The sequence below is a fragment of the Pelophylax lessonae genome (genome assembly GCF_965119305.1).
Source record: "Pelophylax lessonae genome assembly, chromosome: 10".
Lineage (NCBI taxonomy): Eukaryota > Metazoa > Chordata > Amphibia > Anura > Ranidae > Pelophylax > Pelophylax lessonae.
The window spans coordinates 162,399,819-162,976,534 of record NC_138777.1 but is presented as its reverse complement, the minus strand read 5'-3'; the positions used below and the strand labels follow the sequence as shown (position 1 = coordinate 162,976,534).

General features: G+C 45.3%; 4 protein-coding genes across 4 annotated transcripts in view; 2 read left to right on the top strand and 2 right to left on the bottom strand.

The window, feature by feature from the left end:
• The first annotated feature begins 2,720 nt into the window (after window positions 1-2,720).
• Window positions 2,721-132,421, top strand: EFEMP2 (EGF containing fibulin extracellular matrix protein 2). The gene is made up of 11 exons (XM_082270181.1): window positions 2,721-3,049; window positions 8,192-8,275; window positions 31,728-31,776; window positions 41,153-41,380; window positions 45,500-45,622; window positions 49,902-50,018; window positions 56,211-56,330; window positions 75,119-75,238; window positions 101,252-101,378; window positions 108,575-108,770; window positions 131,316-132,421. The coding sequence occupies exons 2-11, from the start codon at window positions 8,192-8,194 to the stop codon at window positions 131,475-131,477; spliced, it is 1,326 nt and encodes a 441-aa protein (XP_082126307.1). The 5' UTR covers window positions 2,721-3,049; the 3' UTR covers window positions 131,478-132,421.
• A 39,628-nt stretch (window positions 132,422-172,049) lies between these two features.
• On the bottom strand, window positions 172,050-408,038 carry MUS81 (MUS81 structure-specific endonuclease subunit). Its single transcript, XM_082269643.1, has 16 exons — window positions 407,868-408,038; window positions 370,277-370,406; window positions 343,574-343,707; window positions 336,609-336,707; window positions 317,385-317,465; window positions 268,789-268,877; window positions 230,932-231,093; window positions 229,402-229,554; window positions 226,376-226,503; window positions 222,272-222,384; window positions 220,068-220,184; window positions 193,485-193,580; window positions 193,199-193,324; window positions 191,312-191,415; window positions 182,075-182,158; window positions 172,050-172,240 (listed from the first exon to the last, which is right to left on the bottom strand). Exons 1-16 carry the CDS (start codon window positions 408,000-408,002, stop codon window positions 172,174-172,176), a joined length of 1,818 nt encoding a protein of 605 aa, XP_082125769.1. The 5' UTR covers window positions 408,003-408,038; the 3' UTR covers window positions 172,050-172,173.
• A 69,015-nt stretch (window positions 408,039-477,053) lies between these two features.
• CFL1 (cofilin 1) lies at window positions 477,054-495,078 on the top strand. Its single transcript, XM_082269741.1, has 4 exons — window positions 477,054-477,235; window positions 484,492-484,790; window positions 493,918-493,994; window positions 494,087-495,078. The coding sequence occupies exons 1-4, from the start codon at window positions 477,233-477,235 to the stop codon at window positions 494,203-494,205; spliced, it is 498 nt and encodes a 165-aa protein (XP_082125867.1). The 5' UTR covers window positions 477,054-477,232; the 3' UTR covers window positions 494,206-495,078.
• A 70,846-nt stretch (window positions 495,079-565,924) lies between these two features.
• Window positions 565,925-576,716, bottom strand: part of OVOL1 (ovo like transcriptional repressor 1) — a 60,816-nt gene continuing 50,024 nt past the window's right edge. The window contains exon 4 of the mRNA XM_082270888.1: window positions 565,925-566,357. Within this exon, the coding sequence (XP_082127014.1) occupies window positions 566,062-566,357 (296 nt within the window). The 3' untranslated portion in view covers window positions 565,925-566,061. The remainder of the gene's footprint in view (window positions 566,358-576,716) is intronic.

Here is a 576,716-nt window from a genome sequence, read left to right as displayed (position 1 = left end):
TGTACCATATCTTCTATAACTGAAAAATGATCTATGAATGGAGAATGAGCAGATGAATGAAAGGTCTGCCTCCTCCATTCATAGATTATTTTTCATTCATAGAAACTATTGTATGGCTTCAAGAATGGGAAGAGGTGGGCGAAAGAGCAGGCAAAGTTGGCACTGCTAATGAGTGCCTGTCACAGGTCGGTCAGCTCTCTTAACCCTCACTTTACCAGAAGATTACAGCAACAGAGGTGGGGGAATGGAGGAGGGAGATATTAACTAATCCTGCAGCCAGCGCCATAGGGCATACTACACTCGTCACTACTTCACTTCTCCACGCCTCCTGATGATGCCTATTGAGAGACGAAACCCGTACGAGTAGGGGCGAGCAGTTCTCTCAGCTCTTTGAGTCCATACATGGATAGCATCGGCTCTCGCTTTCAGATTGGCAGCCAGCGGCAGTTATAACTATAACAGGCAGGGGATTCCTGGGTGCCAGGGAGGCACCTAACAATGTGAGTAGTTTTTTATGTAGTGATGATGCCTTTTAATAAAGACAATTTTGCTCAATGATATTCCTCTCTGCTTTATACACGTTAAGCTCCAACTGGTCTGTGTGTATAGAAACAGCTTTAAGGACATCTAGCCACGCACAGCAGAGCTGTAGAAAGCTTTCTTTTGATTCCTTTTTGCATAAGCCATAATAGGTCAACTACATGTGGTGATTCTTGACCCTTTGGGGTTGGGGTACAGCGCACATGGAACGAATTAATGTGGAATAGCACTGCACTGTCACTTTAAGAGCACTGGCATCAATCATTAGAGGATGTGATTGATCTATATACCAATCAATTTTTTTTGATGAGACCTTTGCACTTGCTTCTCAGAATGGACTTTCTTCTTTTAATTTTTATTGAATATTATTTTTATGGAGTCACGGATTGCACTTTATTTCAAACACTGGCACTTTTTGCCATATTTTACTTGTGATATATAATATAATAGTATTTGTATCAAACGTTTTATTTATTTAATACCTTCATTACCTATTAAAGTGTAAGTCCACCCTAACAATAAAATCTCTGCATCTATAGACCTCCACGATCTAATACTAACCTATCTAACCCTGTAAAGAAGAAATCACTATACATCACCTTTTTAAAGCCGATCCGACCCGATCTCCAGCGGCAGAAGCTCTGCAGAGGACACGGCAGACAAGGGCTGTGAAATGAATGGGGAGTGACGTCACCCATAGACTTGCAATGGGGCTTCCGTTGTCGGATGTGTCCTCTGCACCCGCCTCCACAGCAAAGCCGCGGCTGACAGCTCAGCATAGGATCGGGTCAGATCGGCTTCAAAAAAGGTATGTATACTGATTTCTTCTTTACAGGGCTAGATAGGTTAGTGTTAGAGCGTGGAGGTCTGTAGATGCAGGGATTTTAGTGTTAGGCCTCTTTCACATGGCCGTTCAGTTTTTTTGTTCCGCTCCGGTGCTTTTTTTTTTTTTTTTTCACGGAGCGGATGACACTTGTGTCATCCGCTCCGTATGTCCTCATATCATCCCAACCATTTGCGGATGATATACGGACATAATGTATGTCTATGGGCATTGCAGATGTCAGCGGATGACACCGCTGACATCCGATTTTGCATCCGTTCCGGTTTTTAAACGGAACAAAAATAGGGTTCTGTTCCGTTCCAAAAAAAATGGAACAGAACTGAAAGCATGAAAATCAGATGTCAGCGGATGGTCACCTGCTGACATCCGCAATCCCATAGACATTCATTCATGTCCGTATATCATCCGCAAAAAAATAGGATGATATACGGACATGCGGAACGCCCGTGTGAAAGGGTCCTTAGGTGGACTTATCCTTTAAAGTTATTTTGTCTTCGGATATATCCAGCACATGTAGATGTAAAAAAGAGTAATGCACTTTATACCATTTGTCTCTTACAAATCAATGCGTCTGCATTGAGAGAGTGCAGCTGCTCTGAGCTTGTTGCTAATTAACATTGCATAGGTGTTATAATATTAGCTTGATATCACACATTGACTATATGTTTTCTATTAGCTAAATTTAGGCTTTAACATCCAGTCTTCTCCTACAAAGAAAAAAAGCATGAAGCATAAAAACGCATCAAAAATGTGCATAAAACATTTTACAAAAAAAAACACTCTACAAAAAAGCACTGAAAAAGACAAGATAATGTGGCAGCACTCATGTGAACCTAGGCTAATAGAGGACACATAAAAGAGTTGTTACAGTAATGGTGGGCAAAAGTAAGCAAGCAGAGTACCTTCTGTACTTCCATCACAGCATCTTTTGAAAAGCTTTAAGGGCTTGGGGCCCCTTACAGTAAAAATGTAAATGGACTTGTGTGTTTAGGTGAAAGGTGTGTGGCGGCTGGGATCATTGGCTGCAGTGGTGTAATAATGCGGTTCTGGTAATATGCTTTAAGGGGAGGAGAGCAGATCTGTGAGCGTGCAAGAGGCTCTGGCTTGCAAGGGGGTCTTTACAAGGTAAGGTCTCACAATATTAAAAGTCCTAGGAACCTCTAGGGGGAAAAGTTGTGACACAGGTCTCTAGGGGTGTGTAAGGGGTGGGGACCCAGATGGGGGTGAACAGCTGGACATAAAAGAGCTGTGTGTCTGTATTTAAGTAAAACCAGGTGTGGGGGGAATTTTACTGGAAAGTAGGGAGGGATTGGCAGAAAGTCAGGAATTTGGAGAAAGGGAGACAGAGAGAAATAGAAGTAGGAGAGTAGAGACACTGAAAGACAGAGTGGGACGTGGTTCCAGGATCAGAGAGGACGGAGAGTGCATGAGATCGAAAAAGTGGGACTCGGAGAAAGAGACAGTCCCTGGCACAGTGTACGAGAAGGAGGAGAAAGCCATACAAAAAGGAAGTGAACAAGGGAGACATTTCAAACAGAAGAGAACATAGAAGAAGGGGGAGAGTGGGATTTTACAGGAGAGAGGGGGGAAATATAGAAGGAATCGGAGCGACTCACAGGACAACTGCGAACAGAAAGGCAATCCGCTGACAGACAAACAAGAACTGTGAGTAATCAGAAATATCACGTCTGGCTATCTATCATGTAATAACTTCTTTGTAACTCTCTTATTGAATGAGCGTACAACTAGTTTTCATATTACTGCATCAATCATGGCAGCTTTAACACAAATGTGATGTGTAGTGAAGCATCTCTGTGATTTCTAGCATAGGGTAAAAAATGTATCGTCATGTACTCATCAAACTAGTAAGGGATCCTGAAGTGCAAGGTCAGCAAAGTAATTAAGTATAACTTTCGATTTTTATGAACAAGACGTACAGGAAAACATGCGACTTATTGTTGTAATGAAATCACCTTCAGGTTTATTCAACTATCTTTGTGTAAAGTTAAGTAAAGTAGTGCAGAGTACAGTAATGCATAGGCGATGGAGATTCTATATAACAATTCCGGAGTGAATTAAAAGCACAAATAGATATATAGACACTTTTATGATATGGCTGTTTTTAGTTAGATTGAGTCGTAAACGATAGATAGATAGATAGATAGATAGATAGATAGATAGATAGATAGATAGATAGATAGATAGATAGATAGATAGATAGATAGATAGATAGATAGATAGATAGATAGATAGATAGATAGATAGATAGATAGATAGATAGATAGATAGATAGATAGATAGATAGATAGATAGATAGATAGATAGATAGATAGATAGATAGATAGATAGATAGATAGATAGATAGATAGATAGATAGATAGATAGATAGATAGATAGATAGATAGATAGATAGATAGATAGATAGATAGATAGATAGATAGATAGATAGATAGATAGATAGATAGATAGATAGATAGATAGATAGATAGATAGATAGATAGATAGATAGATAGATAGATAGATAGATAGATAGATAGATAGATAGATAGATAGATAGATAGATAGATAGATAGATAGATAGATAGATAGATAGATAGATAGATAGATAGATAGATAGATAGATAGATAGATAGATAGATAGATAGATAGATAGATAGATAGATAGATAGATAGATAGATAGATAGATAGATAGATAGATAGATAGATAGATAGATAGATAGATAGATAGATAGATAGATAGATAGATAGATAGATAGATAGATAGATAGATAGATAGATAGATAGATAGATAGATAGATAGATAGATAGATAGATAGATAGATAGATAGATAGATAGATAGATAGATAGATAGATAGATAGATAGATAGATAGATAGATAGATAGATAGATAGATAGATAGATAGATAGATAGATAGATAGATAGATAGATAGATAGATAGATAGATAGATAGATAGATAGATAGATAGATAGATAGATAGATAGATAGATAGATAGATAGATAGATAGATAGATAGATAGATAGATAGATAGATAGATAGATAGATAGATAGATAGATAGATAGATAGATAGATAGATAGATAGATAGATAGATAGATAGATAGATAATGATCTATAATCTATAATGATAGATAATGATCTATGGGGCACTGAAAGGCAAACTAAAGCTGGTCATACTTTAAACTTTCAAATATTCATAGAAAAATCATTCATCAGAACATTCTTTCTTGCCATCATAGAGTCAATTCATTTTGTCCGAAAAGCCTTAAAATTTCATCCAGACTTACTATTTGAATGGGATCCAAGACACATTAAACAGGTTTTATTACAATACGTACACTTTTTCCCAAACGACAACCACATTCACAGTTAGAATTTTGTTTGTTGCGAAAAATAATTTCCTTCCTGTTCTTTTGAATTTTCTAATCACAATGGTTGAAATTGAATGCCAGTTTGACCCCACTAATCAAAAAAATCAAACAAATGTTCCAAAAACAAAAATGGTTTAACAAAATTCTACTGGTGTATGGCAAGCTTTAAACAAGCGTTTCTTGACAAACAAAACAATGCGGCAGGCCTGAGATTTTTACTAGTGGTTGGGAGTTAAAATAGGAAACAAATGCATTTGTACAAGATTGGACACTATTTTGCCAGATGTGAGAAAATATTGTTGTTTGTGCAGCTGCTGAACAATCACAAGTGTGTCCCTATGCAGAGGAGGCTGGGGAACCTTTAGCTTGGGAGGCAAATGCAACCAACTAGCCCTTTCATGGTAGAAAAATATTTATTTGGGCAAAAGAACATGTGCCATGGCACCTCACTGATTAGCAGGCATAGTGAAAGATTGGTGTTCCTAAAAGATATGATTTAATGTAACCCACCTTTTCACATCTTCTAGCATCAGCTTCCTTTGCGGCTCTCAGGGTTTGGTCACATGACACCTCAGAAGAACCCCAAAAGGAAGTTAGACTTGTTTCTGCCAGATGCTGTGTTCTAATGTCTGAACAAGGGCTAGTAGCTATATATATATATATATATATATATATACAGTGGGTACGGAAAGTATTCAGACCCCCTTTTTTCACTCTTTGTTATATTGCAGCCATTTGCTAAAATCATTTAAGTTCATTCTTCTTCCTCATGAATGTACACATAGCTCCCCATACTGACAGAAAAACACAGAATTGTTGACATTGTTGCAGATTTATTAAAAAAGAAAAACTGAAATATCACATGGTCCTAAGTATTCAGACCCTTTGCTCAGTATTTAGTAGAAGCCCCCTTTTGATCTAATACAGCCAGGAGTCTTTTTGGGAAAGATGCAACGAGTCTTTCACACCTGGATTTGGGGATCCTCTGCCATTCCTCCTTGCAGATCCTCTCCAGTTCTGTCAGGTTGGATGGTAAACGTTGGTGGACAGCCATTTTTAGGTCTCTCCAGAGATGCTCAATTGGGTTTAAGTCAGGGCTCTGGCTGGGCCATTCAAGAACAGTCACAGAGTTGTTGTGAAGCCACTCCTTCGTTATTTTAGCTGTGTGCTTAGGGTCATTGTCTTGTTGGAAGGTAAACCTTCGGCCCAGTCTGAGGTCCAGAGCACTCTGGAGAAGGTTTTTGTCCAGGATATCCCTGTACTTGGCCGCATTCATCTTTCCCTCGATTGCAACCAGTCGTCCTGTCCCTGCAGCTGAAAAACACCCCCACAGCATGATGCTGCCACCACCATGCTTCACTGTTGGGACTGTATTGGATAGGTGATGAGCAGTGCCTGGTTTTCTCCACACATACCGCTTAGAATTAAGGCCAAAAAGTTCTATTTTGGTCTCATCAGACCAGAGAATCTTATTTCTCACCATCTTGGAGTCCTTCAGGTGTTTTTTTAGCAAACTCCATGCGGGCTTTTATGTGTCTTACACTGAGGAGAGGCTTCCGTCGGGCCACTCTGCCATAAAGCCCCGACTGGTGGAGGGCTGCAGTGATGGTTGACTTTCTACAACTTTCTCCCATCTCCTGACTGCATCTCTGGAGCTCAGCCACAGTGATCTTTGGGTTCTTCTTTACCTCTCTCACCAAGGCTCTTCTCCCCCGATAGCTCAGTTTGGCCGGACGGCCAGCTCTAAGAAGGGTTCTGGTCGTCCCAAACTTCTTCCATTTGAGGATTATGGAGGCCACTGTGCTCTTAGGAACCTTAAGTGCAGCAGAAATCTTTTTGTAACCTTGGCCAGATCTGTGCCTTGCCACAATTCTGTCTCTGAGCTCTTCAGGCAGTTCCTTTGACCTCATGGTTCTCATTTGCTCTGACATGCATTGTGATCTGGAAGGTCTTATATAGACAGGTGTGTGGCTTTCCTAATCAAGTCCAATCAGTATAATCAAACACAGCTGGACTCAAATGAAGGTGTAGAACCATCTCAAGGATGATCAGAAGAAATGGAAAGCACCTGAGTTAAATATATGAGTGTCACAGCAAAGGGTCTGAATACTTAGGACCATGTGATATATCAGTTTTTCTTTTTTAATAAATCTGCAACAATGTCAACAATTCTGTGTTTTTCTGTCAGTATGGGGTGCTATGTGTACATTCATGAGGAAGAAGAATGAACCTAAATGATTTTAGCAAATGGCTGCAATATAACAAAGAGTGAAAAATTAAGGGGGTCTGAATACTTTCCGTACCCACTGTATATATATATATATATAACAGAAAATAGCTATATATTAATAATAATAACAGTACCTGCATATCTTGCTTTGGTTGATTTCTAGTCTCCAGTAAGGGCCACCAGCCTCAGATATTCTAGTAGTATTGACCCAGGTGCTCTTGGCGTCCCTTCCCTTTCTCTATGTACAGCAGATACATCCAGCATCAGACTTCATTTGTTGTAACAATAACTAAAGTGTGGGAAAATTCAACCAGGTTTTACTTCTGATTTATAAGCCTAAAGGTTCTACAGAGGCAGAGTTGTATAAAGTACTCGAAACCCATACTTGAGTAAAAGTACAAGTGCTCGATCAAAAAGTGACTTGAGTAGAAGTGGAAGTGCTCAACCAAAAAGTGACTTGAGTAGAAGTACTAAAGTATTCAACATTTTTTGTACTTAAGTATTGCAAGTAGTTTTTTTAAAAAATTTGCTACTCAAGTACTGAAAGTAAAAGTACCAGTAGTTTTGAAAAAAAATTGCTACTCAAGTACTGAAAGTAAAAGTACAAGTACTGTGTTATGTAGTTATTAAGGAAAGAAGTCAAAAGTTTGAACATCATATTGTTTTTTATTATTTCAAATGCAGCTTTTATTTATACATACAGTAGCATTTATTTTCGTATGTGCTGATAATACACATGTTTTGAGCTTCATGAAACCTGCCATCTATTGTTCTGGCAGTGGTAATTTTTATAATAGTAACGAGTAACTTTATGCAGCACCAAAAAAATATATCAGAGTAGAAGTATTGAAATCATCGAAAAAATGTAGTGAAGTAAAAGTGGAAGTAGGAGAAAAAAAATCTACTCTGGGAAAGTACAAATACCGCCTTTCGGTACTTAAGTACAGTAGTGAAGTAGTTCTACTTAGTTACTATACATCTCTGTACAGAGGGTAGAACGGGGTTTAGCAAGGTCAGGTGATGATCATCTTATGTTTAAAATCACTGAAAGGGTCTTTTGGTCCGCTGGTTCTGAGAAGAGAAAACCAAACTGATTATCAGTTCACAGCTTCATAACTAACTTTAAGACAATCAAGATATGAAATGAACTATGTGTGGTGCTTAAAACCATTCATTGAACACTTTTCTCCCACCATTTTCCTTAGATGCAGTTATCCTGCTACCTAGTATTCTGTGTCCTTCTGGTTCCCAGTTTACAACAAGAGAATGAGGAGCCCAACACCTTCACGGTAAACACTCTGCTTTTCTTACCTACGTAGTCCATAAATGTATTCTTTTTCAACCTCCTTACAATGTACCTTGTCTGATTGTGTGATACAACATCAACATCAATGGCAAAAGGCTTCATGTCTAATTTATGCTCAAGTACAGCAGCAATTTTTTTAATCTAAATGTGTAAATGCTAGTGACAAAAGCTTCATGCTCAGCAAGATTTTACTAATAACTGAACATTTTTCTTTAAGTTTTCTAAGCAACCTTTATCAAAGGTGTGATTCCCAAAACCTTTAAATGAGTTTAGCCAACATCCCAAAGAACTAAGCAACCTTTACCTCCAAATAGTATACACCGCTCTATGGTGCTACCACATTACATTTATCTCCAAATAATCAGGTGCTGGTCTGGCTCGTACCACAAAGTGGAACTTAGATGACAGCACACTGAAGGTATAAGATCCAAAAATGTATTTCAAAATACAAAACATGTCTAAACTAACAATTGCAATGATTGAGGGGGGATATGATATCAATTTACAAATACTGTACTGGTGACCCTAGCATAAGGAACAAACTATTCAGAGAAAGGGAATACAATAAGACACGTGGCCACTCACTAAAACTAGAGGAAAGGCGGTTTAACCTTAAAGTACATAAGGGGTTCTTCACTGTAAGAGCGGTAAGGATGTGGAATTCTCTTCCACAAGCAGTGGTATCAGCAGGGAGCATTGATAGTTTCAAAAAACTATTAGATGGGCACCTTAAAGACCACAACATAGAGGGGTATACAATGTACGGTTAACAGCAAACCAAGAGAATTGGCCCGCGGGACTTTGTATGAGGTACGTGCTCAGTGGCTGGAAATGAATGACATGCGTAGTATGTGAATAAAATAATGATTGATTTTATTGCATAATACATAAAAATGACAACATATGCTCAATGGCACATAATAGCTCAATGGCTCAAGTACAAATGACATGTAACATGAATAAGAATATCACATTATAGTAGACAACTTGGTGTAACCTCTTGCTTTTGTAGGTAACATAAATAATATAATGAGATGACATGGCATTTGGAATATATATTGTGACCTGACGCGTTTCGGGAGAACATCTCCCTTCTTCAGAGATCGATATATTCAAGGTGTCTCTATAAGAAGACAATATATTACAGTATGCAGTGGGAATGGAATATGAATGAAATAAAAAGGTTCAGTAAATGATAAGAGCTAAAGGAGTACTCAATACTCACAGATCAATAAAGCTCAAATGGCAAGAGTGGACTCCTATGTGGCAGCGGTGCGTCGTGTCTAACCCGGGAGCTGAAGGGTCCCAAAATGCCAGCAACCAGAGAGGGGGGTCCATGGCAGGCAAGTGTGTATATAAGAAAGAAATCAAATCCTTCCAGACCTGTTGTGTATATATATATGACAAAATAGTAGAAATGTAGCATATGTGCTAACAATAGTAGTATATTCATGTGATTTAATACCAGGTGGGAAGGGCTGGTGTAAAGAAAGTATGGGGTTCCCGAAAAGAGTGTGAGAACGTGAATGGGTGAAGACAGGAGGGGGGGGGGGAGAAAAGGGGGGGGGGGAAGGGAGGGAAAGGGGGGAAGGGGAAGGGAATGGGGGGAAGGAGGAAAAGAGGAGGGAGAGCCCAAAAGTAAAAGGGTGATTGGGGAAGATAGAGAGGCAGTGTGTAGTGAAGAAATGATGTGAAGGATAGAAGAGTGAGAAGGGGGTGAGTGAGGTACTAGCCTGAGGAGAGTGGGTGTGCAGAGAGGAAGTGACCGTGAAAGGAGAGGTGAGGATACCCAGTGACTAACCTGTCAAGTTGCTCCGTGGCTGGCAGCAAGAAGGGGACCCAATCACCCTTTTACTTTTGGGCTCTCCCTCCTCTTTTCCTCCTTCCCTCCTTCCCCCCATTCCCTTCCCCTTCCCCCCTTTCCCTCCCTTCCCTCCCCCCCTTTTCTCCCCCCCCCCCTCCTGTCTTCACCCATTCACGTTCTCACACTCTTTTCGGGAACCCCATACTTTCTTTACACCAGCCCTTCCCACCTGGTATTAAATCACATGAATATACTACTATTGTTAGCACATATGCTACATTTCTACTATTTTGTCATATATATATACACAACAGGTCTGGAAGGATTTGATTTCTTTCTTATATACACACTTGCCTGCCATGGACCCCCCTCTCTGGTTGCTGGCATTTTGGGACCCTTCAGCTCCCGGGTTAGACACGACGCACCGCTGCCACATAGGAGTCCACTCTTGCCATTTGAGCTTTATTGATCTGTGAGTATTGAGTACTCCTTTAGCTCTTATCATTTACTGAACCTTTTTATTTCATTCATATTCCATTCCCACTGCATACTGTAATATATTGTCTTCTTATAGAGACACCTTGAATATATCGATCTCTGAAGAAGGGAGATGTTCTCCCGAAACGCGTCAGGTCACAATATATATTCCAAATGCCATGTCATCTCATTATATTATTTATGTTACCTACAAAAGCAAGAGGTTACACCAAGTTGTCTACTATAATGTGATATTCTTATTCATGTTACATGTCATTTGTACTTGAGCCATTGAGCTATTATGTGCCATTGAGCATATGTTGTCATTTTTATGTATTATGCAATAAAATCAATCATTATTTTATTCACATACTACGCATGTCATTCATTTCCAGCCACTGAGCACGTACCTCATACAAAGTCCCGCGGGCCAATTCTCTTGTTCTGATACATATTTTGGGATGGAGGAGTGCTTTGGTGGGAACCAGACCATTACCCCCTTTTGGTTAACAGCAAACACACACATCATAGGTTGAACTGGATGGACGGATGTCTTTTTTCAACCTCACTAACTATGTAACTATGTAACAAAACACTGGAAGAGAGGAAGTGTTTATGCGTTTCATGCAAACATTTACGAAGCAGCGCCGGTTGGCGTGAAAAGCGTCATCACTTGCTCTCTTCCTGTGTTTTGTTTGTTTAGACATGTTTTGTATTTTGCAATAAATTTTTAGATCTTATACGGTGTGCTCTCATCCAAGTTTCACATTTAAACCCACCCATAAAAATCCAGCAGGAATAATGAGACTCCATTAACATGGCCAAATCAGTTATGCAGTCCCAGGACCTTAAGTGCAGAGAACTTGCCAGTTAAGTCTGCAAACATCTACCAGAAACAGTAATATTAGGTTGGAGTGGACTGGTTTGTTAATGGGAATGCTGGTGGTAGCTTTATCAAGCCCCCACAGGCTTATAAAGGGTTCTAGGAAACCATTGGACTGAGCTAAATGTCTATTAAGGCTGCTATGTGAGCCTGTCAACACAAGGTAAGGCGAGCAGTGCATGTGCTATGGGGAATGGGATTATCAATTTAAATGAAACCCCGACTCGTATGCATACTCAAAACCTGAACCTAAGCATACTGCAACACATTCAATAAAAAACTTGTGTTGCCCTGCGGTGTGTTGTCTAAGAATCCGTCAGATGCATTTTTTGGCCTGTGGACATGCATTGAGGACCTATAGAAAATAAATGAACCCACTCTTGTACACAAGCCCACAAGGGTGGATGAACCCCTAAATGCCCAATGAAGCTCGCTTTATGTTTGTTCTTCATGACACCCTGGGATAGGGTTTACAAGTTTGTCAATTACAAAACGTTGCTTTGTATTCAGCCTGAGACTGCATACATTTTTGAGATGACCATCTTTGGTTGTTTTTCCTGGCTTTTTTTTAGCTCTTTGGCTGATGTTTTTGCTTGACCATTTGTTAAAATGATTTTTAGCCAATTGAAATCAAGCTACCAGGAATATAAAAAAAAACGCAATATTTGTGTTTTTGTGATTATTTTTTTGCATGTTTTTCAATCATTTCTATTAAAGGCTTTTATGGCCAAAAACACTTGAGACTTGTAAAGGAAACGTGTACTTTTCCAGCTTCACACTCAGGTTTGAACAGACACAGTTGAAAACCATAGGATTTTGGATGCTTGGCTTCGAGCTACAAATCGGTCAGGTGTGAATGGGGCCTTAGATAGTTTTATATTTCACATGTGTATTTAAAAGTGACAGTTATGATAATTTATTTTGTTATGTATTAAACCTAAATGATGCTGTTTTGACTAAAAGGGCTGTGAAATCAGCTACTATTAACTGCAAAACCTCTGCTGTTTTTCATGAAATGGCTCCTCTGCTCGTACAACATTCTCCTCATTATTATTACTATTAAGGATTTATATATACCGTATATACTTGAGTATAAGTCGACCCGAATATAAGCCGAGACCCTTAATTTTACCACAAAAAAGTGGGAAAACTTATTGACTCGAGTATAAGCCTAGGGTGGGAAATGCAGCAGCTACTGGACCCAACTGGACCACCACAAGACACAAAACAGGGGCTGCGGGCATGGTACAGGAGATGGCGCAGGTCATAGTATAGGCTTTGCACAGGTCATGGTAAGGGCATGGCACAGGTAAGGGCACAGGTGATGGTACAGGCATGGCACAGGTGATGGTATAGGCATGTCACAGGTCATGGTACAGGCATGTCACAGGTCATGGTACAGGTCATGGTACAGGCATGGCACAGGTCATGGTACAGGCATGGCACAGGTCATGGTACAGGAGATGGTATAGGCATGGCACAGGTGATGGTATAGGCATAGCACAGATGATGGTATAGGCATGGCACAGTATGTACAGGCATGGAACAGTAAGTACAGGCATGGCACAGTAAGTACAGGCATGGCACAGTATGTTCAGGCATGGCACAGGAGATGCAGTGCTGCGGGCATGGTACAGGAGAATGTCCTGTACCATGCCCGCAGCACTGCATGAGGAAATGCAGGCGCTGCGGAGGAGTCTCACTTACCTGTCGGTGAGGCGCCTTCGATTTAAAAATCGTGCCGCCCGATGCCAATACGTCACCGCAAATGCGCCGCCGATGCTCGGGGAAGCCTGAACGCGTTCGGCTATTCCCAGGCATGTGGCACATGCGCAGTGACACGTCTGCGCCGAGTGGCACCATTTTTAAAAAGACAGTGAAGCCAGTGACTCGAGTATAAGCCGAGGGGGGCATTTTCAGCATGAAAAAACATTCTGAAAAACTCGGCTTATACTCGAGTATATATGGTATATACAGTTTGCAAAGCGCTTTACAGCGTTAGGGCAAACAGTACAGTTATTAATAGTTAAAAAGGTAACAATTCATTATTTAATACAGGAGGAATCAGAGGGCTCTGCATTCTATTGGGAGCTGTGCACTAAGGGCTCATGCACACTGCAGCTCAAAAAAGCTCAAAGAAGCTGCTCTTACAGGCTTTTGAGCTTTTTTGAGCTCTAATTTTTTCTGCCTAGAAACTTCCCTCCATGTTAGCCAATGTGTCCATGCAGACTATGGCTTTTCAGGAGTTTACAGGCATATGCTGTTACAGACAGAAAAAAATCCCCACCAAACTCCTATGTGCCCATAAACCTGCAAAAACACGCAAATGAGCATGGAAAAAGCATGAAAAATCTCAAAGAAGCTCCAAAATACACAGAAAAATATAAAAAATGAACTGATGGGAGGGTTTGGGAAAAATAAAATGCTTATGCTCAAAGGAGCTGAAAGCAGCTCAAGAAAAACTTGCAAAAGAGCCCAAAAAAGTAAAAGCTTCTTCAAGCTGAAATAAAAGCTCAAATGCCTGTAAAAGCAGCTTAAAGGGTTTGTAACCCTACATTATGATTTTCTGTCAGCCCCTATATTTTAGGTTGTCATTCTGCACTGTGTAATTGTTTGTTAAAATCTAAGCCCCTAAATACCTTTTTTGTGAAGTATCTTTAGGCCAGTCACATGACTCCTGGCCGCTCTAATACTCTGATCCAGGGCTACAGCAGCAGGAGCCGAGCTCTCCCTCTGATGTCAGCCAGGAGTCATATGACCACCCGGCTTCTTCTGCTGTAGCCCTGGATCGGAGTATCAGAGTGGCCTGGAGTCACGTGAGCGGCCTGAAAATACAATACCAAAAGGTATTTAGAGAATTCTTTTTTTTTTTTTATTGAGAAAAAGGATTGTACAAAACAGAACAAAAATAACAGTAAAACAGTAATTGAACGAACAGAACGCAGTCTGCATAGGGTGTACAAGTAACTATAGTCATCCAGTGCAGCATAGAGTACCATACACAGACTGTTGTAGCATGTGAATAGTCAGGCCGATGGGGCTAGACCTATGTGCAAAGAGCATTATCCAAACAGAACGTCAGTACAAGAATAGAAAAAAACATGGGAAGAAAAAAAGGGGGTGAAGAGGGGGGGGGACAGGGTATTATAGAATGAGAAAGGGCGGAGAAGGGGGGGGAGAGAGAGAGGCACCCCGCTCCTATGGCTTTTCACAAACTGGTGAAGGCCGAGGAAACAACCATCATGCAATCATGACAATAGCGAAGCATACACTGGAGAATGTGTAAAGGAGATCCAGCAGGCCCATGTCATAAAAGCTCTGTCAGCTTGGTTCCTGTATTCCAGGGTAATACCTTCCATGTGGTATAGAGAGACTTTTTTTTCAACAAACAATTACACAGTGCAGGATGGAAGCTTAAAAGAAAGAGACTGGCAGCAATTTTTAAAACAATTTTAGTTATTTTTCTACCAGGACCTGGAGGGGGTGGGGGCAGAGACAAAGACTCCTGAGCTGGCAGGCAGCAAGGGGAGAGGGCAGAGGAGGGCTGTGGATGACGGGGGCATGTAAACTGACCACAGTTCTCGGCTCAGCAGCCATAATAAACAGTGGTCGGGGCTGGGGGCAGAGACAGACTCCTGAGCTGGCAGGCATCAAGGGGAGATGGCAGAGGAGGGCTGCGGATGACGGAGGCATGTAAACTGACCACAGTTCTCAGCTCAGCAGCCATGATAAACAGTGGTCGGGGGGCGGGGGGCAGAGACAGACTCCTGAGCTGGCAGGCAGCAAGGGGAGAGGGCAGAGGAGGGCTGCGGATGACGGAGGCATGTAAACTAGGGCTGCGCATCTTCATTTACCTCACGATTGTAAACTGACCACAGTGTCACGGCTCAGCAGCTATGATAAACAGTGGTCAGTTTACAGAGGGGAGGGCAGAAACTTTCAGGAGCAGCCAGGTATTTTACAGTATTCAGAGGGGCAGGTTGGACAGCACAAGCACTGTGCTGTTTAACCTGCTATAAGGGATCAGGATATATATATATTTTTTTTAGGATTACAAACACTTTACCATGTAGCAGTGTCGCTTGTTTAATATTTTTATTACACCTCTAGCTTATCAGCACATTGATCAGACAGACTTGGTATTACATTTGTACATCTGTATTGTCATTGTTCCTGCGTATTTGTGCTCAAAGCTTAGATCAGCCTGATAAAACCCAAGCAATACTACAGCCAGCCATCTCATTATGATTCATATCATCCTCACCCTCAAAATGAAGACGAAGGGGTGATTTAAGAGCCTCAAGAAAATTATTTTAACCTATTTGCTTGCTCAGTCTGATGCTCTTCCAACTAATTTCACAGGTTAGGACTAAAGGAAAAAAATACTGCAGGCCATGTCTCCTGAAAATGCTAGTCCCCTGGCAAATTTGTTCTGGGTCAGTGAAAGAACAAGATTAGGATTTTTTGCCTTTGCTCCCTGCATTCCTACATACTTTTACTCCAGCATTACTCCTTTCACTAGGGCTCCTTTCACTAGGGCTTTCTGCACGATGGACTCCATTTTGCTCAGTGGGGATCAATACGCCGATCCCCGCTGAGCAGGTGGATGACAGCTCCGTCTCCACTCTCTGTGCTGAGACGGACCTGTCAGATCCCCACTCTCCTCTATGGGAAATCAGATGACCGCCTGTCCGTTTTCATTCGATCCTATCCGATCTTCCAGATGGATGGAAAATAGGGTTTCCATTAGTCTGGGTTTCACGGACAGGATCGGAATGGATAGCAGCGGGTGTCAGCGGACATGTCACCACTGACATCCGTTGCTTCATAGGGGTGCATGGAGCATCTGATCAGGTCCGCCTGAAAAACTGACAAGTGGACTTAATCGGAAAGCCCATGTGAAAGGGGCCAAAAGGTACTGAAGTCAGTAACAGCCAGGAAACCAGAATTTTCAGAAGGAGGTCACTCACCCCCTATATTTCTCACATGACTGGCTTGCAGTAGGGATGAACTCAAGCATATTCGGACATGACTACTAACCTCGAATGGGCTTTTTCACCGAGAAGCTGTCAAAACCAACAGCCAATCATAGGCGGTGGAGGCATTCCTCACTCCATAGCTGCTTGTATGCGAGAGGTGTATAAATGTGCAGCTAAGGGGGGGGGGGGGGGGGGGAGAGAATGCCCCAACCTCCTATGAGTGGCTATCGGCTTTGACATCTTCCCAGCGAGATAGCTCAGATGGGTTGCACTCACTTTTGAACACGCCTGAGCTCATCACTGGTCTGCAGTCAAATTAAAAAGAAACTGACTGCTAGCAGCAATGGAGTCATGCCATTGTTGATCTCCTTCTGAAAATGCTAACAGTCTGGCTGTCACGCTCTTCTTCTGCCTTCTTTACTTTGTTAATCATTAAGCAAGAGGGAATAGGTACTGTAGCTCAAGATATCATTCTGATTTCACTGGCTTCATGCTTGTTCTTGGTCAGTAGCTCAGATATAACCCAAGTTAGATAGCCAGGCATCTAGCTTTTTCAGGTGGATTCAAAAAGTTGTGGTTTACTGTACAGTATCTCACAAAAGTGAGTACACCCCTCACATTTTTGTAAATATTGTATTATAACTTTTCATGTGACAACACTAAAAAAATTACACTTTGCTACAATGTAAAGTAGTGAGTGTACCGCTTGTATAACAGGGTAAATTTGCTGTCCCCTCAAAATAACTCAACACACAGCTATTAATGTTTTAAACCGCTGGCAACAAAAGTGAGTACACCCCTAAGTGAAAATGTCCAAATTAGGTCCAAAGTGTCAATATTCTGTGTGGCCACCATTATTTTCTAGCACTGCCTTAACACTTTTGGGCATGGAGTTCACCAGAGCTTCTCAGGTTGCCGCTGGATTCCTCTTCCATTCCTCCATGACAATATCACGGAGCTCGTGGGTGTTTGAGACCTTGCGCTCCTCCACCTTCCGTTTGAGGATGCCCCACAGATGCTCAATAGGGTTTAGGTCTGGAGACATGCTTGGTCAGTCCATCACCTTTACCCTCAGCTTCTTTAGCAAGGCAGTGGTCATCTTTGGGGTGTGTTTGGGGTCATTATCATGTTGGAATACTACCCTGCAGCCCAGCCTCCAAAGGGAGAGGATCGCGCTCTGCTTCAGTATGTCACAGTACATGTTGGCATTCATGGTTCCCTCAACGAACTGTAGCTCCCCAGTGCCAGCAGCACTCATGCAGCCCCAGAATATAACAATCCTACCACCATGCTTGACTGTAGGCAAGACACACTTGTCTTTGTACTCCTCCCTGGTTGCCACCACACACGCTTGACACCATCTGAACAAAATACGTTTATCTTGGTCTCATCAGACCACACGTCATGGTTCCAGTAATCCATGTCCTTAGTCTGCTTGTCTTCAGCAAACTGTTTATGGGCTTTCTTGTGCATCATCTTTAGAAGAGGCTTCTTTCTGGGATGACAGCCATGCAGACCAATTTGATGCAGTGTGCGGCGTATGGTCTGAGCATACGTCTATTTCCCAAAGACAACCTCTAGATATGACACTGAGCATGTGCACTCAACTTCTTTGGTCGACCATGGCGAGGCCTGTTCTGAGTGGAACCTGTCCTGTTAAACTGCTGTATTGTCTTGGCCACCGTGCTGCAGCTCAGTTTCAGGGTCTTGGCAATCTTCTCATAGCCTAGGCCATCTTTATGTAGAGGTAGAGCAACAATTCTTTTTTTTCAGATCCTCAGAGAGTTCTTTGCCATGAGGTATAATGTTGAACTTCCAGTGACCAGTATAAGAGAATGATAACAAAAACACCAAATTTAACACACTTGCTCCCCATTCACACCTGAGACCTTGTAACACTAATGAGTCACGTGACACCAGGGAGGGAAAATGTCTAATTAGGCTGAATATGGACATTTTCACTTAGGGGTGTACTCACTTTTGTTGCCAGCGGTTTAGACATTAATGGCTGTGTGTTGAGTTCATAGGTGTGCGCAGCCTATTGCATTAGGGTGTGCACCTCAAAGCTCAAATACACATGCCATTCTCTGCAGCCTCAGCTGCACTGAACAGTAAATGAATAGCAAGTGCTCTGTGCTGAGCGGCTTCCTGTTCATTCACAAACTGAAGCATAGTAAACACAGTTTACTATGCTTCATTTATGAATGAACACAGCAAGTGAGTGTGTTCATTTAGAAAAGGAAGGGACCAGTAAATAACATATTGGTCAGACTTTTCCCCTACTCTCCATCTTGAAACATCCCTCCCAGCAGTCAGGGGGGGGTGGGAGGTTAACCAGCAGCACTGCGGTCTGGGGGGAGGGGGAGCGGGAGCAACGTGTTGGAAAGCCCTGGCAGTAGGGGGCACCACACAGAGTGATTAGGGTGTGCGCAGGCACACCTAGCACACCCCCTGCGCACGCCTATGGTTGAGTTATTTTGAGGGGACAGCAAATTTACACTGTTATACAAGCTGTGCACTCACTACTTTGCATTGTGTCATTTCTTCAGTGTTGCCACATGAAAAGATATAATAAAATATTTACAAAAATGTGAGGGGTGCAGGGCCGCTGATAGGGGGGGACCACCAGCCCTCTTGTAGGGGGCCCGAGCACACAGGGGGGCCCACACAGGGAGGGGAATTAGTGATGGACAACAAATACAGAAATCTTCTTCCAGCACCTGAATCTGATCTGTCCCCCTCCCTGCTATCAGCTTTTATCTGCTGAGAAAGAGACAGTTGTCCCTCACTAATCCCCCTCCCTGTGTGGGCCCCCCTCCCAGCACTGGCTCTAATGTTATCTCTACTCAGGAGTTTATTTGTAACTTTGTTTCTCTCTCTCTGTCTCTTTGATCACTGAGCTCCAACTGCCCAGCCTGTAGATTTTTCTCATCTCATCTTCATTTTTATTTCACATATTTTTTTTTTTTTTTTTAGATTTAGCAGGAATTATGTGAGTTATGTTATATTTGTGTCTGCTAATAGTGATTTTGTTGTAATTTTAGAGAAATATATCTTTAATATTTTCTTGGGGGGGGGGGGGCCTGCCAGGTAGTCTGTACGGGGCCCCGCGATTTCTAACAGCAGCCCTGGAGGGGTGTACTCACTTTTGTGAGAAACTGTATGTGTTTTGCTCATGACAGTTTTCTTTTAGGTCCTGTCAGGATTATTTTGTACAAGACATCTCATAAGAGTAAGATATGGAGTGCGTGGTTCACACGTCTTGTATTTACAGAGATTTTATTGCCAAAAAAAATGCTTAGTTGGAAATAAATCTTTTATAGTGTTCCTGTTGCTAAATAAAGAAATGACTGCCGTGAGTCTGAAAGAGGGTTTATTGGAAGGTTTCCTCTATTAAAGAAACACTAACCCTCTATTTTCTATTTCCTATTTGTGTTTGCTCCTTGTAAATATTAGGGAACCAGTGTATAAAAATTCTGCCGTTTCAGTGTTTCCAGGGTGGCTTGCACATGTCATCATTAGTCTCCATTGAAGCTTTCTTCCCCTCCATCCCTGCTCTTAGTTTTTTGTTTTTTTTTATTGTTTTTTACAGAAGTGATAAACTTTTTGGCATACAGAAGGTTGGCATGTGGCCAGCTGTATATTGAAATACTTGTATGTGTGTGGTCAGCTGGACTGCAGTAAAAAAAACAACTATCAAGTTTTTGTATAAAATTACATCAGTTTGCATTTGAGTTGTTTTTTTTATACATAGACTTCAGGATTTCTATTTTTTTTACTTAGTGATCTGTAAATTGTGTGATCAGACATTCCACCCTTTATATTCTCAATCGCAGAGATGTCCAAACCTGTCAGTATGAGGGGCGCATTGTATATATTATAGATATTTGTGGGCTCACATATATCTGAAACATGGGTTTCATAAATCAATGAATAAAAAATGAACAAATACGTTTTACGTAAATCTTTTTTTTAGAGTTCACATGATACAGTTCACAGAATAAAAGAGAAAGAACTTCAGTACAACCATAGGCGTGTGCACAGAGTGTACCTGGTGTGCCTGGGCACACCCTAATCACCCTGCGTGGCTCAGGTTCCCTCTGTTTAAGCCCCTAATGGGGCTCTAAAAAAAAAAAATCGTAAAGAAAAATTAAATTAAATTGTAAAAAATAAATAATAAGAAAAATAAAATACAGTAAACCCCCGCTCCATCGCGGTTCCGTTTTTGTGGTCCCGGTATATTGGGTTTTTTCTGTAATGTTATTTTACTATATAAATCATTGAAAATTAAATGTTTTTGTGTTTTCCATAGCTCTTGCTATGCCTCTCAGTATCTTTTATGTGTTTAAATGAGTTTCTATTGTTTTAAAAGTGTGTTTAAAGACCTTAAAATTATTTTAAAAGTACAGTGACAGTAAAAAAAAATATGCCTACAATGCATTTTAATAGGGTTTTTCTATTTCGTGGATTTTCACTTTTCACGGCTGGGTCCGGAACGTAACCCCCGCAATGGAGGGGGGTTTACTGTAATACAAAGAAAAACTACTGACACCAATATACGTCCTACTGACACCATCAGTATATATATATACACATGCACACACACATATGTATTTGAGCAGGGATCCTCACCTCCTCAACCGGCCCTTTGAGGACAACTATAATGCTGATGCGGCCCGTGATTAATTTGAGTTGGACACCCCTGATGTGTCTATAGCAGGGATTCCCAAACTACGGCCCTCCAGCTTTTGCAGAACTACACATCCCATGAGGCATTGTAAAACTCTGACATTCACAGACATGACTAGGCATGATGGGAATTGTAGTTCTTGAACAACCGGAGGGCCATAGTTTGAAGACCCTTGTGTTTGAGCTTAGAGTTGCACACACTAATGCTATAGGCTGTGCATACCTATGAGTACAAAAAAGTCCTCCTTACATCCAGGCTCCCTATCATAGTCCTCCTTTACATCAAGGCCCCCCTCAGAGCCCCCTCTAACATCACAGTCATCATCAGATTCCTAAATGGCTTAGACTCCATTCACACTACCGCGACTTGTCAGCCTGACAAGTCGTGGTCCATTCTGTGCTACAGGGACCGTTCTAATAGGAGCAACTCAAGTCGCTCCGATTTAGAAAACGGTTCCTGTACTACTTCGGGGTGACATCGGAGCGACTTGCATAGACATTCATTATATGAAGTTTGTGCAAGTCCCGCCAAAGTCACGGTGCACGCGACTTCACAGGTCGCCCCCGAAGTCGTGCCGCGTTAGTGTGAACCGGCACTTAGGAAAGCTTATTTGCAAAAAACTGTACCACCAATAACATTGTTACTTTATATTGTCAAGGAAGGTCTTGTCTGAAATGAGTAATGTACAGGGGGGGGGGGTCAGATTATGCTCTGGGTTTTAGCAGCCAAGCAGCTAGTATTACTTAGAATACTATGTTGACCAGTTTTATCCTAGTTGAAAAGCATATAAACTGTAGCCAGGTAACAGGGAGTCCTTATTGTATCAGGCAGAATCATTAATGGACAGTCTCCAGGACTCCAGATGGCATCTGTCTCATTGGGGCTTTGGTTTGCCTTCACTGAGGACAACATGTTAGGACTTGTTAGACCTGATGGAGCATGATGGACTTTTGTCCTTTTCTTTTTACCCTAATGCTTCGTACACACGATGAGATTATCAAACGACCGTCCATTTTTTTTTTTTTGTTTTTTTTTTGGCATGCTAGTCTATCGAAAATTGAAAAGGTTACTAAAGTTCTTGTACAACAGAATAAAAATTCAGAAGTGATTTAATGTATTGTATTGTATTTTCAGACGAAGACTGTACTGATTAACCACTTTACTTCAGAGGGGTTTACCCGCCTTCACGACCATGCCATTTTTTTGCAATACGGCACTGCTTTAATTTAACTGACAATTGCGCAGTCGTGCGACACTGTACCCAAATAAAATTAATGTCCCTTTTTCCGCCACAAATAGAGCTTTCTTTTGGTGGTATTTGATCAACTCTGCAGTTTTTTTTTTTGCACTAAAAACAAAAACATATATATATATATATTTTACTTCCTATATATATATAAAACATATCCAATCAAAAAAAATTTAAAAAATCTAATTTCTTCATCAATTTAGGCCAATATGTATTCTGCTACATGTTTTTGGTAAAAAAAAAAAAAAAAATCCCAATAGGAGTATATTTATTGGTTTGCGCAAAAGTTATAGTGTCTACAAACTATGGGATATTTTGTATGGACTTTTTATTTTTTTTATTTTTTTTTTACTAGTTATGGCAGCGATCAGTGACTTATAGAGGGACTGTGACATTGCGGTGGACAAATCGGACACTAAGGGGTTGATTTACTAAAACTGGAGAGTGCAAAATCTGGTGCAGATGTGCATGGCAGCCAATCAGCTTCTAACTTATGCTTGTTAAATTAGGATTTGACAACAAAACCTGGAAGCTGATTGGTTTCTATGCACAACTGCACCAGATTTTCCACTCTCCAGTTTTAGTAAATCAACCCTTATGTGACACTTTTGACATTTTTTTGGAGACCAGTGACACTAATACAGTGATCATAGTTACATAGTTAGTGAGGTTGAAAAAAGACATCAGTCCATCCAGTTCAACCTATGATGTGTGTGTGTTTGCTGTTAAACGTAACTATCGATGCTCCCTGCTGATACGACTGCTTGCGGAAGAGAATTCCACATCCTTACTCCTCTGACAGTAAAGAACCCCTTACGTACTTTAAGGTTAAACCGCCTTTCCTCTAGTTTTAGTGAGTGGCCACGTGTCTTATTGTATTCCCTTTCTCTGAATAGGTTTTTCCATATGCTAGGGTCGCCAGTACAGTATTTATACATTGATATCATATCCCCCCTCAATCGTCTCTTCTCCAGAGAGAATAATTTCAGTGCTTGTAGTCTTTCCTCATAGCTGATGTCCTCCATTCCCCTAATTATTTTTGTTGCCCTTCGCTGGACTCTCTCCAGTTCCAGCACATCCTTCCTGAGGACCGGTGCCCAGAACTGGACAGCATACTCCAGATGTGGCCGGACCAGAGTCTTGTAGAGCGGGAGAATAATCTCTTTATTTCTGGAGTGAATCCCCTTTTTTATACATCCCAGTATTCTGTTGGCTTTGCTTGCAGTGGCTTGGCATTGCATGCCACTGCCAAGCCTGTTGTCTACCAGTACCCCCAAGTCCTTTTCCATCCTAGACTCACCCAGAGGTTCCCCCCCTAGTGAGTAGCTTGCTTTCTGGTTTCTGGCACCCAAGTGCATTATTTTACATTTTTCAACATTAAACCTCATCTGCCATGTAGTTGCCCACCCCATTATTCTGTTCAGATCCGCTTGTAAGGTTTCCACATCCTGCATAGAAGATATTGGCATGCTTAGTTTAGTATGCATAGCTAAAAAATATGCACTGTCACTGTACTAATGACACTGGATAGGGTTAGCATCAGGGGTGATCAAAGGGTTAAATGTGCCTGTAGGGAGTGCTTTCTAACTGTGTGGGGGTGCATGTACTGTGGGAAGACAGAGATTCATAATACTGCTTAGCAGAAACACAGGATCTCTGTCTTCCCTTGTCACAGAACGGCGATCTGCCTTGTTTACATAGGCAGACCGCCGCTCTGCCTCTCTCGGGAATAATCGGTGGGTCCCAGCAAATATCAGGTCAGCTTCCGCTTTGTTCAAACACAGAGGGAGCTGGTTGCTGGTGGCACGCATGTGCGCTGTGGACCCAGAAGAGAGAAATCACATACCTGTACATGATTTCACGTAAAAGAGCCTCCGCCCCGCAGTATGTGTATGTGGGGCAGTTGGCAAGTGGTTAAACAAAAATTGAACGATCTCGTATCGTACAAGAAACATTTTCGTGTTTGTCCCTTTGAATAATCTCGGATGAACTGTAGTGAACGGCTCTCGAAAGCTGTGTACTAACCATCAGATTGTCATACGCTCGCTTCGAAAGCAGTATTTTTCGTCTGATTTTCTAAACGTGAGTACGGACCTTAAGCCTATGTTACTTTGGAACTACAAACAGCCCTTTGAGCTGTGCTCACAATAAAGCTTTTCGTACTGACCAGACCTTTTTTATTTTATATCTTTGCAGGGTTGGCTATTATTTTGTGTATTGTGTTGCATGATCAGCACCTCAGGAAGCTACATCGATCAGCCAAAACCTTATTACCACTAACAGGTCAAGTGAATAGCATTGATTATCTTGTTACAATGGCATCTGAAAGTCAGTGAGATACATTAGGCAGGAAGTAAACATGTTATCCCTGAAGTTGATGTGTTGAAAGCAGAAAAAAAGGGGACATCACAGTTTGTTGTGTATGGGGCTGAGTAGCTGCAGACCAGTTAGGGTGCCCATGTTGACCCGTGTCCAGAACTGTACCACAGAGCAATGGAAGAGGTCCATTATGCGTCACTTACTTGGAGAAGAGATGGGACCAGGATACAGTATGGAAAGAAGGCCAACCAGCAGAGGCAGTGGGATGCTTTGGGCAATGTTCTGCTGGGAAAGCTTGGGTCCTGCCATTTATGTGGATGGTACTTGACACATAACACCTTCCTAAACATTGTCGCTGACCAAGTACACCCCTCGATGGAAATGGTATTCCCTGATGGCAGTGGCCTCTTTTAGCAGGATAATGCACCCTGCCACAAAAATGGTTCAAGAATAGTTTGAGAAACACAAGTCTGAGGAGTTGACTTGGCCTCAAAATTCTCCAGATCTTAACCCATCAAGGAACAATAGGGTGTGCTGGAGAATCAAGTCAGATCAATGGAACCCCCACCTTGCAATTTACAGGAGCTAAAGTGGCTGTAAAGTCACTATCCCTATTCATTGAATCCCTTCTGTTACATAAAGATATACTGTGCAGTATCTGTATCTCAGAGCACCACTGTGGGGTCATGTGACCTCCCTGGGCTCTCCTTCCTCGATCTGAGGACCACAGTGGAAGGGGCTGAGATTCCCCATTGATGTCAGCCAGGAGGAAAGGAAGAGAGCGGTGGGAGATCATGTGAGCGCACAACCAGGATCAACCAGGTATGTTACAGCATAGAGAGGGACAAACAGCATGGCACAAGCACTATGCTGTATATCCTGCTTTAAATGCTTCCCGTCCACGTCATCGTAAAATGATGGACAGGTGGGAATCCTATTGTTCTGGGAGGTTCCAGCGTGATCTGTCACCCGCTGCATCCACCGGACACAGTGGATGACTGATCACCATACCGGCCCGCTGTCAGCGTCATGTGATCACAACAGATCAGATGACAGTTGTAAACAATCTATTTTCACTAGAGTTTGTTTTAAAAACAAGCAGTGTTAGTGCTGGTTCACATTTATGCAATGCGTGTTCCTGCATCGCATCTGCAGCACAGGCAGTTCCCACTGCCATATGCGATACGCTGGGGGTGTCAATTCAAAGTTAACGACACCCCCAGATCAGATTTTGTTTTACATGTTATTTTTAGATTCACTCATATTATGTTATTCATATTTTTTCTTGTGTTTTTAGTGCTGCCTTGGAAATGTATAACATTTTTAAATAGCAATACAATTTTTGCAATTTTACACAAAAAAAAATAAAAAATTTCCCCTCCTTTTTTCGAAGAATAAATATAAAAAAGTCGTTAGAAAATAAACTGCTAAGGGTAGAAAGGGAGGAAGGACTTAACTAAGGCTCATAAGAATTATCTTAGGGTTAAGAAGAGGATTAGCAATAGCAATACATTTTATTTAACAAAATATTTGTTTACTTCTAAAAATGTTTTCACTGATGTCGTCAGAATGAAATAGTATATACAATGTAATAATACTGTACATTGTTACATTGTGGTAATCAATGACACTTGACATCAGGGCCAGATTAATATAAGGGCTATTGGAGCTGCAGCTCCAGGCCCCTACCATAATATAGGCCCAATAAAGTAATACTGGGCACAATTGCCGGCTGCTACATTGCCCACAGACAGCTGCATAGATTATGTGGTACGGTACCAGTGTGCTGAGGCTAAGCTTGCTCCTCCTCTAGGGGTCCAACACAGTTCCCTGTCAGATGGAGTGATCTCCTCCCGACAGAAGCTTCCTCGTCTGCGCCAGCATGATGTCATCCAGAGGCTGGCCCGAGAGGCTCAATGGGAGAGGAGTGGGGGCAGCACTGCGAGCACAGAGGAAGCACTGTACAAGTAAGCTCTGTAATAACTAAGGGGCTGGGGCAGATAATTATATGCTATCCTATGTTGTGTGTCAGCTCAGTGTGAACTGGCTGGCAAGGATTAACTCTTGGGGGGTAACTTAACAATATTATTTGTAATATGCAGCACTGATCAGTGCAGCCCCATAAGTGGCATCAGTGCTGCCTATCACTGCCCATCAATGCCACTTATTAGTGTTCAACAATGCTGCCTATCAGTGCCCATCAGTGCTATCTATCAGTTCCCATCAGTGCTGCATATCAGTGCCCATCAGTTCCGCATATCAGGGCAGCCTCATCAGTGCTGCCTTTTCAGTGGCCATCTGTGCTGCCTATCAGCACCCATTAGTGCCACCTATCAGTGCCCATCAATGTCACATATCAGTACAGCCTCATCAGTGCCTCATTAGTGCCCATCAGTGCAGCCTATCAGTGCCTATCAGTGCAGCATCATCAGTGCAGAAAAATGAATTATGTGCAAAAATTTATAACAAAGAAAAACATTTTCATTTTTTTTTTTTTGCAAAAAAATACCCCAGTGGTGATTAAATACTAGCAAAAGAAAGCCATATGTGTGAAAAGAAATAATCAAAAATTTCATATGGGTACAGCGTTGCATCACCACACAATTTTCATTCAAACTGTGACAGCACTGAAAGCTAAAAATTGGCCTATGCAGGAAAGGGGTAAAAGTGCCCGGTAGGCAAGGGGTAAAGGATAAATTCACCTTTGGTAACATGTTACTTGTTCCACCCATTTTTAGGGTGGATCACATAACATGTTCCCACTCCTGCATAGTCTCCCTGATCCGCTGGATCAAGTGACAACAAGCAGAGAATCTTCTCCCTGAACTCGCTGTCACTATTTTAGAAAATATATAATGTAGTTCCTGTGCGCTACCACTTAGGTTAGAGGAAATAATTGGATATGAGGGAATGGTAATCTATGGAAGTAGCTGCTCACATCAAACATGTGTCCCCACATGGAAATTATATCTTATAAATAGGTGAATTTGACGCTCACTCCCATATTAGCTCACTGTGTCATCCTACTGCTGTTAATAAATTCATTAAAATACTGATTAATAGCAAAACAAAAAATAAAGAAAGAAAGAAAATGGGATAAGAAAGTTACTCCTATTACATAAATCTAGAGGCATTAAAACCCAGATCTACTACTGTCAATTGATGCTGAAAAAGCATTTGACAGGGTGGATTGGGGGTTTATGCTAGAAACAATAGAAGACCTAGGAATTGGCCCCCAGGATGAATCAATGGATAAGAGCACTTTACAGGAATCCAACAGCATCTGCAAAAGTAATTTTTCACCTTCTATCGGAATGTTTAATGGGACGAGACAGGGGTGCCCACTTTCACCCCTGTTGTTTGCCCTGTTGCTGGAACCATTATTAGCTACCATACAGAACAACGTAGATATTGGGGGAGTAAAGGTTGGGGATAAGGAAAATAGGGTAGCAGCATATGCTGATGACGTCCTATTTTATGTTACCAACCCTAGAATAACTCTCCCAAATGTAATAAAAGAACTAAAAAAATATGGGGAATTATCAAATTTCAAGATTAATCCTATAAAGTCAGAAATTTTGAATATTGGGCTAAGTAGGAGAGAAGAGCAGAAATGTATAGTAACTAAGTACTTCACTACTGTACTTAAGTACCGAAAAGACGGTATCTGTACTTTCCTGGAGTAGAATTTTTTTCTCCTACTTCCACTTTTACTTCACTACATTTTTTCAATGATTTCAATACTTCTACTCCGATATTTTTTTTTTGTGCAGCATAGTTACTCGTTACAATTCTAAAAATTACCACTGCCAGAACAGTAGATGGCAGATTTCATGAAGCTCAAAACATGTGTATTATCAGTGCATACGAAAATAAATGCTACTGTATGTATAAATAAAAGCTGCATTTGAAATAATAAAAAACAATATGATGTTCAAACTTTTGACTTCTTTCTTTAATAACTACATAACACAGTACTTGTACTTTTACTTTCAGTACTTGAGTAGCAATTTTTTTTCAAAACTACTGGTACTTTTACTTTCAGTACTTGAGTAGCAAAATTAAAAAAAAAACTACTTGCAATACTTAAGTACAAAAAATGTTGAATACTTTAGTACTTCTACTCAAGTCACTTTTTGATAGAGCACTTCCACTTCTACACAAGTCACTTTTTGATCGAGCACTTGTACTTTTACTCAAGTATGGGTTTCGAGTACTTTATACAACTCTGGAGAAGAGCTAGCTCTGCAGAAGGAATTCCCTTTCACATGGGTGAAATCAGAGTTAAAATATCTCCAAGCAGGGTAAGTACACAAACGTCCCTATTAATCTCCAAGGTAAGTACTCAGGGTATAATCTCTCAAAGCGCTGGCTGGATGTGCGGGGATATTGTACCAGTATGTATCGTATCTTCGGCTACATACATTAAACTGCGCTGAGCCAATCACGTTGAGCGATGTATTAATTATTAAATACAAAGCCAGCTCGGATTGGCGTCAGAGTCAGAGAGAGTAATATCATCAGCCTGCCTCTCTGACTCCACCAATCCAAGCAGGCTTTGTATTCAATAATTATACATCACTCACCGTGATTGGCTCAGCGCGGTATACTGTATGTAGCTTAAGCTACGGTACATACCGGTACAGTATTCCCGCACATCCAGCCAGCGCTTTGAGAGATTACACCCTGTGTATTTACCTTGTTGTTATTGCGTAAATTGGCACTGATGCTGGGGGTTGTTATTGCTGCTACTGACACAAATGCTGTTGGTTATTATTTCCTAAACTGGCACTGATGCTGGATGGATATAATTGCAGAAACTTGCACTAATGCTAGGGGGTTATTATTGTGTAAATTGCCACTTATGTTTGCAGGAATTATTAAGAAAACTGCCATTTATACTGGGGGTTACTATTTTTAACCGCTTGCCGACCGCCGCAAGTAAATTTACTGCGGCAGTCAGCCCCGGCCAGGCAGAGTGACGTTAATTAACGTCACTAGCCTGGGAGGGTCTGGGGAGCGAGCGCGCCCCCGCGCGGTCACGGATCCCCCCGCGCGTGTGACCCTCGGCGATCGTCGGGGGAGAGGGAGAAAGTCAGGCTGCTTGTGTAAACAAGCTGCCTGTCATTCTCCTCGGTGTAAAAACCCTGATCACACAGTTCTACTATGTAGAACCGTTGATCAGTGTCCTTACACCTCAAGCCACAGCCAATCACAGTAAGAATCACGCCCCTAGGGACACACACAGCCCCTCCCTCTCAAATAAAGTTAACCTCTTCACTACCAGTGTATTTTTACAGTAACAGTGCATATGTATAGCACTGATTACTGTAGAAATGTCACTGGTAACCCCAAAAGTGTCAAAAATGTCAGTCAAGGGTCCGATCTGTCCGCCGCAATGTCGCAGTCCCGCAAAAAAAATCGCAGATCGCCGCCATTACGCGTTAAAAAAAAAAACAACAAAAATGACAAAAATCTTTCCCTTTGTTAGTAAACGCGATAACTTTTGCGCAAACCAATAAAAATACGCTTTTTGCGATTTTTTTTTACCAAACATATGTAGCATAAAACAAATTGGCCGAAAATGTTAAAAAATTTTGATTTTTACATTTTTTTTTGGGGGAATTTCATATAAAAAATGTGAAAAATATTGTTATTTTTGCAAAATTTACGCTCTTTTTTTGTTTATAGTGCAAAAAGTAAAAAGCGCACAGGTGATCAAATACCACCAAAAGAAAGCTCTGTTTGTGGGAAAAAAAGGACGTCAAATTCGTTTAGGTACAGCATCGCACGACCGCGCAATTGTCCGTTAAAGTCACGCAGTGCCGAATCGCAAAATACCCCCTGGTCGTTTAGCAGCCAAATCCTCCGGGGCTTAAGTGGTTAAACAGGCACTGATTTAACAAAAAATGTTTGCGTTTTCATTTTATGGCCCACCAAAATCCTCAGCACCAGGCCCATGATGCTCTTATTCCGGCCCCCTTTCACAAACGTGTACTAGATAAGCCCTAGAAACTTTGTTGAAGCCGTTAAGGCATATCTCCTAAGCCTAAGGTCCCTCAAGTAAATAATTAGGTGACTTCACCAAGCATGGGGCAGAAAGGACAATGGATTAGAAATGATCCCACTCAGCTAGCATCGGTATGCATTAGTGTATGTATTAATGCAACAGCTATGCCAAACTATAAAAAGTTTATTACTTTCTGTACAAAATTTGGACTAGCAGCATGTACAGCTACATCTAGGGCAGGGGTGTCAAACTCAATTTAATCACGGGCCGAATTAGCATTATGGTCGCCCCTCAAAGGGCCAGTTAAATCTGTAAGACTGGATGTCCAGAGCACCCCCCTCCCCCACCATCAGGTGTCAAGAGCACCCCCTCCACCATCAGAAATCGAAAATCCCTCACCCTTCCTTACATGACAGTGTGCCCCTGAGTCTAGAGGAGGACCAGATGAGGGCTGGAGTCCACTGAATGCTAAGACCATGGGAAGTGGAGAGGAGGGGGTGCTATGGCTGCACAGAGAGGCGCAGGATCTGTAGCAGGAGATCTGTCTTCCTCTCTGATGCAGACTGCTGAGATGGTGAAGGGGGGGGGGGGGTCGATTCAAGCCTCTCTGTGGCTGCATGGAGAATTGCAGGATCTGGTGGAGGGGTTTTGTCCTTCTCTCTGCTGCTGACTGCTGAGACAAGGAGGGGGCAACAATGAAGGGGTTGCCGCAGCTGCAGGAGAGGTGTGAGGGCCACATGAAATAGCCTGGAGGGCCGGAATCGGCCCCAGGGCCTTGTGTTTGACACGTGTGATCTAGGGTATTCAGTAAGACAAAAGCAATCTGCACAGTGGTATATAACCTATGGCATGCATCCAGAAATCATCTAACATATTGCTTCTCGTTCTAAAAGAAGAAATCTGATTGGTTGCTAAGGTCTACAATACACTCCGTTTTATCTTGCTGCTCTTTTTCTATGCATGTGCTTCACGTCGACATGTTGATGAACAATTCTAACCACATTTTTTTCATTGTATTTTTCAGGAATGCACAGATGGCTATGAGTGGGATTCAGAGAAACAGCATTGTAAAGGTAAATTATCTTCTTATATTGCTTGAACTTGCAGGGGATGTTGATAACCCTACATCAGAGGTACCTAACAACTTCCCACTAGTGGTCGTGGTTGGAAATTAAGAGGAAATGCCTCAGAATTAGATATACTGGTGGTTGGGGATGATTTTGGGACTGCATAATTTTGCATATTCATGGAAAAATGTAAAGGGGATAGACAGGGACCCCCAAGACCCAGAAGTTGTTCTGGTATACCCTCTTTTTGCAGTATCTTATGACTTATTGGGGTTGATTTACTTAAGGCAAATAGAGTGTGCATTTTGCAAAGTGCAATTGCACTCTGCAAGAGCAGTTTCTCCCAAGCTTTGTAAATGAGCAGAAGCTTTGCTGACTTCCATCATCCTATCATGTGCTAGCAAAAATGCTGTTTTTTTTAAATTCTTCTTGCATGGGATTGGGCATTCTTTGCAAAGTGAAACTTTACCTCATTTACCAAGCTCTGGAGAAATTGCACTTGCAGAGTGCAACTGCACTTTGCGAAGTGCACAGTCTAATTGCCTTTGGTAAATCAACCCCATTGTATTGTACAAGCTGGTGGTTCCCCAGTCTCATATGAAGATGGTATTGGACATGGCCTGTTCCTACAGTGCCTTGAAAAAGTATGCATACCCCTTGAAATTTTCCACATATTGTCATGTTACAACCAAAAACCTAAATGCATTTTATTGGGATTTTAGGTGATTGACTAAGTGATTTAGGTAATTGAAAATGATAAATGTTTTTTTAAAATCTTTTACAAATAAAAAATGAGAAAAGTCAATACTTTATAGAACCACCTTTCGCTGCAATTACTGCTACAAGTCTTTTTGGGTATGTCTCTATCAGCTTTGCACATCTAGAGAGTCACATTTTTGCCCATTCTTCTTTGCAAAATAGCTCAAGCTCTGTCAGATTGGATGGAGAGAGTCTGTGAACAGCAATTTTCAAGTCTTGCCACAGATTCTCAATTGGATTTAGGCCTGGACTTTGACTGGGCCATTCTAACACATGAATATGCTTTGATCCAAATCATTCCACTGTAGCTTTGGCTGTATGTTTAGGATTGTTGTCCTGCTGGAAGGTGAATCTCCACCCCAGTCTCAAGTCTTTTGCAGACTTTAACAGGTTTTCTTCTAAAATAGCCCTGTATTTGGCTCCATCCATCTTCCCATCAACTCTGACCAGCTTCCCTGTCCCTGCTGAAAAAGAGCATCCCCACAGCATGATGCTGCCACCACCCTGTTTCATGGTTGGGATGGTGCGTTCAGGGTGTTAGTTTTCCACCACACATAGCATTTTGCTTTTAGGTCAAAAAGTTCAACTTTGGTCTCATCTGACCAGAGCACCTTCTTCCACATGTTTGCTGTGTCCCCCACATGGCTTCTCGCAAACTCCGAATCTTCGCTGCTTCTCTGATTGATACTCTTCTTGCCCGGCGTGTCAGTTTAGGAGCACGGCCATGTCTTGGTGTGTTTGCAGCCGTACCATACTCTTTCCATTTTCAAATGATGGGTTGAACAGTTCTCCGTGAGATGTTCAAAGCTTGAGATATTTTTTTTATAACCTAATCCTGCTTTAAACATCTCCACAACTTTATCCCTGACCTGTCTGATTTGGGGGAGCATACCCATGTATTTCTAAAGCTGCTGCAGCTATGAACCAAAAGACATGTATATTAAAAAAGAATAGCGCGCAAATGCAAAAGAAATTACTACCAAATCTGAAGATAATCCATAAATAAAAATGGGGATTTGGTCCCACCATATGGCCATATCGTGCTCAAGCCCACTACTGCGTCAAAGTGCCCCATTATCAGTGGGTCCTACACTATCCATGAAAAAGAGATGAATCCAGCCTTTCTAACCCTTGGAGATAATACTCCTTGCTGGGAAAGATGTGCAAATGCACTACAGGGGACTCCTCCTATATCCACTTGATGGTGGACACTGATTGAGTACAGGTGTGTGTGGGGGGGTGGGGAGGGTTGCTCAACCTCGATAGTCTGGTCAGACCGAATACATAATAAACAGGCAATAAATTTGGGGGAGCATACCCATGTATTTCTAAAGCTGCTGCAGCTATGAACCAAAAGACGTGTTTCTTGGCCTTTATGATTCTGGTTGGTTTTCTAACAAACCTCTGAGGGCTTTACAGAACAGCTGTATTTATACTGAGAATAAATTACACACAGGTGGACTCTATTTACTAAAAGGTGACTTTTGAAGGTAATTGGTTCCACTAGATTTTGGTTAGGGGTATCAGAGTAAAGAGAGCTGAATACAAATGCACACCACAATTTTCAGATATATATTTGTAAAATATTTTGAAAACCATTTTCCTTTCACTTCACTCAATTATTAGAAGGACAGACAGGGCAATCTGTCACAAAGACCGTAAGTGCTGAACTGTCTGTTGTTTACCGGTGTAACGCTCCTGCGTTTTATGTATGATGTGGATTTTCAGCTGCAGAAATATTCCACTTCAGTAGTCATGTAGAGAAACGCTGAGACACCATTCCCAACTCTCAATGACTCATCATGTGTGGATGATCTCAATTCAGCAAGTAAATACACACACTCAATAAGATGTTTCCTAGAGTGACTTATGTATATAGTAACACAGTGATGGTAGGCTGAAGAGACAGGTTGGGTAGAGATGGTAGATGACAGACACTTGAAAGGAAATGTTCTTGAAAGTAAGATAGTAGCAGATGGGATGCAGATAGGTTTAGCAATCATGTATGGTAGCAGATGACAGAGTAGCAGGTGGACATACAAGAGAGATCAACCCAGTGCAAGAACAGGTGGTAGTAGGCTCAAGAGCTAGCAATCTTAGATAATGCAGATGTAGTAATAGTCCTTAGTATGCAGAGCTAGATAGTGTAAGCTTTAGTATAAAGGTTATAGAGGTTTCCCTTGTGGGGTACTTATCACTAAAAGCAATGTAGCAGAGGAGAGGTTCGGCAAGAGCGGATGATCCGGTAGCGGGATACAGGGATCAGCGCAGCATGGTTCCGACAGCGAGGTATGCTTGCAAGCATGAGAGCTTCAAGACAGGTTAGCATCAAGGCACAAAGCAGTTTGAACGAACACATGTGAGTGAGAGCCGGCGATCTAAATAGCCATCCAGTCCGGCGCTCAGTGATGACAGCATCAGTCTTAAAGGTGTATGCGCTCCTTACCAAAAGAGAATGGTGGGGCGCATACACTTATGAAAGAGTAATTAGGGTACCCAAAGGTACCAGAACATTACAACCGGGCACTCAGGTTCAGCACATCACGGATCAGGTGGACGGATTACTTGGTGGGGCCAAGACCCAGCTGTCATGGTACACGTGGGTACCAATGACATAGGCAGAGGGAGATGGAGAGTCCTAAATGATTTCAGGGACTTAGGAGCTAAGTTGAGGAGTAGGACCTCCAAGGTAGTATTTTCAGAAATACTACCTGTACCTCAAGCCACAGCAGCTGGAGATTAGGGAAGTTAACAAGTGGCTGAGGAGCTGGTGTAGTAAGGAGGGTTTTGGGTTCCTGGAGAACTGGGCGGACTTCTCAGTCGGCTACCGACTCTTTAGGGACGGATTGCACCTAAATGGGGAGGGTGCAACCATACTGGGTGAGAGGATGGCTTACAAGTTAGAGGGGCTTTTAAACTAGGTGATGAGGGGGAGGGTACAGATGTAGAATTAGCCAGCGGGGAGCAAGATTCAGCAAGCACAAATGGGGACATTAGCGGTAGAGTGTTCAGAGTTCCTAAATCTAAGGGGGGTATGGGGAAAAATCACAAGAGCAGCCTCAAAACAACATCAAACGAGGATATGGTATGCATCTGGTCAAAATTACGAGGTTTGTATACCAATGCTAGAAGCCTGGCCAACAAGATGGGAGAGCTGGAGCTGCTGATGTATGAGGAGGACTTAGATTTTGTGGGGATTACAGAGACTTGGTTCGACAGCTTGGATGGCGACCATTCAGGGGTATTCCCTTTATCGCAGAGATAAAGAAGGTAAAAAAGGGGGAGGGGTATGTCTATATATTAAGAACAGTGTAGAGGTAAATATGAGGGATGATATTAATAATGGAGCTATGGACGAGGTAGAATCCCTATGGGTAGAACTTCAAAGGGAAGGCACTATAGGGAAAGTAATATTGGGCATAAGTTATAGGCCCCTCAACCAGAGGGAGGAGGGGGAGGCGGACCTCCTTTCACAGATTGGATTGGCAGCAAGGATGGGAAATGTCATTATAATGGGGGGAATTTAATTATCCAGATATAGACAGAGCAGAAGGAACCCCGCATTCATCCAAGGTTCGGCAGTTCCTAAATGTTTTGCAGGACAATTTTATGGGTCAGATGGTGAATGCACCGACAAGGAACAATGCGGGACTTGACCTACTGATTATCAACAATACAGACCTGCTCACAGATATAGAAATACAGGGCAACTTAGGAAACAGTGACCATAGGTCAATTAGTTTCAGTATTATTCATAGTAATAGGAAACACAAGGGTAATATAAGGACACTGAATTTCAAAAGAGCCAATTTCCCAAGACTGCGCTCTTTGCTAGAAAATATCAAATGGGATAGAACCCTAGGAACAAAGAACACGGAGGAAAAATGGGAGTGTTTCAAGAGCATACTAAACAAAGGGATTGGCCAGTGCATTCCAAAGGGAAATAAATTTAAAAGCGCAAAACTAAACCCTGGGTGGCTAAACTCCAACATAAAAATGCATATTAATACTAAAGAAAAGGCCTTCAAAAATACAAGGCTGAGGGGTCATTGGCAGCATTTAAGCATTACAACGAGTGTAAAGGCAAAATCAAGGCAGCTAAAATAGAACACGAGAGACATATATAGTGGAAGAGAGTAAAAAAAAAAACCCAAGAAATTCTTTAAGTATATAAATAGTAAGAAAGCGAAGCCAGAACACATTGGCCCCATAAAAGACGACAAAGGAAATCTGGCTACGGAGGACAGAAAGAAGGCAAAAGTGTTAAATAATTTCTTCTCTTCAGTCTTCACAAAAGAATTGGGGGGCTACACTAACCCAGCTTGTAATGCTAAACTAAATAATATACCTCAGGAAGTACCCCCATGGCTAACAGAGGATAGACTTAGAACTAAACTAGAGAAACTTAACATAAATAAATCACTGGGACCGGATGGCTTGCACCCGAGGGTTCTTAAAGACCTCAGCCAGGTGATAGCCAGACCATTATTCTTGATCTTTAAGGATAGTCTACAAACGGGTATGGTGCCAGCTGATTGGAAAAATGCCAACGTGGTACCAATATTTAAAAAAGGGCCGACATATATCCCAGGTAACTATAGGCCGGTCAGCCTAACATCAGTAGTCTGCAAGATTTTGGAGGGGATGAGAAGGGACTACCTACAAGAATTTAGTAATGAAAACTGTATTAGTAGTAATCAGCATGGTTTCATGAAAAATCGTTCTTGCCAGACCAATCTATTAACCTTCTACGATGAAGTGAGCTGCCATCTAGATAAAGGAAGGCCTGTGGATGTGGTGTATCTGGACTTTGCAAAAGCATTTGACACAGTTCCCGACAAACGCTTACTGTACAAACTAAGGTACGTAGGCATGGACCATAGGGTAAGTACCTGGATAGAGAACTGGCTCCAGGGGAGAGTCCAAAGGGTGGTGATAAATGGGGAGTACTCGGATTGGGTGTGTGTGGAAAGTGGGGTCCCCCAAGGTTCTGTCCTGGGACCAATCCTGTTTAATTTATTCATAAACCACCTAGAGGAGGGGATATCTAGCACAATCTCGATATTTGCGGATGATACTAAACTAAGCATGCCAGTATCTTCTGGGCAGGAAGTGGAAACCCGACAAGCAGACCTGAACAAAATAATGGGGTGGACAACTACATGGCAGATGAGGTTTAATGTTGAAAAATGTAAAGTAATGCGCTTGGGCGACAGAAACACAAAAGCAAGCTCTTCACTAGGGGGGAAACCTCTGGGTGAGTCTAGGATGGAAAAGGACCTGGGGGTACTGGTAGAAAACAGGCTTGGCAGTGGCATGCAATGCCAAGCTGCTGCAAGCAAAGCCAACAAAATAACGGCATGTATAAAAAAGGGGATCCATTCCAGAAATAAAGAAATTATTCTCCCACTCTACAAGACTCTGGTCCGGCCACATCTGGAATATGCTGTCCAGTTCTGGGCACCGGTACTCAGAAAGGATGTGCTGGAACTGGAGAGAGTCCAGGGAAAGGCAACAAAAATAATTAGGGGGATGGAGGACATCAGCTATGAGGAAAGACTACAAGCACTGAACTTATTCTCTCTAGAGAAGAGACGCTTGAGGGGGGGATATGATATCAACGTACAAATACTGTACTGCTGATGACCCTAGCATAAGGAACAAACTTTTCAGATAAAGGGAATACAATAAGACACTTGGCCACTCACTAAAATTAGTGGAAGAACGGTTTAACCTTTAAATACGTAAGGGGTTCTTTACTGTCAGAGCAGTAAGGATGTGGAATTCTCTTCCACAAGCAGTAGTATCAGCAGGGAGCATCGATAGTTTCAAAAAACTATTAGATGAGCACCTTAAAGACCACAATATACAGGGGTATACAATGTACGGTTAACAGCAAACACACACATACATTATAGGTTGAACTGGATGGACTGATGTCTTTTTTCAACCTCACAAATTATGTAACAATTATGTGGCACTTTGTGTTGGTCTCTCACATAAAATCCCAATAAAATAAATGTATGTTTTTGGTTGTACCATGACAAATTGTGGAACATTTTAAGGGGTATGAACACTTTTTCAAGGCACTTTATGTGTTGGGTGGTAATTTAAGGGGGGGGGGGGGAGAAAAAAACAAAAGAGGCTGATTTAAGAATGTTTTTTTCTTGCCCAATGTTTACACAATTGTTGAGAAGTATTGTAAAGTTTGCCTTAAATGTCAAATTAATGCACCCAGACACATTTTTGAAGTTTGTTAGTACCTTTACCTGTAATTTAGGCCCCTAATGAGAGGGTTACTCTAAATCTGGTCATGGAACTACCAAAGTTTGCCAGGAGGCTCAGGTACATATTAGTAGTCGTTGATTATGCCACCGGTTATCCAGAAGCAGTCTATTTCAGAAACACATCCTCAGGGTTTTCGTAAAAGAACTGCTCTGCATGTTTCCAGGACAGGTATTCCTATCGAAATTTTGACAGGCCAAGGAAAAGTAACCAAAGAGTTGTTTCTTAAAAATGATTTACCTAAATATTTTAGTGCACCACACACAAACAGATGGGCTGGTAGAACAGTTCAATAGAGCCCTGAGGGGTATGCTAAAAGAAGTGGTTAACAAGGATGGGAAAAACTGGAACTTCATGTTACCATACTTAATTTTTCTAGTCAGGGAAGTGCCACAGTTCCACAATAGGGTTTTTTTTCTCATAACTTTTGTACTATATAGAACAGGCCCTCCGGTTGTTCAGGAACTACAATTCCCATCATGCCTAGTCATGTCTGTGACTGTCAGAGTTTTACAATGACTCATGGGACGTGTAGTTCTGCAACAGCTGGAGGGCCGTAGTTTGAGGATCCCTGATATAGAATATAAATATCCTTGGGGACTCCTGTATATAGCCCAGGAAATATGGGAGCAAGAGGTTGCAGTAAGGCATTGCTCATTATCCTGCTGAAAGAGGTCACTGCCAATAGGAAATATAATTTCAATGAAGGGGTGTACATAGTCCGTAACAATGTTTAGGTAGGTGGTACATGTCAAGTAACATCCACATGAATGGCAGGACTCAAGGTTTCCCAGCAGAACATCGCCCAAAGCATCCCACTGCCTCTGCCGGTTTACCTTCTTCCCATGCTGCATCTGGTGCCATTTTTTCCCCAGGTAAGCGATGCACACGTACCTGGTCATCCACATGATGTAAAAGAAAATGTGATTCTTCAGATCAGGCCACCGTCATCCATCACTCCGTGGTCCAGTTCTGTTGCTCATGTGTCCATTGTAGGCTTTTATGGCTGTGGACTCCGGTCAACCTGAGCACTCTGACTGGTCTGTAGCTACGCAGCCACAATACATGAACTACAATGCCACTTTTTCTGCTTTCATCACATCAACTTTAAGGACAATATGTTTACTTGCTGCCTATCTACTTTTGGATACCATTGCAACAAGATATATCAATGTTATTCACTTAACATTCATTACCAACAAGTCAGTGGTCATAAAGTCATAGCTAAACGGTGTATATTGTGACAAGACAGGGCAATGGTGTCAGAATGGTTGGAGGCCACCCAGGGTTTGTTACCCATGCAAATTGAGGGGCTCCAGAATGTTTGCTTTGAGCAGAAATAAATGGCTTTATAGCTTTTCACAGGGTTGGTAATTCCTGGTATGGGTTGTGGAGCCCACCGACTTTGTAGAGTATTGGATGGATTGAAGCCTCTAGCCGTCAATCCAAAGTTTGCCAGCAACCAGCATTCTGGTTGTTCTGGTGTGCACAGCCCTTTTATTATGGGTGATGGCTGTAGCTCAGGGCTCCTCCTTCACTGGGAGTGTTGTGCTCCATGGGGCAAAAGTGTGTTTCTATGAATCTGGTCTGTAGGTCTTGAAGACAAGTTGTGGCCTGAAGGGAACGAGTTTACTTCTGTGCAGTGACTAACTAAAAAGCACCAAACAGTCCAGATAGCCAGAAGGATATTCTTTGCATTATATTCTGTGTGATCCTGAAGCCTTTGTGGGGGAAAATACTTGTAAAGATTTTTTCTTTTTAAAAAAGGGGGCGGAAAAGCACAAAACCTCCCACCCTGTGGTCCCTTTTAAAAGTTCTGAACATTTAGGAAGCTGGTTGGATTGGCAATCGCGACAACAGTATTATTGGCTGTCAAGAAGGTTACCTGATTGGAAGTCGCTCCCGCCAGCTACTGTTTGTTTGTCTGGACCAAGAGCTGTCTTTGACTGTTGGGAGTATACAGTAGGTATGCTTTCAGAACTTAAACATCCCAAGTCCGCCCAGTGACACATATGTGTGGCATGTGAGCGTTAAAGCCCACCCGTTTGTTGTCACACATATGTGTAATATGTAATATTATGTAATATATTGTACTTTGTATATTGCAGTCAGTATATGATACCATAGTAGGTAATATGATATTATCACTACTCTTTTGATATCACATTCAATATTATGCTTTTGTAAAAACCAATGATATTTGATGCTTTAATATGAAGCAAGGAAGCTGGTTTGTATAAGCTCCTGCTCTATGTGATCTGATAAAATGTATTTAATTTTTTGTCTTAATTTCCTTTGTCTATTTATTCCTTACCAACTTTATTTACAACTTCTGCAGATATCAACGAATGTCTGACAATCCCTGATGCCTGTAAAGGTGAAATGAAGTGCATCAATCATTATGGTGGTTATCTGTGCCTCCCTCGTTCGGCCTCTGTAATTAGTGACTCCCAAACTGATCCTGGACCTGCTGGAAGCCCTCATGGTGGTGCTGAAACTGATCAAAGAAACAACCCTTGCCCAAATGGGTACCAGCCTGATTCACAAGGATTGGGTACTTGTGTAGGTAAGTGAGGTGTGACTCTGGGCATGGTTCTTTTTTTGGGAATCTCAAACTTTAACAAAGAGGAAGGTTAGGTCCTAGTTCCCCATTACTCAGTAATGGCAGTATTCTACCATCTTCCAGAAACTCACAAGGGTTTGAATGCCCTGGTGGGTAGGCCTATAGTGTCTGGGATATGATCCCTAAATGAGAGACTGGGACAGGGGTTAGTGACTCAATTACAGCCTTTGGACAGAGAATTACCCATCTTTTTAAGAAATACCAAACAGTTACTAGGTATTTTGGAATAATTTCAATGAAAAGAAAATGACATCTGAGTAATGTGTGATGTCATCAGCCTCTACTCGTGTATACACCATGAATTAGGTCTAGAGGCCAATGCTTTCTATAGCAGTTTAATGTGCATCCAGGAGGAGTTTATTTTGGATAGTCTTGGTTATCTTTTTTCAGATAACTTTTTCACTTTGATAGTAATTTCTTGCGCCAGAGGTGTGGAGCGTCCACGGGCAATGCGTTTTCTCCCTCTCTCACCAACCTGTACATGGGTTGATGGAAGAAGGTGCACATCTATGGTGATGGGAAATATGATTGTATAGTTTATGGGTTCTAAAGGTTATGTTGTTACCTTTAGTTGGGTTCCCTACACACTCCTTCATTAAAAGGAATGTTGGGGGACCTTTAATTAGTAAAATTAACTTTATTGATGTGTATATATTTGTCCTTGGTATAGGAGGTTATGTGTAAGCACTAACTGTAGCGTGAAACGCGTTAATTTTTAGCGTATCCTGCACAGTCTCTGATGTTTTTTTTAAAGAAGATGCAATAAAGGTGGAACAAGTGTAGCGAATTCGAGACTTCCTTTTTTCCTGTGTATCTGCAGACGAGCTGTGCTAGCACCTTCCCCTTGGTATTGCAGTAGGTGGATCGCTGATTGCTCACCTGGAGCGGCCATGCTAGTGCTAGGCCTCAAACTTTCTTTAAGTGACAGTAGGAGTGGATATTCCCCTTCAGCTTATTATGACATTTGTGTTAAAATAAATACTGCCCATTGTTTCAGTGCATACAGCCATTATTTGACACAACGCTAAACTCCAAGCACAACAATCTTTCATCATTTTTTAACCTTTAATCAATGTTTTTTGTCGAATCAATCATCAAATATTAAATCTTTAATTAATGTAAATTAGAAATTGTCTTTATTTCTACATCAAAAGCTCTCAAAGCTCTGCTTAGATCCCCTGATATGTAGAGCGGGAAACAGTACCTCCACCTCCCCATTGCATTGGAATGATGTCTATAGTCTTCGCCAATTCAGGTGTTGAGCACCCACAACTCCTCCTGTGCCATTCACTAAGCTTTGTTCTAATCTTAGTTTAGAGAGCTTTCAAAGAAGTAAAAGAAAAACATTGTTTATTTGTGAATTTCAGATTTAAAAAAATATAAAAATCTTGTGCGTGGAGTTTGGCTTTAAGTAGCTATGCCTTAAAGTGGTATGCTAAGAGTAAGGCTTCAGCCGAAACGCCTTAACATTTTAATGATGTTGCAATTGCTGTAAGTGCTCAGATAAAGTTTTATATTTAAAAAGCTTTCGGGTTGCTGGCTTTCAGATCTTATGGATTTGTACTGAACAATACAGCCTGAGCACCGACACTCCAAGAGTTTCCTTTATGCCTTAAAGTTGTTCTAGATACATAAGTTTTTTTTTACCTTAATGTATTCTCTGCATTAAGATTCCATGATCAGCTTCCCTCAGCCCCCCTTAAATACCTGGCTCCTCTCTTGATTCAGCGCTGTGCCCATCTACAGCAGTGTTGCTCTCTTTCCCTCTTCACACTGGACACAGAAGCAGCAGTGGGAGCCATTGCTTCCTGCACTGTCAGTCAGATCTTGTTAGGAGGGAGCGGAGGTGCCTGTGCCTAATGATGCACACAGCCCGACTCAGGAGCACGCCTGCATGAGTGCTCCTACAACACACAGCTTGCTATGGGGGCTCCGGGAAGAGAAGGAGCAGACGGAGCCGATGGGGGATCCCAGAACATGAGGTATGGGTCCACTCTGTGCAATACCATTGCACAGAGCAGGGAACTTTACCTTTTGTATGATGGCGATGCCTTTAAAACCACTTCAAGGAGAACTCAGATTTACTTTTGTAGCACCCTACAGGTAGGTGCTAGGTAAAAGTATAGTGGGCCTTGGCTGCCTAACAGCAGGGTCATGATTTCAGCTGGCTGTCATGTCTCCCAGGTGTGTCTGTATGAGAGGGGAGTCTCCCCACTGGCTCAATGAGAGGGTTCTCATTGGGCAGTGGAGGAAACCCAATCAGAGACACACTTAGGCCTGTATCTACCCCAGAAGGCAGATTATGCCCCAGAGGATTCTGGGAGTGGGTATAAGTTTTGAGGGAACGCATGACGCAGCATTTTTGGCGGGAAGCAGAGTCCCAGGAGGGAGAGTATGGCTGTCTCTCCCCCTGTCAGAAGGATCGGGTGTTCCGGGTGGCTGCCTGGGAATCCAGAGAATGCTGAGTTGAGCTGCAGAGAGGATCCAGTGTGCCGAGGACCAGTGGAGGAAGAGGGGTTCAGTTCCAGGAAAGCCTGACAAGGTCATGAGTACTGTGAACTGCCCCTAGGGGTTTGCCAAGTGTAGAGGGGACCACTCCAGAGAAGGTTCCAGGGGTCCAGGAGTCAGCTAGCTGTAAAGGGGGTGCATAGTCAGAGGACCCTGAAGTGTAAAGGGGGTACCAGTGGTTGGGCCCTGAAGAGTCAGTGTACAGTGTGCATTGTGCAGAGTTAAGAGTTGCAGCAGCACAAGCAGTGACAAGGAGCTACCTCAGTCAGTGAAGGGCTGGAGGGAGCTGTTCAGTGACTTTTGAACTACATCGAGTGTCAGGAGTCAAGTGTTCTACAGTCCTGGATCAAGTTAAAGTTGAAGTTCAGTATTCACAGTATCTTTGAGCACCAGGAAGCGCTAGTTGGCATTCAGCTGGTGTCAATACAGCGCCAATGGGCATTTTTCTGTACAGTGTTCCAGTCAAACCTAGTTGAGCCAGAGGAGTATCCCACTCATTCCCTTCTCCCATCCCCAATATACAATCAACAAAACAAACCAAAGATGCTGGAATGGTCATTGTCTCTGTTCTCACACCTGGGTTCACAACTTAAATGTGTTGGGAGTGTTACCGGTACTAATAGCAGACCCACGTCAGGCCCAAGGCCTGGAAACATTGCTACACTTTCAATGTGAGAGGGGCAGACAGTTGATTTGATCAAAAGGTTATAGCTGAACTGTCATGCTACGTTGAGATACTTACTACCTATTCTACAGCCTGAGTTAGGTTAAAATTAGGTTTAGGAGAGCTTTGCATTCAGATGTTGGATGTTTTGTTGAATTTAAAAGAGGAAATCTAAAAAATCTGTGAAATGAATTACAAGCTAGTAAAATATGAAATGTGTGTTATTTGTCAACATCTCCTATTCATTCTTATTCAGCCCTAATAAAGCCTTAAAGTGGTACTAAACCCACAGTAAAATCAGTTTGTATATGCACCAAAGCATGCTTGTTATAAACCTAAGGGGTTAATCATCTGTGTTGTGTAAAAAGTCTATTTGATCCGGTCTTCTCTGATCCTCTCCTTTTTCCATGTTCCCTAATCATTTCCTGATAGTACAGAGCTCAGGAACAAGCTGCACATGCTCAGTTTGGTGTGTATTGCTAAGGAGTTTTTTTTTTTTTGAAAAGTACATGTGATAAGCACAGGGCCAATCAGCGCTGTCCAGACAGAGGGTCAGGGGTCTTACTTCCTCATAGGACATTCATGGGAGAATGAAAACTCTTCCTACAAGCTTTAACCAGACACTGATATAAGTCACAAGACTGCTATATACTACTGATGAGAAAAAGGTATTTAGCAGTTTATATTTACTAAAATAATTGTATTTCCATGTTCTGTGTACTGTGGGAGACCAGACAGTGAATGCAGGGTCCTGGGTTTAGTAACACTTTAAAGAATAACAAAATGCATGTTTCATATTTTCCATATTTTACGAGTTACAACCCAACAACTAGTTTAGGCCACAAGTATTAGAATTTGCCACCAACAAGGAGTTGTCCTTTTTTTCACAGATGCAGATGAGTGCGCCCTTGAATTAGATGACTGTCTGCCGAGCCAGGAATGTGTAAACATACAAGGTGGTTTCCACTGTAAATGTCCAGAAGGCTATAGGAAGATTGGAAATGAGTGTGTAGGTAAGTATACCATGAACATTATATGGCTGGCTCTTTGCAGCTTTTTCTACCTTTGCATATTTTATTTTTTTTCAACATGATAGACAGAGACATACCACACCCCATAACCTGAAACACATTACAACCATTTCTGGTATACAGAAATGTGTCTATGTTTCTAGATAAAGTGGTTCTATTATGACCTACCATTCAGACGCTGCGTGTTATAGGCACTACTATACTATACTCGTAACAGATTCCAGTGACATAGTTTCCATTACTAATCATGAAGTATTTTACACAGCAATAACGAACACAGTACACCTTGTTGGTAACCTTTTTATTCTTTGGCTAAAATGTTTTCATAGTTTCAGAATGTTTTGTGTACCTTCATTAAGAGCCGGTTAACACTGCCGCGACCTCTAAGTGGCCTCATAAGGGGCGACTTGTTAGCGCGACTTTCAGCGCGACTTCAGCGTGACTTTGCGCGTATTCAGCGCGACTTGTATCATAGACGACTTTGTATGACTTTGTATTTGGCCAATCCGAATATGATGGTTCTGGGTCATGCTCAATCACACAAAAAAAAGTTCTTAAAAATTGTCGTTTTTGATAGAGAGCCAATTATTGAAAAAATTATTGAAAAAAAAAATTAGATTTCTTTGGATTAGTGTCTGGGGGGTCTAAAAAGTGTACCTGTGAAGTTTCAGCTCTGTAGCATGTCCAGAACCAGAAAAAAAAGATCATTTTTCTTATAATTTTTTAGTAGCACAGGCATATGGCTCCTCTCCACCTGGGCGTTTTTGTTGCAGGCATTTATCGGGCATTTATGGAGGCAGGCATGACTTTTTTTGGATTTAGTGTCTGGGGGGGTCTAAAAAGTGTACCTGTGAAGTTTCAGCACTGTAGCATGTCCAGAACCAGAAAAAAAAGATAATTTTTCTTATTTTTAGTAGCTCAGGCATATGGCTCCTCTCCACCTGGGCGTTTTTGTTGCAGGCATAAATTGGTGGGTGCTGCACACAGTATTTGTGCAGCGGTTTTTAAATGCACTTTTAAAAAAAAAAAACGTTTTTTATTGTAATGCAAAAAAAAATACAATAACCATAACCTATTTTTTTTTTGTTGTGGAAAATACAAAAGATGATGTTACACGAATGATGTAATTCATGCAAAAGGAGCCCGGTCCAATTATTGAGTGCATATTCTACTGTACATGGACATACTTTTCAGTAGGCCAACAATTCTGTATTATAAATCCTTTTTTTTTTTGACAGAAGTGAATGCAAGTCACGTTAAAGTCGTCCCAAAGTAGTGCAGAAACCTTTTTCTAAGTCAGAGTCACACAGATTAGAACGGTTCTATTGCTGTTAATGGGACTTTGTCACTTTGTCACTTAACAAGTCACGGTAGTGTGAAGCAGAGCTAATTCACATTCTGAACATGCTTTTGAAATGGCTTCATAATGGAAATTTGCTAAGCCTTCACTAAGCACTTAAAGTGATGTTAAACTCTGCTTTAACCAGTTCTGGATTGGAAGGATTTGCCCCCTTAATGACCATTTTTTGCGATTCGGCACTGCGTTACTTTAAAGTAAAATTGTGCGGTTGTGCGACACTGTACCGAAATAACAGTGATGTCCTTTGTTTCCCACATATAGAGCTTTCTTTTGGTGGTATTTGATCACCTGTACGATTTTTTTTTTTTGCGCTATAAACAAAATAAATAAAAATATGCACTGTTACTGTAATAATGACACTGGCAGGGGAGGGGTTAACCTAGGGGTGATCAAAGGGTTAATTGTGAGCATTGGGAAATATTTTCTAACTGTGGGGGATGGGCTTGTGAAATGATCATAGAGACCTGTTTTCCTATATAGAAGGATCACAGGTGCTTTGTGATCATTTCAGAGAGAAGAACGGTCAGCTGTGTTTACAACAGCTGACAGTCCTTCTCTCACAGCAGGGAGCAATCGCGGATTAGCCGGTAGGCCATCGGTGCTGCGGTAAAAGTGCATCGGCATCCCCGCTGCCTAGTTGGGACGAAAGTGTACCGCCGGTGGTGCGCGCTCACCCCTAGAAGCACTCCTGCGAACTGACGTACCCCTACGTCGTTTCACACAGCAGAGCCAGCCTGCCACAGTATAACTGCGGCGGACAGTCGGCAAGTGGTTAAAAAAATCTAATTTTTTTTTATGTATGCATTCTTATCTCAGAAAAGTACCTTCTATTGCTCTCAGCTTCCTCCAGATCTTCAATATCCTGTACTTCCAGTTGCTGTGATCCTACTTCCTGTTAGAGGGTGGCTATGTTTCTTCTTCCAATGGCCCCACTGTATATAGAAAAGTAGCCGATCTCTTTTGTTCCTTTTTGAGATGGGTACGGACAATGGAATTTGTAAGTGTATATGATCACAACTCATTCCACACAAACAGAAGTGAAGAGGAAAAGAAAAGATTTGGGAACAAGGAGCCAGAAAAGCACAGCAAGAAACAATTTAACAGAAAAAAAGATTACAGTAGTGGATATGTTTGAATTATTTTTCGGAACTAAGAATATTGTTTAGTGTCATCTTAAATCTGATCTCCAGCTTTTAGTGAAATTTAAATAGTTTGGAAAAAACTGGTCCAAACTAACACCCTTCTCTACTAGATGTGCCTGCTGTGTGTGCTGTATAAACTGTATGTGGCCCCAGCTACGTACAGTAAACGGTACTGTGTTCCAGCAGTGGGACGTCATGTTCCCGTCTGACTCCTGGAACAAAATCAAGTTGGGCTAAGCTCTATGCCATTCACAGCAAGCTTTGTATTCTTTGAATGAATACAAAGCTTCCTGTGAATGGCTGAGGCGGAAAGCCGGGCAGATGATGTCACAGTCTCCCACTCAGGCAGGTATACTCTCAATATTTGAAAATAAAAATCATTAAATGAATATAGGAGCTGATTTTGTTGACCTCCTTCTGAAAACACTGCTTGCCGGTTGTTTTTAGCTTCAAAGCTCTCCAAAGCCTAAACTTAACCACTTCAGCCCCGGAAGGTTTTACCCCCCTAATGACCAGGCCAATTTTTTGCGTCTCGGCACTGCGTTACTTTAACGGACAATTGCCTCGACGCTGTACCCAAATAAAATTGATGTCCTTTTTTCTCACAAACAGAGCTTTCTTTTGGTGGTATTTGATCAGCTGTGCAATTTTTATTTTTTGTGCTATAAACAAAAAAAGAGCTTCAATTTTGAATAAAAAAACAATATTTTTCACATATTTTTCACATTCTGCTATACAACATTCCCAATAAAATAAAAAAAAATGTAAAAATCAAATTTTTTCATCATTTTAGGCAAATTTGTATTCTGCTCCCTTTTTTTGGTTAAAAAAATCACCATAAGCGTATTTTGATGGGTTTACGCAAAAGTTATCGTGTCTCCATACAAGGGAAAAGATTTATGTCATTTCTATTTATTTATTTATTTTACTAGTAATGGCAGCAATGAGCGATTTTTAGCTGGACTTCAATATTGTGGCGGACAGATTGGACACCTAATTTTTGACATTTTGGGGGGGGACCAGTGACATTACTACATCAATCAGTGCTAAAAATATGTTACTATAATAATGACACTGGCAGGGAAGGGGTTAACTCAGGGGCGATCAAAGGGTTAAGTGATGCTAGGGAGTTTTCTAACTGTGGGGGGGATGGGCTTGTGGAATCAACACAGAGACCTGTGATCCTAAATAGGAGGATCACAGGCGCTCTGTGCTGAGTCCAGAGAGAACAACGGTCTGCTGTGTTTACAACAGCAGACCATCATTCTCTCTCCATGGGGAGTGATCGCGGGTGCCCGGCAGCAATCGCGGCCGCTGGCCCCGTGAGTCAGCTCCCCTGCTGGCTAATGGGGGCATGCGCGTGCCCCCAGGAGCGCTCCCACAAACCACAGGTACGGCAGTTTGCGCAGCCGAGCCAGCCTGCCGCAGTATATCTGCAGCCGACGGTCGGCATGTAGTCAAAATAATCATGTATCAAGTAAATTCAGAGTGAAATTACAATTCTTGTTCTGTGCAATTGTTCCAGGTAAAAAAACTTAGATAGTATTAAAAAAATGGGCCAAAATGACCATCAGCAGTTGGCCTCCTCTGAAATTCTTCATAATAGGTATCCTGTAATGAATATAACAGGGCTAAAAGGGAGTTTGTCCTCAAGTTTCTCCTTAAGTCCCACAGCTAGAAGTCAGTTAATTGTAGAACTACACTCTCCCGCATACATTGCTTCTATTCCTCTAATACTTTGGTCTTCTTACCATTGCAGACATTGACGAGTGCAGATACAGATACTGTCAACATCGATGTGTTAATTCTCCTGGATCTTTCACCTGTCAGTGCGAGCCGGGATTTCAGCTGGCATCTAATAACCGCTCATGTGTAGGTAAGAAACTCTAAACTCTTTATCTGCTTTCGACAAGTATAGGGTCATGCAAAGAATGGTAACTTTCCATGCATGCACCATCTCATTTTGGTAGCCACCATACATTTTGTCTACAACCATGTTACATTAGTATACAGAATCTGGAAAATATAATCTTGCAACCAGCATTTGCCTGGTGAGGTCATATATTCACAAACAAAACCTGTGTGTGCTATTGAAGGCAGAATACTTTCAATGGCGAGATGCCAGAGGGATGTCAGAACTTGGACTAATGCTTGTGTTAAGTCATAGTTATTTAAATACAAGGTACCTTTATAGCTAAGTTTTAGGAGTGCAACATGTGGGGAAGGGTTGAAAGGTCTGTCAGGTTTTATTGCTGTTCCAACCCTTCACTGCCCTATTAAACATGTTATGGTTGTTGGTGTCCCTGTTGGAGAGGTTATTTTTTAATGGTCTTTCTTGGCAACCTCTGTCACTGGGACAGGGAGTGAGGAAAATCCTTCCGGATGGTGATAAATATACTAATATATGAATTAGTAGGTAGATGGTGCTGGATTCCCTACATTTTTTTTCCTAAAATCACAAAATAGGGTAAGGCTTGTTTAGGTGAATGGAACCTGGATTCTAGGTTGGCACCTTCTGCCTACCAAAAGGCTCCCATATCCACCTTAGGTTGTGACTGGGTAAAGTGAACTGAAGTGTCACCTTGTGATACTGCAGTCCAGGTACAAGTTTATACCAATGTGAAATCAAATAAAAGCCTAGCAGGGCTGAAAGATGACACATAATACAAGAATAAAACACACAAATAAATCAACCAAATTACCGAAGAGTGAAAATAAAACTCTTAGCAAAAGTAGTATTACAGCTAAAATTAATAATAATATACAATACATGATAATGGTCCAATATGAAACTTGAAGCTAGCTAGAATAAAGAAACACCAATAGAGAGATATGTTTACAAAGTATGGGATATAATCACGTTTTAAGTGGTTATCAACCTCAGACATGAAATATCCACAAAGCATATCCCGCTATAATATATACTTGTCTCCATCCAGAGCGGTAAGTGTCATTTCCGTCTGCTGCCCCATTCCTCTGCTATCTGTACGAGTTTCTTCTGACACTAAGAGAAAAAAGGTGACAGAGGAGGGATCTCCAGCTGATTAATAGCTCTTAGCTCTGTTCCTGTGTGCTGTGTAAAGGGAAGCATGTCCCTTCTCTCCAATCAGCTCTCAGAGCTCTACTCTCTCTAGAGCTCTAACTCTCCACCCACTTTTTTCTGACATCTCACACAAACTTTATAAATTCTGCCCTTTGAATTTCTGTAGAGAAGAGAAGACTGCAGATAAACAGGTATAACTTATAGAAGGATTAATTTAATCTCTGTGTATCACCTGAGACTAGTTACTTCCCTGAGTATATGTAAGGGTTTACAACCACGTTAAAGTGATTGTAAAGTCTTGTTTTCTTTACTATTAAAATAACAAACATTTTATACTTACAGTACCTGCCCTGTGTAATGGTCTTCTCGGGTCCCTGGCTAGAGCTCCTAGCCCCTCCCTCCTATTGAGTGCCCCCACAGCAAGCAGCTTGCTATTGAGGCACTCGAGCCGAGCTTCAGTTTCATGTATCCATTCAAAAACTGAGCTGCCGTTCGGGCCCACCCCCTCTCTATCCTGACTGGCTAACTGAGTTTAATTAACAGCAGCCGGAGCCCATGGCCCCACCGCTGTGTCTCGGCTAATCAGCTGAGACAGCTGACGGATTTGTGGACATTGCTGGATAGAGAGAGGGCTCAGGTAAGTATTAAGGGGGCTGAGGGGGGCTGCTGCACACAGAAGGCTTTTAATCTTAATGCATAGAATGTATTAAGATAAAAAAACCTTCTGACTTTACAACCCCTTTAAGTCTCTCTTTAAAGTAGATCTAAGCTTTAACATAACAATGTAATGTAAAAATTTTTAAAAATGAAGTTTTTATTAAAATAATACCCAACTATTACCTCATTAGCAAAGCCCCACCCCAACTAATTTGATTATCTTTGCCATAATTAGGTACATTTCTAAAGAAAGGTTAAAAGATTCTAGTGAATTAAGTTGTGTTTGAATTGCATAAAACAGGCAAAATGAATGTTTATTGGTTCTCTGCTCTGGACATATACTGTACACAAAACTGATAGTATTCACATACTGTAATCCTATCATAGATATAACATTTTTCATTGAATTCAAATAAACCTTGTCAGTGGCAGATACGAGTGAGCTGGCCTGCAGTTATATGGTCATGAACAATGGATTGCATTTGTCAATTTACCAAAAACCAGATTGTGTTTGCCAAATGCCTAACCCTCCTGTTAACAGTATGCTTGATCCCTGATTACCTATATCCTATTAATTACACTAATTTCTACACTAAAGCCTGGTACACACTGTTTTTTTTCCATTCAACCCAGCGAGTTGAATAAAAAAAACTGTCAGCTCCGGTCGGATCGATCCAACTTTAATACAGCGCTCTTCCCCGTTGAGCAGTTGTGTTCTGACATGGGGACGACCCCGCCCTCCCGCCAGAACACTTTGATCAGCGCTCTCTGCCATTGGCTGAGAGCGCTGTTTGGGAGCTGGTTGGCTGCTGGTTTCCAGCATGCTTGTCTGACAGAAGCCACGGCCAAAAGGCCAGCCTCTGCTGAACAGGGTACCATACACAAGGCCCAAATGTCGGCCGGGTTTTTTTTATGCCCATGTGTACGGGGCTTATCTGTCACACAGAGGTTTGCCTAATACCCTCTAGCCCTAACCCTGTACCCTAGTTTAAGCCAAATCCCTTCCCTTAGCTCTAACTGTCCCCTTGGCTCTTTTTGGAAGATGTTTCTGCATAGGGAAGCAGGAATGTACTACCGTATATACTCGAGTATAAGCCGACCCGAATATAAGCCGAGACCCCCTACTTTTGCCACAAAAAAGTGGGAAAACTTATTGACTCGAGTATAAGCCTAGGGTGGGAAATGCTGCAGCTACTGGACCCAACTGGACCACCACGAGACACAAAACAGGGGCTGCGTGCATGGTACAGGAGATAGCGCAGGTCATAGTACAGGCATTGCACAGGTCATGGTAAGGGCATGGCACAGGTCAGGGCACAGGTGATGGTACAGGCATGGCACAGGTGAAGGTATAGGCATGGCACAGGTCATGGTACATGCATGGCACAGGTCACAGTACAGGCATGGCACAGGTCACAGTACAGGCATGGCACAGGTCACGGTACAGGCATGGCACAGGTCACGGTACAGGCATGGCACAGGTCACGGTACAGGCATGGCACAGGTCACGGTACAGGCATGGCACAGGTCATGGTATAGGCATAGTACAGGTGATGGTATAGGCATGGCACAGTAAGTACAGGCATGGCACAGTAAGTACAGGCATGGCACAGTAAGTACAGGCATGGCACAGTATGTATAGGCATGGCACAGTAGGTAGAGGCATGGCACAGTAGGTAGAGGCATGGCACAGTAATTAGAGGCATGGCACAGTATGTATAGGCATGGCACAGTAATTAGAGGCATGGCACAGTATGTACAGGCATGGCACAGTAGGTATAGGCATGGCACAGTAATTACAGGCATGGCACAGGAGATGCAGTGCTGCGGGCATGGTACAGGAGAATGTCTGTACCATGCCCGCAGCACTGCATGAGGAAATACAGGGGCTGCGGAGGCATCTCACTTACCTGTCGGTGAGGCGCCGTCTTCGATTTAAAAATCGCGCCACCCGGCGCCGCCATACGTCACCGCAAATGCGCCACCGATGCTCGGAAAAAGCCGAACACGTTCGGCTATTTCCGGGCATGCGGCACATGCGCAGTGACACGTCGGCGCTGGGCGGCGCCATTTTTAAAAAGACACTCCAGTCAGTGACTCGAGTATAAGCCGAGGGGTGCATTTTCAGCATGAAAAAACATGCTGAAAAACTCGGCTTATACTCGAGTATATACGGTATATAATATCTATAAATATATATACAGTATACAGTATCTCACAAAAGTGAGTACACCCCTCACATTTTTGTAAATATTTTATTATATCTTTTCATGTGACAACACTAAAGAAATGACACTTTGTTACAATGTAAATTAGTGAGTGTACAGCTTGTGTAAATTTGCTGTCCCCTTAAAAAATAACTCAACACACAGCCATTAATGCCTAAACCACTGGCAACAAAAGTGAGTACACCCCTAAGTGAAAATGTCCAAATTGGGCCCAATTAGACACTTTCCCTCCCCGGTGTTATGTAACTCATTCGTGGTACAAGGTCTCAGGTGTAAATGGGGAGCAGGTGTGTTAGATTTGGGGTTATCGCTCTCACTCTCTCATACTGGTCACTGGAAGTTCAACATGGCAAGATCCTGAAACTGAGCTGTAGCACGATGGCCAAGACCATACAGCGGTTTAACAGGACAGGTTCCACTCAGAACAGGCTTCGCCATGGTCGACCAAAGAAGTTGAGTGCGCGTGATCAGCATCAAATCCAGAGGTTGTCTTTGGGAAATACATATATGAGTGCTGCCAGCATTGCTGCAGAGGTTGAAGGGTCAGCCTGTCAGTGCTCAAACCATACGCCGCACACTGCATCAAGTTGGTCTACATGGCTGTCGTCCCAGAAGGAAGCCTCTTCTAAAGATGTTGCACAAGAAAGCCTGCAGTTTGCTGAAGAAAATTACTGGAACCATGTCCTGTGGTCTGATGAGACCAAGATAAACTTAGATGGTGTCAATCGTGTGGCGGCAACCAAGTGAGGAGTACAAAGACAAGTGTGTCTTGCCTACAGTCAAGCATGGTGGTGAGAGTGTCATGATCTGGGGCTGCATGAGTGCTGCTGTCACTAGGGAGCTACAGTTCATTGAGGGAACCATGAATGCCAACATGTACTGTGACATACTGAAGTAGAGCACGATCCCCTCCCTTCGGAGACTGGGCCACAGGGCAGTATTCCAACATGATAACGACCCAAAACACACCTCCAAGACGACCACTGCCTTGCTAAAGAAGCTGAGGGTAAAGGTGACAGACTGGCCAAGCATGTCTCCAGACCTAAACCCTATTGAGCATCTGTGGGGCATCCTCAAACGGAAGGTGGAGGACCATAAGGTCTCTAATGTCCACCAGCTCCGTAATTTCATCATGGAGGAGTGGAAGAGGACCCCAGGGGCAACCTGTGAAGCTCTGATAACTCCATGCCCAAGAGGGTTAAGGCAGTGCTGGAAAATAATGGTGGCCTCACAAAATATTGACACTTTTGGCCCAATTTGGACATTTTAACTTAGGGGTGTACTCACTTTTGTTGCCAGGGGTTTAGATATTAAAAGCTGTGTGTTGAGTTAATTTGAGGGGACAGCAAACTTACACTGTTATACAAGCTGTACACTCACTACTTTACATTGCAGCAAAGTGTAATTTCTTTAGTGTTGTCACATGAAAAGATGTACTCACTTTTGTGAGATACTGTATATATACCCATAAAATACCTTCTTCCATTATCAGTAGGAAATACAGGTACATGTTTACATTGTTTTCTGTTGATAGTTGTAATCTTTTCATTAGGCCATTTGATGTAAAAACTTCATCTTTTCTTGTGATTTTCTTTCCTTGGTCAGAGGACAGTTTGGTAACTAGAAATATCTGCAGCTGGGAGGAAATTCTTTAAACAATCATTTTGCCTAAAAGCAGTTACATTAGATTTAATAGCTATTTGGAGGATTTGATATTTTCCAGACTTTGGTATAGGTTATTATCTAATCATCAACTTACAATGCGGTTAAATTATGGTTTTAGGAGTTTACTGAAAATAGAGTCTAGATTAGTCAGATTTCAGGAAGTAGCAGGGTTGTACATACAATATGAGTCCATAGAAGTGTTGGAAAAGACCAGCTGAGAAAGATTTCTCTGTAGAGTCGTCATTACAGGTCCCCGGAGAGAATTTTTGGCAGAGAAAGGGCTATGAAATCATGCATAAAATGGTGAGAATTCTCAGATGTCACAGTTAAGTGTGGCTTGGCAGCCCTCCAGAAAAGCTTATGCTGAACCATTATTGTGCAAGACACAAAAAGATACATTGCAAGAATTTTTTTTTTCTTGCTTATTGCCTTAATTAAAAGAACATGTTATACATAGTGCTCTTATCGCTTACAGATGTCAATGAATGTTCAATGGGCGCACCATGCCAACAGCGCTGCTACAACACTTATGGCACCTTTCTCTGTCGCTGTAATCAAGGCTATGAACTGGATCAGGACGGCTATACCTGCAATGGTAAGCACCCCTATGCTTTGTTATGCCATTATAAACTGTTATTTTGAGCAGCATAGTTAAGGAGAGTTTGAGTCTTCAGCTAATTCAACACACAATCTGATTTGTCCATTCTTCAGATGATAGCAGTTCATCTTAAAGAGAAAGCAATGTGGTCATGTTGGTGCAAACATTTTAATATTTTGGCTTTCTCATTGGTAATATTTCATATCTGATGTCTTTAAGTTCTGCCTGGTGCTGAAAAAATTAGATAAACATCTTCTATGGCCATACATTTTCTCTTACCCTCAGCAGCATGTAATTCATAGAACTCTTTGGCCAGTAGAAGGAGCAGAAGCTCCAAACGCGTAGCCTGCCCCTTCAGTACAGTGTTCATGCCGTCTTCCTGCTTCCTGTGACATCATTTCATCCACGCTGGTTCCAATTAACTTCCTGGTGGCCACAGAACGTGCTACGGATCCATTTTTGCCCTAGAAGCTTTGTGCATGCAGTTTAAAAGATGCCAGGAGAGACCAGAATGATACTATTTTACCAGGGCTGGACTGGGAATAAAATTCAGCCCTGGAAATTACATACCAGCCCCATAGCATTATTATACCGACCCAACAGCATAGCACCATTATTTTCTTGTTCATAGAAGAGAAAACCATGCATTTTAAAGCACATTTGATGAGTGTATTATATATAGATAAGAAAGATATGAAAGCATGTAGTGCTTCATATATATATGAGCAAATTCCGGTTAAAAGTGGTAAAAGTGCGGACATGATACAGGAGATGCAGGGGCTGCGGGCATGGTACAGGAGATGTCGGGAGCTGTGCGGCAATGGTACAGATCTCTGGCACTGCGCGGCAATCCCACATGGAAGAAAAATATATTTAAAATATATTATAAGAAAACATTTTTTATTTTTCCCAAATATATTGGAAATAAATTTGAAATGCTACAATTTTGGCCATATTCAATATATTTCTAAAATTTTTTTCCCTAAATATATTGGAAATATATTTTTCTTCCATATGGGATGGTACAGATGTCGGGCGCTGTGCGGCCATGGTACAGATGTCGGGTGCTGTGCGGCCATGGTACAGATGTCGGGCGCTGTGCTGCCATGGTACAGATGTCTGGCGCTGTGCAGCCATGCTACAGATGTCTGGCGCTGTGCGGCCATGCTACAGATGTCTGGCGCTGTGCGGGCATGGTACAGATGTCTGGCGCTGTGCGGCCATGGTACAGATGTCTGGCGCTGTGCGGCCATGGTACAGATGTCTGGCGCTGTGCGGGCATTGTACAGATGTCAGGCGCTGTGCGGGCATGGTACAGATGTCTGGTGCTGTGCGGGTATGGTACAGATGTCTGGCGCTGTGCAGGCATGGTACAGATGTCAGGCGCTGTGCAGGCATTGTACATATCAGGCGCTGTGGGGTCATGGTACAGATGTCAGGCGCTGCGCGGGCATGGAACAGGAGAGCAACACAGGACAAGTGGTCAGAGGCTGTGCATTTTTATGGGAGAGGAGAGAAAACCATGACAGGGGATCAGAGGCTGTGCAATGGATGGTAGAGGACAGAATGTACAGGTGACCACTGACCAGAGGCTGGAGGGGTACAGTCCTATTGCTCGGCCGGCCGGCACGCACCATCACGGAGAGGGCTGAAAATACATTTAAAAATTGCGCAGCCCGGCAGCATTATGTGACCGGAACTCCCCCTCCGGGCCCCGTCCTCGCTCCCCATACGTCCCTCCCCCTGTCAGCATGGCTCCTACCTGCCCCCCCGGAGCCTCCCCCGGGCACAGGCGGCGATAGGTAACCCAAGGAACATGACCAGAACTGCGCATGTGCTGTGTGGCCAAATATGCCGAAGCTTGTACATGTATCTTCGGAACGGCGCATGCGCAGTTGCCGTGTCAGCCGGGCCGGGAGACATTTCTTTACGGGCGCCGCTGCCCTCAAAGCGGCCCCAGGACAGGCTCTGTATTTTACCAGATGAGCTGTTTTTAACTTCTATCCTGTGAGTGTTATGTAATTTACTATTAAACCATTTACACTAATACTACACTCAGGTTGCCCTTCTTGCTTTTCCCTTTCTTACTTTATCCCGCAGAATCGGCTTTCTCTGAGAATAGCTACCACCAGTACAATTTATTAGAGAAATACACTTTTTTATTTGGACTTATGGCCTTTATACTTTAGTTGCATTTCCTTTGGACTATTTTAAATGTGCCTTATTATTTACGGATGCACTTTGTCTTTGTGCCAGTAGTTACTGTATTTCAATGCATGAACTACAGTCAGCCATTGTGGCTAATGGCTTGTAGTTCTGAATGGCCTGTGAAGTTGCTGATATGAGGCCTCAAAATTCACTCACAAGCCCTGCAGCTTGTAAACAGTCAGCCTGTATGGAGGTACAGGCTGAAAGCTGCAAGGCTTGTCTGCAGGAGTCTGGCATTGCACTCCTGATCCATTGATCTTATGTGCAGTGCTTTCCAGGTTCCTTAGGGAAACATAATGAATGCACATTTTTTTCTTGCAAAAATATGTGCATTTATTATTTTTTCCCAAAAGGTGAACTTTTCCTTTAAAAAAAATGGTAACTTTACAACAATGTGTTGTATTATAATATTACAGTTATAAATGTAGCACCCTCCTAGATAGGTGCTAGGTAGGGAGTATAGTTTGCTCTGCCTGCTTATCAGGAGAGCAGTGGGTAAAATATAGTTGCTCTATCTGCTTAACAGGGGAGCAGGATTTCTAGTGAGGCCTGTTGCATGTGTGATTCATCTGGTCTGAGGGAGTGTCCCCACCGTGTCCAATAGGGGAGCCTGTTGGACAGTGGAGGAAACCCAGCCAGTGACGCACAGGCTCTGTAACTTTCCCAGTGGATTAGCACAGACAGTGGTGCATCCTGGGATAGGTTATAAAAGCCAAGGGCACAAGTGACAGGGTGTCTTTGGATGGGAAGCTAGGTCCCAGGAGGAGGGTGACGGCTGTCTCTCCTCCTGACTGCTGAGGAAGGTGGTCACAGGTGGTCGGCCTAGTGAACCAGTGGTGTGGCTGAACCCAGAGGTCCAGTGAAACTAACTGTGGAGGTGAATGCAGAGCAACTCTGGAAAAACAGTGTCCGTGAGTACAGGGGAGCTTGCCAAAGGGTCTGCCCAGGAAGGGAACCCCTCCAGTAGCTAGAGTCACCAGACGGGTGTCAGCAAACAGGCAGTGATAGTAAAGGGGGTGCCAAGTTGTTAACCCTGAAGAGAATATTCAAACAGGAACAGTCTATTTTTCTTCACTTTTGTGGCAAGGTGAAGCAGTGGCCTTGCCACACAGTACAGATCATTGTCCTCGGTTCCTAGTTCATAGTTGGAGTATCCCACTCATCCCTTCTCCCATACCAGTTCAAACTAAAACACAAAAACCAAATCCCCTGGACTGATTATTGTCTGAGCCAAGAACTGTTACTGCTGTTTATCTACTGTCAGTTGCTAATGGTAACCCAGGGGACCCGAGAAAGTGTAATTCTCAGCAGCTCCCTAGGGGGCAGTGCTACATAAGTCTGCATATAAGCTAACACCAGACCTGGTACTTCTCCTTTTTTGTTGTCTAAGTCAGGGTTTTTCAACTGGGGTGCTGCAAAAAGTCCTCAGGGGTGCCGCAGCCACATCCCGGTCAGAGCGCTACTCTGTGTTAACTCTCGTGCTCTGCAACTCTGCGAGGAGAGAGAGAGCACAGCCCGCACGTCTCTCTCCTCCTCCCTGCAGCTATGTCTACTATTGTCAGCAAAGCAGTGGGCTGCCCACCCGCCCACATCCTACCATAAGAACATGTCGGGTGGCACTACAGCTTTCTGTTTTTGTTGGCAATAGTGCAGATAGCCGTAGAGAGGAGGAGAGAGAGCCGTGCGGGCTGTGCAGAGGCGCAGTGCATGGGAGTTAATACAGAGTAGCACTCTTATCCCAATGTGCAGGATTTTATCACTGCCCCTATCTCATCCCCACACTGCTCCTGTACAGACAGCATAAATGGTGGGTAGGGGCAGATAATGGATCTGAGAGACTGGGGAGAGAGAGCACAGCCTGCATTTGTGCTAGAAGGAGGGGGGGGATTTGGGGGGGGGGGGGTTGTGCTAATAGGGTAAGGTGACCAGATTTTTAAAATAAAATCCGGGGACATATTTTTTTTTTTTTTATTGGCAAATGGAACAGGACTGCATTATACACAGAGCATTGGGCAAAGGACAGCATAATACACAGAATGCTGGGTACAGGACTGCATAATACACAGAGCACTGGGCACAGGACTGCATAATACACAGAGCGCTGGGCAAAGGACTGCATAATACACCGAGCACTGGGTTCAGGACTGCATAATATACAGAGCGCTAGATACAGGACTACATAATACACAGAGCACTGAGCATAGGACTACATAATACACAGAGTGCTGGGCACAGGACTACATAATACACAGAGCACTGGGTACAGGACTACGTAACAGAGCGCTGGGTTCAGGACTACATAATACACAGAGCGCTGGGCACAGGACTGCATAATACACAGAGCGCTGGGCACAGGGCTGCATAATTTACAGAGCGCTGGGCACAGGACTACATAATATACAGGAGGGTGTTACACAAAGAGTGCAGGGTTCAGGAGGTTTGCTATGCACAGAAGACACCTCTGCCCTCACATCCATAGCTCACCACTGCACCCTTCTCTCACAGATTATCTCTGCAGCCAACTCTTAGCCCTTCCCCCACAACAGCTAAACTCTCCATCTCTCCATGCAGCTGCATCAGCCCTGACCCCTGCTCCCCCACTGCCTTCCCCTGTGTACAAACACTACTTCCTGTATCCGCTCACCTCCCGGGGTATCGTTAAAAAACCATACCCTGTGAAAATTCCATACCCACGTCACTTCCTGTCATAAACGTAAAGGAACAGCTGAGCAGCGTAGCAGTGTGCATGCTCACAGCTCCGGATACGTCATTGAACAGCTGAGGAGCTTAGCATTGCGCATGCTCGGAGGGTAGGGAATTTTCACGGTAGTGTGTGTAACGTTACACCGCCTCAGCTGTTGCGGCGTTTACATTAAAGGTTACATTAAAACATCTCGGCGGCAATATGAATCTTCTCCGCTCCTACCCATGTCAATTCCCTGATCTCGGCTACGAAATGTAAAAGCGGCTGTATGAAATCGAAATCATGGAGATCTCGGCTCCGTGATTTATATTTTCATAGACCCGCCGCCCCTTTTACATTTAGTAGACAAGATCAGGGAAGTGACATGGGTAGGAGCGGAGATGATTCATATCGCAGCCGAGATGTTTTAATGTAACCTTTAATGTAACCGCCTCAACAGCTGATGCCACACTACCGTGAAAATTCCCTACCCTCCAAGCATGCGCACTAGTAAGCTCCTCAGCTGTTCAATGACGTAGGTGCACTGGAAGTGACGAGGGTAGGGAATTTTCACGGGTATGGTTTTTTCACGGAACACCGGTCTCGGCCCTCTATATAGTCAATTTTTGGCTTTGCTTCTCCTCCACTGAACAGCAGCAGGAGTGGCAGTGAGATCATCCAGCAGGGGGGCGTCGTCATTCAAGAGACCAGGCTGTCTCTCAGCCAACATGGGATGCTCTGTCTACCTTAATCCGGCCCTGAATCCGGGGACAAAACCGGGGACAGACTTGTTCTGGGGACAATGTCCTCAGTCAGGGGACTGTCCCTGGGAACCTGGGGACATCCGGTCACCCTATAATAGGGGAGATTTGAAGGGATTGTGCTGGGAGAAGGGATTGGGTGGGGGGGGAGGGGGCTAGAGCAGGGTTTGTTCTAGGATTGGGGATTTGGGAACGGGGGGGGGGGGGGGAATTGTGCTAGAAAGTTGAATTTGAGGGGGGGGGGTTTGTACTATGAGTTGGATTTTAAGGAGGGGTTGTGCTAGAAGGGCAAATTTGGGGGCATTTGTGCTAGAAGGGGGAATTCGGAGGAAGAAGAGTTACAACGGAAGATCATTAAACTCTGCCTCACAGACCACATTTTAGGGCTTATTCACACCAGACAAAGTGAGGTAACAAGTGTGAAATTGCACGTTTTCCTGTACCGCACAAAAATGTGGCTGCCTTTTTGTCATTTCTTAATGACACCCCCACGCATCTAGCAAATGCATGTACGTTCGTGGCCATTAAAAATGCGACGTGCGCATATACGCAAAAAGAGCGTAAATGAGCCCTCAGACTGGTGTGTCCGGGATTGTGTACAGTAATAAAGGGTGCCTTGACTGAAACAAAGGTTGAAAAGCACTGTCATTTCCACCAAAACAAAAGTACAAGCACCAAACTTGCTATTGATGACTTCAAAGCAGTATCTTTTTGCCTGGGTAGGGGCATGGATTCTACGCCTAAACTGTACATAGGGCTTTAAAGTATATCTAAGCCCAAGAACCAAAATGTATTATATTGCAGCTTATCAGTCCTTAGAAGTGGCTGCATAAGGGCTCTTTCACACGGGCGTTCCGTATGTCCGTTTTTCATCCCATCCGTTTGCGGATGAAAAACGGACATAATGTATCTCTATGTAAATACGGATGTCATCGGATTATCATCCTCTGACATCTGTTTTTTGTCAGTTCAGTTCAGTTCAGTTTTTTTGAACGGAGGAGAACCCTATTTTTTCTTCCTTTCAAAAAACGGAACTGAAGCAAAAACGGATGTCAGTGGTGTCATCCGCAGACATCCGTTTTTACATAGACATGCATTATGTCAGTTTTTCATCCGCAAACGGATGGGATGAAAAACGGACATAGGGTCCTTTCACACGGCCGCTCCGCTGCTTTCCGTGTGTCCGCAAATCATCCTATTTTTTTGCGGATGATTTGCGGACATCAATGTAAGTGAATGGCACTGCGGGTGTCAGCGGAATACCATCCGCTGACACCCGATTTTCCTCCTGTCAGTTCTGTTCCGTTTTTATGAACGGAACAGAACCCTATTTTTCCTTCCGTGTAAAAAACGGAAAGGAAGGAAAATCGGATGTCAGCGGTGTCATCCGCTGACATCCGCAGTGCCATAGACATACATTATGTCCGCATATCATCCGCAAACGGATGGGATGATATGCGGGCACACGGAGCGGATGACAGAAATGTCATCCGCTCCGTGGAAAAAAAAAAAAAAAAGTCTAGCAGGGGACCTTTCACACGGTGCGGCCGTGTGAAAGGAGCCATACGGACCAGATGACACAAGTGTCATCCGTGTCCGTTACAAAAAAAAAAAAAAAGGAACTGATCGGGCAAAAAAAAAGGAACGCCCGTGTGAAAGAGCCCTTAGTGTTTTTTACAGGATAAGAACTTTTCTGCAAGTACAGAAAAATACCTGCTGATCTTGCCAGAAATCCAGTATGTTTGTAACATCCTATGCACTGTATTGAAATATCAAACAATATTATCAACTCTAACCTTTACCTGTGTCAACTACATGTGAACTACAGAACACCTCCCCATTATGTTATGGAGGTCAGGGGTGTTCTGTAGTCCTAATGCACTGTGTATCCTAGGATGAAAATGTAAATCCTCCAAAAATACATTACAGTGAGTGTGTGTAAAGCTGGATACACACTATACAATTTTCTTTAGATTTTTTTCCTTTAGATTTACCAAAACCATATAATATTAGGTTAAACCTAAACACTTTCAATTTATATGCAATCAGGCAGGCCTGCGCACTACATAGTTGAGGGTAAATCTAAAGGAAATCTACCAATAAAAGTTGTATAGTGTGTATCCAGCTTTACTGGCAAGATCAGTAGATGAAAAAAAAGAACATTTATATTGTATATTGCATTTTTGACTTTCTTTCAATGCAATTTTGTTGCGCTTTCTGAATTCCTGACTCCTTGCCCGCAGCTGTGAAATTTGGATACGTGACTCAAAAAATGCACCAAAAATACACCATGCTTTTTTTTTTTGTGTTTTTGGTGCATTTCCTATACCAATCAATAGGAGGCGTGTTTTTTGGTGTGCTTTTGAAATGTGTACCAAAGATGCAACACGCAGGACTAATCAAAAAGCAGTGCAAACGCAGCGTAGCAATATGACCAGTTACAAAGGATTTAGAGGAAATAATTTCCATGCTCTTTTGTCATGTTGGAAAGGTGTGTTTTAGTGCTGCAAAATCAGTGTGAAAGGGGCCTAGAGTACGTGTTATCCCAATTTGTCTGCAAATGTGGAAATGCAATTTAAGTATAAATTTAGCCCTGCCACCTTCTGTTAAGTGGCAACCCTGTCATTCAGTATTGAAATGCTAATGTACAGAGTGTAGGGACTGTCGCTTTTTCTGTGACTGTCATTTTTCTCACTTGGTAGATGACATCTACAAAGCCTGAACAATACTTGATTTGAGGGCTTTGCTTGCAAAAATCCAAACAAATACAGTATGCGTAGCACTGTCCCTGTAGAACTTGCTGTGTGAGGACTTCTTGGGTCTCCCTCTGGTTACATTGCAGACTAGGGGATTTTTAACACATCCATCCTTACTCCTATTTGTTCATTAGTCAATAACAGTCCAGGGCATTTGGTTTTGTATTTATTGTGGAACTTGGATGGGAGAAGAGAATAGTGGGATACTCCGACTAAACTATTCACAGTAGATAAGGACAACTCTCACTTGGCCTCACCAGATTACTTGTGGAAGCAGACACACTGCTTTTACCATATTGCCATTATAAGGAAGAGTTAAGTCTTGCTCTCTTTAGCAGCAGACTTGATGCAACTACTTTATCTTCAGGACACTCTTCAAGTGGACAGCATCCACTTGACTGACACTCTTCAACTGACTCTTCTAGTTGAAGAGATGGCCCTCACAGGACAGGCCCCATGACACAAGTCTGTACTCACAGTAGGCAGAATCAGATACTTCCTGGTGTCTCCCTTCCAGTTAGCTCTGCAGGATCTCTGGGTTCAGCTTCTTTCTGACTTTCAGGCCCTCAGGTTGACTACCCAAGGCCACATAGCAGCTCTACAGAGGATGGGCAGCCATCCCCTCCCTCTGGGACTCTGCTTTCCAGCTAAAGACCTCGAGCACATGTGCCCCTGGTATTTATACAGTCACCCAGCATGCAACAAGGATCTTTCCTCTGCCAATCATCTGGGCTGTAATAATGCCTGTGCCCTCACTTGTCAGGTTTCCTCCCACTGTCCAATATGCCTCCCTTTTGGCTACTGTGAAACATTCAGTCAAGCTGAGCTGCACCTGAGCACCATGAGCAGACCCTATCAATGGATCCTGCTCCCTGGTAAGCAGAAAGCACTCTAAATTTACCTGGCAATTTTCCTGGTAAGCAGAAAGAACCAAAAACTATGCTCTCTTCCTACCTAGGAGGGTACTACATATGTTAGTCACTAAATACCTTTAGTTTTACATAAGATTAATGGCAGGGTTTGGTGATATTTGGTTCTTTTCGACCCTATCTTGCATAGCGCCTAATTGACTATCACGTGGAGGGACTGTAGCTTTCTGGACCCATGTTACTCTGTTTATCCTTCCTTCTCAGTTGCCCCTCTAAAAGTATGATGTATAGATTTCCATTCCAAAAATATTTTAGTCTAACTAATGTGTGTTATACTACACTAAACCCATCATTTCAACCATGTTATAATTTTATTTGTTATTTTAATAAATTGCGGACCGCCCACCATACATATACGGCGGTAGGGCGGCCACTCTGTGCCAGATCATGTACCTAGTTCTTAATCTAACACTTCTGGATCTGGGGAGCCGCTGGCAGCCCGCTCCCACTGTGATTATACCCAGTGGGAGCTGATCAGTGGGTACCATGGACTCGATGTCCACTGGCACCCGACGATGCTTCTGTACAGAGGGGGAATGGCAGTCTACCTATGTAAACAAGGTGGATTGCTGTGCTGTCAGTACAGAAGGCATGGATCCTGTGTTCCTGTAAAGCAGGAACACAGATCCATGCCTTCCACTAGTAAAAGCACCTCCCTCACTACACTGAATCACAAGCTAGGCACACAGTTAACCCTTTGATCCCCCCTGATAGTAACCCCTTTCCCAGCCAGTGTCTTTCATAAAGTGACAGTGCAAATTTTTTTGCACTGAACACTATATTAGTGACACTGGGCCCCAAGAATTGTCAAAAGTGTCAGTCAGTGTCCTATTTGTCTGCCGCAATATCGCAGTCCCACTGATCGCTGCCATTAGTAGAAAACAAAATAAATGAATAAAAATATCACAAAGTTTGTAGACGCTATTACTAAACCAAATAATATACGCTTATTGAGATTTTTTTTTTTACCAAAAATATATAGCAGAATACATATTGGCCTGAATTGATGAAGAAATTAGATGTTTTACATTTTTTTTATTTGATTTTTTTTTAGCAGAATTTAAAAATATATATATATACAGTATATATATATATTTTTTTAAATAGTCAGCCTTTTTTTTGTTTATAGCTTATAGCGCAAAAAATAAAATCTGCAGAGTTGATCAAATACCACCATAATAAAGCTCTATTTGTGGGGGAAAAAAGGACAAATATTTTATTTGGGTACAGTGTTGCATGACCGCGCAATTGTCAGTTAAAATAACGCAGTGCCGTAGCACCAAAAAATGGTCTGGTCGTGAGGGGGGGAGGGGGGGTAAATCTTCTGGAGGTCAAGTGGTTGAAGAGTTGTATGAAAATATACATGACTAGAGTACTAAAGATGTCTTGTCCCCTTCCGCTTTGACCTATACCTCACCCTCCAATCCTTTAGTGACCACTTGGACAACAAGCTGGAGTTAATGGCCAAAACAGCCTTTTATTAACCCAAGTAATAAATAACACATAAAAAAAATAAAAACTTAAATACAGCGTAAATACAGTATAATTGGAGCCTCAAGAGATCCTAGTAGGCATCAATCAAAAGATAATACCTGTGACCTACTTAAAACAAGCCTCCAGACAATCAGCCTCAGATACTTCCATTAGAACAACTGGAGCCGTACATCAGACGGGTCCCTACAAAGTACCTTTTTGTGCCCACAGTAACCTACAAGAACCTTGCACCCTTGCTGGCTGCCTGACAATAATCATCCCAACAATCTAACCACCAAATAAAATTGCCTACAAGAAAAAAGGTAAAATACCAGGGGCGGTTGGGAGGAAAGTTTTCCCTGGCTGATCTCTCTTCCAACTGAAGACTCCTGCCCCATCTTGCTTAACCACCCCCTCCCCCCCCACCGCTCCACCCGCTCCCCACCTTGTACCCAATCATATTCCTTTTTTTTTTTTTGAAAAATTCTTTTTATTGATTTTTAAAGAAAGAACAGAGTAACACAAACAGACATACACAGCAGCCAAAAAAAGACATACAATAACCCAACAACAACCACCCCCCCCCCCCCACCCACCCAAAAACGACCACCAGCACCCTGAGAAGACCAGGAGCAACGACTGCAGGGGGTCAGTGCAGGCCACCGTCCAAGGACAGCACGACCTACCACCGGCCTCCGGAGTAAACAACCTTCGGTCCCTCCTCATAAACAACACATCATATCACCCCCCTACCCGGGATCAAAACATGTCAATTCAACATTAAAGAGACCCAGTATCTGGCTGTACTTGCAGGACTACAAAGCTAGGATACAAGATAGCATAAGTACACTTCTATAGAGCGTTCAATCTACCAGCATCATAACAATTACACAATATACAGTTCAGCACACAGTGTCTGAGGAGTCCACCCACGCCCTCCAAACCTTGTCAAATTTTTTCGGGCAACCTCGTGAGAAATAGGTGGCTTTGTAGAGGGGTAGCATTGCATTCACTAGGCCTTTCCAGAACAGTAAGGATGGCGGGGAAACCTTCTTCCAATGTAGTAAAATAGCCTTTTTGGCATAGAATAGAAGAATGCTCAGCAAAGTCCTGTGTGCCACCGAGGGGACCACCTCCTCCACCAAACCCAGCAAACAGACTCTCTGGGTTCGCGGAATCGGGGTCAGCAGCACCTCGGCGAGACAGGACGTCACTGCAGTCCAAAACTGCTGAATTTGGCCACAGCCCCAAAAAATGTGAGTTGCATCTGCGGGGGAAGCGGAGCAACGCCAACACTCCGCAGACGAAGTCGGGAACATTCTGGCTAGACGGGCCGGAGTATAGTAAATCCTGTGGAGGAATTTAAATTGAATTAGCTTGTCCCTAGCAGCTACTAAATATTTGAAAGGCTCCGTCCATACATCATCCCAGTCCTCCCCCTGTAGGTCCGGCACCTCAGCCGTCCATTTTTCCCTACATCTAACTATGCCAGGGGGTGTAAGTCGGAACATATCCTTGTACACAGTGGAGAGAGTTTTGAGTGTGGTATCACAGGTCAACACGCATTCTAAGTCCGAAGGAGACAGCTCTACAGAGGATGAGGCAAATTGGGCCTGAAAGGCATGACGCAATTGGAGGTATCTGAATATAAAGCCACTAGGTAGGTCGAATTTCTCCCGCAAACGGTCAAACGGCAAGAGAGCCCCCGCCGCTGTTATATCACCCAAGGTTTTTATACCCCGTGTCGCCCACAACATCAAATCAGGTAAGTGACGAAAATGGGGAAAGGTAGGGTTCATCCACAACGGCTCGGAAGGGGAAGATCCAACATAACTGGGGCATGTCAATTTCAATGACTGGGCCCAAGCCCTAACAGTCGCCCTCATGGAGAGCGTTAAAGGGAGATCTGAGCCCAGACCCCTAAACAGCGCCAACCTAAGGGTTTCGAAGGAGCCCAGGTGGGCCGCCTCTAAGATAGTTGCCGAATCCTCCCCGTCCGCCCGCAGCCAGCGCCGCGCAAACACCATCTGTCCTGCCAAATAATACTTGCGCCAATCGGGCAGTGCCAGGCCTCCATTACCCCACGGTTCCTGGAGGGCCCGAAGGCCAATCCTGGGAACCCCGGGCGACCAGAGGAATGAACAGACGAGGCTGTCCAACTTCCGGAAAAAGGTCAGTGGTACCCATAGCGGAGAGTTGCGGAGGAAATATAAGACTACAGGCAGAAATTTCATCTTAAGGACACTAATACGACCTAATAATGAAAGTTGCAGACGCTTCCAAGCTTGGATATTTTGTTGGAGTTTAGGCAATAGAGGGGCCAGATTCAACGAGAAATAATCCTGGGGACGCCTAGTTATCTTGATCCCCAAGTAGGTGAAGCTATCCACCCAGTGAAGAGGCAGGTCCCCAGCCGCAGCAGGTCGAGCACCGTCATCGAGAGGCAAAATGGAGGACTTACTCCAGTTAACACGAAGCCCTGAGCACCTGCCAAAATCGTTCAGGATGGACAGGGCCGCTCTCAAGGAGGGACCCGGATCTTCCAGGAACAACAGCATGTCATCGGCATATAACGCCAGACATTCTTTAATAGAGCCGACTTTAATCGACCCTACGGCCGGGGAGCTGCGCAGTGCGGTCGCGATGGGTTCAAGGGTAAGGGCAAACAGGAACGGGGAGAGGGGACACCCCTGCCTCGTCCCCCTCCCCACCCGGAAATATGGGGAAGTGAGATAGCCCAACCGTATGGCTGTTCTAGGGCTTGCGTAAAGGAGTCGGATCCAGGTCTTGAATTTGGGTCCGAACCCCATACGATCCAGCGTCTTGTGCATAAAGGCCCAGTCGACCGAATCAAAGGCCTTCTCAAAGTTGATTGAGACCACCACCCGCTGCCCCGACACCTCCCCAGGAATTTGAAGATGGGTGAACAATCGCCGAATGTTAGTGTCCACAGATTTACCCGGCATAAAGCCCGTTTGATCCGGGTCTATCAATGAGTGAATAACCCCAGCCAAACGAGTGGCCAGGACCTTCGTCAGGATTTTAAGGTCCATATTTAAAAGGGCGATAGGGCGATACGAGGAGCAGTTCAGGGGGTCCTTACCCGGTTTCTGAAGCAGCACCATATAGGCATCCATCATGGAGGGAGGAAGTTCCTCCATCTCCAAACAGTGCTGCAACAGAGAGCTAATTCTAGGCGCTAAATGTTCGGAATATTGTTTGTAAAAGTCAGCAGGGAAACCGTCAGGACCCGGGGCCTTATGTGGTGGGAAGGCCGCAATGGCTCTTGCCACCTCTAAAGTCGTTATCGGAGCATCCATGAGGGCGCTATCCTCCGCCGACAAGGATGGTAAGTCAACTCCCTCCAGGAGGGCATCCGCGTGCATAGAGTCACTATCCGGTAGTGGGGCGTACAGGGCCTCAAAATAGTCAGTAAATGTCTCCAAAATGTCACGAGGATCCGACTTGAGCACACCCCCAGCGGCCCTGATAAGCGGGATATTAACTGGCGGCTGCTGGTCAGCCACCAGCAGTGCCAGGAACTTGCCATTCTTATCGCCCTGTGCGAATATAGAAGCCCGTAGATTGTTAGCTTCTGTATGAGCAAGATCAGAGACGTGAAGAGAGAGAAGGCGTCTCGCCTCCAGCAATGCAGCATAGCTGGAATCAGACGGCAAGGCCGCGTTCTCCTCCGCACATCTCCGCTCCCCCTCCTGTAACATCCTCACCTCTTCATTGTGATCTTTCCTAGCGGATTTAATGGCCGATATACACTCTCCCCTCGCCACTGACTTAAACGCCTCCCACACCACTCTCTGATCAGCTGAGTCCACATTTTCTGGCCAATATGACTGGATCGACTTTTCAAGGTGGGAAGCGACCTGATCCTGTTGGAGCCAGCCCGCAGCCAGGCGCCAACCCCGCACTCCAGCCCCCAATTGGAGGTTCACTGTCAAGAGTAGCGGGTTGTGATCAGACACTCCCCCGGCCCTGTATTCCGAGGCAGTCAAAAGGGATTGCATCCTGGCAGTACCAAACGCCAGATCTATGCGAGCAGAGGAACGATGAGCAGTGGACAGGTGAGAGTATTCCCTCAAGAGCGGATGCTTCCATCTCCAAAGTTCAGTCAAGCCCACCGTGGAAGCCCAGGTGAGCAGATCCACCGAGGGCGGTCTATTGGGGTTGGAAGTATCCAAGGTAGCATCCAGGATGGCATTAAAGTCACCCATGAACAGTACAGGTAAATGCATATATTCAGCCAACTTATCAGTTAAATCATATAGCAGTTGTATCTGAAAAGGTGGAGGCACATAAACAGCGACCAACAGCATGGTAACAGAGTACATATCTAAAAGCACAGCCACGTATCTGCCCCCTGGATCGGAGATCACCCGCTGGATCGAACACGGGATAGATTTACTAATGAGGATGGAGACCCCTCTAGCATAGGTGGAGTACGTGGCATGAAATGCCCTTTGTATCCACGGCCTACGGAGAGCCAAAATCAAGTTCCCATCAAGGTGGGTCTCCTGCAGGAGGATGACATGTGGCTTAATGAGCTTTAAATACTGAAAGACACTGGCACGTTTGAACTTATTGTTCAGGCCCCTCACATTCCATGAGAGAAGTTTTATATTGTCAGCCATGGGAATCGAGAAAAAAATTACACAGAGCCCGTGTAAGGGCTATGGGCAGGATGAAAAAAAAAAGGGACCCATAAATTACCCCCTCAAAATATACATGAGCAAACAAAAACAGGTGCCGGTGTAGAACTCCCCATGCCATTATACCAGAACAAACCCCCCAACAAACAAAGAAAAAGGGAAAGTTGAACAAAAACGAGCTTTCCCAAAACATGAAAAACGTAGTCTGGTATGCGGCTTCAATCCCAAACTGCCCAAAAAAAAGAAACAGTGACGCACGTCAGTTCTCCAATGTGAGCAACAGTCCGGTATAGAAGATGTTCTTACAGTTCCGATGGAGTCTCTGAGACCGGATCACCCGGTGTGCAAGGAGGGCGCCACGACACCCCCCTCCTCCAATAACCAGTCTCCAGATAGCAGGATAAGGAACCCCAAAAGTAGACATTCCCACACCACCAACAAGCCGTGGACATCCAGAGGGAATGGTATGACAGGAGGAGAAAGTCAGCAGGGGCAGCGTACAGCAGGAAAACAAAAAAATAAAAAATGAAAAAAGGAAAAAACGGACCACAGCCAAAGGGTAGCTAGCCGAGAGCACTGGCAGTCAGGACTCATCACACGCCATCCAGCCAGTCCGAAGCCTCTTGAGGAGTGTCAAAGAATTCCACCGAGCCCTTGTACTGCACTCTGAGCCTGCTAGGATATTGCATACTATAGATAAGTTCCTTGGCCCTTAGGCGCTTCCTGACATCCGTAAAGGAACGCCTGCGGCGTTGCGTCTCCGCTGAGAAATCGGGGAATAGCATGACACGTGCATTCTCAAAGCGAAGTTCAGGGTGTTTCCGCGCCTCCGAGAGGAGCATGTCTCTGTCCCTGTAATTGAGGAACTTCACCAGGAACGGACGGGGGGGGGGGCTCCAGGGGGTCTGGCCCCAGTTGGCACTCTATGAGCCCTCTCCACCACATACGTGGGGGATAAATTCTCCAGAGAGAGCAGTGGTTTGAAGAACTGCTCCGCGAATGTAGCAGGCTTTTTCCCCTCCAGCCCCTCAGGAAGCCCCACCACCCTTACATTATTCCGGCGCTGTCTATCCTCCGCATAGTCAGCTCGGTGTTGCAAGGATTTCACAATGTTCTGGAGTTCAGCCAGCTGAGTGCCATGGGAGTGTGAGCTGTCCTCCACCTCCGAGATGCGGTCCTCTGCAGCAGTGAGTCTCCCCCTGAATTTGTCCAGGTCATGGCGGATGAGCGTGCACTCAGATGCCAGGTGATCTATGCGCACCATCAATGCCGCTTTGCAAGCATCTATGGCTTCTAGGATGGGGGCTGTGATCGCCCGCTGGTCCGCAGCCACCTCCTGAGCCTGTCCCTGAGAAGTGCCGGAGAGCACGGGGTCCGTAGGCTTCTGAGACTCCATGCCTGCACCCGTACTCCCGCTCCTCCGTGAAGACGTTGGCGCCAAGATGGCGGAGGCGGAGCCTGAGCCCTGGCTCTTGACGGAGCGGGTCTGGCGCTGGTCCTGTGGCGGCTGCCGGGCGGGTTTTGGAGTTGAGGATGGCATCGCTGGAGACCTGAGAGCTTCCCCCACAAGATGGTATAGGAGAGTAGCCCCACCGCACACCGAAAACGGAGGTAAGTTGCAGGATTAACAGAGAGCTCCGGTCCGGCACGTCCACCCTCGCTCACATCCGGCCACGCCCCTCCAATCATATTCCTTAATCCGAACTGTATATATATTCATCATCATAGAATCATAGGACTCCGGGTAACAAAACCCTTTAACCCCTGTTTTGCCGGCTCTTCGTTCATGTTCTTCTTCCTTTTACACCGGGCCTGCCTATATTATTATAAATTGCACTTGAACAAAATGTACATGGTTATTATCTTTTTTAATTGGGCAAAGGTTTTGGCACTCTTATTGTCAAATGCATTCTTGCATTAAAAAAAAAAAAAATTGTGGGTTTAACTAATCGTTTGCAGATAAATTCTCCATTGTCTGGGTAACTGGGGGTGTGCAAACTTTGTGCTGAAAGGTGTCTCTCTTTTTCACCACAGAAAGTCAGGAGGTGTGTTGTGGATTTCTGCTCCCTCAGTCACTGCAGATTTTCTCTTCCCCATCCTCCTTGCCTTCAAATCTATGGCACGAGCACATGAGCATGCACACATACACCCTCCCTACCCCCACAGTCTGCTGTGCTTAGCACTGTGGGTGATGAGCTGTCACTGCCCATGCAGCCAGTGTAGCAAATGGGAGATTTGCGATCCCCTCTCTTCTCCCTTCTTTCTGTAGGGCTTCCAGGAAGGATCATTTCGATTTAGATAGGTTGAAGCAGTCACGTGCCCGCGCTGACCATTCACAATTGCTCTGATCAGTCCCAGAAGCCCTACAGAAAAAAAGCGTAGATTATTGGGGATTTCAGATAGTGCCACATTGGCTGCGTGGGCACTGACAGCTACCTACAGAAGTAAACATAGTGGTGACTGGGGGGATTGGGGGAGGGGGTTGAGGAGAGTGTAGGATGTTAGTTCCCCATAACATTTTTTCTGAAATGATGAAAGAGTCTAGTCTAAACAAAACTTTCTTTAGTTAAAGTGGATGTAAACCCCATTCATGAAATCTGACCTGGGCACTATGTCTGTAGTGTTTACATATCCCTATCCAAAGCCCTAATTTCCATTTCTTTCTACTGCTCCATTCCTCTGTTATCAGCATGATAACTTCTGACAAGTTCTCCAACACAGGAGATAAAAGCTACTGAAAATGTGTGTCCAGGAAGGGACTTAGAGACAGATAAGCAGAGAGCTGGTCTATTCACAACACAACTCTGCAAGTTTCTTCATGTCTATGTGGAGAGGGGGGAGTGTGCCTTTCCTCCAATTGGCTCACACACAGTGTATGCCCAGACTCCCCTCCCACTGCTGAATGAGGAAATAAAATTTGTAACATGATGTGCACTTTCTAAAGAGTCTAGAAAACTAAAGACAGCAGATATACATGTAAAACTTATGTAGAGAGATTTGTTCCCTTCACTGGGTATATGTGAAGGTTTACATCCACTTTAAAGTAGAACTATAGGCAAACTTTTTTTTTTCATTTTGGATAGCACGAGGGAGGGTTATAACCCCTGTCAAATTGACAGCACAAATGCTGTGAATGGCTAATAAAACCTTAATGGGATTTTTTGTTATTCGGGTGTATTTGTGAAATTTCATTGGTGTTATATAATACCAAATTAGATGTAAATAGTGCTTAGTGGATTCTTTTTAATGTCGGTGCCCATTTATCTTACTAATAATATAAATTGTACATCTATTATTCTATCTATATCTAGATATTGATGAGTGCAGCTACTCCAGCTATCTGTGCCAGCATCAGTGTGTGAACGAGCCTGGACGCTTTTCCTGCATTTGTCCTGAGGGATACAGTTTGCTGAGCACCCGCCTCTGCCAGGGTAAGATCACACAACAATATTGCTGAACTGAAAGACTAGAGCATATTTTCTGTATATTAAATTGATCATCCATTCACATATATTCAGGGCCATTGATAGTAGGGACCCACGGTCCTCTCCTCTAGTAGGGGGCCCAGCACACAGGGGGGGGGGGCCCACACAGGGAGAGGGATTACTGACAGATGACAATTGTGTCTCTCTTCCTCCAGCAGATGAAAGCTGATATCTCCCTGCTGCCAGCTTTTCTCTGCTGAGAAAGAGACAGTGGTCCCTCACAAATCCCCCTCCCTGTGTGCCCCCCCTCCCCTCCTAGCCCTGGCTGTAATGTTAGCTCTGCTCAGGAGTTTGTGATCTTTGTAACTTTTTCTCTTCCTGCAGTTCTTCCTATTCTCCTTGTCCCAGCCTGTGTATTTTTTTCATCTCTCTTCCCCTTTGCTCTGTCTTCCTGACACAATCACAGCTGATCAGCTGCATTCCCATGGGTTGAAGAATTTACTGATACACTGGTTCCATATCTGCTTGTTATCTTTCCCCAGTGAAGTTTAGTGTGCTTTATGTAGCTGGGCTTCCCACTCCTCTCCCCCAGAATGCTTCCTGACCTACCAAACTTTGCTTCTTCTCCTCTACACTGTCAGTTCCCTTTGCAAATTAACTCCTTCTATTTAAGCATTTACTAACTGATCGGGGCAGTAGTAAACTCCATTTTTATCTTATTATATTATAGAATAGGCTTACCTGTAGGTACAGTGAAAAACTCCTAAACGTAGCAGCCGGTGATAGCACCAGCACATGTGCACTGCCCTCTCAATGGATGACATACCATCCATTTAGAGGGATGTCGTGTGACCATGACACCCGCGTGTGCATGTGTGCGAGTTACATCATTGCAGTTTGGCCAAACAACTGGAGCCCAAGAACCCAGACGAAGATAGAATCCCTCTTAGTAGTGACAGCACACCACTTGAGAGATCTGTTTTTTAGGTTAGAAAAATATAATTAGGGGCTCATTCACACAGGTACTCTGGTTGTGTGAAGGAGGGGTTTGGACTGGAGTCACCTGTCATTCTTTGGGGATGCAGCGCCTGTACGAACACAGCCACAGCCCCTAATTGGACAGGTGTGCAGGTGATTGGTCCCCAAATGCACACTGTCTGTGTTGGGGTCATACACCTGCATCCCCACACCTGTCAAATTAGGACCTGCAGCTGTGTTCATACAGCTCCAGGTGGCCACATAAATGAACCACTTATACAGACCACAGCACCCATGTGCATGAGCCCCAAGACCTCATTCACACACAGAGATTTATTTATCAACTTAGTTTCATCTTTTTTATATTTAGTGGGAATTCTGTGGGTAAGGTTGTATTTGTGTCTGCTAATAATTTTATTGTATTTATATCAAAATATAGCTTTAATATTTTCTTGTGGGGGAGGGGGCTCTGTCAGGTTGTCTATACGGGGCCCTGAGATTTCTATCAGAAGCCCTGCATATATTTATCATATACATTGTATTTGATTATATATACACAGGGATTTGGGAAATTATTATCGAAACTGACAAACGTACACCTACACAGGTTAAACTGGATGGACTATTGTCTTTATTCAACCTTACCTACTATGTATCTATATATGTAGCTGCACTTGAAACTTATTTATACAAATTTATTTATTAGAGTGCACAGAGCAACCTATAGCAGCCTCTAGTATTTATTATTTATTTATTATTATTTACATAGTGCCCGCAATTCTTGCAATGATTTACATGCTGTACATTGACATCAGTCCGTGCCCTCAAGGAGCTTACATTCTAGGGTCCCTGTCACCCATGCATACATAAACACCATAATAACAAAAGTATTGAAACGCCTGCCTTTACATGCACATGAACTTTAATGGCATCCCAGTTTTAGTTCGTAGGGTTCAATATTGAATTTAACTCTTCTGGGAAGGCTGTCCACAAGGTTTAGGAGTGTGTCTATGGGAACGTTTGACCATTTTTCCAGAAGCGAATTTGTGAGGCCAAGCCCTGATGTGGATGAGAAGGCCTGGTTCGCAGCCTGTGCTTTAATCCATCCCAAAGGTGTTCTATCGGGTTGCGGTCAAGCCTCTGTGTAGGCCAGTCAAGTTCCTCCACCCCAAACTCTCTCATCCATATCTTTATGGACCTTGCTTTGTGCACTGGTCCAAATTATTTGGTGGAGGGGGGATTATGGTGTCGGGCTGTATTTCAGGGGTTGGGCTTGGCCCCTTAGTTCCAGTGAAGATAACTCTTAAAGGGATTGTGGGGGTAGAGGTTTTTTTTATCTTAATGCATTCTACGCATTAGGATAAAAAAATTCTGTGTGTAGAAGCCCCCCTCAGCCCCCCTAATACTTACTTGAGCCCATCTTTATCCAGCGATGTTGCAGGAGTGTCTCAGCTGCACGGCCTCCCCTCCTGATTGGCTGAGACAGCAGCTTGGCGCGATTTGCTCCCACTGCTATCAATAAAAATCAGTCAGCCAATCAGGAGAGAGAGGGGACGGGGCCGGGTCACAGCTTTCGTGTCTGAATGGACACAGGGAGCTGTGATTCGGCTCGGGTGCCCCCATAGCAAGCTACTTGCTGAGGGGGCACTCAACAGGAGGGAGGGGCTAGGAGAGCCAAAGAGGGACCCGAGAAGAGGAGGAACCAGGCCACTCTGTGCAAAACCAACTGCATAGAGCAGGTAGGTATATTATATTTGCTATTTAAAAAAAAAAACGAATCACTTTAAGGCGTCAGTATACCAAGACATTTTGGACAATTTCTCCCAACTTTCCCCCAACTTTGTGGGAACAGTTTGAGATGGCCTTCCTGTTTTAATGTGATTGGGCACCAGTGCACAAACAAGGTCCATAAAGACATGGCTGATTGAGTTTGGGGTGGAGAAACTTGACTGGCCTGCACAGAGTCCTGACCTCAACCCCAAAGAATACCTTTGGGATGAATTAGAATGGAGACTGCGAGCTAGGCCTTCTTGTGCAACACCAGTGCCTTACCTCTCAATGTCAAGAAGAATGGTCAACATTTCCATAAACATACTCAACCTTGTGGACAGCCTTCCCAGAAGAGTTGAAGCTGTTATAGCAGCAAAGGGTGGGCCAACTCAATATTGAACCCTATTAACTAAAACTGGGATTCCATTAAAGTTCATGTTCGGGTATAGGCAGGCGTTCCAATACTTTTGGTAATGTAGTGTACATACACAGGTCAATCTTAAACAGGATCCAATTAACCTACCAGCATGTCTTTGAAGTTTGTGAGGAAGCCAGAGTACTTGAAAGAAACACCAAAGCACAGGGAGAACATGCAAACTCTCTCCAGATAGTGTCCTGATCAGCCCAGCCTGTATATATATATAATGACATTGTATCCACCAAAGTGCAAGTATATAGATATAGTAGATAGTGGCGCTATAAATAAACAAACCACCGTGAATAACAAGTGCATAAAGTTCAGAAAAAAATTAAATAAAAAGTCCTCAATCAAAAAGTTGAAAATCCAGAAATTTATAATAGAAAGCATAAATGTCCATAGTAATTCAATTTTCTCCAGCAACTATCCACCACACCACATGCACATGTGACACCTCTCCCTTTCAGATGTCCTCTCATCAAATAAGATTGCCAGATATTTTCATATTGGCAAAACTAGGCAATTACCACTTCAAGGTTGATGATGATCCACCCCTGGTGTCCACTCCTGAGTGTTGATTTATACGAGTGGTATGTGTATAGAACAGAGAAAAATACTGCTAGTGCATAAACGTTTAACACAATTTATTGAAAATAATCCACATACAATGCACTCACATTATGCATAGTAGGGTATCGAATTAAAAAGAGAACTATTACTGGCATATCCTGCTTGCGGCGGACACCTGTAAAGCCGTATCTCACCCAACCATACTCGATGTCCCCGGATCGACATTTCCGGTATTACGTACTATGTCACTTCCGGTTGCCGTACAGCCATGTCCCAACGTGTTTCATCATATCGACTTTGTCCTGGAAGGTATATAATGTAATGGGTAAATATGGCTTCCACCATGTACCAACATTAAATTTTCTAGAGAATCAAGCTATTTAAAACATTAATACTAATGCTACGTGGCTGCAAATCTCTACATTTAGGATATTAACAAAAATGTAAAACTGCAAACATGTAAAAAATGTGAAAGGCACTTAAAAATGATTGTAGCAAAATTACTACAAGAACTTTTTTTAAATATATGCTCACTGAAAATATGGTATACTTACCCTTTCATTGCCTATATAACAAATGTGAAATTACACACAGCTTTGCTTAGTTAAAATAGCAACACAATTTTCGGCTTGTCAATGTGGTTGTGTACTTTGATATACTGTATTTGCATCATCATGTACTGATAAAGTAAAACAAGTTAGTTTTAGCATCACCTGTAATTGTACTGCCAACAAATTATGTTCCTCCATTTCTAATTCAACCTGTATATTGTAAATATAGCATGTTAATGCAAAGGCCTAACTTAGAAAAATGCGTATTTTGTGTTGTGACAATACAAAAAAATAACGGGACACATTAATGTAAGCATGGAGAACAATCTTGAAGGAGACAGAAGCAGTGTTGACTTTAGGAACAATATATAGGGGGGGGGGGGGCTCATAAGATACCACAGTCAAAACTGGGGGGGCATTCATCATTTTCACCACTAAATCATACCACTGAAAAAAACAAAATCAGTGTGTATATATATACTGTATATATATATATATATTAAACAAGCAAAAAGTTGGGGGAGCAAACCCTGAACATGTAAATATATACATAAATAAGGTTATAAAATATGAGAAACATGCAGAATAATGCAGCAATGATACCTTTTTATTGTACTAACCTAACACTTAAAAGACAAGCTTTCAAGAGTTTTCCTTTCTTCATCAGGTATTGCTTCAGACCTGAGAAGGAGGAAAACTCTTAAACACTTTTCTTTATAGTTTAAAACAATTTCAGCAAACAGTTTACGCAGTAATAACCCCTAGTATTGGTGCCAGTTTATGTAGTAATAGCCCTTAGTATTGGTGTCAGTTTACGCAGTAATAACCCCTAGTATTGGTGCCAGTTTATGCAGTAATACCCCCTTAGTATTGGTGCCAGTTTATGCAGTAATAACCCCTAGTATTGGTGCCAGTTTATGCAGTAATAGCCCCTAGTATTGTTGCTAGTTTACGCAGTAATAACCCCTAGTATTGTTGCCAGTTTATGCAGTAATAGCCCCTAGTATTGATGTCAGTTTACGCAGTAATAAAGCCTAGTATTGGTGCCAGTTTACGCAGTAATAGCCCCTAGTATTGTTGCCAGTTTACGCAGTAATAACCCCTAGTATTGTTGCCAGTTTATGCAGCAATAGCCCCTAGTATTGATGTCAGTTTACGCAGTAATAAAGCCTAGTATTGGTGCCAGTTTACGCAGTAATAACCCCTAGTATTGGTGCCAGTTTTTGCAGTAATAGCCTCTACTATTAGTCCCAGTTTACACAGTAATAGCGCCTAGTATTGGTGCCAGTTTATGCAGTAATAGCACCTAGTATTGGTGCCCTAGTAATGGTGCCAGTTTATGCAGTAATAGTCCCTAGTATTGGTGCCAGTTTATGCAGTAATAGCCCCTAGTATTGGTGCCAGTTTACGCAGTAATAGCCCCTAGTGTTGGTGCCAGTTTACCCAGTAATACCCCTAGTATTGGTGACAGTTTACGCATTAATAACTCTTCATATTGGAGCCAGTTTACGTGGTAATACCCCCTAGCATTGGTGCCAGTTTATGCAGTAATAGCCCCTAGTACTGGTGTCAGTTTATGCAGTAATAGCCCCTAGTATTGGTGCTAGTTTATGCAGTCATAACCCCTAGTATTGGTGCCAGTTTATGCAGTAATAACCCCTAGTATTGGTGCCAGTTTATGCAGTAATAACCCCTAGTATTGGTGCCAGTTTATGCAGTAAAAAAATGTAGTATTGATGCCAGGTTACGCAGTAATAAAGCCTAGTATTCACTCCCTTGTTATTTCTCGCCTTGACTATTGCAACTCTCTTCTCATAGGCCTACCACTTCATAGGCTATCCCCTCTTCAGTCTATCATGAACGCTGCTGCCAGGCTTATCCACCTTACCAACCGCTCAGCGTCTGCCTTCCCTCTCTGCCAATCCCTACACTGGCTCCCGATTGCCCAGCGAATTAAATTCAAAATACTAACCACAACATACAAAGCCATTCACAACTCTGCCCCGAGCTACATCACCAATCTTGTCTCCAAATATCACCCAAACCATCCTCTCTGCTCCTCTCAAGACCTCCTACTCTCAAGCTCCCTTGTCTCCTCCTCTCATGCTCGTCTCCAGGATTTCTCCAGAGCCTCTCCCACCCTCTGGAATGCTCTACCTCCACCTGTACGGCTATCCCCTACTCTAGCTGCTTTCAGGCAATCCCTGAAAACTCATCTTTTTAGGGAAGCCTATCACACTGCCAACAAATCTGCCATCAGCTCATTCCCTACTCTTACAACCTCTTGTAACACCTGCCCCACCCCTTTAGATTGTAAGCTCTTCTGAGCAGGGCCCTCTTAATCCTCTTGTATTTTATTGTATTGTAAAAGTACTGTCTCCCTCTAATATTGTAAAGCGCTGCGTAAACTACTGGCGCAATAGAAATCCTTAATAATAATAATAGTATTGGTGCTAGTTTATGGAGTAATAAAGCCTAGTATTTACGCCAGGCTCTCAGCGCAGTGGAAGTAGGGAAGAATAGTGGGACCTGCCTATCACAGTAATGAAAGTGTTAAGGCCAGCCCTGACAGTCTTAAGACTTTTATTAACTTCATCCTTATGATTTCCCCGTGGGTCTCCTGATGCGTTACAGCATACACATATTCATGGAGAACACTCTATGGTCTTAGGTTTACAGCGCAGTGTGTGTAAATTACAAGGCATTTCAAAATTGTGTAATAGAATATTTTTGGTCTTAAATCCTAATGTTTTATACACTGACAAACCATCAACTATTAGTCCTTCAAAAATATGTATATTCCACATAAGTGAAATGCATTTTAATCCCAACATGATTTGAATCAGGAACATTTTTGTTATAGGAGACAGTGTGCCTCTGTGTCTGTGATTATCAGAAGAAACTTCCGTGGTTTTGTCTTTACTGGTTTTTATCCAGAAAGAATCTCTAGTAACATCGGGGTTTTCAAAATCTGTATTTTTGGATTGTTTGCTTCCTACTTACTACACCGATCAGCCATAACATTATGACCACCCACCATAACATTACCATCCACTTAAGCTTGAGTAGGTCCAGATTTTGCCGCCAAAACAGTCCTGATCCCTTGGGGCATGGACTCCACTCTGAAGGTATGCTGTGATTTGTGCCACAAAGCCATCAGTAGCAGATCCTTTAAGTCCTGAATGTTGTAAGGTGGGTCCTCTATGGATTGGACTTTTTCTAGCATATTCCAAAGCTGCTCAATTGGATTGAAATCTGGAGAAATTAAAGGCCAAGTCAACACCTTTATGAAGACACCTTCTTTCATTTCTTTGTGGTCAAGTTCTGAAGCTCACATGGCCATTGTAGGTGCTTTGGGCTGTGAAAATGGGTCAGCATGGGCACCCTGACCGGCCTGCAGCTATGCAGCCCCATGCACAACTGCAATGCACTGTGTGTTCTGATAGCTTTCTATCAGAACCAGAAATAACTTTTTCCAGCAATTTGATCTACAGTTGCTATTCTATTGGATCAGATAACCTGGGCCAGCTCTCATTCCCCACATGAATCAGTGAGCTTCGTCTGCCTATGGCCCTATCGCTGGTTTTCTTTCAGTGGACCCTTTTTGGTAAGTCCAGCCCACTGCAGACTGGTAAAATTCTACAAGAGCTGCAGTTTTAGAGTTGCTCTAACCCAGTCGTCTAGCCATTACAGTTTGGCCCTTGTCAAAGTCGCTCAAATTCTTACGCTTGCCTGTTTTTGGTCTCCAGCACATCAACTGTGAGTAACTGGTGTAGGAAGGAGGGGTTTGGGTTTCTGGAGAACTGGGCTGACTTCTCAGTCGGCTACCGGCTCTTTAGTAAGGATGGGCTGCACCTTAATGGGGACGGTACAGCTCTTTTGGGGAGAAAGATGGCCACCAAGTTGGAGGGGCTTTTAAACTAGGAGACGGGGGGGAGGGCTCAGAAGTAGAGTCAGTCAGGAGGGAGCAGAGGACTGAAGGCAGCTGTAGGGTCAGCAGCGACAGTAGGTCCACAATGTCAATTGGCAGGTCTGTGCGGAAAAATCTCAGACCAAACAGGAATAAACATAACCGCCAATTGCGCTTAACTTCCATAAAACTAAGAGGGGTATATGCTAATGCCAGGAGCCTAGCTAATAAAATGGATGAGTTGGAAATATTAGTACATGAGGAGGACATAGACCTTGTGGGAATAACAGAGACTTGGTTCGACCCCTCACATGACTGGCTGGCCAATCCAAGGGTATTCGGTGTACCGGAAGGACAGGGTAGGAAAAAGAGGGGGAGAGGTATGTCTCTATGTCAAGAACAATATAAAGGTGATAGAAAGGAGTGACATTACGGATGGGATGAGCATGGATTTAGAATCTGTGTGGGTTGAACTCCATAGGGAAGGAGAAAAGGGGAAAGTAATTGTGGGGGTTTGCTATAGGCCATCTAACCAAGGGGAGGAGGTAGAGCTGGAATTCTTAGCACTAATGGGTAAAGTGGCAAAATTGGGATCAGTCATCATATTGGGGGACTTCAATTATCCCGACATTGACTGGGACGAGGGGACTACACACTCACAGAAGGCCCGCCTATTCACGGAAACCTTACTGGATAATTACATGTCACAGTTGGTGGACTCTCTGACTAGAGAAAATGCAGTCCTGGATCTATTGTTCACTAATGACCCAGACATAATCTCGGAGGTAGGAGTCCAGGACAACCTGGGCTCTAGCGATCACAGGATGATCACATTTAGTATAAATAACAATATAACAAGGCAAGTGGGGAACATAAGAACCCTAAACTTCAGAAGGGCAAACTTTCCAAAATTGTACTCATTGATGGAAAGGGTAAACTGGGACCAAACCCTGGGATCCCTGACCACAGAGGAAAAATGGGACTGCTTTAGGAACATATTAGGCAAAGGCATCTTGTAGTGCATTCCTATAGGAAATAAATTTAGAAGAGACAAAGCCAAACCTGGCTGGCTAAACCGTAGCGTCAAAAAACTTATTAGGGGAAAAAAATTGGCCTTCAAGAAGTATAAATCAGAGGGCACAGTATCGGCTTTCGAGCAATACAAGGAGGCAAATAAGAAAAGTAAACAAGAAATCAAGATGGCTAAAATCAACTTTGAGAGACAAATAGCGGAGGATAGTAAAAAAAAACCCAAAGAAATTCTTTAAATATATCAACAGCAAAAAAACTAGGGCAGAGCATATTGCACACATAATTAACAATGATGGGAGGATGGTTACAGAGGACACTGAAAAAGCAACCGTGCTGAATGCTTTTTTCTTGTCAGTCTTTACACAGGAAACGGAGGGGTACACTGACCATGACTGTATGGTTAGTAGTAATACACAGGACTTGCCACTATGGCTAACAGAGGGTGAAATCAGGGAAAGGCTGGATAAACTTAACACAAACAAATCACCAGGCCCGGATGGCGTACATCCGAAAGTACTCAAGGAACTCAGTAAAGTTATATGGAGACCACTGTTCCTGATCTTTGCTGACAGTATTAGGACAGGAGATGTACCAGGGGATTGGAAGAAAGCGAACGTGATTCCGATATTCAAAAAGGGCCAGAGGCATATCCCGGGAAATTATAGGCCTGTCAGTTTGACATCAATAGTATGTAAACTTCTGGAGGGGATGATAAGGGACTATATCGTAGAGTTTGCTAAAGACAACAACATCATCAGCAGTAATCAGCACGGGTTTACAAATGGGCGTTCTTGTCAAACCAATCTCTTAACATTCTTAGAGGAGGTGAGCTGTGAGCTAGATAGGGGGAGACCAGTGGATGTGGTGTACTTGGATTTCGCTAAGGTGTTTGATACAGTTCCCCACAAGCGCTTAATTTATAAAATAAGGTCTGCAGGTATCGACAGCAGGGTTTGCTCTTGGATACGGAATTGGCTTAAAGGGTGTGTCCAAAGGGTGGTAATAAACAGCGCATACTCAGACTGGTCTGAGGTTGTAAGCGGGGTACCCCAGGGCTCAGTCCTGGGACCAACCTTGTTCAATTTATTCATAAACAACATTGAGGTCGGGATCAGTAGTTCGATATCAGTTTTTGCAGATAACACAAAATTGGGCAGGGCAATAACTGCACAGCATGAAGCAGATATCCTACAGAATGACCTGGACAAAATTACAGAGTGGGCAACGACATGGCAAATGAGGTTTAACATGGAGAAGTGTAAGGTTTGGCACTTGGGGACTAAAAACATAAAAACACAATACACGTTAGGAGGGGAACCCTTGGGGGAATCAAAAATGGAAAAGGATCTGGGAGTCTTGGTTGATGATAGATTAGGCAACAGCATGCAATGTCAAGCGGCAGCTGCCAAAGCCAGCAGAATATTAGCATGCATAAAGAAAGGGATGTATTCCAGAGATAAGACTATAATCCTTCCACTTTATAAAACTCTGGTCCGACCGCATCTGGAGTATTCTGTCCAGTTCTGGTCGCCAGTCCTCAGGAGGGATGTGTTGGAGCTGGAGAGAGTCCAGAGAAGGGCAACTAAACTAATTAGGGGATTGGAGGACCTTGACTATGAAGAGCGTCTACAATCGCTCGATTTATTCTCCCTGGAAAGGAGACGTCTGAGGGGGGACATGATAGCAATTTATAAATATCTTAATGGGGATCCCAGCTTAGAAAAAAAGCTGTTCATTCGAAGGGATTGCATGAGGACTCGAGGGCATACAATGCGATTAGAGGAGAAGCGTTTTAACCTCAGGCAACGTGGGGGGTTCTTTACTGTTAGGGCTACAAGATTGTGGAATTCTCTACCACAAGAGGTGGTTTCTGCGGGTAGTATGGTGGTTTCAAAAGACTCTTAGACTTACATCTCAAGGATCAGAACATTCAGGGGTATGTGAGATGATTACAGCCACACACACCTACACAGGTTGAACTGGATGGACTATTGTCTTTATTCAACCTCACCTACTATGTAACTATGTATGTAACTTCAGGAACAGTATTTTCACACTAATCTTTATACTCACCCTTCCCAGTGCAAATCTTTGCCCCCCCCCTTTTCTCAGCACATATTCTCTTCCCCCAGCACTAATTCTATTTTACAACCCCCCAATCCCTCCTCCTAGCACAAATCCTCTTCCATCTCCAAAGTCCTCCCCTCCGAGCACAAATCAACTCACTTCTCAAGCATAAATCCTCCAAATCTCAATCTCTCCTCCCAGCATAAATCCTCCTCCGTCCAGCACAAGTACCCCCCTCACCCCCTAAATCCCCCTTCTAGTGTACATCCTTCTTCCAAACCCCCTAGCCCCAATCCCTACCCCCCCCCCCACTCACCCTCTCAGCACAAATCCCCCCCAAAATCCTCTTTTCCAGCACAAATTGACCTCTAACCTCCCCCCTTTGCTTTTACAACTACTCCCTCCACCCCCCCCATGTTTTCCCTGCTCCCAGTTTGTCCTCTTCCCCTCTTAGCACAACTTTGTTCTCAATCTCCAGTGCAGTACAAATCCTCTTCCCCCTCCATGTCTCCCCCAGCACAAATTCCCCTCATCTACCTTCCCACCACAAATCCTATTTCACCCCGAAAATCACCTCTCCCGGCTTAAACTCTTTTCCCCTCCCAGCACAAATCCTCTCCCGCTTCTAGCACAAATCCCCCAGAATGCAGTGTAGTAGTGCTTTCCAGTTCTAGAGCCTTAGCACAACTTCAGGTGTGACCCAGCCTCTGAAGGCTAACTTTAGAGATTGTTTAATGGGGACCTCTCCTGCATTGTCCAGTGGATAGGTATGCTGTGTGGAAATATAATCTTCTGTAGTTGTGGTCATCACTCATGATGTAAAAATCACAACTTCTTGCATACTGTTTATAGGTAACCTTACACCAAGCTAAAGTTTCCCTTGTAGTAAAAAGAGAGACTAAACCTTACAGATTTTTTAAGTATATACAGTATAAAGCCTAACAGTTAAATTCTCTTTTTGTCCCCCCGTTGGTTTGGTAAACATATAGCTTAAAATGTTTTGTTATATGTGTTTAATAAGTGCAAAAAGAAAAAACGTTGATCCTGCTAGACATTTTGTGCGCTGTTAACTTCTTGTGCACTCTGCCTTTGTCGCACTTTTACCAGTTAGATAAAGTAGGGGCACCCTAGGGCTGGAAGGATGTTACTGGCAGGCTCACCAGATAAAAAAAAAGGAAAAAAAGCCTGAAAAACAATTGCATCCACTACATCTAAGAACTGGTAGGCTGCAATACCTACCATTTTTTGTTCTTGGCTTTAGATATACACTGCTCAAAAAATAAAGGAACATTTTTAATCAGAGTATAGCATCAAGTCAATTAAACTCCTGGGATATTGATCTGGTCAGTTACATAGCAGAGAGGGTTGTTAATCAGTTTCAGCTGCTTTGGTGTTAATGAAATTAACAACAGGTGCACTAGATGGGCAACAATGAGACAACCTCCAAAACAGGAATGGTTTTAAAGGTAGAGGCAAATTAAATTTTTTCTCTGCTCATCTTTTCTGACTGTTTTTTACTAGTTTTGAATTTGGCTAGGGTCAGTATCATTACTGATAGCATGAGGCGATACCTGGACCCTATAAAGGTTGCACAGGCAGTCCAACTTCTCCAGGATGGCACACGTGCCATTGCCAGAAGGGTTGCTGTATCTCCCAGCACAGTCTCAAGAGCATGCAGGTGATTCCATGAGACAGGCAGTTACTCTAGGAGAGCTGGACAGGGCCATAGAAGGTCCTTAACCCATCAGCAGGAATAGTATCTGTTCCTTTGTCCAAGGAGGAACAGGATAAGCACTGCCAGAGCCCCACAAAATGACCTCCAGCAGGCCACTGGTGTGAATGTCTCTGACCAAACAATCAGAAACAGATTTCATGAGGATGGCCTGACGGCTGGACGTCCTCTAATGGGCCTGTGCTTACTGCCCATCACGATGGAGCTCAATTGGCATTTGCCATTAAACACCAGAATGGACAGGTCCACCACTGGCGTCCTGTGCTTTTCACAGATGAGAGCAGGTTAACCCTGAGCACATGTGACAGACAAGAAAGGGTCTGGAGAAGCCCTGGAGAATGTTATGCTGCCTGTAACATCGTTCAGCATGACCGGTTTGGTAGAGGGTCAGTGACGGTTTTGGGAGGCATATCCATGAGGGGCGCACAAACCTCTACAGCTAGACAATGGCACCCTGACTGCCATTTGGTATCAGGATGAAATCCTTGGACTCACTGTCAGATCCTACACTGGTGCAGTGAGTCTTGGGTTCCTTCTGGTGCACGACAATGCCCGGCCTCATGTGGCAAGAGTATGCAGCCAGTTCTTGGAGGACTAAGAAATTGATACCATTGAATGGCCCCCATGCTCGCCTGACCTAAATCCAATAGAACACCTCTGGGACATTATGTTTCAGTCCACTAGGTTGCACCTCAGTCTGTTCAGGAACTCAGTGATGCCCTGGTCCACGATCCTGGGAGGAAAAACCCCAGGACACCATCTGTTGTCTCCTAAGGAGCATGCCCGGATGTTGTCAGGCATCCATACAAGCAGGTGGGGGCCATTCAAACTACGGAGTACCATTTTTATATGCTGAAATGAAATTTCAGCAAAATTAACTCCTTTCATCCTTTAATTTCTAACACATTACCCAGTCCATATCAGTATAGATATCCAGCATGATATTTTTTCCCATTGAGACCTGAAGTGTTTTCAAAGTGTTCCTTTATTTATTTATTTTTGAGCTGTGTACTTTAAAGCATATGTAAAACCTAAACCTCGTTTTTGCTTCGGAAAGATACATTTTTCTTTTCTTTTTAGTTGCCTATGTCCCTTCAGGCATTTTTTTTTCTTTAACAGAAGAAAGGTCTTTTTTACTTTAAGACCAGCCAAAATGACACATAACAATGAAGCTTGTGCCTTTAAAGTATCCCAGCATGAGCTATCCATTATTTCAGTTATTTTAATGCCTATAGCTACAGTGATCCTGGAAAATATAGCAATTCTATTTTAAATGGTTTACCATCAAATACCATATAAAAAGCATGTGTGCCCTCTAATTTTGTTTAACAGCTTCTACTTTGAGCATTGCTGTGTAAACATGGTGCAGCATTGTGGCTTTGATGATGTGCTTTCTGTGCCTGCCAGAGCAAGCCTTGTGTGGTTATGCCTGAGCAAGCTCAGTCAAAATCAAAGTGTTTGCCTAATTAGTTGTTAAAATTCTGTATATAAATGCACTGTAATAGATTATGGAGCACAAAAATGTAAAAATTGTTTTTAGTCAGAAGTGCTGTACACAAAAAACAAGTAGTGTCAGCCAAACACCAGGATTAGATTATGATTTATTGGTGAATTAAATACAACCCAGATGATCCCACAAATTGTGTTCGTGAATGTGGTGAAGTTCACAATTGTATGACCACCTTCCACCAGTTTAATTCTAACTGGACTTATTATTAATTACAGGCATTTCTATAGTGCCATCCATTTATGCAGCACTTTACATATAAATTGTACATTCACATCAGTTCCTGCTCTCAAGGAGCTTACCATCTAAAGTCCCTAACTCACATTCATACATACACATGCTAGAGCCAATTCAGACAGGAGCCAATTAACCTACAAGAACGTCTTTGGAGTGTGGGAGGAAACCAGAGTACCCGGAGGAAACCCGCACAGGCACAGGGAGAACATGGTAACTGGGATTCAAACCGATAACTCTAGTGCTCTTAGGACGAAACTGTTAACCCCTGCCACTATGCTGCCTAGGGCTTCTCTTGAAGTAAGTTATTTTGTAGCCTAAAATAATATTTACTAGCAAAAATGTTTATTGACTGGGCTGGAGTTTGGAAGTTGTAATGGTATGAATAACCTCTGTCTAGACCAGGCATGTCCAACCTGCGCATGCGCCCCAGAACCTCAGGCAATGCTGCCCCCTGACAATTTTTGCTGGGGAGGAAGGAAGTCAGGTCGGGGGCACGGCCACAGCAGCTTCCAACTAACGGTAGGCAGAGGCTGCCTCAGAGGGGGGGGGGAGCATGTGCAGTGTTTCTGACTCCTGACTACTACCACCATGACCACTTGAAATCACTGAGGTGGTCATGGTGGTTAGAGTGTTCCTTTATTATCATTTAGAAGAAGTAAACTTCTGTATACTGATTCAATTTCATTTGATCATCCTCTAGTTGTGTTAAATTAGTGCGGGGGCCACGGTGGCGTGGGAAGGGCGCGGCTGCATTTTTTTACTTATATACCTTAAATATAGTATATATTTTATATGCGGCCCGAGAAAAATTCTCTACACTCAATGTGGCCCGGAGAAGCCAAAAGGTTGGACACCCATGGTCTAGACAGTACTGATGATCAGTAGTATGAAGTATATATCATAGAGCACAGCATTCAAAGTGGAGCTTTGTGGTATATGCCACAAACTGCAGAGTGTTTAGAAAAGGGAGTATGTCACAAACAGCACAGTGTACAGGGAGGACGATTCGCTATAAACCTCAAAACAAAAAGCACACCCTACCATGAACCCTAAAGATTTTAGCGCACCCTACCATAAACCTCAGTACACATATGCCAAACTTGAACAGCTGTATCTTCCATCCCAGCTACTGTATCTCAAATGCATAATTGTTGGCTTTGCATGGCAGGAACATTAACACAAAACAGAAAATTGTTCATCAAATACTTACCGTAATTTTCCTTTCCTGATAGACTCCATGGCAGCATACGTTTTGGTTTAGCCCCACCTCTACTCCTACCCTATAGGACCCCACACCCATAAATCTTTGCTCCCGTTCAGCAGCCGTCTTCTGTAACTAGCCTACTTAGGAACTGGTAGGGGACTTCCGCTGTCATGGAGTCCATCAGGAAAGGAAAACTATGGTAAGTATTTGATAAACAAATTTCTGTTTTCCTGACAGACTCCATGGTAACATATGTTTGGGAAATAACTCGCAGTACACACCTGGGTGGGCAGATGCTGAACAATAAAAAGTTTAATTGACCCTGTCAACTGACAAGACTTGTAAACCAAAATTAACAGAAGACAAAGCAGCCGGTTCAAAACAATAATGGGTCAAGAAAATGTTCATAGCAAACCAGGAAGTTGCCATGTAGATTACTTCAGGGAAGACGTGTCAGGGAAGACGTGTCTTGAGACTGCCCAAGATGTGGAGATGCTCTGGGTCGAGTGCGCTGTCACCGCCTCTGGAGGCACCAAGCCCTTCGCTTTATAGGCCTGCTGGATGGCCTGAATGATCCATGCAGAAATGGATCTTGATGAAGCACACATCCCTTTGTTCTTCCAACAGAAGGGAATAAGTAGGTATTTAGACTGCCAAAAGGAAGCCGTACCACCTAGATACTGCTTTAGGGTATTGCCCACATCAAGTGGATGGAAGGCAGAATTCTCGCCTGATCTGAAGGTGGGAAGAACAATCTCCTGATTCTCGTGAAAAACAGTGGTAACCTTAGGCTTTGACCCCAGCATAAGAATTAGGACCACTCAGTCCAGGAAGAAAGTTAGAAAAGGCTTGAATATCAGAAATCCTCTTAGCTGATGTGATAAGTTCTTTAATTGAGAGCGGCTTGTCCGATAGCAGTCAGAGCTGTAAAAGAAAATTGAAAAAAGCGGGAGATCCCATTTGGGGAACCTCGGTTTCCTCTGGGGCCTGAGTCTGCCCCCTTAAAAAACTGACGGACAAGCATATGCCTGGCCCATGACACCCCTCTTAATGCTGATATAGCCGAAACCTGTACCTGGAGCGAGCTGACCGACAGGGACAGGTCCAGGCCGGACTGTAGGAAGATCAGGATGTCTTGGATTGCAGGAGCAACACGTGGACTGGTTCTAGTGGACATATGGTCCATGAACTTAGACCATATCCTCTCGTAGACCCTATTAGGGCTCTCCCTCCTAGTGATCAAGAGTGTGTGGATGACCTCCTCGGGGCAGCCGAGAGCCTTCAGCCTTCCCCTCTGAAAAACCAAACCTTCAGGTGCAGATGAGCCGGGCATGGATGTAGGGTAGTGCCCTGCAACAACAGGTCCGGCCTGAGAGGTAAAGGAATCAGATCCCGGAAACTGAGTAGCAGTAGAGGGAATCAGGGCCTGTTGGGTCAGTATGGAATTATCACCACTACCTTTGCCACTTCTATCCTGAGTCTCCGCAGGGACTGGAGAATGAATTGGAGGGAAGGCGTAGGCTCTGCAAAACCTCCATTTGTCTGTGAGAGCATCCACCCGAGGGTTTGGGGATCTCGGAACCTCGAGTAATACTTTGCTAGTTTGTTGTTGCATGGGGATACAAAGAGGTCGACCTCTGGGGAGGTCCCCAGGATCAGAACCCACTCATTGTTGTCTAGCCGGACTCGAAAGAGGAAGTCTGCCTGCACATTCTGGACTCTGGGGACATAGATTGCCAATAAGTTGGACAGGTTTTTCTGTGCCTAGATCATAATTGGCTCTACCTCTCATAACATAGACAGGCTGAGAGTTCCCCCAAATTTACTTATGTAGGCCACTGCCATTGTGTTGTCCAGTCTGAGCATCACTGAATACCCCGAGGTTAGATGACCGAAGGCCTGTAACGCTGCCTGGAGCTCCAGAATGTTTGAGACTCTCCCACGGGGAGGGAAGTCCCATCTGCCCTGAGCCATTTGTGAATGACAGTGGGCACCCCAACCTAAATTGTTGGCATCCAAACTTACAGTGACCCACGGGATGGGGGCTATGAAATGGCAATTGAGGAGATTTTTCCACTGAAGCCACCAGGGAAGGCACCCTCTCATGGATGACGTTAGGAAGATGCGTTGGTCCTTTTCTTCTGTACTCCACTGGAGTGCCTCTCTGGAAGGGCTGCATTCTCCACAGAGCCCATTTTACCATGGCCCCTATGACCTTCAGACACTACCAAGCATGGAGATGAGAGGAAGAGAGAGCGAGAAGTATCCTGTCTTGGATCACCGGAATTTTCTCCTCGGGCAGAGAGATGGTGCCTCTTGCTGTGTCAAACTGAGCCCTGAGAAACACGAGGAACTGAGTGGGTTCTAAATAACTCTTCTCCATGTTTAGGAGCCACCCAAACTCTTGGAGAGTGGAGATGACTTGACCCAAGTGCTCCACAAGTTTATCCTTGTCTTGAGACAGAAGGAGAAGGTCGTCTAGGTAATGGTGGAGCTGAATACCTTTAATTCTTATTAAGGCTAAGACAGCCAACAAGACTTTCCAAAACGTGCAAGGCGATGTTGAAAGCCTGAAGGGGAGACAGGTAGATGAGTCTGACCAATGGCAAACTGGAGATACTGTTGGAAGTTTCTTGCTACAGGAACATGGAAATAAGCATCCTTTAGGTCTATTGACGCCAGCCAGTCTCCTAGCTGGACTGACTAGATTGTTATCAGTGTTTCCATCTTGAACCTCTCTTTCTTGATGAACTGATTTAGATGGGTAAGATCTATGACAGGCCTCCAAGTACCATTCTTTTTCTGTACCATAAAGAGAGATGAGTAGATTCCCTGTCCCCGCTCGTCCCCTGGGACGGAAACGGCGGCGTCCTGAGTTATCAGGGATTCCACGTAGGACAGAAGCGTCTGCCTTTTTTCTGCCAAAAGGAGAAGGGAAGTGGGGACGCACCTGAGTCTGGGAGCGCTGTTAAAAGCCCAGGTATGTCCACAAGAAACTGTTCTAAAGGTTCACGAGTCCCTGATTGAGGCTGCGTAGACATGCTGAAAGCAGAGAAGGAACCCTGACCTACCGCCTGTGGCCCGAGTTATGGCGCTATCTAACTTGTTACCAAAGAGGGAGGAGCCCTCAAACAGAATCCAGCACCACAACTGCTTGGATGCAGGTTCAGCTAACCAAGGCCGAAGCCAGAGTGTGCGCTTCGAGGAGCATAACCTGGGCCAGAAGGCGGATGATGTCGATGAAAGCCTCTCCCAAAAAGGCCGATGCCATCTTCAGCTCCTAAATAGGAGAGCTTCTGACCATCTCTTCTGAGACCATCTTAAGGGTCTCATCCAAGTTGTCCATTCATATCTCCATCGCCTTGGACATTGCTGCTAGGGCTAAGGCTGGTTTGCAAGCCATGCCTGCCATTAGACTCGTTTAAGATCAGAACCAATCCGTCTTTCCAGAGGGTCCTTGAAAGACACTGTATCCTCTAATGGAAGGGTCACATGCTTGACAAGTCTCATCACAGCCACATCCACAAGTGCCAGAGACTCCTGGTGTTTCACCTCTTTTCCTTAAAGGGATACAGTTTCGCCATTTTCGAAAGCATAGAATTTTTCCTCTCCACTTTTCTCCATTCATCTGTGATGACTTCCCCAATTCTCCCAGAAACAGGAAAATCAGGAGCTCTCTGTTCAGTTGTTTAAAGAACTTTCTTTGTTTCGGATGAGAGACCACTGGATCCTCCCAGTTTAGGGCTTTTCTCACTGCCCAGACCAGGAGAGGAACAAGGCCAAAATCGAAGCTCAGACAGGGATCTTCTACCTCTGAATCGCTATCCGGGAAAATGGCCGCAGGGCGGCTTGGCTGTGAAGATTCCAGGGTGTCCTGGCCCTGAGCGTCTCCAGTCGGAGAGCGTGGGGGTGGGGGGGGGGGGTTCAAGGCAGGACTATGGGTATGGCTAAATCCCAATTCACTTATGGAATCCTTAAGGACCCGTTTCACCATAGATTCCAACTGTTGGTCCTTACTTCCTCGCTCACCTGCCGCCTGGGCATAACAGTGGGCACAGAGAGATTTCCCATTTGGAACCCAAGAACAGCAACCCCACCACCCTGTCTTGTCCAGGTGACTGGAGTGATGAGAGTATCTAGGTGATGAGGCTGGGCCCCTACTGTGGCGCCTTGAGCTTGAACAGGACCTGCACCTAGACTTTGAGAAAGCATGCCGTTGCTGCGACTTTGAATGACCATTTTCCTTGCATGCGTTGGTTTGGGGATCAGACCTAGAAGGGCTGTAAAGAAAAGAGAGAGAAAACACAAAGGAGGCAAAGGACATGATGCTCAGTCCCACCCCCCCCCCTCACTACAACCGCACCCTAGAACAGAATCGCCATTAGGTACCTGCTGCGAGAGGGCTAGCCACAGGAGGATGGTGATGCTTCCATCACTGGTCGCTGGATGGCAAGGGAGCTGAAAAGACAGCCAGGTCAGAGGGGAGAAGGGGGGCAGAACATACAGCCGCTAGAATAAAGCCCTACCTTGACACCAATTTCCTGGAGCCCAGAGAAGTTGCCGCCTAGTCCACAATCATTCCCACAGGCCCCTTCTGACGTCACCACTGGCGCCACTCGGCAGCACCCTGCACATGCGCGACCAAGCCTTGTTCTTGGAATCTACTGTGCATGTGCAGAACCAGCACTGGACAGATCTTGAACGAAGCAATGGCTTGGAACGCAGAAGCAAACCAGCCGCCATGGCCGGGGGACACTAGCACCAGGGAAAATAAAGCACACACATAAGGAAACTGCGGCCATTGAGAAAAAAAGAAAAGGTACGTCTTACCACTCCTGCTTTTTAACTTCAGGACCAGGGAAGCGAAACACAACAAACTTTAGGGCAAAATACAGCCACCAGCAGCAGCTGGGCTATTTGGCAAACACACCGTCTGCCTGCCGGTGTCCAGGAAAATATAGAAAAGCAGAAATTCTTTTTTTTTTTTTTTTTTAGGTAGGTCCAAAAGATATTTTCACATCAGCTTTTTAACTGTAATTACTTTATTTTCTCTGGTGACAACCAGCTTTCACTAGATTGGTGAATAAAAAACACACACTGACCTAAGTCAGTGAATCAGCGCTCACTTTACCACTCTGGAAGGGACCACATGACCAGTGGTGCCACAGATAAATTCACAAACAATAGATATGGACAAAAATTATAGATGAGTGTGAAAGATTAAATTAAATAACCATGGAATGTTACAGGGCAAACAGGATACACGAACCTCAACTTTGTAGAAGTCCTATTCAATTATGCGATGATCCCGAGGATGATGGATCCAAGGGTACTGGGGTGATGATTAGACAGGCAGCTCCTCAAGAGGTAGGGATTCCCTCCAAATATGCAACAAAGAAAAAGAACAAGGGCGCCAAGTCATAAAGGTAATAGAACAGCTGTAAATTTTAATGTAGTAACTTACATGTTAAAAACAGGTATTCCAATAGGACAGCATGTGTAATGTAGATGAACAATCCCCACATTGGATCCGATGGAAGATGGAAGTAAAGAAGATTGTCACATCCGGGTCCTGTGTGGCGGGTCCTGTGAACAAACACTGAACCAAGAGTGGAGGGCGGGCCGCAACGTCGTTTCGGAGGACCTCCTCCTTCATCAGGCAGGCCCGCCCCTCCACCATAGAACGTTTATATAATCATGGGGAACAATTACACTGCTAATGGTATAACGAACCTCAGGTGACAACAAATGGAAACAGGAGGAAAAAAAAAATTATTTAAAAAGGGGAAGGACGAACACCTCCCAGCAGCAATAGGGGCAGAAACTATTAGAGGGACATCACACGAGGTGACATTTGTAAGACCATATCTAAAAGCAGAGTGACTAACATGATGTGGAGCGTTAAAAAAAAAAAGCCCCAGTGGATCCCCAGTCAGGGGGGCACTCCACAGACTAGTCGGTGGGTCATCCCCCCGCACCCTCTGTCGATGTTCCATGTGAGACTGTGCCCTCTCATTGTGTTTCCCCTGGGACTGTGTCTTTACCCCTGGAGGTAGGACAGAGTGACACCATTAGCACAGGTGAGGTCCAGTCTTGTTTAGGCTTGTCGGTCCGTCCGCCAGCCCATTCTCCATTGCCTAACCATATAATCACTGTGGATGGAGTGACTCCAGTACCTAATACGCACATATCGCTGCAGGACTCGCCCCAGTCCTATTCCCCTTCTGCATCTAGTGTTCCCACTTCAACAGAGGACAATGATAATCATCATTTTTTGGTGCAGACCCCACCCGCCTGCCTGATAGAAACATCCACAAAAAGAAAAAAAACAGAAGAGGCAGACGAGGTGGGAAATCCAAACAAAAAGCAATACATAGACAGGCCTTCAATACCATTAAAATCTATAACCTCTCGTCCCACTCTCTGAGTGATGACGAGACGTCTATTCTTCAAACGGGTCTCAATTTTGCCCCCAGTAACCCTCCAAACCCTTTCACTCTCTTCAGAGACTTCAACGGATTTATCCGGAAGTTGACTCTGAAGAGATTATTTTATATCAAAGAATTAGCTAATAACAGTTTCCCTCCACAGGGGTCCTCGGATGAACCCCTGTTGGAGAAGTATAGGGAGGATGACCTAAGGATATTGGAGATCCTGGAGTCACTACATGCAGAAGCTGGGGGGGACGGAGAGGAGTATCCTACTCCGACCCCGATATCTTTTGCTCCTATTAGACATTCAAATTATAAACCGACTTCCACTTTTTACCCTACTCAGGCCAAGGGTTCATTCATAGATGCCTTTTACCACACTACATTCAACGAAGTACGGGAGCTGTGCTCCTCAGTGCAGTCTGGTTCACACCAGCACACCAACCTCACCCCCGGGGAGAAACTGGCCCCTAGTTCCTTGGGCAACAACTCGGACATTATCATCAGACAGGCCGACAAAGGGGCAGGGGTGGTCATTCAGGATGTTGTTGACTATCTCAAAGAGTCTAACAAACTCTTGTCAGATAGGACAACTTACACCAAACTGAAGGGAGATCCCTTAGATTCTTTTAACTTGGAATTGAAATCTCTTTTGGATCCGGTCCTACAGGAGAACAAAATAAATAAAATGGAACATCAGTTCCTTTTTGAAGGAACTATATAAACACCCTTATTTTTATCACCTGCCTAAGGTGCACAAAAATTCCACTTGTCCTCCCGGTAGACCCATCATAGCCGCAATGGATAGTTTGACTTCCAGTCTATCCTTATACATAGACTCCTTCCTGCAGCCTCTGGTTCAGGCCCTACCATCTTATATCAGAGACTCCATCCACCTTCTTGATACCCTCTCCCATTACACCTGGAGTGACACATACACCTGGTTATCTTTAGATGTGACGTCTCTGTATATTTCTATCCCCCATGATATAGGTATTGCGGCTGTTAGTTACTTCCTGTCCAGGGACCCCGACATTCACCACAAGCAGTCCCAATTTATCACCAACAGTACTCAGTTTTGCTTAGAACATAATTATTTTACATTTTCAGGTGATTACTTCCTCCAAGTGCATGGGACAGCCATGGGCGCGTCCTTTGCCCCCTCCTATGCCAACCTCACCATGGGTTGGTGAGAGGAGAAATGCATTTGGAGGAACAATCCTTTTGCAGCCCATCTGATCTACTACGGTCAATACATCGACGACGTGATAGTCATCTGGGATGGGCCCCTTTCCACCGCAACTCCCTTCATCGAGTTTTGCAACAGCAATGACATGGGTATCTCCTTTACACATGTGATCGATCCTACCTCCTTGGTCTTCTTGGATTTAGAGTTGTCTCACATAGAGGGGAGGATTGTGTCCAAGACACACTTCAAGCCCTCTGCAGGCAACTCATATCTCCACTTTGGAAGCTGCCATCATCCAAAGTGGAAACAAAACATCCCCAAGGGGCAATTCTCCAGATTACGGAAGAATTGCAACCGTGGAGAAGACTATGAGGAGCAGGGCCAAGTTTTGATTCATAGGTTCCTGGACAAGGGGTATGACTCCACCTTGGTCCAGGCAGCCTTTGAAGAATGTAAACATCCTTGTACCGCCAAATCTACATCTGACTTGACAGCATTTGGGGAGGTTAAATTCATAACCCAGTACCACTATGCTCACAAGAGGATGGAAAGCATAATCAGACGCCACTGGGGGATTTTAATGCAAGATCCTAAATTGGCTCCTGTTTTACCCAAGTATCCCCGAGTCATCTACAGGAGGCCCAGAAATGTAAAAAACATCGTAGCCCCGAGCAGGTTTAACAAGCCCAAAACTTGCACACAGCCCTTTCTTACCTTCTGCAACGTAGTGGGCATGTACCAATGTAAAAAAAATCTTATGTAAGATGTGCCCCTTTGTTTCGCACAGACAGAAGTGGTTCCAGGGTCCATTAGGGAAAAAATACATCCACAAACATTTTTACAGTTGCTCCACTGAGTTTGTGGTGTATTGCCTGACGTGTCCCTATGGTCTCCTTTACGTGGGATGCACCATCCGCAAAGTGCGTGCCCGTTTTGGAGACCACAGGAGATTGATTGAAAAGGGGTCCGTGGAGCATAGTGTCCAGAGACATTTTCGTCTCCATCACAATCAGTCGACTGAGGGACTACGGGTTTGGGTCATTGAGATCACCCCCCCCCCCCCCCCTGTGATTCAGTGGCAGAGCGTTTCCAGACCCTCTGCCATAGGGAAACTTTCTGGATTTTTACCCTCAACTCCTTGGCCCCCGGGGGGTTGAATGAGGAGCTCAAAATCAATACCATTTTATAGTGAGCACCCAGATGTGATAATGTACCTTTGCTAATTTTGGTCATTTTATATTCTTTCTCTTTTACAACGAGTTCTGCTGATATTTGCCATTTTTGCCTTTTGTGTCCCTGCCAGCGGTTAATTGGTTAACCCCCATTGGGGCCGTTTGCCCTTATATGAATGTTTTACCAATATCTTTTAAAACCATTGTTCCAAGGTGTATTTTATAATTCATTCATTAATTCTATATAATTTTAATGTATTCAGGTTTTTATAAATAGAGTCCATATATTCATTTTATATATATATTTATATATATTTTCTATATGTGATATGTCCTCATTAGATAGGACAATACTACACCCACATTTGGGGTTTATAATTTAAAATGTATTTATAAATTTTATCTATTTATATATATATATATATATTTTTTAAAAGAAATAGATAGGAGGGCTTCTTTTTCTGTTAAAGCTCCACATCGAGTTAGTGACACTGCTTTTACATAGGGTCTTACAAATGTCACCTCGTGTTATGTCCCTCTAATAGTTTCTGCCCCTGTTGCTGCTGGGAGGTGTTCATCCCTCCCCTTTTTAAATAATTTTTTTTCATCCTGTTTCCATTTGTTGTCACCTGAGGTTCGTTTTACCATTAGCAGTGTAATTGTTCCCCATGATCATATAAACGTTCTATGGTGGAGGGGCGGGCCTGCCTGATGAAGGAGGAGGTCCTCCGAAACGACGTTGCGGCCCGCCCTCCACTCTTGGTTCAGTGTTTGTTACTGTCGGCTTCCGTGGAGGAACCGACAGTCTTGCCCTTTCACCTCCGGTTCCGGGTCACCACCTCCTTGCTGCATGGCGGATCTTGGCGAGGCTGCCCAGCTAAGGAGCCCACGCCATCTGCGGCATCACCCGGTATTGCCTGCATCCAGGACTGCCTTTACACCTACACAGGACCCGCCACACACGACCCAGATGTGGCTATCTTCTTTACTTCCATCTTCCATCGGATCCAATGTGGGGACTGTTAATCTACATTACACATGCTGTCCTATTGGAATACCTGTTTTTAACATGTAAGTTACTCATTAAAATTTACAGCTGTTCTATTACCTTTATGACTTGGCGCCCTTGTTCTTTTTCTTTGTAGCTTCCACTAGATGATGTCCCAGTTTTTGGTTGGAAAAAGTTCCCCAGCATGTGTAACCATGCTACAGCCATTTCAATAATGTTCCATCGTCTTTTTTTTTAACCAGATATCAACGAATGTGAGACCGGAGCCCATACTTGCACCGAACAACAGACCTGTGTCAACTTCCATGGGGGTTATCGTTGCGTAGAAAAGAATCTCTGCATAGAACCATATGTTCAAGTGTCTGACAAGTAAGTCTTTTGCGAAGAGTGTTCTTTTTCTTGCCAATTGCACACGTTGTTATAAAAACAGTATGTACATAGCTGAAAAAACCTACGATGCTAGAGGCTTATACTACTACAATCTTAAAAGTGAAATTCCCATTTTGCAAGGCTTTTTGCTTATTTTTTCTTTTTTTGTAGACCCTTCAAGGGTACTATCTGAAACCTTTTTAACAAGTAAAAGTTCTGCCTTTGACACAATCACAAGATCAGTGACAGCGTCATAATAATCATGGCTTATTGTTATCCCTGTAGGCATACAAGTTTCTCGCTAACGATGAAACACCCAATGCAGTAAATTTAAAGCGATGTTAAACCCAAAACCAAAAATGTAATATATTGCAGCTTACCAATCATTAGATTGGCTGCATTCGTTTTCTTTTTTAGGCATTTTTCCCTTTGTTTTTTTACCTGGTGATTTAGCCAGTAACACACCTCCTGTATTAGAAAGACACCACTCTGTATAAAGGAGCACAGGGGCACCTTTGAACAGCAGCACTGTCAGTCTGGGAGGAGGAGAGTGTTAGATGTACTAGTAACAAATTGAAGCCAAACTACAGCTAACACTTTATAATTTGTTACAGCAAACAGTTGTTTTTCCTTTTGGGATAAAGGTTTTATATAAATAAATAAAAGCTGATCATTGTAAGCAATTCTGTCAGCGTTAAATGGTTTGTCTCATCCCTTTAACTGCAAGAGAGATTGTTCTATTGAAAAACAACAGACCTACTGGCTGAATCACCAGATGAAAATAGAAGAAAGCCTAAAAAAAATGAAAATAATGCAGTGATCCCATCTAAGAATGGGTAAACGCAATATAATAAATGTTTTCTTTTGAGTTTAATACAGCTTTAAAATTAGTGATCGACCGATATCTGTTTTTCGTTGCCGATCGCATATCGATATCAGCCGATATTTTTGTACATATAAAATTTTGCAAAATAAGCACAAATTTCGACACAAATCTGCTACTGAACATGTTAATCTTTATTTATTAACATTTTTAAAATTAAGGGCTCATTCTTCACACCTTAACTGCATGAAAACTGATAGGAAAAATGCACTTGCAGGGACATCAGTTTTACATCATCTGATTGTGCATTAATGCATAATAAACTGCTGCAGTAGTGCACTTACTCACTGCAATAATTTTAAATCACTACTGCAGTGCAGTCAGTGCAAAAAACTGCTAGAAAAAAAAGCTAGGCAACAGGTAGACAGTGGATTGGACTGGAGTCAGTGGACTACCGCTGCAGTAGGGCACTCACTGCAACTACTGCAGTCATTGCAAAACAGTGTTGGTGGCTGGCTGGCACCCTGTTGTGGGTCGGTGGCTGACGCTGGCAGTGTGGGTGGCTGACTGGCACCCTGTTGTGGGTCGGTGGCTGATGCCTGGCAGTGTGGGTGGCTTGCTGGCACCCTGTTGTGGGTCGGTGGCTGACGCCTGGCAGTGTGAGTGGCTTGCTGGCACCCTGTTGTGGGGTGGCTGGCTGCTGTCACCCTGTTGTGGGTCGGTGGCTGACGCCTGGCAGTGTGGGTGTCTGGCTGGCCCCCTGTTGTGGGTGGCTAGCTTGCTGGAACACTGTGGTGGGTGGCTGGCTTGTTGTCACCCTGTTGTATGTGGCTGGCTGGCTGGCTTGCTAGAACACTGTGGTGGGTGGCTGGCTGGCTTGCTGGAACACTGTAGTGGGTGGTTGGCTTGGTGTCACCCTGTTGTGGGTGGCTGGCTTGCTGGAACACTGTGATGGGTGGCTGGCTTAGTGTCACCCTGTTTGGGTGGCTGGCTTGCTGGAACACTGTGGTGGGTGGCTGGCTTGGTGTCACCCTGTTGTGGGTGGCTTGCTTGCTGGAACACTGTGGTGGGTGGCTGGCTTGGTGTCACCCTGTTGTGGATGGCTGGCTTTCTGGAACACTGTGGTGGGTGGTTTGCTTGGTGTCACCCTGTTGTGGATGGATGGCTGGCTGGCTGGAACACTGTGGTGGGTGGCTGTCTGGCATGCTGGAATGCTGTAGTGGGTGGCTGGCTTGGTGTCACCCTGTTGTGAGTGGTTGGCTTGCTGGAACACTGTGGTGGGTGGGTGGCTGGCTGGCTTGGTGTCACCCTGTTGTGGGTGGCTGGCTTGCTGGAACACTGTGGTGGGTGGCTGGCTTGGTGTCACCCTGTTGTGGGTGACTTGCTTGCTGGAACACTGTGGTGGGTGGCTGGCTTGGTGTCACCCTGTTGTGGGTGGCTGGCTTGCTGGAACACTGTGGTGGGTGGCTGGCTGGCTGGCTTGCTGGAACACTGTGGTGGGTGGCTGGCTGGCTTGGTGTCACCCTGTTGTGGATGGCTGGCTTGGTGTCACTCACCCTGGCCTGTTGTGGGTGGCTGGCTTGCTGGAACACTGTGTGGTGGTGGGTGGCTGGCTTGGTGTCATCTGGGTGGCTGGTTTGCTGGAACCCTGTTGTGGGGTGGGTGGCTGCTGGCACTCTGTTGTGGGGTGGGTGGCTGGATGCTGGCCTGGCATCCTGTTCTGTTGTGGGTCGGATGACTAGCAGCTGGCACCCTGTGGTGGGTGGCTGAGGCCAGGGCCTGTGGGTGGCTGGCTGACACCGTGGGCACCGAGACCGGACTGCAGCTGGCTGCACTCAAGGCTGTCCGAGGCGGCCTTAGAAGGCAGATCGTGTGCAGCGCGCGGTGAAATTACGTCACGTATGCGCCGCGCAGGCGTGGGAGGTGGTCTTAGAAGGCAGAACGTGTGCAGCGCAACATATGCAATGACATCACAAAAACATCGGCAATATCAATAGCAATATTAAATACATAGCTGAGGGTACAAAATTCCTTGTAGCAGGCTGTCAGTAGATAAGACTCATTAGCTGGAAAGGAAGTGAGCCAACCACCTCACTCATGGGAGCAGAATTCTGTTCTATAGGTGCATCTCATAAAATTAGAATATTATCATAAAGTTAATATTTTTCAGTAATTCAATTAAAAAAGTGAAATTCATATTTTATGTAGATGCGTTAGACAGTGTTATAGAGTCAGGGCCGGCCTGTGGGGTGTGCATGCTGTGCGAGTGCACAGGGCGCCATGGGCAACAGGGGTGCCATGCGGCCATCACAGCTCGCAGTAAGTTACTCACAGGACGAGACTCATCCGACGAGTCGCAGCAGGCCCTGCCAGGGCAAGTCCCCCTGCCCTGGGGCTGGCTGAAGATCAATGCAGCATCGCGGCACAGGCACCTGAAAAAAAAAATGGCCGTGGCTGGCCCGACACGTACACTGCACATGCACCGCCGCTGCACGGGAAAGCCCATACACTTAAGCCCCGGAAGATTTGGCTGCTCAAAGACCAGGGCCTATTTTGCGATTCGGCACATCGTAACGGACAATTGCGCGGTTGTGCGACGCTGTAACCAAATGAAATTGACGTCCTTTTTTCCCCACAAACAGAGCTTTCTTTTGGTGGTATTTGATCACCTGTGAGATTTTTACTTTTTGCGCTATAAACAAAAAAAGAGCGACAATTTTGAAAAAATAACAATATTTTTCACATTTTTTTATATGAAATTCCCCCAAAAAAATGTAAAATTCTAAATTTTTTAATATCTTAGGCCAATTTGTTTTCCGCTACATATTTTTGGTGAAAAAAATTTCAATAAGCATATTTTGGGGTATTTCCTTTCAGATCTAAACCAGGGCATCACTGAGCCTCTAAACAGACTAAGGCGCAACCTGGCAGTGTCGGATGAACCGAACCATAATGTCCCAGAGGTGTTCTATTGGATTTAGGTCAGACGAGCGTGGGGGCCATTCAATGGTATCAATATCTTCATTCTCCAGAAACTGACTGCATACTCTCGCCATATAAGGCCAGGCATTGTCATGCACCATGAGGAACCCAGGACCCACTGCACCAGCGTAGGGTTTGACAATGCATTGAAAGGGGGCACGCTGGTCACTCTGCAGTGAAAGGGGGCACGTTGGTATCTCTGCATTGAAAGGGGGCACGCTGGTCTCTCTGCATTGAAAGGGGGCACGCTGGTCACTCTGCATTGAAAGGGGGCACGCTGGTCACTCTGCATTGAAAGGGGGCACGCTGGTCACTCTGCATTGAAAGGGGGCACGCTGGTCTCTCTGCATTGAAAGAGGGCAAGCTGGTCTCTCTGCATTGAAAGGGGGCACGCTGGTCACTCTGCATTGAAAGGGGGCACGCTGGTCACTCTGCATTGAAAGGGGGCACGCTGGTCTCTCTGCATTGAAAGGGGGCACGCTGGTCCCGTCTGAATAGTGTTGTCTCTGTCATAACGAGGTCTAGTGAAAGGGGCTTGTTGTGATTTGATACTTTGTGGGGGACCAGTGACATTACTACAGTAATCAGTGCTATACATATGCACTGTTACTGTAAAAATGACACTGGCAGGGAAGGGGTTAACTTTATTAGAGAGCAAGGGGTTAAGTGTGTCCCTAGGGGCGTGCTTCTAACTGTAAAGGGGCATGGCTTTTGATGTAACCACAGAGACATAGGATCCTACATAGGATCGTATGATCTCTGCTACAACAGGGAGAATGACAGACGGCTTTGTTTACATTAGCGGCCTGCCTTTCTCCCTCTCCAGCGGGAGATAGCGAGTGACCGGCGGACATCAGAGCCGCCGGTCACTCGCGCGGGGATGCCCGTGAACTAGCAGGGGCGGGAGCGCGCTTCTGGCGGCGCGCGCTCACCCCCTATTGGCTCGCGGGCGAGTGACGTACCCATACGTCACTTTGCCTACACGGGGCTGACCGCCGCAGTATATGTACTTGCAGCAGTCGGCAAGTGGTTAATCAAGAGTAAAATGACCAGCAAAAGTAACTTCCACTGTGAAAAATCATTAAACCATAATAAACAAGTGAAAAATAGTCCGTTTCCACTGTGTGTCACTCCAATGGGTGAAAAATAATATATATAATATAAAAACAGTTCTCATCCACTAGTGCAGTATTCACAGATCATTAAAGAATAGTGAGAATAGGATGACCAGATGAAATCCCGTTGTGTGCTGATTAAAGAGACACCAGAGAGATCCACCACCTCCGTGCTGCATGCCCCTCAGCCCAGCAACTCACCCCAGCTATTTGCCTTCCATTCTCATGGAAAAGGCCATCTGCACATACAGTAGATATCCCACTGTGGCAATCAGGACAAGGGTAACACCGACACTCCTTTGATTAGACAATTCTCTCTTGCTCATATTTGAAAGAGAACAAAAAGGGCCCCACTAGTGTAATAACGTTTTTACCCTTTATTAAAATCAATTATCCTCTAATATTGCATGTACAGTTAACATATCTTGTAAAGCACATAGTATCATATATAAGGGGATTGGGGTGCTCATGTGGGCTCTGGTGTTGTCCGCGATGATATCCTGGACAGCCCGAGAGACACCGCTGTTCACCACCGTTCACCCGATCAATCCACTGGTACGTTGTGTGGCCACGCCCCTAACGTTTCGTCACTTCCTGACTTTATCAAAGTCAGTGGAAAGCCACAGTGGAAATCAGAGCTGGATTTAAACCCGAACGCAAGATTACATCAACTCAGGTGAGTTTATACCCTAAGAGGGAGCCACAAGAGGAATACCACGTTTAATCCATTCATAGTATTGCAACAATGGAACATTTTATCGGGTGTTGGCAGAATGCCTGGGATTGGAATTTATCTGACAGTGGGGTCTTGGATGCACGCATGAGACACTGTCACTTATTGTCACAGCCTTGTCACATTGTTACTCGTGATTGTTCACAGTTTTTGGAACGCCGCAGTCGCTGTTATGTAGTCTTTATTTTTAACCAGTTAATTTTATTATACATGGTTTTTGATCAACAAGACACAATTGTATGGATATCTTTGCACGCTGTGTGCACTCTCAAACAGTTTAATGCGTCACATTGCTTTTATTATACCTCAGATCATATCTGATTAGAGCACTTTTATTTATGGTTATCCACACAGTGAGGGTACTTGTTCATTCTATATATATATATATATATATATATATATGTATATATATATATATATATATATATATATATATATATATATATATATTTCTTTGCATACATTTATTTATTGATTTCAGCACTCAGTTATATTTATCCATATTTGAATGCGCAGCACTTTTTAAATAGATTTAGTATTTCAGCACTTACCTGAAGGGAAGTGATCACTGCGAGCTGCTTCACCTGATAGCTCTTCACATAGTAGCTCACGGGATCACACATTATATTATTCTATAATAAGGCTTACCTGTAGGTAAAATGAATATCTCCTAAACGTGCACCTTATAGGAGATTTTCACCCTGCATGCGGCCGCTGACGTCAATGGCAAATGCGCTCTGAAGGTCCGGCATATCATGCTGGAACTTCAGAGCTTCTTTCCGGAACCGAGGGCTCCCACACACATGTGCAGGAGTGACGTCATTGTGGCTCCGGCCACTCGCAGCGCCGGAGCCAGCAAACCCGGAAGTAACACCAGGGGGAACATGTCACCCCCCACAGTGGTAACCGGGCACTGCTGCGGGGGCTTTAAGCTAAGGTAAGTATTTCATAATTTGCTAGTATGCGATGCACACTAACACATTATGCCATTCTCTTGCAGGTTTTTGTTATTTCAGGGTATTCAACCGCTTTAGGTCAGAGCTCATAATCTGTTAGAGGACAGAAGTATCAAATCTATTGGTTTAATGTGGCAGCCAGATAATTAGCATTTTTATAAGAAATTGCCAAGGGCAGCCTACATATTAGCATCATAACAGGTTTAAAGTAGCTGTGCCATACAGGTATAAAATTTGTGTACTAATTTAGTGTAGATATGTTATTGTACTCCATTGTCCCACTCTGCATTGTAAGAAGGCCAAGCAGAAAAACAAAAAGAGTATACAGACAGAGCTTTCTTCTTCAACACCATATACTGGCCTCTTTGTCACTCACCTGTTTTTCATAGACACATAGACACCTAGATGTAAACTGTAAACCCTGAAACCTTTGTTCCTTTGTGCTCTTGTAACTTGGTATATTCAACTGCCGACCTATCAGGAAAGATCCCAGTGATTAGCAGGTGTGGAAAATATGTGGTAGTAAACCCTGGAAACCGCTTAATGGGGTAAGCCATCGCTTTATATATTTCTACTTTGTGTTGCAGCCGATGTATGTGCCCAAGCAGTAACCCTGTGTGCCGTGATGAACCTGGTTCCGTGGTATATAGGTACATGAGCATCACTTCAGACCGCAGTGTGCCCTCAGATATATTCCAGATCCAAGCCACCAGTGTCTACCCTCGGGCTTACAACACCTTCCAGATACGATCAGGAAATGAGCAGGGAGATTTCTACATCAGGGTAAGTGACGTGACAAAATTGCTTTTCTGTATGAGATTTTAAAGATTGTCAACCATACATGAGCATTAGGAATTTGAACTATGTTTTCTAGGTTACTTTTCTCTTTAACCACTTCTGGACCGGAAGGGTTTGCCCCCTAATGGCCAGGCCATTTTTTGCGATTCGGCAATGCGTTACTTTAACAGACAATTGCGCAGTCGTGCGACGCTATACCTAAATAAAGTTGATGTCCTTTTTTCCCACAAATAGAGCTTTCTTTTGTTGGTATTTGATCACCTGTGCAATTTTTTTATTTATTTATTTTTTTTGTTTGCGCTATAAACAAAAAAAGAGCGACAATTCTGCAATATATCATTCCCCCCCCCAAAAAAAATGTAAAAATCAAATTTATTTAACATTTTAGGCCAATTTGTTTTCTGCTTAATATTTTTTGTAAAAAAAAAAAATTGCAATAAGCATATTTTGATTGGTTTGCGCAAAAGTTATCATGTCTACTAACTACGTGAAAAATTTATGTAATTTTTATTGTGTTTTTCTTTTTTTTTTTTTTTACTCGTAATGGAGGCGATCTGAGATTTTGTGCGGGACTGCGACATTGCGGCGGACAGATCGGACCCCTAACTGACCTTTTTGACACTTTTCGGGGGACCAGTGACATTACTACAGTAATCAGTGCTAAAGATAAGCACTGTTACTGTACTAATGACACTAGCAGGAAAGGGGTTAACACTGTGGATGATCAAGTGGTTAAATGTGAGCCTAGGGGAGTGATTCTAACTGTATGGGGGCGGGGCTTGTGAAATGATCACAGAGACCTGTGAAGAGACCTACATAGAAGGAATACTGGCACTCTGTGATCATTCCAGAGAGAACAGTCAGCTGTGTTTACAACAGCTGACCATTCTTCTCTCTCAGAAGGGAGCGATCACTGGTGTCAGGCGGCAATCGGAGCCGCCCTCCCCGTGCATCAGAGTCCCCCCTAATGAGTGGGGGCAGGAGCGACGTAGACCTACATTGGTTCGCACAGGGGTGGCCGCCCGCCGCAGTAAAACAGCGGCGGGCGGTCCGGAAGTAGTTAAATAAATAATTTAATAGCTTCCTTTAACCCCCCTGGCGGTAATCCCGAGCGTGACTCTGGGTGGATTTTTTAGGTTAGGATCGGTATCCCCGAGTCACGCTCGGGGTGAATGTGCAGAGAGCGCAGCGGTGTCTCTTACCTTCTCCTGGCGATCCAGCGATGATCTCTCATTGCTGTGACCGCCAGCCGAGAGTCCCGCCGCTTGTCTGTCGGTCTGATGACTTCCTAGTTCCGTTCCCTGCAGCAGCAATGCTGCATGGGAGCGGAACTAGGGAGGGAAATTCAAAAAACGTTGCACAAAACACAAACACATAACACATTTTATATTATATATATATATATATATATATATATATGTATATATGTGTTACAAACCTCCGGACACAAAAGGGTTAAAACCGTTTAGGAGATCTTCCCCTTCCAGAGCTACAGGCACAGCTACTTGCAGGACACCAAACTCCCAAACTGGAAACCAAGGAATGATGCAAACAGTGTAGCTGGAACCTTATGAATGCTGCATACAGCTGAATAGGAAAAACCATATGAAGGGTTTGCACTCCTAGCATTCAAACTGGAACAGCATACAATAAATCCCCCCAATAACGAGACAAAGCTCCGAGTTGAGGGTAAAACAGGAACAATTGGAAGAACACAGCACACTTTTATACAGAATTTGGAACATCCTTCCCCCAACAACCGCTTTCCCATTGGTCAATTGCACAGTACCTGCAGTTCCCCATAAGGTCCTCTCCGGCCATGCAAATGAGGGCCTCTCCAGCCATGCAAATGAGGGCTTGAAAATGAGTCAGCAGTGATTGGTCAGATAGCTTGACCAGAAGGACTGTCATGTGCAAGGAGACAGAAGCCCCCAGGGGGTAATCAATGTACACAATGCCAGACACCGAACAATGGTTCCCTAACGAGCCCTCAATACACATTACTCTGAGTGTCAATACATCCCTTAGCAGACAACAGGTGAGGTCATTAGCACACCTGACAACAGGTGAATGGAAAGCCACCTCAGACCAAAAGCAACATTGTTTAGACAGCCCGTCTCCACATTGAACTTCCTGGAATGACCATATTAGGAGTGCACTTCCTGTGCCTTACAGTTTACAGAAATAAGGATAAGCTTCCAGGATAGAGGCAAGACTCCATTAGCCACATGGTTAACGAAACACAAAAGGACACAAAAATGCATAACTCCCAGTCTAATGAACAGAACCCCCACATTCAACCCATCCCTAGATAGCCTGGATCTGAGCGCTCAACATATCCAAACAGCGCTCAGATGCCACACACACAGTAAAATCGCCATGGGGTTTACGTTTAGCATGGGCTGATGAGAGGGTCCATAGTCACATTGCAGGAGGCGAGCAACCAGGCTTCTCCGAAGCCCAGTGGCAAGATTGGTCTCGTCACATTTCTCCCCTTTTCCAAACAGACTAACAGGGTATCTGACCTTCTGCCGGTCAGTGCCCTTGTTAGTCCAGCAGCCCACCCACAAAACAGAAACAGCAGTACCGCCCACCCAAAATAACTGGTTACTACACCTGGGTAGAAGAGAAATTTGTCCATGTCCAGGTGCCTCACCTTGGCTGTGTGGGGGACTGGTAGACTGCCTTGGTGGGTTGCTGAGTGGGCAGAGACCAGCGGTACTCTGCCCTGGTGCCAGCGCTACTACAGAAGTAGCCTGGTTGGAGACGGGTTGTTGGAGGGGGAGACCGACTGTCTCCCCTTTAGATACACCACCATGCTGCTGTGGGGGAAGACCGACTGTCTTCCCTTTGGCTAAACAGCCCTGTTGCTGGGGGTCAGGACCGACTGTCCCTACCCCCTGTGCTGTGAGTGCAGAGACCACGGTCCCATCTGCACTGTTGGGGGGCTTACTGTCTCCCCCTGGTAGGTTAAGCTGCTGCTGTGGGATGGAGACTGGGCTCCCAATTCCCAAAAGCTCAATCTGCCATTGGGGGACAGGACCAACTGTGTCTGCCCCCTGTAACTCAATCTGCCACTGAGGGATGGAGACTGCGCTCCCAATTCCCTGGATATCACTCTGCCAATGGGGAGAGGGGGTAACAAGCTCCTCTCCCAAATATACTTCCAGCCCCTGGGGAGGGAGATCGACTGTCTCTGCTCCCAATACAGTGTCCTGTTGCTGGGGAAAGGAGACTGGGCTCTCTGTTCCCTGCAGGACACTCTGCTGCTGTGGGATGGAGACTGAGCTCCCAATTCCCAACAAATCAATCTGCTGCTGGGCGACAGGACTGACTGTCTCTGCCTCCTGTAACTCAGCCTGCCGCTGGAGAATGGAGACTGGTCTCCCAATTCCCAATAAATCAGGCTGCCACTGGGGAATAGAGACTGGGTTCTCCTCTTCCCTTAACTGTACCTGCCGCTGGAGTTCCTCCCAACGTGCTAGCTGGCCCTCTCTCTCTGCCCTGTCTAGCAGAGTCCCGAACACTAAGTTCTTCACGAACCGCTTGGATCTCTCCAGTGGATTGGGTCCGAAGAAGTTCAGCCGTAACCACACCATACGGTCATATTCTCTCAGAGAGTATATGTACTCCACTGCTGGTTCCATCCTGTTGCTTTAATGGTCGCTGTACTGAGACATGCGTTGCCCCCAACTTGTAAATCCACGGAATGGTGCCTCCTGTAGCTGTTCTTCTGGCTGTGAGAACGATCCCACCACTGCCACCAATTGTTACGAACCTCCGGACACAAAAGGGTAAAAACCGTTTAGGAGATCTTCCCCTTCCAGAGCTACAGGCACAGCTACTTGCAGGACACCCAACTCCCGAACTGGAAACCAAGGAATGATGCAAACAGTGTAGCTGGAACCTTATGAATGCTGCATACAGCTGAATAGGAAAAACCATATGAAGGGTTTGCACTCCTAGCAGTCAAACTGGAACAGCATACAATAAACCCCCCCAATAACGAGACAAAGCTCAGAGTTGAGGGTAAAACAGGAACAACATTTATTGGAAGAATACAGCACACTTTTATACAGAATTTGGAACATCCTTCCCCCAACAACCGCTTTCCCATTGGTCAATTGCACAGTACCTGCAGTTCCCCATAAGGTCCTCTCCAGCCATGCAAATGAGGGCCTCTCCAGCCATGCAAATGAGGGCTTGAAAATGAGTCAGCAGTGATTGGTCAGATAGCTTGACCAGAAGGACTGTCATGTGCAAGGAGACAGAAGCCCCCAGGGGGTAATCAATGTACACAATGCCAGACACCGAACAATGGTTCCCTAACGAGCCCTTAATACACATTACTCTGAGTGTCAATACATCCCTTAGCAGACAACAGGTGAGGTCATTAGCACACCTGACAACAGGTGAATGGAAAGCCACCTCAGACCAAAAGCAACATTGTTTAGACAGCCCGTCTCCACATTGAACTTCCTGGAATGACCATATTAGGAGTGCACTTCCTGTGCCTTACAGTTTACAGGAATAAGGTTTAGCTTCCAGGATAGAGGCAAGACTCCATTAGCCACATGGTTAACGAAACACAAAAAGACACAAAAATGCATAACTCCCAGTCTACTGAACAGAACCCCCACATTCAACCCATCCCCAGATAGCCTGGATCTGAGCGCTCAACATATCCAAACAGCGCTCAGATGCCACACACACAGTAAAATCGCCATGGGGTTTAAGTTTAGCATGGGCTGATGAGAGGGTCCATAGTCACATTGCAGGAGGCGAGCAACCGGGCTTCTCCGATGCCCAGTGGCGAGATTGGTCTCGTCACAATATGTATATATATATATAAATTATATTATTGATTCGATTATAATTATATATTTTATATATATATATATATATATATGTGTGTGTGTGTGTATATATATATATATATATATATATATATATATATATATATATATATATATACACACACACACACACACACACACACACACACACACATATATATATATAATATATAAAGCATGAATTATAATCTAATCAATAATATAATTTTATTATATATATTTTTCATATTATATAATAAAATTATATTATTGATTCGATTATAATTCATGCGTTTGTGTTTCAAATTTATCACATCTGGGATGTCTACTAGACTCTTGTTTTGGTCAGGTTTAAGTCAGTAATTACTAAGAATTGTAGGCCTATAATACATAACGCCAAATTTCCATGAAAAGAATTGTACCACTTTTGGTATATAATTCCTGACATAATCATACCGCCAGGGAGGTTAAAGTGGTTGTAAACCTCAGATATGAAATAGGAGCAAAGCGTATACTTCTATAGTGTGTACTTGTCTCAATCCAGAGACTAAGCACATCTGTCTGCTGCTTTATTCCTCTGCTATCAGCATGAATCACTTCTGACAATTTTTACTCAAACAAAGAGAAAAATGGTGACAGGGTAGGGGACTTCAGTAGTTTGAAAGCCTCAGACCTGTTCCTGGGAGCTGTGTGAAGGGGTGTGTCCCTTTCCTCCAATCAGCTCTCAGAGCTCACCTCAATGAGCTCTGCAGAGTTTAACTCCAGCTCCCCGCTCCACCTGCTTTTCTGAATTCTCAGACAAGCCTATAAATTTAGCACATAGAATGGCTGTAGAGAAGGGAAGACTGCAAATCGATAAATACAATTTATGTAGGAGGAATTGTTTAGTCTCTGTTTATCACCTGAGGATAGTCCCTTCAATGGGTATATGTAAGGGTTTACAACCACTTTAATTACAAAGAGTGATCTCACTAATTTAAAGGTTTGAAATTTTATCTGGAGGTGCCTGCATTGTGGTGAAACAGACATACTTTTATCACGCCTTTTATCAGATTATATACGATAATCTGATCATTAGTACACAGCTTTCAAGAGCCAGTCACAACAGTTCATTCCATATTATCTGACTTGACAAGCACATTTTTCTCGTACGATACCAGATTGTACGATTTTCATTTAACCACTTCCGGACGGCCCACAGCGGTAGGGTGGCCTGACTGCGCAAAATCACGTATAGGTACGTAATTTTGTGCAGGGGTGAAGTGCCGCTCCCACTGTGATCAAACACAGCGGAAGCCAATCAGTGGGTCCGGCAGCCGCGATAGCCGCCGGCCACCCGCGATCCTGCAGGGGAATGACAGAACGGCTGTCTGCCTAGGTAAAAACACAGAGGCAGGGAAAAATCTTGTGCTTCAGCTAAGCTGAAACACATATCTCTCTTTTCCTCCAGAACATCCATCCCCCACACAGTTAGAAAGCATTCCTTAGGAGCACACTTAACCTCTTGATCACCCCTACTGTTAACCCCTTCCCTGCCAGTGTCATTTATACAGTAACAGTGCATTTTTTTTTTTAGCACTGATCACTGTATTTGTGTCACTGGTCCCCAAAAGTGTCAGATTTGTCCGCCAAAATGTCACAGTCCCGCAAAAATTCGCTGATCGCTAACATTACTAGTAAAAATAATAAAAAAAAGTCCATAAATCTATCCCATAGTTTGTAGACGCTATAACTTTTGCGCAAACCAATCAAAATACACTTATTAGGATTTTTTTACAAAAAATATGTAGCAAAATACATATTTGCTTAAATTTATGAAAACATTTGATTTTTAAAAAAAAATTTATTGGGAATGTTTTATAGCAGAAAGTAGAAAATATTGTTTTTTGTTTTTTTCAAAATTGTTGGTCTTTTTTTGTTTATAGCGCAAAAAATAAAAACCGCAGATGTGATCAAATACCACCAAAAGAAAGCTATATTTGTGGGAAAAAAAGGACATCAATTTTATTTGGGTACAGTGTCCCATGACTGCGCAATTGTCAGTGAAATTAACGCAGTGCTGTATCTCAAAAAATCGCCTGGTCATAAAGGGTAAACCCCTCTGAAGTGAAGTAAATATTCAGTACAGTCTTCATCTGAAAATACAATACAATACATGACACTTCTGAATTTTTATTTTGCTGTACGAGAACTTTAGTAACCTCTTAATTTTCTATATGGAGACTAGCATGCTAGAAAAAAAAAAAGGACGGTCATTCAATAATCTCATCGTGTGTACAAGGCATTAGGGTAAAAAAAAGGACAAAGGTCCATCAAATACTACCAAAAGAAAGCTCTATTTGTGAAGAAAAAAAATACTTACATTTTTTTGGGTACAACTTCGGACGACAATTGTCAGTTAAAGCAACGCAGTGCTGTATAGCAAAAAATGGCCTGATCTTTCAGGGGGTAAAACGCTCCAGAGCTGAAGTGGTTAATCAGTTCAGTTGCCGTTCAAAAGAAAATACAAATACATTGCAACACATTACATCACTTTCAAATTCTTATACTGTCGTATGAGAATTTTCATCACTTTAGTAAACTTTTCATTTTCTATATGAGACTAGCATGCAACAAAAAAAATAATTTGTCCTATAATCTCATCGTGTGTACCAGGCATTTCAGTACAAACATTTTCTCTATTGTCAATTGAGGGAGACAGCTTGATGATAATTAAACAACCTAAGGATGTTTAACCACTTGAGACCCGCCCACCGTACATTTACTGCGGCATTCTGACACTGCTGGGCAAAGCGATGTAGCCCTACATCGCCCGCTCAGGAGACTGTAGGGGGCTAGGCGCGCTCCCGCCCCCGCTCATTACCTGGGGAACCAGCGTGTGTGACCGGCGGCTCCGATGGCCACCAGCCACTCGCGATCTCCCGCAGCAGTGAGAGAAGGACAGACGGCTGATGTAAACACAGCCGTCTGTCATTCTCAATTAAGTGATCACAGAGGCTATGTGATCCTGCTATATAGGATCGCATGTCTCTGTGATTACTTCACAAGCCACGCCCCTCTACAGTTAGAATCATGCCCCTAGGGTCACACTTAACCCCTTGATCACCAGTAATATTAACCCCTTCCCTGCCAGTGTCATTTTTACAGTAACAGTGCATATTTATAGCACTGATTACTGTAGTAATGTCACTGGTACCCCCAAAAGTGTCTAAAATGTCAGTTAGGGGTCCGATCTGTCCATGTCGCAGTCCCGCAAAAAAAAACGCAGATCGCGGCCATTGCTAGTAAAAAAAAAAAAAAACAATAAAAATGACATAAATCCTTCCCGCAGTTAGTAAATGCAATAAATTTTGCGCAAACCAATCAAAATATGCTTATTGCGATTTTTTTTTACCAAAAATATGTAGCAGAAAACAAATTGGCCTAAAATGTTAAATTTAGATTTTTACTTTTTTTTGAGAATTTCATATAAAAAAATGTGAAAAATATTGTTATTTTTTCAAAATTGACGCTCTTTTTTTGTTTATAGCGCAAAGAAAAAAAAAATCGCACAGGCGAACAAATACCACCAAAAGAAAGTTCTATTTGTTGGAAAAAAAGGACGTCAGTTTCGTTTGGGTACAGCCTTGCATGACTGCGCAATTGTCCGTTAAATTCACGCAGTGCCGAATCGCAAAATAGGGCCTGGTTATTGAGCAGCCAAATCCTCCGGTCTGAAAGTGGTTAAAAGCAGTCCAAACAGAGGGATTAGCAACCAAAATAAACACAGTCAATCCAACCCAACAAGAAGAAATAAACAAAGCAATAGGGAAACCAGGGGCATTAAACAGCTACTTGCAGACTCATTTAAACAATATTAGTAATTGAAAAGGCAGACCCATCAACCGTAAAAGAACTATAAAAAAAGTATGTACAGTACAGAAGACCAGGTTGGAGCCTAATAGAAATGAGACACAGAGACCTGATGGTGGAAAGCCCAAGAAGGATCACTGTCCTAGTGGAGTGGACTTCAATGGGTAAAGCACTTTATCTCACAAATCATAGGTCTGCACAACAACCTGTCAAATCCACATAGAAATAGTCAATCTGGAAGCTAGAGAGCCTCTTTTAGGACCTCAAGGAATAACAAACAGAGAATCTTTTTGCCTAAAATGAGCAATGGTTGAGAAGTAAACCCTGATGACCCTCACCACATACAGGCAACAGAAAAAAATCTAATTTGGGTAAATCAGTTTCAGAAAGGTAACACAATATCCACACTAATGTGAAGGGCAGAGACCACTTTGGGTAAAGGTGGGGAATTTGGGCTTAAAACCATTTTGTCTTTGTGTAAGATGAAATGGGACACCTTACAGGACAAAACTGAAAACTAAAATACCCTTCAGGCTGAAGTGACAGTCAAAAGAAGGGCTACCCTTTGGGATAGTAACATCAAGATGATGTCAGAATAGGTATGAAAGGAAGTCTTTGTAATACCAACAAATAAATCTCATTATTGTATTGGAGGCATAACAGGGGGGCACTGTGTGTAGCCCTTTGTTGAAAATTACAGATCAGCAAATGATTAGCAAGAGGACATTGGAAAAAGAGAAAATATTGCAGACAGCAAATACACTATAACACATTACATCACCTGAAGTGATGTAATTTGTTGTAGTGCATTTGTATTTTATTTTTAAATGACAACTGTACTGATTAAACGAAAAGTGTTAAGGAACAAATGTTCTATTTCCAAGTGGAGGAAAGAAAGAAGACAGCCCATGGAACAGGCACATGGGGAAACTCGCAGAGACTCACACCAGTAAAACTAAGGCAGGTTATACAGTGCCTTGCGAAAATATTCGGCCCCCTTGAACTTTGCGACCTTTTGCCACATTTCAGGTTTCAAACATAAAGATATAAAACTGTAATTTTGTGTGAAGAATCAACAACAAGTGGGACACAATCATGAAGTGGAACGAAATTTATTGGATATTTCAAACTTAGTTAACAAATAAAAAACTGAAAAATTGGGCGTGCAAAATTATTCATCCCCTTTACTTTCAGTGCAGCAAACTCCCTCCAGAAGTTCAGTGAGGATCTTTGAATGATCCAATGTTGACCTAAATGACTAATGATTATAAATGGAATCCACCTGTGTGTAATCAAGTCTCTGTATAAATGCACCTGCACTGTGATAGTCTCAGAGGTCCGTTTAAAGCGCAGAGAGCATCATGAAGAACAAGGAACACACCAGGCAGGTCTGAGATACTGTTGGGGAGAAGTTTAAAGCTGGATTTGGATACAAAAAGATTTCCCAAGCTTTAAACATCCCAAGGAGCACTGTGCAAGCGATAATATTGAAATGGAAGGAGTATTAGACCACTGCAAATCTACAAAGACCTGGCCGTCCCTCTAAACTTTCAGCTCATACAAGGAGAAGACTGATCAGAGATGCAGCTAAGAGGCCCATGATCACTCTGGATGAACTGCAGAGATCTACAGCTGAGGTGGGAGACTCTGTCCATAGGACAACAATCAGTCGTATACTGCACAAATCTGGCCTTTATGGAAGAGTGGCAAGAAGAAAGCCATTTCTTAAAGATATCCATAAAAAGTGTAGTTTAAAGTTTGCCACAAGCCACCTGGGAGACACACCAAACATGTGGAAGAAGGTGCTCTGGTCAGATGAAACCAAAATCAAACTTTTTGGCAAAAATGCAAAACGTTATGTTTGGCGTAAAAGCACCACAGCTCATCACCCTGAACACATCATCCCCACTGTCAAACATGGTGGTGGCAGCATCATGGTTTGGGCCTGCTTTTCTTCAGCAGGGACAGGGAAGATGGTTAAAATTGATGGGAAGATGGATGGAGCCAAATACAGGACCATTCTGGAAGAAAACCTGATGGAGTCTGCAAAAGACCCGAGACTGGGACGGAGATTTGTCTTCCAACAAGACATGGATCCAAAACATAAAGCAAAATCTACAATGGAATGGTTAACAAATAAATATATCCAGGTGTTAGAATGGCCAAGTCAAAGTCCAGACCTGAATCCAATTGAGAATCTGTGGAAAGAACTGAAAACTGCTGTTCACAAACGCTCTCCATCCAACCTCACTGAGCTCGAGCTGTTTTGCAAGGAGGAATGGGCAAAAATTTCAGTCTCTCAATGTGCAAAACTGATAGAGACATACCCCAAGCGACTTACAGCTGTAATCGCAGCAAAAGGTGGCGCTACAAAGTATTAACTTAAGGGGGCTGAATAATTTTGCATCTCGCGTCCAATCGCAATATATGGATTTTTTCTACAGCTTACCTGTAAAATCCATTTCTTGGAGTACATCATAGGACACAGAGCCATATTCATTACGTATGGGTTATAGACCACCTTCAGGTGAATGGACAATGGCAACCAATTAGACAGGAAGTCCCTCTATATAACCCCTCCTAACAGGAAGTATCTCAGTTTTGTAGCAAGCAATAAATAGTCCATACAAGAGGGGAAGGACCTCTGTGTCCCATGATGTACTCCAAGAAATGGAGTTTACAGGTAAGCTGTAGAAAAAAATCAATTATTCTTTATCGTACATCACGGGACACAGAGCCATATTCATTATGTATGAGATGTCCTATAGCAATGCACCTGAGGGTAAGGGGACACCATCAATACCTCCATCAGACCACAAAAGGTTTACATAGCTGCCTGCAGAACACTGCAGCCAAATGCAGACTCCTCCTGGGTACTAACATCCACTTGATACAATCTAGTGAACGTATGCACTGACGACCAAGTCGCAGCTTTGCAAATTTGAGCCATAGAAGCTTGATGGCGAATTGCCCAAGAGGCACCTACTCTTCTGGTAGAGTGTGCTTTTATCGGAAAAAAGGTGAAACCTTCCCTTATAAACCATACGCCTGGATAATAACTTGGCTAATCCAATGAGAAATCTTAGACTTAGAGGCTGCCTGCCCTTTCCTGGGCCCTTCTGGCAGTATGAAGTCTTAAGAGCATGTACTACATCAAAAGAATGTAGTAACCTTTCCTCCTCTGTTTGAGGATCTAGAAAAAAGGAAGGACGTACAATGTCCTGATTTAAGTGAAACATGGACACCAACTTGGGTAAAAAACCTGGGTGTGGACGTAGAGTCACCCTATCCTGATGTAAAATCAAGAATGGCTCTTTACAAGAAAGAGCTGCTAGTTCTGATACTCTTCTGGCTGTTGTTATCGCAATCAAAAAGACCAATTTTCTGGTGAAAAGAACCAGGGGGATATGCCCCATGGGCTCAAAAGACTGTTTTTGTAAAACCGCCAGCACCAAATTCAGGTCCCAAGGACACAATAGTGGCTTCACTGGAGGAAGCATATGTATTATCCCTTGATCTAAGGTTTTAACCAAGGAATGTGAAGCAATCAGTCTCTGGAAAAAATCGACAAGGCTGAAATTTCACCCTATTAGTGCTTAAGGCTAATTTCATATCTACCCCTACTTGCAAGAAAGCTAGAATTCTCCTGATGATACACTTGCGGGTATGACATTTTCTGGCTTCACACCAGGCAATGTAAGATGCCCAGACACTGTAATAAATGCCTCTAGAGATTGGTTTTCTAGCATCAATCAGGGTAAAAACTGCAGGACCAGGTAAACCCCGCTCTTTCAAAATTAAGGCTTCAATAGCCAAGCCGTCAGATTTAGAGACTGTAAAGCAGGGTGAAATATTTGACCTTGAGAGAGCAGGTCCGGACTCAGTGGAAGAACCCAAGGCTTTGCCACTGCCAGTTTTTGAATCTGTGCATACCAAAGCATCTTCGGTCATGCTGAAGCTACCAGGATTACTGGTTTCCCCTTTAGCTGGATTCTGCCTAACAGACACAGCAGCAGCTGAACCAGAGGAAAGGCATAGATCAGGGAAAACTCCTCCCAAGGAGTCACCAAAGCATCTACCCCGACTGCAAGTGGATCCCTGGTCCTGGACACAAATCTCTTCAACTTGTTGTTGAACCTGGATGCCAACAGATCTACATCTGGGACCCCCCAGCATTTTCAGATCAATGCAAAGATCTCCAGGTGTAAGGACCATTCCCCCGGTAACATCTGTTGACGACACAGAAAGTCTGCCTGACAGTTCATTCCTGGAATGAAAACCACGATAGGCATGGAACAACTTTTTCTGCCCAGGATAGAAAGATATCGACCTCTTTCTTGGCTGTTTGCCCACCTTTGCCTGTATTGTGTCCACAAGGAAACCCAAATATTCCAGACACTGAACCCGCTGTAATGCTGACTTTGACAAGTTCAGAATCCAACCCAAACGTTCTAGGAACTGAACTTTCTGGAAAACATTCCGGCTTAGAGCTGAAGCCGATCGATCATCTAGATAGCCTATCACTCAGGGCTTTTTTTCTCGGAGAATAGGTGCAGGAACTCCCCCCTTCTGAGTGACCCCCTTGTCTCTACCCACTACCCACCTCTGAGCACTGTACCTTGGATCCACCCCCTACCCACCTCCCATGCACAACAAAATACCTCACCCAGCAACAAAAGATCCACCCCAGCAACATTAGACCCCCCTCCCAGTAGCAACAATGGCTCTCCCAGCAACCAGTATCAATAGATCAGCTAACAATAGACCTCTACCTCAACAGGAGATCCCTATCAACAACATAAGACCCCTCAGCAACAATAGATCCCCAGCAGCAACAATCGACCCTCACACAATAACAGATCCCTACCATTGACAATAGATCCCCAAGCAGCCAGCATCAAGAGACCCTCCAACACACCCCACACCCCTTGCTATTACATACATTCAGTGCTGGAGGTGCCGGAACTGCGTTCCCCCGCGTTCCTGCTGAAAAAAAAGCCCTGCTATCACTGATATCCCTTGAGACCTTAGGACAGCCAATCCTGGAGCTAGGATCTTTGTGAACACTCTCGGAGCCATGGCCAACCCGAAGGGCAGGGCCACAAACTGAAAATGACCGTTTTCTACTGCAAAGTGTAAACCTTTGATGGGCCTGAAAAATAGGCACGTGAAGGTATGCATCCTTTACCGTCTATGGATGCTAGAAATTCCTCTCCCTGCAGGGAGGCCGTGGCTGAAAGAATTGACTCCATACGGAAAGTACAAATGTTCAGAAACTGGTTTAGAGCTTTGAGATCCAGAATAGGTCTCACATCTCCTTTTGGCTTGGGGACTACGAAAAGGTTTGAGTAAAAAACCCTGAATCGTTCGTCCTCCGGGAATTTTGTAATCACTCTTTGGGACCTTAAATGGTCCACAGCCAGAAAGAGAGATCTTCTTTTTAGGGGATCTGCAGGTATGTTTGATTTTACAAACCGAGGATGCGGGAACACCTGAAATTCCAGTTTGTATCCCTGCAAGATGGTTGTCCTAAATTATTTCTACCCAGGCCTTTGAGAACCATAGCAGCCTTCCCCCCACCTGATTGAGTGGGGGCGCCTCTTCACAAGGAAGGCTTAAAGGTAGATTTGGTAGATCTCTGGGCCCAGGGTTTCTTCTGCCCTTGCCATGAAGGCTTGGTCCTAGATCCAGACGGCTGGGGCCGTTGCAACTGCCTGGGATTAGCAGTACTGGGAGTCTGAGTGCTCAGACTAAATATCACTAAATAGGCCTTCTCCATGAAAGGCAAAGACAGCCAGCAACTTTTTACACGGTAATTTCCCAGACCAGCTTTTTAGCCAAAGGATTCTGCGCATATGCACTGTCAAAAGAGAAATCCGTGACATTTGTTGTATGGAGTCTTTAAAAGCATCCACTACAAAACAGGTAGATCTGTCAAATCTTCCACAGACTCTCCTTGAGAAGGAACCATCCTGGACACTCACTTCATACGGTCTTTTAAAGACCGACAAACTCCTATAGCTGCTACTGCTGGTTGTATCGCAGACCCTGCAACATCAAAGGAGGCTTTTAGTAAAGATTCCAACTTCTTATCAGCTGGATCTTTAAAAACCGGGGCATTATCCACAGGGCAAGTTAAACTTTTGTTAACTAAAGGAATGGCAGCATCCACAGAAGGTATACTCCATTTTTTTTTGTGAATTTTTCCTCCATAGGATACAATAATGAAAACCTTTTGCCATGATAATCCTATAAGGATGATCCCAATCAGCATACATTACCTGTTCCAAGAGTGGATGTAAGGGAAAAGCCTGAGGACTAGGAGGAGGGCACAATGAGCCTAGAGAGGAAAAAGAGATTTCAGACATCTCTAAGGGAGGTATTTCGTATCCAAACCGGACCATTTCAGTGAGAGACTGAATTGACAATCTGGTGGGATTGAGGGAATGAGTATGACTTCTCAGATCCTGACTCCCCAGAAGGGGAGAGCTCAGCTTGACCTTCTATAGGGTCATTTACAGCTACTTCTTCCACCTCCTCTGCCCAATTCTGAACTGACCCAGGGGGTGGCTCAGGTGAGGGGAATCAGCCATGTTTCCTCCCTCCTTGTGATGCTGCAATCATGCCAGCAATCTTACCCTCAAGGCTGGCTAATGCCGATGCCAAACCTTCCTTAGTGACATAGGTTGCGACAGAAACACTAGGAGTAGCTACTATGCCTGACAACCGTAATGGCTCAGATTGGCTAGTCGCCTCTGGCCCTTTAGGGGGAGTAGACACAGAGCAAGAACGGCTATAACCTTCAAGGTCTGGCGGCAGCACCATAGTGCCTCTTCCAGCTGTGCCTTCCCCCCCCCCCCCCCCCCACTCCTCTTTCAAGAGGACATTGCTCTTAGGCAAGACAAACTTGAGGTACTAACTTTAGTGTACTTGAAGCTTGTGCCTAGCTATACAGCTTATCACACAAAGCACTGATAATCCCAAAGATACAGAACCTGACTGTGCCTGTAAACATGCACCCACAGGGACTCACACAACCCAGCTGCTGCTGCTCTGTGTGCCTCCAGCCTTCTAAAAGAGGCTTGCGCGTAGGAATTACCTTCTTTTAAAATTGTGTCATTTGGGGTTGTACTGCGCATGCGCAGCGTGCTATGTGGCATGCACGTGCATGCCAATCGCGTCATGACACGTTCCTCCTGCTCCAAGCATACGCTTGTTTTTAAATGGCAAATTTTCACACGCGTGTGGACGATCCATGCCACTGAAGGGGCTGCTTGATCCCGAGCTTCCGAAGAGATGGATGCGTGGGCGCTTTCACCCAAGGCGAAAAACTACAAGCAAAACAATATGGGGTGAGAGCAGCATAAGCAACCAAACGCATTTTATAACAGCTGATACCTTACAGGTTATTAGCCCAGGGTGAAAACATTGTGTTTAAACAAACAAGGTGTGCTTTAACATAGCTGATACACCTACTGCTTTGCACAGGGCGAGCAAAAATGTTTAAACAAACCAGGTGTGCTAATACACCTATTGTCTCTTGTAGAGACTAACATGGCACTCGGTATCTGTTATCCTAAAGGAAACAGTGCATAAAAATACTTTTACAAATATTTTAAAGTGGACTTACCAGTCCCGCCTCAGGATTCTGTTTTGTAACAAGAATCCAATCTTCACCCATCACGTTGAGTTAATGTCACTTGCCGACCTTCAAGAAATGGGTCCCCCTGTTTTGAGGGGCCACTCCCCTGGACCTGTAGAGCACCCTGCCAGAGTGCCTTTGGGATTGGTTTTACCAAGGATCCAGATCCCAGGGTTCAGTGCCTAAAAAGGACAACATTACAGGCAAAATCACGTATCTGCTTTCCCGAGGCTCAGGTACTATATTTGCAGTCATAGACTTTTTTTGGATGGATCGGATTGCTAACCCCTTAGATTCAGCGAACTTTGATCGAGGTGTGTAGCATAATCTTCTTTCTTCTTCTTTAGGAAAAAACAAAATGTAGAGAGCTTCTCCACCGTGACCATCACCTTTAAGACACTGGCAAAAAACAGAGGTACTTCCTATATAGGAGGGGTTATATAGGGGGACTTCCTGTCTGATTGGTTGCCAGTGTCCATTCACCTGAAGGTGGCCTATAACCCATATGTAATGAATATGGCTCTGTGTCCTGTGATGTATGATAAAGAAATATGTCCTGGAAACAGTTCCTAATGGAGAGCCAATCCCCTGGATGCAGATGTTGGGTGTTGATAAAATCTACCTACCAGTTTTCCCCCTAGGAATGTGCACTGCAGAGATCGCTTGAATATGAAACTCTGTCCAAAACAAGTCATACCCTATCTTCACCACAATCCTCCTGGTGTCCCTGATTGATGTAAGTCACAGCTGCTGCACTGACAAACTGAATGGGACTGTATGACTGGTCAGAAAGGGGGTCCAGTGAACTAACATGCAAATTTCCAAGATGTTGCGTGCGCAGAGCGGCGATCGGTAATGCAGCGTGTCACTCTGACACACCGCATCTCCGATCTCTGTAAAGAGCCTACTAACGTAGGCTCTTTACCATGTGACCAGCTGTGTCCAATCACAGCTGGTCACATAGTACACAGGAAGAGCCGTTGATCGGCTTTTCTTAGTTTGTGCCTGACAGGCACGAGTAGAGGAGAGCCGATCTGCGTCTCTCCTGACATGGGGGGTCTGCACTGGTAATCAGAGCATTGATTACCAGTGCAGACCCTTAGGGGGGGTGCCACTAGAACCACCAGAATGCCCACCCATGACCCCAGGGATGCCCACCATGGCCACCAGGGATGGCAACCAGGGCTCAGGGAGCCCCCCAGTACCCCCCCATCAGTGCTGCCCGTCAGTGCCCTCCCCATCAATGCTGCCCACCAGTGCCCGTCATTGCCATCAGTGCCCCCCACCAGTGCCCATTATTGCCCACCAGTGCTGCCTATCAGTGCCCATCAGTGCTGCCTATCAGTGCCCATCAGTGAAGCCTATTAGTGCCCATCAGTGCCACCTATCAGTGCCACCTATCAGTGCCCACCAATGCTCCATATCAGTGCTACCTATCAGTGCCAATCAGTGCTGCCTATCAGTGATGCATATTCGTGCCACCCCATCAGTGCCTCCTCATCAGTGCCTGTCAGTGCGGCCTCATCAGTGCAGGAAAAAAAAACTTATCTATTTACAAAATTGTATAACATAAACAAAAAAAATTTTTTTTTTCAAACTTTTCGGTCTTTTTTTATTTGTTTAGCAAAAAAGAAAAAACCTTGTGGTGATCAAATACCACCAAAATAAAGCTCTAATTGTGGGAAAAAATTACATAAATTTGGTTAAGGTACAGTGTTGCATGACCGCGCAATTGTCATTCAAAATGCAACAGCGCTAAAAGCTGAAAATTGGCCTGGGCAGGAAGGGGGTGAAAGTGCCCTGTATTGAAGTGGTTAAACGAAAATTTGTCGTCTGGGGATGGAGGATAAAAATCTTGGTGTTTGTCCCTCCATTTTATTTTGTTGAAAAAGTGTACACACTAGCCGAAAATCGTATGAGTATCAACTTATCCTGGGGAAGTCCATAGCATGAAAGGTTTTCAGGGATTGTCCAAGTACTCCCAAGCATTGTAACAGGATCAGAGATTCTTTTTGAAGTTCAGGATCCGTTTGAAATTCTCCAAGGTTCAAAGTGTGAATACTTCTGCGATGAAGAAGACTCAGTACTAGTGCAAGGACCTTTATGCACACTCTCGGAGCCAAGGCAAGGCGAAAGCAAAGGCCTACAAACTGATAATGTTTTTCTCCCTCAGCAAAGTGAATAAATCACTAATGAGCAAGTAGATTTCATTCAAAACTTTTGAGGACTTATGACAGTGTTGAGAGCTTTAACTCTAATATGGGCCAAATGTCTCCTTTTGGGTTTTGGAACTGTAATCAGTTTTCAATATTAAAAAACTATGAATTTCAGTTGAAATTTCACAAAATGAAACATAGCTAGCATGCTTACATTCAGTGGGTACTGATTAGCAGCACTGGAGGGCACTGATTAGCAGCACTGGTGGGCACTAAGGGGACTGATGTCCCCCTAACAAAAGTAGGTTAATGGCTTCTTTCTTTTCTTCACGCTGACAGTGAGGGAAAAAGAAAAACCGATAACCTTCTGTTTACATCGTGTGACTGTTACATAGTTACATAGTTACATAGTAGGCGAGGTTGAATAAAGACAATAGTCCATCCAGTTCAACCTGTGTAGGTGTGTGTGACTGTAATCATCTAACATAGCCCTCAATCTCCTGATCCTTGAGATGTAAGTCTAAGAGTCTTTTGAAAGTCACCATACTACCCGCAGAAACCACCTCTTGTGGTAGACAATTCCACAATCTTGTAGCCCTAACAGTAAAGAACCCCCCACGTTGCCTGAGGTTAAAACGCTTCTCCTCTAATCGCATTGTATGTCCTCGAGTCCTCATGCAATTCCTTCGAATGAACAGCTTTTCTTCTAAGCTGAGATCCCCATTAAGATATTTATAAATTGCTATCATGTCCCCTCTCAGACGTCTTTTCTCCAGGGAAAATAAATCGAGCGATTGCAGCCGCTCTTCATAGGTAAGGTCCTCCAACCCCCTAATCAGTTTAGTTGCCCTTCTCTGGACTTTCTCCAGCTCCAACACATCCCTCCTGAGGACTGGCGACCAGAACTGGACAGAATACTCCAGATGCGGTCGGACCAGAGTTTTATAAAGTGGAAGGATTATAGTCTTATCTCTGGAATACATCCCTTTCTTTATGCATGCTAATATTCTGTTGGCTTTGGAAGCTGCCGCTTGGCATTGCATGCTGTTGCCTAATCTATCATCAACTAAGACTCCCAAATCTTTCTCCATTTTTGATTCCCCCAAGGGTTCCCCTCCTAACGTGTATTGTGCTTTTATGTTTTTGGTCCCCAAGTGCAAAACCTTACACTTCTCCACATTAAACCTCATTTGCCATGTCGTTGCCCACTCCGTAATTTTGTCCAGGTCATTCTGTAGGATATCTGCTTCATGCTGTGCAGTTATCGCCCTGGCCAATTTTGTGTCATCTGCAAAAACTGATAACGAACTACTGATCCCTTCCTCAATGCTGTTTATGAATAAATTGAACAAGGTTGGTCCCAGGACTGAGCCCTGGGGCACCCCGCTTACTACCTCAGACCAGTCTGAGTATGCGCTGTTTATTACTACCCTTTGGACACGGCCTTTTAGCCAATTCCGTATCCAAGAGCAAACCCTGCTGTCGATACCTGCAGACCTTATTTTATAAATTAAGCGCTTGTGGGGAACTGTATCAAACGCCTTAGCGAAATCCAAGTACACCACATCCACTGGTCTCCCCCTATCTAGCTCACAGCTCACTTCCTCGTAGAATGCTAAGAGATTGGTTTGACAAGAACGCCCATTTGTAAACCCGTGCTGGTTACTACTGATGATGTTGTTGTCTTTAGCATACTCTACGATATAGTCCCTTATCATCCCCTCCAAAAGTTTACATATTATTGATGTCAGACTGACAGGCCTATAATTTCCCGGGATATGTCTCTGGCCCTTTTTGAATATCGGAATCACGTTAGCCTTCCTCCAATCCCCTGGTACATCTCCTGTCCTAATACTGTCAGCAAAGATCAGGAACAGTGGTCTAGATATAACCATACTGAGTTCCTTGAGCACTCTCGGATGTACGCCATCCGGGCCTGGTGATTTGTTTGTGTTAAGTTTATCCAGTCTTTCCCTGATTTCCCCCTCTGTTAGCCATAGTGGCAAGTCCTGTGTATTACTACTAACCATACAGTCATGGTCAGTGTACCCTTCCTTTTCCTGCGTAAAAACTGACGAGAAAAAAGAATTCAGCACGGTTGCTTTTTCAGTGTCCTCTGTAACCATCCTCCCATCATCGTTAATTATGTGTGCAATATGCACTGCCCTAGTTTTTTTGCTGTTGATATATTTAAAGAATTTCTTTGGGTTTTTTTTACTATCCTCCGCTATTTGTCTCTCAAAGTTGATTTTAGCCATCTTGATTTCGTGTTTACACTTCTTATTTTCCTCCTTGTATTGCTGGAAGGCCGATACTGTGCCCTCTGATTTATATTTCTTGAAGGCCAATTTTTTTCCCCTAATAAGTTTTTTAACGCTACGGTTTAGCCAGCCAGGTTTGGCTTTGTCTCTTCTAAATTTATTCCCCATAGGAATGCACTGCAAGATGCCTTTGCTTAATATTGTTCTAAAGCATTCCCATTTTTCCTCTGTGGTCAGTGATCCCAGGGTTTGGTCCCAGTTTACCCTTTCCATCAATGAGTACAATTTTGGAAAGTCTGCCCTTCTGAAGTTTAGGGTTCTTATGTTCCCCACTTGCCTTTTTATATTGTTATTTATACTAAACTAGACTGTGATTGGCCCTTTACCCTGCTCTGTCATCAGCAGAGTCCCAAGGACTCAGCAATTACAGAGCGCGCCACCCGCGCTTTAGCCCTGTGCTCTGTGATTTCCAAGTGGTTAAGGACACAAAGCGAAAGCAGGCAGGTGTAAGGTTGGAGGGGTCATAGCCTAAAGCAGGGATCTCCAAACAACGGCCCTTCAGCTGTTGCGGAACTACACAACCCATGAGGCATTGTAAAACTCTGGCCTTCACAGACATGACTAGGCATGATGGGAATTGTAGTTTCTGAACAACTGGAGGGCCATAGTTTGCAGACTCCTAGCCTAAAGGGTGGTGGGCTTCAGTTTTCTATGTGCTTAGTGTCCATTTCTCCTGTAGATGGCAGACTAATCCTAGGTTGCTTATTTATAACCAAGCTGTGTCCCTCAATGGACGATACAGAGAAATAGGGTTGTTACTTGCAGGTTATGATGGTCAGGTAGGTCTGCTTTAGGTAGACCCTGTAAACTACTAAGCATTATTCACTTCTACACTGACCATGAAATAAAAGTATAGTGTACTTTTAGAATAAATTAGGTAGAAGTTGGCACAGACATAAAATTGTCCCTGCTGCCTCCTTATAACCTTAAAGTGGTAAGCACGTATTTTATTGCAGCTTACAAATTCTTAGATGTGATGCTTCCATTTTATTTTTTACTTTATATTTACCTGACAATCCAGCCATTATGTCTGTTGTTTTTCAAAAGAACAAGCATTCTAGCAGATATAGCAATTACAGGGGTGAGGCAAACCATTTAACCCTAACAGGAGTGCTTGAATTGATCAGCTCTTATTTATGTAAAACCTTAATGTATCCACAGGGTGTGCCCACAATGCCTGCTGGGAGACATAATTGGGGCCATCCCCAAAGCAATGAATGGGATTTTTTCCTGCATGCCCAGAAGAAGTAAGGGACCAGTCAGGAGAGCTTGCAGTGGCAGCTGTATGGCTCCCCTTGAGCTGCACACTGTGATTCTGGCAGAAATGTAGATAGGCGAGTATAAAGTTGATCGAAAGAACGTTTCAATCTTTGTTCAAATTTCCACTTGTTTTTTTACTCATCTATGGCAAGAAATAAACTTTTGGGAGTTCCCAAGCGGAATGATAAAGAGTAACTAAAGCAAAATGTAATTATCAATTAAAATCATATACGCACCAATAGTTAATTCCGGATTTAGGAGATCAGAAAATGTGTATGTATATGAACAGCTCGACCACATATTTCCACTGTGAATTTACCATTTGCCTGCTGTATATTTAAGTGTTTTCTGTGTACAGCTATACATAGTATTCAGATAAGCATAAGTTCCTGAGACCCTGACTGCTCATTCCTGTTAACTCAGCAGAAATTGTCTCTTACACTTCTCTTTTTTTTCTCCTCCAGCAAATAAACAATATTAGTGCGATGCTTGTACTGGCAGGTCCTATCACCGGCCCCCAGGAGTATGTTCTGGATCTGGAAATGCTGACCACCAACTCCCTGCTGAGCTATCGCTCCAGCTCTGTACTCCGACTGACTATATTCGTTGGGGCACATCCCTTCTAGAGCAAGTCACTGCATTATCTTTTGGGCTATAAAACTTTTCTCTTGGTTAAATATATTTGTTCACTGATATTTTATTTGTTAATTAAAACAGATTGTTTTGAAAAGGGATGTCTTTCAGTGCAAAGCAATGAAAGATATTGGCACTGTAAAAGGTTGACCACGTCCTTGTCAGTGAGGTCTTGGGTTTAACAAAATAAGCTGACAGAATATCCACAACCAGGTTTAAAAGGCTCTGACTTCAGTGTATTGCAGTGTGATGTAACAGCATAGTATCAGCTATAAACTTGGACTTAACATGGTTTCTGCTAATAGTAGTCATCTGATTATATTGCAAATCAGGGACAGCCAGATTATGCTGGGTTTGTATCTGTTGTATAGGGGAATGCCTTACAGGACTCCAAAGTGTTGCTCGATTTCCAGGCAGAATGCTGTAGATACAACATACTGGGGGCTCATGATTATAAGCAACAATTAGCTTTGTTAAATACATAGCATGTGTTAATGTGTTGTTCATGGATAAAGGTCAATGTTGTTTTGCCCTGTTTTCCAGCAAAAAAACCTGAGAATTAGGATTACTTGATGTACAGTGAGTTGACCGATGTCCACATGCCACTACTTCTCAAACCAGCCCTTGAAGACAAAGCACTGAAAGTTTGTACTTTAAAAATGTACACAGGTGCATTAATACGCCCCTTTTTTTACATCCACTCTAAATATTTCACCCTAAATTCTGAAAAGAGCACTGGAAGATGTCCAGAGGACTGGAGAGGAGAAAATCTGCCATATGCAATGCACCAGACACTAAAATATAATGAGTCCTGCATATAAGCATAAGCACTGATTTAAAAGTGATGTCATGATGTGAGGGGCAGTCTCAAATGGGATGACATTTCTTGACTAAGTTATTCCAGAGTTAATTTTTTGTGGAATTCATCAAAAAAATAAAAAAATTGGCAAAAATGTTATGAACCAGTCAAGTTTAGACATTACCATGAATGTCAAAGGATGCCTCATTATGATCGTCCCAATTTTAGGTGTATTTTTTCTTTAAATGTACGTTGACATATTTACAAAGGCTAAAGTACAAGGACCATAACTCAAGGGATGAAATCCTAAAATGTCAATGTAAATGTGATATAAAATGTGTCCTGTTAGTCCCATTCAAGGCAACTTCAGTTTTAATGTGGAATGTAGAGATAAATGTGAGGGAAGAGGTGCCCAATGCACATCCTCTCTACTGAGTGTGAAATACTAACTGTGTAAGATTATATCATTATTGTTCAGCCTCTGTTTCCCTGTCCTTGTAAATTTCTCCTCTTTGTACAAGTTTTTTTTCTGTATTACTAAATATTACTGTTCATCAATAAAGAGAAATAAATGATGGCTAAATTATCATTGTCTCTTTATTATCATCAGTCCATTAATAAGGTAACAAAAGACCCCTCTAGTATGTTCTGGGACTGTCTTTGGTCTCTTTCTATTTGGACATAGTAAGATCAGGTGTGATGAGAACTTACAAAGAGGCAAATCACCTCAAATGATTGCTCAATATTTAAAGAGATGGCACTGCTATGCCAGAGAATGAAACATGTATGGTTTTGCAGGCCACATTAGGGGCCAAATTCAAACAACTGCGTAGCTGTTGAATGCAGATCAATGGAAAGACATCCGAAAAACAATCATTTCCAATATGTTCTATTCACATTATAATGCTGTGCATGCATGTCAACGGACATCAGCGCACATTAAAATGTGACTAAAATGGATGGAGATGTACATGGGAGAAGCTCTGGAAGAGGTCGCTGTACTAACAATGCAACTTTAGTACAATGATCTTCCCGCTGAGCTACTGTGTTCTAACGTCCCCCCCCCCCCCGCCAGAACACACTGGTCAGAGCTTGTAGCCATTGGATGAGAGTGCTAATCGGATGCCAATCGGCTGCTGAGATTGGCTTCTGTCAAACAAGGGTCCATACACACGGTGTCTACTGTACCGGCTGATTTTGGCTGATATCCTGTTCTTGTAATGCATATTAAACCGCATTGTGCTTGTGCGGTGTCATTTTTTTTACCTTTCTATGCTGTAAGAAACCTGGTTGTTCCTGCCTGTTCCTGTGTTCCCCTAGGTGTATTGACCACAGTAATCAGGGCAGCTGCATGATGCTGTGGTCAGTTTACGTACCTCCATCAACCCACAGTCTTCCTCTCTCTGCCTGTATGCTCCTGTGTGTGAGCCAATCTCCAAACCCGCTCTGCCTCTCCTGCCGCTATTCTGTGTGACAGTAAAGTAAAAGTGCTCACAATTACTGCCAGCCCCTCTGTTATAACAAAATATACTACACAGTGTATGTGGTTTCTTTATGTTATTTTATTCTGCAGCTAAATACCTTATTCCACAACGCCGATGTACAGTCATGTGACCACCTGGCTGACGTCAGAGGGGAATCTCAGCCCTTGCCTCTGTAGTCCATACATCAGGAAAGGAGAGCAGCGGCAGTCACATGACCGCACATTGGGGATGTGAAAAAGGTATTTAGCAGGAAATTAAAAAAAAAAAAACACATACACTGTGTAGTATAGTGTGTTATAACAGAGGGGCTGGCAGTAATTGTGAGCACTAATTTTACAACCACTTTACTTATACAGGGGCTTGCATGTTCCCTGTTAAGGTACTAGAATACATCTGGCTCACTCCCCCAAGAAGTGTTTTAGGCCCTTCCAGGTTTTTACATTACCTCATAACTCTATTTAAAAGCAACAAGAATGACCAATTTTAATCATCACACTGCAAAGATTCCATATTATACATAGTATGGTGACTGGTCTAGGAGTGCCACAATGAATGCTGCTTAATTGTGTCAGTGTTTTGCAGAGCACGCACTGTGACTTTAAATGTCCAACAGAAAAAACAAATGTAAGCTCAGCTTCTGCATTTCAACCTCCTCAGTCCCTATTCACTTAAACAGGGAGTAAAGACAGGTTTTCCACTTCAAAAGTTCTTTGGATTATTTAAAAATCCCAAAACATTGAGTTGTTTTACTCTAAATTCTATAATCTGTAAAATCTGTTGTGTGTACGCAACTGCTCAGTGAGGAGTGCATGTGTGCAAAATATTGCCCTTAATTTATTTAATATAATTACAACAATAAACATTGATGGCCCTACAGACAATATAATATTTAACATATGGCAATTCAAAAGTAGCACTGTGATACTACATAACAAAACTAACTAAAACAACAAAACAAAAAAACATTGAGTGCCAAGTTAAGTGGAAGACACCACATTTAAACATTAAATAACAGTCTCTCATGTCCAGAATCAATGTCCCAATATGGTGAAACCCAAATACTCCTCCAAACTGCACACCAGTGCTTCCATGCTCCACCACTCCCAAACAGGCAGGAACTCACCACAAATATTTTCCTCTCCTATTACATATCAGAAAACTGCGGTTTGTACATTTATGTTGCACTCAAACTAATTTATCCAGTTCCCCAATGTCAAGCCTTTCTTTTGTGCTGTAAACTGTCCAATCATGGTTATGCAAAAAGTAAGAAAAGACTCCAATAGCGTAATCCAGTAAAAAACATACCACTTTATTAAAAGAATAAAACAAGGATAAAACACAATACTTGCATAGCAGTCCAAATCTGTACCAGTGGCCAATCATAATGTGCATAGAACAGGAAGCAGCCGCCCGCAATAATGCTTTCTCACCCTACTTGCAATTCACAATTTCACTTGTTACATGCACATTTTGATCCTACAGCATGAGCGCAGAGAAGGAAAGGCTAAGATTATGTAATATTTAGAGTGGAACTAAACCATTGAAAAAAGTTGTGCGCAAGTAGCTTTTTATTATAATTTATAAAAGATGTTTTGCGCTTAGTGTGAAAATGTTTTCCGAGCTGCACCCACTAACCATCTGAATACCAGGATTTCAAAATAATCTATATACACATATAATAAGTGAACATCAACACAAATTAATTTTAACAGTAATACATATACTAAAAGTGAACCTGTTCCCCTGACACTGTTTGATGGCAAAACCTGTTAGACCGGGCTTGACCGGTGACGTCCTCACACCTGCCGAGTTGATGGTGGCAAGGCGTTTTTATCTAGTGTTTGTTTATCTACCTCTCTAAGTACCTACCTTTAAATAAAGATGTTTTAGCAGTTTTCTATGAATGATGATGCTGTCCAGCCCGGTATGCTGACCTTTGGAGTTGCGGAAGTGTACAATTGGGCAGTTTTGCTGTGAATACTGGTTGATGTCTAGAAACTTGGTATTTACATGCTCACTTTATTTCTTTTAAAGGGATTAATACCATCTGGTAAGCGGCCATTTTTACTTGTGATGAAGGGCGCAAGGTGTCTGGCTGTTTCTTCAAAATTATTTCACTTCAACAGTGGATGGTGTCCTATTCCATTTTATTGGGACATTTGTTTTTTCTCCTTAAGTAAATGCACACTGAAGAAATTTATATCGCTGGACTTTGAACATATTTTTCACTTTTAGTATATGTATTTAACCACTTGCCGACCGCCGCACGCCAATCTACGTCGGCGGTCAGCCCCTCACAGGCAAAGTGACGTAGGGCTACGTCACTAGCTTGTGAGGGTCTAGGGAGCGAGCGCGCGCCGCCGGAGGCGCGCTCCCGTGTGGTCACGGACCCCCCCCCGCGCGTGTGACCGGCGGACCCGATGTCCGCCGGCCACTCTGCGATCGGCGGGGGAGAGGGAGAAAGTCAGGCAGCTTGTGTAAACAAGCTGCCTGTCATTCTCCCCTCTGTATGAGAGCTGATCATATGGATCTACTATGTAGATCCGTTGATCACTCTGCATACAGCTGAAGCCACAGCCAATCACAGTTAGAATCACGCCCCTAGGGACACACACAGCCCCTCCCTCTCAAATAAAGTTAACCCCTTCACTACCAGTGTATTTTTACAGTAACAGTGCATATATATAGCACTGATTACTGTAGAAATGTCACTGGTAACCCCAAAAGTGTCAAAAATGTCAGTCAAGGGTCAGATCTGTCCGCCGCAATGTCGCAGTACCGCAAAAAAAAAATCGCAGATCGCCGCCATTACGCGTTAAAAAAAAAAAACAACAAAAATGACAAAAATCTTTCCCTTAGTCAGTAAACGCAATAACTTTTGCGCAAACCAATCAAAATACGCTTTTTGCGATTTTTTTTACCAAACATAGGTAGCATAAAACAAATTGGCCGAAAATGTTAAAAAATTTTGATTTTTACATTTTTTTGGGGGGGAATTTCATATAAAAAAAAAGGGAAAAATATTGCTATTTTTGCAAAATTGACGCTCTTTTTTTGTTTCAAAAAAATCGCACAGGTGATCAAATACCGCCAAAAGAAAGCTCTGTTTGTGGGAAAAAAAGGACGCCAAATTCGTTTAGGTACAGCGTCGCACGACCGCGCAATTGTCCGTTAAAGTCACGCAGTGCCGAATCGCAAAATAACCCCTGGTCGTTTAGCAGCCAAATCCTCTGGGGCTTAAGTGGTTAACGTAAAGAAGGGGAAGGTAAAAAGTGGCGCTGCCAATGATGTGTGCAAAAAAATTATAATAATAATATAAATGTAAGTGTACAAACCTTTTAAAGTCAATCAAATAAAGTAATTCCAACACATGTAAACCCTGTGAATAAACAAGTAAGTGGTATCACTGAAAGACATAAGACATTCCTGTGATGCAGGGAAATACAACTAAAACAAAAAATATTTCAAAAAGTGAAAAAACAGGAAAAACATATATATATATATATATATATATATATATATATATATATATATATTTATATACCTGCAGTAAAAAATATATGCAGTAAAGAGTCCACAGTCCCAAGTATACAGTGGGTACGGAAAGTATTCAGACCCCCTTAAATTTTTCACTCTTTGTTATATTGCAGCCATTTGCTAAAATCATTTAAGTTCATTCTTCTTCCTCATGAATGTACACATAGCACCCCATACTGACAGAAAAACACAGAATTGTTGACATTGTTGCAGATTTATTAAAAAAGAAAAACTGAAATATCACATGGTCCTAAGTATTCAGACCCTTTGCTCAGTATTTAGTAGAAGCCCCCTTTTGCTCTAATACAGCCAGGAGTCTTTTTGGGAAAGATGCAACAAGTCTTTCACACCTGGATTTGGGGATCCTCTGCCATTCCTCCTTGCAGATCCTCTCCAGTTCTGTCAGGTTGGATGGTAAACGCTGGTGGACAGCCATTTTTAGGTCTCTCCAGAGATGCTCAATTGGGTTTAAGTCAGGGCTCTGGCTGGGCCATTCAAGAACAGTCACGGAGTTGTTGTGAAGCCACTCCTTCGTTATTTTAGCTGTGTGCTTAGGGTCATTGTCTTGTTGGAAGGTAAACCTTCGGCCCAGTCTGAGGTCCGGAGCACTCTGGAGAAGGTTTTCGTCCAGGATATCCCTGTACTTGGCCGCATTCATCTTTCCCTCGATTGCAACCAGTCGTCCTGTCCCTGCAGCTGAAAAACACCCCCACAGCATGATGCTGCCACCACCATGCTTCACTGTTGGGACTGTATTGGACAGGTGATGAGCAGTGCCTGGTTTTCTCCACACATACCGCTTAGAATTAAGGCCAAAAAGTTCTATTTTGGTTTTATCAGACCAGAGAATCTTATTTCTCACCATCTTGGAGTCCTTCAGGTGTTTTTAGCAAACTCCATGCGGGCTTTCATGTGTCTTACACTGAGGAGAGGCTTCCGTCGGGCCACTCTGCCATAAAGCCCCGACTGGTGGAGGGCTGCAGTGATGGTTGACTTTCTACAACTTTCTCCCATCTCCTGACTGCATCTCTGGAGCTCAGCCACAGTGATCTTTGGGTTCTTCTTTACCTCTCTCACCAAGGCTCTTCTCCCCCGATAGCTCAGTTTGGCCGGACGGCCAGCTCTAGGAAGGGTTCTGGTCGTCCCAAACGTCTTCCATTTGAGGATTATGGAGGCCACTGTGCTCTTAGGAACCTTAAGTGCAGCAGAAATCTTTTTGTAACCTTGGCCAGATCTGTGCCTTGCCACAATTCTTTCTCTGAGCTCTTCAGGCAGTTCCTTTGACCTCATGATTCTCATTTGCTCTGACATGCATTGTGATCTGGAAGGTCTTATATAGACAGGTGTGTGGCTTTCCTAATCAAGTCCAATCAGTATAATCAAACACAGCTGGACTCAAATGAAGGTGTAGAACCATCTCAAGGATAATCAGAAGAAATGGAAAGCACCTGAGTTAAATATATGAGTGTCACAGCAAAGGGTCTGAATACTTAGGACCATGTGATATTTCAGTTTTTCTTTTTTAATAAATCTGCAACAATGTCAACAATTCTGTGTTTTTCTGTCAGTATGGGGTGCTATGTGTACATTCATGAGGAAGAAGAATGAACTTAAATGATTTTAGCAAATGGCTGCAATATAACAAAGAGTGAAAAATTTAAGGGGGTCTGAATACTTTCCGTACCCACTGTATATGACCAAGTTCTTAATATGTAGATAAACCTTCAGTGGAAATCACACACATAAGCTTCTTCATCAAAAAAGTGACAAGTGAATAAAGGTGACTAGTGCCTTAAAAATTCAGTGGGGGATAAGTGATGTTCACTTGTGCTCCCCCCCTTCGGGTCCACACTCACAACAGAGTCGCAACCTTGCAGGGGTAAAGAGAATTTAGATATAAGCCAGACTAGATCCTCTCTCCTCCTACTCCTCGTCCATCTGGTTTCTGGGTCTCTGAATGTACTTACGCACAGATGGGTAGACAAAAGAAATAACCCTTAGTATAAATCTATAAAACTGGGTTTATTATATTAAAAGCAGCTGAATGCACACTTACAATTGTGCCATATAATCAAAGCATGTAAAAGTACAATCTCCAGGGTGCTGTACGTTCCACGGACTGGGATATCCGAAACCGGAGGTGACGTAATGACGCTCGAAGCACCACCCAACACGTTTCGCCAGATAGAAGTCATCAGGAGTGGCCATCTTTCTACACCTCACGTCCTTTATACCCTAAGGTTGCCCAGCAACAATAAACAATATACGAGAGGCCAAATTGGTTTAAAACACTGTCTAACTTAATGAGCAATAAGGGGCCAATATCGGAGTCTCCACTATACCTTTGGACGTTTAACACTCAGCTGCAAATTTAACAGCTGGATGTACTCACTCAAATATCCATGATGTGCCCGGTAAATGATCAGGCTATTACTAAGATATACCCTGATATGCAACACTCAATCTTATGTGACTATACATGCCACTAACGGCTTATGTATAGATCCGGTCCGTGCAATCCTTCCACCTATACAAGTAAAGGTTCAATGAATGTGGAACACTATCATAAAAATAAATCAAAAGAATCAAATATAATTCTACATATGTAAGAATATGCATATAAGGAAAAAACTTCTAATAAAAAAAAAAAAAATATATATATATATATATATATATATATACATACACACACACACACATTCAAGAAATTAAAAAATAATAAAAATAAATGATTTTAAAATACTCTTTACATTTGGATACCTAATCAGAAATAAGGGATGAGACATATACCTACAGAGTCAGAAAAGGGAAAAGAAGAGAAGAAAAAAGTGCCATCTTGTACATATAACGGAAAATTGTTACCAATACTTACCGTAATTTTCCTTACCTCGCTCTGCGTCATGCCTTTAAGACTAAGGGTTAACCCCGCCTCCCTTTCCCCCCCATAGGACATCCCTCAATACAGCATAAATGGCAGGCAGTACCTGGTGGAGGTGTTTGGTAAAGAGCTCACGGCAGACCAGGGAGGGTATGTGTTGGCATGACGCCGACCCAGGAAAGGAAAATTACGGTAAGTATTGGTAAGAATTTTCAGTTTCCCTGGCTCTGCATCATGCCACCAAGACTACGGGACCTAACTAGCCAAACCCAGGGAGGGAAAGAATACATCATAGACAGCAGGTGCTGTTGCAAAAAAAAATTTTTTAAATATCTTGACAGAGCAGAAGACAATACTGAAGTCCCCATCTGAGTGTACTAGGATGACACCACATCCAGCTCATAGTGCATTATGAAGGTATTAGGAGATCTCCAACTTGCTGCCTTACAGAATACGTCCGCCGATACCTTGGCCCAAGCTGCCCATGAGGATGATATTGCCCTTGTGAAATATGCCCAGGTCTCCTGAGGAGGGGGGGGGGGGCTTTCAGGGAGTAAGTTATTTGGATCGCCTTAACTATCCATGTAGAGATGACTCTTGGAGGGGCAAGCATACCCATCCTGGGCCCCTTTGGAAATACAAAAAGAGCATCTATCTTCCGGAACGAGACCGTTCTGGCCAAATATGTTTGCAGGAGAGACTTCATAGCCATCTAGGGTCTTCCAAGCCTGACTGAGAAGGTGAAAAGGCTGGGAGAACAGACTCCCAATTAAAATGGAAATCTGACGAGACTTTAGGCAGGAACTTCGGAGAATGCCGCAACACCACGCTGTCTGGAAGGAAGGTGCAGAACGGCTCTTTGCAGGAGAAGGCCGCAATGTCTGAGACCCGTCTACCCGAGACTAAGGCTGTCAAAAAAACATCTTCAATGTCAGGTACCATAAAGGACTTTCTGAATCAGGAAAAAGGGGTTCTTTAGCAACCCGCTCAAAACGAATAGTAAATCCCATTTTGGAAAGAAAAGATGAATAGGCGGGCGTATCTTGATCGCCGCTCGGAGGAATCGGACTACCAGAGACTCCTTTGAACATGGGGCATCGATAAGGGCCAAAAGTGCTGACACATGAACTTTAAGGTGTTGTAGCTTAGTCCTGTGTCAAGGCAGGACTGCAGGAAGTCCAATGTATTAGCCACCGAGGGGGAACGGAAAGAAAACCCCCATTGAACTGAGAAAGTTTTGAACCTTTGCCACATCCTATAATAAGTGGCCTTAGTAGAATTCTTCCTGGATGACAAAAAGGTGGACATTAGCGAGTCAGAGAGGTTTAGGCCTTGGAGCTTGCTCCTCCCAAATTCCATGCAGTCAAGGCCAGACGGGCCGGGTTGGGGTGAGTGTGGCCGTTGCAAATGAGAAAACCTCTGGTTTGAGGAAGCCTGATTGGAGGACAAGCCACCAGGTGTAATGTTCTGGTACCTTTGGGTACCCTAATTACTCTTTCATAAGTGTATGCACCCCACCATTCTCTTTAGGTAAGGTGCGCATACACCTTTAAGACTGATGCTGTCATCACTGAGCGCCGGACTGGATGGCTATTTAGATCGCCGGCTCTCACTCACGTGTTCGTTCAAACTGCTTTGTGCCTTGATGCTAACCTGTCTTGAAGCTCACATGCTTGCAAGCATACCTCGCTGTCGGAACCACGCTGCGCTAATCCCTGTATCCCGCTACCGGATCATCCGCTCTTGCCGAACCTCTCCTCTGCTACATTGCTATTAGTGATAAGTACCCCACAGGGGAAACCTCTATAACCTTTATACTAAAGCTTACACTATCTAGCTCTGCATACTAAGGACTGTTACTACATCTGCATTATCTAAGATTGCTAGCTCTTGAGCCTACTACCACCTGTTCTTGCACTGGGTTGATCTCTCTTGTATGTCCACCTGCTACTCTGTCATCTACTACCATACATGATTGCTAAACCTATCTGCATCCCATCTGCTACTATCTTACTTTCAAGAACATTTCCTTTCAAGTGTCTGTCATCTACCATCTCTACCCAACCTGTCTCTTCAGCCTATCATCACAGTGTTACTATATACATAAGTCACTCTAGGAAACATCTTATTGAGTGTGTGTATTTACTTGCTGAATTGAGATCATCCACACATGATGAGTCATTGAGAGTTGGGAATGGTGTCTCAGCGTTTCTCTACATGACTACTGAAGTGGAATATTTCTGCAGCTGAAAATCCACATCATACGTAAAAACGCAGGAGCGTTACACCAGGTGACAAAGAAGGGGAAACCATGGCCTATCACAATAGCTGGTATTCCTTCCTCCATGATCTTCAGTAATGATTTGAGGATCAGAGCAATTGGGGCGTTAATAGATAGACTTGCTTGAAGCCCCATTTCTGAGGGAGCATCCTGGGCCAGAGCTTGCGGGTAGAAGAAGCGGGGGAAAAAAAGTGGGGCACTTAACAATTGAATGATGTCACCATTAAATCTATTTCGGCAACCCCCCATTGAGCAAAAATTCTCGCCAGATACTTCTGATTCAGCATCCATTTCGTGTGGCTGGAGAAGTACCTGCTCAATTGGTCTGCAAGGGTATTCTGCGGGCTCGGGAGATGGATAGGTGCAGCAAGTGGGCTTCTTCAAAAGAGAAGAAGATTTCCGCAGTAATCTGGAGAAGTTGCAGACTTCTTGCCCCCCCTTGCTTTACAATGTACAACACAGCCGTCATAAGTTTGACCCTCCTGCCCTGAATTACGGGCAGAAACATCTTCAGCGCCTCCCTGGCTGCCCTCAGTTCTAGGAGATTTGAGGAACTTGGCAAACGCTGGTCCCACGCTTCCTGTACTTTCAGTTGCAGGCAATGCACCCGCCCAACTCTGGAGGCTGGCGTCTGAAGTAATTGTGATCCAGTCTCCAGGGTTGATGGACCTGCCCAAGGAGAGGTTGCTCCTCTTGGTCCACCACAGAAGGTTGTTGGAAATGAAGCGAGGAATTTGGAGTTCCTGGTTGAGGGAACCATGGCACCACTGGCTCAGAAGGCAGAACTGAAACTTCCTCGTATGCCCCTGTGCCCAAGGCACCGCCGAGATACAAGCTGTCAGGAGACCCAAAAAGCTCATGCCCCAGTGAACTGTGACTTCTCTTGAAGACATTATCTCCACGGTCTCGGCACAGACTTGATCAACCTTTTCCTTTGGAAGGAAAATCTTGTATTGGACTGTGTTGAAAGCCATACCTAGGTAGATGAGGCACTGAGACGGAACGAGATGGCTCTTCTACACATTCACCATTCCCCCGAACTTTGATAGGGTATGCAAGACCTGATCCTGGTGGTCCATGAGAAGACTTTTGGACTGAGCCAACACCAGGACATCGTCCAGATAATGAAATATGCGAATACCCCTCTCACGTAGATACTGTAGGCAATAACCGCCACTAGGACCATTAAAAAGGTTTTCGGGGCCACGCTGAGGCCAATGGGCAGGCATCTGAACTGGAAATGGTTGTCTTTGAAGTGGAACCTGAGGAACCGTTGATGAGCTTGGGACACCGGAATGTGGAAATTTTCGAGATCTATGGATATCATCCAATGGCCCCTCTGTACTACTGAGGAAATGGTCCTGATTGATTCCATGTGAAAAGATTATTGCTTGAGAAAAGAGCTCAGGAACCTGAGGTCTAAGACGGGACACCATTTGCCTGATGTCTTCTAAAAAAGAAACAAGGGGGAATAAATTCAGCTGCCTTCTTCCAACTTCGGAACTGGTACTACGGCTTGCTGAACCAGCAATTCTGAAACATAAGATTCTAGCGATGTTCCTTTTGTTGCAGATATCTAAACTTTTGTTGAGACAAAAAAGTTTGTTGGAGGCTGACTTTTGAAGAGAAGGCGAAGCCCTCTGTGAACCACCTTCAGGACCCATGCTTCTGAAACTCTCTTTGACCAAATCCTGCCAAAATGGGCTAGTCTTGGCCCCACTGGCAACATCTGGGCGGGCAAACACTCAGAAGGACTTAGTTGTGGTCTTGGGGGGTTGAGAAGCCTTGTGCTTTGTTCGGTCCATAAAGGAGTTGCGAGGACACCATGTAAAGTGGCTAAACTCTCTCCCTGGACGATACGATCTTGCGTTCTTAAACTGCTCTTGAGGTCTTCTATTTGTGCGAAAGGACTGCAACCGACGTTTCCGATCCTGAGGAAGAAGGCCAGATTTTCCTCCCATCACCCGACGGATTGCATCCTCCAGAGTTTTGCCAAAAAGTGTGCACCCTGAAAATGGAATAGAACATAGGCCAATGCTTCAAGTGCCCATCTGGCAGTGACTGAATGTGTCATAATGCGTGATGTGAGTCCCACATATCTACAGCTGCTTCTGCTATAAACTAGACCCTGGAGACTAGATAATATGGATTCTTCCTCCGGATGCAAACTTAATGCCGCCTCCACATTTGAGGACCACACACTTATGGCTCTTTCGATAGAGGTCAGGGCAACTGCTGGCCTACAGCCTGCTCCTGCCGTGGTGAACACCTCCTTGAGGTCCGAATCAGCCCTTCTTTCCATGGAATCTTTAAACAAAACTGACAAATATTACTTCCAGCGATAGAGTAATATGCCTAGCCAGATGATACCACATCTGAAGACTGGAATGGATAAAGCTTGTTTACCCTATTTTAAAACGCTGGCTTCCTATCTGGCTTCGCCCATTCTTCCGGCATGAGCTCTTTTATCTCCTCCATAAAGGGAAGCTTAGGAAGATCCCTTTTCAAGTTAGGGTAGTTCTTCCTATGGTCTTTCGGGGCAGCAGTATCCTCCTCCCACTTGCCTAATTGACTGACAAAATAAAAGTGGGAACTAAGGAGAAATCAAAAGAGAACGACTCCAACCCACCTTTCCGCTGTCACAGAATCCGCAACCGAATCAGATACAAAAGCTCCAGTTTCAGGTGAACCGACTTCCTGAGCCAGACGGTGTGTGAGCCTATCACTCCTAGAAGTGGAAGGCAAAAAGACTCTTCACACCTTCTTGCACAGCCTCCGTGATGTACGTATAGCTTGATCTCCTCGTTCACCGCTTGGCTGCTTTGAAAAGCCTCCCTGCAACATGCCTCGCAAAGCCTTTTGGATGGCATAGAAACTCCCTCAGAGGTCCAGCAAACATTGGACATTGAGCCACCAGGAGTAACCTGCTTCTGATTCACAGACGCGTCCCTCCGGTGATGCCTGGAGGACAGGCCGGGTGAGGCGGAAGACGACCCCTGCTGTATATGGTGCCATTTAAACTTCGCCTTGGAGTGAGATGCATTCGGAGAAGAGGATCGATGACTACTGGACGAAGAAATCACCCTTTTGCGGCCTCTATGCGAAGAGCCTCTCCCCCCTGCAATAAGGAAGGATCATTAAATACCCATGCAGAAGCAATACCGTCACATGGAATTTTCATGTGGAAGTCCCTACCTTTCAGAAGACTTCGGTGCTTCATTCTCAGGAGCCAGTGAACTCATCCTGGGCAAAGAAGGAGCAAGGAAGCATGATGCTTAGAATGCTGGAGATAAAAGCAAAGAAAAAAAAACAGACAAAGGAACTTCCTGCACTCACCAGAGTATAGGCAGAAGACAAATTTCCACAAAGCAGAAGGCAAATGGGGATCCACCTCCAGTCAGAGAATTGGGCACACCAACAGGCTGGAAAAAAAGAGGAGAGAAGGAGAGGAGGCGACAGAAACTATCCTCTTCACTCTCTATTTCTTTTATCTTTTTTTTTTTTTTTTAAGAGAAAACCCTGCACCCTTACCTAAGAAGTGAGTTATCCAGGGCAGCAGCAGAAACTGAAGCACTCATACTTCCTCCAAGCAGAGCCTGAATATTCCTAGCCAATCAGCTTCCTCAGAAATCGGCCAATCAGCTGCCGAGCGATGACGTCATCGCCCCGCGCAGCTGTCGATGAAACGCAGGCGAGGTGCAGGGCTGAGAGGAAGGAGAGGTAAGCGCCGCCCAGCCAGCCTGCTCCTCCAACAGGAAACAAGAGCGAAGTGAGGCCTGGTACTAGTGAAAATCAGCATGAAACGCACGCTCTATACTCACTGCACCCAGGAGGAAAGGGAAATAGAGAGAGAGAAAAAAAGCCCAGGATGGCCACTCCTACTCACAAGGCTGCAACATATTATGTAGATGCCATGCTCCGTCACCAGGAGCATCCAAAATCAGGGGGGTTTACCCCCAACAAGTGGACCTTCCACCGTAGGACCACCAGCAGGAGCACAAGAAAAAAACAGGAATGCCTAGCGTGAGGACAAAATAAGAACACCTCCACCAGGTACTGCCTGCCTTTTATGCTGTATTCAGGGATGTTCTATAGGGGGCAAGATGGCATGGTTGACCTGTAGTCTTGATGGCATGACGCAGAGCCAGGAAATACAAAATACCAAAACGTATCTGTAACTCCCAGTAATAATCCATAGCTTAATGAACTTTATAAAGAGGGGGTAAGAAGGTCATAATCTGCTTGGGATCAGAGAGCAACATGCATGCTAAAAAGGATTAAACCCCCCTCAACTGACGGCTGCCAAAGTAGAACAACTAGAGGCCCCGCTGACCCCTGAAGAAATCACAGATGCCATTGCTAAATTTCCTAGGTGTAAGTCTCCTGGATTGGACAGCCTGGATTCTGACGTCTTGGTGCCCCATCTCCTGAAGCTATTTGAACAAGTATTTGACACCTCCATCCTACCCCCTTCTATGTGCGAGGCCCTCATTGTCCTGATACCAAAGCCAGGCAAGGACCCCCACCGCCCGGAGTCATACCATCCCATCTCCTTGCTGCAGGTTGATGTTAAAATTCTGGCCAAAGTCTTGTCCATGAGACTTAATGCTGTGATCCTCTCTCTAATCCATGCTGATCAGGCCAGATTAATGCCGGGTAGGAACACTTTGTTCAACCTGAGGCGACTGTTCCAAGAATTTTCAGGCCCGACCTGACAACGTTGGCACAAGAGTGGTTGTAGCCCTCGATATGGCCAAGGCATTCGACTCGGTTGAGTGGGTGTTTCTCTGGAAGTGTTTGGAGAGTTATGGCTTTGGCCCCAATTTTATTCGTTGGGTACAGGCCCTGTATCGAGCACTGGTGGCCAGTGTCCTGGCCAATGGGTGGACTTCAGCAAGTTTCCCCCTGACTAGAGGCACTCGCCAAGGTTGTTCACTGTCCCCTCTTCTTTATGTCTTAGTAGCGGAACCACTAGCTATTGCTATACGCGCTCACCCGGGAATATTGAGCCTTCATGTTGGGTCCCTAGAGGAGAAGATTGGCATGTATGCAGACAACACTCAGCTGTACCTGGCCGATCCGGGCGACTCCCTGCAAAATGCCCTGGCCCTTATTGGCCAATTTGGCTGCTTCTCGGGCCTTAGAATTAATTGTGACAAGTCCCAGATATTGCTGATTGATGATCTGTCCTCTCTTCCTGCCAATCCCGATCTCTCACTGCAGAGAGTTACCTGTATTAAATATCTAGGCATTCAGGTCACTAACAGGTCAGTGGATTATGTCCCCGATAATAATCAACCCCTGTTCACTTTGGTGAAGGCTAGGACCCAGACCTGGGCCCGCCTTCCCCTGGGTGTGATGGGCCGAGTAAACCTTATCAAAATGGTACTTATGCCCAAGATACTTTACGCACTCTGGCACTCACCGGTTTTCCTTCCTCTTAAATACTTCCTACAATTGGGAGTCCCTCCTAAAACCTTTTGTCTGGGGTTCCAGCAGACACAAGTTATCCTGGCGCCACCTTAAAAATCCCACGGATCTGGGAGGCGTCACACTCCCTGACTTTAATTAATACTATCTGGCCTCACAGCTCTCCCACTTCAACAACACAGACAAATTGAGATTCCTCGCCCTCCTAGGTCCCTCGTCCATTATCCAGGAGAGTGAGACACACTGCATTATGCTTGAATCTAAACCATCTGCGGCCTGTGAGCATTCAGGTTATTGAGGTGCATTGTGGGACTGCTTCTGTTGTGTATACAAGGTTCCCTCATGTTTATATACTAGTTCACCTGAGGCCTACCCTAATTAGTGGGGGCTCTTCCTGGAGGGGGATTATTTTTCTATATGTGCATGGAATAAGACTGAGGAACGCCACTCATACCTCTATGGATTGCGGATGATGGTTGCCTAATAAGCACACAGGCTTGTCTGACCACTCATTCATTTGGGGGGTCCACCTCTTCCGGGAAGAGCATATCCATTTACGCACATCGGTGGAATTAGGTCTCATCCTTGGCAGTGGGGATCTTTCTCTTTGCCTTCTTCCTACCTCCTGTGGCACTAAGGGACTTATCAACATCATTATCCCTCTGGTCTCATGCTCTCCTAATTCTGGATGGACTGTCCATGCACATATGGTTTTTATGCACGTTTAATGATTTATGTCTCATGTGTTTATAGTCATTAGGACATATCGCTTTTTAGATCTACAGGCAACTGTTTTTTGATCTGTTTAAGGGTTGGCGCTGAGACTTTATCTATTTAGATCTCCTTGGAGGAACCAGACGACGCACCCCTTGAACAAAGGCACAAATCATGGAATTAGTCGCCAAGGGATGCTGGAAGTAAATGGCCAAGGCCAACACCTGACCCTTAAGCGTGCCCAAAGGCAAACGTTGTTCCCCACCTTTCTGCAAGAAAGCGAAGACCCTCACCACCGAAAAGGAACGAGGATGCAACCCTTGCGACTCACACCAGGCAATATACGCCTTTCAGGTACGATGATAAATCTTCCTGGAGGTAGCCTTTCGAGCCCTCAACAAGGTAGGAATCATGGCATCAAAGAGACCTCTATCTCTCAACACCTGGCTTTCAACAGCCATGTCGTTAAAGCCAGAGACTGTAAAGCATAATGGAAGATCGGCCCTTGAGAAAGTAGATCTTCCCGCAGAGGCAGCCGCCAGGGAGGCTCGGGGACCATCCATAAGAGGTCCACGTACCAAGACCAGCGAGGCCAGTCTGGAGCCACCAGAATCACCTGCACCTGTTCCAATGCCAATCTGCGGAGGAACTTGAACAATTGAATCGGAGGGAAGGCATAAATCAGCCGATACCGGGGCGTGGTTCGTCAATGGCGCCGTGAGGGGCCGAGCAGTGAGGAGCTCTGCATGGTGGAGGAGAGCGCTGTGCAGTGAGTGAGTCGGCTTTCCCCCCCCTCCCCCGCTAGGTGCAGAGTGGGGCCCGAGGCTCACGGAGGACGGTAATGGGGAAATCCAGGCTCGGGGAGCCATAAAGCAGCGGTGGTGGCAAGGAAACAGGCGGCCATACGCTGAAAGTGCAGGACCCTGCCTCAGAGTGAGAGAGGTACAGCATAGGGTGAAAGACCGTGCGGGTCGGTGTGAGGCTGAAGGGCTGAGGAGGAGGAGAGCCGGGGTTGAGTGCCAGCTGGGACAGTAGATGCGGAGGTCGCTGGTCTCCCCCGTATATATGACTCAAGCAGCCAGCCTGGAGCCGAAGCAAGCCCTAGAGAGAAGGACAGACATTACCTCTTATTTTCTGAGACACACAGTGGCATCACGAAGTACTGGTGGGATCAAGGCATCACAGAAACGCCAAACAAACTCAGGAATGGCAGTTCAGCAGAAAGGGCCCAAAGCTACAAACACTCAATCTACTGGGGTCTCTTCTGGTGGGAAGAAGCCTTTAGTAATGGATATATCGCAGGAACAAAGGAACGAAGAGCCCAAAGAGTCCCTGACTATGCCGTAACAGCCCCAAATACCATCAACAGCGGAGTGGGGTGAGTTTATTAAGCTGATCCCGACGAAACAGGATATCCAAGATATGGCTGCAGCAATCGTGAGTGAAATAAAAATGGAAATATGTGGTTTAAAACAAAAAGTTGATCAAATTGAAGGCAGATTGGTGAATACAGAGTCAGTACAATGTGATTTTGAAGTCAGAATCTCTGAATTAGAAAGTTCACGAGCACAGCTGCAAAAACAAGTCACCTGGAGCATGGTGAGAACCGCGGCCGGAGGAATAATATTCGACTGCGGGGCTTGCCGGAATCCGTAAAGGGCCCAGAGCTCAGAACCACGGTAGTGGGTATTTTGAATGGTCTGTTGGAGAGACCCCAAATGGAAATTGACAGAGTGCACAGGGTTAAAGCGCCCCGAAGGACGGGAACAGATTTAATCCCAGATGTCTTGATTAGGATTCACCTGTTTTCACTTAAAGAAGACATAATGAGACAAGCATGGGCAAAAGGGCAGATCGAGTATGAAGGTTCTCAGTTGAAATTGTTGCCAGATCTTTCACGGGGGACCCTAAAGATGAGAGCCGTAATTAAACCCCTCCTAGAGGTCATAATAAAAGTGGGAGCAACCTATTTTTGGGGACACCCCTTCCATTTGAAAGTGGTGAAAGACAGAGAAACGTTCTTATTGAAATGGCCAGACCAGCTTCCCACGCTCTTTACATTTTTGGGGTGTGCCCCAATCCATGTGAGTGACTGGTTAGATGTCCTAGGAAACTCCGTGAACTACCACATGAATTGAACCACACAACATGGGTGAAATTTGGAGTAAATAGGTGTGGGAGCAAAACAGACGCTCAGGACAAGGAGACAATAATATAACGAACCTAAAAGTGTTGTATACAGGTTCCTGGCCTATTCCATGGTCTTTTTCTGTTTTTTTTTTCTTCCCGGTTTTTCCCATGCCTTGTTTCGTTTTTGGGGTTCTCCCTATCTCCTCCTCTCCCTCTTTTTTTGGGAGGGGGGAAAGTTAAGATGTGTGGAGGTCCCTGGTATCCCCACACCCGCCCCGAACATTTGCTGCGTTGAGAAATGGGCGTTTTTTTTTTTGTATTTTTTCTGTGTTATTTTTTATATGTCCTTACCATCTGAGTCACCCTCGTAGGGGATGGGGGGGGGGGGGGGTTACTCTTTGTGTGATGTGTTTTATTTTATCGTGTTTTTCTTATGGGGGAACTGTGTTGTGTGTTTTTGGATTTTTTGCTTCACAGGAATATTAGATTTTATATATTTGTATATTTGTATCCATAGGGATCAACTATAATTTCACAAGGGGTTTTTTTTTTTTTTTTTATGCTTGTGTTCGTGCCCCCGCCAGCCACGGAGGGCCGGGGCACGATCTTAAGGGTCACGAGGGAAAGGGGCACTGAGGTAGAGGTAACTTGAGAGTGTTCCCTCACTTTGTGCGGGACACGCTTAAAACACAAAAAAGAAGATATGTGAGACCTAATAATACTGAATTTAAATCACTATTAGGGTGTATACAGAGGGTATAGTGACTCAGGGAATAGCTATGGTTAACAGCAACTAGAAGTGAGTAAGAGAGATCTTCCCAGGACCTAGCTCAAGTCCGAAGGGTTAAGATGAGTAGAGGGGAGGGTAAATGTTTTGTAGAAGGGGGGGTGAGTGGGCCCCGGGGCCCTCAGGAGGGGAGTTGGGGGGAGGGGAACCCATAGAGGGGTAGGAGTAGAAGGTACAAGCAGGGGATCTGACTATGTAGCAATCAAGTCCCCTTCACCTGCGACCTGGCTCGGGGTAGTTTGACTCCAACCCAGGGGCGCATATGGGCCTCGAGAGAACCGCTCCCCTAGGGGAGAGGGGTGACGTCTTGGCCGTACAGGGCCGCGCCATCTTTTGTAGGAGGAAAGGTTGGGAAAGTCAAACCTTGAGTGTGTTCATTATCATACTTAGGGTCCGTTAGATTGGGAGGTGTAAGAGGGGGTCTCTGGGGCGGGGGGGGGGGGAGTAGGACATTGACATTATGTGAAAGGAGGCGATCGCCCGCCGAGGCAGAGCTCCTCTAGCTGGACACTTAAAACCTATAATTTTACTGTCCGTCAGTGAGAGGATAGGGACTACATCCTTACACCACGGTAGGGGTGAGAGGGAGTAGAGCCCATTTTCTTAGCTCCAATTTTTGGAGCTTAGCTTTTTCTTTTTTTCTTATCTTATCTTTATTGTTCTTGAAGGAGAGTGTCCAGGTACAGTGGCTTGCTCGCGGGGTTTTGGGAACCACGGCCCCCTCAGTAGATAGCGCCTGGTTGCGCGGGTTTAGATAACCATTAGAGGGGGGTAGTGGGAATTAAATAGTATATACATACTTGTGTGGGTGAAGGGGGGTTTCTTTTCTTGCTAAAATTCTTTTTTTTTTTATTTTTTTTTTCTTTGGTTTTTTTTTTTTTTTTTTTCCTGTGTCCTGCTTTTTCTTGCCTTGCATAGCTTGTGTGGCCGTGGGGGGCGGGGGACCGTCCACAATGGTGGCTGGAGGTGGAGCGACCCAGGGGGGGACAGCAGGTTGTAAGATCACGACCTATAATGTGAGGGGACTATCAACCCCACAGAAGCGTAGGAGACTTATGGGGGATCTAAAACGAGATGCTACACAAATAGCTTTCATTCAGGAGACCTACTTCCGCAAAGATGCAGTACCAAAATTGTACAATAAAGACTTTCCATGGGTTTACCACGCTACATCCCCTATTGCTAAATCAAAGGGTGTGAGCATTTTAATATCAAGTGCTATGAAGTGGACCCTAAAAGAAGACTTGGCTGACCCAATGGGTTGGTTCGTGTTGGTGAAGGGGTGGATAGGACGGGTCGAGGTAACCTTCGTAAATGTCTATTTTCCCAACTATGAGCATGTAATGTTTTTACAGAAGATGATTCCGGTTGTCTTGGAATTCCGGGAAGGGCACTTAGTGATGGGAGGTGACTAACTATGCCCCAGAACCTCTGTTAGATACCTCTAAAAGAAGTTCATATATGTCATTTGCTAAATTACGAAGGCTGCAAAAAGAGATCTCCCTCCTGGGCCTCATCGATCCATGGAGGTTGATGCACCTGGGAGAGAGAAATTACACTTTCTATTCTCCAATCCACAAGGCTTATAGTAGGATAGACAGAATTCTGGTTACCCAGGCAGACCTGCCGTTAGTGACAGACTCAGATATCAGAGATTTTTCAATCTCTGACCATTTCCCGGTGTATGCGAGTATAGAATGGGAATCGAAAAACTGTAGTCCAAGATCATGGCGTATAAATGAGGCCTTATTACAATCCCCGGAAACGGAGGGGAAGATAGATGAGGCGTTACACAACTACTTTATAGAAAATACATCGGAGTCGCTCTCACCTTCCACGGTCTGGGAAGCGCATAAGTGCGTGATAAGAGGGGTACTGATACAGTTGGGTGCACAGCCAGGGCCGGTGCAAGGATTTTTGACACCCTAGGCGAAACTTAATTTTGCCGCCCCCATTGGCTCCGCCCCTGACTCCACCCCTTTGTCAGTGTTAAATGGTTTTATTTAACCCTCTAACTGCTACATCTGCAAGACGGCTTGTTCTTTTAAAAAACGATTGACTTACTAGTAGGATCGGTATGTGAAAACAAAAGCGAGAAAACCTAAAAGCAAGAAAGAAAACTAATGCAGGCACCCATCTAAGAACTAGTAAGCTGCAGTACAATAAATATTTTGCTTTACTTTACCACTTGCCGACCACCCGCCGCAGTTTTACTGCGACAGGCTGGCTAGGCTGCGCAAAACAACATAGCTCTATGTCAATCGTGCGTGTGGTGCTGGGGGCAAGCACGTACTGCCGTTGGTGCACTCCCCTACTAGGCAGCATGGATGCCAATCCACGGGACAGGCGGTCGTGAATGCAGATGGGCACCCGCAATTGTTCCCCACTGAGAGAGAAGAACGGTCGGCTGTTGTAAACACATCTGACCGTTCTTCTCTCTGGAATGATCACAGAGCCCCTGTGATCCTTCTATATAGGATCACATGTCTCTATGGTAATTTCAGAAGCCACCCCCCATACAGTTAGAATCACTTCCCTAGGCTTACATTTAACCCTTTGATCACCCTGGGTTAACCTCTTCCCTGCCAGTCTAATTATTACAGTAACAGTGCATATTTTTAGCACTGATTACTGTAGTAATGTCACGGGTACCCCCAAAAGTGTCAAAAATGTCAGTTAGGGGTCCGATCTGTCCGCCGCAATCTTGCAGTCCCGCTAAAAATCGCAGATCGCCGCCATTGCTAGTAAAAAATATATAAATAAAAATGACATAAATCTTTCCCCTAGTTTGTAGACGCGATAACTTTTGCGTAAACCAATCAGAATTCGCTTATTGCGATTTTCTTTTACCAACAATATGTAGCAGAAAACAAATTGGCCTAAAAGGATCAAAAATTTAGATTTTTAAATTTTTTTTGGGAATGTTATATAGCAGAATGTGAAAAATATTGTTTTTTTTTTCAGAATTGTCGCTCTTTGTTTATAGCACAAAAAAAAAAAAATCGCACAGGTGATCAAATACCACCAAAAGAAAGCTCTGTTTGTGGGAAACAAAGGACATTCATTTTATTTCGGTACAGTGTCGCATGACTGCGCAATTGTCAGTTAAAATAATGCAGTGCCAAATCGCAAAATATGGCCTGGTCATTAAGGGGGCAAATCCTTCTTGTCCAGAAGTGGTTAATATCACTTTAAGTGCTGGTTCACACTTGTGTGATGTCAGACATCGCATGCGATTCACACCACATTGCTGCCCAGGTCACATGCGATGTCTGTGTGATGTGATTTCAGCCATACAAACTGTAAGGCTGAAATCGCATCACATTTGCACCAAAATGGTGCAAGTCTCAATTTTTGGTCCACACTGGAATTGGATCGCATGGATGTTCACACCTATGCGATCTGATTCCTGCACCATTTCACAGTTTGCACTGCGATCTTTGAACCAATCTGGGGGGTGTCATTAACCTTACATTGACATCCCCAGCGATTCACAGATCTCAGTGTGAACCAGTGTGCAATTCTGGTGCAATGTGGGAACCGGCACTGAATCGCAGGGTTTCCTGCATTGTACCAGTGTGAATCGGGACTAAGGTCTGGTTCACATTTGTGCGATGCGGGAACGCTGTGAATATGCAGCCTGTTCCCGCATCGCATCTGCACCTCTGGCAGTTCACACTGCCATATGCGATACGCAGGGGGTGTCAATTAAATGTTAACGACACCCCCAGTTTGATCGCATATCGCAGTATGATCTGACAGTTCACACAGGATCAGATCGCACAACTGTGAACCACTGTGCGATCCGATCCTGAGGCATCTCAAAAAATGCCTCCTGTGCGAGTTTGCTGCGGATCCGCTGCGAATTCAGCCATACAAAGTGTATACAAAGTGCATGGCTGAATTCGCATCCGCACATCAGATCGCATGTAATGAAGGAGCAGTGCGCTCCGAATTACATGCGATCAGCGCATCCGCACAAATGTGAACCAGGGCTTATACATAGGGAGATGATGGGAAGGAGTTTATTAACATTAACAGAAAGGGGTAAAGGGATTTCCAGTACTGGCAAAGACAGAGAGAGAAGGGGGGGGGGGGGAGGGGTGACAGGTAGAGAGGGGGAGGGTGGAGAAGAGAGAGGGGGGGGGAGAGGGGGGGGAGAAGGGTGACAGGTAGAGAGGGGGGGTGGAGAGGAGAGAGGGGGGGGAGAAGGGTGACAGGTAGAGAGGGGGAGGGTGGAGAAGAGAGAGGGGGGGGGGAGAGAAGGGGGGGGGGAGAAGGGGGGAGAAGGGTGACAGGTAGAGAGGGGGGGGTGGAGAAGGGGGGGGCAAGGTCTGGAGGGTCTGGTCAGTGAAGTGTTACCTCATGTGGAGTGATCCTCGGGCTCTTTCAGCAGTTTCTCAGTGTAAAGTGTCAGCTCGGCTTTTTAATCTTCCCGCCCACCTTCCTTCACAGACGGAGCTCAGCACACAGGAGGGGGAGGGGGGAGAAGAGATGTGTGAAGCCCAGGGCACGCTGCAGCCAGTGAGAGATACACAGAGAGTGACAGACTGTCACCAGGGCCGGTGCAAGGATTTTTGACACCCTAGGCGAAACTTAATTTTGCCGCCCCCATTGGCTCCGCCCCTGACTCCACCCCTTTGTCAGTGTTAAATGGTTTTATTTAACCCTCTAACTGCTACATCTGCAAGACGGCTTGTTCTTTTAAAAAACGATTGACTTACTAGTAGGATCGGTATGTGAAAACAAAAGCGAGAAAACCTAAAAGCAAGAAAGAAAACTAATGCAGGCACCCATCTAAGAACTAGTAAGCTGCAGTACAATAAATATTTTGCTTTACTTTACCACTTGCCGACCACCCGCCGCAGTTTTACTGCGACAGGCTGGCTAGGCTGCGCAAAACAACATAGCTCTATGTCAATCGTGCGTGTGGTGCTGGGGGCAAGCACGTACTGCCGTTGGTGCACTCCCCTACTAGGCAGCATGGATGCCAATCCACGGGACAGGCGGTCGTGAATGCAGATGGGCACCCGCAATTGTTCCCCACTGAGAGAGAAGAACGGTCGGCTGTTGTAAACACATCTGACCGTTCTTCTCTCTGGAATGATCACAGAGCCCCTGTGATCCTTCTATATAGGATCACATGTCTCTATGGTAATTTCAGAAGCCACCCCCCATACAGTTAGAATCACTTCCCTAGGCTTACATTTAACCCTTTGATCACCCTGGGTTAACCTCTTCCCTGCCAGTCTAATTATTACAGTAACAGTGCATATTTTTAGCACTGATTACTGTAGTAATGTCACGGGTACCCCCAAAAGTGTCAAAAATGTCAGTTAGGGGTCCGATCTGTCCGCCGCAATCTTGCAGTCCCGCTAAAAATCGCAGATCGCCGCCATTGCTAGTAAAAAATATATAAATAAAAATGACATAAATCTTTCCCCTAGTTTGTAGACGCGATAACTTTTGCGTAAACCAATCAGAATTCGCTTATTGCGATTTTCTTTTACCAACAATATGTAGCAGAAAACAAATTGGCCTAAAAGGATCAAAAATTTAGATTTTTAAATTTTTTTTGGGAATGTTATATAGCAGAATGTGAAAAATATTGTTTTTTTTTTCAGAATTGTCGCTCTTTGTTTATAGCACAAAAAAAAAAAAATCGCACAGGTGATCAAATACCACCAAAAGAAAGCTCTGTTTGTGGGAAACAAAGGACATTCATTTTATTTCGGTACAGTGTCGCATGACTGCGCAATTGTCAGTTAAAATAATGCAGTGCCAAATCGCAAAATATGGCCTGGTCATTAAGGGGGCAAATCCTTCTTGTCCAGAAGTGGTTAATATCACTTTAAGTGCTGGTTCACACTTGTGTGATGTCAGACATCGCATGCGATTCACACCACATTGCTGCCCAGGTCACATGCGATGTCTGTGTGATGTGATTTCAGCCATACAAACTGTAAGGCTGAAATCGCATCACATTTGCACCAAAATGGTGCAAGTCTCAATTTTTGGTCCACACTGGAATTGGATCGCATGGATGTTCACACCTATGCGATCTGATTCCTGCACCATTTCACAGTTTGCACTGCGATCTTTGAACCAATCTGGGGGGTGTCATTAACCTTACATTGACATCCCCAGCGATTCACAGATCTCAGTGTGAACCAGTGTGCAATTCTGGTGCAATGTGGGAACCGGCACTGAATCGCAGGGTTTCCTGCATTGTACCAGTGTGAATCGGGACTAAGGTCTGGTTCACATTTGTGCGATGCGGGAACGCTGTGAATATGCAGCCTGTTCCCGCATCGCATCTGCACCTCTGGCAGTTCACACTGCCATATGCGATACGCAGGGGGTGTCAATTAAATGTTAACGACACCCCCAGTTTGATCGCATATCGCAGTATGATCTGACAGTTCACACAGGATCAGATCGCACAACTGTGAACCACTGTGCGATCCGATCCTGAGGCATCTCAAAAAATGCCTCCTGTGCGAGTTTGCTGCGGATCCGCTGCGAATTCAGCCATACAAAGTGTATACAAAGTGCATGGCTGAATTCGCATCCGCACATCAGATCGCATGTAATGAAGGAGCAGTGCGCTCCGAATTACATGCGATCAGCGCATCCGCACAAATGTGAACCAGGGCTTATACATAGGGAGATGATGGGAAGGAGTTTATTAACATTAACAGAAAGGGGTAAAGGGATTTCCAGTACTGGCAAAGACAGAGAGAGAAGGGGGGGGGGGGGAGGGGTGACAGGTAGAGAGGGGGAGGGTGGAGAAGAGAGAGGGGGGGGGAGAGGGGGGGGAGAAGGGTGACAGGTAGAGAGGGGGGGTGGAGAGGAGAGAGGGGGGGGAGAAGGGTGACAGGTAGAGAGGGGGAGGGTGGAGAAGAGAGAGGGGGGGGGGAGAGAAGGGGGGGGGGAGAAGGGGGGAGAAGGGTGACAGGTAGAGAGGGGGGGGTGGAGAAGGGGGGGGCAAGGTCTGGAGGGTCTGGTCAGTGAAGTGTTACCTCATGTGGAGTGATCCTCGGGCTCTTTCAGCAGTTTCTCAGTGTAAAGTGTCAGCTCGGCTTTTTAATCTTCCCGCCCACCTTCCTTCACAGACGGAGCTCAGCACACAGGAGGGGGAGGGGGGAGAAGAGATGTGTGAAGCCCAGGGCACGCTGCAGCCAGTGAGAGATACACAGAGAGTGACAGACTGTCACCTCTCTCTCTCACTCACTGATGATCATAGAAGCGCGGCACCGGCCGCCTCTGTTCTTCTCGCACATCGCAGACTGTCAGGGACTCGGAGGGGAGACCCTGATCAGTCTGCAGAGCCGAATGGAGAGGAGAGGGACATACTAAGAGGGGGAAATCAGCGGCAAGGCGCCCCACAGGCAGTGCGCTCTAGGCGATTGCCTAACTCGCCTAGTGGTAGCGCCGGCCCTGTGCACAGCGTAAAAGAGAGCGGGAGGTGAAATATAAAGAATATCTAACTAAAATTGGTTAGTAAAAAAACTAAAACTAAAAGTAGGCAGCACAAGAGAACGCTTGCGGAAGCTCACTTGATCCCTCTCATGCGGGTAAGAGAGGAATTGAATCAGATACTTTTTCAAAAGACAGTACGAAATATGTTATGGTTGAAAAGACACCTGTATGAATATGCAAATAAACCAGGGGCGATGCTGGCACGAGCATTGAGGGGCCCAAAAAGACGAACTCAAATTTTACGTCTTAGAAATACAAAAGGTGGGGAGGTTCACACTTCAGCTGACATAGCAGAAGAGTTCTGCTCTATCGGTCACTATATAACCTACCGGAAATGGGGAGTAAGAAAAGTCCAGAAAAGGGGAAGCAGATAGAGGAGTATTTACGAGACTCGGGCATGCGTACTCTTTCAGAAGACCAAGTATTGACATTGGAAGGCGAGATATCGGGGGAAGAGCTGGCCGCTGCGATCTCACAGACCAAGGCACATAAGGCACCTGGCCCAGATGGCTTTACTTTAAGTTACTACAAGAAATTTGGGGAGCGTTTAAAGAACCCCCTACTATCACATTTCAATGAAGTGGGAAGAAGAGCGGCGTTCCCGTTGGATTCCCTACGGGCGCATATTACTTTATTACTTAAAGAAGAGAAGGACCCTCTGTGTTGTGGTAGCTATCGCCCGATATCTTTGATAAATGTAGACACGAAACTATACGCAAGAATATTAGCAAATCGGCTCTTACCATATATGGCAGACCTGGTCCATTTTGACCAAGTGGGCTTTATTCCTACCCGGGAGGCCCGGGATAATACAATTCGAGCCATAGATCTAATACACCTGGCACGTACATCACGGAAGAATATGGTTCTTTTCGCAGCAGATGCGGAAAAAGCCTGTGACAGGGTGGCGTGGGATTTTATCCGGGCCACCCTGTCATATATAGGCCTGGGACCGCAAATGCTGCAATTTATACTGGCACTTTATACGGTCCCTACAGCTGCGGTTAGGGTAAATTAATGGAGGTCAAGCTACTTCCCTATCTCTAATGGCACACGGCAGGGGTGCCCTTTATCTCCGCTTATATTCGTGTTGTGCCTGGAACCCCTACTGTGTAGAATTCGGAGTTCTCCAGATATAGCAGGAATCCAAAGCGGGGGGGAACAACACAAGGTGGCCGCGTTTGCGGACGACCTGCTGTTTTTTGCTACTAACCCTTCTCTTTCACTACCAAATATTCTAGACGCCCTGAAAACATACAGTGGGTTCTCTAACTATAAAATTAATGTAACTAAATCAGCGGCACTCAACGTATCGTTATCTGACCAAGAAGAGAGAGCACTTCGAATAGCGTTTCCGTTTCAATGGGCCTCAGATAAGCTCAAATACTTAGGGATACAGTTAACGGCAGATCCCGAGGATCTCTATAGAAAGAATTACCTTCCGCTTGTAGGAAAGATTAAAGCAGATCTCAGAATATGGCAGCTGTTGGCAGTGACGTGGTTTGGGCGCAGTAGCGTTATTAAAATGAATGTGTTACCCCGTATCTTGTATTTAATGCAGACAATTCCAATAGCAGTTCCAAAATAATTTTTTCAATCAATTAAGGGCATACTCCGCGCCTATATTTGGGCAAACAAATCCCCTAGAATTAAGATGCAGACGTTGGCCTTACCCAAAGTAAGAGGTGGGATTGGATTCCCAGATATCCTGAGATATTACAGGGCGGTCCATTTAGTAAGGGTGGTAGACTGGCACTGCAATAAACGTACCAAACGATGGGTGGATTTAGAGAATGAGGAAACGGGACAGTTACCCCCCCAGCCCCATGGTCGGTGTTCGAATCTAAAGACACTATTCTCAAACATCCTACAGTGGGAGCGACTATAAAAGAAACTAAGAGAATTCAGTCGCATTGGAGGGTAGCCCCGGGTCTATCTCCGATGACACCGATTTTGGGGAACCCAGATTTTCCCCCGGGGTGTATAAATGCCAGAATCTATAGGTGGGCTCAAGATGGTAAAAGGCGTCTATGTGACATATGGCAAAATGGGCCTATGCCCTCCCTAGAAGAACTTAGGACAGGTGCAGGAGAATCGTTAGATTATCTCAGCCTTTATCAGCTGTATAATTATATTAGATCAGTTCGGCGGAAAGGGTACGCACCACGAGAGCTAACGGACCTGGAAAATATGTGTAGAACAGGTAAAGCGACGGGCCATCTGATCTCAAGGTTCTATACACAACTGTCAGAAGATGAGGGAGACCAACAATTGCTGTTTATCCAAAAATGGGAGCAGGAGTTAAATACCGTGTGGTCAAAAGAGCAGATAAATAAGATCCTGAGATTAGTTCATAAATCATCACTAGATTGTAAGATCCAAGAGACAGGGTATAAAATTCTAACCAGATGGTATAGAGTCCCATCACTATTACACAGAATAAAAGAGGCGGTCTCAGGAAAATGCTGGCGGTGTGGATTGGAGGATGGAAATATGGTCCATATTTTTTGGGGATGTAAAAGAGTGTGGCCATTTTGGAATAAGATAGCAGTGGCTATAAAACATATAACCAATGTGGATATACTAGAGGACCCCGCGTTGTGCTTGCTGCATTTGACAGGAAGCTCAGTGCGGAGCTACAGAAAGTCCCTGACTCTGCGTCTGTTGAATGCAAGGGCATGCATACCTATTTTCTGGAAACAGACAGTGATTCCAACTTATGAGTTGTGGTGTGGGAAGGTCAACAAGATTTTTAGGATGGAAGAGCTGTCCGCCATATTGGGAAATTCAGAGGATCAAGTTAAGTTGAGATGGAGGCCCTGGGTGCAATACTTGGAAGCCAATTCTTCCTAAAGGGAGTTTAAGAGAGGGTTACCCTGGGCGGAGCCGGGTTCAGGCTGCGGGGGGACGGTCCCCATACCCCTCCTGGTGTATGGTAATATAGTATGGAATATATCTTCATACAAAGAAATGTTGGGAATGTGCACATAAAAGTGTAAAAATTTTCGTTTTTTTTTTGTGTCATCGGTTTAATTGGGGGGAGGAGGGTGGGTGGGGTTTGGTCAGAACATGACAATGTTTGTTTGAAATGTATGTATATATAAAAAATCACCAATGAAGATATAAATAAAAAAAAAAAAAAAATCAGCCGATACCGGTGCCAAGGTACCACCAACGTGTCCCTGACGTCCGCCAGAGGATCTCCAGCCCTGGCCACAAACCTGTCCACCTTTTTGTTGAGATGAGACGCGAACAGATCCACGTCCAGTGTCCCCCATCGGGCACACAGGAGGCGAAACACCTCCAGATGCAGGGACCATTCCCCCTGATCCAAGGACTGACGACGCAGTCTGCCTGCCAGTTCTCCACTTCAGGAATGTGAACAGTGGAGAGAGCTGTAACGTGCACCTTGGCCCAAGTCAGAATCTCGGCCACTTCCCTGGCCGCTCGGGCACTCCTGGTGCCCCCTTGGTGATTGATGTAAGCCACAGCCATGGCATTGTCTGTTTAAACCCGAACCGGGTGACCGTGCAACCGATCGCCCAATGTAGCAGGCAGAGTTGCCCAAGTGCAATTTGTCTTAAATAAATGCTTGATTGATAAGAGATACTGCACCATGAGACTATTTTTCATCCCTGCATATGGCTTGGCTTTCTGATTATGGCACTGACTCTGGCTGTGATGACCTCTACTTATGGGAGCAAGATGCATTAGAGTTCCTTACTGGAGTACACAGCGCATTTGACCCCCTATAATCAAGGGGTCCATTAAATCTGGTAAGCGGCTCATATAGTTATTCCACTGGGTGATCGTGTGAAGGTGAAGGCTTTGCTAAGGAAACCACCCTATCAAGTCTGTGTCTTCCATATTGGCTGTCAATTATCTAATTGCTTTGGACACCAGATACTTTATTGCACAAATCATCCTATATGGTTTATATGGTTCACATGTTTGTATTTATTTTATATATTTCTGTCGAGCGCTACATCCCCATTTGTTCACTATTTACAACAAAATGGCGCCCATTAGAAAGCATAGGAAACACTGGGAAAATGGCCACCGCCCATACCGCGTGGTTGCCCACACTAAAGATGGCCACACCAAACCTCAGGAAAATGGCTGCTGCCCTCACAGCAAGTCAGCCTGATGCCCACAGCCAAAATAGCGGACGAAAACGGCGCCAATCGTACAGGGAACCCAGGAATGAGGCCACCGCAGGGGACCACCTAAGGGGACCCCCCCTGGACAAGATAACAACCCCAAGACCACCCCCCAGGCATCAGATGCCGCTAGAGCGCACCCAGCAGGGAGAGCAGGACCGTCCGGATAGGCCTGGGGGATCTTTGCAGAGACACAAAGCCTGCTATCCCCAGGAGTGGGCCCCATCCTCCCTTCAGATGACTGTTACAGGGACACAGGGGACGCAGCATCACTCACCATACCATGGACCGGGGGGCTCCGCTCCGAAGCAGCTCATCTCCCACCCTAAGTGGTGCCAAGAGGGTACGCTGCAACTCAGGGCATTCCAGGTTGATGCGTCCCAGCGATACATCCGTTCGCAGGCTCATCCCCATCTGTCAGGGCACCGTCGTGGCGAGGCCTGGGCGGACCACAACCTGTGCACGCTCATAGGCCAGGCAGGGAGACCATAAGGATCTATATTATCCAGTGCAAAACCTCAGCCTGGCAAACGCTTGTAGTTCACCAGGAGGATCCCCCTGACACTAGCTAGCGATAGTGAGTAAGGAAAAATAAACAGAAACATTTCTCAAAGAAAATAAAAAACTGAGACCGGAGTCCAAGCAGGGAAACCTAGGTCCACTCCTAACACTAGGCAGCAAGAAACGGATTAGTAAGCTGGATGTGTCTGGGGGTAATGTCTGAGGGGATAGCCCCTAAGGGTGTGTCTAGTGAAATGTTTTTCTAAATAGTTTCACTGCCTAGTCTACTCCTGTAGGTGGCACATTACCCATTTGTGAGGAAACTATGAAGTGATTGTCTCTTTAAGAGCACTGAGCACAGTCCCCACCACCGATCACTGCGGAATGCAGAGTCTCCTTAAATATATGCAGATAGCAGAGTGCGCAGGGATATGCCCACAGTCACCCAGTACTTTACCACCTCTCTGAGAAACCTCTAGAGCCAATCTGTGCAGCAGGAAGTGAAGATGAAAGTCTCAGGATATGACATCAGCCTGGATAGAATGTGAAAGGTCATGCTGCCTGTATAGCTCCAAAGGGCTACACAAAAATGGCTGCCAATGCAAATCAATGGGAAGCACAGGGAAAATGGCGGTACCATACAGGTCAAAGGGGAGAAATTCTCCTTATGCCCACACTAAAGATGGCGGCCCCCCACTGCGCACCATGCCGTCAGGGGACCACAAATTGGAGGCCACAGAGGATCTACAAGACCCAGCAGGAAAAGGTACCATTTTCACCCCCCCCCCCCCCAGGAAGCCAGGCGCCGCAGCAATAGCGCCCCCCCCAGGTGAAAACTGCAATAAGGGCAGAGGGCAAGGAAGGAGGCAGGGCACAGGGCCAGGGGGATCTTTTAGGAAGTACTGGGTCCTATCATCCCCAGGAGTGGACCCACGTCCCCCCCCCCCCAAGACCACTAAGGATATGGGGGGGGGCTGCATTTACTTACCATACCATGGACCGGGTGGGCTCCGCTCCGGACATATCCCCTCCCATCCGGAGTGGGGTGTAGTGGATAAAAAGCAAGCGCTCTGGGCACCTCTGTAGGGGGATCGGATGTAACCAATATATAAACAATGGTCAGACAATAAAATGAATCATGGATTAAAAAGGTCTGATATAAGTTTTATAATATATTTAACAATATATATATTAAACAATCATATACTGTACATGGGGAAACATGGGAGGTATTCAAGTCGATAGTAGTATATAAAAAAAGTCACAAGGAAGTGCCAGTGTGCCAGTAGGGATCTTATATAAGACTGCAGTAAGGGCTGGCTCCACAGCACAGGGAAGTCAGCTCTGTGGGAAGAAGCATAAGAAGAAACAAGCAGAGCACCTCTAAGTGCAGTATTAATTTATTCCAGGGAAGCACACAGTAATAGTAACTCACATGGGGTTAAATGATCATAGGCTCTATATCAGTCTTGAAGGAGGTACAGTAAAGGAGTCTCGGAAGGATATTCATTTTTAACAGAGCTGGCCTCCCAAACCATGAAAAAAAAGTAGGAGTTGCTCCATTTGCGTAGGTCTTCCGAGATGGTTTTTAATGCTGGTACGAAGCTCTCCTCAAAGAGATTAGCTAAATTCGTAGTGAGGTTGATCCCTAGGTATTTAATCATTTTCGGTTCCCATTTAAAAGGGAAGTTAGATTTGCACTGTTGGACTATGGCAGCCGGGAGGGAGACATTTAAAGCTTGGGACTTCATTTTCAGATTGGATAATTTTTGGAATAAGTCGAAATCAGCAAGTAAATTAGGGATAGAGATATGGGGTTCTCGGAGAAAAAGCAAGATGTCATCTGCAAATGCAGCGAGTTTGAATGTTTGTTTCTCAGTGGTAATGCCTTTAATGTTTAGATTAGCTTTTAGGCATCCCAGCAATGGTTCCAGTGTGAGCACAAACAGAATTGGAGAGAGAGGACAACCCTGTCTGGTGCCATTGCCTATGGAGAAGGCATCCGACAGGTGGCCGATGACCCCAATTTGGGCACTCAGGGAAGCACACAGGGACATAATAAAAGGAAAGCATTCTGTTATGCAGACCCAAGTGTCGAAGAACAGCTGAAAGGTAATCCCAGGCCAACCTGTCGAACACCTTCTCGGCGTCTAGTGATAGGAAGAAACCTTATTGTTTGTTGGAGGTTAACCAATGATGTATGTTAAGGGCTTTAATAGTTTGTCCCTTGCCTCCCTCCCAGGGATGAAGCCCACCTGATCGTTGAAATAAGGTTGTGTAGAAGAGGTTGTAAGCGGTTTGCAAGAATCCTGGCGAATATTTTAATATCTACATTTAACAATGAAATCAGCCTATAGTTAGTGACAGTTGTGGCATCTTTACCTTCCTTTGGTATCACTGTAATGTGAGCTTCCAGTAGTCAATGTGTATCGGAAGGAGGCAAGGAAAGGGAATTAAAAGCCTTAAAGAACTGTGTGCTAAGGAGGTTTGGGAATGTTTTATAGTATGTCGCTGAGAATCCGTCTGGGATTGGGCTTTTGCCTGTTTTAAGTTGTTTTATTGCCTGTTCGAATTCATGCTCTGAGACAGGATTATCAAGTGCTTGCGCCTCATCACTGCAGATTGGGTTGGGGCAGTGTTGTGAGAGAAAGGAATGTATTAGGCGAGATCTGCCCGAAGTTTCGTGAGGTGAAAGGGTTGTGTTCTGCAAGTTGTATAGGTTGTGGTAATACTTCTCAAATTGTTTGGCGATGTCTGGGGTGTTTACATGAGATATTCAGTCCTGATCTTTGATACAGTGAATGGCTGAATTAGGACCTTTCACTTGAATACATCTGGCCAGGAATTTACCACATTTGTTGCTGTGCTCATAGAAAATTTTTTGTGATAGCACTATTTGGCATTTATACTTGCGGTCCAGGGGCTCTCGCAGAGCTGTTCTAGTCTGAGCTAGTTCCTGATAAGTTTGGGTTGCCCTGGATTGTTTATGAGCACACTCTAAAGAGCAAATTTTATTAAGAAGGCTTTCCATTTCTGCCTGTCTCGCTTTGTTTCTAGTAGCCTTCATAGCTAGAAGGACACCTCGAATGGTGCACTTGTGTGCTTCCCATTGGGAAATGGGAGAGGTATCTGGGGTATCGTAGACAAAAAAGTTTTGTATATTCGTCTTAATATAGTCAATATCTTGTTCTTTGGTTAGTAGGGAGGAGTCTAATCTCCATATTTTGGTATGGCATGTGGTTTCTGGTAGGGATAAAGTCATGGTGATTGGGTGGTGGTCCGAAATGAGCATATCTTCTATGGAGGTCGCTGATAAGGAAGGAAGATCTTTTTGAGAGAGAAAGAGATAGTCAATTCTAGAATATTTGTTGTGGGGGGGGGGGGGGGGGAGAAGTATGTATAGTCTTTATCTTGAGAGAGAAAGATAGTCAATTCTAGAATATTTGTTGTGTGGGGGGGAGAAGTATGTATAGTCTTTATCTTGTGGGTGAAGGGTTCGCCAAGTGTCATGTAAGAAAAGAGATTGGAGTAATTTTTTAATTGTCGCCAGGGCTCTGTAAGTCATGGAAGACTTTCCGTTGGATGTATCTAAAATGGGGTCCATGATAATGTTAAAGTCCCCCCCTAATATTGTGACACCTGTTTGGAATCCTTTTAGTATGGGTGTAAATTCCCGGAAGAACCCAACTTGCGCGGTATTAGGGCTATAGATATTAGCTATAGTCATTATCTGTCCCTTAATATGTCCCTTTAGGAGAATGAAGCGTCCATCTTCGTCAATATGGGAATCAATGTGTTGCCACTGCAGGTGTTTAGATAGCAAGTAATAGGGTAGAGGCTTGCAGAAAATTTGGGAATAGCATCAGAGCGAAAATGCGTCTCTTGTAGGAAAATTATGTCTAATTTAAGCTTGCGAGCTGTTGAGAGGACTTGAGATCGCTTCTCGGGGAGATTAAGTCCTTTTGCATTTAGGGACATAATTTTAAGTGAAAGGCTACGTTGGTTATTAGGGTCCCGGGCCATGTTCCTTTCGTGTGAATGATTAGACATAGTTTATAAATAGAAGATGAAGGCGTAGTATATAAAAAAAAGGGGGGGGGAGGCTTAGTCAAGGGTTGGATCTAGGAGAAAGGGTGTCACTCAACTTTAGGAGATAAGTGAGGAATTTGATAATTTTCCGGAAGTGTGATTATCTTCGATAACCCACCTGAGGTCGGGGTAACAGACCGGAGTGAGTCGACATTATCCTATAGGATAATCGTTGTGTGGAGACGTCGAAGGTACAAGAGGTGTGGTTGTGTTAAGCACTGACTCCCAGTGAGTCCGAGGAAATATCATTTGTGGAGATTGTCAACAGGTATGGAAGGGGAAAGACTGCAACATGGGGTGTAGCATATCAGGAGCATCAGGATCTAAGTGTTTCTGGAGTGAGGTTTAGGACCAATCCTAGGTATAGAACATGTAAATTCAGACGTGCAATAATGTAGATTTTAACACAGTTTGGGGAAGGGGAGAGGGAGCCCCCCATCAGATTTTCCAGAGAGGTAGGAATACTTCAGATCTATCATAAATGCAGGGTGTGTTGGTGTTAGGCCCATCCTTTAGTCTTAATATTTATAGCAGGTGTTGAAGGATTAACAAAAAAAAAATGTTTTTGATATTTTGATAATATGTATACAGTTATTTAAAACGCTTGTGTATAGTTCAACCAAACTATTAACGGATCTTCTCTAAACAGCTCCCAGGCTGTGTATCAACAGCATAAAGATATATAACCCAGTCTGTCTCATTAGAGAGCAAGAAGTATGATCTGAGTTAACACACAGCATGGGAGTCGAGATGACCGTTAACTGTAGAAATTGTTCACAATGACTATCTTTATTTCCTTTACCTCACCTATTATGATAATCATAAAAATGGCAAGTGTATAAAAAAAATAGTAGAAAAATGTACAAGTGATGTCTGGCATAAAGTCATTCTCAATATAATTATGCCAGGAGACCGACAATAGGAATAACAGCATTGAGGAAAAGAGAATAGAGGGCCCATCCTTTATATCCAGGGAGGGAGACGTACAAGCCTTTTTCCCCTTCTGAAAAAAAAAAAAAAACCCACAGCTTACAAGGTAACCACAAAGAATGAACATTTTTCCAAGTAGTACAGTAACTTTAGACAAATGATGGGTTAGGGGCCCCCCATTCTCCAACCTCGACCACCATATCAAAGAAATCATCCTGTAAACATTTATAGCTATGACTCAGGCAACAAATGTTAAACTACAGCAAGTATGAAAGAAAGGAAAAAAAAGAAAGAAAAAAGCACAAAAATGGTGAGTATTCACTTCCCTGCTATTAAGCCTTATGCTCTGTGTCCGAAGTGTTGCCTTTAGGGGATCGGTGACAGAAGAAGGGAGACTTATCGTGGGAAAAGTGATGAGGGCAAGGATCGCATCATAAGCTAATGCTCGCTTCTGCAAGGATCTTTAAAGCAGAGCCGACCGTTGAGACTGCAGACAGTTTTTGTGGCATCTCAAAAGAGGATGAATATGCAATAGGACCTACAGCTGGTCAAATAAGAACTGCAAAGCTCGAACCTGTCCCTGTTGGTGGAGATGGATCCAGCATAATAACGGTCACTCTGAGGAGTTTGAAAACAGGGCTCATGTTGCTGTATCCTCCAGAGCTTAGGAACTGATGCAAAAAAGAAGCATTGGATTGGATGAACAGGGGAGTATATTTATGTCTCTGTAGGAGGTCCGGGGTTTTCCAGCACTGTAAGCCAGCATTGTTTAAGGGCGAGTGGTGTTTGATCTGATATAGCTGGTAAGTGAATGGGGCTGAGGTAATCTGGGGGGCATAAGGAGGGAACTGAAGCTTGTGACATATGCAGTAATGATGGTGCTGGTTGAAAGAGCAGAGGTTAAGTCCAGATGGTGGGAGCACAAGAGGGAGGTGAACAAGGCTGCCTTATTATGGCCTGAAATGGAATCTGCCTTGAGATTTTAGCGTCTAGGTCTACGATGTACCGGAGATGCAGTCGGGCTGGAGTTCCTTCCTGAGAGGGTAGAGGAGTGATGGTGAGTAGAGGGAGAGGCAGATCTGCGTCTTCTGGAGGTAATCTCGTCAAGTTCAGGTATGGCATCCATGGAGGATACCTGTCAGATCGGAGGAGGATTAAGAGGGCAGGTCCAAGCAGGCAAATCAAGTAGAGGAAGACGCAGAGTTTCGCAAAATGGTCTAAGATCATCAGGTGTCCTCAGAAAGGCTGTGTGACCCTGGGCAGAGGCAGACAGACAGAAGGGAAACTTCCACCTATATGGGATTGACTTGCATCTGAGTAATTCCAAAAGGGGTCGTAGGTCTCTTCTTTTCTGAAGGGTGATTGGAGAAAGGTCTTGAAAAGGTTTTATCTCCACTCCTCGGAACAAAATTTCCATTCTGTCTCTGGCTCTTCTTAGAATATCCTCCTTCAGCCTTAAACTGACAAGACAGCAGACTATATCTCTAAGGGGGTCCGAGTCTCTCCCCCTTGGTCTTAGAGCTCTATGCAGCTTTTCAAATTCTATGTGGGTATCCAGGGGTCTGCCCAGGATATCATTGAAGATGGCAGTCATGGACTGAGTGAGGATACTAACTTTACTTTCAGGTACACCTCAGACCCTCAGATTATGCCCACGTCCGCGATTATCAAGGTCTTCCAACTGTCTCTGCATTTCACGAATTTGGGCAGAATGAGTGAGAGGATCTCCTGGCATATTGTAGTTCAGTCTCATGACGCGCTGTGGCATCCACTAAATTATCCATTTTTATGCCCATTGACTGTACTTCCCGTTTTAGGTTGGCTATGGCAGTCTCTTTTATGTCTGAGGCAACTGTTCTAAGTGCTCCTAAATTCAGCGGTTGGTCATTCATTGAGGTCATATCCATACCTGAGCGGCAGTCAGAGTGAGGTGAGCCAGTATTGCTGCTTGATGTAAATGCTGTTGCTGCTTGCTACTGAGCGCTCTGAGGTAAATCCTGTGAGGGAACTAGGGCCTCACGATCCTGTGTTCTGAAAAGCTCCGGTATATTCTGGGTGGGATGTATTCCCTGATGCCGAGGGGACCGGGGCCTCGATTGGGAAGAGCTACCTGACGTTTTCCCCATTTTTAAGCTAAAAGAACCTCCTGTAGGCCTAATAATGGACTATGAAGGGAGAGAGTGAAGTATTCAAGCAGCCATCACCCTTCTGTGCCAAGCCGCGCCCCCAATTTTTTTTTTTTTTAAGCTGGAACATTTTTTGTATCAAAGTTATAACGCAAAATTTCTACAAAATATATTTTATTATTGTATTCAGGACATTAATTGGTCAAACGTGTACAAAATGCATGCTTCCAAGTGAAATGTACAATGCCTGCATTGATAACAAATGGGAAGATTCATTGGTTTTCAATATTTGATGAGGTAGTCCATGTCCAACAAACAATGTCTTGGTAGCTGGTCATTGGAAGACATTTTTGAAATCGGAGTCCAAAGCAAAAAAAGGCAGCAATGAATCACAGTAGAAAAGGTTTCAGTTTCCAGTCATTTGAAAACCAGAAAAAAACTTGTTGAAATGTCAAAGATCACATAGTAAAATATTCTGTTTAAGGCCTTGAAATAATCATTATCTTTTCCTACAGGCTTAAATGGCAGAGCTCACATTTACCAAAAAACTGCCTAAGCAGGTAAGGGGTGCCCGTAGATTAAAAAAAAAAGAAAAAGAAAAGAAAAAAAGAAAAAAAAATGTGTGCCTGCTTTCACTAAATTTGAACAATTACTCTGCTATAGGTGTAGGTCATTACGATACCTTCTGAAGCCTGACTGAAAAACTCCCACAGATTGCATCATCCTGCACTGCCTTATTTTTAGGAGGTTATTATGAGACCACCAACCTTTACTGTTCAACTCCACAATCACAGGAGCCAGCTCTTTCTCGGATTCAAACCCCCCCTCTCTCTCTCCCCCGACACAGAAGCTCTGAGCTCAGTGTTTGTGAGCTCGCTCCTGTGATGGTAGAGATGAGTAGTAGCAGCTGGGAGTCTCTTAGCAATGTACTAGCAACAAGGCAGGATGGGATGATGCAGTTTTTCAGTAAGGCTTCATGAGGTACAAAAATGGCCTACACATAGAGCAAGGGCATTATTTAACTTAAGTCTAAGCCGAACAGTTTATTTTATTTACAGGCGACTCTTATGTGCATAGGCAGTTATTGGAAAGGGTAAACTATTCTTTTAATTTACATATGCTATATAGTAAATCACATTAAAGATCTCACAACATATTCTCCCACATAATTGCATAATTACACAGTTTGTAACAGAAAGAGCAGACTGAGTACATTATTTGATTTAGTAAGAAGTATTATGGATAGGAAACACATGACCTCTTGCAAGGAGATATAGATACCAGTCTGTTATCTGTAATTACTCTGTGAAGGCATCCTGTAATGTGATACAGTGAATGTGGTATTGTTCCATTAGGATACATCAGGACAATGCTTCCTTAGTGCAGTAAAGTTGGGCAATAGTTCTGCTCAGAACGGGTCCAAGGTTTCTGCGGGAAGATTAAAAATGTAACAGTAATCAATGACTACCAAACTGCAGCAGAATCACAGGCTAAACCTTACTATAATTTATTTATGTTAAAGGAGGTTATCACTTTTAAAAAAAAGTTTATTATAAATGGTGCGAAATGTAGTTTATTGAAATGATTTCCATGTCAGATTGGTTATCAGAGAACACAAGTTGACCAAAAAGTGTTGCCAAATTTAAAATCAGCATAAGACTGAGTTATGGCCTTAAACATTATGCTCACTCTGAATAATCCTATTAACAGCATTGGGATGCATGATGCTTAACTATACAATTTAAGAATACCCAACCTTGGTGGAAGTGAAGGTATAATGTGGTTTGAAGAAATGGGGAAAAATTGGATTTTTGACTTACTGTAAAATCCATTTGATGTTCATTGAGGGACACAGCTCCTGATCGTCTTAAACATTGGGTTATACTGCCCCCTACAGATGTAAGACACTAAGCAGAAAAAAAGTCTGGCTATGCCTATGGGTAGTCCCAGGGGGGTATACGCCCTCTCTCTGCTATAGGTATTCAGTTTTGTTACAAGCAGTGTCAGTAGAATTACAACTCCACAGAGGGATGGGTGCTGTGTCCGTCAATGAATATCAGAGAAATGGATTTTACGGTAAGTCAAAAATTCAATTTTCTCTTTCGTTCATTGACGAGCACAGCTCCTGATCTTCTTAACCATTGGGACGTCAGAAAGCAGTATTAAACATGAGGGGTGGGAACAGCGAAAAAGAATGTCCCAAGGATAACTATAGCCAACCAGGTAAACATGAGCTCAACCAAAACAGCTGGAGCTCACCTGAAAAAATAATACACCCTCAGATGACCAGATCCTCTAAACAGCAGCCTGCAAAAAATTTGCAGCCAAAGGAAGCATCCGCAGTTGCCAACACAGCCACTTTATAGAACTCTGTGAAAGTGTGCTCCCGACGACCAGGAGGCCGCCTTGTAAACCTGCGTCACTGACACCTGATGACCAAAAGCCCAGGAGGCACTGAGCGCCCAAGTAGAATGCGCTGTTTTGTCGGTGCACACTTTCACAGAGTTCACAGAGTGGCTGTATTGGCATCTGTGGAGGCTTCCTTTGGCCGCAAGGTATTTGCAGACTGCTGTTTAGAGGATCTGGTCCTCTTTGAGGGTGTATTTTTTTTAGGTGAGCTCCAGTTGTTTTGACAGGGAAAGGAGGAACCTGACCCTGAATGGAATAGACCTAAACCACCGTCTGTCTATCCATCTGGAAATGGTCGCAGAGGAAACGGACAACCCTTTCCAAGGCCCATCCGTGAGCACAAATAGTGAGTCTGACTTCCTAAAAGACTCCGTAGCTGCCAGATATACCCTAATTGCCTGGCCCACATCCAAGGCATACAAAGCAATTTCCCTCAGATGTGTTGGCCTGGGACACAGGGAAGGCAACACAATATCTTCATTCAAATGAAAATCTAAGACAACCTGAGGAAAAAACGAGGGACGGGGGCGAAGAACCACCTAATTACTGTGAACCACCAGTAAGGTGAATGACAGGATAACGCCGCCAATTCGGTCACCCTGCACGCAGAGGTGAAAGCCACCAAAAAGGCCACCTTCTTGGACAGTGTAAGAAGGGAAATCTCCCGAAGATTCTCAAAAAGAGGCTTCTGGAGGACTGAAAGCACCAAATTGAGGTCCTAAGGTGGCAAAAGAGACCGCACTGGAGGTGTCAAGAGCCTAACTCCCTAAAGAACAGTACACACCAGGGAGAATGTGACCAAGGGCCATTGAAATAAGACCGCTAAGGACACCTGACCCCTGATAGTACTTAAGGCCAGTCTCTGCTCAACCCCCCCCCCCCCCCCCCCGTTGAGGGAAGATCAAGATCTGAGAGCAAGGATGAACCCCAAGAGACTCACACCACGCAATGTACATCTTCCACATAGTAGATCTTCCTAGAAGTAGGTTTCCCAGCTTTTAAAAGCACTGGAAACACCAGGCAGTCTGATCGCTCGGAGTTCCAAGAAACTGATCAGTAGTCTGGACTCTTCCAGTGTCCAGATCCCCTGAGCAGAATAGTTGCAGAGGACGCCTCCCCAACCGGACAGGCTGGCATCTGTGGTAACCACTGTCCAATACAAGGGGAGGAAGGATTTTCCCAGCCAAAGCGCCAAAGGACAAAGCCACCATATCAGGGAGTCTTTCGATCCCCGATTGTCCAGAGACTACGGATTCTTGTCCCATTGGGCCAGAATCTCCCTATGGAACTGTGCAAATGGAACCGCCTCTATGGTAGACACCATCAGGTCCAGCACCCGCATGCAAGTCCGGAGAGATGACCATCTGTTGGACAGCAGGAGACAAATTGCAGCCTGTAGTTTCTGGAGTTTGTCCAGAGGAAGGAGCACTCTGGCTATGGCCGAGTTCAGAGTCAGACCCAGCTTTGTGGATGAACCAGGGCAGACTTCTGAAAATTCAGAATTCTGTCAAACTCCCTCAAGCTCATATGGCGATTGCCAAGCTTTCCACCAGAGCAGTAGGAGACACTGCTCGCAAAAGGAGGACGTCCATGAAGCCCAGTACCGCGATCCCCCATTGGCATAACAATGCTGGCACCGAGGCCAACACTTTTGTGAAAACCCGAGGAGCAGAGGTGAGACCAAAAGGTAATGCCACAAACTTATAATTTTCCTCTTCCACGGCAAAGTGGAGGAAGCACTGGAGACCGACACATATTGGAATGTGAAGATAAGTATCCTTGATGTCGAGGCAAGAAAATCCCCCTGATGCAGGGAATCCACCACTGTGCAAACGGACTCTATTCTGAACTTCTACACCCCCACAAAGCAGTTCAAAGCCTTGAGGTCCAGAATTGGATGCACCTTGCCTTCCTTCCTGGGAACCATCAACAGGTTTGAGTAAAACGCCAGAAAAACGTTCCAAAGTTGGAACCGGGACTATCACCCGTAAAGTAAAAGGTCTTGCACTGACCCAAAAAGAGCCTGCAAGCAGACCGGGGACGGTCGCATGTCAGAAGAACAACCTTAACGAAACACGATCTTGTAGGCGTTTCGAATGACCTCATGGACCCAACTTGTACCAGGTGAGTCCATGGGTACGGGAACCAGCGAAGACGTTTCCACACTCCAGATACGGGTGAGGGTGCACCTTCCTGCTGAAGGGGCCTTGTCTGCAGGTCTGGAGAAGCCTGCTCTTGACTTTCCAGACCAAGTTTGCTTGGATCCTTCGGAGAAGGCCCCAAAGGGCTCAGATTCCTTGTCAGTCGACCCTGAGGGACGAAACAACTTATGAGCCGAGAAGGAGGGCCCATGACATGACGTGCTCTTTCCTCCTATAAGACGTTTAATAATGTCATCCAGGGTAGCACCAAACAGGCAATCTACTTGAAAGGAAAGATCAGTCAAGGCCTTTTTAGAAGTCTGGTCTGCAAACCAGCATTTGTGCCAAAAGACACGCCGAAGGACCACTGCCGAAACAGTCGAGCCACTAGAGAAGCAGCATCCAAAGAGGCATCACAGATAAACTGCAGCCCCTGGACCAGCTGTTTCGCCAGCTCAGCAAAGGCAGGGGGGGGGAGCTACTACCCCTCCAGGTCATGGCGTAAAAGCCTAGGCAATTCGGTCAGAGTCTGTGACACCAGGGCAATGGTGAATACTGGCCTCAGTGCCGAACCAGCCAGGGTGTACATATTGTGGGCCACAGCCTTGGCCTTCCTGTCAGTCGGGTCCTTAAAGGCTGGGAAATCTTCAACTGGAATCATGGTTGCCTTGTTTTTTTGAGAAACCGGAGGGTCCCCCACCGATGGAACAGTGCACTTCTTAAGAAGGAACTCCTCATATCGGGGTATTGCCTAGCAACTCGCTTAGAGACTCCAAGGGGACACTTTGGTCGGCCCCACTCTTCAAATCTGTCAAAATAGGAAGGGAAAGGGAACTTCTTTGCCGCTCTGGATGGCTCGTGAGTGCCAAAGGGAACCTGCACCTCCCTTCCAGCCGCAGCTGCGTCCTCCAACTTTAAGTCTCAGGCACAGATACAATTGGTGCGCCCGCCTGTGTCTTTTTCGTATGCGGTTTCAGAAGCGGAGAAATCATCCTCACTATCTGAGGATTCAGGGCGTGTGAACAAAGACCGAGCAGGGTGACCCACGTCGGAGGCGGCCGAATCAGATTCAGGATCTGAGGAGACAGATGAGGCTGGGGAAGGTGGGGGGTGCTTTATGCCAGCTCGTCGCACCAAAAGCCACCTCCACCCAGGACACAAGGGAATCCAGGACCGCTGTCAGTGCATCGATGGATGGGACCCGGAGGGCCCTGCAGCCCCAGAAAGGGGATCAGATGGGGATATGTGCTCCAAAGACTCCATGAATCACCAGGGGGAACCCACAAAAAAGTGTAAAACACTGCTAAGGGACAACCCCCACCGCTCTGGCAGCAGCACCACCCGGTTGCCAGTCACAGAGCACCAATTAATCCCCAGCAGAGAGGGAGAGGACACCCCCCAGACTCACCACCCCGCTGAAAGCAGGCACCGCAGCCACCAGGAGAATCTGCACTGCATGAGCAGGGATCAGGAATTGAAATGATCCAGGAGTCAGGAGTCAGCACCAGGGGATGAGGAGGGGCTCCCACCGGAGGGCCCCGTGGCCTCAAAGAGGGGATCAGGTGGGGAGAAGTGCTCTAAAAGACTCCGTAAGTCACCAGGGGGACCCCACAAAAAAGTGTAAAACACTACTAATGGACACCCCCCCACCCATCAGGCAGCACACCTGGTTGCCAGTCACAGAGCCCCAATCAATTCTCAGCAGAGAGGGAGGGGACACCACCAGACTCACCACCCCACAGAAACCAGGCACTGCAGCCACCAGGAGAATTTTCACTGCACGTATGGTGATCAGGAAAGGAAAGGATCCAGGAGTCAGCACCAGGGGATGAGGAGGGGCTCCCACCAGCAAAATCGCCACTCATAGGGCTCCACTGTCATGGCTGTCGCTGTTTTCCATAGCAAACCACTGCAAAATGGCCGTTGCACTACACAAACATGGCCGCCATGCATTGCAGCACAAAGGCTACAAGAAAATGGTGGCACCGCGAGGCACCAAGAGGCTCCCAGGCCTCAGAACAGGCAAAGGCAGGACAAGGGGTCCTGGCAGGAGCCCCAACCAGATACAACCCCCCCCTCCACACAGCCCCTACCCCAGGAGGTGTACCAGACCACCCACACAGCATCAGCTTAGTGGAGGGGGGGTAGGATGGGGGGACAGGTGAGGAGATGCCTAACTGGAAGGAGGGGAACCCGGGGGTTCGACCGTCCCATGGTCAGACTGGGGTGACCACGGGATCTAGATTATCCAGCCTGTCGCCCAGTCCATCAGTTGATTGTAGATCTCACAGGAAAAACCAGGAGAAAAAAAATCTATCTAAAAGAAAAAATGTTGCCAGGACCAGAGATCCCAACAAGGAACTAGGTCCTTACTCCTAACTAGGCAGAAAAAATATACATCTATAGCAGAGAGAGGGAGTATACCCCCTGGGACTGCCCATAAGAATATCAGGAGCTGTGTCCGTCAATAAAACGTAAGAGAAATAATTAGGCTGCCATTGCCAACTGCCTTCTAAAAATGATAGCTGCCTAGCTGCAGTTGGCTTTAATAATGTCTGAGTAATTTGACTAATATTAAGCATGCATCATCTGATTTGTGTATTTGCTCCCAGTCAGTGATTTCAAAAATACTAAGTCACTGGAAACATAACTGCATCAAGGATTTCACAACAAAATGTATCCATTGTTACACATCAGGGAAAGTTGTAAAATGTCATAGGAAAGGGACAGATCTTTGCAGAGCCATGAGTCATTAAAGTAGAACTATAGGCAATTTTTTTTTCATTTTGGATAGAGTAAAGGAGGGCTATAACCCGTCAGATTTTTTTTCGCCATCTTTGTCACATTGTGGAGATATCCCTTCCCACAGCCAAACAGGAAGTGAGTGGAAATTCCTGCAAATTAAGGAAATTCCTTGGGGACCCCCAGGTCACCAGAACTAGTGTTCCCATATGAGGATTTCCCCTCCATTACTTTTCTGGGGCAACCCAAAATTTAGGATTTTCTTTTACTTTCATTTTCAATGATAATGGTAAACAATGTAAATAGAGACAGTGAATCCCCTTAACTGAGGCACAGACAGCAGTAAAAACTGACAGGTGTTCTAATCACTCTCCACTATCCAAAACTTAAAAAAAAAAAGTTTTGCTTTTAGTTATACTTTGACCTCCCTGGCGGTATACCCAAGTGTGGCTCGGTGTTAATATACAATGCCAAAAGCGGTAACCCTGAGCCACAGTCGGGATTACCCCACAATCACACTTACCTTCCACTACAATCCCCCGCCGTCCTCGCTGTGTGATCAGGCCACTGCCGTCACCTGTCTTCCGATTCCCTTCCCTGCGATGCAGGGAGGTGGAACCGGTGGGAGATTCAAAAAATATATAAAACAAATGACATGATACAGTGTAATCTGTTAGGATTTTTATCAAGCCATTTTACCACAGGTTTTCACCTGTTTTTTCACCTGGTTTTTCCGATGCCCTGCCTGTACTTTTGCAGTACTTTGTGCCTGGAAAATTGAGAACGTCCATGGTGTCCAAAAAGCGTTCTTTTAGCTCAAAATCGCTTTTAGACGAATTGGAAAACAGCGACAATGAATCTGAATTATTTGAAGAACTGAGCGATAGTGATTCGTGGGAAAATTCGTCACCAGGTCCTGAAAGTGACGACAGCGACGATTCTGCGACTGAGCTCAGCGATGTGAGAACTTGGTGCTCTATTGACTGCGGTACCGATCAGGCAGCACCCCCAGATTCCAATTTACTGGAGCACCTGGTATGAAAGTTGACATTGACCATGACAAGCCCTTGGCATACCTACAATTATTGCTGACTGATGAGGTTATTAAAAAATTAGTTACCAAGACAAACGCATCAAAAGTTTTCAAGATGCAGAAAGTGGGAACCTGTGACCAAAGATGACATTTGGAAATTTCTGGGCCTAATAATTCTTCAGGGAGTGGTGGGGAAACCCCTGCCAATGTGGTATTGGACAACCAATACATTACTTGCCACTCCATTCTTTGGCACGGTCATGTCAGAGTGCAGATTCTCCCTCATAATGAAATATCTCCACTTCAAAAACAATGAAGATTTTGATGAAACTACTCATCCTGCATCAAAACTAAAGAAAATTTGGGAAGTAATCAAATGATTCTACAGAATTTCCAACTAAGCTATGTGCCAGAAAAAGACATCAGCATAGATGAAAGTCTAACGGCCTACAAGAGAAGGCTCAGTTGGGTGCAATACATTGCATCAAAGAGGGCACGATTTGGCGTAAAATCCTACATGCTATGCGAATCGTCAACTGGCTACATTTGGAATTCAGTGATGTACACAGGAAAAGGATCAAGATTCGATCGAAAATACAGCAATTATGGAATGGCAACATCTTCTGTTCTTTCGCTAATTGAGCCATTGCTAAATCAGGGCTATTGTGTAACAACTGACAACTTTTACACATCTCCTGAACTTTATGAGGTTCTACTGCAGAACAAAACAGATGCCCATGGAACAGTAAGGGCTAACCGGCGCAACATGCTGCCAATATTTGACAAAAAGAAGCTCAAGACAGGAGAAATGGTTGCCTGGCAGAAAGGCAAAATGATGGCACTGTGATGGTGGGACAAGAAAAATGTGTGCCTAATGAGTACAGTGCATAATACCTCCATTGTTATGGTACGCATGAAAGGTGGGAAAGAAGTCACAAGTAGTGATAGACTACAACAACACCATGGAAGTGTCGACAGAACCGACCAAGCAATGACATTCTACCCAGCAATGAGGAAAGAGCAAAAGAAGTGCTATAAAAAGATCTTCAAACATCTTCTTGAGCAATGCTTGTGGAATGCCTACATTCTGCTCAAAAAAAAAAGAATGTCAAGCCTGTGATTCATTTGGACGTCATTTAAAAAGGTGCCTAAAGTATCTTTCTGAATCACCAAACGCAATCAATGGCTGGGAATAGATCTGGACGTCGTGCTGTTGGCGTTGTCAACCTGGAACGCCTGACTGGTCGTCACTTCATGGACTAAGTCCCACCAACTGAGAAAAAGTCAGCACCTATAAGGATGTGCGTGGTTTGTTGCTCGAGGAGAGAGGATAGTGGATGGAAAAAAAGAAAGGAAACCAGATTCTATTGTCCCGATTGTGACATCGAACTTTGTGCAGTCCCATGTTTCAAAATCTTTCATACCCAAGATGTTTACTAAACCATCATTACAGTGACTAGTAATATCGGATCCCTTGTTTGTACACATTTCAGTGTTTTTGGTTTGATTATATTATTGAATAAAATGTATTATTATTATATTATAATTTATGATTTTGTGTTTCAAACTTTATCATACCCGGGATGTCTACGAGACTCTAGTTTGGATAGATTTAAGTGAGTTATTCCTAAGAATTACAGGCCTAAAATATAAAACAACAGATTTCCATGCAAAACAATGTACTGCTGGTAGATCAAAAACTCTGACATAATCAGACCGCCAGGGAGGATAAGCATATTCAAAAATACATTCCAAATGTTTCAGAGATGCTAAGAATTGTACCACCTCTGGAGCACCTTGTGGTTGATGTAGAAGATTTACAGAGGTAAACGTTCCATGTAGATCTGTGCACCAGTAGAAATCCTGCATGTTGCAAGTGCCAGCAACTTTCTGAACAATCCGAGTTTAACCACTTAAGCCCCGGAAGATTTTACCCCCTTCCTGACCAGGGCCTATTTTGCGATTACGCACTGCGTGACTTTAACGGACAATTGTGCGGTCGTGCGACGCTGTACCCAAACAAAATTGACGTCCTTTTTTTCCCACAAACAGAGCTCTCTTTTGGCGGTATTTGATCACCTGTGCGATTTTTTGATCATGCGCTATAAACAGAAAAATGAGCGTCAATTTTGCAAAAATAACAATATTTTTCACATTCACATCAAAAAGCGTATTTTGATTGGTTTGCGCAAAAGTTATCGCGTTTACTAACAAAGGGAAAGATTTTTGTCATTTTTGTTGGTTTTTTTTTTTTAACGCGTAATGGCGGCGATCTGCGATTTTTTTTGCGGTACTGCAACATTGCGGCGGACAGATCGGACCCTTGACTGACATTTTTGACACTTTTGGGATTACCAGTGACATTTCTACAGTAATCAGTGCTATACATATGCACTGTTACTGTAAAATTACACTGGCAGTGAAGGGGTTAACTTTTTTTTGAGAGGGAGGGGTTATGTGTGTCCCTAGGGCATGATTCTAACTGTGATTGGCTGTGGCTTGAGGTGTAGGAACAGTGATCAACAGTCCTACATAGTAGAACCGTATGATCACTGTTTCTACACAGGGGAGAATGACAGGCGGCTTGTTTACATCAGCCGCCTGCCTTTCTCCCTCTGCACCGACGATCGCCGAGTGACCAGCGGACATCGGGTCCTCCTGTCACACGCGCGGGGGGGGTCCGGGGGCGCACGCTCGTTCCCTAGACCCTCACAGGCTAGCGACGTAGTACTACGTCGCTCTGCCTGTGAGGGGCTGACTGCCGACGTAAATAGTCGTGCGGCAGTCGGCAAGTGGTTAAGAAGACTGCAGGTTGGTAGGAATGTGTGCAGATCTAGCAAATACTCAGCAGTATGTTTTTGTCTGAAGTATACAGTAATTTGTTAAAACAAATACAATGTTAGCAGAAAGTATGGCACTGCATTTTGTATCACCTACCTCTGAAGCTTCCCACATTTCACGCTTGAAAGTAGTTTTTCCTTCTCTTCAGTAGAACAACAATCTTCATAAGCAGACAAGAGACTAGGTGACAAACAGAGAGTCAACTGTCTATAATGTGCTCGGGGTTACATATTTATATGGCATCAAAAAATGTAATTTATAATTCATACAAAATGTGGTGCTCAGTTATGTGTATCCTATTCGCAAATTCATTTTGTATAGCTCCAAACATTTTTTTTTTTCCAAATGAAAGTCGTAGTAATATAGCACTGCAAATAAACAATACATTTGGTCTTCACCAGGTCTTCAAATGGATTTGAAAAAGGCCTAGTAAACACAATATCTGACTGGATTGCTATGTTGCTACCTTAGTTTGTAATCCTTTCATTTAAAGAAAAAGTTTAGATTTTTATGTTAAGTCATATGTGCTAATCATCTTTTTGAAAGACATTGAATACTGAGGTCCACCCCAAACAAGCCTTAGCACAGGCGAATGGGCGAGTTGATTGACTATATCTTTTCCACAGTTGTGACAAATATGGTGTCCTGTGCACAGTGAATAAAAAAAGAGATATCAACGAGTCTGTGAGTAGGTCCAAATTAGATAAGAGTTTATTAAATCAAATGTGCGGGTTGGTAAGTGCAACAGACCATCAGTTAAGGCTTATTTTCATATAGAATTTAAGTACCCTGCTATAAAGAATTGCCACACATCACTGGCCATTGCAGATGGTTATACAATCATATTTAACTAATTACAAAATATTATTCCCTTGGTTACATAATTGTAGATACCCATGTCCATCAGATGTTTCACAAGATAAGGCTGGCACTTTCTCAATGCATCTGGAAATTCTTCTTAGCTCAGAGATGTACCATACAAAGTGGTTGTTAAACCCTTACCTATACCCAGTAAAGCGAGTGGCCTCAGATAATAATCAAAGGTGAAACAAATCCACCTGCATAAGTTGTACCTGTGCATTTCCAGCTATCTGTCCTGTACTCAGAGATGTAAAGGATTTTTCAGACTTAAAAAAGAGGGGGTAGGGAGCTGTAGTTACGCACTGTACAAGAGCTCTGAAAGCTGACTGAAGGGAAGGAAAGCACCCCCTTCCCACAGCACACAGGAACAGAGTTGAGGCTGTCAATCACAGTCTGTGTGGCGGAGGTCCCTCATCTAACACCTTTTTACCTCTTGGTGTCAGGAAAACTTATCAAAAGAGACTCGTGCAGATAACAGAGGAATGAGACAGCAGAGAGAAATTACACTTAGTGATTTGGAGAGGGGTGAGTAAACAATATAGAAACATGCTTTGATAAGATTTTATGTCCGAGGTTTACAACCACTTAAAGTCATAAGATCTCCTTATAGTCATAGGAGGATGTCAAAGCAATATTTAAATTCAGACAAGTTAAATCTCAGGCATGCATCATATACAATTACCGGCCATTTTATTAGATACACCTTGCTAGTACCGGGCTGGACCCACTTTTGCTTTCAGAACTGCCTTAATTCTTTGTTGCATAGATTGAAAACATTACTCAGATTTTGATCCATGTTGACATGATAGTATCATGCAGTTGCTGCAGATTTGTCAGATGCACATCCATGATGAGAATCTCCAGTTTCACCACATCCCAAAGGTGCTACTGGATTGAGATCTGGTGACTGTGGAGGCCATTGGAGTACAGTGACCTCATTGTCATGTTTAAGAAACCAGTTTGAGATTATTTGAGCTTTGTGACATGGTGCATTATCCTGGTGGAAGGAGCCATCAGAAGATGGGTACACTGTATTCATAAAGGGATGGACATGGTCAGCAACAATACTCAGGTAGGCAGTGGCGTTTAAACAATGCTCAATTGGTACTAAGGGGCCCAAAGCATGCCAAGAAAATATTCCCTACACCATTACACCACAACCACCAGCCTGAACCATTGATACAGGTCAGGATGGATCCATGCTTTCATGTGGTTTACACCACATTCTGACCCTACCATCTGAATGTTTCAGCTGAAATCCAGGCTCATCAGATCAGGCCATTTTTCCAATCTTCTATTGTCCAATTTTTGGTAAGCCTGTGCAAATTGTAGCCTCAGTTTCCTGATCCAGTCTCTCCATCCAGATAAGGTGAATTCTGACAGGTATTTCATCCAGAGATTCCAAGTTTTCTCAAAGTAGACCATTTTATCCCAAAGGATAGCCACCATACCTTTATTAATCATGATCCAAGTGAATTTTGCCTTTAGGAGATCAAAGGGGACCATGGGTGACCTCCAGGATCGCGCAATGGATATCTTAGCTGCTATGAGATTAGGCGTCTCACATATAGCGGAATCCCCTCCACCGGCCTCTCTAAGAGCGCCTGCTGTGGAAAGTTTGATAGATTCACTTGAGTGAGGGAATAGATAAAATTATATGTGCGGATCCAAAACTGCCTTACTTTGCTGCATGTCCACCAGGTGTAGAAGACCATTCTCTTCTGGCAGCAACCACAAAAGTTTCAGCTTTCAGCACTGTCACACTTTGAATGACAATTGCGCGGTCAATTGCACGGTCATTTAATCACCACTGGGTTTTTTTTTATTTTTTTACTAAAATAAAGGAAAAAAAAGACTGAAAAGTTTTTCTTAGTTTCTGTCAGTAAATTTTGTAAATAAGTAATTCTTCTTCTTCACTGATGAGGAGGCACTAATGTGCCACATTGATGGGCATTGATAGGTGGCACTGACGGGCACTAATAGGCGGCACTGATGGGCAGTGATGGGCAGCACAGATGAGCAGGCACTGACTGGCATTACTGATGGGCACTGATTGGGGTCACTGATGGGCACAGATAAACAGCACTTCCCTATTTACGTGACTGGCTGTGAATGGACACAGCCGATTACATGGGCAAAGAGCCACGTCATCGGCTCTTTACCAAGATCGGGGCCACGCTGTGTCCTAGGAACACCGTGTCAAATGTGGAGGGACTGATACCCAGAGGGAAAATTGGATTTCTCAACAAAGGGGCCATTGGGGTATGGAGGGATTTGAATTTGTAACTTTTGGCCAATCTGTCCCATAGGCCAAGGGAAAAAAGACAGCGTCGGACATAGTATACCCAGTCTGTTTCTGGCTTTCCGCCACATCAGGTGTCTAATTGAAGTAGAGGGGAGGTGAGAAGATTCCAACTGTATCCATACCGGGTTAACCCACTGGGAATGAAAGCGGATCAATCGTGCCAGTTATGCAGCATAATAATATTTGGTTAGATCTGGGACCCCCAGACCTCCCCTCAATTTAGGAATAAATAGCTTGCGCCTGTTCAGTCTAGGTCCCCCCCCCCCAAATAAATTTCGGTACCTTCTCCTGAAAAAAATGCTAATCAGACATATTAATCATTATTAGTAAGGTACAGAATAGGTAAATAATTCTAGGTAGAATATTAATTTTTACAGAGCTCAGCCTATGGAACCACGAGGGGGGGGGGGGATGCTAGACGTTCACCGGGTGAGGTCTTTTTGTAGTTTCTTATATAGGGTAGATAGTTTCTTATGATATAAAGAATCTATGGAGGAGGTCAGTTGTATGCCCAAGTAAGAAAATGCAGTTGACTGCCATTTGAAGAGGAAATTTTGCTGGAGAGAGTTAGCTGGGCTGTAGAAGTAAAAAGTTACTCTAAAGAAAAATTAAGTGCCTGAGACTTAGCATAATTTGCCCTCAGTCCAGAGATCATAGTAAATAGTGCTAACTCCTGATCAAGATTGGGAATGAAGGTGGTCGGGGACGAAAGAAGCATAAAGATGTCATCGGCGAACTGGGCACACTTGTGCACCCTGTATCCGCAAGGTATGACCAAAATTTCTGTGTTGTACCGTATTTTGATGGCTAGGGATTCTAGTGCTAAAATAAATAGGATGGGGGACAGTAAGCATCCCTACCAGGTGCCTCTATGTATGGTGAGGTAATCCGAACTATATCTTTTGACCGACAGTCTAGCTAAGGGTTCGCTGTATAATGTGTGAATGATTGTGAGAAAGTTCTCACCAAATCCAAAGTGTTCTAAAGTATAGAACAGGTATTCCCAGGAAAGGGAATCCAAAAGTTTGTGTAGGTCAAGAGATAGTAGCATGCCTTTCCTCTAAACCCATTTCATCCCAATTTGTTTTAAGCGCCGAGATATTGTCCACCAATCGCCTGGTTAGATCAGATGTCTGTCTGTGCGGGACAAAACCCAACTTGATCAGGGTGAATGTATCCCGAAAAGAAAGGTATTCATCCTATTAACCAGTATTTTAGTCATAATTATGAGATCAACATGATGAGCGATATCGGGCGGTAGTTTGTGCAATCCCCGTGATCCTTTGGGTATGACATGAATGAAGGCATCATTATTATATCTAGGCAGTGGAGTGCCCCTTCTGATGGCATTAAAAAAAGGAGCAAAAATGAGGTGACTGAATTTCTGTGTACTTTTTATAATAGTGGCCGTAAAAGCCATCTGGATCTGGTGCCTTTGATGGGTTAAGGCTTTTATTGGCTGCCTCCACTTCTGCTTTCGTCCAATATCTCTCTGCATGTTCAGCTGTACCCGCAGAAAGGGAAGATTTAAAAAAAAATGCAACCTGCAACCTCCGGGAATGGGAAGGGAAGGCTATCTGAAACTGGAATAGATCGGTAGCTGCAGACGACCAAATTGGTGGTGTGGGACCTAGGCTAAATCATCTGAACAGCGCACTGCAGTAGGATAAACCAAAAAATGAAACCCATAGGGGGGAGTTAAGTACTGCTTTAAGTTCTTTTTCCAAAGGATAAAGTTAATAAAAAAGCTTAAAAAGAGAAGGTCCAGCCCCCCCAAGAAAAAATTAAAAGTCAGCAGCTCCAAGTACTGAAGCTGCTGACTTTTAATATTAAGACACTTACCTGTCCTGGAAATCAGCGAAGTCGGCACCCCCGTCGATGCTTCTATCGGCTCTCGGGTGCTGCGGCTGCCATTGCCTGTAAGGAAAACGGCAACTTCACAGCCGGTTCTCTACTACACATGCGCAATGCGCATGTGCTTTGCGAATGGCTGAGTGGCGGGGGAAGGAGAGGGGGGGCCGAACTTCCGGGGGACCTTGCCCCAACCAAGTCTCCCATAAGTGGGGACAGGTACCTGTCAAAATCAGGTACCTGTCCCCCCCTTCCCCCCCCCCAAAAGGTGCCAAATATGGCACCGGAGGGGCGGGGGAAGCAGATAAGCAAGCCTCAACTTTTGGGTAGAACTCTGCTTTAGAGCTGAATTCCAGTTATGCAAAAGTTTGCATAGCTACATTGGTCCAGCTTTGACCAATGTAGCTATGCATATGCCGTACCTTGCCATTGCTTGCTTGACACACGCAGAACACTTTGCATCTTCTCAATGATTGTAAAGCATTCTTTGATTGCACAAGGTCGAGATTGTGACATCAGCTCTCCACCTCATTAAGAGTAGGTTTTGCATTTATTGAGAAGATTCAAAGTGTTGTCTCAATGATGTCTGTGCAGGGGACTCAAAAGCTAGTGGCGATCACTATAGCCACTTTAGCCCCAAGCCCATTTTTGACACATTTTGTTCACAAGTTAAAATCAGTATTTTTTGCTAGAAAACTACTTAGAACCCCCAAACATTATATATATATATATATATATATATATATATATATATATATATATATTTAGCAAAGACTCTGGAGAATAAAATGGTGGTCATTGCAATATTTTCTGTCACACGGTATTTGCGCAGCGGTCTTTCAAACAACATTTTTTGGGAGAAATTACGAAAAATTAAATTTCACTGCATGTAAAAAAAACGAAACAGTAAAGTTAGCCCATTTTTTGTATATTGTAAAAGATGATATCACGCCGAGTAAATAGATAGCCAACATGTTACGGTTTAAAATTGTGCACACCCGCGGAATGGCGACAAACTACGGTCAATAAAAATCTCCATAGGCGACGCTTTAAAAAATTTTAACGGTTACCAGTTAAGAGTTAGAGTGTAGCTCTTTTTTTAAATTATTGCTCTTGCTCTGGCAATCGTGGCGATACCTCACATGTGTGGTTTGAACAGCGATTTCATTTGCAGCGTGACTTCCGTATATGTTTTCTTCACGGCGACGGGGGCAACCTAAAAAAATTTTTTTTTCCTATTTATTTTATTTTTTTTTTAATTTTAGCACAGGTTTTTAAAAATAAAATAAAATTTGATCACTTTTATTGCTGTCACAAGCAATGTAAACATCCCTTGTGACAGCAATAGGCAGTGACAGGTACTCTTTATGGAGGTGTAAAAGACCCTAGACCCCTCCACTATACTTCAATGTATTCAAAATGCCGAAAACTGCATTTTTGAATACATTCACTTTTTAAATCTGGCGCCTTTAGCAGCCAAGTAACCCAGATGTGACGTCATGGACGCCGCCTCCGGGTTACGTCATCGGAGACCCGATCGAAGCCGCATCCGGCTTTGATCGGGACTCCATCCAGCCGGCGGATGTGGCGGCTGGTTGCTCGGGTGCTATTTGCATTTGGAATCTGTTGCTGTCAACTCTCAATATGAGATCCAAAGAGCTGTCACTATGAGTGAAGCAAGCCATAATTAGGCTGAAAAAACAAAACAAACCCATCAGAGATAGCAAAAACATTAGGTGTGGCCAAATCAACTGTTTGGAAAATCCTTACAGTTGGCTAGATCAAGAACACTCTCTAGGAGGTAGGTGTATGTGTGTCAAAGTCAACATTCAAGAGAAGACTTCACCAGAGTGAATACAGAGGGTTCACCACACGATGTAAACCATTGGTGAGCCTCAAAAACAGGAAGGCCAGATTAGAGTTTGCCAAACAATATCTAAAAAAAGCCTTCACAGTTCTGGAACAACATCCTATGGACAGATGAGACCAAGATCAACTTGTACCAGAGTGATGGGAAGAGAAGTGTATGGAGTAGGAAAGGAACTGCTCATGATCCAAAGGATACCACCTCATCAGTGAAGCATGCTGGTGGTTGTGTCATGGCGTGGGCATGTATGGCTGGCAATGGAACTGGTTCTCTTGTATTTATTGATGATGGGACTGCTGACAAAAGCAGCAGGATGAATTCTGAAGTGTTTCGGGCAATATTATCTGCTCATATTCAGCCAAATGCTTCAGAACTCATTGGATGGCGCTTCACAGTGCAGATGGACAATGACCTGAAGCATACTGTGAAAGCAACCAAAGAGTTTTTTAAGGGAAAGAAGTGGAATGTTATGCAATGGCCAAGTCAATTACCTGACATGAATCCGACTGAGCATGCATTTCACTTGCTGAAGGCAAAACTGAAGGGAAAATGCCCCAAGAACAAGCAGAAACTGAAGACAGTTGCAGTAGAGGCCTGGCAGAGCATCACCAGGGATGAAACCCAGCGTCTGGTGATGTCTATGCATTCCAGACTTCAGGCTGTAATTGACTGCAAAGGATTTGCAACCAAGTATTAAAAAGTGAAAGTTTGATTTATGATTGTTAATCTGTCCCATTACGTTTGGTCCCTTAAAAAGTGGGAGGCACATATACAAACTGTTGTAATTCCTACACCGTTCACCTGATTTGGATGTAAATACCCTCAAATTAAAGCTGAAAGTCTGCAGTTAAAGCACATCTTGTTTGTTTCATTTCAAATCCATTGTGGTGGTGTATAGAGCTAAAAAGATTAGAATTGTGTCGATGTCACAATATTTATAGACCTGACTGTATATACAGACATACTTCGACTGACTGTAGGTAATGAATCTAGGCTCAAGGTACGAATCAAGAGCTCAGGTACTCAAAAAGCCCAAGCTTCTGGTAGCCGCTGAGGTTCAGATGACCGGAGATAACCAGGGTCACTGTAGGTAGGCAAGAGGAACGGACTTGAGATCAGAGTTCCTCAAGGCTTTTTTGCAAAGTAGGAGCAGCAACAAGATGCTTGCTCTAGGCTTATTAGTGAGAAAGAGCCCAGACTTCAGAGTTCAATCCCCAGGGTTAACACCAAACTACCATTGGTAGTGGGAATTTCACAAAGTGTCTAATGGTGCAAAACAAAGTTGTTTCTAGCGCTTCGCTTGGTTGGCCTACTCAACAAAGTCTTTAGAACAGCGAAAGGGCTGAGGTAATGACAACAGCTCTTTAACCGGAGAGTACCACAAACAGACCACTATTGGATCTGAAATGCGCCATACAAGCGGAACCCAGTTCCCAAAGGTCACTTCCAGGCTGGCTCTGCAACCTCCAGTCCAGAGAAGTCAAGGTACAGCACTCCATAGCTAGGGTGAGGTGGGGCTAATCCGAACAGCAGAAATGTTGAGACCAGCTCAAGCAGTGGTGTAGTGAGGAATCTTGATTGAAGTCAATTTTAGGGGAACAAAAAAAGAGAAAAGCTATCAAAAAAACTTTTAAGACTTTTCCCAGCAGAGCAGAAGAAAAGACATCTATCCTCCTACAAACTACCAAAAAATCCAACCCACAGCAGTAAAATCAGTCTATATATGCAGTAAAGCATGCTTGTTATACTCCCTGTGGAACCGAAGGGGTTAATCTACTGCATTTTGTGAAAAGGCTGTTTAATCCTGTCTTCTCTGATCCTCTCCCTATTTTACTGTCCCCAATCCATCTGCTGATAGTACATAGCCTTGGGCGAACTCTGCACATATGTGTATTGCTAGAGTGTTTTTTTTTTTTTTTTGGGAGGGTGCATGTGATTAGCACAGTGCCAATCAGCACTGTCCAGGGGTCATGCAGTCATATAGGATAGTCAGAGGAGAATGAAAACTCCTCCAACAAGCTTTAACAAGTGCTTGACAGTGCACTGATAGATAGAAGTCACAAGACTGCTATATATACTGCTGATAAGAAAAGGTATTTAGCAATTTATATTTACTAAAATAATTGCATTTCCACATTCCGTGTACTGTGGGAGACCAGCTATAGTGAATGCAGGGTCCTGGGTTTAGTAACACTACAAGTAAAGTTATATCCTTTAACCCAGTATCTCCAGACTCAGGTTCTTTGAACCAATGACAGGTTATTCACAGTAAAGTTTCAAAAAGTGGTACAATTGTATAAATCAGCAGCAATACAAGAAGAAAACTACATATTTCACTTGTGATTTAGTAAAGAGAGATGGAAAACTTGCCTGATCCATGAGGACCAGTTTGATAAACACTGCTAGTATTCATGCAGCACTGCAAAGTGTACATGCAATTGTATTTTACCTGGCTGGAGTGTTGTATCTTTCCAGGATAGCTGCGGCCTTCTCTCCACTCACACCACTAATCTGCATTAGCTGCCGAGCAAACACCTCTTTCACAGTCTGAGCCTGTAGCGGAAACACAGTGTCACACAAGAGATGGACATAATGGGGTCTATAGAAGCAACATTAGAAAATGTTTCATATCTTGGTAAAGCTGTAAACCTATATTTTCCTCCATTACTCAGCATTCGGAAAATAGGTACTTGGCCACAAAGCAAGCATTTATGTACCACAACAAAAAAAAACCTGTAATTTCCAGTAAACATCCATACTGACTAATAACATGATATTAAAGATAAATGCAAAATAAAAATAGTGATTGCATCTGTAGAATACATCTGTCAATGAGTAGACATGACATGCTATTGAAGCCTTACCAGTCTTATTTATCTGAAATGTTTGTAACATAAATTATGCCCTTTCATCGTCAGCATGAAAATAGAAGATGATGGTATTTTCACTAAAAATTGTGGGGTAATTTAGTAGAGCATTTGGACACCCATTTCTGTTTGAATAATGGGAGGTATTTAAGACTAATTGTAAGTTGGTGTACAGAGACAGGCAGAAAGTGCCTGTCTTTGTACACTGTGTAGTAGGGCGGCAAGTCACAGTCCATGCTCTCCTTGTGATTGACAGCAGGCAGATTCCATACTACAATAAAACAATATTCCAAAGTGCACTGTTCTTATACAAATTAATACATCTCATAAGAAACACAGTAAAGTGCCTTAAAATTAAAATAAACTCATCTTATATTAACAGATCAATATAAATCAAGTCCATATATAATGTGCAAGACTTGTGCAAAAATGATAGTGCAAATGTTTTATAAAGTGCAAAAAGTGCCAAGTTCCAAAACATCAGCATTTCTTCTCTCTTGCGGTGAAAAAATGATAATAATGTGCACCACCATGAAAAGTGCTACCAAAAGAAATCACCACAAACAGTTAAATGAGATCCTTATCAGCTGCTCTGATCCCACAAGGAGATCACTGAACACCTTGCTGCAAAGCAGCCATATATACCACAATCTGGAATACAAAAGCTCCCCAAAACTCCTATAGCAAAACTAACTCCATAGAGAGGAATAAAGTACAGAGAGAGATCCACATAGTGTAGTATTTCACCAATTGATTTTATTAAAACAATGAAATTACACTTACAATCTCAAAGGAATAAAACAGCATGTATTACAGCCAGCAGGTTCAAGCAGTCAGCCCGACTTGCGGAACAATGTCACGTGTAAGTCCTCTCCCAACAGGTTTCTCTGTAGAAAAAATCATCTGGGGATCTGAGGCTCACATGGGACACCAACACTTCAGCTTATTTACAGCCCAAAAAGGGCTGCTGTCTGCTGTCAATCACAAGGGTAGTGAATCTGATGCGGAACTTGTATCTCTGAATTCCGATCAGGCTCAACCCACTCAGCTAGAAAACTCTGCTGCACTTTCTGTATGACCGGTACATCGGCATTGAGGGAGCTCCGCTGCAGTGAGGACTGAGTGTCTATATGGACATTCTGGTCTCATTGCGCCTCCACACAACAAATGCAGGTGCTTGCTCCAAATTCATGTACCTGTTACTAATGGATAAATGGATTTGGAGCAAGCACTGACATTTGTCATGGGGAGACAATACTGAATTCTTAAGAGTGTCAAAGATACTCTTCATTAATTCCCCTGAGTGTGCAGATATTTAAAGCTTCCAGAAGCAAAAGGAAATAAAGCAGTAAAAAAAACTTGGGGTATCTTTCTAAGCAGCAATGCTGATCAGTACACAAGCAGACACAACACATATTTATTACATAGGAGCTTATTAAAGTGTGAGGCAACAAATCAAACAGCATTACCTTATTCTTCATGGCCCCTTCATTAAATTCTTTAAACTCCATCAGAATGCAGCTCTGGGCATCATGTTGCATGGCACGATGACATTTACTGGCTTCCTCTTTAGTGCAGCTCAGCAGGGTTTTGTTCTGTAAATATCTACAATTAGAAACTAGCGCTAGGCAGCACACATAACAGTAGGTCTATGAAATGCAAATCAAAAGAATAGAGATACTTTATAAGGCTAGCTCTTAGCTTGCATTGGAGTGAGAGATGATCACGAAATTTCCCGAATGGACTTCATCTTACCATATACAAGTTCTGTAGATAGCGGGTCATTATAGTCAAGTAGGCTGCAGATTCCCGAACATCTTTGGTACGCTTGATAAAGAACCCATCAACTACCTAGGAATGATAAAACATAAAAGCTAAGCAGCATTTGTTTATTTGAGGATACAGTGTAACTTAGTCTCTTGTACAGATATCCTGTAGGGGGAAGGAGGGCTGTTAATGGGAGTATTGGTCAAATATATATATATATATATATATGTATGTATATATATATATATATATATATATATATATATATATACATACATATATACACACACACACATACATATACACATATATTTTATGTCTTTTAATGCATCAGGTTGTTTCAATACATTTTAGAATGTCAGTTTAAAATCGGCTCATTTACACTTTTTCACCTTTTATTTTTCATCTTTTAGTTTCATTTGCATCACGATTCTGTATCAAAACGCGAGTGTACCATCTGATTATCTATGTATATACATATATAGAAGTTTTTTTTATAGTTTTCATGTGACTTTTTATATGTTTTGCATAAAATATACTTTAAGGTGCCATTTTCCCTTTCTGCGTATTTAAATGTTTCTATATACAGTAAAACCTTGGATTGCAAGCATAATTCTTTCCAGAAACATGATTGTAATCCAAAGCAATCGTATATCAAAGCAAATTTTCCAAAAGAAAAAATTGGAAACTCAGATGATTAGTTCCACAATAATTTATTTATAAGTTCTTCAGTTTATAGTCCATATAAAAAGATTATAGCAATGTGATAGGTTTAGCCATAAAATGTCCATCCACAAATGGCGCCCCTTTAACCATAAAATGTCCATCCACAAATGGCACCTCCACAAGGGGATTACAAGCAAAATCCAGCAGGAGCTACAGAGCATAAAAGAGAAGAGAGGCATCCCTAAGTGAAGCAATATGGTTACATTTAATGAAGGTATTGTACTCTTCTATAATAAGCGTATTGATTTTAACCATATACAAGTGCAGTTTTTGCATAAATAAAATACTACAATATTGGAGGCCACTTTCTCCCCTTTCTTTAGATGTCACTGGAACGAGAATGTCAGTTTGCATATTAGGTTATCCAATCCAATAGTGTAGTATTTTAAAAAACTGGATTTTTGTACTTACCGTAAAATCCGTTTCTCTGAAGTTCATCGACAGACGCAGCTACATATCTTTTTTAGACCATTGGGTTATGCTCCTCCCATCAGGAATAGAACACTAGGAAGGAAAAAGCTTTACCATGCCTATGGGGGCTGTCCCTGCAGGCATAACCCCACACACTGTGCTACAGCCTCTAGTTTTGTTGCAAGCATTGTTTAGAAGACAAGAAACCCCATACACTCAGAAGCAGAGGGGCGGGTGCTACGTCTGTAGATGAACTTCAGAGAAAAGGATTTTACGGTAAGTACAAAGTTGTCACCTTGCAAACTTGCATCACTGACGCCTGATGATGAAAAGCCCAAGAGGCACTCAGCGCTCTAGCAGAATGCACCTTCACTGGGAAAGGAGGAACCTGACCCTTCAGCGAATAAGCCGGAACAACCAAATAAATATATATACAGTGCCTTGCGAAAGTATTCGGCCCCCTTGAACTTTGACCTTTTGCCACATTTCAGGCTTCAAACATAAATATATAAAACTGTAATTTTTTGTGAAGAATCATTCATTCATATGCACAGATAATTTTTTTTATCTATATATATATATACAATCATTTTGTATTATTTGTAATACATGCATGTCAATTTTAAGTATCAATACATTTTTTAGTCACGTTTATATGTGAATTTATTAATATTTTTTTTATATTTATCACTTTATCTATAGCGCAACTTATATATATTTATACTGTTTATTGTGTTGTCTCACTTGAAGTTGCTGCTTAAACATTTCACTAGCACGGTTATCATTTTTGTGTTTGTAAAGCCTGAACTACTGTCTGCCTGATCCATCTGGAAATGGTCGCAGCAGACGCAGCCAATCCCTTACGAGGACCCTCAGTAGGGACAAAAAAAGCATCTGATTTTCTGTTTCAATATTTTTATTTGAGAAATTTTAAACATACAAGAGATGTGTGTACATATCAACATATCAACATAGCTCAAGTGATGTGCACAGTATAAACAACAGATGGTTAGGCATCATAATATTCAGCACAACAGTAGGTACCACATTAAGGTTATATAGTTCACAAGAATCATGGTAATGTAAAACTGTTAACAAATCAAGAGACTGTATTCAAAAGCTGGGATGAGAGCTCCACAAGTTCCAGGGTTTCCAGTCTTTCGTAAAGGCTAGGTGAGAGTTATCGCTTAGTGCAAGTGCCTTCTCATAGGAGGAGTTAGTTTTAACTAAAGAAAGTACTTCAGAGGGATTTGGGGGTGTTTTGGATTTCCAGTGTCTCAATATCAAAGTCCTTGCTGCCAAGAGAATGTGGCTAATGACAGTGCGGAATTCTTTCAGCCATTGTTCTATTTCTAAGTTTAGTAGTGCTAAGGCAGGGGTCAGCGGAGTTAAGATTCCTGTGATATCTGAAATTATGGTGGATACTCTACACCAGAAGCTAGTTAGGCTCTTACACTCCCAGAGGATGTGGTATAAAAGGTCCAATGTTCCCACAATCTCCCCAGCATAGAGGGGAGTTGTTGAAGGGGAATTTAGACATTATCAGTGGGGAGTAATACCATCTATTTGATATCTTATAAGCCAGTTCCCAGGGAATAGCATTGTGTGATGCTGCATACACGGAGCGAATGGCTTTGAGTCGTTGTTCCTCTGTAAACTGTTGGTGTAGATCTTGTTCCCATTGTACCATAGCATTGGGTTTGATAAAAGTCTACTTATTCTGTATAGAAGTGTAGAAGAGCGTTATACCACCTTATGTGGTTTTTGGGACTGTCAAGTAGTACCATATTTTGGTGTGTATTCTTATCTCAAGGGGAGGATAGTGGGTTAGGTATTGGGATATACGCATAAGAGTGAAATAATGATGGTTAGGGAGGTTATATTCTTTCAGTAGTCATGCAAGAGATTTGGGGGTGTTAGCATCCAGTAGGTCAGTACTGGTAGCGATGCCCTTTGCGAGTAAGCAGGTATTGGAATATCAGGGATCAGGTGGGCCAGGATTTGAGTGGGTAAAGGTACAACATGATATTGACTGGAATGGATCTGGGTTTTCAGTAATTCTCTCCAAGCTAAGAGGGATGTTCTTGTGGGTAAAAACCACTCTGTAGAGTTTTGCGGTTTCCATTTGTCAGCAAGAAGCAGGGAGAGCATGTTATTGTTTGGTACGATCGCTCATTCTATTTCCAACCAGGGGGTGTCTAAGGAATGGGTGAACCAATGTTTCAGATAAACCAGTTGTGATGCCCAGTAGTAATCTTTGAGATGTACTAGGACCATACCTCCTACGTTTCTATGCTTAAGCAAGCCAGAGCGAGAGACTCGGGGCCTTTTGGAAGAGATCGAAAGACATAAAGAATTTGGGGAAGAATCATCATTTTTTAGGATGCAAGCCGACCAGACCACGAAAGATTTACTGCCTTGGTCAATTTGTGTATCGGGTCCATAGTTTGCCTGGGCTAAAGAGGACACTTTGGGCGTCAGTGTGACCCCCAGGTAAGGGATCCCATCTGATGTCCATTGGTATGGGAGTTGAGTTTGAAAGACTGTTTTAATATGTGTAGGTACCTGTAAATTTAAGATCAATGATTTAGCGAAATTCACCTTATAGTATGAAATTTTACTAAATTAGCAAAGGATTTTGTGAGCACTAGGCAGGGATGTTTGAGGATTCGTGAGCAGGAGAATTAGGTAATCTGCAAACAGATTAATCTTATGCAGCTTAGTGCTTCGAAGCCTTGGATAGAGGGGTGAGAGCGTATTTTTTCAGCCAAAGGTTCAATCAACAGGTTGAAAATAGACGGTGACAGGGGCACCCTTGTCGTGTACCGTTTGTGATAGGGAAGGGTTTTGATAACATACCAGACGTGTATACCTGGGCCGAGGGATGGGAATACAAGGCTTGGATGGCTGTCAGTGCACTGCCGCAAAATCTGAATATATGGAGAACGTGGGTCATATACGTCCAATGCACTCTGTCGAATGCCTTCTCCACATCACTATATAGAAGCAGAGAAGACACCCGAGTTTCGGCGTAGTGCAAGATATCTATTACACGCCTGGTGGCGTCGGAAGACTGCCTGCCAGAGGTGAATCCCATTTCGTCAGGTTGAACTAGCGTGGGGATAATGTGTGTTAAGGGGTGTGCAATGATCTTAGCATACAACTTGATAACCGAGTTAAGGAGAGAGATCGACCTAAAATTTGAGGGTGTAGTTGGGTCCTTGCAAGGTTTAGGGAGAGTCACCACGTGGGCCCTCAGCATCTCGGGTGGAAAGTCAGCGGTTGAGGCCGCAGTATTGAATAGGTCAGTGAGATAAGGAGCCAGAATCTCAGGGAATGTTTTGTAATATTCTTTTGGGAACCCGTCTGGTCCAGGTGATTTGTATTTGGGAAGACATTTTATAGTAGTTAGGATCTCCCGCTACGTAAACGGGGCATTCAATGTCTGTAGTTTTTCCGATGTTAGGGAAGGGAGGTCTATGGAAGAAAGGAATGCATCAATGTCCTGGTCAGATGGTTGTGGGGTATGTTTTAGATTATACAGGTCTGCTTATTAGTTAGCAAACATGTCCGCTATGGACTGCGGATTGACCACCTTTTGTTTATCCGAAGAATGGATAAGATGAGAGATCTTGGTCATTGCTTGCCTCTGCTTTAGTCTACAGGCTAAAAACTTCCCTGGTTTGTTGTCGGACATGTAGAAACACATTTTTAAAGTCTTTTTAAGTACCAGTCATGCTGTTCTATTAAGTGGGTTCTGAGATCTCTATGAAAGTCGGTTAGATCTTGTTGGTTCCTAAAAGTCGGGTTGTTTTTGTTGTTGGTTTCTAGGGTACGCAGGTCATGTAAAAGGTCCTTGAGCTTTTTATTATACGCCTTTTTCGCTCTCGCACCTAACTGAATAAGGATTCCTCTCAAGTACGCCTTATGGGCATTCCACAAGAAGATTCTTTTAGACAAAGAGGGGGCATTAGTCAGAAAGAAGTCTTGTAAGTGTTGGGAAAGTGTGCAGTTGGGAAGAGTCTCTTGTAACAATTTGGTGTTGCAACGCCACACAGAAGTTCTAGGGTGAGTATATAGTCCTGTTATGATGTATAAAAATTGGGGTATTGGCACTGCTTGATCTATAAAGTGCAAAACAGTGGGATAAATAAGTGTAAAAACTGTGGATGTGTTGTTGACACACACAAATATTGATATATAAAATAGATAAATAATAAAAAATATATGTACAATATAAATACAATTGACAATAAATATAGTGCAGTAGTAGTGAATGTCCAACAAAGGCGTGACAAAGTGCAAGGTGCTTATCAAGACCAATTACTTAATAAATTCGGAAAATATGATGTGTATACAGCACCTAGTAAAATGCAATACAAACAAATATATATATGACCAGCAGGAGGTGTAACCAAGTGCAAAAAACAGTGTCTCAATAAATAAATAAATGTTAAATAAATAAAGAAGGTGCTTGGGCGAAATAAATGTGGACAGTAAGTGCTGAATAGTAGCCTTAAAAAAAAGAAATAAAATAGAAGCATAAAAGTATGCTAATAAGGAATGTGTGGTGATTGAATAAGCATAAGAATATGCTATGGAAATACAATAAGTGAATGATACACCAAATAAATAAAAATTAGTGTACAGAGAATTGATTAGAAAAGTGTGGCGGGAGATAATGTCCAATAGGCCAATAATTTAGAAAAAAGAAAAAACGAAAAAGAAAATAGTCCGTATATTGGTGGATGTGCCAACAAAGTGAAAAATGACCTTACGGTAACCCCCAAGGTGGGTGACTGGCGAGGTGCGGGGTGACCCCTAATAAAAAGACCTACTAACCAGATATACCCACCCCACACAGGGGTACAGAGCGGGTATTTTTGGATATAGCTGAATGATCCTTCCTCTGGCTTCACCCACGGACCGCCAGACCCCATACTACTAGGAGAGGACCCTACATAACCTGGTTCTCCTTTGGGACATCTGGGATCACCACTGGCCGTCCAATACATCTTCCCCTATACAGAAGGGTATTAAGAAGCCAGAGGAAGGATCATTCAGCTATATCCAAAAATACCCGCTCTATACCCAGAGAAAATTTCCAAGGAGCATCGGTGACAAATCTTACTAGTGACCAACCTTACTAGGTCTGCGTACCAAGACTGGAGAGGCCAGTCTGGAGCCACCAGAATGACCGGGATCCCTTCCACCTCTACCCTGCGTAGAAGCCTCGGCCGAAGTTTCAGTGGAGGAAAGACATAAATCAGCTGATGCCGACCCCAAGGAGCCACCAGTGTGTCTGTGGCATCAGCCAGAGGATCTCAAGATCTGGCTACGAACCTCTGCACCTTCTTGTTGAGTCGAGAAGCAAACAGATGGACCTCAGGTGTTCGCCACCAGACACACAGGAGATGAAACACCTCCGGGTGTAGGGACCACTCCCCTTGATCCAAAACTACTCAGGTAATCCGCTTGCCAGTTCTCCACACCTGGGATGTGCACAGCAGAGAGGGCTGGTACAAACTGTTCTGCCTAGGACAAAATTTTGGCCACCTCCCTGGCCGCCATGACACTCTTGGTGCCCCCTGGTGATTGATGTAAGCCACAGCTGTGGCATTGTCCAATTGAATCCAAACCAGACAATCTTGCAGACGAGTCATCCAGTGGCTCAGACAAAGCTTTAATGCTCAGAGCTCCAAACATTTATCGGCGGTTTGGACTCTTCTACTGTCCAGGTTCCCTGGGCACAGAGCTTCCCCAGTGCCCCGCCCCAGCCCGACAGGCTGGCGTCCATGGTTACCACCGTCCAAAACAACAGGAGGAAGGACTTGCCCTAGCATAGTGATGGAGAATGAAGCGACCATAATAGAGCAGATCTTGTGTTGTGGCTCAACTGAATCAAAGTATACAAGGACTTTGGATCCTTGTTCCATTTAACAAGAATCTCCCTTTGCAAAGGACTGGTTTCCATTATGTGGATATCTGGTTTGAGTCGGTGAGGGTACACCCTGTGGCTACTCCTGGTATTACCATCAAATAAGCTCATACAGGTTTACTCATTGATTTGAGTGACCCACTTACTCTGGTAAGCTGCTAACTTATTCAATTACTTGGTGACTTGCACATCGGTGTTCCTCTCATCCCTAAAGTGCCGTGTTGATTTAATGATCACTGGGACTTGTGGCTGATCCTCTTAATCTTCTATTTATACACTATATCACTGTGGACTTTTTTTGGATTCAAAATCCTCTTTTTTTCACTTCTTATTGTACGGACTGTTTAATTTATGTTTTGAGTTATTTATATGATTCAATGTACTTTTTAATTTTTTGAACACGAATGGTATAATTTGTAATAATCACTATTCACAGCGCAGCACATTCTTGATACCAATTTTCCATTTAGGGGTTTTTCTATGATTCCTTATGTGCAGCAGCTTGCTTTTCATTCTCATAATTTCATTTTTTAATCTATATCAGCGCAGAAATTTCCATTACTATAACAAATTAATAATGCTCTTCTGCTACGGCAAAGCGAAGAAACCACTGGTGTCCAGCGTTGATAGGGATGTGCAAATATGCGTGCTTGATATCTATGGAGGCCAAAAGGTCTCCCTGGTGTAGTGACGCCACTACTGTTCGAATGGGTTCCATGCGAAACCTCTGTACCCGCATGAAGCGGTTCAGAGCCTTGAAGTCCAGAATTGGACGCACTTTGCCTTCTTTTCTGGGCACAGTAAACAGGTTTGAATAAAACCCCTGAAAGTGTTCCTGAGAGGGAACTGGCACAATCACCCCTGGAGATAGGCACAGATTGGACCGGAAGAATCTGTCCGACGGACGAGACTGGAATTTGATCTTGTACCCTGATCGGATCAGTTCACGAACCCATTTGTCCTGAATCAAAGAAGTCCAAGGTCCCGGAAAGAAGCAAAGACGTCCCCCCACCCTAGAAGCGGGTGAGGGCACCCCTTCATGCAGAGTATTTGTCTGCAGACCTGGACTGGCCAGTCTTTGATTTACCTGACCATGGCTTCTTGGAACTCCCAGAAGACCTGAACAGCTTCCCTTTTTCTTGTGACCCAGAGGTACGAAAAAGACACTTATGAGCAGTAAAGGAAGCTTCCCGTCTATGACGTGGCACTTTGCCCTTAGAGGACTGAGGAAGAATAGTACTCTTCACAACCGTAAGGCCTTTGATCAACTCGTCCACAGAGGATCCAAACAACCTCTCCCTCATAAAGGGAAGATCCATCAAAGCCTTTTTGGAAGTCTGGTCCGCAGACCAGCTTTTCAACCACACCATGCGTCTAATCGCAATCCCCACTGCCGACACTCTGGCCACTAGGGAAGCCACATCCAAGGACGCATCACACATGAACACCAGGGCTTGAGCCATCTGGTCCATTAGTTCCAGCACCACTGGGTGAAGCTGCTCAGCTTCCAAGTTACCTTTTAGTAACTTCATCCGTTCAGTAACCGTCTGTGACACCATAACATTCACAAATATTGGTTTCAATATGGAACGCGCTAGCACGTGTAGATGGCAGGACAGAGACTCCACAGAGTCTGTAAAGGCCGGGATTCTTACACCGGAACCACAGTAGACTTATTCAGCCTGGAAACCTGGTGATCCACCTTTGGTGGCACGGTCCACCTAGTGGAAACTGCATCTGCAAAAGGATAACGGCGTTTAAAGCGATTAGGCACCACTAGCATGTGCTTGATGCGCCGCCATTGTTCATTGACAAAAATCTCCGGACAAGTGTAGCACCCTACAGGTAGGTGCTAGGTAAATGTATAGTGGGCCTTGTCTGCCTAACAGCAGGGCCATGATTTCTTCTGGTTAGGATGTCATGGTTTCCAGGTGTGCCTGCTGAAGGGAAAGTCTCTCCACTGGCTCCTGTGAGAGGCTTCTCATAGGGTAGTGGAGGAAGCCCAATCAGGGAACACATTCAAGCTTGTAACTACCCCAGAAGGCAGATTATGCTGCAAAGGATTCTGTGAGTGGGTAAAAGTTTCGGGGAAGCGCATGACCCGGCATCTTTGGCAGGAGCAGAGTCCCCAGGAGAGAGAGAATGGCTGTCTCTCCTCCTGTCTGAGGAATAGGATGTCTCCCGAGAATCCAGGGAGTGCTGAGTTGAGCTGAGGGGATCCAGTGTGTCGAGAACCAGCGGAGAGCGAGAGGGGTTCAGTCCCAGGAAAGCCTAAACAGGTCGTGAGTACTGAGGATTGCCCCTGGGGTCTGCCTGGAGAGTTAGAGGAGACCACTCCGGAGGAGGTTCTGGGATCCAGTGTCAGCTAGCTGTAAAGGGGGTACCTAGGTTGAGGACCCTGAAGTAGCAAAGGGGGTACATATTTAGTGGACCCTGAAGAGAGTAAAGGGGGCGGTTTGGGCCCTGAATTGTGCAGAGTACCAGTTGAGAGTTGCAGCTATACAGTAATTCACAGCAAGCTACCTCAAGCCAGTGCCGGGCTGGAGAGGGTGGTCAGTGACTTTGCAGTGCAGCAGTGTCAGTAGTTCTATGCTCCACAGTCCTGAGTCTTCTGGACCCAGAGTCAAGGATTCAGCACTTCCGTCAAGATATAGTGTGTTCTAAATGTCAGTGAGCGCTGGCTAGCATCGGCTGGCGTCAAGGCAGCGTTAACAGACATTTTCTGGATAAAGTCCCGAATTGTATTTAGTTAAGCCTAAAGGAGTATTCCACTCATCCCTTCTCCCATCCCCTTTATCTACAATAGAACCACAAAACCAAGATTTCGGAGTTGTCAATGTCTCAGTTCTCACACCCAGGGTCGCAGCTCACATGGGCTGGAGAGGTAACCGGTAACAATGGCAGACCCACATCAGGCCCAATGCCTGGAAAACCTGCTACATAAGGAAACACCTTGCCCGATTTTCGGGAATCAAAAGACACCTGCGAATCCGACATTGTAGATTAATCTGCCAAGTTTAAAGTTTCACGCACTGAAACTACAAGTGCTTCCACCAATGCGCATTCCTGAGCGGCGGCAGACGAGGACAGGTCCTCTTCACCATCAGAATGCAAAGAAACCGACCTCTCAGGGTGGGGTGTGTCTGCGGCGGCCATATCTGCCTCAGAATCTGAGGAAACTACTGAAGGGGATGAAGGCAGAGGAAGTTTGTGGCTAATAACACTTTTACATACAAAATCTACCTTTGACACCAGGCTTTCCAAGACTACTGTAAGCGCAGACAGGGGCTGTAACTTAGAAGGTTCCGCAGCCACTCTGTAGGCGTATCCGGCGGTTCCGGATACGTCAAAGCCACGCCCCCAACGCCGGCCAGAGATTTTTATCTGTTACACGCGGGACACCGCAACTTGGATCTTAGTGTACTGGATTATTGCTTCCTGCTTGAGCACTATGTTTTTAGTAAGTGCAAATCTTTTTTTAATAAATTGGCTTATTGTTACGGTATTACGCTATGTGCATTTTTTCCTTCTTGGATTACTTCCTATGGGCTTTACCCATTTACATGTGAGGATTGACCTTATAATACCTGCTCCAGCTGGATCTGCCATTCTAAAGGAGTGTCCTGCGGGATCATTGCGATTGGCTCCTACTGACAAGTGTTCATGTGGTCTATCTATTAAATTAGATGACCATGGAAATCTGGTAAGCAGCCTACCTTACATCTTCTCTGATCACGGGTGCCATTCAGCAGAAGCTCTGTAGGATATTCCACAATTACTGGGACTTGTGGTTCCTTCCATCTGGGACTCGCCACTTCTTCCTCCTTTTTCACTTAAAGATTTTTATGTTAATCCATTTTGGGTTTTTTTGCATTGAAGGACTTTTTTTCATTTATAATTTTATATCACTTCACAGGTTGGATTGTCATCCCCTTTTACCATTGCTTTATATCACTTTCACAATTAGAGTATATTGATATTACTTGTTTTCAATTAATTTCAAGTGTCAGAATTTATCACCTATTTCCAATGTCTTAAAAGACACAGGGAGCTGTGGCTCAGCTCAGGTGCCCCCATAGCAAGCCCCCTGTGGGGGCACTCAACAGGAGGGAGGAGCCAGGAGAGCTGAAGAGGGACCCGAGAAGAGGAGGATCTGGGCTGCTTTGTGCAAAACTACTATACAGAGCAGGTAAGTATAACATGCTTGTTATTTTTAAGAAAGAAAAATGAGACTTTAAAATGACTTTAATCACTTGCCACCCGCCGTCTAATGATGGGGGAGGGGTGTGGCTCCCATTCTGGGACGACGTCATAAGGCGGCGCCCAACTAAGGTGCACGGCGATCATGGGTGCGCCGTGTTCCTGGGACATGGCGCAACCCCTGATCTAGGCAAAGAGCCATAGCTCTTTACCAATGTGATCGGCTGTGTCCAATCACAGTCGATCACATGTAAACAAGGAAGTGCCATTTATCAGCTGTTCCTCCCTCACACTGACAAGAGTGTGTGGTGAGGAGAGCTGATAAGCGGGATCTCCTCACAGGGACTACATGTAACGGTAATCATTACCCTGATTACAATGCAGCCTCAACATTGCCCATCAGTGATGCCACTCTGTGCCCATCAGTGACACCAGTCTGTGCCTATCAGTGACACCAGTCTGTGCCCATCAGTGGACCAATCTGTGCCCATCAGTTATGTCAATCAGCGCTGCCTTTCAGTGCCTATTAGTGCCGCCCATGAGTACCACTTATCATTGCTCATAAGTGCCACCTGTCAGTGAAGCCTATCAGTGCTGCATATTAGTGCCTCCTCATCAGTGCCTTTCAGTGCCACCCCATCAATGCCCTTTAGTGCCGCCTCATCAGTGTTCATTAGTGCAGCCTATCAGTGCCTCCTCATCAGTGCCCATTAGTGCAGCCTTTCAGTGCCCATCAGTTCAGCCTCATCAGCGCACATCAGTGAAGGAGAACAATTACCTATATAGAAAACATTTTTCATATATTTTTTAGACAAAAATAAAAAAAACAGCAGTGATTAAATACCACTAAAAGAAAGTTCTATGTGTGTGAAAAAAAAAAAAAAAGATAAAAAATTAATTTGGGTACAGTGTTGTATGACCACGCAATTGACATTTGTGTGAGGGCACTGAAAGCTGAAAATTTGTCTGGGCAGGAAGGGGGTAAAAGTGGCCTTCATTGAAGTGATTAAGTGAATATATATATATATATATATATATATATATATATATATTATACACACACAGTGCCTTGCGAAAGTATTCGGCCCCCTTGAACTTTGCGACCTTTTGCCACATTTCAGGCTTCAAACAAAGATATAAAACTGTAATTTTTTGTGAAGAATCAACAACAAGTGGGACACAATCATGAAGTGGAACGAAATTTATTGGATATTTCAAACTTTGTTAACAAATAAAAAACGGAAAAATTGGGCGTGCAAAATTATTCAGCCCCTTTACTTTCAGTGCAGCAAACTCTCTCCAGAAGTTCAGTGAGGATCTCTGAATGATACAATGTTGACCTAAATGACTAATAAATAGAATCCAACTGTGTGTAATCAAGTCTCTGTATAAATGCACATGCACTGTGATAGACCCAGAGGTCCGTTTAACCACTTGCCTACTTTGCACTTAAACCCCCTTCCCATCCAGACCAATTTTTAGCTTTCAGTGCTCTCACACTTTGAATGACAATTGCGCGGTCATGCAACACTCAACCCATATACATTTTTCGTCCTTTTTTTCATAGAAATAGAGCTTTCTTTTGATGGTATTTATTCACCGCTGGGCTTTTTATTTTGTGCGCTATAAATGAAAAAAGACCGCAAATTAAAAAAAAAAAACGTTTTTTTTTTAGTTTCTGTTATAAAATTTTGCAAATTAGTAATTTTTCTTCATAAATTTTGGCCAAAATGTATACTTCTACATATCTTTGGTAAAAAATAACCCAAATAAGTGTACATTATTTGGTCTGCGTGAAAGTTAGAGAGTCTACAAGTTATGGTGCTAATCATTGAAAATTGATCACACCTAATGTACTGACAGCCTATCTCACTTCTTGAGACCCTAACAAGCCAGGAAAGTACAAATGACCCCCAAATGACCCCTTTTTGGAAAGTAGACATTCCAAGGTATTTAATAAGAGGCATGGTGAGTTTTTTGAAGTTGTCATTTTTTCCCACAATTCTTTGCAAAATTAATTTTTTTTTTTTTTTTTACAAAATTGTCATATTCAACAGGTTATTTCCCTCACATGGCATATGAATACTTACAACTACACCCCAAAACACATTCTGCTACTCCTCCTGAGTATGGCGATACCACATGTGTGAGACTTTTTTACAGCCTGGCCACATACAGAGGTCCAACATTGAAGTAGCACCTCCAGGCGTTCTCGGAGCATAAAATACACTTTTCATTTCTCAACCACCTATTACACTTTTGAAGGCCCTGGAGCACCAGCACAATGAAAAAGCCCACTAAATGACCCCATTTTGGAAAGCAAACACCCCAACGTATAATCTATGAGGCATAATGAGTCTTTTGAACATGTCATTTTTTTCCAGAATCTTTCGGAAAATGTGGAAAAAAAATGAAAACGCATTTTTTTTACACAAAGTTGTCCATTTATAAGATATTTCCAACACATAGCATGTACATAGCAAAAATGACACCCCAAAATACATTCTGCTACTCCTCCTGAGTATGGCGATACCACATGTGTGAGACTTTTTTACAGCCAGGCCACATACAGAAGTCCAACATTGAAGTAGCACCTCCAGGCGTTCTCGGAGCATAAAATACACTTTTCATTTCTCAACCACCTATTACACTTTTGAAGGCCCTGGAGCACCAGCACAATGAAAAAGCCCACTAAATGACCCCATTTTGGAAAGCAAACACCCCAACGTATAATCTATGAGGCATAATGAGTCTTTTGAACATGTCATTTTTTTCCAGAATCTTTCGGAAAATGTGGAAAAAAAATGAAAACGCATTTTTTTTACACAAAGTTGTCCATTTATAAGATATTTCCAACACATAGCATGTACATAGCAAAAATGACCCCCCAAAATACATTCTGCTACTCCTCCTGAGTATGGCGATACCACATGTGTGAGACTTTTTTACAGCCAGGCCACATACAGAGGTCCAACATTGAAGTAGCACCTCCAGGCGTTCTCGGAGCATAAAATACACTTTTCATTTCTCAACCACCTATTACACTTTTGAAGGCCCTGGAGCACCAGCACAATGAAAAAGCCCACTAAATGACCCCATTTTGGAAAGCAAACACCCCAACGTATATTCTATGAGGCATAATGAGTCTTTTGAACATGTCATTTTTTTCCAGAATCTTTCGGAAAATGTGGAAAAAAAATGAAAACGCATTTTTTTTTACACAAAGTTGTCCATTTATAAGATATTTCCAACACATAGCATGTACATAGCAAAAATGACACCCCAAAATACATTCTGCTACTCCTCCTGAGTATGACGATACCACATGTGTGAGACTTTTTTACAGCCAGGCCACATACAGAAGTCCAACATTGAAGTAGCACCTCCAGGCGTTCTCGGAGCATAAAATACACTTTTCATTTCTCAACCACCTATTACACTTTTGAAGGCCCTGGAGCACCAGCACAATGAAAAAGCCCACTAAATGACCCCATTTTGGAAAGCAAACACCCCAACGTATATTCTATGAGGCATAATGAGTCTTTTGAACATGTCATTTTTTTCCAGAATCTTTCGGAAAATGTGGAAAAAAAATGAAAACGCATTTTTTTTACACAAAGTTGTCCATTTATAAGATATTTCCAACACATAGCATGTACATAGCAAAAATGACACCCTAAAATATATTCTGCTACTCCTCCTGAGTATGGCGATACCACATGTGTGAGACTTTTACACAGTCAGGTCACATACAGAGGCCCAACATGCAAAGACACATAGCATGCACATATCATGAATTACCATGAATTACACCCCACAATACATTCTGCTGAGCAAAGGGTAAACAAAAAATGGATTTTTGTAAGATCTTACCGTAAAATCCTTTTCTCTTAAGCTCATTGACAGACGTAGTCTTCTTGATTCTCAAGAGCTGGGTTATGTTGTCTCCGCAGGAGTAGGACTAGGCAGAAAGACAAAACGTTCTGGCTCCACCTTAGGGGCAGTCCCTGAGGGTATATCCTCCCTCTCTCTGCTACAGGGAATCAGTTCTGTTTAAAGCAGTACAGAGAATTTAACCCAACCCAACTCAATGATAGAGGGGCGGGTACTACGTCTGTCAATGAGCTTAAGAGAAAAGGATTTTACGGTAAGATCTTACAAAAATCCATTTTTCTCTATCGCTCATTGACAGACGTAGTCTTCTTGATTCTCAAGAGCTGGGACATCCAGAAGCAGTGCCACAAATGAGGGGTGGGATTGACAAAATCAAATCCAATCTAGAAGGCCCAACCAGTGCCAAACTAGAAGTTTTAAAGGCTCATTATAAACAAAGAATGAGACTAAAGAAAAAATTTTCCAACGGAAAAAAACCCTCGAGGTAGACCACTGGTCTCCTCAAATTGCGGCCTGCAAAACCTTGCGGCCAAACGAGGCATCAGACGATGCCATTACATCAACTTTATAATGTTTAGAAAAGGTATGCACCGACGACCAGGTAGCCGCCTTGCACACCTGGACCACTGACGCCTGATGGCGAAAGGCCCATGACGCACTAAGTGCCCGAGTGGAGTGCGCCTTAACAGGGAACGGGGGCTCCCGACCTTTAATAGAATAAGCCTGTACTACCGTCTGTCTGATCCATCTGGAAATGGTCGCGGCAGATGCAGGCAACCCCTTTTTGGGTCCATCTGGGATCACAAAAAGTGAATCCGTCTTGCGAAACGAGTCTGTCGTTTTCAAGTATACCCTGATCGCCCGGACCACATCCAAGGAGTGTAAAGCAAACTCCCGAGGATGACTGGGCTTAGGACACAGGGAAGGTAATACAATTTCTTCATTCAGATGAAATTCTGAAACCACTTTTGGTAGGAAGGATGGATTCGGACGAAGAACCACCTTATCTCTATGAACCACCAGATATGGTGAACGACAAGATAATGCGGCCAGTTCTGACACCCTGCGTGCAGAAGTAATAGCCACCAAGAAGGCCACCTTCTGGGACAACGTGGGTAGAGGAATCTCCCTAATATCTTCAAAGGGAGGTTTCTGAAGAACCGACAACACTAAATTAAGATCCCAGGGGGGTAACGGCGCGTGCACTGGCGGAGCCAGATGTCGCACCCCCTGGATGAAGTTCCGCACCAAGGAATGAGTAGCCAAAGGCTTCTGAAAGAAGATGGCTAATGCTGAGACCTGACCCTTGATAGTACTCAAGGCCAGTTTCTGCTCAACCCCTTGTTGCAGAAAAGCCAATATTCGACTAATCGAATAAGACCGAGGACGGAACCCCAAAGGTTCACACCATGCAATGTAGGACTTCCATGTGCGATGATAAATCTTTCTGGAAGTCGCTTTCCTTGCTTCAACTAGAGTAGGAATAACTGAAGCTGACAAACCTTTGTCCTTCAGCACCTGGGTCTCAATAGCCAGGCCGTTAAAGCCAGCGATCGTAAAGCAGGATGGAAGATCGGTCCCTGAGACAGTAGATCCTCCCTGAGAGGAAGTCTCCACGGGACGTCCGCCACCAGTCTGACCATGTCGGCGTACCAAGCTCGACGAGGCCAGTCCGGAGCTACCAGGATTACTGGGATTCCTTCCTCCTCTATCCTGCGAAGAAGTCTTGGCAGTAACGCGAGAGGAGGGAAGGCATATATTAGCTGGTATTGCCCCCACGGGGCGATCAGTGCGTCTGCGGTTTCTGCTAGAGGATCGCGGGAGCGAGCCACGAATCTCTGAACTTTCCTGTTGAATCGTGATGCCAACAGATCCACATCCGGGGTGCCCCACCGTAGGCACAACTGGTGGAAAACGTCTGGATGGAGGGACCATTCCCCCTGATCCAGGGTCTGACGGCTGAGATAATCTGCCTGCCAATTCTCCACCCCCGGAATGAACACCGCAGAGATTGCTGGAACAAATCGTTCCGCCCAGCGAAGAATGCAAGCCACTTCTTTGGCCGCTCGGACACTCTTGGTGCCCCCCTGGTGATTGACATAAGCCACGGCCGTGGCATTGTCCGACTGGATCCGAACCGGGCTGCCCTGGAGCTGCTCGGTCCAGTGAATCAGACAAAGTCTGATCGCTCTCAGTTCCAATACATTTATCGGTAACCTGGATTCTTCCGGGGACCAAAGTCCCTGGACAGATAACTGACCGAGAATTCCTCCCCATCCGGATAGACTGGCATCCGTGGTCACTATCGTCCAATATATTGGCAGAAATGACTTTCCCTGGCTGAGCATCGGAGACCGAAGCCACCAAACCAGAGACTCTCTGGTCTGTTTGCTCAATCGTATCTGATTGTCCAGGGATTCCGGATTCCGATTCCATCTGAGAAGAATCTCTTGCTGAAGAATTCGGGTATGAGACTGGGCAAATGGGACTGCTTCGAATGAAGCCACCATCAACCCCAGAACCCTCATGCAAGTCCGAAGGGAAGACCAGTTGTTGGACAGTAACAACTGGACTGCTGATTGAATCTTTTGGAGTTTCCCTACCGGAAGAAAAACTCTGTCCTGACTGTGTCTAGGATTAGACCCAGATATTCGAGCCTCTGGGTGGGAACCAGAAATGACTTTTGCTGGTTCACCAGCCACCCGAATTCCTGTAAAGAAATCATAGTAATTTCTATGTTTTGTAGCAAGGTCTGAGGAGACTCTGCATGAAGCAGAAGATCGTCTAGGTAACCAAGGATCGATATACCTCTTTGGCGCAGAAGTGCCAACATTGGGGCCAACACCTTTGTGAAGACCCGCGGAGCCGTGGCGAGACCGAAAGGTAACGCCACAAACTGATAGTGGTTCTCCTCTACGGAAAAGCGTAGAAACCGCTGATGTCCTGCGAAAATGGGAATGTGAAGATAGGCGTCCTTGATGTCTATGGACGCTAGGACATCCCCTGGATGCAGGAAGGCTGCTACCGTGCGAATGGACTCCATTCTGAATCTTCTTATGTTGACGAAAGAATTGAGTGCTCTTAAGTCCAGAATTGGACGCACTTTGCCCTCTTTCCTGGGTATTGTAAACAGGTTTGAATAAAACCCTTGAAACCGTTCTGTCCAAGGAACGTGGACTACCACTCCTTGTTGTAGTAAATTTGTGACTGCTCTCCGCAGATCTTCTAAACGATCTGAGGATAGTCGGATATTGGAAGGGAAGAATCGCGCCGGTGGGAGAGATCGAAACTCGATCTTGTACCCTGACCTTATGACTTCGCAAACCCATTTGTCCGAGATTCTGGAAAGCCATGGATCCGGGAACCGGCGAAGACGTCCCCCCACCCCAGTTATGGGTGGGGGCGCACCTTCAGGCTTTGGATGGTTTATCTTCAGGTCTGGAGGGGGCGGGCTTTTGCTTGCCCGACCAACGACCCCTGACGCCTCCTGCAGGAGCTTTGGAGGACTTAGTTTTTTCACCCGCTGGACGAAAAAACCTCTTGTGAGCAGAAAAAGAAGGCCCTCGTCTTTGACGAGTTCCTCTACCTTTAAAATTTTGCGGTAAAAAGGTGCTCTTTCCACCGGTGAGATCCTTAATGATCTCATCTAAGTTGGCTCCAAATAGACGCTCTCCTGAAAAGGGGATATTAGCCAATGCTTTTTTGGAACCTTGGTCGGCTAACCAACCTTTTAGCCACAGTGTACGCCTGAGAACCACTGCTGAGACTGATGCTCGCGCCATTAATGGAGTGGCGTCTAACGCCGCATCACACACAAACTGTAACCCCTGTATCATTTGTTCCAACAAATCTGATACCGCCTGAGGGACCTCTTCTAAGTCCCGGCGTAACCACTTGGTCCATTCAGTTACAGCCTGCGAAACCAGACCAATAGCTATTATAGGTCTGAAAGCTGATCCAATCAAGGAAAACATGGTGCGAGACATAGCTTCTATCTTGCGATCCACTGGATCTTTAAAAGACGGAGCGTCTTCTAAAGGAATAACCGTGGCTTTATTCAATCTAGCAATTGGTGAATCCACCACAGGTGGTTCTGTCCATTTCTTAATAAGGGTTTCCTCAAACGGATAACGCCTGTCAATGCGTTTAGAAATAGTAAAAGTGCGTTTTGGCAGACGCCATTCTTCTTCGATTGGATTGCCAAAACATTTGGGCAATGGAAAAACCTTCGCCACTTTGATGCGTTTTTTAGTCCCAAAAGGGATTTCAGTTTCAGCTATTTCCGATGGAATACCCTGTAACCTTAAGGTCTCTTGAACAGATACAATGAGTGCGTTTACCAACGCTTCCTCTCGGGCTATGGCGGATGCCGAAACATCCTCCTCACTGTCTGAAGAGACAGGACCCGAGACACCAATCCCAGATGAAGTACCTGCAACTGCAGAAATAGGCTCAGAGTCTGAATCCGAGGTTTCAGATAATAAGGGGTTAGGCGGGGGTCGCTTTCTTGCGCCCTGTCCCTGACAAGCCACTTCCACCCGGGACACAAAAGTTTCCATAATAGCTGACAATGATTCAATTGTCAATGGGGTGCTGGAGGATCCCGCAGACCCCTCGAGGGGATCCGGAGGAGATACATGAGTGGCAGGGTCCATGTTAATACAGGACACCTTTGCCAGCAAAACAAAAAAAAACTTTTTCTTTTTTTTTTTTTTTTTTTTTGTGTGTCTCCCCCTAGCGCAATAGCGCCCCTCAGAGTACCTGCTTCTCGATCCCAGAGAGAGAGAGAGGGACCCCCAAGGCTCACCAACCGATGCAGTGCAGTTTCCAACCAACTGCAGTCAGCGTCTGTCTTACACAGACTGGAAGGAGCTGTTTGCTTTTTCCCGGGTAGAAGGCGTGGCTCCGCCCCCTGTGTACGCCTTCCGGCGTTCCCAGCCCTCCACGAGGTAGCTGGGCTCACAAAACATGGCCGCCCCCATAGAAGAGACATAAGACTCCAAAAACATGGCGGCCGGCGTGACCTGAGGACATACATGCATTCGGTCTACGGCAAAATGGCGGCGGACCGCCGAAATCGTCTTCCCAGCACATCCACCTGCACTCTGCTAAGAGGTGATCTATGGATCTACAGAGATACACTACACATAAGGTAGGATTATACCTCCTATGTCTGCTGTAATGTTACAGTCTGCTGGGTAGAGTGTTAGCTCTTAAACCAAGTCCACTTCCCACAAACACATGCTGTATTACAAGGGGGACTTGTAAGTATCAGATATATACTGACCATATATGGAGGGGCCCATAATACATACTGCCTCATAACGAGGAAAAAAGGGAACGTTTACTCACCATACCGAACCGACAGGCACCCTCTCTTCACAATACCCTCTCCACCGGGGTGGGGGTTTGTGGACGCCTCGACTCTCTGGTACCTGGCGTCCAAGCGAGACTTTTAACTCGCAAAGTCAGTCCCTTCACTGGGACTCCGTCGCGGACGACCCAGCGCGGAGCTCTGGTCTGCACGCGCTCGTAGGCAGAAATCGGGGTGACCACTGGATCTCAACATCCAGCCCGTCGCCCGGCCCCGCATACTTACTTGAATATGTCGCGGCCGACCAAGCGCAATGCCATGGTCTGCGCGCGCTCGTAGGCCGGCTGGGGTGACCACAAGTGTTGCCCAGTCCGGCATTTTTGCTTGAAGATCTCACAGGAAAAAAACACTGGAGAAAACTACCTAAAAAATGTCTTTTTCTTAAAGAAAAAAAGTCTTGCCAGGACCAAAAGATCCCAGCAAGGAACTTAGGTCCTTACTCCTGACTAGACAGAAAAAAAACTGATTCCCTGTAGCAGAGAGAGGGAGGATATACCCTCAGGGACTGCCCCTAAGGTGGAGCCAGAACGTTTTGTCTTTCTGCCTAGTCCTACTCCTGCGGAGACAACATAACCCAGCTCTTGAGAATCAAGAAGACTACGTCTGTCAATGAGCGATAGAGAAAGCTTACCTGTAGTTTTAGAAGCGCAGTTGTCCACAGGAGTTGAGTCCAGGCAGCAGGCAGGGACTTGATCAGCAACAGTGCATGCAATTCTCCAGGCAAGGATACCAGTCCAGTGTCAGTGCATGCGGCAGGCAGAGGCATGATGGCAGTAAGTCCTGCAGGCAGAAGTAGGGCCTCTGTCGGGATAGAATGGGGACAGGGGTAGAGGCTTCTCCCACCCAAATCGCTTTGAAGCCTCCGGGATCCAGACCCTAATCTGAGAAGAAGAAAAACAAAAAAAAATTGTTTTCTTCATCCAGAAAAACATTTCTGGTCCCCTCACATATGCGAGACCCCTGTGGTATGAATCCCACTACTTCCAGAGGCAGGCAAAAATCGTGGTCAAACAGTCCAGGGTCAGTTCCAGAGCAGGCAGAGGTAGGTACAAAATCGGCAGGCAAAGGCGTGGTCAAATAACAGTCCATGGTCAGTTCCAGATCAGGCAGAGGTATGAACAGAATCAGCAGGCAGAAGCATGGTCAAAAAACAGGCCAGGGTCAGTTCCAGAGCAGGCAGACATAGGTACAAAATCAGCAGGCAAAGGCGTCGTTGTATAACAGTCCAGGGTCATTTCAGGAGTATACAGTGGCATAAGGGGTGAAAGCGGAGGACTACGTTTACCATACTAATAATTTAGACAAGTATGGTAACGGCGGAAACAGTCGTCTACACAGAGGCCTGGTTGGGAAGGACACTGGGGACAGTAATAGCGGGTGTCTTTTCGAATTCCTGCCTTGGTACACACCCTACATTTTTTCTGCCGTTTTTGGTCTCTTTGTGTGGGAGGGATTTTACTTGGAAAATGGCGTTCAGACAGTCTGCTTATTACGTCAGATCTAATGTTTTCTGGTGGGCCGTTTGGAAATATGAGGGTTGTGAAGATTTCCTCCAGGTAATAAAGGAAGGGTTGGGGGCTTTCGGTGGATTTGCGGTATAAAATGTAGGAATTGTATATGGCCAAATGAAAAATATAAATTGCTACTTTTTTGTACCAATGATAGGTACGTCTTGTGGGTAGATAGGGTTCCATCATTTGGTCGTTGAAATCCACTCCCCCCATGAATAAGTTGTACTCATGTACACATGTTGGCTTTCGGACTGGGCCATTCCTTCGTCGGGATTCCACATAGTTGTCATTGTGGATCGAAGACAACATGTACACGTCTCTTCTGTCCCTCCACTTCACAGCCAGAACTTCCTCATTTCTCAGACTCGCCGTCTCCCCTCTTCTCAGCTTGGTGTTTACTAGCCTTTGAGGAAAGCCTTTCCGGTTTTTTCGGACCGTGCCACATGCAGGAGTCTTCTTTCTGTGAAGGTTTCGGAACAGGGGCAAACTGGTGTAGAAATTGTCTACGTACAGGTGGTAGCCTTTTTCAAGGAGGGGGTAAATGAGGTCCCAAACGACTTTCCCGCTTGATCCCATGTAGTCCGGACATTCAGGGGGATGCAGCTGGGTGTCCTTCCCTTCGTACACCCTGAAGGCATAGGTGTACCCTGTGGCTCGGTCACATAGTTTGTAAAGCTTCACCCCATAGCGGGCCCGTTTGCTGGGAATGAATTGTTTGATGCCCAGCCTGCCAGTAAATTTCACAAGGGACTCATCCACACATATATTTTGGTCTGGGGTAAATAATTGAGGGAATATTTCTGAAAAATAATTTAGAAGTGGCCGAATTTTGAACAGCTTGTCAAATGCTGGGGAATTTCGGGGAGGGCACTGGGTATTGTCGTTGAAATGTAGGAACCTCATGATCATCAGATACCTGGCCCTGGGCATTACTGCAGAGTAGATGGGCATATGGTAGATTGGTTTGGTTGACCAATATGCTTGCAGTTCGTTTTTTTTATTGAGTCCCATGTTGAGGGTGAGGCCTAAAAATATCTTGAACTCCTCCACCGTTAGGTCTCTCCACTCAAAGGGACGGGAATAAAAAGATGTGGGGTTACTCTGGATAAATTGATGTGCATACAGGTTGCACTGGGCCACAATGGACGTCAGCAGGTCCTCCGTAAAAATTAAACGGAAGTAGTCAATTGGGGCAAAGTTCTCAGTGTTGACCTGGACTCCTGGCTGGGCAGTGAAAGGGGGGATGATGGCTTCTCCTGAGTTGGGAGGAAGCCACAGGGGGTTCAGAAGGGCATAGGGAAGGCTGGCGTTGGTCCTAACCCTTTGGGGGCGAGGTGACACCCCACTTGAGCTTGGCCTTTCTTGCCGAGGCACTGTGGTGCTGGTGGATGGCACTGTGGAGCTGGTGGATGGCACTGCGGAGCTGGTGGATGGCACTGCGAAGCTGGTGGATGGCACCGCGGAGCTGGTGGATGGCACTGCCTCCTCCTTACCAGAACGCCTTCGTTTGGCAGGCGGGCAGTATTCCTCCTCGTCGGAGTCGGTCTGCGTCCCGCTGCTAATGACCGGCTCGTAATTTACTTCGGAGTCAGACTCTGACTCCGAAGATTCCGAAGCAGAAAGCTCCCTGTCCATGTCCTCACTGATTATATTGAAGGCCTCCTCGGCTGAGAAATTTTTTTTTGCCATCGTTGGTGACACTGATGGGCACGGTGACACTGATGAGCACTGGGCGGCACTGATGGGCACACTGGTGGGCACTGGGCACACTTATGAGCACTGGGCGGCACTGATGAGCACTGGACGGCACTGATGAGCACTGGGCGGCACTGATGAGCACTGGGCGGCACTGATGAGCACTGGACGGCACTGATGAGCACTGGGCGACACTGATGAGCACTGGGCGGGCACTGATGGGCACTGGGCGGCACTGATGAGCACTGGGCGGCACTGAGCACACTTATGAGCACTGGGCGGCACTGATGAGCACTGGGCGGCACTGATGAGCACTGGACGGCACTGATGAGCACTGGGCGGCACTGATGAGCACTGGGCGGCACTGATGAGCACTGGGCGGCACTGATGGGCACACTGGTGGGCACTAGGCACACTTATGAGCACTGGGCGGCACTGATGAGCACTGGTCGGCACTGATGAGCACTGGGCGGCACTGATGAGCACTGGGCGGCACTGGTGAGCACTGGGCGACACTGATGAGCACTGGGCGGGCACTGATGGGCACACTGGTGGGCACTGGGCGGCACTGATGAGCACTGGGCGGCAGTGATGAGCACTGGGCGGCACTGATGAGCACTGGGCAGGCACTGATGGGCACACTGGTGGGCACTGGTGGGCACACTGGTGGGCACTGGTGGGCACACTGGTGGGCACTGATGAGACTGGGCACACTGATGGCACACTGATGGCACACTGGTGGGAACACTGGTGGGCACACTGGTGGGCACACTGGTGGGCACTGGTGATCACTGGTGGGCACTTTTTTTACACTTACGATCTCTCCTCTCCTCACACTGCAGTCTGTGTGTGAGGAGGGAGAGCTGGCAATGAGTGGTGATCTCAAATGTTTACATTTGAGATCATCTCTCATTGGATGCCTCGATCGTGACGAATGGCCGCTGTGATTGGCCATTCGTCACGATCTGTGATTGGCTGTGTCCAAGGGACACGGCCAACACAGATTATCCCCGGTGCGCGCTCGCGGGAGCGCGCGGGGAGTCTGTTACTACCGAGGCAATGACAGATGATCTCATATGTTTACATATGAGATCATCTCTCATTGGATGCCTCGATCGTGACGAATGGCCGCTGTGATTGGCCATTCGTCTCGATCTGTGATTGGCTGTGTCCAAGGGACACGGCCAACACAGCTTCTGCCCGATGCGCGCTCGCGGGAGCGCGCGGCGGGCGTGTTTATGGGAGGCCGTTTAAAAACGGCCTCCCGAAAATTCAAGTCCGCGCTGCAGCCGTATATAGGCTGTAGCGCGGATGTGAGAAGGTTAAAGCACAGAGAGCATCATGAAGAACAAGAACACACCAGGCAGGTCCCACATACTGTTGTGGAGAAGTTTAAAGCCGGATTTGGATACAAAAAGATTTCCCAAGCTTTAAACATCCAAAGTAGCACTGTGCAAGCGATAATATTGAAATGGAAGGAGTATCAGACCACTGCAAATCTACGAAGACCTGGCCGTCCCTCTAAACTTCAGGAGAAGACTGATCAGAGATGCAGCCAAGAGGCCCATGATCACTCTGGATGAACTGTAGAGATCTACAGCTGAGGTGGGAGACTCTGTCCATAGGACAACAATCAGTCGTATACTGCACAAATCTGGCCTTTATGGAAGAGTGGCAAGAAGAAAGCCATTTCTTAAAGATATCCATAAAAAGTGTCGTTTAAAGTTTGCCACAAGCCACCTGGGAGACACACCAAACATGTGGAAGAAGGTGCTCTGGTCAGATGAAACCAAAATCGAACTTTTTGGCAACAATGCAAAACGTTATGTTTGGCGTAAAAGCAACACAGCTCATCACCCTGAACACACCATCCCCACTGTCAAACATGGTGGTGGCAGCATCATGGTTTGGGCCTGCTTTTCTTCAGCAGGGACAGGGAAGATGGTTAAAATTGATGGGAAGATGGATGGAGCCAAATACAGGACCATTCTGGAAGAAAACCTGATGGAGTCTGCAAAAGACCTGAGAATGGGACGGAATTTTGTGTTCCAACAAGACAATGATCCAAAACATAAAGCAGAATCTACAATGGAATGGTTCACAAATAAACATATCCAGGTGTTAGAATGGCCAAGTCAAAGTCCAGACCTGAATCCAATCGAGAATCTGTGGAAAGAACTGAAAACTGCTGTTCACTAACGCTCTCCATCCAACCTCACTGAGCTCGAGCTGTTTTGCAAAGAGGAATGGGCAAAAAGTTCAGTCTCTCTATGTGCAAAACTGATAGAGACATACCCCAAGCAACTTACAGCTGTAATCACAGCAAAAGGTGGCGCTACAAAGTATTAACTTAAGGGGGCTGAATAATTTTGCACGCCCAATTTTTCAGTTTTTTATTTGTTAAAAAAGTTTGAAATATCCAATAAATTTCGTTCCACTTCATGATTGTGTCCCACTTGTTGTTGATTCTTCACAAAAAATTACAGTTTTATATCTTTATGTTTGAAGCCTGAAATGTGGCAAAAGGTTGCAAAGTTCAAGGGGGCAGAATACTTTTGCAAGGCACTGTATATATATATATATATATATATATATATTTATATATATATATATAATTACACAGTATACGCACACACAAAAACAAGCTAAACTGCATCTGGGCCCATGTCAACCAATGAGAATTTTTCCACCATAGAAAATAGAAAAGCTAATTAGTTTACTCAACCTCTGCTCCTTTTTCTATTTCTCAGTTCCGTAAATCATTGCAATGACACTCACAATGACTACAGATGTACCTTGTGACTTTGCTTCTAAAACATTACCTGCGTGTTTACTATGGCTTGCTGCAGGGTTGCTTCTGGAATACTTAGGTGTTGTGCTGACCCATAGTCTTCAACTAGATATATTGGATGAAGCAGATCACACTTCTTAAGACGAAACTGTATAAGAAATAAAGAGATGTTACTATCATGAAGCACTCACAATCAGTGTTTTTTTTAAAAGTGACGGTCAAAAAACAAAAAACTGCTAGAAGGTATGAAGATCATAAGTAGTAGTTACATCAGGTGATGATAGCTGTGGCCTCTTTAAAATAAAAGGCTATAACAAAAATGTTTGGATAAATGGAACATTTATAAATATGTGCTTCAAGGAAGAAATCAAATTTGTTCAGATGGAATTATGTTGGTTCTCTTCAATAAGTTGTCCAAAATTGGGTTGATGGTAAAGATATGCTTTACGTAATCTCTTACAAAAAAACCCCATCTCTAGTGGTGTTGCTAAATTTTAAAAGCTATCCAGGGCCAGACTGTTCATGCTTTCCTACTTTTGGATTACTTAATCTGCAGACAGGTCTTTACTGCTAGATGCAAAAACGGCATTTAAATGTGACTTGGAAGCTGTGATCTGGTCACCCTCCTCTTTCACATATAGTTCAGGGAACGTACATGGTGTTGACCAGATTATGCACGAGGAAAGGGTCAATGGCACTATAATACCCATGGTCAAGTTGTGGAGCTCTATAGGGTGAATAATATAGGAGGCTTGAACTGTAGCTTGGCAAGCAGTACAAAGGGTTGAACACACAGGAAACCAATTGGTAAAACTAGCAAATAAAACCCAAGTACAGAAAGTCAACAAAATCTGTCTCCTAGGTTTTGGAACGGGAACTAAGAAGGTTGCAAGTTCAGGATAGGTGTAAAGCCCGCAAGAGGCAAGGAACAACTTTTCATAGTGCCCAGCCTTTTATAGGCAGGCCATCTTAGCCTCTGTTTGATCTTCAACTGCCATGATAATGCACATGTGATCAGTTATGACACCAGCCATTTGATGCTTTAACAGTTTTGTTGAGAACACAAGCAAATGGGACAGTTACTTTCCCGACTGTTTTTTTAAACCATTAAATCAATGGATTTAGTTCCACTTTAAAGTGGTTGTAATCCTCAGACATGAAATATGAACAAAGCATCTCCCTCTATAGTGTGTGCTTGTCTTAATTTAGAGCACTAAAGCCCCGTACACACGTACCGATCGTCGGCATACAAACGTTCGTCTTTTCTCCCCGGGATGTCGGTGTCTGTTGAAAAGTGCAAAGACTGCCCAAGAATTTTGTCCGCCGACTGCAGAAGTGATGTCATGTAATGGTTAACTTTCCCTGTGTTTTTTCTTTTCTGAGCATGCCCAGTCTTGCAAATCTGCGGTCTGTCGGCAGAATTCTGTACTGACTGGCGAACAATCGTCCGTTCTGGTGTCGGCATACAAAAATTTTAATGTTTGCAAGAAAGACTCTTGTCCGCAGAATGTGCGCAGACAGCTGTCGGAGGCACCATACTAACAAGCGTACAATCGGCAGATCTTTCGTCCGCCGACGTTTGTATGCCGACGATCGGTACGTGTGTACGGGCCTTTAGTGTAATTTCTGTCTGCTGCTTCCTTTCTCTGCTATCTGAATGAGTAGCTTCTGACAAGTTTTCCTGACACCAAGGTGACAGGGGAGGGAGCTCCAGCTGATTGACAGCCTCAGCTCTGTTCCTGTGGGAAGGGGGTGTCTCTTTTCTCCAATAAGCTCTCAGAGCTCTCCTCACTGATGTAACCTCAGCTCTCAGCCCCCTGCTTTTCAGAGCTGGGAGATCCAGCGCAAGCAAGTTCTGCACTTTGAATGGTTGTAGGGGAAAGACTGCTGCAAATAAACAGGTACAACTTATGTAGGAGAATTTGTTTCATCTCTGTGTATCACCTGAGGCCAGTCACCTCACTGGGTATATGTAAGGGTTTACAACCACTCTAACTGACAGATTGCATGAAGTAAGGAAGCCCTGTCTAATGAAGAAAGAAGTCAGCAACCAAGTAGATGTTTTCTTTTACATTTATTGGGTTCAAAATTGACTACAAATAGAACATGACACAAGCATACTTCTTTTTCCAGTTAGTACTGGGTTCAAGAAAACTACTGGACCTACCACAGTGGTCTCTGAGGTAAAGGTACACTGACTTGTTCAGAAACCCATGAGTATAAACAATTACTCACTTTTTGCTCTCGAAAGCGTCCATCTATAATACTTCCACAAAGATCATCCATTCTCTTTCTTTCGATAACATAATCTAGCACCAGCTCCCGAGGCTGTGGAATTCGTAACTGTCCTGCAAAACATTTCAACATCAGACTTTTGTTACATTAAATTATAGTGATTCTTAAAAGATCACTTTCTAAAATAATGGTCTCTTCGCCCTCCTAACACCTATGCTGACTAACTTGTCTAAAAAAATAATATACTTACCTATTTTCATGCCACTCCAATGCAGTCATGTGATATCTCCTGTGTCAGCCAGCAGCAGCTGCAGGGGAGAGGAGAAAGAGCCAGCTGGTAATGCCTGGCTGTGGTGACATCACCCATAAGCTCATTTTGGGTGATGTCACCAATTGGGAATTGGGAATTGCAAATTGTGACCGAACCAGAGCAGGCATAGTCATAGGAGTTAGAAGGAGGAGGAAGCATTTTTAAATTAGTTAGGTATACCCTGGAATCCCACTTTGCAATTCCATTGGGGTGACATCCACGGTTCATGTAAAATGGAAGTTCAATAAAGCTAGCAGGTGAAGCTTAATATGTAACTCCAGTCAGAGGAAAGGTTACACCTACTGTCAGGTATTTATTGTCTCTTGATCCAATGAGGACATTTCCTCTCCCTTCCTGCTTTGGTGACAACTCTGTGAATAAAACCTTGAAGTGTTACTAAACCCACATGAGTAAAATCAGTGTGTATATGCAGGAAATCATGCCCGTTATACTCACTCTGGAACCCAAGGGATTAATTTTCCACAAGTTGTTTGACCCTGTTTTCTCTGATCCTCCCCTTCTTCCACTGTCCCCAATCTATCTCCTGACAAGACAGAGCCTTTGGAGTCACTTTGCACATGCTCAGTTTGGTGTGTCTTGCTAGAAAGACAGAGGGAAAACTCCTCCTACAAGCTTTAACCAGATATAATGCTGATGAGAAAAGCGTTTTGCAGTTTATATTTACTAAAACAATTGCATTTCCATGATCTGTGTTATCTTCTACAATGTCTCCTTAACACGAACATTCCTTTCACTCCCAAGGTATTTCCTCTGGGTTTATCTACTCCCACCAAGCCCAAAAATGCTAAAAAAAAACGAATGCGTCACGTCCTTACGGCAGCAAGATGTTTAGTAGCCCTACACTGGAAAAAAAGAGACCCCCCCCCCCCTCCCCCTGTTGACTTGTAACAAGAGTTAAAGATGTAGAACTTATGGAGACACTTATGGCACACTTGCACAATACCTTAGATCTGGGCACCCAGGCACACCAAGAAAGACCCGTCTTTCCCCCTTAGTTGGCACCCTTGCTGCACACCCTTCTTTTTTTTGAGGTAGAGAAACCTAAAACATTTACCCTTCCTGCTACTCACAGCATATCTTTCTCTTTTTAATCCTTTATTATCTAGGTATATTTTCTTTGGCGCTCACATGCAGGCGTTCTCTTTAGCTCGTATGACCGGCATGTACACGATGCGTCCAGTCCCATATTAAGCCTAATTTTGGTGAATGGACTACCAGTGTCTTTATTGATACAGTTTACCTTGACATTTCCAGTTGCCTATAAGATGATATCTTATCTTTATTTTATCTTGCTCACCATATTTGCACCTGGCTATTGCTTACTGATGTTATCTGTTTTGCTTTAGGAGTACTCAACATCTATTCTATGTTCTGCACTGCAGAGTGTTGTACACAGTTTTGTGTATTTGTGAAAATATCACATGAAGACATGTGCATTATTGCATTGGTGATCAAAAAATCCACTGCAGTGCGATGCCTTGACATCATACTATGGAGAATGTGCCCTTGGCTCACCCCCTAAACCTTTTGGTCCCCCTGCTGTCAATCATTTCATGCAAGATGAGCTTGATGGGCATGCTCATTTTACCTGCATCATTTTTGGGCTTTTTATTTCCTATTTGGTGGGCATTTCCTGCACAGACTACTGAAAAGCAAACATTCCGGAAATGCCCCCTTCCTAGAAACGTGCACACACAGCTAGCTACCTTACATAACAGTAATGCTGCTAGGAGTGGTAAGGGTTTATTTCCAAATGGCACACCTCTATTTATATATGCTCTAATACTTCTGTATGTTCTACAGCATCTTGTCTGGGCACTCTGAAACACAAACCTGACAGCTACTGCAAATCATGATTGTGGGAGATGGTATTTGGGCGACATATATCGTTTACACTTTCCTGATCTATGAAACAAATCCTGGTTTACAACTGAGCCATTAATATGGCTAATTAAGTACTGGCAGACTATATTACAATAGTCAACATTATTTTTACATAGCTTGTGTTTAATATATAAAGTCTACCAGTGCTGAATTAGCCACATCTCACCTCCCCTAGCAGTGTTACCATAGTTACCAACATTTAAAAAAAAAATGTCAAGGGACACCTTTTTTTCACTGTACGTCCGGCAAGACATTGTAGGCAGAGAATGTATTTTTATTAGGGTAGTTATTTGACTAGGGAATAGTTTTACAAGAGGCATATAAATAACCTAATGTTATATTTAATGAAGCGTATATAAGAGAGAGGAAGTTATGGGGCTAAAGCAATACAAAAAAAATGTAACGAGTGAGCCGTATATAGCAGCAGGGCAGTCAGTGAGCCATATATAGTGGCAGGCTAGGGCTGTATGCAATGGCAGGGCAGTCAATGAGTAGTATGTAGTAGCAGGGCAGTCAGTGAGCAGTATTTAGTGGTATGGCAATGAGCAGTATGTAGTAGTAGGTCAGTGAGCAGTATGTAGTGGCAAGGCGGTCAGTCAGCAGTATACATGGTAGGGCAGTGAGTGGTGTGTAGTGGCAGGGCAGTCAGTAAAGAGTATGTACTGACAAAATGGTCAGTCAGCAGAATATAGTGGCAGGGTGGTGAACAGTATGCAGTGGCAGGGCAGTCAGTGAGTAGTATGTAGTGGTAGGGCAGTATGTAGGGGCAGGGTGGTGAACAGTATGTAGTGGCAGGGCAGTCAATGAGTAGTATGTACGAACAGAACAGTCACTGAACAATATAAAATGGTGGAGAAGTCAGTGTGTAGTATGTAGTGGAGAGCAGTCAGTAAACAGTATGTAGTGGTGCAACAGTCAGTGAGCAGTATGTAGTGGCTGGGTGGTGAACAGTATGTAGTGACAGGGTAGTCAATGAGTAGTATGTACAGATAGAACACTTATTGAGCAGTATGAAATGGTGGGGCAGTCAGTGAGCAGTATGTAGTGGCTGGGTGGTGAACAGGAAGTAGTGGCAGGGCAGTCAGTGAGTAGTATGTACTGACAGAATTGTCAGTGAGCAGCATGTAGTGGTGGGGCAGTCAGTTTGTAGTGACAGTGTGGTGAACACTATGTAGTGGAAGGGCAGTCAGTGAGCAGTATGTAGTGGCAGAGCAGTTAGTGAGCAGTATGTAGTGGTTGGGCAGTCAGTGAGCAGTATGTAGTGGCAGGGTGGTGAACAGGATGTAGTGGCAGGGCAGTTAGTGAGCAGTATGTACTGACAGAACGGTCATTGAGCAGTATGTAGTGGCTGGATGGTGAACAGTATGCAGTGACAGCGCAGTCTGTAGTGGCAGAGAGATCAGTGAGCAGCATGTAGTGGTGGGGCAGTTAGTGAACAGTAGTGTCAGAATAGTCAGTGAGCAGTATGTAGTGTCAGGCTAGGGCAGAAAGCATTAGACTAGTCAGACTAGGGAAGTATGTAGTGTCAGGGTGCTCAGTCACTTACCAAATGGCTAAGGAGATGGAAGATTACTCAAATTTCTTCATTCTGGCTCCTACTTCTCCCTCAGATTCAGCTGCGGGATAATCCAGAGTAATGCATCCCCAGCCCTACCCACCAACTCCAGCTGCCTCAAGCAAACTAAGAGGATAGAGGGGGGTAAAGTAGTTCCCCACCGAGCCCTGGTGCTAACTAGATTGACGTCCCAGTACATATAGCTGCAATGACAGGGAAACTTACTTTTTATAGAAATTTATATACATCAGCAAGCGGGGAGGGGCGAAAGGTAAGGCTTTTAAACCTTATACTAAACTTTACTTTTAAACTTCCCATAGTTCAGTTCACTGACCTGGTACAGGATGGACTTTCTCCTGTGCTATCCACAGAAAGTCTCCAATGTGCAGCTTGCGTACATCAAAATTCACTCCATTCCTCTTTAGTTCTGAAACCAATTCCTGCTTTTTGTGTGCAGCACCCCTGACAAAATAGGAAAATGATTATGCAGTAACTTACTGTGCCAAACATACTGTCTGGATGAAATTTGTCTGGTTCAGCATGAACTGGCTGAATTTTGATCTGTCTATGGTCAGGCTGATTGTACTGAAATCAATTTATCAGCTATAGCCACTAGCTGTGATCATTGTATTCTGACAGCAGGGAAACCTCCCGCTGTCAGAATACAAAAGGGAAGCAGGAGGGCTTCCCCCATCAGTACTGACTGAATCAAGTGATTTTCTTTCCTTCAACCATGCATATTCTATGGTCAGTTTAACCAGCATACAGCAGAGAGTGTGTCCTGGATGGCTGGGTGTAGCACACAGTGTAGAGCACTGCCGCAGCTCGGAGAGGGAAAGGAGGACTGGGCCACGGGAGACACTTCCATACCAAAGGTTACTGCTCCTGCTCCTTCCTGATAATCTTGAATCGCATTTTCAGAGGGAAAATCCTCCCCTTCTCTAAAAGAAATGAATTCTCATAATTCTTTGCAATTTAAATTGAGCAGGAATAAGCAGGAACAGTAGCCTTATACTCCCGCAGCCTGGTCCTGCTTTCTCCCTCGGCAGTGCTCCAACATCCAGTAATAGCGACATAGGCTCTGGACTGTGTGTTACACTTACACCCAGGACACACACTGCTCTGATATGCTGATTGCTCCGAATATGCTCGTGAGTGCAATTTCTTTTTTTCAAATTTGACTTTATTGAACATATGATAGAACAACAGTATATTAAATGCATATAAACAGAGGTATAGCACATCAGCAAGAACAGTGAAAAGTTGCAATCATAAAGTACAAGTGTCAAGGAACTGAGAGATTCATAACACATACGAATGCATAATGTAGAGGTTAAGGTGCCGAAATACAAGGCAGCACACAAGTATGGTAGCAGAAATCAACAGGGAAAGCAAAGTAGCATGTGTACAGGAAACCAAAACCATTGGGTTCATACGCTTAATGTGGGGTAAAGTGGAGTAGCTGTATATGTAAGGAAGGGTTACGGGACAGAGGTAGGGGAAGACGGGTAGGAAGAAAGGGAGAGGAGTGAAGACGGGACATGGAATGAGAAAAAGCCAAAAGGAGGACCCTAGAAAAGGGGGAGAGGGTCCACAGGTAGTGGGGAAGGAGAGGGGGAGGCAAGCAACCCGTGCGGCCGACTCCCGTCTCCAGTCAGGCAGTGGTCGAAGGGGGAGTAGCTCTCAAAGCCTGTCCCCCGTCTGACAGTATAAACATATTCCAGCATGCCCATGTTTTGGAGTATTGTTCTCGTCTACCCTGTGCGGAGAGTACCAGGTCCTCCAGGTCATGAATCCATTTCACTCTGCGCAACCAGAGAGAGATCGTCGGGGGGGTCGTGCTTTTTCAGCAGAGGCTAATACAGGATTTAGCAGCATCTGTGAGGTGTCGGATCACAGAACGTTTGTAGTGCTTCGGCGCCATCCCAGAGCAGTGTAGTAGGAAGAATGCCGGGTCATCCGGGATAACAGATTCCGTCATTAGTTGGGTAATCCTGTCGTGAGTGCAATTTCAACTGTGTTTGTTTTTATGTGTGCCTAATCTAATAAACCATTGCTACATTGTGAAACTGTCTTGTGCCCTTCCCTGTCTATGTTTTCTGCATATTTCAGTCTCCCAATCCGGGTTCAAAGTTGCAGCACAACTATTAGCTAGTAATAGTAAAGTATTTAGCACATTGCCTGAACTCTGGGATGTTTTATTTACTTTGAAACATGTCATTTGATGTTTTTTTTATTTTTTTATTTATTACAGGTACTTATACAGTGCCCTCAATTTATGCAGCATTTTACACATGTATATTATACATTTGCATCAGTACCTTCCCTCAAGGAGCTTACAACCTAAAGTCCCTAACTCACAAACATACCTCATACACATACTAGGGCCAGTTTGGACTGGAGCCAATTAAAACATTCGAAAAATATACTGAAAAGAAACGGACAGGCAAACAAGTTAATAACAAACTGCAAAATATATTTTTATTCACTCATATACGTTTAATTGTTTTTTTGCCATTTTCTGTGGTTCTACATACATACGTGTAATTGTGGGTTTAAATTGTTATTGTAAAAACGTACCAATGATTCGTTATGTCTAGATAAAGACAAGTGGAATCGTCTTATTTTTACTGAGCTTCTCTAATAACTTGGTTCTAGCTAACTGGCTTATGGAAATAGATTAAAGTAACCCTTTCCTCTGGCAATGGTTGCAGACTGCTACTAAACATAAACTACTCAGCTTAAAAAAATAAAAAATAAATTACCAATGCATATTCAGTAAACTAAAACTATGCTCTAATCTGTCAGAAACAATTATTCACCCATTGAGTGCTACCATTTTGCCTTACATACAGCTTAGAGAAGATAATGCCAGACTGTCAGATGCAGTTCACTGTCCACAAAGCCACAAGGATTTCTTGTGACAGTCATGTATTACCTGTTCTTTGCATGTCAAGTCAGGGGGTGCGGATCTATAAATATGGTTTAGGGCTTTGATGATGATCTTATAGAGAGTTAATATTTGTTAATTAGTAACAGTACTGTTTAATTTGCTTAAGCTATATGTTTAGGTGAAGAAGAACTGTGTAGGAAACAACTGGAGAAGCAATTGTGAAAAACACACAATATTTTATTAATCGGGGAATTGAAATGTTCACTGCAAGAACTCTACACTAGTTCCCAGAACCCTGCTGTGCTTTGCTGCGTCGCAAATGAATATCTCAATTGATAGTAGGAGCAGACAAAAAGATTTGAAAACCTACCACAAGCTGCATGATAAATCCACTGTTTAGTATACAACCTTGTAAGGTAAACTATATATTTGCAATGTTATCCTGACATTAATAATTTTTGTCTTACCCTGTGGTTTCAATGAAGTCAACACAAAGAATTACATTGAAGTGCCCTGGACGCAGTGTAAAGTCAGGCACATGGTGATAGGAGTTGAGTACAGGATCTGCACTGAGCTGCTGAGTTTCTGAAGGCTGACGAAGCATTGTGCACTGGGGAATGCTGCAAAATACAAAAGACTCTCAGCAACACATTGCCAAACAGCAGAAATAATACAGAGTAGAGCAAAGCAAAACTTCAAGAAAGGCAGTTGCTAATTGCATTTTTATGCTTAGCTGAACTCCAGACGGATATAAAAATAACCTATGCAGCAATGTATTAAAAAAAAGTATAACATGTTTTGGCTTTTAATAAAAAAAAAAAAAAAAAAAAAATCAGCCTTTACAGTCACTTTAAGAACCCGAATTAAACTTGGTGTTAGCCTCTAACAATCTCCTGCACAGTTAAAACTCAGACTGGGAGATGGAGCAGCAGCATCAGGGGCCAATCAGGTATGCTGTATGAGCACTGCTCCCAAACCAAAGCGACAGGGACACCAAACTTGGGGAGCACGTTAAGGGGATAACGATTAGGACATGGTAGATTACCTAGGCAAGCTGGCCAACCCCATATGGGTAGTTATGTGCCCCCTCTCGGTTCTCCCCAAGTTTGGTGTCCCTGTCACCTATGGTTTGGGAGCAGCGCCATGTCAAGCCGACCAAGATTTACCATAGATGCCAATGTTATAAATCGGGAACAGTGCTAGGTCAAGCTGACCAAGATTTCCTATAGGCGCCAATCTGTACGTACTCATGAGTGTACGTAAAGTGAGGGTATGTAAAGCTGGGTATGCCTGTACTGTCTTTGCTTTAAAGGTAGGCTGAAACCCCCCACCCCGATCAACAGCCACCATTCCACCTACCTTATTAAGCTGGCCATACATAGATCCCCCTGCTGAACTGGACGAATTTTAATTCATGTATGGGCAGGCTGATTGTACCCAAGTCGATCCATTGATCGACCTGGGTACAACCAGCATGTCAGATTTTTCTACATACGGCTACTATATCTATATGCTATAGCAGTTATCAGGGGAATGCTCCCCTGTTGGCAGAATACAATAGTGCAGTGAGAGGCATTCCCCCATCAACACAGCCAGTGCCAACACACAGCCAAATCGAGCCATTTTCTTTCATTCCATCTGTGGTGGAAGAAAATAAATTTGTATCATCCATGTCCAGCCTTAGACATATTTACCTTGTTCAGCCTAAAGCCACCACCTGTGGTGGAAGGAAAGAAATTTGTATCATCTTTCGCCAGCCTTAGGCATATTTACTTTGTTCAGCCTAAAGCCACTAAGTAATAGTTGTAAAGCAGGTTGGTTTTGGGAATGGCTGCGAAAACTACTGAGACGAACATATCTACAAGTCCACGTGGTTGGAATTCTCTCTGCAATTATTGCAATAATACAGCAATTAGAGGTAGATTAACCTTTTCATTGTCTTATGGACGCAAATAAAAGAGCACGTGAACACTACAGAGATATAGCAGTTTACGTACACAATGACTGGATTTGCTTGGATGCCCACATTATTATCATCAGGTCCTTCATCAGAAGAATGGGAATCGCTGTGCTCAACCACACTATTTTTACTTCCAAGTAGTTGATCAGCTCCCTCCAATCTCTGTGCCAGTTCAAGCCCTTTGTCAGTCAGAGAATATCTGTGTGGAAAAGGAAATTCTCAGTATGAAATCATATAACATTCACCTAAACCCAAAAACAGAACTTAATATAATGCAGCTAAACAGTCCCTAGAAAGGGTGGATGCATTTATTTTCTTTTTTCAACTTAAGAACATTTTCATCAAATAGAGAATTTACCTGTTGATCTTCCTAGAACTGCAGTGTCCTTGTCACTTCCCGAGAGCTACACTAGAGACACTAAACCTTTTCTACTGAGACAGCTCTTTTCAGAAACAGACCATCAATGGCAGCCTTCATATTTTCCTCATTATAAATTACCTTTAAACTGGTGGTTACCCTCTTAAAAGTACCTTTTTATGGCATGATAAAAAGAACGGAATTTTTGTAAAATCTTACCGTAAAATTCCTTTCTCTGAGTCCTCCGACAGTCGCCGCCCCTTCATAATCTTCACCAATGGGTATTGACCTTTGCTCCGTAGGAGTAGCTAGGCAACAAGATTTGTTAATATAAAAACTTTTAGCATATCACACCCCTAGGGGGCGGTCCCCTCAGTCAATACCTCCCTGCTTCCAGCATCCTCAACTCAGTTTGGTAGCATAGCAGTAGAGTACATAAACAAAACCCCAAAAGAGGGGCGGGGGCGGCGACTGTCGGAGGACTTAGAGAAAGGAATTTTACGGTAAGATTTTACACAAATTCAGTTTTCTCTTACGTCCTCCGACAGTCGCCGCCCCTTCATAATCTTCACCAATGGGACGTCCCAGAGCAGTGTAGACATGAGGGGTGGGAAACGCAGCCGCGCACAAAGCAACGCAGTACCCACATCAGAGACAGAAACCTTACCAAAGTAAGAGAACCAACTGGGCAACAGGATAACGTGCCCAACAGGAGCAACAACCCAGGAAAGAACAAGCAACCCAGGGTAAGACACCCCAACAGCCAAGGGCCCAAAAAACAAGAGTCCCTAAGGCACCGCCGCACTAAGAACCTTACGGCCAAAGGAAGCATCAGCCGATGCCAGAACACCCACTTTGTAAAAAGATGGAGAAGGTGTGAACGGACGACCAAGTCGCCGCCTTACACACCTGGGCCACAGAAGCCCGATGATGACAGGCCCAAGACGCACTCAAAGATCTGGTCGAATGCGCCTACAAAGGGAAGGGAGGAACCTTCCCCCTCAAAGCATAGCCATGCTCAATGGTCTGTCTGATCCATATGGCGATGGTCGCAGCCGACACCGCCATGTCCTTCCGAGGACCCTCAGGAAGGACGAATAGGGAATCCGACTTGCGAAAGGATTCAGTCGATGACAGGTAAACCCTGATCGCCCGAACAACATCCAAGGAATGCAAGGCAACTCCCTTCGGAAGCTTAGGCTTCGAGCAAAACGAAGGCAAGACAATGGTCTCATTATGATGAAACTCCGAGATCCTCCTCGGAAGAAGGGAAGGGTTAGGTCGAAGGACCACCTCATCCAAGTGAATCACCAAGTAGGGAGAGCTGCAGGACAAAACCGCCAGCTCCGACACCCTGCGAGCTGAAGTGATCGCCACCAAAAAAGCAACCTATTTGAACAACAGAGACAACGAGATCTCCCTGATCTTCTCAAAAGGAGCCTGTTGCAACATGGACAGAACAAGGTTCAAGTCCCATGTAGGCAAAGGTTCCCTCCTAGGAGGGACCAAATGTCGCACCCCCTGAACAAAAGGTGCGAATCAACGAATTAGACGCCACCGGGCGTTGGAAAAGAATGGCCAGCGCAGAAATCTGACCCTTAATCGTGGCCAGCGCCAAATGCTGGTCCACACCAGATTGGAGGAAAGCGAACACTCTCGACACCGAGTATGAGCGGGGGGAATACCCCCTGTACTCACACCAGGCAAAGTACGCCTTCCAAGTACGTTAGTAAATTTTACCAGAAGAGGCTTTTCCAGCCTTAATCAAGGTGGGAATGACCTCAGGGGAGAGACCCCTAACCCTCAGGACCTGACTTCTAACATCCAGGCCGTTAAGGCCAGCGACTGTAAGGCAGGATGGAATACCGGCCCTTGAGACAGAAGGCCGTCTCGAAGCGGCAGACGCCACGGAGCGTCGACTGCCAGATTTACGAGGTCTGCGTACCAAGACCGGCGAGGCCAGTCCAGGGCCACAAGAAAAAACACCGTGTGAGGTTCCGAGGCTAACCTGCGAAGGAACCTGGACAACAGCTGAATCGGGGGAAAGACATACATCAGACGATACTGATGCCAGGGCGCCACCAACGCATCCGAGGCGTCCGCCTGCGGATCGCGCGTCCTTGCCATGAACCTTTCCACCTTTAGACGAGACGCGAACAGGTCCACATCTGGAAGACCCCACTTCGCGCACAACATCTGGAAGACATCCGGGTGGAGGGACCATTCTCCCTGGTCCAGGGACTGGTGACTCAGATAATCCGCCTGCCAGTTCTCCACCCCCGGAATGTGAACTGCCGATATCGCCGGGACGTGCGCCCCGGCCCATGACAGAATGTCGGTCACTTCCCGAGCCGCTCAGGCACTCCTGGTGCCCCCTTGATGGTTGATGTAGGCCACCGCTGTGGCATCGTCCGTCTGAACCCGAACTGGACGGCCCTGAAGCCGTTCCGACCATTGCAGAAGGCAAAGATTTATCGCCCTCAATTCCAGAATATTCATCGGAAGAGACGACTCCTCCTCCGAACAAGTTCCCTGGGCGGACAGAACGCCCAGAACACCACCCCAGCCCGACAGGCTGGCATCCGTGATGACCACCGTCCACAAAAACGGACGAAAGAACTTGCCCCCCGACACCGCCGGGGACCGGAGCCACCACAGAAGATTCCTTCTGGCGCGATGGCTCAAAGAGATCCGCAGATCCAGAGATTGTGGTCGCCCGTCCCACTCGGCCAAAATCACCGTCGAAGACCCCGCGTGTGAAACTGGGCAAAGGGAATCGCCTCGAAAGCCGAGACCATTAATCCCAGACATCTCATGCATGTCCGGAGAGACGAGCACTGAAAGTCCCTGAGGACCCTGACCTCGTCCTGAAGCGTCCTGAGCTTGTCTTCTCGCCGGAAGACCTACGCTAGCACAGAGTCAAGAATCATTCCCAGGTAGGGAAGACGAACCGACGGACATAGAGCCGACTTAGGAATGTTCATTGTCCAACCAAACTCCTACAGAGTCCGCATCGTGGTGGACAGGTCGGTTACCAGGGTCCTGACTGGCAGCAGACCGAAGTGGGATATCGTCCAGATACCCCAAGACAGAGATGCACTGAGCTCGCAATAGAGCCAGGACCGGCGCTAGCATTTTGGTGAAACCCAGCGGAGCCGAAGCGAGACCGAAAGGTTAACGCCACAAATTGGTAACGATCCTCCACAATGGCGAATCGAAGGTACTTCTGGTGACCCTCGAAATTGGGAACGTGAAGGTATCCATCCCTCAAAACGATGGAGCCCCCGAAATCCCCCGGAACCAGGGCAGCACCACCGAGCGCAGGGATTCCATGCGGAACTTGCGAACCCGCACCAGCGGGTCAGAGCTTTCAAGTCCTGAATCGGACGCACCTTGCCCTCCTTTCTGAGCACAGTGAACAGATTGGAGTAAAAACCCCCGAAATCCGTCCCGATGAGGCACCGGAACCACTACTCCTCGGGCCCACAAGGACCCGTACCGCCAGGCGCAGATCCTGCAAACGCACCGGAGACAACCGAAGGTTTGAGGGAAAAAATCTGCCCGCCGGCCGAGAGAGAAACTCGATCATGTAACCAGATCGAACGATTACCTGAACCCATCTGCCCCGAATGCGGGCCAATCAGGGTTGTAGAAAACCGCGCAAACGTCCCCCCACCCCAGAAGCGGGTGAGGGCGCCTTTTCAGGCTGAAGCCGGACGGGCCGGACTTCTGCCTACCCGCCCACGGCTTCTTCTGGGAGCCTTGGTCTTTGAAAAGCTAGCCTTCGGATTGCGACCGAAAGGCACGAAAGGACCCCTGAGTGGGTCTAAATGAGGATTATCTTTTACTGCGAAAAGACTTATTCTTGTGAGCGTGGGGGAAAAGAGCGCTCTTACCCCCGGAAACTCCCTGTATCAGAGTATCCAAAGCCTCGCCAAAAAGGCGAGATCCCGCGTAGGAAAAAATAGTCGGCGTCTTGCGAGAAGCTTGGTCAACCGACCAATTCTTCAGCCACATCAGACGATGGTTCAACATCGCTACACTGGATAGGCGCGCCGCCCAGGGGACCAAAACAAAGTCCGCATCACACAAGTACATGACACCTTGATGAATTTTATCCACCATAGCCAATGCAGTCGGTGGAGCTGAATCAGCCACCAGGGTGCGCCTGACCCCCTGCGTCCAATCCGCAATAGCATGGGCCGCCATGATGGAAGCAAAACTAGGCTTCAGCATAGAACCAGCAACCATATAAGCTCAGCAGGAATCACAGTAGGCTTATGCAAAAAAAACGGCCACCGCGTGATCCACCCGAGGCGGCACACACCAACGCTCGTCGGTGGAGGGCTCAAACGGATAACGCAGTTTGAATTTCTTTGGCACAGTAAAGAGTTACTTTAAATTGCGCCATTGCTCATCAACAGCGTGATGAAATCCCGCAGGGCAGGGAAAAAACCTGCGCTGATTTGCATTTCCTCTGCGCCCCATTGATCAACTCATCCATGAGTGCAAGCTCTTCAGGCGAGCCGGGGGGAGAAGTATCAACCCCTTCTACCTCAGCCTCCCCCTCAGACCCCATAAGGTCCAGAGATGAGCAAGACCCTCAGTAGAGCACGCCAGCTCCAGCAGCCACATCGCCCTTTGAATCAAAGGAACTGGACACCCTGACCCTTTATGCGGATCGTGCAGCCATCAGAATTCACTCAAGGAAAAAACACCACATTCAGTCAGATCGGCCCCATCGGGGAGTGCAGTAGCCCCCCCGGACCCCCACCAGGGCGGGGGGAAAACTTGCTACCCTGAGCGTCCATGCCACAGCACAGAAAAAGCACTAAAGGTACTGGCCCTTTAAATCACGGCGAGCGCAGCTCACCGCACACCGCTGCCTGCACCGATCCCACATGGACAGATCACACTGAGCAAAAATGACAGGACAAAGATGTAAAAACCTGGAGAGACACACCAGACTGCTGCCACCGATCGCTGTTCCCCGAGAGGGAAGTGATGCAATGCTGCCTGACAGATATCTCCTATGAAGGCTCTGGTAAAATGGCCGCTCGGCTGGAGGAGAAGGCTACAGTAAAATGGCGCCGACATGTGCTCGGCCAAGCACCGCCCGCCAAAATGGCGGCGAATGGCGCCAAAACACGGCGCTGCACAGAGGCAGGGCCGGTCACAGCATTTAGGCAAAGAAAATGGCGGATCGCCGCAGCGACCGCCGCACACACACATGTCTGCACACAAAAACTGCACCCAGAGCATATTCACAGCAGAGCAGGATGGCCCCTCTCGCAGCCCACAGGCAGTATAGCCACACAGGGATCAGACAGGGAGCCCGCAGTTACACAGACATGGGGGGTGATACACAGCCACAGACTGACACCCACACAGAAGGTCCCCACACAGAAAGGTGCTTACCGTACCGGATGGCGTGGGGAGCCGTCTCCAGCGACCAAACCGTTATACTGAGGACAGGGAGTGTCGCAGCCAGGATGCAGTGGACTGCGGTGCGAAACCGCAAATGGCGTCCGGTGAGGTAGCCACCTCACAGGCAGCATCCCTGCAGCGAACAGGGATGGGTCGTTCAATATGCCAGGGTAAAACCTAAGCTGAACGCTCGATGGCAGGCTGGGGAAACCCCTGGCACTCAGCCCTGGGATCCAGGGAGGCTAGTCCGAGACCCAGCACCGCATAATCATCTTCATCCAAAGAAAACTAAACTAAGGCTGATAAAATAACAGCTAAGTAAATGAAAGAGAAAAATACTTGAAATAAAATCAAAAAAGGAAAGAAGGCTGAGACTGAAAAGTCCCGGCAACGGGAACAGCCAGCTAACTCCTAAGCTAGGCAAGATCAAACTGAGTTGAGGATGCTGGAAGCAGGGAGGTATTGACTGAGGGGACCGCCCCCTAGGGGTGTGATATGCTAAAAGCTTTTATATTAACAAATCTTGTTGCCTAGCTACTCCTACGGAGCAAAGGTCAATACCCATTGGTGAAGATTATGAAGGGGTGGCGACTGTCGGAGGACGTAAGAGAAAACTGGATTTTTGTCTTACCGTAAAATCCTTTTCTCTGAGGTTCAATGACAGATACAGCTTCAAGTCTTCAGACCATAGGGCTTATGGTCTTGCTCTCTAGGAGTAGGACTAGGCAGAAACCTTTTTAGTTACGCCCCTGGGGCAGTCCCAGAGGGTATACCATCACTTCCTGCTGTAGCACTTCCAGCTTGTAACAAGCAGTGTCAGAAGAACAAATAACTCCAAAAGAGGGGTGGGTGCTGTGTCTGTCAGTGAACCTCAGAGAAAAGGATTTTACAGTAAGACAAAAATCCAGTTTTCTCTTTCGTTCACTGACAGACACAGCTTCAAGTCTTCAGACCATTGGGATGTTCCAAAGCAGTGCAACATGAATTCCCAACAAGGCTAAACATAGCCAACCAGAGCCAACCAGGTAACAGGAGCTCAACTAGGAACAACTGGAGCTCACCACCAGAAAAAAATTTCACCCTCAAGAAGCAGAAGCCTCCGCAATCGCAAGAGCATCCACTTTATAAAATTTTGTGAAAGTTTGTACAGACAACCAAGTAGCCGCCTTGCACACCTGAACCACTGACGCCTGATGACAGAAGGCCCAGGAGGCACTAAGCGCCCTCGTAGAATGTGCTTTAACAGGGAAAGGAGGAACTTGACCCCTAATAGAGTAGGCCTGCACCACCGTCTCGTCTGCCTGATACACTTGGAAATGGTCCCAGCAGATGCGGCCTGCCACTTACGAGGTCCATCCGTAAGAACAGACAAAGAAACGGATTTCCTAAACTGTTCAGTCACCGCCAGGTAAACCCTAATCTCTCTTACCACATCTAAGGAATGTAAGGCAATTTCCTTAGGATGTTTAGGCTTAGGACACAAGGATGGTAGCTGAATGTCCTTATTGAAATTAAACCCTGAGACAACCTTAGGAAGGAACCCCTGACAGGGTCGTAACACCACTTTGTCCCTAAGAATTGTGAAGTAAGGTGACCGACAGGACAACGCAGCCAACTCTGACACGCGACGTGCTGAAATAATAGCTACTAAGAACACCCACCTTCATGCGACAGTGTGAGCAGAGGAATTTCTCGAATATTTTTAAAGGGAGGCATTTGAAGCACTGACGGAAACAAATTGAGATCCCACGGAGGTACCAGGGATCGCACAGGAGGAGCCAGATGGCGAACTCCCTGTACAAAAGTGTGAACCAAGGACTTGGCCTTTGGAAAAGAATACCCAAGGTGGAAATCTGCCCAGAGCCAAATGGTGATCTACACCCAATTGTAGAAACTCCAACAGGCGAGAGACAGAAAAGGAGCAAGGAGAAACCGTCCGCGACTCGCACCAAGTAATGTACGCCTTCCAAACTCGATGATAAACCTTCCTGGAAGTATATTTCCTAGCCTTCAACAGAGTAGGAATCACTGACTCCGACAGCCCTCTGTCTTTCAGCACCTGGCTTTCAATAGCCACACCGTTAAAGCCAGTGACCGTAAAGGTTGGAACATTGGTCCCAGAGACAGAAGATCTTCCCTGAGAGGAAGTTTCCAAGGCTCGTCTGCTACCAGCCTTTACCAGGCCTGCGTACCAGGACCGGCGAGGCCAGTCTGGTGCCACCCGAATGACTGGAATTCCTTATACCTCGATTCTGCATAGTCTCGACAGAAATTGAATTGGAGGAAAGGTGTAAATCAGACGATAATGATCCCAAGGGACTACCAGAGCGTCTGCAACGTCGCCCAAAGGATCCTAAGACCTTGACACGAATCTCTGCACCTCCTGTTGAGACGGGAAGCCCAAAAGGTCCACATTGGGGGTTCCCCACCAAAGACACAATTGATGAAATACCTCTGGTTAAAGAGACCATTCTCCCGGATCCAATGTCTACCGGCTGAGATAGTCCGCTTGCCAATTCTCCACTCCCGGAATGTGCACAGCAGAGAGGGCTGGAACATATTGTTCTGCCCACTTCAAGATGCTGGCCACTTCCCAGGCTGCCAGGGCACTCTTTGTGCCCCCTTGATGATCGACATATGCCATAGCCGTAGCATTGTCCAATTGTATCTGAACAGGGAACCCTTGCAGACAATCCGTCCACTGAGACAGACAAAGTCTGATTGCCCAAATTTCCAGGATGTTGATCGGCAACCTGGACCCCTTTCCGAGACCCCTTGGGCCGAACACACTCCCAAGACACCTCCCCATCCGGATAGATTAGCATCCATGGTGATTACAGTCCAATACAGGGGAAGAAAGATTTTCCCAGATGCAGGGCCACCATAGGAGAGACTTCCTCGAACCCCGACTCAACAAAATCAGATTGTCCAATGACAGCAGATCCTTGTTCTATTTGATCAGAATCTCCCTTTGCAAAGGTCTGGTGTGGAACTGCGCAAACAGAACCGCCTCGAAGGTGGAGACCATCAGACCCAGTAATTGCATGCAAGTCCTGAAAGACGATTAATGGTTGGACAACAGGAGCCGAACAGCCTCCTGTAGCTTCAGTAGTTTTCTCTGAGGAAGAAACACCCGGCCTGATGCTAAATCCAGCGTCAGACCCAAGTAGTCCAGCTTTGTGGACAGAGACAGTGCCAATTTCTGAAAATTCAGTGTCCACCCAAACTCCTGCAGAGTTCGCATCATAAGCTCCAAGTCGGCTTCTAGAGCCAAAAAAGACTCTGCAAGCTGATCGTCCAGTTAACCCAGTATCGCGATCTACTTCTACCGTAACAAGGCCAACACTGGGACCAAAACATTTGTGAACACTCGAGGAGCTGAAGCGAGACCAAAGGGTAACACCACAAATTGAAAGTGCTCCTCGCCCACGGCAAAACGAAGAAAACACTTATGCCCGGCAAATATTGGAATGTGAAGGTAAGCATCCTTGAGATCGATAGAAGCCATCAGATCTCCTTGATGAAGGAAAGCTACTACTGCGCGGATGAACTCCATCCAAAATTTCTAAACCCGCACAAAGTGGTTCAGAGTCTTGAGATCCAAGATCGGACAAACCTTGCCTTCCTGGGAACTGTAAACAGATTTGAATAAAAACCTTGGAAACGTTCCGACTCTGGAACCGGCACAATAACTCCTTGTGCGATCAGGTCCTGCACTGCTCCGTAGAGGCCCTGTAGCCGATCTGGAAACAGGCGTAAGTTGGAAGGAAAGAACCTTGCCGGAGGCAAGGACCGAAAATCGATCTTGCAATGGAACCAAATCAGTTCATGGACCCATTTTTCCTGAATGAGCAAGGCCCACAGATCCAGAAAAAGACAAAGATCTCCCCCCACCCCAGATGCAGGTGAGGGCGCTCCTTCAGGCTGGGGAAGGCTGGTCTGCGGAACCAGACGCGCCCGGTTTGGACTTACCATTCCAGGGTCTCTTGGAGCCTCCCGCAAAGTTATATAACTTCACAGTGCCCCTGTTGCATTCTAGAGACACTTTCTCCACCACTACCAATTTTGTTAAGTATTAATTATTCGCTTTACGTGCAATTACCTAGCTTAGTCAATCCTAGAAGAATCCTTCCTGGCTTCCGCTCCTTAGGTTCCCCTATTGGTAAATAAAGTGCCTTCAGTTACACGCTCCAAACCAGATAATCTATTGTCTACTTGTATGCCTTTTATTGTTACACCTCTTTCCTTGTTATAGGTTACCTCAGCGTCACTGATGGGCCCTAGGGCCTCCTGATAACAACGTTATTTGGTTTGTATTACCTGCAATATATGTATTTTTTATGTATACTATTAGTACATCTTTGTATTTTTGTACCTTTATATGCAAATCTTAATAAACATGCGTCAAAAAAAAAAAAAAAAAAGATAAAAACCTTCCTGACTTTACAACTCCTTAAAGTCCTGTGATAAATGTGATAAATGTTCCTTGAAGTCACCTTCTTTGCCTTCAGTAAGATAGAAATAACAGAATCAGAGACTCCCCGTCTCTCAAGACTTGGGCTTCAACAGCCATGCTGTCAGGGAATTTCCCACAAGTGAGTTGGATCTGCCGCCAACACTAATTTATTTAAACTATTTAAACCAGCCTACTCCAGCCATTAGTTGCTGGATGATCTTCAGCTTCCTGTGTTCCTGTTTACTTGGATTACCTGTTACCAACCCGGCTTGCCTTATCGGTCTTGCCTCTCCTCCTGGCTCCGACCACCGGCTTGTTTACCTACTCTGCTCCATTCTGCTGTTTCCGTGTATGACCCCTGGCTTGCTCCTTCCGACTCTACTGCTTGATGAACTGTATTTTACCCCTCGGCTTGACCTTGATCTTGCTCTTGTGGCAAGCCTGGCTACTTCCTCCGGTCACCTTCAAGGCAACCTGCATTGCAGCACGCACTACGTGTCTACTACCACAGCCAGTCACCTCTTCACTGGAGCTTGCCGCAGCCGGCGACCCCTGTTCCTTTGGGCACAGCACTCCCTGTCTCCACCTCCAGGGTACGTGATAGTATCATCCAGCCACAATATGTCAGAGGCCGACAGAGGTGCTTCCCAGCTCGAGTCTCTGTGCCAGCAAGTCGCAGCCCTCACTCAAGCAGTGACCAACCTACAGCATGGGTACTTCCAGTTGGAGGGTCATTTACAGAACTTGGCAGTATCATCCGCAACTACAGCTCCTCCTTCTGCAGGTCTTGCATCAGCCTCACTGACTCCGGAGCATCCCTCACCCGCTCCTATGATGATGGCTCCTCCTCCTGAACCCAGGGTGCCCACTCCAGAGCGTTTTTCCGGCGATCTGAGGAAGTTCAGGGCCTTTAAGAATGCCTGTTCACTCTACCTGGCTCTGCAATCAAGGACCTTCTCCCTGGAAACAGTTAAAGTGGGATTTGTCATCTCTCTGCTCTCCGATGAACCGCAGTCCTGGGCTCATCGCCTGCTGGAACAAAAAAGTTCTGTCATCAACTCTTTGGACACCTATTTTGAAGCCATGGGTGACCCACAACGCAGGGCCACTGCAGAGGCCACTCTCCATACCTTACAGCAGGGGAGGCACCCTGCCGAAGACTACACTTTTGACTTCCGCAAATGGTCAGCGGGTACTGAATGAATGGAATGAATGGAACGATGCCACCCTCAGGTACCAGGACTGACTTGGCCTATCTGAGGCCCTCAAAGACGAGCTGGCACGAGTAGAGAGCCCTGCCAGTTTGGAAGGCCTCATTCAGCTCACCATCCAACTGGACAGACGCCTGTGGGAGCGGCGATCTGAACGTGTTCAGTCCTTCCGGCCTTCCTGGATGCTGCCTAAGGTCCTAGTTGCCCCTGCACCTATTCCGGCCACACCAGCCGCCTCTGAAGGAGAACCTATGCAAATCAGCATGGTTCGTTCTGCCCTGACCTCTAAAGAGACTCCGCCGCCAGCGGGCTAACCTCTGCCTCTACTGTGGGGAGGCCAGACACTTTCTCTGCAACTGCCCTGTGAGGCCCAGTAAGTCTTCCCCACACAACTCGATGTATCATCAAGTCTCCGGATCTTCCCTTACTCATCTTGTTCTCCATGTCTCCCTACAGGTAGCGGAAGGGGAGGTCCGACTCCCGGCAATAATTGACTCTGGGGCATGTAGTTGCTTCATGGATGTCACCCTTGCCAAGGACATCCGGATTCCTCTTCAAACTAAAGAACTAAAACTCAAGGTTCAGTTGGCCGATGGTACCACTCCTCGATCCGGGCCTGTTACCCACGGGACTGTACCTATTCTTACCATTACGGACTCTGGCCATCAAGAGTTCCTGAAGTTTGATATTCTATGTTACCCCATGTTCCCCATAATTACAGAGAGCTCAATAAAATCACCATTAAAAACCGGTACCCTCTTCCGCTCGTTCCTGAGCTCTTTCAGGGGTTCCGTACCCCCCGGCTCTTTACTACTTTACTAAATTGGACTTGCGCAGTGCCTACAACCTAGTATGCATTCGCGAGGGCGATGAATGGAAAACAGCCTTTCTAACACGTTTTGGGCATTTTGAGTACCTGGTTATGCCTTTTGGTCTATGTAACGCTCCAGCTACCTTTCAGCACTTCGTGAATAATATCTTTAGCGAATACCTGGATAACTTCATGATTGTGTTCCTGGACGACATTCTTGTCTTCTCCCCTACCGTGGAACTACATAGAATCCATGTCAAGAAAGTGCTGTCCACACTAAAGCCCCGTACACACGTACCGATGGTCGGCTTACAAATGTTCCTCTTTTCTCCCCGGGATGTCGGTGTCTGCTGAAAAGTGCAAAGACAGCACAAGGACAGCACAAGAATTTTGTCCGCCGACTGCAGAAGTGATGTCATGTAATGGTTAACTTTCCCTGTGTTTTCTATTTTCTGAGCATGCCCAGTCTTGCAAATCTGCGGTCTGTCGGCCGAATTCTGTACTGACAGGCGAACAATCGTCCGTTCTGGTGTCGGCATACAAATATTTTCATGTTTGCAAGAAAGACTTTTGTCCGCGGATTGTGCGCAGACATCTGTCGGAGGCACCATACTAACACGCGTACAATCGGCAGATCCTTCGTCCACCGACGTTTGTATGCCGACGATCGGTACGTGTGTACGGGCCTTAAGGCTACATGGACTATGCAAAAGCAGAGAAAAGTGTTCCTTTGAAAAAAGACTTCTATACAATTTTTGGGTCTGATCATTTTCATTGATGGGGTAGCCATGGACCCCCAGAAGGTGTCTGCCATTCTGGAGTGGCCAGCTCCCACGGACATAAAGGGCATTCAGAGGTTCATAAGGTTTTTCAATTTCTATCGGAGGTTCATTAAGGACTTTTCTGGCATTATCGCCTTGATTACCCAGCAAACCCGCCAACACTGCCGCTTCCAGTGGTCCCAGGAGGCTCAAGAGGCTTTTGATAAATTAAAGGTGTTATTCATTTCTGCCCCTGTCCTGCAGCATCCCGACCCGGCCTTCCCTACGTACTGGAGGTTGATGCATCTGAAGTCGCCACAGGGGCCGTCCTATCTCAACGTCTGGGCCCTAAAGCACTATTGCATCCAGTGGCTTTCTTCTACCAAAAGCTCTCTCAGCCAGAGAGGAACTATGATGTTGGGGATCGGGAACTGCTGGCCATCAAGGTCGCTCTGGAGGAGTGGAGATATCTCCTGGAGGGTGCAGCGCACCCAATTCTGATATTCACCGACCATAAGAACTTGGAGTATTTCAGATCTGCCAAACGCTTAAGACCACGACAGGCAAGGTGGGCCTTGTTTTTCTCGAGGTTTAATTTCCACCTCACCTATCGCCCAGGATCCAAGAATGGTAAAGCGGATTCTCTGTCATGAATGTTCCCCGAGACCCCGAAGACTGTCACCCCCAGCACCATTCTGTCTCCGCAGAACTTTCTACTTATTCAGCCTGATCTAAGGGCCACCCTGGAACAGGTTTCTGCCCGGTGCCCCGAGTCCGAAATCCCCACACTTAGAAGGCAGGAAGGTCTTTTGTGGCACGGGGATAAGATTTTTGTACCCGAAGGAGCCAGAGTCCAGGTTCTTAAAACGTTCCACGACCCCCAGCTGGCAGGCTATTTTGGCAGACAAATCTCACACACATTCTACCTATATCTATCTAATTCTGGTCCACTACACATACATCACTGATATCTTTCAGCCATTTTTATTTACTCTCCAGGTTGTTTTTCACAATTATTTACTATGTACTCATATTTACATATTTTTTACTTTAAGTTTTTTATGTTTTACACATTATTTTGGATACCAGTAGAGAAATGCGTTAATTTTTTGGGACACATAACAGGTCATTACGAACACCCATTTACTTCCCACTATACACACTTGACATTACCCACCATCCCAAGAAGAACACCTCCCATTTGACACAAGTCCTCCCCACCTCCAAGCTGTCACTCTCCAGACCACATCCCCTGTCAAAATTTGAAAGCTTGGGCGCATGCATCCCACACTTGTTGCCTTAGCTCCACAGTTTGCTGGCACACCACCAATCTGCCGTCGGTCAGTAAGTTTCCCCTGTGTACAGCCCAAGACATTTCCCCTCTAATCTCCTACATTCAACCATCCTCACTCTGCTCATTACCCTTCCACTCTATTCCAACATACTACAGCTGCAAACCTGGTCCCCACCTCCCCAGCTGTCACACTATAGAGCCAGTTACATTCATCCAACTCTCCCTACTCACCTGTTCCTTTCTGGGACATGCTATCACCTTCACTCTACTGATCCTCATCAGTGTAATGCCGTTTTATCACTACTCCCTAGCTGACAGCTTTCTAACTACGGCTCTGGTGTTCTCCCCATCTGTCTTCCTTCCAATCTGAATTCCTATCCTCCTCCCCAGCTGCCAGTTTCACAATCCACAAATCGTAATACTGTTATACTGCACTGTGGTCTTTCTATTTCTCATCCACCAACCTCTTCCAGTCTTCTGGATGTCTGTTTGAGAATATACATATAACGATACAATTACATATCATACAATGGCCATCCAACAGCAGATCTCTTAATGGTTATACAAGAATTACAAATCCTTTGTTAACCTATCTCGGTCACATTCCGCCCATCAATCCTTCCTGACACTACTAATCACTGTTATCAGTAGAAAATGGGCTGCTTTTTAGGCACATGCTACATGTCCCACCCATTTCTAGGATGGAACATGTAACATGTTCCCGCTCCTGCAGTCACTTGATGATCTGAGCCCTCTGTGTGACAGCAGTATCAAGAGAAGTTCCCTGTACCAGCTGTCATTATTTTAAAAGTGTTGCCATGGGGGGGGGGGGGGTTGTTTGAATGAATCAACTATAAGCACCGACATCCTTTGCAGATGTCGGCTTGTAGATCTCAATGAACTACCTCAGCGCTGTTGAGCGCATTGGTAGTTCATTCATTCTTCCTGTTATTGTGAAACATCCTGCCCTTATGATGTACAAGCAGGCAGCTTATGCCGACAGTCTGCAAGAGTCCTGCATGCCACCATCAATCTGCTGATCACTGATGCCATGCTTTCCAGGCTTCTAAAAACAAAAAAAATTGTAAAAATTTAAATGCACATTTTTTAATGTGCATTCATTTATTTTTTTACAGGTGAACTTATCCTTTAAGAGTGTTTCTCTTGATCTTCTACAGTTTTTGATTAACCCCTTCGGAGCCCACCGCCCTCCAAAAATACTCTAAAACAGGTCAGTCCTATTCTCCAGTACATACAATCTTACTCAATGTGCTACCTTCAATATTTCATACCTTTCATAGCACTGATTTACATTGTAAGCAGCGATCCACACAAACACATATCTTTTTTCTATATATATATTTTGTTTATTATTTTGTTACATAGTACTTTTAATATAAGTCCATCCATTATTGAATGATTGTGATACATCTGCATGTGTTTGGTTTGTGATATATTTTACAGATCATATATACAAACCTGATTCCAAAAAAGTTGGGACACTGTACAAATTGTAAAAAAAAACAGAATCCAATGATGTGGAAGTTTCAAATTTCAATATTTTATTCAGAATACAACATAGATGACATATCAAATGTTTAAACTGAGAAAATGTATCATTTTAAGGGAAAAATAAAATGATTTTAAATTTCATGGCATCAACACATCTCAAAAAAGTTGGGACAAGGCCATGTTTACCACTGTGTGGCATCCCCTCTTCATTTTATAGCAGTCTGCAAATGTCTGAGCAGACAAGTTGCCCAAGTTTAGGAATAGGAATGTTGTCCCATTCTTGTCTAATACAGGTTTTTAGTTGCTCAACTGTCTTAGGTCTTCTTTGTCGCATCTTTCTCTTTATGATGCGCCAAATTTTTCTATGGGTGAAAGATCTGGATTGCAGGCTGGCCATTTCAGTACCCGGATCCTTCTTCTACGCAGCCATGATGTTGTAATTGATGCAGTATGTGGCCTGGCATTGTCATGTTGGAAAATGCAAGGTCTTCCCTGAAAGAGACGACGTCTGGATGGGAGCATATGTTGTTCTAGAACTTGGATATACCTTTCAGCAATGATGGTGCCTTTCCAGATGTGTAACCTGCCCATGTCACACGCACTCATGCAACCCCATACCATCAGAGATGCAGGCTTCTGAACTGAGTGCTGATAACAACTTGGGTTGTCCTTGTCCTCTTTAGTCCGGATGACATGGCGTCCCAGTTTTCCAAAAATAACTTAAAATTTTGATTTGTCTGACCACAGAACCGTTTTCCACTTTGCCACAGTCCATTTTAACCCCTTCCGTACCGCGTCATGTAAAATGACGTCGGCACAAATCCTCTCTCGATCCGGGCCGACGTCATATGAAGGCGCCCGGATCTCCCCGCTACTGCGCGCCCCCGGGGGCGCGCAGCGCGGCGATCGGGGGTGAGGCTCATCCCTCGGACTGAGCCCAACCCCGATCAAGGTAAACAGCCAATGAAATTGGCTGTTTACCACGTGATCGGCTGTGTCAATCACAGCCGATCACATGAGTGATCGGCTGTGTCAATCACAGCCGATCACATGAGCGGCTCCAGCGCGAGCCGCTCGTTCCTTCCTTAATGCGCGCCCCCGGGGGCGCGCAGCGCGGAGATCGGGGACGAGGCTCGTCCCTCGGACAGAGTCGATCCCCGATCTAGGTAAAGAGCCAATGAAATTGGCTCTTTACCACGTGACCGGCTGTGTCCAATCACAGCCGGTCACAAATGTCATCAGAGAACACGGTAACTAGCTGTCACCGTGTTCTCCTCCTCACACACTGATCCTGTGTGAGGAAGAGAGTGTGGTAACAGCTAGTTACCAAGTACAGTGCACCCTAAACACACTGATTGCCCCCCCCCCCAATAAAGAGCACCTGTCACTAGCCCATCAAAGTACCCGAGTACCTGTCACCAGCCCATCAGGTACTCTGATGACAGGTACTCGGGTACTCTGATGACAGGTACTCGGGTACTCTGATGACAGGTACTCTGATGGGCTGGTGACAGGTACTCGGGTACTCTGATGATGGGTACTCGGGTACTCTGATGACAGGTACTCGGGTACTCTGATGACAGGTACTCGGGTACGCTGATGAGGGGTACTCAGGTACTCTGATGACAGGTACTCGGGTACTCTGATGACAGGTACTCGGGTACGCTGATGACGGGTACTCGGATACTCTGATGACGGGTACTCGGGTACTCTGATGACAGGTACTCGGGTACTCTGACGACAGGTACTCTGGTACTTTGAGTACCCGTCATCGGAGTACCCGAGTACCTGTCACCTACCCATCAGAGTACCCAAGTACCTGTCACCTACCCAACAGAGTACCAGAGTACCTTCCACCTGCTCATCAGAGTACCTGACACCTGAAGTACCCGAGTACTTGCCACCTGCTCATCATTACCCATCACTACTCATCAGTACTCATCAGTACCCATCAGTACATATCACCTATTAGTATCAGTACTGATCATCCGTACCCATCATCAGTACAGTATCAGTATCACCTATCAGTATCAGTACTACTCATCAGTACCTATCACCTGCCTGTCACCTGCCCATAAGAGTACCCGAGTACCTGTCACCTGCCTATCGGAGTACTCGAGTACCTGCCACTTGCTCATCAGTACCAGAGTACCTGTCACCTGCCCAGCAAAGTACCCGAGTACCTGTCACCCTTCATACAGCCACCATGTCCAAGTCCAAAAAGGTTTATATACGTCGTCCGTTTAAACCTAAATACCGGAAGGAAGGTGCCCCCCCCCTCCCGCTGCATTCTGGTCCTTTTCCCCGTTTACCGGACCCGCCGGCAGCGGGGAAAACGATCTGGTCCCAGATCCTCACAGACAGGATGTCGAGTGAGGGCAAGCTTGCCCTCACTTGACTCTATGGTCTTGGAGAACCGGAGCTACGGCAAACGTCATTGCCTAGCAACCAGTTTAAAGGTCCCTTTTTTTTTTTCATTTTATTTAATTTTTTTTTAATTTTTTTTTTTTTATTTTTTCTATCTTTTAGTGTACTTGTGAGATCTGAGGACTTTTTGACCCCAGATCTCACAAAAAAGAGGTCCTGTCGTGCCTTTTTCTATTACAAGTAATGTTTACATTTCTTGTAATAGAAATAAAAATGATCAATTTTTTTTTTTTTAAAAAACAGTGTAAAAATAAAAAATAATAAATAAAATAAATAGTAAAAAAAAAAAAAAAAAAAATTAAAGCGCCCTGTCCCCGCGAGCTCGCGCGCAGAAGCGAACGCATACGGAAACCCCGCCCACATATGTAAACAGTGTTCAAACTACACATGTGAGGTATCGTCGCGATCGTTAGAGCAAGAGCAATAATTTGAGCCCTAGACCTCCTCTGTAACTCTAAGATAGCAACCTGTAGAAATGTTTAAAATGTCGCCTATGGGGATTTTTAAGTACCAAAGTTTGTCACCATTCTGTGAGCGTGCGCAATTTTGAAGCATGACATGTTGGGTATCTATTTACTCGGCATAACATTATCTTTCACATTATGGAAAACAATTGGGCTAACTTTACTGTTTTCTTATTTTTTAATTAAAAAAAGTGATTTTTTTCCCAAAAAATTGCGTTTGGAAGACCGCTGCGCAAATACGGTGTGATAAAAAATATTGCAATAATCTCCATTTTATTCTCTAGGGTCTCTGCTAAAAAAAAAAAATATAATGTTTTGGGGTTCTAAGTAGTTTTCTAGCAAAAACAACAGATTTTAGCTTGTAAACACCAAATGTCAAAAATAGGCCTAGGCAAGTGGCTAGGATGCATGATGATGCTCCTTGGATGTTTAGGCCCCTCTATATGGCTAGGCTGTGAAAAAGTCTCACACATGTGGTATTGCCATACTCAGGAGGAGTGGCAGAATGAATTTTGGGGTGTCATTTTTGCTATGTACATACTATGTGTTAGGAATATTGTATACATTTACAACTTTGTGTAAAAAAAAAAGTTTTTATTTTTTTCCCACATTTTCCAAAAACTCGTGGAAAAAAATGACATGTTCAAAGGACCCATAATGCCTCATAGAATATACGTTGGAGTGTTTGCTTTCCAAAATGGGGTCATTTTGTGGACTTTTCCATTGTATTGGTGCTCTAGGGCCTTGAAAAGTGTGATAGGTAGTAAGAAAGTTTTATGTGTATTTATGCTCCTAAAACGCCTTATGGTGCTACTTGGACGTGGAGTCTCTTTTTGTGGCCAGGCTGTGTAAAAGTCTCACACATGTGGTATCACCATACTCAGAAGGAGTAGCAGAATGAATTTTGGGGTGTCATTTTTGCTGTGTACATGCTATGTGTTAGAAATAGCTTATAAATTGACAACGTTTTGGGAAAAAAAAAGAAAAAAAAATGTTTTCTTCATTTTCCCAAGAATTGTGGGAAAAAATTATAACTTCAAAAAACTCACCATGCCTCTTACTAAATACCTTGGACTGTCTACTTTACAAAAAGGGGTCATTTGGGGGGTATTTGTACTGTCCTGACATTTCAGGGCCTCAAGAAAGGAGATAGGCCATCAGTACATCTGGTGTGATAAATTTTCAGTAATTGGTACCATAGCTTCTAGACTCAATAACTTTCACACAGACTAAATAATATACACTAATTTGGGTTAATTTTACCAGAGATATGTAGCAGTATAAATTTTGGCCCAAATGTATGAAGAAAAATTAATTTTTTGCAAAATTTTATAATAGAAACTAAAAAAAAGTGTTTTTTTTTGCAAAATTTTTGCTCTTTTTTTGCTTATATCACGAAAAAAAAAAACCCCAGTTGTGATCAAATACCACCAAAAGAAAGCTCTATTTGTGTGAAAAAAATGATAAAAATTTTGTTTGGTTACAGTGTAGCATGACTGAGCAATTGTCATTCAAAGTGTGAGAGTGCTGAAAGCTGAAAATTGGTCTGGGCAGGAAGGGGGTCTAACTGCTCTGTATGGAAGCGGTTAAATGAGCCTTGGCCCAGAGAAAAAATGGATTTTTGTAAGAACTTACCGTAAAATCCTTTTCTCTTAAGCTCATTGACAGACGTAGTCTTCTTGATTCTCAAGAGCTGGGTTATGTTGTCTCCGCAGGAGTAGGACTAGGCAGAATGACAAAACGTTCTGGCTCCACCCTAGGGGCAGTCCCTGAGGGTATATCCTCCCTCTCTCTGCTACAGGGAATCAGTTCTGTTTAAAGCAGTACAGAGAATTTAACCCAACCCAACTCAATGATAGAGGGGCGGGTACTACGTCTGTCAATGAGCTTAAGAGAAAAGGATTTTACGGTAAGTTCTTACAAAAATCCATTTTTCTCTATCGCTCATTGACAGACGTAGTCTTCTTGATTCTCAAGAGCTGGGACATCCAGAAGCAGTGCCACAAAATGAGGGGTGGGATTGACAGAATCAAATCCAATCTAGAAGGCCCAACCGGAGCCAACCAGAAGTATCAAAGGACTCATCGAGTAAACAGATGAGACCTACCCTCGAGGTAGACCAACAGTCTCCTCAAACAGTGGCCTGCAGGAACCTTGCAGCCAGAAGAGGCATCTGACGATGCCATCACATAAACCTTATACAGTATTGTAAAGGTATGAACCGACTACTAAACAGTCGCCTTGAAAACCTGAACCACTGACGCCTGATGGCGGAAGGTCCAGGAAACTCTAAGCGCCCAAGTAGAATGCGCCTTAACAGGGAACGGGGGATCCCGACCCTTAGATAAAATAAGCCTATACCACCGTCTGTCTGATCCATCTAAAGATGGTCGCAGCAGAACAGGCAACCCTTTCTTAGGGCCATCCGTGATCACAAACAGTGAATCCGTCTTACAAATTGAATCCGTAGTATTCAAGTATATCCTGATCGCCCGAACTACATCCAAGGAATGCCATGCAATTCTCGAGGATGATTGGGCTAAGGACATAGGAAGGACAGTACACTGTCCTTAATCAATGAAACTTTTAAACCACCTTAGAAGGAAGGATGGATTCGGATGAAGAACAACCTTATCCCTATGAACCACCAGATCTGGGGAACAACAGGATAATGCAGCCAGTTCTGACACCCTGCGTGCAGAAGTGATAGCCACCAAGAAGACCACCTTCTGGGATAAAGTAGGCAAGGGAATCTCCCTGATATTTTCAAAGGGAGGTGTCTGAAGAACCGACAGCACCAAATTAAGATCCCAGGATGGTAACGGCGCGTGCACTGGCAGAGCCAGGTGTCGCACCCCCTGGATGAAATTCCGCACCAAGGAATGAGTAGACAAAAGCTTCTGAAAGAAGATAGCAAATGCTGAAACCAGACCCTTGATAACACTCAAGGCCAGCTTCTGCTCAACTCCCTGTTGCAGAAAGCCAATATTCGGACTACCGAATAAAGATGTAGATGGAACCCAAGGGATTCACATCACACAATATAAGACTTCCATATACGATGATAATCTTTCTGGAAGTCGCTTTCCTTGTTTTAACTAGAGTAGGAATAACTGAAGCTGACAATCCCTTGTCCTTCAGCCCCTGGGCCTCAATAACGAGGCCGTTAAAAACCGGCGATCGTAAAGCAGGATGGAAGATCGGTCCCTGAGACAGTAGATCCTCCCTGAGAGGAAGTCTCCACGGGACGTCCGCCATCAGTCTGACCAAGTCGGCGTAACAAGCACGACGAGGCCAATCCGGAGCTGCCAGGATTACTGGAATTCCTTCCTCCTCTATCCTGCGAAGAAGTCTTGGCAGTACCCAAGAGGAGGGAAGGCATACATTAGCTGGTATTGCCCCCACGGGGCGATCAGTGCGTCTGCGGTTTCTGCTAGAGGATCGCGGGAGCGAGCCACGAATCTCTGAACTTTCCTGTTGAATCGAGATGCCAACAGATCCACATCCAGGGTGCCCCATCGTAGGCACAACTGGTGGAAAACGTCTGGATGGAGGGACCATTCCCCCTGATCCAGGGTCTGACGGCTGAGATAATCTGCCTGCCAATTCTCCACCCCCGGAATGAACACCGCAGAGATTGCTGGAACAAATCGTTCCGCCCAGCGAAGAATGCAAGCCACTTCTTTGGCCGCTCGGACACTCTTGGTGCCCCTCTGATGATTGACATAAGCCACGGCCGTGGCATTGTCCGACTGGATCCGAACCGGGCTGCCCTGGAGCTGCTCGGTCCAGTGAATCAGACAAAGTCTGATCGCTCTCAGTTCCAATACATTTATCGGTAATCTGGATTCTTCCGGGGACCAAAGTCCCTGGACAGATAACTGACCAAGAATTCCTCCCCATCCGAATAGACTGGCATCCGTGGTCACTATCGTCCAATATATTGGCAGAAATGACTTTCCCTGGCTGAGCATTGGAGACCGAAGCCACCAAACCAGAGACTCTCTGGTCTGTTTGCTCAATCGTATCTGATTGTCCAGGGATTCCGGATTCCGATTCCATCTGAGAAGAATCTCTTGCTGAAGAATTCGGGTATGGGACTGGGCAAATGGAACTGCTTCGAATGAAGCCACCATCAACCCCAGAACCCTCATGCAAGTCCGAAGGGAAGACCAGCTGTTGGACAGTAACAACTGGACTGCTGATTGAATCTTTCGGAGTTTCCCTACCGGAAGGAAAACTCTTGTCCTGACTGTGTCTAGAATTAGACCCAGATATTCGAGCCTCTGGGTGGGAACCAGAAATGACTTTTGCTGGTTCACCAGCCACCCGAATTCCTGTAAAGAAATCATAGTAATTTCTATGTTTTGTAGCAAGGTCTGAGGAGACTCTGCATGAAGCAGAAGATCGTCTAGGTAACCTAGAATCGATATACCTCTTTGGCGCAGAAGTGCCAACATTGGGGCCAACACCTTTGTGAAGACCCGCGGAGCCGTGGCGAGAACGAAAGGTAACGCCACAAACTGATAGTGGTTCTCCTCTACGGAAAAGCGTAGAAAACGCTGATGTCCTGCGAAAATGGGAATGTGAAGATAGGCGTCCTTGATGTCTATGGACGCTAGGACATCCCCTGGATGCAGGAAGGCTGCTACCGTGCGAATGGACTCCATTCTGAATCTTCTTATGAAGACAAAAGAATTGAGTGCCCTTAAGTCCAGAATTGGACGCACTTTGCCCTCTTATTGTAAATAGGTTTGAATAAAACCCTAGAAACCGTTCTGTCCAAGGAACGTGGACTACCACTCCTTGTTGTAGTAAATCTATGACTGCTCTCCGCAGATCTTCTAAACGATCTGAGGATAGTCGGATATTGGAAGGGAAGAATCGCGCCGGTGGGAGAGATCGAAACTCGATCTTGTACCCTGACCTTATGACTTCGCAGACCCATTTGTCCGGGATTCTGGAAAGCCATGGATCCGGGACCCGGCGAAGACGTCCCCCCACCCCAGTTATGGGTGGGGGCGCACCTTCAGTCTTTGGACGATTTATCTTCAGGTCTGGAGGGGGCGGGCTTTTGCTTGCCCGACCAACGACCCCTGACGCCTCCTGCAGGAGCTTTGGAGGACTTAGTTTTTTCACCCGCTGGACGAAAAAACCTCTTGTGAGCAGAAAAAGAAGGCCCTCGTCTTTGACGAGTTCCTCTACCTTTAAAATTTTGTGGTAAAAAGGTGCTTTTTCCACCGGTGAGATCCTTAATGATCTCATCTAAGTTGGCTCCAAATAGACGCTCTCCTGAAAAGGGGATATTAGCCAATGCTTTTTTGGAACCTTGGTCGGCTAACCAACCTTTTAGCCACAGTGTACGCCTGAGAACCACTGCTGAGACAGATGCTCGCGCCATTAATGGAGTGGCGTCTAACGCCGCATCACACACAAACTGTAACCCCTGTATCATTTGTTCCAACAAATCTGATACCGCCTGAGGGACTTCTTCTAAGTCCCGGCGTAACTACTTGGTCCATTCAGTTACAGCCTGCGAAAACAGACCAATAGCTATATAGGTCTGAAAGCTGATCCAATCAAGGCAAACATGGTGTGAGACATAGCTTCTATCTTGCGATCCACTGGATCTTTAAAAGACGGAGCGTCTTCTAAAGGAATAACCGTGGCTTTATTCAATCTAGCAATTGGTGAATCCACCACAGGTGGTTCTGACCATTTCTTAATGAGGGTTTCCTCAAACGGATAACGCCTGTTAATGCGTTTAGAAATAGTAGAAATGCGTTTTGGCAGACTCCATTCTTCTTTGATTGGATTGCCAAAACATTTGGGCAATGGAAAAACCTTCGCCACTAGATGCGTTTTTAGACCCAAAAGGGATCTCAGTTTTAGCTATTTCTGACGGAATACCCTGTAATCTTAAGGTCTCTTGAACAGATACCATGAGTGCGCTTACCAACGCTTCCTCTCTGGCTATGGCTGATGCCGAAACATCCTCCTCACTGTCTGAAAAGACAGTACACGAGACACCAATACCAGATGAAGTACCTGCAACTGCAGAAATAGGCTCAATGTCTGAATCCGAGGTTTCAGATAATAAGGGGTTAGGCGGGGGTCGCTTACTTGCGCCCTGTCCCTGACAAGCCACTTCCACCCGGGACACAAGCTTCCATAATAGCGGACAATGATTTAATCGTCAGTGGGGTGCTGGAGGATCCTGCAGACCCCTCGAGGGGATCCGGAGGAGATACCTGAGTGGCAGGGTCCATGATAATTCAGGACACCTTTGCCAGAAAACACAAAAAAAAAAAACTTTTTTTTTTTTTTTTAAATAAAAAATACCTCTTTTTTTTTTTTTTTTTTTAATTTTTTTTTTTTTTATGTGTCTCCCCCTAGCGCAATAGCGCCCCTCAGAGTACCTGCTTCTCGATCCCAGAGAGAGAGAGAGGGACCCCCAAGGCTCACCAACCGATGCAGTGCAGTTTCCAACAAACTGCAGTCAGCGTCTGTCTTACACAGACTGGAAGGAGCTGTTTGCTTTTTCCCGGGTAGAAGGCGTGGCTCCGCCCCCTGTGTACGCCTTCCGGCGTTCCCAGCTCTCCACGAGGTAGCTGGGCTCACAAAACATGGCCGCCCCCATAGAAGAGACATAAGACTCCAAAAACATGGCGGCCGGCGTGACCTGAGGACATACATGCATTCGGTCTACGGCAAAATGGCGGCGGACCGCCGATATCGTCTTCCCAGCACATCCACCTGCTAAGAGATGATATATGGATCTGCAGAGATACACTGCACATAAGGTAGGATTATACCTCCTATGTCTGCTGTAATGTTACAGTCTGCTGGGTAGAGTGTTAGCTCTTGAACCAAGTCCACTTCCCACAAACACATGCTGTATTACAAGGGGGACTTGTAAGTATCAGATATATACTGACCATATATGGAGGGGCCCATAATATATACTGCCTCATAATGAGGAAAAAAGGGAACGTTTACTCACCATACCGAACCGACAGGCACCCTCTCTTCACAATACCCTCTCCACCGGGGTGGGGGTTTGTGGACGCCTCGACTCTCTGGTACCTGGCGTCCAAGCGAGCTTTTAACTCGCAAAGTCAGTCCCTTTACTGGGACTCCGTCGCGGCCGACTCAGCGCACTGGTCTGCACGCGCTCTTAGGCAGAAACCGGGGTGACCACTGGATCTCAACATCCAGCCCGTCGCCCGGCCCCGCATACTTACTTGAATATGTCGCGGCCGACCAAGCGCAATGCCATGGTCTGCGCGCGCTCGTAGGCCGGCTGGGGTGACCACAAGTGTCGCCCAGTCCGGCATTTTTGCTTGAAGATCTCACAGGAAAAAACACTGGAGAAAACTACCTAAAAAATGTCTTTTTCTTAAAGAAAAAAAGTCTTGCCAGGACCAAAAGATCCCATCAAGGAACTTAGGTCCTTACTCCTGACTAGACAGAAAAAAACTGATTCCCTGTAGCAGAGAGAGGGAGGATATACCCTCAGGGACTGCCCCTAGGGTGGAGCCAGAACGTTTTGTCATTCTGCCTAGTCCTACTCCTGCGGAGACAACATAACCCAGCTCTTGAGAATCAAGAAGACTACGTCTGTCAATGAGCGATAGAGAAATGCCTGCGCTTCTGGATCATGTTTAGATTTGGCTTCTTTTTTGGCCTATAGAGTTTTAGCTGGCAACGGCGAATGGCACGGTGGATTGTGTTCACCGACAATGTTTTCTGGAAGTATTCCTGAGCCCATGTTGTGATTTCCATTACAGTAGCATTCCTGTATGTGATGCAGTGCCGTCTAAGGGCCCGAAGATCACGAGCATCCAATATGGTTTTTCGGCCTTGACCCTTACGCACAGAGATTGTTCCAGATTCTCTGAATCTTTGGATGATATTATGCACTGTAGATGATGATAACTTCAAACTCTTTGCAATTTTTCTCAGAGAAACTCCTTTCTGATATTGCTTTACTATTTTTCGCCGCAGCATTGGGGGAATTGGTGATTCTCTGCACACCTTGACTTCCGAGAGACACTTCCACTCTGAGAGGCTCTTTTTATACCCAATCATGTTGCCAATTGACCGGATAAGTTGCAAATTGGTCCTCCAGCTGTTCCTTATATGTACATTTAACTTTTCCGGCCTCTTATTGCTACCTGTCCCAACTTTTTTTGAATGTGTAGCTCTCATGAAATCCAAAATGTGCCAATATTTGGCATGACATTTAAAAATGTCTCACTTTCAACATTTGATGTGTTATATACATTATATTGTGAATAAAATATAAGTTTGAGATTTGTAAATTAGTCCATTCTTTTTTTACTCACAATTTGTACTGTGCCCCAACTTTATTGGAATTGGGTTTGTAGCTTATACGTGTTTTATACAGTATGTGCAAGATAAGGTACGATGCCGATATGTTTTCTGTGTCCCTGTTCAATTCCAGTTGGTAGATGCTAGTCACTATATTGCTGACCCACGTGTCCGCAATCTCCACCTTCCAAATCCCCTCAAACGCCTATGATCATTAAAAGGAATGCTTTGTAGAAAGAGTAGGTGGTTTATGAGCCGCATGCTTACCCTTCTTTTTTTTCAAAACAGCAACAAAGTACTCTTACCTCCTGATATCTTCTTGATGTAATCATTCAGAGAAGTGCCAAACAAAAATTTCCATTAAAAGGGTACACGTTCCACATGCCTCTTGCAGGGCGACTCCACTGGCCAACACTTCAGCCACAGAATCCGAACAATGTGCATGGACCAAAGCCTCAAATAAGAAATTTGTTGTATTGATCGACTTGTGTACAACCAGACTGTTGGAAAAACCAGCCTTAGTGAACGCACTATCCATGGGGTATTGGCGAGCGAACCTCTTTGAGAGAGCAAACACCTTGTCAGGGAAAGCACAATCCGTGTACTGAACATTCCTATATTGAGGGACTATTGGGAAAGATTGAGGGTCTTGTGGCAGGTGCCACAACCAAAACACTGAAAACTTTGAAAAAGAGGACACGGGAAGCTTCAAATTAATGTGAACAACTTCTGCAAGAAAATCCACAAAGGCTTTTTGAGTCTGAGATAAACTGTTACTGAGGTTTTTTAGGTGTAGACTCCTTGGAGAGGAAGTCTTCCTCTACAACCACAATAAACTCCTCTTCTTCAGAGTCTTCCTCCATGGGGTCTGTAACGGACCCCCAATACTTTGACCAAGTATTTACGTCTTAGGTCTCCCGAATCCCACATGATGCAGTGACTATGGCCCCCAATTCCCCCCCCAAACATCAGCCTAAGCATGAAGGGTAAAGCAAAAGACTCTTTATTCAACAACTCACTTCCAATATATACAGTCTTAGGTGCTCGATTACATCATGCAAATGTATGGTATACAGAACATAATTAACATACCTGGCCATCTGGACAGAACAATAGGTGAATGACACTGCAAGCTCAGACAGGATTAGCATTATCATAATTGACTCAACAACAACAAGCCCAAAACATAGCCAAATACGCATTCCTAGAAGTGTGAACACACACAACCTCTAAACAGATGAAAGCAGAAGACATAGGCTCGCAGACTGCCCGTCTCCATTTTCAACACACCTTATTATAAGAGTCCATTCACATCCCCCCAGTATTCCATAGCTGAGTCTTATGTCATTAGCATCTGTTTAGTCTCACCTTGTGTGAAGTCCTTGGTTGTAGGCAGCTTAGACCTAGAGTCTGTGTCGCTTGGGGTGACAGGGACTTGAATTCAAAGTAACAGTATTCCAAGGGTCCCCCAGCATACACCCCCACAAGCCAGGGCCCGTAGTCCGTGGGCAGGAGGCTGGCCTCCACACTCCTCCAGTAGCCCGTGGAAATGGGCGTTCGTCACAGGGTCCTCTTCCAAAAATAAGACATAGGGAGCGCTTCTGTTTGCAACTCAGGCAACAGGGTGTATTAGCCGTAAGGATGTCCCAGCAGGACTCACAGGTCTCTTACCAGTGCAGCCTCCAGACCCACTAAGGGGTCCATTCATCACTCTTTATGGTGGGCATTGCCACAAAGGACCTTCAGGAACTTGATTCCTCAGATGTGTATCACTGCCCTGGACTAGTATAGCTACCAACAGGATTCACCATAAAAAAAAACATGTGGTCCGAGTCTGGCCCATTTTTGTTTCATTTATATATTTTTTTATCTTTAACTTTTTTGTCTTAATATAGATCGAGGTTTGTCCCTAGCATTTTTGAATCCACCTACTGCTGACTAACTCATTACCTCTGCTGGAAGTGAATTCTAAGCATCAATTACTTTTTCAGGAAAATAATACTTTCCAAAATTAGTTCCGAACTTTCCTCCTGCTAGTTGAAGGTCATGTCCCCATGTTCTTCATTTTGCCTTCATGTTGAAAATACTGCCCTCCAGAACCCTATTCACCCCCTTGATGTATTTAAAGGTTTCAGTCATGTCTCCCCATTTCCCTTCTTTTCTCCAAACAGTACATATTAAAGTGGTTGTAAACCTCAGCTGATTGACAGCCTCAGCTCTGTTCCTATGTGCTGTGTGGAGGAGGGTGTCTCTCTTCCCTCCAATCAGCTCTCAGAACTCTCCTTATTGAGCTCTGCAGAGTGTAACTTCTGCCCTCCACCCACTTTTTTTCTGAACGCTTAGAGAAGCTTTAAAATTCAGCATTTTGAACAGGTGTAGAGGAGAAAGGGATGCATATAGACAGGTACAACTTATGTAGGAGGATTCAATTTATCTCTGTGTATCACCTGAGGCCAGTCACTTCACTTGGTATACAGTGCCTTGCGAAATTATTCGGCCCCCTTGAACTTTAGGACCTTTTGCTACATTTCAGGCTTCAAACATAAAGGTATAAAACTGTATTTTTTTTGTGAAGAATCAACAACAAGTGGGACACAATCATGAAGTGGAACGAAATTTATTGGATATTTCAAACTTTAACAAATAAAAAACTGAAAAATTGGGCGTGCAAAATTATTCAGCCTCCTTAAGTTAATACTTTGTAGCACCACCTTTTGCTGCGATTACAGCTGTAAGTCGCTTGGGGTATGTCTCTATCAGTTTTGCACATCGAGAGACTGAAATTTTTGCCCATTCCTCCTTGCAAAACAGCTCGATCATAGTGAGGTTGGATGGAGAGCGTTTGTGAACAGCAGTTTTCAGATCTTTCCACAGATTCTCGATTGGATTCAGGTCTGGACTTTGACTTGGCCATTCTAACACCTGGATATGTTTATTTGTGAACAATTCCATTGTAGATTTTGCTTTATGTTTTGGATCATTGTCTTGTTGGAAGACAAATCTCAATCCCAGTCTCAGGTCTTTTGCAGACTCTATCAGGTTTTCTTCCAGAATGGTCCTGTATTTGGCTCCATCCATCTTCCCATCAATTTTAACCATCTTCCCTGTCCCTGCTGAAGAAAAGCAGGCCCAAACCATGATGCTGCCACCGCCATGTTTAACAGTGGGGATGGTGTGTTCAGAGTGATGAGCGGTGTTGCTTTACGCCAAACATAACGTTTTGCATTTTTGCCAAAAAGTTCGATTTCATCTGACCAGAGCACCTTCTTCCACATGTTTGGTGTGTCTCGCAGGTGGCTTGTGGCAAACTTTAAACAACAATTTTTATGGATATCTTAAAGAAATTGCTTTCTTCGTGCCACTCTTCCATAAAGGCCAGATTTGTGCAGTATAAGACTGATTGTTGTCCTATGGACAGAGTCTCCCACCTCAGCTGTAGATCTCTGCAGTTCATCCAGAGTGATCATGGGCCTCTTGGCTGCATCTCTGATCAGTCTTCTCCTTGTATGAGCTGAAAGTTTAGAGGGACGGCCAGGTCTTCGTAGATCTGCAGTGGTCTGATACTCCTTCCATTTCAATATTATTGTTTGCACAGTGCTCTTTGGGATGTTTAAAGCTTGGGAAATCTTTTTGTATCCAAATCCGGCTTTAAACTTCTCCACAACAGTATCTCAGACCTGCCTGGTGTGTTCCTTGTTCTTCATGATGTTCTCTGCGCTTTAAACGGACCTCTGAGACTATCACAGTGCAGGTGCATTTATACGGAGACTTGATTACACACAGGTGGATTCTATTTATCATCATTAGTCATTTAGGTCAACATTGGATCATTCAGAGATCCTCACTGAACTTCTGGAGAGAGTTTGCTGCACTGAAAGTAAAGGGGCTGAATAATTTTGCACACCCAATTTTTCAGTTTTTTATTTGTTAAAGTTTGAAATATCCAATAAATTTCGTTCCACTTCATGATTGTGTCCCACTTGTTGATTCTTCACAAAAAATTACAGTTTAATATCTTTATGTTTGAAGCCTGAAATGTGGCAAAAGGTCGCAAAGTTCAAGGGGGCCGAATACTTTTGCAAAGGAACTGTATGTAAGGGTTTACAACCACTAGGTTCCTGAAGTTTCTCCTTTAATCCTTCAGACCTTTCACCATTTTTGTTGCCCGTCTCTGGACATGTTCTATCTTATCAATATCTTTATGTAAGTGAGGTCTCCACAATTGGACACAGTATTCTATATTCACCATGCAATATATCATTGCACAGGGTTCTGTAACACAGGGTCCAGGGCCAACTGGCAACATTACAGACTGTCTGCACATCATCCAATGCAAAGTCTTAGTACAAGTCCCTTGTGCAATTAAAGCCCTAGGATCCCAAAAAGTTTTTCAATTCCAGGTGGAATTACTGAGAAAACAGCTAAAATAATGTAGAGAGTTGTATAGCTGTGTTCATCACCTTCAGACACACCTTCTGACAAAAAAACTGAAGGCTTTCCTAACTGGGAGGGGTTATGCCTAGGAGGGGACTTCCTGCCTTTTTTTTGCCAATGTCCAATCACCTGAAGGTGGCAGCCTATAAACTACCATACTTGAAAAATAATGCATTTCCATATATTTATCACGCAACTTACACACAGTCAAAATCAAGAGGGGTGTCGATATTAATAGACAGCAAAACACCATGGCAGCTGGAGGAGAAACTAGGGGATGACAGCGGTAGATTTCCCTTATTAAAAGGGAAAATGGGGGAAACCCGGATGACACTAGCAACCTTATATGACCCCAATAAACAGCAGGATAGGTTTGTTGCCAAAACACTGAACACACTTAGAGATTTTTCTCAGGGACAATTGATTCTGGGTGGGGATTTCAATACACCACTGTCTCCCATGGTGGATGCCTCCAGAACTAAACCTGTGTCCTCTGGAGTGATAGGAAGACGGATGATGAAGACGCTGCACAAGGAACAATTGATAGACGTGTGGCGTCTCCAGCATCCAACTGAAAAAGAGTATTCATTTTACTCATACCCACAGGGGAGTTACTCGAGAATAGATTTCTTCCTGGTGCCCCATGCTCATCTTCAGGCGGTTAGATGTACAAGCATAGATAGCATTTCATGGTCAGACCATGCAATGAGCTCTATGGTTTACAGTGCTTCCACAGTCGAATCCATGAAACAAAGATTTTGGAAACTAAACGAAAGCTTGCTACAGATAGAGGAAGTAAGAATAGAGGTACAGAAAGAACTTAAGGATTACTTTGACCGTAATGACCAACCCGGATGTGCCATTGGCACACTGTGGGAGGCACACAAATCAGTGATAAGAGGGATATTAATCAAGCATGGCGCAAGAATAAAAAGGGAAAGGAATAGGCAATTGCTAACATTACTAGACAAATTGAAAGCATTAGAAACCGAGCATAAAAAGAAAAAGGTAAATACAGCATTAGGAGAACTGAGTATAGTAAGAAAGCAGATAATAGATCTAATGCAGTATAGAGCTAAAGCCGCCACACAAATATCAAGGAAAGTCGCTTATGAGTCAGGGAAAAAATGCGGAAAGACCCTAGCAAGATCTATCCAGAGCCAAAAAACAAGATCATATATTCCACAGATTGTATCGCTAGAAGGTATTAAGAAAGTAATACCAGAACAAATAACAGAAGAGTTCAGGAACTTCTACTCATCGCTTTATAATCTACCGGAAGTAGGAAAAACACAGAAGGAAAGGGAAGAGTATCTAGCTAAATCGGGAATACCAAAACTCACTGAGGAAGAGAGAGAGGATCTGGAAAGACATATCTCACAGGAGGAAATAGAACAGACATTAAAAAATATGAAAAAAGGTAAGGCACCAGGCCCAGACAGACTGACACCACAGTACTTTCATGTATTGGCCCCCATTTTGGGACCATACATGGAAAGACTGTTCAACAAAAGGGGACCAGAGGGGACACTGTCTAGAGACACACTAACGGCTTATTTAACATTAATACTAAAAGAGGGTAAAGACCCAGCGAGCTGTGGAAGTTATAGGCCCATATCGCTCTTGAATACAGATTTAAAAATTTATACAAAAATTTTAGCGGCAAGAATGGCAAAGGCACTTTCTAAAATAATACATTTCGATCAGGTGGGTTTTATGCCTGCGAGAGAAGCCAAAGATAGTACCACGAGGGTTCTAAATTTGATTCATATAGTCACCAAAGCAGAAACACCGAGCGTCATACTGAGCACCGACGCAGAAAAGGCCTTTGACAGAGTCGAGTGGGCCTTTATGCAGTCGGTGCTCAAGTATATAGGAGTAGGAGAAATGATGCGGGAAAGAATATCCAGGGTATACTCTAATCCAACAGCAAGGGTAAAGGTGAATGGGGTATTATCGGAACCCTTAAGCATAAAAAATGGTACAAGACAGGGGTGCCCATTGTCCCCCCTGCTCTTTGCACTTACACTAGAACCCTTTCTGAACAAAATCCGACTTAACCCGGATATAAAAGGCGTCACGGTGGGGAAAGAACAATACAAAATCGCAGCGTATGCGGACGATCTACTGTTTACATTGACAGAACCAGAAATCTCGATCCCGGTACTATTGGAGGAATTCAAACAGTATGGAGAATTATCTAATTTCAAAATTAATTACGGGAAATCTGAAGCGCTGGGAGTAGGAGTAGCAGAGGTAAACAAGGCCAGACTAAAGAGTAATTTTGGATTTGCATGGGTAGAGAAAGCCGTGAAGTATTTAGGGACTTATATAACCGCAAACCTGGCCCAAATATATGAGTTAAATTTAATTCCCTTGATTGAAGAGACAAAGAAAACGCTGGAGCAATGGAGAGGAGGTCTCCAGTCATGGTTCGGCAGAGGAAATTTAATAAAAATGAATATTCTACCAAAATATTTATATATGAGAGCACTCCCAATCAAAATACCGAATAGTTTTTTAAAAATCATAAACGGATATTTGGTAGATATATATGGGCTGGTAAAAAGCCACGGATAGCTCGTAATAGTCTGTCACTACCGAAAGACATGGGTGGATTAGCAGTACCTGATCTTCGTAGGTACTATCAGGCTATTCATTTGAATCGAATTTTAGATTGGTGGCATCAGGGAGAAACGAAAAGATGGGTCCAAATAGAGCAAGCACAGACCACAGTATCACTGAAGAGAGCGATTTGGTGCTATAGGACGGTCCCTAAAACTTTGAGGATACACCCTTTAATGGGAAATACATTAAGGATAGGTTACCAGCAGTCCCTGAGACAAAATCTAACTACAGCAGATTCCCCGTTATACCCTATTTTAGGTAATCCCGAGTTCATACCTGGCCTAGATAGACAACACTTCAAAAAACTAAGGGAAACAGGGCAAGAAGGCATTAAATCTTTTGCGAATCAACAGATGTGGCCCACAATTGCTAGGTTAACAGAAGAGGAGGGACCGTATGGCCTATGTCTGTGGGAAGCACTTCAACTACGGCATTTTCTGGAGTCGTTACCCGACCCTGGAAAATTTAAGAAGCCTTTGACACACTTTGAAAAATTATGTGAGAAAACAGGGGGTGTAGAACGACCACTATCTAGTTTATATAAAATATTGATCACACCATTGAGCCAGCCAAGATTAAAATGGCTGGAAAGATGGAAACAAGAACTAAATATGGACATAACGGAAGCACAGAAACAGAGGATATTTAGGGCAATATTTAGACCAACAAAATGTACCAAAAATCAAGAAATAAATTATAAGATCCTAACTAGGTGGTACAATACACCAGATAAGTTACATAGGTGGTATACGCAAGAATCAGATAGATGCTGGAGATGCGAAGAAGGAGAAGGCACATTATTCCACATTTTTTGGACTTGCCCGGAAATAAAAAAATTCTGGTCAGAGATCGGAAATATAGTTAAAAAAGTAACAGACTATAAAATTGAGGGAGATGCGGCTTTCTCTCTATTACAGATATCAGAGCTGTCAGTAAGGAAATATGAAAAATCAGTACTGCCTCACATGTTGAATGCTGCAAGAGCATGTATACCCCAACACTGGAGAAAGAGACAAGCTCCTTTGGTGCGGGAATGGGCAAGGAAACTAGAACACATTAATAAAATGGAAGATTTAGTGCTTTCTTCACAACATAAACAGGAACAATATAAATTGATATGGAGAAAATGGAATCTATTTGCAGCCTCGGATGAGGGGAGGCAATTGTTAAGCCCATCATCTCAGAATACTGAAGTTCTGGGAGATGGGAATCTCTAATTAGCTTGAGGAGAGTGGAGAGGGGAGGGGGGGAGGAGGAGGGGGGACCCCTTTTTTTTTTTTTATTATTATTATTTTTGTTTGTTTTGTTGGGATGTGAGATGTGGGGGTGTGTGTAGGGAAGTGAATGAGTAGGGGGTACGAATGGTGGGAGGGAAGGTTGAGGAGATAAAGGGAAGAGGGAAGGGAATGAACGGCTAGAAAGATGAGGGGGAAATAAAGATAAATTTAATAGCTGAGGGTCAATTGATTTAGAGTTCAGTGAAGGAAAGAGAGGCAAGGACTGTATGAGTAGGAATAGAGAAGGAGACTTGCTATCTTGACAATACCTTGCACCGGTTAAATATCTCTTAAAGGACTGAATATGAGTTGAGAGAGGATCGTAACAGACCTCAGAGAGAAGAAAAAGTTGAAGTAGACAATGACTCTGTATTTTGTTAACCTTATCTTGTGTAAGATATTATGTTTTGTAATAACTTTCCTTGAAATCAAAATAAAATGATAAATACAAAAAAGAAGGTGGCAGCCTAACCCTGTTGTAAGGACTCTGAAACACTCTGTGTTACGTGATGTACAAGAAAAAAACCCTTTGCTGCCAAGATATGTTTAATCCCATAGCGTCCTTCATGCTGCATGTTATCTATGGGTCCCTGCTGCTAAAGTAAACAAAGGGGCATGCCCTTATTTGGTCAAATATATCACCAGTTTACCCTGGCCCCTTTGTGTACTTTAGCAGTGGGGACCCGGAGATGTCATGCAAATAATCCCAGTCGCTTAAGTAAAAAAAACGGCGGGGCATAGACATGTCCATATTAGGTCAATGACATTCCTTGCTGACCCTTCCCCTTTGTTTACTTTAGCGATGGCGACCTGGAGAGATCATTAGCGCGTTTTGACGTTGTCTGTTTTATTTTCTCTTTTGGTGGGTCAGTAGCCATCGTCATTGTGACTGATGTTGGCCTGCATAGGTGGATGACGTTATTGAAGATGGATGTGCATTGTGGTTGTTGGAATGTAAACATTTTTCATATCAGCCATTACTGAACAGCTACTCTGTCTGGTTATCAGTAAACCATGACTGCAGAGTTCCATTTTAAAAACCAATGGAACAGGATTACACAACAGGGTGTTTATAACAGGAGGTTTCAATTAAGGATTAATCTCCTTGCTTGCATAGCCTCCTGCGTCGGTGTAAGACAAGGACTTGTCAAACGTTTAGGTGTTTATTTGTAAGGTACATTCTCTTTTTTTGTGAATGAGTAGGGATATTGTGTACTCTTAAATAATTCACATGGGGTGAATGGGACATCATTTACATGGGACCCCACAACTACCATGCCAGGGTTGTGGGAAAAACGCCCTTTCCCTCATCAACATGGGGGCAAAGTGATTTGCCAGGTGATCTCCATAGGCAAGTTACCCCCCCCCCCCCATGTTAAAAATATGTGGCCTGGTATGCTTTGGGAGCAAGGATGCTCAAACCCTCCCTTTTTCCTGGTCCCCCAGGCTGCATGTTTGGACAAAGCTCTAAAGGGGGGTCGGCCACTGCATAGAAAGCAATCAGCTTTCATGTCATGTTTTACGTCATCTCATGTTTTACATCAAAGCGTAATTGAACAAGCTGATGTGAAATGTTGATCAGCTACCATGCACAGCTTACAAGATTTTGCACTCTCCACTTTTAGTAAATCAACCCAAAATGGTCTGGTATAGAATTTGGGGGAAAACCCATGCTGCATTTTTTTTTTCATGGGGTCCTGTTTAAAACCCATACAAGACCTTAAAGACCCAATAAACACCTCACGCTGTTTTTTTACACCGATATTCCTGTTTGTTTACATTCACCTGTCAGTTGGGTATCCCTGGCTGACAGCTCAATGTGCCACGTAGGGAGGGGTTTTTGGCTTTAAGATGCCTGTGAGTGCCGGCTCCCTAACAACCAGGAGGAAGCTGTCCAGGTTTAACAGTAGCAGTAATAACACTGCTACTAAATGTTTTGTTTCACTCTGCAGGCTGGAGATTTATTTGGCTGAACACCCATTCATTCGGCCATTCACACAAGATTCTCCATAGGCTGCACACAGTGCAGAAGTCGCATGCATATTATATTCCCTACTAGTCAAATGTTCTTAGCCTATTAACTTTCATGGTCAAATGTTTTTAAGGTATTTTTCTCTTAGCATTGAATGTTTGCGGTTGTTACATTTGTCCAGTGAAAGGCACCAAATAAAATGTGTATTACCCACATTTAACTAAAATTAGGAGAATTATTCATTACGCATGCACAAATGTTGAGACATTCCTAAAGTGATTTTTTAATAAATTAGCCCCTAAGTGTCTGTGCGGATATAAAATATATTTACTTGCAAATGTTACCTCAGGTCTGTGCAGTTAAAGTACAATGCAAAAGAAAAGCTGTGGAAAGTTTTGTAAAAAACATTTTCTGCTAAGCTCTTTAATATTAAGTCACAGGTCACTACACTAAACTTCTCCCAGATATACAGCAATGGTATATTCAATGCCATCTTGTGAATTCAGATAAAAAGCCTCATTGTGTTACCTGGCTGGGCTATGAGTTTTGATGACCAACTCCTTCTGAATTAATGTACTAACAGAAGACCAGGCAGTGTATTTACTGTTGGGGTCAACCTGAAAAAGAGCAAGCATCAAAAGTTAATAAAATAGCTTTCCAACATGTTTTTCATAAATTGGCCACAGCACTCCTGAGTTTACCAATGACGAAAAAAGGTACTTGTGATTTGTGCAAATATATCAAAAAATATTGTGTAATTAAATCAAAAAACATTGTGTAAAATAAAGGCCATTAAAAACAAATCTGTATTGTGTGTTCACTTATATAATACCCCAACTCTAACCAAAAATAAAACTAAATATAAACACAATCAAAATTACATAAATCACCATACAAATAGATAAATTGTCTCCAACTATGTGAAATCAAATTAACAATCACCAAGTTGTTCAAATCACTTGACGCTTTTTTTTTTTTTTTTTGTATATCAGTCCCTGGATCAGTTCATCACAAATTGCCAGTGAATAAAATGCCATAAATCAAAGCTGTGCTCTTGATACTTATGCTTACCCACCACCCCACTTAGGAATGCATTTACCAGAACATATGTGACCTCTCAGAGAAGGGCAATCAGCGCTTTTAAGAAATATCACTTTCATTCTGCTGTAGTTCCTCGAAATCGAATATCGAGACCCACACTCCTCTTCTGGTCTTCTCTGCACCTTTTTACCTTTCATATTAGAAAAACTGGCCAACAGGGAGCTCTCATAGCGTAAAACCATTTATTAAACTTGTGTCAAACTCATACAGAAGAAAACCACTCACATAGGCTGGCACATACAAGCAAATCCTGGCGCTGAAAAACAATTGATCAGAGATCCCAAAAACTGTAATATCAAACTGTGTGGGATGGACGGATTTTAGTCAAAATGCCGGTAAGTCATATCAGGGTTGCAGCTAACCCATGCCCAGATCCAGCTGAGAAACATGTGACACAACAAATTGATGGGTATAATAGCGCTCCCAAAACTAATGACAAGTAGGCACTTGGAATCACAATTGAAAAGAGAATAGTCACAGTGAAAAATGTCACATTTATTAAAATTGGTAAAAACGGTAAAAAGCACTGTTTCAGCAGGGTGCATCCAGCAGTGAGGCAATACCTGTAGAGTGGACCCAGGGATAGGGTGGGATCGACTGTCCAAATTCCAAGCTTGTGGAGGGACAACAGGAGCACTGATGCCAAGAAGATGGAAAAGCCTGAAGACGATGGAAAAGAGGAGGGGAGAGGGGGGAGAAGCTCAACCCCCGTAGCCCAATCCAGCCGCAAGCTGTCCCACAGCACAGCGGCGTCTCCTTGCTTCAGGCGGCTGGAGCGGCGCTGATGGATGATGTCATCGGCGGATGACAGTCAACTCACAGAAGTCCGTTCAGAGCACCGTTCCCGATGGGAGTGGCAGCCTCGCCGCACCGGACACAACACACCCCACAACAGTGAAGGCTACCTAACAGTGGGGAAAGGAAAAAGCCACAAAGTGGAGGATTACATGTTTTGGGCTGTGCCCTTCATCAGATCTCCAGTGGCTATAAAAAAAGGGATTTAAATAAAGGGAAAGGGAGGGGAATGGAAAGGCGTTACCACCCACCCCGCTTTCCACACCCACCCAATCTGAGTATTCCCCATTAATCACCACCCTTTGCAACCTCCCCTGGAGCCAGTTCTCTATCCAGGTACTCACCTTATGGCCCATACCTACCTTCCTTAGTTTGAACAGTAAGCGTTTGTGGGGAACGGTGTCAAAGGCCTTTGCAAAGTCCAGGTACACCACATCCACAGGTTTACCTTTATCTAGGTGGCAGCTCACTTCATCATAGAAGGTTAATAGATTGGTTTGGCAAGAACGATTTTTCATGAATCCATGCTGATTACTACTAATAATATCATTTTCATTACTAAAGTCTTGTATGTGGTCCCTTAACATCCCTTCCAAAATCTTGCAGACTACTGATGTTAGGCTGACCGGTCTATAGTTACCCGGGATATATCTCGGCCCCTTTTTAAATATTGGTACCACATTGGATTTTTTCCAATCAGCTGGCACCATACCAGTCTGTAAGCTATCCTTAAAGATCAAGAATAATGGTCTGGCAATCACCTGGCTGAGCTCTTTAAGAACCCTCGGGTGCAAGCCATCCGGTCCCGGTGATTTATTTATTTTAAGTTTCTCTAGTTTAGTTCTAAGTCTATCTTCTGTTAGCCATGGCGGTACTTCCTGAGGTGTGTTATTTAGCTTGGCCTTACAAGCTGGGTTAGTGTAGCCCCCCAATTCTTTTGTGAAGACTGAAGAGAAGAAATGATTTAACACTACCGCCTTTTCCCTGTCCTCTGTGGCCAAAACTCTCTTATCGTCTTTTATGGGGCCAATGTGTTCTGGCCTTGCTTTCTTACTGTTTATATACTTAAAGAATTTCTTGGGGTTCTTTTTAATCTCTTCCGCTATATGTCTCTCGTGTTCAATTTTAGTCACCCGATTTCGTCTTTACATTTCTTATTACACTCTTTGTAATGCTTGAATGCTGCCAATGACCCCTCAGCCTTGTATTTTTTGAAGTCCTTTCCTTTAGCATAAACCTTCTTAGCGGTATTCCCGAGCGTGGCTCGGGGTTAAATTTCAGAGCCAAAAGCGGTAACCCCGAGCCACACTCGGGGTACCGTCAGAAGCATCGCTGGATCCTGAAAGCGGGGTTACTTACCTTGTCACCGGGATCCAGCGATGTATCCCGGCGGTGTCTAGCGGCGGATCTTCCTCCTGATCCTCTCCGTGCCCCGGCTTCCGTCTCCTGCGACGTGACGTTCGCAGGGGGGTGGAACCGGCGGCAAATTCAAATGTAAAACACACCAAACACACTGATGCAATGCAAAATAAAAAATCACATTAGTTTGCCCCTCAGTGCCCTTTCCTGCAGTTTTACTGTACTTTTTATGTATATATATATATATATATATATATATATATATATATATATATATATATGTATACATATATACACACACACATACATATATATATACATATATACACACACACACAAATATATATATATAATATATGTATACATACTTTAACTTTTTTATATTATAATTTATGATTTTGTGTTTCAAACTTTATCATACCCGAGATGTTATAAAGAAGAACGCGCAGTAAAAAAAAATCATATGTAAATAGTTGGTTTGGGCTGCTCATTCTTAAGAATTACATGCAAAATAATGGTACCGCTTTCAGCACCTAAAATCCAAAAGAATCATACCGCCAGGGAGGTTAATATGCATTTTTATGTTGGAGTTTAGCCACCCAGGGTTTAGTTTTGCTCTTTTAAATGCATTTCCCTTTGGAATGCACTGGTCAATCCCTTTGTTAAGTATGCTTTTGAAGCACTCCCATTTCTCCTCCGTGTTCTTTGTTCCCAGGGTTCTATCCCATTTGATATTTTCTAGCAGATAGCGCAGTTTTGGGAAATTGGCTCTTTTGCCCTTGTGTTTCCTATTACTATAATTAATACCGAGACTAATTGACCTATGGTCACTGTTTCCTAAGTTGCCCTGTATTTCTATATCCGTGAGCAGGTCTGTATTGTTGGTAATCAGTAGGTCAAGTACCGCATTGTTTCTTGTCGGTGCATTCACCATCTGACCAATGAAATTGTCCTGCAAAACATTAAGGAACTGCCGAGCCTTGGTTGAATGCGCGGTTCCTTCTGCCCAGTCTATAATTAAAGTTCCCCATTATAATGACATTTCCCATCCTTGCTGCCAATCCTATCTGTAAAAGGAGGTCCGCCTCCCCCTCCTCCCTCTGGTTGGGGGGCCTATAGCATACGCCCAATATTACCTTCCCCTCAGTGCCTTCCCTTTGAAGTTCTACCCATAGGGATTCTGGCTCATCCATAGCTCCATTATGAATATCATCCCTCATATTTACCTGTACACTGTTCTTAATATACAGACATACCCCTCCCCCTTTTTTACCTTCTCTATCTCTGTGATAAAGGGAATACCCCTGAATGGTCGCCATCCAGTCATGAGAGCTGTCAAACCAAGTCTCTGTTATCCCCACAAAATCTAAGTCCTCCTCAAACATCAGCAGCTCCAGCTCTCCCATCTTGTTTGCCAGCCTTCTGGCATTGGTATACAAGCCTCGTAATTTTGACCGGTTACATATATCCTCATTTGATGTTTTTAGGCTGCTCTCTTGCAGACTGTTCGGCGCTCACGGTCTTTGTGGCAGACTGCACTGTCTGTCCTTCTAATAATTGAGTCCCCTACCAGCAGCACCTGTCTTTCCTTTCCCTTTCTCCCGACCTCACTGGAGGAGTTCTTCTCCCGGCAGCTAGGGGCGTCGCTCTGCTCCAGCAATGCTGGTCCCTGACTGGTTTCCCCAACATCACGCAACGGGGCTTATTTATTGGGGTGCTCCAGCCCAGGACTGGCCTCCTTGCCTTGTCCCCTTCTACCCCTCCTAACTGTCACTCCTCTACTCTGCTCTGATGCCTGCACCTCCAATACTCCGCCCACCTCTGTGCAGGCCCCTGCCTGTGCCTGACTGGTACGATCCCAGCTCTCCTTCGGTATGGACTTTTGGCTCAGTGTTGCCAGCTGCCTCCCTAGATTCAGGACCTGAGCTTCCAGGGAAGCAACGTGTTTACATTTTGCGCATTTGTATTCGCCCTCGATCGCATGATCGAGGAACGCATACATACCACAAGATGTACACTGAGTCGCATCTCCACACCCGCCGGGCATTGTACCTACTAATCTAATCTAATGGGGATTTAGTAATTAAAGTCTGTCCTGTGTGGCTGTTTCCTGGCTTCCTAACTCTACCTTCTCACCCTCTGGTACTCCGCTACACTCAGTTGAAACTCAGTCGCACAACACTCACAATCACACAGCCTGGTCAGTCGCGCAACACTCTCAGTCGCACAGCCCGGTCAGACGCACAACACTCTCAGTCGCACAGCCCTCTTAGTCGCACAACACTCTCAGTCGCACAGCCCGGTCAGAAGCACAACACTCTCAGTCGCACAACACTCTCAGTCGCAAAGCCCGGTCAGACGCACAACACTCTCATTTGCACAGCCCGGTCAGACGCACAGCCCGGTCAGTCGCACAGCCCGATCAGCCCCGTCGTAGAGCACAGTCGCACAGCCCGGTCAGTCGCAGAGTCCGGTCAGTCGCAGAGCAGTCAGTCACCTACAGTCCCTAGCTATCCCCCCACCAGCTGCCAAACAGCTGATCGGTCACCTACTCACGTGCTGCTGCTCCGGGTCACCAGCTCACTCCCAGACCTTCAGCCCCGCTGGCCATCCTCTGCCGCTGCCGCCGTTCGGTGGTCCCAAGTATCAAGGTACCGTCAGATCTACTGCTTGTCTGCCCTGGTCTGTCCTTGTCTGATGGAAGATCCTGCAGCCTCCCCCTGTCAGTCTCTCTACACACTGTCTGTGTGATCCCCCTCCCCCTCAATCAGCCAAACAGCTGATTCAGCACACTCACGTTTCTGCTGTCTCCTGTCCTGTCAGTCAGTCCCTGCACACCTGTCCCCTCCGCCTGTTGTCTGTCACGTTGCGTTGGCAGTCCCCCTTCAGTCACTGGCTTCTGTCCGAGTCTCCTTCAGCTGTTCCCCCCACAGCACAGCAAGCAATCACAGCTCCCCTCCTCTCCACGTGGTGCTCTCCTCTGCCTCTGCCTCTCCTCTCCACGTGGTGCTCTCCTCTGCCTCTAGTGGCCACCAGCAGAAGTGCACACACCAAATCTTGCACTGAAGATAGTTCTTAATGACATTAGCGTCATGTTTGGGGCTGTTGTTCTGCTCAGAATACATTTGATGCCAATCACGTCATCCCAATTGTATGTCATAATGGATAAGTATCTGTCTTTTTTTCGCAGCATTGAGGACACCATTGATCCCGACTAAATCTCCAACTTTATTTGCAGAAATGCAGCCCCAAACTTGCAAGGAACCCCCACTATGCTTCACTGTTGCCTGCTTGCAGACCCTCATTATTGTACCGCTCTCCACCCCATTGCAAACAAACTGCCTTTTGCTACAGCCAAATATTGCAAATTTTGATTCATCAGCCCAGAGCACCTGCTGGCATTTTTCTGCACTCCAGTTCCTATGTTTTTGTGCATAGTTAAGTCGCTTAGCCTTGTTTTCATATCCTATGCATGAAAACATAAGAATTGGAGAGCAGAAAAATGGCAGCAGGATTTCAGGCAGTCTACATCCACAGAAGATCTCCAAGCAGTCTACTTCCACAAAAGATCTCCAATACATTTGGAACAACCTACCTGCCGAGTTCCCTCAAAAACTGTGTTCAAGTGTACCTACAACAATTGATGCGGTTTTTGAAAGCAAAGGGTGGTCACACCAAATATTGATTGATTTGGATTTCTCCTCTGTTCATTTACTTTGCATTTAGTTAAATTTATAAAAATAAACTATTAACACTTCTATTTCTGAAAGCTGTCTGCATTTTTTTACACCTGCCTAAAACTTTTCCACAGTACCGTATGAATACATCAATTATATAAATTGATTTATGCACCTTAAAAGGATAAGTTCACCTTTGAGAACATGTTACACATTCTACCCATTTTTAGTGTGGAACATGTAACATGTTCCCAATGCTGCTGCCACTGTCAGATCCCCGCACTCCCAGTGACAACATTTTAGGGAGAAGTTCCCCGTACTAGCCGCCACTTTTTGAAATCAGCACGGCCATGTGAGGCTCCACCCACATGGCCACATCATTCATTCACAGAGCTCTGTGTGTGAATGAACTTCAATTACTGAAATCCTTTGCGGCTGTTGGCTTGTAGTTCTCGATGAACTACTACGGTGCTGTGGAGCACCATGGTAGTTCATTGATTCTTCCTGTTGGATTGTATCTGCTTGCCTTTATGGAATGTACGGGCACACAGATACACTGACAGATTTGCAGGAGACCTGCTGATCATTGGTGCAATGCTTTACAGGCTTAAAAAAAATAAAATAAAATAATGCCTGCAAAAATGTTTTTCTAAAAAGTGAACATATCCTATAAAGTGGTTGTAAAGGCTCAAGGTTTTTTACCTTCATGCATTCTATGCATGAAGGTAAAAAGACCTCTTTGCAGAAGCCCTCCTAATACTTACCTAAGTTCGATCTTCCTCCAGCGATGTGCACGAGAGACTCGACTCTTCGGGGACTCTCCCTCCTCACTGGCTGAGACAGCAGTGGCCATTGGCTCCTGATGCTGTCAATCACAGCCAGTGAGCCAATAAGCAGAGGGGGGGCATGGCCAAGCCACTAAGGCAACAAAGGAGTGGCTCAAGAAGAAGCACATAAAAGGTCATGGAGTGGTCTAGCCAGTCTCCAGACCTTAATTCTATAGAAAAGTTATGGAAGGAACTGAAACTTCGAGTTGCCAAGAGACAGCCAAGAAATCTTAAGGACTTAAAGAAGATCTGTAGAGAAGAGTGGACCAAAATCCCTCCTGAGATGTGTGCAAACCCGGTAACAGGAAGCATCTTACCTCTGTGCTTGCCAACAAGGGTTTCTCTATCAACTACTAAGTCATGTTTTGCTTAGGGATGAAATACCGTATTTTTCGCTCCATAAGACGCACCTGACCATAAGACGCACCTAGGTTTTAGAGGAGGAAAACAAGAAAAAAAATATTCTGAGCCAAATGGTGTACTAAAATATTTATTAAAATATAACAGAATAATATTTCAACCATGTAAAGTGAACAGCAGTCAACCATGGCAGTAAGAACCATCATCACTGTCATTAACAAATGAGGAGAGACTTTAAGGTTCGATTACTCTTCTAGTTTTCTGGGAATCCCAATAACTCATCATTGCTAGTATCAGAATTTACTAGGCTCAGTTTCTCACAATCACTGACATCACTTTCTTCGCTATCTTCACATACAATACTATCTTCAGTTCCATCTAAGGCATTGCTAATGCCACATTTTTTGAATGACTGTACAATGATTTTCTCTTTCACTGAGTGCCATGATGTTTTCACCCATTAACAAAAACTTGAGTGATAGTGGGCCTCTTCATTCGTCCAGTAGGTGTCATATCATGATTACCAGCAGCCATCTATTTGTTCCACTCTTCTCGCATAAAGACTTTAAATGGTTTGTTGATGGAAACGTCGAGAGATTGCAACTGGCTGGTAAGACCCCCAGGAATTACAGCTAGATGAGTCTTCACTTCTTTAAAGCACTTTTTTTTGTAGGTTTGCTAATATGTGCTCTAAACTGGTCAAGCACTAATAAGGCAGGTTTTTTCAGAAGCCTTCCAGGACGTTTGGACCACACTTTTTCAACTGATATTCTCATTCCATTTTCGTCCATCCATCCTTTCTCATGAACATGTACAGCAACTGCTTGTGGAATCACTTCTTTTGGAATGGTTTCCCTTTTGAAAATAATGTGGGTGGCAATTTGGTGCCGTCTGCACAGCAGGACAACACAACCGTGTAATGGGTTTTCTCTGAGGTTTTCACGGTTATGGTTTTGGCACCTTTCAGATCAACAGTCCTATTAGATGGTACATTAAAGGACTTCATCCATATTCCCAATCCGGCCAATTTCAAAACCATTTTCCTTCCTAGTATCAATTACAAATTTATGAAAAGACAGAATCGTAGATTCATATTCTTTTGCCATTTTTTGCGTAATTTTAGTTTTGGTACATCACGACGGTGATCCAGTAAAATCCTGAATGCCTTTCTCTACAGCAATGCGTTTGGCTTCATATATTATTATTTTTGTAGAGACTGAGAAGCCATTATTCGGGTGACCTGTGATCCATTCTTTCATGTCCACGTCTAACTGTGGCCACTTTGCAGCATGCCCACGAAAAGTGTGCTTACTTTTATCTGCTTTTTGCAGCTGATCCTCCTGTTTCCTCCACTCTCTTATCATTTTTTCAGTTGGAGATCGCCCAAATGTCTCTCCGCTGCTCTGTTTCCATGCTCTGTATATTTTACTACCTCCAGTTTAAAAGGAATTTTATATGCTAGTCTTTTCTGATTTATCATCCTTTGTACGGTATGTAGAATGCGGTGGTGGTATTTTCTGCTGGCGGCTACTGCTGGCTAGTACTGCTGGTTGGTACTGCTGGCAGGTATTGCTGGCAGGTACTGCTGCCTGGTACTGGTGTTGGGTACTGCTGTCAGATACTGCTGGCTGGTACTGCTGGCAAGTAATGCTGGTGGGTAATCCTGACTGGTACTGCTGGCGGGTACTGCTGGTGGGTAATGCTGGTCTCAGTGGTGGGTATAATGCTCAGTGTGGGTATATACACTGTATACAGTAGATTTGCTTGTAGGTCTGTGGCTGAGCCTGGGAGGAAGTATGCGGCTGCAGTATAGAGCAAAACCGCTGCTTCCTGTTTATGGCTCCTCCTGTCACAGGCTGAGTGCATCTGATATCACTCTGCCTGCGAGTCGGGCCTATACAGGAAGAAGTAGTCTGTTCTAGAAACTGACAGCTGAGCGGGGAGTCGGGACAAAGCGGGGAGACTCGGGGACACCGTGGGGAGACTCGGCGACACGGGAGATTCGGGATTTAGTCAGTATTCACTCCATAAGACGCACAGACATTTCCCCACATTTTTGGGCGGGAAAAAAGTGCGTCTAATGGAGCATAAAATACGGTACTTATTTTTCTCACTGAACCGCGACTCAATTTATAACATTTGTATTGTGTTTTTTTCTGGATTTTTGGTTGATATTCTGACTCTATTAGTTAAAATACACCTATGATAGAAAATTATAGACCCTTCAGTTCTTTGTAAGTGAGTAAAATTACAAAATATGCAGGGGATCAAATAATTATTTTCCTCACTGTATTTGTATGAATTATATAATGTTATATATTTAGGATGCATATTTATTTATACTTATACAGAATGATGGTGGAGATTGCGAACAATATTGCAGGGTACATGGTAAATATGATATATGGAGATATGATAATAGGATGCTGGTTTAAAGATTCACCTATATACACTTACATCCATATAAGTCAGTGTAATGGTATAATGGTATTAGTTTTAAGATCAATGCTTTTTTTTTTCTATTATAAAATTCTTTTTACGTTGTTTTATAAAAAAAAAAAAAATGACACATTAGACAAACAACAATAAAATAACACATTAGACATCCAATCTGCCTCTAGCTGGGATGTCTAACTATACAAAAAACAACTCACTAACCAGACCCCTCCCCCATGAACTATCAGCTGATGACCATTTATCTAGGCAAGTGAATAGAACATAATGTTCCAGGATCTGGATGCACCTTGTTTAAAAGACGGACCATATCAATGTGAAGTCCTTTCCCTAGATGTCAGCTTTAGGTTAGTTGAATATGCCCTCTATAATAGAGTCCACAGTACGTAATAATAGTGTGATCTATCATATCCTCTAACCATGGGGACTAGCCTACCGTAACCGAAGAGTTAGTCCATGCCTGCCAAACTTTATCAATTTTTTTAGTACACCCTCTCGGTACATATGTTGCCCTGTAAAAAGGCAACATTGAGTTCACCAGGCCCTTCCAAAAGGACAAAGAGGGGGAACGTTTTTTTTCCAATGCAGCAGTATAGCTTTCTGTGCGTAGAAGAGGAGAATATTTAGTAGTGTTCTATGTGCCACAGAAGGCACTACCTCCTCTACCAGACCCAGGAGACATATCCTAGCTGTCACTGGAACCGGGACTATCAGTACCTTCTAGATGCAGGAGGTCATCTCGGTCCAGAACGCCTGGATCTGTGGGCAGCCTCAGAAATCATGGGCAACATCTGCTGGGGAGAACAAGCAGCGCCAGCACGTGGCAGTGGAGTTAGGATAGATCCTGGCCAACCTGGCTGGAGTATAATAAATTCTGTGAATACATTTAAATTGTATTAGTCTATCTCGGGCTGCTACCAGGTGTTTGAAGGGTTTTTCCCACATGTCCCCCCAATCCTCCCCCTGGAGATCCAGCACCTACGCTGCCCACCTTTCTTTACATTTGGAAATATTGGGTGGTGTTTTTTTAAACAGCTTCTTATACACAACTGATAGGGTTTTGATCAGGTCTTCTGTTTTCAGCAAGCTCTCGAAGTCTGAGGTCAAAGGCTCCACCCGAGTCTCCCTGAACTGGCATTGGAAGGCATGGCGTAACTGGAGATATCTAAAGAGATAGGAGTTGGGTAGCTCATGCCTGGTTTTTTGCTGGTCAAATGTCCGGAGGTCTCCTCCACAAGTTATGTCCCCAAGGGTCTTGATTCTCCTTGTTGCCCACACCAATGGTAAAAATGAGAGTCTGGGATTCATCCAGATGGGAGTTGAAGGTGAAACGCCCAAATAGCTCGGGCATGCTAGTTTGGCTGCCTGTGTCCATGCTCTAATGGTGGCCTTCATCGTCTGACTTAGTGGAAGCTGTGACCTCGTCCCCCTGTACAGTGCTAATCTCCGGCTCTCATAGGAGCCAAGATGCGTTGCTTCAAGTACTGGAGCCGAGTCGCCGTCATCCAACACTAGCCAACATCTAGTGAAAACCATCTAGCCTGCCAGGTAGTATTTTTGCCAATCTGGGAGTGCCAGGCCTCCCCGTCCCCAGGGCTCTTGTAGAGCCCGCAGTCCTATTCTGGGGGAACAGGGTGACCAAAGGAAGGAGCTAATAACACTATCCAGTTTCTTAAAAAAGGCTTTGGGTATCCATGTAGGGGAGTGTCTCAGGAAACAGAGTAACTGGAAGAACTTTCATTTTTATAAGGCTAATTCGACCTATCGGGGAGAAGGGTCATTTTTTCCACGCTTGTACGTGTTGTTGGAGTTTGGTTATCAAGGGAAGAGGGTTCAGGGTAAAATAGTCCTGTATCCTAGGAGTGATCTGGACCCCCAGGTATGTCAGAATGTGTACCAAACGCAGTGGGAGACTATCATCTGCTGCAGACCTAGCATTATCGTCTAACGGTAAGATCGATGATTTTCCCCAGTTAACCTTGAGACCTGAGTGCCTGCCAAATTCACCTAAAAAGAATAGCGCTGCTCTAAGTGATGGATCGGGGTCTTTGAGGAAAAGGAGCAGGTCATTGCCATAAAGAGCAAGGCATTCTCTTATAGTGCCCACACGTATTGCTCCCACCTCCTGAGAGCTTTGCAGTGCAATCGCAATATGTTACATTGTTAGTGCGAATAGGAACAGGGATAATGGGCACCCCTGTCTAGTTCCCTGCGCTATTTCAAAAAATTGGGATGTGGACTGCCGTAGCCTAATTGCTGCCCGGGGACCAGTATAAAGTAGGCATATCCAGTTCCGGAACTTCGGTCCAAAGCCCATAAGCTGCAGGACCCTATGCATAAATCACCAGTCCACTGAATCAAAAGCTTTTTCGATATCAATGGACACTACAAACCCTTGTGCAGTTCCTCTCCCGGTATCTAAAGATAGGTAAAATGTCTCCTGATGTTGGTATCAGCCGACTTTCCTGCCATAAATCCAGTCTGGTCAGCGTCTACCAAAGAATGGATGACCCCGGCCAACCGAGTTGCCAAAATTTTGGTCAGTATTTTAAGGTCCATATTCAGCAGGGCTATGGGGCGGTATGATGAACAGGACATTGGGATCCCTCTGATTTTATCTAAGTCATGCCTAATTCTGAGGCTAGGAGGTCTATTCTGACTATAAGTGCGTTGATCGCCTCCAGGATGGGCTTTGTGATGGCCAAGGGGTCCAGTTTCATGTCCTGGGACGAGGTCAGGGGTGTCCCCAAGCACTGTACTCCCTCCGGCTGCTGTTGCTCCACCCCCGCGCCTGAACAGCTGCCTCGTGGTGAGGATGACGCTGGCACCAAGATGGCGGGGGCGGAGCCAGGACCCGGGCCTCGCGATGAGCAAGTCTGCCTCTGGTCCTGCAGCAATTTTCTTTGGGGTTTGGAGGCTGAAGAGTGCATCTCCAGGATGGCGAGACCTTCGGCAAACAGTTAGAGGTGATGGTCGGGCAAAATCCGTCACCAGGAGCCGATAAAATCAGAAGTTACACGGAGCTCCGGGGGCACGCGTCCAGCCCTGATCACATCCGGTCACGCCTCATCAATGCTTGTTTTTAGTCTATTTCAATGTAAGCCAAGTTGTTATATATGCCAATAATATGCAAGAGTAGGCGGGCAAAGAGTTAAGTGATCTGCATTTAAGAAGGAGAGACACAACCACAGAGACAAGGTTTCCTGAAAAACTCCTGACTGGACGAAACATGTAGAGGTGGGGTCCCTGTGGTGTCACTTCCCGCTCCAAGGTGGAAAGCACGCTGACTCCATAGAGAGCAGCTGGAGTGGCTGCATTCCCTCTAGAGGCAAAGCAGAAGTTACTTAGTCCTGAGTGACAGGCACCAGCCTATGTGAGTGGTTTAAAACAAGCTTAATAAATGGCTTTGAGAGCCCAGTTAGTCTGTTTTTTGAAAATGGAAGGTAAAAAGGTGCAGAGAAGACCAAAGGAGGACTGGGATTCCGATTTTAGATTTCTGGTACAGGAACTACACTTGAAGTGTTTTTTTTTGGATTGCCCTTTTCAGAGAGGTCGCATATATTCTGGTAAGTGCATAACTAAGTGGGGTTATGGAAACCTGAGCACAAGTATCAAGAGCACAGCTTTGATTTATGGCACTTTATTCACAGGGAATTTGAGGTGAACTGATCCAGAGACTGATAGATACAATTTTGAAAATAATATATAGAGTGATGTGATCAACTTGGTGATTGTTTATTTGATTTCACATAGTTGGAGGCAATTTACCTATTTATATGAATATTTATGGAATTTGCATTGTTTTATATTTATTTATTTTTGGTTAGATGTTGGGTCTAATTTAAGTGATTGGCAGTTATTTGTTTACACAATATTTATTGTTTTATGCAATATTTATTGATATATTTGCACAAACGTAGTGCATCGCATATACTTTTTTTTCATCATTTATAAACTCAGGACTGCTGTCACCAATTTTAATAAACGTTTTCGGATACCACTAAAGGGCACCATTGTGACAGTAGCTTGAGATTATAAAGTGATGTTAACCACTCCTGGCGCAGGTAGTTTTATTTATATAATATGCTTTCTAACATGGGTGAAATTAAAGAGACAGCTAACGCACCTTTAATGAAAACAAACAGCCTGATCTAAGCAATTTAAACACCACTGGAAATAAACACTGGACTGAAATAATAGAATCAACTGCGGTGATAAGAAAATTCAAAATAGCCGGACAGAAATAGTTTTTCTCAAATTTCTAACAGTAAATGTGGTTTTAATTTGGGAAAGGCCATTCACTCCGAAATGGAATGTAAAAAGCAAATGTTTTTAAAGTACTTTTGAATATCATTTGTCATGTCATTGAATGTAATAAGAATTTTCATTTGTACTTTTTGTACAAACGTTCTTTTTAATATCTACTAATGTATGACCAGCTTTACCTTCATGTTATACTGCCGCCTAGAGGAGAATTGGACACTGGCAACCAAAAAGTACACTAACCGTGGATAATCCCTCCCACTACCAGAAATGCCTCAGTTTTATAGAAAGCAATGCTGAAAGAGTGCACATAAACAGAAAAGGGGGTGGAACCTATGTACCTCAAGAAAAGGATTTTACAGGGAGTACAAAAGTCCTATTTTTTTACTTGTCCAGGAGATTTTTACCTTCGGAACGTAAAAAAGCAGAACTGAAGAGTGGGCAACACACCAAACAAACATTAACACACCAAGGAAAACAAAAGAAAATGAAGGACTGTCTGCAACTTAAAAAGCTACCTGTAGGACCTTACACCATAAGCTGGCATTGGATCTAATCTGAACATCCCCTGGTAGAACCTAGAGAATGTAGGAACAGAAGATCAGGTAGTAGTCTGGCATATCTGGTAAAAAGTTGCTTGATGCCAAAAATGGGATTTCCATGGTAAATAGATTTCTCTGATGTTCATTGACGGACACAGCTCCTGATTCTTCTTAATCATTGGAAAGTCCCAAAGCAGTGTTAAACATGAGGGGTGGGAAAACAGCAGAAAAAAATTCCCAAGGCTAACCATAGTAAACCAGGTAACATGGAGCTCAACCATAACAACTGGAGCTCACCTGAAAAAATCAATATACCCTCAAAGAGGACCAGGTCCTCTAAACAGCAGCCTGCAAAACCTTGCGGCAAAAAGAAGCATCTGCAGATACCAACACATCCACTTTATAAAAGTGTGCATAGACGACCAGATGGCCGCCTTGCAAACCTGCATCACTGATGCCTGATGACAGAAGGCCCTAAGCGCCTGAGTGTGCCTTAACAGGGAAAGGAGGAACCTGACCCCTAATTTAATAGGCCTGAATCGCTGTCTGTCTGGTCAATCTGGAAATTATCGCAGCAGCAGAAATGGCCAACCCTTTTTGAGGTCCAACCGCAGGGCTGGGGCAAGGTCAGATGGTGCCCAGGGCAAAGATGGCAAACTGCGCCCCCCCCAGTTCAGCCGCTTGATGGTTCTTACAGACTTCTACTGGCTTGCTCGTGTGATCAGGGAGCAGGAGAAGGAATCGGCTGGCGGCGGAAGTTTACCATAGAGAATACCGAGGACCAGATGGTCCCCGGTAGTCTCTATGGCTCTGGGAGGCCCAGGCGCGACATTATGGATCGCCTATGGAGATTTTTAAGTACAGACGTTTGGCGCCATTCCACGAGTGTGCCAGTTTTAAAGCGTGACATGTCAGGTATCTATTTACTCGGTGTAACATCATATTTCACAGTATACAAAGAAATTAGGCTAACTTTAGTGTTTTGTTTTTTTTTTATTCATGAAACTGTTTTTAAAAAGAAAAAAAAATAGTTTAAAAAATTGCTGCGCAAATACTGTGTGACATAAAAAGAGTTGCAATGACCGCCATTTTATTCCCTAGGGTCACTATTAAAAAATATATATACATTATTTGTGAGTAATTTTCTAGCAAAAAATTATGATTGTTACATGTAGGAGAGGAGTGCCAAAATAGGCCTAGTATAGAAGTGGTTAACTGTCCCAGGAACCTGCCATAGTTGGTGGGGAATCTATGGCAAGTGGACCCACCGTCCAGGAAACAATATCACAGATGGTGACCAAAATACAAAAGGCTCGCTCGCGTAGTGTAAAAATCTTTAAAAAACTTTATTTAAGGTATACAATATTGCACTTACAGCAAGAACATGTAATCGCATTAGGATCAAAACAAGCTGGTTGGCTAATCGCAGCTACCTGTCCTTCCGGGATTCGAGAAGTCACAGTGCTTCTCGAAGTCCGTGCATTCTGGTAAGCGAGCACCTTATCTATGGTGGAGGTGACTGTCACAGGATCACGCAATTGAAAGTGGCAGATGGTGCAGATGTTACCAAAGAACCTTTTTTTAGCACATTGAGACTTTGTGTTTATCACTGGTGTTTGACTCAATTTGTAATATGCAGCATGAGGGGGTTAATGTATTGCCGCTGGTCAGTGATACATTAGTGACCAGTGGCAGTTAATTAACCCCTTTGTGCTGCATTAATGGCACCAGTGTCAGTGTTATTGATGTATCAGTGACCAGCGGCAATACATTAACCCCCTCATGCTGCATATTACAGAAATTAAATATAACTGGTAAATAACCTCCTCCCCTCAGCCAGAAATGGAGAGAGATGGAGGAAGGAAGGTAGAAAGAAAGAAAGTAATGGAGAGAGAGAGCGAGAGAGATGGAGAGAGATGAAGAGAGATGAAGAAGGAAAAAAATGGAGAGAGATGGAGGAAGGAAGGAAGGAAGTAAGAAAGAGAGAAAGTAAGGAATGGAGAGAGATGGAGGAAGGAAGGAAGGGTGCCCCTTACATCAGAGTACTCACTGAGAAGCAGAAGAGAGAAGGGAGGGAGTGGATGGATGGGATGGATGGATGGATCAGGCTCCATCTTTCCTCTTCTGGTTGGTGTTCAATCTTCCCGCCCACACATCATCTTCTCTGCGGCAGAAAACTGTCGGGCGGGCGGGGCAAGCACAGGAGGAGAGGGGGGGAGGAGCAGCAGAAGCAGCTATCTCTCCTGTCTGTGGGGGGGGGGGGGGGGGGGAGAGAGAGTGTCAGCGCAGCGGCTCTATCTGGCTGTGATCCGAAATGAAAGGCTGGTCTGCTCTAGGCTTGTGCTGGGTGCAGGAGGGCACTCGGCACATCGTTGCAGGAGGTACAGCTACTTGCGGCTGGATCAATCACACACAGTTGTCCAGCCACTTTTTAGAAGTACACTTCACTGAACCCCCCTCCCTCCAATAAAATTTTACCACCCGGGGCATCTGCCCCCTACCAGTTCTGTGCAACCGTGAGTACAAATAGTGAGTCTGAATTCCTAAAAGACTCCGTAGCTGCAAGGTACACCCCGATTGCCTGAACCACATCCTGGGAATGCAGAGCAATTTTCTTAAGATGTTTAGGCCTGGGACAACAAAATGTCTTCATCCAAATGAAAATCAGACACGACATTTGGAAGGAACAATGGACAGGGACCACCTTAGCTCTGAAAACCAACAGGTAAGGTGAACGACAAGACAATGCCGCCAGCTTCGACACCCTGCACGCAGAAGTACTAGCCACCAAAAAGGCCACCTTCTGGGACAATGTAACTAGGGGAACCTCCTGATATTTTCAAAGGGAAATTCCTGGATAACTGACAACACCAATTTGAGGACCCACAGAGGTAATGGAGACTGCACTGGAGGAACCAAGTGTCGAGCTCCCTGGATAAAGGTACGCACCAGGGAATGTGTGGCTGGAATCCCTTGCTGCCTCGATTCTACACAGGAGTCTTGGCAGAAGTTTGAGGGGGGAAAAGGTATAAATCAGACAATACTGACACCAAGGAGTCACTAAGGTGTGTGCGGGGTGGCCAGAGGATCCCGAGACCATGCCAAACCTCTGAACTTTCCATGGAACGATCATTCTGCCCACCTTGGAACGCTGCTTCCCGATCCGCCAGTTGACATAGGCCATAGCCGTGGCATAGCCCGATTGAATTTGTAACGGACACCCCTGAAGACGAATTGTCCAATGATCCAAAGTCTGATCGCTCGGAGTTCCAGTACATTGATCGGCAGTCTGGACTCTTCCCGAGTCCAGACTCCCTGAGCACAAGCTGTGCCGAGGACGCCTCCCCAGGCTGGCATCCGTGGTGACAACTGCCCAGTACAGGGGGAAAAGGATTTCCCTGTCGAAGTGCCGGAGAACGAAGCCACCTCTAGAGACTGTGGATTCTTGTCCCATGTCACCAGAATCTCTTTTTGCAGAGATCTCGTGTGGAACTGTGCAAACAGAACCGCCTCGAAGGTAGACACCATCAGGCCCAGCACACGCATGCAAGCCCAGAGGGATGACCGTCTGCTGGACAACAGAAGCTGAATTGCCTCCTGCAATTTCTGGAGTTTTTCAAGAGGAAGCAACACTCTTGCTGAGACTGAATCCACCCAGATAGTCCAGTTTTGTGGACAGAACCAGAGCAGACTTGTGAAGGTTCAGAATCCAACCAAACTCCATCAGAGATCGCAGAGCAATCTCCAAGGTGTCCAACAGAGCAATCAGAGACTCTGCTTGCAGAAGATAATCCAGTTACCCCAGTACCGCGATCCCCCGCTGACGCAACAATGCTATAACCGGGCACAACACTTGTGAAGACCCGAGGAGCAGAGGCGAGACCAAAGGTAAATGCCACAAACCGATTATGCTCCTCGCCCATGGCAAAGCGGAGGAGGTGCTGGTGACCCGCACATATTGGAATGTTAAGGTAGGAGTCCTTGATGTCGATAGAAGTGAGAAAATCCCCCAGATGTAGGGACGCCACTACTGTGCGAATGGACTCCATTTGGAACTTCTGTACCCGCACAAAGCAGTTTAGTGTCCACCATAGCGGCGCACGGGGATGGAGAGTGTCACTCTGACACAGTCCATCCACCGATCAGGTCTTTATCACAGCCGGTCATAGAATGTCAACAAACCATGGTAACTAGCTGTTACTGGGCTAATCTCTTCACACACCGCTCCTGTGTGACAAGGAGATTGCGGTAACAGCTAGTTACCGATTACAGTGCACACCAAAACACACTGATTGCCCCCCCCCTCCCCAATAAAGAGGACTTGTCACTAGCCCATCAAAGTACCTGTCACTAGCCCATCAGAGTACTCGAGTACCTGTCACGACCCCTCAGAGTACCCGAGTACCTGTCACCAGCATTCTGAAAACAGGTACTCGGATACTCTGATGGGCTAATGACAGGTACTCCGGTACTCTGATGACAAGTGCACTGGTACTCCAATGACAGGTACTCAGGTACTCTGAGTACCTGTCTTCAGAGTACCCGAGTACCTGTCACCAGCCCATCAGAGTACCCGAGTACCTGTCATCAGAGTACCCGAGTACCTGTCACCAGCCCAGAGTACTCAAAGTACCTCTCTCCAGCCCATCAGAGTACCCAAGTACCTGTCTCCAGCCCATCAGAGTACCAGAGTACATGTCATCAGCGTACCCAAGTACCTGTCACTAGCCCATCAGTGTACCCGAGTACATGTCATCAGAGTACCTGAGTACCTGTCACCAGCCCAGAGTACCTGTCTCCAGCCCTGAGTACCTGTCTCCAGCCCAGAGAACCTCTCTGCAGCCCATCAGAGTACCCGAGTACATGTCATCAGTGTACCCAATACCTCTCGCCGGCCCTTCAGAGTACCTGAGTACCTGTCTCCAGCCCAGAGTACCTGTCTCCAGCCCAGAGTACCTGAGTACCTTTCTCCAGCCCAGAGTACCTCTCTGCAGCCCATCAGAGAACCCGAGTACAGGTCATCAGCGTACCCAATACCTGTCGCCGACCCTTCAGAGTACCTGAGTACCTATCTGCAGCCCATCAGAGTACCTGTCTCCAGCCCATCAGAGTACCCAAATACCTCTCTGCAACCCATCATAGTACCCGAGTTCCTATCTGCAGCCCAGAGTACCTGAGTACCTATCTGCAGACCATCACAGTGCCCGAGTACCTTTCTCCAGCTCATCAGATTACCCAAGTACCTGTCTCTAGCCCATCAGAGTACCCAAGTACCTCTCTGCAGCCCATCAGAGTACCCGAGTACATTTCTGAAGTCGATCAGTGTACCCAAGTACCTGTCTGCAGCCCATCAGAGTACCTGAGCTGAGTACCTATTTGCAGCTCATCAGAATACCGGAGTACCTATCTGCAGCCAATGCCTCACAGATTGTGTTTGGGTGTTTGCTTTCCAAAATGGGGTAATTTTGTGGGCATTTCCGTTGTCCTGGTGCTCCAGGGCCTTCAAAAGCGTGATAGGTTGTAATGAAATTAGATGTGTATTTTATGCTCCTAGAATGCCTGAAGGTGCTACCTGGATGTTGGGCCTCTGTATGTGGCTAGGCTGTGTAAAAGTCTCACACATGTGGTATCGCCATACCCAGGAGGAGTAGCAGAATGTATTTTGGGGTGTAATTTTTGCTATGTACATGCTATGTGTTAGAAATGTAGCACCTCAGAGATAGGTGCTAGGTAGTGCAGATAGTTTGCTCTGCCTGCTCATCAGGGGAGCCTGATCAGTAGTTTGGCCTGTTGCATGTGTCCATGTGTGATTCAGCTGGTCTGAGGGGGTGTCCCCACTGTATCCAATAGGGGAGCCTGTTGGACAGTGGAGGAAACCCAGCCAGTGACACACAGGCTTTTATGACTATCCCAGTGGGTTGGCACAAGAGTGGTGCATCCTGGGATATGTTATAAAAGTCACGGGCACATGTGACAGGGTGACTTTGGTTGGGAAGCCAGGTCCCAGGAGGAGGGTGATGGGTTTTTCTCCTGTCTGTATAGAAGGTGGTCACAGGCGGTCCGCCTAGTGACCCAGAAGTGTGGTGCTGAGCCAGGAGGTCCAGAGGATACAGACAAGTGGAGCTGCAGGCAGAGCAAGCTTGGTAAAAACAGTGTCCGTGAGTACCGGGAAGCTTGCCAGGGGTCTGCCCAGGAAGGGGACCACTCCAGTGGCGAGTCAGTGGACAGGGGCTAGCACACACAGCAAGTGATAAAGGGAGTGCCAAGTTAGGACCCTGAAGAGGAACTAATTCAGGATCATATTCATTATCTTCAATTCTGTGGCAAGGTGAAGCAGCGGCCTTGCCGCATACTCTGCAGTCAGTTGTCCTCAAGATTAGTGCATAGTTCATAGTTGGAGTATCCCACTCATCCCTTCTCCCATCCCAGTTCTAAAATAGAACACAAAAACCAAATCCTCTGGACTGTTCATGTCTGTTCATGTCTGAGACGAGTGTCTGAAGTGATATGTTTCTACAGATTGTAGCTACAGGTAACCCAGGGGACCGCAAGGTGTAATTCTCAGCAGCCCTCTAGGGGGCAGTGCTACAGAAATATCCTATAAATTGACAACCTTGTGTTAAAAAAAAAATGGATTTTTAATACAACTTAACTGTAAAATCCATTTCTTGAAGTACATCACGGGACACAGAGCCATAATCATAATATATGGTTATATAGGCCACCTATAGGTTTAGGACACTGGCAACCAATCAGAATTGATGACCCCCTATATAACCCCTCCCACACAGGAAGTACTTCAGTTTTGTAGCAAGCAATAAAAGACCTTATAGAAGAGGGGAGGGACCTCTGTGTCCCGTGATGCACTTCAAGAAATGGATTTTACAGGTAAGTTGTATTAAAAATCCATTTTTCTTTTCGTACATCAAGGGAAACAGAGCAATAATCATAACATATGGGACGTCCCAAAGCAATGCATCTGAGGGGAGGGGGGGGGGGACACCAAAACAATACCGACATCCGAACAGAAGGATTACACCGCTGCCTGCAGTACACTGCGGCCAAAAGCAGACTCCTCCTGGGTCCCAACATCCACTCTATAGAAACGAGTGAACGTATGCCCTGACGACCAGGTCGCGGTCTTGCAAATCGGAGCCATAGAGGCTTGATGGCGATTTGCCCAAGAGGCACCTACTCCTCTGGTAAAATGTGCCTTTACAGGAAAAGGCGGAACCTTTCCTACTAAACCATACGCCTGGGTAATAACCTGGCGAATCCAACAGGAAATCATAGATTTAGATGCTGCCAACCCCTTTCTGGGGCCTTCTGGCAGCACAAACAAGCTCTCAGTTTTACGAATATGAGCGGTTTCCTGTAAATAAAATTTAAGTGCACGCATTACATCAAGGGAATGCAATAACTTTTCCTCCTCTGAGTGAGGATGTGGAAAAAAAAGGTATTTTTTTTTAAAATTAGTTTTAAAAAAATTAATTTTTTTTAAAATTAAGGTATAATGTCCCAATTCAAATGAAAGGTGGACACTACCTTGGGCAGAAAATCTGGATGAGGACGTAAAATCACCCTATCTTGATAAAATATCAAGAATGGCTCTTTACAAGAAAGGGATGCTAGTTCCGATACCCTTCTAGCTGAAGTTATCTCAATCAAAAATACCAGTTTCTTGGTCAAAAGAACCAGGGGAACTTGCCCCAGAGGTTCAAAAAGCTGTTTTTGCAAAACTGCCAACACCAAATTTGGGTCCCAAGGACACAATGGTGGCTTTACTGGAGGACGCAAACGTACTATTCCCTGGACGAATGGGAAGCGATTGGTTCCAGGAAAAAAAGACAGATAAAGCTGAAATCTGCCCTTTAATTGTGCTCAGGGCTAATTTCATATCTACACCTGCTTGCAGGAAGGATAGAATTCTCCCGATGGTACATGGGCGGGGATGCCATTTCCTGGCTTCACACCAGGCAAAGTAGGACTTCCAAACCCTTTAATAAATATTTCTAGAGACTGGCTTCCTGGTGTTTTTCAGGTGTATGAACTGCTGGGCCAGACACACCCTGCTCTTTCAAGATTAAGGCTTCAATAGCCAAGCCGTCAAATTTAGCGACTGTACAGAAGGGTGGAATATCAGGCCTTGAGAAAGCAAGTCCGGACGCAGTGGAAGGACCCAGGGCCTCGTCACTGCCAACTTCTGGATTTGTGCATACCAAATCCTCCTCGGCCAAGACGGGGGCTATCAGAATTACTGGTTTCCCCTCCAGCTGGATCCTGCGCAACAGACGCGATATCAGCTGTACTGGAGGAAAGGCATTTATCAGGGAATACTCCTCCCAAGGAGTCACCAAAACATCCACTCCGACTGCGAGTGGATCCCTGGTCCTGGACACAAATCTCTCCAATCTGTTGTTGAACCTGGATGCCAACAGGTCTACATCTGGGACCCCTCAGCGTAGACAAATCAATTGAAAAATCTCGGGATGTAAGGACCATTCCCCCGGAGACATCTGTTGATGGCTCAAGTAATCTGCCTGCCAGTTCTCTATTCCTGGAATGAATACTGCTGTCAGGCATGGCACAAACTTCTCTGCCCAGGACAGGATGATATCCACCTCTTTATGGGATGAAAGACTCCTTGTGCCTCCTTGATGGTTGACATAAGCCACGGTCATGGCATTGTCGGATTGTAGCCTGACAGGGTGACCCCGAAGTCTGGGCGTCCAGAACTTCAGCGCCCGACTGACTGCAGGAATTTACAAAATGTTGATGGGGAGACGACTACCCAAGACCACTTTCCCTGGACAGAGGCTTCCTCTTGGACTGCTCCCCAGCAGGAGAGACTTGCGTCCATAGTCACCACCTTCCAGGTTACTGGAAGAAAGGATTTCCCCTTCTCCAGATTTCTGGTCAACAACCACCAATTCAGACTCTGTTGTACTCTTGGTAGCAGAGATATGAACCGGTCCAAAGACTGAATTTTTCCATTCCACGCAGACAGAATGTTGTTCTGCAAGGGTCTGGTGTGGAATTGAGCATAGGGAATTGCCTCGAAAGTGGACACCATCTTCCCCAGTAACGTCATGCAAAGACGTATAAACGGATATCTCAGTCTCACTATAGACTGAACCCGATTCTTGCTGGCAAGAATATATTTGCCTGCACCGTGTCGACAAGAAGCCCCTGGTATTCCAGCTGGTCTGGCTGTAATGCTGACTTTGCCAAGTTCGGTATCCAAACCAGACTTTTCAAAAAATGTACAGCCTGAAGGATGTTTTGGCTTAGAGCGGACACTGATCGATCTATTAGCAATAGATCGTCCAGATATCCAATAATTTATATCCCTCGGGACCTTAGAACAGCCAATACTGGAGCCAGGATCTTTGTGAACACTCTTGAAGGCCCAACCCGAAGGGCAGGGCCACAAACTGAAAATTATGGTTTCCAATTGAAAAAAGCAGGACCCTTTGATGGGTCTGAAATATAGGCTAGAAATTCCTCTCCCTGCAGGGAGGCTACGACTGAAGGAATTGATTCCGTGCGGAACGAACGAACGTTCAGAAACTGATTCAGTACCTTGAGATCCAAAATAGGTCTCACATCCCCGTTTGGTTTGAGGATCACGAATAGGTTTGAGTAAAACCCCCGAAACCTTTCGTTCTCTGGAACCTTGGTTATCACCCTCTGAACTCTCAGCTGGTCCAATGCCTGAAAGAGAGCACTATATTTTAGGGGATCTGTTGGTATACTTGACCTTACAAAACGAGGATGCGGGAACACACCCGGAATTCCAGCTTGTATTCCTTTGAGATGGTGGAGAAAACCCAGTTGTCTTGAATCAACTCCACCCATGCCCCTGAAAACTGCAAGAGCCTTCCCCCCACCTAGGTGAGTGGGGGCGCCTTTTCATTTAGAGGGCTTAGAGAAAGAATTAGCTGGTCTCTGGGCCCAGGGCTTTTTCTGACCTTGCCCTGAGGGCTTGGGTCTGAATGCAGGTGGCTGAGGCTGTCGCCACTGCCTGGAATCGGAAGCACTGGTATTATGTGTGCTGGGGATCTTAAAGGAAGGGCGCCTGCTCTTTTTTGCAAGTAGCAACGTACTCTTCGATCCCAAGATCTTTTGGATATACCTTTCCAGATCATCACCAAAAAGGGGTTCTTCCTTGAAGGGGAAGCTAACCAGTAATTTTTTACATGGTAATTCTGCAGACCAGCTCTTTATCCATAGGATTCTGCGCATAAGCACTGTCATCAGAGCAAACCGTGACATTTGAATTATGGAGTCCGTAAGAGCATCTACTGCAAAACACAAAGTGAGAGGTAGATCTGACAGATCTTCCACAGACTCTCCTTGAGAAGGAACTGTCTTGGACACTCGCTTTATGCGGTCTTTCAAAGACTGACACACTCTTATGGCTGCTACTGCTGGTTGTACTGCAGAACCTGCAACCGCAAAGGAGGCTTTCAATAAAGATTCCAGCTTTTTATCCACTGGATCTTTAAAAACCTGGGCCTTATCCACAGGACAGGTTAAACACTGGTTAACCGAAGAAATGGCTGCAACCACAGAGGAAATATTCTATTTCTTAGAAAACTTATCCTCCATAGGATACAACAAAGAAAACCTTTTAGGAGGAACAAACATCCCATCTGGATGATCCCAGTCATTATACACTTCTTGTTCCAAGAGTGGATGCATGGGAAAAGACCGAGGACTGTGAGGAGGGCGCAGTGAGAGGAGGGCGCAGTGAGCCAAGGGAAGAAAAGGAGCTCCCAGTTGACTCCAGGGGTGGGAGTTTAAACTCAGCCCAGACCATCTCAGCAAGAGACTGGATAAACAATCTTTGGGATTGAGAGGCTGATAGAGATTCCTCTGACTCAGACTCCCCAGAAGTGGAAATTTCAGCTTGACCATCTATTGGGTCATCTTCAGCTACATCTTCCACATCCTCCACATTCTCTGCCCAATCCTGAACTGATTCAGGGGGCGGCTCAGGAGAGGGGGATCGAACCCGCTTCTTTCCTCCATGAGGTGCTGCAAGTATGTCAGCAATCCTACCCTCTAGGCTGGCTAATGCCGATGCCAAATCGTCCTTGGTAACATAGGCTGTGGCAGAAGTACATGGAGTAGCTACTATGCCCGACAACCGTGATGGCACAGTGAAAGCACGACTAGGGCCTTCAGGGCCTGACTGTGGCATCACAGTGCCTTTTCCAACTGTGTTCCCTCCAGCCCTTTTTCGGGCAGACACTGCATTAAAACAAGACAATACTTGAGGTACTACCTTTGAAGTGTACTCAAGGTTTGTGCTAAGCTTATTCAGCCTAATGCACACAACACTGAATTATCAAAGATACGGAAACCTATTAGTGCCAGTAACATACACCCACAGTGACTCTTGCAACTGCTGCTGCTGCTGCTCTGTGTCCCCTTTCAGCCTGCAGAGGCTAGTGTGTTGGAAACTGTTCTTTGCCAAACGCGCACTTTTATGCATGCGTGGGGTTCTCGCACGTACAAAACCACGTTTGGACCACGCCTATCATGTGGCAAACGTCTATATTTAAATGCAGGTTTTTCCCGCTAACACCATAGACACGCGGCACGCGATGCAGCAGAGGCTACCATGCAAATGCTTATGCGCCAGGACTGACCCAAATTAATGGCAAGAGCAGTTTAGGCTGATTCCGTTTGCCACAGTTGAAAGCACAGGGTAAGAACATAGAGTAACAATATGCTTTAAACATACTTTTAAACATACCCTGTAAAAATCTGCTACAATGTCTAGCAGCTTTTCAGATGATCAGCACAGAGCAACACATAGAGTAATAAATATTTCAATTTTTACAATATTTAACCATTAAAGGTTCTTTGTTTATTGTGTAAATATTTAAAATGGACTCACCAGTCCTGCCGCAGGAAACTGCTAAAAGCAAGTTTCCAATCTTCACTACTCACGGTGAGCTTAGCCTTAAAGACCTTCAAGGACAGGGTCCCCTATATTTGAGGGGCCACAGTCTTGGACCTGTAGAGCACCCTGTACGGAGTGCCTTTGGGGTTTGGTTCTCCAAGGGTCCGGATCCCAGGGTCCAGCGCTTAAAAAGGACAGCATTACAGGCAAACCTCATATCTGCTTCCCGAGGCTCGGGTACCATCTTTTTAGTCCATTGACTGTTATTCGATGGATCCGATAGCTAACCCCTTAGATTCAATGATCTTTGATTAGGGTATAATAGCATAATCTTCTTTCTTCTTCTTTGAAACATAAACATGTGGAGCTCCTCTCCACAGCAACCTTCACCTTTTAGAGACTGGTGAAAAAACTGAGGTACTTCCTGTGTAGGAGGGGTTATAAAGGGGGTCATCAATTCTGATTGGTTGCCAGTGTCCTTTACCTATAGGTGGCATATATAACCATATGTTATGATTATGGCTCTGTGTCCCGTGATAAGACAAAAATTCACCATGCCTCTTACTTTTAAATACCCTGGAATGTCTACTTTCCAAAAAGGGGTCATTTGGGGGGTTTTTGTACTGTCCTGACATTTGAGTGCCTCAAGAAATGAGATAGGCCATCGATACATCAGGTGTGATCATTTTTTAATGATTGGCACCATAGCTTGAAGACTAACTTTCACACAGACTAAATAATATCCACTGATGTGGGTTATTTTTACCAACGATATGTACCAGTATAAATTTTGACCTGAATTTATGGAATGGAAAAAAAAAAAAAAGAAAACTAAAACAAAATGTTTTTTCCCCCAAATTTTCGCTCTTTTTTCAATTATACCACAAAAAATAAAAAAAAACCCATTGGTGAATAAATACCAAAAGAAAGCTCTATTTGTGTGAAAAAAATGATAAAAAATTTGATTGGGTACAGCGTTGCATGACTGAGTAATTATCATTCAAAGTGTGAAAGCGCTGAAAGCTGAAAATTGGTCTGGGCAGGAAGGGGGTGAAAGTGCCCTGTATAGAAGTAGTTAAAGAAGTAAATAACTTTGCAGTTTGATCCTTGGGTCTCTCCTGCTGAAGAAGATGCGTAGTTTTGCCACCAATAGCATCCGTGATAAAGGTATTAAGAGTAGATCCTGTACTATACACCGGTAAAGACCCACAGGATGTTTCCACGGTGTTCAGACCTTTGTTGGAGGTGTGGAGAGAAATACGGTTTCCTTCTTCACATTCTCTGGTCTTGCTGGCTTCTGCAATCATACTGGGCCGAGGTATAAACCCAAAAGTTCACTAATGAGTTACCCTGCGTTCTTCCTTCTGCATCACCATTGATTCTCGAGTAAGACCTATAGGTGATCAATTCTACCTCTCCTGCCTACAGCAGTTAAGGGCTGTATCCTACTTTTTTGGAAACAGACAGACACCGTCTATAGTCGTTTGGTTGAAGAAACTAGCTGAAATCAAGGAGATAGAAGACCTGATGGCCACGGAGAAAGGCCTCAGGGAGAAATTCCCTAAAAAGTGTTTTTACTGGCACAAATTTTGTTTGTTCTGAGGAGTACAAGGAGTTTCGGATTTAAATTATTTTACATGATAATTTTACTGGTGGGGCTTGTGGCCCTAGAGCACTGGCAGATTGACTGGCCCCCTCTCTTCATTTTTTTCTTCTCCCTCCCCCCTCCTTTTTTTATTCTTTCTTCTCTCTCTTTATTCCTCATTTAACTGCTGCTACCCTACCCTTTATTCTTCCTCTCGTTCACGGTTTTCATTGTTTTGTGCGACCCACATGGTCATCCCTGTCACCTTCTCTTTTTATAATACCGGTAACTGTGGTGTAAAAAGTAAAGCACAGAGAGTTCTTAGTGCCTGGTATTCCGGGTCATTTCGTCATGCATATATCTGCCTCTTTTATATGTGCTGGTTGATATTGTCTCAAACGTTTTGTGGAATTGTTACATTTTAGTATTGTCAGAATTGTGGTTTCTGCACTTACCATGTGTTGCTTTGAAATAAAGTATTGGGGGAAAAAAAAGGGTAGATCCTAACAGATGTTATTTCTCAAAGGCCATGCAGTTTAAAAGCTTCTTATTCATGGATATGGCAATCCAGAATTTTACCCATGGGGCCTATGTATGTGTATGGACAGGAGACCAATGCAAGAGATAAGCCGAACTGGACTGGCATAATTGAAATTTAAATTTACACCATAATTGGCATAATTGAAATTTAAATTTACACCATGTTTACTATAATCAAGAGATCAACTGCAACAGCGCAGAGACCTTTGAGGAGATTCTGACCAGTCAGCCATTGTTTGGCAAAGTAAAGTCAAAGCATTTTGGTTTATGAGAGTGGAGACCAGACATCATGTTAAGGGAAGGAGTTTCCTCTAACTTCCAGGTGGAACTAACCTCCTATAATAAAAGAGAGTTTTCCTCTGTCTCTGTTTGGTAAAAACCTTGGAGGTCTGGAAATCTGCATGGGGGGACTTTTCTTCCAGCAAATGAAGGAACTCAGCATCCCTCTCGGGGATCTTCCAGGGTTGTACCGTATATACTCGAGTATAAGCCAACCCGAATATAAGCGGAGGCACCTAATTTTACCACAAAAAACTGGGAAAACATATTGACTCGAGTATAAGCCTAGGGTGGGAAATGCAGCAGCTACTGGACCACCAAAAGACCCAGAACAGGGGCTGCGGACATGGTACAGGAGATGCAGGGCTGTGGACATGGTACAGGAGATGGTTCAGGCATGGTACAGGAGATGGTACAGGCATGGCACAGATGGTACAGGCATGGCACAGGAGATCGTACAGGCATGGCACAGATGGTACAGGCATGGTACAGATATGGCACAGGCATGGTACGGGAGATGCAGTGCTGGGGGCATGGTACAGGAAAATGTCCTGTACCATGCCCGCAGCACTGCAACTCCTATTGAGATGCAGGGGCTGTGGAGGAGTCTCACTTACTTTTCCGCCTTACATTTAAAAATGGCGCCGCCCGACGCCAACATGAGACTGCGCATGCGCTGTCTGCCCGGGAATAGCCGAACGTGTACGGGCTTTCCCGAGCGGTGGCGGCACATGCGCACTGACCGGCGAAAAGGTAAGTGAGACTGACTCGAGTATAAGCAGAGTGGGGCTTTTTCAGCATAAAAAAACATGCTAAAAAAGTCGGCCTATACTCGAGTATACACGGTAATAGATTCACATGGTAGATTTGGTAAAGTTTGCATTTCCCTGGTTGGTGTCACCTCATATAGCACCTGCCACTTGGCTAAGAATTTACACTCTACAGTGGGTAAAAGCATAGACACCTGATCCCCAACCTGGAAATGTCTAAGTTTGGCAGACCGGATGTACAAATGATGATATTTTTTATTATTGATTTAAAGTTAAAGGTGGACACCTTTTGAGAAGAATATCTATATAATTTTGCATGTATATATTGTTTTGCTCTGAGTTTTTGATATGTTTGAGCAGTTGTGATTAGGTATGTGTACGGAGTTGATCAGACAGTTAGTTGGTATTAACGTGTAATAATTTTGAACACTGATTTTCTACACTATGTTTTATTTATTTTTGCGCTGATTATACACATTGGGTATATTTAGGAACGGATGTACACCCTCCTCTATACTTCTTGCAAACATTTAAATGCTCCTTGACTAAAGGCATCACCTTAGCAATTCTCTCACTCATCTGGGTGAAATGTTCTACCACCGTCCTATGTGGGGAAGATTTGCTTTTCCAGGTCAAGCAACCTCTGCGGTCTTCGTCTGTACACCAACTCAAACAGAAAAAACCCAGTAGATGCTTGAGGTACCTCTCTGATGGCAAACACAAGCGCTAGGAGTAAGTGGTACCAATCTTTTCCATCTTTCTGTATGATCCTCTTGAGCATAGATTTTAGGGTCCTATGCGATCTTTCGACCAGCCCATCCATCTGCTGGTGATACAAGTACGCAATTGTTTAATCTAAATACCTTGCCTAGGTCTGCCATCACCACTGACATGAACTGAATGCCTTGGTCCATCAAGTTCTTTTTGAGGAACCCAGTTTTTGAGAACATGTAAAATAACTCTTGAGCAATTACTTTGGAGGAGGTTTTCCTCAGAGGGACTGATTCTAGATACCCTGTTGCATAATCAAGAACCACCAGGACGTACTGGTGTTCCTGCGCCAATTTCTGTAGGGGGCCAAATAGATCCAACACAATACGCTCAAATGGTACCTCGATAATAGGCAGAGTTACCAAGGGGTTCCTAAAATGTGACACTATACCAGTTAGTTGACAAGTGGGACATGAGCCACAATACCATTTAACTTTAGCAGCGACCCCTGTCTGTTATCTGTGCGTTTGCCTACTGACAAAGAAATGATCAGTTTATATTTTAAATGGTAGTTTTTTTTTTTTTCAACAGTGAGAGACAGAACAACAAAAAAACTATCCAGAAAAAACGCATTTTAAAAAAGTTTCAAATTGATTTGCATTTTAACCACTTTAAGACCGGAGGATTTGGCTGCTTAATGACCAGGCCCTTTTTTCAACTTGGCACTTTGTGGCCTTAACTGACAATTGCGCAGTCATGCAATGCGACGCTGTACCCAAACAAAATTTACGTCCTTTTTTTCCCCACAAACAGAGCTTTCTTTTGGTGCTAATTTGATCACCTCTGCACTTTTTATTTTTTGCAATATTAATAAAAAAATAGCAAACATTTTAAAAGAATTACATTTTTAAATTTGTCTTTTAAAAAATATCCAATATACTACATTTTTGGCATATATTTTGGCCAAAATGTATTTAGCTACATGTCTATAAAAAAAAAAAATCTCAATAAACGGTACCTTTATTGGTTTGCGCAAAAGTTATAACGTCTACAAACTATGGTGTAAATACTGGAATTTAAGCAGCTTTTATTTTCTGACTGCCTATCTCATTTCATGAAGTGCTAAAATGTCAGGGCAGTACAACCCCCCAAAATTACCCATTTTTGGAAAGTAGACATCCTAAGGAATGTCCTGAGAGGCATGTCGAGCTCATTGAATATTTAATTTTTTTGTCACAGGTGTTTGAAAAATGACTAAAAAAAAAAATATTTTTTTTTTTTTTTTTACAAAAGTTGTCATTGAAATGATATATTGCTCACACATGCCATGGGTATATGTGCAATTACACCCCAAAATATATTCTGCTGCTTCTCCTGAGTACAGGGATACCACGTGTGAGACTTTTTTGGAGCCTAGCTGTTTACGGGACCCCAAAAACCAATCACCACCTTCAGAATTTCAAAGGGCGTAAATTTCTCATTGCCTTTTCTCACTACCTATCACGATTTAGGAGGCCCTGAAATGTCAAGATACCACAACCCCCCCCCCCCCCCAAATGACCCCATTTTGGAAAGTAGACACCCCAAGCTGTTTGCTGAGGGTCATGGTGAGTCCATGGAATATTTTATATTTTGCCACAAGTTTTGGGAATATTACTTTTTTTTTTTTTTTAACACAAAGTTGTCACTAAAAGATACATTTCTCACACATGACATGAGTATATGTGGAATGACACCCCAAAATACATTCTGCTGCTTCTCCTGAGTACAGGGATACCACATGTGTGAGACTTCGTTTTTGGGAGCCTAGCTGTTTACGGGACCCCGCAAACCAATCACCAATTTCAGGTTTTCTAATGGCGTAAATTGTGGATTTCACTCCTCACTACCTCTCACAGTTTCGGAGGCTCTGAAATTTCAATATAGCACAAACCCCCCCCCCCCTAAATGACCCCTTTTTGGAAAGTAGACACCCCAAGCTTTTTGCTGAGAGGCATGTTGAGTGTTTTGCAGATCTCACTTTTTGTCACAAAGTTTTGAAAATTGAAAAAAAGAGGATAAAAAATGCATTTTCCTTTTTTTTCTTCATTTTCCAAAATAAATGAGAGCTGCAAAATACTAACCATGCATCTTAGCAAATACCCTGGGGTGTCTACTTTTCGAAAAGTGGTCATTTGGTGTAGTATACCCACCATTAGCCGCCCAAAACATCGAAACCAACTTTCTAATGATGGGTATACATGACAAATTAGCCACCATTAACCGCCCAAAACATCGAAACGTCAAATGTCATGTATACCTAATTTTCTTTTAACTGCGGTGGTGAAATCACCTCCTACAGCGCTGCCATCAGAGATTTCCATATATGCTGAGCGCAAACGCTGTTTGTGTCAGAATTTATAAAATCAGTGAGGCAGCTGATGAGTGTACCTGCAAGGCAAACTGGTTAACAATAGAATAGAAAGAATAGATTACATTGGTACCTGAAAAGTAAAAAATGGTTACCAATGAAAAACAGTAACAAAGTACAATAAAAAGCTGGTCGTTAAGGTCCACCCCTCCCATATTAAGGTTATAGTCGTGGACACAGAGGGGTTTCTCCAAAACACCAGTTGCCATATGAATTTGGACCGTTGTGTCTGCGTGAATGGAGGACAGAGCGAAAACATTCCGTGTATCCCTCCACTTCACTACAAGCAATTTGTCAGTTTTCAAGCAGGCTCTCTCCCACCGACTAAGACGGGACTCTACAAGCCGTTGGAGGAAGCCCTGGCGATTAGGTCGCACGGTGCCACATGCGCCAATTTGTAATTCGGGCAGGTGACTAAATAGTGGCACGCTTGAACAAAAATTGTCCACGTACAAATGGTACCCCTTTCCAAATAAGGGTGACACCAAGTCCCAAACTATCTTGCCGCTGCTCCTTATGTATATGTAGTCTGAGCAGTTGGGGGGCTCCACAGTGCTATCTTTTCCCTCATAAACACGGAAAATAACTATATAGCCCGTGGCCCTGTCACATAGCTTATACAGCTTGACCCCGTATCTGGCACGCTTGCTGGGGAGATACTGCTTGATAGCAAGGCAGCCAGTAAACTTAAATCAGGGACTCATCAAAGCAGACAACTTGTTGGGGGGGTAAACAAGGCTGCAAACCGCTGATTGAAGTGGTTTACAAGGGGCCAAATTTTGTGGAGCCAATCATATTCAGGGTCTCCCCGAGGACGACAGAGTTCATTGTCTAATAGGAGTGTGTTTGTGATAGTTAATTATTGGTAAATGGTACCGACATCCCTTGTGATCATATTTTAAATTATGGGAAAGGACCCGAGAAGGAGGAAGACAGGCCCAGGTGGTAGAGCCTGACTGCCTAGGAAATAGAAGGAGGAAACACTCCAAGAAACACATGGACCAGAAAAGAACGGAAAGGAAAAATGGGAGGGCTGGTGGGATTTTTAGATGGTACCTTACTAGTACAAGTAGAGTGACACATGAATATGAACGATAATTAAAATGTATAGATTTTATTAATCCAAAAGTTTAAAAACATAACACAAAACATACACAGAACATTTGTAAAATACAGGAGTAAGTTGAGGAGTTCTCAGTATTTAGTACATCCGATATATCTACCGGAACAACCCGACATGTTTAGCAGTTTTGTCCAACTGCTTCTTCAGGGGTATATACTAATTTATGCTGTAACAATTATTATGCTGAGTATTCTTGTATAGAACATAGGATAGGTTAGCAAACATTTATATTACAGAAAGGATGATATATCTGCAGAGAGGGTTCGATGTCTCAGTGCACCTTCCGAGAAAGCCCAGAAATTCCCAGCAAGCCTAGGGAGGGGAGTGTCCAAAACTACGTCTCACCGACGGGTGTGGAAGCCAAAGCAATAGTGCGTCAGAGGTAGGCGTGTGTAAACAGATATTATTTGTAAGACAAGTACATATATGACTAGAGAATACATGTAGAATAAGGTTACACCCAGAAAGACCAGAGTAAGACCAGCACCTGAAAAGGCAAGCTCTCAAGTATGTAAAGTATTAGGTGGAAAGATTGGAAAGTAATTTGCCCATAATGAAAAAGACATACCTAGCGCTGCAACAGGGCCCAAATGCCAAGATTGGCGAAAGTCCTATAAAGGTTCTATAACCATGTACTGGATTTCAAAAGGCACATTTTTCCTTTCCGTTCTTTTCTGGTCTATGTGTTTCTTGGAGGGTTTCCTCCTATTTCCTAGGCAGTCAGGCTCTACCACCTGGGCCTGTCTTCCTCCTTCTCGGGTCCTTTCCCATAATTTAAAATATGATCACAAGGGATGTCGGTACCATTTACCAATAATTAACTATCACAAACACACTCCTATTAGATATTACAGGGTGGATAACACACCGAGGGCGCTGTTCATTTTTAAAAGTGTGTTTTTCGTACATTCAAGTTGACATACGTTTATTAATAGTTAATTTTATACTGGCGGTTGTAATTGTTTATACGGGAACAGTTGTTATATGTGCAGTTCTTTTGTATGTATAATACCCTTTTTTGTCTTTTTTTTCTTTTGTTCCTTGTCTGTCCCCTCCGATCTGATTAATTGAGGCTACCAGCCATGGACCTACTAGGCAACGCTTGGACTGGCTTTATGTCAAACATCCAATCAAGCTGTAGTACGCGTACCAAGGTTTAGGAAGATCTCCGGGTCTTTTTGGGCAAAATCCAAGGTCTACTAAAACGCAAGTCTCATCTGTATTGGCATATAGAGTTTTCAAAAATATATTGATGAAGGGATCAACCCACAGGGATTAAGTATACTGTACACACTCTCCCTACCCTAAGGGATCCATCAGATAGTTTTAAAAAAGACTGGGAGGGTATCCTAAGTAACTGTAGTAAGGAACTTATGAAACTCCTTGTTACCCAATACAAATTAGACATGGCGACATTAGATAAAGAAATTGAAAGAACAAATACCCAGTTCGAACATGTATTTGAAACGCCAACATTTGCCAATGGTTGGCAAGAAGTAAAGAATAGATTAGAAATTATAAACAAAGAAATTATTTCCAAAAAGCAAGTAAAATACAACAAAGACAAACAAGCATTTACTGACGGATATGCATACAAGTGGACCAACAGGACACGCTATTCACAGACACGAAAACAACAAGCACCAGACACTCAGGACAACACTGATGACAATCTGGAATCAGACTCGTCACTCTCAAGCCCTATTTTTCACACCTCACGTTCTAGACTCACGACTACACACACTCGCACTAAATCACAAAAGCGGGGTCGGGGCAGCACGGGCCTCTCCCCATCTCAACCCACTAGTAATAGCAACAAAAAAAGACCTGACACTCAGGCACAATTTAAAACACAAATACAATTGGCCAACCTAACACCTATTCTCCAGAAGGTCCTGGCAAAGGGGACTAACCCCAATGCTAACACCTACAATTCTACACTTGCACAAACCGATGACGGTTTTTTAGCATTACAGGGTGTTCAAACACCCAGGAACTCCAGACAAGGAAGTCTGGATACCTACGTCAAACCAGTAACCAACTAAATACTAAGATGAATGTCTCCAATGATCTTAATATTGTGAATTTAACAGATATTGACTTAACTATAGCACAGAAAGAAGTGCTACAATTAGGCCTTGGATTCTGCCCAACCAGACCTCTGGACACTCCAGAGACTATAAAGGATTTGCACCTTTTTGCAAGAAACCTCACATTTAAATTTATTTATGATGCAGACAGAAAACAAAAACAAGTGGAAAGACAACTTGCGGAACAGACGAAACACTTTACAATGGCGGAAAATCGAGCATTAATGGACTTAGTCCTCTTATATGAGGAGGGGAATACTGAAGTGGTCTCGGTTATTGATACCGATGACACACAGGGATCATCCCCAGGAAGACAGAGAGTGGACAAACCCACCAAAACCTTCAAACCTAGATCCCAGAGGTTCCCTGATCTCAATACAAATTTTAATATATGGACATTTGTCCAGAGAGTCTCACAAGATTTGAAACAAACCACATGGCCTGACATACCCACCAACTTAACAAAAGAACAAATGACAGCACTCCAACAATTACAAAATAATACCAACATCATAATAAAACCATCCGATAAGGGTGGTAACATTGTGGTGATGTCACGACTCCAATATGAGACCATGTGTCTAGATGTTCTAGCAAATCATGAGTGGTATTGCCCTATCTCACATGAGTATATACAAGAATTCATTAATGAATATCGCCAGCTATGCACAGGGGCATCTGTTGAGGGCCTTATAGATAAAGACACACTTGAGTATCTAAATGTCAAACATCCAAGGACAGCTACCTTTTACACCTTGCTAAAGGTGCAGAAAAATCTACAACGACCCCCCCCCGGTAGACCCATCGTATTGGGTATTGGGTCACTTACCGAAAATGCAAGCAAATACATTGATTCCTTTTTATTACCTCATGTTTTAAGTCTCCCCTCGTATATACGAGACACTACTGACCTCCTGAAACAATTGGAGGAGATTCAAGTCCCTCCGGATGCCCTGCTCGTTGCTATAGATATCGAGGCACTTTACTCGACTATCCCGCACGAGCAGGACATCTGGATGGCTGAATCTTTTCTAAAAGAACAGGATCATAACACCTGGCCCCTCATGGAGTTTGTCCTCATACTCTTAAAATTTGTGCTGACCAGAAATTATTTTACATTTCTGGAAAAAGTTTATTTACAAATACAGGGGGTTGCGATGGGCACTTGCTGCGCACCGTCCTACGCTAATCTTTTCCTAGGTGGATGGGAACATGTGATTTTTTCTAGTGAGGACATGGATGAATGGATGCCCTACATACTCATCTGGCATCGGTTCATCGATGACCTCCTAATTATCTGGACTGGCACACGTCCTAATCTATTACGATTCATTGCTGCTCTAAACAATAACAACTACAATTTAAAGTTTACCTACACGATCGACAAAAGACAAATATCCTTTTTGGATCTTAAGATCAGCATTCTATCGAATGGTCAACTGGATATGGATCTTTACCGCAAACCTAGTGGGGAACACTATTTTATGCGCAACAAGTGCCCATCCCACCCCCCTGATTAAGAGCATCCCGTATGCCCAATATTTGAAGCTTCGGAGAAATTGTTCGACCAATGCCAATTTTCAAACTCAGGCCAACCAGTTACAAACCCGTTTATTTGCCAGAGGGTACTCCAGGACCCTACTAAGAAAGGCCTTTAACCGGGCCAAGTTACGTCCCAGAGCAGAACTGCTATACAAAGTCACTCCCAAAACTAGTCAAGATACAGTAAGATTCATTACCGGGTTCTCCTCACATGAAGCTCTGCTACGTAATATCTTAAGGAAACATTGGCCGATCTTGACCCAAGATTATACTCTTACTAAATATCTAAATCCTCAACCCAACCTAGTCTTCAGGAGGGCTACCTCCTTGAGAGATCACCTTACCAAGAGCCACTATACCATCCAAGAGGGACATCAGTCTGGGAGAAAGGGTACCTACCCGTGTGGGTCCTGCAACAAATGCCCTTGGGTTCAACCTGGGATAGGCGTCCAACTACCTAATGGAAAGTGGCATAGGTCAAAACAGTTTGCTAACTGTAATACCTAGTCTATCTGATGACCTGCAACGCTTTGCAGAGCGTTTTACGTTGGTAAGACCAAACGCAAACTCAGCCAGCGGATAGGAGATCATACCCATTACTCTGAAGGAGGTACCATTCAAACCAGCGTAACTCGCCATATAGGTCTTTACCACAGATATGACAATACGTTTGTTTAATTTTTTGTTTTGGAGGTGATACCCCCAGACCCCCGAGGTGGGGACTGGGATAAACGTATACTCCAAAAGGAGACTCTCTGGATAGAGCTTTTGGAGGCTACTAAACCTCCTGGGATCAATGAAGCATTATCCTACAAGCCTTTTTTAGGTTGATGACATGTATATACATCAACCAAACATTGGTTTTTCCAGCCTTTAAATCTATTTACTGTCCGCTAGCTGTTATCCATATGGGTACTACTATATATACCCCTGGGATGCAGTTAATATATGCGTTGACGTGCCAGTGGTAATGACTGGCGGCCTCAAAGATCGTAATTTCGGTACAGATGGGATCAATAATGTAAAATACTTCTGTATATACAGCAATGATCTGCTTTTTCTTATATGTTTAATGTTATATGTGCCTTTGTTTCTTTGTTTTCTTGTTCCCGTGTATTAAGGTATCTTTTATAACCTAATATATACCCGCCACAGTATGATGTTGTCATTACATATGGTTGGAGGGGCTTTCTCCCTTTCTTGTTTCCCCATATAACCATATGTTTACGAATATATACATATTGTCAGGTTCCGTGTGAATGCATGATCACCTGCAATATAAGCTAAAATGATGTTAAATCAAATATTTGTTCTCTATACATTTAATGTATCTCTGTTGTAAAGGTGTTTCTCAATGATTCGTCTTTTTGATTAATATTATTACACTTTATTTAGGAGATCTCTGCATGTTAGTGGGGTTCTAGTAATGTCCTCAGTGCACTACCCGGTTCGTTCCAGTATCTTGGTTTGGCCACGGGGGGGGGCGTTAGCCTATTATGTCCCCGACGGGTGTGTGGCTCCCGGACATCTCGGCCAGTTGCTGGGCGCTTTGTGGCTATATGCGGCCGTCTCCTCGGCTGCAACACGTACGTAGCACTGAGCGTGCTCCGCCCCAGGGGCGTGCTCAGTTGGGAACCTGACCCGGCGTGCTCGTCATTTCCGGCGCTCTGGACAATCCACTTCCAGCGCCTTCTGAAGTCACACGCCGGGTTGAAGAGCAATTTAAGCGGCAGTGTGTAGGTGCAGCCACCAATTGCAGGAGCGATCCTCATGTGGCTAAACCATCAGGTAAGTCCCAGAGCTGGGCATCGCCATTGGATATGTATGCTCTTCATCATATGCCTATGTAGACTTTTGTCTACTGTGTCCACCCCTTGATATATGCCTATTATTTCTCATTTAGACCTTGTAATCGGTATTACTTTCAAGTTCTTTGAACACCAGCTGGGAATCCTCCCCTCGGTTCATTTTCTCCTTTATCTACCTATCAAGGAACAGTCAGTGGACCCTAAAATGGTTATGTGATACCACCTGAATAGTCGGGGGACATCTGGGAGGGGGCTGATTCCCCCCCCCTCCCTCAATTTTGAATATATACTTAGTGACAATTTTCCTTATATCCATAGACGCAATAAAAAGTGCCTTTTGAAATCTAGTACATGGTTATAGAACCTTATAGGACTTTCGCCAATCTTGGCATTTGGGCCCTGTTGCAGCACTAGGTATGTCTTTTCCATTATGGGCAAATTACTTTCCAATCTTTCCACCTGATACTTTACATACTTGAGAGCTTGCCTTTTCAGGTGCTGGTCTTACGCTGGTCTTTCTGGGTGTAACCTTATTATACATGTATTCTCTAGTCATATATGTACTTGTCTTACAAATAATATCTGTTTACACATGCCTACCTCTGACGCACTATTGCTTTGGCTACCACACCCGTCGGTGAGACGTAGTTTTGGGCACTCCCCTCCCTAGGCTTGCTGGGAATTTCTGGGCTTTCTCGGAAGGTGCACTGAGACATCGAACCCTCTCTGCAGATATATCATCCTTTCTGTAATATAAATGTTTGCTAACCTATCCTATGTTCTATACAGGAATACTCAGCATAATAATTGTTACAGCATAAATTAGTATATATCCCTGAAGAAGCAGTTGGACAAAACTGCGAAACATGTCGGGTTGTTCCGGTAGATATATCGGATGTACTAAATACTGAGAACTCCTCAACTTACTCCTGTATTTTACAAATGTTCTGTGTATGTTTTGTACTATGTTTTTAAACTTTTGGATTAATAAAATCTATACATTTTAATTATCGTTCATATTCATGTGTGACTCTCCTCCTAGAGTAAGGTACCATCTAAAAATCCCACCAGCCCTCCCATTTTTCCTTTCCGTTCTTTTCTGGTCTATGTGTTTCTTGGAGGGTTTCCTCCTCCTATTTGATAGGCAGTCAGGCTCTACCACCTGGGCCTGTCTTCCTCCTTCTCGGGTCCTTTCCCATAATTTAAAAAGAATTAATTGTCGTTGAAGTGCAAGAACCGCAGAATTTGCTTGTATCTCGCCCTGGACATGGAAGCAGAGAACACGCGCATAGGGTGAATTGGGTTAGTGGACGCAACTCACTCCTTTTGGTATGCCCATGTTAAGGGAAAGGCCCAGAAAGGTTTTAAACTCTGAAACAGTTATAGGTTTCCAGCCAAATTGTCTGGCAAGGGACGAATTTGGGTTGGCGGTGAATTGACCAGCATATAAACTGCTTTGGTCCACAATAGATCTGAAAAGATCTTCCGTGAAAAACAGCTCAAAAAAATTCAGGGGAGTAAAATTGGCTCTTTCCACGTGGATTCCAGGTTGGGCAGTGAATGGGGGGGGGGGGGGGGGGAGTACGGGCGCTGTAGAATCAGTGGGCTGCCAATTAGGATATGCCAGCGCATCAGGGAGGGCACTTTGGGCTCTACAGGCCTGTCTTCGAATTTGCGGTGGCTGCGGGACACTACTTGTGCTAGCCACAGCACCAGCTAGAACTGCACTTATGGGACTCGCCACATCACCAAGTGATACTACAGTGCTGGTATGTCTAGGTCCAGGGTGTACTAGGCCGCTGGTGCTTGCCAGTTCACCAGAAGCGTGAGCGGCACTAGTACCGACACTCTGCTCCATACAAGCACCCTGCAATTCCTGCACCTCAGCAACTCCAGAATGGGGTCGGGATGCCTGATCCTAGCAGGGATCCATCAGTCGTCGGAGCTATCTGTCAGGGAGCCACTGCTGTCTACAGGCTCTTATACTGACCCTGATTCTGCCAGTGAGGCTTCCCCATCGCTCTCGTCTGACTGGGTCAGTATCCTGTAAGCCTCTTCACTAGTGTACCTCCGTTTGGACATTTTAGCAACTAAATTTACAGGTACACTTGTGTGACTCACAGGTAAAAAAGCACCTGGTTGTCAAGGACTATTTGGTCCCTACAAAAAAAAACTGCTAGCACTAGCAGAGATCAGGCCTGACTCTGCTAACACAGCGGCTTTGTGTGTTTTTTGGAAGTGACAGTAATCTATTGATTACTGCACTTGCCTGGGTGGGGTGGGGTGGAGGGAGGGGCTAAACGCAGGTGCTGGCAGGTGTCGTGACCGATCCTGCTAACGCTGCGTTTTGGGAACCCTAAACTAAACTATAGTTCTGATCAAATCAAAGATATTGATCCATTCAGATACTATTCTAGTAATGGAGGTGTATATGTGTGTGTGTGTCTGTATGTAGTAATCAAGGGGTTAACTAATATTTCTATCTATGCGCTGTCCTAAACTGATGCGAACGCTAACTAATGTCACCTGTGACACTAATAACAGTGATCAGAAAAAAAACTGTACACTATAAAAGTGACACTGTGACAGGGCAATGAAGGGGTGACTGGGGGTGATCAGGGGGTTAAATCTTTATTGGGGGGGGTTGGCGGGTATCCTAAGCCTAAAAGTAATGGTCGCAAGCACTAAACCAAGTCACAAGTCACACTATTACAGAAATATAGACAGATGCTATATACTGTCTATAGTGTGCAATGTGACAGGGGGTATAGGGGTTAACTGGGGGTGATCAGGGGGTTAAATCTTTATGGGGGGGTGGCGGGGACCCTAAACCTACTTGGGACAGAAACTAGCTAGTGCTAACTGAAGTCACAATCACACTAATACAAAAATGCAGAAAATCACTAGATTACCTGTATATAGCGTGCAATGTGACAGGGGGGGAAGGGGTTAATCGGGGGTGATCAGGGGGTTAAATCTTTATTGGGGGGGTGGCGGGTATCCTAAGCCTAAAAGTAACGGTCGCAAACGCTGAACCAAGTCACAAGTCACACTAATACAGAAATATAGGAAACTGCTATATACTGTATTCAGTGTGCGATGTGACAAGGGGTGTAGGGGTTAACTTGGGGGGTGATCGGGGGCTAAATGTGCCTAGCTAGGTGTGTGGAAGTGTGCTTGGTGCAGTACTCACGTTTTGATCCTCTCTCTTCTCTTGATTAATCCAAAGAGGATTTTGGGAGGTGAGAGAGGGTAATTTCTGTGCCTGTGTTTACATTACACAGGCACAAGTAAGTCTGTGATTGGTCAGGACAGATCAACAGGTCCAGGTCAATAATCATTGGCCTAGACCTGATGACTGATCGGTTCTGAACCCAATCAGACCATCAGCGTGCCCCAGGGCCCCGGGAACGAGCACCGTACATGTACGGGGTTTTGCCTGTACATGCCAGACTGCCGCCGTACAACTGCAGCGGGCGGTCAGCAAGTGGTTAATGAGTGAAATACTGTAAGTATTTGACCCCTTCGCAAAACACTAGTACTTGGTGGCAAAACTTTTGTTGGCAATCACAGAGGTCAGACGTTTCTTGTAGTTGGCCACCAGGTTTCAACACATATCAGGAGGGATTTTGCCCCAGGTCCTCTTCAAGTCAATAAGGTTTCAAGGCTGACGTTTGGTAACTCAAACCTTCAGTTCCCTTACATATTTTCTAGGGAATTAGGGTCTGGAGACTGGCTAGGTCACTCCAGGACCTTAATGTGCTTTTTCTTGAGCCACTTCTTTGTTGCCTTGGCCGTGTGTTTTGGGTCATTGTCATGGTGAAATACACATTCACTACCTATTTTCAATGCCCTGGCTGAGGGAAGGAGGTTCTCAACCAAGATTTGACAGTACATGGCTCTGTCCATCGTCCCTTTGATGCAGTGGAGTTGTCCTGTCCCCTTAGCAGAAAAACACCCCCAAAGTATGATGTTTCCAAATCCATGTTTGACGGTGGGGATGGTGTTCTTGGGGTCATAGGCAGCATTCCTCCTCCTCCAAACACGGCAAGTTGAGTTGATGCCAAAGAGCCTGATTTTGGTCTCATCTGACCACAACACTTCCACCCAGTTCTCCATAAAGTGGTTCAGAGCCTTGAGATCCAAGATCAGATGAACCTTGCCTTCCTTTCTGGGAACCGTAAACAAAAACCTTGGAAACATTCCGACTCTGGAAACGGCACAATAACCCCTTGTGCTAACAGGTTGTGTACTGTTCTGTAGAGGCCCTGTAGACGTTCTGGAGACAGGCGCAAGTTGGAAGGAAAGAACCTTGCCGGAGGCAAGGAATGAAACTCGATCTTGTAACTGAACCGAATCAGTTCGTGGACCCATTTGTCCTAAATGAGCAAGGTCTATGGATCAGGAAAAAAGCGAAGACGTCCCCCCACCCCAGACACGGGTGAGGGCACCCCTTCATTCTGGGGAAGGCTTGTCCGTGGAACCAGAAGCGCCAGCTTTGGACTCACCATTTCAGGATCTCTTGGAGCCCCCCGCAAAGTTACGGGTGGATCTGGAGCCTTTTTCTTGCGAGCCAGCTGGAAGAACGGGCCGCTTGTGAGCTGAAAAGAAGGGACCCCATTTACGTTGAGGTCCCTTGCCCTTAGCAGCCTGTGGAAGTAATGCAATTAATACCTCTCGTTAGACCCTTAATAATCTCTTCTATAGAGGCACCGAACAGACTGTCACCTACAAAAGGAAGATCAGTCAGCACCTTTTTAGAAGCCTGGTCAGCTGACCAGTACTACAACCAGATCACGCGGCGAAGGATCACCACCATCACAGAAACCCTGCCGACCAAGGGAGCCAGGGATGCTTCACAAATCTACTGTAACCCTTGGATCCTCCACGTCCCCCGGCTAAGAAGGATGTTGACTCCCCTCCAGATCCTGGCGCAAAAGTTTTGCCCATTCCGTTAAGGTCTGGGATATCAAGGTGATAGCAAAAATCGGTCTCAAAATTGAACCGGCCATGGTGAAGAGATAGAGACCAGAGCCTCTGTTCTTTTGTCCACGGGGTCCTTAAAAGACGGGGAATCTTTCACCGGCAGAAGTGTGGCCTTATTTATCCTGGAAACCTGAGAGTCCACAACAGGGGAACCGTTAGTTTCTTCAGAAGAGACTCCTCAAAAGGGATAGCTTCTAGAAAAAAAAGGCTTAGGTTTAACCAACCATGTGTTTCGGTGAACCCCACTGACTAGTGACAATCTCGTCAAAATAGGCAGGAAAGGTAAACACTTTATTCACCTTAGATTTGCAGGTGCCAAATTTCACCGGTGTAGCCTACTCAGCAGCAGCTGAGTGCTCCAACTTTAAAATTTCCCACACCGATACAATCAGGGCCTCCACCAGCGCTTTTTCATGCGTGGCTGCAGAGGAGGAGGACTCATCCTCACTATTAGAGTACTTAGCGTGCGTGGATGCACGCTAAGTACTCTACCCAGTGGGTTGACTCTCATCTGCGGCGGCCATATCCACTTCAGACTCTGAGGAAGCAGAGGATACAGGTGAAGGTGGGGGGGTGCTTCTTGCCAGGTCTCCTTTGTAGGGCCATATCTACTTTGGCTACTAGCGACTGCAGGGCTGCTGTTATGGCCGCCAGGGCAGACTGAGACCCAGAGGGTCCCGCAGCTTCCAGGAGTGGATCAGGAGTGAAACATGCTCCATAGGCTCCATGACCATAAAGGGTTAAACGGAACCGCGTTGCTCAGCAAAGAAAACATTTTTTTTTTTTTAAACAGCTGGGCCACCACAACAATCAGCGCACCCGCGGCGCTATATATAGCAGAAAAAGGAATATATACCCCCAGAGACTAACCCCCCTAGCTGGAAAGCGCCAAAAGCGGTCTGCCACACTGCAGGAAGAGGAAACGCTGACCTGACACTAGAGGCCCCCCAGCCTCAGCACTGCATCCGACTACAAGAAAATGGCCGCCAATGAAACTCTATGGGGAAACCACAAAAACATGGCCACTGGACTACACAAACATGGCCTCCGAAGCTGGGACTACAAAGACTACAGGAAAACAGCGGCACCACATGGCGCTGCCCGGGACCCTGGTCTAGGGAAAAATTCACGGACCCCAGGAGGGGACCCCCCCGCAGCACTCAGGTACGGACACCCCCCTACAGGGGGCCGACAGTGGCAGCCCCCACAGCTGCTGCAGCCCAGCACTATTAAGCCCTCGTACCCAATTACACCCATGCCCCAAAAAAGGGGCCAGGGGGGTTAATAGGGGACAGGCAAAACCTAAGGGGGAACCCCACAAAGGAGAAAGGGGAAACAAAAGGGGGGAGGAAGGACAAAGGAGGGACCTACCTACCCCAGAGGGGGGCCTGCGACCACACCAACAATTCCGCAAGAAAGGAGGGGGGATACTACCCTCCATACCATGGTCGCCAGGCAGGTGCCACTCCCAGAAGTCCACCGCACCATCTTGGAATGGGGGTGCTGCGACCTGAGGCACGCTGTAACTTTGTTGCATAAAGTGGTCACCGCCTCCATCTATAACTGGTCTTGATGGTAAGAAGCACTGGAAGGGCGGACGCATATCAAAAACGAAGAGATTTCCAGTCACAACATACCAACCAGTCAGCGACCAACCGAATTGACCTGTCTAACAGTATGCGTTAAAAACAGGGGTTTGGTTGCACACATTTGCAAATACATACGTAAGCTGCAGGCCCCGACAAGGCACCCTGTGATCTGCAGTCCCTAACTCTACAATTTAAAGAGTCTCTACAGTGAGAGCACATGTATTTAATGGGATAGATGGAGGACAGGTGACTAGAGGGAGCCCACCCCTCCTTAAAGGCACAGGGTCACACTGAACACCCAGCACATCGCACAATGGCGGCAAAGGTGTCAGTGCGTTGCCTGGCTCAATATAGATATCAATAATGCATAAAGTGGTCACCGCCTCCATCTATAACTTGTCGGGGCCTGCAGCTTACGTATGTATTTGCAAATGTGTGCAACCAAACCCCTGTTTTTAACGCATACTGTTAGACAGGTCAATTCGGTTGGTCGCTGACTGGTTGGTATGTTGTGACTGGAAATCTCTTCGTTTTTGATATGCGTCCGCCCTTCCAGTGCTTCTTACCATCAAGACCAGTTATAGATGGAGGCGGTGACCACTTTATGCATTATTGATATCTATATTGAGCCAGGCAACGCACTGACACCTTTGCCGCCATTGTGCGATGTGCTGGGTGTTGAGTGTGACCCTGTGCCTTTAGGGAGGGGTGGGCTCCCTCTAGTCACCTGTCCTCCATCTATCCCATTAAATACATGTGCTCTCACTGTAGAGACTCTTTAAATTGTAGAGTTAGGGACTGCAGATCACAGGGTGCCTTGTCGGGGCCTGCAGCTTACGTATGTATTTGCAAATGTGTGCAACCAAACCCCTGTTTTTAACGCATACTGTTAGACAGGTCAATTCGGTTGGTCGCTGACTGGTTGGTATGTTGTGACTGGAAATCTCTTCGTTTTTGATATGCGTCCGCCCTTCCAGTGCTTCTTACCATCAAGACCAGTTATAGATGGAGGCGGTGACCACTTTATGCATTATTGATATCTATATTGAGCCAGGCAACGCACTGACACCTTTGCCGCCATTGTGCGATGTGCTGGGTGTTCAGTGTGACCCTGTGCCTTTAAGGAGGGGTGGGCTCCCTCTAGTCACCTGTCCTCCATCTATCCCATTAAATACATGTGCTCTCACTGTAGAGACTCTTTAAATTGTAGAGTTAGGGACTGCAGATCACAGGGTGCCTTGTCGGGGCCTGCAGCTTACGTATGTATTTGCAAATGTGTGCAACCAAACCCCTGTTTTTAACGCATACTGTTAGACAGGTCAATTCGGTTGGTCGCTGACTGGTTGGTATGTTGTGACTGGAAATCTCTTCGTTTTTGATACGCTGTAACTTTGGTCATGACTATTGTCATGACCAGGGCTATGCGACCTCGCGAGGCGTTTCACTCGCTGGCCAGCCCCCGTTCAGTGGGGCTATGTTGCAGCCAACCTAGCGCAGATCTAGTAGTTGGGTCTCGCTCGCAGGCCAGACTGGGAAGACCGTAAGGATTTAGAATATCCAGTGCGTCGTCCAGTCCGGATGTTGATTGTAGTTCACGCAGGAACAGTTGATTGTAGTTCACACAGGAACAAAAATAAGAAAAAAAAAGTAAAAAATGCCATTTAAAAAGAAAAAGATGCCAGGACTGCAGATCCCAGCAGAGAGCCAGGTCCTTACTCCTGACTAGGTGGAAAAAACTGGAGTCCTACAGCAGGAAGTGATGGTATACCCTCCGGAACTGCCCCAGGGGCGTAACCAAAAAAGAGAGCGAGAGCGGGAGCATAAGCCCAATGGTCTAAAGACTTGAAGCTGTGTGTCAGTGAACGAAACTTATTTTTTATTTTTTTAATAAACATACTCTTACCGGTGTTCTTGATCAACGCCACATCAGTCACACACAGGGGCTCCAGATTCTGGCTGCTCCAGTCTAAAGCCTAGTACACACGATTTGTTTTTTTCATTCAACCCAGCAGGCTGAACGAAAAAAAAACTGACAGCTCGGGAGGAGCCGCTATACTAACTATGCAATGTTAGTACAGCGATCTCCCCCCACCAAAACACACAAGCCACGGGCTGAGAGCGCTGATCGTATGCGGATATGCAGGCCTTTTTCAATGTCCCTTCGACAGAACCCGGCCGAACTTCTGTCGGACTGGCTGCCGTACACACAAGCCGAATATTGGCCAGTTTCTATTAAACCTGCCGATGCCGCCTGATTTTCAGCCCGTGTGTGTATGGCCCTTTAGTAAATTGCACTCACTGTATTTAAACCATACAGGAATATGAGCCAGTTAGGAGTTATTTTATAATGATTTGTGGCAGGAAATATCATGAGTATAAGAAAATGAAGGTAATCTTACCAGAGTAAATGATTTGTCACACAGCAATTGAGCTTCTCTTTGCAGTTCCGCCTTGGTCATATAACCTTTGGAATTAGGATTCTGTAACAAGAGCTCGAGTTACATTTACTCTCACTTTGGTGACTTTTTACTCAATGTACAATATAATCATCCATGGATTCTGCATCATTTGAAGTGACACTAAAGAATAACCTTATACTTTAAAAATAATCCATACACATCCACTACTTATTGGCTACAAAATCTATTTTCCACAAAATTGTTCCTTACTGCGTTTTTCTGGCTTATGTTGTCAAAAACCTCTCCTTTCCCCTCTCATTTCTGTTTGAAACAAAGAGTGTGCATTAGCTGCGGTTGTGTGCATTTATCTATGCACACTACAAGTCCCAGAGTTCATAATGCCTATGCCCCATCTCTGGAGCGAGCAACAGATGTGAATGAATAGACTACAAGTACCGTCATCCATTGCTGCTGACGGATTGTAGTTCTCAATGAACTGGAAAGGGATGCTTGTGAGCACTCTCGTAGTTCATTGATCTTCCTGCTCCCAAGTAACTGCCTGACTCTATGAGAGATACAGGCATACAGCTATCCTGAAAGTCGGCAAGATCCTGGCTTTGTACTTGAGATCTACTGATAGCGAGCGCAATGCTCTACAGTCTCCTTAGAAAGAAAAATATGAAACGGAAAAAAAATGTGCATTTATTTATTTTACAAAAGGTGAACTTTAACCACTTCATGCCCTGTACAGCCCTTATGGACCAAAATAGGATTTTAAGCCATTGAGCCGCTTGCAGCGGCCGCTTGTCTGTCTGCCTCTATTTTGGGGTACCAAAGGGGAGAGAGAGAAGATAAGATATCTCTTTATGCTGTTGATGTGCTGTAGTATTTGGAAGACACTACAGGCTCTCTGTCATCCCTTATGTCCCTTATAGCTCTCTCTCCGGTTTTGTCATAAATTGGGACAAATCTGTTCTCCTGCCACTGGACGCCTAACAACTGATGCTTCCCCAATGCGCACAGCAAATTAAAGTACTGGATTAATTTAAATACCTGGGGGGTATGGGTTCACCATAGAGTGTTAGATTATCTTCGTTATGACTTACAACCCCTCCTTGATAAGTTTAAGTTTAAAAGCAAGGCTTAGTCTAAATTGCCTCTCTCAGTGGTGGGGAAAACAAATCTTATCAAAAGTCTCAGTTATTATACATTGCACAACCCCCTGATGTGGATCCCACATATATGGTTTAAATGGACAGTTTCCCTTTTTCTTAATCTCATCTGGAAGGGTAGCAAACCCAGAATTTGTATGTCCATATTGCAATTGCCTAAAGACAGCGGAGGTCTTGCTGTCCCTCATGCAAAATTATATTTTGTTGCTGCGCACCTTTAGCACTTTGCAGGGCGAGGAATTAAAAATATGATTGAACCTAATCAAGCGATACTGCTCTCCCAAGATGCTAAATACCATTTCCTGGCTCAACTAGAAGCCGGTGGGCTCAGGGACTCCTTACGATATCCCACAATAACATTGATGAAAAAGGTATGGGACCTAAGGGTGTATCTCCCTATACCGCTATATGGGAGGGCAGACGTTTTGTGGAGTTAGATAAACTACATGGTTTTGATCATTGGTATTGTTAAGGGGTGCAATTCCTCTATCAACTTTTTTTTTTTTTTTAAACCAGAATAAAGTTTAACAACTTTAGACAGTTAAATAAACAATGCACATTCAGGAGTATTACATCATACAATACTTTTTCAGTATACAAAGTAGGATAATGTTCTTGTACACAGACAAAGCAGGTTTATAAAACCAATTGAACCTGAGTCATTAGTCGTTATATTCTCACAGTGTAAGCATCCCTAGGTATGGTTTAATAAGACATTCTCATCATATCTCTTCACCAGTACTTTAAATTAAACTCGCTCCAAGGGGACAAACAGTACGATTGAGTTCCAACTTTAAGTTAATAGCCTATGAAGAATTAGGTCCAATGGAGCCAAGCCAGGGGTAGCTTGCCAGCATCCCCAGATCTTATTGAACAGGGTCAGGTTACCTATGCTGATATATCAAGCGCTCATATCTCAAAAGTAAATCCCAATGTTGGCTAACCACATCTCTAAAGTTGGAGAGGTTTGAGAGATTCAATGTTGCAAGATCAGCTTTTGAGCTCGGAACAGTGCTCTGGACACCGCCTCTCTGACATATATGTCCGTTATAATCTTATCCAGTATACCCAATAAGCAAGGTTTAGGGTCAAAAGAGCTGGTTAGTTGAAAAGTATTGTTAATGGTGTTTATTATGCCAGTCCAAAAGTGATGCAACTTTGGGCACTGCCAAAGGAGATGTATCAGGTCCCCCTTAGCTCCCTTGCATCTCATACACAATAGATCTGGGCGGAGTCCAAGAGTAAACAATTTAAGTGGGGTATGATGAACCTGCAATAATATATACAGTTGGGACAGTCAAAGAACATCCGTGGACACATTCCAGGGCCTCCAACCACTGATCCCCATCTATATCACCCGCAACCTCCACCCATTTTTCCATAGCCGTGTTGAGAAAATTCTCCAGGTGCTCTGGAAGCAGCATTGCATAGCACCTGGAGCACCCTTTAGTGGATGTGGATTGCTGCATCATATTGAAAAGAGGAGTGGGAGAAAACACCGCCTTCTCTAAGGATGCTTGCGCTTTAAAGGCGTGCTGCAATTGAAGGTAGGGGATGTACATTTTGTTTGACAATCCATATCTGGCTTGCATCTGGGCAAATGGGAGCAACCTGCCATTGCTTAAAATGTGATGGAGGTGAGTAACACCATATGTTGGCCACCGGGCTGCACACTGCAGCTTTGCCAGTTCTGGGTAAGCATTGTTATTCCAGATGGGGCTGTAACTAGTAAATCCTGACACTCTTTGTAGTTGTTTTGCTTCAAACCAAATCTTATGTAGTTGCTTATACGTTGGGTACCTTTTGTTGGACTTTAGGAAGAGTTGGGCCTCAAGGGATTCCGGGAGAGTCTGAGCTTCTACACAGTGTAACGTCACAGCTAATGTGGAATCAGTGTGAGTTTCCCCCTCTGCGGATACATCGTTCATGCTATTTAGCAGCTGCTGCAGCTGGGCTGCCAGATAGTATAGCCAGGGGTTCGGAAAGCTAGGCCCCCAGTATCCTTAGACCTCTGGAATTGCTCCAGCCTGACTCTAGCGAGGGAAATATGGAATATACCACTCAAAATATTTTAAAGGGGTATAACCACGGGTGTATTGTGGAGGAAATAGAGCAGCTAACTAACGAGTCACATGACACCGGGTAGGGAAAATGGCTAATTGGGCCCAATTTGGACATTTTCACTTAGGGGTGTATTCACTTTTGTTGCCAATGGTTTAGACATGAATGGCTGTGTGTTGAGTATTTTGCGGGGACAACAAATTTACACTGATATACCAGCTGTTCACTCACTACTTTACATTGTAGCAAAGTGTAATTTCTTCAGTGCTGTCACATGAAAAGATATAATAAAATATTTACAAAAATGTGAGGGGTGTACTCACCTTTGTGAGATACTGTATGTTTTGGCGTTGCCCTAAGCTAGTCCACTACTGGCAACTCATTATTGAAACCAATAACAAGTCATTGCAAGTAAAACTGAATAACGATCCACTTACCTGTGTGCTAGGATACTGAGATGAAGAAGAATTCATACTGTAAAATAGATTGCCAGATTGCTATTCTTAGCATGTAAATGTATTGCTTCCAATTGGTTATCTCTCCTTTCCTCAACGTTGGAGGACTAGCGTACTGTCATGAACTTGCAATATCGTTTGGCAGCTTACCTGTTCCTTCATGTCTGCATTAGAGGCCAGATTCCCTTTCTGGTTCCTTTTTATCATCTCTCTTTCCTGTTCGGCCCCACCCCAGGCCATCACAGGAAGTCTATATTAACCAGTGCACTGCAGGTCTGCTTTGCTGTTCAACAGTGCTTGTTAGTTGTCTTCCTGTCTGCCATGTGCTTGATCTATCTTTCTGTGTACCGACTGTGGCTCGTCTCTGACTATTCCTGTTTGCCTGTTACCCTGACCTTCAACCTGACCCTTGGTTACCCTCGTCTGCCTGTTGCCCCGACCTCGGCTTACCCATCACCATTCTGTGTGTCCTGAATGGCTGCTTCCCCTCTCTCCCTACGGAGCGTGACCCGGGGGACCCCAGGGGCCGCGACCTGGGCTCAGCTGCAGCCAAGTCCATCCTCACCACTAGAGGCTCTGGTGAACACCTGCTGGGTCTTAGACTCCACGCCCTGGGGAATCTTAGGCTCACGTTCCGGTCCATCCGAAGCAGTCAGCTATCGGGTTCACTACCTTGCGCTGCACCCCTACCTCCAACAGGGTGCAGTTGTCACCTGGCCACAGGTGACCTGACAGTTTGAACAGCCATGAACCCGGCTGACGTGCCGATCCCTCCAGACGATTTATTACAGGGCTTAGTTCGCAGACTCGAAACGCAGGAAGCTAATCAGACTCAGGTGATGGGATTCCTACAGGATCAGGCTTCCCGCTTTGAACAGCTTCAGAACTCGTTAGGAACCCCGAATCCGCAACCCCAAGAGCAACCAGTGGTTGGGCCTGTCGCGCCTGTTGCAGATTCGCATTCGCTGCAACTACCTCCTCCAATCCCTTTTTATGGAGACTCCAAGGCCTGCAGGGGGTTTCTTAGCCAATGCACCATTCATTTTGAGCTTCAGCCGCAAAACTTCCGGTCAGATCGGGTAAAGGTAGCCTATATTATGTCCCTCCTTTCCGGTGAAGCTCTAGCCTGGGCTGCCCCCCTATGGGAGAAGAATGATCTGGTAGTTTCCAACCTGCCCGACTTCTTGAACCTCTTTCGTAACATCTTCGAGGAACCGGCTCGGGTTTCTTCAGCGGCAAGTGCTCTTTTACTTCTCCGCCAAGAATCCTGTTCAGTGGGACAATATGCTCTCCAGTTCCGTATCCTCTCAGCTGAATTGAGCTGGAACAATGAGGCCCTGGTCGCTCTAGCAATCAGATTTCCCACCAATCTTGCGATGATGGAATTAGGGTGTTCATTGAAAGGTCCTTAGAACAGGAAAAACAGGGAATTCATCTGTCTGATCAAAGTTATAGCTTTGAGATAGACTCTAATGGCTCTGACAATGTCCAGGCAATGAAGAAAGTTTTCCTTAAGATTCTTTGGAGCAGGGAATATTTCTCCTCATTGAGGTGGTATACTGATACCACCCTTAAGAAGAAAGGAAGTCTTGGCAGTAAGACAACCTTGTCTATATGAAATATAAGGAACGACTCTTTACAGGAGAGGGCTCAGAGACAAATCTGACAGACATGACAGCAACCAAAAAAGCTACTTTGCAGGAGAGATCTTCTAAGGGAATATCCTGGTTGGGTTCAAAGGGTGGTTTCTGCAGGGCAGACAGAACCAAGGTGAGGTTCCAAGGAAGCACAGGGGGTACTTATTGTGAGGTAGACCTTTAAGAACAGTTTTTGCAAGGTAGATGGACAAGGCCAAAACCTGTTCTTTCAAAATGTTTTTCGGCCATGTTCTGGTTAAGACCTTACTCACTCGCCTCTGTGGAATTTAAGTGCCTGTGTTCACACCAGATAAAGAAGGACTTCCAGGTACAATAGCAAATCTTCCTGGAAGTGGCTTTTCTTGCTTTTAGCAAGTAACGAGAAAAAAAAGACTCAGAGACCCCTCTATCTTTCTAAGACCTGCCCTTCAACAGCCATGCTGTTAAAGAAAGAGATTTTGTTGCATGATGAAATAAAGGGCCTTGAGATCGTAGATATTGAGATAACAAACAGCCTCAAAAGTAGGCTGACAAAAGGCCTAGAACTCTCATCGAGAATCTTATTGTGGGATGTCACTTTGAACTCAGTTCTCGACTGTGGACTCAGAGAAAGAATTATTTTTTTGGAAGTAAAACCATTCCAGGACCAGACCCAAGTATTTCAGGCAAAAAGAAGGCTGATCATCCAACCTAAAGTCTGGAGAATCTGAATTGTCCTGTGGTGATTTGTTGACAGCTGGATGGGAAATACGTCCTTCAGAAGGTCATCTAGACAGCCTGTGACCTGGATTCCCTAAGTTCCCAAGAAGGGCAAGAAAAGGGGCTAGGACCTTTGTGAATAGCAGAGTATAAGCTAAAGGATAGGGTTGACAAGCTAAAAACTGATTGTACGGCACTGTAAAACCCAGAAAGTATTGATGAAGTGGATAATTGGGAACAAGTAGATACACATATTAGATTTTTACATATATTATGTATTTCCCTTGTCTCAGAGAGTCAAGTTACTGACCTTGCGGATCAAAATGCCAAAATTTTGGAATTTGAAGGTAGGTATTTGTTGAAAGATTTTAAGTCCAGAAAAGAATGAATACCACTGTTGTGCTTTGGTACTATAAACATGTTTAAATAGAATCCTATGGATTTGTCTTGTTGAAATACTGGCACAACCACTTCCTGGAACAAGAGATAGTTTAGGACACTCTGTAAATCTGACTGTCCTTGGGCTGTTTTTGGCTGATTTGAGAGAAGAAACCGGTGACAGGGTAGAGATCTGAACTATAATTTGTACCTCTTTGAAACCACCAATTTAATCCACAGGTTCAGGATGTCTGTGACCTAGAGACGGACAAAGTATAACATAAGCTCCTAACTCTTAGGAGTGAGGGTGCCCCTTCACTGAGAAGAGGGCTTTGAGGAAGCAGAACAAAAATGGCTGAACTTAGGTTTTGAAGTTGAAGCCTGAGTAGAGCAGACATGTGCTCTATGTTTTGAGAAGGTAGAGGAACCTGGGGAGGGGGGGTTTCGTGAGCTTCCGCTGTTGGAGTAAAACCTCCCTCTTGTGACACCTTTGATGAATTGATCACGTGCATCTCCAAATATAGGTTTTCCCTTAAAAAGCATATGTGTGAGGCACTTTTTACAGGAAGCCTTAGCTGTCCAGGCTTTAAGCCACAACTGTACATGTGAATAGAGATAATAGCCTTTCTGGAAATCTGTCTCATAATATGTTCTAGGAATTTAGGGCATCCACACAAAAGAGCAGAGTGGAAGGTAGTTGCTGTAATTGGTCTGTTAAAGCACAATCTTGGAAAACAGGGTCATGTTGGTTGGTGCATTGCCCTAGTCCAGTAAGCTGCGATTAAACACGAATATTGCCCTGGTTTTTAACTAACATTTAGAAGCAAAGAGGGTGACCCTGTCATAGCTGTGCACAACACTGGACTATATTTAAAGTCCAGGCTTCACCTATCACGGTGGACATATTCCCTGAAGAGGTTTTCAGGGACTGGGTTCCATAGGGATGGACCAAAACTCAGGAACTGTATACCACCCCGCAGCTGTGAGCACCCATGCAGGATCCAGCACCCGATGCAACATTACAAGCCATCCCCATAGTGAGGGGTTCAGGGGCAGCTCCTAAGGTTTACCGAGCTTGTGCAAATCCAATTTCAATGCTACTATTTGTGGCATTAGAAAACAGTGAGGAGCAGATATAAGAATTTGAAAATAAAATGATCCAGAAAAAGAAGGTGGTTAAAATGATTGTAAAGCCTTTTTTTAGTTAAAATAAGAGGTTTAGACATGCCATTACCATTGCACAGAGTGGCACCTTACCTCCTCTTCTGGAGTTTCCCGCTGGGGCTGTCTGCTCCTCCTCTCCTGCATGTGCCCCATAGCAAGTAGTGTAAAACTAAGAAGAGGGAAGAAAAGAGCCACAGCCTGGCAAGAGCTGGGGGGTGCACAACAAGTGGTAAAACATTTTTTACCTTAATGCAGGAAATGCTCCAGAGACCTTGACACAAACCTCTGCACCTTCCTGTTGAGACCGGAGGCCAGCAGGTCCACATCGGGGATCCCCGACCGAAGACATAGTTGATGAAATACCTGGGGTGAAGAGAACATTCTCCCGGATCCAACGTCTGCCGACTGAGATAATCCGCTTGCTAATTCTCTACCTCTGGAATGTGCACAGCAGAGAGGTCCGTAACATATTGTTCTGCCCGCCTCAAGATGCCGGCTACTTCCCGAGCTGCCAGGGCACTCTTTGTGCCTCCCTGATGATTAACATATGCCACAGCCGTAGCTTTGTCCGATTGTATCCGCACAGGGCGTCCCTGCAGATGATCCGTCCATTGACACAGACAAAGTCTGATCGTCTGAATTTCCAGGATGTTGATCGGCAGCCTGGACTCCTCCCTAGTCCAGACACCTTGGGCCGAACACACACCAAGACATCTCCCCATCTGGACAGACTGGCATCCATGGTGATTACAGTCAGAAGAACACAGGGGAAGAAAGGATTTTCCCAGACGCAGGGCCGGGAAGCAGAGCCACCATAGAAGAGACTCCCTTGAACCCCGACTCAACAGGATAAGTTTGTCCAATGACAGCGGATCCTTGTTCCATTTGGTCAGAATCTCTCTGGTGTGGAACTGGGCAAATGGAACCGCCTAGAAGGTGGAAACCTTCAGACCCAGCACTTGCATACAAGTTCTGAGCAATGACCGATGGTTAGACAACAGGAGCCGAACCGCATCCTGAAGCTTCAGAAGTTTCGCCTGAGGAAAAAACACCCAGGCTGATGCTGAGTCCAACGTCAGACCCAAGAAGTCCAGCTTGGTGGACCGAGTTAGTCCCGATTTCTGAAAATTCAGTGTCTACCCGAACTCCTGTAGAGTTCGCACCGTAATGTCCAAGTCCGCTTGTAGAGCCGAGGAAGACTTTGCATACAGAAGCAAATCGTCCAGGTAACCCAGTACCGCAATCCCCTTCTGCTGTAGCAAGGCCAACACTGGGGCCAAAACCTTTGTAAACACCCAAGGAGCTGAGGCGAGACCAAAAGGTGACGCCACAAATTGACGGTGCTCCTCGCTCACGGCAAAACGAAGAAAAACGCTGATGCCCGACATATATTGGAATATGAAGGTAAGCGTCCTTGAGATCGATAAAAGCCAGAAGATCTCCTTGATGAAGGAAAGTGACTACCATGCGGATGGACTCCGTCGGAAATTTCTGAACCCGCACAAAGGGGTTCTGAGATCGGAAGAACCTTGCCTTCCTTCCTGGGAACTGTAAACAGGTTTGAATAAAAACCTTGAAACCGTTTCAACTCTGGAACCGGCACAATAACTCCTTGTGCTAACAGGTCCTGCACTGCTCCGTAGAGGTCCTGTAGTCGCTCGTGAGACAGGCGTAAGTTGAAGGGAAAGATTCTTTCCGGAGGCAAGGACCGATCTTGCAACTGAACCGAATCAACTCGTGGACCCATTTGTCCTGAATGAGCAAGGTCCACAGATCTGGAAAAAGACAAAGACGTCCCCCCACCCCAGATGTGGTTGAGGGCGCCCCTTCAGGCTGGTGAAAGCTTGTCTGCTTAACAAGAAGTGCCTACTTTGGACTTACCATTCCAGGGTCTGTTGGAGCCTCCCGCATAAGTTAAGGGTGGATCTCAAACTCTTTTCCTGCGATCCAGACAGACGAAAGGGCCGCTTGTGAGCCGAGAAGAAAGGACCACGTTTACAACAAGGTTTCTTACCCCTAGCAGTCTGTGGAAGTAATGTACTCTTACCTTCCGTAAGACCCTTGATGATCTCTTCCATAGAGGCACCGAACAAAAGGAAGATCAGTCAGCACCTTTTTTGAAGCCTGGTCAGCCCGACCAGTACTTCAACCATATCACGCAGCAAAGGATCACCGCCACCACAGATAACCTGCCGGCCAAGGGGGCCGCATCCAAGGATGCATCATAAATTTAGTGTAATCCCTGGATAAACTGATCTGCCAGCTCAGGAGGGTGTTGACTCCCTTCCAGATCCTGGCGTAAAATACTTGCCTATTCCGTTAAGGTCTGAGATACCAAGGTGATAGCAAACGTCTCAAAATTGAACTAACCACGGTGAAAAGGTACCAGACCAGAGCCTCAGCTCTCTTGACTACAGGGTCCTTAACCAGTTCCCATCCGCGCTACAGCCTATATACGGCTGCAGCGCGGACTCGAATTTTCGGGAGGCCGTTTAAAAACGGCCTCCCAGTGACACGCCCCCCGCGCGCTCCCGCGAGCGCGCAGCGGGGAGAATCTGTGTCGGCCGTGTCCCTTGGACACAGCCGATCACAGATCGTGGTGAATGGCCAATCACAGCGGCCATTCACCACGTGATCGGATCATCCAATGAGAGATGATCTCATATGTAAACATATGAGATCATCTCTCATCGCCGGCGCTCCTTCCTCACACGGAGCCTGCAGTGTGAGGAAGGAGGGAGAGCTGCACAGCGCCAGGGACAAAGAGACATGTAATCAGGGCACTGATTACCAGTGCCCTGATTACTAAAAGGTAAAAAACATACACAGTGCCCCCCCATCAGTGCCCACAGTGCCCTCCATCAGTGTCCCCCATCAATGCCCACAATCAGTGCCCATAGTGCTGCCAGTCAGTGCCCATCAGTGCCTGCTCATCTAGGCACTGATAAGCACTGACTGGCAGCACTATGGGCACTGAGTGTGGGCACTGATGGTGCTGCCCATCAGTGCTCATCAGTTCTGCCCATCAGTGCTCATCAGTGCCACCCGTCAGTGTCCATCAGTGCCTTCCGCCAGTGCCCATCAGTGCCGCCTCTCAGTGCCCATCAGTGCTGCCCGCCAGTGCCGCCTCTCAGTGCCCAGCAGTGCCACCTCAGTGCCCAGCAGTGCCACCTCTCAGTGCCCAGCAGTGCCGCCTATCAGTGCCGCATATCAGTGCCACCTATCAGTGCCGCCTATCAGTGCCACCTATCAATGCCGCCTATCAGTGCTCATCATTGCGGCATATTAGTACCTCCTCATCAGTGCCCATAAGTGCCACCTCATCAGTGCCCATAAGTGCCACCTCATCAGTGCCCATAAGTGCCACCTCATCAGTGCCCATCAGTGCAGCCTATCAGTGCCCATCAGTGCCGCCTCATCAGCGCCCTTCAGTGAAGGAGAAAAATTTATTTTCAAAATTTACTCACAGAAAATAAGAAAAACTTTTTTTTTTTTTCAAAATTTTCTGTCTTTATTCTTTTTTTTTGTAAAAAATAAAAAACCCAGAGATGATTAAATACCACCAAAAGAAAGCTCTATTTGTGTGAAAAAAATGATAAAAATTTCAAATGGGTACAGTGTAGCACGACCGCGCAATTGTCATTCAAAGTGTGACAGCGCTGAAAGCTGAAAATTGGCCTGGATGGGAAGGGTGTTTAAGTGCACAGTAGGCAAGTGGTTAAAGGATGGAGAATCCTCCACCGGCAAAAGTGTGGCCTTATTTAGCCTGGACACCTGAGAGTCCACCGACGGTGGAACCGTTAGTTTCTTCAGAAGAGACTCCTGAAAGAGATATCTCCTAGCGAAACGCTTAGGCATTCCAACCATGCATTTCGGGGAACCCCACTGACTAGTGACAATCGTGTCAAAATAGGCAAGAAAGGGAGACACCTTTGTCACCTAGGAAGATTTGCGGGTGCCAAACTGTACCGGCGTCGCTGACTCAGCATTAGCGGAGTCCTCCAATTTTAAAGTTTCCCGCACTAACACAATTAGGACCTCCACCTACGCTTTTTCATGTGCGGCTGCAGAGGAGGAGGACTCATCCTCACTATTACAGCACTCAGCATGTGTGGACGCAGACCAAGTGGGCTAACTTTCGTCCGCAGCGGCCAGATCCACCTCAGAATCTGAGGAAGCAGAGGATACAGGTGAAGGCAGGGGGAGGGGCGCTTCTTGCTAGGCCTCCTTTGCAGGGCCATATCTACTTTTGGAACTAGTGACTGCAGGGCTGCCATCATGGCTGCCAGGGCAGACTGAGACCAAGAGGGTCCTGCAGCTTCCAGGAGTGGGTCGGGTGGAGATACGCGCTCCAGAGGCTCCATGGTCAATAATGGGTTAACCTGAGCCGCGCACAAACTAGAAAAAAGTTTTGTTCCCCCCCCCCCCCAAAAACGGGGGATCCCACCCCCCACGCGCACCGCTGGGGCACCACAAGAATCAGCATACCCGCGGCGCAGAATATAGTAGAGGAAGGATAGTGTACCCTCAGAGACTCACCACCCAAACTGGAGAGCGCTAGTCTGCCACACTGTGATGGAAAGAGGAAGAGGAAGCACCAACACTGACACTAGAGGCCCCCGCAGCACATCATTGCACACATACTACAAGAAAATATCCGCCTTTAATCTCTATGGGGAAAACAAAAACATGGCCACCAAAGCCGGAAATACAGAATCCACGACAAAATGGCAGTGCCACGCAGCGCTGCATGGGACCCTGGACCTCACGGAAAAAAACAGACCCCAGGAGGGGACACCAGCACCCAGGTACAGAAACCCCCAAAGTGGGGCTGACAGCTACTCTCCGGCCCAAAATCAGGCAAGCCCCCCTACCCAAATACACCCATGCCCCCCAAAAGGGGCTAAGGGGGGGACAGGTGGCAGATGAGGGCACCTATGCAGGGGGGAACCCTGCTGTGGAAAAGGGGGAAAGGCATGAGGGGGAGGAAGGACACAGGAGGGGGCCTACCATCCCCAGGGAGGGCCCGCGACCACCCCAGCAATTCCGTAAGAAACGAGGGGGGACACTACGCACCATACGACGGCACCAGGTGGGCGCTACTCCCAGCAGTTCACCACACCATCTTGGAATGGGGGTGCTGCAGCCTGAGGTACACTGCGACTCTGATCATGACTAATGTTGTGAACAGGGCTATTCGACCTCGCAAGGTGTTGCACTCGCCGGCCAGCCCCTGTCCAGCGGGGCTATGTCACGGCCAACCTAGCGTGGAGCTAATAGTTGGGTCGTGCTCGCAGCCCTGACTGGGAAGACCATAAGGATCTAGAATATCCAGTGTATCGCCCAGTCGGGCTGTTGATTGTAGTTCACACAGGAAAAATATAATAAAGAAAAAGTAAAAAATTCCATTTATAAAGGAAAAAATGCCAGGACCGCAAATCCCAGCAGAGAGCCAGGTCATTACTCCTGACTAGGCAGAAAAAAACTGAAGTCCTATAGCAGGATGTGATGGTAAACCTTCTGGAACTGCCCCAGTGGCGTAACCAAAAAGGTTTCCGCCTAGTCCTACTCCTGAAGAGAGAGCAGCATAAAGCCCAACGGTCTGAAGACATGGAGATGTGTCTGTCAGTGAACGAAAGAGAAATTAAGTTTTAATAGTTAGATAGGCATATTTTCTAGATCAGTGGATGTTAACTTGCGATCTTCCCAACTTTTTATGCTCATTGGCTATCTTTATTGTTAGTGCATTTTGTGCGTGCCCAAGACAATTCTCCCTCTTCTAATGTGGCCCAGAAAGGTCAAAAGGTTGGACACCCCTGTCTTGTAATGTTCACAGAGTCTATTTGTATCTGCTTATAAAAATAAACAGACTTAACAAGAAAAAAATCTTAATAAAAGCATATTTTAATTTTGGATACAGTGGGGAATGCTTATCATTCCTGTCTTTATTACTTTTTTTTTGTTGTTGTTGTTGCTGTCTGTGTAATGATTTTCCTTCACTTCCTGTCCCAGAGACATTATCTATTCTATAAGTTGTTACCAGAAGACACTCCCATTGCAAAATTCCCCTTCTTTTCAGGTTGCAGCTGAAAAGTTTGGGTTTCTTATAATTTTCTGTCTTAATGACCACGGGGGAATGAAAGCGCCTTAGTAGTTCTATTTGTTCCCTCAACCAGCTAAGATAAAAAAAAAAAAAAAACGGAATTTTTGTAAAATCTTACCTGTAAAATTCCTTTCTCCAAGTCCTCCGACAGTCGCCGCCACCTCTAAGTCATCACTGTTGGGTATTGACTTCCTATCCGCAGGAATAGCTAGGCATATAGACTTAGTCCAAAGACAAAAGGCATTAGCATAATTAGCATATACACACCCATGGGGGCTGTCCCATCTGGTCAATACCCCCCCTGCATCACCACTCTCAACTCAGATTGGTAGCATAGCAGTAGGTAATAAGAACCCCAAAAGAGGGGCGGGGGCGGCGACTGTCGGAGGACTCAGAGAAAGGAATTTTACAGGTAAGATTTTACAAAAATTCAGTTTTCTCTTACGTCCTCCGACAGTCGCCGCCACCTCTAAGTCATCACTGTTGGGATGTCCCAAAGCAGTATAGACATGAGGGTGGGAGACGCAACCGTAGAAAAGGCAACGCAGTACCCACATCAGAGAAAGGAACCTTACATGCAGAACCAACTGGGCAACAGAAAAAAAAACACTGCTCAACAGGAGCAACAGCCCAGGAAAGCAAATGCCAACAGCCAGGGACCCAGAAAAAAATGCAAGGGTCCATCATGGCACTGCCGCACTGAGAACTGTGCGGCCAAAAGAAGCATCAGCTGATGCTAGAACATCTACTTTGTAGAATTTTGAAAAAAGTGTGCACCGACGACCAAGTCGCAGCCTTGCACACCTGGGCCACCGAGGCCCGATGTCAATAGGCCCAGGACACACTCAAAAACCTGGTAGAGTGCGCTGTAACAGGGAAGGGCGGAACCCGTTCCTCCAAGGCATACGCCTGCTCAATGGTCTGTCTGATCCATTCGGCAATAGTTGCTGCAGACGCAGCCATGCCCTTCCGAGATCCCTCAGGAAGGACAAATAGGGAATCTGGCTTCCGAAAGGATTCCGTAGACGACAGGTAAACCCTGATCGCCCTTACAACATCCAAAGAATGCAATGTAATCACCTTAGGATGCATAGGCTTCGTACAAAGCGAAAGCAGGACAATGTCCTCATTAAGGTGGAACTCAGAGATCACCTAGGGAAGGAAGGATGGGGGTGGTCGCAAAACCACCTTATCCTTGTGAATTATCAAGTAAGGGGAGCGGCAAGACAATGCCGCCAGCTCCGACACTCCGACGAGCCGAAGTGATCGCCACCAGAAAAGCAACCTTTTTCGACAGCAGAGGCAACGATTTTTCCCTGATGATTTCAAAGGGAGCACGCTGTAACACGGACAGAACCAAGTTCGAGTCCCATAAGACAGAATGTCGGTCACCTCCCGGGCCACTCGAGCACCCCTGGTGCCCCCCTGGTGGTTGATGTAGGCCACCGCGGTAGCATTGTCCGTCTGTACGCGGACAGGCAGGCCCCGGAGACCGTCCGACCACTGGAAGAGACAGTTTGATTCGTAACTCCAGCACATTTATCGGGAGGGAGTACTCCCCCTCCGACCAAGTGCCCTGGGCAGACAGGTTTCCCAGGACTCCACCCCAGCCCGATAGGCTGGCGTCCGTGGTAACCACCATCCACACCAACGGACGGAAGGACTTGCCTTCCGCCACCGATGGAGACTGGAGCCACCACAGAAGAGCCAATCTGATCTGATGACTCAAGGAGACATCCTGACCCAAGGACTGAGGCAGTCTGTCCCACCCAGCCAGGAACTCCGTCTGGAGAGCCCGCGTGTGGAACTGAGCAAAGGGTATCGCCTCGAAGGCCGAAACCATCAACCCCAGGCCCCGCATACAGGTCCTGACTGAAGAGTACGGGTAGTCCCTGAGGGACCTGAGCTCGTCCTGCAAAGTCCGGAGCTTGTCCTCTGGCAAGAACACCTTTGCCTGAGCAGAGTCCAGAACCATTCCCAGGTAGGGAAGGTGAAGCGATGGAGACGACGATTTTTGAACGCTGATGGTCCATCCGAACTCCTGGAGCGTCTGTACCGTGATGGACAGATCGTGCACAAGGCCCTGGCTGGTACGTGATCTCAGAAGCAGATCGTCCAGGTAACCCAGGACCGCAATGCCCTGGGCCCTCAGCAGGCCCAGATCCGGCGCCAACACTCTGGTAAACACCCTTGGTGCCGAAGCGAGACCTAAAAGGTAACGCCACAAACTGGTAGTGGTCCTCTGCGATAGCAAACCGAAGGTACCGCTGATGACCCTCGAAAAGCGGGGATGTGCAGGTACGCATCCTTCAGATCTATCGAAGCCAGGAATTCTCCTGGACTCAAGGAGGCCACCACCAAACGGAGAGACTCCATTCGAAACTTCCGAACACGCACGAAGCGGTTCAGCGCTTTCAGGTCCAGAATAGGACGCATTTGCCCTCCTTCCTGGGCACAGCGAACAGATTCGAATAAAAACCCCCGAAACCTGTCCTGAAGAGGCACCGGGCCAATCACTCCCTGAGCAAGCAGGTCCTGCACCGCTTGATGCAAGTCCTGCAGACGCCCCGGAAGCAGAGGAAGATTGGAGGGAAAGAATCTGTCCGCCGGCCGGGAAAGGATTTCGATCTTGTAACCCGATCGAACGATTTCCTGAACCCACCTGTCCGATATCCGGAGCAGCCAAGGTTGGAGGAAACCGCGCCAACGTCCCCCCACTCCTGAAATGGGTGAGGGCGCCCCTTCAGGCAGAGGTGGATTGACCCGCCGAGGCGGCATTGCCGGACTCCTGCTTACCCGCCCAGGGCTTCTTCTGGTTGCCCTGGGCCTTGAAGGGCTTGCCCTTGGATTGGTTCCGAAAGGCACGAAAAGACCCCTGATTGGATCTAGGCGCAGAACCCCGCTTGCCTCGAAAAGACTTGTTCTTCGGGTTCTGGGGCAGCATAGTGCTCTTGCCCCCCGTGACGCCTTTCACCAGGGTGTCCAACGCCTCGCCAAAAAGGCGAGAGCCAGCATAGGGAAAATCAGCAACAGTTTTCCTTGAGGACTGGTCGGCCGACCAGCTCTTCAGCCATATCAGTTGCCGGTTAAGCACCGCGACACCAGAGAGGCGAACTCATTCAAGGCTGCATCAAACAAGTACATGACTCCTTGGTGGATCTGATCCACCATATCCAGCCGGGCAGGTGGAACACTATCAGACACGAGATCGCTCCTAAGCATCTTTGTCCAAGCAGCCACCGCCTGAGCCACCAGAACAGACGCGAAAACGGGTTTGAGCAACGAACCCGCCACCGTATAGGAATGGCGAGCTAGAGACTCCAACCGCCAGTCCGTGGGATCCCGGAAAACCGGGGTATCCTCAGTAGGAGCCAAGGTAGCCTTGTGCAACACAGCCACAGTGTGATCTACCTGTGGAGGCACACACCATCGTGATTCCGTAGCAGGCGCAAAAAGATAAAGCAATTTGAACCGACTAGGTACCAGGAATGGACGTTTCAACGTGCGCCACATTTCATTAACAGTGTAATGGAATACCGCTGGGCAGGGGAAAATCTGCGCAGACTTGCGGGTCCTGTGCGTCCCAAATGAGAACACAACACCCGGAGGACAGGGCTCATCCTCTAAATGTAAGGTGTCCTTTACAGACACAATCAGCTCATCCATGGTCACCCGTTCTTCAGGCGACCCCGGGGAGGAGGTATCAACCCCCTCCATCTCAGCCTCCCCCTCAGACCCCGGGGGGTCCAAGGATGAGCGGGACCCTGAAAAGGGCACGCTCGCAGCAGCAGCCATATCCCCATCTGAGCAGAAGAGAGACAACCTTGGCCTCTTTCTCGCAGCACGTTCAGTCATCAGCATTCCGATATTTGCCACTAAAGTCGCCACCACAGCAGCCAGATCGGGTCGCAGCGGGGCCACAGGAGAACTCGGGCCCCCCACTAAGCTGGAGGAAAACTGTTTTTCTGAGAATCCATTGCTCAAGTTATCAGAACAAACTACAGTGCAATACAAAGTACTGTCCCCTTTAAGAAAACGCTGCGGTGTGCGCAGCCCACCGCTACTGCAACAGTGATAAAAGACCCCCAAAAGGGGAAAAGAAACTGAGCTAGAAGCGATAGCACAGAGGGAAACTGAGAATGATAACCTGCAGAGCTCGCAGAGCGTTGCTACTGATGTCCTGCTGCTGATGGAAGGAAGCGCTGCTGGAGTAGGCTGGACCATATGCCAGACCCTGGGAAAATGGCTGCCCCATAGGGATGCATTGGAGGCTACGCCAAAATGGCCGCCGACATGCGGCCGGACCGATCGTTCCCCTGCCCACAAAATGGCGGCGAATGGCGCCAAAACAACATGCAGGATCGCCCCAGAGGAGCTACACATGTAAGCCTATAGTAAAGATGGCGGACCGCGCGAAGATTCGCCGCTGCGGTCGCCGCACCATCAGAAACGTCTGCACCCCCAAAAATGCACCTAAGTGACACAGGGACAGGGACCCCCGGGCACACACAGTATCTGCACAAGCGATCCCCACAGGGATCGCACAGGGAGTCACACAGGCACAGACATGGGGGACACACAGCAACACAGACTGCCACCCCAGACAGAGGCCCCACACAGAAGTACTTACCTGTACCAGATGGCGTGGGGAGCCTCTATGCACGGAAAGCCTCTGTCCTCATCTGACAGGGAGTGCCGTGAGCCAGGGACATGACGCTGCAGCCCCGCAGACAAGTCCTGTGAGGTAGCCACCTCACGGCTGCATCCCTGTAGCGAACAGGGATGGGTCGTTCGTAATGCCAGGGCGAACCATAGCTGAACGCTCGATGGCGGGCTGGGGGTCCATCTGACCCTTTTGCTCTGGAGAACCAGGGCGGCCAGTCCGAATCCCAGCACCGCATGATCCATCTTCATCCGAAGAGAAGACTAACACTAGAAGCTGACAAAATAAACAGCTAGTAAAGTAAGAGAAAAAACTGATATTTTCAAAGAAAATCAAATAAAAGATTAGGAAGGCGGAGACTGAAGCCCCAGCACAAGGTAAGCCTGACTATTCCTGACGCTAGGCAGATTAAAACTGAGTTGGGAGTGGTGATGCAGGGGGGGGTATTGACCAGATGGGACACCCCCCATGGGTGTGTATATGCTAATTATGCTAATGCCTTTTGTCTTTGGACTAAGTCTATATGCCTAACTATTCCTGTGGATAGGAAGTCAATACCCAACAGTGATGACTTAGAGGTGGCGGCGACTGTCGGAGGACGTAAGAGAAAAAGAGTTTGGCTACAGAATTTTGGCTTAATCAAATAAAATCATTCAAATCCAATGTATCTGTATGGTATTCAAGATGATTGAAGATCTGGCACACAGCCTATGGGAGTGGCATTAGGCCTCGGTCTACTCCGTTACGCAAGAGCCCGCCACAATCCCTGGGAGTCCCATAAAGAAACTGGATAACCTTATCAATATAACCTTTATTATGAAAAGTACATGAAAGTATAGTGTATGGCTCTGGATCCTTAGTTTGAAAATGTTCTGGATTTCATTTTGCTTACCTTGCTGTTCTTGTAGAGAGTCAAAAGCACAGCATAGCCCCCTGACCTTTTCTGAGGCACATATTCTCGCTGTTTTTTTCCAACTGTCTTTTTCTTTTTCTAAAATCACAAAATGCAGAAGAAACTCATTTTTCGGTCATAGTACCTGTAAGGACACTGCTTTGAGCTAGTGTTTTCAGATAGGTTTAGTTTATTCCAATGATATGAGCTGGGGGAGAGGATAAATATTGTGTTGACCTTCTACATTGATCTAGAGGAATTCTTTCTACGCAGGCCTTTGCCTGCAAATTTTTTAACTGTGGAAGCTCCATGTCTGCTAGGCCTTTGACTGGGAGAGGAAGTGTCAGGGATACCACATGCAGGCATCCAGCAAGGGTGATCAGATCAGTTGGCTGCACCAAGGAATCAGGACCAAGATGGATAAAGATGTAAATAAGTTTATTAAGCAAAATGACACACTCCAATACCAACACCAGTGACCATAAACAAGTAAACAAAATATAAATGATAACAGTACAAAACCCCAATAGAACCTAACAAACTATATACAAAAGAATGGAGCAAACAATAGCAGGACAGGACAGGGACAGGAGACAAGGAAAGCAGGGAGCCAGGTACAGGAAGCAGGGTACAGGGAACAGGATCAGAATACAGCATTCAGGATACAGGTTTCAGGATCAGACAGGGACACGGCTAGCAGAGAAAATACTGAAGCACTGAGCCTCAGTGAAGGGCGGGCTTATATTCCCTCAGCAGTCCTCAGGTGCAGCTTAATTAAAAGAACAGTCCAGCTGCTGGGAGACACCCGCTGGTGGGCCCTGGAACTGCGCCCCTCAGTTCCAGAAACAGTGCCACCAGCAGGTGACCCACGTAATGACACTGATCCTGACAGTTCCCCCCCTTTAAGGAGCGGCCTCCGGACGCTCCATTGTGCTTCTACCCCGAAAATCCAAAAAGGTCTCCCCTCCATGTCTGTGGGTCTTCTAGCACTCTCTAGGCCAAAGGCCTTTAACTTGCCGGAAGGCGTGCCACCAGAGTCCAGCAATTGATCATGCGCCCCACCACCAGGGTCTGGAAGCCGTCTAGGCACCCCACAGGTCAAGTTCCTGAAGAGGCGTAACATTAGGGATACACCTGCCCTCATTGCAACACATGTCCCAACACTGGGACTGAAGGCAAGCTGGACATAAAGCAGGGGAGCGCCAGCGGCATGCAGGATGTCCGGCAGTGGCACACCAGGCTGGGCAACAGACAGTGGCACATCAAACAGGGCGGCAGACCGTGGCTCAGCGGGCACTGGATCAGCAAGCACTGGGTCAGCGGGCACTGGAACAGCAAGCACTGGGTCAGCAGGCACGGTAGAGGTCACCGGAACAGCGGGCACGGGATCAGCTGGCACCGGATTAGTGGGCTGAGTAAGAGACACCGGATCAGCAGGCACCGGAACAGCAGGCACTGGGTCAGCGGGCACTGGGTCAGCAAGCACTGGGTCAGCAGACTGGGTAGTGGTCACCAGAACAGCGGGCACGGGATCAGCTGGCACTGGATTAGCGGGCTGAGTAAGAGACACCGGATCTGCGGGCACCAGAACAGCGGGCACTGGACCAGCAGGCTCAGTAGGAGGCACCAGATCAGCGGGCACGGGAACAGCAGGCATCAGAACAGCAGGCACTGGATCAGCAGGCTCAGTTGGAGGCACCAGATCAGTGGGCACTGGATCAGCAGGCTTAGTAGGAGGCACCAGATCAGCGGGCACTGGATCAGCAGGCTCAGTAGGAGGCACCCGATCAGTGGGCACTGGATCAGCGGGCACTGGAACAACAGGCATCAGAACAGCGGGCACTGGATCAGCAGGCTCAGTAGAAGGCACCGGATCAGTGGGCACTGGATCAGCAGGCTCAGTAGGAGGCACTGGATCAGCGGGCACCGGAACAGCAGGCATCAGAACAGTGGGCACTGGATCAGCAGGCTCAGTAGGAGGCACCGGATCAGTGGGCACTGGATCAGCGGGCACTGGAACAACAGGCATCAGGACAACGGGCACTGGATCAGCAGGCTCAGTAGGAGGCACCGGATCAGTGGGCACTGGATCAAAAGGCTCAGTAGGAGGCACCAGATCAGCGGGCACTGGATCAGCAGGCATCAGAACAGCAGGCTCAGTAGGAGGCACTGGATCAGTGGGCACTGGATCAGCGGGCATCAGAACAACGGGCACTGGATCAGCAGGCTCAGTAGGAGGCACCGGATCAGTGGGCACTGGAACAACAGGCATCAGAACAGTGGGCACTGGATCAGCAGGCTCAGTAGGAGGCACTGGATCAGTGGGCACTGGATCAGCGGGCATCAGAACAGTGGGCACTGGATCAGCAGGCTCAGTAGGAGGCACCGGATCAGTGGGCACTGGATCAGCGGGCACTGGAACAACAGGCATCAGAACAACGGGCACTGGATCAGCAGGCTCAGTAGGAGGCACCAGATCAGTGGGCACTGGATCAACAGGCTCAGTAGGAGGCACCAGATCAGCGGGCACTGGATCAGCAGGCACTGGATCAGCAGGCTCAGTAGGAGGCACCCGATCAGTGGGCACTGGAACAACAGGCATCAGAACAGCGGGCACTGGATCAGCAGGCTCAGTAGAAGGCACCGGATGAGTGGGCACTGGATCAGCAGGCTCAGTAGGAGGCACTGGATCAGCGGGCACCAGAACAGCAGGCATCAGAACAGCAGGCACTGGATCAGCAGGCTCAGTAGGAGGCACTGGATCAGTGGGCACTGGATCAGCGGGCATCAGAACAACGGGCACTGGATCAGCAGGCTCAGTAGGAGGCACTGGATCAGTGGGCACTGGATCAGCAGGCACTGGAACAACAGGCATCAGAACAGTGGGCACTGGATCAGCAGGCTCAGTAGGAGGCACCAGATCAGCGGGCACTGGATCAGCAGGCATCAGAACAGCAGGCACTGGATCAGCAGGCTCAGTAGGAGGCACTGGATCAGTGGGCACTGGATCAGCAGGCTCAGTAGGAGGCACCAGATCAGTGGGCACTGGATCAGCAGGCTCAGTAGGAGGCACCAGCTCAGGGGGTACTGGATCAGCAGGCTCCGTAGGAGGCACCAGATCAGTGGGCACTGGAACAGCGGGCATCAGAACAGCGGGCACTGGGACAGCAGGCTGAGAAACAGGCACCGGATCAGCAGGCTGGGTAACAGGTATAATTGTATGTGTTGGGAAAAATCTCCTTTTCTTTTTAGGTTTAGATACAGGAATCTTGCTAGTGGTTGCAGGGCTATGAATAGATTGTGAAGTAGATGGAAGTGAAATGGCAGTATTGGGAGATGGTGGAAAAGGAGAGACAGTTACAGAGGAGAATTTCTGAGAGGTTGCTATGGGCAACAGGGTAGTAGAGGAAGTTTTCACAGGGTTAAATGCAGGAAAAGTGCAACTCGTTAAGCCAGGATATGAACAAGCAGTGGAAAGCAAACCATACCTAACTGCAGCTGTGGTTGCTACGGGTAACGGAGAGGAGAAACTTTGAGAAAACTGGTGTCCAGAGGCAGAAGTGGATTGGTGTGAGTTAGCTGATGCTAAATTGGAAAGATCTGACCAGGTTTGCAGTAAGGCCTGAACAAAACTCAATTTACAACCCCCTTGTCTGATTAGAGAATATACAGCAGTCATGCAATCCAACAGGGCCTCTGGAGAATACACTGAATAATGTTCAATAAAATAGGGTTTATCATCTTCCAAGAGCCACACAAGAGATACCACCTGAGAGACACTAAAAGGAGGAGAATAATCATCACCACCCTTAGGGGTATTAGATAAAGCCAATTCTGCACAGAGCTGAATAAGTGGCTGAATCTCTTTGAACAAAACTCTGCCTTGGTCAACAAACGAGTGGGCCAGACGGATGCATTCCAACAACTGCTCGCTAGTGTAAGTTTTCAAAATTTGGCGACAATATTCCCTGTCTTCTGTTACAAGCAAAGAAAAATAAAAGACCTCCTCTGACTGCATCTTGCAACAACCAGAAAATTCCTAATTCCCAGGTGCAACCGATCTGATCGTTAGTGGCTTCAGTATTCTGTCAGGGATACCACATGCAGGCATCCAGCAAGGGTGATCAGATCAGTTGGCTGCACCAAGGAATCAGGACCAAGATGGATAAAGATGTAAATAAGTTTATTAAGCAAAATGACACACTCCAATACCAACACCAGTGACCATAAACAAGTAAACAAAATATAAATGATAACAGTACAAAACCCCAATAGAACCTAACAAACTATATACAAAAGAATGGAGCAAACAATAGCAGGACAGGACAGGGACAGGAGACAAGGAAAGCAGGGAGCCAGGTACAGGAAGCAGGGTACAGGGAACAGGATCAGAATACAGCATTCAGGATACAGGTTTCAGGATCAGACAGGGACACGGCTAGCAGAGAAAATACTGAAGCACTGAGCCTCAGTGAAGGGCGGGCTTATATTCCCTCAGCAGTCCTCAGGTGCAGCTTAATTAAAAGAACAGTCCAGCTGCTGGGAGACACCCGCTGGTGGGCCCTGGAACTGCGCCCCTCAGTTCCAGAAACAGTGCCACCAGCAGGTGACCCACGTAATGACACTGATCCTGACAGGAAGTGTAGGAAGATTTGTTCTCCCAGGGGCCTGAACCTGGGCTCAGTAGGAATCCAAACTCGCCCGTGGAAGAGGCTAGGGATACAAAGACTGTCCTGTCCTGTGGCAAAGCTCTAAGAATCGAATGAGTTCCAAACTTGCTTGTGGCAGAGGCCTAGGAAACTGTCGGGTGCAGCTACAGAGAAGGCCACCATTGAGAAGGCAGGAGAGAGTCTGTTAAAGCAGTATTAAACTCAAAAAACATTTACTATAGTGCAGCTTACCGATTCTTAAATTTGGTTGCTGCCTTGGTTTTCATTCTTTAAACCCCTTTCACATGGGTTTTCATCCGACCGTCTACAGATCCAATACAGGTTCATTGTCAACATGTAAACAGAAACTGAACAGGTATGGGTGTCACAAAAGGTGGCACCTGTCCGATTCAACTCTATTTCAACTGGTCTGTTCCTGGACAAATGCCTTTTGAAAGAATCCTTAGGTTTTTTCCCTTTATTTTCACCCAATGATCTGGACAGTGAAGTTGGCCATACATTAGTAAATTTTCCAATTAACTTTTGCACAAAAATTAGCAAAATTTGAAAACGCTTAGTACATTCGATGACTCAACAAATATAATTCAAAAGTACTTCAAAATGTAGGTTGCTTTAAACTTTTTACTCTGGAACAAATGGACTTTACCATATGAAAACCACATGCACTGTTTGAAATTCATTTGTTTGAGAAACTTTTCAATCCTGCTCCTTTGAACTTTTGAAAATGAGCATCATTTTGAGCCCACTAATGATTAAAAATTTGAACGAACATTCTTAAAACTAAAAAATTCTGAACAAAATTCTACTATTGTATGGCCAGTTTAAGTCTTTTACTTTTCACCTTCTTTTAACAGACCAAGTTGTCCAGCAAAAGTGACAATTAATGGGTTAAGAGCAGGTTCACACTACCACGACTCAAAGTCGCCCCGACTTTGGGCGACTTAAGTCGCCCGTGCAGCACGACTTCATCACGGCTTGCAAACGACTTCTCATAATAGAAGTCAATGCAAGTCGCTCTGACTTCGCCCAAAAGTAGTGCAGGAACCTTATTCTAAGTCGGAGCGACTTGAGTCGCTCTGATTAGAACGGTTCCATTGCACAGCCAGACAAGTCGGAGTAGTGTGAACCGGCTCTAAGACAAACCATTTAACATTGACAGTGGTCAGCTTTTTTTATTTATGTAAAAGCTTTATCCCAAAAGAAAAAACAAAAATGTTATTGTAACTTTTTTTAAAAAAGTGTTAGCTAGAGATCAGCTTTATTGCTAGTCAATCCATCTAAATCTACTGGTGCATCTACCAGCACCCTCTCCCCAGATTGACCATGCTGCTGTCCAAAGGTGTCTCTGTTCCTCCTCCTTTAAGAGAAGAGACACCCACATCCTGGCTGGTACCCTAAAATAAGAAAACAAATGCAGCTATCTCATTTAAGGACTGGTAAGCTGCAATATATTGCATTTTTGTTTTGGGTTGAATTTTGCTTTAAAATCAACAGCTACTGTGGGGGTTTAGAGGAGCTACATACCAAAAACACAGTTATATTTTGGGAATATACTTCAGGTTTATACTTTTTGTTGGATTCCAATTTCTAATAAAGAACCCATTGGTAAGATATCTGCATTTGACTGTACCTACTTGCTACCATTACAAGGGGATCTCACATCCATGTGAAAGTTTTCACATATTTTATAATATGGAAAATGCAGTAGGAGTAGAATTAGAAGAAATATTTCTGGTGAGAAATTTGAAAGCTGTCATTCCTGACATCTAATGTGCAAATTTTCTTCCTTTAATACTTTGAGTGGGTAACCCAGAATAAGTATACAAATAGCACTTTGACTTTCCGGATCAGCAGACCTTCTGTCTTAAAATACCATAATCAAGAGGATGAGCTTAATAGCCAGGCAACCAGCATTATTCCTTATTTCTCTTGGGGAAGGTTTACTTTAATGTTTGGGACAGGGAAACCAGAAATCAAATGGAATTTAAACACAACACAGGTGGACAGTTTCAAACAACCAACATATAGCAATAGCCATTCTTTACAATTCTTGGTATTACACAGCAATTAATTTGAATCATGCATGAAGGACTGTGACATTTATTATAGAGATAGATCATACATATAAAGATGTGTTCTTCATTATACTGGAGATAAAGCCTTTAAGCATTTTAGCAGGAAATCTGGTTAGAAGATTGTATTAAAAATTGAAGCAGTAGCTGATATGGAAAATTGCAATAAGCCCGCAATATAGTGACACATTTTCACACATGTAGGTATACACAGCTCACTTACTGTGGGGGATGGACCTTGGTTGACTTCTGGTAAGTTTGGTTGCAGTGAAGATATAGGAAGGGGGGATTGGCTTCTTTGATGGTTTTTTGATGTAGCGTTGGAGTTTGGAAGCAAATGTATTGAGGCATTAGGACCTAGAAACAAAAAGATATAAATGAGGATATAAGATATGATCAGAATTTCAAGCATGTGGTGCAGCATTTACTTGTGAAGCATTAAAATACAGGTTAGTGGATAAAGTTGGACAGTTAGAACTTTTTGCAGATTTGGAATGTGGAATTGTTTCTATTCAAATGTAGTTCTACAATATTTCTAATTTTAAAAAACTGTAGTTCATTTTAGTGAGCTCACCGTTTTTAGTTCCATACAGAATAATCTGGTATGGGACACTGCAATTTAATATTTGTTAATTTTTTTTCCAATTTAATATTTGTTAATTTTTTTTTAATGATAACTTTAAACTCCATTTAATGGGCCGGTATCGATGGACCTTTTTCCACTTCAGAACGGTTTCTCTTCCTATATAAGTCTATGGGAATGTAAAGGCAGATGAAACAGGTCAAATGCAAGATACCTGCACCTGTAATCCCAGAAAAGTCTCCAACTGGTGTCAAAAGCACACACTGCATTTGCACATTCAAGCCAGTCAACACAGGCCCTAATTTTGCTGTGTACATTAAAAACTCACACCTCCTTCAATAAAGTGAAAGATTCAGGTGTTTAACTAGAACGTTCTAATGTGTTCAAAGTAGCTGGAACTTATAAGGATCCACATAGCTGTTTTTTTTTTTTTTTTTTATTCAAATAAAGGTTGTTAAGCAGAAAGCAATGTGTGTAGTCACATTTAGCAAATGACAATCTTAAACCTTAGAGGTGTTCTGTACACTCATGAATTAACAGCCGTCACACATTCATCATGGCTACTGTTATAAACCCACAAGAAACCAAAATGTTTGGACTTATTCAACATGGTGCAAAAAGTGAATTCCATTTGGTTGTTATGGTTGCTGCTCTAAGCGCCAAACACTATTTTGAATAAGTCTATTCATTCATTTTCTACTAGAACAGGAAAAATCATCAATTGTGGATATTCAACACTAGGTGGCAGCAGTGTTATTGCATTCATTAAAAAAAAAAAAATCTTAGAAGCCATTTTATTGTTACAGCAACCTAAACAAACAGAGATCACATCTCAATCCAAGCTTGAACACGTCTAGAAATTCTCTCTAACAAGTCCTTGGTGCATGCAAATTCTTTCACCAGGCTGCTCTGAAAATCATGCTTTCACTCGCCCAATGTTGGGGAAAAGACCATGCTATTACTTCCATAATTGTCTGCATAGAATTAATAATTTCCATCCATCCATCACCTTATTTACAGCTGTTAAAAAATGTCACACTTTTGAGTGCAGTATTGCAACTATTTGCATCTACTTTGTATCCACAAAAATGTGAACTAGACGTTATGATAAAATAAGAAAATATACTCCATGCTACGGACCACTGTATGTGATGAACAAAGAATATATAATGAGCTGCTGCCCCCCACTGAGTCTACTGCTATCAGAGTCAGGGATGTAAATGGATTTAATGGAAGTGGGTGTGTGTGGCCCGGCTAGTTATTAGCTGAGTGACTAAATTGAATGTAGTGATTACTAAAATAAATTACAAATTCATAAATTTATAAAAAGTATGCAGCCAAGTGTGCGCTAACTTCTTTCAGAGAGACTATGCAATTCATCCAAACAAAATATATATATATATATATATATATATATATATATACACAAAGATATAAAAGGATGTACAAAAAGTGTCAAGTGCCATGTCAATAAATACTAAGTAGCAATGTGGATTCAAAAATAACATTAATGTAACGTAATGTTAAAATAACCTGCAAAATCGATGCTAGTGAGTCCATATATTATTATACAGCTCTCACACTGTGCCGGGGGTCTTTACACGTGCTCCCCCCCCCCCCCCCGTGTTGACCTCACTCACCAGAAGCCTTTCCCCCTGTGGGCTGCATTCGCATTCACAGCTCTATTGTGGCTGTACACATGCTTCAGATCCAGGGCTGTCCTCTCCTGCGTCTGCCCCTCCAGATCTCTCACATGCGAAGATAACAGCAGACGTACCCCCCTAGTGTGTTATCGTTTGAAAACATTTCTTTTATTTAAATCGCATATATTGCACTTACATTGTGGAAAGAAACATTCAGCATTTAAAATCAGGAAGTCCGCTCCTGATGATGTCAATGTGATGAAACGCGTAGGTCGGAGCCTCCAGTGTCATTGCATCACTTCCAGTCTGAAGCCGTGGAACGCAGATACGGTTCCAGACTTCCTGATTTTAAATGCTGAATTTTTCTTTCCACAATGTAAGTGCAATATATGCAATTTAAATTTAAAAAAAAGTTTTAAAACCATATCACACTATGGGGTATATCTGCTGTTATCTCCGCATGTGAGAGAACTGGAGGGGAAGATGAACAAAGGGGAGGACAGCCCTGGATCTGAAGCATGTGTACAACCACAATAGCACCGTGAATGCGAATACATCCCACAAGGGGGAAAGGCTTCTGGTGAGTGAGGTCAACACGGGGGGGGGGGGGGAGCACGTGTGAAGACCACTGGCATACTGTAAGAGCTGTATAATAATATATGGACTCACGATCATCAATTTTGCACGTCACTGCTACTTAGTATCTATTATTTTATTGACACGGCACTTGACACTTTTTCACATCCTCATATCTTTGTATATGTATATACAGCTGCAAGAAAAAGTATGTGAACCCTTTGGAATGATATGGATTTCTGCACAAATTGGTCATAAAATGTGATCTGATCATCATCTAAGTCACAACAATAGACAATCACAGTCTGCTTAAACTAATAACACACAAAGAATGAAATGTTGCCATGTTTTTATTGAACACACCATGTAAACAGTCACAGTGCAGGATGGAAAAAGTATGTGAACCCCTAGACTAATGACATCTCCAAGAGCTAATTGGAGTGAGATGTCAGCCAACTGGAGTCCAATCAATGAGATGAGATTGGAGGTGTTGGTTACAGCTGCCCTGCCCTATAAAACACACACACCAGTTCTGGGTTTGCTTTTCACATGAAGCATTGCATGATATGAATGATGCCTCGCACAAAAGAGCTCTCAGAAGACCTACGATTAAGAATTGTTGACTTTCATAAAGCTGGAAAGGGTTATAAAGGTATCTCCAAAAGACTTGCTGTTCATCATTCCACGGTAAGACAAATTGTCTATAAATGGAGAAAGTTCAGCTCTGCTGCTACTCTCCCTAGGAGTGGCCGTCCTGTAAAGAAGACTGCAAGAGCACAGCACAGACTGCTCAATGGGGTGAAGAAGAATCCTAGAGTGTCAGCTAAAGACTTACAAAAGTCACTGGCAAATGCCAACTTCCCTGTTAGCGAATCTACAATACGTAAAACACTAAACAAGAATGGATTTCATGAGAGGATACCACAGAGGAAGCCACTGCTGTCCAAACAAAACATTGCTGCACCTTTACAGTTTGCACAAGAGCACCTGGATGTTCCACAGCAGTACTGGGAAAATATTCTGTGGACAGATAAAATCAAAGTTGAGTTGTTTGGAAGAAACACACAACACTATGTGTGGCGAAAAAGAGGCACAGCACACCAACATCAAAACCTCATCCCAACTGTGAAGTATGGTGGTGGGGGCATCGTCTGGCACTTTGGAGAGGTGTTCTCTTCACGGAGGAATCCCAGTTATTTTAGATCTTTAAGTTCAACTCATGAAAAATGGGGGCAAAAAACAAGTGCTTTTATCATTTTGTTCAGTATAATAAAGCATGTACTCTCAAAGTGAAACTATACTAAAAAGACTAACCAAGAGAGGCTTTTTTACTTCTGTACTGCTAATTAACTCTTACAGATATCTAACTGGATATTGAACAGCAGTAATGAGTGAATATGCACAAGTTTGATTTGCTGGGGGACTGGTGAATCCTGGTTTAAAGTGGAAGAACCTGAATCTAACAGTAAATCACATTGAAGTCCATAAAGGTAAGTCATGTTAGTAAATTCTGGCCATTTTTACAGCTCATAGGCAAGTTATTGTTAAAAAACAGATAAAAGGGAAATTTACCGATCCAAAAAATAGGAATTTTGATGTACCTGTAATTTCCTTATTTTGGAGTAGAGTAAAAGACACATAACTGGTATGCTTATATCATATGTTATTGGATTGCTACCTTCAGGTGATTGGATACTGGTAAAAAGCTTGTCCATATAACCCAATGGTTCAATGGTTCAAACAAGTGTTATAACTCTGAGAGCAGCTTCTCAATCTTATCAGTTTGCTTCTTGCAAAGAAGTTCCAATGACCAACACTTAAGCCATAGGATCCTTCTCATGTGAACAGCTATAGTGCCCATCCGTGAAAGCTGACCTATGCAGTTTTCCTAGGCCTTCAGTGAGAAACCAAAAACTCTCAAAAAATAAAATAAATCTTCCAGGATCTGGCAAATGGCAGGATCTTCTGGGTCTGATTCTCTTGAATGGAGCACAAGCTTCTAACAAGCATCTACTACTGCCAACGGCATCTGCAGAGCCGCTCCAACCAGGAAGAAGAGGTCTTTAAAGAAGGCCTATAACATCCTATCTATGGTGTCTTATTAGACTGGAACCTCATCCACTGGAACTGTCAGGTCCTATTTAAGTCAGAAAAAGCTAGGTCAACAGCAAGAGAACCCCATTTCTTGTAGAATTCCACCTTTATGATGTACTGGAGAGCTTCAAAGTGAAAATACCTTCTCCAGGTGAGCTTAATCGGCAAACGTTAATGCAGTTGGCTGGCTAAAGCATTTATTGCAATTTGTGTGAACTAAAAATCCCTGTTTTTCATTGCATAGTTTGCTGGAAAGGGTGAATAGCAGTGTGTAGAGGGTCCATTCAGAATTTGTAGTGTTACTATGTGGTCACACCCCTTTAGCACCTGATCATTTAAATACATATACAAGCTTTTGAGATTTGAGCACAGGTATATTCTTTTTTCTCAATCAGCAAACTTCGCCTCTTGTAAGCGAGGGTTCTCAGGAAAGGACTGAATTTTTGGCAGTCACCAGAAACCAAAACCAGTCACTTTGGGGGAAGGATTCCGACAGCGTAAGTTAGGGTTAGCGCGTGCCACATCTGGCCCACCACGGTCTTCTGTGTCTGAGATAGCCCTGGACATTAAGAATCCTCCAGGAAGAACTTGTTTTCAGAGGATCAAAAAGGGAAAAAGGGAAAGGAAAGCATGCATGTTTGTGTCTCAGACATTCCAAAATAAAACCCCTAAGCTTCCCTTGAAATAAAAAACATGGAAGTCTGTGCTGCTGAAACACCAGATAAAGGTCAAGGTTTCAGAGTTAAAATTATCCTTTGGGGAGAAATTGCAGGGCAAACTTTTTAAGGGGGTCCCCTCTACTTGATTAGGGATTTGGGAGCCTGTCCAATTGCGCCCCCCCCCCCTTTCACCTCTCTGCCCGAATTCTGAATTCCACTATAAGCAAAGGCACTTGCTATGTCCATAGCTGGAGGACCAGCAGGTCCAGTCTTCACCCATCATGGAGGGCATGCCTTACAGGACCCTCAAGGACTTGACTCCCCTGGATCCTTTCCATGGATCACTGCCCTGGATCTCTATAGCACCCTGCCAGAGGTCATTGGGTACATTGCACTCTGAAGAGGTCACTGTCCACATAATCCAGCTCCAACTGGCAGACATTACATGCTGCTATCACTTTTTTGCAGGGTATGGTCCTCTCTTGGCCTTATGGCCATAGTGACTGATCTATATAAAGTCCACCACTGCCCACGAAGGGGTTTAGGAAACAGGCTAGAAGTCATTGGAACAGAATTCAAAAGAGAGATCTTCAGAGAGAACAAGAGGCACAAACATCACATAACTAAGAACTGAGGGTTATCTGAGCTAGGAGGGGTTAGGTCTGGCTTATTCCTGCTTTTTTGGCCAATGTCCATTGGTCTGAAAGTGGCAGCATTAAGCAGTCATACATATGAAATCCTGTGTATCTGTGATGTACAAATAAAGAAATACAGGTTTGGCAGATGCCTTATCTCTGCCACTAAACATCAGTCACATTGATTTGAGGAGTTCGATTGCATTTAGCAATGACTGTGGATGCCTAAGTCAGCTTCAAACCAATCTGCCCAATGAAAAAGAATTTGCCAGTGTCTATTGGATTTAATTTATCTAGTAAAAAAAAAAAATGTGAAAAGTATTGCTGTATTTGATCTTTTAATGGTCATAGAGCATCGCAACACCTACTGTATTTGAAACAAAGCTGGTTTGAAGAAGGCAAGAAAGGCCCTATAAAGTTGAGGTTCTCAAATGTGAATCGTTACCTCTTATACAAGGCCAGGCCATATATTGCTTCTCTATTCCACAATCACTGGGAATGTCAGTGTTTGAAAATGTTACTAGGATCTTCATTAATGGACTGGGATACATGACATAACACTGCAGGAAAGACTTTCACAGTTACACCACAGCTATGTTAGCAATGATTTCAAAAGCAGTTGTCCAGGGCTTTATTTTTGTAGCTTGCTTCAATATTTCCTATATGCTTTACAAGTTAACTTTTAATAAGATTCTCCAAATATGTGTAACCTTCACTGTAGCATTCTTCAATAATTTCCAAAACTTCATCACATGCAAAACCCCTTCAAAATGTTATACATGTACAGAAATAAAAAAAAAACTCTCTTATGCTAGACTGGAGAAAACAGCGTGCTAATCTGAGTGTAGCATTTAAAAACAAACCGGTTTATTGGTGAGTGGTAATAAACTTGCATAGTGGTAGAAGTAAAAAAATTTTTTTTTTTTTTTTTAGTAAGCCAGACTGTCGGTCTGTGTTGTACGTGATCGCCAGTCCCGGCCTTACCGGTGGCATCCAGGGCTCTGAGGCTGGAGGAGATCTGCAGGGCAGGTGGTCACATCGTCATCTGTGCTTGTTAGTGCACACATTCAGAGCACGCGCGCTCCTTCGCCAAGCATCCTGATGCCTTTTTACTTCTACCATGTGAGTTTATTACCACTCAATAAACCGGTTTGTTTTTAATTGCTACACTCAGATTGGCGCTGCTCTTTTCTCCTCTCTTCCCACTGATTACAGAGTCTCCTTCTACTCTGACAGCTGGCTGCCAACACAGTGACCTCCAACCCCTGGCAAAAAGTACTCACTCTTGGAAAATGTTCTTTTAGTTGTTTAATTGTGTAGGAAAAAAAAATAATCACAGACATGTCTTAAAACCATTTTCATTTTACATTCCAACCTTCTGGCTTTAAGAAACACTTAAAGAAATAAATAAAAGAAATAAAAAAAAAAAAAAAACTGTAGTCAATTGCAACTGTTTATGCAGACATACACTACAGTACACCGCTAATACAGGTCCGTCAAATAAAATTAGAATATCATCAAAAAGTTAATTTTTTTCAGTAATTCAATTCAAAAGGTAAAACTCATTTTATTTAGATGAGTTACACACAGAGTGATATATTTCAAGCATTTCCTTTCTTTTAATTTTGAGGATTATGGCTTACAGCTTGTGAAAACCCAAAATTCAGTATCTCAGAAAATTTGAATATTACATAAGACCAATTAAAAAAAACTGGATTTTTGTCTTACCGTAAAATCTTTTTCTCTGATGTTCATTGACGGACACAGCTCCATATCTTCTTGACCCTTGAGTTATGCTGCCCTCTACAGCAGTAGGACACTAAGTGGAAAAAAGTTTGACTACTCCTATAGAGCAGTCCCAGGGGGTATACTCCCACTTCCTGCTATACGTCTTCAGTTTTGTAACAAGCAGTGTCAGAAGAACATATAACCCAACTAATTAGAGGGGTGGGTGCTGTGTCCGCCAATGAACATCAGAGCAGTGTCCCAAAAGCAGTGTCAACATGAGGGGTGGGAAGAACACAGCAATAAACATACTTCCCAAAGGCTAAAACGTAGCTAAAACTGGAGCACAACCAGGAACAACTGGAGCTCATCTGACAAAAAAGTACACCCTCAAAAGTACCAATACCTGGTTTAATGATCATGGTATCACTGTGCTTGACTGGCCAGCAAACTCGCCTGACCTAAACCCCATAGAGAATCTGTGGGGGATTTATCAATATGAAGGAAGATGAGGAACACCAGACCCAACAAAACAGATGAGATGAAAGCCACTATCAAAGAAACCAGGGCTTCCATAACACCACCACAGGTTGCTTGCCTCCATGCTACGCAGCATTGATGCAGTAATTCATACAAAAGGAGCCCCGACCAAGTATTGAGTGCATACTATAGTGTACATGGACAGACTTTTCAGTAAGCCAATGCATCTATATAAAATATAGGGGTTTAACTTTTTGAATTGAATTACTAAAACAAATTAACTTTTTGATATTTTAATTTTCTGAGATGCACCTGTACGGTGTTGCACAATCTCTGGCTTTTGTAACATCTTAATTCTCTGGGTCGTTGATTTAACAATAGACAAACATTATTCTTCATCAATCCGGCTCCAACTTTCTCTTATTGCAGTTGCCAGATCAGCTTTGCAGATTGGAGCTTCGTCATTAACCATTTTCTTTAATTTCCACCTTTAGGTTCTCTCCCAGTAGCATATGGACTCCTCAGCATAAAGGACTTTCTTAAATTATTATCCTTTAAGAATTGTTGCCAAATTTGCTCATGTGTACTGAATTGCTCATTTTGTCATGATCTGACACTTCAGGGTACTGAACCTAGTGCTCTCAAAACACTCCTATCTTATGCTAGACTAATGCAAATAAATGGTTTATAAGGATTACTCAATAAATCCTGTCATTTTAGGCAATAGATCAGGTCTCGACAAACCCCAGGTCGCTATTGCAACCAGAAGTTTTGAATTGGCGCCTAGGCTGCTGTCCAAATGCTCCCCACACCCGCCATGTATCCCGAGCTCTGCTTGCCCATCTGCAGCCGGGTAGAGGGGAGGGAGGAGAGTGGACACACGCGTGATGTAATTTCCGTTCCCAGTTAACAGATTCCCCCGACCATCATGGACAGGAAATAATGTAATACGGTGCGATGTGCATTGCATTACATTCAGTGGAGCACAGGGGAGACATGCAGGGTCTTTTAGACCCTGCATGTCTCGTTAACCAGCCCCAGAAGGTTTTACCCCCTTAATGACCAGCCCATTTTTTGCGATACGGCACTGCGTTACTTTAACTGACAATTGCATGGACATGCGATGCTGTACCCAAATAAAATGTATGTCATTTTTTGCCACAAATAGAGCTTTCTTTTGGTGGTATTTGATCATGTCTGCGGTTTTTATTTTTTGCGCTATAAACAAAAAAAGACGACCGGTTTGAAAAAAAATAAAATATTTTTTTACTTTATGCTATAAAACCCATCCAATAAAAAAAAAAATGTAAAAAATCAAATGTATTCATCAATTTAAGTCAATAAGTATTCTGTTACATATTTTTGGTAAAAAAAAATCCCAGTAAATGTATATTGATTGGTTTGTGCAAAAATGTTAACGTCTACAATCTATGGGATAGATTTATAGAATTTTTATTTTTTTTACTAGTAATTGCGGTGATCAGTAATTTTTAACAGGACTGTGACATTGCGGCAGACAAATCTGACACTAAGTGACACTTTTTGGGCACCAGTGACACCAATACAGTGATCAGTGCTAACAAAAATGCACTGTCACAGTATTAATGACACTGGCAGGGAAGGGGTTAACAGCAGGGGTGATCAAAGGGTTAGGCGTGCTCCTAGGGGGTGCTTTCTAACTGTGTGGGGGGTGGCCTAACTGGAGGAAGACAGAGATCAGTGTTTCCGCTTAGCAGAAACACAAGATCTCCATCTTCCTTTCTGACATAGCAGTCTGCCTTGTTTACATAGGCAGACTGTCATTCTGCCTCTCCTACGAATGATCGGCGGGTCCCGGCGGACATCGCGCCGACGGCGCGCACCCCAGACCCAGAGCACAAGCCGACTTACAGGTACGTCGGTTCACACAGGAGGGGTGCCCTGCTGCAGTATATCTGCGAGGGGCTGTCCTTAACCACTTAAGCCCCGGAAGATTTTACCCCCATTCCGACCAGGGGGTATTTTGCGATTCGGCACTGCGTGACTTTAACGGACAATTGCGCGGTCGTGCGACGCTGTACCTAAACGAATTTGGCGTCCTTTTTTTCCCACAAACAGAGCTTTCTTTTGGTGGTATTTGATCACCTGTGCGATTTTTTGATCACGCGCTATAAACAAAAAAAGAGCGTCAATTTTGCAAAAATAGCAATATTTTTCACATTTTTTTATATGAAATTCCCCAAAAAAAAAATTTAAAAATCAAAATTTTTTTACTTTTTCGGCCAATTTGTTTTATGCTACGTATGTTTGGTAAAAAAAATCGCAAAAAGCGTATTTTGATTGGTTTGCGCAAAAGTTATCGCGTTTACTAACAAAGGGAAAGATTTCTGTCATTTTTGTTGTTTTTTTTTTTAACGTGTAATGGCGGCGATCTGCGATTTTTTTTGCGGTACTGCGACATTGGGACGGACAGATCGGACCCTTGACTGACATTTTTGACACTTTTGGGGTTACCAGTGACATTTCTACAGTAATCAGTGCTATATATATGCACTGTTACTGTAAAAATACACTGGTAGTGAAGGGGTTAACTTTATTTGGGAGGGAGGGGCTGTGTGTATCCCTAGGGGCGTGCTTTCTACTGTGATTGGCTGGGGCTTGAGCTGTATGGACACTGATCAACGGATCTACATAGTAGATCCGAGAGATCAGTGTCTTAACAGCAAGGAGAATGACAGGTGGCTTGTTTACACAAGCTGCCTGACATTCTCCCTCTCCCCCGCCGATCGCTGAGTGACCGGCGGACATCGGGTCCGCCGGTCACAAGCGCGGGGGGGTCCGTGACCACGCGGGAGCGCGCCTCCGGGGGCGCGCGCTCGCTCCCTAGACCCTCACAAGCTAGTGACGTAGCCCTACGTCACTTTGCCTGTGAGGGGCTGACTGCCGACGTAGATCGGCGTTAGGCAGTCGGCAAGTGGTTAAGTGGTTAAAGAGAACCTGTCACCAAAAAAAAAAAAAAAAAACTTTATATCCCCTATGTGAAGAAAAATTTTTTTTTAAAAAATGTAAGTTACACCTAAGTACATATAATCCCCCCCTCCCAAAAATTGAGACCCCCACCACCACATATACACAGGTACAAACGTAAATGCATGCAACGGGGCACCTACGCCTAAAAACATTGATTGCAATGCACATTACATATTGTCGCTCAGGCCGGAATGAGAGCAATATTTCTAGCACCAGACCTCCTTCCAAACGCTAAACTGATTGACTTATAGGGGACTTTTAAAGCGTCCCCTATGGAAAATATAGTGTACTGACATATTTAGGGTTTGACATGTTGGGTATCTATTTACTCGGTGCAACCTCTGCTTTTATATTTACCCAAAAATTTTATAAATTTACTGCATTTTTGTGCCCCCTAAAATCAACTTTTGATGTGTTTTTTTACTGAAATTTTACTGAACCTTTACCAGCTGAAAGGGGCAGGAAGCAATCAGCAGGTGCCTGAGAGATGGTGAGTGGGGAAAGACACAATTATGTGAGGACTGTGGACTGTCTGAATACTGGGACACTGTGCCTTTGCGCCATTTCTGGAATTCTGGACCCTTGAAGCAGGCCGTGGCCTTTAAAACCCTGTTAAGGGTCCTCTCACACTTGTGCTACCCAAAAGTCGCAAGATTCTACCACGATTTTGACTGGACTTGAAGCACTGCCTATGTCTTTGGACCTCAAAACGCATTAAAATTGGCCCAAAGTAGTGCCAGGACTACTCTGAAGTTGTTGAAAATCCATTGAAAATCATGGAGTACGACTTGTCATGCGACTTTGCAGTTGCAAATCGCAGGACAAGTTGCACAAGTGTGAAAGGGGCCTAAGGAACAGGTTTCATGGACAGTAAGCTAAAGCCTTTATTTTGTGTACCAGGAGTATTAGCCCCCATTCACACTAAGGCAACCTGTGAGGCGACCTGGTCGCCTCACAGGTCGCCGCAGGTCGCCTCCCATAGGGAAGCTGCGGACCCGTTCTAATAGGAGCGACACAAGTCGCTCCGACTTAGAAAAAGGGTCCGGAGCTTCTTTGGGGCAACCAGGAGGCGACCGCCATAGACTTCAATGTTATGAAGTCCGTGGCTGCCGCTCCGAGGTCGCGGCGCGCTGCTCGCACCACGATCTCGGAGGTCGCCCCGGGAAGTAGCGTCGCGGTAGTGTGAACCGGCGCTAAACGGTTTTGTTTATTGTTTCATGTTGAAATAAGCGGTTTCTAATTATCTTTTTGCCAAATAAAGACTGTTACTTTTACCAACACAGCTAATGGTGATCCCGGGCTCCACCATATCTCTAGCTAAACAATTACAACACAGATGATCTCATGCTAATAAAAAATGTTCTATTAAATCCCACTATTATGCAATACCATTTTTTCATTAAACATATTTTTGCACAAAATCAGAATTCAGCAAGTAGGACTAAAACGTGTACAGATATTAAAGCTGAATTCCACTTATTTATTTTTTTTTTTTTCGCAGTTACATTAGTCCAGCTTGGAGAGGCGGGGTGATGAAATCAGAATCTCCACCTTGTACAGTCAGAGAGGCAAGGTGAAGGACAGTGAGGATCACTGTAATAGTGCTTCCACAGCAGTGGCGGCTGGTGCTCAAAATTTTTGGGGGGGCGCAAAAAGAAAAATGTAATAGGTATTGCTTCGCGTCAAAAAACACAGTAAAAAATTGCGTGACTTTGAAGTCATGGTATAGGCATGGCACAGGTGATGGTATAGGCATGGCATAGGTGATGGTACAGGCATGGCACAAGTGATGGTACAGGAGATGGTATAGGCATGGCACAGATATGGTATAGGCATGTCACGGGTCATGGTACAGGAGATGGTATATGCCCCCTTTCAATGCAGTGACCAGCGTACATGCCCCCTTTCAATGCAGAGACCAGTGTACATGCCCCCTTCAATGCAGAGTTCAGCGTGCGTGCCCCCTTCAATGCAATGAACATTGTGCTGTGCCCCCTTCAATGCAATGAACATTGTGCTGTGCCCCCTTCAATGCAATGAACACTGTGCTATGCCCCCTTCAATGCAATAAACACTGTGCTGTGCCCCCCCAATGCAGAGTTCAGCGTGCATGCCCCCTTCAATACAACTGTGCTGTGCCCCCTTCAATGCAATGAACAATGTGCTGTGCCCCCTTCAATGTAATGAACAATGTGCTGTGCCCCCTTCAATGCAATAAACACTGTGCTGTGCCCCCTTCAGTGCAATAAACACTGTGCTGTGCCCCCTTCAATGCAATAAACACTGTGCTGTGCCCCCTTCAATGCAATGAACACTGTGCTGTGCCCCCACAATGCAGAGTTAGCGTGCATGCCCCCTTCAATGCAACTGTGCTGTGCCCCCTTCAATGCAATGAACAATGTGCTGTGCCCCCTTCAATGCAATAAACACTGTGCTGTGCCCCCTTCAATGCAATAAACACTGTGCTGTGCCCCCCTTCAATGCAATAAACACTGTGCTATGCCCCCTTCAATGCAATAAACACTGTGCTGTGCCCCCTTCAATGCAATAAACACTGTTCTGTGCCCCCTTCAATGCAATGAACACTGTGCTGTGCCCCCCTTCAATGCAATGAACACTGTGCTGTGCCCCAACAATGCAGAGTTCAGCGTGCATGCCCCCTTCAATGCAATAAACACTGTGCTGTGCCCCCTTCAATGCAATAAACACTGTTCTGTGCCCCCTTCAATGCAATTAACACTGTGATATGCCCCCTTCAATGCAATTAACACTGTGCTGTGCCCCCTTCAATGCAATAAACACTGTGCTGTGCCCCCTTCAATGCAATAAACACTGTGCTGTGCCCCCTTCAATGCAATGAACACTGTGCTGTGCCCCCACAATGCAATAAACACTGTGCTATGCCCCCCTTCAATGCAATAAACACTGTGCTGTGCCCCCTTCAATGCAATAAACACTGTGCTGTGCCCCCACAATGCAGAGTTCAGCGTGCATGCCCACTTCAATGCAACTGTGCTGTGCCCCCTTCAATGCAATGAACAATGTGCTGTGCCCCCTTCAATGCAATAAACACTGTGCTGTGCCCCCTTCAATGCAATAAACACTGTGCTGTGCCCCCTTCAATGCAATGAACACTGTGCTGTGCCCCCACAATGCAGAGTTAGCGTGCATGCCCCCTTCAATGCAACTGTGCTGTGCCCCCTTCAATGCAATGAACAATGTGCTGTGCCCCCTTCAATGTAATGAACAATGTGCTGTGCCCCCTTCAATGCAATAAACACTGTGCTGTGCCCCCTTCAGTGCAATAAACACTGTGCTGTGCCCCCTTCAATGCAATAAACACTGTGCTGTGCCCCCTTCAATGCAATGAACACTGTGCTGTGCCCCCACAATGCAGAGTTAGCGTGCATGCCCCCTTCAATGCAACTGTGCTGTGTCCCCTTCAATGCAATGAACAATGTGCTGTGCCCCCTTCAATGCAATAAACACTGTGCTGTGCCCCCTTCAATGCAATAAACACTGTGCTGTGCCCCCCTTCAATGCAATAAACACTGTTCTGTGCCCCCTTCAATGCAATAAACACTGTGCTGTGCCCCCTTCAATGCAATAAACACTGTGCTGTGCCCCCTTCAATGCAATGAACACTGTGCTGTGCCCCCACAATGCAATAAACACTGTGCTATGCCCCCTTCAATGCAATAAACACTGTGCTGTGCCCCCTTCAATGCAATAAACACTGTTCTGTGCCCCCTTCAATGCAATAAACACTGTTCTGTGCCCCCTTCAATGCAATGAACACTGTGCTGTGCCCCCCTTCAATGCAATGAACACTGTGCTGTGCCCCAACAATGCAGAGTTCAGCGTGCATGCCCCCTTCAATGCAATAAACACTGTGCTGTGCCCCCTTCAATGCAATAAACACTGTTCTGTGCCCCCTTCAATGCAATTAACACTGTGATATGCCCCCTTCAATGCAATTAACACTGTGCTGTGCCCCCTTCAATGCAATAAACACTGTGCTGTGCCCCCTTCAATGCAATAAACACTGTGCTGTGCCCCCTTCAATGCAATGAACACTGTGCTGTGCCCCCACAATGCAATAAACACTGTGCTATGCCCCCCTTCAATGCAATAAACACTGTGCTGTGCCCCCTTCAATGCAATAAACACTGTGCTGTGCCCCCACAATGCAGAGTTCAGCGTGCATGCCCACTTCAATGCAACTGTGCTGTGCCCCCTTCAATGCAATGAACAATGTGCTGTGCCCCCTTCAATGCAATAAACACTGTGCTGTGCCCCCTTCAATGCAATAAACACTGTGCTGTGCCCCCTTCAATGCAATGAACACTGTGCTGTGCCCCCACAATGCAGAGTTAGCGTGCATGCCCCCTTCAATGCAACTGTGCTGTGCCCCCTTCAATGCAATGAACAATGTGCTGTGCCCCCTTCAATGCAATAAACACTGTGCTGTGCCCCCACAATGCAGAGTTCAGCGTGTGTGCCCCCTTCAATGCAACTGTGCTGTGCCCCCTTCAATGCAATAAACACTGTGCTGTGCCCCCTTCAATGCAATAAACACTGTTCTGTGCCCCCTTCAATGCAATGAACACTGTGCTGTGCCCCAACAATGCAGAGTTCAGCGTGCATGCCCCCTTCAATGCAACTGTGCTGTGCCCCCTTCAATGCAATGAACACTGTGCTGTGCCCCCTTCAATGCAACTGTGCTGTGCCCCCTTCAATGCAATGAACACTGTGCTGTGCCCCCTTCAATGCAATAAACACTGTTCTGTGCCCCCTTCAATGCAATGAACACTGTGCTGTGCCCCAACAATGCAGAGTTCAGCGTGCATGCCCCCTTCAATGCAATAAACACTGTGCTGTGCCCCCTTCAATGCAATAAACACTGTGCTGTGCCCCCTTCAATGCAATAAACACTGTGCTGTGCCCCCTTCAATGCAATAAACACTGTGCTGTGCCCCCACAATGCAATAAACACTGTGCTATGCCCCCTTCAATGCAATAAACACTGTGCTGTGCCCCCCTTCAATGCAATAAACACTGTGCTGTGCCCCCACAATGCAGAGTTCAGCGTGCATGCCCCCTTCAATGCAACTGTGCTGTGCCCCCTTCAATGCAATAAACACTGTGCTGTGCCCCCTTCAATGCAATAAACACTGTGCTGTGCCCCCTTCAATGCAATGAACACTGTGCTGTGCCCCCACAATGCAGAATTCAGCGTGCATGCCCCCTTCAATGCAACTGTGCTGTGCCCCCTTCAATGCAACTGTGCTGTGCCCCCTTCAATGCAATGAACAATGTGCTGTGCCCCCTTCAATGCAATAAACACTGTGCTGTGCCCCCTTCAATGCAATAAACACTGTTCTGTGCCCCCACAATGCAGAGTTCAGCGTGCGTGCCCCCTTCAATGCAACTGTTCCGTGCCCCCATCAATGCAGAGTTAAGCGTGCGAGCCCCTTTCAATGCAGAGCGCCACAGCATTGTTCCCAATCACTGCAGAGCGCCACAGCATTGTCCCCAATCACTGCAGAGCGCCACAGTATTGTACCCCAATCACTGCAGAGTGCCACAGCATTGTCCCCCAATGATTGCAGAGCGCCACAGCATTGTCCCCCAATGGTTGCAGAGCGCCACAGCATTGTCCCCCAATGATTGCAGAGTGCCACAGCATTGTCCCCCAATGATTGCAGAGTGCCACAGCATTGTCCCCCAATGATTGCAGAGCGCCACAGCATTGTCCCCCAATGATTGCAGAGTGCCACAGCATTGTACCCCAATGATTGCAGAGCGCCACAGCATTGTCCCCCAATGATTGCAGAGTGCCACAGCATTGTACCCCAATGATTGCAGAGTGCCACAGCTTTGTACCCCAATGATTGCAGAGTGCCACAGCTTTGTCCCCCAATGATTGCAGAGTGCCACAGCTTTGTCCCCCAATGATTGCAGAGTGCCACAGCATTGTCCCCCAATGATTGCAGAGTGCCACAGCATTGTCCCCCAATGATTGCAGAGTGCCAGCATTGTCCCCCAATGATTGCAGAGTGCCAGCATTGTACCCCAATGATTGCAGAGCGCCACAGCATTGTCCCCCAATGATTGCAGAGTGCCACAGCATTGTCCCCCAATGATTGCAGAGTGCCACAGCATTGTCCCCCAATGATTGCAGAGCGCCACAGCATTGTCCCCCAATGATTGCAGAGCGCCACAACATTGTCCCCCAATGATTGCAGAGTGCCAGCATTGTCCCCCAATTATTGCAGAGCGCCACAGCATTGTACCCCAATGATTGCAGAGTGCCACAGCATTGTCCCCCAATGATTGCAGAGTGCCAGCATTGTCCCCCAATGATTGCAGAGTGCCACAGCATTGTCCCCCAATTATTGCAGAGTGCCACAGCATTGTCCCCCAATTATTGCAGAGTGCCACAGCATTGTACCCCAATGATTGCAGAGCGCCACAGCATTGTCCCCCAATGATTGCAGAGTGCCACAGCATTGTCCCCCAATGATTGCAGAGTGCCACAGCATTGTCCCCCAATTATTGCAGAGTGCCACAGCATTGTCCCCCAATTATTGCAGAGTGCCACAGCATTGTACCCCAATGATTGCAGAGCGCCACAGCATTGTCCCCCAATGATTGCAGAGTGCCACAGCATTGTCCCCCAATGATTGCAGAGTGCCACAACATTGTCCCCCAATTATTGCAGAGCGCCCACAGCATTGTCCCCCAATGATTGCAAAGTGCCCACAGCATTGTCCCCCAGTTATTGCAAAGCGCCACAGCATTGTCCCCCAATGATTGCAGAGCGCCACAACATTGTCCCCCAATGATTGCAGAGTGCCAGCATTGTCCCCCAATTATTGCAGAGCGCCACAGCATTGTACCCCAATGATTGCAGAGTGCCACAGCATTGTCCCCCAATGATTGCAGAGTGCCAGCATTGTCCCCCAATGATTGCAGAGTGCCACAGCATTGTCCCCCAATTATTGCAGAGTGCCACAGCATTGTCCCCCAATTATTGCAGAGTGCCACAGCATTGTACCCCAATGATTGCAGAGCGCCACAGCATTGTCCCCCAATGATTGCAGAGTGCCACAGCATTGTCCCCCAATTATTGCAGAGTGCCACAGCATTGTCCCCCAATTATTGCAGAGTGCCACAGCATTGTACCCCAATGATTGCAGAGCGCCACAGCATTGTCCCCCAATGATTGCAGAGTGCCACAGCATTGTCCCCCAATGATTGCAGAGTGCCACAACATTGTCCCCCAATTATTGCAGAGCGCCTACAGCATTGTCCCCCAATGATTGCAAAGTGCCCACAGCATTGTCCCCCAGTTATTGCAAAGCGCCACAGCATTGTCCCCCAATGATTGCAGAGCGCCACAGCATTGTACCCCAATGATTGCAGAGCGCCACAGCTTTGTCCCCCAATGATTGCAGAGTGCCAGCATTGTCCCCCAATGATTGCAGAGCGCCACAGCATTGTCCCCCAATGATTGCAGAGCGCCACAGCATTGTCCCCCAATGATTGCAGAGCGCCACAACATTGTCCCCCAATGATTGCAGAGTGCCAGCATTGTCCCCCAATTATTGCAGAGCGCCACAGCATTGTACCCCAATGATTGCAGAGTGCCACAGCATTGTCCCCCAATGATTGCAGAGTGCCAGCATTGTCCCCCAATGATTGCAGAGTGCCACAGCATTGTCCCCCAATTATTGCAGAGTGCCACAGCATTGTCCCCCAATTATTGCAGAGTGCCACAGCATTGTACCCCAATGATTGCAGAGCGCCACAGCATTGTCCCCCAATGATTGCAGAGTGCCACAGCATTGTCCCCCAATGATTGCAGAGTGCCACAGCATTGTCCCCCAATTATTGCAGAGTGCCACAGCATTGTACCCCAATGATTGCAGAGCGCCACAGCATTGTCCCCCAATGATTGCAGAGTGCCACAGCATTGTCCCCCAATGATTGCAGAGTGCCAGCATTGTCCCCCAATGATTGCAGAGTGCCACAGCATTGTCCCCCAATGATTGCAGAGTGCCACAGCATTGTACCCCAATGATTGCAGAGCGCCACAGCATTGTCCCCCAATGATTGCAGAGTGCCACAGCATTGTACCCCAATGATTGCAGAGTGCCACAGCTTTGTACCCCAATGATTGCAGAGTGCCACAGCTTTGTCCCCCAATGATTGCAGAGTGCCACAGCTTTGTCCCCCAATGATTGCAGAGTGCCACAGCATTGTCCCCCAATGATTGCAGAGTGCCACAGCATTGTCCCCCAATGATTGCAGAGTGCCAGCATTGTCCCCCAATGATTGCAGAGTGCCAGCATTGTACCCCAATGATTGCAGAGCGCCACAGCATTGTCCCCCAATGATTGCAGAGTGCCACAGCATTGTCCCCCAATGATTGCAGAGTGCCACAGCATTGTCCCCCAATGATTGCAGAGCGCCACAGCATTGTCCCCCAATGATTGCAGAGCGCCACAACATTGTCCCCCAATGATTGCAGAGTGCCAGCATTGTCCCCCAATTATTGCAGAGCGCCACAGCATTGTACCCCAATGATTGCAGAGTGCCACAGCATTGTCCCCCAATGATTGCAGAGTGCCAGCATTGTCCCCCAATGATTGCAGAGTGCCACAGCATTGTCCCCCAATTATTGCAGAGTGCCACAGCATTGTCCCCCAATTATTGCAGAGTGCCACAGCATTGTACCCCAATGATTGCAGAGCGCCACAGCATTGTCCCCCAATGATTGCAGAGTGCCACAGCATTGTCCCCCAATGATTGCAGAGTGCCACAGCATTGTCCCCCAATTATTGCAGAGTGCCACAGCATTGTACCCCAATGATTGCAGAGCGCCACAGCATTGTCCCCCAATGATTGCAGAGTGCCACAGCATTGTCCCCCAATGATTGCAGAGTGCCAGCATTGTCCCCCAATGATTGCAGAGTGCCACAGCATTGTCCCCCAATGATTGCAGAGTGCCACAGCATTGTACCCCAATGATTGCAGAGCGCCACAGCATTGTCCCCCAATGATTGCAGAGTGCCACAGCATTGTACCCCAATGATTGCAGAGTGCCACAGCTTTGTCCCCCAATGATTGCAGAGTGCCACAGCTTTGTCCCCCAATGATTGCAGAGTGCCACAGCATTGTCCCCCAATGATTGCAGAGTGCCACAGCATTGTCCCCCAATGATTGCAGAGTGCCAGCATTGTCCCCCAATGATTGCAGAGTGCCAGCATTGTACCCCAATGATTGCAGAGCGCCACAGCATTGTCCCCCAATGATTGCAGAGTGCCACAGCATTGTCCCCCAATGATTGCAGAGTGCCACAGCATTGTACCCCAATGATTGCAGAGCGCCACAGCATTGTCCCCCAATGATTGCAGAGTGCCAGCATTGTACCCCAATGATTGCAGAGCGCCACAGCTTTGTCCCCCAATGATTGCAGAGTGCCAGCATTGTCCCCCAATGATTGCAGAGTGCCACAGCATTGTCCCCCAATGATTGCAGAGCGCCACAGCTCACTTACCGGTGGTGATCGAGTCTTCTCTTCCAGTCCAGATGACCTCCACTCCTCTGGAGACGCTGCGCGGCTGCGGCCTGGTGAGGTGACTGCCTGGTTGGGTCGTCCGTCTCTCTGAAGCCGATTCCGGTGTCCGGTCTGCTCTCCGAGTCTCCGCTGACTCTGAGTCCGCTCCGCTCTGCTGTGCCCATCCGTCCACCGCACTGACTCGTGACTGACGTACGCGACGTCAGCGGGGTCACGGGTCAGCATCGGATGTCCTGGATGATGATTGGTCCAGGCTGGAGACTGGACCAATCACAGCCAGGACATTCCGAAAGTGGGGGTTTCCTAGCGCTGTACCCTGCGCCCAGGTTACGCCCCAGAAGGCAGCCAATCGGCGCCTCTTCTGGGTCGTAAACCCCACCCCCCCACAGCCTCCACATAGGCCGGCGAACACAATTTTTTTTTTTTTTTGAAAACTTTATCGATTTTTTGTAATTTTTTTTTTTTTTTTTTAATTTTTTTTTTCTTTTCTTTTTTTAGGGGGGGGGGGCGGCGCCCTGGCGCCCCCTATGCACAGGCCGCCACTGTTCCACAGCAAGGTTGCCATCTAGCCGTAAATTATTGGACAGTTTTTAAAAATCACAAATTTTTTACAACTCTCCGTAAATATCAGGGGCTGGGGCTGGAAATTTGTCACGTTGTGTTGAATTTGTGTAAACCAGGCAAATCACACGACAGAAATCAAAATATTTATGTCATCTTTCCAACACACAGATTGGTACCATAAAGGCATCAGTATCACATTCCTTGGGCAAGATGAGGATCTGAGTCGTTCCTTTAGATTATCGGAATTCCACATAATTTCGACATCTACAACATACTTATTAACCTTATTGGATATACAGCCTATTTTTAAGCACAACCAGCGATTATACACTAAAACCCATTTCAAAGACACGGATAGAAATAGTTATATCTCTACGAGAAGTGGACATCACCCAAATTGGATATCAGCGATCCCCAAAGGGCAATTTTTAAGGATTAAAAGAAATTGTAATTTAGTAGCCGACTATGATGAAGAGTCGAATGTTTTAATTAATAGATTTACTGAGAAGGGATATAAGAAAGCATGGCTAGACAAGATACAAAAGAGCATTAGAAACATAAATAGAGAGGAACTTTTAATACCTAAAACCAAACAAGGAGATGAATTCAGTATAGCTTTCTGTACTGAATATAACCAACAACATCGTCAATTGGAGAAAATTGTAAAAACACACTGGCCTATTTTATTAAGAGACCCTGTTTTTAATAAAATTTTACCCAGTAAGCCAAAATTCATATACAGGCATCCACCTATACTTAAAAGACAAAATAGTCAAAAGTGTCCCTGAGCCCCCCCCCAAAAAAAATGGTGACTGTTTTAGACCAAACAGGATTTTATAAATGTGGTAGATGTATGACTTGTAAAACATGCAAGTATAACAATAGAAAAATAATGCACTTTAAGTCTATTATTACTGCACGCAGTTATGAAATTTCTCAATTTATCACATTGGCCACCGTGCTGCAGCTCAGTTTCAATGTCTTGGCAATTTTCTTATAGCCTAGGCCATCTTTATGTAGAGCAACAATTCTTTTTTTCAGATCCTCAGAGATTTCTTTGCCATGAGGTGCCATCAGTGGCGTACCAATAGTGGCGGGGGGGGGGGGGGGGGGTGGTCCGCCCCGGGTGCCACACATTAGGGGGATGTCAGCGAGCACCAGGGTGACACCCGGGGCCGGCCGCCGGAGGAGAAACTGTATAAAGCAGAGAAAGGGAGAGAGACTCACTTCGCTCACGAGCCCTGCATACACTGCGGGAAATGCCGGAGTTAAGTGTGCTAGATAATGAGAAGGCGATTGGTTGCTAGGACCGCCTAGCAACCAATCACGGCTCATTAACTACTAAGCACATTTAACTTCGGCATTTCCCGCTGACCGCTGTGTATGCAGGGCTCGTCAGCCTCTCTCCCATTCTCTTTGAACAGTTCCTCCCTCTCTGCTCTCCTCCTCTGCTCCTCATAAGGTAAGGTAAGGTAAGGGAAGGGGGAAGGGGGGCGGGCAATTGTATTTTAAAGTTGTTTTATTGGGGGGGGGTCTCCATTGTAAGGGGGTTGTCTACATTGTAAAGGGGTTCTATTGGGGGGGTGTCTGCATTATAAAGGGTTTTATTGGGGGGGTGTCTGCATTATAGAGGGGTTTTATTGGGGGGGTGTCTGAATTATAGAGGGGTTTTATTGGGGGGGGTCTGCATTATAGAGGGGTTTTATTGGGGGGGGTGTCTGCATTATAGAGGGGTTTTATTGGGGGGGGGGTGGTCTACATTGTAAAGGGGTTCTATTGGGGGGGGGTGTCTGCATTATAAAGGGGTTATATTGGGGGGGGGTGTCTGCATTGTAGAGGGGTTTTATTGGGGGGGGGTCTGCATTGTAGAGGGGTTTTATGGGGGGGTCTTCATTGTAAAGGGGTTTTATTGGAGGGGGGTGTCTACATTGTAAAGGGGTTCTATTGGGGGGGTGTCTGCATTATAGAGGGGTTTTATTGGGGGGGGTTGTCTACATTGTAAAGGGGTTCTATTGGGGGGGGGGTGTCTGCATTATAAAGGGGTTCTATTGGGGGGGTCTGCATTGTAAATGGGTTCTATAGGGGGGTTTGCATTGTAGAGGGGTTCAATTGGGGGGTTTGTATTTTAAAGGGGTTCTATTGGTGGGGGCTTTGTATTGTAAAGGGGTTCTATTGGGGGGCTGTATAATGTAAAGAGTTCTGTTGAGGGGGGGGGGGCGAGGGCTATGTCATGTAAAGGGTTCTATTGGGGGGGTGGAAACTGTGTAATGTAAAGGGTTCTATGGGGGGGTGGGGGCTGTGTAATGTAAGGGATTCTTTTGGGGGGCAGGGGCTGTGTAATGTGAAGGGTTCCATGGGGGGTGGGGGCTGTGTAATGTAAGGGGTTCTATTGGGGGATGGGGGCTGTATAATGTAAAAGGTTTTATGGGGGGCGGGGGCTGTGTAACATAAAGGTTTCCATGAGGGGGGTGTGGGCTGTGTAATGTAAAGGGTTCCATGAGGGGGGTGGGGCTGTGTAATGTAAAGGGTTCCAATGGGCGGGCTGTGTAATGTAAAGGGGTCCAGGGGTACGGGGGCTGTGTAATGTAAAGGGTTCCAATGGGCGGGCTGTGTAATGTAAAGGGGTACGGAGGCTGTGTAATGTAAAGGGGTCCAGGGGTACGGGGGCTGTGTAATGTAAAAGGGGTCTTCCTACATTTTACTCGCAGTTATTACTGCAGTCCTATAGATTTTTTTTTCTGCTTTTTCTGAAAGCGCACCAAAAGTCTTGCATGCTGCATCTTTGGCACACTTTCAGAAAACAGGAAAAAAAATTTGGGGGGAGTGTCACCATGGTTTACTGCACCAGGTGACACCAACCCTAGTGACACCACTGGCAGTAGCACACAGTAAGTATGCCACTGCCAGTTACATGTATTTCTGTCTGGCGCCTCACGTCAATCGGCGCCGTTTTTGCAGAGGAGGAGGGGCCTGGTCGCCGAGTCAATGTGCGGTTCGTCGCCTGCACGCCGGGGGGTGCCAGATATAGGATCCGCCCCGGGTGCCAAATGCTCTAGGTACGCCCCTGGGTGCCATTGTAACTTCCAGTGACCAGTATGAGAGAGTGAGTGCGATAACACCAAATTTAACACACCTGCTCCCCATTCACACCTGAGACCTTGTAACGCTAACGAGTCACATGACACCGGGGAGAGAAAATGGCTAATTGGGCCTAATTTGGACAGTGTCACTTAGGTGTGTACTCACTTTTGTTGCCAGTGGCTTAGACATTAATGGCTGTGTGTTGAGTTATTTTGAGGGGACAGCAAATTTACACTGTTATACAAGCTGCACACTCACTACTTTACATTGTAGCAAAGTGTCATTTCTTCAGTGTTGTCACATGAAAAGATAGAATAAAATATTTACAAAAATGTGAGGGGTGTACTTACTTTTGTAAGATACTGTATGTAGGCATAGATATACAGTATATACATATATATGGGGAATTATATACATGTACTGATTTTAATGCACTTCGCACTTTTTAGTAATATATTGATTGAGTTGGGATATATACATACTTGTCATATGCACTGTTTTATGTATTATGAGGATAGAACATTCACACATAATTTATATATATATATATATATATATATATATATATATATATATATATAGTACCAATATGGCCTCTGTAACATTTCCAGTAGGAGTAGAGGACCAATATGGTGTCCGAGACACTTCCAGTGGACGCGACTGGAGGTTTTTGGGTGTAGTATTAGTATAATGGGCGGAGGAGTCTTTTAGATAAAAGTAAGACATGCGAGTGACGCTTCAGCTTCCCAAGACGCCCAGTGGGAGAGGCAAAACGCGTAAAGCTGACACTCGTATGTCTCACGTCACATCCAGCTTCTGGTGGTTGGAACGCAAACGGAGGCAGTGTCCACCACGGCTATAGAAAGTGGAACTCTGAGATTTTAAACTGTAAGTGGACCATTTTATTTAATAAAAATTGTTACAATCTTACACTATGGCGCGTTCTCTTTTGTCTGAGCACCTGCACAGGGAGCCAATGAAGTAGAGAGATACCGGAAACCATAAGATCCAGTATCCTACTACAGGAGGAGCTATAGGAATAATATGCTTCACTGCTGAACCTTTTAGATGTGCTCATCGCTACCATTTGTCCGGTGAGTGGGGACACAAGAGGGGAGCACAGAGTGGAGCACCAAGGATTGTTTTCACTGTTCACTTTTATATACATATATAGTCATTGCAGACTATAAGGACTATTTGTTTTCACTTGGCACTTTATGTATATTTATGTAGCATTGATATGCATATGAATTTATTTTATTTACTGCTTTTTTGCACATGTAGAAATTGCACAGGTTTGCAGTTGATTTTTTTAAAGATTTACATACACTGTTATACACAGGATTGGCACATATTATAATTTTTTTAGTAATTATTTATGTATTTATAGTAGACACTGAGCACTTTACATAGTTTACATAAGGGAGCAGGGCTGATATATATACTGTATATTGTATATCTCCAACAAAGGATCACCTTGTTTAATCAGCAGCAGCCCACACTTATTTATTATTATTATTTTAATTTTAATACATTTTTTATATTGTGGAGACACAATATATATTCCTAGACCGACTGGGATTGACCACCCCAGCCACAAACTCTTTATTATCCGCTCAGACTAATATCTGCGAAAGTGCGAACTCTACCATGCAATTTATAAGAGACCTATGCTATAATATATACTGCACAATACTATTCTTTATAATAGTCCAGTACAGTCATCCATAAATTTAGGTTGATGCTCTCCCCCCGTACCATGCAAGTTTATCACCCCACTATCCTTTCCCACCACTCCCCCCCCCCCCCCCACGCAACTCTGAATCTTTAAACAACGTAGTAAATACCATTTCGTATGATAATGCCCAAGTTTTCATACCTGGTTGTATAGTTCTGAGTATCAAGCATTGGTTGTATATTTCTGCTTTTTGTATTGTACAAAACTAAAACTCTTAATAAAAATATAAAAAAAAAAAAAAAATCATCTGCAGCTACTGTATAATATAAACGTTCTTTGAAAATGCTGTTAAAATCCAAAAAGTACCCTAATAACCCCCTTTAGACTGCCTATGCCACATCATAGTTGGATGCCAGAAAATAAGCTATAAGTATCTTTGACTAAGATACTTTTAATCTTCAAGCAATCTTGCAGCATAGTTTCTCCTTTTACTCACACATTTTCAACAGTTGCAGAAGGTTTATGGCATACAAATACAATATTTTAGAGTTACTATTACTGAATTACCAAGAACAAAACAAAAAAACTGAGTTTTGTAGTGGAAAGCACATACCATGTTCAGCATAATGTTTCTCTAATTTCTCATCCAACATCTTGCAAATTCCGTCTCCAAAGTTTTGAAGTATTTTGGCCTCCTTTCCACTACGGAGAGGTAGGGGATACTTTTTCAGTGAGCTAATAGCCTATAAAGACAGAAGGTCTTAATGTATAAATATTGCCCATACAGAGACATGATATTTTTCACAAATAACCGTAACCAACATTTTTAAACCATCTAGTTTTTGTGAACAGAATACAGAAGTCTAAACACAAATCTTTACAACATGCTGAAATATAAAAGGGAAAAAAGGGAACCTGCTGTCAGAAAAAAATCCTGTTTTACCCTATTCACTGCCAGCTCCAGCCCTGGCATCTTCCACCTGAAGCTAGGCAATGGGCATGCTGTTCCTCAGTACACATCCATGAACTTTAGCTTATTATTTGTAGTATACAGAATAGGCACATTCCATCTTGGCTGTGATGTGAAAATGCAAATCTGGCTCACTAATCAAAGACTACTATCTTGCCTCTCCCATTTGCCCTGACTTTCTATTCATGACTCTCTGAGAAAGCTGCCTATCTGACATGCTGCTGGTTGGAAAACTCTACATGATTACCAAATATCCTGACTTTTTCCAGTTTACAGAATACACCCTTTTCTGAAAACCTAACGTCCATAAAATGAAGATTCACTCTGCAAAGCTCAATCATATAAAGTGTGGTGCCTAGTGAAAAACTAGTACTCATGGGAAAGAAAATAAATGCAACTCTGGTAGAGTGGGGCAGGGCAGATAAAACTGAAATGTTTGAAGTGTTGTGATAAAAGATGTTAATTGTGGAGCACAATCAGCCAACAGACTAAGTCTTTACATGATGAACAGACATGTTCTGAGATGGACGGCATTTACAAAATGCACATCATCCCGGATGAAGTGAAGAAAAAAATGATTTCTCTTACGTCCTCCGACAGTCGCCGCCTCCTCTAAGTCATCACTATTGGGTATTGACTTCCGCTCTGCAGGAGTAGCTAGGCATAAGACTTAGTCAAAAGAACAAAAGCATTTAGCATAGACACACCCATGGGGGCTGTCCCACTGGTCAATACCCCCTGCAGTGATCCCTCCCAACTCAGTTTGTTTCTGCCTAGCGTCAGGAGTAGTTAGGCTTCCCTGTGTTGGGGCTACAGTCTCAGCCTTTCTAATCTTTTTTCTTTGATTTTCTTTGAAAATGTAATTTTTTTCTTTGATTTACTAGCTGTTTATTTTGTCAGCTTTAGTTTTAGTCGGATCTTCGGATGAAGATGGATTCTTGCGGAGCTGGGAATCGGACTGACTGCCCTGGTTCTCCAGGGCAGAGGGTCAGAGGGACCCCCAGCCCGCCATTGAGCGTTCAGCCATGTGTTCGTCCTGGCATTATGAACGACCCATCCCTGCTCGCAGCAGGGATGCAGCCTGTGAGGTGGCTACCTCACTGGACACATCTGCGGTGCTGCAGTGTCCTGTCCTTGGCTAGCGGTATTCCCTGTCAGATGAGGACAGCGGCTTTCCGTTCATAGAGGCACCCCACGCCGTCCGGTACAGGTAAGTACTTTCTGTCTGGGGCCTCTGTCTGGGGTGGCAGTCCTGTGTTGCTGTGTGTTCCCCATGTCTGTGCATGTGTGGGGCTCCCTGATGCGAGCCCTGCGGGGGTCTCCTTTTACATGCGCTGCGGTGCTGTGTGGTTTTGGGGGCCCCTTCCCCTGTGTCACTGCGGTGTTTTGGGGGTGCAGACTGTGTGCGAAGGCCGCAGCGGGTAAAAACCACGCGGTCCGTAATTTTAAGTATGGCCAAGCATGTCTGGCTTCACTGTGGGCTTAACTGCATGCTGTTTTGGCGCCATCCAGCGCCATCTTGTGTGTGGCAGAACGATCGTTCCGAGCACATGTTCGGCGGCCATCTTGTCGAAGCCTCCCATTCAGTTCTATGGGCAGCCAGTTTCCCTGGGTCTTGCAGCTTATAGTTCAGTCTCTGATGACCTCACTTCCTTTTCCTCTGAAGCAGCGATCGGTGTGGTAACACTCTGTGGGGGCTCTGCAGACTGTCTCTTCCATAACTCTCCGTTTTGTCCTTCCTGGCTCAGTTTTGTCTCCTTTTGGGGGTCCGTGTTACTGTGCATATAGTGGTGGGCTGCGCACTCCGCAGCGATCTTAAAGGGCCAGTTCATTTTATTGCACTTTTTTATATAACTTGGGCATGGAGTCTCAGGATAGCAAATTCCCTCCAGCCCTGGTGGGGGACCCCAGTCCTGCTGTACCCCCTGTTATACCTGATTTGGCCGCCGTAATGGCGTCTTTAGTGTCCAAAATGGAGGTGCTGATGGCTGAACGAGCTGCTAGGAAAAGGCCTAGATTATCTATCTCCTCTGATTCAGATGGTGATGTGGCTGCTGTGGCAGGCGTGCCCTTTTCAGGGTCTCGCTCATCCCTGGACCCACTGGGGTCTGAGGGGGAGGCGGAGGTGGATTGATGATTCTCCCCGGGGGTCGCCTGAAGAACGCGCGACTAAGGATGAGTTGATTTCTTCTGTGAAAGAAACACTACATTTGGAGGATGAGCCCACTCCTCCGGGCATTGCGTCTTCATTTGGAACACACAGGTTTTTCCCTGCCCCGCTGAATTTCATTACACTGTGAATGAACTGTGGCGCAATTTAAAATGTCCATTCACGGTACCTAGTCGGTTTAAACTGCTTTATCCCTTTGCGCCGGCTATGGACTCACGCTGGTGTGTGCCTCCACAGGTGGATCACACTGTGGCCGTCTTAAACAAGGCTACCTTGATTCCCACTGAGGACACCCCGGTGTTCAGGGATCCCACGGACAGGAGGTTGGAGTCTCTTGCACGCCATTCCTACACGGTAGCGGGTTCCTTGCTCAAACCTATTTTCGCGTCTGTTCTGGTGGCTCAGGTGGTGGCGGATTGGACTAAGGTGCTTAGATGCAACGTCGCGTCTAATTCTGCCCCACCTGCCACGCTGGCTATGGTGGATCAAATTCACCAAGGAGTCATGTTTTTGTGCGATGCGGCCTTGAATGAGGCCCCTTTGGCCGCACGCCTGTCGAGTGTCGCGGTGCTTCACCATCGACTGGTCTGGCTGAAGAGCTGGTCGGTTGACCAGACATCACGGAAAACAGTTGCTGATTTTCCCTATGCAGGTTCTCGCCTTTTTGGCGAGGCGTTGGATACCTTGGGAAAAGGCGTCATGGGGGGCAAGAGTACGATGCTGCCCCAGACCCCGAAGAACAAGTCTTCGTGGCAAGCGGGGTTCCGCCTCTCGACCCAATCAAGGGTCCTTTCGTGCCTTTAGGAATCAAACCAAGGGCAAGCCCTTCAAGGGCCAAGGTAGCCAGAAGAAGCCCTGGGCGGGCAAGCAGAAGTCTGGCAATGCCGATGCGGCAGGTCAATCCGTCTCTGCCTGAAGGGGCGCCCTCACCCATTTCAGTGGTGGGGGGACGTTTGCGCGGTTTCCTCCAATCTTGCTCCGAATTCTGGACAGGTGGGTTCAGGAAATCATTCGATCAGGGTACAAGATCGAATTCCTTTCCCGGCCGGCGGACAGATTCTTTCCCTCAAATCTTCATTTGATCCTAGGGCGCCTGCAGGACCTGCATCGAGCGGTGCAGGACCTCCTTGCCCAGGGGGTGATTGTCCCGGTGCCTCATCGGGAAAGGGTTCGGGGGTTTTATTCCAATCTGTTCACTGTGCCCAGAAAGGAGGGCAAGGTATGTCCTATTCTGGACCTGAAAGCGCTGAACCGCTTCGTGCGCGTTCGGAAAGTTCCGTATGGAATCTCTCCGCTCGGTGGTGGCCTCCCTAAACCCAGGGGAATTCCTGGCCTCTATAGACCTGAAGGATGCGTACCTACACATCCCCATTTTCAAGGGTCACCAGAGGTACCTTCGGTTCGCAATAGCGGAGGACCACTATCAGTTTGTGGCGTTACCTTTCGGTCTCGCTTCGGCTCCAAGGGTCTTTACCAAAGTGCTGGCGCCTGTTCTGGGCCTGCTAAGGGCACAGGGCATTGCGGTCTTGGGATATCTGGACGATCTCCTCTTAAGATCAAGTGCCAGCCAGAACCTGCTGCGCAATCTGTCCACCACGGTACAGACGCTCCAGGAGTTCGGATGGACCATCAACGTACAGAAGTCGACCTTGTCTCCTTCGGTTCGTCTTCCCTATCTGGGAATGATCCTGGACTCTGCTCAGGCAAAGGTGTTCTTGCCGGAGGACTAGCTCCGGACCTTACAGGACGAGATCAGGTCCCTCAGGGACAAGCCATCCTCGTCACTCAGGACCTGCATGCGGTCCCTAGGGTTGATGGTATCAGCCTTCGAGTTGATACCGTTTGCTCAGTTTCACACACGGTCTCTTCAAACGGAGATTCTGGCCAGGTGGGACAGACTACCTCAGTCCTTGGATCTGAGTGTCTCATTGAGTCGTCGGACCAGAATGGATCTTCTGTGGTGGCTCCAGTCCCCGGCTGTGTCAGAAGGAAAATCCTTGCGTCCGTTACTGTGGACGGTGATTACCACGGATGCCAGCCTGTCGGGCTGGGGTGGAGTCCTGGGCAACCTGTCTGCCCAGGGCACTTGGTCGGGGGAGGAATCCTCCCTTCCGATCAACATAATGGAATTGAGAGCGATCAAGCTCTGTCTCCTCCAGTGGGCGGATCGACTTCGGGGCCGTCCTGTTCGGGTACAGACGGACAATGCTACCGCGGTGGCTTACATCAACCACCAAGGGGGCACCAGGAGTGCCCGGGCTGCCCGGGAGGTGACCGACATTCTGTCTTGGGCCGAGACTCATGTCCCGGCGATTTCAGCAGTTCACATTCCGGGTGTGGAGAATTGGCAGGCCGACTATCTTAGCCGCCAGACCCTGGACCAGGGGTAATGGTCCCTGCACCCGGAGGTCTTCCAAATGCTTTGTGCGAAGTGGGGATCCCCGGACGTGGATCTGTTCGCGTCTCGGCTAAATCGCAAGGTGGAAAGATTCATGGCAAGAACGCGCGACCCTCTGGCAGACGCCTCGGATGCGTTGGTGGCCCCTTGGCATCAGTATCGTCTGATGTATGCCTTTCCTCCGATTCAGTTGTTGTCCAGGTTCCTTCGCAGGTTAGCCTCGGAACCGCACTTGGTGATTCTGGTAGCGCCGGACTGGCCACGCCGGTCCTGGTACGCCGACGTTGTTCACCTGGCAGTAGCGCGTCCTTGGCGGCTGCCAATGCGGGAAGATGTACTGTCTCAGGGACCGATCTTCAATCCTGCTTTACAGTCGCTGGCTTTAACAGCCTGGCTTTTGAAAGCCAGGTCCTGAGAGACAGGGGTCTCTCCCCAGAGGTCATTCCTACTCTAATCAAGGCTAGGAAAGCCTCATCTGGTAAAATCTATTACCGTACCTGGAAAGCTTATTTCGCCTGGTGTGAGTCCAGGGGGTTCTCCCCTTGCTCGTACTCAGTGTCGAGAGTGTTGGCTTTTCTCCAGACTGGTGTGGACCAGTGCCTGGCGCTGGCCACGATAAAGGGCCAGGTATCTGCACTGGCTATTCTTTTCCAACGCCCTGTGGCGTCTCATTCCTTGATTCGCACCTCTGTTCAAGGTGTGCGACATTTGGCCCCTCCCCGGAGGGCGCCTTTACCTCCATGGGACTTGAACTTAGTTCTGTCCGTGTTACAGCGTTCTCCCTTTGAAAACATCCGGGAGATATCGTTGCCTCTGCTGTCTAAGAAGATTGCTTTTTAGTGGCGATCACTTCGGCTCGCAGGGTGTCGGAGTTGGCGGCGTTGTCTTGCCGCTCTCCTTACTTGGTGGTTCATAAGGATAAGGTGGTCTTGCAACCTAACTCTTCCTTTCTTCCTAAAGTGGTGTCTGATTTTCACCTGAATGAGGACATTGTGTTGCCTTCGCACTGTGCGAAGCCCAAACATCCCAAGGAGGTTGCATTGCATTCCTTGGATGTTGTCAGGGCGATCAGGGTTTACCTGTTGTCCACTGAATCCTTTCGGAAATCGGATTCCTTCTTTGTCCTTCCTGAGGGACCTCGGAAGGGCATGGCTGCGTCTGCGGAAACCATTGCCAAATGGATCAGACAGACGATTGTACAGGCCTATGCTTTGCAGGAACGAGTTCCACCCTTCCCTGTTAAGGCGCACTCTACCAGATCGATGAGTACGTCCTGGGCCTACCGGCATCAGGCTTCGGTGGCCCAGGTGTGCAAGGCTGCGACTTGGTCGTCGGTGCACACCTTTTCCAAATTCTATAAGATTGATGTTCTGGCATCAGCTGATGCCTCCTTTGGCCGCAAAGTTCCCAGTGCGGCAGTGCCATAGGGGACCCTTGTGTTTTTGTGGGTCCCTTTTGGGGTGTTTATCCCCTGGATATTTGTTTTCCTGGGTTGTTGCTCCTGTTGAGCCTTTTCTATTGCCCAGAAGGTTCTCTTACTGTGCGTGTAAGGTTCCTTTCTCTGATGTGGGTACTGCGTTTTTCTACGGTTGCGTCTCCCACCCCTCATGTCTACACTGCTTTGGGACATCTCAATAGTGATGACTTAGAGGAGGCGGCGACTGTCGGAGGACGTAAGAGAAAACGGAATTTTTGTAAAATCTTACGGTAAAATTCCTTTCTCTGAGTCCTCCGACAGTCGCCGCCCCCGCCCCTCTTTTGGAGTTTTTTCTTGTACACCTACTGCTATTCTACCAAACTGAGTTGGGAGGGATCACTGCAGGGGGATATTGACCAGTGGGACAGCCCCCATGGGTGTGTCTATGCTAAATGCTTTTGTTCTTTTGACTAAGTCTTATGCCTAGCTCCTCCTGCGGAGCGGAGGTCAATACCCAATAGTGATGACTTAGAGAAAGGAATTTTACGGTAAGATTTTACAAAAATTCAGTTTTTTGGCTTACCAGCAAAATCTGTTTTTTGGAGTACAGTACAGGACACAGGCTCTTTAATCATTACGACTGGGTTATATGCAGCTACCTTAAGGTGATTATACAATTAAAAAAAAGAAAGCTGCAGAGACATCATCCTATTTAACCCCTAACACTCCTACCTAGCCTGAGTTTTGCAGCAATCAAAAGGGAGATCACAGAAAAAAGAAGAATGACCTATATCCTTTACTGTATTCCAAGAAAATGATTTAACTGGTAAATCAAAAATCTTGTTTTGTGCCAGATAGTGCTTGGAGAAAATATTAACGTGATTGTAAAGTCTCATTTGTTTTTAAAGCACAAACATGTTATACTTACCTCCTCTGTGCAGTTGGTTTTGTGCATGGCAGCCTGGATGCTTCTCTTCTCGGGTCCCTCGTTGCTGCTCCTAGCCCCTCCCTCCTGTCGAGTGCCCCAAAGCAAGCAGCTTGCTATGGAGGCACCCGAGCCGAGATGCAGCTCCGCGTGTCCATTTACATTGAGCTGTAGTTTGGCCCCGCCCCTCTCTCTCCTGATTGGCTGACTTTGATTGACAGCCGCGGGAGCCAATGGCTCCGCAGCTGATTCTCAGACAATCAGGAGGGAGAGACCCGGTCGGCGAACGAACTTGTGGACATCCCTGGATAGAGATGGGGCTCAGATAAGTATTAGGAGGGCTGCTACACCCAGAAGGTTTTTTTTATCTTAATGCTTAGGTAATCCAACCATGCGTTTCGGGGAACCCCACTGACTAGTGACAATCTCGTCTACATAGGCAGGAAAGAGGAACACCTTAGTCACCTTGGAAGATTTGCGGGTGCCAAACTGCAATGGCCTTGCCAACTCAGCCTCAGCTGAGTCCTCAAACTTTAAAGTTTCCCGCACTGACACAACTAGGGCCTCCACCAGCGCTTTGGAGGAGGAGGACTCCGCCTCACTATTAAAGCACTCAGCGTGCGTGGACGCAGACACACTGGACTGACTCCCGTCCGTGGTGGCCAGATCAACCTCAGAGTCTGAGGAAGCAGAGGATACAGGTGAAAGCGGGGGCGCTTCTTGTTAGGCCTCCTTTGCATATCTACTTTGGATACTAGTGACTGCAGGGCTGCCGTCATGGCCATCAGGGCAGACTGGGACCCAGAGTGTCCCGCAGCTTCCAGGAGTGGATAAGGTGGTGATACACGCTCCAGAGGCTCCATGTACAATAAAGGGTTAATTGACCCTTTATTGGACACAGCGTCATATCTTCATTTATGCTGCTCTTCCTAAGAGTAGGACACTAGGCGGAAAAGGGTTAACAAAATTAACAGAGCTTAACTATGCCTATGGGGCAGTCCCAGGTGGTATATTCCCACTTCCTGCTTTAGGATCTCAGTTTTGTAACAAGCAGTGTCAGAAGAATACATAACCCAACTCCACAGAGGAGTGGGTGCTGTGTTACAAAAATTCCGTTTTCTCTTACGTCCTCCGACAGTCGCCGCCTCTTCATATTCGTCACATATGGGGACGTCCCAAAGCAGTGCAAACATGAGGGGTGGGAAACGCATCCGCGCCGAAAGGCAACGCAGTCTCCGCATCAAAGAAAGGAACCTTACCAAAGGAAGGAAACCAGCTGGGCTACAGGAAAAACAAGTGCTCAACAGGAGCAACAACCCAGGAAAAGACAAATAACCAGGGGATAAAAAACTTATCCCAACAGCCAAAGGTCCCCAACAAGGGACCCTAGGGAATTGCCGCACTAAGAACCTTGCGGCCAAAGGAAGCATCCGCCGATGCCTGAACATCTACTTTGTAGAATTTTGTGAAAGTGTGCACGGTCGACCAAGTCGCCGCCTTACACACCTGGGCTACAGAAGCCCCATGACGACAGGCCCAAGACGTACTCAGAGATCTAGTAGAGTGCGCCTTCACAGGCACAGGGGGAACCTTCCCCTGCAAAGCATAGGCCTGTTCAATGGTCTGCCTGATCCATTTGGCGATGGTAGAGGCCGACGCCGCCATGCCCTTCCGAGGACCCTCTGGAAGAACAAACAAGGAGTCCGTCTTTCGAAAAGACTCAGTCGATTTAAGGTAAACCCTTATCGCCCGAACAACATCCAAAGAATGTAATCGCACCTCCTTTGGATGTTTAGGCCTCGCGCACAGCGAAGGCAAGACAACATCCTCATTAAGATGGGATTCCGAAACTCGCTTCGGAAGAAAAGAAGGATTAGGTCGCAAGACCACCTTATCCAAATGAACAACCAGATACGGAGACTTGCAGGACAAAGCCGCCAGCTCCGACACTCTGCGAGCCGAAGTGATCGCAACCAAAAAGGCGACCTTTTTGGACAACATAGACAACGAGATCTCCCTGATCTGTTCAAAAGGAGCACGTTGTAACACAGATAGAACGAGATTCAAGTCCCAAGGGGGCAGAGGATCCCTCCTAGGAGGAACCAGATGCCGCACTCCCTGAACAAAAGTGCCAACCAAGGAGTTGGAAGCCACGGGACGTTGAAACAGAACGGCCAGCGCAGACACCTGACCCTTTATCGTAGCCAGCGCCAAACGCTGATCTACACCCGTTTGAAGGAAGGACAGCACTCGGGAAACCGAGTACGTGCGGGGTGAAAACCCCCTGGACTCACACCAGGCAAAATAGGCCTTCCAAGTACGGTAATAAACCTTCCCCGAGGAAGACTTCCTCGCGCTGATCAAGGTATGAACGACCTCTGGGGAGAGACCCTTCTCCTTCAGGACCTCGGTCTCAACAGCCAGGCCGTCAAAGCCAGCGACTGTAAAGCAGGATGGTATATCGGTCCTTGAGACAGGAGATCTTCTCGAAGAGGCAGACGCCACGGGGCGTCGACCGCCAGATTCACGAGGTCTGCGTACCAGGACCGGCGAGGCCAGTCCGGTGCCACAAGAATCACCGTGCTGCGTTCCGAGTGTAACCTGCGAAGGAACCTGGACAGCAACTGAATCGGTGGAAACGCGTACATCAGCCTGTACTGATGCCACGGGGCCACTAACGCGTCCGACGCGTCTGCCCGAGGGTCGCGCGTCCTTGCTACGAACCTTCTCACCTTGTTGTTGAGACAAGACGCGAACAGGTCCACATCTGGAAGACCCCACTTCGCGCACAACGTCTGGAAGACAGCCGGGTGGAGAGACCATTCCCCCTGATCCAGGGTCTGGCGACTCAGATAGTCCGCCTGCCAGTTCTCCACCCCCGGAATGTGAACCGCCGTTATCGCCGGGACATGAGTCTCGGCCCAAGACAGAATGTCGGCCACTTCTCGAGCCGCTCGGGCACTCCTGGTGCCCCCTTGGTGGTTGATGTAGGCCACCGCCGTGGCATTGTCCGTCTGCACCCGAACCGGGCAGCCCTGCAGCCGGTCCGTCCAGCGATGAAGACAGAGATTTATCGCACGCAATTCCAGAATATTGATCGGAAGGGAGGACTCCCCCTCCGACCAAGTCCCCTGGGCGGACAGAACGCCCAGAACACCACCCCAGCCCGACAGGCTGGCATCCGTGGTGATTACCGTCCACGAGATAGGACGAAACGACTTGCCCCCGGATACCAACGGGGACTGGAGCCACCACAGAAGGTCTCTTCTGGTGCGATGACTCAACGAGATTTGAAGATCCAGAGATTGAGGTCGCCCGTCCCACATGGACAGGATCTCCGCTTGGAGACCCCGCGTGTGAAACTGGGCGAAGGGAATCGCCTCGAAGGCCGAGACCATCAATCCCAGACATCTCATGCACGTCCGCAGAGATGAGTGCGGAACGTCCCTGAGGGACCTGACTTCCTCCTGAAGAGTTCTGAGTTTTTCTTCCGGCAGGAAGACCTTCGCCTGCACCGAGTCCAGAATCATTCCCAGGTAGGGAAGACGAACCGACGGACTCAGTGTCGACTTTGGAAAATTTATCGTCCAACCAAACTCCTGCAGAGTTTGCATCGTGACAGACAGGTCCTTCTCCAGACCCTGGCTGGTCGCAGACCGAACCAGAATGTCGTCCAGATACCCCAGGACAGAAATGTCCTGCGTTTTCTCTGCATCCCATAAGCCGCCAAGGCAGCGGGGGGACACACTTCATCCTGCAAACGCAGCGTTTGCTTTATGGAAGCAATCAATTCATCCATGATTGCAAGCTCTTCAGGCGAGCCAGGGGGAGAATTATCAACCCCTTCAACTTCAGCCTCCACCTCGGACCCCACTAGATCCAGGGAGGAGCGGGACCCCGATAAGGAGGCCCCCGCCATAACAGCCCCATCACCTTCACCCTCAGAATCAGAGGAAAGAGCAACTCTGGGTCTTTTAGTAGATTGAGCAGCCACCAGCATCTGCACCTGAGCAGCAAGGCCAGCCACAATAGTGGCTAAATCCCCCCCTGGGGGGGAAACAGCGGTCCCCTGGCTTTCCACCAAGGCGGTAGGAAATTTGCCCTCCTGAGAATCCATTGCCCCTATAACAAATGCCGGATAAGAAAGGGTTAACTGCCCCATTAACAAGCGCGGCGAGCGCAGCCCACCGCACCACACACAAGCACAATGAGACCCCCACAGGGACAATAAAACTGACACAGGCAATGGATAGGAAGGACATAACCTGAGGAGACCCTCGTCGCTGCTGCTGCCTCGATCGGTGTTCCTGGAGAAGAGGAAGTGATGCTGCCAGGGCGCTCTATGAAAGCCTATGGGAGGCTACAAGAAAATGGCCGCCATGCATGTAGAACATGCGGCCGGAGCGAGTGTAGGCAAAATGGCGCCGTTTGGCGCCGAAACCGCCGCTCCACAGTACAGTAATGCACACATGTCATCCATGTATAAAAAAACACGATAGATCGCCGCAGCGATCGCTGTATAGTGCCCAAACATGCCACAAAACATGCCCCACAGCACACAGCTTCACACACTGACAAGGCTGACACACACAGTGTCACACAGCTCCCCCCCCCCCCCTTGCAGCCCACAGCATGCAACCGAGAGATAGGGAGACAAACAGTGTGAATAGAGGCAGGTTACACAGTCCCAGACTGACACCCCCCCAGACAGACAGGTCCCCACATAGATACACTTACCTCACAGTGGCGTGGGGGACCCACACAGGCGAACAAGCCGCTGCACATGAGGCAGGGAGAGTCGCATACAAGACGCACAGAATGGGGGTTAAGAAACCGCACAGCGTCCAGTGAGGTAGCCACCTCACCAATCATCCCTGCACCGAACAGGGATGGGTCGTTCACTGTGCCAGGAGCGTTACCTGGCTGAACGCTCGATGGCAGGCTGGGAAGCCACTGACCCACGACCTGCGACCAGGGGGATCAGCCCGAGACCCAGCCCGCATGATCCTCTTCATCAGAAGAACTAACTAATGCTGACAAAAAGAACAGCTAAGTAAAGGTAGAGAGAAAACTCAAACAAAAAATCAAAAAAGAAGAAAGAGTCTGGGGCACAAAGCCCCAGCACAGAGAGAGCCAGCCACTCCTGACAAGCTAGACATTGAAACTGAGATATGGTTGCAGGAAGTAGGAGGGTATTGACTGAGGGGACCACCCCTTGAGGGTGGGATATGTTAAAAGCTTTAATGTTAACATATTCTGTTGCCTAGCTACTCCTTCGGAGCAAAGTCTAATACCCCATATGTGACGAATATGAAGAGGCGGCGACTGTCGGAGGACGTAAGAGAAAATCCAGTTTTCTCTTTCGTTGACTGACAGACACAGCATCAGATCTTCATTTGACGGATGGGACGTCCCAAAGAAGTATCAGCATGAGGGGTGGAAAACAAACACAGCAGTAAACAATTCCCAACAGGGCTAAGCTTAGCCAACCAGGTAAATCAGGAGCTCAACCAGGAACTACTGAAGCTCATCTAACAGCAAAAACACCCCCAAGAGGCAGAAGTCTCTGCCACAGAGGCCTGCAAAACCTTGAGGCCAAAGGCAGCATCTGCAGATGGAAAAATATCCACTTTGTAAAACTTAGTGAACATGTGTACAGACTCCCAGGTGGCCGCTTTGCAAACCTGGACCACTGATGCCTGATAAAGGAAGGCCCAGGGGGCACTGAGCGCCCTCGTAGAATGAGCCTTAACAGGGAAAGGAGGAACCTGACCCTTAATTGAGGAGCCAAATGACAAACTCCCAGCACAAAATGTGTAAACCAAGGAATTGGTTGCCAACGGTCTTTGGAAGAAAATTGCCAAAGCCAAAATCTGGCCCTTAATGGTGCCCAAAGCCAAACGTTAATCTACACCTTGTTGTAGAAACTTCAGAAGACGGGATACCAAAAAGGAGCGGAAAATTGGTCCTTGAGACAGAAGATCTTCCCTGAGGGGAAGCCGCCAAGGGGAATCAGCTACCAGTCTTACCAGGACCGACGAGGCTAGTCTGGTGCCACCAGAATCACTGAAATCCCTTCTGCCTCGATTCTATGCAGAAGTCTCAGCAGAAGTTGTATTGGAGGAAAGGCATAAATCAGCCAATACCAGCCCCAAGGAGCCACCAGAGCATCTGCGTCATCTGCCAGAGGAACCCGAGACCTTGCAACAAATCTCGGAACCTTCCGGTTGAGAAGAGAGTATCCACCACCAAAGACACATTTGCTGGAAAACTTGCGGGTGCAGGGACCATTCTCCCGGACACAGTGCCTGACGACTGAGGTAGCCAGCCTGCCAATTTTCCACTGCCGATAGCGCTGGAACAAGACGTTCCTCCCACTGTAGAATACCGGCCACTTCTTTTGCCGCCAGGGCACTTTTGGTGCCCCTTGATTGATATATGCCAAGGCCGTGGCATTGTCCAATTGAATCCATACCGGACACCCCTGCAGATGATCCGTCATCCAGGACAGGCAAAGTCTGATTGCTCGAATTTCCAGGATGTTGATCGGCAGACTGGACTCCTCCAGAGACCAAAACCCCTGGGCTGAATACGTGCCCAGGACCCCCCACCCGGACAGGCTGGCGTTCGTAGTCACCACTGTCCAGAACAGTGGAGGAAGGATTTTCCTTGACGAAGCGCCGGGGAACAAAGCCACCAAAGCAAAGACCCTCTCGCAGCCCGACTCAACAGGATCAAATTCTCCAGAGACTGTGGGCTCTTGTCTCATTTGGTTAGAATCTCCTTTTGCAGAAGTCCGTTACGGAACTGAGCGAATGGGACGGCCTCAAAGTTGGAGACCATCAGACCCAGCACCTGCATGCAGGTCCTGAGAGACGATCGATGATTGGATAACAGTAGTCGAATCGCACGCTGCAATTTCAATAGTTTTGTTTCCAGGAAAAATACCCGGGCTGAGGCCGAATCCAGAGTCAACCCCAGAAAGTCCAACTTGTTGAACGGAGTCAAGGCTGACTTTTGAAAATTCAGAGTCCATCGAACTCACTGTGATGTCCTGATCCTTTTTCAGGGGCGAGGACGATTCCGCCCTCAGGAGAAGATCGCCCAGGTACCCCAGTACTGAAATCCCCCACTGTTTGAGCAAAGCTTACACAGGGGCCAACACTTTTGTGAACACCCAAGGAGCGGAGACGGCCACATCAGCCTCAGATTCGGAGGAGGCAGGGGAACCAGGAGAAGGCAGCGGGCACTTTTGTAAGACCATATCCGCTTTTGACACTTAAGATTTTAGGACTGCCGTCATGGCCGCCAAAGCAGAGTGGGGCCCCGAGAATCCCCCCTCTGAAAGTGGGTCCGGTGGGGAGTCATGTTCGGCTGGCTACATGACACCCTGGTGCCGCAATGGAAACACATTTAAAGTTTCAACAGTAGCTGTGAATAAACCCCAGCAGCGCTGATGCTTGTGGGACTACAGGTCCCAGCACACTGCAATAGATCAGATCAGGTAGAGAGATACCACCCCAGGACTCACCACTACATGTGTCTCCGCAGCAGCACAGAGAGAGGAGAATAAATGCCATCAGTTTGCAGCACGCCGCTCTGAAGGAGGAGGAAGGGACGTGCTGTCACTAGAGGCCGCCCGCCACATACTGCACTATGCAGCGGCAAGAAAATGGCCGCCACATCTGCGCAATAGACCAGTCCACCGAAGCATGGCCGCCGGTCTCCAGAAAAATGGCCGGCGAGCAGCCACGCATGGAGCCCTGAAAAAATTGCAGCGCCTGTGTTCATGTGAAGCACCCAGATCAATACCCTCAGATTGCCTCAGATCGCAAGGGCTATCATTCCATGAACATCCAGGTGGTGTGTGATGCCCAGATGTTGATTTGGCATGTGGTGACTGGATTTCCTGGCTCAGTACATGATTCCCAAATTCTTCAGTAGCCTCAACTGTTCGAAATTTCGAGAAAGGAACATTTCATGATGGCTGGCTACTCGGTGAGTCTATGGACAAAAAATGCAGCGCTCATAGAATAACATATGGTGTAAATGAATATATGAAAGTCCACTTCAAGCTGTTGAAATGAGTTGTATAGTCCACCGACAACACCCTTAACGTGTGACAATCCGTCTATGAAATCACAGGGACAGTGAAGACCTCCACCACACACAAAGTAGCCTGCTGGCCTCTTACCAGATGGGTATGACCACCGCTCTCACAATGGTCACACAACGCTTGTGGTTATAAAGCTTGATAATGGACCCTGAAAGCCTTCCAATAGGTGCTCCCAATTCAAATGTCGGATCCCAAAGTAGAAGTAGCCAGGCACAGTCACTCCCAAAAGTTAAAAAACAGGGGGAAGACCATGGTGAAGTACGTTTTCACAGGTGTATGTTTATTGAAAGTAAAATGCACTCACCAGATACATCATCATAAAACAGTCTTGAATCAATAAAACCACTGTAGCAGTAAAGCACTTCCAGCTTGTGATGTCGAACCGTGCTGAAGCTCCGCCTACATGTTTCGCAGGCAACTGCGTCATCAGGGGGGGGTACTCGGTGAGTCTTTTAATGATTGTACAAATCCTCATATGTTTTCATGCATGCTTGTTACTTTTATACATACCTGTAAGCTAATTTCATCGCTCACCTCTCTAATGCTCTTACCAAAACTTTCTCACACAAAACACATGTGTGTGTGGGTGTGTATCTATAATATATATATATCTATAGTATATAATTATTTTTTATTTATATTTGCATGCAAAATTTAACATCTCCTTTTTTTTACCCTTTGGTTATTTGGGATATCTATGCCACCCATGGCTTTTTACTCATGTCTCCTATTGCACCTCTTGTGAACATTCAAAGTACAATGCAGCCCAATCTAGAACATGAATTGTCATTGAACGGTCATTCAGGGTTCGCACGACCAGATTCGAATAGAAGTGCATGGTGAAATCACTATTGCACTGCATGTATCAGGTAGACTTTGCTAGCAGTAGCGTGCTTGGTGGATGCAACGGTGGCGTGCACGGAGGATGCTTTATGCAGAGCTTGCAAGTGGAGAGCATGCTCATGTACACTTACCATTAGTTCTACAAGATCGATTAGATTTGGCTTCTCCCATGCGGTCTGTCTCTCCATTTGGTTCGACATAGCCGTGGAAGTTAAACCCCGCCCACAGGAAATTACCTTAAACACTCGCACGTGCGATAAATTACCACATGCAAATATGCAGCAATTACCGTATTATCGAAACTTTACCCCATAATTCTTAGTAAATTGAACATATGCACAACTGTTTACGTAAAAGTTTTTTTTTACTGCATTTTATTTACCCTTATGGAACTCTTAGAGAATTGACCCCATTGTTCATTACAAAATATCCCATGTAAAAGAATTCTGCACAAAATAACTTTGTTGACACTTACAAGGCTGGTTAGGTGGCACAGATTACAGTTTATCAGGTTCTGTTGCATTTGTATTCTCCAAGCCATATAAATGTAACCATATGACAGCAATGTAAATCCAGACACATATGATAAACATATGCTATTGATTTAGATGAAAGCTGTGTTCTTGCAATTCTTTTCCTTGCAGCATGCATATAAAAAATGACAGTAAAGGCAATGAAATGAATGTTTTGACAAGGTATGGAAAAATGGCATTTTGTAAAGTTTCATATACAGTAGCTCCTATGATAAAAATCACAGGTTTTTAATGTCTTACCTGTCATATCTAAGTAACAATGGACAACTGCTACTAATACAGGCCAACCCCTTCATGCAGCCTGCAGCTAAGGACTGCTGAGCTCACTGCGGAGGTCAAGCATGCCCCTTGCAGAGTTATAGTACTGAAGGCATTTCCATAGCAAATCATAATAAATGTAGGTATTAAATGTATTCAAATGCACTTGGGAGATGTCTGATGAGACTTATAAAACCAGCAATAATTTAAGTCACATCAAACAACAACATTGATATTACAATACTGTAATTAGGATATTATAGAGAGAACAGTGTCATACAAAAATGTTAATAGCTAAAACCAGCTTTAAATATTCTGCCAAAGATACATGACATGTCTAACCAGATGTAAATGAAGAATCCTATTGTGCATTATTTTAAGTAAGTTCAGATAGATCTACTCTTCTGTATAGGAGTATATGCACATGGATCCATTTGGAAGTGCCTTGGTTCTGGTGTAGCTTTCACAAAAAGAACAGATTTGCTGCAAATACTGTGACATTAGCAAACAAAATAAAGAATGCACTGGTTTTGTGTGTTTTTTGTAAGACAAGAAAAATCATGGCTGTGTACAACACCTGCGGCTGTCACTAGAAATGGCCTTAGGATGAAGTATGTTTACATTCAGCTTTGCTTAGCTTTTTGTGAAAATCAAACATCTATCCTTCTTTAGCTATATCATCAGCCATAATGATTTGTTAGCTAATACAATATTGTCTTATTTTGTTTGAGATATATTTACACAATGCTGAACTATTTTATTCATGACTGAGGGATCCAAGCCTTACCAGCAGCACAAGACAGAGATGTTCTCATAAGAGCACAGGAGCATCAAGCTACTTAGACCAATCTGTAATTAACCCACCTGTGCTCACAAGAGGAAATTCAGAAATCATGCACTGCTGAGCGATCACTCAGTAACAGGGCTTGACAAATTTGCATTGAATCTAGGAGCCAGCTTAAAAAGTCAGGAGCCAGTTTTTTTTGCCTACTGGTTACTTTCATCCCTTTCCCGACCAGGCCAATTTTCAGCACTGTCGTAATTTGAAAGGCAATTTTTCAAATTTTTTTTTTTAGACCGATAGAGCTTTCTTCTAGTGGTTTTTGATCACCGCTAGGTTTTTTTTTAATCTTTTGCTAAATACATAAAAAAAGACCGAAAATCTTGAAAAAAAAAAAACCCTTTCTTTATTTCTGTTATAAAATTTTGCAAATAAGTAATTTTTCCTCTTCACTAATGTGCGGGAATGAGGCTGCACTGATGAGGCTGCACTGATAATGCAGCATTGATGGGCACTGATGAGGCTGCACTGATAAGGCAGCATTTATGGGCACTGATAAGGCTGCACTGGTAGAGGCACTGATGAGGCAGCACTGATAGGACACTGATGAGGCAGGCTGCACTGATAGGGACACTGATGAGGCTGCACTGAGAGGGGCACAGATGAGGCTGCACTGAGAGGGGCACAGATGAGGCTGCACTTAAAGGGGCACTGATAAGGCAGCATTAATCAGGACTGATAAGGTGGCCCTGATGAGGCTGCACCAGGGGCAGATGTACAGGGGTCGCAGGAGTCGCCATGGTGACCAGGCCCCATGCTGCAGGGGGCCCGAGGGGGGTACCCGGTACCGGTTCTGGGCTGGTCTTGACTCACATCCTGCAGGAGGTCTACACATCTATCCTCTTTTTCTTCATGAATCTTTCCATGGCAGTGTTTCTTTTGCCACTTAACCACTTAAGCCCCGGAGGATTTTCCTGCTCAAAGACCAGGGCCTAGTTTGCGATTCGGCACTGCGTGATTTTAGCGGACAATTGCGCGGTCGTGCGACGCTGTACCCAAATGAAATTTACGCCTTTTTTTTCCACAAACAGAGATTTCTTTTGGTGGTATTTGATCACCTGTGCAATTTTTATTTTTTGCGCTATACAAAAAAAGAGCGTAAATTCTGAAAAAATAACAATATTTTTCACATTTTTTTATATGAAATTTTTATATGAAAAAATCAAAATTTTTTAATATTTTAGGCCAATTTGTTTACTACTACATATTTGAGGTAAAAAAAAATTGCAATAAGCGTATTTTGATTGGTTTGCGCAAAAGTTATTGCGTTTACTAACTAAGGGAAAGATTTATTTCATTTTTATTCATTTTTTTAACTAGTAATGGCGGTGATCTGCAATTTTTTTTTTTTTGCGGGACTGCGACATTGCGGCGGACAGATCGGACCCCTGACTAATATTTTTTACACTTTTGGGGGTACCAGTGACATTACTACAGTAATCAGTGCTATACATATGCACTGTTACTGTAAAAATGACACTGGCAGGGAAGGGGTTTTTATTAGTGATCAAGGGGTTAGGTGTGTCCTTAGGGGCGTGATTCTAACTGTAAAGGGGCGTGGCTTGTGATGTAACAACAGAGACATACGATCCTACATAGCAGGATCGTGTAGTCTCTAAAGTTACATCAGGGAGAATGACAGGCGGCTTTGTTTACATTAGCAGCCTGCCTTTCTCCCTCTCCAGCGGGAGATCGTGAGTGACCGGCGGACATCGGAGCCGCGGGGATGTGCGGAAATGAGCGGGAGCGGGAGCGCCCCCTAGAGGCTCCTGGGCGAGCGACGTACCCCTACGTCGGTTTGCCCAGGAGAGCCAGACTGCCGCACTAAATAGTCATGCGGCAGTCGGCAAGTGGTTAACTACAGCTAAAATTCCTTGCCTATCAGTGCCTTTGGCCCTGGGTTTTTCCTGCCGTTTATTTGGTGGTCTCGCTGATCCCCTCGGTTTGTCCTCCTCCCTTTGTTGCAATTGGGATTATGTCGTACCTCCTTCCAACTATCCAGAGACCGGATTGTGCATATTTGATTGTCATGTATGGGTTTATCTAATTGACTTACCATCATTATAGGTACTTTGTACTCCACAAAATATGTTCAACACCCCTGAAGACGGATAACCTCCAAAAAACGTGTCGGGTGTATTCATTATTACCATATGTGTCTTTGCCTATGTACCTATATACTCATATGATGATGTCATTTTAGGGCTAGCCACCCACATGTTGTCCTATGTATTTATGTCATCTTTTGTATTTCACATTTCCCTTTTTTAAACTTGTGTATAATAAAATTGATTTTTTTTTATATAAGGATTATATCTTTTTTGCTTTGATTAGTATTTCAATTATGATTTAAGACCTAAAAAGTCCCACTGGGGGTTTTCCCTCTTTGTTCCTATGTTTCGGGATGCGGTCTTCTTAACTAACTCCCTATTCCCCCAACCAGCCCTCTTTCCTACTAATTTACAGCCCCTCGTCTGCTCTAACCAGCCCCTCACAGTCACACTCCTTTTTTAACCCAGCTTCACAGCGCTTCCCTTCCCCACCCCTGGCATCAGAAAACAAACGTTCCTGCTAGCCCAGGACTGGTGCGTCCGACTTGTCCTTTAATGGTTCCTAAGGCCAATTTCAAGTCCACCCCAAATTGAAGAAAAGCAAGAATTCTCCCAATAGCATACTTTCGCGGATGCCATTTCTTGGATTCACACCAAGAAATATAGGCCTTCCAAACTCTGTAATAGATTTTCCTAGAAACAGGTTTCCTGGCATTAATCAATGTGGCCAGAGCCGAAGCAGAGACCCCCGGTCTTTTAATATTCTGGTTTCAATACCCAGACCGTCAAATTCAATGACCGTAAAGCAGGGTAGAATATGGGACCTTGAGATAGCAGATCCGGACGGCATGGCCGCAACCATGGCTTCCCTACTGCTAACCTCACGATTTCTGCATACCAAGACCTCCTGGGCCACGCTGGGACCACCTGGATTACCGGTTTCCCCTCCACCTGTATCCTGTTCAGCAGCCGAGGTAAAAGCTGAACTGGTGGGAATACATAAATCAGGTTGAACCATGACCAAGAAGTCACCAGAGCATCTATTCGTTATCGCATCCTTGGATCTGGAAACAAAGTTGTCCAGTTTGTTGTAGAACCTGGATGCCAGTAGATCCACATTGGGAGTACCCCAACGTTGACAGACAGCTAAAACACTTCGGGTGTAGGGACCAATCCCCTGGACACAGCTGCTGGCGACTTAAAAAGTCCGCCTGCCAGTTGTCCACCCCTGGAATGAAAACTGCTGACAGACATGGAACATACCTCTCCTCCCATGATAGGACATGGTTCACCTCTTTATGAACCGACTGGCTCCTGGTGCCGCCCTGATGGTTGATATAAGCCACTAGGGTCGAGTTGTCGTACTGAATCCTGACAGGACATCCCTGTAGTCTGGATGTCCAATAATTCAGTGCCAAACGGGCAGCTTGGATTTCCAAAATCCTTTTCTGTCCGAGACCACGTTCCCTGGGCAGACAGATTCTCCAGGACAGCACCTCAGCTCAGCAGGCTGGCATCTGTAGTTACCACCTTCCAGGCTACCGGCAGAAAAGATTTCCCCTTGATTAAATTGGTGGGAACCAACCACCAAACCAGATCCCGCCTTACTCTTGGGGGAAGGAACATTGGGCAATCCAAGGCTTGGACTTTCTTGTTCCAAGATAAAAGAATACTGTTCTCAAACAGTCTGGAGTGGAACTGCGCATAAGGAATCGCCTCGAAGAAGGACAACATTTTGCCTAGCAACCTCATGCACAGCCGAATGGAGGGAAACATTTTCCTCCTTACAAACCGATCTAGCTTCGTTAGAGCCAGAACCTTCTCTGATGACAAGAAAATCTTTGCCTTAGCGGTGTCTAAAACCAGACCTAGATATCCTAGGACCTGAACAGGCCTTAAGGCCAACTTTTCTCTGTTGATAATCCAACCCAGTGTTAGGATTGAGTTCACCTGCTGGTGGCACTGTGTTGCCCTGGGCTGAATGCTGCACTTCCAGTGTCCACCAGCAGGTGTCTCCCAGAAGCCAGCAGGCTTCTATGATCACTTATAACTGTGTTCAGCTGCCAGGTGGCTATTTAAGGCTGCTCCTCCCTTTCCCAGGGGCGTCACTATTTTCATTGCCTCCTTACTGCCCTAACCGAGTGTCTGTGATCCTGATCCATCCTGTACCCCCTTTGCCTTGTTCCTGCTCTCTGCCTAGTATCCAGTCTTGCTTGCCCTCTTCCTTGCTTCCCTGTTACCCTTGTCCCTTATATTGTATATACTTGTAGATAGTTGGTTCTTAGGTTCTTTAGTTATTTTGTCTTTGGGGTTGGGTTTGTTTGCTGGCATTTTCCATGTTCACTGTTGCTGTGTATGCTTGTTTATGTGGTTCACTGTAATAAATCTCACCTTAAGGTTATTTATATGGTTTGGTCTCCGTTTTGATGTGTAGCTACATATGTCTGGTCTCCCTAGCTGCTGCTGAACCCTGACATAATAGTGACACCCACTACAACCAGATCAGCTACACTTTGGAACTGGAAGCCAGTTGCTTTTGACTTTATCTTCCTTTTGTCAAAATGCTTAGAGCGCAGGTTATTTGTCATGTGCATGCAGCAGAAGATAAAAAGATTTTTGTTGTTCATTGTTGCAGGCTTTGAGTCTCAATGAGGAGGAACTGTTGGAAAACATTCTGACAGCACATGCTTTAGCTGTTGAGGCAGGGCCGGACTGGCCTACCGGGATGTGGCCGCTTTAAGTATTGGGGCCGCCGGCCGCTTTAAGCATTGGCCGCTGCAGCCCCAGCCCCCGCTGCGCTCCAATGATGGACGGATACACTTTTCTTTCCTACGTCAGCCGCTATGAGCGGCATGACGTCACATCCCGCGGGAGCAGCTGCGCGCCGGTGGCTGACTGCAAGCAAGGTGGTCACGGCGCCGATCCCTCAATACAAGGGCTTCCTTGGATACAGGAAAACCCTAAATTACAGCAGGATATAGATTTTGCTTTGTCCTTAGTTTGGAAGACCCTTCTATGAAGAGACAGGACAATGTTTTCACATTTTCAAGGGACTAACTGAGCACCCATGACCCTGTAAGCACCTGAATACTATCAATTCTGGAAAATGCTTGTTCCATTGAAACTTGGCTTAGGTCACCATTCTGGAAATCCTCATTGTGAAAAAAAGCAAAGTAAGGCTGTTAAAGTGTAATCTGAACCAAAATGAACATTTCCATTACAATTCCATGCCTGTAATGGGCTGAGAGAAACAGCGAGAAAGCGGAGAGTAGAAAAGGTGCTCAACGCCATTATGGGCTGTGGAGCACCTTTTGGAAAGGTGTGGAAAGGGGTAGTTGGCCTGCCAGTGGGTCACCATTGCTGTGGATTGATGTGAAAGGGTTCCCAATCTCCTGAAACATTCCATAAACATTGTTCTATCAGGGGCCTCAGTATTACATGGAGACTCTGGAGGCAGATGCCCAAAACTGGCGGTGTAATGAGAGAATTCTTAAAGTTAATGCTTCCCTGGTGGCACTGACGCCGTGTGGAATGAGCCCTTGGTCTCTTACCTTCCTTAACTGCCTGATAAAAAAAGAAAGCCCTCCAGCAGGAACTGGCTTAACAACTTCTGCAAAAGGCAGTAACACATTGGCGTAGGTGTATCCTTGCAACTAGGGGAAACTGACTCAATCACTCACACTACAAATGTTGTTCCCTATAGATACAGTGCAGTTAATAAACACCCTGGGGCAGAAAGTGTGTGACACGTCCAACTTTTCACAGGCGCAAAGAATGGAAAAAATCCTTAAAACGAAAACTGATGACCACCATATCTAAGAACTGGTAAGCTGTAATTTTTTTATTTGATTTGATTTTTGGTTTTGGAATTTGGGTTCAGATACACTTTAAGTATAATGCTGTTTGTGCCCCCCCCCCCCCTCCCAGTGCTTACCTGAGAAGCACTTGAACCAGCTCTGTGCTTGTCTGGAGCAGTGCTGGTCTCTCTCCCTGCTCTCACAGGACAGACAGATAGCAGCAGGAGCCATTAGCTCCTATTGCTGTCAAAAAAAAAAACAGTGAAGAGGGAGCAGGGGGCATGTCTCAGCCAGGCTATGTGCCTCTATGGACACTCACAGCTCAGCTCAGGAGTGTGCTCCTACGTATGCCCCCATATCCAGTGGGTTGCTATAGGGGAACACCGAGGGGAGCAGAAGTAGACAGCTCTCCCTAATACAATGCTAATCCGCCCCCCTCCCCCTAATACAATGCTGATCCGACACCCCCCGGCCCCCTCCCCCTAATACAATGCTGATCCCCCCCCCCAAATTTAGGGAAGGGGGGAAACAGCATTGTATTAGGAGGAGGGGGGTGAATCAGCATTGTATTGGGGGGATATTAGTATTGTATTAGGGGGAGGGGGGAAATCAGCACTGTATTAGGGGGAGGGGGGATCAGCATTGTATTAGGGGGAGGGGGCCGGGGGGGGAGTAAGCAGTGTATTAGGGGGAGGGGGGATCAGCATTGTATTTGGGAGAGGGGGCCGGGGAAGATTAGCATTGTATTAGGAGGAGGGGGGTCAGCATGGTATTAGGGGGAGGGGGCCGGGGGGCAGCATTTTATTAGGGGGAGGGAGTTAGCATTGTATTAGGAGGAGGGGGTTGGGGGGAAACAGCATTGTATTAGGGGGAGGGGGCCGTGGGGGGGGGGTCAGCATTTTATTAGGGGGAGGGGTTCAGCATTGTATTAGGGGGAGGGTGGATCAGCATTGTATTAGGGGGAGGAGGCCAGGGGGGCTCAGCAGTGTATTAGGGGGAGGGGGGGAATCAGCAATGTATTAGGAGAGGGGGCCGGGGATCAGCATTGTATTAGGGGGAGGGAGGGATAAGCATTGTATTAGCGGGGAGGGGGATAAGCTTTGATTTAGGCTGGGGGGGGGGAAACCTCATCCTCTTGTATTGCATTTGGGGGGAAGAATCAGCATATTAGGGCCCCTAATACAATGCTGCCCCCCTCCCCCTAATAAAATGCTGATCCCCCCTCCCCCTAATAAAGGGTCTAATCCTGATGATTGCTCCACGTTTACAACCTTTTTTTGCTCTTTATATATAAGTCCTTTGTGTGCTTTTATATCTGTCTTATCTATAAATAATGCACTCATTAAATGTGCTTTAAAATACATGATTTTACCTTTTATGAACAAGAAATCGACGTTGTGCTGGTATGACAATGTAACGCTCTTGCGTTTTTGTTAGTGGATGGATTTGTAGCTGCAGAATTGTCACACTCAGTAGTCGTGTAGAGATTCTGTTAAACAAACATATCCAACTCTCAGGACTTCATCACTGTGCACAGCCTGTTTATGCAATATACATACACTCAATCTGATGTTAATGGAGGGATAGAATAAGTGTGAGTATATAGGTGAGAGACAGGCTATAGTATGGTGAGCACCTAGGAGTAGTATTAGGAGAGTGTTTAGGTGATGGTAGTAAGCAGATAGGTTCTAATGTCAAGTATAGTGCAGATGGTAGGGGACAGCAGATGGAGTATACAAGACAGAGTAACCTAGTGCAAGGATAGTTGATGGTAGTCCCAAGAGCTAACAGTCTATGCAGATGATAGGAAATAGCTTAGATAGAGATAGTCCTGGTATATGCAGTAGATGACAGTAGAAGTGCAGGTTAGTAAGGAATCCCCTGTGGGGTACTTATCACTAGATAGGTAGTAGTAACAAAGTTCAGTAGTGAGAGGTGATCCAGTAGCGAGATACGGATCGGCAGCGAGGTTCCGGTTCAGTTCACACAAAGGGAATAGCCAGCAGCTCCAGCTTCACAAGAGAAGGTGCGGTAAACATGCGGTTTGAACGAGCAATGAGTGAGAGAAAGCCGGCGATTGAAATAGCCGCTCATAGCGGCGCTCGGCGGTGATGTCATTGCCCTTAAAGGTGTATGCGTCCCATTTGGATAGCAAGATGGGACGCAATATTAAGAGAGAAATGTGGAAATAAGGGTACCAGAGGTACCAGAACATTACAGTACCCCCCCTTAAGGCCGGCTCCGGAAGGCCTCTAGAACTGTTTTTTCCGGGTATTTCGAGTGGAAATTGCGAATCAGTCTAGGGGCATGTATATCGGAGGTATCCAGCCAGGTGTCATCTTAGGGCCCATAGTTCTTCCATCATACTAGATATTGGAGTCTTCTTCTATGGATACGGGAATCCAGAATCTCCTTTATCTCAAATTCTTCTCCACCTTCAACTTGTACAGGAGGTGGAGGTGATATGGTAGGCCTTATTCCTTGGTTAGGAACATGGGGCTTTAGTAGCGACACATGGAAGATGGGATGTATCTTGAGGTCTGTTGGTAATGTGAGTTGTACTGCAGCTGTTCCAATAAGCTTCTTTATTGGGAAAGGTCCCAGGAATAGAGGTCCAAGTTTTTTACTAGGGATCTTTAATCTCAGATTTTTTGTAGAAAGCCAGACAAGATCCCCAATGGCATATTGGGGAGAGGGTTTCCTACGGAGGTCGTAGTACCTCTTTTGTTGGCTATGAGCATGTGAGATGGTATTGTTGAGTAATCCCAGGGAATCCTTTATCTGGGTAAGATAATCAGATGCCACTGGATTACTTGATGGCAAGATACGTGGTGGAAGGAGTGTGGGATGAAACCCATAATTTAAGTAGAATGGACTTTGTTTAGTAGTGCTGTGGGTCGCGTTGTTATAGGCGAATTCCGCCAGCGGGAGGAGATCCACCCAATCGTCCTGTAGATATGAAGTATAGCAACGTAGATATTGCTCAATGCACTGGTTAACTCTCTCTGTCTGTCCGTTGGTCTGAGGGTGGTAAGGAGAAGTAAGTTTACGCTCTATTCGTAGTATCTGACATAGAGCTAGCCAAAACTTTGAGATGAATTGTGAACCACGGTCAGACAGCAGTGTTTTTGGAATACCATGTAACTTAAAGACATGTTTCACAAGTAATTCCGCTGTTTGTTTGGATGAAGGTAGTCTTCGGATAGGAGTGAAATGTGCCATCTTGGTCAGATGGTCCACTGACACTAAGATGGTGTTGAATCCTTTGGAAGGTGGTAGTTCCACTATGAAGTCTAAGGATACCACTTCCCACGGAACCTGGGGTATTGGTAAACTACAAAGTAGACCCGATGGTTTCGTATTGTCAATTTTAGACCTTGCACAGATATCGCAAGATGAAACGAACTTTTTTACGGTTGTCTTCATGTCTGGCCACCAAAACTGCCTAGTAAGTAGATTGAAAGTTTTAGTCATACCCATATGTCCTGCCATAGGTACATCATGCGACAATTCCAAGATCTTGGTTCGCATAGTAGGGGGTATGTATAATTTATCGTTGTAGTAAAGGAAGCCTTCTGCGTCAGCATTTAGTTGTGGTGGAGGTGAATCCAGTCCTATGCTGTGTAAAATCTCCTCCTTCAGGGAACGAACGACGCCGACAATACGTTCATGTGGTATTATAGGAACTGAGGGAACCTCGGTGCAATCATTCTCGGCTAATCGTGAAAGCGCATCCGCTTTTTTATTTTTGTCTGCAGGTGTGTAGGTTACTAAAAAATTAAATCTCAAAAAGAATAACGACCACCGTACCTGCCGGTGGGAAAGAGTTCTATTAGTCTGAAGGTATTGAAGGTTTTTGTTATCAGTATATATAAGGATTGGCAATTGAGTACCCTCAAGTAGATGTCGCCAATTCTCTAGTGCCAGTTTTATGGCTAGCAACTCTCTCTCACCTACTGGTTAATTCACCTCGGGGCTGCTTAATGACTTTGAGAAGAAAGCAACTGGGTGAAGAGGTGAGGTGTTTGTTGGTCGTTGTGAGAGAACTGCTCCTACTGCCATATTTGACGCATCTACCTCCAAGATGTATTGAAGGGATGGGTCTGGATGGCATAGTATGGGAGCAGAAGTAAAGCTTGATTTCAACAGACAGAAAGCTCCATTTGCTTCTTCTGACCATTTGAATGATTTTTTTGTGCTTGTGAGTTGTGTGAGAGGTTTCACAATCGCAGAGAAGTTCTTAATGAACTTCCTATAGTAGTTAGAGAATCCGAGGAACCTTTGTAATGCTTTGCGAGTGGTTGGCACAGGCCAATCCAGAATGCAGGATATTTTGCTCATGTCCATTTTGATTCCATTTTTAGATATAATGTATCCTAGGAATAGTACTTCCTCTTTATGGAATAAACATTTTTTTGATTTAACATATAAGTTATGTGCAAGTAGTCTTGACAACACAAGTCTTACATGTTTTATGTGCTCAGGTAAGGAATGAGAATAAATAAGTATATCGTCCAAATATACTACAACACAAACATCAAGCAAGTCTCTGAATGTCTCATTTATAAAACGTTGGAAGGCTGCGGGAGCATTACACAACCCAAATGGCATCACGAGGTACTCAAACAGTCCGTATCTGGTTCTGAATGCTGTCTTCCATTCATCCCCCTCACGGATTCGAATTAAATTGTATGCCCCTTTTAGGTCCAATTTTGAAAAGTAGGAAGCTCCGCGCACCTGTTCGATAAGTTCAGGAATAAGAGGTAAAGGATAACAATCCTTTATTGTAATGGTATTTAATTGTCTGAAATCAATGATAGGCCTAAGACTAGAATCCTTATTGTGGACAAAGAAGAGTCCAGCAGCAGTGGAGGAAGTAGAAGGTCGGATGAATCCTTTTGCCAAGTTTTCATCCAGATATTCCTTGAGATGAGAGAGTTCATCTTGTGAAAGAGGATAGACGTGACCGAAAGGCAACTTACTATTAGGGTGTAGATCGATACAACAATCATAGTCCCTATGGGGAGGCAACACTTGAGCGTTTTTCTCAAGGAAAACCTCCGATAAATCCTGATAACATTTTGGTATAATGTCATCCGACACCACAGACAGGATCCTACCATATGGGGGGAGATTACACGTAGTTTCGCAATAGTGAGAAGAGAAGGCTAGCGTTCTTGTTTTCCAATCGATGATTGGTTGATGTATGTGTAACCAGGGAAGTCCCAAAATAATGGGAAAATGTGGTGAGGTTAATACATCAAAAGTTGTGGTCTCCACATGGGACTTGTCAGCAGTTACAAGGAGTGCCTGTGTCTGATTGGTGATGGGACCGGAGGATAAAGGGGTACCGTTAATAAAACTAACAGAGACAGGTTTGGGTTTTGGAACAATAGGTATTTTATTTAAGGAGACAAAACAAGTATCAATGTAGTTTCCACAAGATCCAGTGTCGATCATAGCCTTGGTGGTGATCCTAGTTTGGTCCCACTGCAATGTCAATTGAACAAAAAGATAAGGATTAGAAAAGGAAGTTGTTAGTCCCCCTAGCAAGACATTTGAACACTCACCCTCTTTTTTGCGGACAAGGGGACAGCCGCTTATCAAATGATCCGAGGATGCGCAGTACATGCAGAGATGTTCGGTTTTCCTCCTGGCACGTTCGGAAAGGGTCAAAGGTGGGCGTATCATTCCTACCTCCATAGGAGTAGGGTCAGCAGGCGACATCCGAGAAGGACTGGAAAATGGTAAGCCCATCTTCTCAGCCTTTCTTTCTCGCAGTCGTCTGTCAATATTGATACTGGTCTGCATCAGGCCATCCAAAGTGCCAGGTAAATCCGCTCGGGCGAGCTCGTCTTTAACGGCCTCTGATAGGCCGAGTCTGAACTGCGTTCGCAAAGATGTGTCAGGGGACCATCTTTTGAAATTTGCCACGAAATCTTCAACAGGTCTCCTTCCTTGTTTTAAAGCCCTCAATTGGGTATCAGCAGTACTCTGCCTATTGGGGTCTTCATATAAACTAGCGAGTTGCGCTAGGAATAAAGGATAGGAGTTAAGGAGTGGGTCATCTTTCTCAAAGAGAGCGTCTGCCCAGGCCCGGGGTTCACCCATCAGATAGGAGATAATGGTACAGACTTAAATTTGGTCAGTGGTGTAGGTCAGAGGTTTTAACAAGAAAAGCAATCGACATGCGTTTCTAAATTCACGAAATTTACTCCGATCACCAGTAAACACTAGAGGAAGGTTTATCTTAGGCTCACGGGGCTGAGCAGCAGAAAGCTGCGTGAGACGGCCAACCTGCTGTCTTAAAGCCTGATTTTCGTTTTTTACCTCTGTAAGAGCAAGGATCAATGCATCTACTTGCTGTTTTAATTGTAGTACCTGAGTGGGTAATTCTGCTGAATCCATAATTTTTTTAAGGCTCGTTCAATCTGTAACGCTCATGCGTTTTTGTTAGTGGATGGATTTACAGCTGCAGAATTGTCACACTCAGTAGTCGTGTAGAGATTCTGTTGAACAAACATATCCAACTCTCAGGACTTCATCACTGTGCACAGCCTGTTTATGCAATATACATACACTCAATATGATGTTAATGGAGGGATAGAATAAGTGTGAGTATATAGGTGAGAGACAGGCTATAGTATGGTGAGCACCTAGGAGTAGTATTAGGAGAGTGTTTAGGTGATGGTAGTAAGCAGATAGGTTCTAATGTCAAGTATAGTGTAGATGGTAGGGGACAGCAGATGGAGTATACAAGACAGAGTAACCTAGTGCAAGGATAGTTGATGGTAGTCCCAAGAGCTAACAGTCTATGCAGATGATAGGAAATAGCTTAGATAGAGATAGTCCTGGTATATGCAGTAGATGACAGTAGAAGTGCAGGTTAGTAAGGAATCCCCTGTGGGGTACTTATCACTAGATAGGTAGTAGTAACAAAGTTCAGTAGTGAGAGGTGATCCAGTAGCGAGATACGGATCGGCAGCGAGGTTCCGGTTCAGTTCAGGCAAAGGGAATAGCCAGCAGCTCCAGCTTCACAAGAGAAGGTGCTGTGAACATGCGGTTTGAACGAGCAATGAGTGAGAGAAAGCCGGCGATTGAAATAGCCGCTCATAGCGGCGCTCGGCGATGATGTCATTGCCCTTAAAGGTGTATGCGTCCCATTTGGATAGCAAGATGGGACGCAATATTAAGAGAGAAATGTGGAAATAAGGGTACCAGAGGTACCAGAACATTACAGACAACACAATGCTATGGGGCTGGTATGTAATTTTTTCCAGGGCTGGTTTTCATATCCAGTCCGGCCCTGTGTTGAGGGCAGATTCTCCTTTAGACAAGTTCAGCCTTTAATTCAGGTCTGTTCTGACCTAGTATTTTGGTCGATCTCACAGGGCCAGGATGTTTTCACTCCTCCATTTACTATGTTCCAGGCTGGATTTTTGGGATGGTTGCTGAAATATTGTGCAGATTCTTTCTTCCAGCAGTATTCAGCCTATTCACAGCAGGAGCCGCTGTCCTGCCGGACTATGCTGATACCAGGGCCGCTGTCCCACCGGAATATGTCAATTCACCACTTGCTGTTAAGCTGGACTCTGTTGACTGGGTTAAGCTCCCACTTGCTAATGTGTCTGAGGATTCTGAAGTTCCAGTGTTATGTGGCCCAAATTGGTTGTCTATGTGGGTTAAGATCCCTACTGTTGCTCGTTCGATGTTCTTTTCGCAGCCAGCTGATCCTGTTATGCCAAGGCCAGGAGGTCCAGATATCCACTCTGAACATGAGAACTGCATCTGCTGTTACAGCCCCAGTAGTCGAGGTTCTATGGGAAAAGGCAGTGTTCCATGTGAACTTTGTCTTGACCCAGGGGTCATCTCTGCGATCCCTGATGCATTTGGGGACCCGAGCAGGGTAACCTATGCCTTGGGTAGACCTGAGTGGCAGGTAAATTGCAGATCAGTCTCTAACAGTGTGAGAGGAGGTGACAGAAATCTTTCCCTTAGATAGTAAACGCAATAACTTTTGCGCAAACCAATCAAAATACGCTTATTGTGATTTTTTTTACCAAACATAGGTATCAGAAAACAAATTGGCCAAAAATGTAAAAAAAAATTTTCCAATTTTTTGGGGAGAATTTCATATAAAAAAATGTTAAAAATATTGTTATTTTTTCAAAATAAACGCTCTTTTTTTGTTTATAGCGCAAAAAGTAAAAATCGCACAGGTGATCAAATACCACCAAAAGAAAGCTCTGTTTGTGGGAAAAAAAGGACGTAAATTTCGTTTGGGTACGGCGTCGCACGACCGCGCAATTGTCAGTTAAAGTCGCACAGCGCCGAATCGCAAAAAGTGGCCTGGACGTAAGACAGCAAAATCCTCCGGTGGTAAAGTGGTTAAGGATCTGACCAGCAGGAAACCCAGCCAGTTTTGGGACCCCGGCGGTGTAGTTCTCAGCCACCCTTCAGACCTTGGAAGTGGGGTACCCAGTCAGCTTGCAGACCCCAGTGGTGGAGCCTTATGCAGCATCTGGAGGCCGCACTTTGAGGGGGGGGAATCTGTTAGGATTGAGTTCACCTGCTGGTGGCACTGTGTTGCCCTGGGCTGAATGCTTCACTTCCAGTGTCCACCAGCAGGTGTCTCCCAGAAGCCAGCAGGCTTCTATGATCACTTATAACTGTGTTCCGCTGCCAGGTGGCTATTTAAGGCTGCCCCTCCCTTTCCCAGGTGCGTCACTATTTTGATTGCCTCCTTGCTGCCTAAACTGAGCGTCTGTGATCACTGTAATAAATCTCACCTTAAGGTCATTTATATGCTTTGGTCTCCGTTTTGATGTGTAGCTACATGTGTCTGGTCTCCCTAGCTGCTGCTGAACCCTGACACCCAGACTTTCTAAGAACTGGATTGTAGGAGACACCTCTTGTGTCAGATCTGGGTTTGAATGGATCTTGAGCAGCAGGTTGTCCAGGTATCCTATTACTGAGATGCCTTGAGCCCTTAGGAAGGCCAATACCGGCGCCAAAACCTTTGTGAACACTCGAGGAGCTGTAGGAAGGCCAAAGGGCAGAGTCACAAACTGGAAATGGTACTGCCTCACTGCGAAACGCAGAAACTTTGATGGGGCCTAAAGATTGGAAATTAAGGTATGCATCCCAGATATCTATGGAGGGCAAAAAGTTTCCTCTTCCTTTGAATAAAACCCTGTGAACCTTTTGCTGACTGGAACCTTCACAATTACACCCTGGATCCACAGGTGCTCTAGGGCCTGGAACAGGGACCTCCTTTTAAGGAATAGACCGATATGGTTTTTTCAGGGCCGATACCAATATTTTGGTAACAACGTATCGTATCGGCCGATATGGGCCGATATTTTGTACATTTAAAGTTTTGAAAAATAAAGACAATTTTTGACACAATTCTGGTACTGAACATGTTAATTTTTGTTTAATACTTAATGGCTGGCTTGCTGGCACCCTGTGATGGGTGGTTGGCTGTCTGGCACCATGTGGTGGGTGGCTGGCTGGCTGGCACCCTGTGGTGGGTGGCTGGCACCCTGTGGTGGGTTTGTGGCTGGCACAGGGGCTGTGGGTGGCTGGCTGGTACAGGGCCTGTGGGTGGCTGGTACAGGGCCTGTGGGTGGCTGGCTGGTACAGGGCCTGTGGGTTGCTGACTGGCTCGCTGGTACATTGCCTGTGGCCAGCTGGCTGGTACAGGGCCTGTGGATGTGGGAGGCTGGCTGGCACCGGGCTGCTGTGGGTGGGTGTATGGCTGTGATACACTCCCGCGAGACTAGTCCCCACTCCAGACGAGGCTGTCCAAGGCGAGGGAGGCGGCCTAAGAAGGCAGAATGAAGTGTACAAAAATATCGGCCAGTTCCGGGGCCGATACAGACATATCGGGGAAAGTGCATATTTTGGCCTTGCCGATAATCGGCCTATCCCTACTCCTTTTTTCTGGGCATGTAGGAACCTTTGAGCCCAGAAACCGATAGGGAGAAAACTCTCGAAACTCTATCATGTAGCCCCGAGCCACAGTGGATAAGACCCATTTGTCTTTATTCACTTGTTCCCAAGTTTTTGAAAACTGTAAAAGTCTTCCCCCCACCCGAGTGAGTGGGGGTGCCCCTTCATAAGGCGGACTTAGAACCTGCTTTACCAGGCTGTTGGACCCAAGGCTTCTTTTGACCTTGAGGCTTTCTGAAACCTGACGGCTGAGGCCGTCAAAACTGCTTCGATGATGCTGCATTGGTAGGGACAGTGACAATCGGAGCCTTAAAAGACGGGTTTTTATTCCTTCCCTTAATAGGCAATAAAGCACTCTCCCTCCCTGAGATTTTCTGGATATATTTTTCCAGATCCTCCCCAAATAGACGCTTCTGATGAAAGGGGAAAGCTGTCAACAATTTTTTACAAGGCATTTCTGACGACCAATTTTTCATCCACAGAACTCTGCGCATATGAACAGAGAGGAGGGCCACCTGGGATACTTGTTGGATAGAATCCTTAAGCGCATCAATTGAAAATAGCAAAGCACAAGAAATCTATGCAAAATCATTCGCAGATTCACTAGGAATAGGTAAAATAGGTAGATCCTTAGATAGCCTCGTAAAACGGTCCTTCAAGGACTGACAGACCCCTATAGCTGCAATAGCTGGTTGAACAGCAGAGCCAGCTACAGCAAAGGAAGCCTTAAATAAGGATTCCAGTTTATTATATGCTAGATCCTTAAACACTTGGGCATTATCAACTGGACAGGTTAAATTCTTATTCACAGAAGGGATAGCCACATCAACAGATGGCATAGCCCACTTTTTCTTTAAAATCTACTTCATAGAATATAGCAAAGAAAATCTCTTTGGCATGAACAACCTGTCAGGATAATCCCAATCAACACACCAACAGCTGCAGCAGGGGGTGAAAAGGAAAGGCCTGAGCCCCTTGCTGAGGGCGTAATGACCCTAGTGAGGAATAAGAGACCTCAGATACCTCCAAAGGAGGCAATTTAAACCCAACCCGCACCATTTCAGTGAGGGATTGAGTCAGCAATCTCTGGGAGTGAGGGGCTGTAAATGGTTTCTCAGAATCCTCTGAAGAGGAATTATGATCAGACTTCATGTCACCATTGGCTATCTCCTCATCATCTTCAACTGCCCAATCTGGTTCTGGACCAGAAGCCCCCATAGGACCTAGGGCTATAGGCCCCACCTCTTTGCTGGGCCCAGGTGCAGGAGAAGGGGATCTTACCCTTTTCTTCCCACCTTGAGAAACAGAAGAAATCTTCCCGGCTATTTTACTCTCTAGGCTAGCCAGGGCAGATGCCAAGTCGTCCATAATAACATAGGGAGAAACAGATACATCAGAGGTAGCAACAATACCTGATACACGTAAAGGCTCGGATTGGCCAGTAGCTTCTGGAGAAGAAAAAGCAGTGGGAACCAGACCAGGAGAATTTAATCCTGGTGCGGGGGTACTTGACCCTTTCCACTTCTTTTTCTGGAAAACATTGCTTTAAACATAAAGAAGACCCAGAATTAAAGGTAGATCTTACTGCGATCCAGCATTTAACAGCTATCACAGAAAAACAACCATCTTTTTCCTTTGCCATGTACTGTAACACATGCCCAAACATATATTATTTAACCTGCACTGCTTCCCCGATCAGCCGACCATCCAGCCAGAGATCCTGAGACTTTCCTGTATAACAGATGAAACAGTGCTTATCCTTTGTCCTGCAAGCGGAAAGGAACACTTACCACTTACGTCTCGCTGCAGAATCCCGAATAGGACCCAAACTTCACCCATCACGGCGGGCTCCGTCTATGACCATCAAGGACCGGGTCCCTGTGTTATACAGGGTCCACTCCCTTGGACCTGTAGAGCACCCTGCTGGAATCACCTTGGGTAAGAAATTTAACCAGGGTTCCATTTCCCAGGGTCCAGCACCCAGAGGGTCATATTACAGGCTGAACCTCTGGGTCTTCGGCTGCCGAGTACCATCTTTTTTGCGCTTAGCCATTTAAATGGATCCGATTAGATTGCCCCCTTTTTCTGGGACAACACAAACTTGGAGAGCTTTAACAGCCCTGACCACCACCTTCAAGACACTGGCGAAAAAACTGATGTTCTTCCTGTATGGGAGAGGTTATATAGGTGGAACTACCTGTCTATTGGTTGCCAGTATCCATTCACCTAAATAGTTATTATTACCAGCTCTGTGTTCCATTATGTACGATAAAGAAACAGATTGTTCCTCTGTATGTCATAAATTCAGGTTACGGCAACCTCTAAAATAAGTCTGGTGTACATCTCATTTAAATGTATATATACACACAGAAATATACATGTTTTCGTTATTTACCAGAGTCCAAGGAATCTTTAGCTATAATTGATTTTTTTTTTTTTGCCCCAGGGTGTAGTTTTAATGCTTTACTCCCTGCACTGCATAAAAGCAATTAGGCCTCTTTCATACACACTGTCTGTTTTTTCCTTTTTTCATCCATCCGTTGATGGATGTAAAACAGACATCAATGCATTCCTATAGAAAAATGGATGTAAATGGATGATCATTCATTTACATTCTATTTTATCCGCTTCCGTTAACATCTGTTTTTTTTGAACAGATGAAACCCCTATTTTTCATCCGTTAACAAAATGGTTTGGATGAAAAACGGATTAAAATGAATGACAACGAATGAAAAACAGATTTAAAATGGATGACAACGGGTAAAAATGGATGACAAAGGATGAAAAACTGATAACAAAGGATAAAAAACTGATAAAGAAGGATGGAATACAGATGAAAAACTGATGTTGATTGAAAAAAAAAGGAATGACAAAAAAACATGACTGAACTGATTAAATGAACGGTCCGTATGTGTGAAAGGGGCCTTATAAAGTTCCACACATATGCTCTGCTCACTGCCTTCCTACTTACTTTTAAGTTCATTAAACAAAATGTTGAAAAATGTAGGCGAGGGGAGGCCTAAATGAATAAAAAAAAAAAAAAAAGGCTATTGATGTCAAATGGAGGCACTTATAGCGCCATGTCAAGTGATTAAAAAAAGAACCCTAAAAGCTCTCACCAACAATCCATGATATTCACATGGATCAGTGCTTGCCCTGCTGAAATGACAGTGATTAGTACAGAAATTCATAACAGGGCATTTCTCCACAAAGATGCTGCATATATAAAATTAATTTGCTGTGTAATCTACAATAAGGATAGGTTCATGTACATGTGTCACCCTCTCTCAATGCAGGCAATGCACACAGGTCTAGGGCAGCCGCGGAGCGGATTTCAAAAGGGTCTTGTGCGTGTTTGGGTCCGGTTCAGGTGCGAATTCAGGCAAAAATTTGGACCTGAATCACACCTGAACCAGCCAACAGACACGCACCGGACTCCAGCCAAGTACCTTTGGCTGCACATGGCCTAAGGCTGCATACACACGGGCCAAAAATCGTCCAAAAAATGGTCAGTTTTGCAGGAACTGGCTGACTTTCAGCCCATGTGTACAGCTCCCTGTCCAACATAAGCCAGTCTCATGAATGGCTTCAGTCGAACAAGCATGCTTAAAAACCAGCATCCGATCAGCGTTACAAGCCAATGGCTGCAAGTGCTGATTAATGTGTTCTGGTGGTTGGGGGAAGCTCCCCCTGTCAGAACACAATAGCTCCGCAGGGAGATCACCGCACTAACATTGAATGTGTTAGTACGGCGATCTGTAAGTTTTTTCAGGGGGCTGAACAATAAAAAGACTTATAGTGTGCACCCAGCTTAATGTTCATCTGACAGCATGTAGGATGATTACACTGAAAAAGATAGAACAGCGCATTTTCGTTTTTCTTCTTTCAGACACAAAAGAGGTTTTATGAACAAATGTTCAGCACAGCTTACCTTTTGGTATACAAACTGTGTTTTCAAGCTCTTCTCAGCAGCAGAATCTCGCCACTCTGTCAGCCATTTCAGGAAGAGAGGGTTTGGACAAGGAGGTAAAGGACGTTTGCGTCCAAATGTGACTGGGCCTGGCATCTTCTATCCTTTAAAAAGTTTCAGCTATTGATTGGCATTTTCTGCAGAAAGAGTGACACAAACATAATTTACATTGACTAACAACATCAGAGTTTTATAGAAGTATAAATCAGAGCAGATATGGGCAGATGGCAGTTTTCTAACTAGTATAACATTTTTATGCAGCAGTCAGGATCCAGAAGATGGACCAGAGCGATGACTTTAATACAAGAGGAGTACACGAAGCAGACATGCTGTATCTGAATTACTGGATTATGGATTTCCCGCTCTCAAGGTGGCCAAAGACAGATCGAAATTTGGGTGGTTCAGCAGGGACCAACTGAATTTCGATCAGTGTGTGGCCCTCCCTGATTGAAAGAAGTCAGTCGCCAGACTAACTCCTTTCAAACGGACAAGTTGGAAAAACGTTTCTCGATCGGTGGTTGCAGCTGCTGATCAGTTTATTCTGACAGGAGGAGGAGCCAGAGTCAGAATACAATGTCCTGGTGAGGGAGGGAGGGGAGTTCCTCTATCCTACTCGTTTTGGATAGAGGAACCTGTTCATTTATTTTTCTTTCACCCTGTTTAAAAAATAATGCCAAGGAGGGACACAGACAGCAGATTTATATAAATAGATTTTATAAAAGTGCTCCAACACGTTTTATAAAATGCTGAACGAATTAAGGGGGGCAGGAGAGAATAGTTTTAGGGAGTTTTGTTTGAGATGGGTTTTAAAGAAGTACTATGGTACTATTAAAAATAGTTTTAAAATTTGTAATCATTGTAAAATGAGTCAAGTGAGGAACACGGGAGGTTATTAACTTTTGGGTTATGCTGCTGCCTTCAGGAAGATTGAATACCGACAGACAATACAAAATTGAACTCCCCCCAATGAGCATGTCTCAGTTTTGTAGCAAGTGGTATTAAAGCGGAGTTCCACCCGAAATTTATACTTACCTCCATCTTCTCGCTCCCGGTCACCTGAAAAACAAATGGATAATCGCAATTTTTTTTTTTTTTCACTTACCTTTTAGAGAAAATATACTCACCTTACTTCCTTCTTCCTCCCCTCGGCGGCCACGGCGATTCGTCACTTCCTGGCTTTTGCAATGATTCCTGGGAGCTGAACGTCATCGCTCCCAGGAATCATTGCGCCTGCACCGGCCCCGACGTCAGTTCCGGGGCGCGCGCGTCATTCCCTTCTAAACAGCTTCTGGGCATGCCCAGAAGCTGTGGAGGGATGACGCGCGCGACCCGGAAGTGACGTCGGGGCCGGTGCAGTGCATCGTGGGACCGAAGAAGGAGGAAGAGGACCGAAGAGGACGCGGAAGAGGATCGCGCTGGCTTCAAGCTGCCCACACCCGAGATGGCAGCGCTGGAGAAGACAATTTCAAGGTAAGTATTTCTCCTGAAAGGTAAGTGCAACCCGGGACAGATCAGAGGCTAGCCATTGTGGAATGTACTAGCCCTGACTGTCCCGGGGGTATTTTTATAAAAAAATGTATAACTAGGGTGGAACTCCGCTTTAACAACGTAATCATAAACTTAGATGAAAAAGATTTAACGGTGCAGGCACACATCCTGTTTTCTTTCTCATCCAGGGACACAAGAAGTCATTAACTGTCAGGATGTCCAAAAGCAGTCCAAGCAAAGGGTGGGCAACAGAAAACAGATGCACGCATGCCCAATGTTAGAGCTGCACGATTAATCGTATGAAAATCGCGATCTCGATTCACCCCCCAGACGATCTAAACCTGACATATGCTCGATTCTTTGCATAGCTGCATTGCTGTGAGGGAGCAGAGAGAACCGCTGTGGAAAAAAAAAAAAAAAGCCTCCCGCAAACGCCTATCAGCATTAAGTCTCCCAGTAACTATAAACAAAATGATTACATTGTATCTTTTCCTTCCCTCTGCCAGGGAGAAAGGAAGTTTAACCTCTTAAAGACTAAACCTTTTTCTGACACTTGTTGCTTGCAAGTTAAAATCAGTTTTTTTTGCTAGAAAAGTACTTAGAACCCCCAAACATTTTATATATTTTTTTAGCAGAGACCCTACAGAATAAAATGGTGATTGTTGTAATATTTTATGTCACACTGTATTTGCGCAGCAGTCTTTCAAACGCAATTAATAGACTTTAATGAATAAAAAAAAAAAAAAAAAACGTAACAGTAAAGTTATCCCAATTTTTTTTTGTTACACAGAGAATCGTGAGAGAATCGTGATCTTTATTCCAAGCTAAAAAATCGTGATTCTCATTTTGGCCAGAATCGTGCAGCTCTACCCAATGTGAATAAAAATGGAGGAATGCCAACAGCTCAAAAGCCACCTAGGAGACCCATACTCAAAGAGAACACCAGATGAAGCCCAACCCCTGCACCTGGTAAGGAGAACTAAGCAGACCAAGTGAAGATAGAGAACTACACCTCATGCCCAAGCCCCAAGAGAAAGGTTTCTAAATCAGTGAGAGAGAGAGAGAAACTAACCATAGACAAAAAGTGTGAAGCTGGTCAACCTGAACCAACCAGAAGGGTGATATGAACAAGAATTTTTAGTCAGAAAAAGGACTGGCTACCTAACCATGGTCAACAAAGGAAAGAGAGAGAGAACACTTTCGAAAGAACTGGAAAGATAACCCTAACAGTCAAAGGAAGACCAAAACAAGTTTAAATAGAAATACACACTCCCAGGAGTTCATAAAGAGGCTTAGACAGAGTTTTCAAAAGTGTCTCATGGGTGTTCTAAAAGGTGGCGCCGTGTGCGCCAAATTCATGCATCTGTCTAGAACTTGTATTTGAGTTTGGCACAAAGCATTTACAACTCCATCTCTGAGGAGAACTGGTGGTCTAAACTTGCCACTGGAGAAAACTTCTGAAGATAACATCTCCCTTATATGAAGAATTTCCTTAGATTCCCATTACTGCAATGTAGGTAAAGTAGAAAGAAAATGCAGCTTAAAGCGGAATTTCACCCAAAAGGGGAAGTTCTGCTTGTTTGCATATTCCCTCTCCACTGCCACATTTAGCACTTTTTGGAGGGGGAGCGGGTACCTGTTTTCCCGCTCCCGGCTCAGATCGCCGCTGCAATCTGAGTCGAAAGTTTGACTGACCCCCCCTCCCCCTTCCAGAAGGCCATAGGACCATTCACAAGGTGCAGCGCGGCTCACGCATGCACAGTAGGAATGTGCACAGTGTTTCTGTTACGTGAGATGCCTAGGCATGCACCCAAATCGGCTCCAGTGAGGACATTGCTGGATCCTTGGATAGGTAAGTGTCCTTATACTAAAAGTCAGCAGCTACAGTATTTGTAGCTGCTGACTTTTAATTTTTTTGAGGGAGCTTCTCTTTAAAGTACAGGTGCATCTTAAAAAATTTGAAATTCTTTAAAAAGTTAATTTATTTCAGCAATTCAATTCAAAAAGTTATATAGATTCATTACACACAGAGTGCAGAGAGCATAGAAAAAAAGCTATTCAGTCGGAAGGATTGCATGAGGACTAGAGGGCATTCAATGAGACTGAGGCAACGAGGGGGGTTCTTTACTGTTAGGGCTACAAGATTGTGGAATTCTCTACCACAAGAAGTGGTTTCTGCGGGAAGTATGGTGGCTTTTAAAAGACTCTTAGACGTAGACGTACATCTCAAGAATCAGAACATTCAGGGGTATGCGAGATGATTACGGCCACACACACCTACACAGGTTGAACTGGATGGACTATTGTCTTTATTCAACCTCACCTACTATGTAACTATGTAAGAGTGATATATTTCAAGCATTTCTATCTTTTCATTTTAATGATCATGGCTTACATGGCAACATGGCAGCCAGGAAAGAGACAGAAGAACATCCGTTCGATCTTCACTGCCCAGAATGTAACCAGAAGCAACAATAAATTTGCCAATTTTCAGAGCTGTTATTCTCTGGCTGATAAGGCCAGGGAAGCATGTAACAGAGCATTTCTCTGCTCAGGTACATTCTTTTTAGGGAAGGGTAGACATTGGAGTCTTTAAGACCAAAAAGACAATATCTCCATAAAGACTACCTTTCATCTGCCCAATGCTATTTTATGGGGGTTTGTTAACTCCTTGTCATAGTAATAACGTTAAATAAAAAAACCAATAAAGTTTAATATGTTACTGCACAGAGCAGCCCCAATCATTTTCTTCTGGAGTTCTCCGCTGGCACTCCTGGCTCCTCCTCTTCGACGTGTGCCCCCACAGAAAGCTGCTTCCTATGGGGGCACTTGTTTGGGCTTGCTCCTGAGCTGCCTTGTCTGCATCCTTTGACACAGACAGTGCAATTCGGCCCCACCCCGATCCCTCGTCAAATAATTTGAAAGACGGCAGCAGGAGCCAATGGCTCCAGTTGCTATCAACCTGTCCAGTGAGGAGGGTGAGAGCAGAGAGAGCCTCTACTCTCATGCACATCGCTGGATCAAAATTGGGCTCAGGTAAGTATATAGGGGGGCTGGCCCATGCTGCACATGTAGCATAGAAGGTTTTTTACTTTAAAGTGGTTGTAAAGTCAGAAGGTTTTTTTTATCTTAATGCATTCCATGTATTAAGAAAAAAAAACCTTCTCTGTGCAGCAGCCCCCCTCGTACTTACCTGAGCCCATCTCTATCCAGCGATGTTGCAGGAGTGCCTCGGCTGCCCATTCCTCCTCATTGGCTGAGATGGTAGAACGGCACCACTGGCTTCCGCTACTGTCAATTAAATTCAGTGAGCCATAGAGGAGAGAGAGGGGGCAGGGCCAGGCGGCTTCTCCGTGTCTCAATGGACACGGGGGGGTGAGGCTCGGCTCGGGAGGGGCCAAGAAAGCTGAAGAGGGACCTGAGAAGAGGAGGATCTGGGCCACTCCGTGCAAAACCACTTTGCAGAGCAGGTACGTATAACATGTTTGATATTTTTAACCAACAAAAAACGAGACTTTACAATCACTTAAATGCAAAAATGCCTTAAATTAAAAAATAAAAACCCTAAGGCCTTAGAAGCCCTTTAGTATCACTTTAGGGCAGAAGTGAAATGTATGGATATAATACCTTTCCTATTTTAACCTCAATAGTAAACAATGAGATATGCAAAGATATCCCCCTTACTGTATATCACTCATAATATCTTTACAATGTGGTTGGCCAAATAAGGTTACAAAGGGACAAGGTATACATCTTGCTTTATACTGCGTTTTATGCTGCTTGGACAGCTAGTACTTGCACTAAATAGGAATGTATAAGAGAGCACAGTTGTTACTCTTATCTTCCTATAGAAATATATTCTATCAGTCTCATCATTAGGGATGGGTTGAACACCCCCAGTTCGGTTCGCACCAGTACATCTCGAACAGGGAATAAGTTCTAGCGAACATGCGAACTCTATTAAAGTCTATGGGGCACGAACATGAAAAATCAAAAGTCCTCATTTTAAAGGCTTATATGCAAGTTTTTGACATAAAAAGTGTATGGGGACCCGGGTACTGCCCTGGGGGACATGTCTCAACGCAATTTTTTTTTAAACAATAGTTTTTAAAGGAGCAATGGTTTTTAATGATGCTTAAAGTGCAACAATAAAAATGAAAAATTCCTTCAAATATCGTGCCTGGGGGGTCCCCCTGATGTGCCTGTAAAGTGGCGCATCTGTACGATGTATGGAGCCTGCTGCAGCAATACTGATATTTCTAAAGGAAAAAATGTAATTTAAACTTGCTCGCGGCTGTAATGTATTGTCGGCTCCCGGCAATACAGATAAAAGAAAAAAAAAAGAGAAAAAAAAAACGGCCAAACACGCCAACATTTTTTTAAAATAACAGCGTGGGGTCCCCCCTGAAATCAATACCAGACCCTTATCTGAGCATACAGCCTGGCAGGTCAGGAAAGGGGGGAGACGAGTGAGCGCCCCCCCTCCTAAACAATACCAAGCCACTTGCCCTCAACATAGGGGGGTGGGTGCTTTGAGGCAGGGGGGCTCTGCCCCCCTCACACCCCAAAGCAACTTGTCCCTGGGCAGTGATTATCAGGTCTGCGGGTGGGGGGATCTTATCGGAATCTGGAAGCCCCCTTTAACAAGGTTTCCCTGGAAGCCCCTCAGATCCCCACCCATTCACCAAAAGAGTGTAAAAACCACAGGAAACAGTTTTTGATAAAATGCTTTATTAAAAAGAAAAAGAATAGTGTCCCTCAATGTAAATCCATCGTCAATCACGACGCCCTGCCGGACCCAAAAAATAGAAGAAAAAAAAACGCTTTGCCTCCTAAGAGGCTACCCGCGGTATGCCCGATCTTCAGCTTTGACAGTTCTTTTATAGGGCAGGGCCACTCGGCTACGTCACCTGGGGGCACCGCCCCTTCTGACGTAACATGACGTCATGTGATGTCGGAAGGGGCAGTGCCACCAGGTGACATAGCCGGTTGGCTCCGCCCCTTGCCTATAAAAGAACCGTCAAAGCCGAAGATCAGGCATATGGCGGAAAAGCGTTTAATTTTTTTTCTATTTTTCGGGTCTGACGAGCGTCGTGATTGATGATGGGTTTACATCTAGGAACACTATTTTGTTTTCTTTTTAATAAAGGACCTGTCAAAAACTGTTTCCTCTGGTTTTTAAATTTTTTTGGTGAATTAGTAGGGGTACGATGTACCCAATACCCATTTATATTAGGTCCAGGATCTGGGGGCCCCCTTGTTAAAGGGGGCTTCCAAATTCTGATAAGCCCTCCACCCGCAGACCCCCACAACCACAGCCCAGGGTTGTTGGGAAGAGGCCCTTGCCCATCAACATATGAACATGGGGACAAGGTGCTTTGGGGGGCCAAGGTCATCGGCAACCGGCCATACCAGGTCTGCGTACCAAGACCTGCAACGCCAGTCCAGGGCCACTAGGATGACTGGAATCCCTTCTACCTCGATTCTTCTCAGGAGTCCCGGCAGAAGAGTTATCGGAGGAAATGCGTATATATCAGACAATATTGGCCCCAAGGGGCCACCAGAGCGTCTGTGGCGTCGGCCAGAGGATCCTGAGACCATGCTACAAACCTCCTCACCTTCCTGCTGAGACGAGAGGCCAAAAGGTCCACTTAGGGAGTCCCCCACCAGAGACACAGTTGATGAAACACCTCTGGATGGAGAGACCATTCTCCCTGATCCAACGTCTGCTGACTGAGGTAGTCTGCCTGCCAATTTTCTACCCCTAGAATATACAAGGCAAAGATGGCTGAAACAAAATGTTCTGCCCACCTTAGAATGCCGCCTACTTCCCAGGCTGCTAGGGCACTTTTGGTGCCCCCTTGATGATTGACATATGCCACGGCCGTAGCATTGTCCGATTGAATCCTTACCAGGCACCCCTGCAGATGATCAATCCATTGGGTCGGGCAAAGCCTGATCCCCCGAATTTCCAGGATATTGATCGGCAGGCTGGACTCCTTCAGAGACCAAACCCCCTGAGCACAATCCATGCCCAAGACACCTCCCCATCCAGACAGGCTGGCATCTGTGTTGACCACCGTCCAGTACAGGGGAGAAAGGATTTTCCCTGTCGAAACACCAGAGAGAAGAGCCACCAGATCAGGGATCCCCTCGTACCCCGGCTCAACAGGATCAGATTGTCTAGAGACTGTGGGTTCTTGTTCCATTTGGCAAGAATCTCCTTTTGCAGAGATCTGGTATGGAACTGAGCAAACTGTACCGCCTCAAAGATGGAGACCATCAAGCCAAGCACTTGCAGACAAGTCCTGGGAGATGACCATATCGCATCCTGCAATTTCTGGAGTTTCACCTCCGGAAGAAACACCCGAGCTGAGGCCTTGTCCAGGGTCAGGCCGAGACAGTCCGGGTTGGTGGACAGGACCAGAACAGATTTTTGGAAATTCAGTTTCCATCCGAACTCTTGCAGAGTTCGCACCAAAATGTCCAGACTGTCTGTTAGGCATTCAGAGACTCTGCTCGCAGAAGGAGATCGTCCAAGTACCCCAGTACCACAATCCCCTTCTGCCTTAGCAATGCTAACACCAGGCACAAAACCTCTGTGAACTGAGGTGAGACCAAAGGGTAATGCCACGAATTGATAGTGCTCCTCGCCCATGACAAAGCGAATGGATCCCATTAAATGCATGTGCTAACATTGTAGAGACTCTTTAAATTGTAGAGTTAGGGACTGCAGATCACAGGGTGCCTTGTCGGGACCTGCAGCTTACGCATGTATTTGCAAATGTGTGCAACCAAACCCCTGTTTTTAACGCATACTGTTAGACAGGTCAATTTCGTTGGTCGCCGGCTGGTAGTTAAGTTGTGACTGGAAATCTCTTTGTTTTTTTGATCTGCGTCCGCCCTTCCAGTGCTCCTTACCACTAAGACCAGTTATAGGTGGAGGCGATGACCACTTTTTGCATTACTGATATCTATATTGAGCCAGGCAACGCACTGACACCTTTGCCGCCATTGTGCGATGTGCTGGGTGTTCAGTGTGACCCTGTGCCTTTAAGGAGGGATGGGCTCCCTCTAGTCACCTGTCCTCCATCTATCCCATTAAATGCATGTGCTCTCATTGTAGAGACTCTTTAAATTGTAGAGTTAGGGACTGCAGATCACAGGGTGCCTTGTCGTGGCCTGCAGCTTACGCATGTATTTGCAAATGTGTGCAACCAAACCCCTGTTTTTAACGCATACTGTTAGACAGGTCAATTTGGTTGGTCGCTGGCTGGTTGGTAAGTTGTGGCTGGAAATCTCTTCGTTTTTTTGATCTGCGTCTGCCCTTCCAGTGCTCCTTACCACTAAGACCAGTTATAGGTGGAGGCGGTGACCACTTTTTACATTATTGATATCTATATTGAGCCAGGCAACGCACTGACACCTTTGCCGCCATTGTCCGATGTGCTGGGTGTTCAGTGTGACCCTGTGCCTTTAAGGAGAGGTGGGCTCCCTCTAGTCACCTGTCCTCCATCTATCCCATTAAATGTATGTGCTCACATTGTAGAGACTCTTTAAATTGTAGAGTTAGGGACTGCAGATCACAGGGTGCCTTGTCGGGGCCTGCAGCTTACGCATGTATTTGCAAATGTGTGCAACCAAACCCCTGTTTTTAACGCATACTGTTAGACAGGTGAATTTGGTTGGTCGCTGGCTGGTTAGTAAGTTGTGACTGGAAATCTTTTTGTTTTTTTGAAGGAACCGCTAATGCCCGAAATATATTGGAATATGAAGGTAAGCGTCCTTGATATCGATAGAGGCCAGGAAATCAACTACTGTGTGAATGGACTGCATTCGAAATTTCTGAACCCGCAAAAGGTGTTTCAATGACTTGAGGTCCAGAATTGGACGGACCTTGCCTTCCTTCCTGGGAACAGTAACTAGATTTGAATAAAATCCCTGAAAGCGTTCCGATTCCGGTACAATGACCCCCTGTGAAAGCAGATCCTGTACCGCCCCAAGAAGACCTCGTAGGCAATCTAGACCCAAACACAGGTTGGAAGGAAGAACCTTGCCGGAGGCAAGGACCGGAACTAGATCTTGTAACCGGACTGAATCAACTCGTGGACCCATTTGTCTTGAATCAAGGAGGTCCATGGAGCCGGAAAGAAGCAAATACGTCCCCCCACCCCAGATACGGGTGAGGGCGCCCCTTCAGGTAGAAGCAGGCTTGTCTGCAGTCCCGGAGGAACCCACGTTCAAATTACTCGGCCAGGGCCTCTTGGAACCCCCTGCGGGGTTACGGGCTGACTTTGATCCCTGGTCCTTAGATCCCAAGGGACAAAAAGACCGCTTATGGGCCGAGAAGAAAGGGCCACGTTTGCGACAAGATTTTTTGCTCCTGGTAGTCTGTGGAAGCAGAGTACTGTTACCTCCTGTAAGCCCCTTAATGATTTAATGATCTCATCCATCGAAGCTACGAACAAACGGTCTCCTACAAAAGGGAGATCAGTCAATACTTTCTTGGAAGCCTGGTCCGCAGACCAGTAGTTCAGCCATATCATGCAGCCAAGAGTCACTGCTGTCAAGGACACCTTACAGGCTAACTGCATCCAGAGAGGCATCACAGATATACTGCAACCCCTGGACCAACATGCCCGCCAGCTTCGCCAGGTCAGGAGGAGGTTGTCTCCCTTCCAAATCCTGGCGCAGGAGCTTAGCCATTCTGTTAAAGTCTGGGAAACCAAAGGTTATGGCAAAAACTGGCTGCAGAATGGAACCGACCATGGTAAAAAGGTATCTGACAAGAGATTCAGCTCTCTTGTCAAAAGGGTTTTTAAAGGACGGAGAGTCCTCCGCTGGGAGAAGGGTGGCTTTATTCAACCTGAAAACCTGCAAGTCAACAACAGGTGGTACTGTCAGTTTTTTTAACAGGGACTCTTTAAAGGGATACCTTCTAGCGAAGCGTTTAGGGACCCCAACAGTGCATTTGGGGGAACCCCATTCACTGGCGACAATGTTGCCAAAATAGGCGGGAAAGGGAAACCCCTTTGTCGCTTTGGAGGCCCTGCGGGTACCAAATTGCACCTGCGCAGCCGATGCAGCAGTAGCTGCGTCCTCCAGTTTCAAAGTTTCCCGCACTGATACAATCAGCGCATTCACTAGCGCTTTTTCATGTGCGGCTGTAGTGGAAGAGGAATCATCCTCACCATCAGAGCACTCGGTGCATGGACGCAGACCCAGTAGAGTGACTTGCATTGTCGGCGGCCAAATCCACCTCAGAATCTGAGGAGACAGAGGATGCAGGTGAAGGCGGAGGACGCTTTTTGCTCATCCTATTTTGTAGGGACATATCTACTTTGGACATCAGTGACTGCAGGCCTGTCATCATAGCATATAAGGCGGACTGGGATCTCGCGGGCCCCGCAGCCTCTGAGAGGGGGTGAGGTGGTGACATGTGCTCCAGGGAATCCATGGTTAACCTGAGGACCGCCAGCAAAAAGTGTAAATATTGCTGTCAAAAAATCCCCCCCACTGCTGCACCAGCGGCACCACAAGTCCCAGCGCACCAAAGACCTATAACAGAAAGAGGGAGCCGTTTAGCACCAACAGAACTCACCACCCCCTCCTCAGATGCAGAGCCATAGAGCCAGGCTGCACGCCGCGCGGCGATCAAAGAGAAAGAGGAAGTACAGGAACTGCCACTATAGGCCCACTGCCGATTCACTGCTCGATAGGCATCAAAAACATGGCCACCGTGTGATAGCAATGGGAAACTACAAGAAAATGGCCGCCAGACTACTCAAACATGGCCGCCAATTATACATACAGGCCTCCACAGCAAAATGGCGGCTACACGCGGCGCCCACATGGCTCCTGGGACCCCCAGGTACACTTGGACAGTAAGGGGGGACCACGCTAGGGACCCCCCCAAAAAACGTGTTTGTGCAGCCAGGGGAAGGGGGGGCTAGGCTTGGGTGAATGGGGGTTGGTACGCAGAGAGACCCCGATAGTGAGGGGGAGCAACATGAGAGAAGGAAGGGCACTTGGGGGCACAACCAACCCAGGGAGGGGCCCACGTCCACCCAGAAAAAAACACCAAGTTGTAGGGAGAACACCATTCACCACACCTTGGGACCAGTCGGGCACAGTTCCAGGCAGACCACTGCACCATCTTGGAATGGGGTGCTGCAGGCCAGAGGCACGCTGCGACTCATGTCGTGACCAGGGCCGTGATCAGGGCTATGCGTCCTTAAGAGGCGTTTAACTTGCCAGCCAGCCCCTGTCCAGTGGGGCTATGTCGTGCCCAACCTAGCGCGAAGCTACGTTCAGGTCACGCTTGCTGACTAGACTGGAAAGACCATAAGGATCTAGGATATCCAGTGCATTACCCAGTCCAGCAGTTGATTGTAGTTCTCACAGGAACAGAATTGATTGCAATTCTCACAGGAACAGAAAATAATAAAAGAAGAAAAAATAGAAATTCCGTTTACAAAGGAAAAAATGCTAGGACCAGAGATCCCAGCAAGGAACTAGGTCCTTACTCCTGATTAGGCAGAAAAAACTGAAGACCTACAGCAGGAAGTGGGAGTATGCCCCCTGGGACTACCTTAGGCGTAGTCAAACTTTTTTGCACCTAGTGTCCTACTCCTGTAGGGGGCAGCATAAACCCAAGGGTCAATAAGATCTGGAGCTGTGTCTGTCAATGAACGAAAGAGAAATATTGTCAGCTTGACACGGCACTGCTCCCTGTCTTTACCATTAGTGTCTATGGGAAATCTTGGTCTGCTTGCCATGGCACTGCTCACAAACCAAAAGTGACAGGAACACCAAACCTGGGGAGCATCAAGAGTGGACCCAGGACTACAACATACTACAACATTTTAAACGTGGAGTATTCAGTACACTACAATGACTGCACTAAACTGACTAAACTCACTATCCACTTACTACTTGCCTAATCTCTATTGTCACAAACTATACACAGCTGCCGTGTAGACAACAGCCTTATATAGTGTGAGCCATGATTGGCCAAAAGCAGTCTGCCTTTGGCCAATCATGGCTCTAACAGTACATTGTGCTGTGATTGGCCAAAGCATACAGGTCAGGTGCATGCTTTGGCCAATCATTAGCAATCAATGCACTGCAACAGCCCAGTGTATTGTGGGGCACTCATTGGCAGGAAAAACTTCCCGCCGAGTGCCCCATTTGTTTGTGTGTTCAGCGAACACACAAACAGCTGATGTTCCAGTTGAACTTAGCATTGACTCGAACACAGAGCCCATTCCTACTCATAACTCTGATGACTTTACACTGTATAATTTCCCTTATGCTGTACTGACTTGGCTCCTTTTCATTGAATTGCTTAGGCTTCTATGATCTCTAGACTCACATTCCTGACATGGACATGTCGCTCAGTAAAAATAACAAGTTTTGAACATTTTTCCACAAGTTCAAAAATAACTTGTGCTAGCTTTCTGACTGTACTGCCGAATAGTCTATGAAAGGCGTTTGTGCAGCAAAACAAGGAAACTGTGTCTCTAGGCCTATGGAAAATAAAATGCTACATTCTCTGGCATGCACTTAGGGCTCATTTACACCAGATGCAGTCAATTGTGTGTCTAAACACAGTACAAAGGCATATGCTAGAAAAATGTAAATGTAAAATAAGTTTCAATTAGCCCAGTATTGTAGTGACTCCATGTCAGTTTAAAAAAAAAGTACAGCATGCTGCATTTTTTTCACAAGTAAATACACTGGAACACACATGAACTCATCATGTAACTCACGCATGTAACTGCAACGCAGGAAAAGAAAATAGCAAAAACGCACTACAAACACATTACAAACACACGGCACCACACACTAAAAGCAAGAATTGCAGTGTAAATGAGTCCCTAATGCGACCGCTAGAAAATCATTCTATAAATTGAGTATTAAAAAACACAGCTGCACATTGTCTGGACTATAGCAGGGGTTTTAGAGAGAAATTCAAAGATGTTGCCTATTGAAGTACACTGGAGAAGAACGTGTAGATTACATTTGTAACAGCAGCCTAAAATGTATAGCTAAAGAGGATCTTCACCCTTTAAAACAACATTCCTCCTCTTTAATTAAAATATTATCAGTCTGAAAGTACATAATCAAATTACAGATAGGATCTATGGTCCGTGTATGAACTAAGATCACCTATATTCTCAAAGAATATAAGCAGATCACTGAAGAAACTACCAGCAGTGCAGGTACCACAACTACTGTAACTAAAGAATAACAGGAGTTTAAAAATTGGAGCACTGCAAAGAACCCCATGTAGCACTTTAAGGCCTCTTTCACACGGCCGCTCTGGTTTTTTGCTCCGCTGCGGGACTTTTTTTTTTTTTTCACGGAGCGGTTGACACTTGTGTCATCCGCTCCGTATGCCGCATATCATCCCATCTGTTTGCGGATGATATACGGACATAATGTAAGTCTATGGGCCTTGCGGATGTCAGCGGATGACACTGCTGACATCCGATTTTGCTTCCTTTCCGTTTTTTGAACGGAGGAAAAATAGGGTTCTGTTCCGTTCCAAAAAACGGAACAGAACTGAAAGGAAGAAAATCGGATGTCAGCAGATGGTATTCCGCTGACGTCCTCAATGCCATAGACTTACATTATGTCCGTAAATCATCCGCAAAAAAATAGGATGATTTGCGGAGGAGCGCCCGTGTGAAAGGGCCCTCAGTGATATTAAACACACACTGTTTAATTTACATTATTCCTTTTCCTTCTGTATGTAGATGATGGCACTGTAATTATTTCTCGTCAAATTTGTATATTATTTTTCAAATACACTGCTAATAAAAAATTAATGGAACACTTTTTAACCTCTCTGGCGGTCTGATTATGTCAGTATATTTGAACGTCAAAGTGTTTTTTTTTTTTATTTAATACATTTTTATTGATTTTCTGAAAAAAAAAAAAACATATTACAAACTCCAATATAACGTATAGCTGTATCAAAAAATACTTTTTCTTTTCAAAGATATACGATTACATATATTACAACTAATATATGGACAGTGCTGCAGCATATGGACTTGTAGCAACAAGTGAAACAATAAATAATAAAGAGCCGGCCGGGACTGTGCTAGCCACCTCCCCACACCCCACCTGGGCTCAATCTGTGTGGGGAGTTGGGACACCAACTCACGCTCACTCAAATTTGTTCAATAAAATTACAAAAATTAGTAACCAACCATATAAAAACTGATTAAAAGTCAACGTCAAAGTGGTACATTGTTTTGCATGGAAATCTGTTGTATTATATTGTAGGATTATAATTCTTAGGAAAAAAACAGTAAAAGTGAGTAAAAATGATTAATAAATTATTAATAAATTAAATTAATTATTAATAAAAAATTATAAATAAAAATAAAAGGAACAAAAACAGTAAAAGTGCAGGCAGGGCACTGGACAAAGCACTAGGGACAAAACTGAGGTGAAATGGTTTGATACAGTAATGTAATCCTAACAGATTACAATGTATCATGTCATGTTTTATGTACTTTTTTTCTTTTTTCCCCGCTCGGGTCCATCCCCCTTCCTCGTCTAGCTAGAACCTGGAAGACGTCCTCCAGCAGAAAGACGGAGGACACAGCAGGAGTACATCAGGGGATCGTAGGGACAAGGTAAGTTTCACTACAGGGTAACCCCCAGTGTGGCTTGGAGTTACCGCTTTTGGTACTGAAGATTAGCCACACTTGGGATTACTGCCAGGGAGGTAATCAGAGTATAGCATTAAGTCAATTAAACTCCTGGGATTTTGATCTGGTCAGTTTAATAGCAAAGTGGGTTGTTAATCAGTTTCAGCTGCTTTTGTATTAATGAAATTAACAACAGGTGCACTAGATGGGCAACAATGAGACAACCTTCAAAACAGGAATGGTTTTACAGGGGGAGGCCCCTTTTTTTTCCTACTCATCTGTTCTGAATGTTTTTCACTAGTTTTGCATTTGGCTAGGGCCAGTGTCATTACTGGTAGTATGAGGCGATACCTGGACCCTATAGAGGTTGCACGTGCAGTTCAACTCCTCCAGGATGGCACATCAATATGTCCCATTGCTGTGTCCCAGCACAGTCTCAAGAGCATGGAGGAGATTCCAGGAGACAGGCAGTTACTGTAAGAGAGCCTGACAGGGCTGTAGAAGCTCCTTAACCCATCAGCAGGACTGGTATCTGCTTCTTTGTGCATGGAGGAACAGGATGAGCACTGCCAGAGGCCTACAAAATGACCCCCAGCAGGCCATTGGTGTGAATGTCTCTGACCGAACAATCAAAAACAGACTTTATGAGGGTGGCCTGAGGGCCCCACATCCTCTAGTGGGCCTTGTGCTCACTGCCCAGTATCGTGGAGCTCGATTGGCATTTGCACTGGCCACCAGAATAGGCAGGTCCGCCACTGGTGTCCTGGTTTTCACAGATGAGAGCAGGTTCACCCTGAGCACATGTGACCAGCATGAAAGGGTCTGGAGAAGCCGCGGAGAATGTTATGGTGCCTGTAACATCGTTCAGCATGACTGGTTTGGTGGTAGGTCAGTGATGATCTGGGGAGCCGTATACATAGAAGTACGCACAGACCTCTACAGGCTAGACAATGGCACCCTGACTGCCATTAGCAGTGCTGTATCCTGGCCTAGGCCGACAAGGCCCAGGCCTAAGGTGGCACTTTGCAGGAGGGGGGGGGGGGTGGAAAAAAGCCCCGCCTCCACCTGAGACTCTACTGGCCACTGGTTGCTAGAGCCGCCTGGCGTCTAGCAACCAGTGATGTCCCTGGCCCTGCCTATAATTCAAAGCAGAGGAGGATTTAACTTCCTCCTCCTCATGCTTAGTGCTCGTGGGGCACAAAGCAGCTGCCAAATTGAGCCCCTTGTCATAGAGAGTCCCGCCGGTCCGGTGGCAGCAGGGTGCAGGGCAGCAGAGCTAAATCTGCCAATCCGGTGCCGACAGACGCAGCTGCTACTGAGAAATGGCATCTTCACACAGCGAGTGGGCGGCCCTGGAAGCTGGTTAGAACTGAGAGCCCAGGAAGGAGAAGACCCCCACCACCACCCTGACCCGAGCAGCAGTGGGTGCAGCATCCCAGGCGCATTGCAGAGCCTGCACTTCTCCAACCTTCTCCCTGCCTACAGCTGTGACAGCAACATGAAGACAGGCTGACCAAGGGCCCAGAGGATGAGATTGGGCGAGAGGTAGGTGCATCACACACACCTACCCACAGTTGGGGGGCACAGGAGGGACTACAGGCAGGGCTAGGGGGTCTCCCACCCCCTCTCTCTCTTCCAGAACTCCTGCACCCACCCCCCTCTCTCTCAACCCCCCTCACTCACCCCACCTCTCTCGACCCCCCTCTCCCACCACCCTCTCATTCTCTCACCACCATTTCTCTCTCCCACCCACCTCTCTCTCTCTCACCCCCCTCTCTCTCTCTCACCCCCCCCCTCTCTTTCAACCCCCCCCCACCCCCACTCTCGTGAGCACTCAGGGGTTCATACTGGGACTTGTAGTCCTTCAATTTTGGAAAAAGTCACATCCACTAAACAGAAAGGGGTGGGGCAAATTTACCGAGGAGGAGGGCACCCAATTTTAGTCTTGCTCAGGGCAGCAAAAAATTAAAAATCCAAAAGGTCATTAGGTATCAGGATGAAATCCTTGGACCCATTGTCAGACCTTACGCTGGTGCAGTGGGTTCTGGAGTCCTAGTGCATAACAATGCCTGGCCTCATGTGGCGAGAGTATTCAGCCAGTTCCTGGGGAATGAAGGAATTGTTACCATTGAATAGCCCCAAAGTTCGCCTGACTTAAATCCAATAGAACACCTCTGGGACATTATGTTTCGGTCCATCCACCTCAGTCTGTTCAGGAGCTCAGTGATGCCCTGGTCTAGATCAGGGAGGAAATACCTTGTCTCATTAAGAGCATGTCAGGACGTTGTCAGGCATGCATATAAGCATGTGGGGGCCATACAAACTACTGAGTACCATTTTGAGTTGCTGCAATGGAATTTCAGCAAAATTCACTAGCCTACTGCATCATTTTTTCACATTGATTTTCAGGGTTGTCTTTGAATTCAGCCCTCTGTAGGTTGATCATTTTAATTTCCATAAAACGACGTGGCATACTTTCATTCCTAACACATTACCCAGTCCATGTTAGAATAGATATACAGCGGACACGAGGCCGGAGGGAAGAGCCTGAAAATGGCGCTGGAAAGAAACCAGCTCTAAGCACGGGAGCTTCACATCCCGAAGATGAGTAATCTGACCTACCGCATGTATACCATGGTGGCTGGTACAGCCTTCCCCAAATGCCCCTAGTTGCTGACAGACCGCATTCAGTACCTCGGAGGCGGCGGGCGGTGGCCCGGGGAGTGGGTGCATGCTGGCCGGCGCCAGACCTGCATACGCCAGCTAGGAGCAGCAGGCTACGCTGGCTGCTAGAGGCGGGTGAGAGACGCCTCAGCCCCAGAGCTGGGAGGAGAGAGGAAGAGGAGAGGTGACAAGGGCCTTTACGTGCTAGCGGTGTGTTGGCGGGGTACTTTGTCAGGCGTGGAGAGCGAAGAACAGGGGGTCTCGGGCCAGTTGATGAAGCTTAGAGGCCGCCTTGAAAGTCCACAACGCGGAGGGAAGAGAGCAGCCACCAAGGAGAGCCAGGATATTCCCAGCCTAAAGCAAGTCGGCGGTGCCACGCAGAATCCCCAGTATAAGGGGTTCTCTACCAACCTCAAACCAAAAGGCAGTGTCAGCAACATGAAATTAAAAGGTAAAAGTGTACTCTCCGCTTGAGAAAGACAATCTTTCTGCCCAGGACTGGATCAGGCAGCGCAGCCCTAGCCCCACCGGTGGTAAGTCCCCTTTTTTCTTCCTTTTTGTCATGGCTGGTTTTACTTATCTCCTTTTTTACACATAACTTCGCTACATTTTGGGTCCGCCATTGACCTAAACAAAGTGAGATATACCACAGGAGGAGGCATACCCTGAAGTTATTGATAGTTGGTCTTAAGCACAGAAAAAGTGACAAATATAAAAATTGGACAATTATTGGACTGTGGCACCACAGAGTGACAGGAAGGGGAAGGACTAGGAATATGGGAGCGCTGAAGCTTAACTGCAGTAAACTGAAGCCTGGATGTCCACTTTAACCAAGGGTCCTTATTTATTAAATTTACTAAATTGAAGTTTCTGCGGGATTTACAAGGCTCACTTAACCTGCTTCAACCCCCCTAAAAGCCCCTACAAATAAAAATAATGGATTTTTTAAATTTAGACTTACCTGTAAAATCCATTTCTTGAAGTACATCACAGGACAACGAGCCATAAATCATAACATATGGGTTACATAGCGACCTACAGGTGAAGGACACTGGCAACCAATCAGAAAGGCTGACCCCCTATATAACCCCTAACACACAAGAAGTGCCTCAGTTTTGTAGCAAGCAATAAATGCCCCATAGAAGAGCGGAGGGACCTCTGTGTCCCATGATATACTTCAAGAAATAGATTTTACAGGTAAGTCCGTATTTAAAAAATCCATTATTCTTTTGGTACATCACGGTACACAGAGCCATAAATTATAACATATGGGATGTCCCAAAGCAATGCATCTGAGGGGAGAGGGACACCAAAAAATACCGCCATCCGACCACAAAAAAAGGATTACACTGCTGTCTGCAGAACGCTGCGGCCAAAAGCAGATTCCTCCTGGGTCCCAACATCTACTCGATAGAAACGAGTGAACGTATGTACCGACGACCAGGTCGCGGCCTTGCAAATCTGAGCCATAGAGGCTTGATGGCGATGTGCCCAAGAGGCACCTACTCCTATGGTATAATGTGCCTTTACAGGAAACGGTGGAACCTTCCCTTCTAAATCCTACGCCTGGGTAATAACCTGGCGAATTCAATGAGAAACCGTAGATCTTAGATGCTGCCAACCCCTTCCTGGGCCCTTCTGGCAGCGCAAACAAGCTCTCGGTCTTACAAATCTGAGCTGATTCCTCTAAGTAAAACTTAAAAGTGCATGCATTACAACAAAAGAATGAAATAACTTTTCTGGAAAACAGGAAGTTAGTATAATGTCCTGATTCAAATGACACCACCTTGGGCAAAAAACCTACGTGTGGAAGTAGAATCACCCTATTTTGATGAAAAATCAAGAATGGCTTTTTACAAGAAAAAGCTGCTAGTTCCGATACCCTTCTAGCTGAACTTTATCGCAATCAAAAAGACCGGTTTTCTGGTCAAAAGAACCAGGGAAACCTGCCCCAGAGGTTCAAAAGGCTGTCTTTGTAAAACTGCCAGCACCAAATTTAGGTCCCCAGGTCTCAATGGTGCCTTCATAGGCGGAAGAAAACGTAACATTCCCCGGGCGAAGGTCTGAACCAATGAATGGGAAACGATCGGTTCTTGGAAGAAAACGGATAAGGCTGAAATTTGCCCTTTAATAGTGCTCAAGGCTAATTTCATATCTACCCCTGCTTGAAGGAAAGCTAGACTGTGCAGCAGGGTGGAATATCGGACCTTGAGAGAGTAGGTCCAGATGCAGTGGAAGAGCCCAAGACCTCGTCACTGCCAACCTTTGTATTTGTGCATACCAAACCCTCTTCGGCCATGCCGGAGCTACAAGAATTACTGTTTTCCCCTCTAGCTGTATCCTGCACAACAGATGCGTTATCAGCTGCACCGGAGGAAAGGCATAAATCAGGGAATACTCCTCCCAAGGAGACACCAAAACATCCAATACGACTGCGAATGGATCTCTGGTCCTGGACACCAATCTCTTCAACTTGTTATTGAACCTGGATGCCAACATATCTATGTCTGGGACCCCCCAACGTAGGCAGATTGATTGATTTCTGCCTGCCAGTTCTCTTTTCTAGGAATAAAAACTGCTGTCAGGCATGGCACAAACTTCTCTGCCCAGGATAGGATGATATTCACCTCTTTCTGGGCTGATTGACTCTTTGTACCTCCTTGATGGTTGATATAAGCCACGGCCGTGGCATTGTCGGATTGCACCCTGACAAGGTGACCCCGAAGTCTGGGCGTCCAGTATTTCAAAGCCTGACTGACTGCTCAGATTTCCGGAATGTTGATGGACAGACGTCTCTCTACCAAGGACCATTTTCCCTGCACAGTGGCTTCCTCCAGAACCGCTCCCCAGCCGGAGAGACTGGCATCTGTAATCACCACTTTCCAGGTCACTGGAAGAAAGTATTTCCCCTTCTCCAGCTATCTGGTCAACAACCACCAATTCAGACTCTGACGTACTCTTGGTACCAGAGACACGGACCAGTCCAGAGACTAAACCCTTCCGGTCCATGTAGACTGAATGTTGTTCTGTAAGGGTCTGGCTTTAAATCGAGCATAGGGAATTGCCTCAAATGCGGACACTATCTTCCTAGTAACATCATGCAAAGACTTATAGAAGGATATTTCAGCCTTACTACGTACCAAACCAGATCCTTCAGTTCTGTGACCTTTCTTGTTGGCAAGAATATCTTTGCCTGTACCGTGTCCACAAGAAGACCCAGATATTCCAGACACTAGACTGGCTGTAATGTTGACTTTGCTAAGTATCCAACCCAGACATTCTAGGAACTGTACTGCCTGGAGGACATTTTGGCTTAGAGCCGAAGCCGACCGATCTATAAGTAATAGATCGTCCAGATATCCTATTAGAGATATCCCTCGGGACCTTAGAACAACCAATACTGGGGCTGGGACCTTAGAACAACCAATACTGGGGCTAGGATCTTTGTGAACACTCTTGGAGCTGTGGCTAACCCGAAGGGCAGAGCCACAAACTGAAAATTATGGTTTTCTATTTCAGAGTTTTGAGGTCCAAGATCGGACGCAATTTGCCCTCCTTTCGTGGAACGGTAAACAGGTTTGAATGGAACCCTCGAAAGCGTTCCCGATAAGGAACTGGTACAATCACGCCTTGTGACAGGATATCCTGAATCGCTTCCTGCAGCCTCCGTAAGGCCGTCTGGCAGGCAGCTGAAGATTGGAGGGAAAAAAATCTCTCTGGCGGACGGGAACTAAATTCTATCTTGTACCCGGACTGAATTACCTCGTGGACCCACCTGTCTTGCAACAGTGAGGTCCAAGTATCCGGGAAGAAACTGAGACGTCCCCCCACCCCTGAAGTGGTTGGGGGCGCCCCTTCAGGCAGAAGAGCTCTGCTTGGAGGTGCTGGGGGCAGAGGATTTCGGCTTACCAGCCCACCGTTTCCCAGATCCTTTTCCACCCGAAGTCTGTTTGGTTTTCTGCGACACGGTCGCATGAAAAAGGCACTTCTGGGCTGTAAAGGAAGGACCTCGCTTATGTGAGGGAGACTTACCCTTAGTCGAGTGAGGAAGGAGTGTGCTCTTTACCCCAGTGACCGTCTTGATCAAGTCATCGAAGGAGGAACCAAAAAGGCAATCACCCTGAAAGGGAAGATCCACCAAAAGTTTCTTAGAAGCCTGGTTGGCCCAACGTCGCACGTCTGATGAGCACACTTACCACGACGCTCTTGCCGCGAGCAGAAGAACGTCCAGGTTAGCATTGCATACAAATTGCAGAGTCTGCGATAATTGGTCAGCAAGTTCCAGGGCAGAGGACGGTAACAGGGTTACCGTCTGTGCCTCTCTCAGAGTCTTTACCCATTCAAACATAGTCTGAGAGTCTAGAATGGTAGTCAGGGCAGGCCTGAGAATAGATCCCACTACTGTAAGACCTCAATACGTCTGTCAACCGAATCAGGGAGAGATGAGGATTCTGCCACCGGTAAAACTGTGGCCTTGTGAATACCACATATCTGGGGGTCCACCTGAGAGTGAACCGTCCATTTGCGTAAGATCTCTTCCTCAAATGGGTAGCGTCTAGCCAAACGTTTGGGAATTGCAAGCGTGCGATTAGGTCGCTGCCATTGTTCCTCCACCAAGGCGGACAAGACTTCGGGACAAGGGAAAATCTTGGCCAATTTCTTTGCCCTGAGGGATCCAAAGGATACCAAGGCTCCTTGCGATTAAGAAATCGCATCTGTGATTTTTAGGGTGTCCCTCAATGAGGATATCAAAGCATCTACCAGCGCCTTTTCCTGTGCAAAGGCGGGTGTGGAAACATCCTCTTCCATGTTAGAAAAGTCTGAATGCGGGGACGCATCCTCCAAAAGGGGGTCTGCGTCGCCGGCGACCATATCGGCCTCAGAATCTGAGGTCTGAGATAAGACAGACGAGGGCCGAGGGTGTTTTTTAGTAAATGCTGCCGCAATAACTTGTCCATTTTTCTGGACATTTCTTGCATCACAGACAATAAAGTCACATCATGAGCATCAGAAGCGGGCCCCAACGATACATCGGGGGTCACAGACAAACTTGGGGAATCCATGTTAGACATATGGCCAAACAGTAGGATTGCACAGTAAGAAAGTAAAGAGCAGACAGGGAAACGGGGAAACACTGGAACCTGCACCACAAGGGGTTAAACAGAAGCTTCTCCTGAAAACAGGAGCAATGGCAATGGCCTAAGAGGGAGAAATCCGCACCCAATCACCAAATATTAATGCCCCTGAGGTTAAGTGAGGTTACAAAGGCACCACAGGTCCCAGCAAGTCCGCCGCTACCGGCATGCACTGTGCCTTTAAGAGGCAATCGCAATGCACGCAGTGCTACTCCGGGGGATAATCCTAAGCCCCCTAAAGGCCTGAAACCCCTCTGAAGATGAAAAAGTGAAGGCCAGGGTAATCAAACTCCTCTAGAGTAGTTACCACATGGAGAACACAGCAAGGTCCATAAGCAGCATAGAGAAGAGAAGGTAGAAGGAAACGCCCCCGCCCACAAGAGCCAGAAGCTCCTGTACTGTTTTGTCTCCGGCTCCAGCAAAATGGCCACCGGCATTACAGTGATAGGGATACTCAGGCAGGCTGCTGAGGCCTGTTAAGGCTGCAGGCCATGGCAAAATGGCGACTTTGCACCTATGAGCACGTGACCGTGGGCCTAATGAGGCCTACCCTAGTAACAGGTCTGGGGGCCCTGGCGGGGGTTATCCCGGCGGATGAAACCCCCCCCCCCCCCAAGGTAGCGGTATGGAACGAATTCCTGAGAGTGTTCCCCCGGCCTTATATAGCGCATCACGCATGCGCACAACTGTGCTGCGTGACACGATCATTATGCGGCCTCTCCTTATTGTGCAGGCGCCAAAGGGCTGTAGCGCATCCCGGATGCCGTCTGGTCGTGTTACGTAGGCCGCCGACATGTCTAAAGGGAGACATGGGAACCCTGAACGATCGGGATTACAGGAGGCAGTGATACCATCCTTCATCAGCTGAGTCCTCCAACTTTAAGGTTTCCCGCACTGACACAATTAATGCCTCCAACAGCGCTTTTTCATGCGAGGCTGCGGAGGAGGAGGAGAATTCGTCCTCACTATTAGAGCACTCAGCGTGCATGGGCACAGACCCAGTGGGCTGACTCTCGACCGCAGTGGTCAAATCCACCTTAGACTCTAAGGAGGCAGAGGATACAGGTTATGCCGGGGGTGCTTCTTGCTAGGCCTCCTCTGCATGGCCGCTCGACTACACAAACATGGTTGCTGAAGCCGAGAATGTAGCATCCACGGCAAAACTGCAGCGTCACGCAGCGCTGCACGGGACCCAGGACCCTAGAGAAGGCATTCACCAGGAGGGGACCCCCCCAGGGACCCCACCAAGCACCCAGGTACAGGCACTCCTAAAAGGGGGAACCCACAGCGACACCCATCCACCGCTCTCCGGCCCAACACCAGAGAAGCCCTTCTACCCAAAATTACACCCATACCCCCCAAAAAGGGGCTAAGGGGGGGGGACAGGGGGCAGGTGAGGGCAACTGATGCAGGGAGAGGGAGGAAAAAATGTGAGGGGTGGGAGGACACAGGAAGGGGCCTACCATCCACAGGGAGGGCCCGCGACCACCCCAGCAATTCCAAAAGAAAGGAGGGGGGACACTGCTCACCACACCACAGCATCAGGCGGGCACTACTCCCAGCAGTCCGCCACACCATCTTGGAATGGGGGTGCTGCAGCCCAAGGTATACTGCGACTCTGATCATGACTGCTGTCGTAAGCAGGGCTTTGCGACCTCTCAAGGTGTTTCACTCACCGGCCAGCCCCCGTCCAGTGGGGCTATGTCGCGGCCAACCTAGCGCAGCTAATAGTTGGGTCGCACTTGCAGGCCAGGCAGGGAAGACCATAGGGATCTAGGATATCCAGTGCGTCACTCAGTCCAGCTGTTGATTGTAGATCACACAGGAACAGATTGATTGTAGTTCACACGGGAGCAAAAGTAATATAGAAAGTAAAAAATTTCATTTAAAAAGGAAAGAATGCCAGGACTACAGATCCCAGCAGAAAGCCAGGTCCTTACTCCTGACTAGGCAGAAAAAACTGAACTTTTGCAGGAAGTGATTCTATACACTCTGGGACTGCCTCAGGGGCGTACCCAAAATTGTTTCCACCTAGTCCTACTCCTGAAGAGAGAACAGCATAAGCCCAATGGTCTAGAAGAAGTGGAGCTGTGTTCGTCAGTGAACGAAAGAGAAAGTATAAATTTTGCCCTATTAGTGGGTACATGGACTGTGGCATATGCATGCAGAGTATACAGCAATTAGACTAAGGTTCTATTTAAAGCCCAATTCAAGCAAAAATATTTATTTTGTGCTGGTTAAGTCTTTTATCGGGTATTTATTGCCATCTGTGTTTCTAATGGAGAGCTTTCCTATCGCTTTCTGATAGAAACTAAACTCATGGAAAATCTCTGTGTTCAGTGTTGTTATAACAAGAGCAGGCTCACAAGACAGGCTGAACAGTTTCAACTACTTTTGAAGGTAATGCATTCAGCATTAAACCGCATTCTATGAGCAGCAGCCCCCCTAATACTTACATGAGCCCATCTCTATCCAGCAATGTTGCAGGAGTGTCTCGAATGCCCAAGACTCTCCCTCCTGATTGGCTGAGACAGCAGCGTGGCGCCATTGGCTCCCTCTGCTATCAATCAAATTCAGTGAACCAATCAGGGGAGAGTGAGGGCAAGGGTGGGGCTCCATATCTAAATAGACACAGGAAGCTGCGTCTTGGATCGGGTGCCACAGGTGAACAGGAAAAAGGAGTCAGGAGCACCAAAGGGGGACCCGAGAAGAGGAGGATCTGGGCTGCCCTGTGCAAAACTACTGCACAAAGCAGGTAAGTATAACATGTTTGTTTTTTTTTTAACCCAAAAAAAAAAGAGACTTTACAATCATTTCAAAGTCGGACCAAAGTAGTGCAGGGACTACTTTTGAAGTCGCTGCAACTTGAAGTCGCCCAGATACGAACGGTACTGGAACGGTATGGAAATCATGGAGTATGACTTGTCATGCGACTTTGCAGTCCCAAGTCGCAGGACAAGTCCCACAAGTGTGAAAGGGGCCTTAGTAATACTTTAAGCGTAGGTCAGTGGATCTTGGCCACAAAGTAAAAACGTAATGTGCTTTACAAACTGACTAGACTGGAATCCTTTGATCTGGAATGAGACAACATTTTACAGGATTCAGACACAATAATACACTAGCAAAACTTATGCTGGTACATATGTATCATGTCTTGGTGATCAACAACTGTCACAATAAACCTGTAATAAACCTATAGTTTTTCCTTGATAAATGTTAACAACCCCCTCCCTTGAAACTCTTGCTTTTCCCAACCCTGAAAGTAAACAGCATTCAAGATATGATTAGAAAAGTCCACAGGCATTCACATTTCTGTTTTTCTTCTGGATTACTCAGGAGCAAACTATAAATGGTGTAAAAATTAAAACTTACAGTATTTTATTTTGAAAACAGCAGTGTAAAATCCCCTGATAAAGTTTTTCATCATAATAAAGTTGGCTTACATGTGGACACTGCTGGGTCACTGGCTGCAAAAGAAATCACCAAAGCATCTGCCAAATAGGAACATTCTTTTCAACTCTAGCTTTAAACATAGGCTATGAAATTGGAATGTTGCAGTTATGTTGAAAACAGGTAGCTGCTTGAATCCTGCTGCTAATATTTCAAGAGCAAAAACAAACCATATTCAGTCACAAACTGTTCAATGTAAAATAAACTTTTTTTTCTTAAATATATGCAAGTATGTTAAACAACTTTCAAAGTATGGTGGTAAGGTAGGAGTTAAGCTATCACTGCATTCCATGTAAAGCAAACGTAACCTGCAGCATGCAACAATTGGGAGTACACCGCAGAACACTATAGTGCAAACTGTTTCATTCACAAGCCTGGGCAGGAAATAAAATAGGCTTTTCAAAGCAGTAAAACACTCTGGAAAATACAATGGTGTGAACAAAGGTCCCAAGTTATAAACTATAATCTGTATATCCATGGGTTTTTGATATTAAACTGTATCTCTAGCCAAAGCGGTTTTTCAGTTTTGGATAAGAAACAGATAAAACCCAGTTTCTTTGTTTTTATATATACTGTCTATGGTCTTATTTAGAAGTGTTTCTTCCTTACTTATTAATGGATGACAATGTTGTGACCAGGACAAGAATTAAAATTCTCTAATAGGGACACATCTATTAGCGGTTTAGGAAAAAGGATAGAAAATGTGATTTTTCACCTCACCATAGGATCTTTTCATTCATGGCTATGACATCATCTATTCCTCTCAACTGACACTAGGTATAAAAGGTATAACTAACTAGGTAAAAACAAAATAAAAGCTTGTCCTACAAGCAGCCCATTGGTGACCATGTCCACTCATTTCTTGAAGAACTCTATTAGTAAATAAGAAGTAAAATGTAGAAAAAAACACCTCAACATACAGTATATAGCCAATAGCCAACAAAAAGAGAGGGGTGGGTGCAATATCTTGCAATGGATTTAGAGAAAATTATTTTTCCTTGAGTCAAAAACCCTACTTTACCTTATGTTTATTGAAAAGCATACCTTCTTCTAATCCTCAGGATTGGGACATCCAAAAGCAGTGCCTACTGCATGGAGGGCAACAGCACAAACCTGCAAACAGAAACAGGGCATTACACAGATGCCCTGCAGAACCTTGCTTCCAAATCTAGCATCTGAATATCCAAAATGATCAACCCTGTAAACTTAAAGAAAATGTATGAATAGATAGCCAGGAAGCTGCTTACAGACCTGTGCAATTGATGCCTGGTGCCAAAAAGTCTATGAGACACTTTCCATCATAGTAGGAAAGGGATCTAACTGGAAATGGAGGATCCAGGTGTAGATGGTATAACTCTGAACTAAAGTCTTGTAAATATAATGAGAAATCGTGGCCACAGATGCCCCCTTGCCTTTTTGTGACTAAAAAGTAACCACAAACAGGGTATCCATCTGGTGGAAGGAGGGCATACCATTCAGAGTGTCTATGACCAGACACATTAGATTTGCATACCAAGACCAACCAGAATATTCTAGTGTTACCAGAATAAATGCAACTCTTTCGGCTTTGAGCAGCAGGGGTGGAAGCTTTATAAAAATTTTTTTAAAAAAGAGAGAATGCCCTACAGAGACACTAGAACATCTGTTGTCCCCCCATCCTAGGAATCCTCAGTCCTAGCTACAAACCTGTCTACTTTGCAGCTGAAGTAAGACACCATCAGGTCCACATCTGACATCCTCCTTACTGCAGGCACAACTGGTAACAGGTTTCATGGTGAAGAGACTACTTTCTTTGAGAGGCAGAATTTGGTTACAGCCTGCCAATATTATATGCCTAGAATGTGTACTGGGGTAGGACCTGGAGCATGATTTTTGAAAATTTTCTAAGAGGGAATTGGATTATGAATCCCTCCTCCCTAATCTGCCAGATGTTGAGTGTCATGTATGGTTGGAGACTGTGGACCCTCTGTGCAGCTTGTATACATGGTGGGTAAACCAAAAAGCAGGTCTTCCCCAGAGCTCCTGATGGTGGAGGTGAGAAGTGCAGGAGAATTGTGTAGCACTGAGATGCTGGACTCACTAGGAGGGAGAGTGTTAACAGGAGTACACAGGGACATACAGGACCTGAAAGACAAGATGCTAGATGGATTTTGCAGGAGACACACTGATGAGGGAAAGCACACAAACACTGGGGAACACTGAAGAGTACTCTAGTGATACCAGGCTACAAGAATTGCTGAAGACATTGGGGTCACAGGTGTGCACAGGAACACCTGAGACACTGAAAGTGCAGGGGTCTCGGAGCATGCAAGTTTTGGGTATGGGTGGACTGCACAGAGAACACACTATGGAAGGAATCCTGGATGTGGCTGGAGTCGGGTGACAAAGGACTGGGTTTTGTGGAACATTCGAGAGCATACGGGAGCTGCTGCCCAGTCGGATGATTTTTTTATAGCGTTCTAAGTTTTAATGTAAGTGGGTAATATGCAATAAATGTGAAATCTCTATATACTACACAATGAGAGTGTATCTTTTATACTGCGGGGTCATGAAGAAAAGGAAGTCCAGAGAAAGTCAGCTCAGTGAGAAGAGAGCAGAGTGGAAAGAGATTCAACAGCTGAGGAACCTGGAATTAACCCCAGCAGGGGAAGGCGATCTTAGACCTGGAAACAGGTCTAAACTGGAGGTGAGCACAGTGTTGAAAGGTGGTGGGAGTCACCGCAAAATTGTATTAACTAAAATCCAGTTAAGGGTAAAGCTGGAAAAACTGCGGATTATGAGAAGCACATTTAAAGGGAAAAATATTTGAAAGAAAAATACTACTAATTGAATTATAGTCATCTGGGACCGTCGTATTTGTTTTATTTATTTTATTGTGCACAAGAAATAATAATGATAATGATAGCAGTTTTGTGGTTTGTAAGTAAGGTTTTGGTTTAAAGAATTAAATTGGAATGCACACGTATAAGCGCAGCCAACATTTTTGATTTTGAAGTGCATGGTGAACACACTGGAGCTGGAAGGCTGGGGTGCACAGGAACACACTGGAGCTGGAAGACTGGATACAGCTAGAATGCACAGGGAACACACCGGAGCTGGAAAATTTGCTGGAGTACATGGTGTCACTAAAGCAGGATACCAGCTGAAATGCATGGGGACACAGAACCAGAACACAGGCTGTAATGCAGGGGTGGCACGTGGTCTGGCACCCTCTGATGTGGCCCACGACCTCTTGCTCTGGGATGGCAGGTCGGCAGGCCCAGATCGCAGGTTACCAACCCGCCATCCCAGAGCATCAGTGTGAAGAATTGAACCGGCGGTAGAGGAAGCATGTGGCTGCAGTAGAGAGCAGAGCCAATGCTTCCGCTATAGCGCCAGCCCCTGTCACGGGCAAAGTGATACCAAATGCACTCCGCCTGGGACAGTAGCTGCCAGCAATGCTTGAGACAGCAGCAGCCAGCCAAACCCGTCTGGGAGACAACAGCAGCCAGCCATACCTGCAAGAATCCTGAGAAAGAAGAGAAGACTGAGATCAGTCTTTAACCACTTGATGTCTGGAAGATTTACCTCCCTTCATAACCAGGCAATTTTTTGCAATAGGTCACTGCGTTACTTTAACTGATAATAGCGTGGTCATGCAACCCTGTACCCAAATAAAATGTATGTCCTCTTTTTCCCCAAAAATAGAGATTTCTTTTGGTGGTATTTGATCACCTAGGGACTAGAGGGGGGCGGAGGGTCCGCAACAAAAAGAAGTCGGCGTTGAGGGATCGGGGTTTGTTTAATTTGAGTTCAGCTTCTCTTTCAGTTGAAGAGAAGCATGTGTTAAATCATGGACTCAAGTTTGCTCCCCCCCGACCTCTTAACAAATTCAACACTTTCATAGACCTTCAAAAGTTTGTACGTAAAATGAGCATTAAAAGGCATATGATGGGGAACCCCATCACCCCTAGAGTGGAATATAATATGGGCATCAAGTCCACTTCATTTTCCAATGCCTCACTATTCAACCCCCCAGGTCCTTTGGCTCCCACTCTGACTGTGTTCCGAGATTTGGTTGCCAAGGACTTGGATAAGCTTAGCCTCAAAAAAGTCCATCAAACACATATGTTTGAACGGGGACTTCGCTCCTTAAAGGAGCGTAAGGACATAATTGTGAGGCCAGCAGATAAAGGGGGAGGAATAGTCATTCTGGATACTGTGGCCTATAATGTGGAAATGAATAGGTTATTGTCAGACCGGGACACTTATATTCCCCTGAGGGGTAACCCTACGACATCATACAAAAAAGAACTTGTCGACTTGGTGGAGGATGGCTTTCAGCGCAAACTCCTTACCAAGGAGTAAGTAAGGTACCATCCGCCCCAAGGGTGCCAATAATGTACTATCTACCCAAGGTGCATAAAGATGCGGTGAACCCACCCGGGAGGCCAATCATTAGTGGCATTGATTCGGTTACCTCCCGGGTGGGTAAATACATAGACTTCTTTCTCCAGCCCCTTGTGACCAAGACCCCCTCATTTTTGAGGGACTCTATGCAAGTCATTAATATACTTAAGGATATAGAGTGGAAGCACACCTACATCTTGGCCACTGCTGATGTTTCATCCCTTTACACGGTTATATCACACCAGCATGGAAGGGAGGCTGTTGAGTATTTCTTGGGTCAGAGCACTTTGTTAGGTCTTCAGAGTCAATTCATCTTATCCCTGTTGGATTATGCTATGGCCCATAATTTCTTCTGGTTCAATGGCACTTATTACAGACAAAATAAGGGGGTGGCCATGGGCGCGAAGTTTGCGCCAAGTATGGCCAATCTGTTCATGGCCAAATGGGAGGAGGATGTCATCGGTGACGTTCCGAGACCAGAGATAGTTCTCTGGCGGAGGTACATCGATGACATCCTCCTCCTATGGGATGGTGACTCTGAGTCCCTTGAATCATTCATCTCTGCACTGAATGACAATGACAGAGGAATTAGATTGGTGCACGAATGCAGTAGATCTGAAATTCATTTTCTAGATCTTAAAATTAAAGTGGTTGGTAGTTCCCTTGAAACCTCTACTTTCTTCAAGGAGACTGACAGGAACGGATTTATTGACACATCTAGTTGCCACCATGTGTCGTGGCTTAGATCCGTTCCTGTCAGTCAGTTCCTCAGACTCAAGAGGAACTGTTCCAATAGAGCGGACTTCCTGCGGGAGGCTAGCTCCTTGAAGTCCAAGTTTTTGGAGAAGGGGTATAAAGAACAGGATCTTGAAACAGCCCTTATGCAGGCAGATTCCCGTAATAGGGCTGACCTGTTGGTACCACGAGAACGTGAGAGTAATGATGATTTTCAGTTTGCCTTTTTTTCATCATACTCCGTTCAGCATTTCTCTGTTAAAAAATTGATCAGGAAGCATTGGCACATCCTAAAGAACGACAGCCTCCTGGGCCCTGTACTACCTGAAGCTCCTAAAGTCATTTTTAGGGGTGTGCCTCCGCTGAGGCTTCAAGTGGCCCCCAACATTGTGGATCCACCTAAGACCATCTCTTTTTTTCAGGAGAGGGGTGGTTTTTATCCATGTAGAGGTTGTGCCATCTGCAAGGTTAATGCTTGTAGGTCTAGGAGGGTTGAGACGTTCTTTTCCAATGCCACACAACGTAATGTTAAAATCAAGCCGTTCATCACATGTTCCACACGGCACGTTGTCTACCTACTACGTTGCCCTTGTGGCCGTGAATATGTGGGTAGGACGATACGAAAGTTACACGTGCGGTTGCAGGAACATGTGGCGAATATACTGAAGGCATTCCCAAAACATAGTGTCTCTAGACACTATGATGAATGTCATGGGAATGACCCCAAAGGCACTGTCTTTTTAGGCATTGATAAATTTTCAGGCAGTTGGAGGGGTAGTAACCGTACCAGAGGTGTCTCACAACTAGAGACCAGCTGGATTTATCGGTTGAAGACCTACGCCCCTCACGGGTTAAATATTGATTGGGATATTAATTCCTTTATCAATAATGCCTGATGAAGGGGTTTTCAGTATGTTCTGCACTGTTGGTTATCATAATTTTATTTTGTTTTTATTTGTGGGATAGTTTTAAATGTTTTTATTCTATATTTTTTGTGATGCTATTAAACTGTCATATTGTGTAGCATATTTAGTTCACATTTTTAGTTACATTTATAATTTTCCCTTCATGTCAATGTAAGTTATGTAATGGAGCACTCTCGGGAATTTTTGTTTCTGGCCGCTAGATGGCGGTGTTTCCCTGCAAAGTCTAGCACGGCTAGAGTAGAGCACTGTTCCCCTGGTTACCTATAGGTTTCCCCCGTTTTGAAGCTCTTTTAAATAAGGTTTCTTTCTTAAGATCAAATATGCACTAGAAGTCCTTTGAAATATAAGGCACATATATCTCTTGTGCAATCATGTTAATATTTGATCGGTTTATCGCTGTTTGCGGTCTCCAATTCCGGGTTTAGCTCCGGATGTTGACATTCAAAGGTCACACATCCTGTTCCGGGTCGTTGGTCTCCTTCCTGTTGATGGTTTGGGATGACCACTTCCTGCTGGCTCCGGATTGGACGCAGCGAGTTCCGCCCTGTCTCACCCAGCATATAAGGAAAGACGTCCTGCCATAGGCCACACCCCCTGACGAAGTCACGTGTTGATGAAACCGGTCGGAGGAGGAGCCTGCGGTTCGTCGTGCTGAGGCCAGCAAGGAGACACGGCGGCCATTTTATTGGTTGGAAACAAAGGTTCTGAGAGTATAGCTCCGAGACATGCTGTGATTTCTTCATGCAAACGTGAGTTGCCACTCTGCTTTTACTGAATAAACCTGTGAACACACTTCACTATTGGAGTTTTCCCTCTTTTCCTTATGTTCACTTGTTCCGGTCGGAGCTGCTGAGGGAACACTGGGAATCGATACATGTCGATCTGGGCACTGATTTGATCACACAGGCTGTCTTTGATCCTTGTAATGGGGGTCATTGCAATTTGGTAAGAGGCCATTTATTATCTTGGTGGCGGTTCCTGCACTCGGGGCTTTTTCCAAGTTTGAAGTGGTGGACAGTTTCCCTTCTTTATTGGAGCACTCTCTGATGAACTTTTGTTTACTGCACTTTTGTATTTGATCCATTTGAACATTTGTATGGACTGTGGATTCAATTGTGTTAGCGCTGCACCAATCCCATTCTATATTGCTATTTAGATCTGGTATTTCTGATTCTAGATCAGGTGCTGGCTGCTTTCATTTGGTCTGTTGACTTTTTATTCATGTATGTTTTTATCTTTACATTTTAGCGCAGCAATATCCCCATTTTTATATTCAAACAAAAAAAAGACCGACACATTTGGAAAAATAAATATATAATTTTTACTTTCTGCTATAACCCTATCCAATGAAAAAAAAAAAGTAGTTTCTTCATAAATTTAGGCAAATATGTATTCTACTACATATTTTTGGTAAAAAAAAAAAAAATCCCAATAAGCGTATATTGATTGATTTGCACAAAAGGTATAGAGCCTACAAACTATGGGATATTTTAATTAATTTATTTGTTACTAGTAATGGTGATCGGCGACTTAAAGCAGAACTGCGATATTGCGGCAGACATTCTAACTGACACTAATACAGTGATCAGTGCTAAAAAAACAATATGCACTGTCACTGTACTAATGACACTGGCTGGGAAGGGGTTAACATCAGGGGCGATCAAAGGGTTAACCGTGCGCCTAGCTAGTGTTTTACTATACTGTTGGGGTGCTTTTACTAGGGGAAGAGTAGAATTTATTCCCTGCTTTGCAGGAACACAAATTGGGTCCCTTCCCTCCTGTCAGAATGGCGATCTGCCTTATTTATGTCTCCCTGCCTAACGATCGGCGAGTGCTGGAGGTTATCAGGTACCATGCACCCGCCCATCGGCTTCTGCTGAGTGAATTCACAGCGGAAGCGAGCTGCTGGCGGCAGGCATGCACGACCCTACCTGGAAGAGTCGGAACACGTATACAGTATCTCACAAAACTGAGTACACCCCTCACATTTTTGTAAATATTTTATTTTATTATATCTTTTCATGTAACAAAACTGAAGAAATTTCACTTTGCTACAATGTAAGGAAGTGAGTGTACAGCTTGTAAATTTGTTGTCTTCTTAAAATAACTCAACACACAGCCATTATTATCTAAGCCGCTGGCAACCAAAGTGAGTAGACCCCTAAGTAAAAATGTCCAAATTGGGCCCAAAGAATTGATGCTCCACATAAAGATGGCCTAGGCTATAAGAAGATTGCCAAGACCCTGAAACTGAGCTGGCCAAGATCATACAGAGGTTTAACAGGACAGATTCTACCCAGAACAGGCCTCGCCATGGTCGACCAAAGAAGTTGAGTTCACGTGCTGCTAGCATTGCTGCAGAGGTTGAAGGGGGGGGGGGGTCAGACTGTCAGTGCTCAGACCATACGCCACACACTGTATCAAATTGGTCTGCATGGCTGTCGTCCCAGAAGGAAGCCTCTTCTAAAGATGATGAACAAAAAGTGTGCAAGAAGTTTGCTGAAGACAAGCAGACTAAGGGCATGGATTACGGAGACCAATATAAACTTATTTGGTTCAGATGGTGTCAAATGTGTGTGGTGGCAACCAGGTGAGGAGTACAAAGACAAGTGTGTCTTGCCTACAGTCAAGCATAGTTGTGGGAGTTTCATGGTCTGGGGCTGCATTAGTGCTGCTGGCACTGGAGAGCTACAGTTCATTGAGGGAACCAAAAATGCCAACACATACTGTGATATACTGAAGCAGAGCATGATCCCCTCCCTTCAAAGACTGGGCTGCAGGGCAGTTTTACAACAAGATAATGACCCCAAACACACCTCCAAGATGACCACTGCCTTGCTAAAGAAGCTGAGGGTAAAGGTGATGGACTCGCCAAGCATGTTTACAGACTTAAACCCTATTGAGCATCTGTGGGGCATCCTCAAATGGAAGGTGGAGGAACGCAAGGTCTCTAACATCCACCAGCTCCGTGATGTCATCATGGAGGAGTGGAAGAGGACTCCAGTGGCAACCTGTGAAGCTCTGGTGAACTCCATGCCCAAGAGGGTTAAGGCAGTGCTGGAAAATAATGGTGGCAACACAAAATATTGACACTTGGGCCCAATTTGGACATTTTCACTTAGGTGTGTACTCACTTTTGTTGCCAAAGGTTTAGACATTATTGGCTGCATGTTGAGTTATTGTGAGGGGACAGCAGATTTACACTGTTATACAAGCTGTACACCCACCACTTTATATTGTAGCAAAGTGTAATTTCTTCAGTGTTGTTACATGAAAAGATATAATAAAATATTTACAAAAATGTGAGGGGTGTACTCGCTTTTGTGAGATACGTGATCTGGCGCACGGGTGCTGCCCTGTAGCAGTAAAACTGCTATAGGGCAGACCTTAAGTGGTTAATTAAAACCAAACAGCAATGGGCATATCTGTTCTCTACACTGGTACACTGGGCATAAAACAATCCATTATTTAATAATAAAAAGCATCATACGTACACCCACATTGCCGTGTGTTGCTCGAAATTAAGGAGGTATTCGCATAGACAAGTAAAGTCACCAGCTCCAGCCTGGCTGCAGAAAGTCAGGCTGTGGGTTAAAACTGACTCAGTCTAAGAGTGTGGCTCTGCCTAACATGTTTCAACATCTGTCGTCATCAGAGGCAACAACCCACACATTTATAAATCAGTGGGTTTAGTTCAACTTTAACCCTTACTGCAATGAAACCTAAGGGAAAGCTGAAAAGTGCCCAACAGTAAGGCTGGGTTCACAGTTGATTCGCATGCAGCTCACAACAGGGGTCCGGCGTGTCCCTGTTCTCCATTTCAGGGACGAATCAGGCCCGAATTTTTGCCTGAATTCGGACCTAAAATGGAGCCAAAGATGCACAGGACCCCTGTGCAATTCGCTCCGCAGCCACCCCTGAGATGTGTGAAGCGGCTCCATTGAGAGTTGGTCACAGTCTCCTGTCATGTGAACTGAATGCGGGGAGACCCGCATTCAATTGGCATAAGTGTGAACCCAGCCTAGGGCCCCTTACACACCAGCGGACCCGATTGGACCACCCAATCTTTTCTATGGGCCCGCGGATGTCAGGAGATATGTGTCCGCTGTCATTTGCCAGCATCCAATCCAGTCCGCTAAAAACAGACGGATGGGGATACATTCCCCATTCGTCCAGCAGATCAGATCAGATCAGAATCGGATAGAAATGGACATGCAGTCTGTTTCCATCTGACCGCCCCATAGAGAGCAGCGGGCTGTGTCCGTGTCCACTCTGCATAGTGGAGCGAACATACAGTAAATCTGTAATCCGCCTGCTCAGCAGAGATCAGCGAAGTGATCCCCTGCTGAGAAGATTCTGCTCACTGTGAAAGGGGCCTAAAGCAGAGCTAAACCCATCAATTTACCTGTTAATAAAAAAGTAAAATTTCCGGCATGTCGGGTATGCTAACTGTCACATTTGCTTGTCAACCAAACTATCAAATGGCTGGTGTCATAACTGATCACATGTGCAGCACCTTGACAGCTGCAGATCAAACAGAGGCCAAGGTAGAAGCTTCCTTGGCTCAAAAGGATTGGAGGGTTTAGTTCTGCTTTAAGTGAAATTTCAGAGACAGGATCACACCTGAGGCTGTGCCACAGCTCATGACCCGGAAAGCACTCTGCCACTAACTAACACAATACACGAAGGTCTAAAAAGTGGCACAATAAAGAGCCTAGTTGCTGAAGGTTACACTGTACAATCATCCAGTCCAGCGGGGTTCAGGTACAGCCTCCAAAGCTGTTGCTGAGAACATGCTGATCTGGATAGCTGCTATGTAGAGACTGTAGCTCAAGCAGCAATAAGAAAATCTTGATTCACCAAAGGATGAAGATTCTTTATTATACATATTATGACAATAGTACAGTAGGCTAGCAAAATTTTAGTTAGACTTTGTTCGGCATAACTGAAGAAAAGGCGTCCATCCTCCTAGAATGCTAACAAATACAATAGGCATTCTGGGGGGAGGATGGTTCACATGGGGACTTGCTTAAAGTGGTTGTAAAGTCAGAAGGTTTTTTTTTTTTTATCCCAATGCATTAGGATAAAAAACCTTCTATGTGCAGCAGCCCCCCCCCCAATACTTACCTGAGCCCCATCTTGATCCAGCAATGTTTCAGGAGTGTCTTGGCTGCCCTGGACTCTCCCTCCTCATTGGCGGAGATGGCAGCGTGGCACCATTGTCTCCTGTTGCTGTCAATCAAAGTCAGTGAGCCAATGAGGAGAGAGAGGGGGAGGGTCGGGCCGTGGCTCCGTGTCTGAATGGCTTGTGTGCTCCCATAGCAAGCTGCTTGCTGTGGGGGCACTCGGCAGGAGAGAGGGGCCAGGAAAGCCAAATAGGTACCCGAGAAGATGAGGATCTGGGCTGCTCTGTGCAAAAACAACTTCACAGAGCAGGTACGTATAACATGTTTGGTATTTTTAAGCAAAAAAAAGAAAAGTGAGACTTAAGTATTACTTTAAACTTGTATAGTTTGCCAGTGTGGCAGTATAACCTAACTATTTCAGAAATCCTCAATTTCTGTGTCCCTCTATGAACAATAAAGAATTTTTTCTTTTTTTTCTTGACGTGAGTGGGTTTGGCCAACAGGGGGTTACCCCAGGCTGATTTTTTGTTCTGTTTTATACCTTATATCCTATTCCAGCAGGTGGCAGCCTAGCCCAATCATGAAGAATAGAGAAAGTTTCATCTGTCAATGAACAAAATAGAAAAAAAGAGTTGGTATAGCGATACATTCCCCTGCATTGGTTTGTATAGAACATAAATGCAACTCTCAACAGTACTGATGACCACTGATGCAAGGAGAAGAGGAAGAGGCCCCAGGGATGTCACATGGTGCCAAAAGACAGCTGTTGGATTTAGGATATGTATGGCAAATTAAGAAAAAAAGAAAAATAGGCACAGGGCCATTTTTTTTAAACTGATGCTTTACGAAATATTGGTCCCTGATAAAAAATTTCCACTTTATCATCTGACTCTAATATTTGTAAGCACCGACCCATTCTGATTATACATGCACCTATTATTTATAAAAATGATTCAAGTAAATAATCTGTGAACACAGGTTCCTGAAAGTATGCAAAAGAAGTAGCTGTTTTAACCCCGTTCACATTGGAGTGACTGGTCATGCGATTTGACAGGCCATATCACATAACAAGTTGCAACCTTTTGCAGGAAATCACATTATTCAAATTGGTTGGACGCTGACTTTGCGGTTCCTTCACTACTTTTGCCAATTTCAGGTGCAACATGCATAGACATCTGTGCATGAAGCCGCACAGATGTCTTCCAAGTCGCACAGATGTCTTCCAAGTCGCACCCAACGTCGCACTGACATGCAGCTTTGAAACTGTGATTTCAGATGAAGTCTGAAGCTGTAGTCAATGTGAATAGGGACTAATGCCCCGTACACACGTACCGATTGTCGGCCGTAAATATTCAGCCGACGACCGATCGGCCGATTGTAGGCTTGTTAATATGATGCTTTCGACAGCGCACTTTCGGCCGAACAGAATCTGTCGTGCAAGCATTAAAATTTTTGTTGGCCAACACCAGAACGGCCGATTGTTCGCCAGTTAGTACAGAATTCGGCCAACAATCAGCAGATTTGCAAGACTGGGCATGCTCAGAAAAGAAAAAACACAGGGAAAGTTAACCATCACATGACATCACTTCTGCAGTCGGCCGACAAAATTCGTGTGCAGACTTTTGCAGTTTTCAACAGACACGACAGCCCTGGACAAAAGACGGCCGATCGTTCGGCCGACGATCGGTACGTGTGTACGGGGCTTTAGGGTGGAAGGCCATGTAGCACAGAGTAAGAGGCTGCTATTTATGCCCAGATATACAGTCAGAGTCCTGCTTAATTTGGTTGTTAGGGACTACAGAAAAATGATATTAAATTTGTTTCAAGTTATGAAAATACTATTGTATTGTAGTATAGTGTATTGAAAACATTCTGTAATTCGTGATAAATAATTAAAACCTATATCTGAAAAACAAATACATTACTAACATGAAGATTTAAACAAAATTGTCAGATCAGATAACTTTTTAGCCACCAGAGTGTTTCCTTCAGCGACAATGACAACAGAGTATTAAGGCCCCTTTCACACATACGGTCCGTTCAGTTCATCAGTTCAGTCACGTCAAATGTATCAGTTTTTCATCCGTTTTTCATCAGTTTTTCATCCGTTTTTCGTCAGTTGTCATCAGTTTTTCATCCGTTTTTCGTCAGTTGTTATCCGTTTTTCATCCGCTTTTCATCAGTTGTTATCCGTTTTTCATCAGTTTTTCATCCGTTGTCGTCCGTTTTTCATCCGTTGTCATCAGTTGACATCAGTTTTTCATCCGTTGTCATCAGTTGACATCCGTTTTTCATCCGTTGTCATCCGTTTTTCGTCCAATCCGTTTTTTTGACGGATGAAAAATAGGGCATTCATCCGTTCAAAAAAACGGACATTGACGGAAGTGGATGAAAACGGATGTTAACTGATGATCATCAGTTGTCATCCGTTTTTACATAGAGATGCATTGATGTCCGTTTTTCATCCGTCAACGGATGGATGAAAAACGGACAAACGGACAGCATGTGTGAAAGGGGCCTAAGACAGCACAAAGTACTGATTTCCTCACCTGTTTTCTTTGCCCTTACAGGAAATGTGACTCAAGTAAAAATGCAGGAACAATTTCCTTGCCTGATACATCCTGTGAAAAGACTCACTGAGAACATCCACTTCAAACAATTACAAATTGTAAGGCGCGCAATGAGATATTTAAATACTATTAAAAAACAAAACAAAAAGAAAACACAACCACCCAGATACCCTCTATCAGACTGACAATTCAAGCCTCATTTAGGCCCCATTCACACTTGTGTGACTTGTCATGCGACTTTGACCCCAAAGTTACATGACAAGTCACACCCCATGTTTCTCTATGAGTACCGTTCATATCTGTGCAACTTCACAGTAGTTCCTGCACTACTTTCATGGGACTTAGACGTCAATATAAACCCTCAAAAGTCACACAAAAGTCGCCCCTGCATCACATAGATGCAATTTTGATGAGTGCGACTTATGCAGAAATAAGAAATTTGTTAGGTTTCTTTATTCTCTAATGAATTCCATATTTTCAGAATGAAAATTGATCAACCGATTTAAATTCTGCGTGAAGAATAGCTGGTTGTTTAGGAGCAGGCCGGAAAGGCGGCCGCCACGTCCTTAACAACCGATGACTCATCAGCTGTCAGTGAGTTTCCCCACTGACAGCTGAATGTAAAAAAGAGATTGCCACAGCAAAATCTTTTAAAAAAATGGCATGAGGTTGCCCCCCCACAAAAAATACTTACCAGACCCTTATCTGTGCATGCAGCCCGGTAGGTCAGGAAAGAGTGAGCGGCTTCATGAACCATACCAGGCCACATGCCCTCAACATGGGGGGGGGGTACTTTGGGGCAGGAGTCCCCCCCACCCCAAAGCACCTTGTCCCCAGGTTGATGGGGACAAGGGGCTCTTCCCAAAAAACCTGGGCAGTTGTTCTGGGAGTCTGCAGACAGGGGGCTTATCGGAATCTGGAAACCCCTTTAAAAAGGGGGCAGCAGATCCCGCTCCCCCTTCATGTAAATGAGTATGGGGTAAAGTGCCCCTTACCTATTCACCAAAAAAGTGTAAACAGTGAGTAAACACAGTTCACCAGTTTTTGACAATTCCTTTATTAAAAAATGTTAAAAAAGGTCTCTGAAGTAGATCCATCGTCAATCATGTTACCTGTCGCACCACAGACTCAAATAAAAGAAAGGAAAAAAAAAAAACCTCGGGCCCAGACGAAGACTCCCGCTGACTCAAATTCCAATTGTTCTGAAACTTTGGAATTCCTTTGAAAATAAATACGGGACAGTATACCTGTCCCGTATCTTCAGAACTCTGTGCCAGGGCTCCCGCGTGCATGTGCGGAAGTGACGTCATTGCAGCTCCAACCATTCATATAGCCGGAGCCCACAAACCCGGAAGGAAGACTGGGTGAAGATGTAAGCACCGGGAGCCGTGACAGCGCTGCGCTGGAGGGCTCCATGTGCAGGTAAGTCTGTCCTAATCTGCTAGTATGCGGTGCATACTAGTAGATCATGACTTAAAGAGGTTGTAAACCTCAGGGGGAAAAAAAAGAAAAACCTGAAAAACAAAGGCATAATGAGCTAGTATGCATCGCATACTAGCTCATTATGAAATACTTACCTTAGAACAAAGCCCCCGCAGTGCCGCCCGCTCACCTGTAACACCGCAGATATTTTCGGCTGTCCTACTTCCTGGTTTACGTCCTCCGGCCATCTGATTGGCCGGAGGCGCGAGAATGCGTGCGGGAGCCGCCGTTCACGGCACAGGGCTCTGAAGGAGCGGCACAGGTGGCCGTTCCTTGAGCGCGCATGCGTCGATGACGTCATCAGCTGCATGCAATGTAAATATCTCCTAAACAGTGCAAGTTTAGGAGATATTTACAGTACCTATAGGTAAGCCTTATTATAGGCACAAGTCATTAAGGGGTTTTTTTTTTTTTCATTTTGGAAAGAGCATGGGAGGGTTATAACCACTGTCAAACTTTTGTTCGCAATCTGTGTCCCATTGCAAGGATTTCCCTTCACTTCCTGTCCCATAGCCAAACAGAGAGTAACAAGAAATCCCTGAAAATTATGGGAAACCTTTGGGGATCCCTAGGTCACCTAGAAGATTTGCCCTTGATTACTTTTCTGGGGACAACCCAAAATTTGGGATTTTCTTTTACTTTAACTTTCAATGCTATTGGTAAAAATAGAGAGGGAGAATCTCCCTAATGGGGACACGGACAGCAATAAAAACCGACAGGTGTTCTAATTCCTCTCCACTCTATCCAAAACCCCCAAAAAAAAGTTTTGCCTCTAGTTATACTTTAAACTTGCAGGGGCCCCCATTTTTTTTTCCATTTTGGGGAGGTTTATTACAGCTTTAACGCAAGTGTTTCCCGAATGCGCAAGTGTAAATGGGCCCTAAAAATAGATGTGCACAGTCCCATGAGCTCAGTGCCATCTTAAGAGCATTAAAGGGCCCTGGGCAATGCAGTGCACTGGGGCCCCGCCTACACAATCACCCACGAGAATAAAATGCAAATTATCGATAAGGCTGTATTTATTGGTACAGCAGTGCCAAGCTTATGACAGCTTCCAAGTTCGGTGGCTGGGTCCGGTGAACACACACACGGACAGGAGTAAGACTCGACTGTCCTGTGTGTGCCTGTTGCAGTGGAGGCAGATAGGCATTCCGGCAGTTGTGGGCTCCCCCTCTACGGCCCAAGTAGCCTGACAGCAGTGCAAGGCCGACAGGTGCTTGCCACCTGCTAAGTTCGGGATGCACATGGGAATTGGGACTAAAGCTTGGCTGGATTGCTGGGCAAGTGGGGCCCCAGGGCAACTGCCCAGCGTGCCCATCCGTTAAGATGACCCTGCATGAGCTAGCCTAAAGCATAATCATAGACTTTGTAGAAAAATCCTACGTCTTATATTATTTATATTACTTAAGGCTGGTAAACGCGGGCCGAATGTCAGGTGGTTCAACAAAAACTGACCAACATTCGGCCTGTGTGTACAGCAGCCTTTCCGACAGAAACCAGCAGTCTATTGACTCGCTTTTATCGAACGGGCATGCTGGAAAACCAACATCCAATCGGTGCTTGCAGCCAATGGCTGTGATCGCTGATCAGTGTGACGTGGAGGGAGTCCCCCTGTCAGAACACAATAGCTAGTATAGCGACCTCTCAGTTTTTATTCTTTCAGCCCGCTGGGTTGAACGAAACAAAAATTCCCTGTATGTACCTAGCATTTTAGTAAAGACCAGAAAGCAAGTGTGACAGCTATACTATATTACCAAAAGTATTGGGATTGCTGCCTTTACACGCACATGAACTTTAATGGCATTCCAGGAATTCTGGAGGGTTCAATTTGGAGTTGGCCCACCCTTTGCAGCTTTACCAGCTTCAACTCCTCTGGGAAGGCTGCCCACAAGGTTTAGTAGTATGTCTATGGGAATTTTTGACCATTCTTGCAAAAGCGCATTTGTGAAGTCAGGCACTGAGGTTGAGGTCTGGACTCTGTGCAGGCCAGTCAAGTTCCTTCACCCGAAACTTGCTCATCCATGTCTTTATAGACTTTGCTTTGTGCACTGGTCCAAATCATTTGGTGGAGGGGGGATTATGGTGTTTGATTGCCTTTCAGAGGTTGGGCTTGACCCCTTAGTTCCAGTGAAGGGAACTCTTAAAGTGTCAGCATACCAAGACATTTTAGACAATTTCATGGTCCTAACCTTTCTGTTCCAACATGACTGCACAGACCAGTGCACAAACAAGGTCCATAAAGACATGGATGAGCGAATTTAGGGTGGAGATAATTATGTACCATATCTGGTGTAATGTACCATCTAACGAGGCATTTGTAGTTCTTTTCTATAGTGTTTATATCCACTGATGAACTATGTACCTATGTACTATGAACTATGTAATAATGCTCCCTCTTGGATGGTTAAGCCCTCCACCACCTTTAAAAGTTCTAAAGTATCCTTTAAGTAAGAGGGTAGCCTTACTACATGGGGTCTGAGCTGTCTATCCACGTGTCTGCCAGCCATTTCGGTTAGACAGCCAATACCTGACACTATTGGAGAGGGAAATGTGCTCCCTCTTCCGAGAGGAGGGGGTCCTAGAATCCCAATTTTTCACAGATTGTCAGACGGAGGGAGTGGTCTACATTGCTAACTGCATATGTGGGTCATTCTAGATTGGTAAAACGAAAAGAACCCATTGGGCGGCGGATACAGGATCTTCTGTAATATATTGATGCAGGGCTCTTGTATAGGCCTATAGGTAAGCATGTAGGTCTGTATCACAGCTATGACCCTAAAGTAATCTCGTTTTCTGTCCTTGAAACAATTCCCAAAAATCCTCATGGAGGTGATTTTGATAATCAAATATTAAAACAAGAAGCAAAATGGATATATATATATATATATATATATATATATATATATATATATATATATATATATATATATATATATATAGCCTACAGGCGACTTCTCCGCTGGGGCTAAATACAGCTGTCATTTTTATAAACAATAAATCTGTTAGGATACAGATTTGCCCTTTGTTTTATTGCATGTAATGCTGGTGTTGTACATGGTATGTTTATTTCTTTATCAATGTTATTGTTATTATTTTCAGACGATTATTTCTGATTGTTATTCATTTGATTTGTCAGACGGTGTGGCATACACAAATGCACCTAATGGCTGGGGTTCCCTTGATGGCCACTCGGGTGCCAAGCCAGGATGTAAGGGGAGACTTTGTTTGTTTTCTTTGACTCATCCTGACCCGGCTAATCTCCATTGGCTGGGGGTGGCACAGTGAGGCGGCTCAGCGTGGTTCTACAGCTTCCGGTAGTTGCGGTCCACACTGGTCCACACACCTGCACACAAGTATGGCGCCCCCACCGAATGTGACATAGAGGGCCGTTTGAGGGCCCTGTCACATCCGGTGGGACCTGCTATAAGATGACCGGCAGGATCGGATGCCGGACGCGGCTCCTTGAGGCGGTGACTAACGCATGTGTGTTGGGGTATAAGACAGGTAACAGCATCCTCTCCTAGTTCATGGATTTATTTTATTCCTGCATATGTTACAACTTATATTTTTAACTGGAAAGTCCCTAGAAGAAGGTTGTCTTCCCCATGGGCTCAATCAAAATAGCATGGTTATTTTGCGGGGCTTCCAGTATGGGACAATAGAGGACATAGGGCATTATATCTAATTAATTATTTTTATATCCCTATACAGGACTATATACTACGGATTGGGCTGTCTTGAGCCAAACCAGATCCATTTTAGGATCCGGATCTGATAAATATGGCCATAATGTGTATTTGTGAGGATGGTCAAGCATTGGGCTCATACAGTATATGGGACATATTCTTTCATATTTTCTTTTATTATATTTGTAGATCTGGTGTCCTGGTGACGTTTATATATCCTCAATGATACACCTCCAACTGTATGCCTGCCTTAAACTGATGCACATACCCTTACCCGTGATTTTATTATAGGCACGGTCCAGTGTCTGTCAAACCCACTCCCGCCAGTGACACGGTTGCTGCCGGGGGGGATATACAGTCATTTACATGTGTTTTTGTTGCCTGCCGCATACACTTGAATGACTAAGCGAGTTCCACCTAGTGGAGTTGTTGAGCACAGTTGGTTTACAGTTAATTATACACATGATATTACTGTATATGTATATTACATATATCTATTTGTTCTTTTTTTCTTTCTTCTTTAAGCTCATAAAAACAATTTAGCTAATACTGAAGGTACCTGAGGAAGCAATATGTGAACAATATGTTCAATGAAACGAATTGGACCTTCAGAATATGTCACTATTGTGCAATACACATTGCCTTCTCTCAGCCACGTGATATAGATTTCTTTTTGTAATTGTTTATCAAGGAATTTTTATCTTTATATGTGAATAAAATTTACCCTTTTATACATATGATTATTTGTCGACATGTATATCTTCATTTGACAACCCCACATCCATTAAAGTCCTAGTTTATGGGTAGGGGGTACCCCCTTCAACCCTGTTTTATTGTACATGGTCTAATTTGAGGATGCGGATGTGGGATGTTGTTCCTAGAACTAACACACCTAATTAGTTGTATATCAGATGAAACACGTCCGGATGAAGGGACCACTTCCCTTGGTCCAACGCATGCCAACTGAGATAGTCCGCCTCCTAATTTTCCACTCCTGGAATGTGTACAGCGGACAGGGCCTCTGCCCACCAGAGAATGCCAGCTACTTCAAGAGCTGCCAATAAACTTTTTGTTCCGCCCTGGTGATTGACATAAACCACCGACGTGGCATTATCCGACTGGATCCATATCGGGAGCCCCTGGAGCCGATCGGTCCAGTGATCCAGGCACAGCCTGATTGCCCGAAGTTCCAAGACATTGTTTGGTAGCCTGGATTCCTCCAGCGACCAACAACCCCGAGCGGTGCTCCGTCTCGGGACACCTACCCACCCAGACAAACTGGCATCCATCGTGACCACTGTCCAAAACAAGGGTAGAAAAGATTTTCCCCGCTTAAGAGTCAGAGAGTGAAGCAACCAGACTAGGGAACCCCTGGTGTCCCGGCTCAGCCGAATCCGATTGTCCAAAAACTTTGGACACTTGTCCCATTTCACCAGGATCTCACTTTGGACCTATGCAAACAAAACCGCCTTGAAGGTAGACACCATCAGGCCCAGTACCCGCATGCAAGTCCGGAGGGAGGACCACCTGCTGTACAGCAATAGATGAATCGCAGCATGCAACTTCTGGAGTTTGTCCAGAGGAAGGAACACTCTGGCTGGAGCCAAATCCAGTCAGACCCAGATAATCCAATTTTCTGGATGGAATCAGAGCCGACTTCTGGTAGTTCAGAAACTAACCAAACTCTTTCAGGGTCTGTATAGTGATCTCCACGTCGTCCGCTCACAAGAGGAGGTCATCCAGGTAGCCCAGTACCGCCATCCCCTGCTGACGTAGCAACGCCAGAATCGGGGAAAACACTTTAGTGAAGACCTGAGGGGCAGAGACTAAACCAAAGGGTAACACCACAAACTGATAATGCTCCTCTCCCGCAGCAAAACGGAGGAACAGCTGGTGTCAGGCATATACTGGAATGTGTAGGTAAGCAACCTTGATGTTGATAGAGGCTAAAAAATCCCCCTGATGTAGGGATGCCACGACCGCATGAATAGACTCCATTCTGAATTTCTGTACCCACACAAAGCAGTTCAGGGCCTTGAGGACCAGAATCGAATAGAGGATTTCCTCGTTTTTGGGGACTGTAAACAGGTTTGAATAAAAACCTTGAAACCATTCCAATACTGGAATCCGGGACAATCCCTCCCTGAAGCAACAGGTTCTGCACCGCCCCGAAGAGAGCTTGCAATCGGTCTGGGGACAGATGTATATTGGAAGGTATCTTTCCAGAGGGTAAGAACGAAACTCTATATTGTAACCGGACAGAATTACTTCATAGACCCATTTTTCGTTTATCAAGGAGATCCACAGGCCGGAAACCAACGAAAACGACCCCCACCTCATGCATGGATGAAGGCGCACCTTCATGCTGAAGGAGCCTTGTCTGCCGTCTAGAGAATCCCGCTCTCAACTTGCCAGACCAAGGCCGCTTGTAACCTCCCAAGGAGAGCTTGAAAGACTTTGTTTGAATCCTTGCCAGTGGACCCTGAAGGTCGAAAAAACGTTTTGTATGCCGAGAAAGAAAGACTGTGTCTGCGGAAGAAAGGTGAGACTTAATGATGTCATTCAGGGTAGTCTTAAACAGGCGATTGCCTTGAAAGAGCAAACGGGTAAGAGCTTTCTTAGAGGTTTGGTCCACAGACCAACACTTAAGCCACAATACACGTCTAAGTATCACTGCCGAAACAGATAGCTTAGAAATCAAGGGAGAAATCCAAAGAGGCATCACAGACGAACTGCAGCCCCTGGTCCGCCAACTCAGCAAAAGCAGGGGGAATCTGCTTACCCCCTAGATCATGGCAAAAAAAGTTTAACCCACTCAGTTAGTGTTTCTGACACCAGGGAATTGGCCAGCACCAGCAATAGTGAACATATTGCAGGCCACAGACTCTGCCTGCCCATCAGCTGGATCCTTAAAAGCCAGAGATTCCTCTACCGGAATCATGCTTACCTTGTTTAACCTGGAGACAGGAGGGTCCACCACTGGTGGAACAGTCCACTTCTTGAGGAGTTACTCTTTAAAGGGGTATCTCACTGCAAAGTATTTAGGAACCACAAGGGGACATGTTGGACGTTCCCAATCGTTATAGACAAACCTGTCAAAATAGGAGGGATAAGGAAACACTATTGCTGTGCAAAACAGTTTGTGGGTGCCAAAAGGAACGGCCACCTCCGCAGCCACTTCAGCTGAATCCTTCATCTTCAATGTCTCCCTCCCGCATGGATTTAATCAGTGCTTCAACCAGCACCTTCTCTTGTACAGGATTGGAGGATTCATTCTCACCATCTGAGAGATCATCAAGTGTGGCTACAAATCCTGCAGGGTGGTCCACGTCTGCGGCGGCTGAGCCAGATTCAGGACCAGACAAGACTAATGAGGCAGGGGAGAGCAGTGGATGCTTTTTGCTAGCCTCCCACCCAAAGGTCATCTCCAACCTGAGAAACAAAGGACTCCAGGACTGCTGTCAGTGCATCAATGGAGTGCTTGAACCCCGAGGGACCTGCTGCCTCCAAGAGTGGGTCAGGTGGGAAACATGCTCTTGAGACTCCATAAAGGTAAAAGGGGAACCCAGCAGCAAAAAGGTGTCTAACACCACTAGGGGATTCACCCACCGCACCTGTATCACCACAGAAGTACCTAAAGACAGAGTACCCCACAACCTGCAGCAGAGAGAGGGAGGGACCCCACCAGAACTCACCACCCCACCAGTTTAGCACCGGTCTTCACCAGAGATAGCCAGTATCCCTGTGTGACGTCCAGGGTAAAGGAAACCCCAGGGGCCAACACCAGAGGAAAAGGAAGAGCCCCTACAGCCATAACTGCCGCCCAGAGGCTCCACTGTCATGGCCCCTGCTCCTAAGGCACGCCGGACCAACAAAAATGGCAGCTGGACTACACAAACATGGCCGCTGATATAGAGAATCACATAGGCCTCAATACAATGGCACTTACCACAGCAAAATGGCCACCACACATGGCATACACGAGCCTCCCAGGGACCCAGGATGGATCCCTGGAGCCCAGGCCACAGCCACAATGAAAGGGGGGATCCAGGCACAGGACCACCAAAGCAGCCAGCGCCTTCCCAGTCAGGAAGTCCATCCTGCCGGCAGCATGCCCAACCGCCCTCACCCCACTAGTACAGTGCAGGACAAAAGCCCAATTTACCTGCCACCCACTGTGCTACCAAGATGGCCCACAGGGACCACCAAAATGAAGGGGGGTCTGAGGGGAAGGAGGGAAACCTGCAGGTCCGACCATCCCAGGGGGGTGCCCGCGTCCACACCAAACCCCATCCAGGGGGAGAGGGGGGACATCTACTCCAGACGGAACCTCCTCACCATCAAAATGTGTAAGTCATTGAACGAAAGAGAAAAATAGTTCTCCCCAGGAGCAAAGTGATATTTGATGATGGGCCTGATTATTTCTGCTTTGAGGTGAGCAAGTTTTTCCCCTAGTGTCGGGAGCACATGCAATACAAGAGGAAGGAATAACCACTGAACACTGTCGGTGGAAGACGGGATATAGATGGATACTTATATTGGATTATATATTTTTTCAGAATTTCTGTGCAATTATCACAGTTGGAGAGATTATAACGATAATATATGTTTATTTGTATAAGAATGAATTAATACATATACATTTGTTGCGCTGCACTGGTGCACAGTCATGTTGGAACAGGAAGGGCCAACATCATACTGTTCCCACAAAGTTGGGAGCATGAAATTGTCCAAAATGTCTTGGTATGCTGATTCCTTAAGAGTTCCCAATACTGGAACTAAGGGGCCAAAGCCCAACCCCTCAAAAACAACCCCACACCATAATCACCCCTCCACTAAATGAATTGGACCAGTGCACAAACCTAGATCCATAAAGACAAGAATCAGAAAGTTTGGAGTGGGGTAACATGGCTGGCCTGCACAGAGTCCTGGCCTCAACCCGATACAACACCTTTGGAATGAATTTGAGTGCAGACTGCGGGCCAGGCCTTCTCTCAAACACCAGTGCCTGACCTCACAAATGCACTTCTGGAAGAATGGTCAAACATTCCCATAGACACACTACTAAGACCTTGTGAACAGTCTTCCCAAATGAGGTGAAGCTGTTTTAGGTGCAGAGGGTGGGCCAACTCAATATTGAACCTTACAGACTAAGAATGGGATGCCGCTAAAGTTAATGTGGGTGTAAAGGCAGGGGTCCCAATACTTTTGGTAATATAGTGTGAGTGTATATAAATATATATACATATATACATACATATACATACATACATACATACATACATACATACACACACACACACAGTATCTCACAAAAGTGAGTACACCCCTCACATTTTTGTAAATATTTTATTATATCTTTTCATGTGAAAACACTGAAGAAATGACACTTTGCTACAATGTAAAGTAGTGAGTGTACAGCTTGTATAACAGTATAATTTGCTGTCCCCTAAAAATAACTAAGCACGCAGACATTAATGTCTAAACCGCTGGCAATGAAAGTGAGCACACCCCTAAGTGAAAATGTCCAAATTGGGCCCAATTAGCCATTTTCCCTCCCTGGTGTCATGTGACTCATTAGTGTCTCAGGTGTGAATGGGGAGCAGGTGCGGTAAATTTGGTGTTATCTCTCTCACTCTCTCATACTGGCCACTGGAAGTTCAACATGGCACCTCATGGCAAAGAACTCTCAGAGGATCTGAAAAATAGAATTGTTGCTCTACATAAAGATGGCCTAGGCTATAAGAAGATTGTCAAGACCCTGAAACTGAGCTGCAGCACGGTGGCCAAGACCATACAGCTGTTTAACAGGACAGGTTCCACTCTGAAAAAGCCTTGCCATGGTCGACCAAAGAAGTTGAATGCACATGCTCAGCGTCATATCCAGAGGTTGTCTTTGGGAAATAGATGTATGATTGCTGCCAGCATTACTACAGAGGTTGAAGGGGTGGGGGGGTCAGTCGGTCAGTGCTCAGACCATATTCCGCACACTGCATCAAATTGGTCTGCATGGCTGTCGCCCCAGAAGGAAGCCTCTTCTAAAGATGATGCACAAGAAAGCCCGCAAACAGTTTGCTGAAGACAAGCAGCCTAAGGACATGGATTACTGGAACCATGTCCTGTGATCTGATGAGACCAAGATAAACTCATTTGGTTCAGATGGTGTCAAGCATGTGTGGCAGTAACAAGGTGAGGAATACAAAGACAAGTGTGTCTTGCCTACAGTCAAGCATGGTGGTGGGAGTGTCTTGGTCTGGGACTGCATGAATGCTGCCGGCACTGGGGAGCTACAGTTCATTGAGGGAACCATAAATGCCAACATGAACTGTGACATACTGAAGCAGAGCATGATCCCCTCTCTTCAGAGACTGGGCCGCAGGGCAGTATTCCAACATGATAACGACCCCAAACACACCTCCAAGATGACCACTGCCTTGCTAAAAAAGCTGAGGGTAAAGGTGATGGACTGGCCAAGCATGTCAACAGACCTTAACCTTATTGAGCATCTTTGGGGCATCCTCAAACAGAAGGTGGAGGAGCGCAAGGTCTCTAACATCTAACAGCCCTGTGAAGTCATCATGGAGGAGTGGAAGAGGACTCCAGTGGCAACCTGTGAAGCTCTGGGGAACTCCATGCCCAAGAGGGTTAAGGTAGAGCTGGAAAATAATGGTGGCCACACAAAATATTGACACTTTGGACCCATATTAGACATTTTTGCTTAGGGGTGTACTCACTTCTGTTGCCAACGGCCTAGACAATAACGGCTGTGTATTGAGTTATTTTAGGGGACAGCAAATTTACACTGTTATTCAAGCTGTACACTAACTACTTTACATTGCAGCAAAGTGTCATTTCTTTGTCACATGAAAATTTATAATAAAATATTTACAAAAATGTGAGGGGTGTACTCACTTTTGTGAGATACTGTAATATATTTATATATATATATATATATATACACACACACACACACACTGTATAAATAAATATATATATATATATATATATATATATATATATATATATATATATATATATATATATATATATATACACACACAGTGCCTTGCGAAAGTATTCAGCCCCCTTGAACTTTGCAACCTTTTGCCACATTTCAGACTTCAAACATAAGGATATAAAACTGTAATTTTTTGTGAAGAATCAACAACAAGTGGGACACAATCATGAAGTTGAACGAAATTTATTGGATATTTCAAACTTTGTTAAAAAAATTGGGCGTGTAAAATTATTCAGCCCCTTTACTTTTAGTGCAGCAAACTCTCTCCAGAAGTTCAGTGAGGATCTCTGAATGATCCAATGTTGACCTAAATGACTAATGATGATAAATAGAATCCACCTGTGTGTGATCAAGTCTCCGTATAAATGCGCCTGCACTGTGATAGTCTCAGAGGTCCGTTTAAAAGCACAGAGAGCATCATGAAGAACAAGGAACACACCAGGCAGGTCCGATATACTGGTGGAGAAGTTTAAAGCCGGATTTGGATACAAAAAGATTTCCCAAGCTTTAAACATCCCAAGGAGCACTGTGCAAGCGATAATATTGAAATGGAAGGAGTATCAGACCACTGCAAATCTACGAAGACCTGGCCGTCCCCCTAAACTTTCAGCTCATACAAGGAGAAGACTGATCAGAGATGCAGCCAAGAGGCCCATGATCACTCTGGATGAGCTGCAGAGATCTACAGCTGAGGTGGGAGACTCTGTCCATAGGACAAAAATCAGTCATATACTGCACAAATCTGGCCTTTATGGAAGAGTGGCAAGAAGAAAGCCATTTCTTAAAGATATCCATAAAAAGTGTCGTTTAAAGTTTGCCACAAGCCACCTGGGAGACACCAAACATGTGGAAGAAGGTGCTCTGGTCAGATGAAACCAAAATCTAACTTTTTGGCAACAATGCAAAACGTTATGTTTGGCGTAAAAGCAACACAGCTCATCACCCTGAACACACCATCCCCACTGTCAAACATGGTGGTGGCAGCATCATGGTTTGGGCCTGCTTTTCTTCAGCAGGGACAGGGAAGATTAAAATTGATGGGAAGATGGATGGAGCCAAATACAGGACCATTCTGCAAGAAAACCTGAAGGAGTCTGCAAAAGACCTGAGACTGGGACAGAGATTTGTCTTCCAACAAGACAATGATCCAAAACATAAAGCAAAATCTACAATGGAATGGTTCACAAATAAACATATCCAGGTGTTAGAATGGCCAAGTCAAAGTCCAGACCTGAATCCAATCGAGAATCTGTGGAAAGAACTGAAAACTGCTGTTCACAAACGCTCTCCATCCAACCTCACTGAGCTCGAGCTGTTTTGCAAGGAGAAATGGGCAAAAATTTAAATCTCTCAATGTGCAAAACTGATAGAGACATCTCCCAAGCGATTTACAGCTGTAATCGCAGCAAAAGGTGGCGCTACAAAGTATTAACTTAAGGGGGCTGAATAATTTTGCACGACCAATTTTTCAGTTTTTTATTTGTTAAAAAAAGTTTGAAATATCCAATAAATTTCGTTCCACTCCATGATTGTGTCCCACTTGTTGTTGATTCTTCACAAAAAATTACAGTTGTATATCTTTATGTTTGAAGCCTCAAATGTGGCAAAAGGTCCAAAAGTTCAAGGGAGCTGAATACTTTCGCAAGGCACTGTATATATGTATATATATATAGATATATAGATATATATATATATATATATATATATATATATATATATATATATATATATATATATATATATATACATACACACATACACACACACATACAGAGACTCCATATAAATTCTTGTTGTTTCACTTGTTTTGCGATTCTATGCATTCTAGAAGACATCAGAAATCGCATCAGTGTGAACAAGGCTTACATACAGAGCAGTATGTACAGTATCTCACAAAAGTGCACCCCTTACATTTTTGTAAATATTTTATTAAATCTTTTCATGTGACAACACTGAAGAAATGGCACTTTGCTACAATGTAAAGTAGTGAGTGTACAGCTTGGATAACAGTGTAAATTTGCTGTCCCGTCAAAATAACTCAACACACAGCCATTATTGTCTAAACCGCTGGCAACAAAAGTGAGTACACCCCTAAGTGAAAAATGTCCAAACTGGGACTAAAGTGTCAATATTTTGTGTGGCCACCATTATTTTCCAGCACTGCCTTAACCCCCTTGGGCATGGAGTTTACCAGAGCTTCAGAGGTTGCCACTGGAATCCTCTTCCACTCCTCCATGATGACATCACAGAGCTGGTTGATGTTAGAGACCTTGCGCTCCTCCACCTTCTGTTTGAGGATGCCCCACAGATGCTCAATAGTGTTTAGGTCTGGAGAAATGCTTGCCCAGTCCATCACCTTTACCCTCAGCTTCTTTAGCAAGGCAGTTGTCATCTTGGAGGTGTGTTTGGGGTCGTTATCATGTTGGAATACTGCCCTGCGGCCCAGTTTCTGAAAGGGGGGGGGGATCATGCTCTGCTTCAGTATGTCACAGTACATGTTGGCATTCATGGTTCCCTCAATGAACTGTAGTTGCCCAGTGCCGGCAGCACTAACGCAGCCCCATACCGCGATACTGCCACCACCATGCTTGACTGTAGGCAAGAGACACTTGTCTTTGCACTCCTCACCTGGTTTCAGCCACACATGCTTGACACCATCTGAACCAAATAGGTTTATCTTGGTCTCATCAGACCACAGGACATGGTTCCAGTAATCCATGTCCTTAGCCTGCTTGTCTTCAGCAAACTGTGGGCTTTCTTGTCCATCATCTTTAAGAGGGTTACTTCTGGGATGACAACCATGCAGACCAATTTGATGCAGTGTGTGGAGTATGGTCTGAGCACTGACAGGCTGACCCCCCAGCCATTCAACCTCTGCAGCAATGCTGGCAGCACTCATACATTTATTTCCCAAAGACAACCTCTGGATATGACGCTGAGCACGTGCACCTAAAAATTCTACGGTTGACCATGGCGAGGCCTGTTCTGAGTGGAAACTGTCCTGTTAAACTGCTGTATGGTCTTGGCCACCGTGCTGCAGCTCAGTTTCAGGGTGTTGGCAATCTTCTTATAGCCTAGGCCACCTTTATGTACAGCAACAATTCTTTTTTTCACATCCTCAGAGAGTTCTTTCAGAGTTACTTCCAGTGGCCAGTATGAGAGAGTGAGAACGATAACACCAAATTTAACACACCTGCTCCCCATTCCCACCTGAAACCTTGGAACACAAACGAGTCACATGACATGGGGGAGGGAAAATGGCTAATTGGGCCCAATTTTGGCATTTTCACTTAGGGGTGTACTCACTTTTGTTGCCAGGGGTTTAGACATTAATGGCTGTGTGTGGAGTTATTTTGAGGGGACAACAAATTTACACTGTTATACAAGCTGTACACTCACTACTTTACATTGTAGCAAAGTGTAATTTCTTCAGTGTTGTCACATGAAAAGATATAATAAAATATTTCCAAAATGTGAGGGGTGTACTCACTTTTGTGAGATACTGTATGTGTTACGAACTAAAAAAAAAATAAAAAAATAAAAAGGAAATGATTAAAACCTAAATATTTCCTTATTTATTAGGTGACAAATGATAAATTTTAAATATAGGAAAAAATACATATAATCACACTGGAGGAATGAGACGTCTGAAGATGACACTGCAGTTTCAATAAACTAAGACAAATGCTGCCTATGCCTTGGGAAAAGTCTTAGCATGTGTCACTCACAGCAGCAGTTCTCTACAAATATCTTGAAGGAAACGCTTCAAGACCCCACAGCTTGCCTGTTTGTATTGAAGACGCTGTCCACTATTGGCAGAATTACAGTATATTTATTGTCAATGTTTTTATATGTCACGTGATGAGAAGAAATATATTCAACCTGAATATAAACTGAATTATAATGCTCTGAGCTTTAGTAGCTAATGTTACATTCCAGGAAATAAATAAACACCTAAGAAAAAAAAAAATGTTACATTCCAAACACGCCCAAAGCTATCTCTGCTCTAAACCTGGCCATACACATACACACCCTACCTGAAGCCCTGTGTCACAGTGCAGGTATGTGCAAGACTACAGGGGCAAAGGGCACAAGTCCAGCCTACTGCAAAGAAAAGAAATCAACACTCCTAAGGAGATTCTTTCTCAACATACTGGAGAGCTAGAATAACCAAAATACTGCTGAACACAAACATGTTTTCTTTGGTATAAGCCCCCATTCACACTACCGCGACGCTACTTCGCACCGCGACCTCCGAGGTCGCGGTGCAAGCAGCGCGCCGCGACCTCGGAGCGGCCGCCACGGACTTCATAACATTGAAGTCTATGGCGGTCGCCTCCTGGTCGCCCCAAAGAAGCTCCGGACCCTTTTTCTAAGTCGGAACGACTTGTGTCGCTCCTATTAGAACGGGTCCGCAGCTTCCCTATGGAAGGCGACCTACGGCGACCTGTGAGGCGACCAGGTCGCCTAACAGGTCGCCTTAGTGTGAACGGGGGCTTAGCGTATTTCTGTTGGAGTCTAAAAATAATTTGTTAGGAAAAAGGCAAAAAATCTAATTAAATAAAAGTAAGGTAAAGCAAGGTTGTCTTTTCTTTTTTTCCCTCAAGATGTTAATTCGGCTTCATAAAAACCACTTGATCATAAACTATACTTCCACTAATTGCAAGATTCTCTTTTTAGATATAATCACACATGTACAGTATTTATGAATGTGTGTTGTTTATTTGTACAAAAGCATGTAATCAGCACTACATTCCGAGTATTATTATTATTATATTTTAAAATCTGTATAATAAGCAGGGCTTTTTTTCAGCGGGAACGTGGGGGAACGCAGTTCCAGCACCTCCAGAACTGAATGTATGTATGTAATGTATGTTGCTGGGGGTCAGTTGTTGCTGGGAGGGAGGTACTTTAGAGCAGTGGTCCTCAACCCTGGCCTACAGGGCCCACTAACAGGCCAGATTTTAGGTATTATCTTGGGGAGATGCAGACTAGAGTACTGCAATCACTGAGCAGCAAATTATATCACCTGGGATGTATTTCAGTTATCTTGAAAATCTGGCCTGTTAGTGGGCCCTGTAGGCCAGGGTTGAGGACCACTGCGCCTAGAGGAATGGGTCTATTGATGCTGGCTACTGAGGGGATCTATTTTTGCAGGGGGGGGGTGATCTATTGTTGCTTGTAGGGATCCATTGTTGCTGGGGGTGAATCTTATGTTGCAGGGGGTCAATTGATGCTGGGAGGGATGTACTGTTGAGGAAGAGGTCTTTGTTGCTGGCTGCTGGAGGGTCTATTAATGTTGGCTGTTGAGAGTCTATTGTTGCTGGGGTGGATATTTTGTCGTTGGAGTGTCCATTGTTGCTAGATCTATTTTACTGTCTTTCTTGTTATCATTAACAAATTCTATACAAAATACTTAGCATCGCAAAATAATACTTGGGTTTGTATTCTCTAAAAGGGGCGGTATTGGGAGGTGGGTAAGGGGTGGAACCAAGGAACGGTTCTTGGAGGTGGGTAAGGGGCAGAGGTGAAGGGTGACTTAAAAGAGAAGAGTTCCTGAACCTATTCTCTGAGAAAAAAAAGCCCTGATAATAAGCATATACTATTGCTGCTAAATTTTCTCATTTTCATTTGTGTTCATATGCTGTGTGTAGATATATATATATATAAAATACACATGTAAACATTATACTATTATCACAACAGAAGTGGCAAAAAATGTTTCAAATGTGCGTTTAAACAGAAATTACAACTCACATTCAATATCATAATCAAACTAACAAAGCAAAAAAAACAAAAATGAACATAAACACAGCACACACAGAATACAAATCAGCAATATATCACCATATAACTAACATCAAATTGTATTGCTTAATAAAAATTACTATTATAACAAAAAAAAAAAAAAAAAAGAAGAAGCTTGCCATCACAGTTTACACTACTGTGATCTACAACATACATGGTACAGTCTTATGGGGGTTTTGCAACACTGAAACAATTGTGTCAAGGTACAGAACAATGGCACACACCACTTTCAGTGTAGCATCAACTCCCACCTCCCACATCTTGCTAAATGTCATGGGATGTCTTCTATGCTCTGCTTTCACATCAAGGCTGGGAAGGTTTAGCGTTTCCAAAAAAGGAAGTCTCAGACGCCTTTTCGCCCCCTCCCTCTGCTGGCTCTGATGAAGCAGAAGGAACGCCTCTGCAGCTTACATGGCCATATTAGGACATATAGGGCAAACCTTGGTTTCCCTCTCTCTGCTCAGGCTAATACAGTACATAGCAGGAATCAGAAAAAAGAAGCCTTTTACAATCTAACAGATTTTGCTGCCTGCTACTCAAGATCATGCAGCACACAATCCCCTCCCTCCAGCAACTGCAGAATAAAGCACCTGCTTCTTCTGCTCACCCAGTACAAGTGCTACTGCACAAAACCGTATTTTACTGATATCTTTGTTTTTAAATATTTTACACTACAGATGAATTCATGCTACAAAGATACTTGGAAATATTATTCATAGCTTCAGGAGACATTTTGACACTATAACAACATAAAATGTTCTTTACCATACAAAGCATTCGATCATTATGTCTTAGGAATGATTTCTGTGTTAATAGAACAAAAGTGGGTCAGGAGCTGCTATAAAAAAGCAATCCTTTCCTGCTTTGTCACCTTAAGTTTCTGAAACATTAGTCAGAAACAAGGTTTAGCTAATAAAGCCTGGTGAAATAGTTCAACATGCCAAATCCTACCGATCAAACATGGTATCAGTGCTTTATAAGGTCCACTTATGTGCTTATAAAATACATATCTTGAAATTACTGTGAAGAGAAAGAGGAAGAAACCTCAAACTTCCTGGTAGTGAATGATTATTTTTTCATGTTATGACTACATAATGAAATAGAGCCTTATTATACTCTTGAATCGTCTTCTGTGTAAAATGATTTTTTTCCATGTGTGGACATTTTCTGTTCTCAGCCAAAACTCTAATACAGGACCTCAGTTATTCAAAAATCCCAGGATGGTGTGACTTTTCTGTAAAGGCATTAAATGTAATAGTCATTCTTCATAATGTGGCTCATTTGTATTTCTGTAAAATTTATTGATATTATACTTGTATAGCATGTTTTAATGGTTATGTGCCTTCAATAAATATTTTAGGTAGTGGAAATGCTTGTTGAAAAATGTTAAAAAATAAGCGCACATCATTTTTTAGTAAGTGCTCCTGCGCTGCTATGAGTAGGTGTCCTTTTACACCTACATATCATAATTCATATCTTATATTACAAATGCACAAATAAAATCTCATTGCGAACCTTTTCTATGTTGCATTGTGGTGCAGTGCGTTGTCAGACCTCATCCCAGTGAACAAAAAAGGCGAACTATGAAAGCACACAATAAGTTGCACAAAAGGTACAGAAATGGGCAAACCTCTGAAGAGAAAGGCCCCCTAACCCTGACCCCTACCCTGGGGTGCAGGGCTCCTGACAGGGGCGAGGTATGCAATGGTCCACCTAGGCTGAAGCCAGGTGGACCCACTACTTAGGAACCAGCCAAAGCTGGCCCACCAAGTACTGGGTGAGGGACTCTCCAGCACATGACAAACATAGATTAACTAAAGGCAAAACCTAATTATTGTTTGTTTGAGAGTGGAGAGGGATTAGAACATGGGTGTCCAACCTTTTGGCTTCTCTGGGCCACATTGAGTGTGGAGAAATTTTCTCGGGCCTCACATAAAATATATACTATAGTTAAGGTATATAAGTAATAAAATGTCACCGCACCCTTCCCACACCGCCATGCCCCCGCACTAATTTAGAACAACTAGAGGATGATCAAATGAAATGGAATCAGTATACAGAGGTTTACTTCTTCTGAGAGATAATAAACCACCATGACCACTTCAGTGATTTGAAGTGGTCATGGTGGTAGGAGTCAGAAACACTGCATTCTCGCCTCCCCCCTTCGAGGCAGCCTCTGCCTACCGTTAGTTGGAAGCTGCTGTGGCCATGCCCCTGACCCGACTTCCTTCCTCCCCAGCCCAGCAAAAAAAAAATTGTCAAGGGGCAGTGGGCCGCATTGCCTGCGGTTCTGGGCCGCATGTGGCCCCTAGGCCGCAGGTTGGACATGCCTGCATTAGAACATTTGTCAGGTTTCTATTGCTGTCTGTGACCCCATTGGAGGAGACTTGCCCTCTCTATTTTTCCTGTTTAACATTATCATCGAAATTTAAAGTAAAATCTCACATTTTGGGTTGTCCCTCAAAACAGTAATAGTGGAGAAATCATCCAATAGGTACACTAATTTGGGTGACCCTGGTGACAGCCAGGAATTCCCTGACTTTGGATGGATTTCTTCTCACTTCCTGTTTTTGTTGTGGGACAGGAAGTGAAGGGAAAAAAACTGACAGGGGTTATAACTCTCCTTTACTCTATCCAAAATAATGACATCTTCTTCATATATGACAATACTTTGACCCACACATCACAGCTTTTTCACTACTTCTAGAAGTGATCTCCTTCACAGTAAAGCTTAGCCAGCATTATACATAGGTTTCAACACATGATAGCAGTTGGCTACTTAGAATCAGACTAAAATAATCACCATTCAGACCAGGGAATGCCCATACTGAACACTAGTACTGTCATTTGTTAACAATAGTAACCAGTTGCCTCCAATTAATGCAATCATCAAAGAGTATTTTTTGCACTAGATAACTAAAAAAAAAAAAGGGTTCATGCAATAGTGTTAACTAGTGTATAATTTCACATTAGCATTACATATTCAGTGAGTGGTCTAGTAATAATAATCAATCTTGCTGTTCTGCTAACTGAACTGAACAGTGCTCTGTGGCACATGTCCTCGAGTTGAAGAAAGCTGATTACGGTTTGATATTAGTATACAGGCTGCTTTGCTTTACTTCCTATATTGCAAACAGTTACGAAATAATGAAAGGTCAGATTAGAAGGAGAACTCTGCTCAGACCATATTAGGAAATACAGAAAGAATTTCATGCATAAAGTGTAAGTGCAGAAACAGCTTCAAAAAATAAGCACACAACTTGCAGGTATCCTTTTCATTCTAGAAGGCTGACTCAAAAAAAAAAAACAGTTCTTTTCTTTCAACATGATCACAACGTAAGCAAAACAGCCATCAAGTTCCATAGTGTTATATTATCATAGTAAATATATGTACAGTACAAGCAGAAAAGAGGACTGCTGTTTTCTTGAAGTGGACCTCCTACTAACTTTACACGGTTGTACTCTTGGTGATAACAGTAAGCAGGACAAATAGGAGCAAATCTCTCCAACAGGGGAACACATGGCAATAAATACCAGACAGGTGGAACTTTCAACTTCCTTTTGGCCTCATTCACACCATACATGCATGAAAACTGATGGGAAATCTGCACACATTTCACTTGCAGAGACATTGGTTTTCATGTGTCTTTCAGTGAATTTTTATGCACGTTGACATGAGTTTTTATGCACGTATGTTATGTGCCCTGTTCACACCAATATTGATGTCATGTCAGTTTTTTTCCCATGCAGAAAACTGCATAGACGTTGCAGATTATTGCGCAGAACAAAAATTTGCACGTGATACCTGTGTTGTGGTGTGAACAGGGCACAGAGAGAACAATTGTTTTTTTTTTTGTGCCCTTGCAGAACGCGTGCAGAAAAACTGACATCTCTGCACAAAGGTGTGAATAAGGCCTTAACCACTTAAGCCCCGGAAGATTTTACCCCCATTCCAACCAGGGTTTTTTTTGCAATTCGGCACTGTGTGACTTTAACGGACAATTGCGCGGTCGTGCGACGCTGTACCTAAACAAATTTTTTTTCCCACAAACAGAGCTTTCTTTTGGTGGTATTTGATCACCTGTGCGATTTTTTAATCATGCGCTATAAACAAAAAAAGATCGTCAATTTTGCAAAAATAACAATATTTTTCACATTTTTTTTATATGAAATTTCCCCAAAAAAATGTAAAAATTTTTTAACATTTTCTGCCAATTTGTTTTCTGCTACATATGCTTGGTAAAAAAAAATCACAAAAAGCGTATTTTGATTGGTTTGCGCAAAAGTTATCGCGTTTACTAACAAAGCGAAAGAATTTTGTCATTTTTGTTGTTTTTTTTTTTAACGCGTAATGGCGGCAATCTGCGATTTTTTTTGTGGTACTGCGACATTGCGGCTGACAGATCGGACCCTTGACTGACATTTTTGACACTTTTGGGGTTACCAGTGACGTTTCTACAGTAATCAGTGCTATACATATGCACTGTTACTGTAAAATTACACTGGCAGTGAAGGGGTTAACTTTGTTTGAGAGGGAGGGGTTATGTGTGTCCCTAGGGGTGTCATTCTAACTGTGATTGGCTCTGGCTTGAGGTATAGGAACAGTGATCAACGGTCCTACATAGTAGAACCGTATGATCACTATTCCTACACAGGGGAGAATGACAGGCGGCTTGTTTACATTAGCCGCCTGCCTTTCTCCCTCTGCACCGACGATCGCAGAGTGACCGGCGGACATCGGGTCTGCCGATCACACGCGCGGGGGGTCCGTGACGGTGCGGGAGCGCACCTCCGGGGGCGCGCGCTCGCTCCCTAGACCCTCACAGGCTAGCGACATAGTACTACGTCGCTCTGCCTGTGAGTGGCTGACCGCCGCAGTAAATAGTCGTGGCAAAATAGCGCAAAAGTGGCAGTTACAGGGATGAGACAAACCATTTACCACTGACAAGATTGCTTAATATCGTCAGCTTACATTCATTTACAGTGGGGAAAATAAATATTTGAAACCCTGCAGATTTTGTAAGTTTTCCCACTTACAAAGAAATAAAGAGTCTATCATTTTTATCATAAATGTATTTTAAATGATAGCAAAAGAATATCAACCAAACATTTCAGAAAAAACAATGATACAAATGTTATAAATTGAGTTGCAGTTCATTGAGTAAAATAAGTATTTGATCCCCAAGCAAAACATGACTTGGTACTTGGTGGAGAAACCCTTGTTGGAAAGCACACAGGTAAGATGTTTCTTGTAGTTGGTTACAAGATTTGCACACATCTCAGGAGGGATTTTGGTCCACTCTTCTTTACAGATCTTCTTACGGTTTCTTGGTTGTCACTTGGCAACTCAAAGTTTCAGCTCTCTTCATAAATTATCAATAGGACTAAGGTCTGGAGACTGGCTAGGCCACTCCATGACCTTTATGTGCTTCTTGATAGACTCCTTGGTGGCCTTGGCGGTATGTTTTAGGTCATTATCATGCTGGAAGACCCATCCACAACCCATCTTCAGTGTGCTGACTGAGGAAAGAAGATTCTCATCCAACATGGACCCATCCATTTGCCTCTCAATGTGGCAAAGTCAGCCTGTACCTTTAGCAGAGAAACAGCCCCAAAGCATCATGTTCCCACCTCCATGCTTGACTGTTGCGATGGTGTTCTTAGGGTCATAGTCAGCATTTTTCTTCCTCTAAACACTGCGAGTCCAGTAATGCTAAAAAGCTCAATTTTGGTCTAATTTGACCACAGCACTTTCTCCTAATCCTTTTCTGAATCATTTAGATGTGTATTGATAAAGTTCAGACAGGCCTGTACATGTGCCTTCTGGAGGAGGGGGACCTTGCGGGAGCTGCAGGATTTAAGACCATGGTGGCGTTTTGTGTTACTATTGGCTTGTTTAGTGACCGTGGTCCCAACTGCCTTGAGATCATTTACAAGCTCCTCCTGTGTAGTTCCAGGCCGATCCCTCACTTTTCTCCTAATCATCCTTACCTCATGAGGTGAAATCTTGCATGGAGCTCCAGACCGAGGCCAATTAGAGCCGGTTAAAGTAGAAGCGACCCGACTTGCCGGGGCGACCTGTGAAGTCGCGGTGCACAGCGCGCACCGCGACCTCGGAGCGGCATGCACAGACTTCATATCACTGAAGTCAATGCAGGTCGCTCCAAAGTAGTGCAGGACCCTTTTTCTACGTCGGAGTGACTTGTGTCGCTCCTATTAGAACGGCTCCTGTGCTAATCTATGGCAGGCGACCCTGACAAGTCGCCCCAGTGTTAACCGGCTCTCAATGTTTATTTTGTATTTGTTTACATTTGCGAATAATAGCTCCAACAGTTGTCTCCTCATCAACAAGCTTCTTGCTGATGGCCTTGTAGTCCAATCCAGCCTTGTGCAAATTTACAGTCTTGTCCCTGATGTCCTTTGACAGCTCCCTGGTCTTGCCCATGATCGTTAGATTTGAATGGAAGAAAATGATTCTGTGTACACAAAACGAGCTGCCATTAGGAGCACCTTCTTAAAATGACAGGACTAATCTGTGTACCACATGAGCACATACTGTAGCCAGTCTGTGGGAGCTGGAATTATTGTTGGTTGGTAGGGGATCAAATACTTATTTTACTCTCTGAACTGCAACTCAATTTATAGCATTGGTTTCATGTGATTCTTTGGGAGATTTTCGGTTGATATTCTGTCTCTATCATTTAAAATACACCTATGATAAAAAAATATAAACCCTTAATTTCTTTTTAAGTGGGCAAACTTACAAAATCTGCAGGGGATCAAATAATTATTTTCCCCACTGTATATAAAACCATTATCCCAAAAACCCCCAGATACTGTCCTAAGCGGCTGCCTTCCGGTGTTGTAAAGGTTGATAGCATGATAGCAGCTGCTGCTACTGAGAAAAATTGCACCGCTTGCCTGCCTGCTGTCCTCTCTGCCATTCACACAATTCCTACTATTACTGTCCCACACTGCATTGTGTTCTGTCAATGGAAGTGGAGTGTTTGCAAGACAGAATCTCCCTTGCTCATTTAGAGAATTTAACTTATAGCAGAACTCCATCTATCTATTCCTGTAATATGTGCCAGGGAAATATCTTAACCTCTTGCCGATCACCCCACGCAGATTTACTGCAGCAGGGTGGCTCGGCTGAGCATAATCACGCAGATCTATGTGATTATGTGCACGTGGCTTCGGCGGCACCGGAGCTGCGCTTCCGCTGTGATTAGACACAGTGGGAGGCAGACCGCGGGAGGAGCGTGCTCGATCGCCGCCGGCCTCCCGCGATCTTCAGGGAAACTGACAGGAGAGCCGTCTAGAATGTAAACAATGCAAGACGGCTCTCCTGTCAGAGAGGCAGGGAGCGATCGTGTGATTCAGCTAAGCTGAATTACAAATCTCTCTCTGCCTTTGTTCAGTCCCCCCCCCCACAGTTAGAAAGCACAAATAGGGAACACATTTAAACCCTTGATCACCCCCAGTGTTAACCCCTTCCCTGACAATGTCATTTATACAGTAACAGTGCATATTATTTAGCACTGATCACTGTATTAATGTCACTGGTCCCCAAAAAGTGTCACTTAGTGTCAGATTTGTCCGCCGCAATGTTGCAGTCCCAATAAAAATCAGTGATTGCCGCCATTACTAATAAAAAAAATAAAAAGTCCATAAATCTATCCCGTAGTTAGTAAACACTCTAACTTTTGTGCAAACCAATTATTATATGCTTTTTGGGATTTTTTTTTTACCAAAAATATGTAGAATACAAATTGGCCTAAACTGATAAAAAAATAGATTTTTTTAATTTTTTATTTGGGAATGTTTTATAGCAGAAAGTAGAAAAGATTGGTGTTGTTTTTAAAAATTGATGCTCTTTTCGTTTATAGCCCAAAAAACCATAGAGGTGATCAAATACCACCAAAAGAAGGCTCTATTTGTGTGAAAAGAAGGACATCAATTGTATTTGGGTACGGTGTCGCACAACCGCGCAATTGTCAGTTTAAGCAACGCAAGGCCGAATCGCAAAAAAATGGCCTGTTTATTAAGGGGGTAAAACCTTCCGGGGCTGAAGTGGTTAACCAATGTAACAAGGTGGCAGGGCTGAAAATAAAGGAGAATTTAAATATGATTACTGTTGGTTACTATTGTGTGTTTAGTCAATAAAATAATATATTTGCTGTAAAGAAAGAATAGGCTGTAATAGAAATGCAGTCATTTATGACCCGGCAGACACTTTTCTTTGTTGCATCAATTATTTTTAAGAAAATGGTCATATGGAGGGTCAGATCTAAAGATGACATTTTGTAGGTTTATGGGGAGGGGGGATACAGCACCATACATATTAAGTGTGTGTATCCCATTACTGGCTAAAAATCCTCAATGCTGTGTCTCCTTCACAGCTAGTGGATACTGCCCTGGGTGCCTGCCTTCCGGTGCTGAGAAGGTGAACAGGAACTTTGCTCTGCTTGCCCACCCCCTCTGCTTTTTTTAGAACTTGTCTTATTCACCTCACAATGCATTGTGTTCTGTGAGAGAATGTGCAGTAGAATGACAACACCCCCTCACCCATTCACAGTACCCAATGGGAGTGCAGTAATACAAGTAATATGAATGGTGAAGAGGGCAGAAGGGGCGGGCTAGCAGTGCAACATTTCTCAGTAGCTGAGGCTGCCATTACACTTCCCAGCACCAGAGAAGACAGGTGCTCAGGGCTGAATCTGGCATCTGTAAATGATGAGCTGCTGGAAGGATTTTTAGCAGAAACAGCCCCCTGCAGTTAATAGGATACACAGCATTACACAAAACTAATATGTATGGCACTGGTGCCCAACCTCTGACCCTTGGGAACATTTTTTGTGGCCCTTCTGGCCCCTGCAGACACTGATCTGTTTCCCAATTGCCCTGTTATAGCGGTGATTTCTGGCAGTCTCATGTCATTTGTCTACAGTGTATGACTTTCTCCTGATTCATGTCCCCCACTCTCCAATACCTCCTATAGCATGCTCACAGCCGCTGACCATCTCTTGTATCATTCCTGCAGTCTCTGACCATCTCTTGTATCATGTCTCCAGTCTCTGTCCATCTCTTGTATCATGTCTGCAGTCTCTGACCATCTCTTGTATCATTCCTGCAGTCTCTGACCATCTCTTGTATCATGTCCACAGTCTCTGACCATCTCTTGTATCATGTCTGCAGTCTCTGACCATCTCTTGTATCATTCCTGCAGTCTCTGACCATCTCTTGTATCATGTCCACAGTCTCTGACCATCTCTTGTATCATGTCTGCAGTCTCTGACCATCTCTTGTATCATTCCTGCAGTCTCTGACCATCTCTTGTATCATGTCCACAGTCTCTGACCATCTCTTGTATCATGTCCACAGTCTCTGACCATCTCTTGTATCATGTCTCCAGTCTCTGTCCATCTCTTATATCATGTCTGCAGTCTCTGACCATCTCCTATTTCATGTCCGCAGGCTCTAACCATCTCTTGTATCATGTCTGCAGTCTCTGACTATCTCCTATTTCATGTCTGCAGGCTCTAACCATCTCCTGTATCATGTCTGCAGTCTCTGACCATCTCCTATTTCATGTCTGCAGGCTCTAACCATCTCCTGTATCATGTCTGCAGTCTCTGACCATCTCCTATTTCATGTCTGCAGGCTCTAACCATCTCTTGTATCATGTCTGCAGTCTCTGACTATCTCCTATTTCATGTCTGCAGGCTCTAACCATCTCCTGTATCATGTCTGCAGTCTCTGACCATCTCCTATTTCATGTCTGCAGGCTCTAACCATCTCTTGTATCATGTCTGCAGTCTCTGACCATCTCCTGTATCATGTCTGCAGGCTCTAACCATCTCTTGTATCATGTCTGCAGTCTCTGACCATCTCCTATTTCATGTCTGCAGGCTCTAACCATCTCTTGTATCATGTCTGCAGTCTCTGACTATTTCCTATTTCATGTGCGCAGGCTCTAACCATCTCCTGTATCATGTCTGCAGTCTCTAAAACATCTCCTGTATCATGTCTGCAGTCTCTGACCATCTCCTGTATCATGTCCTCAGCCTCTGACCATCTCCTGTATCATGTCTGCAGTCTCTGACCATCTCCTGTATCATGTCTGCAGTCTCTGACCATCTCCTGTATCATGTCTGCAGTCTCTAAAACATCTCCTGTATCATGTCTGCAGTCTCCGACCATCACTTGTATCATGTCTGCAGTCTCTAAAACATCTCCTGTGTCATGTGTGCAGTCTCTGACTATCTCCTGAATCACATCCCCACTCTCCAACACCTCCTATAGCATGCTCACAGTCGCTGACCATCTCCTGTATCATGTCCTTAGTCTTTGACCATCTCTTGTATCATGTCTGCAGTCTCTGACCATCTCCTTTATCAGGTCCATAGTCTCTGACAGTCTCTTGTATCATGTCTGCAATCTCTGACCATCTCCTGTATCATGTCCTCAGTCTCTGACCATCTCCTGTATCATGCCTTCAGTCTCTACCCATCTCTTGTATCATGTGTGCAGTCTCTGACCATCTCCTGTACCTTGCCTATAGTACACTGTATATATACACTGCTCTGTATATATACACTGCTATAGCTTGCTGTATCCCTGAATTACACCTTTATTCAGCTGTCATTAATGTATTGTCCCCACAACCCTCTACTGCAGCATGCTATATTGTTCTAGCTATGAGCTCACTCTTTAGCACAAAAGCGTCAGCTCCTTCGGTCTCTCATCTGATTGGTTAGTGTGGATAACACAGACAAGGCTGATCTAGCACCTATCAGGACAACCCTACACTGCCCTCCCACTACCTCTGTCACATTGCACGGTACTCTGCCACCATACACGGAGCTGCCCGGGTCTCACGTCCGCTGACCACACTCACAGCAGGGGATGACGTCAGCTATAGCCCCGCCCCGAGAACTCCCATCTAACTACAACTCCCGACAAGCTGTGCGAAGGCAGATCGGAAGTAGGCCCCTCCCTTCTCATTGTGCGGCGCTTAAAGAAAGCGGAAAGAGGCGAGCAGGAGGCTTCATTTTGGTGTGCGTCTGTCAGGCAGCTACACGGCCTTTCTCAGTGGGAGCATCCGTGACCCCGGCTGTCTTTTCCTCTCATCTCCTGTACCCTCTGATATTCATCCAGCCACCTCTACCCCGAGTGAAAGATGGTGAGTAGCTTGGACCGAGCGCAGGGCTGACCGGCATTATGCGGCGGGTCTACGCCCTGCTCCCTCGTGCCGCCATTTTCTGCGCCCCCGTCAGCCAGGGATCGGTGTGGCGCGAATAGTGAACGCGCTTTGACACGGGCCTGTCACGGTCTCCTGTATGCTGGGTGTGGACTTTGGGGTGAAGAGGGTGCAAAAGGCCGGCTTTAACAATGGATCGGCTGCCTTGTGAAGAGGAAGGTGGGTGGTGGAGGTTTTCTTACCTCTCAGCCTAAAGCCGGGCTTTCTGTCAGCACCAAAGACAGGCTGGGCGCGCCTGGTCACGTGGTGGTGGCTGCGGGGCGCCCACCGCCGGGAGATGAAAGGGCGGGAACGGTACGAGCTGGGCATTGGGCGTGGCCTAGCTGCTACTAACGCGCCGTGACGCTCTGTGCGGTGGATGGGGAGGGGTTTTCAGCCGGCTACGGGCACCCTTTTTTTTTTTTATTCAGGTAAAATAGACTCGAACTGAGTTTATTGGTGTACATGGCGACCCTATTTCTATAGACTTTGAATAAGAGCGGTGGGAGGTGTTATTTACGTCACCCTCCTGTGCGCGGTCGAAGATGTGGGCGCGTCCACGTGACACTGCTTGGCCAGCTTTGGCGAGTCATGCTCGTTGCTGCCGCCCACTGGTGTGAAGAGTTACTGCACAGTAAGGGCCTAGGGTTCTTCAGTCATCCTGGAACGCTGCAGCCTGCTCTTGTTATAAGGGTGTGCCATCTATAGTCATGGCAGTGTACAGGAGGTAACGTGAGGGCGTGGCCAATAACTTTCTACAGATAGATTTTACCCTAAAGGCTCTAATTGGAAGCCTGCAGCCCTTTAGTAAATCAATGAACTTTCACACACAGTTCATATGAGAATGTACTGCTACACAACTGCAGAGCATACAGGTTTTGTGCATGGTCCTCTAGCCCTGAGAGAACCTGTCATGCAGAAAAAGATTTTAGGCATCCATTGGCTTTGCATCTGCCGACTGGTCCGTTAAAGATGAATTCTGGGAAAATCAAGTCCTCCCTTACCCCTCCTGTACTGGAAGTTTAAAAAACTGGTATATGTCTAGGAGACATGTAAAGTATTTCACTGCCTGCAGACTGGTCCCTATGCTCGGGGTAAGAAGCTCCTGATGTCATGAAGGTGGATGCATTGCCTGTGAGGATACCAAGGGACAGTACATTGGCAGAGTATAGGGTGCGAAACTGCTTTTACCATCCCCCTAAATAGAAATGTGCAGGTAACACTTAGTGCTGGTGCACCCCGCTTCGAAGGAACACGTGTACCTTTCCTGGAGTTGGGCTTTAAAGGAAACTTCCTAGTTTGTAGTAAGTGGCCATTGCATGACAATTGCCCCTGTCGTACAGCGCTCCATTAAATAAAAAAAGCCAAATGCTGTAGTAAAACTAATGATAAATAGGAATGTGCCTTGGACTCCAGCTTTTAACAAACTCACCCAGCTGAGGGGGGGTGTCACTGGGTTTTGGGAAAGCAAAGGTGAGCAAAAATGCCCTTTGGGGTGTGATCCTGAGCTTTCCCCAGGGCGGGGCTCAGTGACTTCGTCAGCACCTGCAGGAAGTTGGGATGTGAGGAAGGCATGTGCCATTGTGTCATAGCTTCCTGTGAGTGTTAATTATTTTTTGGGGGGGGGGGGGGTTGACTGCATGATTAGCAGTCCAGTTTTCTCATTGTGGTTTCAAGGCTTCTATGTGCAGGTTGGAAAACTAGTAATTGCTTTGGCTAGGTTGCTTAGAGACCACCTGCTGAGACACAATCGTTGCCTCACCTTATTATAAACCTTTACAGTGTGGCTTTGAGTCCCTCTCAGTGATCTAAATAACGTTAAAGGCTTTTAGAAAACATTGTAGTATTAATACTTTTCTGTTATAAGGGAGCCCTGTTCTCACTAATTTCTACACGAGGAACTGCCTTCATTTGTAACCACCTGGTGAAATCCTGTGGTCTGTTTCATAAAGCTAGTGTCTGAATCCATTGAAGGGCCCATCCACCCCAGTGGGTTATTGTAATGTGAACATTTGTTGTGAATGGCACTGTGATGCACCTTTGTTAGTGCACTACAATCCTAAACGCTGTAGGTCTGATTTTAGTTAATTCTAGTGTATTTGGCAGGCCATATAAATAGTCTGGTCTAAAGCCTAACTCTGGGAATTGCCCTTGCACTGGGAGTCTGCAAGGGTTGAATATTTGCCAATGGGGAATATGGTGTGATACATTTTTTTTTTTTTTTTTGTCACTTTAGCAGGCTTCCTCCCAAGCCTCCTTTTTTCTCAGGCTGGCAGCTGCATGGTTGGATCAGCAGCCTTAATTTGGGGATCGTAAGGTTCCACACAACCCAGAGCTGAATAGAGAACCAAAATAAAGTATTCAGTCTTATTACTCATCCCCCTTTGAATTGTGGGAGGGGCACTGCTGGAGTTTTACTTTGCAATGGACCTGAGTGGAGTGAATGGGTCCAGAGAGAGCTGGGATGTATCTTGCCAAACATAACTGCCAATGCAGGGGATAGCAACAGTCGTAGAATGAGACTTCTGTCTGTGTTTTGTAATCCCAGTGCTGTACAGAATGCTCAAAGATCGCAAGGTGCCGATAGTTTAGTTTGGTTTTGGGGCCCATTCATTTTTTGTCATCGTGTTAAAGCTGTACTTCAGGCAAACTTTTTTGGGGGGGGAGGGGGGGTTCCTGTGCTCAAATTATAAATCCACACTAATGAAGTGTCCTACAGATGGGCTGCTTTTTTATGTAAAACTCACTTGCACATAGTGCAGTTGTGACCAACATCTGGTACTATGCTGGTTAAGGCTGGAATAGTCAGGTCAGGGGGTTGCTAGCACTTCAGATCCTCAATTTGGATAACCCATTGCATGGTGCACTGATTGTGGGAGGGAAGACTGACATTCATCTTTCCCACCTGCAGTCCTTGCATTCACTTGGTACTGACTGGATACATTGGAAAATTGGATATGCATCCTGGACTTTTTTCTCCTCCCCAAGATCCAGCGCTGCACACCTGAGAAACTGCCTACGTGCCATGGAAAGAAAACTGTTAATAGAAAGGCCAACCCCTTTCTCACTGACTTCCTGTACCACAAGGGCATGATCAGTGTACTGTCATGGGACCTCATTTGGGGGTTTATGGCTTCCATTTGGGCTGATCCTTCCCCCCCCCCCCCTCCCCACCAGGTTTAACTTTGGAATGAGGGGAGCCAGCAGAGGATACAGCCTGAGGGAGAGCAGGAATCTGGGGTTTCAGAGGAGGCTTCCTCCATGCATGTTTAAGCTGGCCATACAATCTATCTTAATCCAATTTCATTTGGATTTACCTCTAACTAATATGCAGTGTAAGGGCTTGTCTGCATAAATATTGAAAGTGTTAAGGTTTGACCTCATGTGGCTTTTGTAAATCTAAAGGAAAATTGTATAATGTATGGCCTTTCTGATGTGGAAGTTCCTGCAGGTGACAGGCAGGCCCCAGTGCTTTCCTGCTTGCTTCAGGTGGGAATGTTTGGTCCCTCTCATCCCTGTGGTCAAGTAGGGAGGCTGCAAACAGTACAGTGCCAGTGTGCACCTAGAGAATTCCTTGGTCAGTTCCAGGACCACATCGCTACATACAGCACTTCAGTAATGCTTTATTCCAGTGGTATTTGCAGGGAGGTTAATCTTGTGCTGCCTGACTTGCAGCAGATACATTCTGACAATTACTTCTGCCTCATTTTAGGAAGATGGTTTTGACACTCCTCAGCTTGATGCCCTTCTGATAAAAACACACCCAGGTGGTGTACTTCTGTTGCCTTCTGCAATGGTCCAACTTGTAGCCAAAGATTGCTATAAATGCAGCCCAGCGCAAAATCAAACTTAAATGTGGTGGTAAAGTCTGTAAAAACATGTTTATGCTTTCCAAACACATGCAGCCAAAGAGATGTGATACTCTCTTTATTGGACTTGTGTTCTATTCCCAAATATCTGATGCTTTACAATCAGGTATTCATGTCATCTGTTTTTGGCAGCACCTATTTGTGATCAACTATTTTCAAGGATGAAGCGCACAAAGGCAGAATTTGATGCAAAATGACTGAGCACTTTGAGAATTGCTGCTACCCCTAATTGAACCAGCTATTTATGTGTTTATGAAAAACTGTCAAATATCACACTAGTTCATATTACAAAATTACGTTTTATTACTTGGGTAGGAACGTATTGGTGATAACTTGTGATCTGCCCAATTTTTTCTGCTTATCAGTTATCTTGGTGTATTTTGTGTGGCCCAAGACCATTCCTCTTCCAATGTGGACCAGGAAGGTCAAGAGTTTGAACACCTGTGTTCTGTGGATGTTTGCAGATCAGACAAAGCCACATACTTTATGCATCTGTCTTTCTTAGAAGTTCTCAATCAGATCCCCCTCATGTTGGCATTTGTGGAGCGTAGGCAGGGTACCAGGACAAGGTTTGAGCAAGAGGAGTTCTGATGGGGGGGCCCCCCCCCTTTTGAGGACAATGGCTGTTTTCCCAGCAGTGTCCTATTTAGACACTTATCCCCTTCTTACTCTCGGGTCTATATAATGCGATCGTCACAAGCAGTTTTCTCAGCTGCTATAACTGAATTCTAAGGAAAACTTTGAACACTCTTAAAGCTAAATTAAGTTTAAAAAAAGTTACATTTCTGGAAAGGACATTGACTGATCTTAAACTTTACCCATAACTTGATAAAATCTTCCTTTGAAGGAATTAACAATGTGTGTGCTCTAAACTGCCTCCAGCATTGCTTTCTTCTTGCTGGAGGCTGCCACTTGGCTAAAGACCAGAGCTCCTGAGCAGAAGAAAATCCTAAAGTGGAACTAAACCCAACAGTTTAAAAGTTTCATTCCTGGAATTGCTAACTTTTTCTTGTATCCTCAACCAACTGTCGAACCCTCAAAATGGCTGGTGTCATAACTGATCATATGTGCAACGCCATGACTGTTGAAGAGAAGCAGCTTCCTTTTTTTTTTTTCATTTAAACCTGTCGTATGGAAAAGGTCTCTACCAGTGGCAGGCCTTTCCATTTGTACTTGCTACAAATTGACAATTCCTCATACATCTAACCTTTTGCTGCTAGACAAATTTTGGTTTAAATATGACCCAAACTTAGGTTAGCAACTTTTAATTTCAAGATATATTTTAAACCCATCTAAGGCTGAAGAAAAACTGAGGAATGATGTAGATAAGCTTTCCTCTTCTGGGACATCTAAAATCAGGATTAAGATGCCCAACAAAATTTTCTAGGCTTGTCAGCTTGGGGTAGAACTTGAACGATGGCCATTTACTTTTTTTACCACCTAACAAATGATGTTCTTTGCTCCCTTAAGTGACGGTTCACGCTGTTCCGACTTCTCAGGCGACTTGGTCGCCTGACAAGTAGCTGTCCATGCTGTGCAATGGAACCATTCTAATAGGAGCGACTCAAGTCGCTCCGACTTAGAAAAAAGGTTCCTGCACTTTTTTTTTTTGAGAAGTCGTAGCGACTTGCATTGACTTCCATTATGTGAAGTCGTTGCAAGCCGCGCCGAAGTTGCGGTGCACGGGTGACTGCATTAGTCGCCCAAAGTCAGATCAGTGTGAACCAACACTAAAGGTCTGTCAAATATACCATTATATTCCAGCTTACACTTGTAGGTTATCTTGAAGTGTGTGCTTCTCCCAGCTCTTTATTTTGGGACTACAGAACTTTTTTTTTTTTTTTTTGCAGATGAGGACAGTTGGTAGGGATTCAGTAGTTTAGCAAAACAGCTGAGCAGGGTCAATGGCAATTCAAGTCAGATTCTGTTGCCAATCCACAACAAAAAAGCCCAAGCATTTGCAGACCTTTCATTTGCTCTTACTGTTCTTGCAGACTCCTCAAAGGTGTACAGCCAAAGCTTGTTCTGCACTCCTGTGACCGGTTTTCAGCAGAGAGCATACTCTCCATAGCTCATCGCTTCAATGAATGGGGAGGGAGATTATGGGTCAGCAGCTCTCTGCTCGGCACTGAGAACCAAGTAATTGGCTCTGTTTGCTCGGTTCTCAGTGCAAGGGTGACGGGGACCGATGCTGCATCCACCTAGGTAAATATAATTCTCAACCCCCCCCCCCAAGCCATACTTTTTAAATTATTAGTCTGGGAAATTTGTATACTGAAGGGAGGTCAAAGCAAACAAAATGCAGTACAAGTACTTTGCTATGTTATTATGCCAGACGGGGTTTCTGCAGATGCTTCAAGATTCTGGGCCATTCTGACACTGAAAGCTCCCATCACACCTACTGAAGCTTCTGTCCTTTTTCTTGCCTTTTCTGTGCATTCCTAATGGTCTAGTCCAGGGGTCTTCAAACTATGGCCCTCCAGTTCAGGAACTACAATTCCCATCATGCCTAGTGATGTCTTTGAATGTCAGTTTTATGATGCCTCATGGCAGGGGTGGACTGACAACTCATGGGGCCCCCGGGCAATCAGATCATGGGGCCCCCTGTGTCCACACTCAAGCCACACAAAGCCCCACCTACAAATTGCAGCTCAGCCACATAGAGTGGGCATTTAAATATCTACCACAGCATAGCCTGCATGGAAGGTCCTGGCTTCTTTCTGTAGTGTGTAGCCTCTCATGGGGCCCCCTACTGACCCTGGGCCCTCGGGCAGTGCCCTAATCCCCTAATGGTCAGTCCGCCCCTGCCTCATGGGATGTTTAGTTCTGCAACAGCTGGAGGGCCGTAGTTTGAGGATCCCTGGTCTAGTCTAACTTGGGTGTTTTCCCCAGCATTAGCATGTATTGGAATCTGTGGCAGGTACATGGAGGGAGGAAATTCCAGGTGCCTGCACCCATACAGCAGCGCTTGGATGGGCAATGAGTCCCTTCTGAAACGCACATTTTGCTTTAATGTTAAGGGGGCTTTACAGCTGTCCAGATTTTTTTCATTAAAATTGGTTAAGCTGACCATTTTAGCTTGTAGTTGCACCTATCTGAGTGCAGGAATTTGTAATGGCTGGGGTTTGAATACAATTGGGAAGTTCTTTAAGTTAAAATGTTTTGTAAATGGCAGTGAAAGTGATAACTGCCACACCACTTTACACTGAACTCTGGCCTTGCATGCATGAAGTGTATACCCAGATGGTCTTTTATTCAAATGTATTGCTTATAAGCTTTTTTGTTTGGTGTTTGAATGTAAAAAAAGTTATTAATTTTGTTTTTTTTCAGGCCTCAGGCGTGACAGTATCCGACTTAGTCATTACAATATTCAATGCTATGAAGCTGCACAAATCTTTAGAAGATAAAAGTAAGCGCATTAAGGCAGTCCTATTTTGCTTAAGTGCTGACAAGAAAACAATCATCCCAGAAGAAGGCAAGGAAATCTTGGTTGGAGATGTTTGCGAGACTGGTGACCCTTACAAGCGCTTTGTGGAAATGCTACCACCAGATGACTGTCGATATGCCCTCTATGACTGCTGCTATGAAACAAAGGAGAGCAAGAAAGAGGAGCTAATCTTTATATTCTGGTGAGGTCATGTAGCTAACTGTTTGTTACTAAACAGGTTTTGTGCCATTTCTTAGTTGCGTGTTAACTTGTACTTTGTAAAATAGAGGGAGATTTACTGAGACTGAAGCAGCTGTGGCAAGCAAGCTGCTTCTAGCTTTCATTTTTGAAGCTTTAAATATTAGAAGCGGATTTGGTTACAATTTACAGCTGTTCAGATTTGTCAGCTAAAGTTGAAGTAAATTCCTCCCAATTCTGAGTTTCAAAAATTTACCAAACTGGATACTTTAGTTTTTTAACAAGCAGCATAATGAAGCATCTGTCCTAGTAAAGCTATTATTTAGGCTTTGTCTAGCATTGGTAAAGGATAGTTTCAGCTGCCAACTTAAAGTGGTGCATTGACACCAGGGTGGGTACTTTTTTTTTTTTTTTTTTTTTTTTATCAAAATGCATTATGGAGTAAAAAGCTATACTTGACTACCTATTTAAGATGCATGAAATTGAGCTTTATGTAGGATGAAGCTGTATATTCTGCAATATTTTACATTTTTGGTAAACATTTAATGAATCCAAGCTGAGAACATGCACTGCATTGATACATTCACACTACCAGCAAGAATGGGCCCTCACATTTTAAAGTGTAATTTCAGATCCATCGTGGCATGACTTGGGTACCTTGAGCCCTCTACACAGATCAGTTGGCTATAGAGCTCCATTCAGTTGCTTGGATAACCTGAACTGCAGGGTCTCCGCTTCAGAAAATTGGTCCAGAAATGTGCACGCTTTGAAGGTTCTGTCCTTCAAAAGGAGCACTTGACCTCTCTATTGCCTTAAATTCCAGGAGACTGGATGCAAAGGGATCCATTTTAATACCATATCCTAACAGGCTCTAGATAACATTCCTCACCACTCTTAGGCCCCTTTCACACGGTCCGCTCAGCGGGGATCGATCCGCCGGATGACAGCTCTGTTTCCGCACTGTGTGGGGAGAGGGAGGTGTCAGAGCCCTGCTGCTCTCTATGGGGAATCAGATGAGAGCGGACCGCCTGTCTGCTCTCATCCAATCCCCTGGACAGGATCAGATGCGGGTGTCAGCAGACATGTCACCGCTGACATCCGCTGCTCCATAGGGCTGAATGGGGCATCTGATCAGATCCACCTAAAAAAAACAGGAACACCCGTGTGAAAGAGCCCTTACACTCCACACACTTCCAGCTTGCACTTTCCCACCTGTTTTAACCAATCACTGGAGGCGTCTGACACTTCCATGATTACCACACAGTTATCGCAAGCTTAGGGCAGTACTTAATTACTTTATGCATTTTTTTTTTTTTTTTTTTGTGAATGGACTTTAATTCATCATTTTTGGTGTTTTATGTTAAATACCGCCTATGAGCAATAGCGAATTTACATTTTTCATCATTGCATGCGTTAAGTGATTAGGTGATTGACAATGCATGCAATAGGCTTGTGAGCTGTGTCCAGTGTGGTCATTGGAAGTAATTTTTTTTTTTTTATTCTTTTTTTTTTTTTTTTCTCTTCCCCCTACAGCAGGGTGGTAGCTAAGCAGTGTCCAATGTTTGGCTTTGCTCCTTTAACTTTAGTATCAGTAGGCTTGCCCACCCCATGTCCTGTACATTTACACCTAACAGCTTATTGCCGAATCTGAGCTTGTATGAAGCTTATTCTGTTCCAGAAAAGGCAATTGCCCAATAAAATGCTAGTGTATATTCATATTAAAGTGTACCTGGTTTCTCCAAACATTGTCAGTAGCAATAAATCTTTGGATATGACACACCACATCAACCCTACAAAAAGTCAGTTTAGTCCTGCGTTTTTTGATGACTTTCACATCAGCTTTGCTGAAGAGTCCTACATGATTACCTAGAACTGTTGAAAAGCCCATTCCCTTTCCAGGGTCAAGATCCTAAACTGCCCCCCACTCTTATCACATGGTCCCAGGTTTGGAGCTTGTAAAAATCTAGTGCAGGGTGTCTGAAAATTTAGTGGGTTTTTTTTTTTTTTTTTCTCTCCCCTGACCATCCAGGTGTACGCTCAGGTGTGGTTGTCTGGGCCTTCTAGGTGACTAGATCAGTGTGGCTGTGTTCTGGTCAGGTTGCTTAGCTGTGGGGTTTTTCCCTGAAAATGTGCATGACTAATGGTAGGAATCTCAATCAACCAGTCTTGGTGGGGTGTTTTTTTTTTTTTTTGCCTGTTACTTCTGGTCATGTAGCTGCGCTTTTGTTTCCTGACAGTACAGTGCCTCTGGGCTGGTCCCATCTAAAGTAGGCAGAGTAGAACCAAAATGACAGTGGGTGATCTGCACTTCCACTTGAGTAAGGGTGGTTATAACCCCTCAGTTTTTTTCCCTTTCCTCCTCCATAGCAGAAAAGGAAGTGAGGGAATCCTGAGATGTCAACAAAACTAGTGTCCCCATTGGAAAGGTTTCTTCATTCCTGTTCCCATGTTAACCAAATATATGGTGTTTTTTGTTTTCACTTTTGATAACCCAAGCAGGACAGAGCGTGATCTCCCCAGCGGGGATACAAGACCAAAAAAAGCTGACCAGTTTTTATTGTCTCCGATCTGTCCAAAACAAACCTTTAGTGTCCTTTTTTTTTTTTTTTTTAAGGAGCTTTTGCACTGAGCTGCCCCAGTTCTCAAGTCCCCCACCAGTGCTCTGGGCTCCTCGGGTTTATTTCCTTGCATAAAGGTAAAAAGCTTCAGCCTTTATTGCTCGCCTAATTTAAACCTGTATGCACAGATAAACTTGCAAAAGATCGCCTTGTAGTCCCAACTGTTCATGTCAAATGCACTTGCAGGTGTGTATCAGGGCCTCAGCTGTGATGCTTTGTTCATAGAGAATAGCAGACTATATTTAAGTTGCATGTGTACATGGCAATAGTCAGTAGCATGCAACCTACTGGTTGACGCATGATTTGTCCCTCTTCCTCAAGCTGTAACCTTTATAGATCATTATGAATCCTTCCCCTTTCTGGGATCCAGAGTGCTCTGAAAATGGCTGTGGCAGTCATATTTGCCATTATTTGATTGCTCATTACAATTTTCAAAACCAGATCAGGAGCCTTTAAAGTGTCAAACCCAGGACCCTGCATTCACTATATCTGGTCTACCACAGTATGCAGACCATGGAAATGCAATTATTAAATATAAACTGCTAAATCTTAGCTTTTATAGCAGTCTTGTGACTTCTATCAGTGTCTGGTTAAAGCTTGTTGGAGTATTCATTCTCCTCAGACCCCTGGTCTAGAGGGTCATGCAGCCTCAGGATAGTCAAACTAGTGGCCCTCCAGCACAGTTACAGAACTACAATTCCCATGAGGCCTTGCAAGGCTGACGGTTGCAAGCATGACTTCCATAGTCATTATATGACTTGTAAAGGGCCCCCCTCTCCAGATGGCACCGATGGCCCTGTGCTGCTCGCATGCACCCTCCAAGAAAACTAGCAACACACGCCAAACTGAGCATGTGCAGTGTGACTCCAAAGGTGCTATCGGATGTATAGGGGGCATGATCAGATGGGATCAAACAGCCTTTTTAAACAAAGTGAAGTATTAAACCCCCCCTTTCCACAGTGAGTATAACAAGCATGCTTTACTGCATATATAAACTGATTTTACTGTTCAGCGTGCCCCCCTCCCCCCATTTGCATTGACTGCAGCTTTGAAATCGTGTGACGACTTCTGAAATGGCACAATTTCAAAGCCGCATGTCGGTGTGACTGGAACTACTTTTTATTAAATCGGTGCGGCACTGCAAAGCTTGTTGCACCGACTTGAACCCCATTCTGTTAAGAGACAGGATTCTTAGGTAAAGTCTTGAACATAATGAAGAAAGTTGTCCTATTTCTCACCTCCCCCCCCCCCCCCCTTCAGTCATGTATGGTGGTGGTTCTTGAGACTGTAGATGACACTGCATACTTTATTTACCATATTGGGCATTTCATCAGTTGTGTAATTGGTGAAACCAAGGAGTTGCCTTGGGGTTCCTGTGCTGTTAAGCTTGAAAGTAAACTTAAAGTGCTGCATAATCACAGTCCCCCATATTTTCTCTTCTCTGGCCTTTGTATGCATAAGGGATCTGCCTTTCCCTGTTTTCCTTCTGTCTGTCCCAAGTCTAAGGTGGCAGCTTGGAAAGTCTGTGCAAACTCCCTCAAGTTGTCACAATGTGCATGGGGCTAGATAAACACTGGCTTTGACCACAAGATGTGCCAGTTTTCAGTAATTCGATATATCGCGGTATTGCATACCCACGGTATTGTTGTTGTGGCATTTTTAAAATACCGTCTTTATCTGCTCCTCAAGTATGACTTGTGAATTGATACATTTCAGTGAGCTGGATGACTCATTCACTCACTCAATAGAAACAGCTCTGGTAATATCCTAGAGTGAGAGACTTGGCTCCTCCCTCTAACCAATCAGACAACTCCCACTCAGCACACACCCACATGCTTCTTCCAGGGCTCAGACTGCTAATACAAGCAAGTTTCTGCAGATAGAATTGGATAGAGACATGCATACATGGGCATAGCTATATATATATATATATATACGCCCACATTACATTATATAGTCATCAAGCAGTGTCTGGCCTACCTGGCGATTGGTCCTGGCGCTCTGATCCGATGGACTGGTCTTTAAAGGGGCAAATCCTTGCGGTCCAGAAGTGGTTAAACCTGCAGGAGGACCAGTATTTTTATCTATTAATGACTTTACTATTGCTTTAGGCCTGGTTCACATTTATGCAGGTTGGGGGCCCACATTTGCACAGGCATAGCAGCCCATTGATTTGAATGGGCTTGAGCTGCTATGTCTGCGTTTTCGGCTGAAAAAAGGTGCATGCAGAAATTAAAAAAATGCAGGGGCCATGAAATCCATCCTCCTTTTGCACCATGCGACTTACCTGCCGTTGCTGCACACGCAAACTGTTTTTTTTTTTTTTTTTAAGTGCCGTGCCCATGTATATAAAAAACACAGCTTGCCAGAGCAGGAACTGCAGGTAAGTCGCATGGTGCAAAAGCAGGATGGATTTCAAGGCCACTGAATTAAAAAAAAAATGCTGCATGCACTTTTTTTCTGCAGAAAATGAGGGCATAGCAGCCCGTTCAAATCAATGGTCTGCTATGCCTGTGCAAATGTGGGCCGCCAACCTGCATACATGTGAACCAGGCCTAAAGTAATTTATAAATAACACCTCCTTCAGGTTTAACCACTTCTTAACCACAAGGATTTGCCCCCTTAATGACCAGGCCATCGGATTGGAGCCAAGCGCCAGGACCAGTCATCACCAGGTAGGCCAGACACTGCTTGATGACCTATTTTAGGCCTGGTTCACAGTCTGTACTGACTGACAATATAATAATGTGCACAAGTGAACCAAAGCCCCTAAATTCAGCAATGAAATTCAAGTGAGGTAGAAATTTAATAATTGAATACCGTGATAATACCGTGGCAAAACCTTAATTAATCGCAGCATGAAAATCTGATACCGTCACAAGCCTAGACAGCAGTTTCCCCTTGCTAGTTGAAGGCTTAACATTTGTCTGCCTGCCCCTTGTTACGTTCTGATGTAAATGTCCTAAATCTCCCCCCCTTCTAAGTTTGAGCAATGTCTCCTATAATTCTACTTGCATGGGGCTTACAGGTGGCACTATAACCAACAATTCTCAATCTCATAATTGCTTTACACTTCCCTCACCGTCAGCAAAATATTAAAGTAAATTTAAGTTTAAGCTAGGCTATTACTGTTTTTCAGTTATTTGAGAAGCTTTACTTCCATATTTCTAAAGCTGGATGGGCACAAGTACTAATCTCATGCACATACTATGGGCAGACTGCACTCGGCTTGTAAACAGCTTGGCCTGTTAGTCTGTGCAGCTGATTAGCACTTTAGCCATACTACACCCTGGAAATAAAGGAAAGCAAACCTGGAATGTTGCAGGTTAGAGCTGCACGATTCTGGGTTGCATCCTTTTACATTATACAAAAAATTGGCCTCGCTTTACTGTTCGTCGTTTTTTTTGTTTGTTTTTTTTAATTCATTAGTGTCTGCGCAAATAGTGACATAAAAGATTGCAACAATCGCCATTTTATTCTCTAAGGTCTCTGCTAAAAGGGTTCTAAGTAACTTTCTAGCAAATACTGGTTTTAAATTGTAAGTGACAAGTGTCAGGCTTCATCTTTAAGAGGCTAAAATGCCCTTTTAGACAGAAGTTAATTCCTTTGATCTAAAAGAACAAAGTGATACATTGTATGTGTACTATTTATTTATATTGCATATTACTCTAGCAGCCTTATCAATGTTTAGCATTTACCAGAGATTTTAAGATCATTTGTGGGGGGGGATTGTGTTTTTTAACGTGTAGCTCTATTGCAGGTCTAAACTGAGATTTTCTTTCGTTCATTGACTGATTCAGCTCTTGACCTGGGGTTATACTGCCCCCCTACAGGAGTAGGACACTAGGCAGAGAAAGTGTGGGGGGGGGGGGTTTCCTGCCTAGTCAGGATTAAGGACCTAGTTCCTTGCTGGTATTTCTGGTTCTGGCAATTTTTTATTTTTTTACATGGAATGTTTTTCTTTTGTTCCTGTGAGGGCTACAACCAAATGCTGGGCAGTGAACTGAATAATCTAGACCCTTAGGGTCCAGCCAGCGCGCAGACACAGCTCTGTGCTAGGTCTGTTGTAGGGATGCACCGATCCGCTATTCGGATCGGATATTGGTGCCGATATGGCCATTTTAAATTCCGGTTTTTGCTGAGTAACGGCTCAGCCATCCCTTACTAGGTGTAGTAGTATGGGATGGGAGCCGCTGCTTCTTGTATAGGTCCAACTCACAGGCGGAGTGATATCAGATGCACTCCGCCTGTGAATGGAGGAGCCGTAAACATGAAGCAGCAGCTTTGCTCTGTACTGCAGCCACTTGCTCTGTGTGTAGCTCCGGATGGGTTCTGGTATCGGCGATTTCACAACGCCAGATATCGGTATCGGGTCCAATAAAGTCGGATCGGTACATCCCTAGTCGGCTGCCACATAGCCCCACTGAACGGGGGCTGGCCTGCGAGTTAAACTTCTCGCGAGGGCGAATGCGAACTGGCTTCGGCCTGAGTTGTATCGTGTCCTGTCTGGAATGGTGCCTGTTCTGGTGTGGAAAGCAGCTGTCGTGGTTCTCCCCCACCCCACACACTACCCCTGGAGGGTTTTGGGGTGGAAGTGGGTCCCTCCCTGGGATGGTCAAACCCCCTGTGTTCCCCACTCTAAAATTTTGCTTGCTGGGTCTTTGGGGGGGGCTTTCCTGGGTGAGGTTATGAGCTGGCTGTTGCCACATGCTCTTAAGAGGGGCTAGTTGAAGTTAATGCTGACTGGGTTTTCCTGGGGTGCAATGGGGGTTAACCAGGGGGTTGGTGACTAGGGTAGGGATGTTCTCTGGGCTCCCTGCAGTGGTTGTTGGGCTGGGGGATCGGATGTGTTAACATCTGCAGGTACGGGCTTCACGTGGCTGGATCCAGCCAAAAATTTAGGCTGTGGCTTTGACCACTGCCTCCTGTTTGGGCATCTTCCTTCCCCTGTGTGGTCGTCCTGGCAGCTGGGCACCTTCAAAAATGTAGGCTGCATCTGAGTTGGGCTCTGCCTTGGGGGGGGCACCCTCGGTGTGTAGCTGAAGCAACTGCCAGGATGAGGACCCGTGCAATTGCAGCTGGGCTTCCACAAAAATGTGGGTCTTGGCCTGCTAGACCATGTCGTCAGCATGGCTCCTCCCTTGGAGGGGGGGGGGGGTAGTGCTGTAGTGGCGCTTCATTTATTTTTATTTTTTTTGATGCCATTTGAGACACCTGTTATGTTAGTGAGGGTACCGTACCTGCCTGCGCTGTCACAGCAGGCTGCCCTCTTTTAGGGGGGGCTATGTCCTCAACGGAGGGCAACCAACCTCCCCCTTGTTTTTGTTGCAGGGTCCGATAGGTGGGCCCTTGACTAGTATCCCCTTTGTGGGATCGCAGTCAGCAGCCTCCCTTGATGTTCGGGGTGAACTTGGTATATAGCAACCCTACTGGGTCCTCGTCCACACCCTGAGTGCTCAGATAGTGAGGATGATTACTCCTCCTCTAGCTGCACTTAAATAGGGGCTGGTAGATGCGTTGTCAGTGCGTGACACTTTAAAAATGGAGGTTGCAGCTGATGCAGTGTCAGAGGCACTTTTTCCCTTTTGGCACCCACAGGCCGTCCAAAGCGGCAAGGGTGGGTCTCATTCCGCTTGACAATTGTCACAAAATAGTGGGGTAGTCCAAAATGCAGTGGAGTGGTTGCTAAAGCTGGATACACACTATATACGTTGTTTTTCTTTTAGATTTACCTTCAAATATCGTGCAAGGGCCTGCCTGATTGCATAAAATTGAAAGTGTTTAGGTTTGACCTCCCATATTGTATGGTTTTTGGTAAATCTAAAGAAAAAAATCTATAGAAAATTGTAGTTTGTATCCAGCTTAAGCGTTTTTTGCTTGTGGTATCTTTATGAGAATTAACTGCATTACATGTGGATGGTTCCATCTGTAGTGGACTTGTCGGTTTCCAGGTCAAATTGAGCTACCTTCATTTCAGTTGAGTCCCTGGCCTTTACAGGTCCAGCTAATAAGAGGGCGGATGCTCTGGCCGGCCATGTGGCTGCCTCAGCGATTAGGCGGGTAATTACTATTGCCCAGATGTCTGACCGAGGGCTAAGCTTTTACGCCAGGACCTGGAGATGCGGTTTCTAAGAAGGCCTTGTCTGATCTTCCATTCATGGGATTGCCTGTTTTAGAGCTTCCTTGGGTGACATCAAGGGCTTCACAGGGGGAAATTTGTCCTCAGGCTTCCAGGGGTAAAGAGTCCTGTCGCAGACAGGGACCCTCCTTTTTGATTCGCAAGCGACCAGAGCTGGTTTCATTGGAAGATTTGCATTTTACTTTTCTGGGCGAAAACAAAAAATGTAGGATTTTATTTTCAATGATGGTAAACGGGGGGGAAGGGGAGGTAAGGGAAATCTCTTTATTGTGGCACACAGCAGTAAAGACCTAATCCATCTCTACTGTCAAACTAAGGCTTAATTTGTGTGTTTTTCAAGTGACAAGTTTTACAGGCATGTTCACTTTTCACAGGGCTCCTGATAGTGCTCCATTGAAAAGCAAAATGATATATGCCAGCTCTAAAGATGCAATCAAGAAGAAATTTACAGGTAAGAATTGTATATACTTTTAAGTTTGACTGTGCATAACTACTTGACAATGCTTTAGATCAAGTTTAATAATCTGACTTTTTTGTTCCTAGGCATCAAACATGAATATCAGGTAAACTGCCTTGCTGAAATAAAGGATCGTGGTTGCCTTGCTGAGAGACTTGGAGGTAGCAACGTCAGTGTAATCTCTGTGGAAGGATTCCCCTTGTGAAGACCTCATTGCCTCCTCTCCCAGTGTCTGTGCCACTTCATAAAGGGGCTTCCATGTAACCATATTCCCCGACAGTGTCTCCTGTTCCCAGTCCCTGAAAGCCTTCTTGAAGAGGAGAAACATTCATTCTACAGGCAGCCTTCTCCTAGAAGCCATTTTCCTGCGTACATGAATCCACAGTATATTGATTTTGAAAGTTATTTAAGTTTGATTTACAGAGGTAGCTTTCTTTCTAGCCACAATTTTCTGACCCTTTTTTTTGTTCTGTGCTTGTCGAGTTATTTTGCCAAATGCAGCCTGGCGTTTATTCCACATTCCTGTATTTTCAAGACAATTTGGCTTTGACCTAGATGACCAAAAATGATATTTGGGATCAAACTGCTGCCCCTAGCACTTTGTGGCTGATCATTATATTTTACCTTTTATGTAGAGATGGCTTCATTGTGCTGTCGTGTAAATTGAGTGCACCTAAATATTCCACTTGTTTTTTTTCAACATTCCTTCTATCTGGCATTTGCAGGGTAAATTAGTATTTTTTGCTGAATAATGTAACTTAAGACAACCTTTTTTTATTAACTTGTAAAACCTAGCACAGCTGTTCGCCCCTGACCCAGCATTCCATATTTCATTTTTAAAATGGATGGCCACGATTAGTATTTTTGCCAATTTCCTCAATGATGCTGTGACCCTATCTGACCATGTTTTTGGGGTCTTATGGGTGGGTTGTAGAAATTCAGGTGGCTGAAGCCTTTTCACCTCTACAGTCCTTACCATCAAAGTTACATGTTCATTGCAGTCTCAACTTCCTTTTGTTTTGCGTTACTAATATGGAAGTCATATTGGCAGATAAGCATTAATAAAATAACAAAAGTATGTGTGCTGTGTGGTCGCTTAATAATTTGTTTTTCATAATCCTGGTTCTTATTTTAAATGGGTAGCATGGTGTCTGGGGTTTTTGAAGTTCTAAAGGCAATTTTAAAACTAGCCAATGATTTTGCACAGAGCAGGCTCAATCCTACTTGGGTTCATGGCGCTGCTTGCTATGGGGATCACACGTGGGCTTGACTGGCAGGAGTCATTGCTTCTGCTGCTGTTTCTAAGCTTAGGCATCAAGGAAGAGCTAGTGCTCTTGCACAGTGGCTCAAGATGGTGCTCAGGTAAGTAGGGGTCTGGGAGGGAGGAGCTTTATGCAAAAGTCTCACCTTAGTTCATAGAATGCATTAAGGTGAAAGGCTTTAGCACTACTTTAACCATTTTAGCCCAAGAAGGTTTTACCCAGTTCTGCTCTAACAATGCGGCACTGTGTTGCTTCAACTGACATTCTGCCATAATGCAATGCTGTACCCAAATAAAATTGTCCTTTTCCCCCACAAATACAGCTTTCTTTTGGTGGTATTTGGTCACCTCTGCAGTTATGAAAACACAATTTTGAAAATATTTTTACTTTTCTATTGCACATCTTTTAAAAATCTAATTTCTTCAATTTAGGCCAATATGTATTCGGCTATGTTTTTGGTAATGAATCCCAAAAGTAATGACTTGTTTGCGCAAGTTATTGCATCTATAAACTATTTAAAGATTTATAGACTTTTTCTATAATCTATTTTTTCTCTATTAACCATTTGCCAACCACCCCACGCAGATTTACTGCGGCAGCTCGGCTGTGCATAATCGCATAGATCTACATGATCATGTGCAGCGGCCAAGGCTGCGCTCCTGCTGTAATTAGACACAGTGGGAGTCAGACCATGGTGGGAGCGGGTGCGATCACTGCTGGCCTCCCACAATATTCAGGGAAACTGACAGAGCTACCTGCCTATGTAAACAAGGCAGGTGGCTCTCCTGTCATAGGCACAATGAGATCCTGTATCTTGGCTAAGCTGAAACACTGATCTCCATGCCTGTGGAGGGCCTAAACAAAGAAAAACTTTTTATGGCAATGTTTTATAGCCGTAAGTAAATTTTATATATTTTCCAAATTTGTCACCTTTTTGGTTTATAGCGCAAAATCTAAATGTAGAGGTGATCAAATACCACCTAAAATGACATCTACCACCAAAAGGACATCAATTGTTTGGTTACAGCGTCGCATGACCATGCACATGTTAAAGTAACACAGTGCCGAATAACAAATGGCCTGGTCATTAAATGGTAGAACCTTCTGGAGCTGAAGTGGTTAATGGCCGCAATCAAGACTGCCACATTGCAGCAGACAAATCTGACAGTCACTTGGGGACCAATACAGTGATATAAAAGTCACTGTATAAATGACACTGCCAGGGGTTAACATCAGGGGCGTTCAAAGTGTAAGTGTTCCTAGGGGAGTGATGATGCACTAGAGTAAAACTGTTCTTGACAGAAAATCTCCAGAACAATCTTGTTTATCTGCCTCTCCTCAGCATTGTTGGTGGGTACTAAAGGCCATAGCTGCTGATTGACACCCACGGTGTCAATGTTTTTGGAGGGGGGCGTCGGGTAATCAGAAAATATAACCCCCCTTGCAATCAATACTTGGCCCCCCCCTCAATCCCTATATACACCCTACAATGAGGGCCTTCACCTAATGTTTATCTTAAAGACCCGCAGTCATACTTGCATTGTTCCTAATCCATGTTTTGGTGCCCAATTTTAATCTCTCTCCTTGTTTGAAGCTCTAGTATCCCAGAGCAATGTGTAATATTAGCTGGTTTTCACAAAGATAATGCACAAGTGGCTTCCCTCCAGAAAATGCACTTTGTGTGAGACTAACCCTACCCTGTCATGTGGGGGGGAAAGAATAGATTTCCACATATGCTCCAGGGTAGGGGGCAAAAAACAGGGCGCTGCATTCTCTTGGTGCATACAATGCTGTGGAAGATGGCAAAGGGATGCTGCCAGGTTTTTCACAAACAGTGACAATTGTGCACTCCAATAATCAGCAAACCAGTACAGTGTGGTTTGTGGATAATGCATAAACAATTCATGAATGTCATATGTGAAGTGTCAGTTTTATTAAGGTGTAAACACAAACCTGATCAATGTTTAAGTAGGGCTCAGTCACTACTGTTCAGCACATGCAGGTGAATGTTAACATTGCAACCCTGCATGGTTGCTGAGGAAAACGGACATTGCTGTCCTGTGCCAATCCCAGCCAGCCATCACTCAGAATGAGTATTAGCGTTTTAAGATGCACGCCAGCATCTTAATTGAGCTACTCTGCATGAGGAGAAAGTGCTACAGATCTTAGTATTTTGCGCTCCAGTTTCCTTCTGGCCCCTTGTATGGTGCTTTACTCTCCTTGGTCCCTTGTGCTCTGCCCTGCTGTGACCATCCCCCCCCCCCCCCACAGCTTCTCTTAAGCTTGACCCCAGAATTGAGTAACTGCAAAATGTAAAATTAAAGTGGAACTGCATGGTTTCTGATAACCACATGCCAAAAATGCTATGTAATTCATTTGTATTAAAATCATCCCCCCCCCCCCCCCATGCTTAATTTTGCTGAGAAATAATAATTTTTAAACACCTAGCATTTCTGGTTGTGGCCATCTTGAGTAAGGGCAGATGATTCATGTATCGTATGCTTTCTGGAATCCATCTGCCCTTAGCGCAGGCATATGCTGAGCGGAGAACTCGTCTCCCCCCCTTCCCCATATATCTCCCAAAGACTCCTGGGATGTATGACATTATTTGCTTAGGCATGGAAACCAGGAAGATACTAAAATGGGAAAAGTTTTTAAAACCAGTAAATAGGATATACTTTCCTATCTTATTTACTAATGCTAGCAGCATATGGATTAAAAATAATCCATGTTGCTTGAGTGAAGTTCCACTTTAGAGGAAAGACGTAAAATGTATGCTTTCTAAAAAGTAACTGACCACATCAATGTTCTGTTTGCTCTAGATATGCAAATTATTTCAGGGGTTCCTTGAAGGTAAACCTATTAATGTATTAAACATTTACAGTATCTCACAAGTGAGTACACCCCCTCACATGTTAATAAAATATTTACAATATCTATGTGACAACACTGAACAAATTACACTTTGCTACAATGTAGTGAGTGTACAGCTTGTATAACTGTAAATTTGCTGTCCCCTCAAAATAACTCAACACACAGCTATTAATGTCTAAACCGCTGGCAACAAACTTACACCACTAAGTGAAATTGTCCAAATTAGGCCCATTTAGCCATTTCCCTCTCGGTGTCATGTGATACGTTGGTGTTAAAAGGTCTTGGGTGTGAATGGGAAGCAGGTGTGGTAAATTTGGTGATATTGCTCTCACTCTTATACTGGTCACAGGAAGTTCAACATTGCACCTAATGGCAAAGAACTCTGAGGATCTGAAAAAAAAACAATTGTTGCTCTACATAAAGATAGCCTAGGCTATAAGAAGATTGCCAAGACCCTTAAACTGAGCTGCAGCATGGTGGCCAAGACCATAGAGTGGTTTAACAGAACCTGTTCCATTCCGAACAGGCCTCACCATGGTTGACCAAAAAACTTAAGTGCGTGTGTTCAGTGTCATAGCCAGAGGTTGTCTTTGGGAAATTGACGTATGAGTGCTGTCATCATTGCTGCAAGGGGAGGGGGTCCAGGGGGGTCAACCTGTCAGTTCTCATACCATACGCTGCACACGGCTGCAAATCGGTCTGTATGGCTGTCATCCCAGAAGGAAGCCTATTCTAAAGATGATGCACAAGAAAGCTCAGTTTGCTGAAGACAAGCAAACTAAGGCCATGGATTACTGGAACCATGTCCTGTGGTCTGATGAGACCAAGATAAACAGGGTCTACAAATACTGTAGCTGCTGAATTTTTAATTGCTTGTTTTCAGGTTGAAAAATGCTTTAAAATAAAAACTTTTAATCTATTGGAGGTCTGATAACACTTTGTAGTAAAAGAGTGGCTGCTCCAGCCACAGTAATATCAAACGATGAGGGATTTGTTGGTAGCACAAACTCTGTAGAAACAATGCATGTAATAGAAGGAACAACTGCAGATAATGTTCCCTGTTTGCAATTAATAGAAATCACAGTGCTACAAGGGAACACTTACAGAAAATGGTTGGGTAGGGAATATGGTGCTGCCTTTAGGATATTGGGTAGATCTAACCAATATCCTAAAGGCAGTGCCATATTCCCTATCCCTACCAAACCATACTCTTGATATAGTCCTTGGCTATATTTAGGGAGGCGACAGCCCTTCTTACGTTCTTTCCCTGCAATTTCCATAGCGCTGTTTTTTTTCTCATGTATTATACAGAAAATGTTATCAATTCGGCGCATAACAGACTCATTTCCATCTTTCTTGGCCTTGTACTCTGCTTCACTGTTGAAGGGATATAGCTACCCTTCTTTGCAGAGATTGTCAGCCAGAAGGCACTGAACAAACATAGATTCCAATCCTTGATGCATTGCATCCCTAAAAAAAAAAAAAAAAAAATCAGATGCTCTGCACTTAACACGTTACTCAAAACAATATTGCCTTCAAGTGGGAGTCCTCTCACTTTAGGTACGTGGAAATTCAACTATCCAGAACTGATCTGGAGGATGTTTTTGTGTGAACTAGCCCTTAAAGCATATCCTTCACAAACCAAAAAAAAAATGTTCTGTTACTCCCAGACATTCAGCTATACTACTGTATATTGTCACCCACATAACCATAGCCCTGGATTGGTGTAGACACAAGTATTTAAACAATGGGTGACAATTGAACAACAGGTGTCTCCCATCTCTTTAAAAGCATTTATTTGGTCCCCTATGCTTGTTACTTCTCTCCTGAATAAACATCCCACTATTGGGGCAGCTTGAACCTGTAAAACAGTTTTCAAATCCCATGGGTTGGCCTGTTTACCTCACCCATTTTGAGAAGCCTTATTTCTCTTTCCTTCATTGACAGATACCGCTCCTGTCATTTGTGACCATTGGGTTATACTGTCCCCTGCAGGAGTAGGACACTAGGCAGAAAAAAAAAAATCAGGCTACACCCATGGGCAGTCCCAGGGGGTATACTCCCTCTCCCTGCTATAGTCACTTAGTTTTTTTTCTGCCTAGTCAGGAGTAAAGACCTAGTTCCTTGCTGGGATCTTTGGTCCTGGCAAAAATTTTTAGATAGAACATTTCTTCCTCCTGGATTTTTCTTGTCAGATCTATTAACCGCCGGACTGGGCGACAGGCTGGATAATCTAGATTCAGTGGTCACCCCAGTCTGGACAGCGAGCATGCGCAGGCCTCAGCTTCACACTAGGCTGGCCGTGACTATAGCCTGGACGGGGGCTGGCCCTGCAAGTTAAACATCTTGTGAAGTTGCATACGACCTGGCCTCTGTTTGAGTCACAGTGTTCCTAGGCGACAGCCCCCTATTTCGATGGAGAGGAGGATCTGTCTAGAGTGGTGCCCACCTGGTTCCTGGTATGGTGACTAGCTGGGACGGTAGGACTCCTGGGTTCCTCTCCTTTCCACAGGAACCCCCCCCCCCTGGAGCCACTCCTTATCCCCTGGTGTTGACTCCTGGATCATTTAGCTTCCTGATCAATGCACATGTAGTGCAGATTCTCCTGGTGGTTGTAGGTGCCTTTGTCGGCGGGTGGTGAGTCTGGTGGGGTCCTCACTTCTGAGGATCGCTCTGTCCCTTGTGCTTGGTGACTGGTGCTGCCAGCACGGTGGGGGTTTTCCCTTAGTGTGTAACACTTTTTTGTGGGGTCCCCCTAGTGACTTATAGAGTCTTTGGAGCACATTTCCCCAAGAGTCCTTTGTGTCACGGGAGGAGGCAGCTTGCGGTTGACGGGCTAGCAGAACCGCCCCTGCTTTCGCCTGCCTCATCAGATCCTTAATCTGATTCGGCCGCTGCGGACGTGGGTCACCCTTCTGGGTCTGCGACCACGCACCTGGAATCCTCTGATAGTGAGGATGATTCCACCATGTCTGTGACCATGCATGAAAAGGCGCTGGTGGATGCACTGATTGTATCTGTGTGTGAGACCTTGAAGATGGAGGATGCAGCTAAAGCTGCGACAGAGGCACTCCCAAGCCATCCAGAGCGGCAAAGATGTTTCCCTTCCCTGCTTATTTTGACAGAATTGTTGCTAAATTGTGGGGATGACCAAAGCGTCCCCGTAGGGTTCTTAAGGCGCTTTACTGGGCGTTACCCCTATGAGGAGTCCCCTCTTAAGAAGTGGACTGTCCCATTGGTGGTGGAACCTTTTCAGTTTCCAGATTAAACAAGACAACCATGATTCCGGTTGAAGAGTCCCCTGCCTTTAAGGACCCTGCTAACCAGAAGGCGGAGGCTATGGCCTGCACTATGTACAACTTAGCTGTTTCAGCAATGAGGCTGGTATTTACCACTGCCCTGGTGTCGCAAACTCTGACCGAAAGGGCAATGCTCCTACGCCGTTACCTAAAGGAAGAACAGCCCCCCTCGCCTTTGTTGAGCTGGTGGACCAGCTGGTCCAGGGGCTGGGGTTTATCTGCGATTCCTCTTTGGATGTGGCTCCTCTGATAGTTTGCCTCTCTGTTTTGGCAGTGGTCCTTCAGCGTGTCTTTTGGCTCAAATGCTGGTCTGTGGATCAGACTTCTAAAAAGGCCTTGACTGATCTTTCCTTTCAAGGAGATCGTCTGTTTGGAGCTACCCTGGATGACATCATTAAAGGTCTCACGGGGGGAGAGTACCTTTCTTCTGCAGGCTACTAAGGGCCAGGAACCTTGTCGTAGACGTGGACCTTCCTTCTCGGCTTATAAGAAGTTTTTTCATCCCTCAGGGTTGAATGACAAGGGCTCGAAGCCTTTCAGGGCCTCCTCTGCAGGTCCGAAAGATCCTGATCTTGCAAGCCGAGAGCGGTTTCTCCAGACCCGCGTACAAGGCTCATGCATGAAGGTGCACCCTCACCCGTATCGGGGGCGGGGGGACGTCTTTGCTGGTTTCCGTGGACTTCCCTGCTACAAGACAAGTGCGTCCACTAAGTGATTCGGTCTGCTACAAGATCGAGTTTTGCTCTTGTCCCCGGCAAGGTTTTTTCCTTCCAACCTGCGCCTTTCCCCAGACCGGTTACAGGGTCTGTTTGGGGCATTACAAGACCTGTTCCTTCAAAGGGTGATTGTCCCGGTTCTGACTTTGGAACGTTTTCAGGGTTTTTACTCAAACCTGTTCACAGTCCCCAGGAAGGAAGGAATGCAAAGCGTGTCCAATCCTGGACCTCAAGGCACTAAACTGCTTTGTGCGTTTACAGAAGTTCAGAATGGAGTCCATTCGAATGGTGGTGGCATCCCTGTGTCAGGGGGATTTCCTTGCCTCTATCGATATCAAGGATGCCTATTAGAAGGCATTATACAGAAGGTAGTATTAGAGTCAGCAGCGACAGTAGTCCCATAAGGTCAATTGGGGGGTCTGGGCAGGAAAACCTCAGACCAAACAGGAATAAAAATAATCACCATTCACTATCAACTTCCACAAAACTAAGAGGGGTATATGCAAATGCCAGGAGCCTAGCTAATAAAATGGATGAGTTGGAAATGTTAGTAAATGAGGAGGACATAGACCTTGTGGGAATAACGGAAACTTGGTTCGACCCCTCACATGACTGGCTGGCCAATATCCAAGGGTATTCGGTGTACCGAAAGGAGAGGGTAGGAAAAAGAGGGGGAGGGGTATGTCTCTGTCAAGAATAATGTAAGGGTGATAGAGAGGAGTGATATTATGGAAGGGATGAGTATGGAGTTAGTCCTTGTGGGTAGAACTCCATAGGGAAGAAGTAAAGGGAAAAGTAATTGTGGGGGTTTGCTATAGGCCACCCAACCAAAGGGAGGAGGAGGAGGTAGAGCTGGAATTTACATCACTGTTGGGTAAACTGGAAAAACTGGGATCAGTCATCATATTAGGGGACTTCAATTATCCCGACATTGACTGGGAAGAGGAGACTACACACTCACAGAAGGCCCGTCTCTTCGAAACCTTACAGGACAACTACATGTCTCAGTTGGTGGATTCTCCTACTAGAGATAATGCAGTGCTGGATCTATTGATCACTAATGACCCAGACCTAAACTCGGAGGTAGGAATCCCGGACAACCTGGGCTCTAGCGATCACAGGATGATCACATTTAGCGTAAATAACAAGGCAAGAGGGGAACTAAGAACCCTAAACTTCAGAAGGGCGAACTTTCCCAAATTGTGCTCAATGATGGAAAGGGTTAACTGGGACCAAACCCTAAGAACACTGACCACGGAGGAAAAATGGGAATGCTTTAGGAACATATTAAACAAATGCATCTCGCAGTGCATTCCTATGGGAAATAAATTTAGAAGAGACAAAGCCAAACCTGGCTGGCTAAACCGGAATGTTAAAAAACGTATTAGGGGTAAAAAAATGGCCTTCAAGAAATATAAATCAGAGGGCACAGTTTCGGCTTTCGAGCAATACAAGGAGGCAAATAAGAAAAGTAAATACGAAATCAAAATGGCTAAAATCAACTTTGAGAGACAAATAGCGGAGGATAGTAAAAAGAACCCAAAGAAATTCTTTAAATATATCAACAGCAAAAAAACTAGGGCAGAGCATATTGCACACATAATTAACGATGATGGGAGGATGGTTACAGCGGACACTGAAAAAGCAACCGTGCTGAACGCTTTTTTCTCCTCGGTCTTTACACAGGAAAAGGAGTGGTACACTAACCATGACTGTATGGTTAGTAGTAATACAAAGGACTTGCCGCTATGGCTAACAGAGGGTGAAATCAGGGAAAGGCTCGATAAAATTAACAAATAAATCACCAGGCCCAGATGGCGTGCATCCAAGAGTACTCAAAGAACTTAGTAAAACTATATCTAGACCACTGTTCCTGATCTTTGCTGACAGTATTGTGACAGGAAATTTACAAGGGGACTGGAGGAAAGCTAACGTGATACCGATATTCAAAGAAGGGCAGAGGCATGTCCTGGGAAATTATAGGCCTGTCAGTCTGACATCGATAGTATGTAAACTTCTGGAGGGGATGATAAGGGACTATATCGTAGAGTTTGCTTAAGACAACATCATCAGCAGTAATCAGCACGAGTTTACAAATGGGGGTTCTTGTCAAACCAATCTCTTAACATTCTACGAGGAGGTGAGCTAGATAGGGGGAGACCAGTGGATGTGGTGTACCTGGATTTCGCTAAGGCATTTGATACAGTTCCCCACAAGCACTTAATTTTTAAAATAAGGTCTGCAGGCATTGACCGCAAGGTTTGCTCTTGGATATGGAATTGGCTAAAAGGGCGTGTCCAAAGGGTGGTAATAAATAGCGCATACTCAGACTGGTCTGGGGTGGTAAGTGGGGTCCCCCAAGGCACAGTCTTGCGACCAACCTTGTTCAATTTATTCATAAACAGAAAAAGACTGCTATATGGCCATGTATGTCGATTTGTACATAAAAACACCTACGTCCCCAATGAAGTATAGAAAGAATGCTAAAAGGGGTCACCATGAGACAAGTGCAAAAAAGTGTAACCCAACTTGACATGGGAGACGCCCATGTACCCAATAGTCAATGGGTTACTGCACTCGCGACATGGAAGACTCCAAGAAGCATATGGGGGGGGGTGGGCAATTTATGGGACTTTAATGGTGTTATACACAAAAATGGGTAAAGACAGTTTAGTAAAATTTGAAAAAAGTTTTTATTACGTCAACAAACATATTTATAAAAATATACAACGAACAGGATAAAATACACCCATTCAGAGGACATAGAATATGATATTAGATTGTTCTAACAAGAGGGACATGGAAAGATACATATTTAATCAGAAAACCAGAACCTCCGGTAAGTTGATGCAAGGGGTCCATGTCCATCTGGAATACTTTACATGTTTTGCGGTGTTTAGACCGCTTCTTCAGAAGTTTATTGTACACAATAGTCTAAATTCTCTGATATAAAACAATGAAACAAAGGCAAAAAGAGAAAAACAGCGTCAATAATAAAAATTAAATAATGCACATTTTATTATATCAGTTCACTGACAGCATCCCATACCACCAGCACCCATGCGTGTATCCCCTGTGACGCCCGAAAGGGCACAGTTGGAAATAAACTTACCGGATGTTCTGGTTTTTGATTAAATATGGATCTTTCCATGTCCCTCTTGTTAGAACAATCTAATATCATATTCTATATCCTCTGAATGGGGGTATTTTATCCTGTTCGTTGTATATTTTTATAAATATGTTTGTTGATGTAATAAAAACTTTTCTCTTACGTCCGCCGACAGTCGCCGCCTCCTCTAAGTCATCACTGTTGGGTATTGACTTCCCATCCGCAGGAGTAGCTAGGCATATAGACTTAGTCCAAAGACATTAGCATATACACACCCATGGGGGCTGTCCTATCTGGTCAATACCCCCCCACATCAGCACTCCCAACTCAGTCAGGAGTAGTCAGGCTTACCTTGTGCTGGGGCTTCAGTCTCAGCCTTCCTAATCTTTTATTTGATTTTCTTTGAAAATGTCAGTTTTTTCTCTTACTTTACTATCTGTTTATTTTGTCAGCTTCTAGTGTTAGTCTTCTCTTCGGATGAAGATGGATCATGCGGTGCTGGGATTCGGACTGACCGCCCTGGTTCTCCAGGGCGCAGAGGGTCAGATGGACCCCAAGCCCGCCATCGAGCGTTCAGCTATGGTTCGCCCTGGCATTATGAACGACCCATCCCTGTTTGCTGCAGGGATGCAGCCGTGAGGTGGCTACCTCACAGGACACGTCTGCGGTGCTGCAGCGCCATGTCCCTGGCTCACGGCACTCCCTGTCAGATGAAGACAGCGGTTTTCCGTGCATAGAGGCTTCCCACGCCATCTGGTACAGGTAAGTACTTCCGTGTGGGGCCTCTGTCTGGGGTGGCAGTCTGTGTTGCTGTGTTCCCCATGTCTGTGCCTGTGTGACTCCCTGTGCGATCCCTGTGGGGATCGCTTGTGCAGATACTGTATGTTGCCTGGGGGTCCCTGTGTCACTTCGGTGCATTGTTGGGGGTGCAGACGTTTGGTTATGTGGCGACCGCAGCGGTGCATATTCGCGCGGTCCGCCATCTTAACTTTGGGCAAACATGTGTAGCTCCGCTGGGGCGCTCCTGCATGTTATTTTGGCGCCATCCGCCTCCATTTTGTGGGCGGTGGAACGATCGGTCCGGCCGCATGTCGGCGGCCATTTTGGCGTAGCCTCCAATGCATTCCTATGGGGCAGCCATTTTTCCAGAGTCTGGCATATAGTCCAGCCTACTTCAGCAGCACTTCCATCAGCAGCAGGACATCAGTACCAACGCTCTGCGAGCTCTGCAGGTTATTGCTCTCAATCTTCCTCTGTGTTATCGCTTCTGGCTCAGTTTCTCTTCTCCTTTTTGGGGTCTTTTGTCACTATAACTGTAGCGGTGGGCTGCGCACACCACAGCGCTTTTAAAGGACCAGTACATTTGTATTGCACTGTGGTTTGTTTCTGATAACTTGAGCAATGGATTCTCAGGAAAGCAAGTTTCCTCCAGCTTTAGTGGGGGGCCCCAGTTCTCCTGTGGCCCCGCTGCGACCCGATTTGGCTGCTGCGTTGGCGACCTTGGTGGCTAATATGGAAATGCTGATGGCTGAACGTGCTGCGAGAAAGGCCCAGATTGTCTCTCTCTTCTGATTCTGATGGGGATATGGCTGCTGCGAGCGTGCCCTTTTCAGGGTCCCGCTCATCCTTGGACCCCCCGGGGTCTGAGGGGGAGGCTGAGGTGGAGGGGGTTGATACCTCCTCCCCGGGGTCGCCTGAAGAACGAGCGACCATGGATGAGTTAATTGTTTCTGTTAAGGAGACTTTACATTTGGTGGATGAGCCCAGTCCTCCGGGCGTTGTGTCCTCTTTTGGGACACACAGGACCCGCAAGTCGGCGCAGGTTTTTCCCTGCCCAGCTGAATTTCATTACACTGTTAATGAAATGTGGTGCACGTTGAAACGTCCATTCCTGGTACCTAGTCGGTTCAAATTGCTTTATCCTTTTGCGCCGGCTACGGAATCATGATGGTGTGTGCCTCCACAGGTAGATCACACTGTGGCCGTGTTGAACAAGGCTACCTTGGTTCCTACTGAGGATACCCCGGTTTTCCGTGATCTCACGGACCGACGGTTGGAGTCTCTAGCCCGCCATTCCTATACGGTGGCGGGTTTGTTGCTCAAACCCGTTTTCGCGTCCGTTCTGGTGGCTCAGGCGGTGGCTGATTGGACTAAGATGCTTAGGAGCAATCTCGTGTCTGATGGTGTTCTGCCTGCCCGGCTGGAAATGGTGGATCAGATCCACCAAGGAGTCATGTACTTGTGTGATGCAGCCTTGAATGAGGCCCCCTTGGTGGCTCGCCTCTCTAGTGTCGCGGTGCTTAACCGGCGACTGATATGGCTGAAGAGCTGGGCGGCCGACCAGTCCTCACGGAAAACAGTTGCTGATTTTCCCTATGCTGGCTCTCACCTTTTTGGCGAGGCGTTGGACACCCTGGTGAAAGGCGTCACGGGGGGCAAGAGCACTATGCTGCCCCAGAACCCGAAGAACAAGTCTTTTCGAGGCAAGCGGGGTTCTGCGCCTAGATCCAATCAGGGGTCCTTTTGTGCCTTTCGGAACCAATCAAAGGGCAAGCCCTTCAAGGCCCAGGGCAACCAGAAGAAGCCCTGGGCAGGTAAGCAGAAGTCCGGCAATGCCGGCTCCGCGGGTCAGTCCTCCTCTGCCTGAAGGGGCGCACTCACCCATTTCTGGGGTGGGGGGACGTTTGCGCGGTTTCCTCCAACCTTGGCTGCTCCGGATATCGGACAGGTGGGTTCAGGAAATCATTTGATCGGGGTACAAGATCGAATTCCTTTCCAGGCCGGCGGACAGATTTTTTCCCTCAAATCTTCACTTGTCCCCGTGGTGTCTGCAGGACTTGCACCAAGCGGTGCATGACCTTCTGTCTCAGGGGGTGATTGTCCCGGTGCCTCATTGGGACAGGTTTCGGGGGTTTTATTCAAATCTGTTCACTGTGCCCAGAAAGGAGGGCAAAGTGCGTCCTATTCTGGACCTGAAATCACTGAACCGCTTTGTGCGTGTTCGGAAGTTCCGTATGGAGTCTCTCCGTTCGGTGGTGGCCTCCCTGAGTCCAGGGGAATTCCTGGCCTCGATAGATCTGAAGGATGCGTATCTACACATCCCCATTTTCGAGGGTCATCAGCGGTACCTTCGTTTCGCTATCGCAGAGGACCACTACCAGTTTGTGGCGTTACCTTTCGGTCTCGCTTCGGCACCCAGGGTTTTTACCAAAGTGCTGGCGCCGGTTCTGGGCCTACTGAGGGCACAGGGCATTGCGGTCTTGGGCTACCTGGACGATCTCCTTCTGAGGGCACGTGCCAGCCAGGACCTTGTGCGCGATCTGTCCACCATGGTACAGACGCTTCAGGAGTTCAGATGGACCATCAACGTTCAAAAATCGGCGTTGTCTCCATCGGTTCGTCTTCCCTATCTGGGAATGATTCTGGACTCTGCTCAGGCAAAGGTGTTCTTGCCGGAGGACAAGCTCCGGACCTTGCAGGACGAGATCAGGTCCCTCAGGGACAACCCGTCCTCGTCACTCAGAACCTGTATGAGGTCTCTGGGATTGATGGTGTCGGCCTTCGAGGCAATACCCTTTGCTCAGTTTCACACGTGGGCTCTCCAGACGGAGATCCTGGCCAGGTGGGACAGACTGCCTCAGTCCCTGGATCTGAGTGTCTCCTTGAGTCGTCAGACCAGATTGGCTCTTCTGTGGTGGCTTCAGTCCCCGTCGGTGGTGGAAGGCAAGTCCTTCCATCCGTTGGTGTGGACGGTGATTACCACGGATGCCAGCCTGTCGGGCTGGGGTGGAGTCCTGGGCAACCCGTCTGCCCAGGGCACTTGGTCGGAGGAGGAGTCCTCCCTCCCGATAAATGTGCTGGAATTGCGAGCGATAAAACTCTGTCTCTTCCAGTGGTCGGACCGTCTCCGGGGCCTACCTGTCCGAGTACAGACGGACAATGCTACTGCGGTGGCTTACATCAAGGGGGCACCAGGAGTGCTCGGGCAGCCCGGGAGGTGACCGACATCCTGTCTTGAGCCGAGACTCATGTCCCGGCGATCTCAGCAGTTCACATTCCGGGTGTGGAAAATTGGCAGGCCGACTATCTGAGCCACCAGACCCTGGACCAGGGGGAATGGTCCCTACAACCGGAGGTCTTTCAGATGCTGTGTGCGAGGTGGGGATTCCCGGACGTGGATCTGTTCGCATCCCGGCTAAATCAAAAGGTGGAAAGGTTCGTGGCAAGAACGCGCGATCCGTTGGCGGACGCCTCGGATGCGTTGGTAGCCCCTTGGCATCAGTATCGTCTGATGTATGCCTTTCCTCCGATTCAGTTACTATCCCGGTTCCTCCGCAGATTGGTCTCGGAACCGCACCCGGTGATTCTGGTGGCTCCGGACTGGCCACGCCGTTCCTGGTACGCCGACGTTGTTCACCTGGCAGTGGCACCTTCGTGGTGTCTGCCTCTGCGGGAAGATCTCCTGTCTCAAGGTCCGATCTTCCATCCTGCTTTACAGTCGCTGGTTTTAACGACCTGGCTGTTGAGACCCAGGTCCTGAGGGACAAGGGTCTTTCCCCTGAGGTTATCCCTACTCTAATCAAGGCTAGGAAATCCTCCTCTGGTAAGATCTATTAACGTACCTGGAAAGCTTATTTCGCCTGGTGTGAATCCAGGGGGTTCTCCCCTCGTTCTTACTCGGTGTCGAGAGTGTTAGCTTTCCTCCAGTCTGGAGTGGATCAGCGCCTGGCGCTGGCCACGATAAAGGGCCAGGTATCTGCCCTGGCTGTCCTTTTCCAACGCCCTGTGGCGTCTCATTCCTTGATTCGCACCTTCATTCAAGGTGTGCGACATTTGGCTCCTCCCAGGAAGGAGCCTTTACCTCCATGGGACTTGAACTTGGTTCTGTCCGTATTACAGCATGCTCCCTTTGAAAACATCAGGGAGATATCGTTGCCTCTACTGTCGAAAAAGGTTGCTTTTCTAGTGGCGATCACTTCGGCTCGCAGAGTGTTGGAGCTGGCGGCGTTGTCTTGCCGCTCCCCTTACTTGATAATTCACAAGGATAAGGTGGTTTTGCGACCACCCCCATCCTTCCTTCCCAAGGTGATCACTGAGTTCCACCTTAATGAGGACATTGTCCTGCCTTCACTTTGTACGAAGCCGAAACATCCGAAGGAGATTGCCTTGCATTCCTTGGATGTTGTCAGGGCGATCAGGGTTTACCTGTCGTCTACCGAATCCTTTAGGAAGACGGATTTCCTATTTGTCCTTCCTGAGGGACCTCGGAAGGGCATGGCTGCGTCTGCAGCAACTATTGCCTTGAAGGAACGGGTTCCGCCCTTCCCTGTTAAGGCGCACTCTACCAGATCTTTGAGTGCGTCCTGGGCCTATTGGCATCGGGCCTCGGTGGCCCAGGTGTGCAAGGCTGCGACTTGGTTGTCGGTGCACACCTTTTCCAAATTCTACAAAGTAGATGTTCTGACATCAGCTGATGCTTCCTTTGGCCGCAAAGTTCTCAGTGCGGCAGTGCCATGATGGACCCTGGAATTTTTTCTGGGTCCCTGGCTGTTGGTGTTTGCTTTCCTGGGCTGTTGCTCCTGTTGAGCATTGTATTTTTCTGTTGCCCAGATGGTTCTCTTACGGTGCATGTAAGATTCCTTTCTCTGATGTGGGTACTGCTTTGCCTTTTCTACGGTTGCGTCTCCCACCCCTCATGTCTATACTGCTTTGGGACATCCCAACAGTGATGACTTAGAGGAGGCGGCGACTGTCGGAGGACGTAAGAGAAAATGGAATTTTTGTAAAATCTTACCTGTAAAATTCCTTTCTCTGAGTCCTCCGACAGTCGCCGCCCCCGCTCCTCTTTTGGGGTTCTGATTACCTACTGCTATGCTACGAAACTGAGTTGGGAGTGGTGATGCGGGGGGGGGGGTATTGACCAGATGGGACAGCCCCCATGGGTGTGTATATGCTAATGTCTTTGTCTTTGGAATAATTCTATATGCCTAGCTACTCCTGCGGATGGGAAGTCAATACCCAACAGTGATGACTTAGAGGAGGCGGCGACTGTCGGAGGACTCAGAGAAAGGAATTTTACTGTCTTTACCCATTTTTGTGTATGACACCATTAAAGTCCCATAAATTGCCCCCCCCCCCCCTTTCATATGCTTCTTGGAGTCTTCCATGTCGCGATTGCAGTAGCCCATTGACTATTGGGTACATGGGCGTCTCCCATGTCAAGTTGGGTTACACTTTTTTGCACTTGTCTCATGGTGACCCCCTTTTAGCATTCTTTCTATTATTCATAAACAGCATTGAGGACGGGATCAGTAGTTCTATATCAGTTTTTGCAGATGACACAAAATTGGGCAGGGCAATAACTGCATAGCATGAAGCAGATATCCTACAGAATGACCTGAACAAAATAACAGAGTGGGCAACGACATGGCAAATGAAGTTTAATGTGGAGAAGTGTAAGGTTTTGCACTTGGGGCTAAAAACATAAAAGTACAATACACTTTAGGGGGGGAACCTTTGGGGGAATCAAAAATGGAGAAAGATCTGGGAGTGTTGGTAGAGGATAGACTAAGCAATAGCATGCAATGTCAAGCGGCAGCTGCCAAAGCCGGCAGAATATTAGCATGCATAAAGAAAGGGATGTATTCAGAGATAAAACTATAATCCTACCACTTTATAAAACTCTGGTCCGACCGCATCTGGATTATTCTGTCCAGTTCTGGTCGCCAGTCCTCAGTGTTGGAGCTGGAGAGAGTCCAGAGCAGGGCAACTAAACTAATTAGGGGATTGGAGGACCCTAATTATGAAGAGCGTCTGCAATCGCTTGATTTATTCTCCCTGGAGAAGAGACGCCTGAGAGGGGACATGATAGCAATTTATAAATACCTCAATGGTGATCTCAGCATAGAAAAAAAGCTATTCAGTCGCAAGGATTGCATTAGGTCTCGAGGTTATACAATGCGATTAGAGGAGAAGCATTTTAACCTCAGGCAACGCAGTGGGTTCTTTACTGTTAGGGCTACAAGATTGTGGAATTCTCTACCACAAGAGGTAGTTTCTGTGGGAAGTATGGCTACTTTCAAAAGACTCTTGGACGTACATCTCAAGGATCAGAACATTCAGGGGTATGAGAGATGATTAAGGCCATACACACCTACACAGGTTGAACTGGATGGACTATTGTCTTTATTCAACCTCAACCAGTGTTAATTTCGTCGACGAAAACGTTTTCGTCACAATTTTCGTCAACTGCATTTTTACAGTGACTAAAATGAAACGAAAAGTGTAGCACATTTTCGTCAACTGACGAAAACTATGACGAAAATCAAATCCATTTTCGTTAACAAACGAAACGAGAATGTGAGGAAGGGACGTTTACCCAACTTACAGCATGCCAGCCATTACTGCCTCCCCTCAGACCACTGGCATCCAGGGCACTGTGCATATTGCAGGCCATCCTTCAGACCTGAGACCACTATCTAGCACTGTGCAGCATTACATTTCAGCAGTAGTATATAATGAGTTTTGAAATTGTAGAGAAATGCTTAAATAATGCATTACAAATTACAATTGAACTACATCCATTTTATTTTAGATGATTAAAATGGGTTTTAGTCGACTAAAATGTAGGACGTTTTAGTCGACTAAAATGTACTGGAGATTTAGTCGACTAAATACAACTAAAACACTTGCAGAAGACTAAAATGGGACTAAAACTAAAATGTAATTTTAGTCCTAAGACTAAAACTAAATTGAAATTTGCTGCCAAAATTAACACTGACCTCAACTACTATGTAACTATCTCCACATTCCAATATGTGCAGTCACCAGTTTTTTCTCCGCTTTGCTGTGGGACAGGAGCAATATCAGTTTGTGGCGTTACCCTTTGGTCTCGCCCCCGCTCCTCTGGTCTTCACAAAAGTGTTGGGTCTGGTGCTACGTCAACGGGGGATTGCGGTACTGGGCTACTTGGATGATCTCCTGCGAGCAGAGTCTCCCTCTTCTCTGGTGGAGAACCTGGAGATCACAATATGAACTCTGAGGGAGTTTGGCTGGATTCTGAAGTTTCAGAAGTCTGCCCTGGTTCCGTCCACAAAGCTGGATTAGTTGGGTCTGACTCTGGACTCAGCCGTAGCCGAGTGCTACTTCCTCTGGACAAACTCCAGAATTGGCAGACTGCAATTCGCCTCCTGTTGTCCAACAAATGGTCATCACTCTGGATTTGCATGCTGGGCCTGATGGTATCTATCTTCAAGGCGGTTCCGTTTGCACAGTTTCATACGAGGTCCCTACAAAGGGGAAATTCGGGGAAGTCGGAGAACAAAGGAGTCCCTGATATGGTGGCTTCGCTCTCTGGCACTCCGGCTGGGAAAATCCTTCCTCCCCTTGTATTGGACAGTAGTCACCACGGATGCCGAGCTGTCCGGCTGGGGAGGTGTCCTCTGCAAGCATTCTGCTCAGGGGATCTGGGCACTGGAAGAGTCCAGACTACCGATCAATGTCGTGGAACTCTGAGACTGTGTCTGGTTTATTGGAGGATCGTCTTCAGGAATGCCCAGTGCGCATTCAATCGGACAATGCTGCGGCCATGGCTTATGTCAATCACCAAGGGGGCATAAGAAGTGCCCTGGCAGCTCTGGAGGTAGCCGGCATTCTAAGGTGGGCAGAACGGTTTGTTCCAGCCCTCTCCGCCGTACACATTCCCGGGGTGGAAAATATGCAGGTAGTTTACCTCAGTCGGCAGGCGTTGGACCACAGGGAGTGGTCCCTTCACCCGGAGTCGTTTCATCAGCTGTGTCTCCAGTGGGGCACCCCCAAGGTTAATCTGTTGGCATCTCGGCTCAACGGAAAGGTGCAGAGGTTTGTGGGTTGGTCAAGGGATTCCCTGGCGGATGCCACAGACACACTGGTGGCCCTATGGAGTCAGTATCATCTGATCTACGCCTTCCCTCCTCTCAAGCTTTTGCCCAGACTCCTACGCAGGATCGGGGCAGAAGGGATTCCGGTCATCTTAGTGGCCCCCGACTAGCCTCGCCGGGCTTAGTATGCCACTCTGGTGCGGCTGGTTACCGACGTTCCTTGGAAACTTCCTCTCAGGGGGGGATCTGCTGTTGCAAGGACCGATCTTCCATCCTGCTTTACAGTCGCTGGCTTTGACGGCTTGGCTGTTGAAGGTGCTAAAGGACAGAGGCTTGTCTGAGTCGGTGATTCCTACATTGTTAAAAGCTAGGAAATCTACTTCTAGGACGATTTACTATCGTATATGGAAGACACACATTGTATGGTGTGAGTCTTTTGGGGTTCATCCTTGCTCCTCGGTGGCTCGGATCTTAGCCTTCCTTCAAAAGGGTGGGGGGGGGGATTTTCCCTGGAGTACCATCAAGGGCCAGGTATCGGCCTTGGCGGCCTTTTTCCAACGACCTTTGGCCACACACTCCCTGGTGCGTACTTTTCTTCAGGGTGTCCGACATTTGGTTCCTCCAGTGTGGGCTCCGTTGCTGCCTTGGGATCTTAATTTGGTGCTTTCAGCTCTACAGAAGCCTCCCTTTGAAAATATTTGGGAGATTCCCCTGCTTATGCTGTCCCAGAAGGTGGCCTTTTTGGTGGCTATCACCTCTGCGCGCAGGGTGTTGGAACTGGCGGCGCTGTCCTGTCGTTCACCTTATGTGGTGATTCACAAGGATAAGGTGGTGCTTCGCCCCTTTCCGTCATTCCTTTCTAAGGTGGTCTCTGACTTTCAGTTGAATGAAGACATGGTGTTGCCTTCCCTGTGTCCCAGGCCTAAACATCCGAAGAAAATTGCGTTGCATGCCTTGGATATGATCTGAGCAATTAGGGTGTACCTGGCTGCTACGGAGTCTTTTAGGAAGTCAAACTCTCTATTTGTGCTCATAGATGGACCTTGCAAAGCGTTGTCTGCTTCCTCTGTGACCTTTTCCAGATGGATCTGACAGACGGTGGTTCATGCCTATTCCATCAAGGGTTCAGGTTCCTCCTTTCCCTGTCACTCTGCTAGGGCACCTAGTGCCTTCTGGGCCTTCCATCATCAAGCGTCAGTGACACAGGTTTGCAAGGCGGCCACCTGGTCATCGGTGCACACTTTTACAAAGTTTTATAAAGTGGATGTGTTGGCATCTGCGGATGCTTCCTTTGACCGCAACATTTTACAAGCTGCTGTTAAAGAGGACCTGATCCTCTTTGAGGGTGTATTGTTTTTTAAGGTATGCTCCGGTTGTTTTGGTTTAGCCCATGTTGCCTGGTTGGCTGATTTTTAGCCTTGGGAATTTTTTGCTGTTTCCCATCCCTCATGTTTAACACTGCTTTGGGACTTCCCAATGGTCAAGAATGACAGGCGCTGTGTCCTTCATCGAACGAAAGAGAAAATGAAAATCCATTTCTCTGATGTTCATTTATGGATACAGCTCCCACCCCTCTGTGGAGTTATAATTCTCCTGACACTGCTTGTAACAAAACTGAGTGACTATAGCAGGGAGATGGAGTATACCCCCTTGGACTCCCCATGGGTGTAACCAGAAGTATTTTCTGCCTAGTGTCCTACACCAGTAGGGGGCAGTATAACCCAATGGTCAAGAATGACAGGAGCTGTGTCCATCAATGAACATCAGAAAAATGGATTTTACGGTAAGTCAAAAATCCAATTTTTGCTCTCTAGCTGCCTGGATAAAATGTTCTTCCTGCTTTGGCAGGAGAATAAATGTGTGAAATATTTTGTAAGGCTTTCATCCTGGTTGTCCCCCACCCAAATGCCATTATTTTCCTCTCAAGGTTTACTGCGCATATTACAAGTTGCCCATTTCATGTGATCTCTGCCAGCGCCAGCAAAATTCTTATGTACATTAACCCAACTGAATAGGAATGTTAAATAGCTGAACTATTCTGTCATGCTCTGTCTTTATCCTACAAATTGTTCTTTCAAGAACCCAGCTGCATTTTCTGTTCTTTGAAGGACACAGCTTCTGATCTTTTATAACCATTGGGTTATACTGCCCCCTACAGGAGTAGGACACTAGGCAGACAAAAAGTCTGGCTATGCCTATGGGCAGCCCCAGGGAGTATACACCCTCTCTCTGCTATAGGTACTGCGTTTTTTTCTGCCTAGTCAGAAATAAATACCTTGTTCCTTGCTAGGATCTCTGGTCCTGGCAATTTTTCCTTTATCTTTAGATAGATTTTTTTCTCCTGTTTTTTTCCTGTGAGATCTACAATCAACTGCCAGACTGGTTAATCTAGATCCAGTGGTCACCCTAGTCTGGCCAGTGAGCGAGCACAGACCTCAGCTCCGTGCTAGGTCGGCTGCGACATAGCCCCATCGGACAGGGGCTGGCCTGCGAGGTAAACGCCTTGCGAGATCCCATAGAATTAGGTCTCCACCAGAGTCACAGCGTTCCTCCCCGCCAATAGTACCCCATTTCGACGGTGAGGTGTTCTGTCTGGAGCTGTGCCCGCCTGGTTCCTGGTATGGTGAGTAGCTGTCCCCCCTGGAGGGTTTTGGGGTGGATGTGAATGCCTCTATGGGACAGTCGGACCCCCAGGTTCCCCCCTTCATCTGCCCCCCCATCCTACCCCCCCCACACTTATGCTGGGGCTGTGTGTGTGGTCTGGTCCACCTCCTGGGGTGGGGTGGGGGCAGGGTGCTATACTGGCGATGGGGGTGGGGGGTGCGCCGCTGGCGACCAGACGATTAGCTGTGCGGGGGGGCTGTACCTGGTGGGGGCTCCTACCAGGGCCCCCCCTGCCTGGGCCTGTCCTTGAGGCCTAGGGATCCCTCCTGGGGCCGCCATTTTTTTGCTCAATGCATAGCGGCCATGTTTGTGTAGTCCGGTGGCCATTTTGCGGTGGTTTGCCATAGCAGTGGCCATGACAGTGGAGCCCTCTGAGTGGCAATTTCGGTGGTGGGAGCCCCTCCTCATCCCCTGGTGCTGACTCCTGGATCCTTTTGTTTCCTGATCGCCGCTCGTGCAGTGCAGATTTTCCTGGTGGCTGCGGTGCCTGGTTTCTGCAGGGTGGTGAGTCTGGTGGGATCCTCTTCCTCACTGTTGAGGATCGATTGGTGCTCTGTGACTGGCAACCGAGAGGTGCTGCTAGAGCGGTGGGGGTTGTCCCTTAGCAGTGTTTTAAACTTTTTTGTGGGGTCACCCTGGTGACTCATGGAGTTTTCGGAGCACATCTCCTCACCTGATCCCCTCTGGGGCTGCAGGGCCCTCCGGATGCCATCCATCCTTCATTGCACTGATGGCGGTCCTGGAGTCCCTTGTGTCCCGGGAGGATGCAGCTGAAGTAGCTTTTGGGTGGTGGGCTGGCATAAAGCGCCCCCGCCTTCTCCTGCCTCATGTCTCCTCAGATCCTGAATTAAAGATGGCCGTCGCAGACATGGTTCGCGCTGCTAAGCCTGCGACCACGCGTCCTGAATCCTCAGATATTAGGATGATTCCTCCACTTTTGCAACCGTGCACAAAAAGGCGCTGGTGGACGCACTGATGGTATCTGTGCTTGAGACTTAAAGTTGGAGGACGCAGCTGCGACGGAGGCGCAGGTTCCCTTTGGCACTCACAAGCCACCCAGAGCAGCAAAGGTGTTCCCTTTCCCCTCGTATTTTGACATAATTGTCACTAAAGAGTGGGGACAACCAAAGCGTCCCCTTGGGGTCCCTATGCGAGTTTCTAGGAGATACCCCTATAAGGAGTCCCTTCTTAAGAAGTAGGCTGTTCCACCGGTGGTGGACCCTCCTGTTTCCAGATTAAACAAGGCAACCATGATTCCAGTTGAAGAGTCCCCGGCCTTTAAGGACCCAGCTGACAGGAAGGCAAGGGCTGTGGCCAGCAGTTTGTACACCTGGGTTGGTTCAGCACTGAGGCCAATATTCACCATTGCCCTGGTGTTGCAGACTGTGACCGAATGGACTAAGCTTTTGCACCGTGACCTGGAGGGGGAGTAGCTCCCCCCTGCCTGTGCTGAGCTGGTGAACCAGCTGGTCCAGGGGCTGCAGTTTATCTGTAATGCCTTTTTGGTTGAGGCTCCCCTAGTGGCTCGGCTCTCTGTTTCGGCAGTGGTCCTTCGGCTTGTCTTTTGGCTCAAGTGCTGGTCTGCCGACCAGACTTCTACAAAGGTCTGACTAATCTTCCCTTTCAAGGAGATCAGCTGTTTGGTGCTATCTAGATGACATCATTAAAGGTCTCAGAGGGGGGAAGAGTACCTTTCTTCCGTAGGCTACTAAGGGCAAGGCCCCTCGTTGTAGACGTGGGCCCTCCTTCTCGGCTCATCAGAAATCTTCCCAAGTCGTTAGGACAGCACCTGGAGAGAGCGTAGCTCCACCCAATTTCCCAGGAAACACTGCATTCACCACTCTAAAGTCAAGCCCCTTCCATCATGGCCTCAGTTTGTAGTGTTTCGTCCGCCATCGTGGAAGCGCTGCAGGGGTATGCTACACTCTCTCCAGTTGGGGAAAAGTAAGGGGTATGCTACACTCTATCCAGTTGGGGAAAAGTAAGGGGATTACCTGTATGCTGTTTTTTGTTGTTAGGGCCAGCCAAACACCCCCCCTAAAGGGAGGGGGGTTGTTCCGGTGTCTCTTCTCCTTCTAGCTCAGCAAGGGCTTAAGCCGCTGGGGGTTCCACTCCAAAAAGACTGGGCAGTGTGGAGCTGGGGGGCACAGGCTGCGACAGGCGCAGCTGTCTTGTGTCCTTGGTTTCTCACTTGTTCCTGGCTCTGGATGGCTGGATATGTAATTTCCGGCGAGGCGGGACTTTCGGCGGTGTGCAGCGGCTTCCGGTTCCAGCCGTTGGAATGCAGGGGGAAGAGGTCTGGGAATTTTGAAAAAAGACTGCTAGACGCCCGCTGAGCACTCTGCAACTATGGATACAGGGGAACCAGCGGTGGTGGCAGGAGCCCTGAACGCCAGCCAGGCCCAGGTAGACAAGGCAGTGATCTGCAATTATTCTAGGTCTATGTTAGTTTCCCTCTCCTTACTTCCTTTGAGGGGGAGGGGGAGCCTGCTTCACACTCCACAGTACTGACTAGGGAGTGTGATTAGGATAGTGATTTGGTGGCATGGTTGTATTGTTTTTCACTATCTTGTTTTGGGGTCTTCTCGGGTGGAGACCTTTTGATGGATGTTATGTTATGTTCATGTATGTTTAATGTCTTTCAGGCTAAAGCCAAGGAAAAGAATAAACAACCCCCCCCCCCTCGAAAAAGAAGTGTCTCTCTTGTAAAAGCATGCTTAGGGACACTTGGACCAAGCTTTTGTGTAAGGCTTGCATTGCGGATTTAGCCAAAGAGGAAACATCCTCTGCATTTTCAGAAAGAATTGGCGGATACTTTTCAATCGTTCAGGTCTTTTTTAGATAAACATTTGGTAGCACTAGCAGGTGGTAATCCACTAGCTAGTCCGCATCCCTCCACTCCTGCCCCTAGAGACAGTGATTCAGAGGAGCAGGGGGGAAATGTTTAACAGGGATCAGACGAAGAGGAGGGTGAAAACAAAGAGGAGTCTTCCTCATGTTACAGACTGTCCCTGGAGGAGGTGGACGACCTTTTGAAAAACATCCATACTACCCTAGACATCAAGGAGGATAAGGCACAGATATCGCTGCATGATAAGATGTATCAGGGTATGGGTGAGGTTAAGCATTGTGTGTTCCCGGTTCACAGGGTACTATCAGATGCTGTAAAAACGGAATGGAAGGATCCAGAGAGGGCCCCTTTTTTCTCTCGATCTCTAAAGAGGAGGTTTCCTTTTAATGAGGATAGTGCCCAGGTTTGGAACAAGCAAACCAAACTCAATGTGACTTTCTCTCAGATTTCTCGTAATATGGATTTGGTGTTCAAAGGACATGGGAGTCCTGAAGGACACCATGGATAAAAGAGCTGATTCCCTGTTAAAGAAGGTCTGGGACTCTACTGTAAGTATCTTTAACCACTTAAGCCCCGGAGGATTTTCCTGCTAAAAGACCAGGGGGTATTTTGCGATTCGGCACTGCGTGAATTTAACGGACAATTGCGCGGTCGTGCGACGCTGTACCTAAACGAATTTGACGTCCTTTTTTTCCCACAAACAGAGCTTTCTTTTGGTGGTATTTGATCACCTGTGCGATTTTTTGATCACGCGCTATAAACAAAAAAAGAGCGACAATTTTGCAAAAATAGCAATATTTTTCACATTTTTTTATATGAAATTCCCCCAAAAAAAATGTAAAAATCAAAATTTTTTAACATTTTTGGCCAATTTGTTTTATGCTACCTATGTTTGGTAAAAAAAATCACAATAAGCGTATTTTGATTGGTTTGCGCAAAAGTTATCGCGTTTACTAACAAAGGGAAAGATTTTTGTCATTTTTGTTGTTTTTTTTTTTAACGCGTAATGGCGGCGATCTGCGATTTTTTTTGCGGTACTGCGACATTGCGGCGGACAGATCGGACCCTTGACTGACATTTTTGACACTTTTGGGGTTACCAGTGACATTTCTACAGTAATCAGTGCTATACATATGCACTGTTACTGTAAAAATACACTGGCAGTGAAGGGGTTAACTTTATTTGGGAGGGAGGGGCTGTGTGTGTCCCTAGGGGCGTGATTCTTACTGTGATTGGCTGTGGCTCTAGCTGTAAGGACACTGATCAACGGATCTACATACTAGATCCGAGTAATCAGTGTCTTTACAGCGATGAGAATGACAGGCAGCTTGTTTACACAAGCTGCCTAACATTCTCCCTCTTCCCCCGACGATCGCCGAGTGGCCGGCGGACATCGGGTCCGCTGGTCACACGCGCGGGGGGGTGCGTGACCGCGCGGGAGCGGGAGCGCGCCTCCGCGGGCGCGCGCTCGCTCCCCAGACCCTCCCAGGCTAGTGACGTTAATTAACGTCACTCTGCCTGGCAGGGGCTGACCGCCGCAGTAAATCTACTTGCGGCGGTCGGCAAGCAGTTAAACAACCAATGGCTTCAACGGTAGTAACCAGGAATCTGGATCATTGGCTAGAGCAATTGAAGGGGCATATCGAGGCAGAGACCTCTTGTAAAATTCTGCTGGATACTTTTCCAATCTTACATAAAGCAGTGGGATACATGGCAGATGCTTCTGCAGAAGCTGTAAAATTGTCCACATGAACTTTTTGGCCCCAGTAAACTCAGCACGTAGAGCTTTGTGGGTCAAGACTTGGTCAGGAGATTTAGCCTCTAAGGTGAAGCTGTATGGTCTTCCTTTTGAAGGGGATCTGGTATCCGTGCCCTGATCTTGAGGCTGTTTTAGACAGAACAGCGGACAAGAAAAAGGCCGTTCCGGCCAAAAAGAAGGTAACGCCACAGGTTAAAGATAATTTTCGTCCTTTTCACCAGGTCCAGGATGCTAAAGAAGCATGGAGGTCTCAAAAAGGTAGAGGTAGAACAGGGGTTGTGTACTGACCTCCCAATCAACCCCCCAAGACTCAATGACGCTTTTTCAACCGTGGGAGGAAGACTTTAGGTCTTTTTTCCACAGTGGAAAACAGTGAAGTCCCGGCGGGGCTACAGACTGTAATTCTCAGAAATCCCAACATGTCATTTTTACGTCATGCAGGTTTCCAGAGACCAGGAGAAATCTCTGGCAATGACTGCCCTCCTACAAGAGCTTCGGCAGCAGGAGGTTCTCATTCCGGTTCCCCAGGAGGAGTTAGGACTGGGGTTCTATTCGCATGTATTCCAAGTCAGGAAACCTTTGGGAAAATTTTGTTTGATGTTAAATCTAAAGGTATTAAAATGATCCATCCGATACAAGAAGTTTCGTTTGGATACAATTTTTTCAGTGCGGAGGCTTCTGTTCACAAGGTGCTTCTTAGTGTCAAATAGATCTGAAGGATGCTTACCTACATGTCCCCATAGCGCCAGCTTTGCAAAAGTTCTTGAGATTGGCGATCGGGGGGGGGGTTCACACCTCCAATTCAGAGCCCTGCCTTTCGGGCTATCTTCTTCCCTAAGGATCTTCACAAAAATTATGGCAGAAATTTTGGCACCTCTCAGGTTGGAGGGAGTGTCGATCGTGCCATATCTGGACAAACTCCTGTTATTTGCCAGCACAAAACAGCATTTGTGGAGGGATCTAAAGAGGACAGAGCCACCTGGAAAATGGGCTGGCTCCTAAACAGAGAGAAGTCAAACCTTATACCTTCCCAGGTGATCATATTTTTGGGTTATACCATCGACTCAGTTCGGGAAAAAAAATTTCTCCTGGACGAGAGGATAGTAAAGATCCAGAATGCAGTGAAAAATGTCCAGACAAACTTGCCAGTTTCGATTCGGGCTAAAATGTCAATCTTAGGCCTTCTCACGGCCTCAATCCCTGCGGTCCAATGGGCCCGCCTCCATTCAAGGTGTCTCCAGCAGTCAGAATTGGCACTACGGGGAGTCACTGGAAAAACAGTGTCTGGGAGTGCCGGTGAGTACCAGAGTGTCTGGGAGTACCTGAGTGTCTGGGAGTACCTATGAGTACCTGAGTGTCTGGGAGTGTCAATGAGTGTCGCGGAGTACCAGAGGGTAAGAAAGTAGAGTTAGAAAGCTAGAAAACCCTCATTCGAAGGACAGACAGGGCAATCTGTCACAAAGACCGTGAGCGCCGAACTGTCTGTTGTTTACTGGGCGCTCGGGTTCAGCACATCGCGGATCGGGTGGACAGATTACTGGGTGGGGCTGGAGAAGACCCAGCTGTCATGGTACACGTGGGTACCAATGACATAGGCAGAGGGAGATGGAGAGTCCTAAATGATTTCAGGGACTTAGGAGCCAAGTTGAGGACTAGGACCACCAAGGTAGTATTTTCAGGAATACTACCTGTACCTCGAGCCACACCAGAGAGGCAGCAGGAGATTAGGGAAGTTAACAAGTGACTGAGGAGCTGGTGTAGTAAGGAGGGTTTCGGGTTCCTGGAGAATTGGGCCGACTTTTCAGTCAGCCACCGGCTCTTTGGTAGGGACGGATTTCACCTAAACGGGAGGGTGCAACCGTACTGGGTGAGAGGATGGCCAAAAACTTAGAGGGGCTTTTAAACTAGGTGATGGGGGGGAGGGTACAGATGTAGAATTAGCCAGCGGGGAGCAATATTCAGAGGGCACAAATGGGGACATTAGCGGTAGGGTGTTTAGAGTTCCTAAATCCAAGGTGGGTATGGGGAAAAATCACAAGAACAGCCTAAAAACATCAAATAAGGATATGGTATGCATCCGGTCAAAACTATAAGGTTTGTATACTAATGCCAGAAGCCTGGCCAACAAGATGGGAGAGCTGTAGCTGCTGATGTATAAGGAGGACTTAGATTTTGTGGGGATTACAAAGACTTGGTTCGACAACTCTCATGATTGGATGGCGACCATTCAGGGGTATTCCCTTTATCGCAGAGATAGAGAAGGTAAAAAAAGGGGGAGGGGTATGTCTCTATATTAAGAACAGTGTACAGGTAAATATGAGGGATGATATTAATAATGGAGCTATGGACGAGGCAGAATCCCTATGGGTAGAACTTCAAAGGGAAGGCACTATGGGGAAGGTAATATTGGGTGTATGCTATAAGCCCCCCAACCAAAGGGAGGAGGAGGAGGCGGACCTCCTTTCACAGATAGGATTGGCAGCAAGGGTGGGAAATGTCATTATATTGGGGGACTTTAATTATCCAGATATAGACTGGGCAGAAGGAACCGCGCATTCAGCCAAGGCTCGGCAGTTCCTAAATGTTTTGCAGGACAATTTTTGGCTCAGAAGGTGAACGCACCGTCAAGAAACAATGCGATTCTTGACCTACTGATTACCAACAATACAGACCTGCTCACGGATATAGAAATACGGGGCATACTTCCGGTTCCGGCGCCCATGTAACAGGCTGCGCGGAACAGCGGCTCCGGACTCACCCGCTCATAATCGGAACTCTTTTGCCCATCCGAGCCTAACGATCCTCGGGACGGACTCCCAGCACACTACGGAACCGGTAGGGATGGATAAATTTGTCCTACACGGCCCCCCCTCGTCTGCCCCCCCGAACAGGGGTCCCGCTCCGGAGCAGGCCTCAGGCGCCATGGAGGTTGCGGATGCGGCCTCGCCACCAGCACTTGCTGTACCACAGCCTGCAGTGTCCCCTCTCCCTGATGCACAGGTGGCTTCACTAGCCCAAGCGGTGGCCGCCCTGCTGTCCCCGACTATTACAGCGGCGGTGGACAATGCGATTACCTCAGGGATGGCACAGCTCCGGCGGGAACTGGGAGAACACACCCATAGGCTGCAAGAGCTAGAGCACCGTGTCTCTGATATTGAGGAAGAAGTGCAAAGCTCCTTCACCCATGACCAACATGCTAGGCAAACACAGCGCTATATATTGGAGAAGCTGGATGATCTCGAGAACCGCTCTCGGCGTAATAATCTTCGCATAATTGGTTTGCCTGAATCATACCAACTAGACTTGCTGACTGACATATGCATGTCCCGTGTCCCTGCAGCCCTGGGAATAAACTCCCCCTGCTCAGTAGAAAGGGCACACAGGATCGGCCCCCCCTCAAATGAGAGGAAATCCCCTCGTCCTATAATAGTCAGATATCTCAACTATGCTGACAGGCAAAATATTCTCCGGTCTTTCAGAAACTCAAAGGGACTGCAATTGGATGGTCACAAACTCCTGATATTTGCTGATTATTCTCAGGAAGTTTCCAAGCGCAGGAAGGCGTTCCAGCCAATATGCCAAGTGCTTTACAACAAATCGATCAAATTCACGCTGGCATACCCGGCCACGCTTCGCATAACGGACGCCTCAGGGGATGTCAGATCTTTCTCCCATCCGGAGGAAGCCAGTCATTACCTACAGTCTGCCTTTCATATCACTTTGGATTCCCCCGCGGATCACCCCCCCCCAACGTCCTTCAGGATCTCGGAACCAGAGAAGCCCCAGGAGGGGATCAGCTAAGAAACAACGGCTGCTGGGCCATAGATCCAGATCGCGCACCCGCTGAGAACTACTTGGATTTGGAACTTTGAAAGTTTTATTGTTCTTTCCAGCGATGGTCAGTGAGCCGGAGCGGATACCTTCGGTCACGGACTTCTGAGTTTCTCCTCTATATCCTTGGTTGGGTAATATTTTTGATGTTTTTCAATTGTTCTCTCCTGTTCTGAGTTAATTGTTCCATGAGTGATGACCGGGGATGCCCCTGGGTGCTCTCTTGGAGTGCGGCCCAGGGGTCTCACCGGCTAATATCCTATGTGATAACAGCTTTACCGGGCATTGTTCTGTGGGAACCGAGTCCCCTCCTCCCTCCTCTCCTGAATACCGAGGATCGAGAGATAGCACTTATCCCAGCCTTGTCAGGGCACAGAACAGCGTCCCCGGTAACACTGTTCCCTACGATGGTTTCTGTTACATGCGGAAAAAAGAGAAGCACAGGCTTCCCACTATGCGTCCTTCTGGACTCTTGTTCTCTGGCCTAGTTAGGGCCTCCCTCACCCTCTCTCCTAGCCTACCCTATCATAACCTACCCCTTCATTATCTACCATGTTGTATGTTTTCCGGTGTATGGAGTCATTCAAATGTTGACAGGTTGTATTACAGGTATCTGAACCAGCTCCCTAGTCCTATCCAGTCTCGATTGCTCATATGACAGTGGTAACCTGGAATGTGAAGGGCCTCAGGTCCCCCCACAAGCGCATGGCTGTGCTTCGGCATCTCAGACGTCTGAAGGCAGACGTGGCGATCTTACAGGAATCTCATCTCCATGCTGATGATTTCCATCGCATGAAGAAGTTATGGGTGGGTCAGGTACTTGGTTCCCCTGCCATCAAGGGCAAAGGAGGAGTGGTGGTTCTGCTTCACAAACGGTTCTCCAGTGCCCTCCTCTCCTCACACTTTGACGACCAAGGCCGTATTGCGCTTCTACACCTTCAAACCGGGCAGCAAAAATGGACCCTTGTGGGGATCTATGCTCCCACTCCCCCCCCTAAATCCTTTTTCCACTCCCTCGCACCCCTGCTAGCTCCCTACCTCCATCTACCTTTGATGGTGGTGGGGGATTTCAATCAATGCATGTCCCCCACAGAGGATAGGGCCGGGCCACTCACCCCAGCCCTCTCACATTCAACTCCCCAATCTACCTGCCTAGCCTCTTTTGCCTCCAGTCTTCTACTCACTGACACATGGAGACTGTCCCATCCACTCGATAGAGAATTTACATTCTTTTCGCATCCCCACAATTCCCTATCCCGCATAGATTATGTATTTGCTAATGACCCCATGCTCCCCTTTACATCACGCACTTCCATTCATGACATAGTGATCTCGGACCACGCCCCTGTAGCAGTAGACGTTTCTTTCAATCCCCGTACCCCGGGGGAGAAAACGTGGAGGTTCCCCTCTTATCTCTCCAAAGACAAAAACATCGGCCCTGTCCTCCACAACACGTGGAAGGACTTCCTGGCACACAACTCTTCCCCTGACTGCTCCCCGACCCTCCTCTGGGAGACAGGCAAAGCTGTTTTACGAGGGCGTGTCCTGTCCTATGCCTCGGCCTACAAAAAGCAAGTGAATGCTGCATACCAGACTGCTAGCAAAAGCCTTAGAGAGGCTCAAGCGACACTTAACCGCTCCAATACCCCTCAACACAGGGAGGACTGGAAATTGGCAAAACTGTGCTTTGACCAGTGGGCGGAGGCACAGAAGAATCTGCATACCTCTTTTCGAAATTGGCAATTCTATAGATTCTATAGAAACCGGGTAAACTTTTGGCCTCCCTTTGCAAGCCTCCCTTCACTCCTACTAATATAACTGCACTCAGAGACAAGCAGGGCTCTGTGGTGGAATCCCCCTCTGAAATAGTGGAGGTCCTTGAGCGATACTATAGCTCGCTCTATGGCCCAGACCCTATTGATGAGGCTAAGGCATTGGAACTAATAAGTACAGCACATCTACCTTCAGTAGCAGACGAACATCTCGCTTTTCTAAATGCCCCCATCACAGTAGATGAAATCCTTTCCACCATTAAACAACTCCCCCCTAATAAAGCCCCTGGACCGGATGGTTATACCTCCGATTTTTACAAACTTATGGCCCCTGACATAGCGCCCACCCTCTGTGAAGTCTTCAACTACATACTTCAGGGTCACCCCTATCTCCCCACGGGATTTCAAGCTCTCATCAAGCTTATACCGAAGAAGGGCAAGGACCCTCTGGATCCTGGCTCGTTTCGCCCCATTTCCCTTTTAAACCTGGACTCCAAACTGCTTTCCAAGATCATGGCCAATCGTTTGGCCTCCTTCCTCCCCACCATCATCCACCCAGCCCAAGCGGGCTTCACCCAGGGACGGTCAGCCACCTCGAACATTCGGAAGGTTCTCGTGGCGCTGGAAGCTGCCCGTAATGATCCCGCCAAGGACTGTGCCATAATCACCCTCGATGCTGAAAAGGCATTCGATAATGTCAGCTTCACATGGTTAGACATGGTCCTGAAGAGATTTGGCTTTTCTGGACCCTTTCTTCATTTGATCCAAGCCATGTATGCCTCCCCTTCAGCACAGGTCGTGGCGGCGGGTCATTCCTCGCGACCCTTTCGATTGTTCAAGGGCACTAGACAGGGCTGCCCACTATCCCCTCTCCTTTTTAATTTGGCTGTCGAACCCCTCTCCAGGACGCTCACTTCTCACCCCCAGTTGCGGGGGGTACGGGTGGGAGACGCGGAGCTCCGAGCCGCACTTTTTGCGGACGATGTTCTGGTTTTCACCTCGGACCCCCCTCACGACCTCCCGATCATCCAATCAATATTTGAGTCTTTTCGCCTCTGCTCGGGCATGCGTATCAATTTTTCCAAAAGTGAGGTTCTCCCTCTCAATGCCCCGCGGACGCCCCATTGGGCCTCCTCATCCCCGCTACCGCTGGCCAAGACCCACATCACTTACCTGGGAATTAAAATTGGTCCCCACCCCTCGTCTATTTACCGTCTAAACTTTACCCCTGTCATTGATAAATTGGTGGCAGATCTCCAACATTGGAACTCTCTACCCATTTCCTTTTTTGGCCGCTGCCATCTCTTCCGGATGGCCGGTTTCCCCAAACTCCTATACCCGATGCAGACAATCCCTCTCCTATTGAAACATGCGGATATCCAGAGACTTCAAAAGGCCCTCGCCTCCTTCCTATGGAAGGGACGCCGGCCTCGTATAGCACTTCCCAAGCTGTTCCTTACCAAAAGGGAGGGGGGGATCGGCCTGCCCAATACCAGGATCTACAATCTCTCTTGCCTGATGAGGGGCTGCCTAGACTGGATACGACGGGAGTCCAAATACACAAATTACGAGCTGGAAACGAATATGGTGGCACCTTATGACCTGTCCGCTTTATTACACTGTTCACATAGAGATCTACCCGCACACCTCAAATCCAATCTTTTGGTTAGAGACACTGTTGCCACATGGAGAGCGGTCAGGAAACAACTGCAGGTCCCTGTGACCATCTCCAAGTTCCTTCCTATACGGGGTCACCCCTTGTTCCCACAGGCCCGTCAACATCACATCTGTTCCTCCTGGGCAGCAGGGGGTCTGACAACATTCTCTCAACTTTATAATGAAACATTGGGGACACCCCTATCTCTGACGGATCTCTCCGAGCTATACGGGGTCACCTCCAACCAACACCTGTTTCTCCAGCAATGTCTCAGCTTTACAAATGCCGTATGCCCCTCCAAATTTCTTCGATTCAAGGCCTCACAAATAGACTCCTGGATCCATTCGCAAAAACATAGGATTTCGCATATCTATCGACCCCTCAACTCGGACAGTCTTACAAATGTTGCCCAGCAAATTGCCTTACCATGGAATAAAGTCATGAATTCTCCCCTTGCGCAAACGTACGCCTTACAGGGTTATCGTTACACGTGCAAACATGTACACGATGAATTCTGGAGGGAGCAACAATTTAAAATTCTGCACAGGGCTTACTTCCCACATCTTCGCTCATCCAAAGACCTTTGCCATCATTACTGTACGCTTTGCCACTCTCTGCATCCCACCCTACTCCATAAATTTTGGGAGTGTCCAATGATCTCAGCCTTCTGGGACAAAATACTCACTTTCATCTCTCGCCTGGTAGGCTACCCATTACCCAAGGATTTCTATGCTTTGGTGCTCGGCTTCCTAGACACACAACTGGACTCAATACCTCCTCGAATGAGAGCTTCCTTGATACAATTCAAACCATGGCTTTCCTCCTGCTACATGATTGCCCGCAGGGCTATACTCAAGCACTGGATGGACACGTTTCCTCCCGCTATCTCTGAAATCAGGGCTGATGTCACGGCATTATGGAAACTGGAACATATGGAACTTGCCAACCACCCCCACCAAAATCCATCCAAATTCAGGAAAAAATGGACAGGCCCCCTCTCTTTCTTTGGACTCCCCCCTGCTACGGGGGACCTGTGTTGATCACCCGATCTCATGGCTGTCACCAATCCGCCCGATTCCATTCCGCCTAAATGATGATGACTCCTGACTGGTTACCTACTACTAATAATGGTATGATACCGTTTGAGGTTTAGCTTAACAGTATTAATCTCTTTACTCCTTGACTCCATACGACACACCGCAGTACTCTATACCGTTGGTTAAGTTGATGTATGCATTTATGTTACTGTCACCCCCCCCCCTCCCCCCACCTTACCCTTGTCTTCCCTCGCCTCCTTCCCCCCCCCCCCCCGCCCTCATCCACTATAAGGCTAGTAGGTCCCTTCGGGGACGACCCAATGATACTCATAGCCTCCTGTATAACAAAGAAAACTTGAGGCTTGTCGCCTTCCCAGACTTAATGGTTGTGTGCTCGTATTATGCGTTTATTTGTTACATTGTATGCTTTGATTACTGCACTTTTATTTGCTGTACAAACTGACAAAGTCTCAATAAAAGTCTTGTTAAAAAAAAAAAGAAATACGGGGCAACTTAAGAAACAGTGACCATAGGTCAATTCGTTTTAGTATTAATCATAGTAACAGGAAACACAAGGGTAATATAAGGACACTGAATTTCAAAAGAGCCAATTTCCCAAAACTGCGCTCTTTGCTAGAAAATATCAAATGGGATAGAACCCTGGGAACAAAGAACATGGAGGAAAAATGGGAGTGCTTCAAGAGCATACTAAACAAAGGGATTGGCCAGTGCATTTCAAAGGGAAATAAATTTAAAAGAGCAAAACTAAATCCTGGGTGGCTAAACTCCAACATAAAAATGCATATTAATACTAAAGAAAAGGCCTTCAAAAAATACAAGGCTGAGGGGTCATTGGCAGCATTCAAGCATTACAAAGAGTGTAATCAAAAATGTAAAGACAAAATCAAGGCGGCTAAAATAGAACACGAGAGACATATAGCGGAAGAGAGTAAAAAAAAAAACCCAAGAAATTCTTTAAGTATATAAACAGTAAGAAAGCGAGGCCAGAACACATTGGCCCCATAAAAGACGGAAATCTAGCCACAGAGGACAGAGAGAAGGTGAAAGTGTTAAATAATTTCTTCTCTTCAGTCTTCACAAAAGAATTGGGGGGCTACACTAACCCAGCTTGTAATGCTAAACTAAATAATACACCTCAGGAAGTACCACCATGGCTAACAGAAGATAGACTTAGAACTAAACTAGAGAAAATTAACATAAATAAATCACCGGGACCGGATGGCTTGCACCCAAGGGTTCTTAAAGAGCTCAGCCAGGTGATTGCCAGACCATTATTCTTGATCTTTAAGGATAGTCTACAGACAGGTATGGTGCCAGCTGATTGGAAAAAAGCCAACGTGGTACCAATATTTAAAAAAGGGCAGAGATATATCCCGGGTGTCAGGAAAGAGCTCACCTGCTGGTGGCACTGTAGCTCCCAGATCCATAGGCTGCAGTTCCAGTGTCCACCAGCGGGTGTCTCTCAGTAGTTAGAAGCGAACATCTTATGCAATCAGTCATCACCTGATGCTGGTTGCAGGAAGTATATTTAAACCCTGTGTATGCTTCTTCTCACTGCCTTGGTATTGTCTCCATGTGCGCCTGACCTGCATTCCTGTGTCCCTGTATCCTGATCCTGGACTCTGATCCTGGCCTTGCAGCCTGATTCCTTCCTTCCTGTTTGCTTACTCCGTCTCCTGCAACCCTCTCTCTGTTCTGTCTTGCTCCCAGCTCCCTCTGCTTGATCTCCCGTGTATGACCCCGGCTCTGTTACTATTACTATTCATTTATCCTGTTTTGTATATATTTGGTTTGAGCAGTTGTTTGCTGTGTGTCACTATTGTTTGGGTATCTGATTGGATTTACACAGTTATAGTTTTCTGGAGGTGCGTTTACATTTGTGTTATTCACTTATTTTTAAATAAATTATATTCTTTACACCTTAATTATGTCTAATGTTCTCTGTGTCAGTCCACACATTTCTGGTCACACCTGTTGCTGACAGAATACCAAGGCCAGCCCTGACCAGAAGTGGCTGCACAGAGAAGCCATCTTGGCTCTGTTATTTGTTGCAAGATGCATCTTGAGGAGGTAATTTACTTTTCTTTGCTGGTGACAGAGGAAAAAGAATACTGCTGCCAGATATTAAAGGAGTGGGCCAGGGACCAGCTGTTAGAATGCATTCGTCTTGCTCATTCCCTAGTTGATCAGGGCAGGATGCTGTTTGATGATGTTCAGCCATTGATTCAAGTTTGTGCAGAGTTGGCTTTGTCCAGTATTCCTAAAGAAAGTGATGACTTTTCTCCCCCCTTTAGTATGGCTCAGGTAGAATCACTGGTATGATTATTGGAGGATGACTCCTCTTATTTCTTTGAGCACTATGCAGCATGTTCCCAACAGGTGCTAGTAGAGTGTATTAATGCAGTGCAGTCTCTTGTCAGACAGGCAGAGTGTAAACTGAATCTTGTTCAACCGTTACTACAAGCATGGTCAGATATATTGCACTCAGCTTCAGTCAGTTTGCAACAACCCCTTCCTACTGCTAGACACCTGCCTGCTCAAACATCTCTCTCTCCATCACCCACAGCAACCACAGTTGCAGCCCAGTATACCCTTCTACCAACCATATGTCAGTACCCTGTTCCCACTTGCTGCACCTACCCTGCCTTTAACTCCTTGAAGCTTACCTCTTCTCCACTGCCTGCACCAATCCTTCAGAAATCCTCCTTAGTTACTGCTCCCTCTTTTTCAAAATTCCCCAGCTTTTCTTTGCTACCAGCTGCTCCCCCTACTCACAGCCCTGTGTTCACATGCAGAACCTCAGTGGCAAAACCCAAAAAGAAACAAAAGTTTTTCCCAACTTGCAAAATCTTGCCACTATCCAATTGTGCATCCACGCCAGCGGATCTGCTCCAGCCTGCATCCACGCCAGCAGATCTGCCTGCTTCCACGCCAGCGGATCTGCCTGCTTCCACGCCAGTCGATCTGCTCCAGCCTGCTTCCACGCCAGCCGATCTGCTCCAGCCTGCTTCCACGCCAGCCGATCTGCTCCAGCCTGCTTCCACGCCAGCCGATCTGCTCCAGCCTGAAGTTCTGGTCCCTTTTACCCAGCTTGAAGTTTCGGTCCCTGTTGCCCAGCTTGAAGTTTCGGTCCCTGTTGCCCAGCTTGAAGTTTCGGTCCCTGTTGCCCAGCTTGAAGTTTCGGTCCCTGTTGCCCAGCTTGAAGTTTCGGTCCCTGTTGCCCAGCTTGAAGTTCCGGTCCCTGTTGCCCAGCTTGAAGTTCCGGTCCCTGTTGCCCAGCTTGAAGTTCCGGTCCCTGTTGCCCAGCCAAAGGAGCAGGTGCCCAATGCCCAGCCTGTCTCTGGACATCCTGTCCCTAACAACCTGCCTGCCTCTGATGGTCTGCTGCTCGATGACAAGTCTACCCCTAGGGATATGCTGTCTGACAACCTGCCTTCTTCTGCCTCTGATCCGGTGCCACATGTCCAGCCTGATGATCCCATGCTTGATGTCCAGCATGCGTCTGATGATCCTTTTACCATTGACCAGCCTGATCTTACTTCTCTTCTACTTACCACCCAGCCGGGTTCTACTGACTCAATACCAGCTGCTCGGTTGGACTGTCATGCAAAAACAAAGTGTTCACCTGCTAATGGGTTTGAAAGCTCTGAGTCCTCGCATGCTTTATATGGGTTACCTGTTTGGCCTGAGATTCGTTTGTCGGTTGCCTCGGTTGAGTCCCTCTGGCAGAGTGTTGTTCCTATGGCTCCAAAGCCTGGTGGTCCGGACATGCCCATGGTAACCAGTAGCTGCATTTGCCTTCATGGCCCTGGTCATGGTAAGCTCCTGGGGAATGGAGGGGTACTATCTGTGCCTCCCCATGATCCGGATGCGCTTGCCCCAGCTTCGGGTGCACTAGGGGACCCGGGTCGGGTAACCAGTGCCTCCGAGATACCTAGGTGGCTTTTGAAGTGCAGAGTAAGTCCTGGAAACCAGGCAAGCTATCAAATTCTGTACATGTCAGAGGATCTGGCCAGCAGGACACCCAGCCAGTTGCTTGACCTCAGCGGTGGGATACCCAGTCAGTCACCTGACCCAGGCGGTGGGACACTTTGCCTATTGTTGGATCTTGGCAATGGGGCATCTCGCTTGGAACCCGGTACTTCTTTAGCCTACAAGGAACTTTTGCTCTGGATTTGTGCAGCAAATGACTGTCTTTTATGGCCTGGTTTAGCTAGGGTTTTTTGGAGCGTCCTGAGGCCGCTCCTTAGAGGGGGGGTACTGTCAGGAAAGAACTCACCTGCTGGTGGCACTGTAGCTCCCAGATCCATAGGCTGCAGTTCCAGTGTCCACCAGCGGGTGTCTCTCAGTAGTTAGAAGCGAACATCTTATGCAATCAGTCATCACCTGATGCTGGTTGCAGGAAGTATATTTAAACCCTGTGTATGCTTCTTCTCACTGCCTTGGTATTGTCTCTATGTGCGCCTGACCTGCATTCCTGTGTCACTGTATACTGATCCTGGACTCTGATCCTGACCCTGCAGCCTGATTCCTTCCTTCCTGTTTGCTTACTCCATCTCCTGCAACCCTCTCTCTGTTCTGTCTTGCTCCCAGCTCCCTCTGCTTGATCTCCCGTGTATGACCCCGGCTCTGTTACTATTACTATTCATTTATCCTGTTTTGTATATATTTGGTTTGAGCAGTTGTTTGCTGTGTGTCACTATTGTTTGGGTATCTGATTGGATTTACACAGTTATAGTTTTCTGGAGGTGCGTTTACATTTGTGTTATTCACTTATTTTTAAATAAATGATATTCTTTACACCTTAATTATGTCTAATGTTCTCTGTGTCAGTCCACACATTTCTGGTCACACTTGTTGCTGACACCGGGTAACTATAGGCCGGTCAGCCTAACATCAGTAGTCTGCAAGATTTTGGAGGGGATGTTAAGGGACCACATACAAGACTTTAGTAATGAAAACGGTATTATTAGTAGTAATCAGCATGGATTCGTGAAAAATCGTTCTTGCCAGACCAACCTTCTACAATGAAGTGAGCTGCCACCTAGATAAAGGAAAGCCTTACTCCACAAACGCTTACTGTACAAACTAAGGAACGTAAGTATGGACCATAGGGTGAGTACCTGGAAAGAAAACTGGCTCCAGGGGAGAGTCCAGAGGGTGGTGATTAATGTGGAGTATTCAGATTGGGCGGCTGTGGAAGGTGGGGTCTCCCAAGGTTCTGTCCTGGGACCAATCCTGTTTAATATATTCATAAATGATCTAGAGGAGGGGATATCTAGCACAATCTCAGTATTTGCGGATGATACTAAACTAAGCATGCCAATATCTTCTATGCAGGATGTGGAAACCTTACGAGCGGACCTGAACAAAATAATGGGGTGGGCAACTACATGGCATTTGGGGTTTAATGTTGAAAAATGTAAAGTAATGCACTTGGGCGTCAGAAACACGAAAGCAAGCTACTCACTAGGGGGGAAACCTCTGGGTGAATCTAAGATGGAAAAGGACCTGGGGGTACTAGTGGACAACAGGCTTGGCAGTGGCATGCAATGCCAAGCCGCTGCAAGCAAAGCCAACAGAATACTGGCATGTATAAAAAAAGGGATTTCACTCCAGAAATAAAGAGATTATTCTCCCACTCTACAAGACTCTGGTCCGGCCACATCTGGAGTATGCTGTCCAGTTCTGGGCACCGGTCCTCAGGAAGGATGTGCTGGAACTGAAGAGAGTCCAGAGAAGGGCAACAAAAATAATTAGAGGAATGGAGGACATCAGTTATGAGGAAAGACTACAAAACTGAACTTATTCTCTCTGGAAAAGAGACGCTTGAGGGGGGATATGATATAAATGTACAAATACTGTACTGGCGACCCTAGCACAAGGAACAAACTTTTCAGAGAAAGGGAATACAATAAGACACGTGGCCACTCACTAAAACTAGAGGAAAAATGGTTTAACCTTAAAATACGTAAGGGGTTCTTCACTGTCAGAGCAGTAAGGATGTGGAATTCGTTTCCACAAGCAGTCGTATCAGCAGGGAGCGTCGATAGTTTCAAAAAAACTATTAGATGGGCATCTTAAAGACCACAACATACAGGGTATACAATGTACGGTTAACAGCAAACATACACACATCATAGGTTGAACTGGATGGACTGATAACTATGTAACAGATCTTAGTCTCTTTTGGGGTCAAGAGGAAGTTATGGTGGTGGAGAGAGGCAACAAATCTGAGCAGGGGTCTCTTCTGGACTTTTCCGGCCGCAAAGAGATTGACAACAGATGCAAGCTTCTGGGGTTGGAGGGCTCATTTCGAAAGCCAATTTGCTCAGGGGTTGAAGGCTATCCTCTTGGGGCTTTTGGCTTTCAGGAGGGTGATCCAGGGGCATGACATTCAGGTATTATCCGACAATTACACAGCAGTGGCCTACATTTCTTCTGATCCTTAGCGCTACAGATCCTGTCTTGGGCAGAGAACAATTTGTCTTCTTTAATAGCTCCACATCTCAAGGGAGGCTTAAATCAAGTAGCATACAGAAATATATAACAGATGCTGGACCAGCGCTATTAAACCCACAGTGTTAGGGGAAAATTATAAAAACGAATGTCAACAATAGATATAAAAGCAGATATAGAGAATCAAAAAATATTGATAAAAAACACAATAATGATAAATGTTTCAGGTGTATATAGATACAAAGTCCATGGAGTAGAGTCTATGTAGAGATGGATGGCTGGGTGGCCGCCGGCTCTATCAGAGTTAGAACAGAGAGAACAGAGCAGCGCCACCTGAGTGTAGTATTAAAAAATCCTTTATTGGCAGAAAGGTAATGCACTCACATGAGTGATAGGAAAGCAGGCTTTACTGCAAGTCATCCGATCCACTGCAGGAGAGGTGTAGACAGCCCTGGGTCCTGGCTGTGTCAGTGGCTTCTGGCACTTCCTGGTGTCCTGTCGGCGTCACAGCTTCTCCCTCATCACATCCGGTGGAAGTGGGGTGGTGCTAGCATTCGAGGCATGCGTGGCCCTTCGTCAGGCTGATCCTCAGTTCCATGCCAGTGGCACCACTTCCTGTCGGACAGGAACAGGAAGATCTGAGAGGAAACACAGACCCCCAGCGGTGACCCCAAGCTGCAAGCCATAACATGGACACCGCAAGGACCCACCTCACCCACACTTACTTACCCTGATGTAAGTTTTTAATGTAATTTGCCAATTAAATGCTACAGTCTTCACTCAGAGGCGCCTGTTTTTCTCTCTTTTCCTTTTCAAGCTAGAACTGTTGGACCAGGCGATCCAGGCTCTGGTGTTCCTGTGTGATGCGTCTATGGATGAGGCTCCCCTGGTGGCCAGGGTCTCGGCCGTGGGCCTTGTTTTAAGACGCATGGTTTGGTTGAAGATCTGGTTGGCTGATCAAGCTTCTAAAAAGGCCTTAGCTGATCTCCCCTTTCTGGGAGACAGGTTATTTGGTGACTCACTGGATGAGTTGATCAAGGGACTGACTGGAGGGAAGAGTACTCTTCTTCCTCAATCTTCCAAGGATAAGACACCCCGACCTAAGCGGGGTCCTTCCTTTTCTGCTCACAAACGTTTTTTTCATGCCTCTGGGGCAGAAGAAAAAAGGTAAGCCGTTCAAAACTTCTGGAGGTGCTAGAAAGCCCTGGAGCAAGACCAAGGCTGGTCAGTTTGGTGCGGCAAACAAGTCTTCTTCAGCATGAAGGGGCACCCTCACCCGGCTCAGGGGTGGGGTGATGTCTGCGTTTCTTTTAGGAACTCTGCACTTCCTTCATTCAAGATGATTTGGTTTGTGAACTGGTTGTACAAGATCGAATTCCGGTCCTGGCCAGGGGACAGGTTCTTTCAGTCAAATCTTCACCGGAGCGTTTGAAGGATCTGTGGGAGGCTGTGCAAGATCTCCTGGCTCAAGGGGTGATTGTGCCGGTTCCCCAACAGGAACGGCTTAGAGGTTTCTATTCAAACCTGTTCACATTACTAGGGGGCGTGGCCGGAGCGTGATGTGAGAAGACGTGTCCTGCAGCAGCTCCGCTGGCATCCTGAGTTATCCTGCTAAATCTCGGCCATCCTGCTTTTTTCTGTCCCTGTGAGACTGGGCACTATCCTGTACCTCCATACTTACCTGCCGAAGGGATATTGCCGGCCACTATGATGTCCAGGCGGGGCCCGAACACCCGGCAGACGACAATCCGGATCCCGAGATGGCGGTGCCGCGGCCCGCTCAGCTAAGGAGAAACAAAAAGAGGCTGCACAGAGACTGTTCTCCAGGCCCCAAGGTAAAGAGCCACCTCCACACTCATCATCTGCGGACATGGGAGAGAAGGATTTGGTCATGGGGGATACGGAGGGAGGAGGGGCCCCCTTGGAGCCGATGGATGGGGTTCTCGCCTACTCTAATGGACATGTCCTACCTTCCATGCGGCCTGCTTCACACTCCTCGGACAAGGACCCTGAACCCACCCTGCGGGAAATCTTCTCAGTGGTAACGCCACTATAGCTGAGCTAGGGCATGGGAGGAGAAGGGCATGAAAGTAGAACTGTCACTGGTCCGCCAAGATATGCAAAAACTTAGAGACCGTACCACTGCATTGGAGGGCCGGGTTAGCTCCTTGGAGGACCGTATCCCAGCCAGGCCCCCTCCATCTGGGGCTCCCCCCAGGCCTTTTCTCTTCAAATTACTCAACTATAAAGCTCGAGATGTGATCCTCAATAAGGCCAGAATTGCAGCAGACCCCTTGGTCAGTAATGATAGAGTTTCCCTGTATCCTGATTTTTCTACAGAGGTACAACGCAGACACGCAAAATTCCTGGATATCAAGAAAAGGCTGCACCCTTTAAATGTACAATATTTTATGCTGTACCCTGCGAAATTGATAGTGATAGCTAATGGTTCCACTCTCTTTTTTGATAACCACTCTGCAGTGGTGCACTAGCTGGACTGAGAAGAACGTAACCTGGCCCGCCAGGCACCCACTTAACTGCTTGGAACTGTCATCCTTCGACTGCTGAGATCTTTTAATGGAGTGAGGAAGGAACGTTTCTGAGTGACTAACCCATCAACCAGTGTTTTAACCCTCTTGGGTTTTGCACTTATATCCGCCGCTCAGCTGAGCGGGACTGTTTTGATCCCCCTTCTTTGGATGCAATCAGTATGCCTACTTTACCTACATCCTGCTGTCTGTAACGTTCATGCGTTTTTGTTAGTGGATGGATTTACAGCTGCAGAATTATTACACTCAGTAGCCTTGTAGAGAATCTGTTGAACACACATATCCAACTCTCAGGACTTCATCACCGTGTACAGCCTGTTATATACTATATATATTAATAGATGTTTAATGGAGGGATAGAGTATATGAGGATATATAGATGAGAGACAGGCTATTGTATGGTGAGCACTAGAAGTAGTATTAGGAGAGTTGCAGGTGATGGTAAAGCAGATAGGTTCTGATGTCAAGTATAGTGCAGATGGTAAGAGGACACAGATGGAGTATACTTAGACAGAGTAACCTAGTGCAAGGATAGTTGAAGGTAGTCCCAAGAGCTAACAGTCTATGCAGATGATAGTGAATAGATAGATACAGATAGTCTTGGTAATTGCAGTAGATGACAGTAGGAGATTTGGTTAGCAATAATCCCCTGCGGGGTACTTATCACTTAGATAGGTTTAGAAGTAACAGTGTCCATTGGAGAGGGGTGATCCCGTAGCGAGATACGGATCACCAGCGAGGTTTCCGGCTTCAGTTCAGCAAGGGAGAAATGTCAGCAGCTCCGACTTCACAGGCGTAGGTGCGATGAACATGTGGGTTTGAACGAGCGATGAGTGAGAGAAAACCGGCGATTGAAATAGCCGCTCATAGCGGCGCTCGGCAATGATGTCATCCGGTCTTAAAGGTATATGCGTCCTTTGTTACACAAGATGGGACGCAATTAGGAGAGGAGAAATATGGAGAAAAGGGTACCAGAGGTACCGGAACATTACAGTACCCCCCCCCTTAAGGCCGGCTCCGGAAGGCCTCTAGAACTGTTTTTTCCGGATATTTTGAGTGGAAATTGCGAATCAGTCTAGGGGCATGTATATCGGAGGTATCCAGCCAGGTGTCATCTTGGGGCCCATAATTCTTCCATCGTACAAGATACTGGAGTCTTCTTCTATTGAAACGGGAATCCAAAATTTCTTTTATCTCAAATTCTTCTCCACCTTCCACTTGTACAGGAGGTGGAGGTGAGATTGTAGGCCCTATTCCTTGGTTAGGAACATGGGGCTTCAGTAGAGACACATGGAAGACAGGATGTATCTTGAGGTCTACTGGCAATGTGAGTTGGACTGCAGCTTTTCCAATAAGCTTCTCTATTGGAAAAGGTCCCAGAAATAGAGGTCCAAGTTTTTTACTAGGGATTTTTAGTCTCAGATTTTTTGTAGAAAGCCAAACAAGATCCCCAATGGCATATTGGGGAGAGGGTTTCCTACGGAGGTCGTAGTACTTTTTTTGTTGGCTATGAGCATGAGATATGGTATTGTTGAGTAATCCCAGAGAATCCTTTATCTGGGCAAGATAATCAGATGCCACTGGATTACTTGATGGCAAGATACGTGGAGGAAGGAGTGTGGGATGAAACCCATAATTCAGGTAAAACGGACTTTGCTTAGTAGTGCTATGAGTAGCGTTGTTATAGGCGAATTCCGCCAGCGGGAGGAGATCTGCCCAATCGTCCTGTAGATACGAAGTATAGCAACGCAGGTACTGTTCAATGCACTGGTTAACTCTCTCTGTCTGTCCGTTGGTCTGAGGGTGGTAGGGAGAAGTAAGGTTACGCTCTATTCGCAGTAGCTGACATAGAGCTAGCCAAAACTTTGAGATGAATTGTGAACCACGGTCAGACAGCAGTGTTTTTGGAATACCATGTAACTTAAAGACATGTTTCACAAGTAATTCCGCTGTTTGTTTGGATGAAGGTAGTTTTCGGATAGGAGTGAAATGTGCCATCTTGGTCAGATGGTCCACTGACACCAAGATGGTGTTGAATCCTTTGGAAGGTGGTAGTTCCACTATGAAGTCTAAGGATACCACTTCCCACGGAACCTGGGGTATCGGTAAACTACAAAGTAACCCTGATGGTTTCGTGTTGTCAATTTTAGACCTTGCACAGATATCACAAGATGAAACAAACTTTTTTACGGTTGTCTTCATGTCTGGCCACCAAAATTGCCTAGTGAGTAGATTGAGAGTTTTAGTCATACCCATATGTCCTGCCATAGGTACATCATGCGACAATTCTAAGATCTTGGTTCGCATAGTAGGGGGTATGTATAATTTATCGTTGTAGTAGAGGAAGCCTTCTGCGTCAGTAGTTAGTTGTGGTGGAGGTGAATCCAACCCTATGCTGTGCAAAATCTCCTCCTTCAGGGAGCGAACGACTCCGATAATACGCTCAAGTGGTATTATAGGAACTGAGGGAACCTCAGTGCAATCTTTCTCGGCTAGTCGTGAGAGTGCATCCGCTTTTTTATTTTTGTCTGCGGGGGTGTAAGTTACTAAAAAATTAAATCTCAGAAAGAATAACGACCACCGTACCTGCCGGTGGGAAAGAGTTCTATTAGTCTGAAGGTATTGAAGGTTTTTGTGATCAGTATATATCAGAATTGGCAATTGAGTGCCCTCAAGTAGATGTCGCCAATTCTCTAATGCCAGTTTTATGGCTAATAACTCCTTCTCACCTACTGGGTAGTTCACCTCGGGGCTACTTAATGACTTTGAAAAGAAAGCAACTGGGTGAAGAGGTGAGGTGTTTGTTGGTCGTTGTGAGAGAACTGCTCCTACTGCCATATTAGACGCATCTACCTCCAAGATGTATTGAAGGGATGGGTCTGGATGGCATAGTATGGGGGCAGTAGTAAAGCTTGATTTCAGCAGAGAGAATGCTCCATTTGCTTCTTTTGTCCAATTAAATGGTTTCTTCGTGCTTGTAAGTTGTGTGAGAGGTTTCACAATCGCAGAGAAGTTTTTAATGAATTTCCTGTAGTAATTAGAGAATCCTAGGAACCTTTGTAATGCTTTGCGAGTGGTTGGCACAGGCCAATCCAGAATGCAGGATATTTTGCTCATGTCCATTTTGATTCCACTTTTAGATATAATATAACCTAGGAATAGTACTTCCTCTTTATGAAACAAACATTTCTTTGATTTAACATATAAGTTATGTGCAAGTAGTCTTGACAACACAAGTCTCACATGTTTTATGTGCTCAGGTAAGGAATGAGAATAGATAAGTATATCGTCCAAATATACTACCACACAAACATCAAGCAAGTCTTGGAATATCTCATTTATAAACCGTTGGAAGGCTGCGGGAGCATTACATAGCCCAAATGGCATTACAAGGTACTCAAACAGTCCGTATCTGGTTCTGAATGCCGTCTTCCATTCATCCCCTTTACGGATTCAAATTAAATTGTATGCCCCTTTTAGGTCCAATTTTGAAAAGAAAGAAGCCCCACGCACCTGTTCGATAAGTTCAGGAATAAGAGGTAAAGGATAACGATCCTTTATTGTGATGGCATTTAATTGTCTGAAATCAATGATAGGCCTAAGGCTAGAGTCCTTATTGCGGACGAAGAAGAGCCCAGCAGCAGTGGAGGAAGTAGAAGGTCGGATGAATCCTTTTGCCAAGTTCTCATCCAGATACTCCTTAAGGTGAGAGAGTTCATCCTGTGAGAGAGGATATACATGTCCGTAAGGCAACTTGCTATTAGGGAGCAGATCGATACAGCAATCATAGTCCCTATGGGGAGGTAGCATTTGAGCGTTTTTCTCAAGGAAAACCTCCGATAAATCTTGATAACACTTAGGAATAATGTCATCCGGCAGTACAGACAGGATCCTATCATGTGTGGGGAGGTTACACGTTGTCTCACAATAGTGAGAAGAGAAGGCTAACGTTCTTGTTTTCCAATCGATGATTGGTTGATGTATGTGTAACCAGGGAAGTCCCAAAATGATTGGAAAATGTGGTGAAGTTAATACATCAAAGGTGGTGGTCTCCACATGAGACTCGTCAGCAGTTACAAGAAGTGCCTGTGTCTGACTGGTGATAGGACCAGAGGATAAAGGGGTACCGTTAATAAAACTAACGGAGACAGGTTTGGGTTTTGAAACAATAGGTATTTTATTAAGGGAGACAAAACAAATGTCAATGTAGTTTCCACAAGATCCTGTGTCAATCATAGCCTTGGTGGTGATCCTAGTTTGGTCCCACTGCAATGTTAATTGAACAAAAAGATAATGATTAGAAAAGGAAGTTGTGAGTCCCCCTAGCAAGACATTTGAACACTCACCCTCTTTTCTGCGGACAAGAGGACAGTCGTTTACCAAATGATTCGGGGATGCGCAGTACATGCAAAGATGTTCGGTTTTCCTCCTGGCACGTTCAGAAAGGGTCAGAGGTGAACGTATCATTCCTACTTCCATAGGAGTAGGGTCAGCAGGCAACATCCGAGAAGGACTGGAAAATGGTGAGCCCATCTTCTCAGCCTTTCTTTCTCGTAGTCGTCTGTCAATATTGATACTGGTCTGGATCAGTCCCTCTAGAGTGCCAGGTAAATCCGCTCGGGAGAGCTCGTCTTTAACGGCCTCAGATAGGCCGAGTCTAAACTGCGTTCGCAAAGATGTGTCGTTCCACCCTGCATCAGGGGACCATCTTTTAAAATTCGCCACGAAATCTTCAACAGGTCTCCTTCCTTGTTTTAAGGCCCGTAATTGGGTGTCAGTGGTACTCTGCTTGTTGGGGTCTTCATATAAAGTAGCAAGTTGTGCTAGAAATAAGGGATAAGAATTAAGGAGTGGATCATCCTTTTCAAAGAGAGCATCTGCCCAGGCCCGGGGTTCACCCGTTAAATAGGAGATGATGGTACAAACCTTAATTTGGTCAGTGGTGTAGGTTAGAGGTTTTAACAAAAAAAACAATCGACATGCGTTTTTAAATTCACGGAATTTGCTCCGATCACCAGAAAACACTATAGGAGGGTTTATCTTAGGCTCACGGGGCTGAGCAGCAGGAGGCTGTGTGAGACGGCCAAGCTGCTGTCTCAAGGTTTGATTGTCATTTTTTACCTCTGTAAGCGCAAGGATCAATGCATCTACTTGCTGTTTTAATTGTAGTACATGAGTGGATAATTCTGCTGAATCCATTTTTTTTTTTTTAAAGGCTCGTTCAATCTGTAACGTTCATGCGTTTTTGTTAGTGGATAGATTTACAGCTGCAGAATTATTACACTCAGTAGCCTTGTAGAGAATCTGTTGAACACACATATCCAACTCTCAGGACTTCATCACCGTGTACAGCCTGTTATATACTATATATATTAATAGATGTTTAATGGAGGGATAGAGTATATGAGGATATATAGATGAGAGACAGGCTATTGTATGGTGAGCACTAGAAGTAGTATTAGGAGAGTTGCAGGTGATGGTAAAGCAGATAGGTTCTGATGTCAAGTATAGTGCAGATGGTAAGAGGACACAGATGGAGTATACTTAGACAGAGTAACCTAGTGCAAGGATAGTTGAAGGTAGTCCCAAGAGCTAACAGTCTATGCAGATGATAGTGAATAGATAGATACAGATAGTCTTGGTAATTGCAGTAGATGACAGTAGGAGATTTGGTTAGCAATAATCCCCTGCGGGGTACTTATCACTTAGATAGGTTTAGAAGTAACAGTGTCCATTGGAGAGGGGTGATCCCGTAGCGAGATACGGATCACCAGCGAGGTTTCCGGCTTCAGTTCAGCAAGGGAGAAATGTCAGCAGCTCCGACTTCACAGGCGTAGGTGCGATGAACATGTGGGTTTGAACGAGCGATGAGTGAGAGAAAACCGGCGATTGAAATAGCCGCTCATAGCGGCGCTCGGCAATGATGTCATCCGGTCTTAAAGGTATATGCGTCCTTTGTTACACAAGATGGGACGCAATTAGGAGAGGAGAAATATGGAGACAAGGGTACCAGAGGTACCGGAACATTACACTGTCCTGTGAGGACACTATTGTTCTGTGAGACAGAACACCTTGTTTCTCTGGGCCCTGTTAACCCAGTTGCCTTTTGCTTGCTCTTTTCTCTACTTTTCTACAGGTGAGACTCTCAGAGGACTGGTTGTTCACCACAGTGATCAACCTGCATGGACTGCTCAGATTCCCTCAACTACAGCCTCTTTCGTCAGATGAACTTTTTTATGACTTGGTATTACGGTATTCATGCCTCTTCAGGGAATGGCCCGGTGGGGCGCTTCCCGGGGGGTGTCAATGTGTATATATCTTATTAATCCATGGCGTCCACACTGTCTAATGTATTGATATTAACTTGGAACGTCCAGGGCTTGGCTGATGGTGTCAAGAGACTGGCTATCTTTAGTTATTTTAAAAAGCTGAGACCTGCAATAATTTGCCTCCAGGAGACCCATCTGCTGGGCACCACTACGCAACTGTTATGTTCCCGAGCCTATCCTTTACAATACCATTCTGTCTACTCCTCCTATTCTAGGGGAGTGAGTGTCCTAGTGTCTCGGGATGTTACCTTTGTGTGCCTGCAGCAGTGGCTAGATGATCATTGGAGATTTGTATTTTTACTGTGCAAAATTAATGGTTTCTTGTGTGTCCTGGCTTCTGTGTATATCCCTCCACCCTTCTCACATGAGGTCCTGCATCTATTGGCGCAATTTGTGGGGCCCCGCTCAACCACCCCAGTACTGGCTATGGGGGATTATAATAATTACTTGGACCAGGCTTTGGATAAATTTAGTCCTACCTATAGGGGACCCCCCCCCCCACCTCTCGCCCTACGGCGTTTGCTAAGCTCTTGTTGGAGTTGGGCCTCAGAGATGTTTGGAGGGACAGTCATGCGGCCATTAAATGCTCCTTATGTTTTTCGGCCACTCATGGCGGTTTGTCACGTATAGATCTGGCCCTAGGGAATGAGACTATGCAACCACATGTAGCGGATTCTGCATATGCACCCCGTCTAGTGTCCGACCATGCTCCACTCTGGGTGAGGGTGTCAGTGGCGGGACCGACGGTTCACCCGTTGTGGCGAGTGAATCCGTTCTGGCTGACGCTGTTCCCTGACCCAGATCCTATATTGGAGGCTCTGGCGGATTTTATCCGTATTAATCAAGATACGGCCTCCATTTCCACTGTATGGGAGACACTGAATGCTTTTTTGCGAGGTCTTATCATACGGGGGATAACTGTAGTTGAGTGCAAATCCGCAGAATGGGAGGACACTGTGCGGGCTGAAATGCAGCGTAGGGAAGCGGCCATGATAGATGCCCCGACTCCTTCCGCTCATAAAGCTTGGCTGGAAGCACAAGCCTTGTACAATTCCGTGGTATTGTCTGCAGCTGAGAAAAAAAAGGTATTTTCTGCAGCAAACCTATTTTGAGGAGGGTGAGAACACAGGCCACATGTTAGCCATGGTAGCAAAGGCCCAACAAGACCAGGGATCAGTAGTGGCGACCACAAACCACTCGAGAAGGGCTGTGACCTCCACGGAGGAGGTGGTGGAGGTCTTTTGGCACTTTTATGCGGAATTGTATCAATCAAAATCTAGAGGGGAGATGTCTGTTATGTCTTCCTTGCTGGACACGTGTTCCTTGCCTCAGTTGAGTAATCAGGATAGAGTGTCCCTTAATGCTCCTCTTACAATGGACGAACTTACGGATGCCTTAGCGCAGGCTCCCACTAATAATGCACCAGGGGCAGATGGCCTCCCGGCTGAAGTGTATACAAAGTACTCTAAGGTCATCCTGCCTACCCTCCTGTCCACCATGCAAGACATTATGCATACTGGAATATTGCCGGACTCAATGAGGGAAGCCATTATCATAGTTTTGCCTAAGCCAGGGAAGGATCCATTATTTCCTGACTCTTACAGACCGATCTCTTTACTGACCACTGATATAAAACTTCTCGCACGTATCCTTGCGAATAGGTTATCTAAAGTTATGACTTAAATAATACATCCTGACCAATTGGGATTCATCCCTGGAAGATCCACAGCTATTAATATTAGACGACTGTTCCTTAACCTACAAATCCCTGTTGACAACCCAGGTAATAGAGCCGTTTTATTGTTGGACGCGGCCAAAGCAATCAATAGTGTGGAATGGTCATATCTGTGGGAGGCAGGGCCGCCATCAGGGGGGTACAGCCCATACACTTGTAAGGGGCCTGAGTGTCGGGACAGGCCCGGCTGCCTGGCAGGAATTAGTGAAGGCGAGGCGAGTGCAGAGGTGCTCCGTGGCTGCGCTGGTTTTCTGAGTCGGCAGCTTCTGCTGCTCTGTTTCATTGAGCTCACATCGGGCTCTTTGCTGCCACCTCTGGCTACTTCCTGCATGCGCACCCCTTGTGTGTGCACTGTACACAGTATAGGTACTATATCCTGGACTGCAACTCCTCTCTGTGTCTCACCCACATGTGGAAGGAGGAGCTGGGACTAGAGAGACCACCTTACAAGTGAGGACTAGTGTTGAGCGAACACGGACGGTATTATTCGTGTTCGTACCGAATAATTGGATTTTTGTTACCCGGACACGGACACTTTACTGTATGTTCGGGTAAAAAATCCGTGTTCGGTCGTTTTATTTCCGGGTTTTGCATGTTTTGGCGCTCTTTTCATGGCGGGCTTTCAACAGCCAATCAACAATCGTTTAACTGGTGTGCCTTAAGCTATCCCAGCCATGCCTGCAAATGTATGAGTAGCTGTGATTGGCCGTCTGAAGCATGTGACCAAGTCTTTATAAGTTCGAGGCAGCCGCAGCGGCATCATTCTGCTGCTTAGCTCAGGGACAGAGCACACATACGTGCTGGCTGCTGATTAGGGAAAGACAGGCAGGGAAAACGAATTGGTGTCCGGATAGAATTTAGGGTCAGGTCGGAGTGTTTAGGCAGGGCGAGTTGTAGGCATTTTAGGGATAGAGTCTGCTGAATTATAGGGTCAGTGTGTTCTACAAACTACAATCGATATTGCTGTGTGGTGTGGGATAGGAGATAGGCAGGTGTCAGTGATCCACATCCATTTTTCTGTGTGTGGGCTGCAGTGAACACAATCTTTTTGGGGTGCAGTGAACACAATCCTTTTGGGGTGCAGTGAACAAAATCTTTGTGGGGTACAGTGAACACAATCTTTGTGGGGTGCAGTGAAGACAATCCTTGTGGGGTGCAGTGAAGACAATCCTTGTGGGGTACAGTGAACACAATCTTTGTGGGGTGCAGTGAAGACAATCCTTTTGGGGTGCAGTGAACACAATCTTTGTGGGGTGCAGTGAACACAATCTTTGTGGGGTACAGTGAACAAAATCTTTGTGGGGTACAGTGAACACAATCTTTGTGGGGTGCAGTGAAGACAATCCTTGTGGGGTGCAGTGAAGACAATCCTTGTGGGGTGCAGTGAACAAAATCTTTGGGGGGTACAGTGAACACAATCTTTGTGGGGTGCAGTGAACAAAATCTTTGTGGGGTACAGTGAACACAATCTTTGTGGGGTACAGTGAACACAATCTTTGTGGGGTGCAGTGAAGACAATCCTTGTGGGGTGCAGTGAACAAAATCTTTGGGGGGTACAGTGAACACAATCTTTGTGGGGTACAGTGAACACAATCTTTGTGGGGTGCAGTGAAGACAATCCTTTTGGGGTGCAGTGAACACAATCTTTGTGGGGTACAGTGAACACAATCTTTGTGGGGTGCAGTGAAGACAATCCTTGTGGGGTGCAGTGAAGACAATCCTTGTGGGGTACAGTGAACACAATCTTTGTGGGGTGCAGTGAAGACAATCCTTTTGGGGTGCAGTGAACACAATCTTTGTGGGGTGCAGTGAACAAAATCTTTGTGGGGTACAGTGAACACAATCTTTGTGGGGTACAGTGAACACAATCTTTGTGGGGTGCAGTGAAGACAATCCTTGTGGGGTGCAGTGAAGATAATCCTTGTGGGGTGCAGTGAAAAAAATCTTTGGGGGGTACAGTGAACACAATCTTTGTGGGGTGCAGTGAACACAATCTTTGTGGGGTGCAGTGAAGACAATCCTTTTGGGGTGCAGTGAACACAATCTTTGTGGGGTACAGTGAACACAATCTTTGTGGGGTGCAGTGAAGACAATCCTTGTGGGGTGCAGTGAAGACAATCCTTGTGGGGTACAGTGAACACAATCTTTGTGGGGTGCAGTGAAGACAATCCTTTTGGGGTGCAGTGAACAAAATCTTTGTGGGGTACAGTGAACACAATCTTTGTGGGGTGCAGTGAAGACAATCCTTGTGGGGTGCAGTGAAGACAATCCTTGTGGGGTACAGTGAACACAATCTTTGTGGGGTGCAGTGAAGACAATCCTTTTGGGTGCAGTGAACACAATCTTTGTGGGGTACAGTGAACACAATCTTTGTGGGGTGCAGTGAAGACAATCCTTGTGGGGTGCAGTGAAGACAATCCTTGTGGGGTGCAGTGAACAAAATCTTTGGGGGGTACAGTGAGCACAATCTTTGTGGGGTACAGTGAACACAATCTTTGTGGGGTGCAGTGAAGACAATCCTTTTGGGGTGCAGTGAACACAATCTTTGTGGGGTACAGTGAACACAATCTTTGTGGGGTACAGTGAAGACAATCCTTGTGGGGTGCAGTGAAGACAATCCTTGTGGGGTGCAGTGAACAAAATCTTTGTGGGGTACAGTGAACACAATCTTTGTGGGGTGCAGTGAACAAAATCTTTGGGGGGTACAGTGAACACAATCTTTGTGGATTACAGTGAACACAATCTTTGTGGGGTGCAGTGAAGACAATCCTTTTGGGGTGCAGTGAACACAATCTTTGTGGGGTACAGTGAACACAATCTCATACTTCTGAAGATTTGAGGGTGCTGCCTGTTTCATCCTCCTCCTCCTCATCCATCCTTTTAGGGGTACAAACAATAGTAATTGGGGCCAAGTGTGCTTCTGTACGTGTGAAAAACATACACTTTTTTTTTATCATATTTCCTATTCCACTATTCAATAAAAACCTTTGGGGATCAATTAAATTGCGGGATAGTCTGTGTCGGTACGTGTGAGATCCACCTTTCCAAGTTTTTGGGGTTCATCTCATACTTCTGAAGCTTTGAGGGTGCTGCCTGTTCCATACTCCTCCTCCTCCTCCTCCATCCTTTTAGGTGTACAAACAATAGTAATTGGGGCCTAGTGTGCTTCTGTACGTGTGAGATACATACACTTTTTTTGATCATATTTCCTATTCCGCTATTCAATAAAAACCTTTGGGGATCAATTAAATTGCGGAATAGTCTGTGTCGGTACGTGTGAGATCCACCTTTCCAAGTTTTTGGGGTTCATCTCATACTTCTGAAGCTTTGAGGGTGCTGCCTGTTCCATACTCCTCCTCCTCCTCCATCCTTTTAGGTGTACAAACAATAGTAATTGGGGCCTAGTGTGCTTCTGTACGTGTGAGATACATACACTTTTTTTGATCATATTTCCTATTCCGCTATTCAATAAAAACCTTTGGGGATCAATTAAATTGCGGAATAGTCTGTGTCGGTACGTGTGAGATCCACCTTTCCAAGTTTTTGGGGTTCATCTCATACTTCTGAAGCTTTGAGGGTGCTGCCTGTTCCATACTCCTCCTCCTCCTCATCCATCCTTTTAGGTGTACAAACAAAAGTAATTGGGGCCTAGTGTGCTTCTGTACGTGTGAGATACATACACTTTTTTTGATCATATTTCCTATTCCGCTATTCAATAAAAACCTTTGGGGATCAATTAAATTGCGGAATAGTCTGTGTCGGTACGTGTGAGATCCACCTTTCCAAGTTTTTGGGGTTCATCTCATACTTCTGAAGCTTTGAGGGTGCTGCCTGTTCCATACTCCTCCTCCTCCTCTATCCTTTTAGGTGTACAAACAATAGTAATTGGGGCCTAGTGTGCTTCTGTACGTGTGAGATACATACACTTTTTTTGATCATATTTCCTATTCCGCTATTCAATAAAAACCTTTGGGGATCAATTAAATTGCGGAATAGTCTGTGTCGGTACGTGTGAGATCCACCTTTCAAAGTTTTGGGGTTCATCTCATACTTCTGAAGCTTTGAGGGTGCTGCCTGTTCCATACTCCTCCTCCTCCTCCTCCATCCTTTTAGGTGTACAAACAATAGTAATTGGGGCCTAGTGTGCTTCTGTACGTGTGAGATACATACACTTTTTTTGATCATATTTCCTATTCCGCTATTCAATAAAAACCTTTGGGGATCAATTAAATTGCGGAATAGTCTGTGTCGGTACGTGTGAGATCCACCTTTCCAAGTTTTTGAGGTTCATCTCATACTTCTGAAGATTTGAGGGTGCTGCCTGTTCCATACTCCTCCTCCTCCTCATCCATCCTTTTAGGTGTACAAACAATAGTAATTGGGGCCTAGTGTGCTTCTGTACGTGTGAGATACATACACTTTTTTTGATCATATTTCCCATTCCGCTATTCAATAAAAACCTTTGGGGATCAATTAAATTGCGGAATAGTCTGTGTCGGTACGTGTGAGATCCACCTTTCCAAGTTTTTGAGGTTCATCTCATACTTCTGAAGATTTGAGGGTGCTGCCTGTTCCATACTCCTCTTCCTCATCCTCCCTTTAGGGTAGGAAAAAATTTAATCGGGCCTAGTCTGTGTTTGTACGTGTGAGATACACAGTTTTTTATCCTATTCCGCTATTCAATACACACCCTTTTGGTGTAAAAAACATTAAATTGCGGCATAGTTTGCATATTTGACTATGAGATACACCCGTGCGATACTGTTGTTCTTTTGTTCTGCTATTCAATAAAGACCTTTCTAGGGCAAGATCTTAAATTTCAGAAATATGAGGAGAGCGTTAAATAGGGGCCGTGGCCGGGGTCGTGGTGCTGCTGCTAGAGCTCCTGTTGCAAGGAGAGGACGTGGTCGATCTGTGCCAGCTACACGCACAAGTGAAACACCTTCCTCAAGTGTGAGTAGGCGACAGAACCTGCAGCAGTATTTGGTAGGGCATCATACGCCTCTAGAAGTGATGAGGCCAGAACACAGAGAGGCGATAGTAGATTGGTTTGCTGCTGACAGTGCCTCCAGTTCCTTCACATTGTCTCCCACCCAGTCTACTGCAGAAAGGTCAGAGTTGGCACCTGCAGCCAATGTCCAACCGTCTTTCACCTCACCCCCTTGCAAATCAGGCAAGCAGTCTGAGCCCCAAGCCATACAGCAGTCTCTTATTCTTTTTGAGGACTCTGTCAGCAGGGTTTCCCAGGGCCATCCACCTAGCCCTGCCCCAGAAGTGGAAGAGATTGAGTGCAGCGATGCCCAACCACTTATTTCTCAAGATGAGTACATGGAAGGACCATCACAGCACGTCTCCGATGATGACAAAACGCAGGTGCCAACTGCTGCGGCGTTCAGCATTGTGGAGACCGACAGGGAGGGCAGGGGTGAAGACTGGGTGGAAGATGATGTGGAGGACGATGAGGTCCTCGACCCCACATGGAATGAAGGTCATGCAGGTGACCTGAGTATTTTGGAGGAAGAGGCGGTGGTCGCACAGAGCCACCAGCACAGCAGAAGAGGGAGCAGGGTGCAGAAGCGGAGCGGCCTTGCCCTAGACACTACGCCTGCTACTGCCCAACGCAGCAAGGGAACGAGCGCACCAAAGTCAGCTCAAAAGAGTTCTCTAGCGTGGAAGTTCTTTAGAAAATGTGCTGATGACAGGACACGAGTGGTTTGCACCCTGTGCAATCAGAGCCTGAAGCGAGGCATAAACCTTCTCAACCTGAGCACAACCTGCATGATCAGGCATCTAAGTGCAAAGCACGAGCTGCAGTGGAGTACACACCTTCAAAACCAAGAAACGTCTCTGGCTCATCCTGCTTCCTCTTCTGTTGCAGTCTCGGCCGCTCCAGCCACCTCTGTAGTCATACCGGCACCTGCCACCCCGCAAACAGACGATCTGTCAGCAACACCACCACCTGGGTCACCAACAACCATCTCCACAATGTCCCGTGGAAGTGTTCAGCTTTCCATCTCCCAAACACTTGAGAGGAAGAGGAAGTACCCCCCTACCCACCCGCGATCCCTGGCCCTGAATGCCAGCATTTCACAATTATTGGCCTTTGAAATGCTGTCATTCCGTCTGGTGGAGACGCCCAGTTTTAAAAAGCTTATGTCGGTGGCTGTCCCACAGTACGTCGTGCCCAGCCGCCACTACTTTTCCAGGCAAGCCATCCCTTCCCTGCACAACCAAGTGGGGGAAAAAATCAGGTGGGCACTGCGCAACGCCATCTGTGCCAAGGTCCACCTAACTACCGATACGTGGACCAGTAAGCACGGTCAGGGGCGTTATATCTCCCTAACGGCACACTGGGTAAATGCAGTGGCGGATGGGCCTGAGGCGGATAGCAATTTGGCGCATGTCCTTCCACCACCGAGGATTGCAGGGCGCTTCAGTTTGCCTCCTGTTCCTAACTCATCCTACTCCGCTACCTCATCCTCTGAGTGGTTGCTGCCAGCGAGCCTCAAGCCCGGCCTGGTGGTGTGCGATAATGGGCGAAATCTCATAGCAGCTCTGGGCCTAGCCGGTTTGACGCACATCCCTTGCCTGGCGCATGTGCTGAATTTGGTGGTGCAGAGGTTCCTTAAAAACTACCCCGATATGTCAGAGCTGCTGCAGAAAGTGCGGGCCGTCTGTGCGCACTTTCGGCGTTCTCACCCTGCTGCTGCTCGCCTGGCAGCGCTGCAGCGTAACTTCGGCCTTCCCGCTCACCGCCTCATATGTGACGTGCCCACAAGGTGGAACTCCACCTTGCACATGCTGCAAAGACTGTGCGAGCAGCAGCAGGCCATAGTGGAGTTTCAGCTGCAGCTCGCACGCGTGAGTCGCTCTGCGGAACAGCACCACTTCACCACCAATAACTGGGCCTCCATGCGAGACCTGTGTGCCTTGTTACGCTGTTTTGAGTACTCCACCAACATGGCCAGTGGCAATGACGCCGTTCTCAGCTTAACTATCCCACTTCTATGCCTCCTTGAAAAAACAATTCGGGCGATGATGGAAGAGGATGTGGCACAGGATGAGGAGGAGGAGGAGGAGGATGAAGAGGTAACATTTCAAAGGCTTTCAGGGCAGTCATTCGCAAGGGGCTCCGAGGGTGGGTTCCTGCACACACAAATGCCAGGGACACAATTGTCCAGCAGGGGCACAGTTCTGGAGGATGAGGAGGAGGAGGAGCTGGAGGAGGAGATGGAACCATGTTCACAGCAGGGTGGCACCCAGGCCAGCTCATGGCCATCACTGGTGCGTGGCTGGGGGGATACAGAGGACACGGACGATACACCTCCCACAGAGGACAGCCTTTCGTCGCCTCTGGGCAGCCTGGCACACATGAGCGATTACATGCTGCAGTGTCTCCACAATGACCGCCGAGTTGCCCACATTCTAACTTGTGCTGATTACTGGGTGGCCACGCTGCTGGATCCCCGTTACAAGGACAACGTACCGTCCTTAATTCACTCACTGGAGCGCGATCGTAGATGCGATGCTGCTGGCATTCCCATCTGACAGCGGGGCCACAGTGGAAGCACAAGGCAGAGGAGGAGGAGGAGGAGGTCGCTAACGCAACCAGGGCACCGCCAGCACCTCAGAAGGCAGGGTTAGCATGGCCGAAATGTGGAAAAGCTTTGTCAGCACGCCACAACAAACAGCAGCACCAGCAGCTCAGATGGAACGTCTTAGCAGGAGGCAGCATTTTACCAACATGGTGGAGCAGTATGTGTGCACACGCCTACATGTAGTGAATGAGGGGTCTGCCCCCTTCAACTTCTGGGTCTCCAAATTGGGCACATGGCCTGAGCTTGCCCTTTACGCCTTGGAGGTGCTGGCGTGCCCTGCAGCCAGTGTATTATCTGAACGGGTATTTAGCACGGCTGGGGGCGTTATAAAAGACAAGCGCAGCCGCCTGTCCAGAGACAATGTGGACAGGCTCACGTTCATTAAAATGAACCAGGCATAGATCCCACGGGACTTTTCCGTACCTTGTGCAGAATAGCAATGGATACCGACCTTACCCACCCATTGTTCCATTTTTGCTCTTTCTCACTCTTTTGGGGTGTACCCTCATTTAAAATTTGTGAAAAGAAGCAGTGTTGGCTACCTCGTCCTCCTCCTCAGGGCCAGATTAACGTAGGGGCTATTGGAGCTGCAGCTCTAGGCCCCTACCTTTTATATAGGCCCCGGGTTGGCCATATTCACTGTGACCACTCTTCTGTCACTTGTAAACACAGAAGTCTGGCTTCTATGCTCGCTTCCCCAGGCAGCACCCTCAGAACCTCCCCACACAGCGCGAAGGCCTGACAAGGAGGGACAGTTGCCGATGCATGGATGTGTTTATGGGCTTCAGAGACAGCATCCCATGTTGAATTAGGCATGCATGGCTGCACCCTTCCTCCTCTGGGTGCATGCCAAGTCATGGCCCTTAAGGCCCTTCAAAATCCTCAGCACCAAGACCATGATGCTCTTAATCCGGCCCTGGTCCTCCTCCACCGCCGCTTCCACCTACACCGCCCATAGGTGTGCGCAGCCTATTGCATTAGGGTGTGCACCCCAAAGTTGAAATACACATGCATGTGTTTGCCTACATGTACATGGCCCCAATACATTACTCTCCCTGCTGGCAAAGAGAAATAGAGCAGAGCAGGTCCGAGGGAGATCTTTCCCATCTCCTCACTGGCAAACAGAGCGATAATGCTATGTGCCCTAGGTGATTAGGGTGTGCCCAGGTACACCCGGCACACCCTGTGCGCACGCCTATGACACCGCCACATCCACCACCACCTCAACCTCCCTCCTACTCCATATGGGCCTCGTCCTGCAGAGATGAAGAACATTGTTTTATTTTTCTGTTTTTTTTTTTGTTGTTTTAAGTTATTTCCCTATCCACATTTGTTTGCAGAGCACTTGCCATGCTCTTAACTACGTTTTGCTGCCATTTGCAGCACTCTAGCCCTTTCCATTGGTGTTTTAGACCCATTTTAGTGCCTTAAAGTTCGGGTCCCCATTGACTTCAATGGGGTTCGGTGTCCGGGAAAAGTTCGGTAAAAGTCCGGGACACGGACCCGGACTTTTTTTTAAAGTTCGGCCGAACCCGTCGAACACAGACATCTAGGTGTCCGCTCAACCCTAGTGAGGACTATTGTACAAGTGGAGGAGGAGGGGGGGGGGGTGTACAGGTGTGTGTGTGTACATGTCTGTGTATGTACATGTCTGTGTGTGTCATATACATATATATATATATATATATATATATATATATATATACACACACACACACGTGGGGGGGCTGAGGGTGGACAGGTGTGAGGGGGGCTGAGTGCGTACAGGTGTTAGGGGGGGCTGAGTGCGTACAGGTGTGAGGGGGGCTGAGTGCGTACAGCCGTTAGGGGGGCTGAGTGCGTACAGGTGTGAGGGGGGCTAAGTGCGTACAGGTGTGAGGGGGGCTGATTGCGTACAGGTGTGGGAGGGCTGAATGCGTACAGGTGTGAGGGGGGCTGAGTGCATACAAGTGTGAGGGGGGGCTGAGTGCATACAGGTGTAAGGGGGGGCTGAGTGCGTACAGGTGTTAAGGGGGCTGAGTGCGTACAGGTGTTAGGGGGGGCTGAGTGCGTACAGGTGTTAGGGGGGGCTGAGTGCGTACAGGTGTGAGGGGGGGCTGAGTGCGTACAGGTGTGAGGGGGGGCTGAGTGCGTACAGGTGTGAGGGGGGCTGAGTGCGTACAGGTGTTAGGGGGGCTGAGTGCGTACAGGTGTCAGGGGGGGCTGAGTGCGTACAGGTGTGAGGGGGGGCTGAGTGCGTACAGGTGTTAGGGGGGCTGAGTGCGTACATGTGTTAGGGGGGGCTGAGTGCGTACAGGTGTTGGGGGGGCTGAGTGCGTACAGGTGTTAAGGGGGGCTGAGTGCGTACAGGTGTTAGGGGGGCTGAGTGCATACAGGTGTGAGGGGGGCTGAGTGCGTGCAGCTGCTGGATTAGGATGTATTTTTGGGCAAAATATAATTCCTTACTTCTAAATCTTGAAAGTACTGATGACTTGGAATACACTTTTCACTCTCATATAATATGTTGTAGGATTGTTAAAATAAAAGTGTGTGTACTGAAGGACTCAGTGGGATAGTCAGTTGGTGGATTCGGTGGGACGGCCCGGGGGGGGGCCCAGTCCTAAAGTTGTGTAAGGGGCCCCACAATTTCTGATCGCTGCCCTGGTGGGAGGTATTGACACGCTTTGGGTTGGGAGATTACTTTATTGGCTGGATTAGAGCTCTGTATTCGGCACCGCGTGCACGGATCAGGGTGAATGGGGCGCTGTCTTCCCTATTCCCCCTGTACAGAGGCACTAGACAAGTGTGTCCCCTGTCCCCCTTACTGTTTTCCCTGACGATTGAGCCGCTGGCAGCTCTCATTAGGGGCAGCCCTAAGGTGATAGGATTCCTTGGGAGGGTAGTGGAGGAAAGATATCCCTGTATGTGGACGACACATTGTTGTTCTTGAAGGATACGGCCGGCTCCCTGAGTACCCTTATGCAGATAATTGAGGACTTTGGGTCGTTCTCTAGTTTTTCCATCAATTAGGACAAGTCTATCTTGATACCTTTGGACCCTATCTCTGATCTGTCTCTGCCGGCGTTACGTCGCCTCCGTATAGATGACATATTTCGATATTTGGGGGTGATGGTCTCCCCTGACCCCTCGCATTACTTACATTTGAACCTGCTTCCTCTTCTGGATAAACAACATGCCAAGGGCCACTGCTGGTGCAAGCTCCCCCTGTCTGTTGTAGGCAGGGTGAACTTGATAAAAATGATCTGCGCACCTCAACTGTTATACATTTTTCACAATTCGCCTGTGGTGATCCCGCACCGATGGTTTAACCACTTTACCACCGGAGGATTTTGCTGTCTTCCGTCCAGGCCACTTTTTGCGATTCGGCGCTGTGCGACTTCAACTGACAATTGCGCGGTCGTGCGACGCCGTACCCAAACGAAATTTACGTCCTTTTTTTCCCACAAACAGAGCTTTCTTTTGGTGGTATTTGATCACCTGTGCGATTTTTACTTTTTGCGCTATAAACAAAAAAAGAGCGTAAATTTTGAAAAAACAACAATATTTTTCACATTTTTTTATATGAAATTCCCCCCAAAAAAATTTAAAAATCAAAATTTTTTTAAATTTTTGGCCAATTTGTTTTCTGCTACCTATGTTTGGTTAAAAAATTCACAATAAGCTTATTTTGATTGGTTTGCGCAAAAGTTATTGCGTTTACTAACAAAGGGAAAGATTTCTGTCATTTTTGGTGGTTTTTTTTTTAACGCGTAATGGCGGCGATCTGCGAATTTTTTTGCGGGACTGCGACATTGCGGCGGACAGATCGGACCCTTGACTGACATTTTTGACACTTTTGGGGGTACCAGTGACATTACTGCAGTAATCAGTGCTATATATATGCACTGTTACTGTAAAAATGACACTGGCAGGGAAGGGGTTAATTTTATTGGAGAGGGAGGGGTTAATGTATGCCTGGTGCTTACTGACGTGTAGGGGGGGAGGTGACTGAGTGAGTCATGGACAGATCGGATGTCCAGCTATGCTGAACAGTCCGATCTGTCACTCCCTGTCACTATGGAGATCCGCCCGCTGTGTTTACACACAGCGGGCGGATCTCCAGACTCCATCCCCGACGATCGGGTAAGAGCAGCGGCGATCGCTGCTGCTCCTCCCCTGGCCCGACTCCCGCTGTCAATGAAAACAGCGGGAGCGAGCCTCCGGCGGCGCGCAAGCGCCGCCCAGAAGAGGGAGTGTCTGACGACGTAGTACTACGTCGTCAGACGATAACGAGCCACTCTGCCGCAGTAATATTACTGTGAGCAGACGTAAAGTGGTTAAACAGGTGGAGTCTCAGTTTCAGGACCTTGTCTGGAATGTAGCCTAGAATTAAACTGTCCACTCTACTATTGGGGGCTTAGAGGGATAGGGGGGGCTTGGCAGTCCCTCATCCCAGGATGTACTTCCTGGCTGCCCAATTACAACATTTAGCGGGGTGGGGTGCTATGGACTCGGTGGATCCCCAGACCACACTGTTAACTATTGCGAATCCTTCTTTGTCGGCGGCCTCCCATCTGGAGATGGATCTCCCTACCCTGCCGGGCTCGGCACCTACTACCCTGGGGTTTATCGCGCAGCTGTTTGTGGGCACTGTCTTTAAGTTCTATGAGTGTAGACTTTCAGCTCCCCCGCCAACATTTTTTTCGCTATCTTCAATTGCGTCACGCAATACAAGTGCAGCGACGCTTGTCTCCGTTATATAGGGCCGACCCGACATTGATAGACTCTGTGGTTAGGGCTCAGGAGAAGAGGGGACTTATTTCTCTTAGATAGCAATGGCTTCTCTCATGCGCACAGGACCCGGCATCTTTGAAATGTAGGACAGCCTGGGAGGTGGATCTGGACGCCATGGATGGGGATCAGTGGGACCAGGCTTTGGAACTACTTCCTACAATGTCTTTATCCGCTTCTCATAAACTTTCTGAACTATTTATTCTTCATAGGACGTATCGCACACCAGTAATTTTGTTTAAATGGGGCCAGAGGGACTCACCTCTCTGCCGAAAGTGTACCCAACATAGAGGTGATTTTATCCTTCTTCTGTGGCGATGCCCGAAGCTGGTAGGATACTGTACACAGGTTATGCGATGTGTCTCGCAAGTCGCCCACACTACTGTACCTGTTGACCCTCTAGTGTGCCTATTGGGCATGCTGGATCTGGAACCATATTTACCGGGCACGTATACCATGATACAGCGTTTGCTGTATCTGACTAGGAAACTGATCGCCAGTCATTGGATGAGCCCCACGGTTCCCACGATTGCGCAATGGGTGACACGTGTCAACAAAATTTTATTGAGAGAACAACTAGTTTATCGCCATAGGAATGCAGTCATGAAATTTTATGCAATTTGGCAGGACTGGCTGGACTATCCAGGCTTGGCACCGGCACAACTGCTTATGAGTAGAATCATGCAGGCTTAGTTTAACATGTCGCTCTTATAGACCTCTGGGGGACTCTCGCCTACCCCTTCTTTTTTCCTCTTTCTTCACTCTTTGCTTTTTTCTCTGTTGCTATCTTTATTTTTCTCTCTGCACCTGACTCCTTCATTTCTTTTTCTTCTGGGTTTTTTTTATCTCTTTTCTGAGCTACCTGACATTTTTGGAGTTTGCTTCTATTTTTTTCAATAATAAAAATTTTTTGGATAAAAAAAAAACCTGTTCCCTGTGCCCAGAAAGGAGGGCAAAGTGCATCCAATCCTGGGCCTCAAGGCTCTCAACCGCTTTGTGCGGGGGCAGAAGTTTCGAATGGAGTCCATTTGGTCGGTGGCATCTTTGAATCAGGGGGATTTTATGGCTTCCATTGATCTCAAAGATGCGTATCTCCACGTCCCCATATTAGAGGGACACCAGCGATTCCTACGCTTTGCGGTGGCAGAGGAGCACTTTCATTTTGTTGCGTTACCCTTTGGTCTCGCCTCGGCTCCCAAAGTTTTTACTAAGGTCCTAGACCCTGTGCTGGCCTTGTTGCGTCGACGAGGTATCTCCATTGTGGGGTATCTGGACGATCTCTTGTTGTGAGCAGTTTCCCATTCGGATCTGCTTGACAACGCCTCAATCACCATTTGGACCCTTCAGGAATTTGGGTGAACGATCAATGTTGCCAAATCTGCCCTGACTGCGTCTGTGCGGGTCACCTATCTTGGGCTGTTACTCGACTCTGCTCTGCAAGGGTCTTCCTTCCCTTGGACAAGCTTCAGAAGTTGCAAGGGGCGGTCAGGTTGCTGATGGAGACCGATCAGTCCTCCTTGCGGGCTTGCATGAGGGTCCTGGGTCTGATGGTCTCAACCTTCGAAGCGGTCCGTTTGCTCAGTCTCACACGAGACAGCTGTAGAAAGATATTCTGTCAAAATGGAACAGAGATCCTCAAGTCATTGGACCAGAATATTCGGTTGAGCCATCTCAAATAGTCGGCTCTCTCTTGGTGGCTCCAATCGCCTGTCCTATGCCAGGGCAAGTCCTTCCTGCCGGTGTTTTAGATGGTGGTCACCACAGACGCCAGCCTGTCAGGCTGGCGTGGAGTGCTGGGGAAGCTCTGTGCCCAGGGAACTTGGACGACAGAGTTGCTTGCTGATCAATATCCTGGAGTTGAGAGCAATCAAACTCTGCCTGCTTCACTGGACAAGTTGGCTACACGGCTCACCAGTTTGGGGTCCAGTCAGACAATGCCACAGCTGTGGCATTACATCAATCATCAAGGGGGCACCAGGAGTGCCCTGGCGGCCAATGAGGTGGCCGAGATTCTGGTATGGGCGGAACACGTTTCCGCAGTCCACATCCCGGGTGTGGAGAATTGGCAAGCGGATTACCTGAGTCGTCAGGTGTTGGATCAGGGGGGCCTGGTGGGGGACTCTGGAGGAGGATCTGTTCACGTCTTGCCTAAACAGGAAAGTTCAGAGGTTTGTGGCCAGCTCTTGGGATCCTCTAGCCGACGCCAAAGATGCTCTGGTGGCTCCTTGGGGTCGGTATCGCCTGTTATATGCCTTCCCTCTTCTCGTCCTCCAGCCGAGGTTTCTTCGCTGGTTGGCGATGGACGGCATTCCGGCCATTCTGGTGTCTCCAGATTGGCCTCAGCGGTCTTGGTACGCAGAACTGGTAAAAATTATTGTGGATCCTCCATGGCGTCTTCCTCTGCCGGAAGATCTTCTATCTCAAGGACCGATCTTCCATCCTGCTTTACGGTCGCTGGCTTTAACGGCTTGGCTGTTGAAAGCAAGGTGTTTAGGGATAGAGGTCTCTCTGATTCAGTGATTCCTACCCTTTTGAAGGCCAGGAAATCGATCTCTAGGAAGATCTATCATCGTACGTGGAAATCGTATATTTCATGGTGTGAATCGCTGCAGCTGCACCCTTGTTCTTTTTCAATAGCTAGGGTTCCGGCCTTTTTTCAAAAAGGGGTTAAGCAGCGCTTGGCGTTGGGGACTATCAAGGGCCAGGTGTCGGCCTTGGCTATTTGCTTCCAACGTCCGTTGGCTAATCATAGTTTGAGTCGAACCTTCATTCAGGGGTTGCATCATCTGGCCCTTCCGAGGAGATCCCCATTGCCTCAGTGGGATCTTAATCTGGTTTTGTCTGTTCTTCAAAAGCCTCCTTTTGAGAATATTAGGGAGATTTCTCTGCTTTGTGGCTATCACTTCTGCCTGCAGAGTCTCTGAGTTGGCGGCGTTGTCCTGTCGTTCGCCTTATTTGGTGGTCCACCGGGTTAAAGTGGTCCTCCGACCTAATCCGTCTTGTCTTCCGAAGGTGGTGTCATATTTTCACCTGAATGAAGACATTGTGTTGCCTTCCCTATATCCTAAGCCTAAACATCACAAAGAAGTTGCCTTGCACTCTCTGAAAAGGGTTCGGGCGATAAGAGTTTATCTGACAGTTACTGAGTCTTTCAGGAAGTCGGACTCTCTCTTTGTCCTTCCGGACAGTCCTCGCAAAGGTTTGGCTGTGTCCACTGCGACCATTTAGAGATGGATCAGGCAGATGGCGGTTCAGGCTTATTCAATCAAGCGTCAGGTTCCTCCTTTCCCTGTGAAGGCGCATTCTACTAGAGTGCTGAGTGCCTCTTGGGCTTTTCGCCATCAGGCCTCTGTACAAGTTTGTAAGCCAGCGACTTGGTAGTCTGTGCACACCTTTACCAAATTTTACAAGGTGGATTTGTTGGCATCTTCAGATGCCTCTTTTGGCCGCAAGGTTTTACAGGCTACCTGTTTCATAAGAGAATGTTTGTTTGTACTTCTCTTCGGAGTCTTTTTTCTGGGTGATCTCCGGTTTATTTGATGCTCCATATTGCCCGGTTGGCTAAGTTTAGAATTTTGGAGTTGACGTTACTGTCTGGTTGCGTTTTCCCACCCCTCATACCTACAACTGCTTTGGGACATCCCACATTTAGCTCATGGAGATGAGGCTGTGTCTGTCGACAGACGATAGAGAAAATATGATTTTTGTAAGATCTTACTGTAAAATCTTTTTCTCTGATGTCCGTCGACAGACGCAGCACCCGACCTTCTGTTAGGGGTTGGTTCTTTTGTCTTCACTGCTTTTAAAATAAACTGATGTGCTGGATTGTGCAGTGGGGGTTTATGCCTAGAGGGAGAGCCCCTGGGCGTATGTATTCAAATTTTACTGCCTAGACTACTCCTGATGGGAGGAGCATAAACCCACTCAGCTCATGGAGATGAGGCTGCGTCTGTCGACGGACAACAGAGAAAAATATTTTAAGGTAAGTTCTTACAAAAATCATATTTTTTGGTCCTCACCAGAATCGGATTGCGTGGGTGTTCACACCGAATTGACAGTTCACACTGCGATATGCGAACTGATCTGGGGGTGTCATTAACTTTGTATTGACACTCCCAGCTGTTCGCATATGGCAATGTGAACTGCCTGCAAGTCAGGTGCGATGCAGGAACCTGAAGTGGATTCGCAGGTTTCCCGCATCGCACCAATGTAAACCAAGCCTCAGATCTCTTTTGCCTAAACCTTCCAAACAAATGTTTATTCATAACCTTCCTTTGTAAATGTTAAACTGCTGTTGTTGATGCATGTGTCAAATGTGTCTTGGCTGTAAGTATTGTGCTTCTCTTTCCAGGTATGCACTTTTGCTTTTAGCAGGGATACTTGCAGCTTCCTGTGAATTGAACTGAAATCACAAACAAGGTTATGTTCCAACAACCAATTCCCCTGCCATCCATGTAATAGAGATGAAGAGATAAAAATGTTTGTAGTCCAAATCTGAGGAGAAGCCTAGGGTGACAGCTAAAGCTTCCTAACCAGATGCAGTAGAGTAAAGGCCCATACACATGATCAGAAAATCGTACAAAAAATACCACTTTCAAAGTGATTGTACAATAATCTAATCGGTAGTACATAGCTTTGGAGAGCTGATCACGATAATTCTCGTACAATACCAGATCGTACGACTTTCGTTTAACCACTTGCCGACCGCCTGCCACAGAAACGACATAGGGGTATGTCGGTCGCAGGAGTGGTGCTAAACACAGCTGACCATTCTTCTCTCTGAAATGATCACAAGTCCCTCCCGCAGACAGTTAGAAAACACACCCCTAGGCTCATACTTAACCCTTTGATCACCACTGTGTTAACCCCTTCCCTGCCAATGTCATTATTACAGTAACAGTACATATTTTTAGCACTGATTACTGTCATTATTACAGTAACAGTGCATATTTTTAGCACTGATTAATGTAGTAATGTCCCTGGTCCCCCCAAAGTGTCAAAAATGTCAGTGAGGGGTCCGATCTGTCCGCCGCAATGTCGCAGTCCCACTAAAAAATCGCAGATCGTTGCCATTGCTAGTAGAAAAATAAATAAATAAAAATGACATAAATCCTTCCCCTAGTTTGTAGACGCGATTTTTTTTTTATTTACCAAAAATATGTAGCAGAATACAAATTGGCCTAAATGGTTGAAAAATTTTGATTAATTATATAGCAGCATGTGAAAAATATTGTTTTTTTTCAGAATTTGTCGCTCTTTTTTTGTTTATAGCGCAAAAAAAAAAAAATCACACAGCTGATCAAATATCACCAAAAGAAAGCTCTATTTGTGGGAAAAAAAGGACATAATTTTTATTTCGGTAGTGTCGCATGACTGCGCAATTTTCAGTTAAAATAACGCAGTGCCGAATCGCAAAAAATGGCCTGGTCATTAAGGGGACAAATCCTTCCTGTCCAGAACTGGTTAATCAGTACAGTTGTTGTACGAAAATACAATAAAAAACATGACTTTCGAATTTTTATTCTGTCGTATGAGAAATTTTGTAACTTTAGTAAACTCTTAATTTTCGATTTTAAGACTAGCATGCAAAAAAAAATAAAAAAAATCTCATTGTGTGTACTAGGCATTAGTGTAGTCTTCTTAGGCCAGGCAGTTTTATTTGTAGGATTAAATACACAAATATTAAGTGCGCATTCAAACAAATCACAAATAGTACATAAGTATGTGAAAAATTGTGCACAAAATTATTATAGAAAAAAATCAGGAATACCGTGTTATGAAACAGTGAGTCCATCACACGAATAATTGTATGAAAGATTCCAGCCCTTCAACGATAAAGTTAACATTTCTTGAAAAAAATAGATATGAACACTTAGTGCCCTTTAGCACAAATATACAAGAGATCAATAATGCATGTTGCTAACAAATATTTTCAGGTATTCAGCGATAGTCCACATCAGACCGCCAACCATTGTAACACAGATGGCTACTACAGAGTAGTATCTCTGTCAGTGGTCATATAGTTATGGCTGATCGGTGTTTAATTCACACTCCTCTATAATACCAGCAGGAGTTCTCCTTTACCCCACGTTCACATTGAACGTGGCTTTAAAGTCGTGTGACTTCATCTGAACTTGCATGATTTCAAAGCCCCATTTCAGTCCGACTTCGGGGGTCGACTTGAAGGACATGCATAGGATATCTATTAAAGTCTCCAAAAGCAGTGCAGAAACTACTTTTGGAAATCCATGCGGTGCTGCAAAGTCTGCGTTGCACCGATTGGGACGGTGCCATTTCCGGCAATAGGCTGCGGTATGACATGCGATTTGACCTGTCAAATTGCGCAAATGTGAACAGTGGCTTATAGAACACAAGGACAGACAGGTCCCTTCAAACAGATGTATTTAATTTAATAGTATGCATTCTAGACACAATTTTTACACTAAAAAAAAACTTTTTGTTTTTATTTATTGTAGGATTATCAAGTAAAAAATGTAGGGGGAGCCTCTGAGTTTTTGAATTCGAATAAGCTTTAATTAGATAACAAAAGCATGAAAAAACAAGCATTTAATGTAAAAGTCCCATCAAAGTGACTTTAGGGTAAATACTGCAGTGATAATAAAAAAACAAGTGTTCGGTAGTAATATACTTTCCCTGTAACATATAGTTATGTTTTTTTAAAGACTTCAGGGCTTTCTTGTCTAATCTCAGGTCATTAAGAGAATTGGTTGCTTTTTTCCTATTCAGACAGACCATGGGGTATTTTTGAACTGGTAATATACCATATACAGTAATGAATGTAGCTTTCCCTCTTGCAAAGTTCTTGGTTATTAAAAATGTCCATGACCTACCAGTTTAATTGAAATGATACCAATGATCGGTTATGTCTATGTGGAGCAAAATTGCTGCTTTCAAATATAATGACTACTGTGTAGCAAGGGGCTACCATCGTCCTGTAGAGTGACAGCCAGTTTTTTGGAGGCACGCTGGATTAGGGTACTGTTGGGGTGTAAATTTTGGATGTGATGGAGGTGCCCTTCCTGGCTGTCTGCTGTAAATCCACACTCCTCACAAACGTAGAGTTTGTTCCTACGTTCCTTATAGGCATAATTCTGTTGCACTCCATGTATTTTTTTCAAGTGTGACTCCAGTGAGCATCGCTGAGTGAAAGCTTTGTCGCACAAGTGGCATTTGTACGGCCGAACACCTACAGAAAAGAAAATGGGTAGTAAGGATTTTGCTCTGTATAAACACTTTACTTTAGATAATTCAGCTGCAAGTTAAGGGTGTAAACATCTATAGTGCTATACTAGCACAAATGCACATCCTATCCTACATACTATAATGTGTAAGTTCCACTTTCACCTTGTGTATAGTGCAAGATTGTGCTTCTGTATACCTCATTTTGTCTAAAGTCTGACCCTGTTTGACTTAAAGGGTAACTCCACTTTTGTGGGGGAAAAATATAGCATATACAATTGCGACACAAATCATATTGTAATTGAATGTTATTAAAAATTACCTTTCTTTTTCAATCTGCAGCTGTTGTAATTTTCTAAAAATGCAATGCAATATGGCTACCTGGAGCTGTTCTGTACACAGAATGTGTACTGACCACACCCCAGAAACATAATTTCCTGCTTGTGTGATTGGCTCACCAATTTTCCCAGAAGTCTGCCTAAGGCTGGCAATACATGTTCAATTTTCTTCTACAATTTTCTTTTGGATTTACGAAAAACCATATAATATGAGGTCAAAACTAAACAACACTTTCAATTGTATCCTATTAGGCAGGCCTTTGTACTACATAGTTAAAGGTTAAAGAAAAATGTACAGAAAATTGAATAATGTATGGCCAGCCTAAAGGCCCGTACACACGATAAGAAAAAAATCGGAAGTAAAATTTCGTCCGACGAACGATCTGCTGATTTTCGGATCGTTAGTATAGTACTTTCGACAGTCGATTATGGATTTTCGTACGACAAAAACTGGAGCAAAAAATGTGCAGGCTTGTGGGAGATTAGCTCGGTGGCGGGCGTGAATGACCCCTTTGGGGGGGTTCATTACACAGGGAGATAGCCGAGAAGTGGTTGCAAACAACAGTTTGGTTTATTCATGCAATTTTCTTCACCAGACTGCAAGCGTCAAAAACATCCAAAATAAAATAAAACACAAAATAAAACCTTGCCACTGTGGGCGGCTACCTTCTCACACACAGGAACCTATCTTAAGGAAGTCTGTCCCCAACCTACTGTTGGGCAGACTTGGCTGATCATACAGCAGACACTCAATAGTCCATGTTTTTTTCTTCACACAACAAATGTCCATTGAACATGTCCCTTTTCCTCTTCACATTGAACATGTTCCTTTGTTTGTCTCTTCACATAGCAAACAGTTCATTTATTTCTTCCACATAGAAATAGTTCATTTTCTCACCTTGAGAAGTCTTCACACTTTTTTACCCTCCTCAGCGCACATCGCTCCAGGAGGTCTTCCCCATGCCCACACAGCTTCAGAGGGCATCCCTTCTCCCATGCCCACACGGCGTCGGGAGGTACACATGTGACTGTCCTCCTCTCCCCAGCTTCACACAGTGTCAGGAGGCAGCAATCCTTAGACTTCCTCTGGACAAATTATAGAGCCCTTCATTTCCTCATTCTGAACAGCTGAAGTCTGTTCAACGTCCTGCTGGCTAGCTCTGCAGCCGACACCCTATAGTAATTGGTGAATTTTCTAAACCAGGTGGAAATGTATCTCCTGTCTGTGACTACATCCACAGATTTACCTGACTTCCTGTCACAGGCTATACATTTTTTATCGTACCTGAACACAACGTCCGATTTTCATTTAATTAGTACAGTTTTCGTCCGAAAAAAAATCATAAGAGCAAGACTAGGCATGCTCAGAAACTTAAGAATACATACAAAACAATTCAACAAATGACATCACTTCTGAAGTTGAATTCTGTCGTACGGGAATTTTCGTATGAAAGTAACCTCTTCACTTTCCATATGAGACTAGCATGCAACAAACAACTAAAGAAATTTCGTCCGATAATCTGATTGTGTGTACGAGGCTTAAGATACAAGTCAGATTTCTGGCATCCCCTGCAACAAAAATTTAATTTTTGGTGAGATACTCCCAAAAGGAACATGTCTAAAGGGATGCAGGCCCAGCAGCTTTCCTCCATAGAGCCCTGCAGCTGCCACAGCTGATAGATAATTATGAAACCACTCCCATTTGACCCACTCAGCACAGGGGCACAGAGGAACAAACAATGATTCCTTCAGAATAACAAAAGGTAGGAATCTGCAACAAAGTTTGATAAAATCCTTACAATGTACAGAGATCACCCAGAGGGGAATGTTTTTTTTTCTTAACAAAAGTGGAGTTACGCTTTAAGCTTTTGTGTATCAATTTTGTAACTGTTCTTTCTATAGCTCCATCCTCTGCACACTGCTGTTCCTGATAGTGTTCTACTACTATACTGGTGGAACTAGGTTTGTGACAGCTCTACTTTTTCCAGAGGCTATATCTAGATCAATCACATTATCACATCAGTGGCTGTGTATGACTTATCTAAATGTTTTACCTAATGACATTAGTCAGCATTCGAATCTTCCACCAATTGTCACACTGACTGATGCATGTGTTGGTGAAACTGTACATATCATTGCAACCACTTAGTACATCCAAGAATGACACTTTGTTTTTTCAATGATCATTGTTTTTACAGAATAAATTGGGCTTTAATTAAGCGTCAAAGATAATAGATACTTCGTGTTTTTTTATCAAAGGAAAGCTGGCTCAAAATAGTAAAAACAAATCATATTCTAAACTTCTTTTTCTGTTCTTCTGTTTTCTAAAAAGAAACAATAAATTCTAATCCTGATGTTTGCAGCAGTGTCATATGTGTGTATTATTTGATGTGTGTTCCTGTGGAGCAAAATTGGAGGTATAAAAAGGAATAGGCACACAGAGGGATGCAAAATACATGGTCCTTTGATAGATGCATGGTTGTTTAGTTCTCTTGAATTAACAGCTAAACCCAGTGACACCATAGGATGGGAGAAAAGTAAGTACCCTCTTTTTCCAAAGGGAAAAGCTGCGCTGCAATCAGTTTATCCTCAATGTTGTCAAGTTAGGGTACAGACTAGTGTTTATGTTTAGCTCTTTTACAGATTTTTTAATGTTTATATACTTCAATCAGTCTAGACATCAGTCTAGAGATCATAGGCGTGCGCACAGGGTGTGCCGGGTGTGGCTGGGCACACCCTAATCACCTAGGGCACATTAGCATTATCGCTCTGTTTGCCAGTGAGGAGATGGGAAAGATCTCCCTCGGACCTGCTCTGCCATAAGAGAAGTGCCACACACTTCTATTTCACTTTGCCAGCAGGGAGAGTAATGTACCGGGGCCATATACATGTAGGAAAACACATGCATGTGTATTTAAACTTTGGGGTGCACACCCTAATGCAATAGGCTGCACACACCTATGCTAGAGATGTGCATGACTGAAAATTTTTTTTTTTTTTTTTTTTTCCATTTCGTTTTATATACATTTATTAGGTTAATCATTTTGTTTAGTCATATTCGTTATGTTATAATGATTCATTTTCAGAATTGGTTTTGTATATTTGTTATTTTCACATCGATTCAAAATGAATTTGAATTAGAAAATTATTTTGATTTCAAAATGGAATTCAAATTCAAATTGGAAACAACATATTGCAATACATACAGTAAGGTATAAAAGTGAAAAAAAATGATTATTTCTACTTAGGCTGCATAATAGAGTAGCAAAGAATAGAAAATAAAAGTTTAGCATAAAACAGAATAGAATAGAAAGAATAGAATAGAACAAAATAGAACAGAAAACAGAGGAATAGAAAATAGAAGAATAGAATAAAATAGAAAATAAAAAATAGAACGAATATAGCGGTCTTTCCAATTTTGGAAGACGGCTATATTCATTGTATTTTATTCTGCTCTATTTTTATTATTTTATGTTCTATTCTGTTTTATTCTATTCTATGCCTTTATTTTCTATTTTATTCTGTTTTATTCTATTATTTTTTTTATATCCTAGTCTAGTCTATTCTATTCTATCCTTTTTATTTTTTTATTCTATTCAGTTCTATTCTATAAAGCAGCCTAAGTAGGTATTATCATCTTAGGGGGTAGTATCAAAAAGCGACCTTCATAAGTCAGTGTGCCAAAAGACATTGCACATCAGGAGAAGTTTTTCAATTTCTTTTCTATTATTTAAACATTAGCAAGTATAAAACCAATGCTAGATTTTTTCCTCAGTGCTTATAAATACAGAGTTGAATGAGAGTTTGGTTTGAAGTGCTTTTACTGCTTGTTCAGAATATGTAACAGGTTCACTTTAAGCCTGCCTTCGCCATTTGCTTCTTACATCTTCCACTGACTGGTATTACCATTGTCTTAATACACCTTTTCAGTAGGGATGGCTTTAGGTGTGTTCGGATCGTAGTCCCAAACCAGAAGCATAACTAGAACCTTCAGGGCCCCAGTCCAAGAAACCATGAAGGGCCCCCTTGACCCCCTGGGTCACCCAGCCCCAAGCGTCACCACTGTACACCTGGATAGAAGGGGCAGTGGCATATAGAGGAACTGATCCTATCCATTTTCTTCCTGCAGCGGAGAGGGGATTGGTTATTCTTTCTGGCGCTATCCCTCCTATCCAGGTGTACAGTGGTGACGTTTGGATGAGTGGCAGCGGTGGTGGTGGGATGGGATGAGTGGCAGTGGCGGTGGAGGGATGGGATGGGATGCAATAACTGGCAGCGGTGGTGGTGAGATGGGATCAGTGGCCTCAGTGGTGGGATGGGATAAGTGGCAGTGTTGGTGGGGGGATGGGGGTGGGATGCAATGACTGGCAGCGGTGGTGGTGGGATGGGATCAGTGGCAATGGTGGATGGATAGGATGAGTGGCAGTAGTGGTGCTGGGGTGGGATCAGTTGCAGCAGTGGTGGGATGGGATGAGTGGCAGTGGTGGGATGGGATCAGTGGCGGCAGTGATAGGATGGGATGAGGTGTAGCGATGGAGGTGGGATGGGATGAGTGGTAGCGGTGGAGGTGGGATGGGATCGGTGGCAGCGGTGGTGAGAGGGGGTGGGATCAGTGGCAGCGGTGGTGAGAGGGGGTGGGATCAGTGGCAGCGGTGGTGCTGAGGGGGGGTGGGATCAGTGGCAGTAGTGATGCCATCCTCCCCGACCACCACTTCTGCCTCTTTCTGATCCCCACCACCACAGATCTCATTCCTACCCCCCTACCCCCATCATCTCTGTTGTAGAGGTGATGGGGGGGGGATAGGGATGAGATCTGTGGTGGTGGTGGGGGGGGGGGATCAGTAAGAGGCAGAGGTGGTGGTGAGGAGGGTGGAGGATGGGATCAGTTGCACTGACATCTGGAAGTTAATCACTTACTTAGTCAGTCAGTTGATTCACCCTCAGCATTTATGTGCCTCCAGGGATGCCTCTGTGTCATGGGGTCACCTCACAGAGGGAAGAGCTCCTTCCCTTCACTCTATTGGTGTCAGCTGGTCAGCTGACTTTCTTCTTCAGTGTTCACCTCCACCTTCTTATGGATTCTCTCTGAGGATAGATGGGCGGTCCGAACTAAAGTAAAATGACAACTTTACTCAGCCTCCCCTTAGCGGCCGGCCACAACCCCCCTACCTGATCAAACGTACGTGAGGGAGGTCGGCACAGCCAGAATAATGAGACGACGGATGGTGTCCTAGGGAATTTGCTCCCAGATCTGGACCAGGGCATCATTGAGCTCCTAAAGAGACTGAGGTGCAACCTGGCGGTGTTGTATGGACTGAAACATAACGTCCCAGAGGTGTTCTATTGGATTTACGGCAGGCGAGCATGTGGGCCATTCAATGGTATCAATTCCTTCATCCTCCAAGAACTGACTGCATACTCTCCCCAAATGAGGCCGGGAATTGTCGTGCACCAGAAGGAACCAAGGACCCACTTCACCAGCGCAGGGTCTGATAATGGGTCTAAGGATTTTATCCCTTTACCTAATGGCAGTCAGGGTGCCATTGTCTAGCCTGTAGAGGTCTGTGCGTCTCTCCATGGATTTCCCTCCCCAGACTATCACTGCCCCACCACCAAACCGGTAATGCTGAACGATGTTACAGGCAGCATAATGTTCTCCACAGCTTCTCCAGACCCATTCACATCTGTCACATGCTCAGTGTGAACCTGCTCTCATCTGTGAAAAGCACAGGGTGCCAGTGGCCAACCTGACAATTTTGGTGTTCAATGGCAAATATGGGCCACAAGGACATCGGGCCCTCGGGCCACCCTCAAAACATCTGTTTCTGATTGTTTGGTCAGAGACATTCATACAAGTGGCCTGCTGGATGTCATTTTGTAGGGCTCTGGCAGTGCTCATCCTATTCCTCCTTGCACAAATGAGCAGAATACCGGTCCTGCTGATGGGTTAAGGACCTTCTAAGGCCCTGTCCAGCTCTCCTAGGGTAATTGCATGTCTCCTGGAATCTCCTCTATGCTCTTGAGACTGTGCTTGGAGACACAGCAAACCTTCTGACAATGAAACGTATTGATGTGCAATCCTGGAGGAGTTGGACTGCCTGTGCAACCTCTATAGGGTCCAGGTATCGCCTGATGCTACCAGTAGTGACACTGACCCTAGCCAAATGCAAAACTAGTAAAAAACAGTAAGAAAAGATGAGTAAGGAAAAAAAGGTCAGTGGCCTCCACCTGTAAAACCATTCCTGTTTTGAAGGCCGCCTCATTGTTGCCCATCTAGTGCACCTGTTGTTAATTTCATTAACACCAAAGTAGCTGAAAATAATTAACAACCCCCTTTGCTACTTAACTGACCAGATCAATATCCCAGGAGTTTAATTGATTTGATGCCAAACTCTGATTAAAAAGTGTTTATTTTAAAAAAATAAAAAAAAATGTTTTTGAGCAGTGTATATACTCTACAGGAGGGTGCATAGCGAGTAGTAAAGATAATTATCTATACAAGTAACCAGGTGGGTTTCTGTGACAGTGCTAGACACTGCCACTGTGTAAATTGAGGCATAGAGCATACAGGGTTCTCACACATGCAGGGTGCGGGGTTCCAGAAGATCTTTTCCTAGAGGACAAAACTGGTCTTTCAGTTTCCTCTGGGTTTTGTTTATCCCTGGACTGAGTTCTGGAGTTCAGAGACTTCAAAGAGTTTGGGGAGTGACAAAGCCTCTGATCTTGTGTCCAGCAGGGTGTGTATGCAGGTGTGCACAACCCTTACAATGATAGGCCTGAGCATAGTTCAGGACTCCATTCATTGGAATGGTATGCTCCACCTAGGATACAGAAGGACCCTTGTCCAGGTCAGGGAGTGGGCCCTGTGCATCAAGGAGCTGTAAATGATCTGCAAAGGGTGCGCGAGAGAGGTGCACGGATTGCATGGTAGCCAGTGGCGTATTATCCATGTGTGCATGGTGTTAACTGCACACGGGCCTTCGAGGGGAGCGGGGGGCCCACTATGACCCATACCATACATGGATGGTCCCCTGGCTCACAGCCAGATCAGCGGGAGGGACAGCTGTGATCACCGATCTCCCTGCATGACTTTTTAGCCACTTCTCCTCCTCTCCCCCCTGTTGCTGTCGGCTAAAAAGCCATGCAGTAAGATCAGTGCTCACAGCTTTTCCCACCACCACACCGATCCCCGGCTGTTCCATGTGTCCTCCTCCTCCACCCCGTGTGCTCCTCTGGGCCCCTGTCCTCCTTCTCCAGCCCCCTCTGTGTCCTCCTCGTTACCGATCACTCCTGTGTTAACTGAGCAGAGTAAACTGTGTTTACTCCGCTTCCGTTTATGAATGAACAGGAGCCTCTGTCTCCTGTTTATTAATTATCAATGCTGGGGCTGCTGAGAAAGGGACTCGGGAATCTGTCCTCAGCCTCTTTCTCTGTCTCAAAGGGGAGATGTCATGGGTCTGTTTAGCTCCCTGATATCTCACCAAAGCCCACCAACAGGGCTGATTAAAAAAAATGCAATAACATAAATAAATAAATAAAATAAAATAAATAAAATTATAAAAAACTACTGACACTGTCCACTGCCCCAACCCCCCCCCCCCCAAAAAAAAAACATTGTGAAAAAATTAAAAACGAATTGGATTGTAAAAAAAATAAATACATAAAAATGAAAAAACTAAGGACACCATCCACTGCTTGTAACGCTCCTGCGTTTTTAGTATAGGCTGGATTTGCAGCTGCAAAATCTACACTCAGTAGTCATGTAGAGATGTGTTGAATACCAGATCCAACTCTCCAGGACTCATCACCGTGGGCCTGTCAGCTTCAACATACAGATATATACACACTCAATGAGATGTTCCTGGAGTGATAGTATGTATATGATAGTATGAAGGTGATGTGCTGAAGGGACAGGTGTGAACAGTGACAAGGATGGTAATCACTTGATAGGGTTTGTATAGGAGAGTTCAAGATGGTATTAGGAATGCAGATAGGTTAGTATCGAGTATGCTAACAGGTGGTGAGGACAGCAGATGACAAATACAGGATAGGCTAACCCAGTGCAAGGATAGATAGTAGTAGACAGGAGAGCCAGCAATCTATGTAGCAGTGTAGATGATAGATGGTAGTAGGCTGAAGAGCTAGCAATCTATGTAACAGTGCAGATGATAGGATAGTATAGATAGGTAGTAACAGTCCTTAATGTGCATAGGTAGATAGTGCAATAAGGTTATGGAGGGTTCCCCTGCGGGGTACTTATCACTTGTAATGTTAGTAGTTTAGAGAGGTCCAGTAGATGAGGAATGGTCCGGTAGCGAGATACAGGGATCAGTAGCGAGGTTCCGGTCTGCTCCAGGTAAAGGGAATGGCTGGAGGTTCCGATCGGGAGACAGGCTTGAAAGCATGTGGGTAACAAGGCAGGTTGAACGAACAATGTGAGTGAGACCGCCGGCGGTTGAAATAGCCGCTCTGCGGCGCTCAGCAGTGACATCATCGTTCTTAAAGGTATATGCGTACCACCTGAAGAGAAAGGTGGGACGCATTACAGTGGAAAGTGGTGATTAAGGGTACCGGAGGTACCAGAATCTTACACTGCTCTACTGAAACTGTCCACTGCCCTACTGACACCGTCCACTGCCCCATACCACCACCCCCTTCCCCAGAAGCATTGTAAAAAAAATGTTTTAATTTATTTAAAAATAATAAACAGCAAAATTGTAAATAATAATAGATAAAATAATAAAAACAAAACACTACTGACACTGTCCACTGCCCTACTGACATTGTCCACTAGCCCCCCCCCCCCCCCCCCACACAATCATTGTGAAAAAAAAAATGTAAAACATAATTCAAATAAATTACATTGTAAAAAAATAATAAAAAGAGAAAAAATTCTGACACTGTCCATTGCTCTACTGCCTTACTGACACCATTCACTGGCCCCAAAAAAGCATTTTGATTAAATAAAAAATCTAATTGTAAAAAAAATAATAAAAAAAAATATAATAAAAATAAAGAACTACTAACACCGTCCACTGCCCTACTGACACCATCCTGCACATACTACCCACCACTGTACACTCCGCACTCCTCTCCTGCACATTATACACATACATACACTCCGCACTTCTCTCCTGCACATACTACCCTCCTCCATACACTCCGCACTCCTCACTCCACACAGCATGGGCCACTGTTTGTGTTGAATTTTATTTTGGCGAAACATAGTTCCTGACTGTCGTTGGTTCGCTGGAAACTCACTACACTTGAGTAATACTCCCACGCATATCACATACCCCCCCCACTAAAACACCAAAATAATTAATATGTAAAACAGAGGGGTTACAGCACAATGAACATAACTTCTAGCTTTATCAAAATATAATAAATTGCTGTATTACATTTTGATAAAGCTATACTTTTAGTTATAAACTTTAGTCATATCCTAGTATTACATTGGAAAATACCTTCACACGCAAGAAAGTATTGAAGTTATTTTCACCATTTGATATTTTATTTAATATTTTCTCATTTTAAATGGGAAAATGCCTTCACATGTATGTCATCATTACATTACATGTATGCACATATTTCTCGAACATCAGATAAAACGAAAACTAAGAACTGCCATAAACCCGTAAGGTATATGGCAACAGTTAATATATTATCTTTGAACTTTGTTCGTTCACCAGTCATCCTGTACAGAGGAAAGCAAATACCTCATTAACTCTCATTTTCCTAGCACACCATACCATCAGTCCATCATTACATAGAAACATAGTCATAATCTAACAATTAGTCAGCACAACAGTGGAATGTAGGGGCAAATTAAAGTGGGAAGTCAGAAATTGGGTGAAGAAGGGAATCACTAGTATCTTGTGATTCTATCCAGGGACCCCAGACTTTAAAGTATTTCCCTGGACACTCCCTTGCCTCATACGTCAACTTGTAAAGCGGCAGGTGCTGGTTAATCAATTTTTGCCACAAGCCGATATGAAGGCTATCCAAGTGTAACCAATGCAAAGCAA

Excerpts from the sequence above, each read along its gene's own strand:
- EFEMP2 (XM_082270181.1), top strand. The coding sequence starts at position 8,192 with ATGCAGTTATCCTGCTACCTAGTATTCTGTGTCCTTCTGGTTCCCAGT. Across the intron at positions 50,019-56,210 it reads TAATAACCGCTCATGTGTAG|ATGTCAATGAATGTTCAATG; the intron begins GTAAGAAACTCT and ends TATCGCTTACAG. Across the intron at positions 108,771-131,315 it reads AGGGAGATTTCTACATCAGG|CAAATAAACAATATTAGTGC; the intron begins GTAAGTGACGTG and ends TTTCTCCTCCAG.
- MUS81 (XM_082269643.1), bottom strand. The coding sequence starts at position 408,002 with ATGCCAGGCCCAGTCACATTTGGACGCAAACGTCCTTTACCTCCTTGT. Across the intron at positions 193,325-193,484 it reads ATCTACAGAACTTGTATATG|AACAAAACCCTGCTGAGCTG; the intron begins GTAAGATGAAGT and ends AGATATTTACAG. Across the intron at positions 182,159-191,311 it reads AGATACAACACTCCAGCCAG|TCTCTTGTCTGCTTATGAAG; the intron begins GTAAAATACAAT and ends TTTGTCACCTAG.
- CFL1 (XM_082269741.1), top strand. Across the intron at positions 484,791-493,917 it reads GAGCTAATCTTTATATTCTG|GGCTCCTGATAGTGCTCCAT; the intron begins GTGAGGTCATGT and ends CACTTTTCACAG. Across the intron at positions 493,995-494,086 it reads AATCAAGAAGAAATTTACAG|GCATCAAACATGAATATCAG; the intron begins GTAAGAATTGTA and ends TTTTGTTCCTAG.